Below are 484908 nucleotides of genomic sequence, written 5' to 3' on the forward strand. Positions count from 1 at the left end.
AGAAAAAAAAGCCTAAAAAGAAAGCCTGTTGTGGTGCTCTGGCTGCAAAGAAAAACTTCCAAACTTATATGGGTTGTGGTATATCTGCAGACAAATAGAATTGCTAGACCTCCAAGGTGGGAATTAGTCATTTCTATGAATGGAGTATTAACGAGGGGAATTACTAAAATTGGCATTCAAGGTCCCAGCCGTTCCTTTCAATGCACAATGGGTTTCCTTCCTGTGCTTTATCTGCCTGCTTGCTTACAGGAAAATTGCATTCTCTAATAAATTCAGGGGTATTCATAGTTACAGAAATGGTGAATTCTCAAGAGGTAATTCTTACACCATTTATTTTTAAAAATGGTAATATATTTTTGGTATTGTAACCAACTCACTATCTGTCAGGTGTTACTGTATGAGCCATATGCCAAATATTTTAAATATAGTTACATGTCCTGTGTATGGTATTTAGCTTTAAAAACTCCAGCCATGAGACAGGTTACCAATAAACATCTATTAAGTAAAATATTATTTGCAAGAGCTGGCTAAAAAGAAAGGATGCCACTAAATTATGCTCAAGTTTTGTTAGAGGTTAGTTACACACAGGAGCCCAGGCAGGGACTCAGAGCAGCACCACTGGGATAGTTTGAGTATGGAAGTGAGTGAGGATTTGGAAGTTAGGGGCTGTGTTGGAGCAGGAGGATTATGATGGGCATGCTAGGTTTGCATCCTGCTAACAGTAAAAACAGGAACCTCAGAGAACTAACTATTCTAAATGAAAGCAGTTTATCAATGAACAGGAATAACTTACAAAAGAACACTTTATGGTTTTATCTGCTAGTGTGGTGGTTGCTGTAATAGCTTCCACATTGAAGACAATGCTACTGCTTTAATTCACCATATGCTGCTGAGCTGTTGCCACTCACCTGGAATGCACCACTCCCTCACACCGTTGCTGGAGGGGGCAAATAATTGTTTCTTAGCCCTCAAATTTAGGTGAGGAAACTTTTATGCCGCTGCTGTCTGGTGACCACACAGAGGCCTCTGCCTGGAGGAAGGAAATGCCAGGCATCAGGGAGCTCTGAACTCAGTAGAATGGAGGTCCATTAAATAAATAGTGGGGGAAATGGAGTTTGGAAATGTTAGTGTGGTAGGGTCCCTAAAATGAGATGGATGGTGGTGGAAGGGTACATTTGATTACATCAGGTGGGTGGAAAGGTATGCAGGGAAATCAGTAGAAGAGAGAGATTTTTGGAGTACTGGGGACTCCTGAAATGAGCAGGGAGGATGGAATAGGGAAGGGAGCATCTAGGGCCAAGAATCCATAAGTGTCAACATCTTGTGACAAAGAAATAGATTGTTAATTTGCATAGAGTTACACAAATTTGCACAGATTATGACCTAGTGTTGCAAAAGGCTCCAGTTTCTTCCAAACCTCCAGTTAATTAATTGTGCCCTCCAGCCCCATAGCAATTAATTTTGCATTTTGTAGTATCTTAACATCAGTGTTCTGCCTCCCAGACCCCATTAATTAATCCTGGCCCTGTCAGTCCCCCATCACCCAGCACATATTAACAGAGATTGTGGGGGTGGGTGAAAGCAGATTCCTGGTCCCTTAGCTAAAATCCATAAATAAATAAATAGAGATATTCTATCTCCTAGAACTGGAAGGGACCTTGAAAGGTCATCAAGTCCAGCCCCCTGCCTTCACTAGCAGGGCCAAGTACTGTTTTTGTCCCCAGACCCCTAAGAGGCCCTCTCAAGGATTGAACTCACAAGCCTGGGTTTAGTAGGCCAATGCTCAAACCGCTGAGCTATCCCTCCTCCATGTGGTTTGGAAAGTGTTTTGACTGTGCAGGTAATAGAACACCCCCTAGCCAACCTGCTTCTTGGTAATGATTTTTTCCATGTAGCTCAAATTAAAGTATTTGCCTGCATCAGGAGGAAGTTTTATGCTGGGACCCCTGAGGGAGAGGGAAAGGGTAAGGTCTCAGGAACTGCTGAGAGAATGAGAGAGAGTCTTCTTGTGCAGCAGGGGGAAGCCCCATGTTTCCAGGTGGGAGGGTGGTTGAGACCAACTCCTGCACTGCAGCTGGAGGCAACATCACATCAGGAAGGGATGGGGATGTAATGCCTGCCAGGGAGAGAACTGTCCAGGTGGTTAACTGCCAGCAGGTTGCAGCTGAACCAGAGACAAACAGCTCTAGGGAGGATAGAGAAATGTGTCCCAGAGGAGAGCCCAGAGAAGGGGCAAGGGATCTCAGAAACCACTGGGTGAGGATTCCTGTGACTCTGTAACACAGGGAAGCAGTGTGCTTCCAAGTATGGGAGGGGCTGAGACTAGCTCCTTTCCAGCAGAACGCAACTTGCCCGCAGGGTGTTTTCAGTGATTAAGTAAACTGTCCCAGTTGTTAGCTGGCAGAGTTTTGTAGATGAACAAGGGATAGAACTCTTCCTAGGGAGCACAGAGAAATGTGTCTTAGGAGGGGGCCCAGAGGAAGAAACTGGGGAAGGAATAGTGGGGGTACAGGAATGTCTCCTCACTAGTCACTTGGGGCAGGATGCCCAGGACACTAGGAGGATGGCTGGGTCAGCATCTGTGCACCCAGGCACTCACCCTGTGACTCAGGTTTGGGAAGGAGCCATGTAACTGACCTCCTGGAGGGGAGCAGCCACACAGCTGACTTCTCAGGGACAGAGAAAGGGGTGGCAGAGGGTACCCTAAACCAGGTCCCAGTTTTTCAGGATGCTATTTCAGATAAGTTTTTGGAAAGTAACTGTGTCTCTTTACATCAAGATGCAACTCCAGTGCCTATGACAGCAGAGGAGTTGAGACCAGGAAATTGCCAGGTGGTAGTTTGTGAGAACACATATGACCCAACTAACAGAGAAGGGTTTTTTTCCCCCAGGCTAGTGAGAGACAGGAAGCAGTTGCAGAAAAGCTGCTGGGAAAAGGTGAATCTGATCAAAGGGTAAACACACCTAGCCCAGAGAGCACAGATCACAGCCTTCTAGGAGGCAGGGAAGGACTCAGTGCTGGGAGGGGGAAACACAGGGTAACCTCAAAAGGGGAGCTGGATTTTCTGCATATGTACAGTCCTGGGGTTGGGAGACCGTTCCCCAAAGGGCCAGCCAATGTGCAGGATCCCCCTGAACACCTATCTTGCCAGACCCTGAGGCACCAAAATTCCATAAACATGATTAAATTAAGAGCCCACACAGAGGGGAACACTGGAGGGAAAGAAACGCCAGTGACTGATTACATGGGAGAGAGTCAAAGAACACCATGGGTAATGAACAAACTAACCTCAGACTCGAATATCTGAGGGTGTGGTATCATAAAGATACTTGTAAACACACATCTGAGATAAAAATTTTGGTATTAATGTTAAGTTTTGGGGATAAAAATTTTGACATGGATGTAATATGATTGTGTGGTATCCAATGCAAAGTTTGTCATGTCGGGTGTCTTCGGAAGGCTCATGATGCACTGAGCATTGTTGTTATAATAATGTTACAGGTTGTGATTTCATGTATATAGTTATGAGGCTGAAAATTTGTCCTCATGGCTTAAAACAAACCCAGGCAAAAAATCTCCAAGAGCAGCAGGGTAGTTCACACCTCATCAGGGCATGTGTCAGGGCTGAATCCCTGCTCTGTCACTTTGAGTGCAGAAGGTGGAGGCCTGCAAGGATTCTAAAAACTAATACTTGCCACTCCTGGCTTGTATTAAACTCCCAAGGTTACAGCTTTTTTCTGACCTTGGCTTGGTAAATGCTGCCACCACCCAAATGCAAAAAAGCCCCTTGGACCCAGGAAGGAACACTTGGGAATTCCTCCCTGTGGGGTACCCTCAAGCCCTTTCACACCCCCACCCCCGCCTCCGGAGAAGAGCTGAGAAAGAAAACAAAGGAAATTAGCTGTTGCCACCAGCTAATCGAATAGCGTATGCACAAACCTTTTAGGACACCAAAAATCCAATCCTGTTCTTAAAAAAGGTAAATTTTATTAAAAACAAAAAAGAAGAAAATACATCTGGAACCTAGGCTTTTACTAGATTTTAAAAGAGCAATTCCAAAAAATTAAGCACCCAAAATAGCTTTCTTGGGGGTTCAGCTTAAAGGTTACAAGCAAACAGAAGCATCTGGGGTTTGCACAAAGGAGATCCACAAGCCGAAATAAACCTGATTGCATCTATTTAAAGATTTCCTATCCAATAATTTCTTCTAGGTATGGAAGATGAATTATCATACCTGGTTCAAGCCTTACACAGCATTCCTGCTTATAGCATTGCTGCTCCGTTTCTCCTCCGGAAAACAACAGACAAAGGGGAGTTTTTTCCCCCCATTTTAAAGAGTCTAGCCTCCCATTGGCTCTTTTGGTCAGGTGCCCACTCCTTTTCCTTTACCTGGGGATCTTTGTTAACACTTTACAGGTAAAGCAAGCAGAGAACAGCCCCCAAGAGGAACTTTATAGCTAACTGGCTGGCTGGGTGTTCATGAAAGGGAGCTACTCTCCCCACCTTTCATTTTTTACAGCATGTATGGGACAAACCCAGCCCAGCCTCACAGGAACAAAGGACACTAGCCTAGGCAGCAACAAAGGATCTGTTGGACTCTTGAGGGAGTCACCCCCCTTCATTTGGTCAGTTTGGCACTACGATGAGGTAATGCTCACCTGACTCTGAAGGGGGGGGGCAAAGCCAAGAGGAAAGAAAGAACATAATAAAAGGGAGAGACGTTTGCTCTTCCTCTCTCTTCCACCTCCATCAACAGACATCACCACCAAGCGATTGAAGCGCTGATCAAAGGGGAGAGCCTGGCTGAAGGGCAACCAGCCAGCCTGTGGTGAGAAGCATCTAAGTTTGTAAGGACACGGAATGTGTTAAGATCAGCTTAGAATGTGTTTTGCTTTTATTTAATTTGACCAAATCTGACTTGTTGTGCTTTGAACTATAATCACTTAAAATCTATCTTTGTAGTTAATAAATTTATTTGTTTATTCTATCTGAAGCAGTGCATTTGGTTTGAAGCGTGTCAGAGACTCCCCTTAGGGTAACAAGTCTGGTGTATATCAATTTCTTTGTTAAATTGACAAACTTATATAAGCTTGCGGCGTCCAGCAGGCATAACTGGACACTGCAAGACGGAGGTTCCTAGGGTTGTGTCTGGGACCGGAGATATTGGCTAGTGTCATTCGGTTGCACAATCCAAGCAGCTTACATGCCAGAGGCTGTGCGTGAACAGCCCAGGAGTGGGGGTTCTCACAGCAGAGCAGGGTAAGGCTGGCTCCCAGAGTCAAGGATTGGAATGACCTAGCAGATCATCCATCCAGATAACACCAGGGGAATGTCACAATCTCACCGAGATGTTTCCCCCATCCCAACCTCCTATGGACTTCCTAAAGTCTGCAAGAGGGAAACATACTATAGGCCTCATAAGATATTTTGGAGCAGGGCACCCCTCCTGTGGGTCTTATATGCCAACCCTGTTTAAATCTTTGGTACACATTAAAAAAAACCTGGAAATTTCATAAACTAAAAACATGACTAACCAATAGTTAACAATTGAAGTGTTTCATTGGACTCCACCAAACCACCAAATTATTACACTTACTTTACCTGAATTCTGCACTTAAAACCCAAGTGTTAGAATGTCTTGAAGCAAACAGTTAAGGACAACCAGTTCACCCCTACCATATAAGCCTCCTTTCACTAGTCTCCCCGACCACCCTGCCCTCTAGGACTTGTGCTAGCTACCCAGCCTTAATTTTGGGGTATGCTGATTATCCTTTAGTCTTTGCAAGTACCATTTAAAGCATTCTTTTATCAGACAATAATTTTCTAAATAAATCACTTTTGGCTCAGTGTGCTGAAATAGTTTATCTGTGTCAGAATTTGCAAACTATTAATGAAAATAGTAGCAAGATCAGCTAGTACGTACTGACAAATGGACAGGAAAATGTGGAAATTCCATAAGATACAAGATAGACTTTCAGACTCAACATCTCTCTAATATGATGTTCTTTGTTAAAAAAAAAATTAGTTCAGTAGAATAATTCTTCACAGACGTGAAGCTCTGCTCCTGGCACCTGGGTTGTAATTTTGGCCATTTGTAGGGCCTTAACCAGGTTCTCCTTCAGCTGATCCTTTTCCCCCAGTTAATCCACAAACTCAGAGAATCCACCAGGCAAGCCTTCTGCTATGAAGGAAGAAGCAGCTATATGATGCCTGGACCACTTCGTAAAGCTCATCCCAACTGGGTGGGAGAGAGGGCAGCCTTGCAAGGCTCCTGGTCCCTTTAAGAAACAGTAACAGGATTTCTTTCCAAACATTACTTATTTCTGGGACTGTTTCCTCCCTACCAACATCTCCTAGGTCCTTGTATATGTCAGACTTCCCAAATCTTAAAGGGTCACTCTACATTACAGGGGTGGGGCTGACCTCTAAGTCCCAGATAGTCTTAAGGGGGCAGACTACCCTATCACAGGTAGGGACCAACTTTTTGTTCTGTTTATACAATGCTAGGGCACAGGGGTCGGCAACCTCTGGCATGCGGCTCGCCAGGGTAAGCACCCTGGCGGACTGGGCCAGTTTGTTTACCTGCCACGTCTGCAGGTTCGGCCAATCGCGGCTCCCACTGGCCGCGGTTTGCCGCTCCGGGCCAATGGGGGCGGCGGGAAGCCGCGGCCAGCACATCCCTCGGCCCGTATAAACAGAACAAAAAGTTCTTCCCGCCGCCCCCATTGGCCCGGAGCAGTGAACGGTGGCCAGTGGGAGCCGCAATCGGCCGAACCTGCGGACATGGCAGGTAAACAAACCGGCCCAGCCTGCCAGGGTGCTTACCCTGGCGAGCCGCGTGCCAGAGGTTGCCGACCCCTGGCCTAGCACAATTGTGTCCTAATAATACTAACAATTATTATTACTAATATTTAATGAGTTAACGGGAAAGCAGTTGAGTGATGAGTCCATCCCTAAAGTGGAAATAACACATTGCTTTGTACATAAAAAAAGCTCTTCAGTCTACAAAAGAAAATAAGGTATAGCATGATCCAATGACTGAAAGTTAAAGCTAGACAAAATTCAGACTGGAAATAAGGTGTACATTTTTAACAGCAAGGGTAATTAACCATTGGAACAATTTACCAAAGATCATGATGGATTCTCTATCACAGGATATTTTAAAATCAATAATGTTTTTTTCTAAAAGATATGCTCTAGGAATTATTTTGGGGGAAGTTCAATGGTCTATGTTATAAAGGAGGGTAGGCTAAATGATCAAAGTGTCCCCTCTGGCCTTCAAATCTATGAATCTATATTATAACTACTACAATAGGCAGGGAAGCAAAGAATCAATCATTGCCCTAAGGAAGTATCGCACATCTGTAAGAAGCCAGAGAGGCAGTCTTAGTTGTTGCTCAAAGCCTCAATTAGTAAGGACTTTGTCACTCACATTAATAATTATTACTTTTATATACTTTACATGTTCAAAGTACTCTACAATTTAACTAATTAACCCTTATCCTATTTCTAACCCTATCCTCCATGAACTTATCTAATTATTTTGTGAACTCAGTTATACTTTTGGAGTTCACAACATCCCCTGGCAACAAGTTCCACAGGTTGACTGTGCATTGTGTGAAAAAGTATTTCCTTATTATTTTATTTTGGACCTGCGGCCTATTAATTTAATTGGGTGATCCCTGGTTCTTGTTTTATGTAAAGGGATAAATAACACTTCCTTATTCATTTTCTCCACAGCATTCATGATTTTATAGACTTCTATCTTATTTCCCCTCAGTTGTCTCTTTTCCAAGCTGAACAGTCCCAGTCTTTTTCATTTCTTCTTGTATGGAAGGTGTTCCATATCTCTAATCATTTTTGTTGCCCTTCTCTGTACCTTTTCCAATTCACAAATGCACAAGGTGGTGAGTGTACAATGGCTTTATATAGTGGCATTAAGATATATTCTATCTTATTATTTATTCCTTTCCTAATAGTTCTTAACATCCTGTTAGCTTTTTTGACTGGCATTGCACACTAAGCAGATGTTTTCAGAGAACTATGATGATTCCAAGCTCTTTCTTGAGTGGTAACAGCTAGTTTAGACCCTTCATTTTGTATGTATAGTTGGTATTATATTTTTCAATGTGTATTACTTTACATTTATCAACACTGAATTTCATCTGCCATTTTGTTGCCAAGTCACCCAATTTTGTGAGATCCCTTTGTAACTCTCTGCAGTCTGCTTTAGACCCTAACTATCTTGAATAATTTAGTATTGTCTGCAAACTTTGCCACCTCACTGTTTACTCCTTTTTCCAGATCTTTTATGAATATGATGAACAGCACATCTCCCAGTACAGATCCTTGGAGGACCCCCACTCTTTACCTCTTTCCACTGTGAAAACTGACTTTATTCCTACCCTTTGTTTCCTAACTTTTAACCAGTTACTGATCCACGAGAGGACCTTCCCTCGTTTCATCCCATGACTCCTTAATTTTCTGAAGAGCCTTTGGTGAGGGATCTTGTTGAAGGCTTTCTGAAAGTCCAAATACACTACATTCACTCGATCAGCCTTGTCCACATGTTTGTTGACCCAAATTTTAGTAGATTGATGAGGTGTGATTTCCCTTTAAAAAAGCAATATTGACTCTTCCCCAACAAATCATGTTCATCTACGTGTCTGATAATTTTGTTCTTTACTATAGTTTCAACCAATTTTCCTGGTACTGAAGTGAGGCTTACTGTCCTGTAATTGCCCAGGATTGTCTCTGGAGCCTTTTAAAAAAATTGGTATGACATTAGCTATCTGCCAGTCAGAGGTGGATTTACAGTGAAACACAGGGTGCCCTGGCACGGGACCCTCCAACGACAGGGGGCCCTAGGCCGGGCAGCTGCGGCGGCAGAAGCTTAGTCCTGCGAGCTACTGGGGCTCCTGCTGCAGGCTCCGCACCTACCGGCAGTCAAGCTCCCTCCTCCCGCACCTCTTCCCCGCCTCCTCCCCCGAGCATGCTGCATTCCCACCCCTCCCCCGCCGCCGAACAGCTGTTTGCTGGGGCTCAGGTTGCTCCAGGAAGGAGGGGAAGGAGCGGAGCCACAGCGCAGTCGGGGCGGGAGGCGGAGAAGAGGCGGGGGTGGGGCCTTGGGGAAAGGCATGGAATCGGGGCAGGGCGGAGCAAAGGCGGGGCCCCCGAACTCCGCCTACACATACCCCCCCAGCTCCCTGCCATGAGCCGCTCAGGGCATGAGCCGCTCAGGGCTCCCTGCCATGAGCCGCTCAGGGCAGGGGGCTGGGGTGGGGCAGGGGGCTGGGAGCATCCCCCCGACCCCAGCCAACACCTCCAGCCCCCTGCCCTGACTCCTACCCCCCCTTCCCTCCCTGACTCCTGCACATCCATCCCCTCCGAGTACCAAATGGGATCTCCTGTCCCCCCCAGATTCCCACCTGCACCCCTTGCACCAAATGGGAGCTGCCCCAGATAAGCGCTCCACACCCCAACCACCTGTCCCAGCCCTGAGCCCCCTCCTGCATCCTAACTCTGGCCAGACCCTGCACCCCAACCCCCAGCCTGCTCCTGCATCCTAACGCCCTCCCAGCCCCTGCATCCCCAGCCCCCTGCCCTCCCTGACTCCTGCACCCTCCTCACACACTCCCTGACCTCCCTGACTCCTGCAACCCCCCACACCACCTGCCCCCCACACCACCTGCCCCCACCTCCAGCCCCCTGCCCACCCTGACACCTGCACACCCTCCCACATCCCCACCTGCACCTCTCGCACCAAACAGGAGCTGCCCCAGGTAAACGCTCCACACCCCAACCCCCTGTCCCAGCCCTGAGCCGCCTCCTGCACCCTAACTCCTGGCCAGACCCTGCACCCCAATCCCCAGCCTGCTCCTGCACCCTAACTTCCTCCCAGACCCTGCACCCCCAGCCCTGAGCCCCCTCCTGCACCATAAGTCCTGGCCAGACACCCCACCCCAATGCTTTTTTATGTTTTTTTTTTTATAAAGCACTCTTTTCCAAAGCGCTTTACAATAGTTAACTAATGGTACAACAATATTTGGAAAGATCATTATGTGGTCCGCCAAGACCCTCAGTGATTTTCAGGTGGTCTGTGGAAAAATAAGTTAGACTACAAAAACAATCAAGGTACCTCACTTAATTTTCATTTACTTGCTATTACTTATAGGAGGAGGATGAAGAAAAAAGAATGAAAAACGGGTGCGTGGGAGAGATAAGAGAGAATGTTCTTTTTCTTGGCTGGGTCCCAAGGAGGGGCCCCAAAAATGAAGCTGAGCACAGGGCCCCACTAACTCTAAATCCGCCACTGCTGTCAGTCATTTGGCACAGAGGGTGATTTAAGTGATATGTTACAAACCACAGTTAGTAGTTCTGCAATTCCATATTTGTGTTCCTTCAGAAATCTTGGGTGAATACCATGGAGTCTTGGTGACTTACTACTGTTTAATTTATCAATTTGTTCCAAAACCTTCTCTATGGGTACCTCAATCTGGGACAGTTCCTCAGATTTGTTACCTAAAAAGAATGGCTCAGGTGTGTACGCACACCGCGCAGTATCATTTGTGCCCACATGGATGAGTAGCATGGGGTAGTAGTCAGAGGGCTGGATAATCCTCGACAATGGGAGTACGGGTGAAGGAGTTTGGAGCGCAGGTGGTATTCTCTTCAATTTTTCCTGTCAAAGGTAGGGGCCCGGGCAGAGACAGATGCATCATAGAGGTGAATGCCTGGCTGCGAAGATGGTGTCGCCAGGAGGGCTTTGGCTTCCTAGACCACAGGATGCTATTCGAGGAAGGACTGCTAGGCAGAGATGGCGTTCACCTTTCAAGGAGAGGAAAGACCCTATTTGGACACAGACTGGCTAACCTAGTGAGGAGGGCTTTAAACTAGGTTCGACGGGGACAGGTGAGCAAAGCCCACAGGTAAGTGGGGAACATGGAGACCGGGGAGATGGGTCGGAAACGAGAGGGAGTGTGGGCTATATTGTCAGAGAGAAAGGAGGGTCAGGACAAAACTGGGAGGAAAGATCAAACCAGTATCTTAGATGCCTATATACAAGTGCGAGAAGTATGGGGAATAAGCGGGAAGAACTGGAAGTGCTAATAAATAAATACAACTATGACATTATTGGCATCACTGAAACTTGGTGGGATAATACACATGATTGGAATGTTGGTGTGGATGGGTACAGCTTGCTCAGGAAGGATAGACAGGGGAAAAAGGGAGAAGGTGTTGCCTTATATATTAAAAATGTACACACTTGGACTGAGGTAGAGATGGACATAGGAGATGGAAGTGTTGAGAGTCTCTGGGTTAGGCTAAAAGGGGTAAAAAACAAGGGAGATGTCATTTTAGGAGTCTACTACAGGCCACCTCCAGGTGGAAGAGGTGGATGAGGCTTTTTTTAAACAACTAACAAAATCATCCAAAGCCCAAGATTTGGTGGTGATGGGGGACTTCAACTATCCGGATATATGTTGGGAAAATAACACAGCGGGGCACAGACTATCCAACAAATTCTTGGACTGCATTGGAGACAACTTTTTATTTCAGAAGGTTGAAAAAGCTACTAGGGGGGAAGCTGTTCTAGACTTGATTTTAACAAATAGGGAGGAACTCATTGAGAATTTGAAAGTAGAAGGCAGCCTGGGTGAAAGTGATCATGAAATCATAGAGTTTGCAATTCTAAGGAAGGGTAGAAGGGAGAACAGCAAAATAGAGACAATGGATTTCAGGAAGGCAGATTTTGGTAAGCTCAGAGAGCTGATAGGTAAGGTCCCATGGGAATCAAGACTGAGGGGAAAAACAACTGAGGAGAGTTGGCAGTTTTTCAAAGGGACACGATTAAGGGCCCAAAAGCAAGCGATTCCGCTGGTTAGGAAAGATAGAAAATGTGGCAAAAGACCACCTTGGCTTAACCACGAGATCTTGCATGATCTAAAAAATAAAAAGGAGTCATATAAAAAATGGAAACTAGGACAGATTACAAAGGATGAATATAGGCAAACAATGCAGGAATGCAGGGGCAAGATTAGAAAGGCAAAGGCACAAAATGAGCTCAAACTAGCTACGGGAATAAAGGGAAACAAGAAGACTTTTTATCAATACATTAGAAGCAAGAGGAAGACCAAAGACAGGGTAGGCCCACTGCTTAGTGAAGAGGGAGAAACAGTAACAGGAAACTTGGAAATGGCAGAGATGCTTAATGACTTCTTTGTTTCGGTCTTCACCAAGAAGTCTGAAGGAATGCCTAACATAGTGAATGCTAATGGGAAGGGGGTAGGTTTAGCAGATAAAATAAAAAAAGAACAAGTTAAAAATCACTTAGAAAAGTTAGATGCCTGCAAGTCACCAGGGCCTGATGGAATGCATCCTAGAATACTCAAGGAGCTAATAGAGGAGGTATCTGAGCCTCTAGCTATTATCTTTGGAAAGTCATGGGAGACGGGAGAGATTCCAGAAGACTGGAAAAGGGCAAATATAGTGCCCATCTATAAAAAGGGAAATAAAAACAACCCAGGAAACTACAGACCAGTTAGTTTAACTTCTGTGCCAGGGAAGATAATGGAGCAAGTAATTAAGGAAATCATCTGCAAATACTTGGAAGGTGGTAAGGTGATAGGGAACAGCTAGCATGGATTTGTGAAGAACAAATCATGTCAAACCAATCTGATAGCTTTCTTTGATAGGATAACGAGCCTTGTGGATAAGGGTGAAGCTGTGGATGTGGTATACCTAGACTTTAGTAAGGCATTTGATACAATCTCGCATGATATTCTTATCGATAAACTAGGCAAATACAATTTAGATGGGGCTACTATAAGGTGGGTGCATAACTGGCTGGATAACCGTACTCAGAGAGTTGTTATTAATGGTTCCCAATCCTGCTGGAAAGGCATAACGAGTGGGGTACCGCAGGGGTCTGTTTTGGGACCGGCGCTGTTCAATATCTTCATCAACGACTTAGATATTGGCATAGAAAGTACGCTTATTAAGTTTGCGGATGATACCAAACTGGGAGGGATTGCAACTGCTTTGGAGGACAGGGTCATAATTCAAAATGATCTGGACAAATTGGAGAAATGGTCTGAGTTAAACAGGATGAAGTTTAACAAAGACAAATGCAAAGTGCTCCACTTAGGAAGGAAAAATCAGTTTCACACATACAGAATGGGAAGAGACTGTCTAGGAAGGAGTATGGCAGAAAGGGATCTAGGGGTTATAGTGGACCACAAGCTAAATATGAGTCAACAGTGTGATGCTGTTGCAAAAAAAGCAAACATGATTCTGGGATGTATTAACAGGTGTGTTGTGAGCAAGACACGAGAAGTCATTCTTCCGCTCTACTCTGCTCTGGTTAGGCCTCAGCTGGAGTATTGTGTCCAGTTCAGGGCACCGCATTTTAAAAAAGATGTGGAGAAATTGGAAAGGGTCCAGAGAAGAGCAACAAGAATGATTAAAGGTCTTGAGAACATGACCTATGAAGGAAGGCTGAAAGAATTGGGTTTGTTGAGTTTGGAAAAGAGAAGACTGAGAGGGGACATGATAGCAGTTTTCAGGTATTTAAAAGGGTGTCATAAGGAGGAGGGAGAAAACTTGTTCACCTTAGCCTCTAAGGATAGAACCAGAAGCAATGGGTTTAAACTGCAGCAAGGGAGGTCTAGGTTGGACATTAGGAAAAAGTTCCTAACTGTCAGGGTGGTTAAACACTGGAATAAATTGCCTAGGGAGGTTGTGGAATCTCCATCTCTGGAGATATTTAAGAGTAGGTTAGATAAATGTCTATCAGGGATGGTCTAGACAGTATTTGGTCCTGCCATGCGGGCAGGGGACTGGACTCGATGACCTCTCGAGGTCCCTTCCAGTCCTAGAATCTATGAATCTATGAATCTATGAAAAAGTATCAAAGTTGTAAATAAAGCGATAACAACAGCAAAACTCTTTCCCTTTCCCTATGTTGTGAAAGCCTTCATGGAAAAAGTAAAGATAAACAGTTTTAAATGGGCCTTGTGTCCCTCACTGTGATATCTTCTAAAGTTCAGAGCTTCAGTAGTTATGTTGGAGTTCAGTGGTTTGCTGTGGTGAGAAAAAGTCAATAATTTTTGGCAAAAAGTATGTGCACATTTGACATGAAACTGGCCAAGAGACAAATATTTGCTCATTTTACTTTAGGGAGAGGAAATACGTTCATTTTTTTTCTATGGGTGAAATTGAGATTTTAAGCAATGGTTCTGCTAATCCCAACTTTCCCCCCCCCCCAAATTGACTGAAAGTGAAAGAAAATCTAATTATGGAACAAGTCTCTTCAGGTAAATGACACATTAGACTACCTGCACTGAAACTTCTAAATGATCCTGGTCTTTTCAAACTCAGTGCAGCAACTCTGATGCCCCTTCTCAAAACTCTGCATGACAGTGAACATCCAGAATGCACGGTTTCAGTTTGAATCTCAGAGATTTAGACATTTTCATTATTAGTTATTATTCTTATGCTAAGGGAAATTAGAGAGGCTATCAAAATTAAGAACTCAATAATAGTGGGGGATTTCAATTATCCCCATATTGACTGGGAACATTTCACTTCAGGACGAAATGCAGAGATAAAATTTCTCGATACTTTAAATGACTGCTTCATGGAGCAGCTGGTATGGGAACCCACAAGGGGAGAGGCAACTCTAGATTTAGTCCTGAGTGGAGCGCAGGAGCTGGTCCAAGAGGTAACTATAGCAGGACCGCTTGGAAATAGTTACCATAATACAATAGCGTTCAACATCCCTGTGGTGGGAAGACCATCTCAACAGCCCAACACTGTGGCATTTAATTTCAAAAGGGGGAACTATGCAAAAATGAGGGGGTTAGTTAAACAGAAGTTAAAAGGTACAATGACTAAAGGGAAATCCCTGCAAGCTGCATGGGCGCTTTTTAAAGACACCATAATAGAGGCCCAACTTCAATGTATACCCCAAATTAAGAAACACAGTAAAAGAACTAAAAAAGAGCCACCATGGCTTAACAATCATGTAAAAGAAGCAGTGAGAGATAAAAAGACTTTCTTTAAAAAGTGGAAGTCAAATCCTAGTGAGGCAAATAGAAAGGAGCATAAACGCTGCCAAATTAAGTGCAAGAATGTAATAAGAAAAATCCTAGAGGAGTTTGAAGAACGGCTAGCCAAAAACTCCAAAGGTAATAACAAAATGTTTTTTAAGTACATCAGAAGCAGGAAGCCTGCTAAACAACCAGTGGGGCCCCTTGATGATCGAGATACAAAAGGAGCGCTTAAAGACGATAAAGTCATTGCGGAGAAACTAAATGGATTCTTTGCTTCAGTCTTCACGGCTGAGGATGTTAGGAAGATTCCCAAACCTGAGCTGGCTTTTGTAGGTGACAAATCTGAGGAACTGTCATGGATTGAAGTGTCACGAGAGGAGGTTTTGGAATTAATTGATAAACTTAACATTAACAAGTCACCGGGACCAGATGGCATTCACCCAAGAGTTCTGAAAGAACTCAAATGTGAGGTTGCAGAACTGTTAACTAAGGTTTGTAACCTGTCCTTTAAATCGGCTTCTGTACCCAATGACTGGAAGTTAGCTAATGTAACGCCAATATTTAAAAAGGGCTCTAGAGGTGATCCCGGCAATTACAGACCGGTAAGTCTAACATCTGTACCGGGCAAATTAGTCGAAACAATAGTTAAGAATAAAATTGTCCGACACATAGAAAAACATAAACTGTTGAGCAACAGTCAACATGGTTTCTGTAAAGGGAAATCGTGTCTTACTAATCTATTAGAATTCTTTGAAGGGGTCAACAAACATATGGACAAGGGGGATCCAGTGGACATAGTGTACTTAGATTTCCAGAAAGCCTTTGACAAGGTCCCTCACCAAAGGCTCTTATGTAAATTAAGCTGCCATGGGATAAAAGGGAAGGTCCTTTCATGGACTGAGAACTGGTTAAAAGACAGGGAACAAAGGGTAGAAATAAATGGTAAATTCTCAGAATGGAGAGGGGTAACTAGTGATGTTCCCCAAGGGTCAGTCCTCGGACCGATCCTATTCAACTTATTCATAAATGATCTGGAGAAAGGGGTAAACAGTGAGGTGGCAAAGTTTGCAGATGATACTAAACTGCTAAAGATAGTTAAGTCCAAAGCAGACTGTGAAGAACTTCAAAAAGATCTCACAAAACTAAGTGATTGGGCAACAAAATGGCAAATTAAATTTAATGTGGATAAATGTAAAGTAATGCACATTGGAAAAAATAACCCCAACTATACATACAATATGATGGGAGCTAATTTAGCTACAACAAGTCAGGAAAAAGATCTTGGAGTCATCGTGGATAGTTCTCTGAAAATGTCCACGCAGTGTGCAGAGGTGGTCAAAAAAGCAAACAGGATGTTAGGAATTGTTAAAAAGGGGATAGAGAATAAGACTGAGAATATATTATTGCCCTTATATAAATCGATGGTACACCCTCATCTCGAATACTGCGTACAGATGTGGTCTCCTCATCTCAAAAAAGATATACTGGCACTAGAAAAGGTTCAGAAAAGGGCAACTAAAATGATTAAGGGTTTGGAACGGGTCCCATATGAGGAGAGATTAAAGAGGCTAGGACTCTTCAGCTTGGAAAAGAGGAGACTAAGGGGGGATATGATAGAGGTATATAAAATCATGAGTGATGTGGAGAAAGTGGTTAAGGAAAAGTTATTTACTTATTCCCATAATACAAGAACTAGGGGTCATCAAATGAAATTAATAGGCAGCAGGTTTAAAACAAATAAAAGGAAGTTCTTCACGCAGCGCACAGTCAACTTGTGGAACTCCTTACCTGAGAAGGTTGTGAAGGCTAGGACTATAACAGAGTTTAAAAGAGAACTGGATAAATTCATGGTGGTTAAGTCCATTAATGGCTATTAGCCAGGACGGGTAAGAAATGGTGTCCCTAGCCTCTGTCTGTCAGAGGATGGAGATGGATGGCAGGAGAGAGATCACTTGATCATTGCCTGTTAGGTTCACTCCCTCTGGGGCACCTGGCATTGGCCACTGTCGGTAGACAGGATACTGGGCTAGATGGACCTTTGGTCTGACCCGGTACGGCCTTTCTTATGTTCTTATGTTATGTTCTTATTCATGTATATGGTTCCCAGAGTGTGGTTGGTGGTGGACAGGTCTGAACCCCAGCTGGAAATCCAATTTCAAATTGGTTCCAGCTGACCAAGCAGGTTTTTAGAACTTATGGTCTAGTGGTTCTCGGGGGCTGCTGCACCCCTCAGTTTAGATTCAGTCTGCACGCGTGAGAGAGAGCTGTGGATTGACGGGATCTGGGACGGGAAATGAGAAGAGAGACTGAGTAAGCAATCCAGGAACCCCACTCCCCTAAAATCTGGGGATAAATAGGCTCCAGATAACTGGAGAAGGATAAGGAATTAGAATTGATCCCCCGGAGATACAGAACAGGCCCGGCTTTCTTCAAGGAAGGACTCCGTCCACCCGTTTCGCGTCAGAATAGTTCTTGTGAGTTTTTCACATATGGGAATTATACCACAGTCCCTTCGCGCAATGGAAGTGTAAAGACTTTTTACAGCGTCCCTAATACTGCGGAAGACATTTAAAGGGCTAGGCTCTCATTTTAGTTTAGAAGCTCATTTCGCAGCCTCCCCAGCATGCATAAAGGCCTCTGAACTGTCGGAGCGCTCCCCATAACGGGCCGTCCAGAACCTAGGACCGACTTCCGTCTTGGCCATTCAGCTCTACAGGAAGCTGGTCTACGTAGCCAATAGGAAGAGCACAGTCGCCACATGGCGGAGTGATTGGTTGAGACGATTGGCCGCCTCAGGGAGGGATTGTCCCCTATGAACCAATCAAGATGAATAATAGGGGCGGAGACAGATGAATGTCATCCATCTTCACCAATTAGTGTTTGTTCCTGTTTGAGAGCCGCTTGCCAATGGGGAGGGAGAGGAGGCGGGAAGAAGGAGCCGAACCGTCGAGTTATCGAGGAGGGGAAGGAGCGATCGGGATAAAGCCGGGGGAGACGCCGATGGAGATTTAATTCACTAATCGGTTCCTAGCCCTTAAAGGGGCCGTAGTAGCAGGTTGAGGCGGTGGCGCTGTGGAGTGCGGGTGTTCTCAGCGGTGGCGGAGGTAGCGGTGAGAGAACCACTTTAATTGGTGGGGTAGGTAACTCGGCGCCGGTGTGTGTGTGGGACTCATTCATTATTGGAGAATGGAGGCCGCCTGCTCCCAACGGAAATGGAACGTTAGGGGTCGGGGAACTGCCGTCGCGCGACCCGCTGTAAACAGGGCAGCGCAAACGATGGTGGCGCGCGAGCGGCGTCTCTGTAGCTGGCCCGGCCCGGACCCTGGCTCGCGCTGCTTTGTTTACAGCTTGGGGGCGGCTGTGTTGGAAGAGTTCCCCAACGGTGCCTTCGGGCTGGGCACAGCGCCAGTCCCCGCTCCTCGGAGCAGGGCAGCCTGAACCCCCCTTGCGCCCGGTGGGTTCATCCGTGTCTGTAACTGGCGAGCGCTGCTTGGAGGCTGGGTTGCGGGGCGCCCCTCGGGACTGATCCTCTCCCCCGGCCCGAAGCTACTCGGTGGTATGAGGGGACCCGGTTCTCTGCCGGGGCGGGGATGTGCGCTCCCTAGTCCCTTAGCAGTCATAGCAGAGCCGTGACCGTCGGCCTCTAGGAGCGGCTGCTCTCGCGGCCTCTCCCCGCCCCCCCAAGCAGGGCGCTCCCCAGGCATCGCTGCCTCGCACACCAGCAGGTTCTGTGTCTGGGCTGCGCGCAGCTAGAGGCGACAGTGGTCCCTGGCGGCGGCGCGGGAGCTCGCTGGCAGAGTAGGATCCTCCACAGAGCGGCTTGTGTTCGGGGCTGCTGGCCTCCGCCTGGCCCAGCAGGAGCGGACGGCGGTTGAGCGCCTTGCGGGCTCTCCACACTGGCGGGGCCTGTTACCAGTAGAGGTGGGGGAAAGCGGAGAGAAACTGCTATTGGGGGGGCCTGGGAACCCTCCCGCCCCCATTCCCACGCCAGATTGGCTCCCGCTCGGCCAGTGCTAGGCCCTCAGGGGCACCGGGAGGAGGCCCGTGAGCTGGGGGTGAAACATTGTTTCCCGGGCGCTCTCTAGGGTTTGGTAACAAAGTTAATAATCTCCGCTCGGTGCGGTGTGTGAGAGGCCGCTGGCTCTAGCTTGGAGCTGCATTCAACTTACAGTGTGAAACTGGGACTGAGAGAAATGGCTTGTTTTGACAGACTTCCGGGGGGGCGGGGGGGAGAAGAAACACTTTCAAAGCCCAGTTCAAACTCCCAAGGAAACGTGTGGTACAAGTGCCCTGCTCTCGCCCCCCCCCACCCAGTCTTCACTTTATTTTCATTGTAAGATATTTGTATCCAAAGACAACTTATTTTTACACCTACAGTTTATTTGATGGTGATGATGATACCTAATTCTTAGTATGGCAATAAATGCACATTACAATTTCTGATCAAAGTAGAAGAGGTACCTCTCCCCTCCTGCACATTTAACTGTAGTAGGAGGTCCCATTTAATGAAAGCTATTCAAATTTATAGTCAAGATTCTAAACTTATATTACTATGCATGCATTTTTTTTATTTGTATCTGCTACTCTTTCGAAGAGGTTGTTGAAATTGCAGTGGTACAGCTGCACCTGTGACTGCACATCTGTTTATTTTTTGGAGATTCATCTGATATAGTGGCTATCCTAGGCAAATGTAACATTCTAAAAAATACAGAATTCAGACAAACAACAAAATAATAATCTACCATCCAGGACATGCAGATTTCCTTCTGTTAATTATTTAAAAAAAAATCTTAAAACACACATTGCTACCCAAAATGATACTGCTAGAGCCAGCAATGCATCTTCAGCTAAAATGCCCATAGACTCAGCGGCATGATCAAGACCTAACAAAACAAACTAAGTAGGCCTTCCACAATACTGTAACCACCAAAACTGGTTTCTGATAGATTGTTGAGGAGAACAGTTTCCAGAAGCAACAGCTATCCATTGGTTCAGTTGTAAGGACTGAAAAATCAATCTCGAGACCAGACAGCAAGAGCATCAATTGACTGTGAGCCTATTCAGTATCTGACATCTGTAAAAGATGTAAACCATAGCAGCAAGCATGTTCAAATTCTGTACATAGAGTCTAATCAGATAGCTAAAACAGGACCAAATTATCATCTTAGATATACTGTGTATCTCCAAAACTCTACTGTTGTGTAACGGAAATGATTTTTCATAAGATGTTTATGGATTTAGATATCTAAACACTGGAAAAGTAGTTAATTGATGGATAAAGATGTTTACTATAGGTGACCTGTACATAATTCTCTTGAGGTGGCAGAATGAAGAGCCATTCAGTTTTGGGAGAGAATGAGGAACAGGACCGGCGCAACCCATTAGGGCGACCTAGGCGGTCGCCTAGGGCACTAACATTTGGGGGGCGGCGACCGCGGCGGCCAGATCTTCAGCCACCCTGGTCATCATCGGCATTTCGGGGGCGGGACCTTCCGCCGCCTCTGTTGGGGGCGGCATTTCGGGGGCGGGACCTTCCGCCGCCTCTGTCGGGGGCGGCATTTCGGGGGCGGGACCTTCCGCCGCCTAGGGTGGCAAAAAAGCTGGTGGTGCTCCTGGTGAGGAACAGGGGAATACAGAGTACTGGATTCAGCAATAAACTAGCAGTTATTGTAAATTGATGAAAGCAATAGAATTATGCTGCAATTTTTAAGAATTATTTCCCCAATATATTCTTGTTTCAATACTTTTGTCACTGTGTTACAGCTTACATTAACGGTGGGAGTTTAACTTTAATACTTTACAATCACTGTGGAAGATTACAAAGCAAGTGCTGGAAAACCACACACTGATTCTTATCTTGTCATGCTGTTACAGGAAGGAAACAGAATATTTTGATAAAACTTACATGGCAGGTTAGTAAGCAAGGTATTTTAGGACAGAAACAAATTTCCCCTCCCTTCTGAGAAAGTTTGAGTTTAATTCAACACCACTTTATAGTGATAAAAAGTTATTGGCATTTGATGTCTGGTTTGAGTCAGCTTGACAGTGGATGGGTGGTCCTCATCACACAAACCGCTACCATAGCTGCTAAGTGGCTTCCAGGTTAGTAGCCTAAGCAAGAGAGGCCAAGATCTCTTAGGGATAAATATTAATTTCCTCATTTCTGGAAGTGGTCTCTCAGAGAGCAGGGTGGAAGCACACTGCTTTGGTGATATAGTAGATAGGTGTATTGACGCTCCCCATGCTGCAGGTGTTTCTGTTATTTATTTATTTATTTTCAAAAATTTTAGAGTTGTTTTCTCCCCCCTTGGTGTACACCCCCCGCTCCCGGTTCTTGCCTAGAGATCACTTAGATTAAAATTTGAAATGATTAAAAGAAACTAGTTTTATGAACTACTTATGGTAACTAACTTTGTGTTTCTGGTCATCTTGGACAGCTAAATTAGACTAGTCTGAATCTCCCTGCAGTAGCAAAACAACAGATGTGTGTTGGTTTCTAGCAGTGCAGAGTGATGCTAAAATTGCCTCCACCCAAACAAGCCTCTTGTTGTAATTGAAGTACAATACTTATTGCAATACCCGATGTTGGGCCTGAGCAACTTGATAGTATCTCTTAAAACTTGAATTTAGTATTAGTGTACACATATATACAGTTGTTTGTGCTTGCGTTAAATTTATTTTTCTGTGTACATTCATTAATATTCTCAAAGCGGTTGCTATTATGGCCCATGTGCAACTATCAGTATTTATATTTTATAGATAAGGTGTTCTGTGTAGGTGTAGTCTTTTTACTAGGGCTGTCGCTTAATCGCAGTTAACTCATGCAATTAACTCAAAAATTAATCGTGATTCAAAAAATTAATCACTGTCAATCACAATTTTAATTGCACTGTTAAACAATAGAATACCCATTAAAATTAATTAAATATTTTGGCTGTTTTTCTACATTTTCATATATATTGTATTCTGTGTTGTAATTGAAATCAAAGCGACAGTTTTTTATTACAAATATTTGCACTGTAAAATGATAAAAGAAATAGTATTTTTCAATTTGTCGTGGAAAGTACAACTTACAAATGTAGAATTTTTGTTTTGTTACATAACTGTTTTGGTTTTTAGTGCAATGTAAAACTTCAGAGCCTACAAGTCCGCTCAGTCCTACTTCTTATCTTAGTGATTGGCTGAACAAACAAGTTTGTTTACATTTACAGGAGATAATGCTGCCCTCTTCTTATTTACAATGTCACAAGAAGGTGAGAACAGGTATTTGCATGGCACTTTTGTAGCTGGCATTGCAAGCTATTTATGTGCCAGATATGCTCAATATTCATATGCCCCTTCATGCTTTGGCCACCATTCCAGAGGACATGCTTCCATGCTGATGACGCTTGTTAAAAAAATAATGCATTAACTAAATTTGTGACTGAACTCTTTGGGGGAGAATTGTTTGTCCCCTGCTCTGTTTTACCTGCATTCTGCCATATATTTCATGTTATAGCAGTTTCGGATGATGACCCAGCACACGTTCATTTTAAGAACACTTTCGCTGTAGATTTCAGAAAACGCAAAGAAGGAATCAATGTGAGATTTCTAACCGATACACGGTTTAAGAATCTGAAGTGCCTTTCAAAATACGAGAGGGACAGGGAGTGGAGCATGCTTTCAGAAGTCTTAAAAGAGCAACACTCCGATGCAAAACTACAGAACCTGAACCACCAAAAAAGAAAATTAACCTTCTGCTGGTGGGATCTGACTCAGATGATGAAAATGAACATGCGTCGATCTGCACTGCTTTGGATTGTTATTGAGCAGAACCCATCATCAGCATGGACGCATGTCTACTGGAATGGTGATTGAAGTGCTAAAGATTCATATGTCCCTTCATACATCTGGCACGTAACTATCTTGCGACACCGCTACAACAGTGCCATGCGAACACCTGTTCTCACTTTCAGGTGATGTAAACAAGAAGTGGGCAAGCATTATCTCCTGCAAATGTAAACAAACTTGTTTGTCTTAGTGACTCTAAAATTTTACATTGTTTTATTTTTGAATGCAGTTTTTTTGTACATAATTCTACATTTGTAAGTTCAAATTTCATGATAGAGATTGCACTACAGTACTTGTATTAGGTGAATTGAAAAATACTATTTATTTTTTTTACAGTGCAAATACTTGTAATTAAAAATAAATATAAAGTGAACACTGTACACTTTGTATTCTATGTTGTAATTGAAATTAATATATTTGAAAATGTAGAAAACATCCAAAAATATTTACATAAATGGTATTCTATTATTGTTTAACAGTGTGATTAATCACAATTAATTTTTTTAATCTCTTGACAACCCTACTTTTTACTTATTAGATCTTTGCTTTGACAGTTCTTCAAGGAAAGCAAGTTATAAAGCAGTGTATCCCGCACTTAGAGAAACTGGTTGTATTCTTTACCACTTAACACAGGGGGTTATTAACCTGAACACTTAAACTGACTATAGCTCCTCTAGTATTACATGGGGAGAAACAATAGTCTGTCAGCTAACAATTAAACCATTTATGGGTTTATAGATCAAAACCAGCACCTTTAAATTTCATTCAGCAGTCAACTGGTAGACAGTGCAGATCATGGCTTATGGGTATAACATGCTCCGTGTGGGAAGGAACCAGGCAGAGGATTAGTATCCAATATTAGTTTTAAGGTGTGGCTCCATTTAAAGTACATTGCAGTAATCCAGTATTGAGGTGACAGAAGCATGGATATTTATGCTGAGATCTGCATCCAGAAGATCATAATCTTTCCAAGCACATATGATTATCTTGAAAAATAAAACAATAATGCAGTTGCATGGAGTCCTGCTGAGTGTTCAGAAGCAGCTGATATTGAACATGACACTCCCTACCCCACTCTATCTCCAAAGTTGTAAAGTGAAGCAATAAATGGTGGTCAGATTTCCTCAGCTGGGATGCTCATGCTTCTGCCATTTCTTGAGATTTTCCCCATTCTGCAATTGTTGTCTCAATCTTATCTGGGTTGAGTCTGAGACAGCTTGCACTTGGGGTCTTTTTGCTGCACCATGTGGGTTGGAATAGATGGAAACACAGAGATGGGTATCTTTCCTATACTGTGATCCATAATTCCCCTAATGACTTAAAAACTCATTGAACAGGAGGGGTGACAGAATATAACCTAGTAGAGCAGTGGTGGGCAACCTGTGGTCTACACGTGGCCTGTCAGGGTAATCTGTTGGCGGTCTGCCAGACAGTTTGTTTACATTTGCATGGCTACCTGCAGCTCCCAGTGGCTGCAGTTCGCCATTCCCGGCCAATGGGAGCTGCGGGAAGCGGTGGCCGTCACATCTCTGTGATAGAGCCTTGCATGAGAGAACAAATAGTAGTTGCTCAGTACTTCTCACTGGAATCCCTCAAAAAAAAAAAAAAAAAAAAAAGGTAAAGACCCGTATGTATCTCAGTATTTTTTGTGACAGACTTGTCTTTTTATGATCAAAGATTAAATGCAGAAGGTTTGAGACTATTAAAACTGCATGACTAAAGTTGGGTTTCTAAGTCCATACTCTGGTGCCTGAATGAGTGGCCTGACTTAAAAAGTGTCAAACGCCCGGTAGCTTTTACTGACTTCAGTGGGAGCTGTTGGTTGCTCATTGATTTTGAAAAGCAACTTTAAGTGCCTGTTTTTGAAAATGTTGGCACTGATGTATAAGAAAGCACAGTGCCTTATAGAACATATTTATAACTTTGTAACAAAAACAACACCAAAAAAAGCTGAACAAGGTACTCATTTTTAGCATGAGTTCCATAGGAATGTCAGTAAACCAAATCTGCTCATGAAGTTTTTTCTTTTTAAAACAAACTAACCAACCACTCCCAAACCATGTCAAGAGTTGAATTCTGAAATTCATAATCTGTTAATAAGATGGGAAGAACACCAACAGCCAAATTGCAGGCTGTTCCATACTGCCCTGAAGGTAAGGGATTCAAGTTGTTATACACAGTTAGTCACAGAAACTATCTCTTATTCTTGACTTACGCATAAATCTCTTGTTGATGCAAAGACTAACCAATCATGTCAAAATAGCTAATGGCATATTTATTGCATGTATCTTGCAAGCACAGACCTGACTTGACTTTTCAAAAAGGCGCACTGTATCTCTCTGGGTTCCAAAAGTAACCTAGTAGTACTCCCCCGCCCGCCACCCCTTCAGCTGTCTAGATAATACCAATGGCCTGAGAAAAGTATTATTTAATGGAGTTCCAAAAAGCAATGGAATTACTTTTCTTATGTTTCTCTATACTGCATATTATGGTAGTATTTTACACCACTTTTTTGACTGAAGCAGACTGTATGTTCAATTTATAAAACTCTAGCAGATATTGGCAGACATTTGGGGAATGGAGGTAGAAATCCCTACAATTTAATAAATCTTGGAAAATAATGTTGCTTCTCCATCAACTTTCAGGAATTCTGAAACAATATAGTGAGCTTGTGTGAATCACTTCTTGGATTGGCTTAATCTTGCAAATGAACTAGTCTGTTTTTGACCTTCATTACTGGTTATTTTTTCTCTGTACATTTTTTTTGACTGGGACTACAATGCTTCTAAGTACAGTAGAATCTGCTTAATAGCAAACTGGATAATAACAACTCCTGGTTAATAGCAACATTTTGCCAGGAACCAAACCAATCCCATCTCATGGACTTTAATGTTAATGGAATTTGTAAATTGGCAACAGCATGACCCTTATTGAGAATGTTGTTTGGAAGAAAAGCCCCTGCAGCAGGCAGGATCCTGAGATGTGCATTCTCTGGCTGCAGCCCTGCAAACCTGCCTGCATGCAGGCACTGCATCCAAGGTAAAGGGCTGTGGGCTGGGAGGGGATGCTGTAGCCTGGATGCTGGAGCTTCATAGTACCTCTCCCTGTCCTATCCAGGCTTCCCCCTGACGGGGGGCTGCACCCAGGGTTCCTTGTGCTGGGATGTGCTGAGCACTGGAGAATGCGAGAAGTCTTGTGCAGCTTTCTGGGCTCCCAGTGCCCACACTCCCATAGAAAGCCCCAAGGTCCAGGCTGTAGCTCCCCCGCCCCCTTCTGCTGTTCTGCCCACAGGCAGGTGGGCAGAACTGTAGCCAGGGAAAGCACATCTAATTAGTAATTAAGATAATAATTACTTAATCTGCAGCAAGGAAAATTTAGGTTAGCTATTAGGAAAAACTTTCTAACTGTAAGGGTAGTTAAACTCTGGAATAGACTTCCAAGGGAGGTTGTGGATTCCCCATCATTGAAAGTTTTTAAAAATACCTGTCAGGGACACTGTAGGTTTACTTGGTTCTTCCTCAGTGCAGGGGGCTAGTCTAAATGACACCTGAGGTCCCTTCCATCCCTATATTTTTAAGATTAATGGACTAAAGTGTGGGGTGGGGAGGGGAGAGTTGGAGGAGATGCGGCAGGTTAGACAGCAGAATAATGAATTAAATCACTAATTCTCTAGAGACCAGATTTCATGTTTTGAAGTTGACAAGGTAAATTTAATGTTTAGTTCTGCAGGGATATTTCTTTGTAGGTAAGCGGTAGGCACAACTGATTTGGTCAACTTAATACATCCTCTCTACACGCACACATATCATACATAATTAGAAAGTTTGTCTACTTTATGATTGGAACTGTCAGATGGCCAGGAAATAGGGATAAATAATGACACCATCAACTTGTTAATATGACCACTTTGAAATATTTGCATTTGTTCATTGTGCAGCAACCCTACTAGTATCTGCACAAATAAGGTTTTATAAAAACTTAGATGCCATTGGGTTTTTGAAGAATACGGGAAGTACTTCGTCATCCTCATTTTCCCATCCATATTGCAATGGTGGTCCAATGTCTGTGGTTTACCTATATGCAAAGACATCTAAGTCTTTGTATGCCAAGATGCTTTTTTGACATGCTCTTCAAAACTGTCCTCATGTGGTGGGAGCTTGGCCAGTGACTTGGCCTTTTTGATGACTAGATGGAAGTGCATGCAATTCAGGTCTTTGTGGGCCTCCTTTTCTTTCTTGCTCTGGTCATACTGCACTGCTGCTAACTTCCTTGATGCAGAAATTGTGGCTTGTCCATCACTCTCTTCCAATTTGACAAGATCTTTGGAGTTGTAAGCTCCCTTTGTCTTGACAACATTAATCACAATCCCTCTTCCTCCCCCCCTCCCCCGCCCCAGTACATCTTGTTATATTTTGTCAATGCATGTACAGCAGGAAGTATGTTGCAGGAGTGAGTGTATCACAGATTGCATGCACAGGTATGAAACGATGCTCATCTTTTGTGCTGGTAATTGCCTGTTTCAATCCACATGTTATCAATGTGTTCCATTTTTTGGAAAGTAATAAAAAGCAAGGTCCAAAACATCTGTATCGGGTAATTTAATTACTGTGGTTCCTTTGATACCAAGATACCCAAAAGTCATATTGGGACATACAGCATGCAGAAGCATCCTTGTGTCTGCTTCCTAAATAATCATGGAGGATAGGTCCATCAGTGTCTATTAGCCAGGATGGGCAGGGATGGTGTCCCTATCCTCTGTTTGCCAGAAGCTGGGAATGAGTGACGGGGATGGATCACTTGATGATTACCTGTTCTGTTCGATCCCTCTGGGGCTGGCATTGACCACTGTCAGAAGACAAGAAAATGGGCTAGATGGACCTTTGTTTTGACCCAGTATGGCTGTTCTTATGTTCCTCTTGAGCACAGTGCAAGTCTTGGGCTTCTTCAGCGCTTCTACTGGTGATGGACTTCGCTACTTCTCTATTGGAAAGGCCTCCAGCAGGAAGGAGTGTTTGTTGGGTGTGCTCATACATTGTTGCGTGCGTTTTGAACCATACATTCACATAGGAATTTTACTAGTAACTTCTAGTTGGATGCAATGTTTAGAAATGTTTTCCCCATGGAGTAACACGGCATCTACCAATCACCTGGTACTTTTTGCATCCAACGTTCAATCCGGTCCAACACTGTCTTTCTGCAGTTTCAGTTATTGTTGTCATATCTGTTAAACACTTTAATTACAGAAATAGCTATGTCAAATCCTTTTAGGACCTTCCTCAAGTACTCCGCAGTCAATTTATTGGATGTGTGGAATTTGTCCCCAGCCATCATTTGCATGGCATCGCTGATATACACTCTAGTTTCTTTGTTGCATGCTCTTAGCTCCTGGGTTTTTTCAGCTTGAGCTTCCAGTCAATGCCCTAATTTATCTTTGTCTATTCTTCTCATTGTTCCATCAGCCTTGAAGAGCTTCTATTGGGTGACTAAGAACGGTTGCTATTGAAACATCATCTCTGCATCTTGCTCAGGACAGGTCTTTGCGGAAAATTACCTCTGGAGCGATAGCTACTGTGATTTGTCCCTCCCTTGTCAGACTTAAATTTGGTCACCTTGGCTTTGTCAGCAAATGGTTTGATGCTAGATTTCTTAACTGGGCAGAAGAAGCTAGATGTCCCATCAGAATCAAGTTAACCTTTTACAAATCTCTCCATTTGTTCCTCACCCGCATCTGCTATTTTTAGTAGAGACATCTGATGTTACGTGCTGTCCCGTAGATATGTTAAGTACCTCTGGATGTGATTCAAGGTCAGATGGGTTTGTCATATTGATGACATGGTTGGTAAGAGCTGTAATATACTCTTCATCCCTCTTCAGTACAGAGGTAAGGTATTGTGTGCATGCCTTGCTTTTGCTATTTCTAGTTAGGCCACTTCTTTCTCTCATAGATTTTGCATATTCACTCAGGTTCTGACTTGTGAGAGTCCATCTGATCAGTGCTGGCTTCTTTATTGTCAGTCCCATACTCCCACTTCTGCTCTTTGAGTCTCTCTAGCAGTTTTTCTCTGTTTCCGTGTCATTCTAATTTCATTGAAAGGACCAGGAGTCTGATGCACAGCAAATTCTCTAGATTCAAAGAGCTGGCTGTATTTTACAGAATCTTTATTGAGGTTGCAGGAACAAACCATCCTGATGTGTAGAAAGAACAGTAAATATGGCAGGTGACCTACTTGGCTTAACAGTGAAATCCTTGCTGATCTTAAACACAAAAAAGAAGCTTACAAGAAGTGGAACATTGGACAAATGACCAGGGAGGAGTATAAAAATATTGCTCAGGCATGCAGGAGTGAAATCAGGAAGGCCAGATCACACTTGGAGTTGTAGCACGTAAGGGATGTTAAGAGTAACAAGAAGGGTTTCTACAGGTATGTTAGCAACAAGAAGAAGGTCAGGGAGAGTGTGGGCCTCTTACTGAATGAGGGAGGCAACCTAGTGACAGAGGATGTGGAAAAAGCTAACATACTCAATGCTTTTTTTGCCCCTGTCTTCACGAACAAAGTCAGCTCCCAGACTACTGCACTGGGCAGCACAGTATAGGTAGGAGGTGACCAGCCCTCTGAGGAGAAAGAAGTGGTTCAGGACTTTTAGAAAAGCTGGACGAGCACAAGTCCATGGGGCTGGATGCACTGCATCCGAGGGTGCTAAAGGAGTTGGCGGATGTGATTGCAGAGCCATTGGACATTATCTTTGAAAACTTGGCGATCGGGTGAGGTCCCTGGATGACTGGGAAAAGGCTAATGTAGTGCCCATCTTTTTAAAAAAGGGAAGGAGGAGGATCCGGGGAACTACAGGCCAGTCAGCCTCACCTCAGTCGCTGGAAAAATCATGGAACAGGTCCTCAAGGAATCAATTTTGAAGCACTTTGAGGAGAGAAAAGTGATCAGGAACAGTCAGCATGGATTCACCAAGGGCAAGTCATGCCTGACTAATCTAACTGCCTTCTATGATGAGATAACTGGGTCTGTGGATGAGGGGAAAACAGTGGATGTGTTATTTCTTGACTTTAGCACAGTATTCTTGCCAGCAAGTTAGAGGTATGGTCTGGATGAATGGACTATAAGGTGGATAGAAAGCTGGCTAGATCATCGGGCTCAACAGGTAGTGATCAATGACTCCATGTCTAGTTGGCAGCCGGTATCAAGAGGAGTGCCCCAAGGGTCAGTCCTGGGGCCGGTTTTGTTCAGTATCTTTATTAATGATATGAAGGATGGTGTGGATCCTCAGCAAGTTTGCAGATGACCCTAAACTGGGAGGAGTGGTAGATACGCTGAAGGGTAGCGATAGGATACAGAAGGACCTAGACAAATTAGAGAACTGGGCCAAAATAAATCTGATGAGGTTCAAGTGCAGAGTCCTGCACTTAAGAAGGAAGAATCCCATTCACTACTACAGACTAGGGACCAATTGGCTAGGCAGCAGTTCTGCAGAAAGGGACCTAGGGGTTACAGTGGACGAGAAGCTGGATATGAGTCAACAGTGTGCCCTTGTTGCCAAGAAGGCCAACGGCATATTGGGCTGTATTGATAGGAGTATTTCCAGCAGATCGAGGGACGTGATCATTCCCCTCTGCTCCGCATTGGTGAGGCTTCATCTGGAGTACTGTGTCCAGTTTTGGGCCCCACTCTACAAGAAGGATGTGGAAAAATTGGAAAGAGTCTAGCAGAGGGCAACAAAAATGATTAGGGGGCTGGAGCACATGATTTATGAGGCGAGGCTGAGGGAACTGGGATTATTTAGTCTGCAGAAGAGAAGCATGAGGGGGGATTTGATAGCTGCTTTCAACTTCCTGAAAGGGCGTTCCAAAGAGGATGGGTCTAGACTATTCTCAGTGGTACCAGATGATAGAACAAGGAGTAATGGTCTCAAATTGCAGTGGATATAGGTTGGATATTAGGAAAAACTTTTTCACTAGGAGGGTGGTGAAGCACTGGAATGGGTTACCTAGGGAGGTGGTGGAATCTCCATCCTTAGAGGTTTTTAAGGTCAGGCTTGAGAAAACCCTGGCTGGGATGATTTAGTTGGGGATTAGGTCCTGCTTTGAGTAGGGGGTTGGACTAGATGACCTCTTGAGGTCCCTTCCAACCCTATGATTCTGTGAAAGGAACTATGTACTTCGTCAGGGTGATTTTAACATGTCAAGAACAAAGAGTGGTATTCGCTTGACATAGTTGAGCCTCTTTACAGTAGAGTAGTATGGAAGCATGGTGCACTATGTATCGGTAAAGTTTCCAGTGACCCTCTTGCTCTGCTTTAACATCTGGAAGGAGTATCTGCATAACATCTGGAAGAAGTATCTGCATAAGAAGTACCTGCAGAAAGTGATCCCAGAACTTGAATATTGGAGACTGGGCATACTTCCAAGTCTGAATTTTCTCCAGTAGTAATAGCATATACTGGGTTACAGCATTATCAAGCACTTTAATGACCGGTTGTAAGGACTCATTGGGTATGTCTACACTATGAAATTAGTTAGAATTTATAGAAGCCGGTTTTATTGAAATCGGTTGTATACAGCCGATTGTGGGTGTCCCCACATAAAATGCTCTAGGTGCTCTAGTCGGCGGACCGCGTCCACAGTACGAGGCTAGCGTCGACTTCCGGAGCATTGCACTATGGGTAGCTATCCCACAGTTCCCGCAGTCTCCGCCGCCCCTTGGAATTCTGGGTTGAGATCCCAATGCCCGGATGATGCAAAACAGTGTCGCGGGCGGTTCTGGGTACATATCGTCAGGCCCCTCCCCCCCCGTCACAGCAACGGCAGACAATAGATTCGCGCCTTTTTTCCTGGGTTACCTGTGCAGACAACATACCACGGCAAGCATGGAGCCCGCTCAGCTCAGCTGAGCTCACCGTCACCATATGTCCTCTGGGTGCCGGCAGACGTGGGACTGCATTGCTACACAGCAGCAGCTGCTAACTGCCTTTTGGAGGTAGACGGTGCAGTAGACTGGTAGCCTTCATCGGCGATCTGGGTGCTGGCAGCCGTGGGGCTGCATTGCACCAGCCCCTTGCCTTTTGGCAGTAGATGGTGTATTACGACTGTTAACCGTCCTGTTACAAGTTGGGTCATCGCACATTAGCAGAGTCTTCCCTGAGCAGCAGATCGTGCAATAGGCCTGAAGACCATCGTCATACACTAACTGCCAAGCGCCCAGTATTTGCTGCCAAGCACCCAGAAAGATGCCGAGGGCTACCAGTCACGCTGCACCATCGTCTTAAGATGTAAAAAATAGATTTGCTCTGTATTCATTTGCTTCCCCCTCCCTCCGTCAAATCAACGGCCTGCTAAACCCAGGGTTTTCAGTTTAATCTTTGGGGGGGCCATTCTGTGTGACAGTTGTTTGTGTTTCTCCCTGATGCACAGCCACCGTTCTTGATTTTAATTCCCTGTACCTGTACGCCATGTCGTCACTCGGCCCGCCCTCCCTCCTTCCCCTAGTCCGTCAGATACTACTTTCGCGCCTCTTTTTTGAATTCTGGGTTGAGATCCCAATGCCCGGATGATGCAAAACAGCGTCGCGGGCGGTTCTGGGTACATGTCGTCAGGCCCCTCCCCCCTCGTCACAGCAACGGCAGACAATAGATTCGCGCCTTTTTACCTGGGTTACCTGTGCAGACAACATACCACGGCAAGCATGGAGCCCGCTCAGCTCAGCTGAGCTCACCGTCACCATATGTCCTCTGGGTGCCGGCATTGCTACACGGCAGCAGCTGCTAACTGCCTTTTGGCGGTAGACGGTGTAGCATGAGTAATAGCCGTGGGGCTGGCAGCCGTAGGGCTGCATTGCACAAGCCCCTTGCCAGGAGATGGTATATTATGACTGGTACCCATCATCGTCGTACTGGAGTGGCTGTCAATCATGGCCACCTGGGCAGACATGCTACTGTTTCGATGATGATGGCTACCAGTCGTAGTATACTATTTTCTGCCAATTGCCCAGTATTGTCTCCTAAGCACCCAGAAGAGGCCGAGGGCAATGCTGGGTGCTGGCGGACGTGGGGCTGGCAGACGTGGGGCTGCATTGCTACACAGCAGCAGCCCCTTGCCTTTTGGTAGAAGATGGTATATTACAATTGATATCCGTCGTCATCATACTGCAGAGGCTATCACTCATGCTGCACCGTCGGCTGCCAGCTTAAGATGTAAAAAATAGATTTGTTCTGTATTCATTTGCTTCCCCTTCCTCCGTGAAATCAACGGCCTGCTAAGCCCAGGGTTTTCAGTTTAATCTTTGGGGGGACCATTCTGTGTGACAGTTGTTTGTGTTTCTCCCTGATGCACAGCCACCTTTCTTGATTTTAATTCCCTGTTCCTGTACCTGTACGCCATGTCGTCACTCGGCCCTCCCTCCCTCCCGCTCTCCCTCCTTCTCCTGGTCCATCAGATACTAGTTTCGCGCCTTTTTTCTGACCAGGCGCCATAGCTAGCACTGGGATCATGTAGCCCGCTCAGATCACCGCGGCAATTATGAGCACTATGAACACCACACGCATTGTCCTGGAGTATATGCAGAGCCAGGACATGCGAAGGCGAAACCCGGACCAGCCGAGGAGGCGATTGCAGCGCGGCGAAGAGAGTGATGAGGAAATTGACATGGACATAGACCTCTCACAAGGCACAGGCCCCAGCAATGTGGAAATCATGGTGTCACTGGGGCAGGTTCATGCCGTGGAACGCCGATTCTGGGCCCGGGAAACAAGCACAGACTGGTGGGACCGCATCGTGCTGCAGGTATGGGATGATTCCCAGTGGCTGCGAAACTTTCGCATGCGTAAGGGCACTTTCATGGAACTTTATGACTTGCTTTCCCCTGCCCTGAAACGCCAGGATACCAAGATGAGAGCAGCCCTCACAGTTGAGAAGCGAGTGGCTATAGCCCTGTGGAAGCTTGCAACGGCAGACAGCTACCGGTCAGTCGGGAATCAATTTGGAGTGGGCAAATCTACGGTGGGGGCTGCTGTGATCCAATTTGCCAGGGCAATGAAAGACCTGGTGATATCAAGGGTAGTGACTCTGGGCAACGTGCAGTCAATAGTGGATGGTTTTGCTGAAACTGTGGCGGAGCCATAGACGGAACCCATATCCCTATCTTGTCACCGGAGCACCAAGCCACCGACTACGTAAACCGCAAGGGGTACTTTTCAATGCTTCTGCAAGCCCTGGTGGATCACAAGGGACGTTTCACCAACATCAACGTGGGATGGCCGGGAAAGGAACATGATGCTCGCGTCTTCAGGAACTTTGCTCTGTTTCGAAAGCTGGAGGAAGGGACTTTCTTCCCGGACCAGAAAGTAACCGTTGGGGATGTTGAAATGCCTATCGTGATCCTTGGGGACCCAGCCTACCCCTTAATGCCATGGCTCGTGAAGCCGTACACAGGCAGCCTGGACAGGAGTCAGGACCTGTTCAACTACAGGCTGAGCAAATGCCGAATGGTGGTGGAATGTGCATTTGGACGTTTAAAAGCGCGCTGGCGCAGCTTACTGACTCGCTCAGACCTCAGCGAAAAGAATATCCCCATTGTTATTGCTGCTTGCTGTGCGCTCCACAATATCTGTGAGAGTAAGGGGGAGACCTTTATGGCGGGGTGGGAGGTGAGGCAACTCGCCTGGCCGCTGATTACGCGCAGCCAGACACCATGGCGGTTAGAGGAGCACAGCAGGGCGCGGTGCGCATCAGAGAAGCTTTGAAAACGAGTTTTGTGACTGGCCAGGCTACTGTGTGAAACTTCTGTTTGTTTCTCCTTGATGAACCCTCCAAACCCCCCCCCCCCGACTCGGTTCACTCTACTTCCCTGTAAACCAACCACCCCACCCTCCCCTCCCCAATTCGAGCACCGCTTGCAGAGGCAATAAAGTCATTGTTTTTTCACATTCATGCATTCTTTATTAGTCCCTCACAGAAGTAGGGGGTAAAGTATCAGGGGGTAGCCGTGTTAGTCTGTATCTACAAAAACAACAAGGAGTCTGGTGGCACCTCCAGACTCCTTGTTGTTTTTGTAGAAGTAAGGGGATAATTGCCAAGGTAGCCTGGGATGGGTGGGGGAGGAGGGATGAAAAAGGACACACTGCATTTTAAAACTTTAAGTCTTATTGAAGGCCAGCCTCCTGATGCTTGGGCGATCATCTGGGGTGGAGTGACTGGGTGGATGGAGGCCCCCCCACCGTGTTCTTGGGCGTCAGGGTGAGGAGACTATGGAACTTGGGGAGGAGGGCTGTTGGTTAAACAGGGGCTGTAGCGGCGGTCTCTGCTCCTGCTGCCTTTCCTGCAGCTCAACCATACGCTCGAGCATATCAGTTTGATGCTCCAGCAGACGGAGCATTGACTCTTGCCGTCTGTCTGCAAGCTGACGCCACCTATCGTCTTCAGCCCGCCACTTGCTCTTTTCATCCCGCCATTCAGCCCGCCACCTCTCCTCTCGTTCATATTGTGCTTTTCTCATGTCCGACATTGACTGCCGCCACGCATTCTGCTGTGCTCTGTCAGCGTGGGAGGACATCTGCAGCTCCGTGAACATATCGTCCCTCGTCCTACGTTTTCTCTTTCTAATGTTCACTAGCCTCTGCGAAGGAGAAACATTTGCAGCTGGTGGAGGAGAAGGGAGAGGTGGTTAAAAAAGACACATTTTAGAGAACAATGGGTACACTCTTTCATTACAAGGTCGCATATTTCGGCTTGCAGGCAGCCATGGTAGGCCACAGTGTTTTGGCTTTTTTAACCTTCTTAACATGCGGGAAAGGTTTCAAACAGCAGCGCATTTCCCATATCAAGGATGAATTGGGTTGCCCATTTAAAATGGGTTTTCAATGTAAAAGGAGGGGCTGCGGTTTCCCGGTTAACATGCGGCACAAACCCAAGTAAACCCCCCCTCCCCCACACACACACGATTCTCTGGGATGATCACTTCACCCCTCCCCCCACCGCATGGTTAACAGCGGGGAACATTTCTGTTCAGAAGAGCAGGAACAGGCGCCTCTGAATGTCCCCTTAATAAAATCACCCCATTTCAACCAGGTGACCGTGAATGATATCACTCTCCTGAGGATAACAAAGAGAGATAAGGAATGGATATTGTCTGCATGCCAGCAAACACCGGGACCATACGCTGCCATGCTTTGTTATGCAATGATTCCAGGCTACGTGCTACTGGCCTGGCGTGGTAAAGTGTCCTACCATGGCGGACGGGATAAGGCAGCCCTCCCCAGAAACCTTTTGCAAACGCTTTGGGAGTACATAAAGGAGAGCTTTCTGGAGATGTCCCTGGAGGATTTCCGCTCCATCCCCATACACGTTAACAGACTTTTCCAGTAGATGTACTGGCCGCGATTGCCAGGGCAAATTAATCATTAAACACGCTTGCTTTTAAACCATGTGTAATGTTTACAAATATTTACAAAGGTACACTCACCAGAGGTCTCCTGTGTGCCCTGAGGGTCTTGGGTGAGTTCGGGGGTTACTGGTTCCAGGTCCAGGGTAACAAACATATCCTGGCTGTTGGGGAAACCGGTCTCTCCGCTTCCTTGCTGCTGTGAGCTACCTACAGTACCTCCATCCTCATCTTCCTCGTTCCCCGAACCGTCTTCCCTGTGTGTTTCTCCAGTGAGAGAGTCATAGCACACGGTTGGGGTAGTGGTGGCTGCACCCCCTAGGATCGCATGCAGCTCCGTGTAGAAGCGGCAAGTTTGCGGCTCTGCCCCGGACCTTCCGTTTGCTTCTCTGGCTTTGTGGTAAGCTTGCCGTAGCTCCTTAATTTTCACGCGGCACTGCTGTGTGTCCCTGTTATGGCCTCGGTCCTTCATGGCCTTGGAGATCTTTTCTAATACTTTGCCATTTCTTTTACTGCTACGGAGTTCAGCTATCACTGCTTCATCTCCCCATATGGCGAGCAGATCCCGTACCTCCCGTTCGGTCCATGCTGGAGCTCTTTTGCGATCCTGGGACTCCATCACGGTTACCTGTGCTGATGAGCTCTGCATGGTCACCTGTGCTCTCCACGCTGAGCAAACAGGAAATGAAATTCAAACATTCGCGGGTCTTTTCCTGTCTACCTGGTCAGTGCATCTGAGTTGAGAGTGCTGTCCAGAGCGGTCACAATGAAGCACTGTGGGATAGCTTCCGGAGGCCAATAACGTCGAATTCCGTCCACACTACCCCAATTCCGACCCGCAAAGGCCGGTTTTATCGCTAATCCCCTCGTCGGAGGTGGTGTAAAGAAACCGGTTTAAAGGACCCTTTAAGTCGAAAGAAAGGGCTTCGTTGTGTGGACGTGTCCAGGCTTAATTCGATTTAACGCTGCTAAAGTCGACCTAAACCCGTAGTGTAGACCAGGCCATTGTCTTCAGATTCAAACATCTTTAGAGTGTCAGCCAACCTTCGCCAGACAAATGATGGAACTACATGATACCTCCTTCCTGATCACACCATTTAACAAATGAATAATGTTTCAGAGCACGCAGGGTCTCAGATGCTAGAATGAAGCCACAGAGCACAGTTGAATTGCTTATCAGCAAGCATTCGATCTGCACTACAAGCTGCATACACATCAGAAACAACAACAGGGTCTAGCAGTCTTGCATCTCCCCAGAATTTCCCAGTACATTCAGTAAAACAGTATAGGGTGTGAAAATCACCCAGGCTGATTACATTGGGAGAGAGTCCATTTAATTTGCTGAACTACAGCATACTGCTGCTGATTAATGGCTGAAGGCATGCTGCTGTCCTAAAGCTGCTGACATTTCCTTATGTTTCAGCATTGTAGCCTAGACTGTGGCCATGTTAGGTGGTTTGGCATTCATAATAGGTGCATATGCAAATGATGTGTAGGTGCTCTTCTTTGTTGCAAGCTTGTGATTGAAACCAGTCCAAAATGGAATCACTTGAGTGGAAACAATATCAATGTCATTTGGTATTGGTAGAACATCACAGGGTAGTAGTCTTAAAAGACATCAGGAGAGATCTCTGACAATGTATACTTGTAGGTGACTAGAGTTTTTTCTCAAGTACTCTTTCATGATGAGTTGGTTCTGGATGTGCTCAAGGTTTTTCAATTGCTGCATAGGAGACACTGATTGCCGGGGGAGAGAGTAAGTGACTCTTTTTTTCTCTCCCATGCTTCAGTGATAGTCCAGCATTACTAGAAATATCTACAGACTGTCCTTGAAATACGATGTTGTAGCCATTGAATGGAAGGTATTCTTTTCATCAACGGTGTCTGTGTTGATGTCTGTTGTAATATTCTTCATGGATGCCATTTCCATCAGTATGACATGGTACAGTTCCATTTGGAATTAACACACTTCCCTGGAGTCTTTTTCATAGAATCATAGAATATCAGAGTTGGAAGGGACCTCAAGAGGTCATCTAGTCCAACCCCCTGCTCAAAGCAGGACCAATTCCCAGCTAAATCATCCCAGCCAGGGCTTTGTCAAACCGGGCCTTAAAAACCTCCAAGGAAGGAGACTCCACCACCTCCCTAGGTAACGCATTCCAGTGTTTCACCACCCTCCTAGTGAAATAGTTTTTCCTGATATCCAACCTGGACCTCCCCCACTGCAACTTGAGACCATTGCTCCTTGTTCTGTCATCTGCCACCACTGAGAACAGCCGAGCTCCATCCTCTTCAGGTAGTTTTTCCTTCAGTTTTTGCAGCGCTAGTGATGAACTACCTCAATTCATCATAATTGATTCAGAATCCATGAAGATGTAGTATGTTAATTAAATTGCTAGAACCAAACTCATGGCGTAGCTGTGCAGCAATGCTTATGTGCAGTGGTGTGATAACTTTTGAACTGTTAAATACTATGCACTCTGCAGTTGAAAGGCATCTTCTTTGAATGTCTTCTGAAGGATGATACTCATTGATTGCTGAAGTATATTCCTCTTTATCGATCAACCAAAGGACAAATTCCTGCACCGGTTGGGGTACAAAAGTAGCTGACGTCTAAACTACAGTCATTCAGGCTTTGGATAATATTCCGAGGCTTTAATTTTGGCTGTTTCACACTGAAGGATTAAAGTGGCATTATACAAACCCACTTGTTTATTTGAAAGCTGTTCTTCAGGCTCACTTGTCAGAAGAACAGTCACAAAACATTTTGATAATTTTAAGTTCCTGCTTCAGATTTATAGCAGCTTGGATAGCATCTGCTAATGTTGTGCTGCATAGAACAGTGGTTGACTTGCCTTAGCTATGCTGTGCAGGGCATAAAATTGCAGAAACATGATGTCTGTAACTTGTTACCGGAATATCTTGCAGTTATTATAACTGAAGGAAAAAGGGCTTTGTCTTTGTAGCAGCTTGGATAGGAGAAGAGGATTCTTATTGTACAATCATCTGCTAAAACACAGTGTTACAAGATGACTGTGTTGTTGCAGTGTAATTTAGATAGTTTTGCTTTAAGATTTATTTTACTCCGGTAAGAAGAAAGGCAGGTTGAGTGACAAACTACATCCTTAGCAGTCAAGTCTTCCGTAGATATTCTGCTCAACATGTCATCTCCTCTTTGAAGTGCTGCCTCCATTACATTGGTTGGTCTCTCAAATGTTTCTGTTTTATGAAGTTTCTTGTGTGTGTGCTCAAGCAAACAGTACAAAAGGACCAGTTATTGGAGGACATGGTTGCTCTGGTTTATAAGGCAGCAGGTAAATGTGATGCTTTCTGCTTAGATCAGGGGTCTCAAACACGGCCCGCGGGGTTCTTTCATGCGGCCCGCCAAGCTCCCCCCACCTCTCTGCCTACCCTGTGGCGCTGAAGCCCTGCGCCGCTCCCTGATGCGGCTGGAGCTATGTCCCTGCAGCCCCGGGCGGGGGGAGTAGAGGCTCTGTGCTCTCACTTCTATGCACTGCTCCCCGCAGCTACATTGGCTGGGAATGGGGAACCACGGCCAATGGGAGCTTTGGGGGAGGTACCTAGAGGAGCAGCAAGAGCAGTACATGGCACCGTTTCCTGCTCCCCCCTTGCCTCCCCCCAGGGACTCCGGCTGCTTCCTGGAGTGGAGCGGGGCCAGGGCAGGCAGGCAGGGAGCCTGCCCTGGCCACGGTGCACGGCTCGGCCACCCCAGAGCTGCTCTAGGTAAGTGGCGCCTGGCCGGAGCCTGCACCCCTCCTGCACCCCAACCCCCTGTCCGGAGCCCCCTGACACATCCCACACCCCTCACACACCTCAACTCCCTGCCCTAAGTCCCCTGCCACACCATGCACCCCAACCCCCTGCTGCACCCCTCACCCCTGCACACCCCAACTCCCTGCCCTGAGCCCCCATCACACCCCCTGCACTCCCTGCCTTGAGCCTCCTGCTGCACCCTGACGCCCTGAGCCCCCTGCCGTGCCCTGCACACCTCCTGCACCTCAACTCCCTGCCCTGAGCCCCCGCCACACCCCTCCTGCACCCCCTGGGGACAGGGAGGGGGCAGAGTTGGGGTGAGGACTTAGGGGAAGGGGTTGGAATGGGGGCAGGGAAGGGGTTTTGAAGAGGCAGGGCCTCATGAAAGGGGTGGTGGGTGTGGGGCCGGGGGCAGCAAGGGGTGGGTGTCAGTGATGCAGCCCTCAGGCCAATGCACTAGTCCTCATGCGGCCCTCGTGGTCATTTGAGTTTGAGACCCCCTGGCTTAGATTGAGTCTGTTTTCTTTCCTGGGTTATTGTCACGCTGTCTGGACTGGCTCAGGTTTGTGAGTGCCTTCTTCAGGACAGACTGTCAGTAAAGAAGGCAGACATCCTAAACTTAGATTTCACCAAGCCAGTGACAAAAGTGAACTCCTGGACCACAGACAGTCCTCTTAGACTCTCCAGTCTAGCTTGCCACCCAGACAAACTGGACTTTGTGATAAAATGGTTACTTACACCAAAAATCACATAACATTTAGGTTGCTTCCAGTCCCAAGAGACTAGTCATTTACCCCAGATCAATTGGTTCTCTAGTTCTTACACCAAAGACAACACTGGTAGTCAACTCTATAATTAAAGGATTATTAGCTAAGAAAAGGAAATGAGAGTTATTGAGAGGTTAAAGCGGGTAAAATTATTTGCACAGGTGAGTCACAGTTTGTAATTCCAAGTGGCTGCAGTGATGTAATAAACTTCCAGTTTCCCAAAACTCTTTTCAGGGTACCCAGATTGTCTCTGGGGATCTCACTTTGCATCTGGTACACTTCCCTGTAAGAGTCCAAACAGTCCAGAGATGCAGGATCTTTCCTTCAATCCATACTTACAACTGCTTCTCACAGAAAACAAGCTGACAGTCACTACCCACATAGGCATTTTCTTTGTTGATGGAGAGTGAGGAATGCATTTTGACTTTGGATCATCCCACACAATGATCACTTGCTTTGAAATGAGCACTTTTCTGTTAAAGTTCTTCATTTGCATTCAACAAGGCTTCTTTCTTATTTGATAGGTTATCTAGTTACAGGGGTATAAACAATGTAAATGTATGTTACTACATTATAATGGCATGAAGATCAGTGAAAACAATGCAAGTAACATCCCACTAGTTTTCATGAAGTTGTTAAATGTATGAGTGTATTTGGTGTTTCAATCATTTTGATCTATACTAATACACAAGTGAATTGGCCTGGGGATTTGGCATAAGTGGGCATCTCGTCTGCTAGTGTCACAAGTACTACTCTGACATGCTTGTGTATTTCTGAAAGCAACCCCTGTGACAGAGTACTGTTGACACATCATCTAAATTAGAAAACTCATCCAGGAAGTGCCAATACAATTAATCTCTCCTGGTTTAACAGCATCACAGAATTCTGTCCAGCACTGGTGGCTTTTGACTTTTTTTTTTGCATTCTTTTGATTTCTTCTTTTGACAGCACTTTTTTTTCAGTTTGAAGAGTCTTTCTTGTTAATGTCAGCTTCCAGGGGCTAGTATCCTCCATGTCTTCATATACTGTAACTTCACTGTAGAGGTAAAACTTGCAGCATGTGTATTGTTAGCATTACTACCATCACCATCTTTCATTTTGTGCAAGTGTACAGATTTGTGCTAAACTAGCTCTATTGTAGTATCAAAATTGCCATTTCTGTTTAGTGAGCACTTTGAAGTCCAATATGAGATTTTGTTTTATTGTCATCTGTAACGCTAATACTAGCCTGTGCATAGGTGTCACTGAACTAAAAAGCTATTTTCTTGAATATTTCAGAGGCTTGTGCTGCATGCATGGGCGATTGCATCACACCTTATCTAAAGGTACATAAAATAAACTTTCAAATTACATATGTGTGTGTAGAATGGGTACTTTAAACTCCAAAAAATGAGCCTTTTTGGAGAATTGCTGCATGCCTATTATGTTATAGCATTTGGTAGCATTGACAGTCTCTGCTTAGAAAAGGCCCAGAAGCGGGCATCATGGGGATTTGCAGGTTATGACTGTAATTAAAAGCAAGTCTGTAGAAGGAGGAAAAGCTTATGCATAGTCTGCTCACACATCCTAGCTCTGGACAGTCTGACACAAAATTATCCAGTAAAATAAAAATATTGTTAGAAAAAATTGAAAACACTAATTAAAACTACCAGAGAATAATTAAGTAGGACAAATAAATAATTTGACATGTGAATTGGAAAAGTAAAACAAGACTACGCATACTGTCCTAAAATTCAGGAAAAACTATCAATTCTTTATTGTCTGTAGTTGAACATTTTGGGATATTGCTAAGTGCATTGATGCATAGCATTTCCACAAACCTGACCTCTGCTGCTATCAAGTATAGGATATGCTGCAGTTTTCATTTTCAGTATAACTGAGATCAGAATTGTGATCTATGCTAGCTGTGATACTGATGAACTTACTAAAGAATGTTTTCTAAAAAGTATAATTGGGTTTCTACCTTGTATGTTAAGCCACAGTACTAGCCATTCCCTCTCCCCTTCCATCAGTTCAGGATTATAGCCAAGCAAACTGTAGCTTATCCTTACTTCTGTACTTGCAATGAACAGCTAGCTATTTCAGATCTCTAAAAAGGCCATCAAACTGGCATTGGTTGTATTAGTATCAATTGAGAAGTATAAATTACTGTACTGAAAAGCACATTGAAGCACTTTAAGGCAAAATCCACTATTCACTCTGTCTTCAAAGGAGAATTTACATCATTGCATATTGTGTGTTGCAGGCTGATAACTTTTGTGCAGTTGTGCACTTGATTTTTCTTCCTTTAGCATCTGCTTTGCAGTCATAAGTAAATAATTGAAGCAATCTTACAAGGATTTTAATGGAGATATACCTATCTCATAGAACTGGAAGGGGCCCTCAAAAGGTCATCGAGTCCAGCCCCCTGCCTTCACTAGCAGGACCAAGTACTGATTTTGCCTCCGATCCCTAAGTGGCCCCCTCAAGGATTGAACTCACAACCCTGGGTTTAGCAGGCCAATGCTCAAACCACTGAGCTATCCTCCCCCTGGAGGCTGTTAGTTCTATAGACTTTCTTTTTTGTTATATTATCATTATAAAATGTTACCAAAGTTTGTGTCATTTGAGATTTTTAAAATCTTCACCCGTTTCAAGTCTAAATGAACATGAGGGTCTCTAAATTTTTAGGAATCAAAACTCTTTGACACATTTTTCTGATCTGGCTGAACATTCTGAAACATGTTTATAATTTTTGCAGCGCCTTTGTTGGAGTACAGTGGAGGCTAATGTGGATTTGTGATGAGAAGTATTGGGTGTGTGTCAAGGGGGAGGAATGAATGATTCAGAATAAGACTTCTTATCTTGACTTCAACACTGATGTGTGAAAATTCAGAGAATTTCAGACAGCTTCTCAGCAAACTATTACTTCTGTGTTTTTTAGAATGCAGAATAACTTATTTTCTGGAATTCTGTTAAAATGAACCAGTAAATCAGCATATTACAATTTGACCCAAGATTGTGAACATGGAGTCCAAGTAGAAAATGGCACAATAGACTGTAAAAACTCCTCATTTTAAGGACCATGTCTTCCTGCTTATTTGTACAGCACCTAACACAGTGGAGCCCTGATTATGACTGATGCCTGCAGGTGCCACTGCAATATATACTCCTATTTTCCAGTCCAATGCTAAGATTTGTGTTTTCTGCAATGTGAACTATGCTCAGATTTCTTTCTCACTGAAAATAATATTTTTGCCTCTGTATAGTATCTCTCATGCAAAGTTCTCAAATGAGCTGTGGTGCAAACGTAGTATTTGCTCTCTGGAACTACTGCGCATGGAGGAAGTTTGTCTATTGATGTACTCCAGGCTAGAATGGCAAAGTTTATCTTGTCGTCAACAATTATTGTGTTTTTATGTATAGGGTTTGAAACTGGATTTAAAAACTCCTGTTGACTTCAGTAGGAGCAGGACTAGGCTTGTGGTTTTGGTTGCATCTCGTAGTGTTTTGATATTAAATTAATATATTTTACATCTAGGCAAATGACTATGTATAGATTTCTATTGGTTCCTACTGGTGGTGGTACTAGCTGAAAAACATTGATAATATTTTCCATTAAATATCTTTTCCTCTTTATTCAGGGCTAACATTCTAGATGACAGATGACCTAGTCATTTTTGGACATTAAATGGAAATGTATTTTGTTGTCTTTTGACTTATCAGTCACACAATCTAGAGCGGGGTAGGCAACCTATGGCACGCGTGCCAAAGGCGGCACATGAGTTGATTTTCAGTGGCACTCACACTGCCCGGGTCCTGGCCACCGGTTCAGGGGGCTCTGCATTTTAATTTAATTTTAAATGAAGATTCTTAAACATTTTAAAAACCTTATTTACTTTACATACAACAATAGTTTAGTTATATATTATAGACTTATAGAAAGAGGCCTTCTAAAAAAGTTAAAATGTATTACTGGCACGTGAAACCTAGAGTGAATAAATGAAGCCACGGCAGACAACTTCTGAAAGGTTGCCGACCCCTGATCTAGAATCTTCAAAAGGAGGATAAGGATAAAAGAAGTGCATATGTCTTATTGATTGTTTGTTTTTGCTTTATACCAGTAGCTTTATGTTTTGGACACTGGCATTCTTATTCAGAAAACTGTTAAAGATGTTGAAATGTCTTGTCCTACTAACTTCAATGAGAATACTTTCAGTAACTCCAGAATTGTTTCAGAGATAAAAGAATGTGAAGTTGTAAAATTGAAATCTGCATTGCCCTGGACATAATATATCCTTTATGCAGACATTATATATCCTTTATGCAGACATTGGGTACTTGAGTCAGTCTCTTAAAAGTAGGAAGTTGTCAAATGTAACTTTCAAAAATTAATTTTCTACTTCTCAAGTTCCTGGATGATGCAATATTGGTTTAAAATCCTGAATATACTGTGTATACTCGTTCATAAGCTGAATATTTTTGGTGACTCATCAAAGTGACGCATCAAAGAGCGCAGGTCAGCTTATAAACGTGTCTACACCAAAATTTGATGATTTTAAACTCTGTGGAATCATTGAATTGAATATCTAATACATTGTCGTTTTGTTTACCTGGAGCGTCTGCAGGCATGGAGCCCCTCAGCTCCCTGTGGCTGTGGTTTGCCGTTCCCAGCCAACGGGAGCTGCGGGAAGTGACACGCAAACCGCGTGCCACTGGGAGCTGAGGGGCTCCATGCCTGTTAATGCTCCAGGTAAACAAAACGTCCAGGCTCACTAGAGGCTTACCCTAACGGGCCAGGAGCCAAAGTTTGCCAACCCCTGAAATATAGGGTCGGCTTATGAAAGCGTCATATTGTTTTTGCTATTTTTACTTAACCATCTTGGGGGGTCGGCTTGAAAACGAACGGGCTAATGAACGAGTGTATGCGGTATATCTTCAATCCCCTTAAGTTGTTTCATAACTTCTTTTAATACACAACTTGCATGCTGATTAATTCCTTAATTTTCTGTAAGCACATCTATATTCCTAATGGACTAGAAACTGAGTTTAGACTCTAGAACTGTGTCTACAGCTGGAATTTTCTGAAGTTCTTCTGCCATTGCTCTAATGATGGTGCAGCTTCATGGGTTCTAGCAGCAGTGGTGGTTCTAGGCCTTAAGTACACTAGACATCTTATTTACTTCTTAAAATTCTTAGCAGTAGAGCTCTAATGGTAGGAATGCTGTTGTAGACCTGGTGGTTGCTGGCATTTTGATGCCGGGTTATGCACAACTGCTGTATGTTTAGACAGTGATATGGTGTTCAGAACACTAGTATGAGAGAGTGCTGCCTAAAACCTAGATGTAGTGCATTAGTCTACCAAGTAGGTTACTCCTGTGGGAATTCTATGCTACTGTGCAATGAAGAATTTGTGCAGAATTAATGTTCCCTGAAGAATTTTACTTTTTCCCGCAGCATTTGTGATTTCCACCAAAATGCTTTCTTTTGGTGGAAATGACAAATTTCAGCTTTGCGCATGCCTGGGGCTGTCGGCTGGAGCCCAGCAGAGCGGCGCTTCCTGAATCTTTTTTGTTGTCTGTATTGTTACAGACATAATTGCTGACAGGTATTTTGAAATACATTACCAATATAATTGAAACTCGAGTGATTATGTTGTGTTATTTTGACAAAAATATGCAGAATTTTGCAGAATTTTAAAATTTGATGTGCAGAATTTTTAATTTTTTTTTGATGCAGAATTCCCCAAAGAGTAGTAAGTAATGCTGCTGGCGGGGGGGAGAGAGGATCAGTGATACTCTGTTTTGGTCTCCCTAATGTATAGTAACACTTTTGTTTGACAGGAAATATTAAGAAAATCATTATTTCCAGATGATGAAAGTTCAACTGGACTTAATGTGTTAATTTTTTCCCCTTGAGTCATATTTGCATCTTAAGTTTAACAAACAAACCAGCCCTCACACTTTGGGAAGAAGGATCACCTTAACAGTCTTAACAGGTCACTGTCTGACCTTGCATCACCATCTTTTTGGTTGTGGGGGTGGGGATGTTAAGTCATTCTTTTCAGTCCTTGATTTACCTACATCCCTTCTGTTGGGACGACTGAAACTCCGAATTGTATAGTGGCAGTTGAAAACTCAAGCCTTAATGCCCTGAGACAGTCCACAGAAAGATTTAGCTGTGATCAATCTAGCATGCTAAAAATAGTGTAGCCATGGTGGCATGAGTGGTGTACGGGATAGGCCTCTGAGTACATACCTAGGATCTCGGACAGGATTACACTTGGGGCTGCAAGCCTGTGACACCTCAGCTGCCCTTCTACTTTCAGCAGGCAAGCTCAATCAGAGCTAGCGCGGGTAAGTCTCATTGAGCTGAAAATGTCACCTTCCAGCTCCCGTGTGGACTTACACTTAGGCTTTAGTCTTGTGCAGATTCATTTGCAGGTTTGGGGCCTTGCTTTCTGGTTTCTTAATAAATAGAATCCTAGCAAAAGTAAACCTTACCCATTATTCCTAAAGAGCTCTAGGTTCAGTATTGCCCTATGCTATCTTTGTTTGGCTCTGGCTGGTTCTGCTTATTAGTTCCCAGAAGTTTCCCTAAGGGTTTTAGAACCCTCCAGGCCTCTATGTTTCAGTGACTTCAGGCTTAAGCATCTAGCCTTCCTAAAACACTCAATAGCATTGTTTCTTATTGAGGAAGGAAAGTCTTGTGGCTAAGGCACTGGTCTGGGACTTAAAAGACTATTTTTTCTATGAATAGACAAGTACAATGTGTAGCATATAAGAACTCTGGTCAAGAATAAAGGCCCTGTCATGCTAGGTGTTGCATGGAAAAATAACAAATAGTACCTCTGCTCTAGTTTCAATTCCCACCTCTTCCTTGCACAGGTATTTTAAGCTCTTTGGCCCATTTCCTCATCTGAAAAATTGTAACAACAATACTTCCTTTTTCTGTCTTGTCTGTAAGCTCTTTAGTCCAGGGACTGTCTTATTATGGGCTTGTAGTGTCTAGAGAGGGGACCTCTAAATTCTACTTCTGCACTAAAAGGATGACTAAAATAAGTTCCTAGATCAATTTATATCAATCAACACTTCTCATCTTAACCCCCCCAAAAAGAAAGTCAGAAGATTCCTTGAAAGGTGAAGACCTTAAGTTTCCCTCCCCGCCCTCAAAAGCTGCTCCAGATGTTTTCCTTCTGAAAAAATAAAGACATTAGAAATTTCAGGTGGCTTTGGCAAAGTTTCCAGGGAAGGTGAGAGTCAAAATCTGTCTGTTGTGCACTTATGAAAGATGTGCAAAATTCACTGAGCATCCTTTTAACAGTTAAAGTGTCAAAAGATAAACTCTCTCTTCATAATGACCTAAGTGGAGGTGAAACTAGTGTAGTCTGTGGGGTCTTGTGTGGCTGAATTTTGCTAACTTCATGTTCACATTTTATGAATCTTACGTGGTCCCCCAAACTTAATGAACAGATTGAAGCTTCTGGTGTTGGGTGGTGGTGGTGGTGATTTTGTCATGTTGGATCTCCTTTTTCCTCACTGGGTTGAGGAGAATTGCAAAATATATACACTGTTATATCTTTGAATTACTTTGGTACAAATTCTGGCACCAAACCTCCCTTTTGACCCTTCTACCTTGCCTTCCAACTTGTAGTGTGAGGAAATTTTTGCAAAATTATTTTCCTGGTTTGTTCCTGCTCCATTGAAGTTAAGTGGAGTTTCACTGTTGACTGCAAATAGAGCAGGATTAAGCTCTATAATGGGAAGATGCTGTAGTGAACACTATAAAGAGAGGCTGCTCTTGCATGGACTTGCATAAGTCAGTCACACGTTCAGGCAAGATGTGTTGGTTCCTAGTGAGTCACTTTTATTTAACCATTGAATCAGTGTTCACAACTAAACTGGCTCTGGATTGTTGCCTGCATTTTCTTGATGCAGTCTTAAAAGTCGTCATTATACTTCTTTCTCTTCCCCGTGCTCTCATTTTGCACCCTCACAGAAACTAATGGACTGCAGTTTGTCAATGGGACTGTCAGCACCACAAGCACAATTCCTAACACTTGAGTGAAATTATTATCTATTATTGCAGGAAGGCTTTCACAATAGGACAAGTCTTGTAAAATGCTCTGAAAAAAGTTAGTATTCGGTTTAATCTTGTTTCCTCCACTAGGTTGTTCAACATTTGGGGCTCTCAACCAAGAGTGCCCCCTCTCTGACTCTCACTAACTTTTGTTCTGGGTGTAGTCCAGGAGGAGTACATCTGTCTTGATAAATCTTGAATGGATCTTTGTTTATGTTGTACAGAAGAAACTCACAAATAGTGGGAACTTGGGGCTTGTCCATGTAAAAAAGGTGACCTGCATGACAAGCCACCTAGGGTGACCAGATGCCCAAATTTTATAGGGATAGTTCCAATATTTGGGGTTTTGTCTTATGTAGGTGCCTATCACTCTCCAGAAATCTGTACTAGTAACAACTTGACTTGTTTTGTTAAAGCATTACATTGTATCTTAGTTTATATAACTTGCTTCTAATGTTGCAAAACCTTAGATTTCCTCTGGGCAGCCTGCTCCCAATCTTTTTGAAACCTAACTCTTCTGGATGTAGCTTGCTCTTTAATTTTTTAAAATTCTGTACATCTTAACTAGATTTTATCATGTGCTCCTGGAAAACTGTAATTAGGAAGTAGAACCAATTGTGTATTTTTTTTTTAAAGTAGATCATGTGTCATTGGGAGTGTGTTTCCCCTGGTTTTCCATTGTTTACTTCTAAGAGGAAACCAGTAAATGCTTGTTGCATCAGAACTCTGATAAAATGGTTCTTTGAGTACAGCTCTGTTTATATGCCTGGAGTCTTTCATACAATGAGCAAATGAAATTCTGCTTATGAGAACTAAGTGAACGGGAGATGTAGACTGCTGTTGCATGTTGAGACTTGAATTGTTGAAAGTAGTTAAAATTGCTTGATCTGCCTCCAGGGTAAAATTAATAATTCTCCTAAATATTAAAGTGTTTGCTATAGTTTGTTAGTATGGAAGGAGAACAAAAAAAGCAAACCCTGCAGTGTAGGCAAGTTGCAACATGAGTGTAACTTACAAGCAAATTTCCACAGTAGGGGAATCTCTTGCTTAAGCTCATGATTTTTGTGGTGCCTCATTAAGGAGGCACAGCTGCAGTTAAAATGGTGAATTTGTCTTTCTTATAAAGCGATTTGGCTCCACAGAGACAGTATAAATATTTCTGAATGGAATTTCTCTCAATAGTGAGAGCTCATATACATATGATTGAAACAGAAAAACTTATCAAGTTTAAATATATATAAAACTCAATAGGTAAACTCTCTTAATATAAAAAAGTATGCATTTTGCTTCATGTATGTACACATTTCCATAAAATATGAAACAGAATCTTATGGTGAGATCTGATCCTTTTAAACACTTGGGATCTGGAAAGATCAGTGTCTAATTTTCTGTTCTAGGAAAGAGAATTTACTAACTCATTTCTGAATAAAGATTACTAATTCTGAAATCTAAGATCTATGTTTTATTTCTTGTGGCTTTTCATTTTTAAAAAGTTGTGTTTTAAGGTTCTTTGTGAAAAATTCTGGATATTGTTGGCCACTTTCAGTGATTAACTGTCTCTTAATTGCAAACTGCTATGAGAATTGACTAAGCTATTTTTCCCCTCTTCCCCTCTTTTTCTTTCAGACATTTAAACTTAATTTCTTTGTACCATACCTGGAGCCTTTACTCTTGTTCAGCTGTATACCAGGTGACTCATAGCTGTACGCATCTTTGTATCTACTTTCACGTCCTCAAAGCACAAGTTGGACTCCTGGAAAGAAATGTCATGATGGATCCGTCTTAAGTGTGGTGCACTAACAATTTACATTGTTGATCAACAATGCCTTCCAAGTGGTAAGACCATATTCAAAAATTATCACATTATGGAACAAAAGATACATTTAGATGGATTGTCTGAATACTTTTCCCTACTTATGTCCCTGTGCTATTGTATGTGTAACTTCATACAAGAGCTTCAACTAATACTTCCGATATCGGATGCTACTTACTTGGCATTAGGGAATTAGTGTAGATAGAGCATTGAAAGGGACTGTCTCATCTCTCATTACTTTTCTCATGTACGCAAGGGTACCAGTTTAACTAAATCAGTGCAACCCTCTTGTGTAGACACCTGTTTTTGGAAGAGTACCTTATACCAATTTTCATTCAAGTTGATTCCTTACTGCTACTGATGAGTCACAAGGCATCCTTATTGTTACTCATAAGGCACTCTTAAACCGAAATAGTTGTCTACAGAAGGGGGTTGCATTAATATAACTAAATCAGTATCTAAGCAAGTTCTAAATCTTCCTTTTAGGATGTTGTAATTCATTAACACTTAATGACTCTGTAATACTGATAGGCTATGTTGCTTTTACTGGTGGCCTTTGAGAACAGGCTTGAGGCATGTTGATGGACCACGATTGGGAAATCTTGCAGTTCTGTTGCCTCTGCTATAGTATTTATCCACAGAAACAGAGGATTCTTCTTCCAGTGCCGGTCCCTATGTGTATCCCACACAAGGGATATGCATGTGCACCACACTCATGAGTCTGGAATTTTCTTAGCAAGCAGTCTCCGTTGGTTGTGCATGTGCCTTATATCTTTGTGCTCTAAACTGAGGTTATAAAGGAGCGTGCAGCTTGATGCCTTTCCAGTTCCTTCTTATTACTGTATGGTTTAAGTTGGAATCTTTGGTGTCCTTGGCTCCTCTTCTACTATGTCACTTCTGTAAACATATTGTAAATAATTTTGGTTTTTAGTATTTTTTTTTTAGTATAATGTAAATAGGTCCATCTACCCCACCTCCAAGAAAGCTGGTATTCTGCCCAAAGTTTCTGGATTCAAAAACTGTTTCCTGCCCTCACTGTTTTTCTGTGAGTGATGAACATCAATTCTTCCTCTATTGCCTGGGTTAGGCTCACATCTCCCCCACGAGTTCTGCACTTGGCTGTCAGGAACTGAGATTTAGAAAATATCTGATGGAGAAGACAATGAGACCACAATCAGATGTGGGCTGCCCTCCCTCCCCCCATACATCAGTCTCATCAAGCAGGCACTTGGTGATATTTTTGGCTAAACCGCATGCCTCAGATGAAGAGAGGAGAGTTCATTCTCTGGATGTCTAAAGGGAACTGGCCTCTTATCTACAAAGAACAGAATTTGTTACAAAGACACCTCCATATATTTGTTTCTATAGCAGTGAGATCAAGGGGTCAAGCTATATCGGTGCAGACTTTGAAAATGAGTATCTGGTTGTGTTATCCTTTGCTGTCACCTAGCTCCCAGCTGTATACCCCTCTCTCTCCCTCTGCCCTACTTGCTGGTGGGGGTGAGAGCTCATTCCACGAGAGCACAAGCAACCTTTGCTGCATCTCTGAGACATGTACCTCTTCTAGAAATTTGTAGGGCAGCTACTTGGAGCTCCATGCACACCTTCACAAGACATTATACCTTGGTTCAATCTTGTACTGGAGATACAGCTGTGGAGACAGCAGTATTACAATCAGCTATCACTTCTGTGTCCTCGCACCCACCTCCTGTTTTGACCACTGCTTGGTAACCTCCCATATGTGGAACACACTTTGGAACCATCACTCTAAAAAGAAATGGAGGTTACTTACCTGTCACTGGAGGTTCTTTGAGATGTGTGGTCCATATCCATATTCAGCTACCCACCCTCTGTCCCTTCTGCTGCGTATCAACTGGATTTGTGGTAAGAATAGGAACTAGAGAGGTGTCGATCCACACTGTCCTTTATCTCCTCAGTTTGGAGCACGAATAGAGCCATAGCACATATGCAGACCAATGGACACTGCTTGCTAAAAAAACTGGACTCTTACTCATGCTGCACATACGTATCTCATTTGTGGAATACAGATAGGAACCACACACCTCAAAGAACCTCCAGTTACAGGTGAGTACATTAATTACCTACATTTTCAATCTTCAATGACTTAAACATCCTATTATGTCAGAAAATCATGCTCAGAACTGGATCCCATTGCCTACTCTGATACTACAGTACATTATATTGCAGTGCAATTTTTTTTTTAAAAGAGAAGTATACAGCCATATTGAATTCATTCTAATATGTATTGTTGGTACTGATAGTAAATAATGCCTCAGTGTACTTTACTCCCCAAACTTGCTTTGGACACCGGTCTTCATTCCTGGTCTGGTGATGAAGTTTTGACCCTTGTATCTTTCCTCTCAAACTTGCTACCTGCTGGATTACTGACTCATTGTCAGAGTAGTGAATTCAGAGGTACAGAATATGATGATTGGAACTTGCTACCTCTTGTTTAGAATCATAGAAATGTAGGACTAGAAAGGACCTTGATAGGCCATCTAATTCAGTCCTATGTACTGGGGCAGAACTATATATGAACTAGATTCTAGACCATCCCTGACAGGTTTTTGTCTTATCTGTTCTTAAAAACTTCCAATGACTGAGATTCCACAGCCTCCCTAGGTAACTTATTCTAGTATTTAATTACCCTTGCAGTTTGGAAGGTTCCCCCACTCCCTGCAATAGCCAACCTAAATCTCCCCTGCTGCAATTTAAGCCTATTACTTCTTGTCTTGTTCTCAGTGGATAAGGAGAACAATTTATCACCCTCCTCTAACAACCTTTTACGTACTTGCAGACTGTTATCATGTCCCCCTCCAGTCTTATCTTCTCTAGACTAAATAAACATATTTTTAACAGGACTGTATCCAAAAATTCTCTCAGGCATGGGTACCTCTGTTGTACTCCTCCTTTAGCACTTCTAGCATGGGAATGAAAGTTTCAGATCCTGTTCTTTTTGAAGCCACATAGATACCAAGATGATAAATGTCTGACATGTCATATCTGGGTAGAAGCCTTCTCCAAACATGTGCACAAAGATCACTGTACAGAGCTAATAAGCATGTTGCTGTGGTGGCTAAATGTTAGTCTTCAATAAACTGTCAAATCCGAGATCTCTAACTTGTTTTGCTACTAACTGCACCAATGAAAGAAAATCAGTGGTAGAATGGATTGGATAATGTAGTTCCCCATCAAAGGATTTGCTCAGAGTTAAGGATATCAGATTTTCTATAATATGACAGTGCTGCAACACTGTGTTGGCAACACAAACAAATTCTGCAGGCAGTAAACTGGTGGAGCACCAAATTTTCTGTTTTGAGTACTGAAACCATGTTTAAAAATAACTTTAGACACAAAAGTATATGGGAACACGGGCATACTGATTAAAGAGATATACATGTTAATAAAAAGCAGAATAGGCTAGCTGTTGTATGAAAGACCCAAATATTTAGGTAAGAAATAGATCTGTCTTTAGATATTTATCTTTTCATAGGCGGCACATGTCTATCTGATTCTATATATTCTTGAGGAGCAAAAACTGGTAACACACTTTGTCTGACTGAAAAAAATCACTTAAAATGGCAACAGCAAACATTTAGGTTAGTTCTCCTTCGAGTGCTTGTGCACATAAATATATTCCACTGCAGGTGTATGAGCTCCCAGTCCACTCATGTCAGAGACTTTTGCCAGCGGTACTACTCGGCAGCGCAGGTGCCCCTACTCTCCTTGTGCTCTCAGGTGGGGGCATGAAAGGGGCGTGTCCTACCACTCACTCTCAGTTCCTTCCCACCTCTTGTGTCTAGAGTTGAAGCTCCCTGAAGCATTTGCTTCGGTTAGCCAGCATCTTTTAGCTTTTAGCTGTTAGTAGTTTGCTTATTTAGTTACAGTTTAGTAGTTACTTGGGAATTTTTCCATATTAAAATCCTCCAAGAGTTAAGCAGTGTGCTATGTGCAGGGCTGCTCTTGCCATCACCGATAGGAACAAGAGCTGTTTGATTTCTTGTGGTAAGGAACAAATGCCCTACCTATACCTCCTGCCCCATCAGGACTAGAAGACAGAGGGATTTTTGTCTTAAAGTTCACCTCATGAAAGAGCTGATGTGTCCTGCATTGGAGCTGAGCCCCTTTGTGAGGCAAAGGACTTAGAAACAACAAGGAGCGCCCCTCTAACTGCTTTTGATTCAAAGCACAAGTTTGGTGACAAATGTCACACTTCACTGTCAGCCTTGTTGATTGGACTTCAGATATTCTGTGCTGACATGAGCATAAAGTATAGGTTTTCTCCCTGGAAGTCTTCTGGTAAGTCCTCTAGTACTGCTGGTCTCATCTGGGACAGCACCATCAACTCTGGTTCATTCAGGGCTGTTCAGACTGGTGTCTTCACCTGTACCGGGTCCTTCTTTCTCCTTTCATCTGATTCAGTCTACCTCTGCACTGTTGGCATTGTTACGCATACCTGTGGTGCCCCTCTTCCCGCAGGGCTTTTTGTCAGTAAAGGATCTTCTTTACCTTTCCCTAATGGACTCTCCTTTGCTGCAACCAACACCAGTGTTCTCTGCTTCACTGATGCATCTGGGCAGTGTTGATGCACTCGGACATCACTGCTGTCAGTTCCATTTCAGAATTGTCTCTTTGACCTATTAATCTGGCACCAGTCACTTGCATGGGTTCCAGCCATCCCAATCTTCTCTTTCCTTGAAGCCCAATGTGTCTTCTATACCTAGACCACCTACATCCCCACTGGGGACTGCTCCTCCCTATTCTGAAGAGACTTGTATTTCTTCTTCAGACTCTGAAAGGGATGAACATGTTTCACCTTTGAGATCTTTTAGACCACCTTACATGATTTCTACAACTAGGAAACCTAAAGGCCAGAAATGGTTTTTCTATAGGGAAGCTCCAGAATGGCATCTCCTGCCATAGATTGCTCAGACTATGTAGTATCCTCTGATCTTACTGGTCTTGGTGTACTCCGGGCGACCCTGAATCTCCATCATGGTCACTCTCTAGAGGAAGTCTCATCCAATGCAGGAAACCTCTGCTCAGGATCCTGCTATCATCCTTCCACCTTCTGTGCTGGACCCCCTGGAGGAGAGGAGAATTAATAGAAGAACCCTTAGATATTCTCCATCTTTCTTCATCTTCACCAGATGTTGACCTCCTCCAGAGGATTTCAGAAATTTTCAGGATCTCATGAGGAGAGTAGCTACTTCTTTAGTAGTGCAGGCACAGCTTGTGCAAAAGAATCCCCACATCCTCCTTGAAGAGTTGCCATTTCTATCAATGAAGCCTTACTGGAGCTAGCAAAAAAACTTTGGCAGACCTCGGCCTCTATACGTCCTATGGCCAAGTGAATGGATAGGAGAAATCATGTGCTCAATGAGATTTTGACTTTTTTTTTTTTTTTTTTTTTAAATCCATCCTGCGCCTGATTCCTTGGTGGTCATAACTACTACTGAGTCTCATCAATCCTGTCCTAAAGCCTGTTGCAGGGATAAGGAATTAAAGAGGCTAGATTTATACAGCTGAAAGGCTTATTCCACCACTACTCTCCTGACAACAATGTGAGAGTTGCCTCTGCATTTTCCCCATCAGTTTAAGTTCTGTGAGGTTGAGGACAGAATGACATAGACTTTAAAAATGCCTTTGTTCCAGTGGAAGAAATCTCTCACCCCATCTGATATTGTGGGTTCTTCTACAAACATTATGACCCTCCCTCCTTTGGAAGTGCTGTTACAATGTGCTCAGACAGCTTGTGCTATTCCTGCATCCAGCCGGTCTATGTCAAAAGAAACTGTCAAGACAAACTGTACTGGCTGCCTCATGAAAGATTTTCATTCTTCCACACTTCTCATGCTCCCAGTTTTGCTGGTGGTGGTTGTAACAGTATTGAGTTAAAAAAAGAGGCCAAGTTCACTGCATGTGACAAAGAAGGCATAAGGTGCATACTTTGGGCAGCAGGAGGTTTCTCTTCTGTCTCACTAAGCATCAGTAACTCTAACAGTCTGTAATGTCCAGGTATCAGTACCATCTATGGGAGAAAATGGCTATATTTGCTGTGGCCCTCACTGCTGACTGAAGGAAGTTAACCAGGGTTCTGATAGCAGAAGGACTGTTTAGTGGCCAAGCATAGTCTGAGATTATCATTTTGACTCCTCTGATGCAGTACCATCAGCCATAACTTTGAGACAGCACACGTCTCAGATCATCTGGTGGTCTACCAGAAACTAGGACGCAGGTGTGGTGCCTTTCAGGGGTGATTACTTGTTCAGTGTGAGAAATGAAGAGGTCCTACGGTGGGAAAATGTGACCACCAGGTGAACAGACAGATCCCTAGGGGTCTACCAACGCCCAAGAAGGCCTTGGGTGTCTGGTTTTAGATAGTATAGATAACAGTAGTTGTCCTCATCTTCATATTTCTCACAGTGATGCCAGTACCAGCATCACAACCTCGTCTTGTGCAGCAACAACGGATGAAGAACTTTAAACCCATAATAAAAGGCAAACAAACATCTTCTTTGTCTTCTGCCTTAGACCTCAAGTTTTGATGTGTGGCTCAAGTGCTTCGGACCAACTTTGAATCCCTCCTTTTTTCGGAAACGCTTTGCCACTCGTTCAGTGCCTGAAGTATCATCACCCCAGACAAATGGATTCTGGAAATAGTTCAAAGGGGTTATTCTCTGCAATTTGAATCCTTCCCTCTTTCCAACCTGCCCTCCATCCCTCTTAGGGACCCCTCTCAAGAGAACCTACTGAAATCAGAGGTTTACTCACTCCTGGAGGTGGAAGGCTATACAAGTGGTGCCAAGGGAATTGGAGGTAAAAGTTTTTATTCCAGGTGCTTTCTGATCCTGAAAAATAGATGGAGGTCTCAATCTTCTATTTAGATGAAGGGAATCCATGGAATCGATGTGGACAATCAATGAAAGAAAGAATTTACCTTACAGTAACTGTGGTTATTTGAGATGTGTTTTCCACATGGGTTCCACTACCTGCCCTTCTTTCCTGCTACTAGTTCTAATTCTCTGGGATTCTGTATCTGCAAAGGATCTGTCTGACTGGTTGGGCCCACTCTGCCTTTAATGTTCCCTGGTGGGGGGGGGGGCATAAGGACATCAAAGGCACAGACATGGCCCCAACAAACACTGCTGGCCAGAATAATTTGATTTTATGTGTGGCCCATGCGCCTCTGGTGGAATCTGTGTGGACACTCTAAGAACCACAACTACAGTAAGATAAGTATCCATTCTTTTCACTGTATCTTAGGGCTATATCAGGGGCTAATACAGATTCTAATTTATGTGGTGGATCCATCTTTTTGATACCAATACCTATACCTATAAATTGCTGGTGGCTTAGTTGTGGCTTTTTGGTTGTTGTTGTTTTGCAATCCAGAAAGCCAGTGCATCGAACCAAAAAAATCTTAGTTGTGCTTGTCTCTGTCACCTACAGAAGTTGTTTAGATAATATCTTTTATTGGACTATTTAGAGAGACAAGGCGGGTAAGGTAAGACATTTTGAATTTTTAATGATAATACAGTATTGTTTGCTGAATCATGTAATCAGGATTCCAGCAATATCGCATGCTTGTTGAATTAGAAAGATTTTATTATAACAAATTCCTTTGAACAAATTATTTTCTGCTGAAAAAATTGCTTAGAACTCCATAGGACTTATATTAAGGTTGTTTGGATAACTTTTGAATTATTATAAAATTAAAATGTGAATATATGAGTTCTGTGCACTCTTGACTTTGGTTTGTAGAGCTTACATTATCTGCCAATAAGTTTACATGTGCCACTGGTGAAGACTAACTCTGTAAGCCAAATATCTGTAGTTAAAGAAAAAAAAATTGCTATTGTGTGTTCTCAATACATATATTTTTCAAACCCCAAACTTTTACATGCATAATTTTGCAGTTTTATGTATGATTCTATTGTGAGTTAGTAATTTAATAAAATGGTTGTTGCAGTTAATGTGTACAGTCCTATAAATGTGTATAACATGTTCCAGATAAGTAGCCTCACCACATTTTACTTTTTCTACAGCCTTGAACTTCATGTAGTCTCTTACACGTGTGCAAGGTGTGCACAAGAGGCTTCTTGTTCAGAATAGTAACATTTGTTTCTATATTCACTTAGCACCAGATATAAATTTCTACAGTAGGTGCAAGGCAGTGGAGAGTTGAGCCCCAAGTCCCTAACCCAGGTATAATATTTTTAAAAGTTCTAAACTGGACTACCTGGTACTACACTGAACCCCCTGTAGTAGCACTGCAATTACAACTGATCCTTGTCCCTCACTCCCCTGGCTGATTGGGCACTGGTTAAAGTGTATTAGGGAAAGAACAAGCTAAAAAAACGTTTGCTTTTGGGATTCAGATGAGAAGATATTCTGTGTAAAGAAACTAACTAACTAACTCCAAAATGTTCTTGCTTTGTAAGTGGTGTGTGGTTTTGTTTTGTTTTTGTTTAGGAAGTTTTTGTTTAGCATACTTTTTTTTTTTCATACTTCTCATGTTTATATTTTACCTTTTCACCTAAAGATCTTAACATATTTGTAAAATGTTTTCATAATTATCATCATCTTCCAGATGGGGAAAAACTTGAGGTACAGAGAAATTACGTGTCTCGCTGAGGCTTACACAGGGCCTGTGGCAATCGGGAATAGAACTCAATCTTTGTGTTTGTTCAGCTTGATCAGTGGTTTTCAACTCATGGTCCATGGACCCCTAGGGGTCCACAGACTATGTCTAAGATTTCCAAAGAAGTCCACACCTCCATTCAAAATTTTTTAGGGGTCTGCAAATGAAAAAGGTTGAAAACCCCTGAACTAGCACATGTTGTGTCCCAATTTCAAATTGCCTGTTTTGTAATGTAAATTATTTCAACACTTATAATTAAGGCTGTGATTCTTTCATGGAGATCACGGAAGTCACGGATTCCGTAACTTCCACAGTGGCTGGTGTGGCTGACTTCAGGCCCATCCCCCAGGGCAAGGTGCATGGACAGCCGCACCAGACGCTGTTCTGGTGGTCCCGGGGGCTAGCTGCACCAGCTGCTGCTTGGGTGGTCCCGGGCAGCTGGCTCCAGGGACGACTGGAACAGTGGCCACTGTGGTTGACTCTGGGGAGCGCCTGTTCTAGGGTGCCCTGGGGTCTGCCTGAGCAGCAGTGGCCCCAGGGAGAACTGGAGGCCGTCTGGAGAGTGGTCCTTGGGAGCAGCGGCTGGGGGGCAGTCAACCCTCAGCACTGGAGCAGTCTCCTTCCCCCCCCGCCCCCCAGCAGGGGCCCCTCGGAGCAGTGGGGCCTCAGAAGTAGAGATTTAGTCATGGGTATTTTTGGTAAAAGTCATGGGCTGTGAATTTTTATTTGTTGCCCGTGACCTGTCCATGACTTTTACCAAAAATACCCATGACTAAATCTTAGCCTTACTTATAATGTGTTTGATCTATGAGAAATTGCATTTAGATGCCTCACTTCATTCAGCACTGAAAGTAACTAAGAATTTTGTTTGAAGTCCTATAACATTCTTTTGTAAATGCAATCTCAAAATAATCTGTTTCCTGACCCAAAGATCCAGGGTTTTGTTGGTTTTGTTTTGTTTTGTTGGATTTTAGCCTAGTCTTTTAAGCACTGTGCTTAATTGACCAGTAGAGGTCAGACTCTGAAACTTTTTGTATAAGGGGGATTGCACATGTACAACTTTTGTTACTGTTTTTCATCTAAAGTAATTTACTTTATGGCACAAATGTTTGTGCTGCTGCTTTCTCCTATATATCTTAAAAATTAGTAATCAATGAGGCTTTGTTGGCTTCATGTCATAATGAAACATGGATTTTTTTTTTCTGTCAGTTTTTGTAAGTTGAAAGATTCCTTTTCCCTGAAGCTTTCCAGAATGGTTTATGCTAAGAAGCTTCCTGATCCCAACATATTTACTTAGTTTTAGCCTAAGTTTTCCTCAACTTTTTTTCTTCTTTCCCTTTTACTTTAATTTCTCCTTCCTCACTGACTGTTAATGTAAAGGTTTGCTTCATAACTGGAGAACTAGTGACCATCTTCCTTTTGTATCTTCTAATGAAGCTGCTCCACAGATCAGCGTCCCCAATAGGCCATGTGGAAGAACTTTAGGTGGTCTCACTTCCAGTGATTTCATCCATTAGCGTCATATCTTGGTTTTCTCCCAGCTGCCCTGTTATTTCACTAAAACATATTTAAAGCATAAAAGTTATTATTCAGGTTTAGCTGTTTACTGTAGATGGAATACACTGTTGTTTTATAGGCTGAGACATTCTTAATATCCCCTTTGCCACCTACTCGTAGGCAAAGGGAAACACTGGTATTCTTGTGTTACACTCTCCTTTTTCCAGTTCTGAATATACTTTTTATTAAACAGAACAAAAACACTCAATACCTTTTTAAAAGGTCCTGAATAAATAAATCTAGTGTATTTTTTCCAAATGGATTAATTACTATTTAAACCATAATCTGTGAATTGTAATGATAATACTTATTTGAAGTTAAAGGTTGCAACAGGGGTTGTAGTGTAAATTCTTCTGTATGATATTATAGGATGTAAATTTTTAGAAAAGGGACTGTGTGAACAGCAGCTAGTATGCTATGAGTGATACCATAATATAAAAAAAATATAAAAAGCTAAAAATAGAATGTCATAATAAAATTAGTGATTTGGTTATGAACATTATACTGCTGGTAGAGGTAAAATGGGGAGATTGAGGAAACTGCTATTAACTGTAGTTTATGAACTTGACATTTTTAGTTTTTCAATATATTAATTAGTAACACATTTCTTTGATCACCAAATATATTTAAGCTCAATTTCTCTGAGTAGTAAGACATCATATTGCCTTTGTTTTTGTTTTTTAGACCACGTACATCTTTAGTCTAGTAATTAGTATTAATCTAGGATAAATGAAACTAAAATTTCCCCTTAAATTCCTGAGTGGGAAACTTGCATATTGCTTTCAGTAGGTCTAGCATCCTGAATGTAGCTGCAGTTCCTGTTAAAAATGTAAAATCAGCAGTGTTGAGAAATCCGACTACACATAGAAAAAACATTGCTTTATCAGCACAAAAATCTAGATTTTACACAGGTGAGGTTTGATTGAGAACATTGTTACAGCTCAATACCATTTATAAAGCACTTTTTTAGCAGATGGTATACTGTAATCTGTAATTACAATTGTCAGCATACGTCTCCTCTTCCAGCTCTCTAAAGTTGAAATTAGGGACAAGGTTAAAAAGAATTACGGGAAAGAATTAAAACTGGGGAGAGTCAGTCAAAAAAGCTAAATAAATATTCAGTCTTTTTCAAATGAAAGGTTCAAATAAACCTTCCAAGAATGTTTTTAATTATATTTGAGATTTTGAATGAAGAGGCAAGCACCAATATTTAAGGATAAATCTTTCCCAAAAAAACTGAAGTTTTCTATTGCAAGTAAACTCTTTGGAATGGGGATTTTCTTCTCATGTATTTGTATATTGCTTAGCATTCTACAGTCCTGATCTTGATTTTGGGGCCTCTTGAGTGCCGCTTCAGTACATAATGTGGGCTCTGTGTCAAAAAAAATGACTGCAATTACATTATTTGGATGGAAGACACAAAAACATTTGGTTTAGCTGTTTTATATACAAGTTGTATACAAAAACTTATTCTATGATAGCTTTTTATGAAAATAAACGTTTTGAGGTCATGAATGCAGTCACACAAAATATCCTGAAGGAATATCTAGCATTGGCTGTGCCCTTGCTGCTAATGCTTATTTTGAGGAGCGCTTTTAGTGTGATTTAAGAAACAGTATAGGTAGATTATCAAAATTATACTGTCTGGAGCAGTGGTTCTCAACCCAATTACCATTGTGGACCACATATGCGACCCACAATGTGTTATGTGGGCCGCATCCAATACTACCTGTATGGCCCTGAGGATGTCACATGGGCTGCAGCTCTGTGCTGACTGGGCACAAGCGGCCCACAGGCCCTGGAGTAAGTTCTTTTAAATTATCACAAACTGTAGGCTTTCCCTCCTCTTGTCTTCAGCTGGAGGCAGTCAAGACCTTTTCTGCTATGGAAGGATAACCAAGGCCTCCAGAGTAGATCAGTGGCAATCACCAGACTTCAGAAAATCGAATTATCTCCTTATTAAGAACGTTTGTTTTAAAATTTATTTTACCAAAAACGTCCCATTTTAATTAAGGCTAGCACATTTCTTTTTTTTTGGATGGGGGGCAAAGAAGTTCTGAGATAGCTAGATGGGCTTTCGCACATGCACGGGCATGCATGCTCTCTCCTTCCACCTTCTCTTGCCTCTTTTTCCTTATTGTCAGGAGTGAATGTGGCCACTAGTTTTTCTTGGCTGTGGCAAAGAAAGCGAGAGTTATGAGAGGGTAGATCTTGCCACTCAGCAGGCCAAAGGAAGATTGTAATGACCACCCACTCGATGAGTGTTTTATCCCTCCCCATCCAGTTGCCAAATATTTACTGTGATTACCCCATGACAACCTCCCTCCTCACCACTTTTGGTTGTATTTTTATGACAATATATGTATTTTCTTACTTCATCAGTTGAGAGTCTAAAGGCTGGATCGTAACTGACTTAACGCATCTGGAAAAATGACCAGCTACTTACTCTGGCTGAGCAGTTGTAGGCTTAAAATAAAAATGTTACTGTGGGTAGTTTTAGATAAGAACAAGTGATCACTTGCAAGACAGAGAATAAAGAATTGTATGAAATTATACATACATTATCTGTACTGTTGCAGTGCCCAGAGAGTTCAGTTGGTTTTGGGTCCCCATTATGCTACATATGCTGTATAAACGCATATGAAAAGAAGTCCCTATCCTGAATTACTGTCCAAAAATAAAAATAGTTGATTTTTCTGGTAATAAGTGCATATGCTGTTAATATGTTAACTTTATTATATAAATCTGTTTCATTATCCATAGTAACAAATGTTCTAAGGGAAAATAGAAAGATGCAGACAACTTTTAACTGTGATTTTTGTATATACTTTATAGGATTATAAGCAGGAGGAATTACTTGGCCTGATTCTGGTAGACTCTTGATAATATACTACTTTATAACATCTAGTATGGTCAGGGGTGTGTGTGTGTGTGTGTGTATTTTTTTTATATATATATATATATATATGTACATGTATATATTAAATGTATATGAAATAAGTGGATCAATGGTAATGTAAACATATTTAACTTTTTTCCCTTGCAAGTACCCCAATCATTTATTGCAGTCCATTTCTGCTAGATGGAGCAAGCCATGACAAAAATGAGGTGGAGGGAAGTCAAACTTCACGGGCTCAATCCTACAAAACCTCCTCTGGTGAGCTCCAGTAGGGTTCTTTTGTGTGGTAGTTTCAGGATCATGCCCAAAATGTACAGTAGCCCTTATATTTTGCAAGTTGGGCATATCTGCTATTGAGAAGTAAAAGATTGTGATAAATGCCTTATTATATGCAGAATACACTGTGAAAAGAGAGTTGCTTGTAATGAAGCAGGATGATATTGAATGTTTAGTACTGAAATGTTTTGATTTCAGTCCAACTGACTGAACAGACGGTCTTTATTAAACTAAATAGTGCACAAGTATGATTCCAAGCAGCGAGTGGGAGGTAACTCATAGTTATCAATAAATCCCTGTCTTTATAAATTCTTTGAACAAGACCTGCTCATTCCCTCTGAAGCATTTGGCACTGGCTGCTCTTAGAAAATGGGATACTAGTCTAGATGGATCATTTGGTCTGACACTGCATGGCCATGTTTATGTTATGTTTCATAGGGCCACAATTAAAATTGGATCCTGGTCTGTTGGTAGTTTCTCCATGGAGCCTCAATTGATTTATTAAATTTGTTTCTTCCAGTCTGAGTTTGTATGGCAGTGCAAATGTTTATGTATTTTGACAGCATCCATAACGAATCATAGGGTAGGGATTTCAGCTAAATTCTCCTACTGCTTTGTTATTTTAGTTTGATGAGGATGAAGTAGTACTATTGGCAAAGATCAGGTCACCTTTGACGTACATTGAATGTTGATAACCTCTTTCAACTGTTTAATTGATGCTTTAGCAATCTTAACTGTTACTGTTTGTGGCTAAAGTTAGGTTTCCTGCCTGCATCCCAGTGGACTGGCTTAAAAAATATTCAAGGAAAGTGGCTTGGGGAGAAGATATTTGGAAGATCTTGTGTGAAAAGCCTAGAGATTGTTGGGGACACTGTTGAGAGAAACAGAGGTCTGGTGGCATGATGACTAGAGCACCATCCAAATGAGAGTGTTGAAAGCTACAAAATGGAGAGGGACACCTTGAACTTCTCAAGAACTTGTACTGGTATAGGAAAGCATTGCACTCCTATATGTAACCTCAAGATAAGAATTGTTATTTGTTAGGCACTTGAAACATAAAATATTTTAATTATTCTTGGCTTGCACTGTATTGAACAGGATGCATTTTATTAAATAATAAAGATGATATAGCTTACTCTTTTAACCCACCATCTCAAATGTCTTAGTTTATTTTATGTTTGCTCTTGTGAATCCATTCCTTCTGATATTAAATAATAATGCAAAATCTATTAAAATGAAAGGCAAATGTGAGTGAGTAAAGTGTAAGTAATTGATGCAAGTGTTTTGCAGAAATTGAGATTTTTCCCAATAGACTGACAGATTACCTGCATTTTTAATGAACCTGTCGTACAGCTCACTGAAAATGCAGATATAACTTCTTTCAGAGATTTTATGTTAAGCTAAATCTTAGATCATTCAAATTACTTTTTAAATGTGTGTAAAACTTCAGTGAAAATGTTACTTGTTGTTTTGAATAGTATCAGTCAAAAGTGTATTACTTGAGTTTTTATATAGAATATGTGGATTATTCATTGTAGTAGAAGCTCAACGTCATTATAGTATATTAAAGACTATTGGCAGGCTTCTTTTATTGTACATTTTTACCTTTACATAATGTACTGCTTGATACTGTTAATTGGAACAAGTAGACAATAATCCTGATTTAATATTTTGGAAACTAATTATGTACTATAATTTAAATAACTCAGGAAGCACACCATGTTAAGGTCTTTGAAAGTAATTTAATGCTTGGGAAAACTTTTACACAATGTTAATTCCTTTAAGTATCTCACTATGCCAACTGGATAAATGGCTCAAAATAATATATTACAGAAGTAGATTTACTTTCTCTGAGTGCATTTCATTAGGTTTATCTATCTATCTAGGAGTGTGTCTTAAGGAGGACCTAGTTATAAACTAAATTGGCTTGTCATTTTTTTTTAAGTAATTGCAACAGATACAGAAAGAGAAACAAAAGGGAAAAGGAAAAAAGTCATAGTGTTTTGCCAGTGATAATAGAATGAAGTAAATAAACAGAATAAGGACCAAAAGAAAATCTTAAATACTAATGTACACTGATGGATCATGTGACTTGAAAGCAGATTTACCGTTGATGCTTTCAAGATGAACTTCACTGTGTTCTGAGTCAGTGAATTTAAGGTGCACTTTTTAATCTGCTGCTTTATTCTGTTTCCTGCCATACATTTTGTTACTGGTTAATCAATTTTGATCTACAAATTGGTGATGAGAAAAGATATGATTTAATTGGGATTAGACAAATTTACAAATTAGGATTTTCATGACTAGTTACAAGAAAAGTACACTTTTATTAAGAGAAAATCCATACATAAAATACTCCATAAACATAGCTTCTGGTTTTTTTTTCAATTAAGCCTATTTATCTCTGATTATATATAAACTTTTTTCCAAAGATGCATGAGAGAAAGTATGATGAGGAAAGGTCCTGTGGACTTCACATTTATGTCTCTCTCCTTATCAGAAGATTCAGAGAGATTTATATTTGTTAAATGTGGGTATCACTGACTGTTTGTTTGAAAAAGGAATATAGATGTTGAGATGGTTCTTTTTTCTGGTTCAGCTGTTATTATTTTCAGTCATTCCAATAATTGTAAATATATAGCTAGGGAAATCCTAGGTGCTTTTTTCTTTTGAAGTATACAGGTATGGCTTAAATGTTAACATTTCAAATGTTTCCTGGGAAAAGGCTACAAAGAAGGCCAGGCTCTAGAGCAGTAGCTCTCAACCAGGAGTTTGTGTACTCTTGGGGGTATGCAGAGATCTTCCAGGGGGTACATCAACTCATCTATATATTTGCCTAGTTTTACAACAGGCTACATAAAAAGCACTAGCGAAGTCAGCACAAACAAAAATTTCATGTAGACAATGACTTGTTTATGCTACTCTATATACTATACACTGAAATGTAAGTACAATATTTATATCCCAATTGATTTATTTTATAATTACATGGTGAAAATGAGAGAGTATGCAATTTTTCAGTAATAGTGTACTGTGACACTTTTTTGTATTTTTATGTCTGATTTTGTAAGCAAGTAGTTTTTAAGTGAAGTGTAACTTGGGGGTACGCAAGACAAATCAGACTCCTGAAAGGGGTACAGTAGTCTGGAAAGGTTGAGAGCCACTGCCCTAGAGTGACAAGTAACTTGTGATGTGTGGCAGTGAGGTAAGTTTAGGTTACCATGCACCCAGAGGAATTATTAAGCAGTTTAAATATGAATGTAAATTCGCAGGTGGGTGTTTAGCTAAGCAGCTGGAAGCCATGGAGAGCCTCTCCCTCCTCAAATAAACACCCCTCCCCTAAGAAATTCCTTCCTTTCTTGTGGGAAGGCCCAACACCTGCAGGCCCTTCCCTCTGCCTTTTTTCCACTGTCTTCAGTGAGCAGAAGCAGGCCTGTTTTTCCTCCCCATCCCTCCTTGTGTTTTCAGGGGGCATCTACACACTTTCTCCACTAGAAAGGTAGTAGTTTTGTGTTCCTCCACCTCTGTACATCAGTGGGGCCTCCAGACTTCTTCCTGTTTTTTGTCCTACTTTTGATTCCGCTCCCCCCAATTATCTAGGATCCCTCCCTGTGTGTTCCCATACCCCAATAAACTCTTGTTCTTTGCCTGAACCCTAGTATCCCTCATCCTTTAGAAGTCAATTCTCTTCTCCCAAATAGTGATGCCAGGGCTTAAATTGGGGAGGGAGGAAAAGTAGTGGTACTCTCCCAAGCTCCACTTGTATCAGTGCAATTTCCTGCAATATCTTTTGGGAGATCTTACTGTATTAAATGTATGTATCATTGTGTGCCAGGGATTGTATGTAATTCCAAGGGAGAGAACAGTCTGGTGATGAGGCAAATTCACTCAGGTTGTAATATCTTCAGAGAAGTACCACTACCTAGAGATGCTCGCATATACTCGTACAAACTGGATTCGCCAGAGCTCAACAGAAAAAGAAAAGACTGTTGAATAAATAGCCTGAGTTTAAACTGATTCTCATCCAGCAAACAGAACCTTCTGTCCCAGAGGGGCCCCCAATCCTTACAGAGGGATTGGAAGACTTAATCTACTAGGGCTGCATAAAACAGATGAATGATCTCTGGTAAGCTTTTTAGCATGTGGGTAGGTTTTTATTGGTTTTTAATGTTTTCTCTGTAATGCTTTCAGCTTAATAAATGTGCTATCTAAGAAAGAGCTGTGTCGTAACTTCAGGCAATATGCTGGTCATAGCCACTGGAGAGAAAGCAATATGCAGATGTTGGCCTTTTAGGGCAGTCTGGTTTACTGGGAATATCACTATGTAGGTAGGGAGCGGGCAACCTTAAAGAACCTTGCATTAGAAGTAAGTGAGACACCCAAGATGGGTGACGGCTGGGAGCCTAAAGTGGGTGCCTTTAGTGTACCACAATGGGGGAAATACAGGTGTAGTTACCCTGAAACTGATAATGCTCACAATCTGAACTGTACTCAGACTAAGCTCTGCCTACTGGAGATGCCAAAATGAGACGATACTCATAATGCAATGTGCAGTTCTATAAAACGGGATTACAAGTGATCTGTTGTGCTCCTGAGGCTTTGCCCTTCGCAATGGGGTTCAGATAAACCCATAAGAATAGCTGGAATAAGGCATATATGCATAACAGGCATATGCCTGGGGCCCTATTTTCTTGTTATCTGATACCAGAATCTTAAACTTTGTTTAACCCTCAAGTTTATGAAGAAAACCTGATGCAGTGATGTACAAATAGAAATCTGCAGCCAATGTCTAGCACAAGGAAAATCATTAACTATTAGAGCCAAGGAAGAATCCTCCTAACCCCACACCCATCACCAGAGCAGATCATGCGCCTTCTGCTGTTGAGTGGAAAGGGTGGTCTAGTTGGAGAGTTGTGCTTGTGTTTCCCCACTGGATGTGTGGGACTGGGTCTCCATTGGTAGGACTCTTTCCCTCTGGCCTTTTGGCTCCATGGATCAGTTTTGCTGGGTGGAATTAAATGAGATACTTTTCCAGGTGTTGCCCACTCACAGCACTAAAATGAAATATCACTCATGGTAGATTGTACAAATAAACTTTTATTATGATTGTCCCTCTCCTTACATGCTTTTTTCAACAGCGAATTTGCTTCAATGTTGACATTTTAAATCATCCTGACTGGCTATCTAGGTTAATGCCATACTTCTCAAATATCCATCATTTCAAGGTATGTCACTCTGTCTGATTTAAATAACTTTAAACAATAAATATGAAGGAACAATATATTTGTGTTATAGCTGGGTAACTTCAGCGCTAAAATAAAGAACCATGAAACTAAGGTTGTGGAAAGTTTATTTAACTACAAAATGAATTCTGCATTCTTTTTGGTATCCCTTGTTTTGTCATTCACTTTGTCTTCTAACCCCTCATCTCCCACTAAAAAAGGTATTCTTAACTAAGGTTAAAATAGCAGTCGAGACACTCCAATCTTCCAGTCGTGTCCCTATTGTTGCTCCACTGTAGGTGTGTTTGCGTCCCTGCACTGCTGATCAGAGAACTTCGGTAGCAATGTCCACTAAGTCCAGACATGCTCCATCTCTCCTCATGCCCTGCTACACAGCTAATTAGTGTATGTGGGCTAACCCCCCTCAGTTCCTTCTCAACTTCCCCGGCTAGAGACAGAGCTATTAGCAGTCCATTATTAACTATTATCTCATCCTTTCTTTGTAGCCGAGAGCCTAGCTTTTAGTAGTAGTTACTCTAGTGTCTTTTATTTTTGTCCTAATATTCTAAAGTGTGTGTGTTCTCATTGGGGACCCTTTCCCACCCACTGAGGCTAGCCCCGTCACAGACACACACTCACAGTGCATTTCTTGCCTTGGGCAAGGACATGTTCCTCAGAAGTGCGCTCTCTGCCAGCTGCTTAGACCTTGGTCTCTCAAGGACAGAGAGCTGAGGCAGAAGACTATATACATGGCGGCAGCTCTCAGACCTTCTCCGGACCTATGCCAAGAGTCTCCACGCAAACGTGAGTCTTCCCCACAGCCCTCAACATCCAAGGGCTATGGGTGAGGAAATCAGTTGCCGACCCCCCCTCACAAGTTGAAAAAGAGAGCAGGAAGTCCCTACAGTGAACCAGGAGCTAGCTGCAAACCATTTTGAGCATGCTCGGTATCCTCAGTACTGTCAGCACCGAGACAGGCCAAGCCCGCTACCCACAGCTCAAGGCAGCAGGTGCCACTGACACACCCACAGACCCAATGGACACGGGCACCAATTCAACGACAACTATGGAGGACACTCCAAGGCACCACTGGTATGCAATATCCCATCGGTACCAACGCCTCATCTGGTACCTGAATGGCTGGTGCGGATAAGATCTCCGCCTGCCCTCCCCCTCTCCAGTGGCACTGAGATGGTTGGCACTGCTGGAATTCCGGCATTCGAGGAACTTCTATGTAACTCATGTACCAAAGTCTCCTCCTCAGCACCAGGATCTCACTGAGTCTCCACCCAGAACTGGATTTTCCCCGCTGCCTTGCCATGCTCCCTCACTCTCCAGTGTGGACTCAGATAGTGAACTGAAGGACGGGATATCTCAGTACTCCTCCCAAGCACCCTATGGTGCCTGATACCAGCAGGGCCCCGGGGCATATCCTCAGATGGCTCGACCTGAGTACAGCCATGGTCTTGGTACAGCCATCAATGAGCACCACCAATGGGCTCCATGTCACTGCCACCACAGTGGTGATACTGGGACCCCGGACTACATACTACCACCATGCCTGTGGAGTTTCTAGTCCCACCCATGAGTCCTTGAGACATGCTTCCTCAGCTATGGCATCCAGGGCTTCAGAGCCCTCAGATGGAATCTCTGAGGAGTGTGAGGGCAATGTCAAGGAGATGGTGACCCCAAAATCTATATCCTCTTCCCCATACAAGGCTGTCATCTCCCCCCTTCCTCCCCCCATTCCCGGTGGATGATTTTCGCCTGTTCCAGGACTTTGTGAAGAGAGAGGCTGACTATCTCCAGATACCTCTGGAGGAAGTCAAGGATACACACCACAAGCTCCTGGACATCCTTCATTCATTTTCCTCCTCAAAAGTGTCCCTCCCTATCAATGAAGCTCTTCTCAACCCCATGAGAATCATTTGGCAGACCCCAGCATTGCTCGCACCGACTTGCAAGTGAGCAGACGAAAAGTACTACATTCCTGTGAGAGAACAGAGTTCCTCTTTTCCCAACCCTCCACCCAACTCCATCCTGGTGGTCAATTCTCGTGGCCATCACCACCACATGAGGACCACCCCCCACGATAGGGTCTGGAAGTGTCTGGACCTATTTGTCAGGTAGGTGCACTTGGCCACGCTTCAGTTTTGAATCGTCAACTTTCAAGCATTTATGGCGAAATACGTTATGTGAATTACTTGAAGCTGAACAGTTTTATTGAGCAGCTGCCTTGCCTGAGTTGCATCACGAACAATTTAAGGCCATCATCCAAGAAGGGCAGCTTGTAGCAAAGACAATGCTAGAGTCTGTGTTTGACTTGGCCAATACTACAGCCAGAGCCATCTCCATGGCAGCGGTGATGTAATGTGCCTCTTGGCTCCACCTGTCAGATTTCCCAAAGGAGGTGCAGGTAACTATCCAAGATCTTCCCTTTGAGGGCACTAAGCTCTTTGCGGAGAAAACCAGTGCCTTTCTTTGCACTTTGAAGGATTTTTGGACCACCCTCAATTCATCAGGCATCTACATGCCAGGACAAAAGAGAAAGTTTAGTCTACAGCCCCAGCATAAGCCACACATTTCCCAATACCCGTCTCAATGATACTATGAGCCACAGAGGAAGAAAACCAAATTCTCTAGATGTAAACCATCTGGCTAGCAATTCTCCTCATCTCAGCCTTCCACATCTAAGCACCAGTTTTGATGTGTTGGTTGAGGTGCCGATAGACCACTCCCCACAACTGCTACAGTTGACCATTGCTACCACCCATTTGGCCACCATCTGGCAGTGTTCCAAAGGGACCTAAAGATTGTTCGCCATCGGTATTCTATCCACTTTGCCTCCTTGTCCCCTCCACAACACCATCCCCGTCCCTCCTTACGAGAGACTACCACAAGTGGTAGACCGTCTCCTCCAGTTAGGAGCCACAGAACCAGTACTGCAACATCTACAAGGCAAAGGGTTCTACTCTCGGTATTTCCTAATACCCAAGAGGAAAGGGGACTGAGTCAGTCACTTTAGCAACGATCATTCTAGTGTTGGAACAGGGAGACTGGTTCAACTTCCAGGATGCATATTTTCACATCTCAGTCTTGCTAACTCTCACACAATTTCTCAGATTTGCACTGGAACAAGATCACTACCAGTACAGGGTACTCCGCTTTGGGTTATCTTTGGCCCTGAGAGTATTTTCTAAGATTCTGTCAGTAGTGGCCGCCCACTTACGCACCCAAGGGATCATCATTTACCCTTACCTGGATGGTTGCCTCCTCAGAGCCCAGTCTCTCCAAGAGGCTCACTGAGTCACCAAAGCTGCAATGAACTTGTTTAGAGGTTGGCCCACAGATCAACACCCACAAATCAACCCTCATTCCAGTACAGTGCCTGGAGTTTATAGGTGCCGACCTCGACTGTCTGAGCATGGGCCCTCATGCCACAGCACAGATTTCTCTCTCTAGTCACATTCACAGACACCATCCAAAACAGGCCACACCTATCAGCCAGGCACTGCCTACAACTCTTAGGGCATTTTGCAGCAGGCACAGTGGAAATATATGCCAGATTCCACAGGTGGTGCCTTCAGATGTGGTTCAGCACGGTTTACAGACCAGACAGGGACAAACTAGACAGAGCCCTGTCACTGTCCACTAGGGGTAAAAACCTACCTAGATTGATGTAAAAACCCAGCCAACATTTGCAAAGGGATCCCATTCATGCAAAAAGTCCTCTTTCGTTGCTTCTCACCACCAACGCATCATTCATAGGGTGGGGCGCACATCAAAACGGCCGTACAACATGCTGTTGCTCCAGAACAGGGATAGGACATCACTCTCTAGGCAATGCTCTCGTCCTCCCCCGAGACAGGGACTCTTTTACACCTTTCCTCCTTTTATCTTCAGTAGGACCTTCAATAGTAGGAGGAAAAAGAGATGGAGCACGCATCATTCTGATCGCCTCAATGTGGCCGAAACAGACCTGGTACCCTTACCTGTCACAACTCGCGACGTGCCCATCAATATCTCTCCTTGTCACTCTGCATCTCCTCTCAGAGAACAGAGGACATACATACCCTACATCCCAACTTTGGTGATTCTCTGTCTCAAGGCATGACTCCTTGGTTCCAACACCTAGAGAGCTCTTGTTCAATGGAGATGCAAGAGGTATTATTATACAGCAGAAAATCCTTGACACTATGTACTTACCTGCCAAAATTATCCAGACTTCAGATTTGGTGTACATTCCAACAAATCTCCCTGACATCCACCACTCTTCCAAACATATTAGACTATGCACTGGCACTAAAAGGATCGGGGCTGTCCATAAGCTCTCTTAGAGTCCACCTAGCGGCTATAACAGGGGTACTCAGTGCTGCCACACTGGACCACCAAAAGGTTCCCCAAGGGCATTATAAACCTCTGTCCACAACCTTGGCGTCCTATTCCCACATGGGATTTAAACCTGGTACTGAAGGGACTGACTAGGCCTCCCTTCGAACCCATGGCCACCTGTTCGCTCACTTACCTCTTGATGAAAACAGCCTTTCTGACAGCAATTACTTCAGCCAGGATAATAGGGGAAATAGTGGCTCTGATAGCACATTTCCGCAATATGGTATTCTTTTGGGACTAGGTTAGACTCAGGCCACTTCCAAAATTTGTTCCCAAAGTAACCTCCCCATTTCACAAGAACCAGTTGATTCATCTTCCAACCTTCTATTGCAAGCCTCGCTGAGACAACAGAGAGGCTATATTTCATACTCTAGGTGTCAGAAGAGCCATAGCTTTCTACCTAGACAGGACAAAGGCCTTCAGGAAGTCCCCCAGACTTCTCCTCTCAATTGCGGAAAGATTCAAGGGCTCGGCAATATCAGCCCAAAAACTTTCCAAGTGGGTCTTGAACTGTATCAGACAATGTTATCAAATTCACAATATGACCCCTCCACATGCTGTTTGTACACATTCCACAAGGTTGATCTCCTCATCTGTTGCCTTCTTCAAGAATATCCCTATCTCGGAGATCTGTAGAGCAGCGACATGGGCATCAGTCCTCACTTTCGCAGAACATTATGCGATCACTGGGGACTCCACCTCCGATGCCATCTTCGGCTCCACAGGGCTGTCATCCGTAACTGACCTGACTCTGAAGTCCCAGCCCTCCAGAGGGGATACTGCTTGGGAGTCTCCTGTAGTGGAGCACTCTTAGGGACACTTAGGAAAAACTTTTTCACTAGGAGGGTGGTGAAGCACTGGAATGGGTTACCTAGGGAGGTGGTGGAATCTCCTTCCTTAGAGGTTTTTAAGGTCAGGCTTGAGAAAGCCCTGACTGGAATGATTTAGTTGGTGATTGGTCCTGCTTTGAGCAGGGGATTGCACTAGATGACCTCCTGAGGTCCCTTCCAACCCTGATATTCTATGATTCTATGACACTACTAGAAGAAGTAGTTATCCACCTTGTGCAGTAATGATGGTTCTTCGAGATGTGTGTCCCTATGGGTGCTCCACAACCCACCTGCTTCCCCTCTACTTCGGCGTGCCTGTCAATGACTTTATGGTAGAGAAGAAGGTGAGCAGGGTTATCCTGTGCACCCGGACTATCCTTGTGACAGGACAGGATGAGAGACTGGGCATGTGCAAGCTTAACAGACACTGCTACTGAAGTTCTCCAATCAGCAGCAGAAGGGACGAAGCACATCTATAGTGGAGCACCCATGGGGGACACATCTCGAAGAACCATCTTTACTGCACAAGGTGAGTAACTTTTGCTGCTGCTTGTAACTCAGGATAGTAGCTTCATTTCAACCCCAGGTTCCTCTGTAGACTTTAACCAGAGCTGCTAATGTGAGTTTTTTAAAAGCCAAATTTTGAATGATATTTTAAGCTAGTTTAGCTGACTGAAGTTAAGAACACATCTCTTGGCAGTGCAGAGATACCTGCAGGTTGGAAGTTTTAACTATCCCTTTCATGGAGATGAATGGGAACTATTTATACCTCTCAGACTCTGCAGACTGAGGCAGGTGCAATTGTAGATTATAAATTTGTTTTACAGCCCCATCAACTAGAGCAAGGGAGAGGCAAACTACAGGCGGCATCTGGCATGCCAGCTGTTTTAATCCGGACCTCGAGCTCCCACTGTGGAGTGGGGTTTGGGGCTTGCCCCGCTGTGGAGCTCCAGACAGGGAGCAGGGTCAGGGGCTGGTCCATGTGGTTCCTGGAAGCAGCGGCATAGTCCTCCTCCGGCTCCTATGTGTAGGGGCAGCCATGATGTGCTGCTTTGCATGCTGCTCGCACCTCAAGAGCTGCCCCTGCAGCTCCCATTGGTCAGAAACCACAGCCAATGGGAGCTGCAGAGGCAGTGCCTGCGGATGGGGCAGCATGCAGAGCTGCCTGGCCGCACCTCCGTTTAGGAGCTAGAGAAGGGAAATGCCACTGCTTCCAGGAGCCGCTTGAGATAAGCGCTGCCCTGAGCCTCCCCCTGCGCCCCAACCCCCTGCTCTAGCCTAGATCCCCCTCCAGTCCTCCAAAGTCCTCGATCCCAGCCCGGAGCACCCTCCTGCACACCAAGCCCCCCAGCCCCACCCCAGAGCCTGCACCCCCAGCCAGAGCCTGCGCCCCAACCCCCTCCCTGAGCCCCCTCCCACCCTCCGAACCCCTTGGTCCCAGAGCAGAGCACCCTCCCAAACCCCAAACTCCTCATCCGCAGCCCTACCACAGAGCCTGCACTCCCAGCTGGAGCCCCCCCCCCCCCACACACACACACCCAGAGCCCCCTCCTGCTCCCTGAACTCATTTCTGTCCCCAATCTGGAGCCCACACCGCCAACCCCAATTTTGTGAGCATTACATACAACTTCTATTCCCAGATGTGGCCCTCGGACCAAAAAGTTTGCCTACCCCTGAACTAGAGGCTTTTTAAAAAAAAAAAGTTTAATTAGGATTTTTCTTCACAAGGAGACCCACAGATGTCTCATTTGGGCAGCCAATCCTTTCATAACTTAGAAGGCAGGACCAGACCATTATTAATAAAGATTAAGAGATTGAGCTAGTGGAGTGGGGTTTTGGTTTTGTCTCTCTCCCCCCCCCCCCCCCCCGCCCCCCACTTCCTCAGCTGCAGGCAGAGTTTCCTGACTGCATAGGGGTAACTGGCAACAGTTATCTCAAACTGGCTGGGTCTTTAGGGTCTGGGCCATTCCCTCCCTGTCAGTGACTGACAGCTCTGATTTTTACCCCCTAAACTGCAAAGGGGCTAAAGATCCAAAAGAGGGTCATTAGACTTTTGTACTAGAATAAAGGGAACTTTCAGGTAGTCAAGTATAAATTTTCCTGTTCTGGAGCACAAGATGGCAGCCTGGGTACTAGGTTGCTGACATGGTGTGATTTGTAATCTAGTTTAATTTGAGCCCTGATGACTTCCCCTCCAAATTTAATTCTCTTATTCTCTAAATATAATGTTCCCCTGAGCATCCATATATATATATACACACACACACATACTCTCTCTCTCTCTCTCTCTAGTGGTTCCTCCCAAGCTTGCTTCTGCCCCCAGCCCCCCAATCTTCAACACTTATTTGGTGTAATAACAGGTCTATTTTTCGGTAGGAATGATGTACAGCAATTGAGCAGCAGCTCTCTATGATATATTATCCTGCTCTGCAACTAAATTTCTTGCCTGCCTCTTCTGACCTCACCATAGCTGTCCCCAGCTGACTGTACAATAACCCTACCCAGTCCCAAGAGCCAGAAGTCTTAAGAACAAACCATCTGGTAGAAAACCAGAGGAATGCGGGAGAAATGAAGGGAAAGCCTTCAGAGGGCTGGAGAACAGGGAAGTGTACTGCCCTGTCTGGATTTACACACCTAGTGGTGGGAGGCCACCAATGCAGCAGAAATTGCACAATACCTAGGACCGTAGTTAGGACTGAAATCACCTAGAATTAGTTTGCCAAACCTGGGTGGGACAGTGTCAGGCAGAGAGGTTATGTTGGCAGCCATGATACAAACTAAAGATTTCTTTATAATGCATAGTTGATAGGAACTTTGTGGGCACAACACATGAAATGATTACTTGGAATGTTTTATTCACTGTTTTCTTGTGCCTATGGCATGTTTAATATATTCAGACTTGCGTTTTAAAATTTTGTTTCCTTCCAGTATTTTTGTAAAGACACTTTCAAGTTTTCTCTCTAATTTCTCTAGAGTATTTCAAATTAAAATACGAAAGAAAAGGAGAAAGTATACATTTTCCCATTTTGTAACCAGATGGGTAGAGAATTATAGAAGACACAACTGTTGCTTTTTTTTCAGTGCTGTGTGCAAACCAATTTCACACTTCTGTCTTAAAACAACTTATATTATTTCTAATTAACTACAGATGTTGCCAATTGCACAAACCAAAACACAAGCAAAATCAAGATGTTTATATACAAGAAGATTACTTACATTGTAATTGTTTTTTATTATGGTTGTGTTTTATGTATATATTTGTAATATACCTGTTTCAGTGCTTAAGGCAAATAAGTTGAAATTTGAAGCCAACAATTAAAACTCATCGCAGGAAATAATTACTATGGGAGGCTGTAAAGTACATAAATTCCTTTTGTGATCTTAAATCTGTGTTTAAAATTGTGTCTGTGACTAATAACTTATGAAGCTCTTCTCCTTAATTGGTGCCATATTCTTCCTTTATATAGTGTTTTCCTATGTAGTTGTTTGGAAACCCAACAGTTCAAACTTGTGTGACATTTCTTGATTCCCTTCAACTGCTTAAAGTACCTGAGTGAGGGTCATGTTAGGTATAAATACCTCATCTGTAAGGGATTCAAACCCTGAACCAAAAGAGACAGCGGTTTGTTTCAGGGACATTCTGATGGAGGTGGTTTTGTACCAAGCCTCTCTCTGCACGAGGACTCAGACTCCACATCCTTCTGCAGTGCACTGCCAGACATGGCAGAGTCCCACACAGAAATGAGCTGGATAGAATAAATCACTCTACCTGTCTGGTGCCCCACAAGCATCAGAAGAAATCTGGTACCCCTGTTTTCAAGAAGTCATCTTCTTCAGGGGTTATGAGATTCCCATAAGAAGAGGACAAATACGGAGCTTAGGGCATCTTTAGCAAGATGGTCACCAGTACCACACTCTGGTAGTATTGAGTTGTCGACTCTGGCACCTCAAGAGGTGCTGTTGAGACCAACTCCATTGCTGACTTTGTCTGCAGAACCATCTTAGTCCGCAGCATCGACTTTGCAAAGAACTTTGGTAGCACCAAAAATACCTCAGGCATATGCAGCAGCAAGGGACCTCTTATACTTGATGGTACGAGATTCACTACTCAGGCAGGATTACTCGTTTCCTGCTTCTCTCTCAATTACATGGGTACCAGCTCTAACAGCCTCCGTACTTTCTAGAGAGGTGCTGTCAGTGGTGGATCCTGTGTTGGTGCCATCTGCTTCTGGTGTTTGTCCATCATGGTAGGCGCTCAGTACTGCTGATCGGGAATCCTCAAATCTTTTGAGTGCTGCCCTTATTTTGCCAGCAATGGTCCTGTTCACATGTTTCTCCGCTGGGTACTGCCCCACCCTGGCATTCTAACATGGATTTGTCTTCTGATTAGGAGGAGAGTTCCTACAGATCAGAATCCTTCTGTACAAGGGCTCAACTATCCTCTTGATCCTTGATGCACAGATCGAGCTCTCAGGACCTACACATGCAGATCCGTGGGAACACTGCCATGGAATAGGTCCCTAATCCCATACCAGATGCTGCATTTACCCTTCTGGTACCCTAGGGCAGTTTGCCTAGATTCAAGGCCAACTTCAAAGCACCAGATTTCAAGATCATCATCTTGGTGCCTTTTCCCATCTGATACCATGTTCAGTACTGATGTTATCACAAGATTGCCATCCAGGCATTGTTCCACAACCAGTACTGTCCTCAGTACTGACGTCCATGCATGATCACCATCCAAATGCCAGCCTCTGGCTGGTAACATCCTCGGTACTAATATTGGTACTCAGTCAAAGGAAGGTTTACCTCCAATTCCGGCACCTCCTCCTTTGTTGCAGATTATCCACCAGCTCAGACATTTTAATGCCTTCTCTGAACACCACCTCATTGTCTAGATGAGGCTACTAAATCTGAGTTGTCTTCTCTGGTCACTGATCACTGTAAGACATACTAGGAGCTTATGAAGAGGGTTGCTATCTCTCTAGGGATCCACATTGATGGGTATCTTGGACTAACTCATAAGCTCATTGACATTTTACATTCATCAGGTCCAGGTAAGGGTGGCTCTGCCTATTAATGAGACTATTTTTGTAGCCTACCAAAGTCCTTTGGTAGACTCCCACATCTAGGTGTACCAAAAAGAGAGATCTAGTAGGACATGAATATTTGTATTCACATCCCACCCAGATCCATGACGGTGGCAGGTACTGTTATGGGAAAAAGTTCTCCAGCTCCAGTGCACTGGTGCGCAGACACCTAAAGTGGAGTGGACATATGCAACACATCTCGAAGAACAGCAGTTATTGAACAGGTATGTAACTGTTTCCCATCTAACCCTACTTGGAAGGAGCAGAGCTTCAGACCTAAACTAGTGCATCTCCTGAGATCTGTAAACAGTCTTTGTTTCTGTCTCTGTACAACAGCTACCCTTTGCAGCATCCGAAGAAGTGAGGTTTTTACTCACGAAAGCTTATGCCCAAATAAATCTGTTAGTCTTTAAGGTGCCACCAGACTCCTTGTTGCCTTTGCAGCATGTTCTTTTTGGGATACATGGTGATTGTGGCTGTTTCCTTCTGTGGCTGTACAATGGCAGCCTAGAAGAAACAAAGAATCAGTGCATGTTTGAAGAAACATTAATATCCAACTAGATTGGTTTGGGCTCAGTATTCTGCAGGAGTATAGTACAAAGTAACTGCTCCCAGGTTCCATTGCTATGCAACTCCCCAAACCTGCAGATGCTCACCATGGCTCTTCAGTGGAGGAGCTTTTGCAGGGTCCTAGAGGATGGCATGAAGTTGGTGCTCTCTTAGCTTTTGGTCTCTTATACTTTGCAGAAGGAATGGGGAAAATATTACTGTTTTGTGTAAAAGTGACCTGCTAATGCGCATGTTTTAATCAATGTATGATTCTTTACTGAATGCCCTAAACAGCATCAGCGTGCCCCGCCCCCCCCAAAAAAGAGAGAGAAAAAGAGCATCCAGTGTGCAACTGACCTTAATTTATTTGAAGCAAAACTATCTCACATAGCTTTTAAAAATGCCACTTACTTGATTTCCTTCCCCCTGCATCCCTCTCGCCACCTGGCTCCATGCTGTTACAGGGTTCTTTGGTAGCTATGTCATCACTGAATGGTGCATATTAGGATCACAGTGAAGCAGGAGCTAGTCAGCTATAATTCTGGGATGTATAACAAAAGATAACTTTTTAAAAAATTGTGCTGAATGTTCTCCTTACCTTTCTCTCTGCAGTTAGTTAATTTACAAAGAAAACTTTTCAGGGTCTCCTTTTTAAAACAATAGTAGACTGTTCGATATTCACATTTGTTAGGCTTCTAATATACTTATTGGACTAGATTATTGAAACAACAAGAGGCATTTTGCCAGCCTAGTACATTTCATGAATGTTCAGCTGCACGAGGAAAAATGTGCTGTATCTCATGTGAAGCAAGTAGAAAATCTCCTTGAACAAGTTTGAGCAACCAGTTACATTATGTACCAGGCATTTCCTTTTTGCCTAGGTTTCTTTTTATAAAAATCTTCAAAGATTTCTGGCGGGCAGTTTTCATTGTACTTCCTCTTAGCTTATTTGTGCCCTTCACTTAGGGAGATCATTATTATGTCTTAAGAAATGCTTTTTGATTGCATGTTTTAAGTGTGTGCCTCATATAGTTATTTGCTTTACAAAATAACTCAAAATATGAAACTGCATTCAACGTGTGATTGAGCTCATTAGAAAAATATGTAGCAGAAATCCTATATCTCTTTGTCATCTTTCAAAAATGAATTTGACAGATAAATGCATATATGTTATATAGTATAGAATAAAACAGTTGCAGTTTATTGTGCATGATGATTGGATTACTATTCATGTACTTCACTTGTGACTTTCTGGACTCTCATTTAAGGGTGAAAACCTGTACAGGGTTGGGAGAGCATAGTGCTCTAGCTGATGATTTAGCATATGTATACCAGAGGTCTGAATTTAGTTCTAATTCTGGAAAAAAGAAATAAACAAGTCAGGACAGGATTATTATTGTGAAGTGAAGTGATTTATTTGGACAGGTTCATGTTGCATTCAGTAAGCCTCTTGATTGAAGGGTGCATGTTATAATTTTAACTAAATGTACATTTGACTTCCTTAACTTCTCATTAAGATCCCAAATGGTTCTTTGTGTTGTACAGGTTACATACACTTAATAAGTAGACTAAATCACTAAAGAGTTTTTAATAAATAAGTTATTACGGGAGGCCCATTCACAAGATTCAGGGTGAAAACCTAGTGAGAAACCTTCCTCCCACTGTCTGTCTTCCTCCTCCCCTGGTATCAGCTTCTGAGAAAGGTGTAGACTATCTTTCATATTTGCCTCTGGCTAATAAGTAATTTTAAATTTTTGCCCCCCCCTCCCCTGTCCTTTCCCAACTCCCTCTAGGTGTGGGAAGCCCACAAGCTCCCGATTATTGCCAGAACTGGTCTTTGAGGCTCACCCCAAATTTGGGCTCTAGAAATTTAAAAGAGAACCTCAGCATTGTTTTTTTTTTTTTAAGTAAGTTTATAATGTGCTTCATTGCGAAGGTGAGAGAGCCTTAATAATAAATGTATTAACCAATCACTAGACTTAAAATGTTCATAGGGCAGGGGTAAAACCCCTTTAAAGCCCTGCCAAAATACTGGCTACAGCCTGCTCTCTGGCCAGTAGGCCAGGTGTAGAGATGCAGGTAGTCAGCAGGGAGCCCAGCTGCAAGCCCTAATGAGGGCTGGCTCAGATGAACATGCTGGGCTAAGTAGTGACAGCTGGGCTATAAAAGCACTGGGCAAACCTCAGTGGGGAGGCTAGCCTGGGAGGAGACAGGAGGGCAGTATCTCTATCTCCTTGCTAATAAGGAAGCCTCAAGGGCCAGGAGACCCTGGGGAGGGTCTGTGGGGCACTAACTGCTGGGGGATCTGCACAAGCACTATAAATAAAGACACTGGGGTGATTCAACAAAAGAGGGAGTGAACACTCTTTATTAAACAGCCTAAACACAGAGTGCAGGCACAATTGTGGGAGAGCCTGTGTGGACCCTGTGATAGTCCACTAGACAATGGACATATTTAGGACCCACTTTAAGGGTTTTTTTGCAGAAAACTATAGGAACATGTCCCCCTGGTTTGAGAAGAAAACAAGATCAGTTTGTGGTGTGGGGGATGTTGGTGGCACTCATTGTACCATAAACTGCCCCCAAGCTAACTGCATTTGAGCTGGCTCCTCTGTTAAGCAGTCAGTCTGACCTCTGGCTGAAAGGAGGGACAGTTCAATGATATGTCACATGTTACAAATCCTTGCACTCAGTCCTGTGTTTTGTTCAGCAGTCCGTAGAACGTGTCATGCCTCTAGCTATGGTCAGATAAGTTCCCCCACCCCCGTGTTAATTCTATCATCTGTAAAATGTAGATAATACTACTTGCCTACCCTCATAGAGAAGCTGTGACTATTAAATATAAATGCTTTGTAAATCCTAACATTTACTGGAATGCATATTCAGCCAAGTGGCTGGGGCAGTAGGAGCCCCTAGGCCCCCTCTTATTTAGACAATTGTCCCTTGCATGACTCTTCAAATGTTAGTAAGTGTACACATAGCCCAGGACAAACAGCTGGGTTCTACTTTTGTCCCAGGAAGCTGGAACATGAAACTTACATTCTGTAGAAAATAAGGTTATGGGCTCCTCGTTTTACCCAAGAAAACTTACCTCTTTTGAATAGATGATATCAATGGATAAATTTAGTCCCAGAAGAATCATGACTCTTGATCCTTAAATGCTCTTGCTAATATGTCGTTCCCCTCCCCCCCAAGAGAGAATTTCAGCTATATTGATTGTCAATATATTTTAATATTTTTGAAGACAATCTAACTTTAGTTGTGGATTTCAGTCATGTAGAATTACCTGCACTCATTTTACTTGAAGATCTAATTTTTGCTCAACCCATAGCACTGCATGATCTTCATGTGTGTTTGCGAGGTGCTGGTCTGATTGCAGGAGGCTACGTACATTGATAGATTCTTTCTGAAAGTTCCTTAAATGTTTAAATCTTTGTTTGGGTGCTGGAATATAGACTTGCAAATCTAGATGCCAGATTTTAACCATGCAATGTGTATGCAAAAATGGGAATGTCTAGCTTTATGTCTGTGACTAGTCAGTGTAACTATTTAACTATAGAAGCTCGTGTGCGCTTTCACTCTGTGTTCTCAGCTGAAGTAGTTCATTTGACTCTGTGATGGTTAGAAAGCCCAGGATTCACAAAATCAAGATAGATGCATTGACTTTGAAGGTGTGGTAAATTCTAACGGATATTTATGCCCTGTGTGTGTATTAAATGGGTCTATAAAAAAGTGCACATTTTAATAGTATAGTAGTCATGTCATTACCCAAACTTTAGAAAGAAATGTAATTCCTTATCAATTATTGTTTATGTAGTAATTCGTGGCCATGTATCATCTGAAGAAGGAAAGGCAGCTAGACCCACAAATGCATTCAGACATATTCTACACTAGTTTACAGTATATCTGGGACTTTATGAACCATTCTATGTATCTATAAGTGGAGGACATAAAGGTTTCCTCCTCCTTGCCAAACATGCCTAAGGCTACATCTACACTACAGGGGGGAGTCGATTTAAGATACGCAAATTCAGCTACGTGAATAGCGTAGCTGAATTCGACGTATCGCAGCCGACTTACCCCGCTGTGAGGACGGTGGCAAAATCGACCTCTGCGGCTTCCTGTCGACGGCGCTTACTCCCACCTCCGCTGGTGGAGTAAGAGCGTCGATTCGGGGATCGATTGTCGTAAATCGATCCCCGAGAGGTCGATTTCTACCCGCCGATTCAGGCGGGTAGTGTAGACCTAGCCCTAGAGTAACAAATACAATGAGATGTGAGGTAGTAACTTCATGTAGTACCCAAGGGCTGCTTACATCCAACAACTTGTAGAGGGCCATACTTCCATTAGTCATCAGGGAAAAATGGTCAGTATTAATAAACTAAACACATGTAAATGTACGTAATCACAGTTAACTATGTTTTAAGAAACCCTGGGTAGAATTGTAGGTCTATAGTTAATGCATCAAACAAATAGTAATTAATCTATTTAATTCTACATACCTATGGTGGAAACATCTGAAAACTCTATTGTTTTTCTGTGTGGATTTGTGTTCTATGCAATTTTTTCTAGGCAGGAACCCGCTGACCACAGTATATTGTAAAGACAACTTTTGATTTCGTGCAGAATTTCACAAATCCTTCCCTTCAGGGAATTCACTTTACCAGCCTCTGTCTACATTTCTTGGTAAATGTGATAAGCTTCACTTTAACAATTCAAGTTAGCATAAACCTAGGCTGTTTTTTCTACATATATGAAATATAACTTTTGATAATTTAGTAAAATTTGGTCCTAAAGGTTTCATACACTTTAATCTATTCATCTATTGGAGGTAGAAAAAATGTCTTCAGTGTTACATAGTAATGTTAATAAATTAATGTATTCTCTTTCAGAGCTGGACTTGTTAATTAGATTAATACTTATGAAGTGTGAAATACATGATGGTATTTACCTTAGGGCATGTGTACACTTGAAACTTGCTGTGGGTTTTGTGTACCTGTGTTAAGTGATCTGCTGCAAGTGTTGCTCGAGCAGCACATACCTTAATTGTGTGATAATGTGGTGTGTATTTTTGCTGTATATCATTGCAGTCACACAGCACTGTATTGTTTTCAGAATCAGTGCTAAGCATTCTGGACAGACATTCCATGGTCCATTACTATGTCGCTGTGCTGTATTCATGCTGGGATTTTTTTTTACTGTACTTTGTGGAATACCTACTGAAAGGCAATGGAATTCTAGGGCATGGGGTCAAATTAAGTAATTCATAGAATCATAGAATATCAGGGTTGGAAGGGATCTCAGGAGGTCATCTAGTCCAACCCCCTGCTCAAAGCAGGACCAATCCCCAACTAAATCATCCCAGCCAGGGCTTTCTCAAGCCTGACCTTAAAAACCTCTAAGGAAGGAGATTCTACCACCTCCCTAGGTAACCCATTCCATTGCTTCACCACCTTCCTAGTGAGAAAGTTTTTCCTAATATGCAACCTAAACCTCCCCTGCTGCAACTTGAGACCATTACTCCTTGTTCTATCATTTAGTACCACTGACAACAGTCTAGATCCATCCTCCTAGATCCATCCTCTTTGGAACTCCCTTTAAGGTAGTTGAAAGCAGCTATCAAATCCCCCCTCATTCTTCTCTTCTGCAGACTAAATAATCCCAGTTCCCTCAGCCTCTCCTCATAAATCACGTGCTCCAGCCCCCTAATAATTTTTGTTGCGCTCCGCTGGATTCTTTCGAATTTTTCCACATCCTTCTTGTAGTGTGGGGCCCAAAACTGGACACAGTACTCCGGATGAGGCCTCACCAATGTCGAATAAAGGGGAATGATCACGTCCCTCGATCTGCTGGCAATGCTCCTACTTATACAGCCCAAAATGCTGTTAACCGTCTTGGCAACAAGGGCACACTGTTGACTCATATCCAGCTTCTCATCCACTGTAACCCCTAGGTCTTTTTCTGCAGAACTGCTCCCTAGCCATTCGGTCCCTAGTCTGTAGCAGTGCATGGGATTCTTTTGTCCTAAGTGCAGGACTTTGCACTTGTCCTTGCTGAACCTCATCAGATTTCTTTTGGCCCATTCCTCTAATTTGTGTAGGTCCCTCTGTATCTTATCCTTACCCTCCAATGTATCTACCACTCCTCCCAGTTTAGTGTAATACTTCCTGAGGGTGCAGTCCATGCTATCCTCCAGATCATTAATGAAGATATTGAACAAACCCAGCCCCAGGACTGACCCTTGGGGCACTCCGCTTGATACTGCCAACTAGACATGGAGCCGTGGATCACTACCCATTGAGCCCGACAATCTAGCCAGCTTTCTATACACCTTTATAGTCCATTCATCGAGCCCATACTTCTTTAACTTGCCGGCAAGAATACTGTGGGAGACCATATCAAAAGGTTTGCTAAAGTCAAGGAATAATAGGTCCACTGCTTTCCCCTCATCCACAGAGTCAGTTATCTCGTCATAGAAGGCAATTAGGTTAGTCAGGCATGACTTGCCCTTGGTGAATCCATGCTGACTGTTCCTAATCACTTTTCTCTCCTCAAAGTGCTTCAGAATTGATTCCTTGAGGACCTGCTCCATGATTTTTCCAGCAATTGAGGTGAAGCTGACTGGCCTGTAGTTCCCCGGATCCTCCTTCTTCCCTTTTTTTAAAAAGATGGGCACTACATTAGCCTTTTCCCAGTCATCGGGGACCTCCCCCGATCGCCATGAGTTTTCAAAGATAATCGCCAATGGCTCTGCAATCACATCCGCCAACTCCTTTAGCACCCTCGGATGCAGCACATCCGGCCCTATGGACTTGTGCTCATCCAGTTTTTCTAAATAGTCCTGAACCACTTCTTTCTCCACAGAGGGCTGGTCACCTCCTTCCCATGCTGTGCTGCCCAGTGCAGTAGTCTGTGAGCTGACCTTGTTTGTGAAGACCGAGGCAAAAAAAGCATTGAGTACATTAGCTTTTTCCACATCCTCTGTCACTAGGTTGCCTCCCCCATTCAGTAAGGGGTCCACACTTTCCCTAACCTTCTTCTTGTTCCTAACATACCTGAAGAAACCCTTCTTGTTACTCTTAACATCTCTTGCTAGCTGCAACTCCAAGTGTGATTTGGCCTTCCTGATATCATTCCTGCATGCCTGAGCAATATTTTTATACTCCTCCCTGGTCATTTGTCCAATCTTCCACTTCTTGTGCATAGACAGTTAACTGGTTTGCACTGTGGGGGTTCCAAATTGTATTGGGGCCATTGATGGGACCCCAGTGCCGATTTTTTGCTCCCAACAACAGGCCTCAGAGTTGATCAATAGAAAGGTTTATTCTCCATGGTGCTCCGAGGGCTAGTTGAATACTGTGGAAGGTATTTTATATGAGATAATCTGGAAAGGTCCACAACTCCAGAAATCTCTAGACTCTTTTTTCTGCAATGGCAAATGAAACTTTGGTACCTGTGGTATCAATGGACATTGGTGGTGCTCGCATTCTACCACTCATTCTGGGAAACATAGCTTACCCTCTCCATCTTTGGCTTATGAAGCCCTTTAAGGGACATGTGGGTAGGAGATAAGAACAGTTTAACTATATCGAGTATTTGTAGAATGACTGAGGAATATGCATTTGGAAGATGGAAAGGTTAGATGGAGGATCCTGATGTCGAGGATGGAGGCTGATGAAAAACATCTTACTGTTGTGATATCTGTTTGCTGTGTTTTGCACAACCTTTTTTGAAGGCAAGGGAGAGACCCAAATGGATGGAGGCAGTGGTTTGACAGACTTGGTGGACATTTTGAACAGCTGGATTGGAAGCTCCTATGAAATGATGCAGCTACATAGGAGCACAGAGTGAGGGTGCATTGCACTCATACTTTGTGTAGGTGTCACTAGTAAAGAGTATAAGGAATTTTATGACCATTACTGAACATGTCTTGTGTACATGTTCTGATGCAAGTGTACCTAAGGTGTGTGATCATGCATTTATTGAAAATTCAGGGTGGTATGTGTGAATTGTCATATAATGATTGTAACTTTTTTTTACTTTGTGCATTGTGGATGTTGTGACAATTCAGTGGTGCTGCACAATTCAGTGAATGGGGAAAGACTCAGAACCATGAACGTAAACATATTTTCAAAACTTTAGCATGAATTAATACACCAAGTTGAATGCTCTGAGCTTGTGAGCAGTAAAAACTGCATTCAGAATTCATAAAGCTGTTCAGTGTTTGAATGCTTCAAAGTCATGTGCTCCAGGAGGGTTGTTAGCCTCTCAGTCATCCCCAGCAGCAGTCTGTGACGTGCTAGCCATTTCCTTGTCGTCATCGTCCTCCTTCTCCTCTCTCTCTCTCTCTCTCTCTCTCTCTTTCTCTCTTCCTTATGCCAGAGCTATGGGGAAAAAGAAAAAAACAAGTTATTGTCCAGTTGGTAGTCTCTATTCCAACACTTATAAAATACAGTAGAACCTCAGAGTTATGAACTGACCAGTCAACCACGCCCCTCATTTAGAACGGGAAGTATTCAATCAGGCAGCAGCAGAGACAAAAAAAAAAAAAAAAAAAAGCAAATACAGTACAGTATTAAACATAAAGTACTAAAAAAGGGAAAGCAGCGTTTTTCTTCTGCATAGTAAAGTCTCAAAGCTGTATTGAGTCAATGTTCAATTGTAAACTTTTGAAAGAACCATAACATTTTGTTCAGAGTTGCGAACATTTCAGAGTTACAACCTCCATTCCCGAGGTGTTCATAACTTTGAGGTTCTACGTTATTGCTTTTTCCTGAAGTTGAAAAGCCTTACAATTTTTCTTTCTTTATAGAAATGTCTGTGTAACACAATTTGGGGGGTGCAATTTATGCTCATTCAAAGCTGAGGGCATAATGAAACAAGATCCAGAAACAAGACTCTTTTTTTCTTCTTTTCTGTATATACCGCTATAATAAAAATGCCTTTCTTCAAATAGTCCTCTTGTTAGCCCACATGGTGCTTCAATGCTATTTGTGTTCACATATCTATAGAAGTAAAGATATGGAGATTTTGCTGTCAGTTGATAGTGGGTGGAAGGAAGAAAGAACGTACACCAATTTGACAGCATCCTTATGATACCTGAAACAAAGTTGTTCAGTGACCTCCCTCAGCCCTTCTAGAGTACAGTTCTGTTGTAATGCAACATTCCATAGTTACTGGAACTGGCCCCCTCAACAGTTTGGGTCTCTGCCTATGGATCAGGTTGATCATTTGGCTGTGTTTCAGGGTCCTCCTGGATTGCCATGATGGTGTCTGCCCTGGGGTTCACCAGGTTGATGAGATCCTGGTTTGAAGGAGTCCACAACTGAGGTTGAGTGGTACGATTCCCAGCAAACATATTGTCTGCTGGTACTGTGCAGGTCTTATAGTACTTCGTAGTCATATACCCCAGCTGGAGCTCCTTTGCCTTACTGTGGCACTGGAGAGTGTCCTGGTAGTGCTCCTATCCTACATATGTTGTGATAGCTGCTTGTAGACCTGTGCTAAGTGACTACCTGATCACACTCCTCTGCATTGAAGTCCAGCATCTCAGCATGAGGCCACAGGGAAGCATGAGGCATGATCAATAATTGGGAGTATGACACAGATTTGGGAACTCCACATGAGCTGGAATCCCAAAAGGCAGAACCTGGATGTTTGCCAGCATTTAAATGGGGGAGGTGACATCCAGTCAGGATGACCCCAGAGCAGTAGAGGGCATGCAAGTAAACCGGATGACCCAAGCCAGCAAAGCAACGTGGGATACCAGAAGACAGACATGGCAAATGCACATCAGTTGTTTTGAGAAGGGGATGCGTGTGCGCCTGCTTTGCTGCAGATAAATTCCCATGTCTCTGTAAACTCACTTTTTCAAGTGGCTTTAATAAAGTGCACTAAAACATCAGATGATTTTATAAAAAAAAAAAAACCCACCTTTGTGGACACAAGGCAATTTAATGTGAAATAACTCAGGTTAACCTGCAACAGATTTCAAGGGTACGTCTTCACTACCTGCCGTATTGGCGTGTAGCAATCGATTTATTTGGGATCGATATATCGCGCTTACCGTCGACTCTGGAACTCCACCAGAGTGAGCGGCAGTAGCACAGTCGACGGGGGAGCTGCGGCCGTCAATCCCGCGCCGTGTGGACCCCAGGTAATTCGATCCAAGATGCTTTGACTTCAGCTACGCTATTTGCGTATCTTGGATCGATTCCCCCCCCACCCCCCCAGTGTAGACCAGCCCCAAGTGTAAGTAAGCCCTTAGTTTTAGTCACTTGATAATATCTGTATAATCGGTCATTACATTGTGAACCCAGAACTCAATATTTTATGTAGGCTATTCTGTATGTTTTAGTATGTCTGAATTTATGTAAGAACTAGATTTCAAGATGAACTTGAGAGAAAAGTTTTTTAAAAGAAAATATATTCTAAAATAGCTTTGTGTACTTAAAAATAGAACTTTCATGGGCTGGATAATTTTGTTAATCACGCTTTGAAAATATAACTTAGATCCTGAGCTGCTGTTATCAGGAAAATAAGCTTCTACCAGTGTCTAGTCTGATCATTAATAGACATTCCAAACAAGGGGTAATGTACAAATAATTCCTGACTGCTGTGACATTTTCTTCATAGTCACAGATGGGGTAAGAAACTACTTCACTAGTATATTTATAGATCTCTAATTTTAGTTTTAAATGGTTGGTTTATTTATGTCTTTAATTATTTGCTGATTTTATTCCCAAATATAAAAAGTGTGGAAGAAAGACAGATTTTTCTGTGCATTAGCATAATAAAATATTAATGTACAGTAAGAAGCTATACAAGAATGTAACTGGTTCAAAACATTGAATATTGGAGCTGTTAGTAACTCTGTTTGTAAAGCTGGGGAATGAACTTTCTAAATGATAAGTGTTATCTGTGAATGCAGATGTATACTCCTCCCTGTGCACTTAATTGAAATGAAGAGCCAATTACATTTCAAAAATAAATGTGCATTTATATATATATATATATATATACACGTTTTATCACACTTTTTTGTTTAAAATCATCATACTGCTAAATTTATTACTTTGTGTTGTGCGGCAGTTGATCAGCACATGTATATTCCAGTAACTTAATGGCTTATTTGGTTTTGTTATCAGTCTGTACAGTAAACGGCTTTGAAATCAGCCTCCCAACAGCTGACCTGCTGGTGTTTGGCACCACCCAGGTTTAGCATGACTTCACTATGTAAAGTAGCTCGAGCAGTCCACCTTACTGATTCTTCAAGGAAGTTTGTATAGGCACCTGGGTGTGTGTTTTGTGCAGCTAGTTTAATCAGGGTTGGGAAAGTAGACGGAACAAAAAATGGAGTTTTTAAAAAAAGTTGTTCCTGCTGTCATTTCTGGAGATGTGGTGCTGGATATTGGAAGTACTATTGAAAGCTCCCCCAGGCTATTGAAGATGAGACGTGTCAGCCTACTTTCATTAGGACAGACCATAGATGAAGAAGATGAGACAAATTTCTCACATTCAAATTACAGCATGTATCCACATCATCAACTCGGTAAAGTAAAACTTCAGTAACCTGTTGTAAACTTTTTCTCTGATCAAAACTGTTTTGATTGATTAGTCTGAATTGTTGTTGAGTATTAGAAAAGGCTTTCTTCAGAAAGCAATTATGATTATGGATTTTTTTCTTCAGTTTTAAAGTTATCTACAATTTAAAAAGTGTTTGAACCATTTGTTAATATTTTGTGAAATTGCTTTAAAATAATCTCATAATTAAGGGTATGTTTGTATATTACACATGCATATATGCATATTATTTTTAATTTAAGATGAACATCCATTTTCAAAATAAGGTTTTGGATCAGAAAATGTGGCCCTGATCCTGCACTGGAAGATGCACAGGCTTCCATGGACTTCAGTGGGGCTCTGTGTGGATTCAGGGATCAGTTCATATGGTTCTCAGTGCAGGATTGGGGCTGCTGTCCTTATACCATCTTTGGAAACTTCAGTAGCATGAAAACACAAGAGCAGAAGTCTCTCCCAAGCCATTCCTTTTTAAAAATCTTATTTTTTTTTAATGTTTTTACATGAATAGTGTATGTAGTATTCCAAATTTCTTAAAATCATAAATAGTAATTTACAGCATACTGATTTTCCTGTTGTGCATAGAAAGGGGTATTTAATTATATACTGTAGAGTTCAATAATATTTCCTTTACATCCTTTAAAAAGGCTGAACAAATTACTTTCATAAAGCTAAAAAGATTTTCCACATCACACACGCAACATGTTGATCAGTGTTTAAATATTTTATTTATTATGCTTTTTAAAAAAGAGGTTCAATTAATTTACTTAACTTTTTCAAACAGTTTCAGAAGGGTGTGTGGTGGAAGGTCCAGTTTTGCTTTGGGTGAAAATTTAGGGGCTTGATGACGTGCTCTCTAAAACCCTAAATGGTCTAGAACCCTGCTGGTTATCACTGATTCAACTTCTCCCCCAGGCTCTGTCATGGCTGTTTCAATCAGCTGGAATGCTCTCCGCTGTTCATCCCCAGGGTTGAATTTCCAGGTGTGGCAGTACCCTCTGACTGCAGGGTCCTCAGCTCTGAAATTCACCCCCTTTTTGTGTGGTCGTCCCCCCCTCCCCGAGCCTTTCTGACATAGTGTAAAGTGCTGGTTTGGCTTTTTTTAAAGTCAGGTTATCTTGTGTTGGAAACACAGGAAACAATTTTGTTTTTGTTGGCCAAATTGTTAAAGTGTATAATACATTTGAATATACTGCTTGCTGTACATGTAACCTCACCAGCCATTGATAGCTCATTGCAGAGTAAAAATCTCTTTGGACTCCTGTTGCCAGCGTCCTCAAAGGTCTAGCCAAACTTCATCATCTAGCTTCTGTGAAAGGATGACTCATTATTAGTTAAGTTCTACTTCGAATGCTGATCCTGTGGGTATTCACTGTGGGTGTGCGTGTGCTCCATGTTCCTAGGACCAGAAATTATAGCAGCATTTATTGGTCCATGTCTGGGCCCTTCATTTCCTGGAGCTATCAACTGAGGGCATAAAGGGTGGCACGGGCTGATCGCCTCTCCAGTTCCTTTCTATTGCTTGCAGTCGGGGATGGAATCCTTCTGTGTCTAGTCTTCTAGCTTTTACCTGTATGTATTTTGTAAATAGTTTTTTATTAGCTATATTGATAGTAGTGAGTTTGTGATTAGTAGGGATCAAGGATTCTCCCCTGTTGTTCCCCCACTGTTTGGGGCACTTAGTATGCCCAAGGCTTCTAGCCCAGCCTGGCTTGCCCTCGGGTCATCCTGGTTAGTGATCAGCACAAGAGCTGCCTGTACTACCTCGGGAAATAACAGATTCCATCAAAGTGAGAGATCTGTCATTCCTTTCCCCTTTGCACTAGGCAGTCTCATAAATTTCAGACTCCACAGCACTTGATGGAACTCTCCATGAGGCCCCTGTCTGACCTTGGACCCTCCCACTCTCTGCCTCATTGTCTGGAGCCTCAGGGTAGTGCTTATGCAACACCAACATCTTCCAGCTTGTGTCGTCTAGATCCAAGACTCCATGAAATGGAGACATGAAGCGAGTAAGGAGAATCACCCTCCTAAAAAGAGAGAGAGTTTACTTTTTAAGACGTCAAAAAAAAAGATTGTCCGTTCCTCTCCTGCAGTAGCAGTTGAGACTCCATGCCCTGGAGTGTTGTGTCCAGAGCTCATGGGGAACTCAGACTGGCACTGACTAGCAGGAGTTCCAGTGTTCTGAAGCCATCCACTAAGGCTTTCTCATTGGTGGTCCAGGCTGCATCTGAAAGGGCTAGACAGAAACATCCCTGGTCTACTCCTAAGAATAAAAAGGGCAAACACTTGGATCTGTTTGGGAGAAAGGTCCTCTTCATCATCTAGTCTCTTGTGCAGATAGCCCAAACGGCTAAATAAGATTTCCTGAACTACGCCAAGTTTGTAGAATTTACTGACAACCTTCTGCAGCAGGACAGAGCTTGTTTCCAAGGTCTGATAGACAAAGGCAAATTGATAGTCAAGACCACTCTTCAGTCCGCAGTTGATGCTACTGATACCTCCTTTACAGCTATGGCTACTTTAACAGAGCTAATTTCACAAAGCTAAAAACAATTATGACCAAATCAGCTGGGAGGAAGAATTTAATCAGAAAAATGTGTATGATGATTGGGAAATATTTAGGAACACCGTACTAGATGCCAAAAAGCCACAATCCAACAATTGAGGAAGAAGGCTGTGGTGGTTTAAAAACGACTACCTGGTTTATAGGGGAAGTGTGAGGGCAGCAATAAAATAAAATAAAAAATATAAAATATATATATAGCAAATGTAAGACAGGGGAAGTTGATAGTAATGAATATAAATCAGAAATTAAGAATTATAATAAATTTGATAAGGGAAGCCAAGGGACACAAGGATAAATCTATGGCTAGCAGAGTTAAGGGACTGTAAGAAAGAGTTGTTTAAAAAAAAAGAATCCTGACAATGGTAGTGGTCCATTGCTAGATGGAAATGGTAGAATTGTCAATAATAATATAGAAAAGGCAGTGGTGTTCAATAAATATTTCTGTTCTGTATTTGGGGGAAAAAATAGGTGATGCAATCTCTTCATATAGTGACAGCACTCCTTCTATTCCACTTGTATTTTAGACTTTAAAGTCAGAAGAGACCATCATGATCATCTAGTTTGACCTCCTGCATGTTGCAGGCCACAGAACCTCACCCACCCACTCCTGTCCTCGACCCATAAGCTCTGGCTGAATTACTGAAGTCCTTAAATCATGGTTTAAAGACTTCAAGTCACAGAGAATCCACCATTTACACTAATTTAAACCTGCAAGTGCCCCGTGCTGCAGAGGAAGGCGAAAAACCCCCAGGGTCTCTGTCAATCTGAGCTGGGGGGAAATTCCTTCCCGACCCCCAGTATGATGATCAATTAGACTTTGAGCATGTGGGCAGGACCCATCAGCCAGACACCTGGGAAAGAATTCTCTGTAGTAACTCAGAGCCCTCCACATTTAGTGTCCCATCACTGGCTGTTGGAGATATTTGCTGTGAGCGGTCACAGATTGGCTACATGCCATGGTAGGCAGACTCATCATACCATCCCCTCCATAAATTTTATCAAGCTCAGTCTTGAAGCCAGTTAGGTTTTTTGCCCCCCCACTTCTTCCCTTGGAAGGCTGTTCCAGAACTTTACTCCTCTGATGATTAGAAACCTTTGCCTAATTTCAAGCCTAAATTTGTTGATGGCCAGTTTATATCCATTTGTTCTTGTATGCATGTTCGCACTTAACTTAAATTGCTCTTCTCCCTCCCTGGTATTTATCCCTCTAATGTATTTATAGAGGGCAATCATATCTCCCCATAGCCTTCTTTTGGTTAGGCTAAAGAAGCAAAGCTCTTTGAATCTCCTCTCATAAGGTAAGTTTTCCGTTTCTCGGACCATTCTAGTAGCTCTTCTCTGCATCTGTTCCAGTTTGAATTCATCTTTCTTAAACATGGGAGACCAGAATTGCATACAGTACTCCAGATGAGGTCTCACCAGTTCATTGTATAATGGTACTGACACTTCCCTGTCTCGCCTGATGCATACTAGGATTGCATTAGCCTTTTTCACAGCCGCATCACATAGTCATCTTGTAATCAACCAAAGACACCTAAGTCTTTTTCTTCCTCTGTCACTTCCAACTGATACGTCCCCAGTTTATATTAAAAAAATCTTCTTGTTAGTCCGTAAATGTATGACTTGCCCTTTGAACTATTACATTTCATCCTATTGCTATAACTCCAGTTTACAAGGTCATCCCTGATCATCTTGTATGATATTCTGGTCCTCCTCCTATTGGCAATACCTCCCAACTTTGTGTCATCCGCAAATTTTATTAGCACACTCCCAATTTTTGTGCCAATGTCAGTAATAAAAATGTTAAATAAGATTGGTCCCAAGACCAATCCCTGTGGAACTCCACTAGTAACCTCCTCCAGCCTGACAGTTCACCTTTCTGTGTGACCCATTATAGTCTCCCCATTAACCAGTTCCTTATCCACCTTTCAATTCTCATATTAATCCCCATCTTTTCCAATTTAATAATTTCCCAGGTAGAACTGTATTGAATGTTTTACTGAAATGCAGGTAGATTAGAGCTACTGCTTTCCTTTGCCTGGAGAATGTTAAAAATGCACTAAACTTAAACATTTTTAAACCAGCAGGTCCATATAACTTGCATCCAAGAGTTTTAAAAGAGCTGTCTGAGGGATTTGCTGCACCCTTAATATTGATATTCAATAAGTCTTTTGAACACTTGGGAAGTTCCAGAAGACTGAAAGAAAGCTAATGCTGTGCAATTTTTAAAATGGGTAAACCAGCAACGCAGGTAATTATAGGCCTGTCAGCCTGACATTAATCCTGGGCAAGACAATAGAGTGGCTGACAAGGGGAATTGATTAATAAAGAACCTAAAGGAGGGTAATGTAATTAATGCAAATCCATATGGTTTTATGGAAAATAGATTCTGTCAAACCAACTGGATATCTTTTTTTGATGAGATTACAAGTTTGGTTGGTAAAGTTAAGCGTGTTGATGTAATACGCGTAGACTTATATAAGGCACTTGACTTGGTACCACATGACATTTTGTTTAAAAAAACAAAAAACAAACAAACCTAAAGTCTTATAAAATTTAACACTGCACACATTAAATAGATTAAAAACTGGCTAACTGGTAGGTCTCAAACTGTAATGATAAACAGTGAATTGTCATTGAGTGGCTCTGTTTCCAGTGGAAACCTGCTGGGATCGGTTTTTGGTCCTATGCTTTATCAATGACCCGGAAGAAAACATAAAATCATCACTGATAAGGTTGGCCAATGACACACAAATTAAGGGAGTGGTAAATAATGAAAAAGAGGAGTACTGACTCAGAGTGATCTAGATTGCTTTGCTTTGTAAACTGGGTGCAAGCAAACAATATGCATTTTAATACAGCTAAATGTAAATGTATACATCTGGAAACAAAGAATGTAGGTCATGCTTACAGGATGGGGGATTCTATCCTGGGAAGCAGTGACTCTGAAAAAAGATTAGGGGATTGTGGGGGACAGTTAGCTGAATGTGAACTCCGATTGTGACACTGTGGCCAAAAGAGCGAATAACAATCCTGGGATGAATAAACGGGGGAATCTCAAGTTGGAGTAGAGAGGTTATTTTACCTTGGTATTTTGCACTGATGCAACCACTGCTGGAATACTGTGTCCAGTTCTGGTGCTCACAGTTCAAGAAGGATGTTGATAAATTGGAGAAGGTTCAGAGAAGAGCCATGAGAATGATTAAAGGATTAGAAAACGTCCCTTATAGTGGTAGACTCAAGGAGCTCAATCTGTTTAGCTCAGGGGTGGGCAAACTATGTCCCACAGGCTGGATCTGGCCCGTCAGGGCTTTGGATCCAGCCCGTGGCGGTGCCGGCACCATGTCACAGCGGCCTGCGGCGGTGGGGTACAGGGCTCTATGCGTTGCCCTTGTCTCCAGGCACCACCTCCCACAGCTCCCATTGCCTGGGAACGGGCAGCTGCGGCCAATGGGAGCTTCGGGGGAGGTACCTGTAGGGGCGGCAAGGGCAGTGCATGCAGAGCCCTCCGCCCCCCTCCCCCAGGGACCGCAGCGCTTCCTGGAGCAGCGCGGGGCCGGGGACAGGGCAGGCGTGCAGGGAGCCTGCCCTGGCCCCGGTGTGTCCCGCTGCCACCCCGGAGCCACTTGAGGTTAGCGGGGCTGGAGCCTGAACCCCTCCTGTACCCTGCCCCCCAACTCCCTGCCCTAAGTCCCCTGCCTACACCTCGCACCCCAACTCCCTGCCCTGAGCCCCCTCGTACATCCCACACCCCTCCTGCACCCCAACCCCCTTCCCTGAGCCCCCTCATGCACCCTGCACCACTCTTCTGCCCCAATCCTGAGCACCTTCCTGCACACCGCACCCCCTCCCACACCCCAACCCCCTGCTCCACCCCTGCATACTATTTCCCCACCCAGATGTGGCCCTCGGCCCAAAAAGTTTGCCCACCCCTGGTTTAGCTTAACAAAGAGACGGTTAAGAGGTGACTTGATTGTAGTCTATAAATACCTACCTGGGTAACAAATATTTAATAATGGGTTCTTTGATATAGCTGAGAAAGGTGGAACAAGATCCAACAGGTTGAAGATGAAGCTAGACAAATTCAGACTGGAAATAAGGCGTAAATTTTTAATAGTGAGACTGATTTTACCCTTGGAACAATTTACAGTGGAGCAGAGTGGATTCTCCATCTCTAACTATTTTTAAATCAAGGTGGCATGTTTTTCTAGGAGATATGCTCTAGGAATTATTTTGGGCAAGGTCTATGGCCTGTGCTATACAGGAGATCAGAGTAGATGTTCACAATGGTCCTTTTTGTCCTTAGAACGTTATTAGTATAAAGTTAATCAAAATGTTTATTTTATCTTATGTCTTAAAATAAGCTTAAAATCAACAGCTTGTGAATCTTAGTAAAAAAGGATGACACTGGTTCTAGAATGGAAAAGTACTACTGTTGAACCAGCTGGAAAGGAAATCCTTCAGGTACAAGTCTACTGTAGCAAAAATGGAGAGGCCTTTGTTTAACCTTGTATTTGATGTACTATTGGTGGTTGAGCAATTCAGGATAACAAAGCATACAAAACTCTAATCCTGCCGTTGAAGATTAATTCTCTGTTCTGACTCATTAAATGCCTGCCAACTGGCTGTCATTAGAAGTAATTTCCTCAAATCAGTGTTACATGACTATTATCATAGAAAAGTGTGATGTCATCATTTACAAAATGCAGATTTGCAGACTGTTCTGGGATCATGCTTTTAACAGTAGCGGATAGCAGCTGAATCCTATTTAAATTATCTGCTTATTTCTATTTTTGTATCCTGGTAATGGAATGAGGTGCTCTTATGGAACAGAGCAATGTACTACTGCATTACCAATGAGGAATGCATTAGAAGGCAGGTGTCTTCAAAACAGGTAATTAAAGCAATCAATAAAATAGGCACATAAGCCTTAGGAAAGTGTTTATCAATGTCAGCAGATATTGAGCAATATAAGAATAAATGTAATAAAGCTGTTCAAAATTTGAATATTTTTTTTAAACAGTGAGGTTGCCTATGCTACATGACTGGCTGAATTGTATGTCGATTGAAATAAAAGTTTCCAGTTGTTGTTGTTGTTCCTATTTAAAAAATATAGTTGATGGTTTTAAGAAGAATAGCTTATAAATGAATGTAAATTCAGGTGAAACACTGAGTTTGTCAAGTTTAACTGTTAAAAGGTGCATAATTCAATAACAGTAGTTTTCTGACAGTAACGCTAAAGATGGAAGAGAAGAATTATGTGAACCTAAAATATTTGCTTTATGTGGAATTAATGGAGGTAAACTGATAATTTTATTTTTAGGATTAAAATACAGCAACTATACATTTCCTTTAAATTAATATAAGTAACATTTTGCTGCTTGATTTAAGGCAGAAGCCAAAGCCTTACAGAAGAATGCTTTATAGATAAAGTGGATGTTGTGGTTAATGGATATTTTCCCTGAGTGTACGCTAGAAATAGTCTTGTATACCCGTTTTAGATTTATAAAGCTAGTAGGATGACAGTAGTAAAAAAAAAAAAAAGTGAAGATACTTTAATTTTCTGAAATACTTAATGTGATGAACTGTGTGTGTGTGTGAGGCATAAAGCTTTTACAAATGTTATTCAGTGAATACGGTTCAGTTAAATTTATAATTTATTTAGGAGCTGTGTGCTCAGTGCTGTACAAGACAGTCCCTTTCTCAAAGAGATTACAGTGTAGAAGGTAGATACAGAAAAATGAGATGCACTGAGAAACTCAGAGGGAAAATTTACCTTTGATTAATAACCTATATCTTTATAGATGAATTGTTTAATTTTCCTCTCCTTTCTCTGAATATCTCTGGATCTCCCTTTCCTCTTTTCCCATAATGTTAAGAAAGGCCAGCTTGCCTAGTGCAATTAGGGCCAACGGGGGGGTGTGTGTGTGTGTGTGCGAAAGCCGGTACAAATTACTGGGGTCCGACGGTCCGGAAGGGGGCCCAGCTTCTTCCCCCCCCCCCCACCTCATTGGCCCTGTTTAGCCGGTCTGCCCTTGCTGGGGGGGCCCGAAATTTTTTTTTTTTTTCCACTGGGGCCCGAACCCGCTCTCGGCGGCCCTGAGTGCAGTGACAATAGACAATCAGACATATAGTGTGCAAAACGTGCAGTTATAGCAGCAGACCTGTCCTTCAGTTACATTGCGAGGCAGGGGACTTCATATAATGGGACAGTTTTAAAAAACTGAGATCTGTATAAATCAAATATATAATGACTATACTAGAGATTTTGAATTTATTCATATGGAACTCTCATTACTCAAGTATGTCCACATTACTTCTGTATATGAATGTTGTCTCCTTTTATGAACATAAATCCCATTTCTCCACAAGCAGTTCTGCTAAGATGAGATGAACATGTTCCTTGGTAGTAAACCATTAGTTAATAGAGTTCTGGTTACCCTTATGGTGCTAAGGTGGCTACGCAAGTTCTGTATTTAAAGGTGGTAAATATGAGTTCTAATTGAGTAATCCATTTGGGGAGAATGAAAGGAGCCCCTTCAGTAATTCCATTTTTCTTCTTTTGAGATACCAAGAGGTGGTAATGAGTATTTATTCTTCCTTTCCAAGGGCTGTCACATGTGAGTTCTGTCTTGTCACTCCTCCTTTTCAGTTAGTATTTATAGGGGGAATAATGAAATGCTTTGACTTGCAGTATTGCCAATAAGCTTAGAAAAAGAAAAACATCCAAACGCTGGTGCATGCTGGCTTGCAGTACAGTCCAGGTAAAATAAATGATGCTTGTAGGTAAGGTATGTATCTAAAATAGAGATACCAAACTTATTCTGAGGAGAGGGATGAATTCAATTTTTAATTGTGCTCCAAGGGTTGGAGAAGCTTATGCTTCCAATGGGTTTATATCGGGGTGGGCAAACTTTTTGGCCTGAGGGCCACGTTGGGGTTCCAAAACAGTATGGAGGGCAGGTGTAATGTATTAAATTGCTCCCCGTAGGAATGTGCTACTTACGGCTGCCAGTCCTGGTGCTCTGAGCGGCATGGTAAAGGGGCGGGGAGTGGGGGCTTAGATAAGGGGCAGAGGGTTCCCAGGCGGCGTCGGGGTGTGGATAGGGGTCGGGGCAGTCAGGGGACAGGGAGCGGGGTGGTTGGATGGGGGTGGAGTCCTGGGGGGCGGTTAGGGGTGGGGGATCCCAGGAGGGGCCAGTCAGGGGACAAGGAGCAGGGGGTGGATGGGTCGGGGGTTCTGAGGGGGGCAGTCAAGGGAAAGAAAGTGGGAGGGGGTCGATGGGGGCGGGGGCCAGGCTGTTTGGGGGAGTGTAGTGTATTAAATTGTTCCCTGTAGGAATGTGCTACTTATGGTGTACTACTTACAGCTGCCAATCCTGGTGCTCCGTAAGTAGCACATTCCTACAGGGAGCAATTTAATACACTACACCCAGCGGCTCTCGCAGCCGCACTGCCTGGCAGGAGCTCGCAGCCCCGCTGCCCAGAGCGCTGGTAGCATAGTGAACTGAGGCTGTGGGAGAGTTGGGACAGCAAGGGAGGGGCAGGGAGCTCAAGGGCTGGCCAGGACCATCCTGTGTGCCGGATGTGGCCCGCGGGCTGTAGTTTGCCCACCTTTGGTTTATATAGTTGTTACTAATGATGGTGGAGTTACACTGGTAACATAGAGGAGGTGCATAGGTAACACAGAGCACCTAGTTTGGCCTGCAGAACCTTTCTGCACTGGGGGGAAGGAGATCAAAGCCCTGAGGTAAGTGGGGAAATGGAATACCGGGAAGAAGCACGAGCTGGAGAGTGCAAGGGGGAGGACTCCTGTCTCAGACTGAGAAAGTGGGACAATCAGCGAGTTATCTTAAGTGCCTATACACAAATGCAAGAAGCCTGGGAAACAAGCAGGGAGAACTGGAAGTCCTGGCACAGTCAAGGAACTATGATGTGATTGGAATAACAGAGACTTGGTGGGATAACTCACATGACTGGAGTACTGTCCTTCCTGAACAGTTTATATCCATCCATGACAGACAGGGCAGAAAAGGTGGGGGAGTTGCATTGTATGTAAGAGAGGAGTATGACTGCTCAGAGCTCTGGTATGAAACTGCAGAAAAACCCGAGAGTCTCTGGATTAAGTTTAGAAGTGTGAGCAACAAGGGTGATGTCGTGGTGCTATAGACCACCAGAGCAGGTGGATGAGTTGGACGAGGCTTTCTTCCGGCAACTAGCAGAAGTTACTAGATCGCAGGCCCTGGTTCTCGTGGGAGACTTTAATCACCCTGATATCTGCTGGGAGAGCAATAAAGCGGTGCACAGACAATCCAGGAAGTTTTTGGAAAGTGTAGGGGACAATTTCCTGGTGCAAGTGCTGGAGGAACCAACTAGGGACAGAGCTCTTCTAGACCTGCTGCTCACAAACCGGGAAGAATTAGTAGGGGAAGCAAAAGTGGATGGGAACCTGGGAGGCAGTGACCATGAGATGGTTGAGTTCAGGATCTTGGCACAAGGAAGAAAGGAGAGCAGCAGAATACGGACCCTGGACTTCAGAAAAGCAGACTTTGACTCCCTCAGGGAACTGATGGGCAGGATCCCCTGGGAGAATAACATGAGGGGGAAAGAAGTCCAAGAGAGCTGGCTGTATTTTAAAGAATCCTTATTGAGGTTGCAGGAAAAAAGAAAGAATGTGTAGAAAGAATAGTAAATATGGCAGGCGGCCAGCTTAGCTTAACAGTGAAATCGTTGTTGATCTTAAATGCAAAAAAGAAGCTTACAAGAAGTGGAAGAGTGGACAAATGACCAGGGAGGAGTATAAAAATACTGCTCAGGCATGCAGGAGTGAAATCAGGAAGGCCAAATCACACTTGGAGTTGAAGCTAGCGAGAGCTGTTAAGAGTAACAAGAAGGGTTTCTTCAGGTATGTTAGCAACAGGAAGAAAGTCAAGGAAAATGTGGGCCCCTTACTGAATGTGGGAGGCAACTTAGTGACAGAGGATGTGGAAAAAACTAATGTACTCAATGCTTTTTTTGCCTCTGTCTTCACAAACAAGGTCAGCTCCCAGACTGCTGCACTGGGCAGCACAGTATGGGGAGGAGGTGACTAGCCCTCTGTGGAGAAAGAAGTGGTTCGGGACTATTTAGAAAAACTGGACAAGCACAAGTCCATGGGTCCGGATACGCTGCATCCGAGGGTGCTAAAAGAGTTGGCGGATGTGATTGCAGAGCCATTGGCCATTATCTTTGAAAACTCATGGCGATCGGGGGAGGTCCCCGATGACTGGAAAAAGGCTAATGTAGTGCCCATCTTTAAAAAAGGGAAGGAGGAGGATCCGGGGAACTACAGGCCAGTCAGCTTCACCTCAATTCCTGGAAAAATCATGGAGCAGGTCCTCAAGGAATCAATTCTGAAGCACTTTGAGGAGAGGAAAGTGATCAGGAACAGTCAGCATGGATTCACCAAGGGCAAGTCATGCCTGACTAACCTAATTGCCTTCTATGAGGCGATAACTGGGTCTGTGATGAGGGGAAAGCAGTGGATGTATTATTACTTGACTTTAGCAAAGGTTTTGATACGGTGTCCCACAGTATTCTTGCCAGCAAGTTAAAGAAGTATGGGCTGAATGAATGGAGTAGAAGGTGGATAGAAAGCTGGCTAGATCGTCAGGCTCAACGGGTAGTGATCAATGGCTCCATGTCTAGTTGGCAGCCGGTTTCAAGCGGAGTGCCCCAAGGGTCAGTCCTGGGGCCGGTTTTGTTTAATATCTTTATTAATGATCTGGAGGATAGGGTGGACTGCACTCTCAGCAAGTTTGCAGATGACACTAAATTGGGAGGAATGGTAGATACGCTGGAGGGTAGGGATAGGATACAGAGGGACCTAGACAAATTAAAGGATTGGGCCAAAAGAAACCTGATGAGGTTCAACAAAGACAAGTGCAGAGTCCTGCACTTAGGACGGAAGAATCCCATTCACTGCTACAGACTAGGGACCGAATGGCTAGGAAGCAGTTCTGCAGAAAAGGACCTAGGGGTTACAGTGGATGAGAAGCTGGATATGAGTCAGCAGTGTGCCTTTGTTGCCAAGAAGGCTAACGGCATTTTGGGCTGTATAAGTAGGAGCATTGCCAGCAGATCGAGGGACATGATCACTCCCCTCTATTCAACATTGGTGAGGCCTCATCTGGAGTACTGTGTCCAGTTTTGGGCCCCTTATTATAAGAAAGATGTGGAAAAATTGGAAAGAGTCCAGCGGAAATGATTAGGGGGCTGGAGCAGATGAGGAGAGGCTGAGGGAACTGGGATTGTTTAGTCTGCAGAAGAGGAGAATAAGGGGGGATTTGATAGCTGCTTTCAACTATCTGAAAGGGGGTTCCAAAGAAGATGGATCTAGACTGTTCTCAGTGGTACCAGATGACAGAACAAGGAGTAATGGTCTCAAGTTGCAGTGGGGGAGGTTTAGGTTGGATATTAGGGAAAAACTTTTTCACTAAGAGGGTGGTGAAGCACTGGAATGGGTTACCTAGGGAGGTGGTGGAATCTCCTTTCTTAGAGGTTTTTAAGGTCAGGCTTGACAAAGCCCTGGCTGGGATGATTTAGTTGGGAATTGGTCCTGCTTTGAGCAGGGGGTTGGACTAGATGACCTCCTGAGGTCCCTTCCAACCCTGATATTCTATGATTCTATGATTCTTACTAGTGATGGTAAGAGATGAAAAGAGCAGAGCTTGACTGTTGGAACCCAGGGGAAATTTGTGGGACTGGCAGTTTTAATTTTTTTTTAATTTAAACTGTTTGACCAAAAAATCAGCCACCTACAATTAATATGGAACTCCATGAGACCACTTCTACAGAGACACTTTTCAGAACTGCACTTTAAGCTTCAAGCTGTAGAGAAGTCTGATGTTTTGAGTGTGTGACAAAATACAACCGTTGGCGCATAATACCAGTCCTCAAGTCTGTACTGGCTTTGGTAACTTCCAAGGGGAGTTCATGGTGCTAGTTATTTTCTAGAAAGGTGTAATGATCTTAGATCATCTCTCCCTATGTCTTGTCACTGGAGTTATCTTCTTCTTTAGTAATATTTTGATCAGTTTTGGGGTTTAAATGGTCTACAGAAGGTAGAAGAGCATTTTCAGCACAAGACCAGTACCTCTGGAACTTGCTCTTGTGGCTTGTAAAAGTCTGTGTTTTGACTTGCTTCAGGGTGCAAAGCAGGTGGCCCATCCCGCTTCAGATCATTTGAGCATGCAATGAGGCTCTGCCTGCCAGAAACCCATGAAATTGCTGAGAGGAATCCAACCTGCTGGATGCCTGGGTATTTTAAGTCTCTGGAGTCTGAACAAAGTTCAGCTTCACCCCCTATTGCTTAAACACACTTTCTCCCAGAACTCCATCTCAATGTATGAGCCTTCTTGTTTACTGTATAACTCTCTCAGGATACATGTGATAGTTGTGAGGCATATAACATACAAAGACACTTTGCCCAGAGTGTGCTATATTATTCCTCTTTTTTCCTTAACAGAAAGCACAACGGAATACAGAACATATAGGATATAACAAACAACCTAAATGCCTTTCCCTTGGGAATCCTTGGGGAGCCATCAGTGTTCATGAAGGTTGGCAAGGTTGCCTGCCTCATGCAGGCCCCAACATGTTGGGTTGCTTCTCCTTCAGGGAGTCTTCTTCCCCAACTTGCTTTCTCTGTCCTTTACTGTCCATGCTCTTCCTGTCTTCTGACAAGAACTTTCCATGTGTCTCTCTGAGGCTTCCTGTGAATCATTATTTAAACCCCAGGCTTTCTTTGGTCTCTGTATGTGGTAGCAGAGATACAGTGCAAGGGTATAAATGAGAATAATACTTTGCACCTACCTTTATATAGTGCTTTCTTTCTGACAGATCTCCAAGTATTAAATTTATTAAGCCACACAACACCTTTTAGGTAAGTAGCAGTATATTAATTGTATAGGTGGATAAATTGAACCAAAATGAGAGTGAATCAGTAGCAAGGTTAATAATAGAATGTCAGGAATTCTGATATCCAAGTCCTTCTCTAACAAGTAAATCATGAAGGCTAGGAGGAATGAGAACTCTAGAGAGTAAGAAAAATGTGGAGTAAGACCAAAAGTATCTAGTAAATGTTGACCTATGTAGAAGAGAAAAGTAACAAATGCCTCAGTAATGAGACTTCTCTCACATTCTGTGTGGGGGTGGGGACATGAGCAACACATTTTTTAAAAACCATGTGCTATACTGGTGTTGGGATCTAACTGACCCTGTGTTTAGACAATGAAAATAGATAGCAACTGCAACAATAAAGGGCACAAATGCAACAAAGTGGCAATAAAATTACTACTACTTTGAACAAATGGAGCAAGTAGGAGACATGTTCTGTACATACAAAGCTTTTACACTCTGCACATTTTTGATATTTTTGTGTCTCATTCTATAGAACAGATGTAACATCTTTCCTGTTTATTAGGCTCTGGGTCAGTACTCAACACACTAGATCAGGGGTAGGCAACCTATAGTATGCGTGCCAAAGGTGGCGCACACACTGATTTTCAGTGGCACTCACACTGCCCGGGTCCTGGCCAGCAGTCCAGAGGGATCTGCATTTTTATTTAATTTTAATTGAAGCTTCTTAAACATTTTAAAAACCTTATTTACTTTATATACAACAATAGTTTAGTTATATATTATAGACTTATAGAAAGAGACCTTCTAAAACATTAAAATGTATTACTGGCACACGAAACCTTAAATTAGAGTGAATAAATGAAGACTCGGCACACCACTTTGAAAGGTTGCTGACCCCTGCACTAGATGCTGCAATGTTCCTTTCCTGCACCAATGGTTTCAAAATTACTGTAGCCAGCTGTCTGAGAAACATCCGTCTCTTACTCAGAGATTTATTATGCCATACACAATTCAACTAAATCTCAACAATGTATGCATTCATACATGTGGTGGTCAAGGTGTTTGCAAAAACCACCATCAGCCGGCATTTGCCCATCCATTTTGTGGATACTGTCTGGTCGTGAGTGTCCACGCTTCTTTTTGTTTTGTTCTAAAAATGAATATCTGATTTTACTTCAGCCCCAGATGTGGAAGCGTCTGAATGCTTAGACGACAGCAGTATTACTGTTTCCCCATTTTTGGATACATAACAAGGGTCATAATTTTCCTGGAAGCCAAACAAACTGGAGTGGACTGGTCTTTGCTGTGTGCGGAGAAACTGAGCAGGAATTTCAGTCGTGTTCCTTCTCATTGTGCCAACCAAAGTAAGACTTTTTTTGGGAGTAAGTTCCTTGCAAATCCAACACTAGTGGGAAAAAAATTGTCTATTGTGGTATTTCTCCCTGTTCCCTCTAAAATGTGCCAATTTGTTAACCACATTTCTCACCAGACTTCTTGTTACTGCTGCATTTCCCTCTCTGACAGTGTATTTTTTCAGCATTTAAAACATGAGAAGTTGTAGAGTCACAGCATAGCCAGAATTTAATGTTGTACCTGGCTGGTTTTAAAGGCATATACTTCCTGACAGGGCAGCAATTACAGAAAGCAACCAGCTGTTTGTCAGTGGTGACCCTTTCGTAGGGCAGAGTACCAGGAAACAAACCCTATATCTCTGAAATAGGAGAAAGTTTGGTACTCTTGTTTTGACTTCTGTGTCTCTCTTTTGTTGAAGCACAGGACCCTTTTTATGGTTTTAAATAGATGGAGTGAGATGCTGGCTCTGAATACCAGCCTTCCATGGTCTTTTGCCACAGTTCCTGTGTTTCTCTGCTAAATTTATAAACACCTTCTCACATACGCAGTCTCAGTATGATGACCACCCATTGTGAACTGGGTGGGTCAGTCCCAAAATGCACGTTCCAGTCCCAGTCCTGGGCTGAATGACTCCGGGACAGCATTTGTCCTAGATTCCCTGTGGTGCCACTTGGCGCCTGCCTAAGGCTCAGGGGCAGTGCCAACCTCTTCCGGGAGGAGGGAGAGATGCTGAGGTGGTCTTCAGTGCTTCCCCTTGCCATGAGTCCCTGCTCCCTACTTCTCCTCTCCCCCCTGAAGTCCCACTCCCTGGCCAGGCCAAAAGCTGGAGCCTGGCAGTAAGAGCTGCCCAGGGAGGCTGGACTGATGTGGGGAACCCTGGACTTCAACCTGCCCTAGGCAGTGTGCCCTAGAGGGCGTGGAAACAGGCTGGGGGCTGCTCTCTGGCCCCCTGACCCCCACCCAGGGCAGGTGGAGGGTCTGGCATTCCCCACGGCAGCCTGGGCTCCCTGGGCAGCTCTTACCACAGCCCAGCTCCAGCTTCTGGCCTGGCCAGGGGGTGGACCTTGGGGGGAAGAGGAGGTGCAGGGTGTGCAGCCTCGGGGGAAGAGGAGGAACAGGGGCGGGGGTCCTGCATGTGTCAAACCGGCCTCAGGACTGACCCTTGGGGCACTCCACTTGATACCGGCTGCCAACTAGATATGGAGCCTTTGATCACTACCTGTTGAGTCCGATGTTCTAGCCAGCTTTCTATGCACCCTATAGTCCATTCATCCAGCCCATACTTCTTTAACTTGCTGGCAAGAATACTATGGGAGACTGTATCAAAAGCTTTGCTAAAGTCAAGGAATCCACTGCTTTCCCCTCATCCACAGAGCCAGTTATCTCATCATAGAAGGCAATTAGGTTAGTCAGGCATGACTTGCCCTTGGTGAATCCATGTTGACTGTTCCTGATCACTTTCCCCTCCTCTAAGTGCTTCAAAATTGATTCTTTGTGTACCTGCTCCATGATTTTTCCAGGGACTGAGGTGAGGCTGACTGGCCTGTAGTTCCCCGGGTCCTCCTCCTTCCCTTTTTTAAAGATGGGCACTACATTAGCCTTTTTCCAGTCATCCAGGACCTCCCCTGATCACCATGATAAAAGATAATGGCCAATGGCTCTGCAATCACATCCGCCAACTCCTTTAGCATCCTCAGATACAGTGCATCCGGCCACATGGACTTGTGCTCATCCAGCTTTTCTAAATAGTCCTGAACCACTTCTTTCTCCATGGAGGGCTGGTCTCCTCCCCATACTGTGCTGATCAGTGCAGTAGTCTGGGAGCTGACCTTGTTCGTGAAGATAGAGGCAAAAAAAAGCATTGAGTACATTAGCTTTTTACACATCCTCTGTCACTAGATTGTCTCCCCTATTCAGTAAGGGGCCCTCAATTTCCCTGACCACCTTCTTGTTGCTAACACACCTGTAGAAACCTCTCTTGTTATTTTTAACATCCCTTGCTAGCTGCAACTCCCAGTGTGATTTGGCCTTCCTGATTTCACTCCTGCATGCCTGAGCAATATTTTTATACTCCTACCTGGTCATTTGTCCAATCTACCACTTCTTGTAAACTTCTTTTTTGTGTTTAAGTTCAGCAAGGATTTCACTGTTGAGCCAAGCTGGTCGCCTGACTTTTTAAAAGGTGGTCGCCCTAAGTCCCAAGTAGGCACAAAGTTCTGTCTCAAGCACTGGTTGCCAAGTATTCCCAAGCAACTCAGCCCCATACTTGTTAGAGTACTTGAGAATGAAATCTAACTGCAAGCAAGAGAATAGTGTCCCTGACACATTGTATGGAGTACATGATCAGTCCTGGAGCTGGAGTCAGGATGATTCAGGTGGAGGTTTTGCTGGTGTCTGCTGCTGTCATTCCCCATTTTTCATCTTGGTTATTGGACAGCTAAAAGTTGGCAGATACATCCTCACTTTCCTGCACAGCAGTATCATTGGAGTCACTTTCCTCAGTGATTTAATCTTTCACTGCTTCCGTATCACCACACTGTGCCGCAAGAGCAGGCTCCCAGTCAGAATCATTGCTGCTAAACTGCAGTATCAGAATCATCGGTGTCCTCTGTGAAAATTCTCAGGAGCTCTTCATGAGATCCAGCTCTTGCCATCTTGTCTCACTCACAGGAGAAAAATACAGCCAGTGGACTGTTGAAACACAGCTCTACTATTGATGGTAACAGGGCAAGAGAAGTTAAACTGAAACTGCTTCTGTCAACAGTCTTTTCCCCGGCAACAGTGAGTCTTTTCCTGAGCCACAACATCTGTCAAGTGTAGGCTTGCCAGAAAATGTGTCTGACAGTTGTGGCATACCCAGAAATTCTTCCTAGCATATATAGGCTTCCCTGAAAATCAATTTGACAATGTTGTCTTCAAAGAAATTCAATTTGCTGGACAATTGTGAAGATACATAAGGCAAATGTTATCTGGGTCTATCAGACCCCCAGGACCCTCTGGGTGCCTTTTTTGAAAAACAAAACCCACTGAAACTATGATAAAAACAAATGCTGAAAGGTTCATATAATTATATCGTAACTGCTGCCTCAAAATAAAAATACTCTGATCCTGGAATACCTGCATAATTAATTTTAGGGTCTTAACTGATCCAAATGTCTTTTGAATGACTTTTTTTTTTTTTTTTTTTGCTACACTAAAACCACAACAGTTATGCAGACAATGCTAACAGGTTGTCCTCGTCGTAGTCTGAGAATATTTAAAGAAAGAAGAGGCACTAGTTCGCCTATCATGTTTTATTTAAATCTATGTACTTGTTTGGGGTCCAAGACAGTCCCAAAGACTTTCGATGTGTAGTACTTTTATTTTCCCAATGGATTTAACATTGAGTGTTCTAAATTACCCCATTACCTTTTTTAGTAATTTTTTTTTTTTTTGCGCTACACAAACCCACAACCAAGTAGGATGATAAAACCAGTGGAGAAAGATTGACCTCATCCTGATCTGATAATACTTAATGTATGAAGAGAAAGAAGTTTTGTCATGACATTTTTTGTTTACATTTTTGTGTAAGTTGAGGTCGCATAGGCCGCAGGACATTAGGAGGGTTAAGTTTCACATGTTTGTTATGGAGAACTTGTTTTTGAGATGCTGCTTGTTTGTCTGGAAAGCTGAGAACTTTTAGGCCTTCCAGAAAAGGCTGTGTGTGCAGATTTGTGGTAGGAACTTACTAATATTATTCCACATTCTTTTCACTAACAGTAACCTGTTCTTCCTTTTGAATCAGGTGGTTCTTTCAATTTTTTTCCCTTAGTCTTAGAATTTTTAAGGTTTGTAAATCAACATAAGTCTTGAGCTATGATTGCTGTTAAGATGCACCTGGATTGTACACAGTGAACTTATTTCAGTGTCAGATTGTTTATTCCCAGAAAAAGAATGTTAGTAGATATTTCAAAGGAGGTCTAGTCAGTAAAAAAGTCACTAGAAATTGCATTTACCTAAAACTAAATTATCAATTTTTTTTTGCAACACTTCACAGTTTGATCAAAATAATTTTAAATTTGAGTGCTATGTAAGAGGTAGGTATTCTAATAAATAATAGTTAACAGAAATTAACAGCTGCTACTTTAATGATCTTAAAGAACTTTAACCATATACAAGATAAAATCTGTATATTCACAATATAGCTTCTCCAACACTTCATGGAAAATTCATAGCCATAATTAAACATCATAAATAGTATATTTTATGTTAGATGTCATTGTTACTGAAATGCAATTTCAGTAAAAGAATCTATCATCTTGAAGGTGAATGTAGCTAAGGAGCTTTTTGGAACAGTGTGACTTGGTTATATTATGTAGTTTATCAGAATGGTTTTAGTGGTGATTTTTATGCTGTGTTTACGCTGGGATTTAGTTAAAATTATTTTTATTATGGGATAGATAAGACATTCAGAATGATGAATATCATGGTACTTTTTGAGGACGGGAAGAGAGCAGGAGACAGTCATCTTTCTCTCTCGGTCTCTCTCTCACCACACACAAACCTGGTAAATAGGTTTATATAGGTAAAATGCATGAATTATGAGATAAAATAGTAAAATGTAGTTCAACAGGAGTAAAATGATTTAAAAACAAACTTTCAGCAATATATCAATGAAAATGTAAAATAAAGAATTTTTTTTTAAAGATGATTCTCTTATCCATAACTACTGGACCTGTTCTATCTACATACTTGCTAGAAATTTTAAATAAAAGAATGATATAGTGGATACTGTTTATATTTAGAAGTAGTCTTCAAAATGTAAATAACATGGCAAGTATCCAGTAATGCAGACAGTTGCCTAATGGGATTCATGAATGTACCTAGGCATCTAACACCAGTTGATGTCCGAATAAGGAGCCTGGGCACTCTTGAAAATCCCATCATGTGCCTATTGACATCTTTAAAAGTTTGGCTCTAAGTACCTATGTAACAGGTAGGGAGGGATGCTGAAGCAGTATTGTGTATAATTTTATCACACTTTGCTAAAGCACATGCCAGAGTTCTGTCTTTTCAGAACTTTCAGTGAGCATTACACAGAATTAACTCCTACATTCAAGGATTTTATATACAATAGCCATGAGATTGAAAAGCAGTTCTCAGTCAGCTTCAAAGAGTAGTACATAATCTCTTAATAAACAAACATTTAACACACACACAAACACTGTAAATAGTATTTGGAATACTTATGAATAATTGAAAAATACTTTTAGGTAGTAAGTCTACTGGTCCTCATACAGATTTCCCTACTTAGTTTAAATTAAGAGTTTCAACATAACATTTACACTTCTATACTTCTAAACACATTTACCTCCTGATCTTCTTTCCAAGATGATTTCTCAGTCTCTATAGCATGGCTATAATATGTAGCATATTATCTGGATTCTTCAGAGCTTGAGAAGTATGGAAGCATCTCAGTTCTTTCCCCAAAACTTCAGAGCCTTTTCAACAAAAAAAAGTCTTGGGGTCCTTAGAGTTAGCAACATTTCTTGGGATAATAGCTGATTGGTCTTCTCACTGGTTCCAAAGTAGTACAGGCATTGGGATCAGCTTCACAATTTGAACAAGATAATATTAACTTACAGTGCTATCAGCATATAAAATATCCCTTCCCTGGATTTGTATAAGGCTCTCTCTCTATCTGGTGCTATCTTTTCTGCATAAATCTAGTTCAGTCAATAAGGCTGTACAAACCCTCACCTTACTGAGCTTTGGCCTGCGCGCATGCTGTCTCTCTCTCGCTGAAACAAAATACCAATTCAAAGCAGTTAGTTAATAGCTATATGCAAGTTCCACAAGCTCTGTAGCCTCTAGGGAGTGACTCAAATGCTCTCCCTCTTGATCCATAAAACACACTGCAGCGGTCTAAACATTATCCTAATGGAGGGCTTCCTTAGTAAATAAAAGTGGCTTAACACTCCTCTGTATCCAGAGTGGTATAGGAATTGGGACCCAGCCCTGGCAGCAGACACATTTCTTGGTTCTGGTCGATCAGCCACTTGAGTCTTACAGGGCTGTTAATGCCTATATTTATTATCTTTATTCCCCTGAACTCTGATTTGGCACAGCTTTCAGATGATGAATGCATGGAAATTGCAAGACTTCTTGCCCTTAATGAAAACTTCCTCTACAGTTTCAGAAGCAACTACTGAACATATCTGGTATCTGCACACCTTACTTCTGGATGTTTCTGGGTCTTTTGAGCTGAGTTGCGCTGCTCTGCTCTCTGTGCATGTATAGAGAAACTGAGTATTCAAACTAAAATCCATCCTCCCCACTGCTTCTCTCCTTTTCTTTGGACTTAAAAATCAAATGCTGCAGTATAAAGCATGTTAGTTACACATGCAAAACCTGTAACTTGTGTGATAGACCCAGGCCAGTTGGGTACAGTGGAATAGCAGAAGGCAGATATACTGGCCACTGGATTAACAGTTTCCTGTTCCCTGACTGACCAGAGCAGGGGCTGCTCCAGGCTAATGAGAACACCTGACTCCAATTAACCTGCAAAGAGTCAGGTGAGGCCATTAAGCTAATGTGACCATCTGACTCTAATTAAGGCCCTGCTGATATTATAAAAAGGGCTCACTCCAGTCTGGCAGAGGAGAGCCAGGGAGCCAGAGGAGAGGAAGTGCGACTGAAGGGCTGGTTAATGAAGACACCCTCAAACCATCAGTAAAGGAGCACTAAGGTAAGGGTGAAGAAGGGAGAAGCAAGAGAGCTGTGGGGAAGTGGCCCAGAGAAATGTAGCAACTCTGGCAGTGAAAGGTTGGCTGCCAACAGCTGCTACCATTAGGGTCCCTGGGCCGGAACCTGGAGTAGAGGGCGGGCCCGGGTTCCCCCCCAACCCACCACTATAGGAACACTCCTGGGAGGGGAAGTCAGGCCCCTGTCAGGACAGGAGGCTAAACTGTTCTAAAACAAGACCTAGGGACAACAGAGACTGTGGGAATTCTCTCAGCAACCTCCTTGCTGGCTTATGATGAAAAGGGCTCAGTAGACTGTAACCCTGGCCCTAGAGAGAGAAGGGCTATGGAGGGTCACAGAGAGCCACCGAGGCTAGCATATACCGCCTAGAAGCACAGGACCCACGGGGACAAGGTCAGAGCGCTGCCACACTTGATAAATATTAACATATTGACACATTTAAACTTTAATGTGGGAGGGGGAACAATCCAATGGTTTGAATTACTGAGAATTCTAAAATGTATATGTAATAGTAGCTTAATTGTCAATATAGATTTCTTCATCCATATATCTTCAAAGGAAGACAAGTATCATTTTACGCATCTGTTATCTGGGGGGTCCAAGGCACAGAGATGTTAAGACACTTGGCGAAGGTCACATAACAGGTCCATGACAAAGCTGTGAATAGAATCCAAAGTGTTCTGATTCATAGTCTAACATCTTATCCATTGGACCATACTTCCTCCACTTATGTATGCATGTGCATAATCTATACATTTCATGCAGTATCAAAAGAGTATTTTTTATGTTCCTCAAAACAAGCATATTTTGAGTCTAAATATGTTGATCCAGTCCCTTTCTAATATTTCAATAATCTAAGCATACAGAAAAACTATAGGCAGCTCATAATACAGCTTTCAAATATTGCTTACATGTCAAATTCTTACTGGCTTTCTAATACATCAGTCACATCTAAAAAGTCTGTATTTCCTCTTAAGAAGTCTACCAAAGAAAGTAATTAGTGACTATGACTACATAGAAATAATAATGAAACATAATCTCTGGGTATGATGGGGAAAACAATCGAAACTACCTCAAGACTCATTTGGCCAAACTCAATGTTGGTGTCAACGGGTGAAATTCTGTTTTTATCAGTATTGTCTTTGATCACATTGAAAACTATAAGCTGATATAGGAGTTAACAATAGTGCAGCATGATATTGGTTTTTTTTCTAAGGGCGCATCTACACTACTGCTTAAGACGATGTAACTTGCATCGCTCAGGAGTGTGAAAAAGACAAGCCCTTGAGCAACACAAGTTGCATCGACATAAGTGCTGTTCACACTGGTACTGTACAACATAGCGTCCGCCACTTGCGGAGGTGGAGTACTTATGTCGACAGGAGCGCGCTCTCCTGTTGGTATAGCATGTCTTCACCAGATGTGCTACAGCAGTGCAGCTCTGCTAATGTAGCACCATAGTGTAGACTTGCCCTTATTGCCCCCCAGTTCTTGGAGTCATGCAATTCCATAAATATCTCAGCTTTTATTTTAAAAAATAAATCTTAAAATATGTTTATGCTATAAACGCTATGTTGGCACAGCTGCAGCACTGCAGCTATGCCATTGTAGTTCAGACACTTACTACAGTATGAAGGTTTTTTTCCCATCACTGTAGTAAATCTAACCTCTCCAGAGGCAATAGCTAGGTTGATGGAAGAATTCTTCCATCCATATTCCCATATGACTCAAGTACTGACTCAAATAGAAATTTCAATGTGGTTTTGCGGAAAACTATTTATTTACTCGTAATGTTTTTGTTTAAATTGTTGAGAAAATTAAAAAAAATATAAACTTTTAATTTGAACTGTCAGTATGTGCACATACCTAAACTGAGTGACTTCATGGTTTTATCACTATAACTCTTATTTTCCTTCCATTTCAGTACTATTTGTTACCTCAGTTCTCCCCTCTAATATTAATTGAAAGCTCCTCAGGGCAGGGATCTTGTCTTTAATTTCTGTTTTATTTTTGAATATTGTTTTCAAGTGCTTGTGAACTCTTTTTTCAAAGGCCTCTTCCACATCTTTAATGGCAAAGTAATATATTCATATAATCAAACTCTTCTTTGTCCTTAATATCACAAATGTTTCAAGCACAATTTTGTGTATGTCCCTTAGTTTTTCATCTCTCCCTCAAATAATATTTCAAGTCTGGAATTAAACATCAGAGATTTTTCCATTCTCTTTATTAGTATATATGTCACAAGTAAATTATTACAAATTTAAAATTTGGGATGAGGAAAACTGGCAAAATTGTACTGACACATTGATAGCAGTACTTGAAGGAAATACTCATAATTATGCTAAATAGAATACATTTTACTTTTAAATTGCCTGTCGATATTTTTAGTATGAAATGTGCTCCTACTGAAGTTGACTGCTGTATGTTGTTATAAAAATCCCTTTATATGTCGAAGGAGCTCTAGTTTGTCATTTTGTCAATGTTCCATGACTGCTGTGGAGTGAAGGTTTTTTTGTTTTGTTTTAAAGATAAATGGATCTTTCTTTGTCAGCATCATTTTGATTTCTAGTGTGAATATTATGGCAGTGTGCAAAAGGAATCGTGTATCCTTAAAGTAAGAATATATGACTGTTTATATTTTAAAGTTATCATTTAATTATAATGCAGTTATCTTTCCTGAGTGGGCTCTGCAATTAGGAAATGAGATATTAGACATCTGGGTTTAAGAGGCAGGAAGAAACTTTAGTTGAGCAGAGCAATTTTAGAGAGCTGATGTAGGCTTAGAGCCACAGTATTCATTACATCATCCTCCCAATCCATTAGCCAGCATTATCTCCAATGGATTAAGTGGGAAGTTGTATTGTGCATCTTCACAAGAATGCTGAGGAGTCACAGCTTATTGACTGGCTGTATTGAGCTCTGGAAAGAATGTGCTTGCTTTGAAGACTAGAAGGAGAAAAGCTTTTCTACTGCTGGGAGCTGTATAGACTAAAGTGCAACTGTCAGCTGTTTGAGGAGGAGGAGACATGAGGATCTTGTTCCAGTTGTTAATCCATTTTTATTCTAGTAGCAGTTAAAGCTATTGGAATAAGTTGAAGCCTGTAGTTCAGAGCTCCAGGCTGTTCCGTTTACTAAAAACAAAATGACTAACACAAGGCTACAGATCAGACTATCTTCTGTGTTTACTATTTTGTTTCTAGACTCTGGAAGTAATGCATTACTGCGTAAAGAAAGGTGAAGATGCCCTTCAGTGCATTCTTATGACAAACTTGTAAGCTTTTTTCCATACCAGAGAGTTCATCTGCATTCAGCAGCGTTTCTACTCTAGTTGTGCGTCACTCAGAGACTGCATGGCAATGAAACAGCGACACTGTGGGCCAAAACTCTGCTGCCTGTGAGCAAAGAAGGGACAACAGTTTGACAACAAAACCATAGCTGCTGCTGCAGCAGCTGCCTGAGGCATAATGTTGAGTTTACAGGATTCTGTGTTTTTTGAAATTAACATAAAGTCCCTTTTAAAGTCCTGGAGCAGTAGCAGTAAGTATATTTTTTTCACTGAGAGAATAAGATCTTGATAGTATTCATTTTGCATGCTGATTTGTAAAATTTTAAGATAGTTAAAATAGTATTTTTTTTTTTTTGCATGAACCAGTAGATTAATACAGTGTGATTTTTAAAACCTGGTATATACATTGAGTGACCAGAAAACTGCACTGTCTGCTTCCCAGTTCTCCAGTAAGAAGAAGAGTCATTATTTAATTTCCTGGATAATATTTGTTTCATTCTGACTAAGTTCTTTGCTACCTTTGCTCGCTAAGAGAAATGACAAATAGATCCTGGTTTCTGCAGTTATCTGACACCAGTACTATTCCGTAGTTCTGCCAGCACATAATGTTCTTTTGAAGCAAAATAAACTGTCTGCAGATTGTGAATAATGTTATAACTTTTTCTGTTCATTAATATGCTTATGTTTGAGATGGGAAATTAATTTTTTTATTTTCAGCAAACTAGATCTCAAATTGTTTTTGTTTTAAATCTCCCAAACTGCATTTTTATGGAGGTTTCATGTCTGAACGGAGCCAACAAAACAAGGATGATCTGTGTTAAGACTGCCACTCTGTCCTCAACTCACCTCCAATTTCTCATAGTTAATGCAGGGATCTCAAGTCAGGGAGTTTTTGTGTCTTGTGTTACATAGGCTGTAATACCATAGGCACAGCCAGATAAGTTCAGGGTGGCAGAACACACTAAATTGACAAATGTGAAGTGTTTTAATATGTTGACCTAAATATTTTATACACTATATGCTTAATTTCCTTATGTACCTATAATTGTTTTAAAAGGCCCACAGGGGATTTTAAGAGCTACCTCTGACATCTCCATTTTAAGCAATATTTGGGTAATTTAAGGATTGTTTTGAGGCATGCTGAAATGTGTTTAGTTTCTGGCCACCAAGATGTATCCTCAGAACACTGCTGCTTGGATCTTTGACCTAATACTACATCATCTTTATGGTGCATCATGTATATCTGTGTCTTGGAGGCATTATTAAGCAGGTTAGAAATACCCAATAGAAATACTCATAAGGGGACATTGAACACATCTTGGAATAGCTTACAAGACACAAGTGGTGTTAATATCAAAGGCTTCAGTCCATATTGTGGACAAACCATGTCTAAAATTTCAACTTTTAACAATAACTTTTCAAAAGTAGCAAATAAAACTCTTGAAATTAGACCCTGTGTACTACTTTAGCTGCAAAGCAAAAACTGTGTTTGTTTATATTTTGTATTTAAAAAGTTGGGCTGAAAATATTCCAAATTAGACCTTGAAAAGAAATCATCACAGTTGTCAGTAGTCTTGATTTGAGTTAACTATATTTTAGTTTGTAAATATATGATGTAAAGTGGACTTTTTCCCATGCACAGTATAAACCCAGGGTGTAATACAAAAATGATTGATTTAAAAATGCTTAAAATTATTTGACGACTGTATATTGCTTGGAAACTGAAATAGTCTAGGATTTGATCACAAAAAGACTGCTGTAAAATATTTTAAAAAAAGGAAAGAAAGGTACATTCTAGATTATAAAAACTAGTTGTGACACACAGATATAATAAAAGTAATTGGCATATGAACAAGGATTCTGTATGGTATTACAGTATCTCCATTATGTCCTCCGTTACGTAAGCATGACAGGGAAACACCTTACTGACTCTTTTTCTTCACCACGTTGTACCTAGGTATTGGAGGATCTTCTGGTTAACCATGAATTTCCAGTGTTCAGTTGGCTTTTAATAATCAGAATAGTCCTCCTCACCAGATTTTGTGAAAACTGGCACTATGATATAACTGTGTGCATAGTAGACATTTTTCAGCATGTTCTCAGTGCTTGCTAGTCACATTCTATCATCATCTATTGTGCATAATGGCTGTGAGCAGACCTTAAAGGAAGGCTGTAGTGCTTTCTGTTAGGTACAGTACTGTAATTCATATTGATAGCTCAGGTGCCACAAGTACTCCTGTTCTTTTTATTGATAGCTCAGTGACTTGAGCTGAATGGGAAAAGTAAGTTATTTTTGTTTTCAAAAATATTCCATTTAGGTGATGCAATATGTACAGAACATCTCTCTCTCTCTCTCACACACACACACACACACACACACACACACACACACACACACACACACACACACACACACATATATGCAATACAGTATATCAAAATGTAGTTTTCAGATAAATATTTCTCTTAACATTTTTACAAATGAGTTTTTTTGATAAAAAGTTTACATTAGGGAAACTCCTGATTTCTCTTCTAAAGGATTCAGTATATTAAAAATATCAGATATGTGCAATACATCAATTGTAAATATTTGTTGATGATGAATATATAGTAGAAACCCTGCTGAACTCCATGATTGTGGTTTTAAGGGCTTGCTTAGCTGGCAAAATGTTGCAGTGCTGGCTAAGGTTTGATTATAGCTGAGCTTTTTTTTCATTAACAACAATGAAGTGACATTTGTATGGCCTAGATTCAGGATTCTGTCTCTGTGCCAGCAGTTTTAGGCATTACTCCTTTTTAAATTGAATCAGGAACATTCTGTTAAACCAGCTGTGTAGTCAGGATGTTGTCATTTAAAAGATTGGTTTACTTTACTAAAATTGTAAACAAAATACAGGCATCCTACTGGTTTCTTTCTAGCTGCACAGAGCACTAAGAAACCTCAGAAATGTATGATATCTATCAACTCTAAGTAACACACCCTTAAAGTTACATATTCATTTGCTTTATGTTAACTTAGTTATGCATGATTTATGCTGTGCAGTCAACTTAATTTTTCTGTTTGACTTTTTGTATGATAGTTTTTGTAGCAAAAATGTCAGTTTTATTAATATTAAGGGCCCTAGCTTGTGTTGGCTAGAGCTGCCTTTTTCATTAAGTTAGTGTTTAAATCTTTCATTGGCTACAGATGAAATAAAATATAATATTATGTATATGAGTGTTATTTGCACAAAAAAGTGCTTCCTCATACGGTGAAAAATATGAAGTAATCAAAATATTTATTCAAGTATAACCAGGTGAATGAGTTTCTTAAGAAAAGCTGCAAAGCAACTACCAGGATTGCATATTTCCATAGTATCTTGGAGGCTTCCACCAATAATTTGTTTCCTTCTTGGTAATAGTCTGTTCCTTTCCTACTTTTATATACAGCTTCCTAAAACGATTACTGTACCGTTATTGTATGGATAGTTCATTTTCTTCACTATATATTTGTTTATTCACAGATTCACAAGTTAGCCATTTACTATCTGCTTTGGAAATTCATCTGAATACTTTCACTAGAGAAAGGTTAAGAACAGAGGCCTCAATTCAGTATGATACTCAGGCAAATTCATAACTTTCAGCATGTGAGTAGGCCCATTATCTTCAAGAACATGAGTTGTCCCTCTGATGTCGTGCACATGCTTAAGAACCTTGTTGAATCAAACCAAGATTCAAGGGAAACCTGTACTAAGGAGTCTAATGAACTGCCTCTAATGTTGTACATGGGCACAAATATACTTTAATAGCCTACAGACTGGTAGATATTTCAACCATGAAACAAAATAAAACCTCAAATGGACAGTCATATGATTTTATTTACCAATACACACACAAACTATAGAATGATTGGGAGATTTGTGTGTTAATTCTGTGCTACTGATTGGTGATTTTAAGAGCTGTTTTAAAAAACAAATAGTATTCTAAACATACCTCGAATTTACATCTAATATACATACTCTAATAGGAAACACTGTGGGAAATACAACTGCATTATTCCTTTTGCTTTACGTTTCCTTCCTTTTTTTCTTAGTAAAGTACTCTGACAGAATGATTAATACAGTAAATACCAGAAGCACAGAAGATAATAATGAATAGCACACCCGTTTACCAGAAGTGTTGTATTCCTGTCCACAAAATGTAATCCTCAGTATAACGCAGCAACTCTCAAATAAAATTGCAACTCTTGCTACTTGAATAAATGTTTTGATTACTTCATGTTTTTCACTGTATGAGGAAGCACTTTCCCCCCTTGATTCTTGGTTTGATTCAACAGGGTTCTTAAAGAACATGAGTTGTCCCACTGAAGTCGTGCACATATTTAAGATAATGGACCTACTCACATGCTGAAAGTTATGCATTTGCCTGAGTATCATACTGAATTGAGGCCTCTGTCCTTAACCTTTCTCTAGTGAAAGTATTCAGATGAATTTCCAAAGCAGATAGTAAATGGCTAACTTGTGAATCTGTGAATAAACAAATATATAGTGAAGAAAATGAGCTATCTATACAATAGCTGTACAGTAATCATTTTAGGAAGCTGCACATAAAAGTAGGAAAGGAACAGGAGATTACCAAGAAGGAAACAAATTATTGGTGGCAGCCTCCAAGATACTACAGGAATATGAAATCCTGGTAGCTGCTTTGCAGCTTTTCTTAAGAAACTCATTCATTTGGTTATTCTTGAATACCCTCTAGAAGAGACTTTTCTGCCTTTTTGTAGGATTAACTGACCTGAAGAATTTGCTTCCTCTTCCACCAAAACTAAAAATGAAACATTAGTCTTCTGCAGGGTTCTACTCTGATAATATAATATTTAACAAATTCACTAGTGTAGAACAGGTATAGATGAATTTTTTTCATGCTGTGATTTCAAATGTAAGAACAGTGATGAAATAGTCTGATTTAAACAAAACAATGAGTTGACCTTCTTTGTGCAAAGCTCCAGGAGTGCCATATACTAAAACTGTACCTATGAACAACTGTGGAGTTAACACCTCAGGGTTTTTGTTGATATATATGGCAATATTTTAATGTTAGATTTCTGATGAAATGTGCCAATGTTTGAACTTTGCTTTTGTAGTTCTTATTGTTACTAGAAATCCTTGATAAAAGTACATTTGGATAAAAGTTTAGGAATCATAACTTTGATATATATAACTACTTCTCTCATCATTTTATATTTTTTTCTGCAAACCCAGTCATTTTATCTGGAAAACATTTAGTTTGGGATGCTAATTGATTCTTTCTCACACCAGAATGAAATGTCCTGTATGAGTAATGATCACCAGTGTTGATGTGATGACATAAGCTGATTTTCAATTTGTTTATGGTGAAACTTTCTGCTTCTATGTGCCACTGTCACAGCTTCAGTAATATTTTGCTTAATCAAGAAATCCATTGAGTGATCAACAGAAATAGACTACTTTCTTTTCATGGCATCCTGGACAGATACTACAGCAGAATTAAGTGTACGCTTCTCCAAAATTTAAGCACTCTGCATTGTAAATCATGTTAGTTTCTTTTAAAGAAGTTTGAAATTAAAAATAACTAAGCAAATACACGTCATGGCTGTTACACAACCACTTTGTAAACTAGAGTTTACAGAAGTAAGATATGTGACTTAATTCTCAGAACATGCATGTTGTATTTAATGTAATGACGTTGGCTGACTTGTAACCTCTTAGTTATTTTGAATGCTTTAGGCCTAGTCTAGTTTGTAACTGCCTTCTTTTAGTCTTAAAATGCTTTTGAGATAGGAAGTGTGTGCGTGCTGCCTTCTCTCCCCTCCCCCCCCCCCCCGCCTACTCTAGGAACCTACTTTGTGAAGTCTCTATGTAATGTGTATATTCTGTTTGCTCAGACTATTCAGCTTGTTGATACACTTTGTTTTCCACCAGAATTCATTTTTGTTTGTTTGTTTTGTTTTTTGAAGTGTTCAGTATTCCAGGAAACTGAGTCAAAGTTGAAAATGTTACTAAATCAAAGAAATTGACCGGAATTAATATCTTCTGTGGTGGCAAATTAACTGTGGATCTGGGCCATGCACTTTTGAGGGACATAGCTCACAGATCAATCTGGACCTTTTTTCTAGAAATGTGGTGGTTCCACTAACATCTCCATGTTCTCACTGGTAAACATTGGCTGGCATAAAGCAACATTTACCACACAGTGACATTGGGGATACCACAATTTCCTCCTGTATTTAGAGTAAGAAATTATTGTACTTACTCTTGGGAAGTCGTGCATAAATACTGTTGTTCTCTTTTAATGACACACTACATATGTTCTGAAGCACACTACAATTTGGGGCATGTCAAATCCTGGAGCATTCAGATTATACAGTGTCCCAGACTCAGTAGCCCCTAGCATGTGCCCAGCTCAATGGAGTTGCCAGTTCGATAAATATAGCTGCTCCTTTTTAAAGGTAAGAGGGATTTATTGCATGGGAGAGTAGGAAAGGCAAGGAGGCTAGTGAGTGGAATGTGGTGTGGAGGCTCAAGTCACCAATAGACCCTCAAAAGCTACCAAATCAGATAAGGTCAAAAAATTGCAATATCCCTCATCCTCAATTGAATCTCCCACATCTTTCACTGAACATCTCAACTGCCAGACCCTTCCTGAGTCCTCCTTTCCTACTTTACTGAAGATTAAGATATATTGTTGAAAAGGGGCTCAACTTGCAGTTTGTTCAAAAACTCCATGTTTTTGGTTGATCCAAGCTCTTTTTTATATTTTAATCCATCTCTGGTCAGATGTCTTTTGTTGATGTTAAAAGGTAGCTCTGATGTCAACCAATCTAGTCATTATTTCAAAGGTAATATTTCTCTGAAGACGGATGCGTGACTTGGGTAAAGATTCAGTGTTTGTGAACAGTTTGTTTTTTATGCATCCTGGCTATGAATATGTGTATGGATGCACATTGGGGAATTTGTTTGAATAGGTTTTGTATGTAACAAGTAAATGTGGATTTATGAAGATTTGGGTGTTATATGTTTATTATGTATATTAATATAGAAAATATCCATTTGTCATGTCTGAGTCTCCCATAGCACCAATATGTTTTTAAATCTAAATAGACAAACTGTAGTTGTGTGTACAATGTATGTTTAGCTATAAATTTATCCATTTTTTTCATGAGACCCATACCTGTACCAGATTGAGCTTTGCCTTGGTGTCTGTTACAGCAATAAACCTTTCCACTAAGCTCATAACTATTAGATTCCAGCAATGATACAAATTACAAAAAAGAGTGTCAGAATGCAAACTACGCTGTCAGCTACTGTTACTAGAATAAACTGCATACTCTGCATGGACTTCAGGAAAGCACCAGATCAAACCAATTGCAGTGAACTCATATCAAATGGCCTTTTTCTGCTGACTACCTTCACTCCGGGTATAGTGTCTTTGCATTTGAAGGGGAAAGATTTAGACACTAGATATTCGATAATGTGTAGGAGATCACTATCTCAAGAGGACTTTTTAGAACTGAGGTAACCATTTTAACACAATGTATGAATCAAGTTGTTGTTGTGTGGTATATTATAAATAGTCTGTCTTTGCCTGGAGCTGCATTGTTTTTTCCATGGAGACAAGCTTTGAGCATCTTTCATCTTTCCCTTAAGAGAATGAGGATGCTAACAAAACGGAATCTAAACAGTTAGGCAAGGTAGAGATAAAGAGGGCAAGGAGAAAAAATGAAGAACAAATTAGACAAAATCTTTAAGTACTTTAGATGTACTACTAATTTAAATTTTAGTAGCCCGTGCCTAGTGTATATATTTTCTACATTTAGTTACTTGGAGGATGAAGTGCATAGCTGAATTGATAAAATGTTGCTGATGTTAAATTACCTTGGTTAGTAAGAAATTATATAGTTATGAGGAATTCCAGAAGGATTTAATGAAACAGGGTGAGCAGGCAATAGACTGGAAATGTAAAATTTACCTTGTTAAAGTAGAAAAGTAATACCTATTGGAAGATGTAAACTTTTTACTATAATTTGGTTCAGAATTAGTTGGAGTCTTGCCGGAGAAAGATCTAGGAGTCATTGTGGGCAGATTAATGAGCATGTCTGCTTAACATTAATACTTCCTTACCTCACAAGCATGTTGTGAGGATAAATACATTAAAGAATGTGAAGCACTTTGAGATCTATTATGAAAAGCATTATGTAAGAGCTAGATATTATTTATTTATTACAGAACAATTATGGTCAAAAAAGCTAGTGATGTACCTAGACTTATTAATGAGGGCACAGCAAATAGCATGGAAAGTGATCAGTCAGTTTTCTGCCCTCTTTAGCAGTTTAATCAAATTTTGGTATTGGACCTTTCAAAAAGGTTAAGGGACCTGCACATAGAATAGCTAGACAGTTGAATTTATACTAGTGCTGTCAAGCAATTAAAGTGATTAGTTGCAAGATTTAAAAAAATCATGATTAATCAGTGTTAATCGCACTGTTAATAATAGAATACCCTTTATTTAAATATTTGTGGATGTTTTCTACATTTTCAAATATTTTGATTTCAATTACAACACAGAATACAAAGTGTACAGTGCTCACTTTATATTTTTATTACAAATATTTGCACTGTAAAAAGATAAAATAAATAGTATTTTTCAATTCACCTCATACGAGTTCTATAGTTAGGGCCACAAAATTCACGGTCCATTTTGGTCAGTTTCGCAGTCATAGGATTTTAAAAATTGTAAATGTCATAATTTCAGTTATTTACATCTGAAATTTCACAGTGTTGTAATTGTAGGGGTTCTTCCCAAAAAGGAGATGTGGGAGGGTCACAAGGTTATTGTGTGTGTGTTGGGGTGGTACTGCTATCCTTACTTCTATGATTCTGCTGGTGGCAGTACTGCCTTCAGAGCTGGGCAGCTGGAGAGTGGCAGCTGCTGGCCAGGAGCCCAACTCTGAAGGCAGAGCCGCTGCCAGCAGCAGTGCAGAAGTAAGGGTGGAATGGTATAGTATTGCCACCCTTCTGCGCTGCTGCTGGCAGGGCGCCACCTTCAGAGCTGGGTGCCTGGCCAACAGCCATCACTCTCAGCCACCTTGAAATCTGTATAATATAGGATAAAAGCACACAAGAGACCAGATTTCATGGAGGAAGACTAGATTTCATGGTCCGTGACACTATTTCATGGCCACGAATTTGGTAGGGTCCTAACTATAGTGCAGTCTCTTTATCCTGAAAGTGCAACTTACAAATGTTGAATTTTTTTTTTACATAACTGCATTAAAAAATAAAACAATGTAAAACTTTAGAGCCTACGAGTCCACTCAGTACTGCTTGTTCAGCCAATTGCTAATTTACAATGTCACCTGAAAGTGAGAACAGGCATTCGCATGGCACTGTTGTAGCTGGCTTTGCAACATTTACTTGCCAGATATGCTATACATTTATATGCACTTTTATGCTTTGACCACCATTCCAGAGGACATGCTTCCATAGTGATGATGGGTTCTGCTCGAAAACGATACAAAGCAGTGTGGACCGACGCACATCCATTTTCATTATCTGAGTCAGATGCTACCAGCGGAAGATTGATCTTCTTCAAAAAGTGTCATGTGAATGCCTGTTCTCACTTTCAGGTGACACTGTAAATAAGAGGCGGGCAGCATTATCTCCCATAAATGTAAACAAACTTGTTTGTCTTAGCTATTGGCTGAATAAGAAGTAGGACTGAGTGGACTTGTAGGCTCTAAAGTTTTACACTCTTTTGTTTTTGAGAGCAGTTATGTAACAAAAAAAAATCTACATTTGTAAGTTGCACTTTCATGATAGAGATTGTACTACAGTACTTGTGTGAGGTGAATTAAAAATACTGTTTATTTTGTTGATCTTTTTATTACAAATATTTGCACTGTAAAAATAATATAAAGTGAGCACTGTGTACTTTGTATTCTATGTTGTAATTGAAATCAATATATTTGAAAATGTAGAAAAACATCCAAAATATTTATAATACATTTAAATTGGTATTCTGATATTGTTTAACAGTGTGATTTAAAACTGCGATTAATCTCTCTTAATTTTTTTAGTCTAGTTAATTTGTTTTGAGTTAATTGCTTGAGTTTAACTGTTATTAATTGTTTACACGTGAGGAGAGTTTATAATTCCAATATTATTTATCTTGGAAAATAGAAGAATAAAAGGAAATATGACAGCTATATAAAATCATGAACAGTTCCTCACCCTGTTCTTAACACAAGAATGTTCATTTTTATACAACATATACACCTGTGGAATTCACTGCTGTAGACAAATATTGAAGTAAAGAGTTCAATATGATTCCAGAAAGAAACAGATATTTATATGAACTAGAATATTTACAGCTATGCTGTTTTGCTCAAATAACTACATAAGATCAGTTCTCTTGCTTCAGGGCATAAACTGAAGATATTTTATGGTATTTGAATAATTCATCTCTCGTAAAGAGAACATAGGAAAACATGGGAAGGAGGAAGTAATGTGTCTTGTTCCCCCTGCTTCCCCCTATCTAGCCTGATTTAGCATGTACGTATTGGGGATTTTTTTTCACTTTACATTTGAAGCCTCCTGCATAGGTTGCTGCTAAGGAACAGAAGGCTGGACTAAAAGGATAGTTTAATATTAACTTTGTGGATTTTAAAATAATTATTTAACAAAAAATGCACAACCCTGTAACTTATAATATGTATTTCTTTCTCTGGTTCTGTCATCCCTCCCACCTATTTGCCTCCTTTGTTTATATTCTTCTTGACTTCCTGCCCAAATTTCCATCTGGTTCCTGGTGTCTACAGGTTGGTGAGTCTTGACCTTTCGGCTCTAGTGTTTGTCGAGCTGCAGTAAAGAAGCTCTTCTTTATTCAGCAGTAAAGGTTGCCTGCTATAGATTGGAAGGTCTTTTCCTATAATCCAGAAGAAAAGACTGGGGATCCAACTGGATATAAAATTGAAATAGTTAAAAAAAAAAAATCGAAGACTAAGATTGAACTACATGTCCATTCTGACTGTTTTAAAAGGGTAGTGTTTGTTATGAAAAAAATCATTACTTCTTAGTCCATAATTTTGCATAGCAATTGACATAAATTTTAAAAAAAGAAATGGTCCATCCTCTGAAGAATTTATAATATAACCTAGAACATGAAGATGATAAAATATGTAGGGAAAACCTCAGAGTTAAATAAAAATGAGTAATTTATATAGTGAGTAAACCATAAACTGCAATTTAAATAGCAGATAGAGTAAGATGAGGAGAGGAGTAGATGGCATAGGAGGAGAGGTTAGTATTGAAAGAAGTGGACTTTGAGGAGATTTGAAGAGGTAGAGTTAGAATGTTGAAGGTTTTAGATAGCAGCATGACAAATGGCTGGTTGGTGAATGTTGGATGGAGCAGTGGATAAAAGGAAAACTTGGCATTAAGAATGGATGGAGTTCATGGGACAAGGTGGAAAGTGGTGAAAGATTTAAATGAGTTGGATTGAGCAGAGTTGTGCACTTAAAAGTGAGGGCAAGCGGTTTGACTTTTTTTACAGAAAGAGACAGTGAAGGCACTTGTGTGATTAGTTGTATATGGCCAAAATGGTAGCAGAGGAAGATTATTTTAGATGTTGAATACGGGATAGATGGATAGGTGCGAGAAAGGAAGGCTGAAGATCACCATGTTTTCATGCTTGAAGATTTTCTATCAAAATGTTTTTTCTGTTGTCAGTGCTTGATGGAGATTTGTTGTCAAGATTATTGACATGTTCTTATAGTGGCTCAGTTAGAAACCTACCTTCTTGTCAAGATTTTGTTGGTTCCATTTTTCTTTTAAGAGCTACTTATGCAAAATAATCATCTTCTCCAGCACTGATTTTGCTCCAGTAATCAGAATAATGGTTCTTGATTGATTTTTTTTTTTCTGTCTTTATAGAAAACTCTCATTCACTTTTGGTCAAGAATTAGCACATTGAATATTAGTTAGCTTTTATTCTTCTCCTGTGTGATACAGCTGTCTTAACATGTCTTTTCATTTTATGACTGTAAAGAGATTGCTTTTTGCAAAGTCATATCCTGCACTAGTCCAATGTTTCATTACAAGAAAACAATCTTCACTGGGTATTCCGTCTACAAAGAAATATAGTTCTTTAAAGAGTATTAATAGCCATAAATAGATTGAGACTCACCCCACCACTGTGAGTCTGTATATAACTTGTCAATTTGGGGGATATACGCCTGTGCCATCTTATGATTTTGTGATGCTAGGCTGTATTTCAGATTCCATTTTGAATAAAACCTTCAATGTGGCTTTTAACATCCATTTTGTAGCAGGAACTTGACACCTAGTGGAGAAACTGTGTCTGGGAATCTGTAACAGAGCATTCAAGGTTACCTTCTCCAGACCTGAAGGAAGAGCTCCGTGAAGCTCGAAAGCTTAGACAGATGTTGGTCTAATAAAAGATATTACTTCACCTACCTTGTCTCTCTCATATCCTGGGACCAACACTGCAAATGTGGTGAAGTCAGACTGAGGGAAATGTTGGTCAGTAGTTTGTCATTTTCCTAAGATCTAGAACTCAAGTGCTTTTTAAGAGTAAAGGTGTGTGTGGTTTAAGAAATTCCTTTGCTAACGTTGTGTTATCTTGCTGGACTGCCACATCGTCTCTGAAGCATGTAACCAGAAAACCAGAGCTCCCAGAGCCAGATAGACATTGGGGGTGGTGATGAAAAGGGGAGGGGGAGAGCATGTCTAAGCAACTTGGGGGCTCAGAAGTTCTGAGTCACTGGTTCTCTGGTCTAGGTGATTGGAGTACAAGGTCCCACTGCCTAAGAAGGGTATTAGTGTCTGCATCTGGGATTGCTCAAGAGACCCAGAGCTAGGACTAGTAATTAGTCACTATCCAGACCTATGGGGCTTAGAAGCATGTAGGTTGCAACAGTTGGATTCAGTCACAACAGACTGGTGTCCATCCAGAGAGCGGGACTGGAACAGGCTGTGGCAATACTTATGGAAATTTTTAGGACAGAGAAAATGTGCTGCTAATTATTAATACATTGTGAGGAAATATAGATTTTTGTTAATGATTAACAATTTCATTCTGGGTATATTTCAAACAAACAAAAACCCTTCCATTTTCAGGTCTGCCTAAAATTTTCATTTTGTTTACACGCTTTGTGCTTGATTCTCACTTCCATTAAGGCCTTTTTGTACTGCTGCTCTGGCAGTATAAAGAGGGACTTAGTAAAAATGAGGATCAGGCCCTTGATCTTATTTTACTTTACTTTATCCCTTCAATTCAAGATGAAGGGCTGACTCATCTGATCAGGCCAAGCTATGCTTGATGCCATACTGTGAGTGTAAATGTAAGATGGATTTAGACGTTCTGGCCAAACTCCCTATGCTGGGGGACCCAGAAGCGTGCTAGAGTTATGTTGGATTGGCAACATCAGCAATTCTCAAGAGTCCGATTAAGTTTGTTTTATGACCCATTGGAGTGGCATAATACGGCAAGTGGCATATTGGGCCTGATATTATAGGTAATTAATTAATGAAACTACATGGCATATTGCTGTTTCTCTGTTTCTTACATTAACTAGTATATCTTATATTAACCAATAAAATTTTCTTTCTTTTCTGAGTCTGTTTGCACCCCCTCTGAGCCACCCGCACATTTATTTATGTATGTATTTATTTATTTATTAGTTTTCTTTCTTTTTTTTTTTTTTTTGGCAACATCAGAAATGCTTGCTCATGTGCCACTTGTATAGTGGACCCATAGTATAGCATAGAGCATTGGTAAAGTGCCAGAAGATTTCATAAGCTTCCATATTTAGAAACCAGTTTGAATGGGGATAATTTGAACTAATGGTAAATATGCATGTCTTTGAAGACAGCTGTACAAAGAATGTGAAAGAAGTTAATTTTGCCCGTCCCACTGATTTCTGTCTGAAGTTGCCTTAATTTTCTGGTCTACACATTTTATCAAACAAATGCAGCTCCTAATAGGGGAGCACTGATAAATTAAGGGAAGAACTGTTTGATATGTTTGTACAATTGGAGTGTAAGAGTGCATAACCCTGTGTGCTTATTGAATCACTTTCTCTTTTCCAATGTCAAGAAAACTTTAAAAGTTGTCTCTTGTGAGTATGGTGAACCTGCTGAGTAGCAGGCTTCAGTGATGAACTAGATTTTATAAGATTACTAAAAAGAGCTTTATTTTGGGGTATTATCAAAATGTGCTTGTGTTTTTATTTTCTTTTTTCTAGTAACTACTTATGATAATATTGGTGATGAGATCTGGATGGAGACTTTATTTGTAGGTCACTGACTTGAGTGTAACTCGGTTTATTAGAAGTTAAGAGTTGTCATTTCATGGTTTGGTGTTTGTCTCTTTCCAGGTATCCACATGAGAACTCATTTTTTACTTCTCACTGTTAAATATCTTGGGGCTCTGATCCCTGAGTGGGGTCTCTAGGTGCTACTGGAAGGCAAATAACATTGGCAGGCATCATGGGAGACCTTGTTCCTCTGTTTGATGTGCTGTTCTTGTTCTGAGGATAAATAGAACACTTGTTTTTTCTAGGACTGTTAATATGGTGCCTTTTTATTAACCTTAAATTCCCTTAAAATAATAAACTTATCTTCTTCTTCTTCGAGTGATTGCTCATGTGTATTCCACAGTAGGTGTGCCACGTGCACCGGTGCCAGAAGTTTTTATCTTAGCAGTACCCGTAGTGGGGGAGCATCGCTGCAACCCCTGGGGTGGCACCTCTATATTGCGCTATAAGGGGAGCTGCGCACTCCCCCCACCCTCAGTTCCTTCTTGCTGCCAGTGAAGGTAACTTCGTGCTCCAGCTCTGCTGTAGCACTTCTAGCCTTAGTAGTACAACTCTTCTTCGTAGATTGCTTCTCTAGTTAGTTTCCTGGCTCGAGGCATGCCCCGTGCCCCAGGCTTCAAGTCGTGCAACTCCTGTCGCAGTTCTATGCCCAGGAGCGACCCACACTCTCAGTGTCTTCGCTGTCTGGGCGAGACTCACGTAAGTGAGCATTGTAAAATCTGCAGATCGTTCAAGCCTCAAACGAAGCGTGAAAGAGAGATCCGACTCTCTTTTGGAGTCTGCATTGGCCCCGGCACCGGCACGCTGACCTGACTTGGTGCTGGGCACCGTGTCGTCGGTGCGGAGCGAGGCTCCATCCACCAGTCGGCACCGCTCCCCCGCCAAGAAGCAAGGGAAGACTCAGCAGCGCCGAGAGATGGACAAGGGTGAGGCCGGACCCGAGTTGGGCAGCCCACGATTCCCCCTGGGGACCCAGACCTCCGACTCGCGCTGAGCGGAGTAGTCCGGTCCCGTCCGCACGTGCCTCTCCTACGGTGCGAATGCCGTCGACACCGGAGGCAGCACAGACAGCGTGTGACATCCTCATCCTTCCGGTGCCAGGTGTGCTGCCGGAGACGGGCCCCCGATCCCGAGGGAAGCTGCCGCTGGGAGCTCATCAACCCTCCCCGGTCTGGCATAGCCCCCGCTCTGAGGATGAGGTACCTAGCCGTTCTGCAGGCCATCCCATAGCCCGCGCCAGACTTCCACTCCGTTGGCTGATTCACCTGAGAGGGAGTCTCGAGGGTCCTCCACTAGCCAGAGGGGTCACAGGCAAGCTCCTCTTCCCACCAAAGCTATAGGAGCAGGTCTCAACGCCATCGGCACCGACACTCAGATTCGAGTGTTCGCTCCAAAAAGCGTCATGCCCGGAGTGCCCCTCGACCGTCACCGTCACCGAGGGGTCGTACCCATAGTCGCCGGGGGGAATCTAGAAGCAGCACCTCTGATGGATACAGGTCTTCGTCGTTGAGGTCTAAATCTCGAGGTCGGCACTGACACGGCCGTGGATGCTCCGACGCTCGTACGGCACTGTGCGTTCCTCAGCGACTTCAGCTTCGGCACCCAGCTGCCCATCCCTGGGCCGCGTTGCCCCTCACGATCAAGCGGCTCCGCTAGGTCCCCAAGCAGATCAGTGGCAAGGGGCTCCTTGGCATGGGCAGTGGTGTCAGTGGGCACTGTGGCCCCAGTTACCTGCACCGGCGAGACCCTGTTCAGTGGCCTGGGCATCACAGGTATACTCGACGTCCCCGCCTCGGCACCGGGAAAAGTCAACCGGCACCGAACCAGCGGCACTGCACCCGGGCTCGGACTTGTGGGTTGAACCACCGGTACCACCTGATGCCCTGGGGGCAGAACCGGTCCCCGCACCGGAGGAATCCATAGTGGTGCCACCATCCGCCCTACAGGAAGATTTTAAGGCTCACCAAGAGCTCCTTAGGCGGGTGACCTCAAATCTCCAGCTTCAGGCTGAGGAGATGGAGGAGCCGTTGGACACCCTGTTCAATGTGTTGTCCTCCTCGGCACCGGGCCGTGTGGCCCTACCTCTCCACCGGGGGTGGCCAACATATCGACTTCGCTTTGGCAAACCCCGGCTTCCTTGGCGCCTATTTCTAAAAAGGCGGAGAGAAAGTATTTGTGCTAGCAAAGGGGCATGAATACTTGTACTCTCACCTGGCACCCAACTCTCTGGTGGCGGAGTCTGTAAACCACCGAGAGAGGCATGGTCAACTTGTGCCCACCCCCAAGGATAAAGACACCAGGAGACTGGATACCTTCGGCAGGAAGGTTTATTCTTCGGCGAGCTTACAGCTCAGGGTAGCAAATCACCAAGCCCTACTGAGCCGGTATGATTTTAACATATGGGGGGGTCCCTGCCATAGTTCGAACCTCTTCTCCAGGAAAGGGACAAGAGGGAGTTCAGAGCTTTGGTCGACGAAGGAGCGGCGGCTCAAGCAGCTTTGGATGTGGCGGTTAGAGTGGCCCGTTTGATGGCCTCGGCCATTTCCATGCACAGGGCGTTGTGGCTCTCGCTGTTGGGGCTGTCCGCGGAGTCCCAGTCCCTCATGCAGGACCTGCCCTTTGATGGGAAGGCCCTGTTTGCGGATCAAACAGACATCCGTCTGCATGGGATGAAAGACTCCCGCCCCACCCTGCAAACTCTGGGCCTATATGTCCCACCAGCAAAGGACAAACCCAGGCCACAGAGTTCGGCTCCTCAGCTAGAGGCAGATATGAGCCCCTACATAAGAGGCCGAGGGAGCAGCAACGCAGGTTCCAGTGCCAGTTCCGCTCGGCCCCGCGACCTGGCCCCTCAAAGGGCAAAAGGCAGGGGAAGAGGCGCTTTTGATTCTTGGCGGGGGGCCACCGGGCCTGTTGCCAGGGAAACCCCCCAGTTAATAAAGTTTGTGTTCTGCAACCATTTATCTGCCTTCCGAGTGCAATGGTCCCGTATAACGTCGGACCAGTGGGTCCTCAGCACCATTTCCAAGGGCTACATGTTGCAGTTTGCTTCACACACACACACCCCCGCCCCCTGGGGTCCCTGGGGACCCGGAGCATGCCCAACTTCTAGACCAGGAGGTGACGTGCCTCCTCATTCTAGGCGCGGTGGAGAAGGTACCTCAGGAATTCCAGGGCAAGGGTTTTTACTCCCGGTATTTCCTGATTCCGAAGGCAAAAGGCAGGCTCAGGCCCATCTTCGACCTGCGGAACCTCAACCAGTTTATGGTCCATTACAAGTTCCGCATGGGTTCCCTGGCCTCTATTATTCCATCCCTAGACCCAGGGGATTGGTTCGCAGCCCTGGACCTCCAGGATGTGTATTTCCACATCCATATATTCGAGGGTCACAGGCACTTCCTCCGCTTCCTGGTAGGGTGGGACCACTACCAGTTTACGGTCCTTCCCTTTGGCCTCTCCACGGCCACTAGGGTTTTTACCAAATGCATGGCGGTAGTGGCAGCCCACCTCAGGAGGAACAGGCTGCAAATTTTCCCCTACCTGGACAACTGGCTGCTCAAGGGCAAGTCTCGGTCCCAGGTGCAGACCCAGATGAAATTCCTGCTGGCCACTTGCGAGAGTCTAGGCCTAGTGCTGAATGAGAACAAGTCCACGTTAGTGCCGGTTCAGAGCTTACACTTCATAGGAGCGCTGTTAGACTCGGTGGTGGCCACGACCTCTCTCCCCCGGGACAGGTTTGAGACACTCACAAGTCTCATAGCTTCAGTCATGGCCTTCCCCGTGACAACGGCAAGGGTGTGCCTTCAAATCTTAGGCCACATGGCAGCATGCACCTCCATGGTGCAACATGCCAGGCTCAGAATGAGGCCCCTCCAACTCTGGCTGGCCTCCCAATATTCCCAGGCCAGGGACAGCCTGGACAAGGTTGTGACGTTACCTCCCAACATAGTGGCCGACCTGCAATGGTGGTCCCTCCCGAGCAACATGTTGCAAGAGATCCCCTTCCAAGAGACCCCTCCCTCACTAGATCTGGTATCGGACGCCTCGGACCTGGGGTGGAGAGCCCATGCAGGGAGCTTCCAAACCCAGGGCAGATGGTCGACCTTGGAATTGTCCCTACACATAAATGTCAGGGAACTCAGGGTGGTGCACCTGGTGTGCATAGCTTTCAACCTGCATCTACGGGGAAAGATGGTCAGAGTCCTCACGGACAATACGGTTGTGATGTATTACATCAACAGGCAAGGGGACACGCGCTCCTTGGCCTTGTGCCAGGAAGCCCTGGACCTATGGGAATTCTGCATAGCCCACGATATCTCTCTGAGGGCTTTTCACCTACCCGGCACGTACAATACGCGAGCCGATCACCTCAGCAGGGTTTTCTCCCACCAATACGAGTGGTCACTCCACTGGGAGGTTGCCCAGCAACTCTTCCGAGAGTGGGGAGCTCCCCAGGTAGATCTCCTTGCTACCGCCCAGAATCGTCTCTGCCCCCAATTCTGCTCCAGGGCTGGAGTGGGCAGGGGGGCAATCTCAGACGCATTCCTGATTCGATGGTCGGGGCATCTGTTCTATGCCTTTCTGCCATTTCCCCTGATAGGCAAGGTCTTACAAAATGTGAAGGCAGACAGGTTGAGGGTTATCCTCATAGCCCTGGATTGGGCCCGGCGATATTGGTACAGAATCTTCCTGCAACTTCTAGCCCCCCCCTCCCCTTCCCGTGCAGGCTGCCGCTTCGGCCGGATCTCCTCTCCCAGGAGGGGGGATGCCTCCTCCATCCCAACCTGGCCGCGGTTCATCTGACAGCATGGCTGCTCCATGGTTAGACGAGGAGGAAGGAAGGTGTTTGGAGGATGTCAGGCGAGTTCTTCTGGAAAGCAGAAAGCCGTCCATGACTGACCTACCTGGCCAAATGGTCTAGGTTCTCTAGGTGGGTGAGAGAGAGGGGTACTTCCCCATCATCCGCATCGCTCCAACTCATTCTCGATTACCTCCTGTCCCTTAGGACCCAGGTCAGGGTACACTTAGCGGCCATTTCGGCTTTCCACCCTCCGGTGCATGGTCACTCGGTATTTTCCCATCACATGACATCCCGGTTTTTGAAAGGACTGGATTGGGCATTCCCTTATGCCAGGCCCCTGGTCCCACTATGGGGCCTGAACCTAGTGCTCTCCCACCTCATGGGTCCCCCCTGTGAACTCTTGGCCACGTGTTCCTGGTCCCACTTATCATGGAAAGTAGCCTTCCTGGTGGCTATCACCTCAGCCCACCGTGTCTTGGAGCTTAGGGCCGTAACCTCGGAACCCCCGTATACAGTCTTCCACAAGGATAAGGTCCAGCTTTGCCCACACCCTGCTTTTCTGCTGAAGGTGGTCTCGACTTTGGATCAGCACATTTTCCTTCCGATACTCTGTCCCAAGCCCCATTCCTCCAATGAGGAACAATGCCTACATATGCTAGATGTGAGTAGGGCACTGGCCTTTTACCTAGACCGAACCAGGCCATTCCGGAAATCCCCGCAACTTTTCGTTGCATCAGCCGAACGCATGAGGGGGCAACCGGTTTCTACCCAGCAAATTTCCGGCTGGATCACCTCGTGCATACGCACGTGTTACGACCTGGCAGGGGTTCCCCGCCGCCTATTGTGAAGGCGCATTCTACGAGAGCTCAGGCCTCGTCGGCCGCCTATGTAGCTCACATCCCTATTCAGGACATTTGTAGAGCTGCCACGTGGTCCTCTCTTCACACCTTTTCATCGTACTATGCGATCATCTCCCAAACACGAGATGACGCCGGGTTTGGTAGGGCGGTACTCCATCCCAGAAACCCTTAAACTCCTACCCACCTCCATCAGATATAGCTTGCAGTCACCTACTGTGGAATACACATGAGCAATCACTCGAAGAAGAAAGGACAGTTACCTGTTCGTTAACTGGCGTTCTTCGAGATGTATTGCTCAGGCGTATTCCACATCCCGCCCTCCTTCCCCTCTGTCAGAGTTGTCTGGCAAGAAGGAACGGAGGGTGGGGGGAGTACGCAGCTCCCCTTATAGCGCGATATAGAGGCGCCACTCCAGGGGTTGCAGCGGTGCTCCCCCACTACGGGTACTGCTAAGGGAAAAACTTCCGGCACCGGTGCACGTGGCGAGTACGCACACCTACTGTGGAATACACCTGAGCAACACCTCTCGAAGAATGCCAGTTATGGAACAGGTAATTGTCCTTTTTAATAGAATAATAATAGAGTACAAATGTATTGGCAGATATTTGCACAATACATAGGGATTTTGTGTGCTTGTAACTTTTTGCATGCATCTAAAAATGATTCACTTTTTTTAATTTGGCAAAATCAAGATAAAAACCTAATACTTTTAGTGGGTGTGTCTGGACAGTATATTACAAACTACTTTCCCAGCAGTAAAGCTGAGCAAGAATGAGCCAGGATGCACTGCACTGCGGTAGTGGGTGCATGTCAGCTTAGGGGCATGGCCAGGTCCCCTGCCTCCTGTGCTAGTTCTCTGGAGTACTGTGGAGCATAGAGTTGCCACAGGCATCCTTGAGACATCCTGTCCTCTGGGGGAAGATGGTCTCCTGATTCGCTGCTGGGACTGTAGTCTTTTCTCCGTCAGAGGATCTTTGCTGAATAGGGCAAGATTTTGCCCTAAATTTAAAGTTGCAAAATTAGAAGACTTCCTCCCAGATTTATTTTTTTAAGGTAACCTGTTAAATATCTTTGCATCTAGGCCTCGATCATTTTCCAATTGAAGTGAATGTCAAAACTCCCATCGACTTCAACAGTGCAGGGTCAGACCTCTACTTTCTTACCAAGACTCAGAATCTCCTTTTCTTTGCTGCATATTTGAATTCTGGATGTAACTGCTGGCTTTTAGGAGGATTAACATCGCCTGTCTATCATTATAGATTTTGGTCATGTCTATCAATTAGTAGGGATTTCAAAACAGATTGTACTGTATGTATCATTATGTAGCTCAGTCAGTCTGGAATCTCCATTTTTCTTACCTTGCTTTATGTACAGGCCATTTTAAGACCTATTTTGGTAGAAGGAAGATGGTGTGCATGAGTCAGTATTCCTTTTTATATATTTATTTTCTATGTGAATCCATATGAATATTTAATATAAAACCATTTATATCAGAAAACAAACTAGAATACCTATTATACTTCACAAGGGTGTATTTATTAAATAGGTAAGCAAAACTACTCTATCCAAAAGATCTCAAGAAGATGTAGGAAAAGACTTTTTTCTATTTGACTTTAGCTTTCTCTAGCAAATAAAGATGAAAGTAAGGAAACCTGAGCAGAATGTTATTTTTCTTTAATTCTAGTAGACAGTAAGACTCAAACTTCAGTGACCAATTTAAACATGGCACTGGTGTTGTGCATATATATAAGCCTATGTGTATGTGCTACTCCCCTCTCCTTTTAGATTTGCATGATAAACCAGGTATGTGTGAGAACTTAAGTTAGAATTTCCAGAAGTGGACTCTGATTTTGGGTGCTTCAGTTTTTGGATGTCCAGCCTCTTAGATTGCTTGGATCTTAACATCAGGTGTTCTGAGCCTTCATAGCTTCAGTTGACTTCAGTAGGGCCTCTGGGTACTCAACAATTCTAAAACTCAGGCCCATGTGTATACCGAAAAAGGAAGTCCTCAGAAACAGAGGTTGCTTCTGAAAATGTGGAGTCTAGTGCAGATAATATTTGAACATTTGAGCCCATATCTAAAATGATAGATTTTTTTTATAACCAACCAAAAACTTTCTATTATAGATTTTAGATGTTCATGGTTTCCCATATAACTGTAATATAATGGTGCCAGAATGTATCCAAATGCAGCATCAAATAAAACTCCAGTAACATACAATATGGCAAAATTATGTTTTTAAGTAACGTGTTCAAAACGTCATTAGCATTTTTGAGTTGTGACACAGGGCATTTCTGTTTATGGGGCTATAGGAAAATGAAATTTCTGAGTCATCCTTTAGATATTTCATGAAAGGATATGATTGTTTTTGACTTGCTTTATTTTATTTGCAGCATTATGCAGGATGACAAGTAGCTCAACCATATCTCCGGCCTATATTTTTGACAGATCTCACAGAGCTTATGTTGTAAATCATTGTTAGTTTAAATGTGTTAAACTCCTTTTAAATGCAAGTAGCCCAAATAGTTGTGGACCAAAGGGGGCCATCCTTCCTCCATATAGAGGCTTTCACACGTGTGGGGGGGGGGGGGTGAGGGGGAGGCGGGGAATAATTTTTAAAAGATGTAACTGAAAAACATTTTAATTTTAAGTGGATAAAATATACAATTTCTAATCACAGATTGGTTGCCTTAATAAATAATAAAGGGACATTCTGTTTGGTTGTAGGCAAAATAAAGTAATTCCCAACTGCATTTTATGGTTAAAAGAAAATTTCTTTGTTTTCGGGCATTTATTCACTTTTAAACTGTATATCTGTAAATTTGAAAGAGCTTCCTATAATCTGGGAAGGCTGGAATTAAATTATACAGCAGGTTTCTTGGCTTCTTTGGCAAACTGGAAATTCTGTAGCAGCTTTATTGAAATTTAAAATATAGAGTTTGTAATGAATTAAATAAGAAAGTGAATAGTAAAATTGGTACAGTAGCCTCTGTGGTGGTTTTAAAATTCAGTATATTTTATTCCTTCCCCTAACTTTCAGTTTTTGATATGCTGAAGTATTTTTACCAACAACATAGTATCACAAAAGCTATAGGGAGAGCCTAAAGAGGTTTTGGCAACGTGGTTACAGGTATTTAAGTCTTTTGGCACCTGTGTAGGATTGGGCGTCGGTGTGGGATTGTGCCATTAACTGGAGTGTTCAGCAAAAATAATTGACAATGGAATAATTAACTCCTATGATGTGACACAGTGCAGCTGTGGCTCTGCCTCTGTTTTCCTCCTGGTCTTCCACTTCTCCTCCCAGCCTCCAACAACGTGTATATATATATATATATATATATATATAGAGAGAGAGAACTGGAAGGGACCCTGAAAGGTCATCAAGTCCAGCCCCCTGCCTTCACTAGTACTGATTTTGCCCCAGATCCCTAAGTGGCCCCCTCACAACCCTGGGTTTAGCAGGCCAATTCTCAAACCACTGAGCTATCTCCTCCCTCCCCTCCCCCTTGTATGAGGTCACTTAGTCCTCTGGCTAGGTCATCTAATACAGTGGCTTTCAACCTTTCCAGACTGCTGTACCCTTTTCAAAGGTCTGATTTGTCTTGTGTATCCCCCAAGTTTCACCTCGCTTAAAAACTTACAAAATCTGACATAAATATAGAAGATGGATGGGTATCTCTAATAAGGAGAGCTAGCCCAGCAGATTTTTGAAGTATCTGCTGATTTCTGTCTAATGCTGAGCAAAAATTTAGATTAATAGATTATAAAGCCCTAAGGGACCACTGCGATCATCTAATCCAATCTCTATAACACAGGCCAGAGTACTCACCTGAATTAATACCTGTTTGAACTAGAGCATGTCTTTTTTAGAAAAACACCCAGTTGTAATTTAAAAATTGCCATTGGTGGAAAGTCCACCACAAACTTTAGTATGTTGTTCCAATGGTTAATTACCTTCACTGTTAAAATTTTGCTCCTGATGATCTTCTGGGATGGCTCCTCTGCTTATCTGTACCAGAAGGTTTAGGATGACTCCAAAGATCTTGGAATTCCAGTGATTGCTGGGAAAATGAGACAATGTGTTTCTCTTCTCAGAGAGCAAGGAAGTTCAGGATCTGCTGATAAGACCACATGAGGACACAGGCCATGATGGCTGTAATGGATTTGGTGTCTGTGAACTTGCTATGAGCTGGAAATGCAAATAGGTGTGCTTAAATGTATGTAAACATTTAAACAGAGGTGGGGAATTTGATCAAGATGACACCTAGAGCAGTGGAGAGTGCACAAATAACTAGATGAGTCAATCCAGATATGAAGCAATGTATTGTGAGATAGCAGTGGGAGTACTATCTGACATGATATAGCTAATTTGAAAAGTGGATATGGCCACACAAACCTTACATTCTGAAATAGTAGTGTTGCTTCTAAGTGAATTAATAATACAAGAAGAAGATGAAAGATAAAGCAAAAAAAAAAAAATTTGAGTGTGTGATTGCAAGGCAATTTATGCTGAAAAAACTAAATATATACTGAAAAACTTCCTATGTAAACCAGGTCTCAGATAATTGGTGTTGTACTGTAAAACTTAAGCTCCAGATCAGAATTTTCAGATGATGAACATTTCTGTCTAGGTTAAAAAGCAAGTATTGGTATTCTAGAACAAATGTTTAGGGAATGTCCACACTAGTCTTTACAAAAGTGTTAACTAACAGGAGTCTAGCATAGACATACCCTTAAGAGACTAATTTTAAAATCTCACTTTTGAAAATTTTGGCCCTCTATGTATGTTTTGTTATGCACCTTAAGTATGTCTGTGCTAATTGTGTTACAGATTGAGTTAACCTTTTCTGAGGTGTATTTCCCTGTTCAGTCACGTGATCCTGAGGAGGATTGCCAGACAGAACAATCAAAATCAGAGCACAGATCATTCACTTTCCTATAAAACTGATACCAAAACCATTAGTTTTTCTTCGAGTGATGGTCCCGAAGTGGATTCCAGACATGAGTATGCATGCGTACCGTGAGCCAGAGCTGGAACCGTTCATAGCAGTGTCTGTTGACCCTGTGTCATGCGTCGACCGCATGGTGCATCCGAGGCTTTAATAGGCTGTGTGGGTCGACGCCACTCCAGTTCCTTCTTATCGCTGCATGGCCAGAGTCTGAACCCTTGTTCCTCAATGCTCTTAGCTCGCTATGAGAACTGCTGTCCATTGTATTAAATCTGAAATGTAGGCTAGCGCATGTCTAAATGCTGTGTCTTATGTCTTTTCTTATTTTCTTTGTTTTCATTCTGCCTTTTTCCTTCTCTGCCTTTTCCCTCAGTACCTCCTCTCATTCCCTAGTTTTTGTTTTTGTATTCAGAGACCAGAAATGCCGATAACTTACTTTTGAGTGTTCCTCTAGGCAGGTGCTTAAAAAGGGAAGGAAAAATGCCTTTCTCAAAATGCACCTTATCTGCGAGTACTTAATAGGAATGTTGAACCTTAACATGTTCAAATAAAGCTTGTCATTTGACATTTAAAAGATGAAGGATGGGGCAAATTTCATTTTACATTTAAGAAGGCTTACTATCAGATGGCACAATGAGGCAAATCAAAAAGAAGGCCATCTCCTACAGCAAGACATTCTTGTTGGAATATTTGACAATATTTGGCTGTGGGCAAATAATGGGCAGTCAATTGAATGATCAACTACGTGGCTTGCCAAGGCTATCACACTTAGAAGGTTAATACAAGTGTCTTTGAAAGTATAAAGTTTGTTATTTTTTAGTTCTTTGCATGTTAATTCTGTGCAAAGGAAATAGATCTACCTTGAATTAACCACTGATAAAAGAAATAAAGCAATACATTCCATGTTTAAGGTCTGAGAACCTTCCCACCATTCAGAATATTTTTGGGCATTGATGCTCTCATAGACTTTAAGGCCAGAAGTGATCATGATCATATTGTCTGACCTCCTGCACATTGCAGGCCATAGAACCTCACTCACCCACTCCTATAATAGACCCATAACCTCTGGCTGAGCTACTGAAGTCCTCAAATCTTGCATTAAAGACTTCAGAGTACAGAGAATCCACCATTTACACTTGTTAAAACCTGCAGGTTACATGTGCCCCAGGGTCTCTGACAATCTGAGCTGGTGGAAAATTCCCCCCCCCCCCCCCCCCCCGACATGGCGATGAATTAGACCCTGATCATGTAGACAAAACCCACAAGCCAGACACCTGAGAAAAAAATATTTGTAGTAACTCAGAGCCCTCCCAATTTAGTGTCGCATCACCAGCCATTGAAGATATGCTCTTAATGCCCTCTTTCATCTCACAGCTAGGCATTCAGTTAGGCAAGGAGGAAGTGGGAAGAGGAGAAAGCTTACAGCTTTTTTTTGTTTGTTTCTTTAAATATGTGTAGTAACTCATACAGACTTAACTTAGAATGAAAATGATTTCCTGTAGATTAAAAGTGGACCTAGAGATAGCAATGATGAATGAAGCTAGAGCCTTAATTTGAGAAAGTAAATATTTATTTATTGTACCATAGTGCACAAGATGTCCTAAGCACAATGTAAACATGTAGCAAAGCATGATCCTTCCCCCCCAAAGAGTCTAAAACACACAAACCAATAAAAGGTTAAAGAAAGTGTACAAAATGCTTAAAAAAAAATGTCATGGTGATGACTGGCTACATGGACAATACTCTTCAGACTGTATAAATCTTTTTCCTTTTACTAAAGATTTCCTAACTTTTAAGTGTCTGACTTTACAATCTTAATGTTCTTTTAATATATTTTAAAGTAATCTGAATAGAGGGATGGGGCAAAGGAAGCAATAAACAAGTCACCCTCCAACCCTCCTAACCCACACATTTCTCATGGTATCCACACTTGGCAAGGTCCTCAATTTTAACCACCTTCCCTCTACGTCTCTTCAAAGTCCACTCTCCCAGCATAACCTGGGGGTAGGGAGTTAGTGTTTTTTGGCTTTAATTGTTGGCCCACTACCAAAATAGTGAAAACTCTCTGCAAAAACAGCGAAGTTACACCTGATATTTCTTCCCATGTGGGGAAGGGCACTCAGGCTTTCTGGTGGTGGGTGAAATAATATTTTTTTATTGGACCAACTTCTGTTGGTGAGAGAGACGAGCTTTTTCAAGCTTTCAAGCCACACAGAGCACTTCTTCCGGTCTGGGAAAGGTATTCTGAGTGTCACAGCTACGTACAAGGTGGAACAGATTGTTTAGCATAACTAGCACGTATTTTAAGGGACCCTTCAAGGTAGAATGGCCCGTTACACCTCTGCAGTGGTTGGGGGTGGGGGGAAGAGAAGGTTAGTGGGTTATAGATTGTTGTAATAAGCCATAAATCCAGTGTCTCTGTTCCGTCCATGATTTTTATTGTCTAGCTGTTAAGAATTTAAGCTCCCAGGCTTGTCTTTTGGAAGCGTCGTGCAGGCTTCCTTTCATGACAAAGAGATTGCACTACAGTACTTATAGGAGATGAATTGAAAAATACTCTTTCTTTTTATTTATCATTTTACAGTACAAATATTTGTAATAAAAGATAATATACACTTCAATTTCAATTACAACACAGAATATAACATATATGAAAATGTAGAAAAACATCCAAAATATTTAATAAATTTTAATTGGTATTCTATTGTTTAACAGTGCGATTAAAACTGTGATTAATTTTTGAGTTAATTGCATGAGTTAACTGCGATTAATCGACAGCCCTAATTATCATCTTTGGAGATCTGAGTTAACACCTCATTGAGATATACAGGGGCAGTACATGTTTCTAAGAGTTATTGATGCAGGCATTTGTTAACATCTTTGTGCTGGTTACATTTGATTCACATTTTGAAACTTTTCATTGCAACCATAAACACTAGAGACTTACCCTTTTCTTTTTCTTTTAAAATGAAAAGTGAGATTCTGGAGAAAAATATGGCAGCCTCCAAACAACAACAACAACAACAACAACGCACAAACAATGGGTGCTGGTGGGAGTGGGGTGGTGAGGGAGAAGAAGCCAGGTCACCATGCCAACATTTCTAGTCCTATGTAGATCAGGCTGGACTGAGGTGGTTTTATTTTTTTGCCCCCCCCCCCCCCCCCCGCCCCCCGCACTCCCAACTACTGTACTATGAAAAGCAGTGAGAATGTTAAGACATCACAATATTAAGACAATTCTTCCCCTGTGAAAGACTTCAAATCTTAATTTCAATATTTAAAAAAGTCTCTTTTCCCCACTCTCTCAATTTTGCAAGTAGTATCTTACACAGATGAATATTTCTGACATTAAAGCACTACAACTCCTCACTCCAATTCTCTCAAATAAAACGGAATAAACTTTTGAAGATGTTCAATCAAGCAAGAATTGTTTATTATTTCTTTACTTGCATCTCTCTATCATTGGTATTTTCATAGTACCACTCATTGTCATATCTAAACGTTGAGATAAATATGAGATACCGAAACAGTCTTTGTATATACATTTTTATCTTTTACTTACGTAAAGTAGGTCATATACTTTATTTGTATTCCCAAAACTATTTTTGGGTGATGTAACTTTCTTTGCAAATGTGTAATTTTTTTGTTAATAGTTTTGAGAAGGTGCTGGTGTAAAAGAAATGAGTCTTGTTAATTGGTTGAAAGTTTCAATATTCACTAATATATTCAGCTATTATAGCTTATGTTTTTAGAGGAAACAACTGAGACATCAGGATATGTACTTCTAAGATGTAGGCAATATAGGCAATATAGTTAAGTATTGCAGAGACTGAATTGCTGAATTTCTTGTACAAGTAGCTGTGTTTGCTGGTTTTATTGAATGTGTATGACAGCAGACCATGTTAAATCTTGGCAAGAAACTGTGAAAGGAACAGCTAGGCAGCAGATCTGAACTTGGTCTAGCAACCCAAGAAAACCAAAATGTTAATTACAAAGATACTGGGTAGCATGGTTTAACTATATTTATTTAAATCTCTTGTGCTGTAAACACAGTCGTAGGCTGAGCTTGAAATTTACAGTAGTTATGTAACTTTCTCAAAATGCATTAATTGTTCTTAGGAGTAGTGTTGTGAATTTTGCTAATAGCATTGAGACTGAAAATTCTCCATTTATGCTTAGTTATGGTCTTAGAGTTTCTCTAGAACATGCTATCTGACTCCTATTATGGATGGGTTGTGGGGGAGGAAGGGATAAGTATTTTATCCTCTGAGTTCTTCTGAGAAGATCACTCCCCCCCCCATTATTGTGCATAACAATGCATGAGAATAGTTTGCTGATGGTGAAGTAGAAGATGCCAAATTATATTTCTAACCCAAAGTGTTCTTGACAATAATTTTGATATCTTTCCAAGTCAGGAGGAAATAGTGTTCTCTTCACAAAAGTTGTTTATATAAGGCGTTAGTGTGATTTGTGTTGGCTATTGTTTCAGGAAGCTAATTATATCAAACAAGGTTTTGAATGGTTTGTCACTTAGTGGTCAGGATTTCCTGGTGTCACGCCATAATCAGGAATTGCTGATCAGGACTCAAAACTGATTGGCCCAAGAAACTTACCCCTTTCAAGTTTTCTCAACCCTCCCTCCCTGATTCATTTCACTTTTCAGATTTATGTGCAGGCGTTGTTCTCTTGTCTTTTAACTCATGCAATCCAATTTAGATATTTATGCATTTCTCCAGCTTCAACAAATACTAGTTCACATGCATGAGTTTGCTTTTCAGTACCTTCACACAAAGAAACTAATATGAGATGTGATTCTTTTATATAAGGGCTTGCTGGCTGAAATTACTCTCTTTCCAGTCCCTGAAAGGAAGAAGTAACTGCTTTTACTACCTAAGTAAGAATAAAAAAGGCTTATTGGGTCCTAAATTTTAGTGAGGCCTTTGTCTCTTTTGTTTCATTTTCAACTTCTGAATTCTAAAGGTAGCAGCCCACTTATAGCTGGTGTGTCCTGTCCTCTGAACCTCCTATACTAAATAGATCGGAAGCATTTTTCTTGGGAACTCAGCTGAGCGTTCAGCAGCAATTCCCATACTTCAGTGCACTAGATTGTGGAAGTCCTTTCTAGACTTGAAGCCTATTGATTAGTGGATAGAGTCTTAGCCTTTGAAAATCCATTGACAGCCTGATAGGTACAGATTGCTATATTGGGTAGCTGAGCTAGCCTAATATATCTCAATCTTGACTTTTTTTTCAACCATTACAGTTTCTTAGGGCTAGTATTTGTCAAGTTGTTTCTGGAGATTTGGAGAATGGATAACACATCTGGCTCGGGTGCCTGTAAGTTAGATAAATTGGCAGTCTTTCTTCCAGCTGAAGCACAATTCACAACTAGGGAACTCTTTCTCTTAGAGATTTAGGGGGCTTATATACCAACCATTTTGCTAGCTGTTTCTAGTGGATCACTGTGTTTTTTCTGAACTCAAAGAATCTTGTCAAGTGATAACCATTGCATTGATGTTTCTCAACTCAGTTGAGGTAGGCCAAGAACTACTGTAACTTTGCTTCTTAAATACCACCAGAGCTGAGTTGACTTAGGCCTGGTTTACACTGGGGGGAGGATCGATCTAAGTTATGCAACTTCAGCTACATGAATCATGTAGCTGAAGTTGACGTACTTAGATCTACTTACCACGGTGTCTTCACTACGGAGAGTTGGCTGCTGCCGCTCCCCCATCGACTCTGCCTGCGCCTCTTGCTGAGCTGGAGTATAGGAGTCGATGGGAGAGCGCCTAGGGATCGATTTACCGCGTCTAGACTAGACGCGATAAATTGATCCCCGCTGGATCGATCGCTGCCCGCCAATTCAGCTGATAGTGAAGACATACCCTAAGTGAAATTCCTAGCCCACTTCCTCTCGCCCCTGGTGCTAGTTTTGGAAGGAGGGCTATTAAAATAGTCTTCCTGTTGTATATTTGGGATTTGAATTACAGCTAGTGAAATTTTATTCTTTATCATGGAAATAGAATGCTGTGTCAGGCTTAGAACTTCTGGGGAAAATGACAGTTTTGAGACACTTCAAAATAAAAGTTATAAAACTGAAATGTGGAGGGCACTACCAAATGTGGAAATTAGAACATTTGTTAGCTGGGCTCTGCTCAACCACTTCAAAGTGCTCCCTCAAAGGCTCTGTCTCTTTAAATTGGAGACCACACTGAAGGGGGAGAGAGAAGGCAAAACTTTGTCAAGAAAAGACTCCTGCAGGAGAGTTGCTGAGAAAACCTTGACCCTTAGCATAGAGGCAGAAGACTGTAGACATTCAGGGTAATTTAGATTAGAGCATGCACTGGGAGGTGGGGGAAGAGGAACATATCTGCTCTGAAACTAGAAAAAGTTGGGTGTGGAGGGAGAAAGAAATTCCAAGTCTGAAGAAGCAGATTTTCAGTCAGAGAAGACAAAATAAAGTACATTAACATTGCCTCTAGCCCTTCATTCCTTAGGATGTTGTTCTTCAATCTATTTAATAACCGTTCAAATTATAAAAACCCAAACCAAAAACCCTCTGATGATAGAGACTTTGTCAAACTAGACTGTACCAGAAAAAGGCTACTCTGTCTTTTGGAGGCAAAATCTATCTCGGGTTGCTCTGAGGATGAACTTCCAATGTGGGGATGGATTGCTTGCTATTTAGATCTCCTTGTGGATGCCTCGCTGTCAGCTCAAACTCAACATGGGTAAAACCCAACGCTTAATCTTCACTTCCCCTGACAAGCCATTCCCGCTATCTCCTTGATCAGTATGGACACCACCATCATCTTGCCTGTCACTTGGGCTTATAACTTGAGCATCATCTTTGATTCAGACCTCTCTCTAGGTCCTCACACCGAGACTATGTTTAAGTCTTGCAGATTCTTTTTGCATAATATCTCTAAGACACACGCTCTTTCTTATCCATCCACACAGCTAAAGCTCTTATCCAGGTTCTCATTGTTTTGTGTCTTGATTACTTCATCATGCTGTTTTCTGGCCTTGAAAAATGCAGTCTTGTCCCACTCATAACCATTCAAAATGCTGATGGAAAGAGCATTTTCTTAGCCCATCACTTTGAACATGTCACCCCTCTCTTTGCATCCCTCCCTGGCTCCCACTTCTCCAGTGGTCCCCAAACTATGGGGTGTGTGGAGAAAAGTTCAGGGGAGCATGACGGGGCCCAGGCCAGCCCCCATGGGGGATAGGAGCGCCACCCAGCTCCTCTCTGGCCCTGGCCGCAGCTCCACTCCAACCCCAGCTCCGCCTATAGCTGCAGACCCGGCCCTGGCTACGGGACAGGACTCCACTACCAGCTCCGGCCCCACCCCCCTGCTGTGACCCCGGTTCCAGCTCTGCTCCCAGCTCCAGCCCCGCATCTGGCCCCAGATCCTCCCTCATCCTCAGCTCTGCCTTCAGCCCAAGCTGCTGAGCCAACTGTGCAGTAATGGAGGGGGTGGGGGGCACGGACAAATTCTATTACTGGTGGAGGTGGGGGAGTTGGACAGGAAAAGTTTGGGCACTACTGCTCTTTTCTATAGCATCAAAGATGAACTACTTGTCTTGATTTCATTTCCAAGGCCATTCAAGCCTATCCCTACCCTACCTCTGATCTCTCATTGATTACTGAGAGTTTGACTCCCACCTCCTATTGGCTCATTTCAGTATCCACTGGCATTTTTTTCATATGACTACTTTCATGCTTTCTCCTGTGCTGCCTCTCACATACAGGAGGACCTTCTGTAAACATCTGCAAAGTCACTTTATTATTTTCCTTCAGATCTCTACTTTAGACTGTCCTTTACCATGAAGCCTACAAGAAAGCTTCACAATGGCTAGGCTGCTGCTGTGCTAAGACCACTGCCTATCATGCTGATCAATATTGTCTAAGAGTTTGTCTACACTACCACTTATGTTGGCAAAACTTATGTCACTCAGGGGTGTGAAAAAAGCACAGTGCTATATCATTAGGAGAGTTTCTCCCCACAACATAGCTACTGCTGCTTGTTGAGGATGGTTTAAGTATGTTGACAGAAGCCCGCCTGTTGGCATAGAGTGGCTACACATGAGATCTTACAGTGGTGCAGCTGCATCAGTACAGCTGTGCTGCTGTAATCTCTAGTGTAGACATAGGGGTGTGTAAAGAAAGAATTAGACTATCAGTTTATCTGTAGCAGTCTGTTTTCTCATGTCTATACTTAAATGAGTCTTTGCTCTTACAATTTGTTGGTTTGTACACTTAGTACCGTGGTTCCCAAACTTTAACAACCTGTGAACTCCTTTCACTAAAATGTGAAATCTTGTGAACCCCCTCCTAAAAATGAATATTTCCAGGGATTTAAGTTTAAATCTCCTCAGTGTGATGCTAACATTCACTCACCTCTCACTGAAGCAAAACAGCGCTGGATGCAAAGGGATGCAAAGAGAGGGGTGACATGTTCAAAAAAAAATGACTTAGTGTCGAATTACTGAGGCACCTGAATGCTGCTACAGTGACTGCTACCTGGTTCCGGCTGATTTGCCGCGCAAACACCTTTTCTTCCGCCACCAGGGCCATCACTAGGAGGGTGCCCCACGAGGGACAAATTAGCCTGGACCATCCCCCATGTACAGCGTGGCCCCTGCTCACTCTGCCCCTCATGCCACCCAACTTCCCGTCTGCCAAGGACAGGAGTCCGAGCTGCCACCTGCATGCCTGGGATCCCAGCTAGCTCCCTGCCTGCGATGGAGTTCAGGCTGCTGGCTCTGCACTCCATGGGGCTCGGGCTGCTGGCCCCGCGCTGGGGTCTGGGCTGCTGGCTCTGCACTCCATGGGGCTCGGGCTGCTGGCCCCGCGCTGGGGTCTGGGCTGCTGGCTCTGCACTCCATGGGGCTCGGGCTGCTGGCCCCGCGCTGCGGTCTGGGCTGCTGGCTCTGCACTCCATGGGGCTCGGGCTGCTGGCCCCGCGCTGGGGTCTGGGTTGCTGGCTCTGCACTCCATGGGGCTCGGGCTGCTGGCCCCCACTGACTGCTGGGGCTCGGGCTGCTGGCCCCAACTTCCCAGCCCCGCGCTGCATGGGGCTTGGGCTGCCGGCGCCTCTGCTGACCGGGGCTCGGCTGTGCGCTCTGCAGGGCTCGGGCTGCTGGCCCCGTGCTGACTGGGGCTCAGCTGCGTGCTTTGCGCTCCACAGGGCTTGGGCTGTCTGCTCCGCAACTGGGTCACACCTGCTGCCTCCCATGCCCAGGGTCCTTTGGCTGCCATTAAGGAAATTTTTCTGGCGAACCCCTTATATCATTGTGTGAACCCCCAAGGGTTCGTGAACCCCAGTTTGGGAATCACTGACTTAGTACAATGGGATCCATGACTAGGGCTCCTAGGTACTATGAATATACAAAAAATAAATTGCAACAGGTCACTTATTTGTTCCAAGACTATTATCTGGTCTAGTTCTTTATGGTATTAGATAGCTTAGAATTTCCACTATGTCCTTTTGTGGGTCTGGACAAAGTCTGTAATTTAAATAGGCATATATGGTGCAGTTATATTGATCAGTCTGGTCAAATATAAGTATACCTTGCTATTATTTAAGGCATACACACAACAAAATTATGTAATTATTTACATTATGAAATAATAAATATTGAAGTTTACATTAACAATCCTTTTACTTGAATTTTGGTCAATTTGTGGGAAGTGAATGGGATTGTGGCTGACTCATGGTATTGTGCACAAGGATTACAGCCACTTACTTTGGCTGTGGAATGCAGAAAAATAGAGAGAAAGCAGAGAATAAGAGACTCTTCCTGTCTTAAACAAAATAAAAGCGATCTGAGTACCCATTTTTCAGAGAGAAAGAGAGAGAGCAGTAGAAAACAGGGGAGGGAGAAAGAAGAAATGAGGGGATGGTTGGAAGAGAGAAAATATGGGGCACGTGAAATGGTAAATAAACAGACATACAATAGATTTTAAATCTTTCCTCCAATATACACAAGCATTATGTCACTGATCAGTAGAATAGTCTGTATTTTGAGGGGAGGCTAATAGCTGCCCCTCTGTTGTACTAGCATCATAATGGCTTCCAAAATGTGTTCAAGCTATTTTTGATTTACTATAGTCATCCTCAAGATTTGACTCACTGGGAAATATACTCTAGGCATTCATATGCTTTCATCTGAAATAAGCATATCTTCAGTACATTGATACCATACTCATTTATTTTTGTTTATATTACTGTAATTTATTCCAGTCCTTGGCTATAATATAAACACTCATGAAACTCCTTACAAACGTAAGAATGGCCATACCAGGGCAGAACAATAGTCCATCTTACCTAGCATCCTGTCTTCTGACAATGACCAGTGCCAGATGCTTCTGAGGGAATGAACAGATCATGGCAATTATGGTGTGATCCATCCCCTGTCATCCAGTTTCATGCACAGAGAGGTTTGTGGACACCCAGAGCATGGCCTTGCGTCCCTGAACATGTTGACAAATAACCATTGATGGACCTATCCTCCATTAACTTATCTAATTCTTTTTTGAACTGTTATATTTTTGGCTTTCACAGCGTCCTCTGGAAATGAGTTCCAGAGATTGACTGTGCGTTATGTGAAGAAGTACTTCCTTATGTTTGTTTTAAACCTGCTGCTGATTAGTTTCATTAGATGACACTTGGTTTGTGTGTTTGTGAAGGGGTAAATAAACACATAAGAATGGTGTGGCAAAAGTGAATAATTTTATAGACCTCTATCATGTAACCCCTTAGTTATCTCTTTTCTAAGAGGAAAAGTCTCAAACTTTTTAATCTCTTCTCATATGGAAGCTGTTCCATACCCCTAATCATTTTGGTTGCCCTTCTGTTTTTTCCAATTATATTTTTTCCAGTTCTAATATATCTTGATGACCAGAACTGCATGCAGTATTCAAGATGTGGGAATACCATGACTTTATGTAGTGGCATTATGATATTTTCTGTCTTATTATCGATCCCTTTCCTAATGGTTCCTAACATCCGGCTAGCTGTTTTGACTACCACTGCACATTGAGGAGAAGTTATCAGAGAAGCATCCACAGTGGGACTTTACAAACATTAAACTTCACAACACCACTCTGAAATAGACAAATACTCCTATTTCCATTTTACAAATAGGTAAACTAGGGCATAGAGAGATTAAATAATTTACCTCACAAAAATGTTGAGGCTTAATTAATAAATACACGGAAAGTGCTATGTAAGTGCTATGTACTGTCATTATTTATTCTTTTTGATCAAGGTAGTTGAAGTCAGTAGGTGAGCAGGGAATAGAACTCTGCAGTTCTGACTCTCTGGGTATGTCTACACTGTAATTTAAGGTGTGATTGCAGCTTGTGTAGGCATACCTATGCTAGCTTTAATCTAGCTAGCATGGCTAAAAATAGCAGTGAACCCACAATGGCACAGGCTAGCAATGTGAGTATGTACCGAGGAGGACCAGGCTTGTACATCCCACGCTGAAGCCCATGCTGCTGCGTTTTCATTGCTATTTTTAGCTGTGCTCGCAAGATTAAAACTAGCATGGGTATGCCTATCTGAGGTGCAATCACACCTTCTGTTGAAGTGTAGACATACCCCAGTCATAAGACTTAGCTCTTAAATTACACTACTTCATTTGTGTGGGGTTTTTTTGTTTTTTTTTTAATCCTGATGTATGCTGACCTCCATTAAATTAGTCTTCCAGAGATAATTAATTACAAGCTGCTAAACTGTAGAAAAGCCATAATGGCATGCCTTTAATCTCACTGAGAGACATGCCATAAAGTGTTGCAATGTCTGCTAAAATGATGCAATACATATTAGTCAAGTAATTTGTAATAGGAGTAGGATATGAGAAATATGGGGAGAGAACATTGAGTTTTCTGGTCACATGTAGACCAAACTGTCCAGGCTCTGACCTTTTAGCTGAAGATTGTTTGTTTGTTTATTCCTCCAATAATACTAATAATTACTGCACAGGTATATGTTATGTCTGATAAAGAAATGCTGAGATAAGATGTTTCTGGATTGGATTGCCAGAATAAGGCATGTATTTTCATTTTATTATATACACTTCAGTGAGTCTGTTAAAGATTCAAAAGAAAAGGCCAATATACGATATAACCTTCACTGCTTTAGAGTGCTTCATGATTAGGGCCCTACCAAATTCATGGCCATGAAAAATGCATCACAGATTGTGAAATCTCATCTTCTCTCATGAAATCTGTCTTTTGTGTGTGTGCTTTTACACTATACTATACAGATTTCACAGAGGAGACCAGCATTTCTCAAATTGGGGGTCCTGATGCAAGAGGGAGTTGCTGTGGGTTCGTAAGCTTATTTTGGGGGCGGGATGGGGAGGAGTGTGTGACGATATTGCCACCCTTACTTCTGCTCTGCCTTCAGAGCTGGGGAGCCGGAGAGTGGTGGCTGTTGGTCGGGCCTCCAGCTCTGAAGACAGCACCCCGCCACAGCAGTGCAGAAGTAAGGCAATACCATACCATGCATCCTCACTTCTGTGCTGCTGCTGACGGCAACTTTGTCTTCAGAGCTGGGATCCCAGCCAGCAGCCGCTGCTCTCCAGCTAACCAGCTCTGAAGGCAGCGCCACTACCAGCAGCAACGTAGAAGTAAGGGTAGCAGTACTTCAATCCCCCCACAATAACCTTCTTTTTGAGTCAGGACCCCTACAATTACAATACAGTGAAATTTCAAATTTAAATAGCTGAAATCATGAAATTTATGACTTTTAAAATCCCATGACCGTGAAATTGACCAAAATGGACTGTGAATTTGGTCAATTCATGGTCTAGCTATTGTGGAGTTAAGCGCTTTTTCCCAAACAGGGCAGAATCAAGTGCTCACTGTTAAGTTACAGAATTTTGTTTTATTTATTTATTATACTTTTCATTTTGATGGCATTTCCTTTGCTGACAGCTCAGTGTGCTGTTGCCTGTGAAGTATGACTCATGTTGCTGCTTGCTATTGCTGTGAAATGTTTTTGTTTCTTTTTGGTTAATGGGATATTTGTTTTTTCAAAGTTACATTACACAGTGGTATGTAGTTGTCTGCTTCTTTCCTCTCCTTGATTTCATTTTCTGTAGTGGCACCATAGGCGTAGTTTGACTTCTATATTTGAGGAGGCAGTTCCAATCAGGCCAATAGGGCTGCATGTGGTGGGGAAAATGCAAGCCTCGGGTAGGCATGGAAGTTTGAGGGGCAATGTGGCCCTCCCCCCCGCTTCCCCTGAATTACACCCCTGAGTTGCACTGAGAGTAACATTTTGGTTACATATAACACAAGGGTCTTCAATTCCACTTGTTTAAAATAGCATCAAGGTAAAACTTATTATACAAGTTAATCTAGATGGACTAGTCTGAATAATATAAATTATTGTTAAATTATGAAGTGGTTTAAAGATTTGTTTAAACATTTATTTAAACTAAGAATTTTAGAAGTTTCCTCTGCTTTTCTTTTGTCAGAATCTTGCAAAAGAATAGTTTTTAAAATTAATGAATATAGTCAGGCTCATGCTGCTCTATAAGAGGTGTTTCCTTCTGGCTTCAAAACAAAACACAGGGAAAATATTTATATGTGAGTAATAATGAGCCTGAGCACTAGATACTTTTCGAAAATATATGGTGCTACACACTATTAAAGTATTATTTTTTATTAAGCATTTATGGGATCTGATGTTTAGAATGAATTGTCTCCAATGTTTCACATTATTTCAAAAGTAAACATAGCATGCAGGTTGTAAAGGTGACATACAAGTTGATTTAATCAGTACGCACAGTCATAATTGGTAGAATTCCCCAAATTTGAATTGTTTGTGATTTCATGTTATCCTCTTTTGCCACCAAGAAAGTAGGCTACCTATGCATGCTATTTAAAACTACTACCTCCCCAGACAATCATAGTATAATAGTATAATAAATGGCAAGTTGTCAGAATCGCCAGGTGGCTGGCTGAGGCAGGAGCACATGCAGGCTGGAACGGGGTATGGCTAGCATGGAAATAGGCAAAGGATGGAGCTGGAGAGGCTGGAACAGGAGCAAGGGCAGTCTATTGAAATTTCTGGCAATACTGTCCCTGGCCAGGTAGTGACACTGAGCAGGCTGGAAAGGCTCCTTCCCTTAGGAGCCTATATACTGGCTTTGGGATCACCTGTGGCTTGGCTGAATCCTGATAGAATTGCATGGGGGAAGACCTACAGATAATTGCCTCTGATAACTCATCACACTGTCTGACTCAGGGATGACTTACCAGGTTTAAGTGGGTTCAGGCTCAGATAACTCATCACATCACCCCCCCCCCCCCAAAGATGCCTATAAAGACGTCTTTGGGCCTAGTTTGTCGGGGTATGACCAATGGCGTTCCTGAAGTAGGTGGTTGGGTGTATGTATGTTGCCGACTGGCTCCCACGAGTGATCATCTGAACCAGAGTCTTCTCAGTCAACGAGGTTTGTGGGCTTCCCTTGGAGTCTAAGATCTGTCTCACCAGGTATTCTTCTTGTCCTTGGACCATGAAGGGAGAAGGAGGTGGTTGTATATGTCCAGGGGAAGAGTCATTGTACTTGGAACACTGGATGCACCTTCATCATATTGGATAGTTGGAGTTTGAAGGCCACCAGATTAATCTGGTGGAGGACCCGGAAGGGGCTGAGATATGAGTAGTCCAGCTTCCTTGGAGGCTGGGTGATGTCTAGGTGTCGTTTTGAGACCCACACTTTATTCCCAACTGCAATATAAGGGATGTGCTGCTGATGGAGGTCTGCTTTGGTGCGGATGATGTATTTTAGAATGCCTTTTATCTTTGAAGTACTTTATAAAAACTAGTTTAACACTAATTAAAATATTTCTCTGCATATACAAAGGGCCTGGATAAGTACTCCATGTCATGTTGTTTTACCTGGTCAGGGATTTGTTTAATTTTGTTGTTGTTGTTATACATTTATATTATAGTAGTATGTAGAGGATGCAGTCATGATTGGGGCCACATTGTACTGGATCTGTACATTTTTATTTAAGCTTACTTTATTACGTTTTATCTTAAATTAAAATGACTATAAGTGCAGTAACAATTACTGCAGATAAACAAAAATTCATTCAATGTGCTAGAAGGGCCAAATGCATATACATACATTTTATATAAACAAAAGTTAAGTTAATACAGTAAACACTGGATATAATGTGCTAACTAAGTAGGTGTGAGGCTGAGGACATGGTTAAATTTCAGAGTCCTGGAAGTAGGATTCTGAGCTGTTGATGAGCATAGGCTGACAAGGAGAACTTACTTTTTTAGACAGTGTTTTGTGTTATAAGCCTTGAAGAGAAAGGTCAGAGGGAAACTCCAAAAGGTTAACGTCAGAGTTCCTGAAATTCTCAAATTTCCTGCCACAGGTCTATCTCAAGAAACGTAAAAATGTTTTCATGAACAGCTCAATGTGACCTCCTTCTTGTGATCAGTTAGGTATTCAGTATTGCCAGCTCTCATGAGTTTGTGACTACTGGTTTTACATTTTTTTTCTTTTTTCCCCCCTCATGAAAACATAATGAAAGGCTGCCAACTTACGAATTTTCTTTTCTGCAAAATGCTGAACATCTCCAATTACTGTCAAAGGGGATAAAGACAGCAAAATGGCTTCCATTTCTCTACAGTCTATCTGCATTTGGAAGGAAAGCTGGTCTTAATAAAACTGGTCGCAATGCCCCCCATTTTCAATGAGATTGAAGCCATTCCTACAGGCAAAATGGCTGCCAGTCTGTGGTTCAAGGGGCTCGTCTACTTGGGATCCAGGTAGAGGAGAAGCCCTGGATGGCAGTGAGGCAGGAAGGAGGGGAATTCAGACAGTAATAGGAAATTTTTGGCAGTTCCCCATCTTAGAGGAGAGAAGAAGGTAGGTGGAGTCTCCATCTGAGCAGCCAAGAAGATGAGTTTTTATATGCATTGAAGGTTGACTTTTCAACCTGAAATTATCTCTCACACATAGCCAGAAGAGTAGAGGGGAGTTAAAAAGTCAAAAGACAGACTAGAAAACATGGTTTGATATTTATAAAAACTCATGATTGGCCTAACTAATCTCATGATTTTCTACGCTTTGACTCATGATTTTTGATCTTTAGAGGTTGGCAATACTGGCTATTATACATGGGAATAGCCAAGAGGACTGCTCCCATTAATGGGTTCTTTATATTTCTGCCTGTCTGGTCATAAGACCTGATCAGGCATGGGTCCGGAATCAGCAAGGTACTCAAGCCCATTCCTATCTTTAAGCACGTAGTAGTTCCATTGAAATTAGTGGGATTAATCATGGACTCAAATATATTACGGAATTGGTGCTGTACATGGTAGAAGGAGACTGTAGAGTAGATAAGGATGCTCACAAATCTTCATATTAAAGGTATTGCCTCATTTTGCTCTTACAAGATCTTGATTAAAATATAAACTGATAGCAAACATTAACATTTTAATGGTGTATTTCTTAAGTTTAATATATAACAATTTAGCTTTAAGTTTTAACTTACAAATAGCATGCCTTGCCTTTTGATCTTAAGGGTATATTGTATGTTTAGTTATCCTTTATATTTTTACTGTTCCCTGAAATTATCTAAACAATTTGGAGTGTCCCTAGCAACCAAAACAATGCTGTTTTACAGATACTTTCTACAGCACGACAGGGGCACTTGCTCAGAGATTTCCCACATAGCAGCTCACAATGTTAGATCATGAAAACAGAATGAACAAACAGGACATTGTTTAAATGAATAATGTTCAGTGTGTTCAAAGAACTGTGAATGTAGTATTTTGTTTTTGCACTATTGTGAGTGATACAGTTTTAGTTCCAGATTTCATTCTGTAGTATGTAATACTTTTAAACACATTTGGTACCTGACATAACTTTCTCCTTATTTTAAGAGTATCAGAGAAATTTTGTAGTTATCATTGGTAGAATCTGATCAATGTAGTAGCACAAGCAGTAGTTCTTGCTAGGACAAGAGATGTACTTTTGGTAGAAGGACAAAAAATGACAAATTTGGAATTGGAACAAAATTGTAGCCAATATTTTGTTTATCATCGTGTAGTCTGTTGCATACTTGGCCTTTCATATGAAGTATTTTAATATATCTTAGATAATGAGTTACCCAGAATGGCATGCAGTTTTTAAAATTTGGTTGCAGCAGAGCTATAGAGAGAGGGATTTATTACTTCTCTTATAATGAGATGCCTTTGAATATACAGTTTAAAATCCATATTTTTTGCAGTCATATCAAATTTAAATTCATGACTTTTATTCAATACTAAATGAATACCATTTAATATTAATATCTGAAATAATCATCTGCTTAACACAGATAAGAAATCTAGTAATAGATTATAAGTTAGTCTTAGAAACTGTTGTATTTATTATTAATAAGCAGACACACAGACTCCTGCCTCCTCTTCTCCCCTAAAATTTTAATAACTTGTTATTTATTAGCTTTTCATAACACATAGAACATAAATATTACTATATCTGAGGTGAGAACCAGCAATATGAGCCATTACCAATGTCATACATTTTGGGATCATCAGTAGTTACTGTAAATTGCATTGAGATTTTTACTGAAGATAGGATAATTGCATTCTCGATGTAATCTTAAAAGAAAGATGTTGCTGTCATCTGTAGGCAAACATTTAAAAATGTTACATTTTGAAATGTCCATTTTTCTTCTCACATTTGTTTGGGTTCCCAAGCTGAACAGTCAAAGTCACCAAAAATTCCAAATTGACGCATGCGTTCAGGTAATATCTTTGACCCAGGTTCCTTTTGATATTTTAAAAGTTAAATCAATAAGAGATATTCCCCCTTAGTCACGATAAATTAATTGAGCAATGCTACCAGAACTAGTGGACATCAGAACAATAGGCAGTGTCCTAGTATCTGTCTTACCAATGCTGTATGAAGAGGTAAAATCACCTCCTTACTCCTATCATTACTCCCTTGTTTATACTGTATGGCATACAATGAATAAGGCATGGGAGCCTATATTAAACCAGGAGAATTATACTTAGCAGTGCTTCATTCTCTGTACACCATCCAGATTGCACACTGAATAGGAGAAGGATGTATTCTGTCATTTTATTTGAACTAATAGATCAATAATTAGAGATAATCTCCAAGTCAGGACTTTGAGATTCTGTTCCTGGCTCTGACATTAACTTGCTGTGTGACTGAAAGTCACTTAACCTGCCTATGCTTCCATTTTAAATTATTGTAATATTAAGTACTTTCCAGGAGTGTTGTAAGGCTACTCAGTTTTTGAAAGCAACTTTAAAATTGTCTCAAAAGTCACTATATTAATATAAACTATAATAAAGCCTTTGATACATATGCACATCAGAACTCAGTTTCTTCTCTACACCTCTCATTTCACGGTGTACAAAACATGTATACCTTTTACAAGTCAGTTCCTGTGCAGCTGTTCTGGCTGTTAGAGAACTGACTGAAAGGTAACACAACAACAAGCTCCATGCCTCATGTTTCTAAACGAATAAGGTTTTAAACTTTTGAGTCCAAAGGAATGTTTCAGTTCTGCTTCTGTTAGTTCTTTTGAAATTCATATGTATTTTGAGAATCGTTTTCAAAATATATTCTCGTAAATTTCAAAACAAGGATTTGGTCCTTTTAATGTGCCTTTCATTTACAACATATTTCAAAGGGGAAGGATCTGCATTCTGTCTTTGCATTTAGTTCCTGTAGCAGATGGAATCGTTAGGAACTTGGAAGTTATTTTTTAAACAGTTGCAAGGAAAAAAAGGTTCCAAGAAATAATAGCTTGATTATATAACTAAGAAAAATCAAACTGAACACTTCCAACAAATGATTATATTCTCCTTTGAGAAGTGCCAGGTTTTAGGGGAAAAAATGCCCCTGGTACTTTGAATTTTCTGGAGAATAACGTCTGTTAGTGCCACTTATCCTTCTTACATGATGCAGAGTTCTGAGTTTATAAAATGAGGGGAGAATGGCCCCAATTGCCCATAATTTCTTTTTGACCATTGAAGGTGCAGTGAGTTCAGAGCATGGTTGGTACCCCTGATGTTTCTATTATGATTATGATTATTTCCCCCTTGGAGGAGCGGGGCACTGTAGGTGCTATTTCTTTTTATTTAGTCAGTTTTTGTTTGAAAAAACAACAACAAATGTTATTGTCCATGCCATACCCATGCATCGTTGTAGGCCCAGGCCTCTTTAGTTGCTTCCCTTTCCCCTAATTTTGCTCCCATTAGGCTGATTTCCCTCCCCACCCCTCCAGCCATTGAAAAGATATTCTTTGTATCTTGAGTTTTTGGGAATCCTTCCACTTAATATTGTGATGTCCATTAGACACCATGTTTGGTTCCTCTAGTATTGGGGAGAAAGTTGCAGTGCTGACGTGTTAGATCTGATAGTCTTCTCCAGCTGAAACACTGGGAGAGCTACCTCAAATGTCTACTTATGGTGACATCTCTTCAGTCATTATTGACTTCAAGAAGCAACTGGATTGTTGAGGTCTGTTAGCCAAAGTGACTTTAGGCCTGGCAAAAGCAGTCTAACAGTCCCAATCCCCACTCTTGTCTGGCTTGACAGTTCAGTACCAAGTGTCTAGCACCCTTGATGACCATCTGTACTCTGAAGATCCACTCATAAAATGTAGCTTCAGCAATTCTTTGCTGAGGCTAATCTGGTCCTGGTTGAAAAGGAGTATGAAAGTAGTTGTCTGGAGCCCTAGAGTACTGAACTATGCTAAGAGAGCTCAAGGTTCGATCTTGGCATGGGTGTCTTGCCATCCAGATTTATTTTCTGGCTAGAAGGAGAAATGAAGGCACAGTTCTGATAGGTCTTTTCTCTTCCTTCATAGTGAGAGTACCAAAGCTTTAAAACACACTGTCTTCCTGCAATAAAGGTACTTAGGTGAGATATTCCTTGACGTCTCTGTCATTGTAACAGAGGTGTGTGGAGGTTCCAGCAATGGCCCCTGCTCATTCTCCCTTTGACACCATGAGGAGTCAGGAACCAGTTTCAGCTGTGCATCTGTTAGTACTGGTGGCTTCAGCCTAGTAGGGATCTTTCAGTTGTTTCTCCTCTCCTGGAAGAGCCAAAGCTTTGGTGCCCAGAAGTCTTGTTGCTATGGGTATCTGAGCTACAATGATACAGAACATTCAAGAATGCTGGGGGTGGGAATGAGGTGAAGTAGGAATTTGACTGTCAGGAGTTCCCTTCTTACGTCATTTGCCTTCTGCGACACTGTTTACAGTGGGCTGGAGGTTCATTTAATTCACTGCACTATTTAAAGTTTGAGGACTCTACTGGAGATGAAGCCCCACAATCACATCAGTGTTCTGCAGTTGAGATTTATTTATGTAGCCTGTATAGCTTTTTCCCATTAATCAAATCGAAACCTGCCCTAATCCTGACAGACTAAGATTATGTATTACACCAACTCCTAACATGATGCTCAGTGCAGCCTGCTATTTTAGGAAATTGTTTTATTGAAGGAGTACAGCATCCACCATCAGATCACCTCAAGAGCTCTTCACCTATTGGAGAAAACAATAGGAATTTCAGTCAATGGCATAAGCAGTCTCTCAAGCACTCTGTCTTTCATTGTCTGTTCTTCAAGTGGGGTAAACTATAACTAAAGCTTTTCCTCAAAGAGAGTGCAAAATAGTCTCGGATTATTTTCTGAGGGAGAGTTGGTCTATACTTCTGTATGTTCCCTATGTATCATTCACATTGTCAATCAGGTCAGGAACCAGGATGTTATTGATAACTCTGGCTTCGGCTTTGATGTTTTAGTTTTGCTTCCTGGAACTGATGTTGGAACAACAACTGATGTTGGGGCCACAACTGTGGTTGGGGGCTGGAACCAGGGGAAGGGCTGGAGCAGAGCTGGGGGAAGAGGAGAGCTGGGTGGTGCTCCCTCCCCGTCCCCCATGCGGGCTGGCCCAGGCCCTGCTGTGCTCCCCCAAACTTTACTCTCCACTGCCCTAGGGGACACGCCCGACAGTTTGGGGACCACTGCCTTAGAACCATGACATTTGTTGAAAAGATTCCTTAGAGTTTGCTGAAGTAATTTTGCTGGTGATATTGGCATTCTGACAGATTCTTATTCTCTATTAGTGTCAACCTTGTACCTTTCACAAGCATTGAATTAAGAAAAATTCATATGAATAAGTTCTTTGATTTACAGTATAAAGTTAACAACACATTTCTTCTATAGTTTAGTCTGATAAGAATTTATGTAAAATGACCAAGGCCCTTAAAATGAAGATTATAAATTAATTTCCCCATGAATGCCTTTTTTGTTTGGGGTGTTGAATATTGAATCTCACTAAAAAGTATAGCTGCTGCAACTTCTGTAGTTTTTATTTTGAAGGTCATACACTATTATTTTCCATACTTTAAGCTCTAATTTTTTAGAGGGAAAAAACATCCCTAATAACCATATAAGCCTAAAAGGGCTTTATTGACAGTTATTTAAAGGTTTTTTTTCCCATCTGTTCATTTTTAGCAACGCACTTAAATACTTGAAAATAACACTTCTTTCCTAACAATTTCATCCTTTTTTCTCTCACTTGGCTTATTTTTTCCTCTGAATTTCTAAGAGAGCTGAAATTCACCGTGGTTATTTTTGTTTACTTCATTATTTATGAACTAGCAGTATTCGTTATATAATTCTAGTTATAAGACCAGTTGCTTCAGACACAGAACATGGTTGTCATATATATTTTAAAAAGTACTAAATAATTATAGCTTTCAGGAGAGCTTTTAAAATCTTTCTAATAAGAGAGATGTAGTTTGTCTCTATTGAAGAGGTATGTTTGTGTGTGTGCCAAATATTGAATTTATCAAAAAGTTTGCTAATTAGTGTAAGTTTTGTTGATGTATTGTAATGTGAATACTAGTTGAATAGGAAATTGCCTGAGATAGCTTTTCACCAGGCTGTGTGAAATAAATTCGTTATCTGATAATAGTAGCATAATAAAGCAGTCAGAAGTATGGCTTACATAGAAATGTAACTGACTGAAGTTGGACAGAGTAGTTAGTAGTTGTTGAGTCACACAGAAAGAAGCTATTAAGTGGGTTACCAAAAAATCTAGCCGCCATAATAATCAGTATTTTCATTAATGGCTTTGAAGATGAAAAAGAATACACTCTAGTTAAAGATGTGGATGATAAAAAGCTCATAGAATTAGTTAACTTGTAGGCAAGAGTTAAAATAAAAATTAAAACTTTAAAAAATAAACAAACTGGTCTGAAATATTTAGAATTAGGTTAAATAAAGAATAATTTAGAGAAACTCACATAGGAAGAAATTCACATTAACCCAGTAATTGGTTAAAATACAGGAAACAAAGGGTTAGGAGTAAATGGTCACTTTTCTGAATGGAGAGAGGTAAATAGTGTTGCCCCCCCCCCCCCAGTGATCTGTACTGGGACCAGTGATGTCCAACATACTCATAAATGATCTGGAAAAAGGGGTAAACAGTGAGGTGGCAAAATTTTCAGACAATACAAAGTTAAACCCAAAGCAGATTCTGAAGAGTTACAAAGAGATCTCATAAAACTTGGTGACTGGGCAATAAAGTGGCAGATGAAATTCAGTGTTGATAAATGCAAAGTAATGCACATTGGAAAATATAATCCCAACTACACATACAAAATGATGAGGTCTAAATTAACTGTTACCATTCAAGAAAGAGCTCTTGGAGTCACTGTAGATAGTTCTCTGAAAACATCTGCTCAGTGTGCAGTGGCAATCAAAAAATGTTAGGAACGATTAGGAAAAGAGTAGATAAGAAGACAGAAAATATTATAATGCCACTATATAAGTCCATGGTATGCCCACACCTTGAATACTGTGTGCAGTTCTGGTTGCCCCATCTCAAAAAAGATGTATTAGAATTGGAAAAGGTACAGAAAAAAACAACAAAAATTATTAGGGGTTTGGAACAGGTTCCATGTGAGGAGAGATTAAAAAGACTGGGACTTTTCAGCATGGACAAGACATGGCTAAGGGGTAATGTGATAGAAATCTATAAAATCATGAATTGTGTGGAGAAAGTGAATAAGTGTTTGTTTATTCCATCACATAACACAAGAACCAGGGGTCACCCAATGAAATTAATAGGCAGAAGTTTAAAACAAAAAGAAGGAAGTACTTCTTCACACAACGCACAGTTAACCCGTGGAACTCATTGCTGTGGGATGTTGTTAAGGCCAAAAGTACAACTGGGTTCAAAAAAGAATTAGATAGTTCATGGAGGATAAATCTATCAATGACTATTAGCCAAGATGGTCAGGGATGCAACCTCATGCTCTGTGTATCCCTAGCTGGGAGTGGATGACAAGGGTGGTTCACTCAGTTGCCTGTTCTGTTCTTTCCCTTTGAAGCACCTGGCATTGGCCACTGTCAGAAGACAGGATATTGGGCTAGATGGACCATTGGTCTGACCCAGAATGGCTTTTCTTAATCAGATGCACAAATACAAAATAAGGATATACAGCTTATGGAATAATAGCAGACAAAAGTTTCTGATCATCACTGAAACTCTGTTGCAAAAAAACAACAAAACCAAAACAAAGATGACTGCTGCCTTGGCATATACTAATAGAAGTATTGGGCCAACTTTTTCCCTGGTGAAAGTCTGACTTCAAGGGAATCTTCAGAAAGAAATTTGGCTGATTTTGTGCAGACGAGCACTGTAGGTATCTGCTCTATTTGGCGTAAAAATGTTAAATAACAATACAAATCTGTGTTAGTATGACCCCATTTGCAATATTGCTTTTAATTTTAGATACAGATATAAACACAAACTTGCACAAACTTACATTTGGGAGTGTTTGGGGAGAGAAATAAAACTTTGGCAATTCACATGCATGAGTAAAAGTGAACATGACCTATTCATTCTGGAGAATGGAAATCTGACTCTTTACAGATATACAAATGAATGTAATTGGCCGGGGTCAATTATTCTAAACAGTGTAAATAGAGAAAAAAGTAATGGGCTTAGGATGCAGCAGGGAAAACTCAGATTTTTATTAGGAAAAACAGTTTAGCAGTGGCACAAGCTGTCTAGTAATGGTAGGGAATTGCTTTATTCAAAGTTTTACTTGGTATCAAAGTATCAGGGATGACTTCGGAAAATTCAAATCAAGGAAGTGCGTCCCACAATGCAGGGAGATGGACTTGATGGCCCTGTAATGGTATCTCCTCATCCAAATAGTTAAGTGATTTTTGGTAACTTCTGAATTGAATCAGATTTGAATTGATGATCCTAGAGGTTAAAATCCCTGAATTCCATTATTGGTCACCTGAGTCATCCAGTCCAGTAACTCTCAACCATTCTGAGTGTCCCTTTCGAGTGATTTTGCATTTCAGTGGTAAAAATGAGAAGTTATATTTTCCTTACTTCCTTATTTGAATCAAATTAATATTATACAAATTTAAAATCTTAGTGGAGGATAGAGGTAATATTTTTCTATTTCTAGTTTCCAGAAGTGCTGTGTGTGGTATGGTGTGCTTAAAATCTTGATGGTCTATTGCTTTATTATTAATTTTGGGTTTTGTTTCTTTTCTCTATAGCCTCAGCACCCACCAGCAGTGTAAATAAACGTAGAGTTTCTCCCAACACCAGTTCCACATTGGAAAAGAGAAGCATCATCATGTCTAACATTACTGTTGACCCGGATGTCAAACCTGGCGAGTATGTCATCAAAAGCCTCTTTGCTGAGTTTGCTGTTCAAGCTGAAAAGAAAATTGAAGTTGTAATGGCTGAACCCTTGGTGAGTCATTTGTCATAGTAGCCATTAAATTGCTCAAGTTTGTCTGAAATTTAATATCTTACTAGAAATTTATAAAAAAAAAAAAAAGAGATGAATATAGAACAGGAACTGATACTGTAGTTGAAGAATTTTCATAGTGCTTGTCATTTGGAGTGTAGGTGTGAAAAGCCCTGTACCAACAGGGTTGCTAACTGGATTTTTTTTAACTGCATTTCACTGAAACTGTTGCTAAGGATCCATAATACTTATTGACACAAAACCCCTTCGTATTTATACATCCTGTAAAAGTGCATAATGGAACAAAAAAACAATCTTACATTACCACCGCCTAACATTTTTCTTCCTGAAATTCCTTTTGAAGAATGTTTTGAAGATGTATGTTAAAGCTGAATTATTTTTTTCTGAGTAGCAGTGGCACTGGTAGCTGGACAAGAGAGTGGGTGACCAATGTATATTGCAAATGAATTAAAACCCAAAAACTTGTTTAAAGATTCAGATGTGCGGATGTTGAAATAAACAGAACATTTTACTCTGGGGTATCTGGCATTTCTTAATTCCTGTCTGTTTGAAAACTGGTGACCTAATCATCCAATGAAGACTGTGTAGCTGGTTGAGTGACTTGCTTTCTTAAAACTGAACAGGGGATACAAACACACCAAACTGTGGTGGCAATCTCTATGAGCATGACAGATAAATGTGTAGTGCATCTGCTCTATGGTTACATGGACTTAATCGGAGGCTTGCATTAAATCAAAAATAATACTACTGTTTAAAAAAAAAAATAATAATAATAATAATAATAAAAAAGGTGTAACCACCAGAATATATATTCTAGCCTACCATATGATGGTGTAATCTTTTAATGTTCTTGTCTTCATTCAACTCCTTAACTCTCTTGACCCTGTGTTGTTACCTCTTATTTATTGTCCTAATATTTACTAAGGTGGCCTCATGTCATGGTCAGGGAACCTGGCTTTGTTCGGGAAATCCAGTTCTCCTGGGTAGCATTCAGTTGATCTAACTCTGAGAGTCCCTCTTCTTGCACTCCCCTACCTCATTCACTCCACACCTTCCAGCTTCTGCAACAAGTGAGGCAGGGGTCCTACAGCATCATTTACAGTTCTTACTATTCTGCACAGCCATCCTGTGCACTGAAGGAGGCAGGAATTCTGTGAAGAAATTAGTATGTAATTAAAAATTGCATCATACTACATATGCTGCAGGGAGCTCAATTAAGGTTGCACAGGTAGGGAACTGAGAAGAATTGCCCACACTGAATGTCTTAAGGCTCCTACTATGATTTTTTTTTATCTCCATTCTTAGACTGAATTATTTCTGTTTTTATGAGCAATAAGGAAAGACCTTTTGCTAATATTTATGATTTTGTAAAGATACCATAGTGATGGGTATGGTGTAAACTTATATCTAGCATGTACTGGTGACAGAACCACCAAGGAAAACAGCATGTAAGAGAAAATAGCTTTTTTTTTTCTGATATATAATAACTTTGACTTTTTTTTTGTACAAGACTTGCAATTAAATATTTCCTACATTCCTCACCAGAGTCCTTGATAAAATACTTTTTCTTAAATGAATATTTGTTTTTTCCTAAGGTTACAAGAAAAGGGTAACTATAGTTAATTCCTCTTTGAGTACATGTTAATGTGGATCCCATTGTAGTTGTGCATGTGTGTGTGAGATTGGAATCTTTTGAATAGCAGCATCTAGCATGCACCCTGTACCTGTTAGTGCACTTGTGAGAGAACATAAAGGGGTGGAGTGACTTGACCCTCCCTCAGTTTTCTCTTTCCATGTGCAGCAAGATGGAACCTGGGTTGTGTCTGACTTTTCTGCATCTGATTTTTCAACACTCATTTCAGTGAAGAAATGCTTCTTCTCTTCTCCTTTTCATTAGTTGCTTCATTTTAGACTTTGGGTGTTCCAAAAAGAAAAGTTTGGGGGAGAAGAAGAAAGCAGTTAAGATGGATGGAGGAGGTCCCCCCAGTACAGCAGAGCGAGGTGCTTCACACCTACCTTTAGCTATGGCAGACTCAAAACACATTGGATTTAAACTCTGTCCTCCCTGTGATGACTTAATGCCTCTCCTAGATGGACATAGCTGTTCTGCCTTGAGGAAGGTCATCTGTCTGTGATGAAATGTGAATTTTCTGTAATACTTTTATGATTCCTATGCATGTCTCAATTTCCCTCTATACTTTGCATTACTACCCAGAGGGGGTAGTCTGAGTCTGCTCTTTGGGCAGAACGGAAGACATAAGGGGTATGTATGTGTACATCAGTCAGTCACTCCACTGTCTGGGACAGAATGAATGGGTTATTAAGGAAGTGACTGGAACCCACTGAAGCCGACCCATATCTATGGAGAATCTGAAAAAGACATCAGGACCCCCCACTGACTAGGATATTGACACTTAGCAACCAATGAACAGAGGGAAGAGATTTTCCCTCTGCTTCTCAGCAGGAAAGCTGAACAAAGGCCCCTGCTCAAGAACGAAGGACTGAGAGGTGACAGGATGGGGATAAAGAGTTGGCTTTTGGGTGAGGCTGGGCTGGACAAAGGGGTAGAGAGATATAGAGTCTGAAATGAAGTCCATAGCAGCTTGGCTGGCTAATGGCACTGTTTTAGCCAGATGGACTATGTCTAATCCTTTATTTCTCTTTGCTAACTGAAGGACTTCCAGTGCCATGTTCCAGTTGACTAATAAACTCTACTCTGTTTTGAAAACGCTTCCTGGTATCACTTGCTGAGATACATTGATCCCTGAAGAGTGTAAAAATCTCAGAGTAGGAGATTCTCAGTGAGACTGACTGGGCAGAGTTCACAGTGTGAAACAGAAATGCAGGAGCCCATGGGCTCAGTATCTGAGGCAGTGAGGCTGTGGGTCCTACACAGAAGGTAGAGTGGGACACTTTGGGGGGTCTGGCCCACTGAAGGGTATTCTCCAAAGGGTTTTAAAGCTGGGGCATAGCACAGATTCTGTGAAAACATGACAACATCCTCTGACAGACATCCCATCTACCACTCCTTTTCTTTCTGCACATGGAAATCTGGAACTGCGGGGCTCAAGCTGCACCTCTTAGAGAATCCATGAAGGCAGCTTCAGCTCCAGTAGAGACATCCCCCAGACCTCAAATGGATTGAAAAAAAAAACCCTACCAGCTCTTGCCCAAGAGCTTCTTGCACTTTTATGTTCATTTGACACTAGAGGTCATTTGTCATCTTTGGTCTAGGAGGAGACCAGATCCACCAAGGGCATCAAGATAAGGAACCTTAGGAGATGTTTTCTTCAGCATCCCCCCATTTCCACATTGTGAATTATCAAGTGCTGTTCATGAAATAAAACTTTCTGATTTGGGGAGAGGGTGACTCCTTTCCTATTTTGGCCACTGCAGGAAAGTTGTGAAGAAGTAAAAGGCATGATGGAAGAGTGGCAGATGGTATCCAAGATAGTGCTATAAGTGGCAATGGATGAATCTAATACAGCTACATGTTTTATGGCCACAGCAGTCACATTGTGCTGGACCTCCTGGCTTCAGGCATCCAGAATACCAAAGGAAGTCCCGGTGACAATTGAGGACTTACTTTTTCAGGGCATGAACTTATTTAGTTCACTAATGGAGGAGGTACTCCATTCCTTCCATGAATCTAGAGCACCACTCAGATGTTTGGGCGTTTGTACCCTATCACTTTACCACAAACCCTTCCAGTACCAATCATCTCAGGAACAGAGAATGCTATCTTTCTCTCACACTCACCACCTTGAATATCCACCCAGAAAGCAACTCTGCTGTTCATGGAGGTGCCCATCATCATGCTCTGTCGCACACCACTGGCAGCAGGTGGTGTCCCTCCCAGAGGCAGCAGGTTTGACAAGATGAGTGAGAGCCACGCCAAAACCAGTCCAAAGTTGACATTCAGAAACTGCCTTTCCTCCTTCCACCTACTTCCTATTACTTTTATTACATCTCTGATAGCTTTACCATCTTAAAGAACTTTAATAAACCTTACCACATGATATATAATTTAATCTTGCACTCTAAAATCAGATTGGGGTTACAGGTTAACATTTTCATCAAAAACAATGGTGGTGTGCCCAATTCCCCACTGTCTTGCCGGTGGTTGTATAGAGTGGATGTAAAATGCTACTTGTCTAATTTGATAGTGTTTTCATTCACTATGTACAAATGCAAATATTGCCATAAGGGGCAAGGGCATAGTACTTCTATCTCTGCATCCTAAACTTTAGAATGCCAGGAAAATGAACCAAGTTTTTTAGATTTGAGTGAAACCCTAGATTATTCCTTAAATGGAAGTTCTTCTAGAACTTTAGCCTGTCCTTTTATGGGGTACATTAGTGAAGAACAGAATTTTGGTATCCCATGCGAGACAGAGTGGGGAAAGTGACAAAGAAGCATTAGGGAAACATATTTCAAATAAATAAATTTAAAATAGAAAAAAATAGCATTCTACAAGGTGTGAGTAATTCCTGTACCTAGAATAATGCATAAAGCTTTGTTCATTTCACTTATTTAGTATTTTAGTATAGGTACAGTGATTACAATGGGAATTTTTTTTATTTTTCATATATATATATATATACACACACACACAATTAGATTTTATATGTAAGTATTTGGACTGGTATAGAATTATTTAGTAAACAAATGTAAGAAACTATAAGCCTTATCCTGACGTTCTTTGCACACTTAAGTATCATTGAAATCCATGTCAATTTATTACATAAAGACTCTAGAATCAAGACTTCACTCTTTAACTTACTGATAAAAACAAGTTGTGGAGACTTTGCATTTTGAAAAAGACTGAATTTTGGCAGGATTTTCAGTGACAATAATAATGTTTCCATTGCCTGTCTGCTTCTGTTTTTTGCAAAATCAATAGATACAATAAAACCCCTATTTGTTCACCTGCTTAACACTGGTGTTTAGCAATACTGCAGTAAAAATTTAAATGTATGCATATACATGTAAGCATATTTATATAACCTCCCTTTTAGCATTTGTCTCATGGGAAAGTCACCTGCGTCCCTTCTGGGAAATAATTTTCCAACTGACTTTTCTTGCAGTTATTCAGTCATTTATGGTGTTTACTTAGGGTGGAGTACTTCACCATGTTTCTCATTTTATAGGTAAGCTTATAGCTCTTTGTTTGTTGTACGTTAGATCATAAACCATATCATTATGATAATAAAATGAATTCATACTGTAGAGCGGTTACACCAAAAAATAGGTATAATTCAAACAGGCAAGTGGTAGTTAAAATAGAAAATCCTCTTTTGGGGAAGTTGGATAACTTTCGTAACAATAGTTTGATATTCTAAGTCTAGTAAACTTAAGATGCATACAATTTAAATTCTAAAAAAGTTTTTGGTTTACCAGTAATTGAAATGTTTCCTGTTTTTGCTTTTGAATACACAGCGGGTATATGATGGCTGATTTGCAAGCAGAAATGAATATAGCCTTCTGGCATATTAAAAACATTTTATTGATTTTTATAATATTTAGGGGGCACCTCTGCCAGATGACCTCTCAGGAAGTGAAAAAATTATGTATCGTTAAATGTATTGCTCTGATTTGTAGAAATTGAAAATGTTCTGGCGGTAGGAGATAACGTTCTCATTTTCATACTCTTGGTCCTAAATAGACCAACTTCTTTTGCCTTTGGGTATAAAATTCACAGCAATATAGGGCTGGAAGGGACTTCAAGAGTTCTTTTCCATCCCCCTGCACTGAGGCAGATTAAGTATACTGAGATCATCCCTGACAAGTGTTTGCCTAATCTGTTCTTAAAACCTTCGATGTTGGGGATTCCACAATCTCCCAAGGTAATCTGTTCAGTGTTTTAACTATATTTATAGTTGGAAAGCTTTTCCTAATATCTAACTTAAATTTTCTTTGCTGCAAACTAAACTGATTACTTCCTGCTCTCCCTTGGTGGACTTGGAGAACTATTGATCATAGTCCTCTTTATAACAATCTTTTATATATTTGAAGACAGTCATCATGCCCCACCTCCCTCAGCCTTCTCTTCTTTCAACGGAATATCCCCCAATTCTTTCAACATTTCCTTGTAGGTCAGGGTTCCCAAACCTCTTATTGTTTTTGTTGCCCTCCTCTGGGCTCTCAATTTATCCACATCTTAAAGTGTGGTGTCCAAAACCAGACACGGTACTCCAGCTGAGGCCTCACCAGTGCTGAGTAGAGCTGAACAGTTACCTCTTGTGTCTTAAATACGATACTCTTATGACATCCCAGAATGTCATTTGTCTTTTTCACAACAGCCTCATACTTTTGACTCCTTCAGTTTGTGATCCATTATAACCCCCAGATCCTTTTCTGCAGTATTACTGCCTGGCCAGTTATTCCCCATTTTGTATTTATGCATTTGATTTTTTTCCTTAAGTGGAATGCTTTGCTGAGTTTCATCTTATTGATTTCAGACCAGTTCTCTGATTTATCAAGATCACTTTGAATTCTAATCTTGTCCTCCAAAGTGCTTGCAACCCCTCTCAGCTTGGTGTTATTCACAGATTTTGCAGTCATATTCTTCACTCCATTATTCAAGTTGTTAATGTTGTGTAATGACATGTTATGAGGCTCAACTTCTTACAGGGCTGGAGGGGTTTTGAATAGGGCCTATAGGGTTACAATACGTCCGGTTTTTCCCGGACATGTCCGGCTTTTCGGCAATCAAACCCCCGTCCGGGGGGAATTGCCAAAAAGCCGAACATGTCATGTCCGGGAAAAATACCGGCCGGGCACTTCCTCTCCCGCGGCTGCTCTGCTACTCCCCTGACTCAGACTTCGGCTCTGTTTAAGAGCCAAGCTGCCCAAGCCAGCACTACCGGCTTTCGGCAGCCCCCGTGCCTCCGGACCCCGAGCCGCTGGCCGGGCACTTTCCTTCCCGGACTCCAGCTGCTCTGCTCCGGCGGCTGGGGTCTGGAGGCACGGGGGCTACCCGAAGCCGGTAGCGCTGGCTCGGGCAGCTTGGCTCTTAAACAGAGCCGAAGTCTGAGTCAGGGGAGGAGCAGAGCAGCTGGAGCCGGGGAGGAGAAGTGCCCGGCCGGCGACTGGGGTCCAGAGGCACGGGGGCAGCCCGAAGCCGGTAGCGCTACCGGCTTCATGGTTTGCTGGGCAGCCTCCAGACCCTGCGCCCCTGGCTGGGCGCTTCCCCTCCCAGGCTTCAGCTGCACTGGGGAAGCACCGGCCAGAGGCGCAGGGTCTGGAGGCTGCCCGGCAAACTGTGAAGGTGGTAGCGCTCGGGCAGCCCTTTTCGCGTGGCTGGGAGGGAGGAGGGGGAGTTAGGGCGGGGACTTTGGGGAAGGGGCGGAGATGGGGCGGGGCCGGGGGTGGGAAAGGGGCGGGCCCAGGGCCCATGGAGTGTCCTCTTTTTTTTATTTTTTAAATATGGTAACCCTAGAATAGGGGGATGATCCGTTAGGCATAATTTTAAGGAAAGATTATATTGTTCTGTTCTTATAAGACTGAATCAACTATTGTTGTATATGATTGAGATTATTTATCTTTTTGTGGTTTTAAATATTTGTGATGTGTACATAAAGTTTTATAGGCACCATTTTAATTCATTTTATAAAACTAATGACTAGATAAATACAAATAAATAGAATTAAATGTTATTCCAATTTGTCAAGTAAAGTTCTCTGTAATCTCAGACTGAGGTCAATCAACTGAAGCTAATCACTCAGGCCCACTGAGTTTGTTTGTTTGGTGGTTTTTTGTTTGTTTTTGTTTTTGCATCTGGGTAAGAGCTGTGAGATTTAGCCCATACACTACGATATCATTGCAAATTGTGACTTTTACAAGAGTTGTAACAACTCAGCTGCTGATTGCTTTTCCTTTTCCCCCCACACAAATAGATGCTCTTCTTTGAGGGCCTATGTGCATTCCCACGTGTGGGATTTTTGGCCCTTGGTTTTGAGCTCATGGAACCTCCATCAAAACTCTGTCTTTTGAGGCTACATGATGCATCCCACTGACACCTGTGTTCAGCATGTGAGCCTGTCTAAAGGAGTGGTGGCCCTTATTGCATCGATTCCTTGTCCACCACCACAAAGAGCATTAGGGAGCTGTGATATGTCTGCCTCTGAGAATCTGGGCATACCTCCTTATTTTAGATAGCTCATTTAATCCTATAGTTGTTTTAGCTAGTGTTAGTGAGGTTTTTTTTGTTTTTAAATTGCCAGTACCCTCACCAGAGCTTAGAAGATTTCTCTTGGTTCTGCACTAATAGCCTGAATCAGTGGATTAAAAGAGTCTTCCACTTGTCAGTAGTTTATTTGGAGTTAGACATTTATCTTTGCCACGTGGTGTCCTTGGGGAAGTGTGCTCCCTGGCACAGTGATCCATCTGCTGATCATTCACTCTTGAAATTATTAGGAATTTCAAGTGAGGCTTTGGGCTTACCTTTGCTATGAGATGTTGAAGGCATAGGCCTCAGCACTGAAAGGGCTCTGAACAATGCCCAGTATTACCCTCATTGGCTTCTACACCCATTACAGCTAAATGGGAAATCTTTTACAATCAGCACATTCTTCAAAAAGGGGTTGCAGTGCCAAGATCTTCAGAATCGTGAACTCTGTTGACAACTGCCAACACCATCAAACGATATCAAATGTCTTTGGCACTGACAATATTGATGCCAATTACACTTGTTCAGCAGACTGCACTGGAAGTAAGTTTACTGGTAGATGGAATATCCTCTACACAAGCTTCCATTGCTGTTCCTGAAATGCTGCCTGATATTGTGCAACCTGCTCTGAAAAGACAGGAAAAGAGTGAGCATTTTTCTGGTTCTGAGGAAGTTCCAAAAAAAAAAGAAAAAGTACTGCCATTGATCTCTCAGAGCTAGATGCTTGAAGAATTGGAACCGATTGCACAGCCTTCATTGACACTGCAACTGTTGATGGCTTCATCAATATGTGTTCTGTGTACACAATCAGATTCACTGAGACCAGACTCGGAACATCCATATAGGATTCCTGCTTCTCCAGTTTACCAGTCATCCTCCAGCCTGGCACTTTCTCAAGGTACTCCAGCACTGGGCTTCTCATTCAGAAGATTGCACTACTAGGACTGAGTTTTGGAGGCCACCCAATTCATCAATGATGTCAACCTTATGTACCATGATCGCCTGGTGGATTTTGACTTCAAGTCTCTTGGCATTGAAGGATATTCTTCAAGGTTCCTTGCAACTATTATTGTGGACATCTCTTCAAGATGAGGATGTTGATCAAGTCAGCACAGCCAAAACCTGGGACTTCCGCCCTTCACTGTACTGGTGGCTCTGGTCCAATCCTTGTGGCTCTGCCCCCAGTGGCACCACTACTGGCACTTTCATTATAGACTCTGACTTCAGGGCAACATAAGAATGCATTTGTTCATTTTGACACGTGTGTGAGACAATATGAGGGAGGGATTGATGAAGAGGCAAGAGATTCCTCTGTCAATATGGATATCCTACTGGGAGGAACCTGTGCTACATCACCAGATGATAATATCAGCTCCACAATGATTTCACCTCTGCATGAATTCCAAAAGTTCTCTAGACAGAAAAACATTTGTCAGGCTCTGAGGATGTGTATTGCCAGCTACCATGTAGTGATACTGTAGTATCTATATGCCCTTTGGAAACCACTACCCCCATTCAGGACAATGTTCCTGAAGACCAAAGATAAGCACCAAAAATTCTAGCAGCTGAAGGAAGGATCACAGTTTGGCATGCTAATTTTTATGCCAGAACCATGGCTGTGGGGATTACTTCAGGGAAATATTCCTGGTTTTGGCCTTCCAACATATGTGTATCGAAGGACAAGGCTTCTTCATCACAAAATTGCTGAAATCCTAGAGAAATTAAAAATAACCCGAGTTTCAGCTTGCTCCCCAGGTCTTTCACAGTCCTCTAGTAACTAGGGAAAGAAGGAAACATATACAACTTATTCCATTACTAGAGAGACTTCTGTTACTTAAGCCTGTGGATGTGTTGCATAAATTCAGTCCCAAGTGGTCACAGACTTTTATGCCAATACATTTCTGTGCTGACCTTCTTCCTAAAGCCCCACACTCACCCTGCGGAAGCCTGTTTTCAGACCCAAACATGCAAAAAGACTGTTTCTATCTTGAAATCCCATAATATGTAATTTATGGCATATGGATAAAGATTTAAGGGAAAGGCAATATTATCTCAGAGGTTGCGAATCCTTCTGGATTGACTTGTGTTCCAATTTAGCCAAAGTCTCTATATCAGAAGGCATTAGGGCCTGGTTCACTAGAGTTACTGCCACTTCTATGGCATGTCTTAGGAGGGTGCCATCAGGAAAATTGGCAGAGCAGCCACTTGAAGTTTGATTCATATCTTTGAATAATAGAATATCAGGGTTGGAAGGGACCTCAGGAGGTCATCTAGTCCAAACCCCTGCTCAAAGCAGGACCAATTCCCAACTAAATCATCCCAGCCAGAGCTTTGTCAAGCCTGACCTTAAAAACCTCTAAGGAAGGAGTTTCCACCACCTTCCCTAGGTAATCCATTCCAGTGCTTCACCACCCTCCTAGTGAAAAAGTTTTTCCTAATATCCAACCTAAACCTCCCCCACTGCAACTTGAGATGATTACTCCTTGTTCTGTCATCTGGTACCACTGAGAACAGTCTAGATCCATCCTCTTTGGAACCCCCTTTCAGGTAGTTGAAAGCAGCTATCAAATCCCCCCTCATTCTTCTCTTCTGCAGACTAAATAATCCCAGTTCCCTCAGCCTCTCCTCATAAGTCATGTGCTCCAGCTCCCTAATAATTTTTGTTGCCGTCCACTGGACTCTTTCCAATTTTTCCACATCTTTTTTATAATGTGGGGTCCAAAACTGGACACAGTACTCCAGATGAGGCCTCACCAATATTGAATAGAGGGGAATGATCACATCCCTCGATCTGCTGGCAATGCCCCTACTTATACAGCCCAAAATGCCGTTAGCCTTCTTGGCAACAAGGGCACACTGCTGACTCATATCCAGCTTCTCGTCCACTGTAACCCCTAGGTCCTTTTCTGCAGAACTGCCTCCTAGCCATTCGGTCCCTAGTCTGTAACAGTAAATGGGATTCTTCCGTCCTAAGTGCAGGACTCTGCACTTGTCCTTGTTGAACCTCATCAGGTTTCTTTTGGCCCAATCCTCTAATTTGTCTAGGTCCCTCTGTATCCTATCCCTATCCTCCAGCGTATCTACCACTCCTCCCAGTTTAGTGTCATCTGCAAACTTGCTGAGAGTGCAGTCCACGCCATCCTCCAGATCATTAATGCAGATATTGAACAAAACCGGCCCCAGGACCGACCCTTGGGGCACCCCCCTTGATACCGGCTGCCACTAGACATGGAGCCATTGATCACTACCCGTTGAGCCCGATGATCTAGTCACCTTATAGTCCATTCATCCAGCCCATATTTCTTTAACTTGCTGGCAAGAATACTGTGGGAGACCATATCAAAAGCTTTGCTAAAGTCAAGGAATAACACATCCACTGCTTTCTCCTCATCCACAGACCCAGTTATCTCATCAATTAGGTTAGTCAGGCATGACTTGCCCTTGGTGAATCCATGCTGACTGTTCCTGATCGCTTTCCTCTCCTCTAAGTGCTTCAGAATTGATTCCTTGAGGACCTGCTCCATGATTTTTCCAGGGACTGAGGTGAGGCTGACTGGCCTGTAGTTCCCCAGATCCTCCTCCTTCTCTTTTTTAAAGATGGGGACTACATTAGCCTTTTTCCAGTCATCTGGGACCTCCCCCAATCACCATGAGTTTTCAAAGATAATGGCCAATGGCTCTGCAATCACATCCGCCAACCCCTTTAGCACCCTCGGATGCAGCGCATCCGGCTCCATGGACTTGTGCTTGCCCAGTTTTTCTAAATGGTCCCGAACCACTTCTTTCTTCACAGAGAGCTAGTCACCTTCTCCCCATACTGTGCTGCCCAGTGCAGCAGTCTGGGAGCTGACCTTGTTTGTGAAGACAGACTCAAAAAAAGCATTGAGTACATTCGCTTTTTCCACATCCTCTGTCACTAGGTTGCCTCCTTCATTCAGTAAGGGGCCCACACTTTCCTTGACTTTCTTCTTTGTCAAGCACTGCTCCTTAAACTTCATATCCCAGTTGGATACTGGGTTTGGGAGGGCAACACTTCAGTCCTTATTCAGTTAAGAATTCCTTTGGTCACCTTCTGTTTGGGGCAGATTAAGAGTGCCCTTGATGAAGAAAGATAGTTTACTTACCAGTAACTGCTGTTCTTTGAGAGCTAGCTGTGCAATCACATTTCCTGTCCACTTTCTCTTCTTCCTCACAGTTCTCTTAAAACATGGGACTCTGCAGCTCTGAAAAATGTAGGTGGTTGGAACTGCACTCCCTCATGCTGACCTCGCTAAGGGCTTATCTTCACTACCGGGGTAAGTCGACCTAAGCAATGTTGACTCCAGCTACTTTATTCACGTAGCTGGAGTCAACATAGGTTAGGTCGACTTACCCTGGAGTCTTTGCTGCACTGCGTTGACCGGAGACTGTCTCCAGTCCACTTACCTTACTCTTCTCCGAGAGGTGGAATACTGGGGTTGACTGGAGAGCACTCTGTTGTTGATTTAACGGGTCTTCACTAGACCCGCTAAATCGACACCCACTGCATTGATTGCAGGAGCTTGTGAAGACAAGCCCTAATCCCTATGCAGCTATAATGGACATGGTTTAGATGGAGTTTCTGCAAGCTGAATGTCTGCAATGCCAGTCCCACAATGGGAATAAACAGGGCAAGCCTCAAAGAACAAAAGTTACTAGTAAGTAACCTTTCCCTAGACAAGATGCTTTGTAGTAATCTCCATTTTAATTCTGAAACTGAATATTTTAAGGTTTCTGTGTCTCTCTTCCCCTCTGCTGCCCCCAGGCTCTGACTTCTCTTTACTTGGGAACTAAAAATGTTGTCTGCACTTTTCTGCAGAATTGTTAGAATTTGTACATTATAGATGTGACTGTAAGTTAGGTTATACAAATGTCATTTTTCAAAGAAGTACTTACAAATTGTAGGGGAGCCTATTAGAATCTCTAGTTTCAACTTTGATTTGAGAAAAGGTATATTGAATGAATCCCAACCTGTGCAGTGTATATGGGATATTTGAACAAAGATTGGAAGATTTGCTGGCCCGTCAGATGCTGCCTTTTGTAATACATATGCAGTAAATGTTTCTTCATCTCTTGTATTAAAAGCATTTAACTTCTGGTTCCTGGAGTCTCAGTTTAATGACTGATCTTGCTGACCTTCATGCTTATAAACAGATGATGTTGACTATGCAGTGAGTTTATTGATTTTTCCCCTATTTACCTAGAAAATGTAGTAATGCATAACCTTGCACAGGTGAAACCTTAATGGCTGCTACATAAATTGAAGTTGTGTGTCTTAACTTCTGTCTTAACACTTTTTAAGGTGCTTTTAATAAGATACAAGTAAGACTAGCATCAATATTGAAAAATGGACTAGTGGACTTAATCCTGCAGTCCTCTAATAACTCCTGACTCATTAGAAACTTCTGATTCCTTCACTGAGAATTTTTTCTGAGTAAGAGCTACATAAGACTGCAGGATTTGACCCACTATTATTAATATTCATTTTTGGACTTCTAGTATAACTTAAGTCAGGTTGGTTTTGTTTTTTCATTTTTAAAAGGGCAATCACACTGCCTCATACATAGAATACTTTACTATTGTCAGGCCACTCCCCTTACTTCATTCAGTTCCCTCAGTAAGAGCTTCCAAGATGCTCACATGTTAAAACTGGGTAACCATAGGAGCTTATTACTGTAACTGTTGTGCATATTTACCCCAGTTCTCCTGTTAGTTACCATGTCCTCAGAAAGTGATAAAGAGTCCTATGGCACCTTATAGACTAACAGACGTATTGGAGCGGAAGCTTCCACTCCAATACATCTGTTAGTCTATAAGGTGCCACAGGACTCTTTGTCGCTTTTTACAGATCCAACCCCTCTGATACATGTCCTCAGAGTCTCATCTAAAATTAAAGTGCAAAATTCTTCAGATGTCTTGTTCTGTAAAGTGTCTTGTCTTGCTTTTGTGTTCTGTAAAAATATTTTATTTTTGAGCAAAGGAGGAGAAAAGAGTAAATAAACAAATAGTGTTGTAACCTTTCTGTGATAAGCAGTAAAAAGAGATTTTATACTAAAGAGATAATTACAATCTATGTTGGTATCACTTTATTATGATTGCAAATGTAGTTTTAAAAGCAATTCTAACTGTGAGGGGGAAAAATATTCTGCATTTGTAAGACATTGCTTTTTGGGGCAAATTTTAAGACCCTGATGGGTGGGTGGGTGGGTGGGGAATTGAATCAGGTAAGTATATAGCTTTGCATTGTCTAAGGATAAAAAAATTGTGCACTTTATCTTCCAAAGAGAAATAATAATAATAGAGAATGATTTAGAAGGTATGCAAATATGTTTATTAATGAAAGAGAGGGGATCCCAAGCTCATCCTGGGAAAGGGTAACCCCAGCATTGTAAAGGAACAATGTGAGAAGAGAGAGATGTCCCTGGATCTCTCCTGTCCTCTTTTATCTCCTCTCACTTGTCCTACCACCTGGGTCCCACTGAAATTAGTCGGGTCTGCCTTAAGTGAGTTTACTTTTTTCCTCATAAATCAGTGTTTGATGGTAGTAGCTTTAATTCCTATCTTATAAACCACAAGCAAATTTATGATAATCGGTAACTGTATTATATTATGTTCATCATACTCTTTAAAATTTTACAAAATAATGTGTTAAAATGACTGAAAAGAGGGCACAGTGGACTACTTTTTGAATGTCAAAATACAGCTGCATTCTTAGCTGAGGAATACTTAAAACTGTATCTCAGTTTTGAGATTACAATTAGGGCACACTAAAATAATCATCTAATTCAGATCTCAGAGATGATTCAGTGTTTAAAATAAGTTTTTAATATATAGGTTGTCGGCCTTAGATAAGCGTGGTCATCTCTTGACTTTTAACACTTGAGACACTAAGGTGCTGACTTCTGCTCTTACTTTACTTAAAATGTTGAAAATAAAATGTAAATGTTTTGTTGCTCACATCATACAACTTGAATAGCATCTTTCGCATCAGTGTCATGAATAGTTGGCTTTGACTTTGTCTGCACCATGTCTTTGTCTATATTAGTACACTCAATCATTTGTGCTTTGATCAGTTGTTTCATTAATAGAATCACAGACAACTGAGTGTGTCCACACTAGATGCCCTCAGTCATTGTAAGGTTTGCATTTGCAGCCACAGCTGACGATGATGATGGCTTCACAAGGTCCCCCTCCCCTTCTTGCCATGCTTCTTTCTGTCTTCCCTCCTTTTGTAATGCCTTCAGGTTTGTCCCTGCAACTTATCTGGCAAACTGGAGGGGTTTGTTCAGAGCAAGTGTCCGCTGGTGATTGCACACATGTTGTCCTTATGTGTAGGGCCCTACCAATTTCACAGCTGTGAAAAACATGTCACAGACCGTGAAATAAGTCCTTCCCCATGAAATCTGATCTCCCCGAAATCAGTTGGGCTGGAGAGAGACCGGACTTTTCCTTCCCCCACATGGCTGTTATTGGAGGGAGATCAGGCCCACCTCCACAGGCAGCACAGAAGTGAGGGTGTACCACCCTACCCCCACTCGTGGCTCCTGCCCGAGCTCTGGGGCTGCCCTCTCTCCCGCTCCCCCCCCACCTGCTCCTGCATCTGAAATCGTGAAATTGACCAATTTTAAGACCCTGTGGCCCTGAAATTGATCAAAGTGAAATTGACCAAAGTGAAACACAAATTTGGTAGGGCCCTACTTATGTGTCTCAGTCTTAACTCCACATTAAGAAAGTTCATTTGCATTTGACTTGCCATTCATTTAACTAGGGAGACCTGTTTTGTGTTATGTTGTCAAGGAAGCCCATGGAACTAAACTTTCTGAAGTCCTATAGTTTTTCTCTGACTTAAGGCAAAGCTACATCCTGAACCAAGAGAACTGATGAGGAGTCCTGTGGCACCTTAAAGACTGACACATTTATTTGGGCATAAGCTTTCGTGGGAAAAAAACCCACTTCTTCAGATGCATGGAGTGAAAATTACAGATACAGGTATAAATATATATTGGCACATGAAGAGAAGGCACTTGTTACCTTACAAGTGGAGAACTAAAGTTGAAGGCCAATTCAGTCAGGGTGGATGTGGTCCACTGCCAATAATTGAGGAGGTGTCAATACCAAGAGAGGGAAAATTGCTTTTGTAGTGAGCCAGCCACTCTCAGTCCCTATTCAAGCCCAAATTGATGGTGTTAAGTTTACAAATGAATTGTAGCTCTGCAGTTTCTCTTTGAAGTCTGTTTTTGAAGTTTTCAAAAGAACTGGTTAATCTTGAGCTGCATTTTGATGCTGAGGGTTTAGGACTTTGGAATGTATTGTTAATTAGAGGAAACCAAGGGCTTGTGTAAGGGGTGGTTAAAACAGAGTAAATCAAGATAATTTGGTTTGAAAATGCTTGTGTACACACGGCACAATCCCTTATAGCAGTGCTTCTCAAAGCCAGTCCACCGCTTGTTCAGGGAAAGCCCCTGGCGGTCCGGGCCAGTTTGTTTACCTGCCGCGTCCGCAGGTTCGGCCGATCACGGTTGCCACTGGCCGCGGTTCGCCGCTCCAGGCCAATGGGGGCTGCGGGAAGCGGGGCGGGCCGAGGGATGTGCTGGCCGCCCTTCCCGCAACCCCCATTGGCCTGGAGCGGTGAACCGCGGCCAGTGGCAGCCGTGATCGGCCGAACCTGCGGACGCGGCAGGGAAACAAACCGGCCCGGACCGCCAGGGGCTTTCCTTGAACAAGCGGCGGATCGGCTTTGAGAAGCACTGCCTTATAGCACTCTAACTCCACATTTATTGCAAATTCTGGAATCCTCTTTCAAAGTGAACTGACTTTGCAGTGAATCAGGTTAGTTCAGCGTATTCTTCGTTTGCATGCAGTGCTGCTGCTCGCTGCTTGTTAGTCCTCCATTAGGTGGTCCCATATTGCTTTGCGGGTCCCCTGCTCTGGTGTCCAGTTTACTGAATGCACTGTCTCCTGTTTAAAAGCTGGCATGTGGCCAGATTTTGCCTGTTTGCTCCTGGATTTGAGTACACTGCAATTGCTGCAATAATACTCCAAAGTCCTATGACATACCACATGCGGCTGCTTGGAGCAGTACCGGGACCCTGGATTTTATTGCTATCTGGGGAGAAGCATCGGTGCAGGAAGCTCTTGTGGCCAGAGAGATCTTTTTGGGATAGAGATCTTTTTGTGGACATTGCTAGTCAGAGGTCATGATCTAGAATGACAACAAGTGTTAAATAAAGAGTAAACATGTAACTTGTCCAGTTTTAGAAGTGCTGGACAGGATTTTGCACAACTACATGATCACCAAACCCAGAAAGGTTGTGGAACCTGCTTCCTGCTCTCTTCCCCCACTACAAAGACAACCAGCAAGACTCATTGGAGGATGAGCATGAAGATGCCAATGAAGAGAACTCCCTGGAGAGCCAGGATCTATCTATTCTTCTTTGAGTGATTGCTCATATCGATTCCAGTTAGGTGTGTGCATGCCACGTGCACAGTTGGAAAGTTTTTCCCTTAGCTATGGAGCCCCCTGGAGTGGGGCCTTCATGGCGCTCAATATGGGATCCTGCCGACTTGGAGTCTCCTCAGTTCCTTCTTACTGCCAGTGAAGGTCGTTGGAACTGTGGTGTCTTGCTCTCCACATTTCCCTAGCTTCTCTTTCGGACTGTTTTTTTTTAGTTCTTACTTATTGTAGTTCTAGCTAGTAGTTAGTTAGCTGTTGGGTTCTCCGACTGCATTCTCCTTGGGGGACTTACATGCGTAAGTCCCAGGGGTTCAAGTCCTGCAACAAGCCCATGCCAATGGGCAACCCTCATGACGCTTGTTTAAAGTGTTTGGGGGAAGCACATCAGTCAGAAAAGTGCAGGATTTGTAAGGGCTTTTGCCCCAAACCAAGGAGGAGCAGAACTTTAGATTGAAGCAGTTCCTTAAGGAGGCAGCACTTAGACCGCAACCCGCATCAGGCCCACCTCCACAGGCAGCGCAGAAGTACCACCCTCACTTCTGTGCTGCAGAAGCCCCAGAGCTGGGCTATGGGCTTCTGACCCCGCGGCTCTATTCCAGTTACTTCCTAATTCTCAAAGCCAAAAGGTGTCTCAGACCCATTCTAGACCTGCGAGGACTCAACAAGTTCATGCTGAAGTTGAAGTTCCGCATGGTTTCTCTCATTACAATTACCCCTTCTCTGGATCCAGGAGACTGATTCGCCACCCTCGACATGAAAGACGCATACTTTCACATAGCAATTCGCCCTGCACACAGATGCTTCTTAAGGTTCATGATCGACCAAAAACATTCAGTTCACGGTCCTTCCCTTTGGACTGTTGTCAGCCCCACGAGTGTTCACCAAGTGCATGTTGGTGATAGCAGCCTTCCTCTGAAGGAGGCAGGTGCAGGTATACCCTTACCTCAACGATTGGCTGCTCAGGGGGCACACCAGAGAATAGGTGGAGTTGCAGGTCTGTCTAGCCACATCCACGTTCAAGAGACTGGGTCTCCTCCTCAACATGAACAAGTCCACCTTGTATCCGAGCCAGAGGACAGAATTTATTAGAATAGTGTTGGACTCGGTCCAGGCAAGAGCAAGCCTGATGGAGTCCCAATTCCAAGCCATGGCAAGCATCATTTGATGCATGAGACAGTACCCGACCACTACAGTAAGGAATTGCCTCAGTCTCCTCGGTCACATGACGGCCTGCACGTACATGGTCTGACACACCAGGCTGAGACTCAGGTCTTTACAGACGTGGCTCACTTTGATATATTGCCTGGGGTGTGCCAGCCTGGGACTAGTGGTCACGGTGCCACAGCAGATGCTAGAGTCACTCCAGTAATGGCTCAATGCTCGAATAGTCTGCGAAGGAGTTCCCTTCAACAGCCCTCAGCTGTCCTTGTTTCTAGTTACGGATGCATCAGCTCTAGGTTGGGGCGCACATCTGGGAGATCTCTGAACGCAGGGCCTCTGGTCACAGGATGAGCTCTCTCTCTCCATATCAATATCAAGGAGCTCAGAGTGGTGCGACTCGCATGCCAGGCCTTTTAGTCTTGTCTGCAAGGCCAGCACATGGCAGTCATGATGGACAACACCAGTGCAATGTTCTACATCAACAAGCAGGGTGGAACCCGGTCTTTGCCCCTCTGTCAGGAGGCTCTCAGCTCTGGGAATTCTGTATAGCCCACTCCATTCACTGGAAGGATTATATCTGCCAGAAGTCCAGAACATACTGGTGGACCACTTCAGCAGGTCCTTCCACAGCCACGAGTGGTCCATCCATCCAGTCGTCCACCCCGTTTTCCAGAGGTGGGGTTTTTCCCAGGTCAACCTGTACACCACTACAGCTTTCCACCCCAGAGTCTCTGGATGCTCCGTCTTTGCCAATCCCATGTTTGGACGGTTCCTTAAGGGTCTGGATGGCTACCTACCCAGATTAGACAGCCTGTTCCAGTGCGGGACCTTAATTTGGTAGCCTCCAATTTAACGAGGCACCCATTTGAGCTGCTGGCGACTTGCTCCCTTCTCTACCTATCGTGGAAGGTAGCCTTCCTAATTGCCATCACATCAGCAAGAAGGGTGTCTGAGTTAAAGGCCCTTACCTCAAACCCATCTTGTACAGTTTTCCACAAGGACAAGGTGCAGCTCAGACCTCACCTGGCCTTTCTGCCTATGATGGAATCACATTTCCATCCCAGCCAACACATATTCCTGCCTGGTTTTTATCCAAAACCTCATACCAGTAGCCATGAGCAGAGGCTGCACTCCTTGGATGTTCGAGCGTTAGCCTTCTATATCGAACTCTCCGAGCCATTCAGGAAATTGAACCAGTTGTTTATAGCGGTGGCTGACTACATGAAAGAGCTACCAGTCTCATCTCAAAGAATATCTTCCTGGATCACATCCTGCATCCGCTTGTGCTACGAGCTGGCCGAGACACCAGCCCCGGCACTTACGGCACACTCCACAAGGGCAGAGGCCTCATCAGCGGCATTCCTGGCCCAGGTCCCGATCCAAGAAGTCTGCAGGGCAGCAACTTGGTCCTCGGTGCATACGTTCACCTCTCATTACACTATCGTCCAGCATGCCAGAGATGATGCAGCTTTCGGCAGAGCGGTGCTCCAATTTGCGATTCCATAACTCTGACCCCACCACCTAGGTAAGGCTTGAGAGTCACCTAATTGGAATCAACATGAGCAATCACTTGAAGAAAAAACAGTTACTCACCTTCTTGTAACTGTTGTTCTTCGAGATGTGTTGCTCATATTCATTCCAAACCTATCCTCCTTCTCTGCTGTTGGAGTAACTGTCAAGAAGGAAGTGAGGAGGCTCCGGGTCGGCATGGTTATATATTGAGCGCCACGAAGGTGCCACTCCAGGGGGCTCCATTGCCGACCCACTGGGTACTACTAAGGGAAAAACTTTCCTACGACTGTGCATGCGGCACACACACACCTAATTGGAATGGATGTGAGCAACACATCTCAAAGAACAACAGTTACAAGAAGGTGAGAACCTTTTATTTATTTATTTATTTATTTATCTATCTATCTATTTATTTATTTATTTTATTTTACAATTTATTATTGTGCTATACTGCTATGCTGCCTTCTATTCCGGGTGCCCCATGGTCACAGCCGTTGTAGGTGGATGTGAGTTAGGAGCTTTTCTGAAGCTGAGGCTCCCCTGCCTCCTTTAGGCCATGCTGTTTGTTCAGCCCTCCTCTGCCCCCGTACATGTTTCCCAAATGATGGCTGCTCTGGCTGGACAGTCAGTTTCTGTCTCCTGCTGAAGTCCTGGTTATTGATTGGTGTTAGGCCCACGCCACAGAGAGCACATGCCCATTTAACTGTTTTCCTTTCCCCTTCTTTCATCTGTCCTTACCTGTTAGTTGCTCAATGTCCTCCTCTTCTTCCTTGTCCTCATCCTGCTTCCTCTGCCACTGAAGCTCCTGCTGCTGCAGTCACCAAATCGTCTGCTTGATATGGTGGGGGATGAAGTCCAAAGCCAAATTCATCTGGCTTTGAATGCCAAAATACAGCCCAAGCAGCTTCTGAATATTTCAGGTTACCAGCGTAGTACTATAGATCACTGTTGAGTTCATGCTGTCTGAGAGCATTTAAAAAATGACACTGACCTGCCAAGAAAGGGGAAACATGGGGCAGAGATGAGGAAACATGGAATTTTTAAAAAACTTGAACTTGCCTGGCTTCTGCTATGCATCCCGCAATGCACACTGAGAAAAGTCCCAGAATGCACACTATTCAGCAGCAAAGCAAAGGATCATGGGCTATCCTTTGAGAATGCCAAGCTGTTAGTAAGCAGCAAGCTACCGCCCTACATACACACTGATGCACATTAAAAGAGGATGCACCATCCCTTGTGCCCACTATTAGTTAGGCTTGTGTGTTGTGCATTACCTGACATGCATCAAAAAAAGCTGCAGCTTAAACCCAGATAAGCCCTTAGAGGCATTTTCACTATTTTTATTCTAAAATTGAAAATAATCCATGTAAGAGTAGGTGTGTAGCATGCAGCTATTCCATTCAATAAACACAATAATACAGGTGACAGGAAAGCCAAATGCTTGATATTGTAACTACTATGTTAATTATACTTTCTGAAATTCATGAAAATTCATGTAGGAAGTGTTTAGTTTATTTAGCATAATCAAATTCTTTTCAAGTAGTGGCAGTAGGCCAGTCTTCTGTTCCGATTCTTTCTCTCTTTTAAAAATAGAAATTCTGTATTATTAGATATTCAGATGAAGCACAATAATGGTGGACCATAAAGGTAAAGCTAAGGCTAAGGATAATTTTAGAGATGGATGGATGCAATTCCTCCCCTTACTCCCCACCAAACTTTCAGCCAGGTTTGGAGGTGAAGGAAGAGAGGTGAGGTGAACTCCTAGGGTTACCATTCGTCCGGATTTACCCGGACATGTCCTCCTTTTTGTGCTAAAAATAGCGTCCGGGGGGAATTTGTAAAGCACTCACAATGTCCGGGATTTCCCCCCTCCCCCGGCAGAGCAGAGCGAGCGGCTGGGAGGGCTGCAGGAAAGTCCCGGGCTGGACTCCGGAGCAGCTGTAGAGGAGCCGGATCCGCCCTGCATTCTGAGCAAGTGTATCAGCACAAAGTGCAGCCCTCCCCTTTTGCAACTGGGAGCGGTTTCTGCCATGCAGCGTAGCAAAACGGGAGCGAGAGCACTTTGTGCTGATACAAGGGCAGCTCTCCCCTGCAGTCTGGTCCGGCAGCACTGTGCAGGGCCAGGGACCGGTTTTGTTGTGCTGGGGAGCTTAGCCACGTGTCCGGCTCACACAGAGCCCAACACCCTGTTCTGAGCAGCAGGGTAAGGGGGCCAGGGGGCAGGAGAAGGGGCAGGGAGGTTCTGGAGGGGGCAGTCAAGAAACGGGGGGGGGCTTTTTGGGGGGAGTGGAGAAAGTTTTGGGCAGTCAGGATACAGGTAGGGGGTAGGGTCCTGGGGGGGCAGTTGGGGGGGGTCTTAGGAGGGGGCAGTTAGGGGACAAGGAACAGGGAGTCTTAGGTAGGGGGTGGGGTTCTGGAGGGCAGTTAGGAGCAGGGGTCCCAGGAGGGGGCAGTCAGGGGACAAGGAACAGGGAGTCTTAGGTAGGGGGTGGGGTTCTGGAGGGCAGTTAGGAGCAGGGGTCCCAGGAGGGGGCAGTCAGGGGACAAGGAGCGGGGGGGTGGGGGGCTGGGAGTTCTGGGGGGGAGTTGTCAGGGGGCAGGAGTGGGGAGAGGGATCGGAGCAGTCAGGGGACAGGGAGCAGAGGGGTTTAGATGGGTTGGGAGTTCTGGGGGGGGCTGTCAGGGGGCAGGAGTGCGGAGAGGGATCGGAGCAGTCAGGGGACAGGGAGCAGAGGGGTTTAGATGGGTTGGGAGTTCTGGGGGGGGCTGTCAGGGGGTGGGGAGTGGTTGGATGGGGCGTGGGAGTCCCAGGGGTCTGTCTGGGGGTGGGGGTGTGGATAAGGGTTGGGGCAGTCAGGGGACAAGAGGCAGGGAGGCTTAGATAGGGAGTGGAGTCCTGGGGGGCAGTTAGGGGCAGGGGTCCCAGGAGGGGGCAGTCAGGGGACAAGGAACGGGGGGAGGGTTGGGGGTTCTGGGGGGGCGGGAAGTGGGAGGGGCAGGGGCGGGGCTAGGGCGGGGCTCCTCCCGTCCTCTTTTTTGCTTGCTGAAATATGGTAACCCTAGAACTCCGCTTCAGAAGTGGAAGTGATATCTGCAACAGTGGGAGCACTTTAAACACTCCTGCCTTCCCTTAGGAGAAATACCAAATAGCTGGTGAATGGAGAGAAGAGTTCCAGAAGGGGAGCCAGAAGGCCAAATAGAGCTTCCTTCTTCCAACATGGTGCCACCGCACAAGTCTATAAACACATATGCATGCTGGTACCATTCTGAATGAAGGGGGAAGAGTACTGTGAATAAAGAGAGTCGTTCCCTTCCCCCATTGGGGAGATAAAGAACCCCTGGTATTGAGAGGGGTGAAGGGGACATAAGTTCCTGGCCCAGGGAAATATGGGAGTGGGGATTTGAAGAGATGTAGGACTTCTGGCATTCGGAGGTGAAGTGGTGGTACAGGTTCTGAACCTGGGGGATTATGGAAGAGAGGGCAGTGGGTCCTGGGGCGTGAGGGCTAGTATGGACGAGGGGACACTGAGTCCCTGGAATGGGGAGGATGCAAGGGGGAACATACAACCCCTGGCATATAAGGAGGACATAAATACTTTGTTGTATATAATTTTGTTTTACATTATTCTAGTATTGTTTAGTGGATGTAAATGTGTGGTATAAATGGTATGTAGTGGGGCACTGATGACATGTTTGGAAAAGGAGAGGTGAAGAGGCTGAACTTGCCTGCTCAGTGAGCTAACTGTCACCCCCCACAGTCTTTGGATCTGAATTACATCTCTAGTGTCTATATTCATAGTTCCTGCTGCTGTTTTCCGATACAGTTGATTCCAGATAGCAGAATTTATGCACAACTTCTAGCATGGTGCTAACTATTAAAACTTCTGGTGCCGTCAAAACATCTAGTGTCAAAATCATTGTTGTCTTTAGACTGATTGTTTTCATCACAGGCTAATGCAAAGCTATTGCAAAGTTGCTGGAGCTCCTTGTCACTTTGTGTGAAAAACACTGTATCATCGGCAAAAAGAAGTTCTTTTAACAGCTGAAGTACTGAAACAAGGAGGACAGGTTGTACTTAAACATCTGCACAATGTCTTGCTTGCCTGCTAAAGGGAAGGAGAGGCACCAAAAGACACAGAGAATGCAACATCATAAGTGTATACAAACAAAGGAGATGAGAGATTGCAACAATTACAGAGGAATCTCTTTTTTGTGTTGCTGGCAAGGCATTTGCATGGATCATTCTCAATAGACTGCAAATTCTTGCTGAACATGTATATCCAGAGTTAGTGCAGCTTCCATGTCAGTAGATCGACTATCAACATGGTCTTTGCACTAAGGCAATTGCAAGAAAAGTATCAAGAACAAGGAAAAACCGCTCCGTGGCCTTTGTAGATCTTACAAAGGCTTTTGACTTTGTCAGCAGAAAGAGCCAATTCCAATTGCGAGAGAGAATTGGTTACCCTGCAATCTCCCTGTCATAACTATAAAGGGAAGGGTAACAGCCCTCCTGTGTACAATACTATAAAATCCCTCCTGGCCAGAGACTCCAAAATCCTTTTACCTGTAAAGGGTTAAGAAGCTCAGGTAACCTGGCTGACATCTGACCCAAAGGACCAATAAGGAGACAAGATACTTTCAAATCTTGGTGGGGGGAAGGCTTTTGTTTGTGCTCTTTGTTTTGGGGGTTGTTCGCTCTTGGGACTGAGAGGGACCAGACATCAATCCAGGCTCTCCAAATCTTTCTGAACAAGTCTCTCATATTTCAAACTTGTAAGTAAACAGCCAGGCAAGGCGTGTTAGTTTTTATCTTTGTTTTCTCAACTTGTAAATGTACCTTTTTGCTAGAGTGTTTATCTCTGTTTGCTGTAACTTTGAACCTAAGGCTAGAGGGGATTCCTCTGGGCTCTTTAGGTTTGATTACCCTGTAAAGTTATTTTCCATCCTGATTTTACAGAGATGATTTTTACCTTTTTCTTTAATTAAAGCCTTCTTTTTAAGAACCTGATTGATTTTTTCCTTGTTTTTAGATCCAAGGGGGTTGGATCTTGATCCACCAGGAGTTGGTGGGAGAAAGGAGTGGGATGGTTAATTTCTCCTTGTTTTAAGATCCAAGGGGTTTGGATCTGTATTCACCAGGGAATTGGTGAAGAGTCTCTCAAGGCTACCCAGGGAAGGGAATTAGCATTTTGGGAGTGGTGGCAGCGGACCAAATCTAAGCTGGTAGTTAAGCTTAGAAGTTTTCATGCAGGCCCCCACATTTGTACCCTAAAGTTCAAAGTGGGGAAGCAGCCTTGACACCCCCTAAGTCTGATTTGAGCCTTCCATGATGGCATGAAGGCTACAGTCCAGTATGATGATGATCAACCTGAAGTGATGTCAAACAAGGAAGTGTTTTGACACTAACACTCTTCCATATATTCTTCTCTGTTGCTTTGTCATGCTTTCTCATCTAGCATCCAGGGTGTATATCGTTATAAAGATCAAGTGGAAAATTCTTCAACATTGCATGTCTAAGAGCAAAAGGGAAAATCAAACACCTATGTATAACTAAGGCTGCGAGTCTGTCACGGAAGTCATGGATTCCGTGACTTCTGCAGTGGCCAGTGCAGCTGGCCCGGGGGCCGCCTGAGCAACTCGGGCAGCCCCTGGGCCAGCCACACTGGCCGCTGCTGGGGCAGTGTCAGGCCACTGTGCCCCCCACCCCAGCAGCAGCAGGTGTTTGAGTGCTGGAGGGAGTTCAGGGCTCAGGCAGGGAGTTGGGGCACAGGAGGGGGTGAGGGCTTCAGGTGGCACTTACTTTGGGGGGCTCCCTGGAAGCGGCAACATGTCCCTGGGCTCCTAGGTGGAGGCGTGGCCAGGCAGCTCTGTGTGCTGCGTCCACCGGCTGGCATCACCCCCATAGCTCCCATTGGCCATGGTTCCCTGCCAAAAGGAGGTGTGGAGCTGGCGCTTGGGGCAGAGACCGCACGCGGAGCCCCATGGCTGTGCCTCTGTCTAGGAGCCAAGGGACATGTTGCTGCATAGAGTCAGGTAAGGAGTCTGCCAGCCTGGCCAACCCCCTCCCCCTAAGCAGCAGTAGGGGTTCCAGGCTGCACGCTGCTCTCCCCCCCGCTCCTCCAGAGCAGCCAAAATTTAGTCAGGGGTATATAGTACAAGTCATGGATAGGTCAACGACTGTGAATTTTTGTTTACTGCCCATGACCTGTCCATGACTTTTACTAAAAATACCCATGACTAAAACATAGTCTTACCTATAACACATGTAATAAGGAAGTGATATACAGGAGTTCTGATAGATTTATCTTTATTGTCTGGCCCCAGTCACATGGTCAGGGTCACAAAAGGTCAAATACCTGTCATATTAAAGCAGCCAGTCTTCATTTACTCCAGTGACTACAGTTTATTTTTTTTAAATCAAATGTAAATAATACATAATAGCAACTAAAAATAATTACAGACGATTATAGCCAATTAATAAAATACCCAAATAGGTATGTCTTGGCTGAAGATCAGGGTAAATGAGAAGATTATTCCGCCTCCTTTTGGAAATCTGATAATGACTCATATCTTTGAACCTCATTGGCTTTCTCATCACAATGCTACTTGTTCTCAAAATAGTTCTTTCTGCAGTGGACTATTTAGACACTATGGGCATGTAAAGGCTAGGAAAAGTATTTATTTATTTTTATTTTAACCTTGTGTTAGTATTAGTTTTCACGTTGTTAGCAGGTTGAGGGTACCTTAACCAGTCAACAGGTGTGAAAACTACAAACTGCCTTGTTCACACTAGGATATTACCATGTTAGCTAACATGCTTTTAAAAAAATACCAAAAACTTTTCTCCAAGCCTCTGTCAGCATAGCCCCCGCATGTAGACACAACTTACACTGACAGGAGGAGTTTTTCTGCAAGTGCAGGAACACCACCTTCCCAAAGGACATTAGCTTGCTGACTAAAGTATTCTGTTGGCATGATTGCATCTACACTGGGGGAGGATAGGTGTCAGACTAGAGATGTCAGTCAGGAGTGTGTGTGTGGTTTTTCATTCCTGCCCCCACCCCACCCCACTGGCTGACAGCTATGCTAGTATAATTTGTAAGTGTAAACCACGCCTCAGGGAAGACATGGGCTATTTCTACACTATGGTCTGGTCTAAGTTTTTCCAGCATAGCTGGAAACACCCTGACCAACATAGCTATGCCAAGTTAACTGCCACTGTGGCCGCAGATATGTCTGTGGAAGAATGCTTCTCTTGACCTAGCTAACTTCATTCGGGGAGGAGATGTTCCCATGTGCATCGATAGAAAAACTTTTCCGATGCCGCAGGATGCATCTACAGTATAGGATTATGCCAGCATAGCTACGCTGACATAGATATGCCAGTATAGTCTCCAAAGTATAGATATATTCTGAGTTGAATCAGTCATCTGGAGCCTGTATTATTTGCTCCTGAAATTTTTTAGTGTCAGGGTTTGTCTATGCAAATAATTTTTAGCTTTATTTAATTGCCAATTAGCTCAAGGTAATGAATGTGTGTAAAGGCTAGTGTGAACCCTCCCCAAGCATTTGTTCCAGGTTATGAATATTTGTTGTTTACCCTAGACTGAGCTCTAGAATAAATGTTTATAGCCAGGGACAAATGTTTGGGGAGCATCCATGATAAACATGTTCATTGCATGGAGTTAATTTCCAGCATCTTAAAGTGCCACCGCCAAGATGTTTTGACTCCAAATTCGATTGAAAATATGTTTGTATTTATAGATTTCAGGGCCTGAAGGGACCATTCTGATCATCTAACACATGCCACAGAACTTGTGGTAATGCCTAGAGCATATTTTTTAGAAAAACATCACATCTTCATGTCAAATTGTCAGTGATGGAGAATTCACAAAAACCCTTGGTAAATTGGTTTAGAGTATTAACTATAGGGGTTGCCAACCCTCCCGGATTGGCCGGGACTCTCCTGGATCTCTCAGTGGCTACTGAAACCAATCCGGGAGATTTTAATAGGCCGCTAAAAGTCCGGTCAGTGGTGCAGTGGGACTAAGGCAGGCTTCCTACCTGCCCTGGCTCCGCATGGCTCCCGGAAGCGACAGGCACGTCCCTGTGGCTCCTATGCGCAGGGGCAGCCAGGGCGTCACTGCGTGCTGCCCCCACCCCGAGTGCCGACTCTGCAGCTTCCATTGGCTGGGAACCATGGCCAATGGGAGCTACGGGGACAGTGCCTGCATGCAGGGGCAGCGCACAGAGCTGTCTTGGCCACTCCTAAGCCTAGGAGCCAGACATGCCGGTCGCTTCAGGGAGCCGCCTGAGGTAAGCGCCACCCAGTCATAGCCCGCAAATCCCTCACCCCCTCCAGCACCCCAACCCCCTGAGCCTCCTCCCACACCCAAACTCCCTCCCAGAGCCTGCACCCCGAACCCACTCCTGCACTCCAATCCCCTGCCCCAGGCACAGCCCGGAGCCCCCTCCAAACCCATCAGTCCCACCTCATAGCCCAGAGCCAGCACTCCCTCCCGCACCCCAACCCCCTGCCCCAGCCCGGTGGAAATGAATGAGGGTAGGGGAGAGTGAGCGACGGAGGGAAGGGGGATGGAGTGGGCAGGGTAGGGGTGGGGTAGGGGGGGCAAGGGTTTTTGGGTTTCTGTGATTAGATGGTTGGCAACCCTACCTAACTAGTAGATCATGGCCCACACAATAATGTGGGACTAAGGAATTTGTGTCTGTTTCTTTCTTGGCTTGGCCTCATGGGAAGAGCCTTAAAATTGTATTTTTGATAACATGAGTTTGGGTAATCTTGACGATCATAAATCAAACACAATAGTGTCATACTCAGAAGTATTTTAAATGGGTACTTTTGTTCTAGTTTCTGAACATTTTTTTCTTTTAATATTTTAATATTTATTTCATCATTTTACCTTGAATATATTTGCTCAACCCAGTATATTTTATAATGATTGATAGTCATGAGGTACTGATACAAACTTGTAACTTTTGTTTGATATTAATATTGCATTTTTCCTCTACAAGGCTATCTCAAATGTAATCGTACTTATAACCGGTATCTTAATTTTATTGTACATCAATTTCTCTTTCTTTTACAGTAGGAAAAGTGAGGGGCAAAAAAATAGATGGGGATTGGATTGAGCCTCCACTTTCACGAAGGCCTTATTGTTTCCCCTCTTATGACTTCCTTTCTCCCTATATCTTTCTCCCATGATCATGAATATGCTGTGTCTAGGAGGGCTGGATGGGATTTTCGTAGAAGTCCGTTTGTCACTCATCTCCAGCTATCCAGGTGGAGCAGCATGATGATCTTTTTAAGCCCCTGCTGAGGAATGAGACCTAGACATCTTCTGGAATTCAGAAATTCCAGGTTTTGTGATTGACAGCATATAGTGCGACAACTAAGCCACTAAACTAGCTGGTTCATGTCTGATCTTTTCTATGTTCAGTTCACATCTTCAAAAATTTTTCCAGCTGGACAATGCAGCTGGAATTGAGACTGATCTATGCCTCTTTACATTTTCATAAAGTAGGTTGATTCCTGCTTTTTACACCTATGTTATATCACATTTGCTTGTTTTGCTTGTTGCAGTGCTTTGTTTATAGCTAATTGCATGGTTCGTACTTTCTGATGATTTTTATTCTATTTCTAGGAAAAGCTCTTGTCAAGATCTCTTCAGAGAGGTGAAGATCTTCAATTTGATCAGGTAGGAAACACTTTCATTTAAGATATTGCATTGTCTGTTTTTGTTTTTTCAGGCTTTATGGAATTAAGAAGTTCTGTGCAAGCAGAGGTTAGCAGTTCTACTGTTCAGATGATTAACTTAGAATGTTACTGTACTGGTTTATGTTAAATAATTACCAGAGATAATAAGTCCCGATTTTTGTTACCTACTCTAAAAAGTGATATAATATACTCATAGATAAATAATTTAAAGGTGACAAATCCAAAATAGAATGTAGAAATGAGACCAGGAGCTGAAAGATAATAATTATATGTTTCTGGCTTTGACACAGAGTTCTTGTAACCTTGGGCAAGTCATTTTAATGTTTCTGTCTAAATTTTCCCATCTCTAAAATAATGATAATTTCAGTGATTTTTGTAAGGCTTAATTACTATAAGGTACTTTTAGATCCTTGAGTGGAGGGCATAATAGTCATATGATGGATCCTCTAATCTGTTTAATTTTAGGATTTTCTATAGTGCTCCTTACTGTATTCTCTAATACCCCATTGTGTTTCATTCATTTAAAGGGAACTATTCACAGGGCATGGCTACACTTGCAGATGTAGAGCGCTGTGAGTTAAACCCACCTTTGGAGAGCGCAGTAGGGAAAGTGCTGCAGTCTGTCCACATTGACAGTCTGTCCGCTGCTGAGGGTGACCTGGGAAGCAAGGGAGGGTCTTCTACTGCAATGCGGCTTCCGCCCTGGCCCATATGCAGCTTGCCTGTGTGCAGCAATGGTCCCCCCGCCCCTCACGGCACAGTGGCACGGACAAGTTAGCCTGACTGGGACAAGGACCATAGTGGCTCTCCTGAGAAACCTGTGCAAGCGTATTACCCAAGTTCTGGATGAGATCTTTGAAGAGATCCCTGAGGCCGATTACCGCGCTATGAGAGAGCACATCAACACACTATTCCGCATCTAGGCGTGCCTAACCCTCCTTGCCCCAAGACCCCGCACCGAATAACTTTCTTCCCAAAATAAAAGCCGCTTACCGGAAACCTCCTCTGGTGTTTGTCCTTCCCCAAGCACTGGCTGCTGCGACTGGCTACCTTGCTCCTGGCTTGAGAACAACTCCTGGCTGCATGCATCTAGCGATTCTGGGGTGTCTTCTTCTGCCTCAGCACCCTCGCTCCCGCTTTGCTCCTCCTCCTGCCTTGTTAGACTGGGCTCTGAAGTGTCCATGGTGGTCCCCGGAGTGGAGGTGGGGTCGCTCCCAAGTAACGCGTCCATCTCTTTGTAGAAATGGCAGGTCGCGGGGCAGCACCGGAGCGGTGGTTTGCCTTGCGGGCTTTGAGGTCTGCATTCCTCAGCTCCTTCACTTTAATCCTGCACTGCTGTGCGTCCCGGTCATGGCTCCTTTCCATCATGTCCCTTGATATCTGCCCGAAGGTATCGTAATTCCTACGGCTGAAGTGCAGCTGGGACTGGACAGCTTCCTCCCCCCAAACACTGATGAGACCCAGCAACTCACCATTGCTCCATGCTGGGGCTCGCCTGGCACGTGGAGGCATGGTCACCTGGAAAGATTTGCTGATAGCCTGGCTGAGCAAACAGGAAGGGGATTTTCAAAATTCCCAGAGAATTTAAAGGGCAGGTCTGATGGTTGGTCACCTGAGGGCAGGGCAGTAGAGTTCAAAGTGATGACGAGAGTGGCTAGCACAGGCATTGTGGGACACTTCTGGAGGCTGATCAGAGTGCACTATAGGCCCAGGGCGTCCTTACTGGCGCCGTGGCGCTCCAGTGGGGGCGCCGCAAACGTTATTCCACTCGCTGAGATGGAGTACCAGCAGCGCTGTAGCTGTGGAGTCAGAGCGCTCTATGGGCCTTGGCAGTGTGGACAGGGAGTGAGCTAGTGTGCAAGGGGCTTCTTTATTGCCCTGTAACTCGCAAATGTAGCCAAGCCCACAGTGTGTAAAGTGAAGGGTATGTGCAAGTCTCTGCAGGATCAAGGCCTTAGTGCTTATCTATATAATAAGATTCCAGGATTGTCATTCCGTTTGTGTGTCACTCTGAAGCCTAGAATGTCTGAGTAAGTGTGAAGTGATGAAAATAGCTACAAGTGTGGTTGAGAACTCTGATTATTTAGAATATCACCAGATTCAATTATCACTGGGATACAGTCCAGTTTTTAAATTCTCAACCATTTTAACTTTACAAATTACACCCATGTGGTGTACAGCTACGGTAAGACATGTATCTGTACCATGCCAAAAGCCCTGAACCACTGTGTATTGGAGGTAACTCATTAAGTTAGCACACTTACTCTGCTATTAATTTGCATGCTACACTTTCATTGGTTGTATACAGGCAACTGCATGGATGGTGGATTACTTGGACAAACTGCTACACTCATTCGACAGCATGGGCTTTTATCTACTAGTTATTGTTTCTAGTTCTGTCATCACATGGGCTTCAATCCTCCAGAGCCCTGCTGGTTTATTGCCCGTCCCTAAGAACATAACTCCTAACTTTATTATTGAATAATATATTGTTGTATGCAGCTCACTATTTGTTTATGTCCAGATCATTTTGGTAGATTGTTCTTTTGCATGTTTCCTCTGGTTTGCGTGTTTAGCATTGTGACAGAAGGCCTAGGGACCCTGCCCAAACTATATAGTTCATGTCGGGGGGTGGGGGTGCGGTGGGGAAATCCAACCCAAAACAATTCCCACCCTCAGCCTGCTTGAGGGATTTATCAAGTGACCCGACTGAAACCGGCCAGCCAAGGTGGCCTGTGAAAAGCAGTGTTTGAGCTAGGTTGATAAGCCTTTGAAAGGTGGTCAATCATTAAAGGGTTTTATTTTCTCGAGGACTGTTGCCTAGAAGGTGGAAAATGATACGATTTTATGAATAGTTTTTGAATCTCTTTGATTTCAGAAAACTAGGATATAATATTAACTTGACAGGGGACACAGAAAAAGTGTTGGTATTAAGACTTCACTGAAGTACTGACAAGTGGACTAGAATAGTTTGAGAAAGGGGATTGCTTTCAGGGGATGTAAGCCAATCCCTTTTTTTTTTTCCTTCGGTAACTAAGGTGAAAGTACCTGGTCTATTTTCACTTGAGATATGTTAAGCAAACCATTTCTGTTGTTTTAATTCCATTTCCTATTTTTAATCTTATTTTTGTTGAGATTACTTTTGTTTAGGTAGTTTTATGCAGATGACCTCAAATAAGAAAACTCCATGAGGTGAGGTGCAGACAATCCTATCTCAGTGAATTGTGTTACTGTGAAGCTGCAGTAGACAAACCCAAGGAGGAAGCTGAAAGACTAAGAAGGAGACAATAGTTAATGATGGGTGTTCAGACATATTTGATCATAATTGAATTTACAGCCTTGCTACTCAATATATGGCATGAGGTTGTGTTTTTTGTGTCCCCATTTCTGATTCTGTTATACTCATTTGATGTAATGTCCAGAGATGGATAGAACATGTTGTTTAGAAGTGAGGAAATGTCTCTGAAAGCCAATATGCAGAGGGAGCTGTTGTGTAACCTAGGTGGTTTTCTGCATTGCAGCAGCTCCTGCAGCAGCATTGTCAACAGAGCTCTTGCCCTGTTGCAGCAGAAGAGGAGAATATAAGGCGAGACCCAAGGGGAAGCTGAATAGACAGCCCAGGTGGAGAGAGAAGGGAGACTCTGAGTTGGAGTGAGAGGGTAGGAGAACCACGGAGGCTGCCTTTCTAAACCTTTTCAGGTCAGAACAGCACTATGTTGGAGTGAGAAGCTGAACTTAGCCTAAGGAAAGAGCATCACAGCTGGAGTTAGTCCCTCAACTGAAAACTAAATACCACTGATTTGCAACTTTTTCTAATGAAAGTATTAATAAAGTTTGCTGAACCCTAGAATGTTTATTTTTATAAACTTTATAATTGTTCTCCACTTACATTTCTTACTATTAATGATTGGTCTCTTCCTATTAAGCCATATGGAAGATCTACAATATACAAATGAATGTGTTTGTAGGGAGAAATCAGAATAGAGCAGAAGAGATTATAAACTTCTAGATCCTTGAAATACAGAGTAATAAACCAAAAACTATTTAATTACACTCTGTATTACTAATTTCATATTTTGATTATTTTCTTTGTGTCTGATTTTGACTTAGTCTTTGTGAAACAAGGAATTTGTTATAGCAAGATCTGTATTTTAAAGGTGTTGAAAACATACTGAAGCAGAAGGACAGGGTAGAATGACATGGATGAGTTTGTGGGAATAGGAACTGTGGATCTTTGCAGAATTTTTAGAAGAAATACACTGTTTTAGTGGGAGGTCAAAAATTGTTTCTATCACTTCACTTTGTGTTTATATATTAAATCCTTACAAAAATAAATGCTGCAGTGGTGCACAGAATTGCAGTAAATAAGATTCTGGGCTCAGTAACGTAGTACAAATGCTGCATTCAAATTTTGAGGTGGGAATGGAGGGAATAGACAAACTCCTTAGGACTGACCATATTCTGGTCAGAGGAGGCCATAGAGATTGCTTTCCTGTGTATTGCTCTCAGTGAGGCAGGAGCAGGAGTCAAACTGGAAAAGTGAGAGCCACAGAGATCAGAAAAACTCCTGGATGGGGATTAGTTGTCATTCTGCCTCTTAGAGCAAGTGAGTAGGATGAGCAAATTAGCTGAAAAATGGGACTATAATTTGCCTTTATTGTAAGCATAACCAGACCTAAGAGAGCCACATAAGACTGTAATTTTACTGTGGAAAAGAAATAATGCTTTAGTCTTCAAATAGGAAGACTATTCTCTTAAATCTCATTGAGGTTTTTTTCCTATTTTGGAAAGAGAGATTCCAAAGTTAGCTAAAAGATGCAAAGTCCAAAGAAAAAGAAGCAAATCTTTACTCTGAAGCATTTCTAAAATGTGAAAAATTTGAATATTAAAGTATTTAAATATTCCTGTTATTTAAGGCATGTTATAAAGAAGCTATCTGAAGAGATGTTACATTACCAACTACTTTTTATAGTTGATTCATTGTTCTTATTTATCCCCTGCACACTTCAAAACATTTTTATTTTATTTTAAGAAATATTGTTTCCTCCTTGTTGCTAATGCAGCTTGAAATTAACATAGTTTTGTTTACTTGCCTTTTTTGTTTATCATAGGAATCCTATTTAATCCTGAACTTTTGGTGTTTTTCTAACATTAGCACTAGCAAAATTTTATTTGGGGCCTTTTCCATTGACCACTGTTATCCACAGTCCTTTTAAGGCAGGCGTGGGCAAACTTTTTGGCCCGAGAGCCACATTGGGGAATAGAAATTGTATGGTGGCCCATGAATGCTCACAAAATTGGGGTTGGGGTGGGGCTGGGGATGAGGAGTTTGGGGTGTAGGGAGGGTGCTCTGGCTGGGATTGAGGGGTTTGGAGAGCAGGAGGAGGATCAGGGCTGGGGCAGGGGGTTGGGGTGTGGGGAGAGGCTCTGGGGGTGCAGGCTCCAAGCAGCGCTTACCTCAAGCAGCTCCCAGAAGCAGTGGCCTGTCCCTTCTCCGGCACCTATGCAGAGGCACAGCCAGGAGGCTCTGCACGCTGCCCCAGCCGCAGGCACTGCCCCTGCAGCTCCCATTGGAGCGTATAGGAACCAGAGTGGGGCCATGCTGTGGTTTCCAGGAGCCGCGTGGTGCAGTCCCGACCCAGTGCCCTGGCCGGAGCGTGGCCATGCTGCGTGGTACGGTCCTCGACCCAGTGCCCTGGCCAGAGTGGGCTGAGCCGCGTGGTGCGGCCCCGACCCTGCGCCCTGGCTGGCACGTTGGAGCAGGGCCAAGCCACGTGGTATGGCCCCCGACTCAGCTCCCCGGCCGGAGCGGGGCCGAGCCACGTGGTGCAGCCCCTGACCCAGCGCCCCGGCCGGAGCGGGGTCAAGCCATGTGGTGCAGCCCCCAACCCAGCCCCGCGGCTGGAGCACCGGAGCGGGGCCACGCCGTGTGGTGTGGCTCGCGGGCTGGCTTACAAACGGCTCACGGGCCGGATCCAGCCCGCGGGCCCTAGTTTGCCCACTCCTGTTCTAAGGGCTCTTCAGGATTGAGTCATTCTCACTAGCACACAAAGGAAGAGGGCTTCAGGAGCATTTCGTTCTCTGCTCCAGGTAGCCAGAATACCTTCATAGCACATGAGAATGCTGGAAGGTGTGCCCAGTTATAGAACCAGGACACACTCTATATCCCTAGCAGAATGTGATTTGAAAGGCATATAAGCCTCCTGCTGACTACATCATATGCTGACATCAGCAATGTGTGCTAGCCTACAGTGCATCTGAGTGCACTTTACTGTTGGTCAGAGAAAGAGAAACATGTGTTCTGCAGTGAGGAATGCTGTCCTGTGCTAGCAGGATTCTCAGTCTAGAGTACACTTTCCATCTTCTCCTCACTGTGCTTGCTGCCTTCATCATGGGCCTGATTTAGTCCTAAAGTCGAATCAGTTTCCTCTACAAATATTGATAGGCTTTCCTTCAGACTTCTCAGTGAAGACCGAAACAAAGTAGTCATTATGCATCTCGTCCATTTCCAAGTTTCCTGTTACTGTTTCTCTCTCTTCACTGAGCAGTGGGCCTACCCTGTCTTTGGTCTTCCTCTTGCTTCTAATGTATTGATAAAAAGTCTTCTTGTTTCCCTTTATTCTCGTAGCTAGTTTGAGCTCATTTTGTGCCTTTGCCTTTCTAATCTTGCCCCTGCATTCCTGTGTTGTTTGCCTATATTCATTCTTTGTAATCTGTCCTAGTTTCCATTTTTTATATGAGTCCTTTTTATTTTTTAGATCATGCAAGATCTTGTGGTTAAGCCAAGGTTGTCTTTTGCCACATTTTCTATCTTTTCTAACCAGAGGAATAGCTTGCTTTTGGGCCCTTAATAGTGTCCCTTTGAAAAACTGCCAACTCTCCTCAGTTGTTTTTCCCCTCAGTCTTGATTCCCATGGGACCTTACCTATCAGCTCTCTGAACTTACCAAAATCCGCCTTCCTGAAATCCATTGTCTCTATTTTGCTGTACTCCCTTCTACCCTTACTTAGAATTGCAAACTCTGATTTCATGATCACTTTCACCCAAGCTGCCTTCTACTTTCAAATTCTCAATGAGTTCCTCCCTATTTGTTAAAATCAAGTCTAGAACAGCTTCCCCCTTAATAGCTTTTTCAACCTTCTGAAATAAAAAGTTGTCTGCAATGCAGTCCAAGAACTTATTGGATAGTCTGTGCCCCGCTATATTTTCCCAACATATATCTGGATAGTTGAAGTCCCCCATCACCACCAAATCTTGGGCTTTGGATGATTTTGTTAGTTGTTTAAAAAAAGCCTCATCCACCTCTTCCACCTGGTTAGGTGGCCTGTAGTAGACTCCTAGCATGAGATCATCCTTGTTTTTTACCCCTTTTAGCCTAACTCAGAGACTCTCAACACTTCTGACTCCTATGTCCATCTCCACCTCAGTCCAAGTGTGTACATTTTTAATATATAACGCAACACCTCCTCCCTTTTTCCCTTGTCTATCCTTCCTGAGCAAGCTGTACCCATCCCCACACCAACATTCCAATCATGTGTATTATCCCACCAAGTTTCAGTGATGCCAACAATGTCATAGTTGTATTTATTTATTAGCACTTCCAGTTCTTCCTGCTTATTACCCATACTTCTCGCATTTGTATATAGGCATCTAAGATACTGGTTCGATCTTGCCTCCCAGTTTGCCCTGACCCTCCTTTCTCTCTGCCATTATAGCCCACACTCCCTCTTATTTCCGACCCATTCCCAGGTCTCCATGTTCCCCACTTATCTGTGGGCTTTGCTCACCTGTCCCCGTAGAACCTAGTTTAAAGCCCTCCTCACTAGGTTAGCCAGTCTGTGTTCAAATAGGGTCTTCCCTTCCTCGAAAGGTGAACGCCATCTCTGCCTAGCAGTCCTTCCTCGAATAGCATCCCATGGTTGAGGAAGCCAAAGCCCTCCTGGCGACACCATCTTCGCAGCCAGGCATTCACCTTCATGATGCATCTGTCTCTGCCCGGGCCCCTACCTTTGACAGGAAGAATCGAAGAGAATACCACCTGCGCTCCAAACTCTTTCACCCGTACTCCCAGAGCCCTGTAGTCACTCTTGATCCGCTCAGTGTCACACCTCGCAGTATCATTTGTGCCCACATGGATGAGTAGTATGGGGTAGTAGTCAGAGGGCTGGATAATACTCGACAATGCCTCCGTAACATTTCGGATATGGGCCCCCTGCAGGCAGCATACCTCCCGAGATGAAATGTCAGGGCGACAAATGGGCGCCTCCGTTCCCCTCAGCAGAGAGTCTCCGACCACCACTACCCTACATTTCCTATTCGCAAGTGGTGGCAGCAGACCTCCCAGCCTTAGGGGTATGAGGCTTCTCCTTCTTTACTGTAGGGGGTGATTCCTTCTCTCCTGTATCAAGAAGAGCATAACGGTTACCTATTACCATGGCAGGAGGGTTCGGAGCAGGGGTGGAGCACTGCCTGCTGCCAGAAGTAACCAGCTGCCAGTGTCCACCCTGAGCCATCTCCTCCTCCACCAGTGGTGTATCAGCAGTCCTGTGTACTGGGACAGCTACCTCAGCTGTCTCCACATGGACACTGTCCAGGAATTGCTCATGGATTCGGATGCTCCTCAACCTAGCCACCTCCTCCTGTAGCTCTCCCACCTGCTGCCTGAGAGATTCCATCAGCAGGCACCTTTCACATTGGATGATCCCGCCAGCCTGGATATCACTAAGTGGAAATTGCAAGTTACAGTCTCTGCAAAACCACACCAGGATCTGGGTAGAAGCATCCATGCTCAGGCGCTCTGTTGGGCTACAGGGGCAGGTGGAGGAGACAGAAGCAGTGCTGGCACAGGTGTTGCGGGTCTTCCTAACCATCGTAAGCCTCCCTCTGTCAAATTCCCTCTCAGACTCCCCTGTCTGCAGCCCCCTGTCCGCTGAAAGGGTTGTTTAAGCAAGAAGTTTTGAATGTAGTTGGTTTATAGGTTTCCCGCTCCCTTCCCAAACTCCCTTGCGAAACTCCCTGTTAGCAGCCCCTGTCGCTTGTGCCCTGCTTTATAAAGCCCTGGCCTGTATGAATGCCCCACCCACTGATTAAGGCTCAGCCAATTACCAGAGGCTTCTAGCTTTCAGACCTTCCTTTGAAGCTCACAGCTTCCAACTGCCAGCCACAGCACACAGTCCTTCAACCAACCAACCAACCAAACAGACAGACAAACACAAGCTCAGCACACAGCAAGTAACCCCCAAACACAAACAAACATACACTACAGACAGTCACTTACCCCAAGGGTGCTGTATTGCTGCTCCTTCACCTGGAGAACTCCCTTGCGAAACTCCCTGTTAGCAGCCCCTGTTTGCAAAAATGACTTTAGTAATACTTTGGACCAATAGAAAAGTTTTTAAATAAAACTTTCCAATCACTGGCGTTGACCAATGATCAGAAAGGAAAAGGAAGAAAGTGTGCCAGTGGAAAACTTCTTCCTTCTTTGAGTGCAAGTCCACATATATCTATTCCACTGTTGGTGCGCATGTGTCCCATGTACTCAAGCTAGAGACTTATGATCAGGAGTACCTGATTGGATGACTCATGCACCCTTAGTGTCCTGGTGCCTCCAGCTGAGGGCATAAAGGGCAAGTGTGTTCCAACTTTCCCTCTGTTCCTTCTCTCTGCTCATGGCTACAAATTGGAGCTCTCAGTGGCTGCCTCTACATTTTATGTAATTAGCAGTTGAGTATTTGCTAATTAGGTTAATGTTGGAATTTTACAGCGTTTCCTTTTGTTTTCTTTTTGAAGAGACTATTCTTGTTTGTTTACTGGGGAAGTACTGTCAGTACTGGTTCAGTCAAAACTGAACTCATCCCCAGGTTGCAAAAACTGCCCACTTTGTGAGACAAGCAACAGAGGGTCCTGTGGCACCTTTGAGACTAACAGAAGTATTGGGAGCATAAGCTTTCGTGGGTAAGAACCTCACTTCTTCAGATGCAAGTAATGGAAATCTCCAGAGGCAGGTATAAATCAGATAACGAGGTTAGTTCAATCAGGGAGGGTGAGGTGCTCTGCTAGCAGTTGAGGTGTGAATACCAAGGGAGGAGAAACTGCTTCTGTAGTTGGATAGCCATTCACAGTCTTTGTTTAATCCTGATCTGATGGTGTCAAATTTGCAAGTGAACTGGAGCTCAGCAGTTTCTCTTTGGAGTCTGGTCCTGAAGTTTTTTTGCCGTAAGATGGCTACCTTTACATCTGCTATTGTGTGGCCAGGGAGGTTGAAGTGTTCTCCTACAGGTTTTTGTATATTGCCATTCCCGATATCTGACTTGTGTCCATTTATCCTCTTGCGTAGTGACTGTCCAGTTTGGCCAATGTACATAGCAGAGGGGCATTGCTGGCATATGATGGCATATATAACATTGGTGGACGTGCAGGTGAATGAGCCGGTGATGTTGTAGCTGATCTGGTTAGGTCCTGTGACAGTAATTCTCTTAAATGATGGGCAGGGTAGGTGCTTAATTTGCCTAGATGAGGGGCACATCACTGAGGAGTGTGCTATTTGCAAGTCATATTTTGCAAATAAACCCAGAGATCTAGGAAACCTCAAGTTAAACTTAAAATGATCTTAGTCTGCTTGGAGCTGGTTCATCTGACTATGCCTCATCTAGAAGCGCTCCAGTAGCCACTTTATCTGGAGCCACAAACCTCTACCCTGAAAAACCCTGACAAAGCCTCATAAGACTTCTGAAGAGAAGTGTGTGCATAAACACATTGGGAAGAATATCACTTTTCCATAATTTATATTGTGAAATAATTGTGTGCTTTAAATATGAATTTGCTTCATGACGACATTCAGGTAGATTATTTTAAAATATCTAGCATCTTCTAGTTAGTTTTTAGCATGGTTGCCTATATAGAGTATTTCAAAGCTCCAGATTAACTTTACAATATTTGCTTGTTTCTTTATAATACGTTTTTCATTGTTTGATTTAGAATGTTGTGATTACAGAAATTCCCTTGAATGAACATAAAGATTATTTTGTACAAAAATTACTCTAACATAACATAGAACTATTCAGACAGTATTAATACATCTAGAAGAGAGAATGATTTGAAAGTAACTAAATTATAAATCTTATCATGAACCAATGTACCTTTTTTATCTTTCCAGTTGATAAGCTCTATGAGCTCAGTAGCAGAGCATTGTCTCCCCTCCTTACTACGCACCTTGTTTGACTGGTACAGGCGTCAAAATGGAACTGAAGATGAATCTTATGAATACAGACCTCGATCTAGCACAAAATCTAAGGGGTAAGTGTCATTGCATTCCCCCCCCCCCCCCCCCCCGCAAATCAACATTTGGTTCGTATGCTTATTGCTATAAAAGTCTAGTTGTACGTTTTGGATAACAAAATATTTCATATTTTGGTCTCTTATTTCCTGGATCAGCAGAGGCTAAAGTTTCTCAGATTTTTGGCCTGGGAAGAAGTAACGCCTTGAATAACTTAATGATTCCTAGGGCTAATTTAAGGAGCAGTGTTGATGCACTCTGAAGTGGTTCCTAACTAGTTCATATCCTCTGGAGGGTGGGTTGTGTGGTGGTTTTTTGTTTTTTTTTGCTACCTTTTGTGGGGAGGGGACAAGTCATGGAAGCAGTAAGAAAAAAAATCAGAAAGATTTTCTGACCTCCTGAAACTATACCAAAACAAAAAAAAATCCTGCTGCCCCCCAAACCTCAAATTCTTTCCTAACCATGCATCAGGGCCGGCTCCAGGCACCAGTGAAGGAAGCAGGTGCCTGGGGTGGCCAAAAGAAAGGGGTGGCACTCCATCCGTGATTGGGGCAGCACGTCCAGCTCTTTGGCGGCAATTCGGCGGTGGTTCCTTCACTCCCTCTCGTCCTCGGCGGCACTTCGGCAGCAGCTCAATCGAGCCCTGCTATGCACTGTATTGGATACATATCTGGCTATTTTTTACTTTAAAACAACCAACCAAGCACTAATATGTAACTCTTATAATATATATCTGAATTCAGTCCTACATGTAATGTTTATTCTTAATTTCTTCTTTTAGGGATGAGCAACAGCGTGAGAGAGATTATCTACTTGAAAGGAGGGACTTAGCTGTAGATTTCATTTTTTGTTTAGTTTTAGTAGAAGTTCTAAAACAGGTAAGCTCTTTAGCCTCTAAAAGGTGTGTGCTTGCTGTTAATCTTTTTTGTTTGTAATTGTTAACATCCACATTTTTCAGTCGTCTACTTCAAGTTTTTTTTATGTAAAACTCAGGCCAGCACAGGATGAGTACATGTGATGTTACAGTCATTCTTCCAGCTGCACAAAGCTTTCAGCCTCTCCTCCTTGCTCTCTCCTCAGCTCCGCATCCCTTCCTTATACCTTCTCTATTGAAATCTCTTAGAGGGCATGTCTGCACTGCCCCACAGTTTGGACTATGGGGATGTGACTAGCAGTGCACACCGAAGTTCTGTATTGAAAATCCCCTATGTGGGCATGTATGAAAAGGTTCCAGATTCACATTGATGAAGTCAGAATGAGGAAACATAATTCTTCTTTGAGTGTTCTCCACATATTCCCACTGATGAGTTGTGGTGGCTGGTGCAGCTGAGATGTTGGAATGTTCTCATAGCAGCACCCATTAGAGTACTTGCATGACCATCTTATCCTTCCCCTCAAAGTTCCCAAACATTCTGAGGATAAGGGGATGTGTTGCCCTCTGCCATCTCTGTTCCTTCCAACTGCAGCAGTAGACAGATATGGATGTCTCCAGATGTCTTGGATCCAGAGCCTTCTCTCAAGACTTTTTAGTGACTTGGATAGCTTTTCACTTTTAGTATAGTTAGTATAATTAGGATAAGAATAATTAGTTATTTAGGTCAATTGTTATTTTTAGTGTAGTTAAATAGTTGTTAAAATCAGTTCCATCTACTGGCTAAATGGCAGATCCAAAGGCAAAGAAATCCAGTTTTAGGAGGTGTTTATCTTGCCTGGTAGTATTCCTGGAATTGGACACCCATGTCAGATGCTTGGCATGTCTTGGTGAGGACCACTCTTATTTGATTTGTTCTATCTACAGTATGTTCACTCAGAGAGCATGTAAGGAGCATTTAAACAGACAGCAAGCCCTCTTGTTTCAAGAAGCTTTGCTGGCAAAGCTGCTTGGAATTGATAACTCTAAGGGATTCTAGCACAAGTTAAAAAGATGAGTGTCAGCACCTTGTACAGCTAGCTTGAAGAAAAAGAGTACTGTGATGGAAGGTCTGGCTCTGGGATCGAGTTCCATGACTGCCACCCAGTCTGTTCTCAGACTTTGAGCCAACAATGAAAACACCAGAGACTCCTTTGCCACTGACTTCTGAGGCAAGAAGTGAGTGGTGAGAAAAAAAGCCATTTGATTGTCCATCTCAGTTCCAAAAAAGATGGCAAAAGATAAAAAAACACCTGTTAGTGATGTGACATTACACTAAGGAGATTCACTAACTCCAGATCTGTCAGTATTGGATCCTAAACTGAAAGTTAAGAGTGCTCATTAGGGTAAATCCCTTCATAAATCTCATCTAACAGATCCAAAGTTAGTTATGGAATCAACAAGTTTCTTCATCACAGATTCACACGTTTATATCCGTTATTGTGGTTGCTTATTTCTGTATCTCTAAGTATGTCTACACAGGGATAAAAAACCCATATCTGGCCTGGGTCAGCTGACTCAAAGTTGCAGGGCTTGGGCTCCAGAGCTGAAAAATCGCTGTGTAGACATTTGGGCTCCTACTAGATCCGGATTGTCTACTCAGCGATTTTTAGCCCCGGAATCCGAGCCCCATGAGCCAGAGTCAGCTGACTCAGGCGGCGGGTCTTTTATCCCTGTGTAGATACCCTATCAGACAAAGTCACCACAAATATCTCTGCTTTTATGGTGCTAATGCACTTCCAGTATAAGGACTTTCCTTCTGGCCTATCTGCTGCCCCAAGAGTTTTACAAAATGCCTTTCTGCTGTAACAGCCTGTTTGAAAAGACAAGGTATTTTTGTTTACCCTTATTTAGATGATGGGCTCCTCAAACTCACATTTCAAAAGAGTTTTCTCAAGGACTTTGTTATGCATGTGCTCTCTACGAGAGATTAGAACTTTTGAGCAATATGAAGAAGTCCCACATCTGTCTTAGACAGAGAATTCCCTTCATATGAGCAGTTCTTGACACACAGGAAGGTAGGGCTTTTCTGCCATGCAAGAGGCTCCTCAGGATTCAATCTGCTGTAGGTACGCTAAATCAACAAAGTACCCAAAAAGTAACATTCTTCTTAAAGTCAAGATTTTTAAGGACTCGGAGGAAGAGGGGAGAGTGGGTAGAGAGCGTGAATATTAGTACTCCACTGAGTCCTAACAGAACTTGACTCTAGGCCGTGGAGCAGTAGAAGGAATTGTGGCAGCAGAGGGCATCTGACCCCCTTCTATAGCCTCACCCTCTGAGTGTTCGGAAATGCTATTGGAAGGGGTAGGAGGGAGTGTGAGTGCTTAAACAGGTACTGCTATTAGAAGGTTGCACCAGCTGGTGCAACCCAAGTGTGAAAATGCAGTGTCCATCTCAAAGAACTCCAGTTACAGGTAAAGTAACCTTCATTTTTGTCCGTTCTCAGTAGCATCAATATCAGCAAGCATGAACCTACTACTTCACAGAAGAGAGTTGGCTGCATGCTAACACTTGATATTATTTGTATTAGTTTGAACTTCACATTTATTCATGTATAAAATATAATAACAGAAAATCTTACAGGAGGAAAGTCCCAGGACAGAGAGGTGTGTTGCATTCTCTGTAGTTGAATCATAAAATTCTTTTTTTGTGGGATTGTGTGTGTGTGTGGGGGGGGGGGGTGGAGGATACTTCTGAAATAAAAATAACTTACTCTTATTAGTCTTTGAAAATTTAATTATTTGACAAAGCCAGCCTATTTAAATATTTAAAGTAATGTAAAAAGAACAGGAGTACTTGTGGCACCTTAGAGACTAACAAATTTATTAGAGCATAAGCTTTCGTGGACTACAGCCCACTTCTTCGGATATGCATCCAAAGAAGTGGGCTGTAGTCCACGAAAGCTTATGCTCTAATAAATTTGTTAGTCTCTAAGGTGCCACAAGTACTCCTGTTCTTTTTGCGGATACAGACTAACACAGCTGCTACTCTAAAGTAATGTAATGTGATTTGATTAGTTAAGTAAGTAGTAAAAAGTGGGTGTACATCCAGAACAAAAATGACCTTTTAAAGAATATATTTGGCTCTTTTTAGGTGCTGACTCTTAGGAGGCAAAATGAAAACATAGCTGATAGGCTAAAAAGCAAAGCTCTTCCATTGAACATAAAATATTCAACCTATTCACCTTTTATGTGGTATTAAACAGAACCACTGTGAGATTGGCCTACTTAGATGTGTTTGTACCTGATCTCTACACCAAATCTGTGTTATTCTTAGGAAGGAATTGATGTGTGCGTGGCCACTCTGATGTACAGTACTTATAAAATACTTTAATCTTCAAAAGCTTCATAAACATGATTTTTGACAGTTATTTTAAAACAAAACAAAACCCACATACACACTGGGCAAAGGTGGGCTGTGCATTTGGGGCCAGTGTTCAATCATTTCCTTACTCAGTTATGTCACCTCCTTTGATGTGGTACAAACTGGGCATAAACTCCTCTTTTCTGTTCTTGCTTTTTCTCTTTCCTCTTAACCATATGGATGAGCTTTTAAACTGATATCTTTGGCCTCCTTTCGCTGACATTAATATCTTTACCCTACATTTGAGATTAAATCTGGAATAGTCAGACCACATCAGTTAGTGAGGTCTGAAATGAAACAGTTAATCTAGACTCATAGCTATTCATGATATGCACATAATGATGTAATCACTTAATTTTTTATTATCATTTTTGGTTACTTAAACTCATTAGTCAAATTATTTAACAGAATGCCACACATCACTGATGTGGAGTCATAGTGCTTGAATGTCTAGGCACAGAACCTCACCTGGTTTCAATTGTCATAGCTCCACTGAAGTCAGTGGAACTGTGACAGTTACACCATCTCAGGATCTGCCTCCTAATCTATTCTTGAATATTTCTAAGGGGCATAGCATAGTGGTATTTATGTACTGATATAATAAAGTGAAATGACATCTATATTTCAGATACCCGTTCATCCAGTGCCAGATCCTTTAGTACATGAAGTTCTGAATTTGGCTTTTAAGCACTTTAAACACAAGGAAGGGTAAGTCAAGTTTAATTCATACACATAATGTTTTTGTTTTAATTCACAGTGCTTTGTCATCAGGCTGTTTTCAGACTGACTGCATAGGTTTTCTGTTCTGATTGCCTCACACCTAATGAATTTGGGGATAATGCACAAAAAACGTAATTAATATTGATTTTTGAAGCTAAAAAGTATGACTGTTTAAAGAAGACAGCTGTGTACAATAGAAAGCTTATCTTGTTTGTCTTAAAATATACAGCTTAATTTGTACAATAAGGGCAAGAAAAATAGGAGGTCGTTGTCAGGTTACATAAATAAACTCTTCCCATGTAGAGTACTGTATACAGTTCCTCCTTAAAATGTATTGCATCCAGTCAGCCTACCAAAATTAACCTACACCAGGTCAGATGTTATCCATTTTTAAACTTAAAAACAGAACGTAGGTCTGAAAAAGTTCCCAGTGAGGTATTGTCTTTCTATTCAGATTGGTAATTCCTCATTGCATGGAGCAGCTTTTATGTTTTGTATACTGCTGAGCACACTGTTGATACATTCAGATAATATTTTCTAAAAGCACATCCTTGTTCTTTTCTTTTTTCTCCCTTAGGTATTCAGGAACCAACACTGGGAATGTGCATATTATTGCAGATTTATATGCAGAAGTGATAGGGGTTCTTGCTCAATCAAAGTAAGCTTGATATTTCACCTCTTCCTTTTCCCTCTTTTTTTTTTTTTTTTTTTCCTCCAAAAGGTAAAACTTTCCTCCCTGACTACTACTTACAGCACGTTTATTAATAATGCTAGCAAACTGGAAGCTTTTCTGTAGTTGTACATAAGTAGTCAGCTACTAATCAAACATTTGGCATAGCAGACACGTTGTGCATCATTCCCATAGTCTAACAAAATAAGAAATGCTGTCCTTTCCTTGAAACATAAATTATACATCTTTCTATTGCACAGTGCTTCCTTCAGTATGGCACTTTCCTCTCTCATTACTAGTCTCTCTCATTATCTTGAGTACAATTCCAAGTCTGTCCAATGAAGGTTGAAATAAAATTGGAGTTTTTAAGAGTTGTTACTAGTGTTAATGGCTCATAACTTAATGAGATGCATATTGTGTATTGCTATCATTTAATAAGATTTTACAGATTAGACATTTAAGAAATATTTTCAAAGCTAATAAGTTTAATTAAAAAAAAAAAAAAAAAGACCTTCCAGTGTATCTTGCATTATAGGTACATTTGATGTAATTGTGTATTCAGGCTTTATTCTCAGGTTTGCCTATCTGCTCCATGCTTACACCCTGTAAGGTATTGAAATGCATAGGTATCCTCTCTCTTTGGGCAGCTTTTTGTAAATTACATTATATTTCCTCCTCCAAAGAATGGAACAGATACAACTCAAATGAGAAAAATGCTATCTATACACAGTTACAAAGACATGCCTTAGATATTTTTGTGTAAAGGCGGTGAGTGTAATTGTAATTATAAAATAGCTAAGTGCTCATTTGTTCAACAAAACTATGCATCAGGAAGATTTTTAAAAGGATGCTGCCATTTTTTAGGTATATAGAAGGAGTAGATAGAAAGCTGACATCCCTCAAATGTTATTGCTCTGCCTACATATGTTCTCTAATATGCTAATCACCATAGTATCTAGACATCGAATACAAGAACTAAAATCTGTCTACCTTAACTGTGTCTCTTTAACTGTAGCTACTATATCATTGTCAGATAAAGTTACTTGAAAAAATGTGTAAAATAGAAATAATGTAAACTGAATTAAGCAATATCAATGTTTGCTATGTGTGTAAATTATCCAGATTTCAGGCTGTTAGGAAGAAGTTTGTCACTGAATTAAAGGAACTGCGGCAGAAGGAACAGAGTCCTCACGTAGTGCAAAGTATCATCAGCTTAATTATGGGGATGAAGTTTTTCAGAGTAAAAATGTATCCTGTAGAAGACTTTGAAGCATCATTTCAGTTCATGCAGGTAAATGTGTACCACCTTGAACTCATTTTGAGACTAGATTTAACTTCTATGTATCTTCATTAACAAGGTTCTGTCTTCTTTGATGGCTTGCATATGTGCACTGCACTGTAGGTGTGGTGTGTAAGCTCCTAGTGCATTGGTGCTGGAGACTTTTTCCCTAGCAAAAACTTAAGGAGTGGCCTTGCCTACCGCTGAGCTCCTCGTGCTGTGAATAAGGGTATAAAGGGTGGAGACACTCTGTCCCTCTTCCAGTACCTTCTTACCATCCTTGATCAATACATTGGTGTTCCATGTGAACAATTATTTGATCTACCTAGTGGTACTCAAAAAGTTCTGACTTTTCATTTTCTTTTCTTCTAGCTTTATAAGTTTAAGTTTATTTCTTTTGATTTAGTCCTTCTTTTATCCTTTTTCCAGTCTGTCAGGTCTTTGGACCCAGCCTACTGGGGTGGGGAGCATATGTCAAAGTCTGCTGGGGTTCAAACTTTATGCAGGCTGCAAAAAGTCTATGCCTGTTAGTGACCCTTGCCTCTGCTGCCTCAAGTGTTTTGGGTGAGGGCCATATCAGAGATAGGTGCGCTATCTGTCACGGCTTCAAGACTAGGAAAAAGCTGCTGGAGGAGTGCCTCTGGTATATATTTAGATCAGCTTTGGAGCCCTCTCAGTCATCTAAGGGAAGCTCTTCAAAGATTCCTTCCCATAGTGCTCCCCTGGCTGCATCAGCTGAAAGAGGCTGCAGAAAATCCCTGTCTCTGGTATCCTCCTCTTTGAAGGCCAGGGAATTGGAACCCTGGCCTCAGAAGCACAAGCAGAAGTTTGCATCCATCTCCTCAAAGCTTAGGGTGTGGGACTCTTCAACAGAGGATCCTTCAGACATATCAGTCCTCATCCTCCAAAGAAACCCGCACAACGCTTTCGAAAGACGAGCCTTGAGCTTAAATTCATAACTCTGCTAGACACTGAAAATCATGGACTGAATAGAGACACTAATATTGCTTATTACAGCAATTTATATCCCTCTAAGAACCGCCCTCCCCCCCCCCCCCCCACTGGCTTCTCCCCGCCCTGTATGACTGGAGGAGAGTTAACAAGCCACTTTACCTTGAATGGTCCTTTGAAATGTGTGTTAACTATTTATGCTAAATAATCATGTTCAAGTCCTGTATTTAGCAGTGACACTTTGATTTAGTTTCCCAGACCTGAAGAAGAGCTCTGTGTCAGCTTGAAAGCTTGTCTCTGTCACCATCAGTGGTTGGTCCAATAAAAGATATTTGTGATGGGTTGCCCCCCTCTCTCAGTTAGAAATTTCATAAACTGGGTTCAATAATAAACAAAATAAGTTTATTAACTACAAAAGGTGCATTTTAACTGAATGTAAGAGATAACAGAACAAAGCAGATTACTAAGCAAATAAAACAAAACCCGCAAGGTTAGCTCAAAATACTTAAGAAACAGGTTACAAAATGTACTTTCTTACCCTAAATGTTATTTTAGACAGGTTGCAAAGTATCTGTGGTTCAGAGTTCCAGTTATATTTCTTTTCAGACTGGATCCCCGTCTCAGTCTGGACTCCCCCCCGCCTTTCTTTCAGGTGTTTTTAGCAGTCTTTCTTCTTGGGCAGACAGGCCATGGAGAGGAGTCATCCCATTTGCCTTCCTCCCCAACCTTAAATAGGATTTACATAAGGCAGGAATCCTTTGTTTCCCAAACTTGACCTCCCCTTCCCTTCCAGTGGAAAGTTACAAGAAGTCCTAGGTAATGTTTACTATCAGGTGACAAGACCACCTGACCTAGTAGTGTCACAATTATGTCCCGGACACCTCCCAGGAGGGAGAGAGATTAGAATCTTCATGGTTTTGTTGTGCCCTCCTGATGGCGCATCAAATTTGATGGCCTGTCATCTGGTGGGTGTTTTCCCAATACACACCCAGTTGTAGTGGTTACATAGTCCATATTCCTAACTTTAGATACAGAAATGATACATGCATACAAATTGGATAATCACATTCAGTAAATTGTAACCTTTCCAATGATCGCCTACAAGACCCAACTTGAATAAAGTACATCTCAGTAATGTCATATCCAAATCATAAGCATATTTCCATAAAGAATATGGAGTACAATGTCACAATATTATCTCACCCACCTTGTCTCTCTAATATCGTGGGACTGACATTGCTACAAGAACACTGCATATAACTTTTCCTCAGTCAGCCAAAGTGTTCCCTCCACTCCACCTCAGCTATCCCCCACACTTGTGCATGGCTCCCATTTGTAAGGGGACAGTAAAATTGGTGTGGGTATGAGATGCACTGAAACTATAATCTTCCATGGGACAAAAAACAGCTGTTAATGATTTTAGACAAACTACTGTAAGTTTTCTACAACAGTCCCATCCCGAGCTGGGAACTTTCTAAACTTGTCCCCTCCCTTCCCTTGGTCCAAACTCCCCTGGGCCCATCACTGCCTGTGTGCTAGCTAAGAAATGCACAGACACGGACACAATGATTGTTCATTGATAATTTGTTCAAAAGCTTCTGCCAAATGTGTAATAGTGATTCATCGGAATGCAATAAAATCATTGATTTAAACCCTGGTCTTTCTCAGGGACTGTTGAAGGGTTGAAGCAGAGTGTGGGCTGTGGTTAAAATCAGGAATATAGCACAGTGCAAGAGGGGCTATTGGCAGAGAGGGTGGGGCTCCATTTTAACTTACAAGCCTTAGGTTCTGGTTCCTGTCATGGCTCAATGTCCTCCTCAGGTTTGTCAAGGGGTTGCTTCTCCAAGTAGAGGTGCAGAAACATGCTGCTTGTCCTCCGGGTCTTCCAGGGTATCCACTATGCTCCCTGCTGTCTCTTTACCCTGGCCCTCATTGACATTCCATCAGACAATGAGGTAGGTTTGAGGAGGGAGTTGTGAGCAACTTTAGGCTGTGTACTGGGAGCCCTTGACAGCACCTGATCCCATTCATCATAGAGGGGACATGTACGATGAGAGATTGTTGGAGTCTTTTGCCCTCCTGTACAGAAGCCTCAGGTGCTTGATGCATTCCCGGCACTGGGCTCAGTACCCTCTTGCTCCAGCCTCAGTGGAATTTCCTGGTATAGGTGTATGTTCCTGCCACTCCAGGAGAAGTCTTGAAAGACTGTGTGCTTCAACCACACATTGACCAGCACCTGGCAGGCCAGGTCAGCTCTTTCCAAAGCAGGATCCAGGTTCACCTTTATTGATCAAAAGAGTGCAGCAGGAAGCTGTCCTGGTGTGAAAAGTGCAGCTCACTACTAGTAGTGAAAATGGGGGGACAGTGACCTTTATGGATTGGGTAAGGGTCGGGAAGAAAGGGGTTCAGTGCATTGTGTAACTTGGTGCAGAGGACTATTTAAACTCAAAACGTGGTACGTGCCTCTTACCCCTGTCCACACCGCAAACTGGCATGGGTATGGGGCCGTGCCACAGACTGAGGCATGTACTTACCCACACTCCTCAAGCAGGTAGCTTATTTGCTGCATATTCATGCCTTCTGACAAGTGCTTCTGAGGTTTAGGTGTGGATAATAAGGGGGTTATGGCATAACCATGTGCATGGAACTGTTTATAGTTGCTAGTGTAGATGTAGCCTTAGACGCCCTCCAAATGGATCACCAGCTGCGTTGCAATGGCTCATATTCTAAGAGAGTAACATCTCCTGATAGTCTCAGTATGCACTTCAGAGCACATTCTGCGTTAGCTGTGTTTCTGGTGCACATCCCCACTCTAGACATTTGTAGAGCAGCAATAGGTCCTCGGTCTATATTTCCACCATACATTACACACTGTCTGCCCACTTCAAGGGAAGATGCAAATATAGGTGAGGCAGTCCCTAAAGTCCCTCTTCAGAAGAGATTCCCAAGCTGTTACCTGAGAATGTGGGCCATGGAGTCATCTACAGTGTAATGGACACCTGAAGAAGAAAAAACGGTTACTTAACCTTCTTGTAACAGTTTGTTCTTCAGGATTTGAGGCATATGTCCATTCCATGACCCATCCTCCTTCCCTGATGCATCAGAGTCTACCATTGGGTTCTGGTGTGAAGGAACTGGAGGATAGGTGGGGCACCTTTTGCCCTTTATACACTCACTTGAAGAACAAGGAGTTCGGCTGTGGGCGGGGCTGCTCCTGTGGGTACCAGTAGGGAAAAATTCTCCAAAACCAATGCACAAAGTGTTCACATACCTACAGTATAATGTACATCTGCAACACGTCTCAAACAATAAATGCAAAATCGTTAAGTAACTGTTTTAATCTAACAAAGCTGCCTAGTACAAAAACAACTTGGTATTTTTTACTCTTATCTTGAGACATCTTATTTAATATATATTTTAAACATTATATTAATCAGTGACTTAGAGCTTCTTTCAAACTAAGCTAAATATTTTTAGCAGTTAGTTACCAGTTTAGGACCTGATTCTGCAAAGATTTACACACATGGTTAAATACCTGGCTGGATTGGGACTATAGTGCTCATCATCTTGCAGGATCACGCCCTTACTGTAAATATTTTCTCTAAAATTATATTTTGTGTATAAATTATGATAATAAATTAACTTGAAGATGATGACTGCTATATAAATGTTAAGTGTTCTTAATGCCTAAAAATTTTCTGGTAATGACCATAAGAGAACCCCCTATTTTCAGATATTTTAAAATAATCTGAGCAGGAAAATTTACTTTAGTCTCTTATAATTCAATTTAGGGAAAAAAACATAATAGAAAGACAACTGCTGTTGCAAACGTTTTTCCTTTTTAGTTTTAAAAAAAATTGCTGGGGGGAGGGGCACAGGATTTAAAACTTTACCTTTGATAATGGTATGAATGAGTCTAAGATGCTGCTGAGGAATAGGCTAACTTTTATTTTTAAAATTATTAATTTTAAGTAGCTGCCAGTGTAGGACAGTTGGTGATGTTCTTAAACAACAAATTAAAACTTAAAATATTTTTTTGTCTTTTGTTTTTGTTTGTTGTTGCTGTCTTTTTAACACTTGATCATAAAGGAATGTGCTCAATACTTCCTGGAAGTAAAAGATAAAGATATAAAACATGCACTAGCTGGTTTGTTTGTGGAGATTCTCATCCCTGTGGCTGCTGTAAGTAGTCTTTTTCTTTTCTTTTTTCCCCTCCTGTGTGAGTTTGATTAGTTTTTCTTCCTGCAATTCTTTCAATAGATCCTCACTGTATTGAATTTGTGCAGACTCATAAAAGCTGTTAGGTAAATTCCTGCCTCACTGCATTTGCCCATCAGTACTTAAGTGCTCTTATGAAAGCAAGCATATCAGTACTTCCTGCTTATTATCTGGTTTCCCACCTGTCTTTAGGCCTAGAGTCATTGCTCTCTCACCGTAACTGTTATCTTTCATACTTATTTTTGTAGGCTGAATTCTGCCATTCTTATTTAGTCTTTATTCAAGGAAAGCTCTCATTGGCTTGTTCTTCACCAGCTGAAGCCTCTGAGCAGCCTTCAAATGTAGTCCCAAGTGTAGCATGATACTGCCCGTTATAGCCTGTAGGTGACAAATGTATGCAGACCTCAAAAAGGATGCAGTCCTTTGGCTAAGTGAGTCCAGCAAGACTCTGAATTTGTGAACAACCTTGATGTTTGGTGGGCATAATCCCTCATTTGAGGGAGAAGTCACAGCCTCTGCCACTTAGAATGATTTCTCTTGCCAGTAAGTATCATCTGCATCTTACACAGTTTGAATTTGAGCCAAACAGCTTTATCCGAGTGCATTCCTCCAACAGACAATGACAAAGGAAAACTTCATTGCCTCGGCTCAAGGAATAGGAAACATGGCTGAATATCATCAGCATGTTGAAAAGACAGCAGCCCATAACACTTCTCTTTCCCTGAGGAGGTTGTAAGTCAAGAGACTCTGTGCCATCCAAGCCTGAAGCCTGATCGATAGGTATCCTGAAGATTAAAGGAAATGGTGTGTCTGATGTTGGGCTGCCATCACCTTCTCAATAAACTTCCACACAATGAGTTTAGAAACTTTGTAGAAGTTGGTGAGATGGTTATGTCAAATGATAGTTTCATTAGCAAGTGCCAGACCACAATACGTTGCTGGTAAGCAAAGTGCCCTCCCAAAGAATGGTTCCTGAGTCCACTCATCAAGTGACTGAAAGGACTTCTGTCATTATGCTTGGGACCCTTCACTTAGTTACAATCAGAGAAGACAGTGTTATTAGTTCCAATTCCTGTTATACAGCTTTCATTGTATCACAGACAGTAACCCAACTCCTATTTAAATGTAAAATGAAGCCAATTATGCCTCTTTGAACCACTTTAATACATTGCTGATATTTTAAAAGTAAATTTTTTATATCAAGAGAGCCACTTTGTTGGCTCAAATACTTTTCAAATGCATTTCACAGTTGTCTGCTTCTCATCACGTAGAAGTTCAGACTATTGTACTGAGCAAAATGGATTGCCATTTTTTTGATGACTGCTTTGTGAACAAAATAATTAAAATTAAGAAATCCAGTTACCTTTTATGTAAAAGGACTAGAGAGAAATTATGAACTTGCAGTTGCTACAAATGCGCAGTTCAGTGCATCTGTCCAGTGTAAAATCAAAGTAATTATGACTACTTCTGTAACACCTTTGATGTGTATGTTTCTTTACAAAGAACATACTGGTAGTTTAGAAAGGTCCCTCCCCTGTAGAGCTTAAACTATTAATTGGACATATACAACACAAACATTAAAGGATGAAGTGTGAAGGTGAGAACACATAGTGAAGTTGGTCAGCAATGGAAGCCTAAATATTGACTAGGAGAGATGTGTTGATGGGGAGAGGGTGGGTTCATGGGAAGGCAGGAGTTCTGGGTTTATAGAACAGAGTGGGAAAGCCCTTAGAGTGTGTGTGTGTGCGTGCGCATGTGCGCACGTTCATGCATTGAAACAAATCCCATAATGATTTTGCACCTGAATTGTGAAACCAAATGAAGATACTGCATTTATGATGGGGTACACAGTAATAAGCCCCATTCTTATTGAGTCCCAGCTCTCATATTTAGTGTGCATTAAGGAAAAGGGTAACAGTGAGAAAAGTTGAATGACTTCTTTTAACAAAAAAATACACATAGTTTAAAAGAAACTTCTGTCTATGAATTTGGTGTTGTCTACTAGTAAAATAGTTTACACACTTGGCATGTGTTTAAAAATAAGACTCTTTTTCCTTAATGTGTGCAAATTCAGGACAGATGTTTCTGAACTTTGTTAGTCGCAACATTTTCATTGTTTTACTAGATGTTTGTGCTATATGACACTTTGATTTCATTTGCTGCTGATAACATCTCATACAGAAAGACTTGAATAACTTTACTAATCTTAAAGATCATCTAAATGTTGAATTCTCATATGCCTGCATAGTTCTGCTTTTAATATATTTTAACTTCTTTCTTTCTGCCTAGATCTCTATACTCAATTATTTATATTTATTTTCACTAGGCTGTTAAAAATGAAGTGAATGTGCCATGTTTGAAAAATTTTGTGGAGATGCTCTACCAGACTACCTTTGAATTGAGCTCCAGAAAGAAGCACTCACTGGTATTTAAGAAATATTTCAGTTCTTCATATATTTATTGATATATATTTTAATTTTTAGATGAATGATTTACCCAGGGAAAGTTAAGAGAGTTCTTTAATATAAAGTCTTAATTCCTAAAGGCAGCAGAAGGATTAAATTCATGCTTTTTTATACTGCTTTTGCTCGATCTTTGATCTCGGTCTCATTGTGCAGGATTTGTTCTCTCTGTGAATGAAAAGTAATTCTACCTCTGTTCTCATTCCCGAGCCTTTCCTGAAACTGACAGTTTTTAATTATTTCAGTGGTTTGTGATGTGGAATTGTTGTTTCCTAATATCTCCTCTGATAGCATAAATTCTGTTCAATCACAATCTCAGTGTGGATTTAATTAAAGGGCAGAAGTGGCAGACCATATATTTTTTGCAGCAAACTAGCTGCCTGTTAACTACCCTGCTCTTATCTATTGGCTCTTCTGCCCACATATTTCAGCTTTCCCCAGCATCTCTTTATCTCCCCAAGCTTAGCTCATGGATTTTTTTTTTAAGTGTGTTTCCTTGCAAGGATTTAACTTTACTTCTTCTTTCTTTTTTTTAGCGTAGCATTTGTCACTCCCTTTATTCACGTACCTATAATGCAAGTGAATTTGTCTCACTTTGCATCTGGCACAAGGCTAATTTTTGTGTCTGTGGTTTGTACTTTTATTAAATTTACTTTAAAATTATCTCTTACTCACATTCACATATGAAGGGCTTTGAGTACAATAAAGATTCCATTGCTATCCTATTTTAGGATTCCAAGAATTAAGGAACTGCTGTCACTATAGACAGTTAAACACTGTAGCTTGTAACAAGAATGTAATGATATCATTGTCAAACTTGGTGCTGAGAGGACATTTAGTATTGTTTTTTTTTTTAAGTGAGAAACACTGTTGCATTATTCTTATTCTTTAACTAGATTGTATTTCTCTCCCCTAACTTTCATCCTATACCAAAATGACTGTGAATGAGACCAATTTTGTATTAAGGACCAGTATACTTTCTGCTGGAAAAACTTTTAACATCTTAACAAATCTTACAGCACTCCAGCAGGAGAAGGCACAATAGCTGAAGAACTTACAAACTCTATTAAATTTGTGAAGCTAGAACAGGGGAAAAGGCAGTGCTCCTGACCACCCAAAGCCTCTCAGGTTTTACTGAGATGATTGTGTTGCCCCTGAATGTGTTTCTCACAGAGCAATTTGATCAATTCTTCTTTCTTCCCTCCTTGTAGGCTCTGTATCCATTGATCACCTGCCTGTTGTGTGTCAGTCAGAAACAGTTTTTTTTAAATAACTGGCACATTTTCCTGCAGAACTGTTTGTCACATTTAAAGGTAAGAAACATTCTTAGATCAGAAACCTGTCACAAATCAGTAGCATTCAGTCTTATGTATTTATAGCATTTTATTACCAACTAAAGCAACATAAATAATTAGCTGTTTAAAAGGACACTGTCAAATAATTATTCTAAAAACCTTTTGAATGTTTTAATTCTCCATTGTTTAGTAATGTGTTTCCTGTGTTTTATGTGGTGCTGGAATTGGCATGGCACTTTTTTTTTTTTTTTAAACGCAAAAGGTAACAGTTTTAACTCATTTAGGTCCATTTGATGCTATCTTTGTGCATCAGCTTCACTGGTTCATGTTTGCATAGCTCTGGGAGCAGTGTTTGTTACTCAGCTGTTATTCTACAGCAAGCAGAGAGAGCACAAACAATAACTCTTTTGATCACATAAAAATTATTGGTGGAAGGTGTGTGTGTGTGTGCGTGCGCGCGCGTGTGTGTGTGTGTGTGCTCACACTTAAGTAAAATATATAGTAATTTCAAAATATATCTTCCTGTTTGATAAACTAGTTGATTAAAAAATAAATTAAAGATTTAGTCTGGAGGGGAAATGATCCCTACGTCCTATACCAATTTTAAAGTTGTGTAAATTTTGAATATAAAACTTAGTGTCCCTTTTAACTCTTGACTGAATTTGATAACATTGTCAATATTACTGGATTAATAAATGACACAGATATGGATATTTGGAAATTATGGGGTTTTGTCCTAATTTAAATCTTAAATTGTTTACTGTAATATACTCTTTCATTAATTTTGATTAATGTGGTTTATTAATAATGTTTGTTTTAACTTTCTGGTTTTGATATTTTTAAAGTAATGGATTCACCTTATTGTTAACCTTGTTTCTGGTTAGCCATGTGTAACAATTTCCAAATCATGTATACATGCTTATGATTTAAATTATGTAAACCATGGTGAAAGATGCTAAAGCAAAACACAGATTTTGATGTTTTTGAAGGTTCTTTTGTCTTCATGACATCTTTTGTACATTTCTGTTGCTTGTTGGGTTTTTTGTATATTTTTCATCTAACATACTTGCAAATTTTTTCAATGTCTGCTTTGTTTTTTGTTTTGCTATTGAAGCTTTCCTTTAAAAAAAAAAAAAAAGCTGAATTTCTTTCGCAACCTGAAGTCAGATATTCCTGGCATAACGTCCATTGCCAGCAATGGACGCATTAAAACTATCAGTGCCAAGGAGTTTAAGTAGTAACTGCACAGCATGCATTGTTTACTTTGAATATTTTTGTTGCCCATTAACAACTTCACACATTTACCTTAGGGCTCTATTCAGCAGAAATTTTATATTTGAGCTTCTGCAATGCAGAACATAGCAGTTTTTGGTACTGTACATTGATGAGGGACTTAGCCGGGTATTTGGTAGACTACTGAGTCATTTGGACTTAGTTCCATATTGTTTTCTGTGGTTATCTAGCCATGGATTGAGACTTGGTTGAAGTGAATCTTTCAAACTCCATCCCAGTTATCTTTTTATTTTGCTTCAGCTAAGCTTGTTTCTCTGTGCATGTTGGCGCTAACTAAATGAGTAATCAATTGCCCAGCAGGTTCTTCTCTTGATTTATTTTTTCCCCTCCTCCCTCCTTTTTTACCTGGTCTCATCATAATATTTTATTTTATGCATTTGCTAGAATTTACTTAGATATATGCAGTATAATAAAGATTAAGTACCCAGTCACTCTAATTGTCTTTGACATCCTTTAAAATATAATTATCAAAATTATTTAATTAGAATATCAGCAGGTTTCATCTGACCTCCACCAGGAAAATCAGGCAAAAATTAAAAATTTAAACTATAACATTCTCATACCACTAACTACTCTCATAACTCCCCTCCCTCCTCAAAAGCTAGGGAGAAAAGATGGGCTTTGTAACATTGCTGATCACAACTGTGGCAGTATGTTATGGAGAAAGAAGTGGTCTCTCGGGATACCGTATAAGTAGATCCCAAGCCATTTAGGGCTTTATTGGTCATAGCAGTAGCTCTAAATTTCACCTGGAAACCAATAGAAATTCATTGGAGATTACGGAGCACAGGAGTAATATATTTCACTTAACAAGTATTTCCATGAATTGATTCAGTATCATGTAACAGTATCAGTATTTTCAAGTTTTTGGCTAATTTTTAAACCATTATTTAAGATACTGTATGGTTAATTTTCAGTGTCTTGGTCAGGAGATTATCAGCTTCCTTGAGTTGCTTTTTAAGGACAAGGAGGAAAAAGGATTAAAGATTCTGCATGAGTGGGAAGGGAAGTGTAGAGTAGAAGACTAGGTACTTCTTGGGAAAAGATCATTTTTTGCCTTAGGAAATTAGTTAGTGTCCATTGCCACTAAACCATTGAAGTTAGTGGAGCATTCAAAGCTGTTACCAGCAAAAACCTTATTTCTGTGAATAGAGTCCTTAGTATATGGCTACCTATTGTTTTGTGCTTTTTTTCATCTAACATGCATGTGCCTTCCATTCTCATGTTTGTTATGTTTTGCTGTCTCACGTTGCTTTATTTAGATGCCATCTAACAACAGTATCAGAAAACAAATAGAAACACTGCAGGTGAGTTAATATGTTGTAATAACATGGTGAAAGGTCGCTTTGTCTCCTGTAACTGCAGTATTTTGTTTTTGTGTGTGTTGTTGCATTTTGTGTCTTGTTTGGTTCTATAAAATTGCTATTGGCCCTGTCAAGAAGCAACAGCACAAAGAAGAATCTTTGAAAAAACATTTGAAAGGTTTGCTAAAGGAGAGAGTTCTGTAAATCATCTGATATCAATTTGCTTGTGAAAAGGTAGATTTGTGAGACTGAGCAATAATTTGACAGCCCAGTTCATTAAACAGCAGTGCATGTTTACAGTAGGAGCTAAAATATCTACATCAAATATTTGGTTATTTCTGTTACATTTATTTCATACAAAATTGTCTTGCATGTTAGCTAACTTGGAAACATTGTCATAATAAAAAAGATGAAGCTGGTTTATTATGATAACTTGCAGTGAACTACAGTAAAACCTGCCAAGAACGACCACTCATGGGAGTTAGCAAAAGTGGTCGCTTATAAGAGGTGGTTTCTCTTCTATCAAAGGTTTGCCATCAGAGAGTGGTGGTGTTCTGTGGCCTCTGCAAGTAGTCACATGTGACAGGTGGTCTCTCTTCAGAAGTGGTAACTAAGGCAGGTTTTACTGTAACTTAAAAGTCATTTACACTGTTGGTTTTACAGGTTTTAAAAAATAGAAATGGTTTTAGTTCAGAACAGAAGAAAAGTTTAACAATATTAAAAGGTACTGTCTTCACTAAGTGATTACATTTGACTAACATGGAAAAAATGCTGTTTTGTTTCTTGCCTTCATCAAGATATTTGTTTCATTAAATCATTTTAATGTGTCCCATTAGATCAGTGTAGATTCATTTTTGTTGTTGTTGTTGCTTTTGTAACCCTTTATATATCCAGTTAAATTTTTAACAATTTATATTATACTCTGCTGATATATTTAATCCATACAGATTCTTCCATGTTGGAAAATTTTAGGAACTAAAACAGAGCTATATTTGAAACAAAATACATGATCAAAATGCTTCAAATAAGACCCTGACATGTATTAGCTAAAAGACTGGAATATGTCAGGATGTTTAGTTAAACAGATTTTTATTTGTAACATATGTAAATACCCGTTTCAGAGAGAAGAGAAAATCCTTTTACTGTATAAACCTTTTTGACACTAAATACAATGTCATAATTTTTATAAAATGGAATAAAAAAGTCATTTCCTTTAAGCACATTTGTTTGATTTAATATCTAGTTATAAGACAGGGATGAAAGTACAAATGCCTAGCAGTACAAGACAACCATGACTGATAATGGTTTAAAATTCTTTGATGCTATTTATAAACATAAATCCCTTACTCAGTATGAATACCTACAACATTCTACACAGGAGCGGTGCCACCTCTTCCTGGTGGTGGTGGGGGAGGGAGGCCTAAGGTAGGTTAGACAGAAAATTGGGGGGGGTTGTCCCCCCCCCCCCAATCACCATGAGGTCCTGCCCCTCTCCATGGCCCCACCCACTGCTCCTCCTCAGGTAAGTGCAGGCCTCACTTCCTCCTCTGCCACCTCCCTGAGGCCCCACCCGCTGGCCAGGTCAGAAGCTGGAGCCAGACTGTGCAAGATGACTGCTGGACTGGCTAGTACCATGGTGCGGGCGGCACTTCCCTGTCTCCTCCTGCTGCTGTTGGTGCCTGGGGTTGGGGGCTGCTTGCAGCTAGTAAGAGCCGCCAGGGTGATGGGACCCGGCTCTGGGGCCAGCAGAGCCTACGGGGGCAAGGCCCAAGAGCCTGGGCTAGAGTTGGTCAGTCGGGCCACTGTGGGAAGCCCCAGCCCCTCTACCTGCCCTTGGTGGCTTGCCCTGGTGGGCGGAGACACAGGTGGAGGGCTTCTCTTGGGCACCCTGGCACCCTGACCAGGCTTACTTCTCTGTTGCTGCTGGAGCTGGGTGCCAGGGAGTAATGTCAAAAACAGCTACCAATAGATTTTGCTACCAGTAGCAGTCACAGATGCTGCCCCGTCACAATTTTCTACCTCTCACATAAGAACAGCTATACTGAGTCAGCCATACAGTCATACTGGGTCAGACCAAAGGTCCGTCTAGCCCAGTATGCTGACTTCTGACAGTGGCCAATGCCAGGTGCCCCAAAGGAAATGAACAAAACAGGTAATTACCAAGTGATTCATCCCCTGTTGCCCATTCCCAGTTTCTGGCAAACAGAGGCTAGGGACACCATTCCTCCCCATCTTGTCTAATAGCCATTGGTAGATCTATCCTCCATGAATTTATCTAGTTCTTTTTTGAACCCTGTTACAGTCTTGACCTTCACAACATCCTCTGGCAAAGAGTTCCACAGGTTAACTTCCTTTTGTTTGTTTTAGACCTGTTGCTTATTAATTTCATTTCACCTTTCCCATCCTCTGGTCCTTGGATAGGAAATTGTGACAGGGCATCAACCAACAGAATAAATGTATACTATAAAAAGAAAAAGAAAAATTTAGAATTAAAAATTCCAAATTAAAATTCACAGTAAAAACATAGGAAGTGCTATACTAGAAACACAGATGTCATTGTTAAAACTACTAGCAACTATTTATTTATAAATATTTTCAATGATTATTTGCTATTAAATTATAAGTTAAATGTCATCCATCTGCACAATGTTAACAAAGGTAAATGATGAAGTGCTAAGAGTAATAAAATAACATTTTAAAAAGTAAACAATTATAAGGTGCTAACTATATTTAAAATGGATTACAAGAAAGGGAGTGCAATTCAGGGAATCACAGCAGCAGATAAGACAAATTTGTGAACTGCTAGGAGACTTTATGCATACACATAAACTGATAAGGGATTCTTTTAAATATTCAATATGTGACACACAGTTTTTGGGGGTGTATGTAAAATACTTCACTGAATCAAGTCTCCGTTAGCACTTTAGTATATTATATCAGGGAAGAGCTGGCATGTCTAGGCATTGGGTTGCCCTGTGCTAAGGACACAGCTCTGGGAAGCATGTGCTGTGATGCACTGTCCTGTGAGCAGGGAAATAAAAAAGTCCTTTTCCTCCACCCTCCCCACCCCCCCGCCCACTCTATTTTTGCAAATACGGCAGGTGACTCAGCCCATCTGGGGTTTTGCCATCTGCCATCCGCCTCTGCCCCTCTCTGTACTGGGGTTTTGCCATCTGCCATCATCTGGCAGCGCCTCAACCCTAGTCTTAACCCTGGCTCCTACCCTCTGTGCCTGATTTTGCCCCTCGGCCCCTCTCCTTTCCCTGCCTCCAGCTGTTTGACCCCCCTGCACAGTCAGTTTCCGCCCCTGGTACAGACTGTGCCAATCCTCTCTCCCTCCGATTTACCCCCTTTTAACTCCTGTGAACAGCAGGCAGCAGATTTTAAACCAAAGTAGGGGCAGCGGCTTCAACAGATGTTACTGAGTATGCTCAGTCATGTTTGCATGTCAGTACAAGCCAAGCTGCAAATTCTGTCAGGTGACAGCTGCCACTCTCTCAATTCTTCAAGCTGGGTGGCCAGAGAGCAGCCATGGCTACAAGGGGGTAAGGCAAATTTTAGGGTGGCTGTAGCCCCTACAAGCTCCCCCTAGAGCAGCTCGATTCTACATTTGCAATAATGGTAGATTTATGATTTGTTTGCTGTTCATACAAGCAAACAGAAAATCTTCCTCCTAATTAGTTGAAAATAGCAATTCTTCTTCAAGTAGTGTCCCTATGGCTGCTCTACTGTCAGTGTGTCTGCATCCCTGTGCTTCTGATCAAAGGTCTTTGGTAGCAGTGTTCATTCAGTTCAGGCATGCTCTTTCCCTCCCTCGTGTTGTGCCTCAAGGCTAATCAGCATTGCACAGGCGAACCATCCTCAGTTCTTTCCTCAACTATCCCAGGCTAGAGACAGAGCGATTAGCAGTCCATTCACAGACTGTAGATCTTTAGAATTGTTCTCTTAGATATTATTAGTGTTTTCATTTGTCCTGTTTCTTTTTACTTTTACGGGTTTCCCTTAGTTTTTTCTTCCCTGTTTAAAAAAAAAAAAAGGCCTAATTTTTACTTTATTCCCTTTTCCCCCGCCCCCTGGGGATTGCCCTCTGTAAGGGGCATGCCAGGCTCCCCCTTTTTTAAGAGGTGTCTCACCTGCAGGTAGGGTGACCAGATGTCCCAATTTTATAGGGACAGTCCCGATATTTGAGGCTTTTTCTTATATAGAAGCCTATTACCTCCCACCCCCGTCCCAATTTTTCACACTTGCTGTCTGGTCACCCTACCTGCAGGGAAGCCATACCGGTTACAGACGACATTCTCGCTGTGTGCGGTGCCTCAGAGAGGCCCACCTTGTACAAAAGTGTACTTTTTGCCAGCAACTAAAAGCCATATCCCAGAAGAACTGGGAACTAAAGTTGAAATTACTACTGATGGCGGGAGGATCACCCTCCTGATTAACAAGGTGCTTTTGGTTCTGGCTGAAGTTGCATGGCAAACATCAGCCTCATCATACCAACATGCGAAAGGGTGACTGTCACCTCAGGAGCTATGGACATATTCACAAAGCTAGGTCTACAAATCAACATCCAAAAATCTACCTTAACTCCAGTACAGCACTTGAAGTTTACAGGGTCCGATCTCAACTCATTGCAAGTGAGAGCACTCCTCCCACAAGGGAGGTTTCACAGCCTGACCACACTCACGAGACAGTTCAAGCCAGACCACAAACATTGGCCAGACATTGTCTCCAACTTCTGGGACACATGGTGACAGGCATGTTTTTAATATCTCATACCAGACTACACATTAGGTGTCTACAGGCATGGTTCAGATGTGTTTACAGATCAAACAAAGACAGGGTAGACATACCTCTCTCGATGCCCTCCAGGGTCAAACACTCCCTGGATTGGTGGAAAGAACCAACAAATTCATACCCCTGCCTCCGACATTGCTTCTAATTATGGTTGCATCCCTAATTGGCTGGGGAGTGCATCTCAGCAACCTCAAGACTCAGGGCAAGTGATCGCCCATGGAGATGACTCTTCACATTAACCTCCTTGAACTCAGAGTGGTCAGAAATGCTTGTGCTCACTTTCTTCCACTGATCAGAAATATGCACATGAAAATTATGACAAACGACATAGTGTGCATGTATTACATAAATCATCAAGGATGCCAAATTATCTTTCCAGTGCATGGAAGCGCTAAAGCTATGGAATTTGTGCCTTCACCACAATGTTTTAATATCAGCGGCCTACCTACCACGAGGGCAGAACATAACAGCAGACGGCCTCAGTAACACGTTCTCACATGACCATGAGTGGGGAAATGAACCCAACAGTGCTTCAAAGCATATTCTGTCAATAGTGCACTCCAATGATAGACTTGTTCGCTACTTACCTGCACAGGAAATGCCCATTCTATTGCTGCAGAGCTGACCTCAGGATACATTCATTAAGGGATGCTCTCCTTCTCCCTGGGGACAAGGCCCTCCTATACACCTTTCCCCAGTTCTCTCTGCTGCTGAAAGTCCTGATTAAAAAGAAAAAGAGAAAAAGGAAACGTCATACTGATTGCTCCCACCTGGCCAAGACAGACATGGTACTCGTACCTGATGGAGGTGGTGATGTGTACACCAATCCCTCTTCAACCCATCCCTTATCTCCTCTCTCAGAATGAGGGACAAACTCTCCATCCCAACCTGCAGATCTTCTGGCTCAAGGCTCCTTCATGGTTCCAAAACATAGTGAGATGTTGCTCCATTGAGGTGCAGGAACTGCGCACTACACAGTAGAAAATCAGCTACCTGACACACTTACCTACAAAAGTGTACTAGGTTTTAGGTTTGGTGAAATTCCAGAAGAATTACCCTGGCATCTTCCACCCTCCCCGTGATGTTGGACTACATACTGGATCTCAAGAGGTCAGAGATATTGCTCAGTTTGCTCAAAATACACCTTGCGGCCATAACGGCTTTCCATCAGCAAATAGAGGGATACTCTGTTTTTGCCACCCAACTACAAAGAGATTCTTCAAGGGCGTAGTGAACCTCTATCCCCAATCCAGACACCCAACTCCAACTTGGGAACTAAATCTAGTTTTAAAGAGCCCAACTAGACCACCAGTTAAAACTATGGTCACTTGTTCACTTACATACTAGTCAATGAAAACGGCATTTCTGATGGCCATCACCTCAGCAGGGAGAATAGGGGAGATAGCGGCACTAATGGCACCCCCCACCCCCTTCACAGTATTCTTTAAAGATAAGGTTACTCTTATGCCACATCCAAAATTCATTCCCAAGGTGACCTCGTCTTTTCCCAAAAAACAACTGATTCACCTCCTGACCTTTCCCCCTAAGTCTCACTGTGATAACAGGGAAGCTATACTGTATATTCTTGACGTTAGGCGAGCCCTAGCCTTTTATCTGGACAAGATGAAGGCCATTAGGAAATCTCCTAAGCTTTTCCTCTCTATTGCAGAAAGGTCAAAAGGTGCAGCAATAGCTGCCCAAAGTCTCTCCAACTGGGTCTCAAACTGTATTAACCACTGCTATCATGCTCGCAGTGTGTTACCGCCATCCAGAATCTGCACACACTCAATGAGGTCGGTTTCCACTTCTGTCAGTTTCCTCAAGAATGTTCCTATCTTGGAAATCTGTAGGGCAGCAACTTGGGCATCTGTTCAGATCTTTGCAGAACACTATGCAATTACTGGAGACTCTGCTTCCAATGCTATCTTCAGCTCCACAGTGTTATCATCCATAACAGTCTCGACTCTGAAGCCCCAACCTCCCATTGGGGATACTGCTCGAGAGTTACCTACGTAGGGTATTACTCGAAGAGGAAGTTACTTACCTTGTGCAGTAACGATGGTTCTTTGATGTGTCCCCCCCCATGGGTGCTCCACAACCTACCCTTCTCCTCTCTACTTCGGGGTTCTCAATGGAGGCTTCACGGTGGAGAAGGAATTGAGGTTCACCTACATAATGCTAATTAGCTTTGAGGCACAATACAAGGGAGGGAAAGAGCATGTGTGGACCAAATAGACACTGCTACCAAAGATTTCTGATCAGAAGTGCAGGGACGCAGACACATCTACAGTGGAGCACCCATAAGCACATACAGCTCGAAGAATCATTGTTACTGCACTAGTTGAGTAACTTCCTCATCTGAAGAAGTTTATGGTTCATCATATCAACAATAGTAAGATTTGGAATGTTAACCAACGTTTACTAATCTCTGCTTTCTGACATGCTGTTTCCTGACTGGCTTATTGGAGGCCAGTAATAGATTTTTCTGGACCTCCTTCTTCACCTTCCCCGTACAATATTAGGGTTTTTTAAATATTGTGATACAGCAGGTCCAGGAAACAGTGGAAGAGTGGTAGAGGGGAGATATACAAATCCTAGGCTAATTAAGGCCTGGTTCCCTGTAGACTAGGGAAGGTTACTACAGGTTAATTGGAGCACCTATAGCCAATTAAGGCCCTGTCAGGATAATAAAAATACCTAATAAAAAAACCCTGCTTCAGGCAGACAGGGTGGCGCGAGGAAGGAGAAAGGACTGGAGTTTGAAGGTTTGTTGCTGAGAATTGAAAGACCAGAGAACCAAAGGAAGGGAGACCCTGCCCCAGCAGAGCAGGAAGACTCCCTCCCCCAGTGTCAAGGATCTAGGGTAACCCTACCCAAGAGGGAAGATGGTAAGAAACCCACAGAGATTGAGAGGGGCTGGGGCTCAGAGTGAGGAGAAAACCCAGACCCCTTCCCTGCTTCCCTCCTCTATCACCTTCCCGGGCCACTAGCGGGGCCCTGGGTGCCCCAAGAACAGGGGTAAGGGGTGGTATCCTAACCCCCCCCCAAGGAAAGCACAGGACCCACCATACCAACATCAGCCATTTTGTCACAATATATATTATATTAATGAAATTTAGAAATGCTCATGGAGAAAGTTCAGTATATTGTATTTTTGCTAAAGACTTTCAGAATGTATGTACTGACTTGTTTTTGTGAACATCAAGATCTATTGTCTCTTGAGAGAAATGTTGATAAAAGTGAAAAGTGTGATTTGTAGTATCCCAGTCCATATACCTCAAGCTTTCTTCAAGTTTCTCCTTAAAACACACTTCTTTATGAAGCCTATAAATTCTAGTCCTCACTTCAAAGGAACACACAAAAATAATTCCTGAACTTCAAATAAGTGAGCGTTATTAACCAGCAAAGCCACACAATCTTACTGCTGGTAACCATTGTTGTCTTCTCTACTTCTTCTTCCCCTCGATTGTTATCCGGCGGGGAGCCAAGATGTTGTTTATCTGTTCAATGTCATGGCATTTATGGCTGTGACAGGATGTCAGCATCTCTTTGGGGAGAGGCAGGACAATTCTTCTGACTCATATTGGCTTATGATGGAAGCCAGAGTAGGTGGAATTCTTCAGCTCCAAGACAGACTACAAGGTTTTGTCCCTCTGAGTAGGAGGAGAGAACTAAGGGAGGAGTAGAAGTGCTATGCAGGGAGAAATCCTAGGAAGAAGCCAAGCTCAGGAGAAAACTTTGGCTAAGGTTAATTCTGTTGTTTTAAATTAATACAAAAGGCAAACTGCAGGAGAGGGTTTGGACATTAACCATATATATTTGTTTGGGCTGTATTCCAAGAGCACTTTGAGGATTCTGCCCATTTCCAGTGGCACTGCAGGAATAAATTAAATATACACAGTAAGACGATAAAATCTTGATGTTCACCTCAAGAGAAATATCTGCTTGCTAGATACTCCTTTGCTTTCAGACTGACAAAAGCATACAAAATAATCTATATTATGTAGTTAAATACATAGTGTATACATGTAATCGAGGGGTTTTTGTATTGAGGTTTTTTGTTTTTTAATTAAACTTATATTCTGAGTATTAAACACATCAGCCTTCTGGGTTAAAGCAATCAAACATAAACTTAAAATATTATAGTTCTTTATAAGGAAAGGAAACAAGTAAATTAGGGATAGTGTTTCACAGGTGATAGTAACTGCATTTTAATTTTTATTAACAGAATAAAGATCCCAAAATGTCCCGAGTTGCACTGGAATCTCTCTATAGATTACTCTGGGTTTATGTTATTAGAATAAAATGTGAAAGCAACACTGTAACACAAAGGTAAGTTCCTTATGTAATTAAAACTATTGTGAGGCTATTTTAATGAATTTAAGTCAAACATATTTTAATTAAAAAAATACTCTCTAGGGAAAACCTTTTTGTAAAGTTGTGTGGATTTGTTCCTAACACCTGTTTCTCTAAATTTTTGTAGCCGTCTCATGAGCATTGTATCAGCACTTTTCCCCAAAGGCTCACGTAGTGTGGTCCCTCGAGATACACCTCTAAATATATTTGTGAAGATTATTCAGTTCATTGCTCAGGTAAGCTCCCTCCTATAATATGTTTTAGATGGAGGTCTGAGAGTACACTAAATAATTTGTGGGAAAAAATTTAAGATAAAGGCCAAGTCCAACCCTGACATACTTTCATTGAAACCAGTAGAGGTACACATTAGGAATGAAATTAGACCATAAACTTATAAGGAAGTAACCAAATTTAAATTCACTACACAACCCTGATTCATTCACAGAACATCATGCATTCTGTGCAGTCACTGAAGCAAGGGTCTTATGGTATGTGTGATTAAAGACTGCATTATAGTGCATATGCAAGGGTAACCTTAATTCTGGCATTTCCTAATGTTTGAGTGCTTGATTTTGCAGCTTTAATGTTCTATTAATGTAGTTTTTTAATGTACTGTATTACAATGCAAAGAATGCTGCAGTAAAGTAACTGAGACAATTACTCCATAGGAATCATTAGCAAAGAGGAATATTTTTTATCACTGGTAATTATAAGCTAGTAAGACGATATTCAGTTTCTTGGCTTTGTGTATGTGCTAATACAAAGTGAGTCTTATGTAGGCATGTTTTTCTTCATAGGAACGCTTGGATTTTGCAATGAAAGAAATAATATTTGATCTTCTCAGTGTTGGAAAATCACCGAAAACCTTCACTATTAATCCAGAGGTAAAGTCATCTGAAGAGCTATTTATTTGTGACACAGTGTACAGATGTATACACAGCAAAGAATGTTAAAGAGTTAAACATGCTGCGGCAAAGTGGCCCACCTGTGGGCCTCCCAGTGCTGCTACTGAGCCTACTGTAGTTCCCCCAACTGAAGTAGAAATGTTCCCACGTACACTGAGCCTCTGCCCAACATCTATACCAGTAATTCTCAAAGGTTTGTATTGGTGACTCCTTCCACATAGTAAACCTCTGAGTGCGACCCCCCTTATAAATAAAGACACATTTTTATATATTTAACACCATATGAATGCTGGATGCAAAGCGGGGTTTGGGCGGAGGATGACAGCTCGTGACCCCTCCCCTGTAATAACCTCGTGACCCCCTAAGGGGTACTGACCCCCAGTTTGAGAACCGCTGATCTATACCATCCGAGGCATTCAAAACAAATCATTATTTTCATATGACTATTGCCATGTTTTAGAGGAAGAGAGGGTAGAGGTAGCCCAGCACAAAGATTTAACAATTGTGACTTCCTCCAAAAGAAATCATGGGAAATGGTGGGAAAATTACAATGAATAAGTATGCAAAGAATGAACTGTTAGGGGAGCATGTGAGGATGGGTTGGTCCATATATCAAAAGAGTGCAGTGTGGATCAAACCAAAGAAACAGCTGTAGCTGTGCAGTAGTGTTTTTTCAATTCTGTCCAGTAATAGCTGGGGCAGGAACTAAATAACATTTCACTTGTTTCCATAAAAAATTAAAAAACAAACATGGAAATGTGTGTGTAGGTGTTTACTATAATTAGCATCCTTTTCTCAGAGAAGTCCTTCTCAGCTCTTTTCAGTGTAGTATGTAGGAAAGCCCCAGTCTTGCAGTACTTTGAGTTCAGCAGCCTGTGCACGAGCAATGAATTGTGAAATTAGAGCCTTAGCAGGTAACATTCTGTATACTTTGATATCTGCCGGCAGCATGTTACTCTGTGAAGATTCACATTAGTAATACTAATAATTTAGAGCTGTGTCCTTCAAGTTATTGACTCCCTTTTGGGAGATGCTGAGCTGCTCCCAAATCCCATTGACTGAATCAGAGCGAAGGAGGTGCATCCTTGGATCAAACCGTTTTATCTTACTACTATAAATATTCTAAAATGTAAGATTTAAATATGTCTACCATAGTAGTGCTCTTTTGATCTGTCTCTAAAGAAAGGACAATGAAATATGTATTAATGTTTATTTTGCACTTCCTATACAACGTTGCAAGTTTGCAATTCTTCCAGGTTTCTAATTCCTTTGTTTTCCCTTCCGTCTACCATTGAAGCGCATGAATATAGGCCTTAGAGTCTTCCTTGTGATAGCAGACAGTTTGCAGCAGAAAGATGGTGAACCACCAATGCCAACAACAGGAGTTGTTCTTCCCTCAGGAAACACTCTGCGTGTAAAGAAAATTTTTCTCAATAAAACTCTGACAGATGAAGAAGCAAAAGTTATAGGTGAGTGGTATTATTTTGCAAGAACCTTAACAGGTTAAATATACACATTCATAATTTGTGATACAGAAGCAGTATTTTTATGTGGGGATTGGTTTTATATTGTAATTAAAAAAATATTTTATAAAGTGTCTTGTTACTGGTGAAGTTTTTTTTTAAAAATGTTCCCACTTATTTACAGTAGAAACGTGAAGTCTGGCACATAAAACCAGATCCTTGGCCCTCCATCTAGCAATATAAAGCAGCCTGAAAATTCCCCTGATGTAGGGAGCACTCTGGGGCAGCCCTAGGAGAAGGCAAGGTGACTGAGGCCACAACTACTGTGCTCCAGTGATTCCTGGCTGATGGAAGGGTAGGCTGTAGACCAGGGATGGGCAAACTACAGCCCGGGGGCCGCATCCGGCCCTCAAGCTCCCGCCAAGGAGCAGGATTTGGGGCTTGCCCCACTCTGGCAGTCCAGACGGGGAGCAGGGTAGGGGGCTTGCCCCATTCTGCGTGGCTCCCAGAAGCAGTGGCATGTCTCCCCTCTGGCTCCTACGCATAAGGGCAGCCGGGGGCTCCACATGCTGCCTCTGCCCCAAGCACCACCCCTGCAGAGCCCATTGGCCGGGAACTGCCTGGCTGCGCCTCTGCATAGGAGCCAGAGGGGGGACATGCCGCTGTTTCTAGGAGCTGCTTGAGGTAAGAGCCGCCCAGAGCCTGCACCCCTGACCCCCTCCTGCGCCCCGACCCTCTGCCCCAGCCCTGATCCCCCTCCTGCACTTTGAACCCTTCGGTCCCAGCCCGGAGCACCCCAGCACCCACACCCCCAGCCGATGCCCTCACCCCCTCCCGCACCCCAACCCCCAATTTTGTGAGCATTCATGGCCCGCCATACAATTTCCATACCCAGATGTGGACCTTAGGCCAAAATGTTTGCCCACCCCTGCTGTAGACTATAGGTTACTCTTAAATATGCTGGGGACCAAAATTGCCTCAGGGTCAAGGAAATAGAAAAAGTGCTTAGAATCACTTCCTTCCATTTATTTCCTCTTGTTCCTCCAAAAAGAATTGTATACTTTTATATTACACATCCTGTTTAATTTTAAAAAAGGAAAATTTTGTCAGTTAAAATATGGTTCAGTTAAAATTAATTTAGTATAAGATTTCTTATCTTTTGTACAACAAGATACTGGTCCTAAACCAAGTAAGTAGTGATCAAATAAAAGACAACTAAAGTGAAAATAAAATTTAAAAATACCGAGTTATGAAAGAGGTGACTTTGAGTGCTTTACTTCTTCAGGAATGTCAATATACTACCCTCAAGTCAGAAAAGCACTAGACAGCATTCTTAGGCATCTGGACAAAGAAGTTGGGAGACCAATGTGCATGACTAGTGTACAGATGTCAAATAAGGAACCTGAGGACATGATCACGTATGTAGCAAATTATAATTTAATAATCCTTACTGTCATATCCTTGTAATTAATGTTTTGTACCTAAAAGAAATTCAGAGATCAATTTATTAATCCATTTAAATGTGTTTAGGTTTAATTTAATGCTAGGATACTTAAAATTTGTCCACAAAGGATATGATGATTGCACTGATTCATAGTTTAATTATGAAGATTTGAGGTTGACTCCCTAACATTGAATGGAACTTTGAAAACGTATGTGTATTTAATACTGAAAATACCATAAAGGAGGCTTCCCTGTGATTCTGTTTTGTGTAAATTGATTTTGTAGGGGGGAGAGAAAACCTAAGATTGATTTGTTCAGAACTTGTATTGCTGCTATCCCAAGACTGATTCCAGATGGCATGAGCAGGACTGACCTTATTGAATTACTAGCAAGGTAAGAAAAAATTAAATCCTAGTTTTAATGAAGGTCCTAAAAAAAAAAAAAAAAGCTTCAGGCAGTATTTCAGAAACCCAAGGCCAAAAACTATTGTGAATATATTATTAGATACTAATATTCCATTTGCACAGAGTCTGATTGTTTTTTTTTTTATTTACACTGTGACATGTATTGTCAGCAGACCCAGAAAAGTAGCAGAGTAGATTCTAAAAGAAAGAATCTTGCACACAAGAACAGACTTACAATTTTTCATATATGGCCTCTCTTTAAAAGTTCATATTTTAGTTACTTTGCATTTTGTACAGGACTCTTCTTTCACTCACCGCTCCCATCTTCTTTTGCTGATTATACTGTGAAGGCGTTGTTTGACATAATCAAATTTGCCAAATGTCAGACAAAATTTTGAGGGAGATTTGGATTTTGTTTCTTCTATATTGCTTTTTCTCACCCTTTTCTACTTAGTTCCCACCAACCCTGTCCATATTCCTCTCATTATGACCTCCCTGATCCTGCATGCAGAACGTGAGTTCTGCCCACCTTAACACACATAGCCCACTCCTCTCCTTCAGTCTGTGGAACTATCAGCATTCGCAACTCTGTTACATCACAAAGTCAGGAAAGGGAGCTGAGCTACGAGCAGAGGAATTTTCATGTATTAACATGAAAGAAAATAAATCCCTCTAATGCTTTCCTAACATGTTTTATGAAGAAAGGAGAGAGGAACAAGTTAGTTGAAATGGCCTGAGCAAGTAGTATTGGACAGGTGGAACTAGTGGGAGATTTGGGGGGCAGAAGAGGGGGAAGGACAGTGTCTGATGGTAACCAAGAGTAGAGTCTTAAACGTAGGTCATGTCTGCTTTAATGTCAGAGTCGTGGCAGGACAACAGTATAGTCTATGGCTATGGAATAATTTTGCTGATGTTTGTTCCTGTGGTTTTGGAGTCAAATAGGAACAGAAGATGGTGGTGTGAGAAAGTAAAAACTTTTAAAAACACAAGTATTTTTTTCTAATGATCAAAAATGTCATTAAAATAACCATATCATAGATGTATGGATGTATTTGATAGCATAATGTTTGATAAGTGTCTCCTAGTCTAAAAAGCTGAGCCATATTTTCAAAAGTGCATACTAAATTGTACACTTGTTTTTTGCACATGCCTGAGATGAGCTGCGGTTTACACATGAACATAGCTATTTATTTAGAGTTCAGTCTGTAGGGGGAAAAAAGCACTCCACACCAAAGCATGTCCATCCAGAACTTTGAAATATTTGCAGACGTTGTTCAGGTATGTGAAAAACTGCATACCGGAAATCTTCAAATTATTTGATTACCCTCTTAATTAGTTAAAGCCTACTGCTTTGAACTGCTGTAGCAGTACAGCCTGCTGTTAATAATCCAGATGTAGCTTCAAATGGATTTAAAACTAATGGTTCAGGTACGAGTCATGTATCCAGGCTGGGAGCATAGCTAGCTCAGCCTTCCAACACACAGATGCTTCATATTGTACGGTCAACGATATAAACTGACTTCACTTTATAACTAGCAAAAGGCCTTTGTCCAGTTGAGAATGTGAGGATTTGAAGGAATGGTAATGTTTTTTAACAATGCTGTACACTCTCTTAACAGGCTGACAATTCACATGGATGAAGAACTGCGTGCCCTCGCTTTCAATACTCTACAGGCATTAATGCTTGATTTTCCAGACTGGCGGGAAGATGTTCTTTCAGGATTTGTTTATTTTATTGTGCGTGAAGTGACTGATGTCCATCCAACGCTTCTTGACAGTGCAGTAAAGATGTTAGTGCAGCTAATAAATCAATGGAAACAAGCAGCCCAAATGCACAATAAAACCCAAGATTCTCAGGTATTGCATGAAATTCTTACATTACCAATTCCATGTAACTGAACAAATTTCCTGTGAAATTAAAACACTTAATTAAAACACTTTTTCTCTCTTAAAATAATTTTTTAGCAATTTGCTTTCCTAATCTGATTCATAGCTTTTTTTTTTTTTTTTTAATTGTAATCTGTGCTGTCATAGGGAAGCCCCTCCTGTAGCAGGCCACAGCACAGCAGGCATACTTGCCTCAATTTCCCCTTTCAGAGACCCCGTAACGCCACACTAGGCTCGCTTACCTCTATAAAATACCCCTCCTTAAGCCTAGTTTATTACAAAATGTGCAGATAGTCCAAACTATAAATCCCAAAACAGCCCATTTATCACCCCAGTGCAAGTATTTAAAATCCCAAGACAGCACGTCTATTGACGTAATATGTCACATTCCGGCATTTTCCACCACATGCAGACTCTTTCTTGGTTCCCATCTGTCCCTCTGCCTGGACAGCCACTCCATCCCTTCCAGCTGGTGTGCAACCCTGCTCTTCCCAGAGGGAATGCCACTGGCCCCGCTGCTGGGAGATCATCCTTATCAGGATAGCATCCGTCACTCTCCATGGTGCTTTTATTATTCCCCTGGGGTCAGCTATTTGGCCTGGGAGATATCGGTGAGTAAGCTCCTCCATTGCTCCCCTGCCTTAAGTCTGCTCTGGCCCTCTGGCTTAGGCATCAGTAGGCGAGACTCTCTGTTTCTCCCTGGTCTTAGCCCTCTCCATAGCCATGGCTCTCTGGCCTGGGTAAGTCAGCCAGCAAACCACTCTTGTTGCTCTCTTGTCTTCAGCCTTTTCATAGGAACCAACTGCTGCTTCCTTCTAGGACCTTCCACAGTCCTCTGACTCCCACACAACTCTCACCTGCCTTTTCCTGACTCTCAGGTAGTTCTGACTCACAAAGTTTCTCTCTGTTGGTTCTCTTCCCTGTAGGGCCATGGTTCCCTCTTGTCAATCCAGTTGGGGAGAGCTGGTGCATCACAGGTGCACTGGCCCTGCTCGCTCTTAGAGGGCCAGTGTCACCCTGGCGTATGCTTATTCTGTTTATATTATAGAGATATATTTTTTGTATACACTTGTATCCTCGTATTTGTTGCTAAATTTTGTGTTTATTTTTTTTTAAATTATGAACAAAAAAGTCAGAGATAAAATAGTGCTCAATGTTCCATACAAAGAAGTCATCTACTGCTTCTTTTTTATGTGAAGGTCTCAGGATGTATTTGGAAATATAATTAATATGAATGAATGTGTTGGTTTGAACTAGCAAGAATTTACCTTATCCTTCACTCAGAAGTTTTAAAGTGAACCAAATGCTTTTTGTTGAGGTTGAAAAAGCTTGGTAAATTGTTTTAAAAATATTGCATGCCTCTCCACTGGTCTCATCAGAAAGTGGAATTCCCAAAATTGAACAGGAAAGATTGTTTCCAGGACCTGCTCCAGGCACCAACCGAGCAAGCTTGTGCTTGGGGCGGCAGATTCTATGGGGCGGCATTCTGTCCAATCCTAGGGCGGCACGGCCGCTTTTTTTTTTTTTTTTCTTCACCGCTCCGGAGGCCCTGTAGGGGGCGGCGGCACGGAGGAGGGGAGCGCCCTGCTGGGAGCGGGCTGCGCACTCCGTCTGACCCAGCCGGTGCCAGGTCTGTAGCAAACCCGGCAGGGCAGCCCGCGTCCTTCCCTCCCCGCCGACTGGAGCGGCACGGAGCCCTCGCGGCGGTTGGGGGCCACATGGCAAGTGCCCCGCTGAAGCCCTGGCCGTTCCCCTTCTCTGTCTCCCCTCGTCCCCCCTCCCCCCCGCCCCACTAGCCGGGGCATGTCTGCAGCGCAGGCTCTGGCTGCAGCGCAGGCTCTGGCTGCCCCACAGGTTGTTTTTTTTTCCCCCTGCTTTGCTGCTCCGGCCGCCCCGCAGGTGCATTCTGGCTGCCCCGATTTTTTTTTTGGTTTTTTGCTTAGGGCGGCAAAAAAGCCAGAGCCGGCCCTGGTTGTTCCTATGATATTTCTGTTTTGGCTGAAACCAGGAAATGCTAGAAACCTTGTGAGAGTCAATGTCATGAAATGTTTTAGAACTATTTCTCCCATCACTAATAATTGAACCAATATAGCTCAGTAGTGTTTGGTTTGCTGTTAATTTAAATGACACCTGTATAATTTTTTTTAAGCGTGGTGCCTCTAATGGAACTGCCCATACTCTTCCCCTGGAGAAGACCCTTTACTCCAACGTATTTCATATTGTAGAAGGCTTTGCATTGGTCATTCTTTGTAGCACGAGGCCTGCGACCAGAAAATTAGCTGTCAACATTCTTCGAGAAATGCGGGCTTTGTTCACACTTCTAGAAATTTCCAAGGTAAGAGCTAAGAGGTAGTTATATATAACTGTTCACTGAGAGGATACTGCTTGGTGGCCTTTCTTGAACTTTGAGATTCTCATGCATCGTATTTGTTATTTTTTAGGGTGATGATGAGTTGGCAATAGATGTGATGGACAGACTGAGTTCATCTATTCTTGAGAGTTTCATACATCTCACTGGGGCAGATCAGGTAGGAATATTTTGTGGAGAATATAAAGTTACTCTGCAAATCAGTTTGTCCTCAACTTAATCATGTATATCTTTATATAAATATTGATGTTCTTCAAGTGATGGTCCCTATGTGTATTCCACATGTGGGGTGTGCATGAGCACCATGTGCCTAAGTCTGAAAGTGTTTGTTGACAGTGTATGTTGACCCGCACATATGTAGGGCATCTCCTCATGCTCCCGGCCGATGGTATGATAAGCAGCGGAGGTCAGTGCCTCTCCAGTTCCCTCTTACCACCGCATGGCCTGAGTCAGAACCCCTGTTCCTTCCTGCTCTTAGTTTTTGCTAAGTTTCTTCATTCGGTGTATATAGTTGTAAATAGTTGTAGTTGTTTTAGTGTAGATAACTACACCAACTTATCTATTTTCCCATTTCGGGACCGTCCCTCCCCTTCCCGGGTACTATGCTCTGGATTCTGAGATTTAAAAACTGCATCTCTTGCCTGCACTCATTCTCTGTGAGCACCGAGCACCAGAGATGCCTTTACTGCCTCGACGAGGCACATATCGCAACTTGCTGCTCCATTTGCAAGTCCCTTCTGCCCAGAACCTGGGAAGCTTGAGAGCTCCACCTCCAGAAGAACTTGATGGAGGAAACCATGAGACTGAGGGCGCATTTGGATCTGAACCCCCTGTACAATGACAGTCACTGGTGGTGAGTACCCCTCTGAGCACCTCACATGCCCTGGATCTGTCGATACTGAAGACCAAGGACAAGTCCCAGCATAAGAGTAAAAAACAGTCTCCCAGGCGGAAGAGCAGATCCCGACCGTGGACTGCTCCTAAGCGCAGCGTTTCCTCCCCAAGCCAGGCCAGGTGAGAGGTTGAAAGTGGATCCCACGCTTCCCCATATGGAAGGTAAGGCCAGACGCAACATTACCGACAACCTTGGAACCCATGCTTACTGGTGAGCTCGGCACCTGTCCTGCGATACCTCTGCGCCTTCTGGACGGGCCAGTCCCTCAGACGCCACCAGGGCCCTCTGACATTTCCATGGGCACACCATGGACTCCTGGCCTCTCTGAGTCTTTCTTGGTGGAGGAGCTGATTATTCGCTATTTACATTCTTCACTCATCTCTGGCCTCCCACTCACCCATGAAATCTCCACTCCAGCGGATGAATCTTTGTTGCTGCTGTCAGAGAAACCCGTCCGATGGCCGCACCTCCAGTACCAACAGTGTCATCCCTTGCCGGAAATGTCTTCGGAGTTCGAGAAGTTCTCAGAGCCAGAAACCTCGTTCTCCCCATTGTCACACCACAGTCCGGACTCATGGTCCAGACTGCCTTACCCCCCAGCATATAATCTGGCAACAGAGACTTGGTACCACTACCTGTGGGTCCCATTACATCTGAGGGACACTTCTTTTTGGCCTTACTGGGCATCCTGGGATCCCCATTGCAGATGCCTGGCACCATCACAGGCATCTGATCGACTTTCTCCTATTCACCCAGTGGCAGCATCAGTTTGAGGAACAGGCAGACATCAAACCAGTACTGCCAACTCCGCCAGTACCCATTGCTGCTTCCTCATTGCTGGAGGAGGTGCTTATTTCTTTCCCACTCTCTCTGTTGGTTGATGACTGCCAGTACCAGGACTTTTTGCAGAGGGTAGCAACAGACCTGGGTATTTTGTTGGAAGAGGTTCTGGACCTGTAACACCAGCTTTTGGACATCCTCCAACCTTAGGGGCCCTCTTAGGTGTCTCTACCCATAACAAGGGCATTCTCCAACCAGCACGGGCAGTATGGCACATCCCTGCTTCCTATACCCCTACACCTAAGAGGACAGAGAGGAGGTATTTTGTACCTGCTAAAGGGGCAGATTTTCTTTTTACGCATCCTCCCCCCCCAGCTCTCATTGCCCACTCGGCAGTAGAGCGGGCACACCAGCAGCCGCAGAAGTCTACCCCTCTGGACAGGGTGGCAAAGAGGATGGACCTTTTGGGCCAGAAGGTATATTCCTTGGCAGGACTACAGTTCCAGATTACAAACTACCAGGCTCTGCTAACCAAGTATCATTTTAATAACTACAACAAGCTAGTAGAGTTCATGGACAAGCTGCCACCAGACCAACAGCAGCAATTCTAGGCGCTGATGGATGAGGGGTGACTGGTCGCCAAGGTGGGCCTTCAGGCCACTGTGGACGCAGCCGACACATCCTCTTGCTCTCTAGAGACTGGGGTCATCACGTGCTGGGACTTGTGACTCCAATTGTTTGTCTTCCCCAGGGAGGTTCAAAATACAATTCAGGGCTTCCCCTTTGAGAACAAGTTGTTCCACGAGAAAATGGACAAATCCCTGCACTCACTGAAGGACTCCAGGGCCACAGTACGATCCCTTGGTATCTATATCCCGGCCCTGAGATGCAGGCAGCAGAGGCACCCATTCCTTCCGCTTCCACAAACTCCCTACCCAGCATACTACTAACACCAGCAGGAGGCCCCACATAGGCAGCATCATTCTCAAAGGCCCTGCTTCCCCATCTCCACCAGAACCACCTCCTTGACCCTCTCCCAGCAGCAGCCAAAACCGCAGTTTTGACATGCAGATTGAGACCTGAAAACCTCGCCCGATGCCACCCAAGGAGCCCCATGTCATCTGTGGGGGCCATCTTGCTCTATTTGCACACAATTGGAGCAAGATCACCATGGACAGTTGGGTACTGGAGATCATCCACCACAGATTCGCCATAGAATTCCTCTAATTACCGCCTTTCATCTCCCCCATTGAATGTCACTTTGGTGTTATGCACAGTACCGCCATCTGTTTCTTGAAGGGTTTACTCAATGTTCCCTCCCCCTGGGGACCCATCCCATCAATGCATTCTCCAACAAGAAGCGGATGCTGTGGTCCTCTAGGGGGGCATAGAGCCTGTCCCACTTCTCTATAGGGGACGAGGCTTCTACTCACTGTACTTCCTCATCCTGAAGAAGGGCAGAGGGCACCGCCCCATTCTAGATCTTCAGGTGCTGAACACTTTTTATCAGAAAGTCCAAGTTCTGCATAGTAATGCTGGCGTCGATTATTCCCTCCCTTCCTCAGGCTCTTGACATGAAGGATGTTTACTTTCATGTTGATATTCGCCCGGCCTGTGACAGTGTACCCCATAAGGCTTTATGGGGAGGGGGTGCTTATAAATGTATGTATGACATAACTGGAATATGTTTTGTGCTGCCTGTGCCATGTAACATATCTCCGTAAGGGTTATGGTCTACTATATCTATTCATCCTATTTGTACATATATATCATTTTCTACTCAAGGTTAAGAATAGGGGCTGTATGCTTGCCTGATTTCTAAGTAAGCTTTGTGAGGCATTTGGTCAGCTTCTTTAGGAAGGAATTTGCCAGGTTAAGTACCTGATCAGGAGACACTTAGGGAACAATGCATCTTGGAATGCTCCAATCCACATGAGAAGTCTTCCTGGAGACATGCAAGATGCCATGTGGACAGTGCAAAGACTGAGTCATGCAGGGGCATGTGACTTGCCCAGGTGACTCCAAAACTCCATCTTGGAGCTGGGCTTTGCATAGGAGGGAGGTCTCCACCCACAAGAGAGAGTCTACTTAAACCTGTGGGAGACCCCTCCATTTTGTCTTCAGCTGGCTAAAGAAGGAGCCTCTCCACCCCCCCCAGGATACTTGAAGGAGACTGAAACAAAGGACAGTAACTACAGGGGGTGTGAGTGATTGCTGGACCCAGGCTAAAAGGAGCTTAGCCTGTAAAAGGGAGCACTCTGGAACTGGTGAGGAAATTATCTGTATTCAGTTTGATTAGGCATAGATCTGCGCATTTTATTTTATTTTGCTTGGTGACTTACTTTGTTCTGTCTGTTACTACTTTGAACCACTTAAATCCTACTGTCTGTATTTAATAAAATCACTTTTTATTTAGTAATTTACTCAGAGTATGTATTAATACCTGGGGGAGCAAACAACTGTGCATATCTCTCTATCAGTGTTATAGAGGGCGAACAATTTATGAGTTTGCCCTGCATAAGCTTTATGCAGGGCAAAACGGATTTATCTGGGTTTAGACCCCATTGGGAGTTGGGCATCTGAGTGCTAAAGACAAGCGCACTACTGCGAGCTGTTTTCAGGTAAACTTGCAGCTTTGGGACAGGAGATTCAGACCCTGGATCTGTGTCTGGAGCCAAACAGGAGTGTCTGGCTCAGCAAGACAGGGTGCTGGAGTCCTGAGCTGGCAGGGAAAACAGAGGCAGGGGTAGTCTTTGCACATCTGGTGGCAGCTCCCAAGGGGGTTTCTGTGATCCAACCCGTCACACGGCCCACTGCAAGTTTCTCTGTTTTCGGGAAGTACGCCAATGCTACTAATTTTGGGTCGTCCCGTTTGACATAGCAACAGCCCTGTGACTGTTCACAAAGGTCTTCACTGTGGTAGCAGCCCAGATGCACCATCTCAGCTATTTAGTATACCCCTCCCTTGACAACTGGCTCCTCATGGCGCTATCATGCCAGGAATTAACCACTGCAATCCTTGCCCTTTGCAATCTACTGGCATAAGTATTTGCGTCAATGAGGAAAAGTTGGCGTTGATACTTACACAGACAATACACTGTATTGGAGTGCAGCTTGACTCCATCACAGTGAGTGCTTTTCTCCCGGCATACCACTTCGCAACACTGACAGCCATCATTGTAGACCTGTGTCACAGACCTTGCACCCCGGTCCACCACTGTCTCTCTTTTCTGGGCTTATGGCCACCTGCACCTATGTGACCCTGCACGCATGTCTCCCCATTTATTGCCACTAGACATGGCTCCTCTCCATTTTCAGTCCCAGCACAGATCACGTGGAGACCAGGGTCATTGTTCCACAGACTATGCTGGCCTCCCTCAGGTGGTGGGCTGTTCCTTCCGAGGTCATGGTAGGCACATCTTCGTCCCTCCCACACCACAGGCCACTTTTACAATGGACGGCTCCCTCATGGGTTGGGGAGCCCACCTGGACCGCCACACAGCCCAAGGAGTGTGGAAACCATGGGAAGGTAGGATGCACTGGAACTGCGGGCAGTCATTTAGCATGTCAGCCCCTTTTCCAACTCATTCAGTCCCTCCATGTTGAACTGCTCTCCAACAGCATAATGGCAGTGGTAACATAAACAAGCAGGGCAGCGCCAAGTCTCCCTCCCTGTCCATCTGCCTTTGGAACTGGTGCATCAGGACCTATATGACACTTCAATCCACGTATAGAATAATAGCATATCAGGGTTGGAAGGGACCTCAGGATGTCATCTAGTCCAACCCCCTGCTCAAAGTAGGACCAATCCGCAACTAAATCATCCCAGCCAGGGCTTTGTCAAGACTGACCTTAAAAACCTCTAAGGAAGGAGATTCCACCACCTCCCTAGGTAACCCATTCCTGTGCTTCACCATCCTCCTAGTGAAAAAGTTTTTCCTAATATCCAACCTAAACCTCCCCCACTGCAACTTGAGATGATTACTCCTTGTTCTGTCATCTGGTACCACTGAGAACAGTCTAGATCCATCCTCTTTGGAACCCCCTTTCAGGTAGTTGAAAGCAGCTATCAAATCCCCCCTCATTCTTCTCTTCTGCAGACTAAATAATTCCGGTTCCCTCAGCCTCTCCTCATAAGTCACGTGCTCCAGCCCCCTAATAATAAGAGCTCCGCTGGACTCTTTCGAATTTTTCCACATCCTTCTTGTAGTGTGGGGCCCAAAACTGGACACAGTATTCCAGATGAGGCCTCACCTGTGCTGAATAGAACGTACCTCCTAGGCACCCAGAATTCCCTGGTCGATGCACTCATCAGGACTTTCTACTTCAATCACTAGTAGGAGTTACGCAATGCCACACTGCAGTACCTCTTTGAGAAATGGGGCACACCTCGATGAGACCTTTTTGCCACTTTCAAGAACCAAAAGCTGCTCCTCTATTGTTCCCCTGGACAAGTGACCTCTGCTACGCCTTTTCCCCATCTCTCCTCCAGCCTCAAGTACTATGCAAGATTCACTGGGACTGAGCCATTGTGATACTCACTCATAGCCCCGTTTTGGACCTGTCAGTTCTGCTTCACAGACCTGAGACTCTGCCTGCACCTCTGCACGCTCTCAGATCTATTCACACAAGATGGGGGAAGATCTGGGATCCCAGTCTGAACCCTCTTCACCTCATATTTGGATGGGGGTTGAGGGTAGACCGGGCATGCTCCACCCCAGTATGACAAATCCTTAATCAGAGCAGGAAAGAATCCACCAGGGCCTGCTATAGAGCTTCACGGTATGGGCTCGCTGCCACCACCACTTCCTGAGCACCGTATCTACACCAGTTGCCCTTGACTTCCTTCTCGCCCTCAAAATGTCGGGCTTAGCCCTCAACTCTATATGGATAGAGCACCTGGCAGCACTCAGTGCCTCCCCCCCCCCCCCCACCCAATGGATGGCACCTTAGTGTTATGCACCCTACCATTGTCTGTCTGTTTCATGAAGGGTTTACTCAATGCCTTTCCACCAGTACTGAAGTGGGACCTTAATATTGTTCTGTCTACCCTCATGAAGCCACCCTTTGAGCCACTGGCAAAATGCTCCCTCTCCCACCTTTTGATGAAAGTGATAATCCTGGTAGCCATTACTTCAGCCAGACAGGTCTGTGAACTAGCAGCCATGATAGCAGCCCACCACGCGTGCTTCCCCCCCCCCACACACACTATATTCCACGAGGACAAGGTGTTCTTACAGCTACACCCTAAATTCCTCCCAAAGGTAGTGTTGGAATTCCACCTAAATCTGTGCATCCACCTACTTGTTTTCTGCCCCAAACTGCCCCCCGCCCCCACTGACAGGTCCTATACTCCCTCAATGTCCACCATGCACTGGCATTTTACCTACACGGGACTCAATCCTTTCACACATCGCCAAAGCTATTTGTGACCATTGCTGCATGGTCAAGCCCTCTCCTCCCAGTGAATCATCAAACAGGTCTCGGGGTGCCTCCATGAATGCTGCAAACAATCCAACATATCCCCCCCGATAAAGTCACGGTGCACTCTACGCAAGCACAAGCTGCCACATCAGCCTCATTGGCGGACGTGTCCTGGCAAGACATCTGTTGCACAGCAAGCTGGTGCACAGCAACTTGGCGCTCAGTCCACATGTTCATGACTCACGACAGCATCGTACAAGAAGCAGTTACAGCTGCTGCTGTGGGCCAGGCTGTATTGAAAACTGCACTTCCATTGGCATCCTCACACCCACCTCCATGCTGATCATTGCTCGCAAGTCATCCACTTGTGGAATACACATAGGGACCATCACTCGAAGAAGAAGAGGAAGAGGTTACTTACCTGTTATTGGGTTGTTGGTTTTTTTTTGATGTGTAGTCCCTATCTGTATTCCACTACCCGCCTTCCATCCCCTCTGCTTTGTACTGGACTCCAAAACAGTAAGAAGCAGACTGGAGAGGCATCGACTTGCAGTATTTATTATACCCTTGGCTAGGAGAATGAGGGGACTCCCTACACATATGCGAGTCAATGGACACTATTAACACTTCTAGACTCGGGCACATGGTGCGCATGTATACCCCATGTGTGGAATACCAATAGGGACCATGTATCTTGAAGAACCCCCAGTTACAAGTAAGTAACCTTCTCCTCTTAAACTGCTGCTCCTTTAGTTGTCTGAGGGAAAGCTGTTTGGCATTTGGTATCTTCCCCATCCTATTTTCTTTTGTATTCCCTGCCTGAAAAGCTGATATCCTCAGTCATGGAAGGCAGTGCGTTGAACTACTTTTATGCTGTTGGGATCCTAATAAAAGTGTTAAAGTAGAAATTTTCTGCATTGCATAGGTAGAATAATAATATTGTGCTGTTTTAACTGATGGGAAAAATAGGACTCACTCATAATTACAATTGTAGTATGTATATTATGATATTGTGATTTAATTGGGCAGGTAGAGGTGGTGAAAATGAGTCTATACAAAAATACAGTTAGGCTCTGATTTTTCTTCAAGTGATGGTCCCTATACGGATTCCAAATGTGGGTGCACATGTGTACCATGTGCCGGAGCCGGAACTGTTTTTAGTAGTGTCCATTGATCCACATATACATTGTGTGTTGGCCCCGTGGTGCGTCCGAGGCTTTAAGAGTCCATGCTGTTCGACGCTGCTCCAGTTCCCTCTTACCAGAAGAGTCGGAACCCTTGTTCCTTAGTGCTCTGAGCTTTGTCCATTTTTTCCTACTACTTGTACATATTTTTTGTTTTTTTCTAGTTGTGTATAGTTACCACCATTTTTAGCTAGGTCTCCCCGGTTAGACTTCTTCCCCTCACGGGGCTCTCCCATTCCTGGAGCCTATGCCCTGTCAAGCTGGCTTCAAAAGCTGTGCTTCATGCACATGCTCCTTCTCTGTGAGCGACGAACGTCTACATTGTCTGTATTGCTCCATCTGCCGCTTGTTCCCACCTTGGACTTGGGAAGCTAAAGAACTTTACCTCTGCAGACATCTGATGGAGGAGACTATGCACATGTATGCGCAGTCAAATTCAGAACCAGTGGATCTGCTGGAGCAGCACCTGTCACCACCGGTGAGCACTCCCCTGATCCCTTCTCATGTGCTGGCGCCCACGGTACTGCCGCAACTGCCGAAGCCCCACCATGAGCATAAGAATTATGGGCATGGCTATAAGGGTGGCTCCCTGACATGGACTGCCTCTAAACGCAGCATTGGCTCCCCGAGCTGTGCCAGGTTGGGTTAGAAGTCGTGCGTCAACCTAGCTGCTTTGCCTCCTAAGAAGCCTTGCATGGAGCATAAGTCCAAGCAGTGCCATGACCCGCCAGCACCACCTCCAGCCATGGCCACCAGTCCACTCTCTTCACCTCCAGCACTGTTGATGCCTCCAGCCCCCCTCCCCCGCCGAGACTCTTGCGCACAATCCTGCCCATACCGGGACCCCTGTCTCTACTGATGCCCACAGCCGAACTGATGCCGCTGTACACTGGCTCTCTTCTGTGCCCTGGCTCCCCAGTCACCTTGGGTTCCCATCTGGGGTGGATGAACGACTCTTGCTTGCGCAGTGTCCTGCTCCGCTCCACCTCATATTGACAGCCCCCGCCTCTGTCAGACCCGTCCTCAGAATCAGAATGGTCCTCTGAGCCAGACCCCTCATTCTCCTCTGTGTGACCCTATAGCCTGGATCGTTGGCAACAACTGCCCTACCCATCAACGTATGACCCTTCCACTGAGGCTGGTTCCACTAGCCCTGGAGCCCACCAATGCCCAGTGACCCATATGCTTGGACCTATTGGCCTGCTTGGGACTCCTATTGGGACCAGGGGGTGCCACTGCTATTAGACCACCTAGTGTCCCCTGCCTGCACTGCCCCACCCGTCATCCGTGATGAACCTCAGGACATCGCCGCATTGCTCACACCACCAGTTCTCACTAGAGCCTCCTCGTCTCCAGTAGAAGACGTTCCACTTTCCCTTTCCCCTCTGGACGACCATAGCCAGTATCATGACCTGCTTCATGTATCATGTCTGTGGCGCTCAGCCTCCTGGTGAAGGACGTCCAGGACTTGTAAAACCAGTTCCTGGATATCCCAACTGCCTGGGCCCTCCTGCACCACCCTCCCTATTCATGAAGCCATCCTCCAACTAGCTCAATCTGTCTGGCACACCCTGGCATCCAGTGCCCCCACCGTGAAGCATGCTGAACGCTGCTACTTTGTTCCTTCCTATTTAGCCACCCACCCCTCAACTTGCTCATGATCCACACGGTAACCGAACGCACCTGGCAGCAGCCCTTGAAGACCACCCTTCTGGACCGGGTGGCCAAAAAACTGGACCTTAGGGGGGCAAGGTTTACTCCTCGGCAGGCCTCCATTTCTATGTTGCCAACTACTAGATACTCCTGGCAAAGTACAATTTCCTCTCATACTCTAAGTTGGCAGAGTTCCAGGCCTTCCTCCTGTCGGAGAAGCATCAGGATTTCCAGGCACTGCTGGAAGAGGGCAAACTGATTGCCAAAGTGGCCCTCTAAGCTGTGGTTGACACTTCTGACACCACACATCTTGTTCTCTAGAATCTAATGTGGTGTTCTGACAAGATTCCTGGGTCCAATCCTCCAGCTTCCCTAAGGAGGTCCAAACCGCTCTAGAGGACCTCCCCTTTGACAATCACAAACTTTTCAGTGACAAGACAGACAAATCCCTCCACTCCCTTAAGGATTCCCATGCCACCCTTCAGTCACTTGGTATCTACACCCCGGCTCTGACCAGCAGGCAGCAGAGGTTGTCTTTCCGCCCCCATCCCTGCATTGTCTACCAGCCCTATTCACAACACCCACAGTCTCGTCATCGCCTGTGCTCCCAACAACCCTGTTACTCTGCCACTGCCACCTCTGCTACCTCGGCCTTCTCGCAACATCCCTCAAAGCAGCCATTTTAACTCTTTCCCTGAGACCCGTGAACCTTCCTCATCTCTCCCACGTTGCCCCAGGTCGTCTTCAGGGACCACTTTGCCCTGTTTTCCCGCAGTTGGGACAAGATTATCACCAATCGATGGGTGCTGGACATTGTTCACAAGGGGTACCTGATAGAGTTCCTCTTGTTCCCCCCCTTGTTGCTCACCTCATGGTGGCCATGGGGATCATTCTTGTTCTGGGTCTCCAGTCTCTGAACAAATTCTTATGCAAATTCTGGTTCCGGATGGTCACGCTCCCTCTCAATATCCCATCCCTCCCCCATGGGGCATGGTTCGCAGCTCTCAATATGAAGAATTCATACTTTCATATAAACATCCACCCAACTCATCAAAAGTTCCTCTGTTTCATGATGGGACACTCTTACTGTCAGTTAAATCCTCCACCAGGTCCTCCTCTTTGGTATCGCCATTGCCTCTCGTGTGTTCACAAAGGTCTTCACTGTCATCGTGGACCACATGCTTTGTATCGGCCACTCCATGTTTCCTTACCTGGATGACTGGCTCTTTGTTGTGCCATCCCGCAACTGTTTCCTCTCCATGATCCAGACCCTTCACGCCCTCCTTGCTGGCCTGGGTATCTGCATCAATGAGGACAAGTCAGTTCTCGTCCCTACCTGTACGCTCACCTTCATCGGGGCATGCCTGGACTCTCTCGTGGGCCAAGGTTTTCTCCCACAGACCATTTTGCCACCCTCACCTTCTTTATCACACAGCTGCATCACAATCCTCATATGGTATCTGCCAATGTCTTTTCTTCCTTGGCCAAATGGCGGCCTGCGCCTCTGTGACTCCATATGCCTACCTGCATATGCACTGGCTCTGATCAGTCTGCAGACTGCAGCTGGATCACCTGGCAAGGCAGTCCTGCTCCCATCCTCCGTCCTGGCTTCCCTCTCGTGGTGGACCAACCCATCCAAAGTCCTGGCCGGCATCCCGTTTACCCCTCCCACTCCTCACATCACTCTCGCCACAGACGCCTTGCTCATCGGGTGGAGTGCTAATTTGGAAGGCCATACAGCTCAGGGCTTTGGATATCCAGAGAAGCTCAGATGCAGATCAAATCCGGGAATTGCAGGCTGTCTGCCTTTCCTGTCAGGCATTCCTGCCCCGATCAGATTCTGGCATGTTCAACTGCTATCCAACAACATGACGGCAGTTGAGTATATCAACAGGCAGGACGATGCCAGGTCCCCCTCCCTCTGCACGGAGTCCATTCACCTCAGGAGCTGATGCAACAGGCATGGAGTCACCCTCCATGGCATGAATCTCCCAGGTAACAGCAACTCCCTGGCGGACACGTTCAGCAGGTCCTTCTACACCAGTCATGAGCAGGAGCTACACGATCCCATGCTCTGCTCGGTCTTTTGCCTGTGGGGCATGCTGCACTGGGACCTCTTCATGACCAACGCAAACCACAAGCTTCCCCGCTTCTGCTCCAGAGGCACCATCAGGCTGGGCTTCCAGGGCAACATACTACTACTGCCCTCAGCCACCAAACTCTGTTATGCTTTCCCACCCATCCCCCTGCTCCCGCAAATCCTGCACAAGGTGCAGCGAGATCGAGCGCGGCTCATCCTCGTAGCCCCCTTTTGTTTCCACCAATACTAGTTCATCAATCTCTTCTACTTCTCCACCTGCCCCCCGATCCAGCTCCTCAACCTCCCAGATCTCCTCACACAGGCGCATGGCTATCTGCAGCACCCTAATCTAAGCCCCCTCCACTTGACAGCTTGGTATTTGAATGGGGCTCACATGCAGACAAGGCATGCTCCATGCGAGTGTGCGATGTCTTCATGTGCCGCAGATGACCATCTGCCAAGGTCTGCTATCAAGCAAAATGGCAGCGCTTCACCACTTGGACACACTGCTATCACTAACCTCTGGACTCCAACTCCATTCCATCTCCATCTCTTCAGTTACCTTCTCCAGCTTAGTTGGTCAGGCCTTGCCCACTCCTCCATCTGCATCCATCTGTCAGCACTCAGCAATTTCCTCTCTCCTGTGGATAGGTTCTTCGCCTTCATTCCATCTGTCCACTGCCTCCTTCCTCTGCAATCTACTTCCCATCAGTGCAGAAGCCTACCCCCTCTTGTGACCTCCGTCTCATCTTCTCTGCCCTCACAAGGCTGCCCTTTGAACCCCTCACAACCTGCTCTCTTGCCCAACTCTCTATAAAGGTGATCTTGGTGGTCATCACGTCGGCAAGGCGGGTTAGTGAGCTGGCGGCCATGATGGCCGCCCCCCCCTTTATTGTCTTCAACAAAGATAAAGTCTCCCTGCAACTGCACCCCAAGTTTCTCGCCAAGGTGGCAGTTCCGTTTCACCTCAACCAATCTATCCACCTTCCAATTTTCTACCCCAAGCTGCACACCTCTCCTAAGGCACACACATTACATTCTCTCAATGTCCACAGTGCACTGGCCTTTTATCTCCAGCACACCTACGCCTTCCGGGCCTTGCCCAGACTATGCCTCACCATTAAGTGCTGTTGGGAGCATTCCCCCTCCTCATAACAGCTCTCTAAATGGATCTCCCATTGCATCGAGGAATGCTATGCCTCTCTCATGTTCCTTTGCCCCCTGGAGTCAAACCCACTCCACTTTGGTGCATACCATCTCATTGGCTTTCCTTACAGACGTTCCATGCAGGACATTTTGTAGGGCAGCCACATGGTCCTCTGTCCATACCTTAACTACTCACTATGCCATCACCCCACCGGTGGCAGCAGATGTGGCAGTTGGCCATGCCGTCCTGCAGACTGTGACTTCCTGCAAGTCCTCACACCCCCCTCCACACTGAGCACTGCTCACTATGCACCTATGTCTGGAATCCATATAGGGACCATCATTCATAGAAGAAAAGGGGGTTACTTTACTGTAACTGGAGGTTCTTGGAGATGTGTGGTCTCTATTTGGATTCCAATATCAACCCACCATCTCCTCTGCTGCAGGCTCTCTTGCTTGCTGGCAAGAGGGACCTGGAGCGGCATCGACCAGCGCAGCCTCTTAAAGCCTCAGATACACCACGCAGTCAATGCACGTGCAGGTCAACGAACACTACTAGACACAGCTCCGGTGTATTGCGCACATGCACACCCATGTCTGGAATCCAAATGTGCTTATCTTTAAGTTCCACGGTATAAAACGCTACTTTCTTTCTGTACAAGAAATATCCCCAATAAACAAACTGCAGTTTGGGTAGGTGTCTGAAACAGTAAAAAGTCTCAGATTAGTTCCCTTTTCTTTGCCAGATATTCCTGCAACTTGTCTGCTCTTCTGGCACTGTTGGAGAATCCTCTGATCCCCTTCTACGAAGGGAATGTAATAGATTTCTGTTTCTTTTAAAAATGATTTCTCAAGGATAGATTTCTCTGCTCTTCAGTTTAGAAGCTTCTGGTGTGTGAGTTGGAGATCACTATTAAAGATTTGAGAATTTAGTAACTTCCAAAAAAAGTAGGTCATTAATGAGCCAAAGGCTGAATATAAAACTGAATCGCTTCTAATGGCCAATTCCTTTTCTTTTGTGAGAGAGAAAACAGCTTAGCTATGTATTGGTGCCCTCTAGCAGTTTTTTTGTAAGACAAAATTAATAATAATTAAGGCTAAGTTTTTGTCACAGATATGTTTAGTAAAAGTGAAGGACAGGTCATGGGCAATAATGAAAAATTCACAGAAGCCCGTCACCTGTCCTTTATTTTTACTAAAAATACCCATGACAAAATCGGTAGTCTGGGCAGCCGGCTGGGTGGTGGGAGGGGTGGGGTGGAGAAGGTTACAGGGTCCCCCTCCGCTGGCGGCTCCAAGCTGCAGAGGTCCCCCCTGCCTCCGGCCCGGAGCTTTGGGGATCCTCCCAGCCGTGGCTGGGAACTGCTGGGGTCCCTCTTGACGCCTGCAGCAGTGGGGATCCTCCCTACTCCCCGCCATGGCCGGGAGCTCTGGGGATCCCTCCTGCTCCCGCAGAGACCGGAAGCAGTGGGGGTCCGCCCTGTCGCCCGCAGGGGTGGGGAGCAGCAGGGGTCCCCCTGGCTGCCCGAGGCAGCCGGGAGCAACAGATTTCCCCACCCCCCCCCATGGTGCCAGGAGTGGCAGCAGGGAGCTGCAGCGCTCCCGCCGCCATCCGCGGTGGCCAGAAGTGGCAGGGGACCCTGCAGCTCCCAGCCGGCACTGGCTGAAGTCACAGAGGTGTTTTGGAAGTCACGGATTCCGTGACTTCCGTATTCACCATGACAAAATCGCAGCCTTAATAATAATCTATCAGTCTACTCACCGTGGGCGCTCACTTTATGATTTAAAGCTTTTTTTAGACATTCAGTGATGCAAATAAAAAACCGGATACATATATTAAATGTTTGTTTATTCTGTTTATGTACACAGACTACTTTACTGTATTGCCGCAGTTCAATAGATTTACAAACATTAGCTGACTGGAGCTCCTCCCCTATCAGCCACCAGTTTGATGTGGTGAGTCCATCACATATATGGATATTTGCACATGTGACCCAGGGCCAAGATCCATGGATTGTAAGCCTTTCCAGTTTTATGAAACAGGAAAATCTTCCAAAACACTGCCCGACAGCTGTAAGCTATGCTTGGATGTTTGCTTACACGAGACTCCAACTGTTGTCTCCACAGGTTGACATTAAGTAAGTTCACTTCTTAAGTTAATTGAATATACCACAGTATATTAAACCTCTTTTTTTAACATTTATTGAAATTACAATACCCATTAAATTTCAGTATTATGTAAATATACAGCACTATTATTTCCGACGGTTTAATCTTGCTTTAATATTAATAACAGAAAATTAACTAAAATGATTGGGTTTAGAAGAGAAATAGTATGCTATAAAGATTAATTCATGCCTTTTGACTATATTGTACTTTAGCAATGATGTATATTAGCAATAATACATATTTTTATAGTTGAATTTGCTGTATAGCACCAGCCTTCAATAATGAAATCAGAGTAGAGACTACAATGTTAAGGATCACATATAAGGACATATACATAATTAAAATATAAAATTCAACAGAGAATAAAATGGTGTGTAAATTGCATTTTCTAAATTCATGTTATTTTTCTATCTATTTTTTTCTTTTTAAAGCAGCCCTATCAATGCCAAGAAAGTAAATACTACTACAAGTAGTGATTCATATATTGGGCTCTGGAGAAACTACCTGATTCTTTGCTGCAGTGCAGCAACTTCCACATCCTCTTCCACATCTGCAGGTTCTGTGAGATGTTCCCCTCCTGAGACGCTGGCGTCTACTCCTGACAGTGGTTATAGCATTGATTCAAAAGTAGGTTTTTCTGACATTTTCTGAGTGGCTCTGAATATTTCAGTAACGTAGAAAAGTTTAAGACTTACAGCACATCCCCTATTTCGAAGATGCTTTTCTGATTTGTATGAAAAAACATTGTTATGCTACTACCACCTTGCTTTTGTCAAATAAAAAACCAATGAACTGGGACATATCCGCAAATTATACCTATTTTTTTCTGCTTAACCTCCCTTAATCTGAAGCTAAATCTTGCCAAAATTGTTAAGAAAATTTACCTGCCCAAGCATAAAATCTGCTCTGATGATGATGAAAAAAGTTGATATTTTATTTATCGTTAAAGAGTTACGTCTTTAAGCAAATGGGCAGGTAGAATTCTGCAGTTTTAGGCTAATAAACTAATCTCATTCCAGTGACTGAATCAATTTCCTTTTTAGGATTTTGACACTTTTCAGTGTTTTCCACAACCAGAGACGCCCATCGTCGTTTTGTTTTGCATCAGATATGGAATCTTACTGTTCTTAAAAGTTTTTCAACATGGTGGTTTCCCCTAAAGACGAGAAGGCAGTTTGTGGACTGTAGAGCACATTTTTTCCCTGGCAGGGAGTTTCCTATTTTGTTCCTTCTGTTACCCGGACCTCTTCCCTAGCTGGGAGAAGGGCACCCATTGACAGGAACTTAAATTTCTTTGAGACTCCATATGGAGCCAGACCATAGGCCCCCAGAAGGTTTACCTTCTTCCTCTAAAAATGGCAAATACACTAAAACATCCAAGGCCCTCTTAATCCAAGGAGTTTGCCTTGCAGAATTGGGAATTTCTCATCATTGAAGTTTAAGATACTTTACTTAACCCAATAGCAAAATGTGAATTGGATAGTCACCAAAACTTCCAGAGTGCATTTTCCCTCCTAAGGGAAAAGGTACAAAAAATGCTCTCTAGCTGTAATGACTTGGAGAACATTATGTAAGAGCCCTGAATACAGCTGCATTACAGACCAACTATTCCCTATCCACAAGCTGTGAGGGTTTTCAAAGGAATTATTTGACTGGTGGTGGACTCTGCCATAACCTGAGTGTCTGAGTTGTTAAAAAGAAATCCATTATAATGGATGGACAGTGGCTGTAAAGATTCCATTTAAAAAAATGCTGGAGTACAATTTTGAGAAAGATTGACTTGTCAACTAAGTTTATTTCATCTGGTACTTTGTATTGCGATCTCAGTACCTGGCTGGCAGATCTGAAGAAGGCTCTCCCTAAAAGTTTCTGAATCACCAGGAAAAAACAGGAAATCATAATGCTAGCCTCTAATTTTCTTTAATGCTTGAACATGCTCTTCAACTTTCTTTACCGCTAACATAGTAAGCAGAAGAGTCTTGTGGTTTGCTATGGAAATTTCAATTGGTATCTGTGGTGAGTAGGTTGCTATAGGGCAGTGGTCATCAACTTGTCAATCACAATCGACTGGTCGCTCCTAGAGGATCTCCCAGTCGATCGCAATCTCTGGTGGTGCAGCGGGGCTGCTGCTCTACCCCGACCCCACGCCACTCCTGGAAGCAGCCACATGGCCCCGGGGGCAGGGGTCTCCCTCCACGCTCTGCTCTTGCCTGCAAGCACCACTCCTGCAGCTCTCATTGGCCGGGAACAGGGAGCTGTGGCCAATGGGAGCTGTGAGGGTGGTGCTTGCAGAGAGGGGCAGCACGTGGATCCATGTGCCTCCTGCACCCTCCCAGGGGCCGCAGGGGAGTGTTGGCCCCTTCCGGGAGTGGCATAGGGCTGGGGTAGGGGAGCCCGCCTTAGCGACTGCCACGCTGCGCTGCTGACCGGGAGTTGCATCCCAGCCCTAAGTCCCCTCCTGGAGCCAGCACCCCATACCCCCTCCTGCACCCCGAACTCCCTCCTGAACCCCAAGCCCCAGCCCTGACCCCCCTCCCAGAGCCAGCACCCCAGACCCCCTCCTGCACCCCAGCACTCTGCCCCAGCTCGGAACCCCCCCTGCACCCAAACTCCCTCTCAGAGCTTGCACCCCTCACCCCCTCCTTCACCCCAACCTCCTGCCCCAGGCTGAGCCCAGAGCACCCTGCTACACTGCAAAATCCTCGGCCCCAGCCCAGAGCCCGTACCTCCTCCCAAACCCCTACCCCAGCCAGGTGAAAGTGAGTGAGGGCGGGGGAGAATGAGCGACGGAGGGGTGTGTGTGGAGTGAGTGGGGCAGGGCTTTGGAGAAGGGGCAGGCTAGCTCCTGGGTTGCCCTTAAATTCAAAAAGTGATCTTGGGCGTAAAAATGTTGGAGACCACTGCTATAGGGGATACCAAAATCCTGACATAAGGTGATAAATACAGTTGTGTGGATGAGAGAAAAGGAGAAGAAGCCAGGATACTTCTTTGCAGAAATTCAGTTTTTTGATAGGCAAGTAAAATGTATTTAATTGGAAATTTTAGGAAAAGTGTTATCCTAAAGGATTTCTAACATGTGCTACAAGCACTTATTTGTTATAATCATGAAAGACATACTGACTTTTAGCTTTATTATTTATGGAATTTTTTTTCATATAACAGTAGTTCTGCTCCCTCAGAGGCAAAAGTAGTGGAGGCATCTATTTGAGGGAACAGTAGAAAATTGACAATTCTTCTTTGAATTCTTGTGCATATATATTTATCACTGTTGCACTGCATGCTCCCTTACACTTAAGTTTAGATTATTTTGGCCAGCAGTGCCACTGGGACCACTTCTGCTGCCCTGAGTGTCTTCCCACCCAAAGATTTAAAGAGTAGAATGGCCGCAACTGTCCTTCAGTTCCTACCCACCACCCAAGGCTATGAGTATGAATTTGAAGTGTCTGAATTTCATACTCATTGGGCAGTCTATCCATTGTATTGTAAATAGATGGGTATTCGGGGGTAAAAAATGAAAGAGTACTGGTACCAGCTCCTTTTATTCATCTCCCTATGGCACTGGTGTACTCAGTACCAAAATCCCACACAGTGTCAGAGACCTTAGAGTCTCTTTGATACCATACTCACAGCTCTTGTTGATTGTGAAAGTGCTTTTTTCGGTACTGACTGCTACCCCTGTTCTAGTACAGAGCACATTGGCTGTACTAATGAAAGTTCAGCCTGAGTGTGCTTTCAGCACGCCATTGGGACTGGTCCACCTCTGCAAGAAGAGAACTCCTCCTTGGGCTCCAATAATAGCAGAGACATTTCATCAATACATTCCCTGGAGTCTAGGTTTTCAGATCCATACACCTCAGAGATGAAGTCTAGGGCTTATTTTTATTATCCCAGAAATAGGGGCTCTGACAGGAATACTACCATTTTATGTATTCCCCTACATGATTCCCTGTTCCATATGCTTACCAGAGCCCTTGGCCTTATTGGGCCCCAGGGGGATTACATCATGCCAGAAGAAACCAGCTTCTGCAACCTAGCCCAGAGCTGAGTCCCCCTCCCTTCAGTCACAAGGAAGCATTTCAGTCGGTTCAAACTGCAGCTCTGATGACTGAGCAAGGTGATCAGGGCTCTGATGAGGACTTACAGGTAGACCATCCCAGCACCCATCCTGCCATTTCTTCCTGATGAGAAGATCCCCCAAGCTCCTAGACATCTTACACACATCCACGACTGGATGTCTTGTGATGCCCATAAATGAGGGACTGTTAGAGCCAGCTAATTTATTCTGGCAGACATCTGCTTCTCTAGCTCTTTTATCAAAAAGAGTGAATCACTGTGACCAAGTCTTTTCTCAAGGCTTTGAGTAATTTTATACATGCCCTATTCCTGTGTCACTGGTTGTTGTAGTGGACAAAGAAAGAACTAGACAGAGTCAACAGAAAGCTACACCACAGAACAGAGAATCCAAGAAATTTGATTTATTTGGTTGCAAAAATTATTCATCAAGCCTACAAATGAGGATCACCAATTACCAGGCCCTGTTGGTGAAATAGGATTACTTGAATTGGCACTCCAGCTCCAAATTGGTTGATAAAATTCCTCAGGACAACACAGAATTTGTCTTTGATCTCAAAAGGATAACTTGCAGCATGTATAAAATTTAAGTGGCTCTTGATGCTGCAGACACCATATCCAGATTCATGACTACCTCAATTGCCATGATTAGAGCCTTGGGAATCCCTAAAAAGGTATAGGTAACAATAGAGGATTTTTCCTTTTGAACGGTGCAAACTTCTTAATGTGAAGACAGATGAGGCATTTGCTAAAGGCCTCTTGAGTGAAGCTGAAGTGCTAAAGAATCTACACTCCAACATCAAAAGGCCTCAACCATATCAGAGGAAGCCTTACTACATTCAGTGTACACAGCCTGAACCCAAGAAATGCCAGCAATTTCAGAGAAGAGAACAATAGCATGCTACATCGGGAGTGCAGTCCCTTCTAAATCTTGGAGCAGTGGAAGAAGTTTATCAAGAACACACAGCAGCATGAGGGTGTTATTCCCATTATTTTTTACTTCACAAGAAGAAAGGGGACCGATGCCCTATTCTGAATGTGAGACAACAGAATACCGCCATCTCCAAACTCAAGTTCAGGTAACTCTGGCCTCAATGATTCCAACCCTGGATCAGTAGGACTGGTATGCCGTTCTCGACCTCCAGGATATTTACTTTCTTATAGCAGTTCATCCTGTCCACAGAAAATATCTAGGGTTCAGGTGAGAAGTTCCTACTACAGTACTAATATGGGATTGGCCATTCAATCTATCAACAGTGTTGAAGGTATTTACAAAATGCCTAGTGGTCATGGCAACTGACTTGAGGATACGAGGAGTATATGTTTCGTTGCAATAGGTGACCAACTCCATACAGCAGACTCCACAATTTTTTGCCTCCCTATGCCTCAAAGTAAACAAAGAAATCATATTAATTACTATTCAAAAGATATAATTTCCAAGGGCAGTTCTGGGTATGGCTTATCTTCCCCAAGAAAGATTCCAAGCCATGCTACTAGATCTATCTACGACCTACAAATTAATCATTTTAAGAACTATGTCAGGCATCTGGGGCATGTGACCTCCTGCACCCATGTAATTCAGATTGTCAGACTTCATCTTTATTGGTGGTTGAAAATTGTGTTTCAGCTCAATGGACTGCGCTCGATATGAGAGTGCAAGCCCCTGAGAATGCCGATTGTCATTAAATTGGTGGAAGGACACTTTCAAAGTTTGCAAGGGAGTGCCTTTCTCTTCACTTTGTTGTCAAAGACTTTGGTGACAAATACACCCACTCTGTTTAAGTACCCCCCCCCCCATCCTAATCTTCAAGTACAGGGCCTATGGATTCCTCAAGAAAGTCGGTTACTTATACATGTCTTGGAACTAAGGGCCATTCATTGAGCATGCACAGTATTCCTCCCAATTCTGAAAGGTCTAACAATTCAGATGACAGACAGCACAGCAGTAATGTTTTATATAAATAAACAGTGGGAACAAGGTTCACCATCCTTTATCAAGAAGTTGTATGTTTGCAGGGCTACTGTATTTGTCACAAGATTACCCTGATAGCCATATGCTTACCAGGTTTTCAGATCATCAAAGGACAGTTTGCAAGCAACCATGAGAGGTCAGTTAAGGATACTATTATTCAAGATATATTCATTAGGTGGGGTCATCCATCCATAGACCTATTTGCCATCAAAGAGAACAAGAAAAGTCTCAAATTCTGCTCCACAGGAGGTCAGTCAGCTTTCTCTTTCTGACATGTTCCTAATCCTGGTCCCCGGGTCTAATGTATGCCTATCTGCTGATTCTAATGATCCCAAGAGGTCTCAGGATGATCATGATAGCACCTGGGATGGCCAAGGCAGTTTCTGGTTCTCAGACCTTATTAATCACTCCATTTGACTACTAGTCCAGTTGCCTCTTCAGCCAGGTCTGATATCTCAAAGATAAGGACAGATTGTCCATCCAAATCTACCTTCTTTGCACCTCTCAGCATGGATGCTGGTTAGTTAACATTAGTAGAGAGGAGCTGTTTGTCTGAGGTGCAGAATATTCTTATGCACAGAAGAAAGGACACTATGAAGCTTACTTACTCTGCCAAGTGGAAGAGATTCACATTGTGCCAGTTATTTCCCTTTCAGACTCGATACCTCATATACCTGGTTATCTTCTGTTATTAAACAACATCTCTGGACTATCGCTGAGCTCCTGGAGACACCTGCTAGCAGACCTCTCGGCTCTTCATCCTCCAGTTCAAGGTCATTTGATATTCTCACCCTGGAGTAGCTAGGTTCCTGAAAGGCCTTATGCTGATGTATCCCTCAGTCAGGAGAGCTCCCCTTCCTTGGGATCTAACATTGTGCTGATGGGTTTGAGGGGGCCACCTCTTGAGCCCTAGGAAACATATTTCTTCTTTCATCTATTCAACTTTCTAGTATCAATAACATCTGCTAGAAGGGTGGCAGAAATACAAGCAATCATAAGACCTCCGTACACTATATTTTTTAAAAGCAGTGACTTTGAGATTTCATCTGTCATTATTACCAAAGATAGTCTCTGACTTTCATCTCTACCAACAAATTTATCTGTCTGTATTCTTTCTCAATCCACATTCAACAAAGGAGAAGCTAACTTTACACCTTAGATTTACTTAGGGCGCTCTCCTTCTACCTTGACAGGACTAAGCTAATTAGGGTGTCCCCTAGATTGTTTATAACTTCTCTCAAGATAGGATGAAAGGTCAGTTGTTTAATTGGATTTCTATGTGCATTAAGTTATGCTATATAAGTCATGCTAAATAGCCAAGTTAGACCCACCATTGAGGGTTACTGTCCATGGTGTGAGAAAGCTCAAGCAGCTTCTATAACCTTCTTGAGAAATGTTTCAATAATAGAGATATGTAGAGCATTTACCCAACAGTGCTCTATAGCGGCAGCATCAAGATCTGATGCGCACATTGGGAAGGCTGTCTTGCAGTTACTGTTCAGATAGACTCTTGAACCCACCTACAGTGATCTAGGTCACTGCTTGTGAGACACTGACAGTGGAATATATATATATATGTGGACACACACTTGGAAAAGAAGGAATGGTGGTTCTTCAAGATGTGTTGTCCATGTATATTCTATAGTTCGCCCTTCTTGCTCACTACTACGGAATCCTACAACACCTGGATTCTGTATTGGTGAAGAAACTGAGGAGCTGAGCAGCTGAGGAAACCCTGCCCTTTATGTGCTTCATTGGGAGGCACAAGGACACTCGGGGTACAGGTATGGCCCCAATAGACACTGCTGGCCAAAAGAATATAAATTCAAGTGCTTGGGATGCATATGCACTACTGCATCTCAAAGAACCAGTTACTGTAAGGTAAGTAACTAGTTCTTTTTGTTTATTGTGCTCACAGATGTTCCTGGTGCCTCACAAAGCAAATAGGCGTATTTCCCTGCACCAAAGAGTTTATAACCTAGAATTTAGATATGATACAGCCAGTGAGAAAAAGAATAAACAGGATGGGGACAGGAAGGGGAAAGGACAGTTATATAAATAAGAGTATGCTGTGATGTGGTTACTGCATGTTCTCTTTGTTGTGAATAAAATCTTTATATTGGATGATAATGAAAATTAATTTTTATAGACTTTTTGCAGTTGAAGTGAAAGCTATGTTTGCTGGGAGTATTCAGAGTAGTGAGACACCTATCACCTGTCTTTAGTGTGAAGGAGCCTTGTCTGTGCTTGCTGTGGGTCAGTTCCCCAACACCTCCAGCCTTTGGCCACACAAGCACTACCTTCTAGGTGTCCTCAGGTCCCACTTTCTTTTTACAGGTTAATGGTGTACACTCCAACTCCAAGTCCTACGGACATCCCCCTGGAGTGTCCAGCTTCTGTTCCACTGGGCACTCACAGAATTCACAGATCCAGTATTCCCAAAGGAATAGTACATTCCAGCTTACCAGTTTTACATCAGGATCGCCACTCCGCTGAACACACAGCACTTTGATATGTTTATAGTGAAAATAAGAAGTGTATTTAACCAAAAAAAAAGAGAGATTCAAGTAATAGCAAGTAGATGGAAGTATTAAACAAAGAGTTACATATAAAATAAGATCATAACACACATTCTAAAACCTAGTATTACTCACCAGCATTTTTCAGCCAGCTAGACTGGTGATCCCATTTTCACAAAACAAGCCATGCTTTCAGCTGGTCCCCTCAGTACAGGATGCAGACCAGCTCTCTACTTACAGTTATAGTCCAAAAATCCATTGTCCTCACTTGTAAATAGGACTCCCTCCTGCTGGTTTATTTCTTCCTGTAAATTTCCTCATTGGAAGATTTCACAAGCCCTTTGACTCAAGACTGTAAATGGGTCTCCGTTGTGAACTATACAATACTCAATTTACTTGTAGACAGACACACAGACATTTCATGCCTGAAAGAAACATGCTTCTCACCTTTTGGTGACCAGCCCCAAATCACAGACCTTAAGAACATAATTTTCAGTATATATACATAGCTCCTTACCTATTATCTTAACATAACATTTCACAATGATTATGAGGGCTGACATGACATGGGCGTTCGGTAGAGACCTTACGTGACACACTTTGGTGATCTAGTATGTAGATACCAAACACCGGGAATCCCTGTAATCCTTATGCTCCCTGGATCCACTGCCAGATGGCATCAAGAGATCCCTGTGTCACAGTGAGTTTTTAGGAGGGATTTGAATGAGGGAAGGGTACCAGCTTGACAGGTTTTTGAGGTGCTTTCCAGGCAAAAGGTACAGCCTGGAAGAAGAAAATGTCAATATTATGGAGGTCACTGAAAACCTGTGCACTTGGTCTGGAACCCTATGCAATATGAGAAATTCTGTATTCCAAAGAAGTAGAGGAGATGTTTGTTTTGATGCCAATCCCCTCAAGAAAGAAGTCCTGATATAAAACCAGAAATATCAGTCTGCAGATGGAAATGAGATTTGTACAAGGATGGGGAGGACAAATCATCCCAATAAAGATATGAAAATATGATGCAGAGAGACTTGTTACTGGTTTAGAGCAAAAGTTTCCATTTCATAATAACTATTTCAAGTAACTTCTCAGTTTGGAAATAATTTAAAATAAAATTAAATGTTTTTTAATGCTACCAGCTGGATACTGTGTAACTACTTGCTAGAAAAAAATATTCATTTTTCTCCTTTCAGATTATTGGCAGTCCGTCCCCTTCATCCTTGTTTAAGCACATAGTTCCAATGATGCGCTCTGAGAGCATGGAAATTACAGAATCCCTTGTGCTGGGACTTGGCAGGACCAACCCAGGAGCTTTTAGGTAATTTTTGTGCTCTAACCATTTTAGTGGTAACTGATCATGAAATTGTTCTGAACTCTGATTTCAGTTTAACTTTTAAAAACCACACATAAAGAAATATCCGAGAGGCTTGAAAACTGCAATGAATAGATCCTCTTTCTTAGCAGTTAGCAGTGTGACAAAAATTGCTAGATATTGAAACAATAGACACAGACTGCCTTGAAGCCCAAATCACACTAGCTCTCAAGATCAGTCAGTAGTTGTTGCTGTAGTTTTGGGTTAGAATAGTACATTTCCTCATCTCAGATACATGGACCTACAGCTCACTGTGCCTTCTGTGATATTTGTTTATTTTTTATATTTAAATAACAATAAAAACCATCAATACAAAAAGCTCTCGGCACCGTAACAATTAATTACATTTACATTCATAAATGATGAGCATCCAGCAGCAAAAAATACTGCTGAAAAAAATAGAGTGAATTAACTAAGCCAATAAATCAAAGCAGCAAAACAGGCCCTTCTTCTTCGAGTTATGCTCTCTCTACATATTTTACTCAATGTGTGTATGTGCTCCATGCACCTGAGGCTAGAAGATTTTTACTAGCGGCGTCCATTTGTCAGCACTTGCACCTCTTTGTGCTCCAAACTGAAGGCATAAGGAGTGGTGTGGACTGACCACCTCTTCAGTTCCTTTCTACTGTTCGTGCTCTCAGACAGAACCCTTCCAGTGTTTGCAGCTTTGCTAGCATTCCTGCTTCCAGTTCAGGTTTGTTGTAAATAGTTCTCCTTTGTCTTATAGTTAATTTAGTTTTAGTCTTAGTCAGTCAGTTAGTGTTAGCAGAGGTCTGGAGGCTGTTGGGATATGTAGCATGCCCAAGATACATGCATGGCCTGTCCCTGGTCTTCCTGGTTAGTAAGTTCTACAGTAGTTGTTTATGTTGGTTTTGGGAGTCACATATTCCCTCCAAGTGCAATATTTGTCATCCTTTTTCCCTTGGACTTGATATTTGATTGTTCTCGCTCCAAATATTCTTGATAGAGTCCTCTTTGAGGCTCCAGTCGAGCATCCCTGAGCTATCAGACCCCCCTGTACATTGGCTGGAAGTATTGAGACGTGCCCTTCCTAGCACAGTACTCCCTGACTCTGGATCACTGGAAGTCACAACCGAAGACCCCAGCAGACAGCGCAGGTGGAAGGAGAGTGTGAGCAAACACTTGCATAAAAAAATGCTCCAAAGTCCTCATCTAAGAAGAGGACTTAATCCCCTACATCCAGATCTCGTGAGACTCCATGTCCTGGTACAGGTATGTCAGAAGCAGACAGGGAGCATGAATCTGCACTGTTAGTACCGGGAGCCAAGAGTGCTCTGAAATGAGTGTCCCCAGCAAGATAAGGAAGGTAACGACTGCTGACTATACCAACAATACTGTCTCATGGTAAAAGGAGGATTCTGCGGTATCAGCTCCCCCTGTCTAACCTTAATAAACACCATCGGATTCACCAAGAAGCAGAAGCCCTTCCCACTCCCTATCTTCTAAAGCTCGGTACTACATCTAAGGCTTGGTCTACACTACCCCCCCTAATTCGAACTAAGGTACGCAACTTCAGCTACGTGAATAACGTAGCTGAAGTTCGAAGTACCTTATTTCGAATTAGTTGAAACTTACCTTGGTCCACACTCGGCAGGCAGGCTCCCCCGTCGACTCCGCGGTACTCCTCTCGGCGAGCTGGAGTACCGCAGTCGACGGCGAGCACTTCCAGGTTCGACTTATCGCGTCCAGACTAGACGCGATAAGTCGAACCCAGAAGTTCGATTTCCAGCCGTCGAACTTGCCGGTAAGTGTAGCCAAGGCCTTAGATGACCTGGACATTACTGATATTGTGAGAACCAGTGATCACTAGAGACGTACCCACTCCTTTGGTGCACCATTCACTGATCCTGTCAACCAGCTAAGGCTCTACCACAGGGGTTCTCAACCTTTTTCTTTTTGAGCCCCCACCAGCATGCTATAAAAACTCCGCTGCCCACTTGTGCCACAACTGTTCTTTCTGCATATAAAAGCCAGGTCCAGGGTTAGGGGGTAGCAAGCAAGGCAGTTGCTCGGGGCCCCATGCCACAGGGGGCCCTGTGAAGCTAAGTTGCTCAGGCTTTGGCTTCAGTCCCGGGTGGTGGAGCTTGGAGCCCTGGGTCTGAAACCTTTCTGCTTTCAGCTTTCTGCTCTGGGCCCCAGCAAGTCTCATGCCAGCCCTGTTGGCAGACCCCCTGAAACCTACTTGCAGCCCCCCACGGGACCCCAGACCACTGGTTGAGAACCACTGCTCTACCAGGCATCCCATACCATTAGCTCCAATTATGGTATATGGGGATACATATTCCTTGGATGATCTTGAGATGAAGACTCTGGTCCCCTGTCTGAACTGAGGCACAAGAGTAGCCCATATAAGGGTTTCAGGTTCTGCAGGACTCCTCCTTCCTTCCACATGACTTATCTAGTGCAGGACAATTGGTAAACTCTCCATGTGGCCACATCCTTTCTTCTACTTGTCCTATTAGGGTGCCTGGACCTATATTTGAGACCCCTGAGTTCAGGGGATCAGAGCAGGAGTTCAGAGAGAGATTGCCTCATATCGATAAACCACAGTTATCTCAGGAGCAATATGAAGAAGAGGAGCAATAGGAATAAACAGACGCTTTGTGGCACTGTCGTCCTCATCTCCTAAGGAGGCAGTTGCACCAGCCTCACCATTAGATGACTAGGACCTTCTGAGAAGAATTGTGGGCGCACTCCGGTCCCTCTAGAGGAAGTCCAGGACACCATTCACAAATTGCTAGATATCGTCCAGACTGCTGGCACGAGCACAGTGGCACTTCCTATCAATGAGGCTATATTTAGAGCCAGCTAAGATGGTCTGGCATACCCCAGCCACTTGCACCACCTACTCTGCAGAAGACTGAGAAGAAACATTTTGTACCATCTAAGTGGTAAGCTAAGGGCATCTAAGCTAACAGAACCATTAGGAAAGGGATAGATAATACAGAAAATATTATACCACTATGTAAATCCATAGTACTTTATGGTATGCCCACACCTTGAATACTGAATGTAGTTTGGGTCACCCCATCTCAAAAAAGATGGTTTTAAAATTGGAAAAGGTACAGAGAAGGGCAACAAAAATGATTAGGGTATGAAACAACTTCTATATGAGGAGATATTAAAAAGACTTGGACTTTTCAGCTTACAAAAGAGATGACTAAGGGGGGATATTATAGAGGTCTATAAAATCATGAGTGATGTGGAGAAAGTGAATTAAGGAAATGTTATTTACCCCTTTACATAATACAAGAACCAGGGGGTCACCCAATGAAATTAATAGGTTGCAGGCTTAAAACAAATATAAGGAAATACTTCTTCACACAACACCAAGTCAAACTGTGGAACTCTTTGTCATGGGATGTTGTGAAGGCCAAAAGTATAATTGGGTTTTAACAAAAATTAGATACGTTAATGGAGAATTGGTATATCAATGGCTATAAGCCAAGATGGTCAGGGATGCAACCCCATACTCTGGGTGTCACTAACCTATGAATGCATGAAACTGGAACTGGATGACGGGATGGATCACTCAATTGTTGTGATCTGCTCATTCCCTCTGAAGTGTCTGGCACTGGCCACTGTCAGAAGACGGGATACTGGGCTGGATGGACTCTTAGGGTAGTCCAGATTACCCGCCGAATCGGCGGATAGTATTCAATCTATCGGGATCGATATATCGTGTCTCGTCTAGACGCGATATATCTATCCCCGAACGCGCTCCCGTCGACTCCGGAACTCCACCAGGGCGAGCGGCGGTAGTGGAGTTGACGGGGGAGCCACAGCTGTTGATCCCGCGCCGTGAGGACAGGAGGTAAGTCAAAATAAGATACGTTGACTTCAGCTACGCTATTCCTGTAGCTGAAGTTGTGTATCTTACATCGACCTCCTCTCCCCTCCCCTCCCCCCTCCAGTGTAGACCAGCCCTTAGTCTGATTCACTATAGCAGTTCTTATGGAATTAAGACTCATCTAGCTATCGTGCAAGAAATTCCTGTCTTAACCGAAGGTCACCTCTCTTCAGATTTTAATGAACTATACAACCATTCTGTATTATATAAATTTGCAGTGGAAAGCAGGCTCAATGCTTCTTGATCAGGAAACCATGAAATTTTTGAACTCATGTCAATCACCATGTGACCCTTGCAATTCTCCAGCTTCCAGAAGAAGAAAACAGCCACCAAAGGAAGTTAAGCACCCAGAAGGAGAGGTCCCTCAAACTAACAACGACCAGTACTCTGCTTGCCCAGTAGGGAGACTATATGTAATGGACTTGTAATGTTGTATGTAATAGTTTGCCACAGAATCCAATATTAAGTGCAAACAATTCTGCTCCAGGAGGGAGAAGTCTGAAATCTTTAATAGATGCATTGCTCTAGTCATATGTTTCTCTGGGCTTTCCCTCCTATATTTCTTATTCCAAATCACTTCAGAAAAGCTGATGAGAAAGTGTCATGGTGTTTCTTGTAGCCTGAGCATGACCCCTTCAGTTACAGCACTCTGACTTGCTTCACTTGGTTTTTGATCCTCTAATCTTTAGTTCCACACACCCAGTAGATCTCCTGCACTAGGAGTAGAGCCAGATTCTGTACACTGATTCCTGAGCTGAGAGCTCAGATACTGACTGTTGAGCAATTTGGACGTAATTGCATTGGGTAAGTCCAGAAACTTCTGCTGGAGAACAGGAAACCTTCCACCAGAAACTCCTACTCTTTGAAATGGAAATGGTTCTCCATCTGGGTAAGACAGTAAAGATCTTATTCTTGCCAATCTTCTGTTCCCTTTGTTCCGAACCATCAGTTTCACATTGGATGACCTGGTCTCTCTTTCAACTCAGTGTGTGTGTGTGTGCCTGTTTGTGATTTTGGCCTTTCCTTCACAATGACAGGTCTCTACTGAATTCTCTCATCTTATAGTGACAAGATTTTTCTAAAGACTCTATTTCATATATTTATTCCTCTTTGGGAGCCTGGAGAGTTTGAAAGATCCAGGCACTAATGGCTGGGGCATCATTTACTATATTCCATAAAAATAAGGCCATAATTTGTCATCACCCCCAAATTCTTGTCTAAATTGGTCCCTGATTTCTTCCAGAATCAGTCAGCTTGTCCAAACCCCTTTCACTATCAGGGATGATTGGCCTACAGTCTAGATCTAAGAAAGCGCTATGCTACTGTCTGACCAGGATTAAGCCATTCTTCAAAATATCTTCTTAGATTGTAGCAGAATCAGGTCAGTCATTTTCCATTCAAGGACTCATCAAGGGTATCAGACTGTCCATATTCTCAGTACTATGAACTAGTGGGGATTCCACTAATAACACGTATTGGGCCACATGCCACCAAATCTGAAGTCTGGGGACTGCTTGTTATACTGTGCTGTCTCAGATACTGGTGTTGTAATAGATGGTAAATTCCTTTTCAGTTATTATTACTTTGAGAAATGTCAGATTGATGCTCTGTCTTGCATATTAGCAAAGTCAGTGTCCTGTCTTTTAAATATTAATTTGATTCATAAAGTCACTGTAAATGAAAGCAAAACTAGAGATATTTTCCTTTTTTTAATGTAAGTTTTACAACATTCGTTTCTGTAAGACATTTTGCATGTTCACTACTAATTCAGTGATTGATCTACCATTTTTATCCAGGGAACTAATAGAAGAATTACATCCCATAATTAAGGAAGCACTTGAAAGAAGACCAGAGGTAATAAGGATATTTTTATTTGTATTCAGAATCTTATTATAGCTATTTTCCCACAAACATAGTAGAGAAATATTACTATCTGTTCTTTAACAGCTATGGCTAACATACAGTAATGTAGCTTAAATAAATAACTAAAATAGTCAAAATATTTTTTATTCCTTTCAAAGTAACTTACATATATGTTAATTTTTTTATCAAATCCTTAACTTTAGAACTATGCACTGAAAGCCTCTCTTGCCTCAGTAATTTTGTTAGTAATAGCTAATAGTTTAGAATATTTTTCCACCTTATTTTTTATGTGCTAGTATCCAAGCCAAATGCAGTCTGTTTGCTTTTACTCAAAATGTTGTGTTGGTGACATCCCATCAATCAGAGAGGCTCATGTGTACTGCACATAGGAGAGAGAAAAATATGATTTCTCTAACTGGGACAGTTTTTGGAGAAAACATTAACTTAGCTGACCTCTTCCAGCCCTACGAACAAGGCTTCTCTGATGGATAACATATCACCAGTATATATGGTACATATTGAAGTGTGGAACCAAACAAGTGCTGTTAACCCACAGTGAGCCTGGATGTCAGTATATTCAAAGGAAAACAAAAAGATAACATAAAACAGTGTATTATTTGTTCTGTGGTAGCATCAAAAGTCCTTAATAAGGATCAAGACCCCAGTGTGATAGGTTCTGTACGAACACAGAATAAAAGACAATTGATAGGTACCCTAGATAATAACTGTTTTGCTTTTGATCATTGCACTGAATTTTATATTTTAAGCATAGCTGATAGTAACATCCAGTATGAATTTCAAATCCTGTCACACAACTGTGTGCCATAATGCATTTTTTCGAAGCCCTATATGTACCTATGTTAGTCATACAAATGCCAATCTTTACACATCCATACTTTACAGTATGGTGGTGTGAAATGTAAAGATGCAATGTACTGTTACAGAAGATCATGTCAAATTTAATTTCAGATAACTTTATTCATGTAGTGGTATTCATGTATAACTTAGTGGTTTGAGTTCAATTGGCACATCATTGGAATAAGTAGACTGTAATATATTTAGAACTAAAAGTTACCATTGGGCTCAAATGGTAAACAATGAGGGTAATTGTTTTCCTTCTTTTCTTCACAACGTGTTTGCTGTATAAGACACAAATTTAAATACAACTGCCCCCTTGAAGAGTTTACAATCTGAGATCTGGATTCTGCCATTGCTTCTCAGGCTGAGTTGTCCCATTGATTTAAATGGGACTTCTGGCAGAGTATGGTACTTCTCATGCAAGTAAGGGAGGCAGAGCCTGGTTCTAAAAGGTTGTTAGCTTTGTTGAAGGCCAACATCTGACCCTTTACCTTATTCCACAAGTAGTCCCATGGATTGGTGTGGGGACAAAATCTGATCCTAAACAACCTATTTTAGTTAGAGTAACAGTTTCCACCTGCCCCTCTTGTTCCAACCAGTTCCTGCTCAGTTCAAGCCCTGTAGAAACTGTGGCATCTTAAAGACTAACAGATTTATCTGGGCATAAGCTCTCGTGGGTAAAAAAACCTCACTTCTTCAGATGCATGGAGTGAAAGGGCTGGACCACACTAACCCCCCCAGTTCGAACTAAGATACGCAACTTCAGCTACATAAATAACGTAGCTGAAGACGAAGTATCTTAATTCGAACTACAAGGTACTTACTGCGGATCCACACGCGGCAGGCAGGCTCCCCCGTCGACTCCGCGTACGCCTCTCGCGGAGCAGGAGTACTGGTGTCGACGGATCGATTTATCGCGTCTAGAGAAGACGCGATAAATCGATCCCAGAAGATGGATTGCTTACCGCCGAACCCGGAGGTAAGTATAGACGTACCCAAAGTTACAGATGCAGGCATTATATAATGACACATGAAGAGAAGGGACTACCTCACAAGTGGAGAGCCAGTGTTGACAGGGCTAATTTGATTAGGATGGATGTAGTCCACTCCCAATAATAGATGAGGAGGTGTCAATTCCAGGAGAGGCAAAGCTGCTTTTGTAATGAGCCAGCCACTCCCAGTCCCTATTCAAGCCCAAATTAATGGTGTTAAATTTGCAAATGAATTTTAGTTCTGCTGTTTCTCTTTGAAGTCTGTTTCTGAAGTTTTTTTGTTCAAGAATAGTTACTTTTAAATCTATTATAGAATATCCAGGGAGATTGAAGTGTTCACTTACTGGCTTTTGTATGTTACCATTCCTGATGTCTGATTTGTGTCCATTTATTATTTTACGTGGAGACTGTCCGGTTTGGCCATTGTACATGGCAGAGTTGTCAATTCCAGGAGAGGAATGTACATTGGCCAAACCGGACAGTCCCTATGTAAAAGAATCACTCTCTCATAACAGTCTAAATCGTGAAGCAATAATTTTCCATTGTACCCAGTTGAAGAAGTAAATAATAATGTTCTTCATGGAAGTCTGAGAGGTTACACAAAGAATGAATGTGACCCTTTGTCTAGTCCTTTAAAATTGTACAGTAAATCTGCTAACTGTTTAAATAAAAAAAAATCTGTGACTCACTACTGAAAACTGTGGTACCAACATGAGTGGAGTCATGACTGAGTTTCAGTGTCCCTGTAGGCCAAACTGATATTATCCTTATTCACTCCACTGCTCCATGTAATTTTGTATTTTTCCATTGAACAGAATATGAAACGACGCAGGCGTCGAGATATTTTACGAGTACAACTAGTACGAATATTTGAACTGCTGGCAGATGCTGGTGTTATTAGTCACAGGTAGGTGTGGAGTTAATGAGAAGACATTGTTTATTTCCCTAACAAACTTCTGAATTAAGAGCCAATAGTTTCTCTATACATTTGTCTGTTTGTACACCTTATTGTACAACTGAACAATCACTTAAAACTTAATTTAGAGCAACATAATACACAATAATCCCCATAAGTCTTGTAGGAGGATTTCAGTGACAATAATATTTCACTATTATGATAGAATACTGGAATAATCAATATTTTGCCTTGTTCCCATGTTTTCTTTAAAGACCAAATAAAGCAAACAAACAAAAATGCACAAGGAGTTTGTAAATACTAATTTTAAAAACATAAAGATATGCTGATCAGTATCTATAAATTTACATCTGTTAAGTTACTGACCACTCTATTTTATTTGAAATGCCATGGAACATCTCACGTTTTCAATGAGATGTGTAAGTGTGTGACACGGGTATGTGTTTGCATGTGTTCTTTTTGTATGGGACCTTGTCAGTACTGAATGAGTTAAGTTACAGGATCAAGTATAAAGCCCTTGAGCTACTTTTACATTGAGATCCCAAGGTGGAGACAGATAATCTAACTGGGCTCTTCCTGCAGTAACATCCTGATGTTATACAATGAGTCCTGGGAAAAGAAGAAAATGTGATCTATTAGTACTTAACTCCCTGGAGATATTTAAAATAAAACATGGGGGGCAGGGGAGGTAGGAATATAAATTTTTGTTAATCTATCCTAAAATGTAAGATATCACTTTTATGGAAGTCCTTTAAGATTTATAAATCAGGCATAATTTTCATAATAGTCTCTTGTAAATTTTGAGTATTGGGAGGATAAAAAAGTGAAAAGGTGACTGTATCTGCCATTGTTATTGTGTAACTTTATGCCAAATAATTTGACTTTTGATACTAAGGGTTAAAGGAGGAAAAAAATCCAATAAAATATTATGTAAAATGAAGGACACTTTGACTTCAGTCCTGCAAAGAAATCTGTGTAAGAAATCCTTATTCCTTCAGAATTCCCACTGAGGCTAATCAGACTGTGCACAGGCATAAAGTACCACGTGGATGGATGCCTTTGCAGGATCATGGCCTTTGAAAATTCTGTTGCTAAACAGCTTAATTGAGAATGGACTTAAACTTTTGTACATTACACTATTGTATGTTCTAGCCTCTGCACAGTATAAACCCTGACAGCTCTGTTGTCTGGGCCGATGTCACCACCATATTATAAGAGAAGGTTTTATAGTGCCGGTGAACATATAAAATTATATGCAGATCATTAAAGTAGATATGCAAAAGTGATAAGTACTAAACATTTCAGCATCATCAATTCATGGGGAAAATATCTTTATTTTACAAATTTATGATAATGACGAGTGTTTGTCATATTATCATGCATAACTGTTAGCTGGCTATACTGATTCAGAGCAACTGGTTGAAGCTGAAGCTGAGCAAGACAGAGGTTATGCTAATGGGTAGAGGGGAAAGCAGTTTGCAGCCGCAGTAAAGTCTCCGTTGATGAAAATATATACCCAATTGGTGAATTCAGTTTGTAGTTTAGAAGTTTAGGATTTCTTGCTAACACTATGCTCTTACATAGCAGCAGCGTCTATGAGTAACACCTTCTACCATCTCTGAGTGGCTAGGAGACTTTGTCCCATCCTGGTGGATGATGACCTGCCCTCAGCGATAAACTTTTTTTGTCACCTCCCAGCTGGACTACAGCAATGTGCAGCAACCTGGGTATGAAGCCATCAGCCCTTAAACTCCAGCTAGTAGAGGATCTCCTCAGCAACATGGGCTACTGCTGGCACATCAAATCTGTCCTCCACTCTCTATACTGGCTTGCCATAGAATATGAGTAATATTCAGGTCTTAGTACTTGTCTTCAGGGTACTCACGGCCTGCGCTCAACATATCAAAAAGTAGCCTAAAGCTCCAGGATGAGGATTGTTGTTGACAACTCTGCTGCTTGACTGTGCAGGAGACAGAACATTCTCTTTTGCCAGTCTGAGTCTGTGGAACAAACTCTTACAGGAACTGAGGACTATCTCAAACTTCACCACTTTCTGCTCCAAGGGCAAGGCACACGTCTTTGACCTTCCTTCTCTAATATAAACAGATCACTGTGGACATTTAAAGAAAAAAAAATCCTACTAGTACAAAACATTCCATTACACGCAGAGTTCTCGTCCAGAGGACAAGATGAGAGAGCATCAACCACATGTGACAGATGTTACATCACTTAAAGCACTACTAGAAAGCACTCAGATGCCATAGTGACGAGGCTGATATAAGAACCTATCTAGAATAGAGTATATAGCTGCTGTTTCCAGTTAGTACTCCGCAGCATAGCATAAAATACTGAGGACTTTGTCTAGCTCAGAAGATAAAGTATTTACTTTTTGACCAAGCACATCTAAATTATCCATTTATTTTAGGTGTGTACCTTGTTTGTTATAATAAGCAAGCGTTTTTTTTTTGTTTGTTTTTGAGGGGTGGGGTGGGGGTGTTAAACCATCACCCTGAACAAAATATTATGATTCTGTAGTAGTATTAGAGACGCTCCTGATTTACAAGGCCTGGTTATTGGTCCGATTTCATTAGTGCTTTCCTTGCTAAGACAACAAAAATGTGGTAAGAAAGGGCCTCGAACCAAATGCCAGTAAAATGACTTCGTTTAGTAAAAAGTCTTTTAAAAGTTCTTGAATTTGAAGATATCCTTTGAAGCTTTTTAAATAAATATATAGTATGTCTCTACTTACCATAATACTCTGAATATTTTTTTTTTAAGTGCAAGCGGTGGCCTTGATAATGAAACACATTCCCTCAACAACACTTTATTGGAGTATGTCGATCTCACTAGACAACTCCTGGAGGCAGAAAATGAAAAGGACTCTGACACATTGAAAGATATCCGATGCCATTTTAGTGCCTTAGTGGCAAATATCATTCAAAATGTTCCAGGTATGCTCAATACACTTTAATAGGTTTTGATGACTCATTTTAATACACCAGACCCACAAATTGTTCCTGAAGTTGTAGAAATTTACCATGCTAAAAATGGTATTTAAAACTGACAATATGAACTTTTCAGAAGTGATCACTGATTGTATTTTTAAATCTAAAAATTAAATTCTTGTTACTAAAAGACTTGATTACCAAGTTTGAACATGTTTCTTTCCGGGCTAATAATTGCTAAACTCCTTGTATACTGCTTCTGTTCTTTCATACCAGTGACATTCATTCGGCATATATTAACTTTTTTAAAAAGCTGTTATGCTGTTGAATTTTGCCTGTATGGTACTGTGCTTGTTTCTAATTCATTTGGGTAATTTTTTGTTTTGTTTTTTGTCTTATAAATTTAGTATACAAAAACTGTAGTGAAAAGTGGGTCAAATACAGTATGTGCTTTTCTTACAGTGCACCAGAGAAGAAGTGTTTTTCCTCAGCAGAGCCTACGTCACAGTCTCTTTATGTTGTTCAGTCACTGGGCAGGTCCATTTAGCATCATGTTTACCCCCCTGGATAGATACAGTGATAGGAACATGCAGATAAACAGACACCAGTACTGTGCTTTGAAGGTATTTTAACACTTTCTGAACTTGAGAAATTACTTCCCTGTATTGTCCTTACTTAAACATTTTTGCCAGTTTGCACTTCCTTGCCATTAGTCCAAGCATGGAATTTTCCTTGTCCTGGCTGATGTAGGCAGATGTTATCTCAGCCACAAATTATTCCTGGTTTAATTATTTTTACATTCTAATCAGAACTTCTCTGCCCCCTTCCCACTACCGTAATTTTAGCATGGTCCTGCAGCAAATACAAGTTTATATTAGTGCTAAGCTTCCCAGGCCCTCACCCCCCAATTGCTCAACGAGAGAGAATTTCAGGATTGTTCAGATCAACGATCTTCTGTATCAGAGTGCATTACAGTATAGCACCAGCCAAACTAATGTACTATCTCTTATGGAACAAGTGTAAACTTTTCAGAACAGACAGCTCCTCTTGTCTGGGAATTCAGAGCTGTAGAGTTGGTTCTGCTATTCCTTGAACAAAATGTTAAACAGAGTTCCTTGTGGCCTTGCTCATGGCAGTGGTCTGAATAGATGTTAGAGTTCTCTGATAGTATTTTAAAGGATTAGCTATAACTGCTCTAGCCCAATCTGATTATTCAAATGTGTTGTTTTTTCAATTACTTTCTAAAGGCTATGTCTGCTGTACTGTGTTGTGGCCCTGTTGCAGATAACGTAGGACTCTCATCAGATGGTTATTTGTACAAATGGCTGGATAATATTTTGGATTCACAAGATAAAAAGGTAATATAAGCAGCATCAATAAATGTTTGTTAACCATTAGTGTGTGATTTAAGAGTCTTGAGGTCAAATTGGCACACATGTTCTAAAGCAGCTTGCGCCTTATACAACTTTATTATTATTACTACGTATTAATGCGTTTAGTTACAGTGGTGCTAACTAGGTACTAGGCACTTTCTGATCGCTCAAGAAAAATGGTCCCTGCTCCCAAGCAGCTCACAGTCTAAGAGCAGGCAGACAAGTAGACAGAAGTTAAGTGAAAGCGAACAGGAACAGCAGCTGACAAATTATATACAAGTTAAGTTGATTCACTGTAAGCAGCAACAGAGCAGTAGTGGGTCTCTGAGAGAATTAAAGATGGCTGAGGTAGGGGCTTTGTGCATAAGATCAATGAGATTGTATCATGCATAGGGAGCCATGTGGAATTATGAAGACAAAACTTTTCAAGTCTAAAAGGAAGTTATTGTTGGTTTTATTTCTCTGTATTACAATAGCTCCTAGGTGACCTATTGTGCTAGATAATATGCAGACATATAGAAAGACTTGATTCTTATCCCAAAGAGGTTACAATCTAGAGCTCTGATTCAGGAAAGCACTTAGGGAAAGTCCATCCCTTAAGTCCCACTGAAATCAGTGGAACTAAGCATGTGCTTAACTGCTGTCCTGCATCTGTGTTTTCAGGACATGGCCCAGGTCAAGACATGAAAAAAGTGAGAATAAAAAACAATAGGAGGGCATGGTTTGGGAGAATGAGGATAAAATTAATGATATTATGCAGTCATATGGTCCAATAAAGTGCACAACTTAATTCTACAAAACTGTTAAATATTTGTCTATTAGTATTTTTAAGGTTTACTCTCTTTTTATTTATTTTTTTAATTAAATCTTGCTTATTGCAACTTGTTAGTTTTAAATGTCATCTGTTCTTATTAAAATTATTTTGTAAACCATTGCCTTTTGCTGTTTTTTTAAATTGTTTAAACTGTTGTCTGTTTCTGGTCTATAGGTGCATCAGTTAGGCTGTGAGGCAGTTATGCTGCTGTTGGAGCTCAACCCTGACCAGAGTAACCTCCTGTTTTGGGCTGTGGACCGGTGTTACACGGGTTCCAAGCGGGTTGCAGCTGGTTGTTTTAAAGCCATAGCCAGTGTGTTTCAGAATAGGTACAAAAGAGAATTTTTAAATTTACAATTCAGTTTCCCAAATTGCAGTTTTAAATAGAATTAATGTTTTGTTTTCTCTTAAATGGAACATGTTTTCCATATTGTTTTCAATGTTAAAGATTTCAAAGCATTGAACTATATTATTCTATACAATACTTAAACTAAATAAACTTACCTTTGCTTAGCTAATTCATAGTTAAAATAGCTAAATATACAGCAAAAGCTGTGTTATCCGGCCCTGTACCAACCTGAAGCTCTAAACGGGCATTTCTAATCTTCATAGAAAGTCCCGTTTATAGTCCAGTTGGTGCGGGGCTGGCAGGCTCCCTACGGCTCCCTGGAAGTGGCGACATGTCCCTGCTGCTCCTAGGTGGAGGAATGGCCACGAGGGGTTTGAAGTGCGGGAAGGGGGTGTGGGGATGGGGGTTGGGGTGCTGGAGGGGCCTTGGGGAAGGGGGTTGGGGTGCTGGAGGGGGCTTGGGTTCCTGGATCCTTGGGTGGGACAGGTCGACACTTGTGGGGAGCTGCCCAAGGTGATCGCCCCCCTGATCTGGTGCCCTGAGTCCGCTCCTGGACCCAAACTCCCCAGAGCCCGCATCTCATACCCCCCTCCCATGCTCCAGCCCCGCACCCCGTCCCCAAACTCTCTCCCTCTTAGTTAATCTGCATTATTCACTTACCTGCACTCCCCCATGCCCCCAACATGCCAGATAAAACAGCTTTTACTGTATTTAAAAAATGGTTTTTTTTAACTGATATTTACGATTCTCCTCTAGGGATTACCTGTGTGATACAGTGATCCTCCTGAATCTGATACTGTTTAAAGCAGCTGATTCTGCTAGGGCTATCTATGAAGTTGCTATGCAACTATTACAGGTTTGTAAGAAAATTTCATTTTAATATATTTTATGTTTAAAAAAATTCTCTTGTATGTTTAAAAAAGGTATTTCTGGTATCATTCAGCTTTATCTTCATCAATGAAATGCAGAGTGCATTATTTTTGTTGCATTTTTAGTAAAGATTTAGAGACAGATCATTATCTTTAATGAATCCGCACAGGTAAATTGACTTTGATGTAGCTATCTGGCCATTTACTCTAGCTGAGAATCTGGACCATATTGTTTCACAGCATCGTTTTAAAATATAAAAGCTAGATAAAGGTTTTCAAGTTGGCCCTCTGAAAGGGATAGCGTGTAGCAGTGCCATTCCAGGATTATCACAGGGAAAGCACAATTCTTTCCCTGCACCCCACTTTCTCCAGTAGGGCAGTAATTTGCTTAAAGTCTTTAGCATCAGGCCAAGGCTTTGCTTACTCCCCACTCATCTACTTGGAGGAAGGAATAGTGTGGATAATATCAACATCTACTTACCCCTATGCTTCCAGTCCCAAGGTCTGAGGAGGCAATGCATTAGAGGCAGGGTGCCTTACTTTATCTTATGCCTCTGTGTGCCACCTGGCTTAGCTCACAAATGGGTGGGATTTTTAAGAGTGCTCACTGTTGGCTAGACACTATTCTTATTGAATTCAATGGGAACTTTATTGTTGGTGTCAATGTGAGCAGAGTTAGGCCAATGCTAAGCAATTTTGAGATTCTCCCCTCTGTTCCTATGTGAATGTCAGTGCTTAAGATCAATCAAACTAAAATAAAACAGTACCAACAGCTGCTGTATTAGTTTCACACAGTTTTGCCATCTCAAACCTGATCTGCACTGCACTGCCCCTAGTCCAGTCCTAGGCCATTTCTGAGCAGGAATTTATATTAATCATGGAAAAATTGTATGGTAATATTGATCTTGATTACTTCAACTTTCACTATGGAAAACTTATATTTAATGCAATAGGATGTGAAAATAGAACTTTGAAATTGACAGCTCTGACTGGTTCTCAAATGGAATGAGTCCCAGATAGCCAAGAATTTGACTCTACTAAGCTGCAACACTTTAAATCAGGGGTGGCCAACCCTGAGCCTGAGAAGGAGCCAGAATTTACCAATGTACATTGCCAAAGAGCCACAATATGTCAGCAGTCCCCCAGCAGCTCCCCCACCCGCTTCTTGCATCTCCCACCCACCAGCAGCCCCGCCAATCAGCGCCTCCCCCTCCCTCTCAGCACCTCCCGATCAGCTCTTTGGTAGCGTGCAGGAGGCTCTGGGGGTGGAGTGAGGGAATGGCAGGCTCAGGGGAGGGGGCAGGAAGGGGTGGAGTGGGGGCAGGGCCTGTGGTAGAGCAAGGGACTGAGCAGTGAGCACCCTTGGAAAGGTGGCGCCTGTAGCTCCAGCCCCAGAGTCGGTGCCTATACAAGGAGCCGCATATTAACTTCTGAAGAGACGCATGTGGCTCCAGAGCCACAGGTTGGCCACCCCACTTTAAATGATGGCACAGTATATATTATGTTTCCTCAGAAGATAACCATGTAATCCCAGCTCTGTATTTAGCTTCAAATATCTGAATTTTATTGCTGCAGATCTTGGAACCTAAGATGTTTCGCTATGCTCACAAATTGGAGATTCAGAGAGGTGATGGGATACTGGGTCAGCCTTCTCCTTTGCCACACCTGTATTCTATGTCATATTATCAACTGTCGGAGGAATTAGCAAGGACATACCCTGAGCTAACTCTTGCTGTCTTCTCAGGTACAGTAGAGTACTTAACCAGGCTGGTAGTGGTCCTTAGAAATTTTGAATCCTTGTTTTCAGTAATCTAATTACAGGTAGGTCACTAAGCTTAAACCAAAGAACTACAAATGAATTTTGGGTGGAGGAGGCTGAGTTTGTTACATGACAGTTTCTCTCTCTCTCTCTCCCCCTCCCATTCCCTCCCATTTTGTTCAGATTTGAAACGTAATGTTTTTTAAAGTGAAAATTGAGTGAAACCCTGAAAATTATTCTGACTGCCCCATTGACCAGCCTGTGAGGGATCACTCATCACAGACATAAGTTTTAACTATGTTTTTAAAAATTCTCTCTCTTCCCTGCCCTTAGAATTTCCTTATTTGCGGTAGGTATCCTAGAACACATCAGTTTGTGACAGCTTAGATACAGTGGCTTGAATGGATTGTAGTGATATTCCTGGTACTACAGTTCACAGAATGATTTCTCTCGGATATCTAAGCAAACAAAGATATATTTGGAGGATATTGGTAAGGGACAGGATTTTAAACCATTGGTTATTCAACACAGAAATAATTTTAACTTTTATTGGAGTTAGTAGAGTCAATTAACACATTTTTCAAAAATTAAAAAAAAATTGAATTTAGGTTTTGAATTCACTTTCAAGTGATTAATTACAGGGACACTATCGTTGATTAAACTTAACAATCTGGTTAAAGTTCTTCTACACTTAAAGATCTTGTTTTTCAGTTTGTACTGAAAAATAGCTGATAAAACACTGACTAATTGTACAAGAATCAGTTTTAAAAAATAAACACCAAAAAAACACAAAATGGCAGATTTACTTGAAAGAGCCTTACAAGAAAATTCACGTGTCAACACATTCTGTTCACTGTAAAATATAGCCCATGTCACTTCCTGTTCTCACACTCCATGGTTCACTCTTTGGTAGTGTATAACAGCAGTGCGGTAAATTGCTTAATTTACATGCTTCCACTTAGTTTACGAATAAATCATGCATATCATAAACAAGTCTCTTTTTAAACTTCTGCATATTTTTTAAAACTTGTTTCATTGTTATTGAAACAACTAATGTTTCTTGAATTTATGCAATCAGAATTAACATTATAAAAATGTTGTTTTATAAAGTTATATGTGCTAACCTGCCAGCAGTCAAAATTAAACACCAAAATAATTACAATAATAATTGAAAGCCAAAATTGGAATCCTTTTTTATCCTGCAGTTCTTGGCTCCATAATCAAGTGAAATATTTTATAATAATCTGAAGTGAGATGGAAAGAATCTAGATTTTCAGTTTGAATCAAGATGAATAGATTAATGCATGAAGAATATTTCTATATTAAACTCAAATCCCACAAAAGAATCCACCTGTGAACATCTTTGAGGAGACCCTTTAACTTTAACAGAACTCTGTAGAAATAAGGCTGCCTATGAACAACAATCTGTATCGTGCCTACAGTGCCATCACGTGCTTGGCTGGCAGCCTTCTAACATCCTCATTATGAAACCAGACAGCTCTCCCTGCTCATTGACGGATGAGGTCCTGGACCAATGGAAAACACATTATGAAAGCATGCTGAACCATGGTCCTGCTGATGACTGTTTAGAGCTACATGACCTGGCAAACTCTACACAGCTGTACATCCAGGGATGAACACTGATTCTCCACCACTCGAGAAAGCTTGAAAGGACATACAAAAGTTACAGGATGGATATGCTGCTGGATCTGATGGTATTGCATCCAAGCTACTCAAAGGCGCCTTGGAACCAGTGCGCATGGGCTTACATAACCTGTTCTTAGAAATGTGGGCATTAGGCAAAGTACCAGCAGAATGCAAAGAGGGCATCATATTTCCCTAAATGAGGGCAGAGGATCTTGCACCGAGTGTGGAACTACAGGCCAATCTCATTGTTATCGGTCCCTGGAAAGATTTTTGCTCACATTCTGGTTGGTAGGATGCAGCTGTCCCATAACAGACATTGTCAGTAATCAGGATTCACTGCAGTCGGTCAACAATGGACACTGTCTTTACCCTCCAGCTTCTGGCTGAGTTGCATGGAGAATTTAATCACCTGCTTCATGTGGCACACCTCCGTATCAAAGCAACTTTTGATTCAGTTGACGGGTCAGCACTTTGAGTGGCACTGAAAGGAATTCCAAATGTTCTGTTAAATCTGGTGCATGATCTCCACACTGAAACCTGTGCAAGAGTACACATTGGGTCACAACTTTCACTGCATTTCTACACACCCTCAGGTGTGTGTCAGGGATACATTCTTGCCCTGGCACTGTTCTGTCGAGCTATTGGCTATATATTAGGACTTTCCACTCCATACATCGGAATCAAGGTTGGTCAAGAAGTGTTTACCAGTCAAGTAATCAAGGCTGATGACACTGCCTTGCTTATAGAGAAGTGGGAGAATTTCAGCCTTGCACTCCTAGGTCCCCAAGATGCCACCCACAAGGTGGGGTCAAACATCTCATGGCAGAAAACCAATGTCAAGAACATTGTAGCTTGGACACCAGAATCCCCAGTTCAGGTAGAGTTGAGTACCATAGAGAGTGTTGATGAGTTCATCTACCTAGGCTGCAAGCAGAGTTCAAACAGTCACAGTAAACCAAATATCAAAGGGGTAGCTGTGTTAGTCTGGATCTGTAAAAAGTGACAAAGTGGGTATTCACCCATGAAAGCTTATGCTCCAATATGTCTGTTAGTCTATAAGGTGCCACAGGACTCCGTCGCTTTTTAGTAAACCAAATGTTGTTCTTCAAATAGTGTCTCTCTGGGTGCTCCACTTTAGGTGTCAGTGTGTCCCTGTGCCACAGATCAGAGATTTTCAGTGGCAGTGCTCAGTCGGGGCACAAGTGCGCAGTAATCATCTCGCGGTGCCGTTGGTGCTTCATGTAGCACGCACGACCCAACCAGTTCAGTTCCTTCTCAACCATCCTTGGCTGCAGACGGAGCTCAGTGGCAGTGCTGCCTCTTTGTTTTTCTCTCTATAGAAATAGTTAGATTAGCTATAGTTTAGTAAGCCTAGTTTATTGTTTTCCCCCACACACACAATGTTTTTTTTAATAGATATTTTTTAATTGTTGTTTTTCCCACTCTTTCCCCATTGGGAAACTTCATGACCACGGTGCCCAGCTCACCCGGGTTTAAATCATGTGACTCTTGTTGTGAGGCAATGACCATCTCAGATGGCCACTCATTGTGTGTCCATTGTTTAAAGGAAACGCATATTCCTCAAAAATGTGCCCATTGCAGCAACCTTAAGGTCAGGGCAATGTGTGAATGAGATCTCCGCCTCAAGGTGATTTTGATGGAAAAGTTCCTTCAGCCTTCTCCTCAGAGAGCAAAATCAGCATCAGCAGAGGGTTCTCTGAGCAAAACCTCTGCTAATGGGAGTGCTCAGTCTTCCAAATCATCTAGAAAGCGAGCCGCAATCTCCCCTAATAGGGACACTCAGAGAAAGAAGAGGTCCCCGGTGAGGTCGCTATCCAAAGTGCCGAGCTCAAGTAAAGTGAGCACCTTTGAGGCTCCGGGCACCTCTGTCCCTGTCCCTACATAGATCTCTGCCAAGCCCCGCCACTCCCAAATGGAGTTGAGACATTCCTCCTCCCCGGCACCAACCACCCTGGTGTGGGAGTGGGCACTGAGATCAATGCTGCCCCCACCGGCACCAACTCAGTCATCAGCACTGACAGACATGCCAAGAACAGCACCAACCGTCTCAACAAAGGCACCAACTGCATCTGCACCAGCGGCATCACCGCCACAGAAACAAGCGACTACGCAGCAGTTTCTACAGCACAAGTACATAGCGGTCTCCTCAGTGCTGCAATCACCCTTGAGCAGTACTGAGGGATCTCTGGACCAAATAACTGAGCAGTTGTCCACTTCTTCTTCGAGTGCTTGCTCATATCGATTCCAATTAGGTGTGCGCGCGCCGCGTGCACGATCGTCGGAGAATTTTCTACCCTAGCAACACCGGCGGGTCGGCTGTGGAGCCCCCTAAAGTGGCGCCTTCATGGCGCTGGATATATACCCCAGCCGACCCGGCGCCCCCTCAGTTCCTTCTTACCGCCCCTGACGGTCGTTGGAACTGTGGAGCGCGGCATAGCTGTTCTCCACTCTCCCTAGCTTATTCCGTTTGTAGATAGTTGTAGTTATAGTTGTAGTTGTTATATAGTTAAAGGGGATTAAGGGGGTTGTTCTTTCCCCCTTTTTCCCCCCGGCGCGTAGCCGGGCTCATGCCCAAGGCTCCCGGCTTTAAGCAGTGCGCGTCCTGCGCTAAGCCTATGCCCACAAGCGACCCGCACGACTCGTGTCTGAGGTGCCTGGGAGAGTCCCATCAAACAGATAAGTGCAAGATCTGTAAGGCCTTCAGACCGAGAACCAAAAAGGAGCGGGACTTTCGGCTTCGACAACTCCTCATGGAGGCGGCACTTAGCCCAGACGCTCCATCGGCGCGTCAAGCCCCAGCGCCAAGCGCCTCAGTGCGCAGTGCCCCGGCGGCACCGACTGCCCCGGCACCGCGAGTGGCGTCGGACAAGCCTCCGCGGCACCGGACCCCTTCGGCACCGCACCTGCCGCAAGTGCCTCGGCGCTGTTCGTTATCGCCGGGACATAAGAAATCCCGTAAGGCGCAGGAGACTGCCGTCCTGAAGACGCCGGCCCCCCCGGAGCCGGGGGTAGAGCCGCGTCCACCGGCGGAGCACCAAAAGCAGGTGCCTCCGGCACCGTCGACTCCGGCTCCGAGGCCGTTGAGTCCGGTGCAGACGGGATCACCACCACGACCAGCGGTGGTACCGTGCCTCCCGTCGACCCCAGAGACCTTTGCGATGGCGAGAGACTTGATTGCTCTCACGGAGCCGGCACCGCCCCAACCACCGGCACCGTTGGCACCGTTGGCCCCTCGTCCGGTGCAATCCAGGGGGAAACCTGCCTTGATGCGCCCACCATCTCAAGGGCTGGAATCACGGCACCGATCTAGGTCCCGAAGCAGGTCCCCACGCCGCTCGCAGTCCCGGCGCCGAATATCACCTCGGCACCGGTCGTACTCGCGGCTAAGATCATCGTCGCGGCACCGTTCTACGTCCCGGCACCGTTATGATCGTCGGTACCGTTCGACATCAAGACTTAGTTCCCGGCACCGTTACGAGCGACGCTCGACGTCGAGGGGCCGCTCTCGGCACCGGGCCTACTCGAGATTGCCATCCAGGTCCAGGTCGGACTCTCGGCACCGACGCGGTCACCGGCACCGATCCCGATCTCGGCACCGCTCACCGGCACCGCATAGAGACAGAACGTCTCCAGACCGGCACCGTACGGCACCGTATCTCCCAGAGCTCATCTCGGCGCGGTCGGCACCGCCATGGCCTTCGAGATCGGTGTCTCGCTCCTCCGATGGGGCATCGAGATCGGCATACCCCCCTCAGGGGCAGGCCAAGGAACCAGACATGGGCCACTGGCAGGAGATAGCGGAGGATCCCGCTCAAGGTCCTTTGCACTGGTCCTTCTGGACCCCGTGGGCGTACCACCAGGCACAAGGGGCTCCACCACCATCAGCCTCTCGCTCGGTCCACTCTGAGAGAAGGGCCCCAGAGTCCACCATCTCTCGCCCTCCTCCAGGGGGCATGGAGGCTTCCGTGCCCGCTCCACCTGACGTCCTGGACCCAGGGGCAGGTGATGCTCCGCTCCAGGGCTCATTGGACCAGGACCCGCCCTTGGATCCCTTACCACCTGAGGCATCTTCCTCATCTTCCCCAGATGAGGCAGTGGCGGGCACGTCGAGCACAGGTCCACCCCCGATGGATCTCCGGGCACACCAGGACCTATTACGTAGGGTGGCGCGTAATATGGACCTACAAGCAGAGGAGATAATGGAGGTGCAGGACCCCATTGTAAACATCCTCTCTGCGGATGCCCCATCCAGAGTGGCGTTGCCCCTGATCCGTACGATCCAGGCTAACGCCAATACGATATGGCAAACTCCTGCCTCTATTCCACCCACTGCCAGAGGGGTGGAAAGAAAATACTTTGTCCCCTCAAAGGATTATGAGTACTTGTATACTCATCCCCAGCCGTGTTCACTGGTGGTGTCATCAGTGAATGCAAGGGAGCGCCACGGTCAACAGGCCGCAGCGCCCAAATCGAAGGAAGCTAAGCGCCTCGATTTGTTTGAGCGTAAGGTTTACTCAGCCGGAGGGTTACAACTCAGAGCGGCTAACCAGCAGGCGCTCCTGAGCCGCTATAACTTTAATTCCTGGAACTCTATGGGGAAGTTCAAGGAATTGGTCCCCCAAGACTCCAGGGAAGAGTTCGGGGCCTTGGTGGAGGAGGGTAAGAAGGTGGCACGGACCTCCTTACAGGCCTCCTTGGACATAGCAGACTCGGCTGCGAGAACCCTGGCTTCAGGTATCACTATGCGGAGGATCTCCTGGCTCCAGGTTTCGGGTTTGCCTCCGGAACTGCAGCAAACCCTGCAGGATTTGCCCTTTGAGGGACACGGATTGTTTTCAGATAAGACGGACTCTCGTCTGCAGTGCCTCAAGGACTCCAGAACAATCATGCGCTCCCTGGGGATGCATGTTGCGGGTCCCCAGCGCAGGCCATTTAGGCCCTAGCCTCAGCGATTCTACCCCCCCCCCCCACCTCGTCAGAGACAGGACTCTGCCAGAAGGCGGGGGCGAGGTGGTAGGAGAAGGTGGACCGGCCCTCAACCCGGTCAGAACCAGGGGCCACCAAGGCCACCTTCAGGCCCCAGGCAGAACTTTTGAAGGTGCGGTCGAGGACGGCGCCCCAGTCATCCCCCAGGATCCAGCCCCCTCCTTTCGGGATCGCCTCTCCCATTTCCACCATGCTTGGTCCCTTATAACCTCGGACCGTTGGGTCCTTCGCACGGTGGAGAGGGGATATGCTCTCCAGTTTTCTTCTTCCCCCCCCTCTCGCCCCTCCTCCCCGTCCCTCTTCAGGGACCCTTCTCACGAGCAACTTCTTATACAGGAGGTTTCTACGCTCCTATCTATGGGGGCCATAGAGGAGGTTCCATCAGAGTTAAGGGGCAGGGGATTTTATTCCCGCTACTTCCTGATCCCCAAGTCCAAAGGGGGTCTGCGACCCATCTTAGACTTGCGCGGACTCAACAAATTCGTAGTAAAGTTGAAGTTCCGCATGGTCTCTTTGGGGGCCATTATCCCTTCCCTCGATCCTGGAGACTGGTTCGCCGCCCTCGACATGAAGGACGCATACTTCCATATAGCAATCTACCTGCCTCACAGGCTCTTCCTACGCTTTGTGGTAAACAAGGTGCATTACCAATTTGCAGTCCTTCCCTTCGGCCTATCCTCGGCCCCAAGGGTGTTCACAAAATATATGGCCGTCGTGGCGGCATACCTTCGTCGGCAAGGGATACAGGTGTTCCCGTACCTAGACGACTGGCTGGTACGCGGTCGCACCAAAGAGCAAGTTCGGGCTCACGTCCACATAATAGTGCACACATTCAACGAGTTGGGCATCCTACTCAACGAGGAGAAATCCACTCTAGAGCCTACCCAGAGAATAGAATTTATCGGCGCAGTCCTAGACTCCGGACGTGCACAAGCTATCCTACCAGACAATCGCTTTCATACCATCACGAGCCTCATTCAAGGGCTCAGGGCCTTCCCAACTACCACGGTGAGGTCGTGCCTTACCCTGCTGGGTCACATGGCTTCTTGCACGTACGTAACCAGGCATGCCAGACTTCGGCTTCGCCCACTCCAGACCTGGGTGTCATCGGTATACCGCCCATATCGGGACAGCCTGAACATGGTGATCACGGTCCCGAACTCGGTCCTGACCTCCCTCACCTGGTGGCTAGATCACAGTGTGGTTTGCGAGGGGATGCCGTTTCACGCCCCACAACCCTCTCTGCACCTAGTCACAGACGCTTCATCTCTGGGTTGGGGTGCCCATCTCAACGAACACCATACCCAGGGCCTGTGGACTGCACCCCAGCTATCCCTGCACATCAATGTTCGGGAACTGATGGCGGTGCGTTTGGCGTGCCAAGCATTTCTCAATCTCCTACGTGGCCGCTGTGTGTTAGTTCTCATCGACAACACCACGGCCATGTTTTACATCAACAGGCAAGGAGGAGCACGTTCGTCGACTCTATGCCTATGGGACTTCTGCATCGCCCAATCAATCCATCTCACGGCATCGTTCCTCCCTGGAGTCCAGAACACTTTAGCGGACCGACTCAGCAGGTCCTTTCAGACGCACGAGTGGTCTATCCGTCCGGACATCATCTATTCCGTTTTCCAGAGGTGGGGGTTTCCCCAGGTAGACCTGTTTGCATCTCGAGCCAACAGGAAGTGCCACGTGTTCTGCTCCCTACAAGGGCGAGCTCCGGGCTCTCTCTCTGATGCGTTTCTCCTCCCCTGGAAAGACCACCTGTTTTACGCCTTCCCTCCATTTCCTCTGGTCCACAAGGTGCTGCTCAAATTACGCAGAGACCAGGCACAAGTAATTCTAGTCGCTCCAGCGTGGCCGAGACAACACTGGTACACCACACTGTTAGAGCTCTCGGTTCAGACACCGATCCCGCTCCCATTGTGTCCAGATCTCATCTCTCAGGACCACGGCCGACTACGTCACCCCGACCTACAATCACTCCACCTCACGGCGTGGTTGCTCCATGGTTCACCCAGGCAGAGCAGCAATGCTCGCACTCTGTCCAGCAGATTCTGCTGAGCAGTAGGAAGCCTTCAACACGGACCACGTACTTGGCCAAGTGGAAGCGGTTCACCTGTTGGTGCGAACAACGAGCCACGTCCCCGTTACAGGCACCTATTCCTCTCATATTGGAATATCTCCTCTCCCTAAAACAGCAGGGTTTGGCGATATCTTCAATTAGAGTTCACCTGGCCGCTATATCGGCCTTTCACCCAGGGGAACTCGCGTCCTCGGTATTCTCTAACCCGATGGTCGTTAGATTCCTCAAGGGCTTAGACCGGATGTACCCACAACAGCGTCAGCCCGTTCCGACATGGGATCTCAACCTGGTTCTCTCCAAGCTCACAGGTCCTCCATTCGAGCCACTGGCCACCTGTTCACTTCTGTACCTATCCTGGAAGACAGCCTTCCTCGTAGCCATCACCTCAGCAAGGCGCGTTTCTGAACTCAGGGCGCTTACATCCGAGCCCCCTTACACAGTTTTCCATAAGGATAAAGTGCAGCTTCGTCCACATCCTGCCTTTCTTCCTAAGGTGGTCTCTCCATTTCATATGAATCAGGATATATTTCTCCCAGTCTTCCATCCTAAACCACATGCTACTCGCCATGACCAGCGTTTGCATTCTTTGGACGTACGCAGGGCCCTGGCTTTCTATATTGACCGCACAAGGCACTTTAGAAAGACGACGCAACTCTTTGTTGCAGTGGCCGACCGAATGAAAGGCTTACCGGTCTCCTCACAACGCCTATCCTCCTGGATCACGTCTTGCATCCGGACTTGCTATGACCTGGCAGGTGTCTCAACACCGCACCTCACCGCTCACTCCACGAGGGCCCAAGCTTCCTCGACAGCTTTACTGGCTCAAGTTCCGATCCAGGACATTTGTAGAGCTGCAGTTTGGTCATCAGTCCACACATTTACAGCTCACTACGCACTAGTACAGCAGTCCAGGGACGATGCTGCATTCGGATCAGCGGTTTTGCACACAGCAATGTCTCACTCCGACCCCACCACCTAGGTAAGGCTTGGGAGTCACCTAATTGGAATCGATATGAGCAAGCACTCGAAGAAGAAAAGACGGTTACTCACCGTTGTAACTGTTGTTCTTCGAGATGTGTTGCTCATATCCATTCCAAACCCGCCCCCCTTCCCCACTGTCAGAGTAGCCGGCAAGAAGGAACTGAGGGGGCGCCGGGTTGGCTGGGGTATATATCCAGCGCCATGAAGGCGCCACTCTAGGGGGCTCCACAGCCGACCCACCGGTGTTGCTAGGGTAGAAAATTCTCCGACGATCGTGCACGCGGCGCGCGCGCACCTAATTGGAATGGATATGAGCAACACATCTCGAAGAACAACAGTTACAACGGTGAGTAACCGTCTTTTCTTCTGCTCCCCGGCCCACTTCCAATGATGAAGAGGAAGTACATGGGAGCTGCTTCTCCTCCCAACGCTCTTCACCCATGGGGCGAAGACCACCATGGGAAGCTGTTAAGATCAAATGTCGCCAACCTTGTGAGATGCAGCACTAGTACAGGCAATGCTGGATGTGTCCACTGATGCCCTTTCCCATGCAGGGTCCCCTTGGAACCCATGGGTGGCATATAAGGCTCACTACACTAGGCCCTCAACTCCAGCCTGGAGGGAAATTTGTTCTCCACCTTCTCCAAGCAGAGAGACGTCAGAAGCACCAGAGAACATGGTAGATGAGGAGGAACAAGGTTTGGACCATGTAGACATTTCCCCAGCCCACAACTCATTGTCCTTTCCTGACGAGGCAGTCTTACCACCTCATCCAAGCACAGTTAATGACCTGAAACAATTTTAGGAACTCTTTAAAAGAGTATCTGCCAGCCAAGACATCTCCCTAGAAGAGGTGCAAGAAAACCAGTACAAGCTACTACAAATTTTACAGACATCCACTACATCCAAAATTGCTCTACCAATAAATGATGCCATAATGGAACTGCTAGAGAATGTTTGGCAGACCTCCGCAACCATACCACCTACCAGCAAAAGAGCAAAACAGGAAGTACTTCTTCCCAGCTAAAAGGGTGGACTTTTTGTTCTCTCATCCATAACCCAATTCTCTAGTGGTGGAAGCTGCTAACCATCACAGCTAACAACCCCAATTCCAGTCCACTCCACAGGACAAAGAACATAAACAATTAGACATCTTAGGCTGAAAAGTATATTCATTAGCTACACTCCAATTGCAGGTAGCCAATTATTCGGCCCTTTTAGCCAAGTACAACTATGACAATTATAGTAAGCTGCAAGAATTCCTTACTGGAGGATGGATGTAGCGGACACTGCAGCGAGAACAATGGCCACGGCAGTTATAATGCATAGGGCTTCATGGTTGCAGTTGTCCGGGATCCCCAAAGAGCTCCAACTCAAAGTAGAAGATCTCCCCTTCAACCAGGAGAAACTCATCTCTGTAAAAACGAACAACGTTCTTCACTCTATGAAGGACTCTAGGGCCACCTAAAGAGGGACAGGCAAAGGGGTAGAGGAGTGGGAAGGGAGAGGAAGGGGATGGCATTACCCGATCTTATAATCTCCTGTACCCTTTGGTCCGTTGTTATTGCTGCCCAGGCATGGTAGAACAGGCACAGGCAGTGGCCACAAAGTTGGGTAGGAGTATCTGACAGCGCTGTATTGTGGGGGAGATCATTCAGATCCTCGACCAAGACTTCAAAATTGTGGCTTGGTGGTAGATGGTTATGAAGAGGAGGACTGAGTTTGAGTAGCCCTATGTCTTTGTGAACATTGTTTATTTCTGTTCTGGTCAAATTGCTGTTGTTGTGGGCGGTGGAAAGAGGGGTTTCTGCCCTTTTGGTACAGTTGGTATCAATGTCTTTTGTTAGGAGACACGTCTATGGCTAAGGTGCGCAGGGTGGCCCTAGAGTCCTTCAGGGACCCTTCTCACGAGCACCTCTTAAAACAGGAAGTGAACCATCTCCTACATTGGGTGCTATGGAGAAAATTCCAGCTCAATACAAAGGGAAGGGTTTTTACTCCCATTATTTTCTCAACAAAAAGAAAAACGGTGGATGGAGGCCCATCTTAGATCTTTGGAAGCTCAACAAATTTGCGCGGAATCAGATTCAAAATGGTCACACTGGCCACAATTATTCCAGCTCTGGACAAGGGGGACTGGTTTTCAGCCTTCGACCTCCAAGATGCTTACTTTCATATTACCATACACCCAGCACATAGATGATTTTTAAGATTCATGGTAGGGGTCAACCATTACCAATACAGATTACTACCTTTTGGCCTTTCCACTGCCCCTCAAGTTTTTTTAAAAACTGTTGCTGTGTGGTGGTCCACTTACAGAGGAGAGGAGTGATGATCTTCCCGTACCTAGACGATTGTCTACTGAAAGGCACAACTCGGGAAGAAGCGACACACTTGATGTAGACAACCATCGAGCTGTTCCAGACACTAGGCTTGCAGATAAATATACAGAAATCTACACTGAACCCAGCAACAACTGGAATTCACTGGGCCTACCTCAACTCCACACAGCCCAGGGCACTGTTTCCCCATCACAGATTCATGACAATAACCAACCTCATCTCAACAGTCACTGGCAGCCCTAAAACGTCCTCCAAAACCTGCCTACAGCTATTAGGTCACATGGCAGCCATGACGTTCGTGGTGAGACATATGAGACTGCATAGGCGTTGCCTACAGGGCTGGCTGAGCCCTGTGTACACCCCCTGCAAACAGTCTAAACAAAAGAGTAACAGTACTCTCAAAGGTCGATGAAACCAGAAAACATTTGCACAGGGATTCCTTTCCAACAGGATCCTCAGTCGCTAATAACCATGACCGACGCATCACTTATAAGCTGGGGAGCTCACTTGGACCAGTACACCATGTAAGGCTAATGGTCACCGATGGAAACTCAGCTCCACATCAATCTCCTGGAGCTCCAAACGGTATACAATGCATGTAGACACTTCCTCCCAATCATATGGAACAAATCAATCCGCATACTGACTGACAACATAGCATGCATGTTCTATATCAATCGTCAAGGAGGAGCTCACTCCCATTCACTCTGCACCAAGGCCCTGAAATTGTGGAACTAGTGTATTAACCACAATATAACCATCTTGGCATCTTACCTCCTGGGATGTCAGATATGATGGTGGACACACTAAGCAGACACTTCTCTGAGGAACACAAATGGGAAATAAACTACAGTATCCTCCAATCAATATTCCAAAAATGGGGCTATTCATCTGTAGACCTGTTTGCATCAGCAACAAACCACAAGTGCCCACTTTTCTGCTCCAGCATGGGACTAGCACCCAAGTCACTAGGGGATGCCTTTCTCATCTTGTGGGACACATTACTCATGTACGCATTCCCACCAATACCTCTAATCTCGTGAGTCAGTCACAAGATATGGACTGACAAGGCCCATATCATACTAATTGTTCCAACGTGGTCCAGACAGACTTGGTTCCCTTACTTGTTGCGCCTGGCAGTGTGAGTGAGAAAGTTGTAGCGCTGTAAATTGCCATTGTAGACAAGCCCTATATTAGGCCTTACCGGGCTTTCTTCAACAACACACACGACTCCAAAGCCCCTACCATCCACAGTGGGGCACTGCTCTACAGATACCTGAAGTGGAGCACCCACAGGGACACTACTCAAAGAAGAAGAGGAAGTTACTCATCTTGTGCAGTAACGAGGGTTCTTCGAGATGTGTCCCCCTGTGGGTGCTCCACTACCCACCCTCCACCACTCTAGTTCGGAGTTCGTGCCTGCAATAGAGCTCTGCAATAGAGAAGGAACTGAACAGGTCAGGTCATACACACACTAAATGAGGTGCCAATGGTACCGCAAGATGACTACTGTGCACACGCGCCCCTACCAAGCACTACCACTGAAGCTACGGAACAATTAGTAACTGTTTCTTTTTCAACTCATGGTTCTTGTCATCTCCTGAATGAAGTCCATGTCTCACTTATGGATGCAAAAACATCTTTGTGCTGAGACAGAGTTCAAGATCTGTCAAACCTGTGTGCTCCTGTATTGCTAAATGGGTGAGAAACTGGACTCGCTCTATCAGACTTGAAACAGCTACCAGCATTCCATATGTCCTGTCAGCGCCAAATCCCGAGCATGTAGTGGTTTGACTTTTTGGATATGTTAGTCATGCAATGATCTGGCATTCCTTCAGTTGTTTATTATATTAAAAAATGGTATTGTGTGCTTTTTGGCCATGTCAACAGGATGGACAAAAACATGCCAGCACACTGCTTTCAAAGTCTCCTCGACACATGAAGAGGTGCACACCTGATTCAACCTGGCACTGCCCACAAGGCTGCCTCAAAGATTCATGAATACACAGGATTGAGCCAGATCTGGAAATTTCGCTACCTGCGTGCAATGCTGTCAACCGTGGTTGCTCTGGCTGGTGCAATGATCCTTAGTAGACTCTGTGTTTGATGGGCACATTCCTTTGAAGGATTGAGGCCCTGTATAGTGTAGCATTGTTTATTTGTTTTTCTTATATTCTTAATATATTTTGGGCTACAGCTGAGGCTGGTAATGGAAGTGAGGAGGGTTCTGTTGCTAGATTTTTGTACAGAAGGGGTAGTTCTGCTTTTAATGGCTGAAATCATGAAGTTATAACCTACTCAGTAGAACCGTGTCCTGCAAAGATTTAAGCCTTGCTTGACTTTACACACTGCATTAAATACTGGTCATGCTGAAGTCAATTGTAATTTTGCCATTGACTTCTGTTGGGGTCAGAATTTCACCTTGTGACTTCAAGGACATGCATAAGTCTTTGCAGGATCGGGGCCTTATACAACTTTAAAGACACTTTAAGTAGTTTTTTTTAACCAGACAACTTTTGACATGATCCTTTTGCTTTATAACTGACTATCTTGTCTGTTAGGGCTGGTCCACACTAACCCCCCAGTTCGAACTAAGATACTCAACTTCAGCTATGTGAATAACGTAGCTGAAGTCCAAGTATCTTAGTTCGAACTACAAGGTACTTACCGCGGGTCCACACGCGGCAGGCAGGCTCCCCCGTCGACTCTGCGTACGCCTCTCGCGGAGCAGGAGTACCGGTGTCGATGGCGAGCACTGCCGGGATCGATTTATCGCGTCTAGGCAAGACGCGATAAATCGATCCCAGAAGATCGATTGCTTACCGCCGAACCTGGAGGTAAGTATAGACGTACCCTTAGATTAGGGAATATGAAATATTTAACCCTAATACATTTGATTTTCTGTGTAAATGGTTTTTTAAATTGATACATAGTTAACTGTTTTTAATAAAGAGAGATTCCATGTATGGACTTCCTTCTTATAATTTGAGAATTTAAGTTTTACTTAATATTAAATATGAATGTATCAGTTGATACTACCTGCACTTTCAGCATTCCAATTCTGCAATATAATTTTGTTCAGCAAAAGGGCTTATTCAATTGAAATCTGCATCCTTCATTTGGATTATGACGACAAATTTGTTCTCAATTAAATAAAAAATATCTTCAATAATAAGGCTGTCAAGTGATTAAAAAAATAAATCATGTGATTAATCGTACTGTTAAAGAATAATAGGGTACCATTTATTTAAATATTTTTGATGTTTTCTCCATTTTCAAATATATTGATTTCAATTACCACACAAAATACAAAGTATACGGTGCTCAGTTTATATTATTATTTTTATTACAAATATTTGCACAGTTAAAAACAAAAGAAATATTTTTCAATTCAACTAATACAAATATTTTAGTTCAATCTCTTTATCATGAAAGTTGAACTTACAAATGTAGAATTATGTACCAAAAAAAACCTGCATTCAAAAATAATTTTTTTTTTAAACTTCAGAGCCTATATCTCCACTCAGTCCTACTTCTTGTTCAGCCAATCGCTCAGACAAACAAGTTTGTTTACATTTTCAGGAGATAATGCTCCTCGCTTCTTGTTTACAGTGTCACCTGAAAGTGACAATAGATGTTGCATGGCATTGTTGTAGCCGGCGTAGCAAGATATTTACATGCCAGATGCGCTAAAGATTCATATGTCCCTTCATGCTTCAACCACCATTCCAGAGGACATGCGTCTGTGCCAATGACAGGTTCTGCTTGATAACGATCCAAAGAAGTGCGGCCCGACACACATTCGTTTTCATCATGTGAGTCAGATGCCACCAGCAAAAAGTTGATTTTCTTTTTTGGTCGTTCTGTTCTGTAGTTTCTGCATCGGAGTGTTGCTCTTTTAAGGCTTCTGAAAGCATGCTCCACACCTCATCCCTCTCAGATTTTGGAAGGCACTTCAGATTCTTAAATCTTGGGTCGAGTGCTGTAGCTATCTTTAGATATCCCACATTGGTACCTTCTTTGCATTTTGTCAAATCTGCAGTGACAGTGTTCTTAAAATGAATAACATGCTGGGTCATCATCTGAGACTGCTATAACAGATATATATGGCAGAATGGGGGTAAAACAGAGCAGGAAACATACAATTGTCCCCCAAGAAGCGCAGTCACAAATTTAATTAACACTTTTTTTTTTTTTAAACGAGCATTCTCAGCATTGAAGCATGTCCTCTGGAATGGTGGCCGAAGCTTGAAGGGGCATACGAATGTTTAGCATATGTGGCATGGAAATACCTTGCAATGCCGGCTATAAAAGTGCCATGCAAATGCCTGTTCTCACTTTCAGGGTGACGTAAATAAGAAGTGGGCAGCATTATGTCCCAGTAACAGTGCGGACTCACCTCTGCGGTGCCTCCTGCTAGTCGTCTCCAGGAATTAGCTCGTTCCGGCTCCGGAGCACTCTGCAGGCCAGGGATCCACCTGTCCTCTGGCCCCCGCGTCCCTCCCTGGACCCCGGTGCCCTTGTATCTGGGGTGCTGCCCCCTAGCCGTAACCCTTCAGCCTTAGGGTCTCCCCTCCCCGGGGAACCCCCACTCACTGTCCCCACCTTGCCTCAGTCGTAGGCTACTGCCAGTCATCAATTAGCCCCCGCTCCCTAGGGCAAACTGCAGTATAAGCCACTCATCATAGGCAAGGTTGGGTTTGGACCTGCTGCCTTGGCCTACCCCTGGGCTGCCCTTCTGCTAGGCCGCAGCCTGGAGCTTTCCAGGCTGGAGCTCCCCAGCTCCTCTGCCTTTCCCCAGCCCTGCTCCACTCATGTACCCAGTTTCTAGCTTCCTGCAGCCAGGCCCTTCCCTCTCTGAATGCAGAGAGAGACTGAGTCCTGGCTCCCAGCCTTTATAGGGCCAGCTGGGTCCTGATTGGGGCATGACCCAGCTGCGGCTGCTTCCCCAATCAGTTCAGGTCTTTCTTTCACAGCCTGCCAGCCCTCTCCCAGGGCTAGTTCCAACCCTATCATGGCTGGAGCGGGTCAACACCCCGCTACAGTCCCGTAAATGTAAACAAACTTGTTTGTTTTAGCGATTGGTTGGACAAAGGAAGTAGGACTGAGTGGACTTGTAGGCTCTAAAGTTTTACATTGTTTTGGTTTTTTGAGTGCAGTTATGTAACAAATAAAAATCTACATTTGTAAGTTGCAATTTCACCATAAAGAGATTGCATACAGTACTTGTATGAGGTGAATTGAAAAATATTTCTTTTGTATATCATTTTTTACAGTGCAAATATTTGTAATAAAAAATATGAAGTGAGCACTGTACACTTCGTATTCTGTGTTGTAATTGAAATCAATATATTTGAAAATGTAGAAAACATCCAAATATATTAAATAAATTTCAATTGGAATTCTATTGTTTAACAGTGTGATTAAAAATGTGATGAATCATGATTCATTTTTTTATCGCAATTAATTTTTTGAGTTAATTGCAAGAGTTAACTGTGATTAATTGATAGCCCTAATAATAGTATTAATTTATTCTTGTATGAAATACTAAAACTATAAATATACTACCACAGAAACTTTTCTAGTAATATTTATGGATTTGTATTTTATGTATGTATTTATTTTTGAATAACAGAGGTAAGCCAGAGAATTCAAACAGCACGCCCTGCTGGGAGACAGGTGATGCTGCACTATTTGCTACCATGGATGAATAATATTGAGTTGGTAGATTTGAAACCTTTGCCAACAATACGGCATCAAGATGAAGATGAAGAGGATTCTTTAAAAGACAGAGAAATTATGGTAAACAGCAGGCGCTGGCTACGAGGAGAAGGCTGGGGATCACCACAGGCTACTGCTATGGTTTTAAACAATCTGATGTATATGACAGCAAAGGTAAAACCAGTCTTTTGATATTTCTTGTTGTTTGATTCAGAGAACTGTTAAATCCAGAAAGGGAAGAGGTGCAGTATAGCGCTACTGATACCAATTAGTGAGCTTTTATTAGTAAGCTCTTTTAGGCAGTATGCAATTCTTCATTAGTATGGTTTGTCAGCTTATGCAAAAATTTTCAAAAGCCAGTTCTCCAAATTACTTGTGGATCTGGGAGCTACCAAATAGTTTAATGAACATTCTGGGCAATTTTAGGAGAAGCACATGGCATGCTATTGAGCCTATAAAATAATAACAGCTTATTTTTAATGAGAATGTCTTAATGATTACAGGCTTAAAATTGCTGTCCCATAATTTAGATATCTAGATAGATAACTCCCTTGTGTAACTTAAAAAAACAACAACCCAACAAACCTACCTAAAAACTAGTGGTGAGAGAACCTCAAAGGGATTGCTCAGATTGTGTGTGTCTTCTGTTTCTTTATTCTTCCTGGATAATTTTTGTCATTCTGTTTCTTCCTGCCTCCAAGTAAACAATAGGTTTTCTTTATGTTCTCTCTCCATTTAGTAAACTACATCTTTTTCCCTCCCTCCTTTTGTCCCCTTAGAAACCGAAGTTCTGAGAGTGATGTGGAAGGGTGGGATACGAGAGAGATGGTGGTGGTGTGGGCTAATCCTGTTGCTGGTAGCTGACGGAAAGCTGTCCACTTTCCTTGTCTCATTTATTTTCTGTATCACAGCAGAGAGAAAGGGAGGGAAAGGGTACCTTTGCTCTTCTGCCCAGTGGCTCTTAGAGGTGAAAGGCTGGCTTTTTAAATTAAAAAATTCAGGTAGTAAGTGGTTTCTGGGACATTGTGTAGGACTGTCAGTAGCTAGGATGCATTAGTAAAACCTCAGCAGTGGCAGCTAAATCTGGATAGCTAACAAGTATGCATTGCAAACTACAGTAAAAGCTTTGTTATCCAGCGTGTTGGGGGAATGAGGGGTGCCGGTTAGTCAAAAATTCCAGTTAACTAAGTTATATTTACCAACTAAATACCAATTTTCAAAGAATTAGAATACAATAAAATGAAAAAAGTATAAAATAGTATACAGGTACTCACCAATCCAGTAGTACTGTATTGCAGAGTGGTTGCTTTCTTGAAGCACTTAGATGTAAACCTACTGTATAGAAAACTTTTACCTGTAATCATATGACACTACATATCACTATGGGCAGTGCATGGCGTACACCCAGATCACTAAAAATACATTTAACAGTAAAACTATACTGAACATAATTTAATCTTTCTTTGATTCAGAAGGTACTTCCGGCTCTTGCAGTGCCTCAGGGTCATCATTATCAACGTCAATTATAACTGTAGATGTAGAAGGTGTAGGAGATTGGGCTGGATCTGTAATGACCCTGTGACTCACCTGGGAGCTGCTTTTTTGAATAAATCGCTTGCTTAGTTGTTTTCTGCCTCTTCTGCATACAAGTAGAGTGTAGAATGTGCAATTGCATAACCACTTGGGCAATATACCAGTCTCGGTTACTAGATTGGAGATTTGTATTGGGAGAGAATAGAAATGCCGGATAATATAGCTTTCTGGTTGATAAAGTGCCAGATAACACAGCTTTTACTGTACATTGTTATTCTTTGCTCACTGTAGTGACCCTGAGATAATTACTTGTATTTGAGGAATATATTAAAGAGGAATATATCATAGAAGCTTCAGTGTATAGAAATAGATAAAACATAGTAGCTGATCATAAGAGTTTGTTTCCTTTTTCTCAAGCCTATTAAACTTATTCAGTAGAAAATCCTTGCTTGAAGTTATTTATATTATTGAACTTTACAAAAGGGATATCTTAATTTTGTTTTTTAGTATGGTGATGAAGTGGCATGGTCAGAGATAGAGAATGTCTGGACTACTCTAGCAGACAGCTGGCCAAAGAATATGAAAATAATTTTGCACTTCTTGATCAGCATTTGTGGAGTGAATAGTGAACCCAGCCTCTTGCCTTATGTAAGTGCTTGATGCTACAGTCTTCCCTCACGTTCTTATTTCTTTAAAATGTTATTTTATGTGTTTAGCAACTCTTCATTGAAGACCACTAAATAGATGAATAGTAACATAAAGGGTCATGCTATCACATTCTAATACAGCATGAGGCCGATGTCATCCCATTGTGTCACAATGTGACAACTCAATGCTGTGACCAGTTCAAATTCAATTTCTCCTATTTTGCAGTCTCTGGCGTTGACATGTATTTTCTATTTCAAATTATCTTCCAAAATGCAAATATTCTCCCAATGAGAAGACTTCCCCTTTCTGGTATGGTTGTATTTTTATAAATGAATTCCTCTATTCAGAAATGCATGATGATTTTTAATACTATGTTTCACTCCCTCTTTCTTCTCGTATCTTGTTACCGTATTCTATGTTCTTGCACCACCATATAGTTCTGTATCTTTAAAAGAAAACTCTATTTTGACTAGGGATTAAAAAGATAAGAAGTATTTCTCATGACTGATAAATTAAGAAATGAATGATGGAATACTGCAAGGGCTGCCTGCAGACCTGTAGAATTGTGGAAACCTTCCAAGGGTGGAAGGGCATAGGAATTATTTGTGGGTGGAGACAAGGGGTTACAGGGTGAGCAGGCCAGTTTTACCAATGGATTTTGAGAGAAGAGCAGCACTGTTCGGTATTTTGTGGAGTAATCAATAACCAGGAATATGGTGCCAATAATTCCTTCCAACTTTTAATGAGGGAATTCCAGCTCAAACACCTCACATCACAACCCAGTATAATTTTATATACATGTTGAACCAAAGCGATGGCAAAATAACCCCCCATAGTACTCTGCATTAGAGAATCCGCAGAGCAATTGTTTGCCACTAACCTCTGAGTTCACACAGAAAAATCAAAATGGAGATACTGAGGAATGACTCCATCCAGTTTCCAGGATCTCTAGATGCCTCAAGATAAATTCAAGATCATTGTTATCTAGGGTTGCCAACTTTCTAATCGCAGAAAACTGAACACCCCTGCCTCGCCCCTTCTCTGAGGCCCTGCCCCCAACTCACTCCATCCCCCCTCCTTCCGTCGTTCACTCTCCCCTACCCTTACTCGATCATTTTCACCGGGCTGGGGAAGGAGGTTGGGTGCAGGAAGGGGTGAGGGCTCCAGCTGGGGTGCAGGCTCTGGGGTGGGTCCAGAAATGAGGTGTTCAGGGTGTGGGAGAGGGCTCTGGGCTGGGGCAAGGGTTTGGGGTGTGGGAGGGGGTGAGGGCTCTGGCTGGGGGTGCGGACTCTGGGGTGGGGCTAGGATGAGGGGTTTGCGGTGGAGGAGGGGGCTCTGGGCTGCGGCCGAGAGGTTCGGAGTGCAGGGAGGGCTCCAGCTGGGGGTGTGGACTCTGGAGTGGGGCTGGGGATGAGGGATTTGGGATGTAGGAGGGGGCTCTGGGCTGGGGCAGGGTGTTGGGGTGCAGGAGATGGTACGGGGTGTGGGCTCCGGGAGGGAGTTTGGCTGTTTGAGGGGGCTCAGGGCTGGGACAGGGGATTAGGGTGTGGGAGGGGATGCAGGGTGTGGGCTCCAGGAGAGAATTTGGATTTGGGAGGGGGCTGAGGGCTGGTGCAGGGAGTTGTGGTGCGAGAGGGTGTGAGGGATGCAGGCTCCGGGCTCCGGCGGCTCCCGGGAAGTGGACGGCATGTCCTTCCCGCTCCTAAGCAGGGGTCGGGGGGCAGAGGGCTCTGTGCACTGCCCCTGTCCATAGGTGCCTCCCCCACAGCTCCCATTGGCCATGGTTCCCAGCCAATGGGAGCTGCGGAGCTGGTGCTCGGGGTGGGGGCAGTGTCTGGAGCCCCCGTGGCTGTCCCTATGCTTAGAAGCCGGAGGGACACGCTGGCTGCTTCCCGGGACCTACATGGAGCCGGGTAGGAAGCCTGCCAGCCCCACACTAACCGGACTTTTAACAGCCTGGTCACCAGGGTCCCTTTTCGATCCAGTGTTCTGGTCGAAAACCAGACACCTGGCTTCTCTAATGTTATCAGAGGTTGCTGAAAAGAGTAAAAGAATGAGCGATCATTTTATCCCTAACTAGAATAACTATTGACAGTCTTCTGTTTCTCAGCATTGAGTTCGAAGTGCTTTTTTTCTTTCTTTATTTCTTAAAGAATATAACTTACAATAATTTACTGAAATAAGACCTCATATAGATCCCACATTGACTTAATATGCAATTAATAATAAAATATTTCTTTTAATTAGTTGTTTAAGATCCTGTTAAAACATACGAAGGACTCAAATATCTTGAGATTTAAACATATGCTGTGTTGCAATATTAGCACTTGAACAAGAAAAGTGGTACAAATAATATAAGTAAAATAAAGTTCACACTGTATCATCATTAAAAGGACGCTGTATAGGGCAAAAGTATAGGTTTATTAAAACGTGATTTTACAAAACTTAATTGAAATGTGTTTCGTTGTTTTTTTTAAAAGGTATTTCAATTAAATGATTATTTTTGTTTGGATTTAAATATGTCTCTGCAGCATACACAACAAACATGTGGCTGTAGTAATATACGAGAATCAGAAAGTGAAACTGGATAAAAACAAAAGTGAAACTTTATAAGCTTGCATTTTCGTTGTCCAACTTAAATTAAATGCAAAAAGTAAATAATTACAATCAATGATGAATATTAAAGTCTGTAAAAATTTAAATATTTGCATTTAAATATTAATAATCTAATGTGGTTTTTTTATAACACTGGTAAGGAATTTTTTTATCTTCATGATATCTCAGTAAGGAATGCTATCTTTGTTTATATTTCTGATGTGACAGATCATAGAATCATAGAATATTAGGGTTGGAAGAGACCTCAGGAGGTCATCTAGTCCAATCCCCTGCTCAAAGCAGGACCAACACCAACTTAAATTATCCCAGCCAGGGCTTTGTCAAGCTAGGCCTTAAAAATCTCTAAGGATGGAGATTCCACCACTTCCCTAGGTAACCCATTCCAGTGCTTCACCACCTTTCTAGTGAAATAGTGTTTCTTAATATCCAACCTAAACCTCCCCCACTGCAACTTGAGACCATTTCTTCTTGTTCTGTCATCTGCCATCACTGAGAACAGCCTAGATACTTATGTCATTATGATTTCTCTTAGAACTAGACTAGATTACATAAATCTTCATATGCAGTAAATAGTATAGGAGTACTTGTGGCACCTTAGAGACTAACAAATTTATTAGAGCATAAGCTTTCATGGACTACAGCCCACTTCTTCGGATGCATATGCATATACATATCATTCTTCGGATGATATGCATCCGAAGAAGTGGGCTGTAGTCCACGAAAGCTTATGCTCTAATAAATTTGTTAGTCTCTAAGGTGCCACAAGTACTCCTGTTCTTTTTGCGGATACAGACTAACACGGCTGCTACTCTGAAACCAGTAAATAGTATGTAGCTAAAGGCAAAGGATTGTGGTGTACAGTTCACCTCCTGTTTTTTCCTCATCTTTAAAAAACATAAATTCAATCTCTCAAATATTTCTGTTTTTAATGACAGGTGAAGAAGGTTATTGTTTACTTGGGTAGAGATAAAACAATGCAACTATTGGAAGAACTGGTGAGTGAACTACAGCTTACAGATCCAGTCAGCTCTGGAGTCACTCATATGGATAATCCACCATATTACCGCATCACTTCCAGTTACAAAATTCCTTCTGTCACTTCAGGTGAGAATTCGTTTGACTAGGCTATTACTGTGTTTTAGTTGTTATTTTCTATTGTTATGAGTTAATTGAAAAATTTAAATGCAGTACAGGCACAATAGATTTAATATAAACAAATAAAAAAGCTTTGTTTTCTTTTTTTAATTTTTGACTTATTGATACCATTAAATGTAAGATTTGTCATTCCTTGTACATACAGAGATCTCGCTAATATTAAAAAATACAAGACTGATCTTAAATGATTACTGATTTTCACACAGATTCTCTTTGCGTGAACCTATGTGTATGTTTAGCTTTGTCTGCACTCAAAACTTGCACTGGTTTAACTAAAGTGAGTATTTTAAATCGAGTTAGTTAAACTGTTGGGAATTCTTAAATCTATTTAAACAGGTTTATACTGATGTAGTGTAAATTGGTACTTACTGACATAAGCAAAATCTATATATGCCTGTGTAAACTTATTTAAGAGTGTCAAGATAGGAAATTGTGTCGATTTTAAATAATTAATGAAAAATAATGTTCATTAAACTGGTGCAAGTTCTGTGTGTAGACAAAGGGCTTGGTTTCTACAAATTAAAAAAACAAGCAAACCTGAAGACTTAAAAGGACACTTTATTTGCAATGTGCCTCAGTCCTGCAGCTTGCTGAGCCCTCAGGCTCTGATCCAGCAGAACACCTAAGCATCTTATTTTTAAACAAATAAATAGTCGCAATGACTTCATGTACTCTAAGTTAAGAACCTAGTAGGACTGAGCCCATGGATTGCCTGGCGTCCAGTTTTCAACTGGAACGCCCGGTCAAAAAGGGATCCTGGTGGCTCCAGTCAGCACAGCTGACCTCTAAAAGTCCGGTTGGTCACAGTGTCCGGCTCCATGTGGCTCCCAGAAGTGGCTGGCATGTCCCTCCAGATCCTAGGCGCAGCGGCAGCCAGGGAGGCTCCACGTGCTGCCCCTGTCTGCAGCGCAGGTGCTGCCCCAAGCACCATCTCCACAGCTCTCATTGGCAGGGAACTGCAGCCAGTGGGAGACTTGGGGGGGGTGCCTGCAGACGGGGGCAGTGTGCAGAGCCCCCTGGCCATCCCTGCACTTAGGAGCCAGAGGGACATGCCTGAGGTAAGCGCTGCCCAGAGCCTGTACCCCTCCCCCACTCCCACAACCGTACCCCAACCCTGAGCCCCCTCCCGCACCCAAACTCCCTCCCAGAGCCCGCACACCCTCCCGCACTCCAAACCCCTTGGCTCCGGCCTGGAACCCCCTTCTGTACCCCAAACCCCACACTAGTACCTGTACCCCCAGCTGGAGCCCTCACTCCCTGCCACACCCCTACCTCCTGCCCCAACCCAGTGAAAATGAGCAAGTAAGTGAAGTTGGGAGAGAGCGAGCAATGGAGGGAGGGGGGGATGGAATGAGTAGGGGCGGGGCAAGGATGTTCGGTTTTCTGCAGTCAGAAAGTTGGAAACCGTACCCATTGATCTGTGGCAGATTCTCCTAGCTCTGGAACTGTGAAAGACCGCCATAAGGCTGCTTTCTGAAAACGCCCTCACCAGCTCTTTTGCATGGTGTAGGCTTAGGGCATGTCAGCATTGCTGTATCATGCGGTGCTGCAGAGTTTCTAGGCAGCACTGTGGCTAATTGGCAGCCTGGGAAGTCTGTTATAACACAAGCAGCCCCTCCTCCCGCTCCCCCCCCAAAATTATGCCTGGGGTCTGTGCAGGCTCTGAACTGCCCAGGCCAGCCACCTTTGCTTCCCTCCCTTTGGGCTGCAAGTTCTGTGCTGTGCTTCTTAGAGTTGCAGCACAGGATCTATCCTTGTCTTCCTGTCCATCTATAAAGCATCCCACTTACGTTAGCATTAAACAATAATAAATTATAAGCATTTGTGCAGTAAACTGTAAAAATGTGACGTGCAGGGGGAAGAAACACACTACAAAAATTCAAAGTGCTGATAAACTTCATTATAGGTGGAGTGGCAGAAGCACTTATATTAAAATTGTCTAACACTTTCCGTTACCGCCCACTATTTTATATATTGATTGCAAGTTGGCCTTAAAAAGAAATAGCTAATACTAGCTACAGTACAAAGATAGTATTTTTGCACTCTAATTTCTGGTTTGTTTACATTGTGAATTAACATATGTCAGACCCCCTAAAACCTACATTTTAGACCATTTCTGCATTTGTGGAGGCTACATGTAGCAACACGCTGCACTGAAAGGCGGGCTGTGTCCACATTCACTGGTGTATGGAGCTACACGCTGCAGTGAAAGGCTCTGGAAGGGGGCAGCAGTGGGGAGCAGCTTCTCACTGCCAGAGCGTTTCATTGAAGCGAGAAAAGGCTCTGATGAGGGAAGCAGCAGGTAAAGGCTCTGGCTGCTCCCTGCTGCTTGAGCTTTACCTCTCGCTGCCTCCATCCTGCTAGAACATTTTGCTGTGGCGAGGAAAGACTCTGGCAGGGGGGAGCTGCCTGAGTCTTTTCCTGACACAGTGAAAGGCTCCGGCAGCAGGGAGGCAGTGGACACTACACAGTTAAAAATAGTAGTGTAGTCATGGAGGAGTGTAGAGAGCTGTGTGGTGTATATACCCTAGGTTTCAGGCATCTAGGTCATTCTACTCGTCTAAGCTATGCCTCACCATCTACACTGCTCTTTATATCCATGCTGACCAGGTGTGCAGTGTCTGTACTCTAAACACTGCCCTAAGTGTAGACATACCCTTAGAGATGTGTGGAGTGCAGCATATAGGAAAGGAAGAAATACATATCTAAAACCTTTTACAAAAGATTAACTTTCTACTAAAGGCACATCATAAAGACTTGAACACAAATCCTTTATATACACAAACAAACTAAACATATTAGTAAATACTATTTCATAAGCATTAGTGACCTTACTATCAAAAACTTTCAGGATCTCTGTCATAGTGAAAATGTTTGTTTATAGCAGCCCATATTTTTAAATCTAAATTGTAACCATTGGTTTTTAAATTGATAGTCCTTAATTTATATTTGCACGTATTGCGACAAAGTGTGATGAACACTTAAGTAGTATCTACACCGCAATATAACACGCAAGGTGGGCCCAGGTCAGCTGACTTGGGCTTATGGGGCTATAAAATTACAGTGTAGATGTTCAGGTTGGACTGGAGCCCTGAGACACCCAAGGAGTCCCAGAGCCTGGGCTCCAGCCATAGCACAAACATCTACACTGTTATGTTATAGCCCCACAGCCGGCCACCAACCATTCCAGGGCCGAGTCAGCCGACCCAGGCAAACCGTGGGTGTCTTTTTTGCGGTATAAATGTACCCCTATGGCTCTTGTACAGTACTACTTTAGTACAAAGAAAATATAGATCCAGGATTTTCAGATAAATTCATACATTGCATAAACTTTTCAATATTTTTACCTATCCTAAGTTATTTTTCTCTTTGTCCTTAATTTACAGGTACCACTTCCAGTAGCAATACAATGGTTGCTCCTACAGATGGCAATCTTGACAATAAGCATACAAAAGATAGTATTGAAGAGAAGTAAGTATCTCCTCAAAGAGCAACAGTACTGAGTTCTTGACTACTTATAACCAATGCAAATAACTGCAGTCTGATCGATTTCTTAGTTTACACTATATTATTGTTGCAGCCAATCAGATTACATATTCAAATCTCTGTTTCCTGATTGATTTATTAGGAACCAACAATACATCTATTTCTTGATCTCTAATTCACTCTTCCAGATTTGTGGATCCTCCCTGTGTGGCCCTCCTATTTCAATCTATCTGAGCTATAAAAACAGAGCTGCTATAGTATCAGCCCCATAGGATTTGTGGGGCTTTTTGTTTGTTCTTAAAGGTTTTCCTACATGGGGAAATTTACCAGCAGAACTTATATGTAAAGAATTTCTCCAGTATAACTCCCCATGTTGACACTGTAATTCCACCATAAAAGTGCCTTTTTCTGATTTAGTTTTTGTCACTTTGAAAACGGTATCAGCTAAAGAGGAAAAGGGCATTCTTACTCTGGAATAAGAGTGTCCATGCAGAGTTTTATACTGGTATTACTACATTCTTATCCTTATGCTGGTAAACTTTCCGAAGCAGACAAGTTCCATGTTATAACAAAACAAAACAAAATGTTAGGTCTAATGGACAGGACTTGTCTGGAGGGCAGTTTGCCTCGAGCCCCCTGTTTGAGAGGGTCCCCAAATAGAGTGGTGCTGTGACACCACACTCCAGGTCACAATGCTATTGAAGTTTTGCCCACCAATCCCTTGTCCCCAGTCATGACAGGAGGGGCAAGAGGGCCGCACCTGAGTGGTGCTGTGATCCCATCAGATCGTAACAACCAGAGCAGGGAGCTGGGTCAAGCCCTGTGAGACAGGAGCTGCTGTTGCAGGGTGAATGTGGGACAGGCTCATTCTCCAACTGTCCCCCAGCCCTCCCTTCAGTGTTTGTTTTTGTATCCTTGGTAGGGGGCCTCAGTTTCAGATTTTGCCCTAGATCCCCAGAAACCTCTGTGTGGCTCTGCTAAAGGAGAGCTCTCCAGATATTTTTGTTGAAGGCATTCTGTGCAAGATTCTGAACTTTGCTTCTAAGAGATGTAACACAGAACTTGCAGCCCAGGAGGATGGGTAGCTCAAGTGGCTTTTAGCCACCTTTGCATCTTCCCAGGCTTCAGCTATTCTTGGGGCTGGAGAGCACTCCAGCTAAGATAGATAGTGCTGGAGGCCTATCTGAGTTCCAGCAATCTCTCTGGGCTGACTTCAGAGCTGCATCATTGTCCAGACTCTCTGCATGTGTGCATGCTTCAACCACATTCATAATACACACCTTTTACACCCAGGCTTGCAAGTGGGGTGGGGGGTCTTTAGGAAGCAGCCATGTAGCTATCTTCCATGGTGCTTGTGCTAGGGGAATCCTGTACTGGCTGAAAAAGAGGTTTTTAAGGCTCATTTATGCTGCTCTGACCATTTTCTACAGCAAAAAGGGGCCAGAGTGGGGGTTGAGGATCTCATCCTGTGAATATCTGTGTCAATTCATATATTGACTTTATGTTTTGGTGAATGATAAGACCAACTTGAGTGTAAGCTCCTTTGGGGTAAGAATCACTCTTATGTTTGTAAAATGCCTAACACACAAGCTCTTAATAATTATTCTGTTTCCTTTTGAGATAACTATTAACCTCAGTTTCAGTGAATATTTACCTCTCTATCATGTTTTACTACAAAATATTATGTACTGTGAATGTGTTATATAATATGTACATAAACATTGTATTCAGCTAGATATTAATGCAGGTGTTTTAAAGAAATATACTATTGCAACAGATTGTCTCATTGAGATACCTGAAGTGGAAGTGATACATTGGAAAGTGCTCCTGACTGATTTAATAGAGGGTGATTGGTTAATTTAGATACCATATCACAAAACTTTATAATTGTCTTTGTAATATAAGTTATTTTGCATAATACATAGTTACATTGAAAAGAAACCCTCGTGTAAAGCACTGAATTGCTATATCATTTTACCACAAAACACGCCTGTTACTAACACTCATGTATTTATTTGTTCAGCTATGTGCATCTAGATATCTACAGTGGGTTGAATAGTAATTTGAACCGCCAACACCACAGGCTAGAATCTCGCTACAGCAGCAGCTCTGGAGGATCATACGAAGAGGAAAAAAGTAATATATTTTTTAAAATATTTGAGTGAATATAGCCTAGAATTTTCACAAATATTAAAAATTGTTGGGTAAAGATTATAGGACAAATTCACATACATTCAGAGAGCGTGACCAGGGACTCTAGGGAACAAGAGATGAGGCAGGCTGCTTTCTCATGCATCCAGCCCAAAAAGGCTTTCGCCCATCCTTTAGCCCTAATCTCCCAGTCCTAAATTTGCTGCTGAAGTTGCAACTAATAGACACTCACTTTCCACAGCAGGATGCAGGACAGGATGGGGAACCAGACATTGTAGTGCTTTCTTCTCCTCTTACTCTCCAAAGTGGGCTGTGATCAGCAGTTTTTGGTGTGTCCTCTTCCCAATTCCTCTCCACCTCCTTCTCAAATAGCCACCAATCAGCAAAGGAAGGTGTGGTATCCCAGTAACTTGAAGGCCACTCAGGTTTAAATGCAAACAAGAACAAACTTTATTCCAGGGCTCCTCCTGGCACCCCCTCAAGGTTTCTCTTCCTCGTGATGCTCCCTGGAGCCTTTCCTGTTCCTTTTCCTGGCTCTGCTTCCTGGTATCTTAAAGGAGCCATGCCCAATAAACAGCCATTCCCAAATACCACATTTTCCACCTCCAAACAGGTTTTTTTTGTACAACCATACAGTAACAAATTATACAGTTTAAACCTTCAAAATGCCAGTAATTCATTTGGATGTTACACCACAAAGACGTTCAGCCAACATGGGGGCCCACAGGAGCGTAAGTAAAGGTCTATGCATCACCCTTGGGACACCAACAGCTGGCAGATGCAGGGTTGGAAGTGAAATTGGAGCCTCTGGGTTTGTCTTCACATACAGCATTGCAGTAGCATAGCTACACCAGTGCAGCTGCCTCACTGTAGCGTTATAGTGAAGATGCTACTACAGTGATGGGAGAGCTTCTCCTGTTGGTATAGTTAATTCACCTCCCTGAGAGGAGGTAGCTATGTTGAAGGGAGAAGCTCTCCTGTTGACATAGTGCTGTCTACTCTGGGAGTTAGTTCAGTATAACTACATTGCTCAGGGGTGTGGATTGCGTTACACAGTTATACTGATATAAATCTAGTGTAGACCTAGCCTGTGTTGGGGCAGGCAGTACCCCTTCAGCTGCAGATGGTGCAGTGGGGATTTCCACACCCCCTACCCTGTGATGGGCTCCTGTACATGCACTAAATTACTGATATACCAGTGGGACCCATCATGCAATTCGTGTGTTACCACTCCTAGACACTGCATAGCCTGCAACAGAATTGAAAGCTGTGATCCAAACTTGGACCCCCTGCATAGTCTGTGTACACATACCCATTGCCCCACCACCAGGGTCTTCACCCTAGCCCTCTGTGTGTCATCTGTGTAACCTTTGTAGCATGCCTGCTGCTTCTGTATGTGGTTGTGAACCTCCTGTGGATTTTTAAAATGGGGCTTAATAAATAGTGATAAGTACAGCTCTCACCCCAGCATCAGGAAAGGTGGGGACTGACTTATTGATCTCTGGGAAACAGTCCAGTAATGCTGTAATACTGGGTGGAGAGCTTGCAGAAAGGGAAAACCGTGGGTCAGATGAGCCCAAAATTCATTCTTCAACGTGAGATTAAATCTCTCTATACCCCCATTAGCCTGAGGATGGTACCTGGGACTACAGACACACCAGATCTCTATCTGCTAGGAATTGAGTGAAACAAGCAGAAACAAACTGCAGTCTGTTATCAGTAATTATCGTTCAGGGATAATCCCACCTAAAGAACCACTCCTCCAGCTGATCACAGACTACTTGTGATGGTACTAGGCTGCTAGCTGCTACCTCTGACCATTTGGAAAAATATTCTAAGCTACTAATAGAAACCACTGATACTGTGGGGTGGGAATTATTTCTCCACATAAGGCTAGCTGTGGACTGTCACAGCCCAGGTGGCAGCAGGGTAGGAATCAGTGGTACGCTGGCTTGCTTATAGGATTTACCACTAAGTAAATGTGGTTCACAATTTCTGAACAACTCTTCAATGTGACTATCAATTCCTGATCACTATACCGCTGTGCAACACCTCTGCCTCATATGTACCATCCCAAGGTGCCTTTTGTGGGCAATGGCCAGCATTTCTGTCCACATGGCCTCTGGAAATTCCACCTATGAGTCCCAAAGTAGACCTTGATCACCCCATGATGACAATTCAAATCTCACATGAAAATAACCCCCTGATAATCTGAAATAGTTTTTGGCCAATCCTGAAAAACACATTTGAGAACTTTCTTGTAACTAGAGCTGTCCCTTGGGATGGTGAATCGGGGTGACCTCCCCGGACCCACGCTTTGGGGGGCCCTGCTGTTAGATAAAATCGTGAGGAGGCGGGCGGGGAGGTGAGGCGGGAGGCGGACAGGCAAGCGGGGTGAGGAAGTGAACAGGGAGGCGAGTGGCAGGCGGGTAGGTGGGCGAGGAGGAGCCCCCCTGCTAGAACCTCCCCTCTCCCCAGTGTTTCTTGACTGCCAGAGGGCTCCACTGATCAGCGCCTCTCCCTCCCTCTCAACACCTACCAACTACAGCAGATCAAATGTTTTGCGGTGTCAGGAGGCACTGGGGGGGAGGGGAGAGGAGCAAGGGCACAGCGTGCTCAGGGGATGGGGCGGAACTGTGTGGGAAGAGGCGGGGCGGGGGCAGAGTGGGGGTGGGAAGAAGCAGGGCAGGGTTGGCGGTTGGGGGAAGTGGTGGAGTGGGGGCGGGACTTGGGCAGAACCAGGGGGAGCACCCCCCAGCAGATTAGAAACTCAGCACCTATGTCCCGGGCCCCGCACCACCCTAGGGACAGCCCTGCTTGTAACAGTACATCCTGGGGCAGTGTCTCTAACAATGATTTGGGAGTGGCAAGAGAGAGATCAGTCAAGGCATTGTTATGCCCTTCCTGGCTCATAATTTCACTTTCTATGGATTTGACAGGTGATCATAAGTAGTCTTCCTTCTTTCTTTTTTGCAACAAAAAGGTTTAACATCCAAAGCGAAGTTGGTCACTTCTATAATGGCCTTGAGCAAGTGAGAAATCTCTGTGGCTACGACATCCTTTAACACCCAGGGAGGTCTGCAGAATGGCTGTATAATTGGGGAGGCCAGTGGACGATGCTCCACTGGCAACATCCGTATCCATGGACGATGCTCATAGCTATGGCAACATCCGTGTCCAGAAGAAACCTTGGGGAGTACATCTCTCCAGTCATCCTCCACAAGGCGGATTTCTGTGTTTTTTGAGTCTAATACTTTAAAGCCCAGTGCCCAGAACAGATCCAGCCCAAGAAGGTTGGCTTTAAAATGGAAATGCTCCCACTTCTTATTGACAATATATCATGGGGAGAACCACCATCCTCAGCAAAGTGATTTTCACATTGCCATATCCAAATAGTGAGGACTGTACTGGCTGCAAAGTGAAATAGGCAAAATATCTATGATATATGGTGTAGTTTGAGTGAAACTCATACTCCAATGCTCATGCTCAGCAGTATCTCCACATCCACTAAATGGCAGAGGCAGCTTTTAAAACTGTCCCGGTTCCATGATCCCCTAAGGGATGCAATCTTCCTTCCTCCCCAGTCATCCAGATAAGTGACGGCTGGGGTAGTACAACACCATCTGGCAAAAAGGTTAAGTTTTCCACATTGTCGATCCATTTGTCCCTGAGCTGGACACTCCCAGTTACACGGTTACTTGAACCCTTGTCAGTATGCTGTACTAGGATGACTACAGTGGTGGATGCCCCCAAAGAAGAAGAACCTAGAGGAGTGTGGGTCTGGGAAAGGGAATGAGCTTCTTGAATTGCAAGTTCAAATTGATAGCCAGTCTCTACTGCTCCGTGAAGTGTCAGGGAATCTGTTTCCATAAGGAGGTGCTCCCATAAGTGTAGGTATGAAATCCGCTCCATAAACCAATCCCGAATTATCTCATCAGTTAGGGCTGCAAATTTGCATGTTAACTGCCACTTCCTGGAAGCTAGCTACAAACATAGCAGACTGATTCTGTGAAGAGTTTGACTGGCCACAGAAATTTAATACGATTGAGCATAGCATAGGGTGTGGAGTGAAGGTGTGCTGCTAATGCCATTACTGCCTTCTGATACGATGTGTATGTCTCCAGAGTGAAGATCAGAAAGCCTTGGTACCTAGTGCATGGAGTAGAAATGCAAGTTTCAGGTGCTGCTTCCAGACCAACCACCATCAAGTACACTTTGAATGCTGCGATCCATCTGGTCCATAGGAAGGGTGGGTCCCCTGGTAGCATCAGAATTTGGGCAGGTATGGTCACAGAGGCTGGGGATTGTATGGTAGCTGGGAGCACAGTTGGTCCAACATCCCCATTGCCACTGTGGTCCCCAGTAACTTGGAAGACCACTCAGGTTTAAATACAAACAAGAACAAACTTTATTCCAGTGGTCTTGCTGGCACCCCTTCTAGGTTCACTTCCTCTTAACCTCCACTTGGTGTCCCTCCTGTTCCTACTCTTGGCTCCACTTCCTGATTCCTTAAAGGAGCCACACCTCATAAACAGCCATTCCCAAATACAACAGAAGGGACTTAATAGAGGTGAGAAGCCACACTGGGGAGCAGTGAAAAAATCTGGGGCAGATTGCTATTGGAGAGAAAAAAAGAAGGAACATGGGATGAGTTGGGGGGGGGGAAAGAGGATGAATAGAAGTAAAAAAAACTGAAAATAAAAAGGAAAGGGAAAAATGTGAATTGAATACAGAGAGAGGGTTTCAGAGAAAAGTAGATGGAAACATTAATTGAAAATTGTAGAAAATTTAGACTGAGGAAAAACAAAGGCATGAAAAAATGTGAACATAAAAGCGAAGGAATGATAGAAGGAAAAAACATTAGGGACCTAGTATTGTTCATTTATCTATATATGTATGTATTTGTTTTAAAAGGTTGTTTTAATCATTGATTTAGATTTATGATAGGTTGGCTCTTTCCTGTTTAAAAAGCAGGAAAGGGATGAAAATCCCTTCTCCAAACCCAGCCCCTTTGCATGCTTGCTATGGAGTGTGGGCACACCATCTGTGACTGATTTTATATCCCCCCAAAAGTAATGGTTTCTGCCCTGAAGTGCTTACTAATTTAAATAATTATGACAACATTACGGAAGACCAAACAGAAGCAGGAGATGGGTACGATGTGAACAAAGGTCACAAATTCAAAATCCTAAGCTATTTTAGGGGTACTGCATCCTTTTTTTGGGGGGGGGGGGGGGCGTGTAATATCTTTGGTTCCTACCTGTATTAAAAAGTGTTTCTTTCTGTTCACCAGCATTACTGAACCTTTCTGTGGGATAATTTTCTGTTTGATTACTGGACCTATGGCATCTTCAATCCTTACTTATTTGCCTATTGATTTAAAGTTTATGCATCATTTTATTAGATTCTTTAATTTTTGTCTGAAGTCCCTGCCCAGGCAAGGTATACTTTAACCCACAATCTCCCATCCTCCTTCAACAATAACCCCCTTTCCTCATCCTCCCTGCAAATGCCAACCCTGGCTATTTTGTGACTTCTCTGTACCCTGCCTATCCTTGCAAATCATAATGTTCATCTACTTCGTCATTTATCTCCCAGATCCTAAATTCAAATTGATCATCTACCAAAAACAGATGCTTCTTGGTACTGTGTGCAAATGATGGAGCAGCATTTTAATGTTCGTGGGTTTCATTTTGATTTCATCTGTGGCTATACCACTTTTAAACTACATAGCTCATTATGAATGTGTAGCAGGGTGCTGGTGCAAAAGCACCTAATTACCCCTGCTCAGCCAGCTCCAATCAAGAGAAATAGATTGGGGCTGGTGAAACAGACCTGATGCCTGGGGATTGGCTCCACCGGCGGGCCTGACAAGCCAGCAGTTATAAGGGCTGGGAGCCAGAAGAAAAGCCCAGCCAGGGAAAGGTCAGGCTCCTAGCTGTGGGCTGACTGCAGGAAAAGAGGGAACTAACCCTGTAAGCCTTGTATATAGCTCAACACTGGTGGTGGGAGAACTATGTGTGTGTAAATAAAGTCATGGGTGCTGCATAACTGGAAGTCTCTCTGCTTTATTGGGACAGCCAGCGGGCTCTGGAGGAGGGGCGTGACAGAGAACCTGTCACAGAATAGTAAACCAAGGGATATTTAATGTGCAGTTATTATTATGTTGATGGAATGTGAATTAGAAGTTGAAAGCAATGAAGAAAAACCAGTATTTTAAAGGTAAAATTTCAGGAGTGCTTTGCTCATTGCCATACCTTATTTTCACTTTTTCTTTTCTTTTTTTAACTAAAAAGTAACCTGCCTACATTCACTGCATCAGTTGCAAAAACAACTGAGACTCTTGGAAGCAAGGGGGAAATTCAGCATACCTCACCACAGGTGCACAAGTTCCCAAATACCATAGAAATGGCAGGTTCCCACTGCAAACGTGTGGGCAGGGACACAGAGAACATGCAGAACCACACTGCTCTGCCTGCCATGGAAGAGAAGAGAGCATTTGCATCTTGTTCGTGGAGTGGTAGGAAAATGGCTAGCAGAACAGCAAAACGTGTGTATTCATTGGCTTAGTACAGGGTGCTTAGAAGGCTGGATCTGCCATTTATAGCTAATGGACTGTTGTAGTAGCGGAAATGATCGAGCTACCTCCACCTCACCTACAGTTAAGATACAGAGTTCCATCAAACCCAAGTCCTCAGGCTTCACTAATGGACATGATTTTTTCCTGCTTTTATCAGCCTTAATATCAGGACAGTTATTTTAGTGTGATTCAATGCTATGCTATCTTCACCACTGTCATATTCCTTCCAGCTTTCAGGTCTCCCAGAGACAGAATCTAAGTTACTGTTCTTCAAGTATGTGTCAAAGTGGATCCCACTATAAATATGCATGCAGCTCGTGCATGCAAGATCAGATTCTTTTAAATAGCAGTGTCTGTAGGGGCCATGCATGCATCCAGAGCAGCCATGACCCTTCTTTAGTTCCTTCTTACGCTTGAGCCAGCAAGACAAAACCTAGCGAACATCCAACCACTATTTTTCTTAGATACTTTAAAATGTTAAAAAGAAAGCTTCATCTTCACCTTCCCATTGAATTGGACATTCAAAAGAGAAAAGAAGAAGGGGGGGGGAAGAAGAAACTGCCTGTGTTTCCTCTGTACAGTGGGGTGAAGTGCTGTACTTTTGGCAAACTAAACCTTCAGGGTTCGTACCCTGCCCATCCTGTGACACACTGATCCCTATCTAGGATGGACACAGGTGATGTTTCTTTTACCCAGGGGAGAGCTACACCCTGGATAGGTGCTCTGTGTTCAAGTTCTTTTCCTTCAGGACCTGCAAATAATCCCGGAACTCTTGGCTTGAGGCATATCTGCTAGAGAAGTGCCTGCAGGTCTGTTCATACCCAAAGGTGACAGTCGCTAGCAGAGCAAGGCTGGAAAGCCAGCATCAGCCAGCACTCCCTTGAGCACACATCATACCTGCAGATCAGGCAGTGGAAAGAAGGTGAAGAGAGCATTGGCAGAGCCAGCACCACTGACTTCAGTGACAACTGCTTCATCATTGGCAAGTCCTTAGCACCATAAACCTCAGATCAGACCAACTCAGTACCGATGGCCCTGGCATTTGCTTCAGCTGCCCCAGCATCAGCATCTGTGTCCACACATAGAAGTGATGCTCAATCATTGAGCTGGACAGAGCCCAAATATAGCTCCAAACATGAAGGGAAGTCCTAGAAGGATGTAACGAAACAACACTTCTCAAAGAACTCCTCCAAGTCCTCAATCAGACCAAGAATGGCACAGAGAATGAGACCCACTGCTAACCTTGGTGCTGACTTCCTGGGGGTATCCACAATGGAGTCTAGCAAGAATCCAAAATACATCTGGGAGGAATCTGTATCATTTCTGGAGACATTTTTCCTGTGTCTACTGGAATTGGCCCTGGAACCATATCACCCTACAGCACCACCATTTGAAGAGGGAGATATACTCCTCCTCACTGTCACCAGTGTACTTTTCTCTCCAGCATCAAACAAAGATCCCTCTCCTCTACCTTTAAAAATTGACCCCAAGAAAATTATTAGGGAGCCCTTATTCAGCCCTCCATCCCAGATGGGGAATGTGAGTGGCACTGGGCCGGCCCCAACCAAGCCAATACCCATATGGCACACCACCTTAGTTGAATTGGCCTTATAGGGGACTGTCATCTCACATGTCCAGAAGCAGATCCCCCTCTCATGCTTCCAGAAAAAGGAAGAGATCCCATGCCCTGGTGGCATCATTAGCCAGGCTGTCTACACTTGAACTGAACGTGATCAGCTAGGAGCAAGAAAAGGCAGTGGGACTACAGCAACCTCCATCTCCACCAAAAGAGTCATCCTCATCAACAGATGAAGTAGTGACATCAGCTGCCGCACTGGCAATTGATAACTTCAAAACTTTTCAGGACCTCTGGTCTCATATTGTGGAATCCACAGATGCTGATACTACATTTATACCAGAGAAGGCTCATTAACTCTTTTTGATATTTGAGTGCCACAACACCAGCCAGAATTTCCCTCCCCATTGAGAGGATCCTGGAACCCACCAAAGGATAGCGAGAAGCCCCAATAACTCTTCTTCCAATTTATAAATGAGTGGAGAAAAGATATCAGGTGCCTCCCAAAAGGCTTTGAATGCTTCTACACCCATCCAAACCCAGGGTCCCTGGTTGTTCAGCAGCTCAGGAAAAATCGAAGTCCACAAAAGGTGCACTTAAGAACAAAGATTCAAAAAAGTTGGACCTTTCTGGATGCAAGTCATATTCATCAACCTCAATGGAACTTCAGGTGGCCAACTACTTGTGACCTAAGAACCCCTCAATGCCAACTGCTAAGGAGGTTACAAGAATGTCCTGATACTAATATATACATTCTGGTTCACCAAAGAATATTGAGTGAGATCTTATATGAAAGCCAAGATATCGCTGGTCATTAATATTGTAAAATGTATGTACAGGTATTGAATAAAGAGTTATGCATGTATACTAAAAATATGTTCCTAAAGTCTGTATCAAGGCAGAGTTGACAAACCGGTTTCTGCCTGACAAAAGATGTTTATTCACCCGTCTCTTGGTCCACATGTAAATTAAGCATATAAGCCAACCCAGTGGAAGCCCTATTTGAAGTCAACAGTGGGGTGTGAAATCAAAAGGGAAGCAGCTCACCAGAGAATAAGTTATAGGGGGAAGGAGTGTTATCCTAACTCTGCGGTACAGACAGTGAACTTTGGGGAATTTAATCAGAAGGCAAGGAAAGGAAAACACCCATTAATCCTCTACCTACAAAGTAATTGGGCAGTGCAATTACATTCATGAAACAGGATCTCAAGCAGGCTTGGTTGAAACGCTGCCAAGGACATTTGGGGTGAGATACACTTTAGGATGGAAGTTGGCCTGTTAAGTCTCTAGAAATTGATTTTTTTTAAATAGAAACCAAAAAGGGTTACATATTATTCTTTCTTACTATCTCTTGAATCTTGAACCTTTGACACTAATCTTTTTGTTTTCACTATAAATATATCTCAGTACTGAGGTATTATACAAGCAGCTGATTCTGAGTTGAATCATTCAAGCTGGTGTGTACATTGTTCCCTTGGGGACTGCAGACCTGGTATTACTGTGAGCATTCAGATAAGGGGCTGGACACTTCGGGGGAAAGCTTCAAAGGGGCTTCGTGACTGGGGTGCACCTATTCTTAACCTGCAAGGTAAAGTAAGGGCTTGCATATCCCAGAGGAGATTGTTTGGGTGGCTAATAGGCTGGTGGTGTCAAGAAGCTGGCACCCAGTTAAGCTAAAGTCAATCTTCCTCTCAGTAGAGGCAGGAGGTAACAAAGTGATTCACAGTCCTGGCTACCCAGAGACCCTTCAAATTACCATGTTCTCTTTGCCAAGTACAATTTTCTCACGTGGGAGGTGGTCACTCCTTTCCTAGCTAAAATCCTGCAGGAGTACAGGGATGAGTTGAAAGAAACAATCAGAGGGTCAAGAGAAAGGTCAGGTTGGCCACAGATGCATCTGATACAGCCACAAGGTTGATGGCCATAGTTATCAGAATGAGGCAGATTTTATGGTTCTAGATGTCTGGCATACCAAGAGGACATTATAGAGGACCTACCTTTTGAGGCAATGGAGCTCTTATTAAAAAAAAATATGAAGATATACCTATCTCATAGAACTGGAAGGTACCTTGAAAGGTCATTGAGTCCAGTCCCCTGCCTTCACTAGCATGACCAAGTACTGTCCCTGACAGGTTTTTTTGTGTGCCCTAGATCCCTAAATGGCCCCCTCAAGGATTGAACTCACAAACCTGGGTTTAGCAGGCCAATGCTCAAACCACTGAGCTGTCCCTCCCCCCTCCTTCTATTATGTACAACTAACAGTCCTCCCCAATTATGCATCATCAACAGGGTTTGAACCCTAAACCTCCAACACTGCAGCATAGACCTTTACCACTTCAGCTACAGAACTAACTACAGAACTTCAGCCAGAGTACAGACAAAGCATTCCATTCTCTCAAGGACTTGAGCCACCGTATGGTCCTTGGGAATTTACACACTGGCTCCTTATAGGAAACATACAAGTACCAGCCCCAGCAGAGGTGCAGAAGACATTGTCCAACTCCTGGGACTGTCAGCCAGATTCCCAACACAGAAAGAATGTACATGATGCTGCTTGCCAGACTTCACCTGTGACCACTCAAACTCTGGTTCAGGTTGGTCTGTTTCCCAGTGAAACACCAAATGAGCAAGAAGGTCATGGTTCTACTCAGACCTCACAGATCTGAAATGGTGGAAGGAAACTGAGAATATGCGTGGCTAAGTACTGTTCTCTGCCCCCTCCCCGACAATGACTTTAATCACAGGTACCTCGGAGATCCATTTGGACCATCTACAAATGCAAGGAATAGGGTCCTCGGAAGACATGGAGCTCCACATCAGTGTCATGGAGCTCAGAGCCACGAGGCTAGCCTGCCAGTCCTTACTTCCTGTTCTTCACAATTCCACAATGCAGGTCTTGATGAACATCATGTCAGCAATGCACCACATAAAGAAGCAAGGAGGCACAAGCTCTGGACATGGTGCCACAGATGCAAGTTAACCCTGATGGCTCTTCAGCTCCCAAGAGTCAGCAACAACCTTGTAACCCCCCTGAGCAGATATGTTACCACTCACAAGTGATCACTACAGAGATCTATCATAGAACTAATTGGGAGGTTCCTGTAATAGACCTGTTTGCCACCAAAGACAACACCGAGTGCCAGATTTTTTGTTGCAGAGAGGATATGAGCCTGGGGCTGTTGCCTGATGTTTTCCTTCTGCAGTGGCATCTAGGCCTCTTCTGTGCTGTTCCATCCATTCTCTTGGTCCTCATGGTGATTTCCAAAATTCAAAAGGGACAGCCATGATTGTTCTCATAGGTCTGTACTGGCCAGTGCAATTTTGGTTGACAGACCTGCTACAGATGTTCATTCAACCACCAGTTCAACTCCCAGACTGCCTGGACCTGTTTTTACAGCACTGTGGGAAGATACTCCATCCAGACCCACCTGGATGACAAACAGGATGTTGTCTGATTAAGTACCATGGACAGGGATTGCTTTAGACAAGTCCAAGACATCCTGATACAGAACAGGAAGATATCTACCAGAAGGACTTTTTCATCAAAATGGAAGAGGTTCTCAATAGGGGTGACCCCACATGGCCTGGACCGTATACAGGCTTTGGTACCAAAGGTTCCCAACTACTTCCTGCATCTGAAACAGCTTTTGTTTAGCACCACTAAGGTCCAAGTTGCAGCAGTTTCAGATTGCCATCCATGGATAGTCATGCTTGGTCTTCTCTCACCCAATGGTATCAGAGTTCTTGAAGGGTCTGTTACCTACATTATACTGGTCAGGGAACTTGCTTCTGCCTGGCACCTCAATGTCATCTTCTTGAGACTCATGGAGCCCCCTTCAAGCCCCTTTCAGAATGCTCCTTACTTCATCTGGCTCTGAAGACAGTCTCCCTAGTTGCAATCACTTTTTAGTCAGAAGAGTGAGCAAACTCCAAATGCTTGTGGCTGATCCCCTCCCTACATCGTATTTCATAGGGTTAATGTGATCCTGAAACCTCACCCTAAATTAATTCCTAAGGTGGTCTCAAATTCTATCTGAATTAATCATTTAACATTCCTCTCTTCTTTGCAGTAAAAAATCCTCTTCATTGGGAGAGAAGAAGCAGCACACACTGGGCATTTCCAGAGCCTTTTTTTACTACATTGACAGAACCAAACTGTCTTTCTGTTTATTTCTGGCTATAACTGGCCATTCCAAAGGACAGGCCATCTCAATACAAAGAATATCTAAGGTGGATAACATAACTCTTTGTGTGACAGATAACACTGTCTTTTCAGTTAGCTGATGTATCTCTCCCACCAAATGCCAAGACTCATCCCACCAGAGCTCAAGCAATACCCTCTGAAATGTGCCAGTTTCAGAGATCTGCAAGGCAGCAACATGGAGTAACCCACTGATTTTTGTCAAGCACTATGCATTGTACTGAGCTTCTAGAGCAAGTGCCATGTTTGGGAGAGCAATTCTACAAACCTGTTGGACTGATGCAGCTGATACTACTAATCAAGTGTCCAGAAGGGGTGCTGTTGCTAGTCACCTACAATGAAATCCACACTGACAAATACTCGAAGAAAGAAGAGTTACCTACAATAACTGTGGTTCTTTGAGGTGTTGTTAGTATGGATCCCATAACCACCCTCCATCCCCATTTATGAAGTCCTATGCTTCCCTGGACTTTGATTTGCAAGGGAACTAAGAGGGGGTTAGAGTTGTTCTGCCTTTTATGGGTTTGAATGGGAGCATAAGGAGACACAGGGAGTGTACGTGGCCCTGACAGACACGGTTATTCAAAAGATTCCAATCTTGCGTACATGCAGCACTTGTCTGCTTACAGTGGGATCCACATTGACAACTTCATTTTGAAGACCCACAATTACTGTAGGGTAAGAAACCATTCTTTATTTTAACTTTTGTCTGAATGGCTTTTCTCGTCTGGACACTTCTGTTTCCCAGGATCTATAGCTTCAAATCCTGGGGCATTTTTAAAATTATTACTATGTAGAATATTAGGTGGAAGATTACCATTAGTAAATTGTACATTTTGCTTGGATTTACAAATCAAAAAGAAAAGTAAAAATAAATGTATTTTGATAGGTGATTCAATGCCACTGTATTCTAACTGGCGACTGAAAGTGATGGAGCATAATCAAGGAGAGCCTCTACCTTTTCCACCTACTGGGGGTTGTTGGTCACCACTGGTGGATTATTTACCTGAAACTTCATCTCCAGGCATGTCTCTTCACAGGTAAATACTAACATTACATGAAAGTGACAGCAATTCAGTTCATATTAGTTTACATCAAACTATGTCTTCATGCATGTGCTGTGTAAAGTAAGAATAGCCTTTCCTTATCCATTACATTTCCTGGGTTGCTTACAATTCAAGAAGTTACGATGTCTTAGCTACCTTTTGATTTGGAGGGCTAAAGCTTTTCACATCGGCTGTGTAGCTTCTTGTGACTTTGTTTTTTTCTTTCTTGTCTTTAAGACTTTTGTAGCCTTAAAAGGGGATATTAGTTAAGAGTATCTTTAAAACTCCTACAAATCTTCAAAATGTAAACTACAATTGTATTCTGATCTCTTATCAATTTTTTTCTTTGTCTTTAGGTGTAACATAGCAGTGATCCTTTTGACTGACTTGATAATCGACCACAGTGTGAAGGTGGAATGGGGAGGCTACCTCCATCTTTTACTTCATGCAATTTTTATAGGTAACAAAACTCGTACTGAAATATCAGGGGTTTTATTTAAATTGAGGAAAACAGCAATTTGTAATCTTGGTTTTGAAGATTATAGTAATTGAAAATGATGACAACAGCCTTTTGACATAACTACTTTTTTTTCCAAGGCTGAATGAGATTAATATTTCTTATTATTTATTTATCAATAAAATCTTAGCAGAAAGTACAGAAAGGGTTTCTGGTGTATGAAATATTTTCGTCTTCTATGTTGTTGTGACAATCTGACTTTAAAAACTGACTTCCAATAACATAAAGGAAGAACACTTTTTCAAGTTGAAAAAAAAATCCACTTTTTAAAAAAAAAATTCCAGTCATTTTGGTTTATATAAATACAATATTAATAAGTGTCGTCTTTAAAATTAACACTGTGGATAACATATAAAAGCTAAAACTTACTAAATGCCTGTAAGCAGAACGTTTGGGGCTAAATGCAGCCATGATGTAAGCAAGTGTAACTGCATTTACTTCAGTGAAGTTACACATATTTGCACCAGAGCTAAATTTGGTCTATTGTGTGATAGGTAATAAACTAGTGCATCTCTTTTCTTCATCCTCTTGTACTCTTTTGGCCATATTTCCACCTTATTGTAGTCCATTGCTGCCCTTCACCCCCTGCCTCTCTTGGGCAGCATACATCTGCCCTGAACTTATATCCCCACTTGATTTGGCCTTTTTCTCTTCTGAGCATATACAGTTAATCAGACAAGTGTGCTGGACTAGCGAGCCTTTTCATGTTCCTAATGTTGCTTATTTCTTGAGACAAACTTGTAGGTAGGAAATACAAGTGGGCATGAAAGTTTGGACTCCTTTACAAAGCATTGTCCATTGAGGCCATTTGTCCTTCTCCCCTTGCATAGAAGGTGCAATGAGCTTGGAGTACACTTAGTGTCCTCAGTGCTTCTCTTGTTCTCCCCTGTGTTTTCGGCTCCATATTTTTCAGTATGGTGAGTCTTTCAATTTGTTTGAATTAAAATGGGTTTTTTTTTAGTACCTGTGTAATGGCAGGAATCATCCACAGTATGGCCTAGTTGGTTTATTGTATGAAATAAACATAATACATTACCACACTGAGCAAGAGGGTGTTTGTTTTTCAAAATAGTAAAGCCAGAGAGTTTTAATATATTGAAGTTATTATAGAAAAAATAGAAGAGGAGATGGAAGGAGCATATCCTCTGTTTCTCCAAATAGCCAAAATCTAACTCATTTTCAGTTGTTGGCGGTGAAGCTTTCTTTACCAAAAATAGATATCATTTGTAGAGATTGATATAGACCACTAGGACTGTTGCCGATTTTTAGATAGTACTAGAACTGTTGCTTATTTTAGTTAGTTGCATATTTAATTGATTAACCTTTCTATTTTCCTCTTTAATTTTAGGGTTTGACCACTACCACCCTGAAGTGTATGAGCATTGTAAACGCCTGCTTTTGCACCTGTTGATAGCGATGGGCTCCAACAGTAGTGTCCAGTCTGTTGCTTCTGTCCTTCTCAGGAACAGGGAGTTTAATGAACCCAGGGTGCTTACTGTCAAGCAAACTGCACATTTAGATTATACTTTCACAGGTAACCACAGCTACGTTGTTAATGTTTCATTAATTAAAACAACAGAGAAGGTCACTTTTTGATTGGATTTAAATATTAAAATCTCCATTGTTTGTAATTTATTTCACTTCCAGTTTTGTCCAGTTGGATAAAATTTCTTTCTTCCTTGGATTTTTCATTAACCTAAAATTAATATATATGTTAACATTTTGTGCACAGTCATCATCAGCAGGAGTAGCACAGTTGAATGTTAATTGCTGGTTTGCTGCTGCTGTGGAAACTGCAGAGGAAACTGTTAGTTGGTCATATAAAATAGCAACTACTTTTTTGTGATTTTAAAGGAGAAATAGGGAGATATTTCCTCTATATGTTATTGCAACTTTCAATTTTGGACATAAGCCTTTTGACATTGTATGATTTAATAGAATACCACAAAAATATTACAAAATTTTAGTATGACCTTTGCTTTTAATGTTGTACAAAGAATATGAGAAAACATAAAATATCTGAAATTATCATATAGTATGAGAAATCAGTATATTTCACTGGAAACATTTTTTATGAGAGCTTCACTTTTGATTGTATCATAGATTTGGGGAAAATGTGAACAAGAATTAATTTTGTTGACTCATGATATTTCATATTATCTTCAGCAGATGGCAGCACCTGTCATGCAATATATTATTTCAATTTTGTTGTATCTGGGAAGTTTTTTTGTGTTACTTGAAGAAAAAATATTTTGTAAATTCTTGTGTAAATTTGGTGGTCAAGAATATGAGACACTAAAATCACTGGGTAGAGCCAGGCATATTGCAGGCATATTTTGTATAAACTTACCCATAGAACTTTACCAAATGCAACTCAGTTCTGATTTACAAAACCACTCTTGTTCCAGTCCTTGGGCTCTTGAGTAGAGATGGCCAGAGACGCTCTATGTAAGTTGAGTTTGTAGTATGAAAAAACGTTCACTAGAGATCAGGATGAGAAGGCCAGCAAACTTTTGTTTAGTTCTGTCCACATTGAGGATTGAAACAGTGTCATTCGGGAGATTATCCCCTCATGGGGAATAAGCAAAATATTATAATAGTGATGTTTTTAATTTAAAATTAGCTGATTAATTTAATAAAACATCCTATATAAGCATTATTTCATGAATCACTGATACTTTTTGAATTTTGCAGTAGAACATTTTATAATTTAAAAATTATATTAAGACTAAATCCTGCAAGCAGGTCTAGTAAATTATGGTTAAATAATTGATTTAAATGGCAAGTTATACAATTTTAATAAATTGCATCTTTTTGACGAGACCAAGGCCCACATCTGACAAGATACTAAGTGCGGATAGACCCCTCTGTGGAGCCCTGTTGGCCTAAATAGGGCTTCATGTGAATATAGGGGCTATCCACGCAGAGAAACTTGCGGGGTCAGATCCTAAATATGTAGTTAAGGGACACAGACACTAAAAGTAACAGTGACTGGAGAAATACTATCCATTTATGACCCAATTCTCCTTCCATCTGAAGAGTGCTCAGCATAAGCTGGGGGACTGATGGTGGGGGTTGGCTGCAAAGTTTTCTTTAAGCCACTTTTGTCCCCCACAATCCAATCCTGCAGCTGTGCATGCATCAGTCCAGAACACAGCGAAGGCTAATGGTGTACATCAGGTGCTAGTGGCCCTCAGCACTGCAACTGCTGACCTCAGCTAGCCAGACACAGACAAACCCTGGGTGTGCCTTCATTTTCCTTGGCTCCATTACCTTACAGTACGTGGGAGAATGGTGGTATAGAAGCTATGCAGATTGTATTTTGCAGATGGTTCCCATGTGAAGAGAGAATGTGCCAGTAGCCAGATTAGGCTGATTTTTAGAGCTGCTTTATACATCTAGAGTGGCACACAACAGCTCTACCTTATTGGTGAATCAGCCTTACGTATTAGAGTTTAATAATTAAATTCAGTTGTGATCAAATTACATTTCAATCAAAAAGCCAATCTGCATTATCAGGAAGCAGCTTGTATTCTTGACTTCTACTCTACAAGCATGTGTGTGTTGTAATGCTTTCAAGTTCAACTACTGAATCAACTTGTTAAAGATATGATGCCTTCAAGTGCCGGGACTGATGGGTTGTCACTTCACCAGAATACTAATATAAAAATGAATCCAGCAGTCATTACTATGATTGTAGTTATGGACGGGTTATTCCTTATTATTTATTTAGGCCCCAATTATGCAAGGATTTATACATGCGCTTAACCTTAAGTATGAGTATTCCTGTTGACTTCATTGAGTCTCCTTGCATGCATAAAGTTAACATATATGTGTTTGCAAGATCAGGGCTTTACTGGTAAAATACCGTAAACTCTTTCATAATTCTCTTTTGAAACCTGTCTCATAAAATGGGTAATTCATATGACATTGTTTTAAATTTTATATTTTCAGTGTTGGCATTGCAAACAGATGCTATGTTGATGGCCTAGAAGGTGAAAAGGAGCATCCTGTATATTCAGTTTGAAAATATTTTAATTATTCTATTCAAAGTGCATCTTGTGAGAACCAGTGCATTATACTAATAATTTTTTTTGAAGTCTAATGTGAAAATGCCAACCTATAATATAATTGTAGTTGTTTTTCTTTCAGCAGGTGTTAATGATTTTATACCTGATTACCAGCCCTCCCCAATGACAGACTCAGGGCTTAGTTCAAGTTCTACCTCTTCTAGCATCAGTTTAGGAAATACCAACGCTGCCATTTCTCATCTGCACACCACAATCCTCAATGAAGTTGACATTTCAGTAGAGCAGGATGAAAAAGTGAAAACACTCATGGAATTTATTACCTCAAGGTAACACTTCAAGATCAACCATGGTCGAGATGTATGGTGTATGGAAATATTGCAAAATAGCATATTATTTGGCATGAAGTTGACTATTTTTCTCTTCTGTTTATCATCAATAAGATCTTGAATCTGATCTTAAATACTCTCTTGTTGTGTGCATGTTATGTGTATATATAATAGCTTTCAAACCATTCTACTTTCTCTACATCCTAAGGGCAGTTGATTGGCCATCTTTCCTCCTGAGACTTGAAAAGGCCATTGATTGGTGTACTCCCCACTGATTGGGGGATCCCCTTCCCCATGGAAAGCTTTTCAGGGTTTCAACCCCTTTCCTCTCTTCAGCAACTCGAGTCCCACAACTGCTTCCTTTAAAGACAATTGAACCACATTCTGGGATCTGGTGGGCTGCAGAATATGCTACATGCTTAATAGAGCCCCATATCCTTCCCTACAGAAGATACTTAAAGGTCTGTTCAGAGAGCGTCTTGAAGGCTGTTGTGGGGACCTGGGTTTGTATGGATCTTCAAGGTGACCTGGAGATAGAGAGGGCTCGTATGTTAACTGGGGAAGTAGGAATTGGTGGCAAAGTTTAGTTATAAAACTGGCAACTTTCAAAGGGTTCCTATTTTCATATGATAATTTGCTTAGTGCTTTCAGAATCATATAAATAGAGCCGAGAGGATACAAAATTTGATCTGCATCCGATCCGCAATCTTAAAAATGATCCATGATCTTTGAATATAAAGTGGATATCCACAGATTTGCAGGGCTGAACATATAAACCTGAAACTCTAAGTAGATCTTAGTGGTCAAAAACTTGATTTTGGTTTGTAGAAACTGTGCAAACCAAAAAAGAGAGTTTTTACACGGCCCTAGAACTTTACAGTAATGTGGTGATGGATTGTGGTATTTTTGCAGATATGTAGCGTCAGTTGGAATTACTTGCCATTAGGGTAACTACATATCCCCCTTCCCTAAATTCCTCCTACAGTTTCAATTGGATTGAATATGTTGCTTTGTTTTTTGTCTTAATTGTTATATAGTATTGCGGCACATTTTTAAACAGCTGCCATATTTCACTCCGGAGAAATCTGTGTGTCAGTATACTGTATATAGTTGATAAAGTCTTCTGGAATTCTTCTAGGTGAAAAGTACTGCATAAATGGATAATGATAATAGAGGTTATGTTTTATACTTTTATGCTATGCTACATTATATGTTGGGTTTTATATTTCTAGGAAAAGAGGGCCACTTTGGAATCATGAAGATGTTTCAGCCAAGAACTCTAGTATAAAGAGTGCTGAGCAGTTAACTGTGTTTCTAAAACATGTGGTGTCTGTGTTTAAGCAGTCAAGTTCAGGTATGTTAGAAAAGAATTAATACCTTGTAGAATTTCAATAAAATAAAAATCTTTGTGAAATAAATAAGAACTTCTCTTTCAGAAAATATGCATAGCTTTCCAGGCTTCTGCTTTCAGCCAATAGATGTTGCACTTTTATGTGACACAGTTCATAACTATGTTCAGACTTGGATATGTCAACATAACGTGCACTTGGAGAGAGAGAAAATATATATTACAAGCTTACTGCGGTTATTTATTGTTTAAAGTTTGTATCTTTCTTTCCGTCTGTCTAATTTAATATTTAATACTTCTGTTTAAGTTTATGGGAAAGCTGCTTATGTGATTGGATGGATCTTTGTGAGGGATTCCAATTTAGCAAAAGGGGTGAGGAGAAGTAGTAGTCGATAAAACTAGCTTAAAAGCCAACACAGAGTTGACTATAATAATCTTGTCAGTAGAAAAAAAAGTGTGCAATAACACTGGTAATGTATGTAATAATTACAACTTTCTTTTCTTTTCTTTTTTTAAATCTGCTGTGTTATTTGGACATACATTTGCTTTCATAGCAGGATTTCAGTTGGAGCATCATCTTAGTGAAGTTGCTTTGCAAACTGCACTTTCTTGCTCCTCTCGACACTATGCTGGGAGATCGTTTCAGATTTTCAGGGCTCTGAAGCAGCCTCTTTCTGCATCCACGCTTTCTGACATTCTCTCCAGGCTTGTGGAAACTGTAGGAGATGCAGGAGAAGAAGCACAGGTATTTGCATATTTTCTTATTTTCTCTCCCGTGCAGCCATCTGACTTATAATTTTCCCATTTTATTAAACAACATTTGAATTGTATTTTTAATACCATAATAAAAGATAAAAGCACTATGATGGGCTCAGCTGCATTTTCTCCTTAAATGAAGAAGAAAGGAGTATTAAAAGTGATGTGACTGATATCTGATTTAACTTCTGTAACACTTTGAATTTTCACTTCTGAACAACAGAACCAAAATAATTCATGGTTATGCTGAGCACTTTGTTTTCAAAGGCAACCCAGTAGCCTCCAAACATTTACTTTCAGAGACTCTGCAGTCTGAACTAGATGTCTCAGGTGAAGTAATCTGCTTCCTGGCAGCACCCATACTTTTTATAATTCAAAATATGCCTCAAGTATTTTAAATAAAACAATATAATATTAAAGAAAAAACAACTATTTTAGTGTGTTCTGATATTTAGATTTATCGGCAACATATTGTATCTTTACAGTTTATCCAATATCACTCCTTGCAAACCACAAAAAGAGGAACTGAGTCATAAAGTATAAACACACCCAGGGGAATAATGGAACTTGATAGTTATCTTGTGAGAGGTATTGGACCAGAGAATATAACACACATAAATTCATGATTGTGTCATTAATTAGTTTAAAATTAAATTGTATAGTGTTGTTTGTTTTACATTGAATTTGCACTATTAATTTGCGTTATGCATCATTAGGGCCATGGTGTAATTAGATCAGAAAGTTATGAATCAGTCCCTAACATTGTTTGTTCTATTTGTATATCATGATCTGCACTGTTGTACATACTATAACATATAATAACCTTGGTTCTTTTTCAGGGTTTTGTCATAGAGCTACTTCTGACTCTGGAATCCGCCATTGATACATTGGCTGAAACCATGAAGCATTATGATCTTATATCTGCACTTTCTCAGTAAGTACTTATACTAGTCAAACTACAGTATTCATGGGAACTATTAGTTGTTTATTACTCATATAATCAAAATGTTTCTGCCATCATTTTATTTTAAACTTAATACAAGGACAGCATGCTGTTTTCAAATGTTCATCACTTTGGGCTCTTAGTCAAATTTCCTGAAACTGACCTCAGTTACTCCTTACTTTTTCTATTGCTAGGTGGTAGAGCAAATTAGGCACTTCTAAATCAGTGAATTTTTCTCAATTAAGAAGGGGAGAATTTGTAAATCAAATTTGTTAGATCTGGGTTCTGTTCACATCCATGCTGCTGAACTATTGGACCTCAATTCTATGAACCATTGAGTTCAGTTCTGATTAACTTTAGTGGAAATGAGGGCACTCACCACCTTTTAGGATCAGAACCTATCTGACTGTGGTTGTCACATAAGCACTCCATGCCTCAGTTTCCCCATGTGTAAAATGTAGGTAATGATACTAATATTTTTTAAGTGCTACAAGATCTCTGGATGAAAATTGCTATATCATGGTAGGTATTATTTATATTAATTAGGATTACAATAATTTGTAAACCAAATTTCTTCAACTACAGCAGATACTAGACCACATTTAGAGCTGCCTACTCAGCATTCCAAATTCGTTGCGTTTTTTTTTTTAAGTGTAAATAAAGGTCTGTAATTTTTCTTCCCCATTCTATGTCAAAACTGGTACAATGGATTGTTATCAAACTTTCAAAAAATTCTCATCTTGTGTCTGAGAGCAGACTTGAAAAATTACATTGTAAATATTATGGTTCCCTTTGCCCCTAGGGACTTGCTGTATTAAAAAGAAAATGAGCCTGGCTAAGCATAATTATATATTGTGCTACAAATGTTCCTTTCCCATAAGGCTCTTGCCAGCTATTCATGCTTTTTTTCACATCAAGATTGGATTACTGAAATGTGTGCACTTGAATAGAACTTGGAAACTTCATCTAGTGCAGAATGAAGCTACTCATATACTTTGAGACACTTCATGCATGAAGTATGATCAGTAGCCAATGTTAATGTCCGTTTGGTTTCTGAGTACAATGCAAAGAGTTAGCCCTATGTAGTTGGGGTCTTGGATACCTTAGAAACTGCCTCTCTTTGTGTTTAATCCTGGCATTTGAAATCAGCTACAATATTTCTCACCATTGAACACTGACCATAATGGGAGTTGAGGGTATTGAGTACTTTACAGGTTCAGGCCCTAAGTCCCAGACTTTAGGAGCTGATGGTAAGGCATTGTCAGTGGAGGGTCCCGACCGGAATTTGCTTTCCCCACTGGTCTGGCGGAGCTCAAAAGTTTATTGAACTTCGGGGAATTTGCTACCCATGTCTTTTCACTTGGGCTTTGGATTTAAGGCCTGTATTACAAGGGGTTGAATTTCTGGGGTGGTATAAGGGAGGTGTTTTTAGTAATGAGATGTATTCTAGGATCTAATATATGTGCCCACTGGTGTTGAAAGGTGCGTTTTATAAACTGAAGAAATAATCCACACTCTCATGCCCCTCTACTACTCAAAAGATGAAATAGGTTATTGGGGTTTCTCTGTATAGATTTAAGCTTAGTTCAAAGGTTATTGATTACAATGTGGCATTTATACTGTATATCCACATAACATGGGTTCCAGAAAATTTTGATATCTTTAGTAAGTGCTCTTGAGTCTCAGTGTGAAAGGCATTGAAAGTATGGATCTGTCTAGGATGCTACCTTAAGAGAAATATAAGGACATGTAAATAACCTCATTTCTTAATTCCCTCTCTTTCCTCATCTGTAAGAAAATATATGGGAATTCCAAATCTTCATTCTTAGACCACATTTTTCAAGTTCTTAACCAGTATGTCTAATTGTACTAGGTCCCTTGTTGGCTCTCTTACCTTGGTAATTTCTTATGTCTGGAAAACATTTTTTTCCTAGCTATAGTGTTAAAGTAACAAGGCAGTCTCTCTCAGAGGACTTCATTGTGACATAAGTGTTTCTTGAGACCTACTTACTGATAGTAAAATATACTCTGCATGTGCTGGAGGATTGATTTTTGGAGCCCTTATTTTTTAGGATGTACATTATTGAAGGTCTGACATTTTGCATGCAATAATATATTTCATTACTTTTATTGTAGAACCTCATACCATGATCCTGTAATGGGAAACAAGTACGCAGCTAACAGAAAAAGCACTGGACAGATAAATCTAAGCACAAGTCCTATTAGTAGTGGCAATTGTTTGGGATATTACAGCAATGCAAGGAGTAACTCTTTGAGACTGAGTTTAATTGGTGACCGGAGAGGTGACCGTCGACGGAGCAACACACTGGATATAATGGATGGAAGAATAAACCATGGTGGAAGCTTAGCAAGGACTAGAAGCCTCTCCTCTCTGAGAGAGGGAGGAATGCATGATGTGCAGCCCACTACTGATCCTATCAATCTGATGGCCACCATATTTTGGATTGCAGCATCCTTGCTAGAATCGGATTATGAATATGAATACCTCCTGGCTCTCAGGCTCCTCAACAAACTGCTTATTCACTTGCCTCTTGATAAATCAGAGAGTCGGGAGAAGATAGAAAAGGTGCAGAGTAAACTGAAATGGAATAACTTTCCAGGCCTTCAGCAGCTCTTCCTTAAGGGCTTTACCTCAGTGTCTACACAGGAAATGACAGTTCACCTCCTCAGTAAACTCATCATGGTCTCCAAACATATATTGGTTGATCCCTCCCAATTAGCAGGTATCTTTAATGAAGTTGTATGTAACAATATTGAATTTGGTAGTAGGTTAACTGAAAAATAAATTAATCTTTGGCATTAAAATCAATAGTGATATACATTGCCAGTGAAGAGCAAAAGTAAATCCTGTGGTCCCCAGCATTGTTCTGCTAGGTACAATGTAGATTAGGATCATTTGTCTAGAGATCCGGTGCAAAGTATACCCGCTGGAAGATTGGAATTGTATATTACATTATAGTAAATTTGTTTCCAAAGTAAGAAAGAAAACAGTTTTTTCCTTCTAAAAAGATTTAGTCATAGTGGCCTTGGTTTAGTGCTATTCTAAACTTTTGCATATTCTCACAGGAGCTTGCTGAATAAGAGCACTGAGTTACTTAGTAATTTTGTTTAACTGATTAGGTGATCATTCTACTTCCATCTTAAATAATAAAGCAGTTTTGGTTACAGAGATCTTGTTTTTAAAATACTAAAATTTTGTTGTGTGCTCACATAACTCAGCACCATTTGTTTGTCTGCAGGATTTCCTCTTAACATCTTATGCTTACTGCCTCATCTAATCCAACATTTTGATAACCCAACTCAGTTCTGTAAAGAAACAGCAGACAGGATAGCGAAGGTATGTAAAGATTTTTAAAATAACATTCAGGGAATTATTCACAACTTAGGCTTTCACTTTTACAGCCAAAACAGAGATGTACCTTTCATACCAATTATCTCTGTAAAGTATTACAATGCTGCTTTTCCACTAAATTTTCTTCTTCCATGTCTAAGATCTATCTATAATAATTGTGTTAATGAGAAATAATTGTTCTCTAAGAGCCTGATTTAAAGTTCACTGAAGTCAAGGGGAGTATTTACACTGAAATCAGTGGCCTTTGGATCAGGCTCTAAGAACTCCTCTATAGAATCAGAGTACCCATTAGGCTTAACCTATAAATTGGGAAGGTAAGAAGCAATTCTTCCTATTGCTAGTGTTGCAAAAGACTCTTTTTTATTTTATTTTATTTTATTTTATTTAAAAAAAAAAGATGGTTGTCACAGCTAGTGAACTTAATTTCTTTAAATCACATTTATAGTTTATCATTTTCAAGTGCATTTCACAGTTAAATTCTAGTAAGGAAATGATCCTTACCTTTGAGACTGGTGTGTATTGAAAAATAAGTAATGTACAGTTTTTGTTATTTGAAAACAATGATTATCTTGTGGAAAATTGAATGACTTCTTAAATTGTCTTCTTTGTGAAAGTGGGGTAAAATATGCACCAGCAGTTCCCAAATGAATCAGTGGACTATTGGTGGTCCTCAGAGCACTTCATTGGAAAGAAGAGCATGGAAATGGAAATAAGATGGCACCTACACAATAGGGCAGGCAATGTGACCTACTGGATAGAACACTGAACTGAGACTTGGGAGACTTGTGTTCTATTCCAGAATCTGCCACTGGCCTGCTGGGTGTCCTTGTTTAATTCACTTCACTGCTCTATGCCTCAGTTTCCCCATCTGTAAAATAGGGATAATCATACTGACCTCATTTTGTAAAGTGCTTTGAGATCTGCTGAGGAAAAGTGCTATGTAAGAGCCAGGTAGTAGTATTGTTATACGAGCAGGAGAGGAACAAAACTGCCCTCAGGCAAAGGATCCATAGTGTGAATGGAACTGCCAGTTACCAGAGGGAGGGGAATGTCCAGAGAAGAAGGGAACAAAGCAGCTAGGTATATGTTCAAGGGAACAGATAGAATAAAGGACTAGGTGTTAGGGCATGTTCAAGGGAGAGCAGGAGAAGGGTGCAGGCAACAGAAAAGTATATGCTGAAGAGCAGGAGGCTAGAGGAAGAGAACTGGTGCGGGGGGAGATTAAATGAAGATCAGCAGTGAGCAATGTAATTAACTTTTTTTCAAAAAGGACAAAACACTTATTCCATTAAAGGCAGTTAAAATACGTAAGCACTTTTATTAATAGGGCTGTCGATTAATCATAGTTAACTCACGCGATTAACTCAAAAATTAATTGTGATTATTCATGATTAATCGCACTGTTATACAATAGAATACCAATTGAAATGTTGTAAATATTTTTGGATGTTTTTCTACATTTTTAAGTATATTGATTTAAATTACAACACAGCATACAAAGTGTACAGTGCTCATTTTAGATTATTTTTTATTATAAATATTTGCACTGTAAAAATGTCAAACAAAAGACATAGTATTTTTCAATTCACCTCATACAAGTACTGTAGTGTAATCTCTTTATCATGTAAGTCCAACTTACAAATGTAGATTGTTTTGTTTTTGAATGCCGTTATGTAACCAACAAAAAATAAAATGTAAAATTTTAGAGCCTACAAGTCCACTCAGTACTTCTTGTTCAGCCAATTGCTAAGACAAACAAGTTTGTTTACATTTATGGGAGATAATGCTGCTTATTTACAATGTCACCTGAAAGTGAAAACAGACGTTCATGTGGCACTTTTGTAGCCGGCATTGCCAGGTATTTACATACCAGTTATGCTAAACATTTATATGCCCCTTCATGCTTCGGCCACTGTTCCAGATGACATGTGTCCATGCTGATAATGGGTTCTGCTTGATAACCATCCAAAGCAGTGCGGACTGAAGCATGTTCATTTTCATCATTTGAGTCAGATGCCACCAGCAGAAAGGTTGATTTTCTTTTTTGGTGGTTCAGGTTCTGTAGTTTCCACATTGAAGTGTTGCTCTTTTAAGACTTCTGAAAGTATGCTCTACACATTGTCTCTCTCAGATTTTGGAAGGCACTTCAGATTCTAAAACCTTGGGTCGAATGCTGTAGCTATCTTTAGAAATTTCACATTGGTACCTTCTTTGTGTTTCGTGAAATCTGCAATGAAAACATTCTTAAGACCAACAACATGTGCTGTTTCATCATCCGAGACTGCTATAATATGAAATATATGGCAGAATGTGGGTAAAACAGCGTAGGAGACACACAATTCTCCCCCAAGGAGTTCAGTCACAAATTTAATTAACACATTTTTTAACAAGCATCATCAGTCTGGTTGACTGTGTATTGTGTGAAAAAATACTTCCTTTTGTTTGTTTTAAACCTGCTGCCTATTAATTTCATGTGGTGGCCCCTAGTTTTTCTGTTATGAGAAGGAGTAAATAGCACTTCCTCATTTACTTTCTCCACACCAGTCATGATTTTCTAGACCTCTATCATATCCCTTCCTTAGTTGTCTCTTTTCCAAGCTGACAAGTCCCAGTCTTATTAATCTTTCCTCATACGGCAGCCGTTTCGTACCCCTAATAATTTTTGTTGCCTCTTCTGAACTTTTTCCAAGTCCAATATATCATTCTTGAGATGGGGCGACCACATCTGCACGCAGTATTCAAGATGTGTGCGTACCATGGATTTATATAGTGGCAATATAATATTTTCTGTCTTATCATCTATCCCTTTCTTAATGATTCTGTTTGCTTTTTTGACTGCTGCTGCACATTGAGTGGATGTTTTCAGAGAACTATCCAACAGTAAAAAAAGTTTAATGTTTACTGATAAGAACATCATTTGCCAGATTTTCTGTCCAGACTTCCCTGGTTTAAAACAGATTTAACGTGAGCAGTAAGTCCACTTGAAGCATGGATGCAGTGGTGCAAGCCACTCAGAGTGCCTGTCACATTATTAGGGAACCTGTAACTAAGCTGTACAGCTCCAGAAGTGTGGATGGGGTGGAGTGGAAAAGTAAGAGCAGGCTAGGCAGGAACAGAGCCAGGCCTGTCAGGAGATTTACCCCTCCCAGGCAGCCTTCACTGATCAGATTTTACAGCTGCCCTCTCTTAGTGAAACCCCCTCCAGTACAGCTACCCCTAAAGGCATGACTCTAGCCCTAGGTGGTTATTTTATTTTAACAGTGTAAGTATGCTGCACATTTTTTATATTGAATAGTCATTTTAAATCTTTTCAGCAGTTTTCTATATTATTTTTATAGCAAATTGAAATTCTTGAGCCTGACTATGTAAAATATAGATGTTCTTGTGGTTACTTTGTCCTTGCTGTTACTGAAAAATAAATCCTAAACCTTCAGAAAAGTATTACACATTCCATATACTCAATAATTTAGTGGGTGAAGGAAATTAATTTTTGTTTTTTGTTTTGTAGGTTTGTGCAGAGGAGAAGTCACCAACCCTGGCCAATTTGGCGCATATGATGAGTTTATACAGTACACACAGTTATTCCAGAGACTGTTCTAACTGGATTAACGTAGTGTGTAGATATTTGCATGACTCCTTCTCAGATACCACGTTTAGCCTTGTAACTTATCTTGCAGAGGTAAATTTTACTGAATATGTATTTCATTTAGACAGCCTGATTTAAACCATGCCTTTATTGATAGCACATTTTTTATTTTTCACACTCCTGAAAATTGAAAAAATATATTTAGAAAATCTTCTATGGAATAAAGTGATATTAAAAGATTGTAGGATTTGGAGGGGAGAGGGTGACTAAAACCATTTTTGAGTAGTGAATCTGAATTTTTAAATTAAAATGGTCATCCCGCCAATGGCGGGTCCATTTTTCTATGGCAGTACTATTTTGTAATCAATCTTAAGTTCTGTCCCTTTACATCAGTTACTGGCACAGAGCTATTATTGCTCCTTTTTCATTCCTATCAAAGTCTGGATAAAGTACATATATTTTGGTTTTAAAGAAATATATTTAGGATATATGTTAAAAGAAATTGTCTGATCCAGATTAAGCTGTAATTTAAAGTTGCTCTCAGTAGAAAATAAATTTTAATCAGAGAGTAAAGATGTAAATATTGTGTGGCATATTTTTCTAAATGCTTTGAGCATGCAAAATTTAGTGAATAGTTCTGCAAGCCCTCCATGTGCAGAACCACCATTGCCTCTAATAGAAGTGCTCTGCATGGAGAGCTTACCAAAACTGGCTCTTAAAATGCATTGCTTAAAACTGACAACCCTGATATCTCTTGATTTTTATTTTTCCCTGTACGAATCTTTGAGTTTGTGTGAATATTTTATTGATAAAGACCATAGCAATTGTATGGATCAAACTTCTATAAGCCTTATAGATCATAAGTCCTGTATGTAACATTATTTGCAGTTTTTCCTGTTCTTGTACAGCATGTTAAAGAAGCATATATATAAATTCAGGGAGCTTTGGGATTTAGAAGAGTTGTTTTATTTAGTCTGAAATATTTTGCTTGTAGGTGCTTTAGACCTGTGCTAACATTTAAAGTATCACCAAAATTACATTACTTAATGAATGAAAAATGTGAATGCAGAAGAAAAATATTGGAATAGAAAATACAGTTCTATTGTACTCTGCTATATTCTCTTTTCCAAGCCAGATCTTGAAGTTTTAAAATAAATCTTTAATTCACCACATAAAAGGGAAAAAAGAAATCTATATCAAAGTTAGCTAGCATTTATTATTGTATAATGATCTTTGTACCCTGTGCTGCCATCAAGCAACCTGATTAAAATTCACTTTTTCAATTATATTTTTAGCTGTTAGAGAAAGGGTTATCCAGCATGCAGCAATCTTTATTGCAGATCATTTACAGTCTTCTGAGTCATATTGACCTGTCTGCAGCACCAGTGAAGCAGTTTAATCTGGAGATCATAAAGGTTATTGGTAAATATGTTCAGGTAGGTATTCTGAAAATGTAAATAACCAGAAAACATTGTATATTTATGAAGTCAAGAAAAATTTCATGCAGATGCACTTAGCGCTATTTTTGAATGCAGATTATTGAAAAGTGTAGTCACTTGACTAAAATGGCAGTGCTAAGTGAAATCCAGTAGTGTTTTATAAATAATGGACCCAAACCTGTATACACTTGCCTATGTATTTAACTTTACTCACATTAGTAGACTTACTGACTTTAATGGGACTACTTACATGAGTAAATTTACACACATATCTATTTACAGGTTTGGTCCTCTGTATGTATATAGTGATAACAAAATATGAGCTTTCAGCTATCCCAGTGCAATTTTGTGGATAAGGGAATATGTTTACATCCAAATACTGCAGAAATTCCTTCTTTAGGCATATTTGTTTTCAAAGAGAATCTTCACAATTAAATGTTTATTTGAATTACTTGCACCGATATTAATGTTCCTCAGATGGACATGGACATAGACACATTAAAATACAGCTTCATGAAATTCAAGTACATTTCTTTAGATGATAGCAACCATAGATGACAAAATTGTGCCCCTGGTAATTCACTGTTTGACCCAGTTTATAGAAAATGTAATCCCTGGGAGAAATTTGTTTTTTTTTTGTAGAAAAACTTTACAAAAATGCCTGAAGCATATAATCATTTCAATCTACAAAGTTCTGATTTTTTTTCTTTATCCATCAACTTTATTGTGAAATGTAGTTCCACAAAATGGCTTAATCATAATTAACCAGGAAGAGTAGTATTTTCTGGACATTTTGTTATGATAGATATGCACTTTAGTTATTGTCCTCTTGTCAGGAGACATTAGGCATAACTGGATGATCAATGTAACCATAGTTTACTGGCCTGATATCTGCTCTCTTCACCTTTAACTTCTTTAGGAACACTTTTTTAAATCTCTGTTGAATATAATCTTAATTAGTAATTATGTGAAGAAGAAATTAGCCATTGGAATGCTGGTGGTAATGAAAGGAAAGTACATAGTTGTAGCTGGATGCTTTGGCAGAGTGGAATTTGTTCTTTTCAGTAACACGAAGTAAAAAAAGAAAAGAAAAGAAACATTTTTATCATGCTTTAGACATGGTAGTATTGGCTAGTTTCTCAGGACTCTACAGTGAGAATCTACTGTTAATAACTAAACTTAGTAAAGAACTACCCGAGACTGAGAGTGCATTTGTAGTGAGATGTAGACATGCACTGGGCACATTGTAAGACTGAAGGCCAACAGATATCCATTACCAGTAAAGGTGCAGTTATTACTACAACCTGGAGAGTGATTGTTTATCTTATAAAATTGTAACTTTTAAAAAGTAACTTTTATTTATTACCTTTTTAAGAAAAAATATTTTTTACAAATATGTGAAACACGTTGTTGATAAAGAGACTTGCCATATATGTAAATGTTGTTTAGCTATTATATATATATATATTTTCAAAGACTGGAAGCTTTTTCAGTCAGGGAGAATCCTAAAACTTTGAGCAACCCTGCTGATATGCATCTTCTGATGTGTTTTCTCTTTCCTTTCTCTTTCTCTCCTCTCCTCCCCCCACCATCTTCCCAGCTGGAACTGCTCACTATTTTGAAGGCCATCAATGTTCAATTAAAGAGAGTGCACTTAGCCCATATGCTTCCTGTTGTGTTCTCATACTCTTGTCCTGATTACTTCAAGGGCTGCTTTAGCCTCACCCCATATAAAATGCCTGTAGATGCTTCTGCTTTGTTTATGTGGGGGTCCCTGAAACTGATTTAAAGAATAAAACATTTTTATGTGTATATTGTTAGATTTAACCTGCACTGAACTCTAAATAGTTAAAGTAAAGCTGTAGGAAGTTATATAATCTTTTCAAAATTTTGCTGAAGGGCTTTTAAAATAGCATTAGAACAAATAAAGCAACAGTCTTGGCAAAAATCCATCTAGTCCAGCTGTTGTGTTGTGAACTTGCTGTTTAAAATGAAATTAACAATTCTGGATGATTTAAAAAAAGACTCCAGTAAAGCTGCTTGAATTCTGAAATGGCAGAAGGAAGAAAAGGAAAATAGAGCCACTTCCCTGGAGCACTTTTAAATTTGAGCAAACTGCTTCCTTCCTTCAAGCACCAATTCATGATACAATCCTTTGGAAGACTAAAGCAATAATACCTTACTACATAATTTTAAAATGTTTGTTCCAGTAGAAACTGCTTCAGTGGTTTTGATTACTCTTCATATAGAAACACAAATACCTTCGTCCTCTCTACCATGCTGCCCCCACACAATTGATAAGTGCTTCTACACAGCTACATCATTAGTCACCTACAAATCTCTCCTCAAAAGTCTGATGCCTACACAAAATTTCACAGTTGGTAATTTCACTCATGTGCAGAGATCACTGCCTTACATGCAGGTTAATATTGTCTCATAGTTTCCTTGCTTCCCCATCTGTCTGCATCCAGCTAGTCTCTTGTCTTATATTTAGATTGTAAACTCCTTGGTGCAGGGATGATCTTTTTGTTCGGGGTTTGTACAGAGCCTAATACAGTGGCATAGTCAGGATGGGACGCTTGGGTGTGCCCTGACTTCTGGTGGGTGGCATTGAGAGGGAGCAAAGCGGGGGTGGGGGTGGGGAGGGGGCTGGAGGGATCAGGCCACTTCCCCCTCACCCTCTTTAGCCGGCCTTGCAGTGGGCAATGGACACGCTGGCCAGGGGCCCCTGGGGACCCAAGCACGCATCCGGGGAGCAGGGTCGGGGTGTGGGGGTTTGCCCCACTTAGCCCATCCACCCAGCGCTCCAGCTGGGGACTGGAGTCAGGGGCTTGCCCCACTCAGCTGGCCCGCCCAGCACTCCAGCCAGGGAGAGGGGTTGGGGTGCGGGGGCTTGTCCTGCTCCACCTGCATGCCCGGCGCTCCAGCCGGGGAGAGGGGTCAGGTGCGAGGGCTTGTCCCACTCTGTCCGCCCGTATAGCGCTCCAGCCGGGAAGCGGGGTTGGGGTGCGAGGGCTTGTGGGCAGGCAAGCCCCCATACCTTGACAATGCTCCCCAGCTGGAGTGCCAGGCAGAGCAGGGTGAACCCTCGACCCCACTCCCCAGCTGGAGTGCTGGGTGGGCAGGCTGAATGCGGCAAGCCCCTGACTCCAGTCCCCGGCTGGGGCACTGGGCGGGCTAAGCAGGGCAAGCCTCCATGCCCCAATCCCACTCCTCAGATGCGTGCCTGGGCTCCTGGGGGCCTTCTGGCCAGCTTATCCATTGCCCACTGCAAGGCAGAGTGGGGCAAGTGCTGGGGCCGGAACAGAGCTGGGTCCAGGTGGTAGTGGTCTTGGATGCCCACCCAGGCCCACTCATGGCTACACCCTGGCCTTATAGGGTGGAGTCGTGCTCCATGAGAGGGGTTCCTATGTGCTACTGTAATACAAATAAATAAAAATAAAAGAGGGACAACTTCACACTCAAATTCACACACATACTAAATATATAAAAAGCTCCTGTAGTCTCTCTTAAAGGGGTATTATCCAATATCCAGAATTACCTATTTTAACATACTTGTATTTTTAGGTTTTTAAAAATATTTTATAATGTTAATTGCAATATTAATTGCTCTATTAATAATTTTGTATAAAATAAAAAATACAATATCCTGACAGAAACTTTAACAATGTGTACTTAAAAGTTGCTGGTAAATATAGCTGTGATTTAAGTATAGAGAGAACAAAAGCAAATTGATATTCAAATATTATAATCCCCATTCTGCATATAGATACCCCTGTTGTAAAAGCATATTTTTTGGTGTTATTATTCATCCTTACATCTGTTTTCAATCTGCAAGATTTGGAAACATACAAAGATAACAACCTAATACATCAGTTGTACAGTAAATAATTATGTCAGCTTTAACCTAAAAATTCACGTAGAAACAGTTTTTTAATTAAATACCCTTAAGGATACTTTTATGGTGCAACTATTATTTGTGGCAAATGTCATGATCCCTACATTCATTGCTTTTTCTCTCTTAAACCTTTATCTAAATATATCCACATTAAGTAACACTTAAAAAAGACACAACAGTGGCAACCTTATTCAATACATTGTTCTTCGTTATGATGATAATACAGGGTCTGAGTTATGATTATGGTGGTTGTTTGAGTAAGAGATGCACTTCTCAATGAGATCACTAACTTTAACACATAATTTGCTTGCTTTCTAACGTTTTTTATTTCATACATTCTTGACAGGTGATATATATTTAAATAACTAATATCTGTCTGCAGCTTTGTTTCCATCTTAACAAAGATTTTGTGGCATTTCCTTAGTTTTAAAGTACCCCTAATATGAAATTTTGGAAAGCAATGAGCTTGTAGGGGGCATTCTTCTTGCTCTGACTTTGAAATCTGCAGGAAGAGAATCCTACTCTTGCATAGCACCTAAGAAGTAGAAGCAAGGATATCTCTTCCTGGGAACCTCGTGGAGTCTGCAGGAAGTGGGAGAATGGACAAAAAAAATCAGGGTCAGCGTATTGCAGCTTTGCTCCTTTCTTTTGTATAAATCTCCTGAGGTCCCCAGGAGGGGGAGACCCACTACTGCAGACTTTAAGAGGTTCAGAGGAGTAGAGCTCCACTTGGGTAAATAGGATGTTTATTGGATGTGGTGGGGGAGATGTACTCAAACTCCCTATTGGTCACCAACTGGTTGATCACGATAGACTGGTCGATCTTGGAGACTCTCACAGTTGATCACGATCTCAGGTCGCTAAAAGTCCAGTGGTGTAGTGGGGCTGCCGCTAAGGCAGGCTCCCTGCCTGCCCTGGCCCCACACTGCTCCCGGAAGCAGCCAGCAGACCCCTGCAGCCCTGTGGGATGGAGGAGCAGGCGTTTCTGCGCGCCACTCCTGCCTGCAAGCACTGCCTCTGCAGCTCCCATTGGCTGGGAATGGGGAGCTGTGCCAATGGGAGTTGCGGGGATGATGCCTGCAGAGAGGGGCAGTGTGCGGAGCCATGTTCCCTTCCGGGTGCTGCCTGAGGTAAGTGCGGCCTGGCGGGAGCCTGCACCCCAACCCCCAGTCCTGAGCACCTTCCCGGAGTCAGCACCCCGAACCCCCTCCTATATTCTGAACCCCCTCCTGCACTCCAAGACCCTGCCCCAGCCCTGAGCCCCCTCCCAGAGCCAGCACCCCTTACCTCCTCCTGCACCCAAACTTCCTCTCAGAGCCCACACCCCCTGGTATACCCCAACACCCTGCGCCAGCCCGGTGAAAATGAGTGACAGTTGGGGAGAGCAAGCAATGGAGAGAGGGTAGGGCTTTGGGGAAGGGGCAGGGTACATTCTGAGTTGCCCTTAAATTCAAAAATTGAACTTATGTGTAAAAAGGTTGGAGACCCCTGCCCTATAGGCATTAGGATCCTCACTGGGGCCCTCAATCATCACCCTCATGCGTCTTAGGATATTCCTCAGATGTCAACCAAAGTCCTACTCCCCAAAACATACACAAGCCTTGTGAGCTAAAATTGGATCATCAACTGACTCCCAAGCCTAAATAAGATTGTCAGTTTCCCAATTATACTATTTTGGCTTGAAAGGGGGCAACTATTCTATTTGGGTTTGTTATAATCTGCAGTCTGATAAGAGTCCCCAACAAGCCTACTAAGGCTTGCAGTTGGGTGATGCCCAGATGACCATTTTCCAAAGCTAATAGGGAGAGAAGGCAGCGAGCCTCATGGGGTGTGTAGGAGCAGTGGAATACCCTCATGCTGCTACCATTCCCTCCTTATGGACCTTTTTTCCAATATCTTCCCTTCTGCTACTTCCAAAGACTCCTTTTCTCACTTTCCTTGCTCTGCTACCTGCTTTCCTCTGTGCTCTGTTGCCTCCATTTTATTGTCTCCCTACTTGAGGAGGAAGCAGAACGCAGGGCATATATCCCCATCCCTACTATCCTCTGCCCCCTTACAGACTGTAAGGCCTTAGTCTAGAATACAGAACTGTCACAGTTGTTTGTAGAAATGTTAGGTAGTGTTAATTCACTATATAAAGTTCATTTCTTTATCACAAATTTTTTTTATATCTGACTGACACAATCTAACCATTGTGTTTATCACGATGCATACATACATCAGACACTTTCAAGGCACATACCTTCATGTCATGTCTTAATCCACTGTATAATGACAGTTTTATGCTATTCATTGGCTGGAATGAACACAGCAGCTGAAACTTTGCCATATTTTGCTTTGTGCCTTCCAGACTTACAGCTATACAAAGGGTACACATTAATATTGAAAGATGTGAGCTTTTCTGTACATGTTTTAAAACAGAAAAATCTGTGATTAATACATGTTTCCACCTAAAGTATCATGAACAAAGTCTGCTGTGTGCTATAGATTGCTACATTTACTGGAAGTAACTATTTTGTAATGTGTGTACATTTTATTTTGTAATGTGTGTACATTTTATTTTCTGGTAGAGTCCATACTGGAAGGAGGCCCTTAATATTTTGAAACTGGTGGTGTCTCGATCAGCAAGTCTCGTTGTACCTAATGATATTCCAAAGTCTTATGGAGGTGATATAGGTTCTCCTGAAATCTCATTCACAAAAATGTTTAATAATGTCTCCAAGGAACTACCTGGGAAGACCTTAGATTTTCATTTTGATATATCAGAGGTAATTCTTATCTATAGCTGGAATGTAATAATGACATCATATTACAATCTGAGATTTTTTTATTTCTCATGTTTATAATGCAAGAGTTTTGAAAGATGTAATTATAAAAAATAAATACTAACCAGTTTTTAAGATTTAATAATATTAAACTCCTAAGTAGTTTACTTGTCAGACTTAATTAAATTCGTCTACTACTGAAAAGTGAACGTTGGGTCCTGTTTGGGCTCAGTTTGTGTAATCCTTCCTCTTTGAGCACTTCATCGTTGGAGTAACCTCATTAAAGTCAATGGGACTACTCACATGAGAAAGTGGTCACCAATATAAGGGTTGCACAGTCAAGCCCTTAATGATCATCATAACTTGCCAAGAATTGTATATTCAGTTTTTATCTCAAAAATCATTTAATTCTATCCAATGTATCCCAGTCTTGTCATAAAGCAGCCTATCTAAACTTTACTCAAGATTGCGTCTTTCTCACCAATAGCATTAACTTTGACCTAAAAGGGCTTCAGCTATCTGTGGAAAATATGGTGCACATTTACAAACCAAAGATATCAGCTGTATGTAAATTATTTTGTGATTCAGATTACATTCCAACTGGGACGGAGCTCAGGCCACAAACTTTTAGTCCATTCGAATTTTCATTTTGGGCTGTGGGTATCAACAGTAAAATAGGCAGTAATTTATGCATTAAACAAGGTCAGATTTTTTTTCTTTTTGTGGAATTTGATGTATTTTCCCTGGCTGTTTACTGAGTAGAGTACAAGATTTTACATGTACATTTCCCACTGAAGTCACTAGGTTGTCAAACCAGACCAAATGTGTTTTTATACTTTATAAACCCAGCTTGTTACATATTTTGTATTTCAAACAAACTGTTTCACAAAATCCTTCATTTAGTCATTAAGCCAATAGTAGAGTTTGGGGCTAGTTTAAAAAAAAGGGGGGAAAGAAGAGTACATTAACAGGCCATATCCAACTTCCCAAAGCTTGAGAGAGTTCAGATCCTGTGTTCTGGTTTTGGCCCCGATATATTTTAAGATGAGATTTGAAAAAAGATCGGCTTTCCTGTATCAAGCCTCCATGTTTTTAAAAAGGAGTGGGGGGCAGCAAATATGCAAGATACCCATATTTTGCAAGAGGTTGTATGTACTTTGTCTTCTGGCTCACATTGCACCCATGGTGTGTGGGTCCTCACATATGAGGTTGTGCTGTTGCTTATGAAATTAATTTAGTAAACTGAGTTTTAGTGTAACACTGCTAATAGTTCTGAAATTGATAATAATATCTTACTAATAAATATTTGAATTCTAAACTAGCATTTAGACAGGTTAGACAAACACCTGTCAGGGATGGCGTAGGCATACTTAATCCTGTCTTAGTTCAGGGGGGATGAACTAGATGGCCTTTTGTGGTCACTGCCAGCCCTGTATTTCTATGATTCTTTGATTCTATTTTTTTTTCATCTGGCAGACCCCAATTATTGGGAATAAATATGGTGATCAGCACAGTGCAACTGGAAGAAATGGGAAGCCAAAAGTCATTGCTGTCACTCGGAGCACTTCTTCAACTTCATCTGGGTCCAATTCCAATGCCTTGGTCCCTGTCAGCTGGAAAAGGCCGCAGCTATCTCAGGTACATTATATGAAAATACACCAAGTTCCATGAGTTTCAGTAAAAAGTACAGTGTAATGTATATAGTGTGTGTGTGTGTGTGTGTGTGTGTGTGTGTGTTTGAAATGTAATTTGGAGTATGTCTTAACAGTTACTGAATATTAGTTAATTATTTTGCAATGGTAAATGTATTGGCATAATGGAAATCTTCTTTCTTTAAAGATATTTCTTAAGACCTCAACATCTGAGATATCTGCTTTAAAGTGCCAGATGTTATACACTTCTAATCTGCCTGGAAGATTTTGTATCTCTAATAAGGTGTTGTGCTATGTGATATTTTTTTTCCAGAGAAGAACTAGAGAGAAGCTAATGAATGTGCTCTCACTGTGTGGTCCAGAATCTGGTCTCCCCAAAAATCCATCAGTAAGTATTTCTAAATTCCAGTAGGAAATACTGTGCATGTTCAGGTCTGATAGTATTAATAAGAAAACAAAAAATATTTTGTCATAATTGCAGTTCCTAAATTCACAAAACTGGCTGATAGATTTCAAATTATAATTATTAATGAGGAATCATCAAAGGAGCTTCTAGTTAAGTACAGCAGGAGTCCATTCTTGGTCCAGTGTTATTCAGTATTTTTACCAATCACCTGTAGGAAGATATAAAATCATTGCTGATAAAGTTTTCATATGATGACACAAAAATTGGGTTGCTTGCTAAATGAAAGGTCATCCCATCTAGGAACAAAGAATGTAGACTATACCCTGGAAAGCAGTAACTCTGAGAGGGACTAAGGGCTTGGCTACACTTGCAAGCATCCCCAGGTGCCCTAACTCACGACCCGTCCACACTGGCAAGGCACTTAGAGCACCTGGACTCTGCAGCTGGAGCGCGCCTGGTAATCCACCTCCACGAGAAGCATAACACTTGCTGCGCCTTGGCTGATACAGTGTGAACAAGTTGTTGCATTACTGCGCTTTGATCGGCCTCCGGAAACATCCCATAATCCCTTTAAGTCAAGTGAGCCACTCTTGTCATTGTTTTGAACTCAGCTGTAGGAATGCAGATATGCCCTTTCAAAGCTCTGTTCCTGACAGCCAGCATGCTTATCTGCTCTGGGACAAAGCAAGCCATTAGTGTGGAATGCTGCTGTTGAGAGTGAGAGAGAGAGAGCGGGGGGATGGAGGGAGGTCTGCTGCTGTCTGAACTTACAAGACAGCATGCTGACAAGCTCTCAGCCCCCCAAAAACCCACTCTCTCTCCCCCCACATACACACTACACACTCTCTGTCACACTCCACTCCACCCCACCCCCTGCATTTGAAAAGCAAGTTCCAGCCACTTGCATGTGGGATAGCTACCACAATGCACTGCTTTTTGTGGTGTTGCAAGAACTGCTAATGTGGTCACGCCAGTGTGCTTGAATCTGACAGTGTGGACACACTGCAGCGCTTTCCCTACTGCGCTCTCCAAGGGCTGGTTTGACTCACAGTGCTCTACATCTGCAAGTGTACTCATGCCCTTAGTTGTCATAGTACAGCATTTTTCAAACTTCGGGTTGCGACCCAGTACTGGATCGCAGAATGTCAGGCACTGGGTCGTTCTGGTCAGCACCGCCAACTGGGACTTTAAAAGTCCCGTCAGCAGTGCTGCCCAGCAAAGGCAGGCTAGTCCCTACCTGTTTCGACACCACGCTGTGCCCCGGAAGTAGCCAGCAGCGGGTCTGGCTTCTAGGCAGGGGGACCGTGGGGCTCCATGCGCTGCCCCCACCCCAAGCACCGGCTCCGCACTCCAGCCAGTGGGAACTGGGGTGGTGGTGCCTGCGGGCGAGAGTCACGCAAAGCTGCTTACGTGCCTCTGCCTAGGAGCTGGACTTGCTGCTGGCCACTTTAGGCGCAGCATGGTCCGCGGTGCCAGGACAGGTGGGAAGCCTGCCTCTGCATCCCACCTGCGCCACTGACCGGGAACCGCCGGAGGTAAGTCCATGCCCCAGCCCTGAGCCCCCCAAACCTGGAACCCCTTCCTGCACCCCAAACCCCGCATCACCGGCCCCACACCAGGGGTTCCTGGGGCATCAGGGGACAGGGAGAAGGGGGGGTTGGATGGGGCAGGAGTCCCGGACGGGGAGCAGATAGGAGGTGGGGACCGGGCCACGACCCCCTCCCCTAACTGGCCCTTCATACAATTTACGAAACCCAATGCAGCCCTCAGGCCAAAAAGTTTGCCCACCCCTGATCTGTAGCACCTGTAGCTATGTGTTCTTCTTCGAGAGATGTCCCTGTGGGTGCTCCACTACAGGTGCTGGTGCGTCCCTGCGCCTTCGCCCGGAGATTTTTACAGCAGTACTCATAGCGGCCACGCATGCTCAGAATCTGCCCCCCCCCGCTGTGACTCTAGGGTAATAGAACGCATGCGTGGCCGGTCTCCTCAGTTCCTTCTCAACCGTCCCCGGCCTGAGACGGAGCTCAGCAGACTCATTAGAGAATCCTTCACTATTGCCTTAATTATCCTTTAGAAACCATTTTTTCTGTCAGTTTTTTCCGGTTAAATAGTTACTTACCCAGTTTACCTAAAAAAAAAAAAAAAAAAAAAAAAAAAATTCCTGTCAGCCGCGGCTATGCCGGGCTCCACCGGTTTCAAGCGCTGTGCTACTTGTAAGGAAGCTATCCCGTCATCGGACGGGCACTCAAAATGTATAAAATGTTTGGGGGAAGGTCACATTCCCCAAAAATGTGCCCACTGCTCTAAACTCAGCTCCAGGGCACGCAAAGACAGAGAGCTTAAACTAAAACTGCTCCTGCTTCAAAAATCTATCGGGTCAGTTTCAGACCCAGGCATTGAAGCCGGCTCCGCTACCCGACACAGCCCCCCCCCCTCAAAAAAGATCAAGAAGTCTACGAAGAAGGGGCACTTTTCCTCACCGGGCAAGGCTAGGAGGCATACAATTTCTCCAGGCAGATCAACGATCTCTCTGCCTGTGATCCCTCGCCTCAGCACTTTTCATGAGGCAGGCTCCTCCGGAACAGCGCAAAAGCCGCCTGAGGCTTCAGCGCCGCCGAGAAGCTCCGGTGCCGAGGCATCAGGCTTCCAGTTGCCTGCCTCAGTGACGGCACCGTTCGGCACCGCGAATGAGACGGTGCCGACATTCTTCGGCACACCGCACCCGAGGCAGCCCGACTTTTCTCGCCCGGCACCGACCGCGGCACCGACGCCTGCGGGGCATTCTGACAAACAGATCACAGCCAGAAGCCCCGATCGCAGGAATGCTCTTGTGCAGCAGCCTTTATCGGCTCAGCTTTCATCTCCCGCAGGAGCTGCTTTCCCTCATTTTACCCAGACAGCTGATCTTCTAGTGTCACCTACCTTGCAGTCTCCGCTCATGAATGCATATTCTGTTGCAATGCCTGAGTCAGGATCTGAGCAGTTTTCCTCCAGTGAGGAGGAAGCAGATCCACAGGGAGTTTTTTCCCCATATCATGACTCCCAGCCCCGGACCCAGAGCATTAAGGGCTATGGAAACACTACCTCATCCCACTCTCAGGACCATGCCCCTTGGGGGATGAACCCCTGGATGGCACCATCAATGCCCTACCCACCACCATGGCAATACTGGACACCATGGGCATCATACCCTCGGGAACACATGCCCCGTGGCCATTCGACCAGGCGCAACACTGATCCAGTGCCGTCTCCTAATACATACGCTAGTGACACGAGACGCCTGGCAACACAGCCACGTTCCCAGGATAAACCTAGCCCTTCTCCCGGTCCAACAGACCCGGAGTTAGCACCGGAGGAAGCGTTACTTCCCCTTCCTCCCACTCCCTCTGATGAATACACAAAATTCCAGGACCTCTTTAAGAGAGTTGCTAGTGCCCTGAACATTAACCTGGAAGTGGTTCCCGAACAACAGCATGAGCTAACGAACATCCTACAGCCCCCTTCTTCCTCCAGAGTGGCACTTCCAATTAACGCAGCCCTTTTAGAACCTGCTAAGTCCATCTGGCAGACTCCGGCGACAAGCCTACCTACCTGCAAGCAAGCGGACAAGAAGTATTTTATTTCTCCAAAGGACTCTGAATTCCTTTTTACTCACCCAGCACCAAACTCATTGGTAGTAGACGCTGCGAACCAGAGGGCTAGACAACAGTATTCTCGTTCTGCCCCACCTAACAAGGATAGCAAACGACTGGACCTGTTTGGTCGCAAGGTCTATGCATCCTCCACCCTCCAATTTCGCATAGCTAATTATACTGCAGTCCTGGCAAAATACGACCATAAAAACTATAATAATTTAATGGACTTTATTGATGACATTCCAGAACAAAGAAAACAACAGTTCAGAGCTATAGTTTCTGAGGGCCAAGCCATTTCACGCACCGCTCTCCAAGCAGCCCTCGATGTAGCCAACACAGCGGCAAGATCTACCGCCACAGCGATAGTCATGCGACGGGGCTCATGGCTCTCCTCTTCCTTTTTTCCTCGCGAAGTTCAGAACACGATTGAAGATCTTCCCTTCGACGGTGACAAACTTTTTGCTTCTAACACGAATGAAGTGCTTCATTCAATGAAAGACTCCAGAACAACCCTCCGGTCTTTAGGTCTCCAGACACCTACGGCAAGGAGATGACAATATCGATACCAACCATACCACCGGCCACGTTATCCCGCATTTACACAACCTTCCCATAGACCGCAGGAACAGCAACAGCCGCAACGTCCACGACCAAGATTCCAGCGACGTCGCCCAAACTCTACAGGGGCGCCTCAACCCCCATCAGCTAATAGGCAGATTTGAAAACTTGGTCGAGGGTTTAGAAAGCAATGCCCTCACTTCAGCCGACACATCAATCTTTGGACACCGCCTACGACCTTTTTTCCAACAATGGAGGAAGATTACCTCCGACAAGTGGGTCTTAGAGGTAGTTACAATTGGATACGTCATCCCGTTCCTCTCCTTACCTCCCACCCACCCACCCTCCCCGTCCCTCTTCAGGGACCCTTCTCACGAGCAGCTACTCCTCCAAGAAGTGCAACATCTCCTTCATCTGGGAGCAGTAGAAATCGTGCCAGAGCAACACAGAGGGAAGGGTTTTTACTCCCATTATTTCTTAACGGAGAAGAAAAATGGGGGATGGCGACCAATCCTCGATCTCAGGCGGCTCAACAGATTCATCAAAAAGCAAAAGTTCAAGATGGTGACCCTCAATACCATAATCCCAGCGCTGGAGCAAGGCGACTGGTTTTCTGCCCTCGACCTACAAGATGCCTATTTCCACGTCACTATACATCCGGCCCACAGACGCTTCCTCCGGTTTACCCTTGGTTCCACACATTTCCAATACAGGGTACTCCCCTTCGGACTATCTACAGCCCCCCGTGCTTTTTCCAAACTTCTAGCTGTAGTCACTGCTCACCTCAGGAGACAAGGGGTAATAATATTTCCGTACCTCGACGATTTCCTCCTCAAAGCTTCAACATTCGACGAGGCGCTCCGGTTCACACGACTCACAGTCGAGTGTTTTCTTTCTCTCGGCCTACAAATAAACAGAGACAAATCCACATTACGCCCCACCCAGCACCTTCAGTTCATAGGCGCAGACCTCGACTCTCGGACCGGGCTAGCATCGCTCCCACCCGATCGCTACAATTCCATAAAACAACTGACCACAACTATTCGCAACAGCCCTCAGGTAACTGCCCGAGACTGCCTACAACTACTAGGTCACATGGCCTCGTGCACTTTTGTCGTCCAGAATGCACGCCTGCACATGAGGTGCTTCCAAGCGTGGTTGGCAACGGTTTACAAACCGAATATGCAATCTTTAAACAAGACTCTCTCCCTGCCTACTCCAGTCAAGGGCTCGCTACGTTGGTGGACCGTCCACTCCAACCTTTGTTCTGGAGTCCCGTTTCTTCAACAGGCTCCATCACGCATTCTGACCACCGATGCATCTATGACAGGGTGGGGTGCACATATGTCTCATCACACAGTACAGGGACTATGGTCACCAACCGAGACCTCCCTGCACATAAATGTACTAGAACTTCGAGCCATTCGCAACGCGTGCCGTCACTTCCTGCCACTAATCAAACATCATCACGTACGCATAATGACGGACAACATTGCTTGCATGTTTTACGTAAACAGGCAGGGCGGAGCTCGTTCCCATTCGCTGTGCACAGAGGCGATGAAGCTCTGGAATTGGTGCATTCTGAACAACATCCGGGTATCAGCTGCTTATCTTCCCGGGATCATGAACACCACAGCGGACGAACTGAGCAGACGCTTCCCATGGGACCACGAGTGGGAGATAGACGACAAAACCATTCACGAGGTATTCAGCATCTGGGGCTACCCAACAATAGACCTCTTTGCAACTGCAAAGAACAAGAAATGTCTCAATTTCTGCTCCAGAGCAGGACTGGGCAAACATTCCCTGGGGGACGCATTCATGATCTCATGGCACCGAAACCTATTCTATGCGTTTCCCCCGATACCAGTTCTCAACAGGGTCCTGATAAAAATACGAACTGATCGAGCCAAGGTGATCCTCATTGCCCCATCGTGGCCCAGACAACCATGGTTTCCCTTCCTCACCAGAATGTCAATCCAACCACCAGTCTCCCTGCCGCTTATTCCGAACCTTCTATCTCAACAGCACGGTCGTTTTCTCCACCCCAACCTGTCCATGCTTCACCTCAAGGCCTGGTTCCTACGTGGTTCTCCCAACGCGAATTAGATTGCTCCGAACAAGTTCAGGAGGTGCTCCTACATAGCAGAACGCAATCTACTCACAAGACCTATCTTCAAAAGTGGAAACGATTCACACATTGGTGTTCTGCCAAACATCTTTCTCCTACCTCGGTACCTCTTCCGCTTATATTGGACTATCTTTTGGGCCTTAAGCGAGCCGGCCTCTCTTTCAGCTCCATCAGGGTCCATTTAGCTGCTATTACGACTTTCCACGACAGAATTGATGATATGTCTGTCTTTGCTCACGCTACTACGAAGCGTTTCCTCAAGGGCCTACAAACCTTATATCCAGACATTAAACAACCGACCACCCCCTGGGACCTTCATCTGGTACTGTCTGCCCTAACTCAACAACCCTTCGAACCCTAGCCACGTGCTCCCTTTTACACCTCTCCATGAAAACTGCGTTTCTAGTGGCAATTACTTCTGCCAGACGGGCAGGAGAAATGGCAGCTCTCATGGCTCATCCACCATATACGATATTTTTTAAAGACAAGGTTACCCTCAGATTGCATCCCAAATTTCTTCCAAAGGTACACTCATCATTCCATATTAATGAACCCATACACCTCCCGACTTTTTTCCCGAAACCACATGCAAACTCCTTTGAAGCCTCAATGCATACACTAGATGTTCGCAGAGCCTTGTCATTCTATTTGGATAGAACCAAACCCTTTAGAACCTCCTCTAGACTTTTTGTCTCTGTTGCAGAGCGCTCCAAGGGCATGCCTATTTCTACCCAGAGACTCTCGAACTGGATCTCCCAGTGCATCCGACTGTGCTATCAGATGAAAGGGGTTGCACCTCCAGATGGCATTAGAACACACTCCACTAGATCTCTGGCTGCCTCCATCGCGTTCTTACGCAAAGTCCCCTTGGCTGACATTTGTAAAGCAGCCACTTGGTCATCTGACCATACTTTTGCTAAACACTATGCCCTTATTCAAGGCCCTTTATCTGACATACGCTTGGGCAGGGCGGTACTCTCGACGGCGTTCCTACCAGATCCGAAGTCCCTACCTCCTTAAGATACGCTGCTTTTAAGTCACCTGTAGTGGAGCACCCACAGGGACATCTCTCGAAGAAGAAGAGGAGGTTACTCACCCTGTGCAGTAACTGACGTTCTTCGAGATGAGTGTCCCTGTGGGTGCTCCACTACCCACCCTCCTCCCCTCTACTTCGGAGTTGGGGGGCCTCCGTGGTAGAGAAGGAACTGAGGAGACCGGCCACGCATGCGTTCTATTACCCTAGAGTCACAGCGGGGGGGGCAGATTCTGAGCATGCGTGGCCGCTATGAGTACTGCTGTAAAAATCTCCGGGCGAAGGCGCAGGGACGCACCAGCACCTGTAGTGGAGCACCCACAGGGACACTCATCTCGAAGAACGTCAGTTACTGCACAGGGTGAGTAACCTCCTCTTCTGACCTGGGACCATGTGGGTTCTGGACTGCTGACACTTCCACATTGCCACTGGAAGCTTACACTAGGGTTTCCGCTAGAAGACGCTGTGGAGCTAGGCTTTGCAGAAAGTACCGCCCAGCAGGGCCTGAATGGCTTCCACTCACAGCCCACTGATTGGCTGATGCTAGTATTTAAACCAGAAAGCCATCATGGGGATCTGTCTGAGCAACAACACTGCCTGCCTGCCTCCATTCCAGACCTTATTGCTGTCGACCCTAGACTCTGGCTTCTGACTCTGGTTGGTCCTCAACTATTTGCTTGCTGTCTATAACCTGGTGCCTGATCCTGACTTCCTGATATCCTGACCCAGCTTGACCCCAACTCTGCTATTCGCCCGCAACATGGTGCCTGACCCTGACTTCCTGGCATTGTGACCCAGCTCCCTCTCAGCCCTGCTACTCGACTCCTGATTGCAACTTAGTAGCTAACCAGTGCACACAGGCTGCCCATGACCCACCTTGACAACAGCCCCATGCAAGGTTTTGAGTGTTTTTTCTCGCATTCACCTCCTAATTCTGTGACTGCAGAAACTAAGAGAGTACAGCAGGGAGGTATACATCTACAAAAAACAGAGTCAAAACAGTAGACTTGATGGGGAGAAAAGTATATTCAACATCATCATTGCAAATCTGCATTGCCAACCAGCAAGCATTATTGTTTGAATAAGACTTTGTAAATTAGGATTCCATATCCAAATTTATGGATAAGTTACGTGAATCTCTAGGGAAGAGTTTGAGGCATTTATTGCAGAGGGCCATTTGGTGGCCAGGATGTCTTTGCAGGCAGCATTGGGTATGGCAGATGTTTCATGTAGATCTATAGTTTCAACTGTGACAATGAGAAGGGCCTCGAGGCTACAGAACTCCAGCATAGTTTTTGAAGTTCAACAGGCCATCGAGAACTTGTCGTTTGGTCAGTTTTTGTTTTCTGAGAAAACTGTCAAACTTCACATTCTTTTAAGGACTATAGATCTACTTTATGGTCTCTCAGTGTTTATGCCCAAGCCATAAGAATGTTATTTTGCAGGTCAGCAACATCACCAGCAATATTCCTCTCAGCAATACTTTCATCAGTTGTCCTACCCTGCTAGGTAGCAAAGTTTCTCTGGAAAAGGACATAAATTAAGTGGAGAAGATCTTCGGCTCTACTTTTACCCAACCAGCCTGTCCTCCATCTTCAAGGAGGGGCAACCTATTTGATGTTTATATCGAGAACAGCATACCACTTGTGAACATTCAAACCTGTCTCATCAGTCCAGACACAGGCTGTATCACTTCTACAGTTCTTGGGAAACAATAACTATGGACAGATGGGTCCTAAACACTGTGGGATTAGGTTACGCCATACAATTTCTGTCTGTCCCCCCAATTCTACCTTCCTACCTATCCCTTTTCAAGGACTCCTCTCATGAGCCTTCTGTTCTGCCCACCAGTGTAGAAAGTCCAGAATCTCTGGAGGCAATTGGACAAGCCTGTGACTTGCAGGTAGGGGTACAGACCAACTTCAGCCATGCCTGAAGAGGATGATGATGCAAGTTCTTCAGCAGGTTCAGCCTTTGTGTGCTCTGGGAGCTATAGAGGAGGCTCCTCCACTTCATCAGGGAAAGGGATTCTACTCTGCTTCCCAATCCACATGTCCAAGGTAGAGGGTGAGATATATCCTCAAACTCTGCAGTCTCAGCAAATACACCAAGTGTATGAGATTCCTCATGGTTACTATTCTTCCCGCCTGAAATTACAATGACTGGTTTGTTGTTCTCAATCTTCAGGATGCCTGTTTCCCTGTGGCGATTTTCCCAGGCTAAGGGAAGTTCGTGAGATTCCTTGTTGTCAGTCAATGCTATCAGTACACATTTCTTCCCTTTGGTCTGTCATCAGCCCCACGTGTCTTTACCAGATGCATGATGGCGGTAGCAGCCCATGTCAGAAAGAGGGGAATTCATATCTTCCTGTACCTATATGATTGTCTAGTGAGAGGCAAATCTAAGGAACAAGTCCTTAGTCATGTCCAGTTCACACTGGATCTCTTTGATCAACTGGGGGTGATTTTCAACAAAACAAAGTGGATATTGACTCCATCTAAAAAAAATCAAGTTATTTGGCCCCCTTCTAGATTCTCTGAATTCAAAGGTCTTTCTCTCTCTCACAAGCAGTTCCAGACAATTTGGTGCCTTTATTTGGATCCCCAGTCTCATCCTTTGACCATGGTCTGTGTATGCATTAAGTTATTAGGACATGTGGCTGAATGCACTTATGTGATTCAGCATGCAAGACTGCATCATCATCTTCTTCAGGCATGGTTGAAGTTGGTCTGTCCCCCTAGCTGCAAGTCACAGGCTTGTCCAATTGCCTCCAGAGGTTCTGGACTTTCTACAGTGGTGGGCAGAACAGAACAGTGTATACTAGAGTGTTCCCTTTGCCCATCCTCCACTGACCAGAACTTTGTTGACTGATTACTCCACACTAGGTTGAGGAGCACACGAAAGATCGTAAAAGGTTCAGGTTTTGGGGTCATAGCAGGAAGCATCATCTCATATCAACTTACTGGAGTTTTGAGCCATTTACAGTGCACAGTGTGCCTTCCAGGATCAGAAGTTCATATGCTCATCGACAAACCACTGCAATGTATTATATGAACAAGCAGGTTGGAGTCCACTTCCATCAGATTTGTCAGGGAGCAATAAAGTTTTGGCACTTTTGCATCAAGGAAGACATCATACCCTAGCAGCGCATTTACTGGGCTCTCAAACCCATCTCTGGGCCAACCATCTCAGCAGGACTTTTTTGGACAGCGACAAGTTGTCTCAAAAAAGGCAGCATAGTGAGGTCCATTTTCAGGGAATGGAGCATCCTGTTGGTCGACCTATTTGCAACAAAGGACAACAAGAAGTGCCGTCAGTTTTGTTCCTGAGTGGGACTGAGTCCAAGTTCTCTAACCAATGGTTTCCATCTGAACTGGGGAACATACCTGATGTATGCCCTTTCCCCCATCCTCTCATCTCTCAGGTTATTCTCAAACTGAAGTTGGACTGTGCCAAACTTGTAATTACTGCATCAGCTTGGCCAAGGCAATGTTGATTCTCCGAAATTCTCCATCTGTCTGTTCAACCTCCCAAATCTCTTCTTCTCCTTTCTGACCTGCTGCCTCAGCACCATGTCCAGGTTGTTCATCTGGCACTGAGCAATCTGCACTTCATGGTGTTCATGGCTAAATGAGGAGGAAAGACACTGCTCAGAAGCAGTTCAGAGGATGCTGCTTAATAGTAGAAAACCACCTATTAGGTCCACTTATTTGGGTGAGTGGAAGCTTTTTTCAGTTTGATCAATGTCTAGGGTGACCAGATCACCACACTAAAATATCGGCTCATATTGGAGTGCCATTAGCCCCACCCACAGTCCATCCCCGCTCCTCCCAGGCTTCTCCCCCACTCTGCCCCAGGTCCTGCCTCCTACACTGTTTATGTAGATTCTGAATCCCACTACCTATCAGAACTGGTTGTGAGTTGCCTGAGTGGAAAACATATCTGCAACCACTCAAAGAAGAAAAGACTGTTACTTACCTGTATTGTAACTCTTGTTCTTCGAGATGTCAGTGCAGATGTGTATTCCACGTCCTGCACTCTGTCCCCTCTGCGTTGGAATCTCCAGTCTTAGAAGGAGCTGAGAGGGGTTCAGTGTGGGATCACTCTTACATAGCCACAGGAGGGGCTACAAGGACCACAGGTTGCAAGTGTCACCCTGACAGGTACTGCTAAGCAGAGTTCTCTGGCTTCAGTGCACTAGGCACATGCACACCTGAGAGAAATATGTGTCTGCACCCACATCTCAAAGAATAACAGTTGCAATACAGGTAAGTAACCATCTTTTATGGATTCTTCATCACTTAAATCAAAAAACGGTATCTTTTTAAAAGATATGCTCTAGTTTCAACTTTCAGCAGAAGTTATTGAGCTTAATACAGGAATTACTGAGTGAAACACTGTAGCATGTGTTATGCAGGTCAAACTAGATCATCATAATAGTATCTTCTGGCCTTATATATACATTTATCTCATGGTTACAGAAATTAAATCCTGGGATTTCTTCTCCCCTTATTTCATCTCTCCAATTCCTAGTTACTTATATGCATTGCCAGGAGAATTACATATTGTATAGTTTAAGAGTAAAGGCTTCTAGTAATACTGTATCTTCCATCTCATAGGCTTCCCTGTATGTTCTCTCTTAACATTACTTAAGCCATGTTTATTTCCATTATTATCTATTTCTGTAGGTTGTGTTTTCTTCTAATGAAGACTTGGAAGTTGGGGACCAACAAACTAGCCTTATTTCAACAACAGAAGAAGTAATTCAAGAGGAGGAAGTGGCTGTGGAAGATAACAGCAGTGAACAACAGTTTGGAGTTTTTAAAGATTTTGACTTTTTAGATGTTGAGCTGGAAGATGCAGAGGTGAGACTCTGGAATTTCTTTTTTAGAATTGGAATTTCTATTTTAGAATGTTTTAAAAGCTGGGTTATGTTGGTACAATATTAAGGATTGGGCAGCAGTTCCAAAACTTCACGGATTTTGATTTCCATCAAAACAAAACCTTGACTACAAGTTTTGCAATGTCAGATGCAGCTACCAATTGTCTTTATGAATGTGGGTTTAACTCCCCACTTATTCTATAAGAATATGTTTTGTAGCCAGGGAAATAATAATTTTGACAGCATAAGATTTTGTTATTAAGACTCTGAAGCTTTGCCCACTGTGTAAGAATGCTGCCTGCTGCGATGGAAAATTTTGCTGAATGAAATAGCATATTAAGAATTCATACAATCTTAGGTACTCATGTGTTTCTACATTTCCAGAATTTCAAGTAGTAAGCTAGCAATAGTATATAGTGAAATGGAATACTATCTCAATGAATTGTCAGACTATCCCACCCTGTCCTCACACAAGGTTTATATTGTAAAGCTGCCCCTACCTTTGCCATTCATATTGTATCTGATTTGGTGCATTTGTTTTCTTTTTTCACATTTTTCATTCTGTTAAAGTAATTAAATTAGGTAATAAAAGGTTTAAAAGTTAACAGTAATATTAATTATTATTATTTGTTTATTATTTGTATTGTGGTAGAGCCTCCAGACCCCAACTGTGGATCATGGTCCCTTTGTGTTAGGCATTGTATGCACACATCATAATTTAAAGGTCTTAAACTGACCCCCAAAAGAAGGAGTGGGAGTGAAAAAAAGAAATCAGTACTCTTTGTAATTCACCCTGTTACATCTGGCTATTATAGTACATAAAATTAAAAATATTAAATTAATAATAGGAGAACCTTGGAAGGTTTTTAGATTCAGATGAGCACAAAAAAGCCTAGATATACATCTGAACTTTGAGATGCTCTCTCTTTCCATCTCTGGTTTCTCTGTCCCTCTTTGCAGGCTCCTGACTTCTTCTTTCCTGAATTCTTCTCCCTTCCCTGGAGGCCTCCAGTGCCTTACATCTCTCCCCTCTACTGATTCTTGTGTCCCTGGGGCAAATTACTTGTCCAGTACACGTATGCCCACACACACCAGCCAGATCTCTGGTATTTTGTGGCCTTCCCTTTTGTCCTATATCTGATCCCCTAAATTAACCGAGAATAAGTGAACAGTTGAGAAGAGGTAGATTCAAAAGCATTAAGTCACAATAGAAAAGCGGCCACAACTGCTGGTCCTACAATTTTAACATCTAAAAAACAGAAGGATTTGTGGGCAGCATGCATATTGCTTTTCCTGAACTTCAAAATATGGTTCAATGTCAATTTTAATAACAGATCAGGCTGAGATACAGCCCGTTCTTATTCTAGCTCAACCAGTTCACCCATCCCTATGTCAAATTGTGTACTGTCTGTTACCAATGTACGATATGGAGAGTTAATCAACAAAAACACATTTTTTTTTAAGTTTAGGACATCACTTTTATATGTGACATAATGGAAATATAGTCATTTATATTAGAATTTATATTAAAATATACTGTTTGCTTTTTTGCTAATACTTTAATGTTAGTAATATTAACAGACTGAGGAAAAATAGATTAGTTTAAGGATGTTTTCAGTGCTTTAATCCCTAGCTCTTCATTTACGTTTGCATGCAAATACTCTGTCCATTTCTCTGGAGCAAACAAAATCACTGAAAAAAGTTGGAAAATATGCATGTTGGCATACTAATAACATTTTGAATCTCCATGAGAGACAACCAGTTGCTGGAGTAACTTTGGAATTGTATTTTCAAGTTTGAGGAAACTAGACCTGTGGGCTGGTTGAAAGAACCATTTTTAAGGAATCTTATTGGCTATATCATTGAGGGATTGATAAAGGCCCCAGAAGAAGCCAAAGATCTTACCTGTCCACTTAGAATGGAAAAATGGTGACTAAAATATAGATTTCACTCAAGGTGCAAAACCACACACCATCCTTCATATCTCAGTTGGAAAATGAGAAAAAGGGAGGATCCATACATTGGTGTTTAGGGTCCTCTTCATAAATATTGAAATTGAAAAGTACTTAATATCTTTCAGAATGTCTAGTTAAAAATATGTCAAAGTTTTCCTCCAATATGAGTATAATTATGACTTTATATGTTTTGTCAACTGAATGTGGACAGTTAAAGTCAGTTTAAGATTTCATCTGTGTTGAAGTTCAAGGATTTCATTCACTGCTTGTTTAAACAGTTATTTTACATATTACACCAAGGAAAATGTACCATAGACATGTTGTTTTAAGTGTTTTGTCTTATAACTTTTTTCATAACCAATTTTACATAAAAAGAGAGTTAAATTTTTTTAGCTTTTTTGACTAAAGCTTTTTCCAGAGCTTGAATCAGTCTTCTACAGTTGGCAAATCATACATAATAGAACCTTTCCCCCTGGTTATAGAGTATCTTAAGTGTTTGTCCTCGTTTTTTCTAATTATGTGTGTTTTCCTTTTTGCTAACCAGGAGCTGCAGGTAAGTTGCAGCCTGGTGCAGTGGCTTGTTTAATCTGTTGTTGTCAGTGGTGTGTTAGTCTGTGCTTTGTAGTCAGATACATGTAATATTGGTACAGATATGATTATAGACAACATATTTAGTGAGATCCCAATACAAGATATCCAAGAGAAATTTGAGAATCATACTTCATTTTATGCGAATTGCAGATCATTTGCCATATATCTTAATCCTTTTAAGTAAAAACATCACTTAATGCATTTAAAATTACAATAAAATTGAAGGGCTGATTGAAACTCTGTTCACAGTGCATTCAATATTCCTGTGTCTTCTGTGTTGTATTGGTGTGATCATTTCATTATTATATATTTGAGATATCTAGCATAAACTTCCTTTTTATTTTTTTTATTTTTTACAGGGTGAAAGTATGGACAACTTCAACTGGGGAGTCCGTAGGCGCTCACTCGACAGTATTGATAAGGGAGACACACCATCCCTTCAAGAATGTCAGTATTCTGGTAGCACACCCAGCTTGAACTTGACCAATCAGGAGGATACTGATGAGTCCTCAGAAGAGGAAGCAGCACTGACTGCAAGTCAGATATTATCCCGATCACAGATGGTAAGTCATTCTTCTGTAAAAAGAATCAGTTTATAACCCAAGTTTATTTAAGCTTTAGTTAAATGGTTCTATCAATGGATCTTTTCAGAGAACATTTTTCATGCCATTGTTATAAAAACTGACAGCTGCAAACTTAAATCTTCACCTGCATCTTTTAGAGGCAAATACTGCTCACACCTTCCACCCATAGTCTCAGAAAGCCTTCGATGCAGCTGCACTAGTGTAGTTCAGCTTCCGGGGAGGCATTTCTGAAGCCTGTGAAGTGAGTTCACAATCTCAACTCAGCAAAAGGGCTCTTCTATCAGCAGTAGATACATTACTGTTGAGGTTCCAGTGCAGTGTTCTTTCTTCCATCAATGCTCATGAAATATGTAGTACAATTTTTTAAAACATTATAAAGATTATTCTGGTTTAAATATAAGATCTATATTTTTGTAGTTTTTGACAAAAAAAAGCTTGGATTCCTCATTTGCAAGTTCAAATAATTGAAGTGCAAAAATAAATAAAACAGCAGCAAGTCTTATCGGATTTCTATTAGTGTTCCACCTTTAAAATTGCTAATCTGTTCCATTTTCATTCATTATGTACTATATAAAATAGACTAATGCAATACTACTTCCTGTTTATGTCTCATTTGTATAAATTAGCACAGGATTAAATTAAATTTTCTCCAGTACAGCTATCTGCTGGTCTAAATATTCGTACTAGAGAAACCTATGATGATATTTTAGATGTTTTTGTAATGTGAAAACACAAACATTGGTTATCAGTAGTAGTTTTTCTTGTAGGAAAAGAATGATTTTCCTGTTATGGTCTTCCTCCCTTGCAGTTAGGTGTTGATATAGCACCTAAGATAATTTTTCATTTTTAAATTTTGAAAATAGGTTAAGAAGTAAACTATACCTTTGGTGATAGGATAACTTAAGGAATTTGTAATGGGATATAAATCCTTCTCCCTCTTGTTTTCTGATGCAAATTCCAAGGTCTCGGTACAGTTTTGGGAACAGGTATCCACATCACAAAAACCACCATCATAATTGGCACTAAATTTTCATCCTTAGCAGAGAAATAAAGGATTGAGTGGGTGTGGAATCAAAACAACTTTATTCATTCTTTTAATAAAATTACAATAATTTTAATCCAAGTAAACATTTAAGTATTACAAGATTTCTCATCATTACAAAAAATTGGCTCCTCTACCCCTCCTCGGATAAAAAACACCACTAAACGGATAATGAATACATAAAGTGATAGCATTTTACTATCAAGTATGTTTTAAAAAAAAAAAAAGCTGTAAAAAGAGCCAGAAACCAAACAATGCTATTCATAGGTAGCAAAGAATTATCTAAATTATCCCGATTAGCACCTCATTTAAATTAGCTTTTTTTTGGCCTCATTATGTCAATAGGAAGACTCTGCCATCACTGTAGCTGATGTGAAAGAAAAGTTTGTTTGTTTTTTTTCATCTTCAGAAAATTTCTGTTTCACCAGAAACAACACAAAAGCTTAGATCAGGGATTGGCAACCTTTGGCAAGTGGCTTAGATAATGAAAAGAATTCCAGAGATAATGTCAATATTTTTCTAATATGATTTTAGGTTAGTTCTGCAGATACCAGAAAAAATTAAACTTTTATTTTAAGACAGTATATTACCCTATATTCTTCATATAGAATATGTCTACACTGCACTTAAACACCTGCAGCTGGCTCGTGTCAGCTGGTTCAGGCTGCAGGGCTATACAATTGTGGTGTTGACATTCAGGCGTGGGGTGGAGCCTGACATCTGGGACCTGAGTGGGACCTGGGGTCCCACAGTCTTGGTGCCAGCCTGGGTCCAAATGTCTACACCACAATTTTACAGCCTCATAACCTGAGCCGCACAACCCAAGTCAGGTGACAGTCCAGTCCAGTCCAGGTGTTTAATTGCAGTGTAGGCATACCCATGCTATGCATAATATATTCTAGGTCCTGTGGTGTTGGCAGAGTGCCTGTGACCTTTCTATTTGACATAGATGAAGTGATATATCTGAAGGATATACAGGGCCGGCTCCAGCATTTCTGCCGCCCCAAGCAAAAAAAAAAAAAAAAAAAAAAGCCGTGATCGGCGGCGGCAGTTCAGCAGCAGGTCCTTCGCTCCTAAAGGGAGTGAGGGACCTGCCGCCCCTCTCCCTTGGCCGCCCCAAGCACCTGCTTGTTAAGCTGGTGCCTGGAGCCCGCCCTGAGGATATATAAGAGGTATATGAAATATATTTAGACTGTATAGTGGGGAACAAATTTGGCCATGAAATTCAAGAAAAATCAAATAACTCAACCCTTTAATAAAGATTCTGGAATATTTGATGCCCTTATATTAGTATCACCAATGAAACCAAATCCAACTTTATATTAATAAAATTTAGATTATTTGGATTGCTGCAAAAATTGCTCTTAGTGTAACTATTAGAATTTTATTAGCAGTCTGTGTCTAGCTAGTTGGACTGCCTCAAAAGCAGTACCGGGGGTTGGGAAGAAAGAGAGAATCTACTCCTTACATCACTTTGGTGTTACAGTGACATTGGCTTGAAAAAAAATTTCTGTACTACCATCCTCCTTAATTATCTTCCTCCTTTTAGAAGACCTATTCAAAAAGATCTGTTACTGTACAAAAATAGAAATTAGAAATTATAGACTCAAAAAAGAAACAAATCCTTGGAGGTAGTCATAGGTGAGGCACGTTTATGCAAAAGCTTGCACTATCATTGCCCATGGCAAAGAATTTCAATCTAGCATCTTTCAGAAGCACAAAAAAGTCTTTATTAACAAAATAGAGAACATTTTCTATGTGCCAAGAATTACTTTAAACTCCCTTTGAAGGAAAGTTAAATGTTGCAGACTGCACATAATGGTTTGAGTAGCGATGTAGAGTACTTTATTAATACACCTCTACCCCGATAGAACGCTGTCCTCAAGAGCCAAAAAATCTTACCGTGTTATAGGTGAAACTGTGTTATATCAAACTTGCTTTGATCTGCCGGAGTGCGCAGCCCCGCCCCCCCCCCTCCGCCCCTCTGGAGCACTGTTTTACTGCGTTATATCTGAATTTGTGTTATATCAGGTCACGTTATATCGGAGTAGAGGTGTATATGATTTCTTTTTGTGATGTGCAGATATACATTAATATTTACTTAGTTGAAGCAAACTATTTCCAAATAAACTTCAGTTAATTTCTTGTTGTCTTTAGCTTATATGGTTCCAGTCAACCACTGAAATATGTCACATTTGTTTTTTTTCTCTCTTAGTTAAACAGTGATTCTGCCATAGATGAAACAATATCCGATCGTGCAAGTTCATTATTGCAGTCTCAAGACTCCACTAGCAGTATGGGAACAGAAGAGGTGCTTCAAATCAGAGCTGAGACCCCAAGTTTGGAGGCTTCACCTCTAGATAACTCTAGCAACCAGCTGCCTGAGGTGGGGAGAAATGTGGGCTGGTGCATGACTGATTTGGGCTCTTTCTAGCACTGCATAGCAGCTTTTGCTTTCTTTTCAACAGAATTTTCATCTGTTAAACTGATTATTTGATTTATCTTCAATATTTTTAACCTGTTGGGCTTTCTTATTGAATGTAAAATGTCTCCTGGGAATGAAAATCTCTTATGATGGACTCAGGAAATTTACCACAGGTTAAAAATATTCTTGAAGTGCTATTAATGAGCATTTTGTGGTGAAGAATAACAATAGGCTTGTGTGAAACTTTTCCTGGGTATGGTGAAAATCTTTCTGTAGCAATATTTTCTTTTAAAAACCTTTTGCTTTTTTGCTTTCTTTGGGTTTATGTGATTTGGTGCTATGGATTGGGATTAAAACCTCAGGCCAGCTGTGTTAGTAGTTGGTTCAATCAAATAAGCCTTTAAAAAGGATCTCAGAATTCTAGTGGTATTTTTTTTTGGAAAGGCCTGTGTGGAGTAAGCCAGATTCCAGCTAATAGCCACCCGGAAATCTGTGAGTATTTTAGTTTCCTGGTTGATTTAAGATGTTTTTAAAAATAATTTGAATAGTTTTAAAATAACAAAATTAATTTTAAAACAAAACTAGTTCAGTTGCTACTGTTTCTACAATACCTAATATTTTTAGATGAAAACTTCGTATATGGTGGTTTTATTTGACTGGAAAGTGAACTTGACTTGTTTTAGGTTGCCTTTTGTAATTTCTAAGTCTAGTAAAGATTACCGGGTTAATTTTCAATTCCATTATGTTTGGAAAAGCACTGGATTATTCATTGCTTGTTTAAAAAACAAAACCAAATTCTGTCAGCTCTTATGGAAAACTACTCTCTCCTAATACAGTATTTGGTGAAATAGGAGTGAGGGGGCTATATATTCTTGGAGAAGTACTAACCTCTCCACCATACCAAGCTAGGTGTGGGACAGAGGGGCACCATAGTGAAGGAAAGTAAATCCTGGCTCAGTGGATCTGCCTCTTCCTGGAACAAGATTCACCAGAGCAGGGACCTCTGCTTCCTTGCTGTCCATTTCTGGTCCAGTCTCAGCCGCAACTTATGTTTCTTTTTCTTACTCTTTTCTTTAGCCCTTCCTATCCCCCTTACTTTTGTTTACTGTGTTCTTCTCACCACCCGCAACACTGGTTAAAAGATATATATTGTAACCACTTGAAAACCCCTACCAAAAGAAATATCCTTTTATTCAAGTCTAAAACTATTTCTTATAAAAACTCTGAATGGATATACGGAGTGTAAATTGAGTTGTAAGATAACTTCAGCAATCTTCCACTGCCCAGTGGAAAGCATGACATCACAGCTGCTTGATTGGATGAGCTTTCCCTTCATTGGTGGAGAAATCAGTTAGGTGAACAGCTTGTATTGCTGTTATAGATGAAGGTGTATGACTAATTCCTAGTCCAGCATATTAATGCCCCTGTTTTTCAAGTGGATCCATGCAGATAGATGCTCACCCACATAAACCCCATTGAGGCCAATGGGGTTCCTTGGGAGTACAAAGGTCCACCCATGATGAGCCAGTTGTAGGTCTGGAGCCTAAAACTTTATCACAACTTGTTTAATTTAAATCATTTGTGCCAGTCCTGATAGAAAATAAAATGTAAATATTGGAATTCATATATAAGAGCCCCTCTCAGCAGCCAGTGATTTGGTACTAGTAAGACATAATTTAAAATGCCACATTTGTGTTTCAAAGTCATATAAATTTATCTAAAGGAAACCTGTCAACTGCTCCATTGTTTTCATTACTCTGTAAGAAACTTGAAATTGTTCTTTGAATGTTGGTTCATACCTGTATTCCACTGTGGGCATGCATGCACTCTATGCTTCTGAGACAGGAAGATTTTTGCTAGCAGTGTCTGTTGGTCCATGCCTGTGCCCTTCCTCTCCTCATGCTTCAAACTGAGGGTATAAGGGGCGGTGCAGACTAACCACCTCTGTAGTTCCTTTCTACCACTGTGTAGTCTGAGATGGAACTTCCTCAGTGTTCATGGAGTTTATCTCTTCAACTCTTTCTGTATATATTGTAAATAATTTGTTAGTTTTAAATAGTGAGCTAGTTCTTAGTTCTGGTAATTAAAGTAGTTAGTACTCATGAGAGACACAGACACGCACCCTGCATGGTGTGACTATTGTGCCCAGGATTCCAGGGTTTAAGAATTGTGCTTCCTGCATATGGATCTTCCCAGTCAGCAATGACCATCCAAGGTGCCTCTGTTGCATTGAAGCAGCTCACTTTCCTTTTGAGGTGCAGTACAGTAACTGCTTACTTAACGTTGTAATTATGTTCCTGAAAAATGTGATTTTAAGCAAAACGATGTTAAGCGAATTCAATTTTCCCATAAGAATTAATGTAAATGGGGGGGTTAGGTTCCAGGGAAATTTTTTTCACCAGACAAAAGACTATATTGTGTTTATTTAATTTTATTTATTTATTTATACACACACACACACACACACACATACACACATACACTTTAAGTTTTAAACAAACAATTTAGTACTGTACACAGCAATGATGATTGTGAAGCTTGGTTAAGGTGGTGAAGTAAGAAGAGGGTGGGATATTTCCCAGGGAATGCTTTGTTGCTAAATGATGAACTAGAACAGCTGAGCCATCAAGGGTCAACCCATTGTTGTTAATGTAGCTTCACACTGTACAAGGCAGCACAAATGGAGGGAGGGGAGACAGCAAGGCAGACAGAGACACACACCCTGTGTGTGTGAGAGAGAGATGTGCATTTCCCCTTTAAGTATGCTGACTCCACTCTAAGAACATTGCCTTTTTAAGTAGATCAGCAAGTTGAGACAGCCCCCCGCCTCCCATGCCTCCCTCTTTCCCCTCCTCCCCCCGCTCTATGGAGAATGGGGTAAGTGGGGGACAGGAGCAGGAGGAGAGGGACACCCTGACATTAGCCCCCCACTCCGTCCTCCCCACACACAGCAGGAGGCTCCCGGGAGCAGCTCCATGGCAGTGGGGGGAGGGACAGCTGAACTGACAGCAATTGATAGCCTGCTGGGCGCCTGCCGCACAGGGAACTTAGGGAAGTGGGGAGCTGATGGGGTGGCTGCCAGTCCACCCTGATTCCAAGCCCCCACTTGCTAACTCCAGTGGGCTGCTCTTTCTGCAAGCAGTGGACAAAGTAGGCGGCTGCCAAACAGTGTTATAAGGGAGCATTGTGCAACTTTAAACAAGCATGGTCCCTAATTGATCAGCAACGTAACAACGTTAACCAGAATGACTTTAAGTGAGGAGTTACTCTATTTGCCAATCGTTCCCCTGCTGAACCCGCCAAGCACATGAATATCAGCCTTGAAAGTTTTTTATGGATTGTGTTAAAAAACTGTGTAGATAGTTGCTTGATCACACATTTTTTGTTATGAAATATATTTAAGAGACCAAATAACCAATATCCATCAGATTTATTGCTAAAAGCCGATAATAATATAGTACAGGAAAAAGGTTCAATACAATACCAATCTCTGGGAAGCATTGTTGCATTCACCTTACATAGAAGGTGTGCTCCCAAAGTTACACACCCAAAACCATCTTTTTTACTCAACCTGTTTACAAAAAAAAGGGTACTGTGTACATCATCTGAAACTAGATTTCTACCTTGTTTTTCTGGTGCAATGATGTACCCCATATCACTGTCTTGAACACATGTATTTCAGGTACTAAGGGGCATGAAGATCCATCCTGTGTTTGTACCAGGGTAGAACACTCATATATCTTATCCCTTTCCTTTGAGACATTCCAGATACTGGTCTGTGAGAATAACTCCCTCCCTGTTATGGTAAAACAATCATCTGTCCTAATCCTGACAGTTTCCCTATTTACTTAACTCCTTGCATTTGCTGAAGTAAATTTTGGTTTATGGGATACTTAGCATAAGAGAACAGGATTGTAACAAAGGAATAGGCCAATTTAGGATATATAATTGCTATAATATTTATACTTAATGCATACTAAGTACAAGTATTATAGCAGTTATATAGCCTAAATATATAAATATATGTTGCAAATAATACATATTGTTAACTATAAATATATACACATGTGCACACACAAACACCAGAATACATTGGTCAACAGATTGGTCTATGAGGCCCCAATCTGACCCAGGCTGGGCAGATCCCCCTGTACAGTGGTCAGAAGTGCCAAGAAGAATGCTTCCTAACACAGGGACCTTCAACTCATGGGCTGAAAAGAATAGAGACCAGTACTCCTCTTCCTTGCATGGCAAGAGAGTGAAAAGCACACTCTTAAAAGGAAAGAGAGCCCCTTGCAGATCCTCTTCGAAGAGGAAAACTTCTTCCCCAGCACTATTCAAGTTGAGTGATCCCCATTACAGGAAGTTCAGGCGCTCACAAGGGACATGGTATTGACCCCTGAGTTCGGAAGAATAAAAGCGCCTCCAGACCAGCACCTGCCACAGCAGCAGTGGTGCCATCCTCAGAAAAACACTGTTGATGGATAAACACCAAACATTCCCTTCACTGACAGTTAAACTTCTCACCAGACTGTCTCCACTGGTCCAGACAGACACGACATCTCCTCAGTCAGCAGATAAGTACACAGCCTCTGAGGACATTGTTGCCAACCCAGAACTGGAGTCTCTCTCTCCCCCCCAATCTTGTTGAACCCAGTCCTTTCAAGAGAGATCTTGACACCATTAGTCCAGAATTGGCATGAGAGAGAAATCCACCCTCTCATGCCTTCTACCAGCAGGTGGATCCCAAGATCCCTGGTACCATCTGCACTGGAACTTACTTTAACCTCCTCTGGCAAATCAGATGACAATGTGAGGGAGTTTTTTCCCCCCACCAGGGCAGGAGGTTAGACCAGCTAAAGGATCCAGACTCTTGCTCTCCTGCTCTTCTAGATCAGGGTCCCCAACTCAGAACTGGTGGTACCCTATGCCATCCCAACCAACATTTGACTCATCTAATTGGCCCTAATGGGGACAATGAGATCTATATGTGCGTTACCCAGAATCCGTATGTTCCCATCAGGAATCACGCCATCCCTCTCCTGACAGAGAGGGACCTGAACTTCCTCAGAAATTGATAGAGGAGGGAAGAGCAACTGGAACTGATGGAACCACCGGCTCCAACAAGAATGTCATCATCTTCCCCAAATGAGGCAATTGTACTGGCCTCATCTTCTCCATCTGGTGATCACAGGCAATTTTAGTATCTGTTAAGAAGGGTTGCCGACATGCTCCAAGTCTCAGTAGAGGAGGTATAGGAGACACTTCACAAACTTTTAGACATCCTACCGTGCTATGAGGCCTAGCAAGATGGTGCTTCCCATTAATGAGGCTATCCTGGAGCCTGCTATGGTTGTCTGGAATAAATCAGCATTGTGTGTTCCCACTCTAAAGAGGACAGAGAAGAAATACTATGTACCATCCAAGGAAACAGAATATTTATTTACACACTCTGTCCCTAACTCATCAGTCATCCAGGCTGCCTCGGAAAAGAGCAAACAACATCAAACCCAATCCACTCCATATGACAAGGTTGCTAAACGTTTAGACTTACTGGACAGGAATGTCTTCATTTCAACCAGCCTGCAATTCCATATAGCCAACTGCCAAGCATTGATCTCCAAATACAACTTTATTAACTGTTCTGTGTTTGCAGAATTCACAGACAAACTTCCACAGGAAGATAGGACTCAGTTTCAAGTTTTCATTGAGGAAGGGAAATTGATCACCAGGTAATCCCTCGAAGCCGCAGTCAATGCCTCAGACATGGCCTCACTGTCTATGGCGAGAGCTGTTGTCATGCATCGAGCATGGTGGCTTTGCTCCTCTGGATTTCCCAAAGAAGTCCAATCTACAGTGGAGGATTTGCCTTTTGAAAGGAACAATCTGTTTAGTTAGAAAACATAATATTTGTTATGCTCATTAAAAGATTCAAAGGCAACCCTCTGCTCACTGAGGATCTACACTCTGGTACCAAGGAGGAAATATCACAGGCCACAGCTGTACATGACACGACTGACATCTTAGCCCTCTATCACCGGAGGGACTGTGAATCTCCATGGAAGTAGCAGAGGACTCCGCAGAGCAAGAACAACATTCTCCCCTCTTCTTCCTTCTCAACCTCCCACTAACAGATGCTTTTGATGGGACTTTCAAGAGTGGCAAACATACCCTGATGCCACATTTACCAACTATGAACCTCAGCAGTCAATTTAGTGGCCGTCTAGCCAGTTTCTACCAAGCCTGGCAGATAATAAACAGATGGGTGCTTAACATCATCCATGCAAGCTATACTATAGAATTTCTCCCCCTATCTGTTCCAAAAGCCCCTTACCCATCTCTCTTCAGGGACCATTCTCATGAGAGGATACTCACTCAAGAGGTGAGCACTCTCCTTTGACAGGGGGCTATGGACTGCATACCTACCCCACATCTATGGAAAGGGTTTTACTCAAAGTATTTCCTCATCCCCAAGAAAAAGGGAGGATTGAGACCCGTCTTGGCACTCTCAAAACTCAATGTCTTCATCCACAAATCGAAATTCAGGATGGTCAACCTGTCCCCAGTGAATAAAGGCAGCTGGTTTGCAGCTCTCAATATGCCTACTTCTATATAGACGTCCACCCCACACATAAAGTTTCTAAGGTTTGCAGAGGGCCTGAACCATTACCAATAGAAGGTGCTCCCATTTGATGCTACAGCACCAAGGGTATTCACAAAAATACACCCAGTAGTGGCAGCCCACTTCAGATATCAGTTTTCCTCTACCTCAACATCTCACTACTTATGGGGGAAATCTCAGCAGGAAGTATTGACAGCAACCACTTTCCTGCTCAGTCTTCTATCACTGGGACTTTGCGTAAACATAGAAAAGTCTCCATTTTAGTTCCAGCACAGACTATAGAATTTATCAGAGTGACTCTGGACTCTGTCAGGACCAAAGTGTACCTGCCAAAGGACAGATTCCAGTCCATAAAGGAACTTGTCAGTCAGCTCCGGCTGAGCGCACAGACATCAGTCCATTCATGTCTCATCCTTCCAGGTGACATGGTGTCATGTACATATGTGATCCCCTTCTTGAGACTTGTCTCCATTGCCTGACAGGCTTGGCTTCAATTGGTATATATGGCAGGCGGACAAGGTATGGATAAGCTTGTCTCACTCCCACACAAAGTGTGGGCTTCTCTAGCTTGGTGGGAGGACAGGGATGAAGTGTGTGGGGGGAGTCCCCTTTACTCCTCCACCAATGATCACGGATGCCTCCTTGTTAAGATGGGGCACCTGCCTGGATTAACATACAGTGCAGGACACGTGGACTCCCCAGGAGTCCGGGATGCACAAAGACTCATAGACTTTAAGGCCAGAAGGGACCATCATGATCATTTAATCTGACCTCCTGCACATTGCAGGCCACAGAATGTCACCCACCCACTCCTGTAATAGGCCCATAACGTCTGCCTCAAATCTTGATTTAAAGACTTCAAATTACAGAAAATCCAACATTTACTCCAGTTCAAACCAGCAAGTGAACTGTGCCCTGTGGTGCAGGAGAAGGCAAAAAAAAAAAACAGGAAAATTCCTTCCCAACCCCAAATATGGCAGTCCTTAGACCCTGAGCATGTTGGTGCAATCCATCATTTTAGACACCTGGGAAAGAATTCTTGATAATAACTCCGAGCCCTCTCCATCTAGTGTCCCATCGCCAGCCATTAGAAATATTTGTTTCTAGTCGTAGATGGACCATGTGCCATTGTGACAATCTCAACATACCACCCCTCCATAAACTTATCAAGCTCATTCTTGAAACAAATTAGGGTTTTTTGCCCTACTACTCCCCCTTAGAAGGCTGTTCCAGAACTTCACTCCTCTGATGGTTAGAAACCTTCATTTAATTTCACGCCTAAACTTATTGATGGCCAGTTTATATCCAGTTTATATCCATTTGTTCTTGTGCCAGGATTGGCCCTTAAACCAGATAACTCTTCTCCCTCCCTAGTGTTCATCCCGCTGATGTATTTATACAGAGCAATCATCTCTCCCCTGAGCCTTCATTTTGTTAGATAAAATCCTTAAATCTCCTCTTCTAATTTAGGTTCTCCATTCCTCTGATCATCTAGTAGCCCTTCTCTGCACCTGTTCCAGTTTGAATTCATCTTTCTTAAACATTGGAAACCAGAATTGCACACAGTATTCCAAATGAAATCATTGTATAATGATGATAATACTTCCCTATCTCTACTGGCAATACCTTGCCTGATATGCATCCTAGGATTGCATTAGTCTTTTTCATGGCTGCATGACATTGGCATTTCATAGTCATCCTGTGATCAACCAGTATACCCAGGGCTTTCTCCTTCTCTGTCACTTCCAACTGATACGTCCCCAGCTTATAGCAAAAATTCTTGTTGTAAGTCCCTAAGTGCATGACCTTGCACTTTGCACTATTAAATTTCATCCTATTTCTGTTATACTGGCTTTCAAGGTCATCCAAATCTTCTTGTATAACATTTCAGTCCTCCTACATATTGGCAATACCTCCCAACTATGTGTCATCTGCAAATTTTGTTAGCACACTCCCATTTTTTATGCCCAGGGCACTAATGAAAATGTTAAATAAAATTAGGCCCAACACCAATTCTTGAGAAACTCCACTAGTAACCTCCCTCCACCTGACAGTTCACCTTTTTGCATAACCTGTTGCAGTCTCCCCTTTAATGAGTTTGTTATCCATCTTCACCAATTTAATAATTTCCCATTTGGATCTTTACTGAAATCCAGGTAGATTAGACCTACATTTCCTTTGTCTAGAAAATCAGTTATCTTCTCAAAGAGATCAAGTTGGTCTGACCTACTTTTTATAAAACAATGTTGTATTTTATCCCAATTACCATTTACCTCTATGTCCTTAACTACTGTCTTTCAAAATTTGTTCTAAAACCTTGCATATAATTGAGGTCAAACTAATAGGCCTGTGTTCCTTTATGACAATGTATACATTTAGGTGTTGGACCATACCTAAACTGTTTTTAATCTCCACCCCTCCTCCGTGTTTAACGGTCCCTCTTCTTCTTTCCTGGTTTTATTTTTATTTATATGGCTAAAGAATCTTTTAGAATAGGTTTTACTTTCCTTGGAAGATCCAACTCTGCCTGGCTTTTGGCAGTTCTCATTTTTTCTCTACATTTTTTGACCTCAAAGAGGTAGTTTTCCTTGCTGATCCCTCCCTTCTTCCATTCCTAATAGGCTTTCTCTTAATAACCTGTTTGAGATGCTTGTTCATCCAGTTTGGTCTGCAATCCTCCCCTATGATTTTTTCTCTCTTGCTTGGGATGTAGGCTTCAGATAGTTTCTTCAACTTTTACTTTTACTTTCAAGCCTCACCTTCAGAGTTTTCTTCAGTCCAGTCCACTTCCCTAACTAATTCCTTTAATTTATTTTTTTAAGTTTTGGCCCTTTTGAAATCAAGGACTCTAGCTGCAGACCTATTTTTGTTTATCCTTCCAATTTCAACTGAATTAACTCATGATCACTTGAACCAAGGTTGTCCTCTACAACCAGTTCTTCTATGAGGTCGTCACTACTTACCAATACTAAATCTAAAATGGCATCACCTCCTCTTGGTTCGTTGACTGTTTGGTGAAGAAATTTGTTGGCTACTGCATCCAAGAATATCTGGGCGCTGCCATTATTAGTAGCACTTGCCCTCCAAGCTGTAGCTGCGAAATTAGTCTCCCATAATCACACAGTGCCCAGTAGTAATTATTTCATTAAAAATATTAAAGAGATCTCTATCTATATCCAAATCAGATCATTGGGGTCTGGGCAAACCAGAAGCACTATCGCAGAGGAGCCTCTGTTACTATTCTTCTCCAAAGTGATTTTGACTAGGGCTGTCAAATGATTAAAAAAATTAATTGCAATTAAGTGCAGTGATGCATTTCTAGTGACTTGGTTACTAGGTACTCCTTCCCACACATCCTCCTCTTACTTCAGATTCTCAGGAAGATTGCACAAAATGGGGCAATGATCATTCTGCGTGCTCCCAGAGGGCCAAGACAATTCTAATATCCCAGACTTCTTCAGATGTCAGTACGCCCATATATCACAATCCAGACCTTCCCAGACCTTTTGACAGAAGACAAGGGTAGGGTCAGACATCCCAGTCCAGCTCCCTCCACCTGACAGTTTAATATTTGGAAGGGTGTCAAACTTAGAGATCATGTTCGCAGACAGGCCAGACCATCTTTAACAATATTAGGAAAGACTCCATGAGGAAATGCTATGTAGCTAAGCGGAAAAGGTTCCCGATATTTAAATATCTCCTATCCTTAAAGACAACAAGTCTTTCCCTTAGCTCCCTAAGTGTCCACTTAGCAGTTATCAGCCCTGTCATCCTCTGATTGATAACCACTCAATCTTCACCCATTCTGTGACAGTATATTTTCTGAAGGATCTGGTCAGAACCTTTCCTCCCATGATCAAACCTATCCCAACATGGGACCTCAGTTTGGTCCTCTCGTTGTTAACAAGTTCTCCATTCAAACCCATGCTTCATGCTCTTTAGTGTACTTGATATGAAGGTGGTCTTTTAGGCAGCCGTCACCTCAGCCAGAAGAGTAGGTGAACTTAGGGCCCTTATGTAGACCCACCATATATAATCTTCCATAAAGATAACATTTCTCTTAGACTACATCCTTAATTTACCACCAAGGTGGTCTTGGGTTTCCATCAGACACTCCACCTACCTTTTTCCCAAACCCACATGCCACCAGTGAAGATAGTAGAATTCATTCCTTGGATATCTGTTGGGCCATGGTGTTCTCCCTCCAAAGAACCAAATCCTTTAGGAAACTGCCTAGATTATTTATATCATTCCCAGAACAGAGAGGGGAAGCAATCTCTTCCCAAAGACTTTCCACATCGATTTTGGGATGCATTGTCCTGTGTTATGGGTTGTCGAATGCTCTTCTCTTACAGGGAGCGAGCACTTACTCCACAGGAGCTCAGGCCACTTCTGTAGTCTCTTTGGGTATGTCTACATTGTAATTAAAAACCCACTGATGGCCTGTGCCAGTGGACACAGGCTCAGGCTAAGGGACTGTTTAATTGCAGTGTAGACTTCTGAGCTCAGGCTGCATCCTGAGCTCTGGGACCCTCCCACCTCCCAGAGTCCTAGAGCTCGGGCTCCAGCTCGAGCTCAGAAGTCTACACTGCAGTTAAACAGCCACGAGCCTGGTGAGCCCGAGTCAGTTGGCACGGGCCAGACGCAGGTTTTTAATTGCAGTGTAGACTTACCCTCTTTGTGGCATTCCTGTCATCAAAATATGTAATGCAGCAATGTGTGGGGTTTGATCTCTACCTTCATGAGACTCTATGTCCTAGTGCAGGCTTTAGCAGCTGATGCATCTATCAATACAGCAGTACAACTGTCATTGATATGGCAGAGGTCCTTGCCACCCTTCTCTTCAGTGACTACTGCTTGTCAGTCACCTGTGTGAAAAATACATAGGGATCAGAACTCAAAGAAGTTACTTACCTTGTATAGTAGCTGGCATTCTTCAAGATGTGTGGTCCCTGTTGTATTTTACTACCCACCTTACTTCCCCTCTGCTTCAGATCTTTCTCTTACAATTTGCAGTAGAGAAGGAACTGGAGAAATGGTTGGGCCACACCACCTCTTGTACTCTCTTTGGAGAGTGAGGAGAGGAAGGGCACATTTGTGGACCAACAGACACTGCTACCAAAAATCTTCCAGTCTCCAGCACATGGAGCACATGTGTGCCCACAATAGAATACACATAGGGACCACACATCTGGAAGAAGTCCAGTTACTGTGCAAGGTAAGTAACTTCTCTTTAATACAGTGTTTTTTCTTTAGCAGAGGTTTTGTTTTGCTGATTTTCTTGTGCTGCAAGTTCTTGTTTGTTTTATTCCCAGGGACAGATTTATGGATTTTAAACGCTAGTAGTAACAGTAACAATAATTAGAATCCAAAGTGTCTTTCTCTTTGGATTATTAAAATGTTTAATTTTGTCTCATTTATATAAAATGAAATGCTAGGTTTTGCAAAGGTGAGAAATTCTCATCTGCCATTTTGAATTTGTTCTTTAAACCTACGTGGGTTTGCAGTGTCCATTTAAGGACATAGGCTCAAATTCTGCAGTTGACGGCTCAGATGGATCCTTGCACCTGCACAGAGCTCTGATAAAGTCAGTGAAGCTCTAAATGGATGCAAGGGTCCACCTGCACAGATACAGTTGTGGGATTAAGGCACTAGGTGGGAAAAAACAGAATATTAATAAAATCTGTTAAAAGACTGTGTTCCAGCTCTTTTCTGTAAGATTTGAGTATCTGATTATTAATTGTCTCTAAATGTAGAAGGTTAACTTTATGCTTCCTAATTTCCATATTCTGAACTTGCTTACAGTTCAGGACCACCATCCTGAAAACCCTTTGAAGATAATGAGACTATTTGTGTAAGGAACTGGGCTCCCCTTCCCCATGTGTTTTGCTTTGCAAACAGTCCTCACATAGTCCCCTGTAGGTTCAACACAACGTGCTTTATTTACAGTGTCTTATACAGATTTGTGTCTCTGCAGCATAAGACTTTCCCCAACCTCTACCTAATCCATAGGCACAGGGTCCAATGGGGGGAGAGATCTCATCTCTCTGTCTTTGCCCTTCCTTCCAGCCTCCTCCTCCTTTCCTGTCTCTCTTTTAACTGTCCCCAGCTGACAAGCTGAATCACCTTGTTAACTGGTTAATGACCCAGTCCTTAATCAATTATCTTCCCAATTTGGCCCCTTCGGGAAGCTTATAGAGTGGTGAGTTGGCCTTAAGATACTCCCACTCTGTCACAGGATCCTAGTTTTATAATATTGCAGCACAACATAGTCTCTAAATCTGTGCTCTAAAGATGAGGCATTATGGAAAAGTGAATGCATTGTTAATGAAGATGTTTTCTTTACTTACATTGACAGTTATCTGCAAACTGTATTTGCTTATAGATTATATTAATATAAAATATGAGATAAACCATACATATGGAATTAAGAGAACAGTAAATTCTTGTAGAAAATATTTGTTCTCTAAAGAAAAAAGTCTGTTGTACCTGGTTAAACATTCTTTGTTCTCTTATGTGGATGCTGAAGTGGAAAGTAAAAGATTCCAGCAGTTTCCAGAAATACCCACCCCAAATTATAAATTGCAAGTTTCAGAAGGGACTCTGTATAGTATTCTGTGTCAAAGCCTCCAGCTGTCAATCCCTTCTTCCTAGAGACTAGAAATAATATGCTAAATTTTCCTTTGCATCAGAGTATGTCTACACTGCAATAAGGAGCACATGTAGACATACCTGAGTTAGCTTTGATCTAGCTAGGTTAACTGTAGCTCTGGTATGTCTGTGTATGCTGCAATCACACTCCCAACTGCAGTGTAGACATGCCTGAGGCTGCTTAAGTCTGTCAGCCCTTGACATGTCTTGGACCTGCTGGTTTCTTCCCCCCTTCCCTTCTCTCTCCTCTCTCCCCCCCCCCCCAAAAAAAATCCTTTGAGTTAAACTTTCCTCTGTGGCACAGGTTTGCAACAGCGTTCTGGAGGGGAGAACAATGTTTGACTCTTATTTAGTTTGAGTTGATAGTTCACAATCTTAGCCATAGACAAAACTTTGGTAGTCTGATAGCTATGTGACCATTAGAATAATAGAATCATAGGATTAGAAGGGACCGCAAGGGTCATCTAGTCTAACCCTCTGCCAAGATGCAGTGTTTGTTGGGTCTAAACCATTCAAGACAAATGGCTATCCAGCCTCCTTTTGAAAACCTCCAGTGAAGGAGCTTCCACAACCTCCCAAGGCAGTCTGTTCCATTGTCCTACTGTTCTTACAGTTAGGAAGTTTTTTCCTGAGATTTAATCTAAATTGGATATGCTATAGTTTGAACCCACTGCCTCTTGTTCTGCCCTCTGAGGCAAAAGAGAACGTCTTTTCTCCATTTTTTTTATGTCAGCCTTTCAAGTATTTGTATCTCTCCCCCCCCCTCCCCCCATCTCCTCTTTTCCAAACTAAACATACCCAGTTCCTTTCACCTTTGCTCATATGACTTGAATTCCATCCCTTTGATCATCATTAGACTAAGGGGAGCCTCTCGCTAGGATTTTTTTCTCTTTTTGAGACCTAATGAATATACACAGGTTAAAATTAGCAGAGAAAAAGATTTCTAACGAAGTTTCCAGGCAAATTATGAATATTTTTAGTAATGGAAAATTCAGAAACAACTGAATTCTCTGAAGACTCTGGCACAGATTTAAAACTAAAACAATTGAAAAAAAGTTAATGTTAAATACAATACAATAAAAATTGCAAGATTTCACGGCATTCCATTTTTCTTTCTCTTTCCTGATCAGAGAGAATAGCTGTGTGTTCTGAACCTTATTGTTTCACTCATGCACATTAGGTTATTTCCCAATAACAGTATGTCAGTCTTGTAGTGAGGACAGGGAATTTTCATTCCTAATGGTATCTTCCTTACAAAAACGAATACCTAACAATCAAGCAAGTTCTTAGGGAAGGACACATCAGTCTGGATCACCACTGGCATTGCAGATTCATTAAGATTTCTGATAAATGATGCCATTTCCCAGGTGTTTTAGCACATATTAACACAGACAGCAATATTCAGAAGAACAATAGCACACATTTGACTGTTCCTTTTTTTATCTGGAAGAATATCTAGAGAATACTTATCTTATTAATGATCTCTCTCCATTATGTTCTTTGTGGATCTGGACTCACCCGTTGACCTTGATTTGAAAAAATCTGTACTAGAAATGGGCCACTGTTTAGACCTACATTGTTTTTTCTACAGCTGTCTTAAAAATGTCTGTCATGCCCATGGACATTTGCTATTCGGTGGGACAAAATAGCTATTTTATATGACAGAACTCCAGATATCTAAAAGAGGTACTTCAGGGGTGATGTCATTAGCCAGTTGTCATAAGGAACAGAGTACTATCACGGCCTGACATATCACTGTCCTGGTCTAATAGCTTCAGGACAAATGTGAGAGTAAATGATGATGTACGGCTATTCAGGGATGGATTGTCCAGTCTTTAATATGTGTTCAGTTAGTTTATAGTGAAAAGAAATTTGGGATTGATAGAAGCCATAACATGGAGTGTGTGTGTGTGTGTGTACACAGTAGAAATTCTCTGAAATAGCTTGAGAGCAATCCTGTGTGTCCCAGTGTAGGAGACATAACATCACCATGAGAGTGCTAATCTATATAGGAAATTGTCTCCTGAGAACAATTATAAGGAAGTTGATTTTTATTGTGGAAATAAAATCTAATGAATATTTCAGGTGTTTGGGCTCATTCATAAATTAGCGAAGTCCAAAACCCATCATCTGTTTAATATAGTGATGTTAATGTTGTAGTGTTTTACAATGGAAAAAAGTACAGGACATTCTAACGTATATCAGAATGATTTACTCATGATAGTCAATGATGTAGTATATAGTTTTAATTGGTCAGGGTTAAAAATGAGAGTTCTAGCAATAACTCCAGTTTATTAAGACAAATTATGCAAAATCTGTTTCCCAGGGTGGTTTCTTCCATTCTGCCAGTTATTTATGATGGGAAACAGTTTGAGGAGGGAGAATGGAAAGGGGAGAGTTTTTTCATAGTAGTTCCGGAAGTAGGAGTTTGATGCTATAGGCAATCATGAGCCAGTGATTTTTGATTTGTTCACTCAAAAGTTAAGCTTTGAAGGTTTTGATCATATTAGTTTTGTCTAGAAAAATATTTAAAGTATTTGCACACATTTTCATGAGAGGGCTTTCTTGTAATATCATTAGTTGACATTAGTGGAAAAATTACATATGCTATACATGACAAATTGCATTTTAGAAAGAAAAACTGGAGTATTCTAACCAGAAGTTGGAAAACATTAAAAAGAAAGATTCTTTATGACTGAAGCATAACTAAAGGTGTATAATTCAGTATATGAAGAATCCAAATATCTGAATACTTAAAATAAAATTGGGTGATGTAAACATACTTTTGTTTTTAAGTACTGACTCCTGTAGCTTAAGAGAAGTTGATATACATCTATCCCTTCTGTAAAAGCAATGAAAAATATATTTGCTTTGCAGGATGGCAGTTCAGCTGTCAAGGATGAACGGGTTAGCATTGCTAGTGAAGACGCTGGATCATATGTATTACAAGAACAAGAATCTCTGATCTGTCAGGAACCTCTAGAGTTGGAAATTCCTGAAATGCCAAAACTGCCAGCTCCTGAGAGCTGTTCTGAATCTATATGTGAAGAAGATGTCACTCTTGCTTTGAAAGAGCTAGATGAGAGATGTGAAGAAGAAGAAGCTGACTTCTCTGGGTTATCTAGGTAAGAGTACACTTTATTTTAACTGCAGAAATAATGTACCACTTTTATATTCTGGCTTCTACATTAGTCAAGTAAAGCAACCCTTTTTCTGGTTGAATTTCTCATACTTCTGATCAGAAATCTTCTAACAGTACAAACTTTTAAAATAAGCATATCAAATAAATGTTTCATTCATTCTTTGAGTTACTCCCAACGTGGATCCCACTTATGGGTGTCTGTGTACCCCAGAACAAGAGTTTGGAGCATTTTCACTAGTAGTGTCTGGCAAGGGTTGTTCATGCACCCTGTATGCCCAAATTCCACTCAGTTCTTTCTAACCACTTTAGACAGTGAGTCAAAACAAAATTGTGTCCTTTTTGTAGTTTTTGTTACTTAGTAGAATAGAAGTTTGTAATTAATTTGTTTATAGTTAGTTGTAGTTGTTACTGTTTCATTTAGCCATTGGCAGAAAAGAGAGAGAGAGAGAGAGAGAGCAGATTGGGGCAGGGTTAGTTATGTCAGAGCCTAGATCTGTGGGAGGAAAGGCTTCTCTTTTCTTTATTTATTTTTTTTCCTTATGGAAAAATCCAAGAGCATTATATCAACCTCGGAGTAGAGACTGAGCACAGAGATTTCTTGTTCCCAACTCATTCTTCCATTGTGCCTGTCACTAGAGATGTGACATTGAGCTCAGGAGCAGTAAAGAAACTGAAAGAGACTAAAAAAAAAAATCCGTCAGAGTAGTCAAGAATCCCTGTTGTCCAAGGACTGGCATCTTAAATGCCAAGTCGACGAAGTAAGAGGATTGGCTCCTCAAAGAAGTCATTTGCTGCTGGGATGGGGAAAAGTGGGTCCAGAACCCTCAGTGCTGCATCATAATAAAGAGCCAGCATAGAGATCTTCTTTGATAACAAGGGCTCAAGGGCACAGGAATGCAAAGGTGTGTTTATTACAGCCCATCAAGGCACCAGATTTACCAGCACTGTCCGTCACAACACCGCAACACTCGGCATTGTCTACTTCGCACCACCTTTGTTGGTACCATGGTCACAAGTATACCCCAATTTGGGGCATCAGGTCTTGGGGGAATCAAAGTAAAATTTAGTAGTCCAAGTGGCCTAGCCTCCTGTGTCACCACAGCTGCCTTGGCCCCCAGGGCAGCGCAGCCCAGTGGCCAGAGTCAGTGCAGTCACCCTTCAGTACATGGCAGCGCGGCCCAATGGCTAAGGTCAATGGGGCAGTCCTGCTGTGTGGCCCTAGGGAAACGGAGTTTCCACAATCAGTCTAGCTCACCCGGTAGCTCAGTCCATATCCCTGCGCCACTTCCTACCCTTCCATTCAAGGCTAGTAAGCTTGTACCTCTGCTGTCTCTCCTCCATTGGCGGCGGTCGGCTGTGGGTCGATTGGAGCCTCAGCCCAGCTGGCTTCTGGGTCCTGGAGCTCTGGCAGTCCCCTGCAGGAGCCTGTAACATACATCTACTCTTGTCTGTGGCCAGCCCAGACTGAACTTAGCTACACCTTTTTATACTCTGGTTCCAGCTGGAGCATACCCAGCAGGAGTGAAGGGGCCTGGCTTCCTCGGCCTACAGAGTGTGATTAACCCCTGTTGAACCAGGGCACTATAGGTACACACTGTCACAACCATCATTATTAATTAAATTCTGCTTGCTACTGGCACTGGTCCAAGCCTCTGAAGATTCTTCAATGCAGAGGGAGATAGCAACAGCATCCTCAGCACAGGTTTCTCTTCCAAACAATTTATCATCTCTGAGAGGTTCTTTTGTTTCCTCACCAAATCTCAGGGTAACTAACACCTGAGTCACCAATCCTGGGAGTTTTCCCCAATTTCGGTACTAGGCAGATCCCCTTCCTAGAAAGAAACAAGGGTTCCTGTGATGAAAATGTATCTGAGAAAACATGGCAGTATGATTAAGGATGTGAACTCCATTCAGATCCTGCAGTCACCTATTATATGACTCCCATATTAGAGGTTTCTGCATCCAAAGACTCTAATTCCTCCTCAGACTCTGACAAGAGAGCCCTTCCAAAGAGGAAAGTATATCGATAAAAGGAAAATAACATCAGGGAGGAATATAGGAAAAAACCTCCTGCTAACCTAAGGATTTAAATCCTCAGTATACTCCTTGGCTTCCCCAAAATTGGTCAAATGTTTCTTTCCCATCTGATCAGCAACCATGGTCATATCAGCCATCCTATATCCATATTTTCAAGGACAAGTTTCCCCACAATACATGTGGTCTACCTGTAAGTCGCCTGTTGCAAATTCTTGTGAATCTTATCACTGTGCTCATTAAGTTCAAGAGACAGAGGAACAACAAGATACGAATGATGAGGAAATACCTGTTCATCAGGAAGATCCTTCTGATCATCTACATTGTTCTTCCTTGCCTGATGAAGGCATTTCACATGTTGTACCCGTTGATAAATTTAAAACCTTTTAAGAAATATTAGAATGTATAGCAAAAACACTGGAAGTTCCATTGGAGACAGTTCAGGAAAAAGCATATAAGCAGTTTGATATTTTAAAACTAACATCCCAAAGCAGAGTGACACTACCTATTAATGAAGGGATTTTAGATCCAGCAAAGGATCTTTGGACTACCCACCTCGATTGCAGCTACATCAAAGTGTGCTGATCGTAAATATTAAGTACTGTCCAAAGATTTTGAGTATTTTTATACTCATCTGACTCCATCTTCACAGGTTGTTGCTACTGCCAAGGAGAAATCAGAACAGTCAGGGAAATCCACTCCCAAGGAGAAAGAGCCCAAGAGACTTGATCCTGTTTACAGATCAAGATAGAAAATTAACCGGCTATGCTATCTAAATATTGTTATTGCCAATCCAAAAGACTTTCAGTTTTTAAGGACGTGTTACCTTCAGAATTTAGAAACAAGTTTAAATCAATCTCTGAAGAAGACCAACTGATTGCTAAATCATCACTTCAGACTATATTAGATGCTGATGATGCTGGTGTTCATTCAGTAGCTGTAGATATTGTGATGAGATTCTCATCATGGTTATCTGTATCAGGTTATTGAGAGAAGTGCACACAATCATTGAAGATTTACCGCTTGATGGTCAGAATCTATTTTGTATTAAGACTGATGAGTCTCTCCACTGATTCAAGATCCACTCTCAGATCACTGGTCATATATACTCCTATGTTTAGGAAGAAACCTGTACCTTCATACTCTAGATATAGGAACACTTAATCTTATGATTTATAGTCTTACCACCAGAGACCTTCTGAGCAATCCAGAAAGACATCTAGAGATCAGAAGTCAGTTCCACTATCCTCTTCTATATATTGCACACTTGTGTCAACACAGAGACATCAAATTTGATGTGACAGCTGAGGCTCTTAGACTAATCTACAAGGATCTATACCCTTTTGCCCACCTCTAGATTCCTGCCTAGCTTATTTTCAGGAGTCTTGGATGACCATCGCTCCAGATCGATGGGTCCTTCAAGTCATCAAGGACAGTTATGCCATTCAGTTTCAATCTCTGCCTCCCACGCACACCCCTGTCAGGGACCATTCTCATAAGAGTGCCATGCATCATGAGGTAGATTAGATCATCTATCTAGGAGCCTTAGAACTGGTACCTCAAAAGTATTTTGGAAAGGGTTTCAATTCTCTTTATTTCTTCATACCAAAACAAGAAAGGAGGTTTGTGTCCAATTCTACATCTCAGTAATCTTAGCAAATGCATTTGGTGTGCCAAATTTCATATGGTAGTTTTCACTTCACTTATTCCTATTCTAGATCCCATGGATTGGTTCAATATTCTTGATTTACAGGATGCTTATTTTCATATATCAATACACCTCCCACACAGAGTACCTATGCTTTATAGCTCTGTGGAATCATTACCAATTCAAAGTACTTCCTTTTGGAATTTCATTAGCCACAAGAGTGTTCACATAGTTCTATCAGTAGTAGAAGCTCATCCATGCAGATAAGGGTTGCATGTTTATCCCTATCTGGACAATTGGCTTGTTTGGGGGAAATCACAAGTGCAGGTGACAGCAGCAGCAAGAAGAGTGATTCATTTGTTTTCATCACTGGGCTTGGGGAGTAACTTTAAAAAGTTGAGTCTGAGCCCATCTCAATCTATAGAGTTTGTTGGAGCTCTCCTAGATTTGGTGGCAGCAAGAGCATTCTTCCCACCAGACAAATTTCAGATAATAAAGAATCTGATCCTCCAATTTTGTGTTTACCCTCAAACAGTCAGCATGTGTCTGAATCTTCATTTACTTTTGTAACTTTATTTGCCAGATTATATCTGAGACTATTTCAGACCTGGATCCAAGTCAGTTTACAACCCAAAGCTTCATGACATGTCATTTAAGGTGGTGATTCTGGACCAGATTCTAGTTTCTGTGGACTGATGGAGGATAAAAGAAAAGTATATATGGAAGTTCAGTTTGTTTCTCCCATAGCATCCAACGCTCTAACAGATGTATCCCAGATGGGTTGGGGAGCACATATAGATCACATTTGACTCTTGGCTTTTGGTCTCATTTACAATCCACAATGCATGTAAACATCCTAGAATTCAGCGCAGTGAGACTAACTTGCAAAATGTTTCTACCTATGATGGAGAACTCTTTAATCTAAGTTCTCATGGACAATTTCACAGCAGCCTATTATGTAAATAGTCATGGAGGTGCAAGGTCAGACCTTCTTTGTTCTCAAGAAGCCATAAGACTTTGGGAATGGTGTATTCAGAATTGTATCAGTCTGACTGCTCTTCATCTCCTGGGAGAGAGTAATGGGCTGGCAGACTCAATAAGCAGGAAAACTACCTCATCCCATGAATGGGAATTAAAAAAGTATTTACTAGACTGTAATGAGTAAATGTCCAATATTTTGTTCTCAAGCAGGACAGTATCCCGGGTTTCTGGCAGACACCTTATTGATTTGTTGGTCACACAGTTCTCAATGTATGCTTTCCCTCCATTTCTTCTAATTCCAAGGTGTTACAGAATGTAAGATGAGAAAAAACTCAGATTATATTGGTGGCTCTTGCTTGGCCTCATCAGTCTTGATTCTTGGACATACTGCTATTGTCAAATCACTAATTTATCACACTCCCAATTCAGAAGGACCTGGTATTACAGAAGCACAGTCTAGTCCTTCACCCAAACGCAGCCTCATTATGTCTCACAGTTTGGATGATATCAGGATGTCCTCAGTAGACAGTGTTCTTTGGAGGTACAAAATGTTCTTCAGGGCAGGAAATTATCTACTAAGATTACATATACTGCAAAATGGAAATGATTTTCATTATTGGCAATACCTAAGGGTTATGTTCCATGTCAGTGTTCTATTCCAATTATTTTAGATTACTTGTTTTTAAAGCACCCAGAAGTGTTTACTGTTTCAGTTGCAGTTCATTGGCAGTTATTTCCACATTCCATCGTCCAGTAGAAGGAGGTTCAGTTTTCTCTCATCAATCAGTGAATAGATTTATGAGAGGTGTTCGTGTTTTCCTCTTGTGAGAAAGATCACTCCAACATGGAATTTAAATCTAGTGCTTTCTTCACTTATGGACCCTCCTTTTGAACCTCTATCAAATTGTCCAATTCATTTATTGTCAATTTTGGTGGCATTTATATTAACTTGTAAAATAAATGAATTGCAAGCTTTAATGATAAATTCTCTCTACACAGTTTTTCATATGGAGAGGGTAACTATGAGACCACATCATAGTATGGTCAGACTTTCATGTCAAACAGTTTATTCACTTACCAGTCTTTTCTGAAACCTCATTCACATTGGCTAAACCTAAATTACATACTGTAGACAGGGCCGGTGCAAGGAAGTTTCGCTCCCTAGGCGAAACTTCCACCTTGCACCTCCCCTCCCCCCGTGGCAGCTAACACCGCCCTCTCTGGCAGCTAACCACGCCCAGCCCCCTCCCCCCCCCCGCAGCAGCTAACCCCAACCGCCACGGCAACTAACCCGCCCCCCCTCGCAGCAGCTACCCCTCCTTGCAAGCCCCACCTCCACGGCGGCTAACCCGGCCCGGGAAGCCCCTCCCCTCCCCTGCCCCGCGGAAGCTAACCCCGCCCCCCTCCATGGCAGCTAACCCCACCCGGGGAGCCCCCCCGTGGAAGCTAACACCACCCCTCTCCGCGGCAGCTAACGCCGCTCGGGGAGCCCGCCCCAGCTCACCTCCGCTCCGCCTCCTCTGCTGAGCATGCCGGTGCTGCTCTAATTCTCCTCTCCTCCCAGGCTTGTGTCGCCAATTGGAGGAGACTTAGAGCGTGGGCTGTGTGCTCAGCAGAGGAGGCAGAGTGGAGGTGATCTGGGACGGGAAGCAGTTCCCCTGTGCACCCCCTTTACTGCAGGCGCCCCTCCCCCCCACCAGCTGCCCCAGCTCACCTCCACTCCACCTCCTCGCCTGGGCGGGCTTTTAGGTGCCCTCAACCACTAGGCACCCTAGGCGGCTGCCTAGTTTGCCTAAGTGGTTGCACCGGCCCTGACTGTAGATGTCAGAAGATCGTTATTATATTACGTAGAAAGAACTAAAATCTGTTTGTAGCACTCCAAGACTTTTCATTGCTTATCATAATAAATCTAAAGGGATTGTTATTTTGTCACAAAGATTCTCAAAATGAGTATTGGATGGTATTATGACTGCTTACGGCATTAATAAAAAGAATCTTCCTTCAAACATTTGGACTCACTCTACCAGAGCACAAGCCATGTGAACAGCATGCCTAAGTCAAATACCAATGTCCAAAATCTGCAGAGCAGCTACCTGGCCTTTAGTGCATATGTTTATGAAACATTATTCATTAGTGGTTGCTTCAAGATCCGATGTCCATTTTTGAAGAACAGTTTTGCAATTTCTTTTCAAGTAACTCATGCCCCTCACCTCCTTTAATGATGACTTCTGTCTAATTCCATAAATGGGCTCCACAAGTGCACTAACACAGAGAAGAAAGAACAGTTACTTAATTTACAGAAACTGTGGTCCTTTGAGATGTTCTGCACATGTGGATCCCACAACCACCCTCTGTCCCTGCAACTTAGAGTGTGGATCCTGAGCAACAAAGTTGCAGTGTGGTTGCTATGCCCTTAAGCCCTTGGGAACAGGGGCTATGTGGGCATATAGGCCACATGTGTGACCCCTGCTGAACACCACTAGTGAAAATGTTCCAAACTCCTGTGCTGGGGTACATAGACACCTGTAAGTGCAATACATCTTGAAGAACCACTCTTACTGTGAGGTAAGTAACTATTGTTTTTCTCCGTTCAGGAAATGGAACTGTTGGGTCAGTCCTGGGCCCAGCTTCATCTGCTTTGCACTTCTGAACCAATGCATAACACATAAAAAGCTGTTCTTAGAGAAGCAGCATCACACAAGATAGACATTGTGGGGGAGGGATAGCTCAGTGGTTTGAGCATTGGCCGACTAAACCCAGGGTTGTGAGTTGAATCCTTGAGGGGGCCACTTAGGGATCTGGGGCAAAATCAGTACTTGGTCCTGTGAGTGAAGGCAGGGGGCTGGACTCGAGGACCTTTCAAGGTCCCTTCCAGTTCTAGGAGATAGGATATCTCCATTAATTTATTATTTTTATTTTTTTTTAAGACTCCTCAGTTGGCTCAAAACCATCAGCATAGGGGGAGGGGGAAAGTTTGGGGACCACAGAAGCACAGAAGGTAAGCTTTAGAAGTTCAGGGAGAGCAAGAAAGCACAGACTGAGAGTTTGATGATGAATAAACCACAATGAGAGAGGAACAGGAGCAGCTGAGCATTGCAGATTTTTATATTGGGTTACTGTAATATGCCTTGGAAAAATTAAAGGCTGATGCCAGTCGGCACCAGTTTGATTTGCCATGTACTAATTAGAATTCACCTGTTCTTGCAATGTGTTCACATTAAAAAAAAATTATTTCTAGCCCTAAGGGTGATGAAGATAACTGTTTAGGGTTAGTCCTCTGACTAATAGGTGTCTGGTAAATGTTGCAAGCTTTGCTTGTAGATTATGGGAGAAACTGCCTGCCTCTAGCCTGCTCACAAAGGCTTGCTTTACTTGTAGCTTTTATGGGTATTGCACTACTGAACTGAACATATGCAAATATTACAAAACCAACTTATTTCCTAGTGTCATGTTGTAAATGATTGCTGTGATGAGTAGTCTAAACAATATTGTTTTTCAAAAGATTTTCTCTGGTCAAGGCCTGAGAAAATAAGAAGGGGGAATTTGGTCTAGCAAGCATGGCTTAGCTGCTACAATCTACTACTAAAATTGTTAGCATCAAGAAGAATGCAAATTTGCGAGCATGTTATTGTGTTAAATGGACAAGTTTTATAAAATATGCTTTAAGTGCCTCTCTGAAAGGGAGGCTGGTACTGTGGGAGGGGGGAAATCATGTTAATTTTATAAAGTTTTTTATAAACGTCTCTAATTGCAAATAAAATAGTAAGCTTGTTGTGTAATAAAGCATCAAGAAAAATAATTGGGTAAAAATATAATTCATTCTAATACAGAAGTTTTTTAAAATTGTTAGTGACTTTGAGTATCAGCATTGATTAGTCTGTCTCATAATTAACAGCATTATCAGAGCATTGATACATGATGAAAAGTCCATCTGTAGGACATTCTTTAAACAAAAACTTGTTAAATTGTCCATAAAAGTGGACCTGTTCCAATCTATTTCCATCCACATATAGATTCATAGATTCTAGGACTGGAAGGGACCTCAAGAGGTCATAGAGTCCAGTCCCCTGCCCACATGGCAGGACCAAATACTGTCTAGACCATCCCGGATAGACATTTATCTAACCTACTCTTAAATATCTCCAGAGATGGAGATTCCACAACCTCCCTAGGCAATTTGTTCCAGTGTTTAACCACCCTGACAGTTAGGAACTTTTTCCTAAACTTTAACCTAGACCTCCCTTCTGCAGTTTAAGCCCATTGCTTCTTGTTCTATCCTTAGAGGCTAAGGAGAACAAGTTTTCTCCCTCCTCCTTATGACACCCTTTAGATACCTGAAAACTACTATCATGTCCCCTCTGTCTTCTCTTTTCCAAACTAAACAAACCCAATTCTTTCAGCCTTCCTTCATAGGTCATGTTCTCAAGACCTTTAATCATTCTTGTTGCTCTTCTCTGGACCCTCTCCAATTTCTCCACATCTTTCTTGAAATGCAGTGCCCAGAACTGGACACAATACTCCAGCTGAGGCCTAACCAGCGCAGAGTAGAGTGGAAGAATGACTTCTCGTGTCTTGCTCACAACACACCTGTTAATACATCCCAGAATCATGTTTGCTTTTTTTGCAACAGCATCACACTGTTGACTCATATTTAGCTTGTGGTCCACTATAACCCCTAGAACCCTTTCTGCTGTACTCCTTCCTAGACAGTCTCTTCCCATTCTGTATGTGTGAAACTGATTTTTCCTTCCTAAGTGGAGCACTTTGCATTTGTCTTTGTTAAACTTCATCCTGTTTACCCCCTCAGCCCATTTCTCCAATTTGTCCAGATCATTTTGAATTATGACCCTGTCCTCCAAAGCAGTTGCAATCCCTCCCAGTTTGGTATCATCCGCAAACTTAATAAGCGTACTTTCTATGCCAATATCTAAGTCATTAATGAATTTGTTGAACAGAGCTGGTCCCAAAACAGACCCCTGCGGAACCCCACTTGTTATGCCTTTCCAGCAGGAGTGGGAACCATTAATAACTCTCTGAGTACGGTTATCCAGCCAGTTATGCACCCACCTTATAGTAGCCCCATCTAAATTGTATTTGCCTAATTTATCGATAAGAATATCATGCGAGACCATATCAAATGCCTTACTAAAGTCTAGGTATACCACATCCACAGCTTCTCCCTTATCCACAAGACTCGTTATCCTATCAAAGAAAACTATCAGATTGGTTTGACACGATTTGTTCTTTACAAATCCATGCTGGCTATCCCCTATCACTTTACCACCTTCCAAGTGTTTGCAGATGATTTCCTTAATTACTTGCTCCATTATCTTCCGTGGCACAGAAGTTAAACAAACTGGTCTGTAGTTTCCTGGGTTGTTTTTATTTCCCTTTTTATAGATGGGCACTATATTTGCCCTTTTCCAGCCTTCTGGAATCTCTCCTGTCTTCCATGATTTTCCAAAGATAATAGCTAGAGGCTCAGATACCTCCTCTATTAGCTCCTTGAGTATTCTAGGATGCATTTCATCAGGCCCTGGTGACTTGCAGGCATCTAACTTTTCTAAGTGATTTTTAACTTGTTCTTTTTTTATTTTATCTGCTAAACCTACCCCCTTCCCATTAGCATTCACTAGGTTAGGCATTCCTTCAAACTTCTCAGTGAAGACCGAAACAAAGTAGTCATTATGCATCTCTTCCATTTCCAAGTTTCCTGTTACTGTTTCTCCCTCTTCACTGAGCAGTGGGCCTACCCTGTCTTTGGTCTTCCTCTTGCTTCTAATATATTGATAAAAAGTCTTCTTGTTTCCCTTTATTCCCCTAGCTAGTTTGAGCTCATTTTGTGCCTTTGCCTTTATAATCTTGCCCCTGCATTCCTGTGTTGTTTGCCTATATTCATCCTTTGTAATCTGTCCTAGTTTCCATTTTTTATATGACTCCTTTTTATTTTTTAGATCATGCAAGATCTCATGGTTAAGCCAAGGTGGTCTTTTGCCACATTTTCTATCTTTCCTAACCAGTGGAATAGATGTTACTTAAGATAATTTTAAAAATTGGTATACTGCAGCAAGAGCTTTTGGGTTGCTCCCAAGACAAGCTAGAGCTTTGTTACATTGCAGATGATCAGATAGCCAAGGAGTGGAATATTCATTAAATTATTTTTGGCAAGAAAATATGTCCCTTTCTTAAATGATCTGTGGATAAAAATGTTAAACAGAAACAGCATAAGATATGTTTACTCTGCTTGCTTTGTTAGACTTATTGGATATTTGGGGCTGTAAGTATCAACATTTATATTTATAGCAGCAAACGCCTTTCTTACAAAAGCCTTTTAACCTCCTGCTTCGTTGTCTATAGTTTCACTGCAGATTTCATTTTGTTCAAAACAAAATAGAATTCTCTCTAGATTTTTAATTTTAGTGATTCAGTTATACTGCATGTTCTAATTAAAATTTTCAAAATAAATTAGATTAGTGAAAACTGTTTCTTTTTTTCCCTCATAATATTTACTGACAAGCTTACATCATTTACTTTATTTACAGCCAAGATGAGGAAGAACAGGATGGTTTTCCAGAAGTACAGACTTCCCCACCACCTTCACCATTTCTTTCTGCCATATTGGCAGCTTTTCAACCAGTGGCATATGATGATGAAGAAGAGGCCTGGCGCTGCCATGTCAATCAGATGCTGTCAGACACTGATGGATCTTGTGCAGTCTATACTTTTCATGTGTTCTCCAGATTATTTCAGGTCAGTGACTCATTACTAATTAGTTTCTGACCCTTTTCCAAACAGCTTATTTTTCTAATTAATTTTCCAAGGCCTGACACTACCATAAATAATTCAACTATATTACAATAATGTTGTTATATGATCATGAAGTATTTTTCCACAGGACTCTGCCTCATTCAATTCAGAGGATGGATACTGTGCAGGAAATGAGGCATCTGTTCAGTATTTCTTTTTATCCTCAACATTTGTGTGTCCCACCCCACACACACTTTTTTTTACTGAACATCATCCAAACCCTTTGCTGATTGCAGAGTTATTGATTTCTTCATGAGCTTTTCTGTGGCACTCATCACTAAAGTATGCCAGCCTAACAAATATTATTGAGTTTATCTTCACAAAACCCCACGAGGTAAGGAGGTTTTTCACAGAAAGGGAATTGATACACTAGAGATTAAGTTCAAAAATTTCTGTTAATTTAGGTTGCCTCGATGATTGGGAGCCCAGCTAGGGCCTGATTTTTTTCAGAGTACTTAGCATTTTTATAGCACTTGATATGTTCTAAGCACTGCAGATTAGGCATTCATTAATTAATCCTCCCAATATCCTGTGAGGAGGTGGATAAGTATTATTACCTCAGTGAAACTGACGCAGAAAGACAAAGTGACTTGATCAAGGCCACACAGTGAGTGAGTGGCAGAGCAAATATTAAAATTCAAGACTCCTGACCCCAATTCTGTGCTCATTCCTCCAGACTACACTGTCTTACTGCCAGAGGCTTGAGCATCAACTCCCAGTTAATTCAGCTATAGTTACAAGTGCTCAACTTCTCTGAAAATCAGACCACAGCTGTCTGAAGTCTGGGCACCCAGAAGAAGAGAAACAAACTTAGTATCCACTTGTGAAAATGTTGATGTAAGTGATTTGTTCAGCATCGCACAGGAAGTCTGTGACAGAGGTAATGATACAACACAGTCCTACTGGGTGGCATTCAACTGCCTTGACCAGGAAACCATCATTTCTCTTGCTACAGTCCCCTGCCTCATTCACTATACACCTTTCAAATTCTGCAATAAATGAAGAAGGGATGGTTCAGACAGCAGGTTCATTCACTACATAACCCTCATTCATTCCCTGATCACCATCCATCCTGTGCACTGAATGACGCAGGGGTCCAGTGAGAAAAAAAGTATGTGATTTTGTAATTAAAGACTGTATCACAATTAGTACCCCATATACTCTGATTCTCTGCTGAATTTGTCATTTTATCATATGCTATGGAATTCCACGCTTTGGCTACAGATACCTGCCATTTTAGTCCTCCCTGCTCCACCATGGCCTGGCTTCAGCTTCCTCTCTCTCTGCTGCTTTCACCACAAGGGGGAGTGCATTACATAAGCAGCACTCTCGCTTTCCCTGATATTCATAAAATGGGGAGCCAGAAAGCGGAGCAACAGCTCTCCCTGGCTCCTGAGGACTAACCTTGACTAGCTGTGAAGGTGTGTGCCCTGGGGGGAATGTAGCAAACCAGGGCCAAGTCATTGGGCTGCAGGCGATGGGGAGATTTCCATCTCACCCAGGCTCTGACGTGTGCAGGAATGGATTAAGGTAATTGGGGTCCATAGGCATAGCACAAGAAGGCAAAGGGGCCTCTTGTGACCACACCCACTCCTGCACCATAGCCCCAAACCCCCATTTGGAGTAGCAATGACAGAGAAAAGCTGAGTACTCTTTTCACAGTGTCCTGAGCATCTAGTTACATTGGGAGTAACTGTTCTCTGTTACCCAGAGGAAAATTTAGAGAATTCAGCAACATATTATAAAAAATCAACAAATTGAGCTACTTAGTATTTCTGTGGAATTGAGAGTTTCCTGCTACTGAACTAAGGAGTACCTGCTATAGAATCTGTCCATTGTGAGGGGGCCGTGATCATAACGCATAAGTGCAAGTAGCAGAATGAAGGTTGAACAGACAACCTTAATCCTGGCATTTCCTAGCTACTGAGTGCTTGACTTTGCAATCTTACTAACAGTATTTGAATGTAGATTTTTTGTATGTAATTTTTCAGGTATTACAAAAATAATTTATAGGAACATACTAGGTCAGAACCATAGTCTTATAAACATATTTAATTTAAAAAAAATGAATAAACATAATTTAAAAAGTTTTCTAAAGTATTATTTTCTATGTTATATCAAATATATGATGGTGTTTGCTGGCTTAAACTTTTAATTGGCACTTGTTGATAATGACCTGCATAAATCACTTATTATCATTTATTTGTAGGACCCTACCAAATTCTCAGCCGTGAAAAACATGTCACGGACTGTGAAATCTAATCTTCCCTAGCTAGGTTCCAGATTTCATGGGATCGTCTACCCTGCACAGGGCTCCAGCTGCTAGTCCACTGGAAATGGGGAGGAATGAGCCTTCCCCTGCAGGGACTGCTCCTAGGGTGGGTCATACCCACCTCCAGGATCTCCCCCAGCAGCAGGAAGCTCCGTGGCTCCAGCTGTCACTCCCCCTTCCACCCTTGTGTTGGGAGGCTGCAGCTCCAGCTGTCGCCTCCTGTCTTCTCCCCCCCCCCCCCCCCGAGCATGGAGGAGACTGCTGAGAAAACCAGACATATGGTAAGTCCCTCGCCCCCCCCCCATGCCCTACCACCCTCACTTCTGTGCTGCCACTGGTGGTGGCGCTGGCTTTAGAGCGGGCTCCCAGCCAGCAGCCTTCCTCTCTGGCTGCCTACCTCTGAAGGCAGCGCCTCTGCCAGCAGCAGGGCAGCAGTAAGGGTGTCAGTCTCATGACCCCCCTACAATAGCCTTGCAGCCCTTCCACCCTGACTGCCTTTTGGGTCGGGACTCCCACAGTTACACCACTGTGAAATTTCAGATGTAAATATCTGAAAACATGAAATTGACTAATTTAAAAAAAAAAAACTGGCTGTGAAATTGACCAAAATAGACCATGAATTTGGTAGGGTCCTATTTATTTGTATTATCGTAGCATTTACCAGCCCCAATCATGGACAAAGATCCTATTGAAGTAGGCATTGTACAAAAAGAATCCCTGCCCCAAAAGAGTTTACAATCTTAAATTGTGGATTTACTACTCCTAAATAATGCATTCATCCCTGACTCAAGGCAATATATAGTACCATAATTTTGGGAACTATTCCTCTTCTTATAATGTTTTACTGCTTTTATCATGCAAACAGTCTATATTGTGTGTGTGTGTGTGTGTGTGTGTGTGTGTGTGTGTGTGTGTGTGTGTGTGTGTAATTTAATAATTACAAAAAAAAAGTGTGTTGTCATAAACAATAATAGTTTACATAGAAATTCTTTGTCATAATAGAAAAAAAGATTTCCTTTATCTGGAAGAAGAAAGGAAAAAAGGAAGTAATGCAAAGTAAATATTTCTTTCTATTATTTGTTCTTCTAGACCATTCAAAGAAAGTTTGGGACTATAACAAATGATTCAATCAGTTTTCTTGGTGAAGGTCTACAGCGTATTGGAACAAAATTTAAAAGTTCACTGGAGGTGATGATGATGTGTTCGGAATGCCCAACAGTCTTTATTGATGCTGAAACGGTAAAATCTCATGTACAGTCAGCAATACAGTGCTAGATTAAAATATCTATTATTTAGTAATCTTTCTGCAGGGGCACAGAATGTTTTATGGTTTAACCTTTGCAAAATAATATTGAGGGAATTTTTTCAAAGGTACAGGTAGGCAGCCACCAGATAGTAGTGCCTTTGACAATCTCTCCCATTGTCACTAACTGCAGCAGCATAGATAGTACTTGTATTTAAAAATAAAAAAGATTAATTTGTATAAATGAAACAGAAGAGTATTAAAACAATAGTTTATAGCTGTAAATTCAGTTGTGAAATATAGCCCTTTCTAATTATACAAAAATTGTTAAATATAATTATTTCTCGCAAGTAACTTCTAAATGGTAAGGACAAACAATGGATTGAATTAGATAGTAGACGTCAATTAATTTCACTCACTGTTCTTTACAAGGTTTCATTTGTCAAACTAAATGGTGCATCGGGGGCGGGGGGACATTCAATATCCTTCTATTTATAAATGGTCAGAGTTCCTTTGAGGTCTCTGATCCAAGTTCTAACTAGGCACAACCCTGCTTACCTTACAAGATCTTACTGGATCTCAGCTTGGGGTGATGTGGCTGCAAATGTTTGTTTAAACCTAAAAACAGAGGTTTTACATGTGATGTGCACAACAGCTAGTTTTATGTGATATCCCAAATGTGGTCTAACAATTTAAGTGTTTAATTTGTTTGTAGAAAAAAAAAATATTTTTCTATTCTAGCTGATGTCCTGTGGCTTACTAGAAATGTTGAAGTTCAGCGTTCTAGAGCTCCAAGAACATCTAGATACCTATAATGCCAAAAGAGAGGCAGCAGAGCAGGTGAGTCTGCATTATTCCATAGGCTGATGCCTTTTTTAGAATTTAAGAGAATACTAGAATTTCAAGAGATTATCAAGGAGATTTTAAAAAGCTACATGTCTGTCTTGTATCTCAAACAAAATAGTAGACTTAAAGTTAAAAAAGAAATTGCTGTGGCATACTGATGGAATAGCTTGCTTCCTTTTGTTACTACCATTCTCTGTTCTGTTATGTATAGTTTGAAAGAGTTGTTTGTGCTATGGATAGTTGTTGCACCTACCCACACATATTGCTTTTTTACTGTATTTATGGGTAATTGTTAGATGTTCAAAAGGTAAAAGAGAATTTTAGCATCAATGCTGAACTCATCGTAGGCTTGTTACTCCTTTATATAAGTACTATGGGTTAGAGAGGGTCTGTGGTGCTGAGATTTAAAATAAAGTTGACATTTAGACAATATGATGAAATAGTTTAGACCCTGAAGGTATATTTAATGCCTAGCCTCTGTACAAAGTGTATTAGGTTTAAAAATTGAACTTTCAGCAAAGCATGTGCGCTTGTTTTTGTGAACCAATGTCATGACACTGACTTTAGAAGGATACTAACTCAGGAAATTCAAACAGCTTTCCCTTTCACCAACTAAAAGAAAATATGGAACCAGATTCACCTCTGCAGATGCAGGAAGAGATGCAATTTGTACACACCTGTGTAGGAGTAATTGTCTAGAAAAGGGATCGGCCTCTGGGAAGGGTAGTGCTGGTACTGTTGTCACTGACCACTGGGGTGCCATTTGGAGAGGACATTTTGAAAATGTTGCTGGTGATCTGTAGAAGTCTTCTCAGAAGCTGCTCAGGAAATGTACCGAATCAGTTCCATGCAGGCTTACCCTAAGGGCTTGCATCCATTGATATATCCAAAGATGTGAGCCTGGGACATTGGCTCTGAATTTGGTCTTTCTAGCTCTTCTGTTTTGAAAACATAAATGGTCTCTTTTGGTATTTCCCTAATAGATTCAAGTAGGCATCGGGTTGTGTGATAAACATCAATCTTACACCATTCAAAGTATGTAATGACCATAAACACATCATACTTGCAATCACCTATCAAATGGTTCAGACATGCTGCCACATTTTTGTTAGAAGGAGTCTCAAGAGGCATCCAGTTTCCTGGGTAAAGTATCTCCATACTTAATTAGACTCCATCAGTTTGAACTTCATGGAGAAACATTTTTGAAAACTCTAGTTTTTATTAGAGCCTTTTAATTGTGTTTCCTGAATTTTATTAAAAAGGTTTTTTTTAACATTTTTAATAAAGACTTTTTTTGTCCTGTCTGTGATATTATTAAGGGTCTTCTTTAGCTGGGAGAAAAATTGATTATACAGAGGAAACAGTGAAACTGATTATACTCAAGAGAACTTGATCTAATTTTATTTGGAGTCAATGGAGAGTCTGCCACTGACTTCAGTGGGAGTTGGATCAGATCCAAAGTTCTATGAAATGCACAATGTAAACAAACTGTAAAAAAGAGGTTTCAGAGTAGCAGCCATGTTAGCTTCTATCCGCAAAAAGACCAGGATGCATCCGAAGAAGTGGGCTGTAGCCCATGAAAGCTTATGTTCAAATAAATATGTTAGTCTCTAAGGTGCCACAAGTACTCCTGTTCTTTTTGTAAAAAAAGGCATTTTTTTTCACCCTAGTCTCCTCCAGTTACAGTAATATTAGAAATCACACCATAATAGATCCTAAATTTTCACACAGAGGTGATTTTTCTAGTTGGCATTGTCCTTTTAAATATACACTTAGGGAGAGAAATTTCAATTAGGTTTATTAGAAAGGCTACTGTATTCTCAGCCAAGACGCTTTTTAGTTTGAGATGAGACTAAATCAAAACATAAATGAAACACGTGGTTTCATCTTAGTCTTTTCAAAGTCATCATTGCAGCCAAAATCAAAAGAATTGATTTTTTTATGTTTAGTAGATGGCTCAAATAAAAAAGGTCTGCTTGTTTATTAGTATTAGTTAGTTACCCTTACTAGTATCACACTACTTCCATTTTTTAAAAACCTGATAAATCCTAAACAATAATTGGATTATGAGAAGCACAAGTATAAGTGTCTTGCACTAACTATATTTCTGATTAAGTTTAAATCTCATCTAATCATAGGGATGGCCCCATTACCAAAGTATCAGAGTGCCACACAGTCTGTAATGTATATATTCTTAAATCCCTGTGAAATAGGGAAATATTATTTTCCCCATTTTACAGATGGAGAACTGAGGCACAGAAAGGCTAAGTGACTTGCCCAAGATCACCCATGAAGTCTGAGGCAGAGTAGGGACTTGAACCTAGGTATGTGTTTATACTCTGAAAAGTGACTATGCAAAATGGCATTGTGAGATTCTCTCCATGTGGATTGTTTCTCAGTGAGTTAAATTGCCCATTATACACGTGTGATTTTTTTTCTAATTGTTGAATAAGAAAGTATCAATCTTAGTCACCTTTCTAACCATAAATGCACTTTAAATTTTCAACTATATTTTTGTATTTTCATTTTTTGTTATAGATTATTCTATGCATAAAGATAATGCAGAATCTCTTTGAGTACTCTACATTTTGTTTATCTAAAGGAATCTGGTGTATGGAAGTTAATGATGGCCTCTGTCAATATATCACAGAGGAGCACATATTTTCTGTAGTGATGCTGTCAAAAGACTGCCCAAGGACTATTTCTGTGTTCAGCCTGTCTTCTACTGCAGTATTTGTGAGTGATTAGGGCAGGGCAAAGGTTTCATTGGGTCAGAGAAATTGTTCTGAAACAACTGAGAGCCTAAGGCAGATTTGGCTGTTTATTCTTTTAATTTACATCAAGAAAAAAAATGGTAAAACTTTTATCAGTTTTAGTTAACATAATATAATTTAATTTAGAAATAGTGGCTAATTTTCTCCCAACAATTTTCTTGTTCTACAATTTTGAAACATATTCTTTTCATTTCTTCAATGAGTTCATTCTTTGTTCACAATCGTTTGCGTATTATACAATGAATGGAGACTTGGGAGTCTTCAGAAGCGTTGAGCTAAAGCACAGGGAAGTTAAATAAACAAGGCACAAAAAAATATTGATTCAACGGTGTAGCCAATTGTTTTACTGCAGTTGCTGTTCATTCTTTAAAATGTTCAAGAGACCAATTAACCTAACTTAGCCAAATTTATTGTTTAAAATCAAAGTAGTACAAGACAGACATACAAATTCTCACAGCATGTTCACCATACACAGATTGCATGCTTCAGAGATGAGTATTTCAGCTAGCAGTATTTATTGGATGACTTTACAAGTTACAAAACTCTTTACACATTGCTAAAATCCAGTTCACCAGTTCACACCAGTTCTTTAGCTTGTTGTTCTGTACTTTCCTTATTTTTCGTTTGGCAACTAGCATTCCAGGTACTGGTCCATAAAGGTTACCTCCCTGTACTTTCCCATATCTCATCTGATATTCCATTCTAAGTACTGATGAGCCATGAAAGTTTCCCCTAACTGTACTTGGTACAAAGTATTCTTGCATCTTTGCTTTGGCAAGTTTCCTGTTTTCTAATACCAAAGCTGACTTCAGGTTTTCAAAGTGTTGCAGGATACATTATTTGGGCGAACAGGGTGTAGGAAGAGCATATTACATTCAGTTAACATAACTTCCCTACACTTTTTATATTAATACCATGCACATAATGCCTTTTAACGTGGTGCATACTATGCCTAACATATATGTATTGGCTAACAAAAGCTAATGAGACATACAGGAAGTGATTGAAGAAATTTGGTTGGCTATATTCTAATAGGTAATAATTGTATAAAAGCAATCTGTGTGGTATATTAAACTACTAGCCTCTAGAATCAACCCCTAGAATTATGAGCCTAATTGTAAATCTGTTTTACAAACTTTATCCTGAAAAAGTGCATTGTATATGACATTTGTAATTGCACGTTAAAAATAGGAGTGTGAGCTGTAGCTGCATGGAACTCACACCCAGCACAGCTGAGGTGGGGAGACAAAGGTGTCTGTAAGCCAGCTTTCTTCTTCAAGGAGTGTCCCTGTGGGTGCTCCACGTTAGATGTTTTGGCGCTCTGCATTTGTAATCAGAGATTTGTAGTAGCAGTGCCCCGGTTGGCCATGCACGCATGGCAGCCATCTCACGCTGCTCCGAGCGGTTACCTAGCGTGTGCAGCCAACCGTCCCCCAGTTCCTTCTCTACCACCTTTGGCTTGAGTCGGAGCGACAGCAGTGCCTCTCTTACAGACCTCAGCAGTTTTCTGTTTTCCCAGACTTATTAGACTTTCATTTAATTATTTATCCTCTAGTTTATATTTTACTTAAAATCTTTCAAAAAAAAAAAATTTGTTAGCCGTTCCCCACCCTTACCTTCTAGGTGGGTCGCCGGCTTCGACAACAAGAACAGAGACCCAAATATGGACTTATTCTCCTTCTTTCTCAAAACAAGTACCCTCTCAGGGATGCCTTGCTCTCCTGGCTTTAAACGCTGCCTGACTTGCAGACTTTCGATTCCCGTAGTGGACGGCCAAGCACAGTGTGTCCGCTGCCTCGGTGAGACCCACATTACTCAGAAGTGTCCACACTGCAAAAAATTGTGTGCTAGGACAAGGAAGACTAGGGACCTCCAGTTGAAATTCCTCATGATGGAGAAATCCCTCAGACTAGCCTCTGACCCCGAGTCGAGAATGCCTCCAGGCCACCAGTCTCCGGCAGCAGCATCTAACGGGATCTACCTCAAAAACATCTGCTAAAGAGCCTGTTCCCAAAAAGGCTATTAAAAAGCGGTCTCACTCTTCCCCACAGTGAGATTCACCCAAAAGAAAGCAATCTCCCAGTGGAAAATCTGCCCTGGTACCAACGGCACTGAAAGCGTTGGACCGCAAGGCACCAGCAATGTCCAGTACCAAGACTTCTTAAGGGTCTAAGGACCCAGTGTGGGCAAGCTGTCATGGAGGTACGCGCCCTAAAACCAAATCTCCCAGGTCGGCACCAACGGAGCCAAAGAAAACCTCGGTACTGAGTAGTGCAATGGTGCCACTTGCTGTACCTACGCAATACAGTAAGCCATCAGTACTGATAGCTCTTACTGTGCTCCCATGCCACAGCATGCTGACGTCCCCATCACCGAGTCTCCCGGTACCGCAGCAATTTATGCGACAGGCAAACCTCATGATTACTTCAACGTCTGGCACACTCCTATTCGGTACCAACGGTACCCCAGCGAGACTGGGACCAAGCCTGGTGGCTACTCCCATTGGCTCGGCTACTCCCAACTCAAACGATGAGGAAGAAGAGGATGAGGCAGGGACCTGTACCCCTCGCCACTCCTCCCCTAAGCCAGGACCCTCTCAACATCACACATCTGCTGACATGTGATGCTGGCAGGCTCAACCGTGAGTGCCACCTCCCATGACTTTTCTACCCAACTGGGTATACTGGGATCTGTGGGCATTATATAGGGCTCAGAACCTCAGACCCCCTCCCATTCCACCAAGGTCTAGAGCAACACGATCCCCTTCACCACCTGCCCCAGCTCCCTCAGAAACGCAGGAGGAGGAGATAGAGGAACCCGAGCATACGCCCGAGGGAGTTACTCTGCCACCCACCCACATTTCATCTTCATTGCTGGATGAAACAATAATGCCATCCCCCACACACATTGGGATGATTTCATGTCCTTCCAGGACCTTTTCAAGAGGGTAGCTGAATCCCTAGACATTTCCTTAGCAGAGCTACCAGAAACCCAACACAAGCTTACAGACATCCTCCAGGTATCTCCATCAGCAAAAATTGCACTGCCTATCAATGCTGCCATAATGGACCCTGCAATAATAATCAGGCAGGCACCTGCCATACCCCCTGCCTTCTTGTAAGAGATCTGACAAGAAATGTTATGTGCCAGCTAAAGGGGCCGAGTTTCTGTTCACTCTCCCTACACCGAACTCGGTGGTCAAGGCTGTTAATCGAAGGGGAAAAGAGCACCAGTCTAGAACCAACCTTTACTATAAGGACTGGAAAAGACTAGACCAGTGGTTCTCAAACTTTTGTACTGGTGACCCCTTTCACATAGCAAGATTCTGAGTGCGACCCCCCCCCCTTATAAATTAAAAACACTTTTTTATATATTTAATACCATTATAAATGCTGGCGGCAAAGCGGGGTTTGGGGTAGAGGCTGACAACTCGCGACCCGCCATGTAATAACCTCACGACCCCCTGAGGAGTCCCGACCCCCAGTTTGAGAACCCCTGGGCTAGACCTGTTCGGGCAGAAAGCCTATTCCTCAGCCATGCTCCAATTTCGCATAGCTAATTATTCAGCCTTTCTAGCTAAATACATACACAACCTGTTCAATAAAAGTTGACATTTTAGAGAACATTTGCCTGATGACAAAAAGAACAATACAAGGCTAACGTCTCCAAAGGGTCTCTCATTGCCAAAACGGCCTTACAGGCCTCTCTTGACTCCATAGACATGGCAGCACGCTCCATTGCTACCTCTGTGGTCATGCATCAGGCATCCTGGCTTCACCTTTCCAGGTTCCCTAGGGAGGTCCAGGCCACAGTTGAGGATTTACCCTTTCAGGGTCATAAAATTTGCAGAAAACACAGATGTGTCTTTACATACTCTGAAGGACTCCAGGGCCACCTTAAAATCCCTGCGTATCTATGTACCTGTGAACAAAAAGAAACGGCAGATTTTACAAACAGCGATTCCGAACTGCCCCATACATCCAGCCACAAAGACAGTGTGACCAATGCTGTAAACAGAGACAGACAAGATGCAGGCAGAACCAAGATCGGCCGTTCATGTCTCAACCATCTACTTTCAGACAATCATTTTGAAGATTTGGTCGAGGGCATGAGACCCCCACATTCTTTGATCCTGGAACTAGGATCTCCAGCCCATTTTGGAGACCATCTGTCACCATACTACCCAGTATGGAACACGGTCACTACAGACAGATGGGTTTTTCTAAATTATCCAGAACGGTTACTCCATCCCCTTCATCTCTATTCCACCTACACAACCCCCCTTACCCGTCCCTCTTCAGGGACCCCCTAACAAGCCCATGTAACAACAGGAAATAAACCACTTTCTCCAATTAGGGGCCTTAGAACCAGTACCAGATCAATACAGGGGGAGAGGGTTTTATTCCCATTATTTTCTCACTCAGAAAAAGACCGGTGGATGGAGACCCATCCTGGATTTAGGACTACTCAACAAATTTGTGAAAAAGCAACGTTTCAAAATGGTGATTCTTTCCACGATAATTCCGGCATTAGAGAAAGGAGACTGGCTCTAGGCCCTCGACCTACAAACGCTTACTTTCATGTTACCATTCACCCAGCACATAGACGATTCCTGCAATTCACCCTGGGACACCAACATTTCCAATACAGAGTGCTCCCCTTCGGCCTGTCAACCACCCTAAGGGTCTTTTCCAAGGTCCTCACGGTCATTGCAGCTCACCTCAGAAAACTGTGGGGTGATGATTTTTCCATACCTAGATGACTGTCTTTTAAGGGCACCGACACAATGTGCAGCACTAAATGCCACACAAACCATGGTAATCCTCTTTAAAGATCTCGGACCACAGATAAAAGTGCAGAAGTCCACCATGGTTCCTGTCCAACAACTGGAATTTATAGGAACCTCCCTTGATTGCTTCACCACAACAGCGGGGTTACCCGAACAGTGCTTCCTCACCTTAACCAGTTTGATTACAATGATGACGGACAGTCCACAAACGTCCGCCAGAATGCGCTTACAACTTTTGGGGCACATGACTGAAACGACACTTGTCGTAAAGCCTGCCAGGCTACACATGAGATGCTTAAAGGCCTGGTTTTACACCATCTACATACCACACAAACATTCTCTCAACAGACATCTCATTATGCCCTGCAGGGTAAAGGACTTGCTCACATGGTGGACACAGGCACAGAACGTCTGCTCAGGTGTCTCCTTCCAACAGAAAACTCCTACTAGAACGATCATTATGGACATGTCCCTCATGGGATGGGGAGCTATTTACATAACAACACCATCCAGAGTCACTGGTCTCCAGTAGAATCCAACCTACACATAAACATACTAGAACTAAGGCGTGTCAGAAATGCATGAGAGCACTTCCTTCCCTTGATCCAAAACACAACTGTCAAGATCCTTACGGACAATATCGCATGCATATTCTATATAAACCACCAAGGGGGAGTGCGTTCATACCTTCTGTGCACAGAGGCAATAGCCTCTGGAACTGGTGCATCACCAACAACATAGACATTTCGGCATCTTACCTGCCAGGATGTCAGAACACGACAGCGGACCAACTGAGTAGAGACTTCTCACAAACCCACAAATGGGAGCTGGATAATGCAACTCTCACAGCCATATTCAATCTCTGGGGTTCCCCATTATAGATCTGTTCACAACTCAGAACACAAAGTATCCTCAATACTGCTCCCGAGTCGGACTGGGATGCTACGCCTTGGGCAACACTCTCCTAATAAAGTGGGAAACACCACTATTGTATGCATTCCTGCCGATCCCACTCCTGAGTCAGGTCATTCACAAGATCAAGCCAGACAAATCCAGGATAATTCTCATCGCACCCACGTGGCCCGGACAACCCTGGTTCCCATACCTGGGACAGATGGCAGTGAAGCCACCTCAAATCCTTCCAATAATACCTCACCTTCTGATGCAGGACTCAGGACGCGTCAATCACCCCAACCTATCCCTTCTCCATCTCAAGGCCTGTTTACTCCATGGCTAACAGGGATTTACAAAGACTATTCTGAGGAAGTGAAAGATGTCCTACTGAACAGTTGAAGACTAACCACACGAAAAATATACATACAGCAGTGGACCCGATTCTGCATTTGGTGCCAGGACAACCATATTTCTCCATGGTCAGCCCCACTACCCAGGATACTGGACTAGATACAGGACCTTAAGAAATCGGGGTTATCTAACAGCTCCCTCAGGGTACCCCAGGCCGCCATCACTTCATTCCACAACAAGGTGGACGGAGTCACTATCTTTGCTCACCCAACTACTAAATGCTTCCTAAAGGGCATAGAAAACACTTACCCACCCTAAAAGACCTTGCCCCTACATGGGATCTTTCTTAACCTTATTCTCCGCAGTCTCATGGGGAAACCGTTTGAACTCCTAGCAACTTGTTCTCTGTTACACTTATCCATGAAGGTGGCCTTCCTCATTGCCATCATGTCAGCAAGACGGGTTCGGGAATTAGGTGCCCTAATGGCACAGCCACCTTATGCCACGTTTTTCAAAGATAAAGTGATCTTACGGCCGCATCCCAAATTTATACCCAAGGTGGCCTCCCCATTTCACCTAAATCAACCCATATACTTACCTGCATTTTTTCCAAAACCGCATGCCGACCTCAGGGAGGCATCACTTCACACGCTAGATGTTTGCAGAGTGCTAGCTTTCTACCTAGAAAGGACAAAAACATTCAGGAAGTCATCTAGACTATTTCTCTCTATAACAGAATGTTCCAAGGGTCAAACTATTTGAAAACTGAGATTGTCTAAATGGATATCAAGCTGTATCCATTTGTGTTACCAAAACAACAATCTACCAGCTCCACCGGGAGTTTGCAGTCACTTGACCAGAACGTTATCAATATCGGTGGCCTTTCTCAATAATGTACCCATCACGGACATTTGCAAAGCAGCATTTGCCCATAGTTTTACTAAATATTACACGTTAGAACAGCAGTCAGCTGCAGACACTCAGTTTGGAGTCAGTGCTATCTGTGGTCACTGAACCAACTCTGAAGCCTCTCCCCTCCACTGGAGGGCACTATTCAACAGTCACCTAAAGTGGAGCACCCACGGGGACACTCCTCGAAGAAGAAGAGAAGGTTACTTCCCTTGTGCAGTAACTAAGGTTCTTCGAGATGGTTGTCCCTGTGGGTGCTCCACTACCCCACCTCATCCTCTCTGCTTCAGAGTTTCACGTTGATTCTCTGGGATGGAAAAGGACCTGGGGGACGGTTGCCTGTGCACAGTAGGTAAGTGCTCGGAGCGAGATGGCACTGCTACTACAAATCTCTGATTACAAACACCTAACATGGAGCACCCACAGGGACAACGATCTTGAAGAACCTCAGTTACTGCACAAGGTGAGTAACCTTCTCTTTTTGCTTCCACTGATCCTGGTATTAGCTGGGAGCCAAACCACCTACCAGTGCAAGTCAGAACATCCACGGGCTTCTGTAACTTACACTAGCAAGAATGGTCCCTAGCATGCCCCTTTACAGCACACACATAAAGGAAGCAAGTGACAAAAAGCCAATGTCCCTTTTGTACTGCTAAGCCAATGGGTCTGGGCCAAGATCTTTCATGTCCAATTTTGCTCTTCTGAACTACTGTTCTGTTCCCTTGTACTAAGGCTTTCATTGTGCTCATATCTGTATAACAGAGTAAAACCATTGAATCAAAGGAGAATATAAGAAAATAGAGCACTTCATATATCATGTAAATATTGCAGGAATCTCTAATATTTAAAAAAATTGTTTTTCTCCTTAAGATTTCAAAAATGTCAAATGTGTAAGAAGACATCAGACAGAGTGTGAAAAGTAGATATTAGGTTCCCAATTTCTGATGTCATTTGTTCTGATGCAAACTATATCATTATTATTGATAGATGCTGTCAGATAAAAAGAAAAACAAGATTTAAAATGTACAGTGGGATCCATGTCACTAATTGAAACTGACACCACAGTGTTTAGAGAATTCCACTTCTCCTCCTGATAAGCACACAGGCCTAGTTAATTCACTAAGTAGCCTTTATTAAATTAAGCAGATGGGAAATCACATTTTTCTTTTCCCTTTCTTGCATCAGACAAAGGTTAGGAAAAGGTCACTAAAATTTCCAATAAGATTCATGATATACAGCACACATTCTGCTAAATTACTTCCATGGATTGTGTAGAGCCTGTTCTGTGTTACAGGGGATAATTTTCACTTTATCTCAGCATGGTGCATTGCTATTCCAGTAATATTCTACTTCAGCTTTATTGATATTATTTGTGTTACAGTAGTGCCCAAAATGTGCTTGATGCTGTGTAGGCTAAAATGATGCACTATACAGCAAGTGTTAGCTTGTTTTTGTGTATGTTTTATATTAACTTTTTACATCCTACAAGATAATGATTGTCTTTTACACAAAACATTCATTGAAATCAATAGAATACATTTGTTGTACATGTGGCTATACAGGAGAATTATATTTTCTGATCATACTCTTTCCCAATAAATGTAACAGGTTTTATCCTTTCATTTATCTAAACCAGGGGTAGGCAACCTATGGCACGCGTGCCAAAGGCGACACGCAAGCTGATTTTCAGTGGCACTCACACTGCCCGGGTCCTGGCCACCGCTCTGGGGGGCTCTGCATTTTAATTTAATTTTAAATGAAGCTTCTTAAACATTTTAAAAACCTTATTTACTTTACATACAACAATAGTTTCGTTATATATTATAGACTTATAGAAAGAGATCTTCTAAAAACATTAAATTGTATTACTGGCACGCGAAACCTTAAATTAGAGTGAATAAATGAAGACTCGGCACACCACTTCTGAAAGGTTGCTGACCCCTGATCTAAAATGAATCAACATTTTACTCAGTGTTCTTTAGACACACATCTTTTTAGCCATTAAAGATATTGAGGAATAATATAATGAATCTTTCCGAAAGCAAGTTGAATGGAAATTATTTTAGCATATATAATTAAGGAATTTTCTATTTCCTCCACCACCTGCCATCCATCCCCAATCACCAAATTTAATGAAAGCATTAGAAGTAGCATGTACTCCACAGTATGGGATAATGAAGCTTGTGTGAAATTTCCAGTGGAAGGAACAGGGTAACTGCTACATTGCATTTTTTCTTAGCAGAACAAAGAGTGGCATTCATTGGTAAGGTCAGTGCTGGTAAGAAATTAAGTGCCAAGCAGCAAGCATCTGAAAGACAGTTTTAACTAGAATTAAACAAAATGAGAATATAAAAATGTATGAATTAAATAATTTCACTGATGATGATCTGGGCGGTATGAAAGGTATTCATAGCAATACAGGTCTTTTGTATTTTTATCACAGCCTTTGGTTTGCTCTGTGTTGCAGAGTAGTTTTAATTATTTATATTTATTTTGTAGTGGCTATACGATTGCAAAAGGACATTTGGTGCCGATGATGGCATACACAGAACCAATACAGATGCTCAGGTAGGTATCTGTCTCTGGTGGATCCTTTTTATATAGTTTATTAAAGTAAAAAACTTGTGTTCTGCACAAAAGTCCTTTTTTGATCTTCTCAAAGATTAAAGAATGTTGGTAAAGCTTTTCATTTCAGTTATCAAACCATCTTTTGGAAACTTGGATTCTTATGAAGTATTGGCCTAATAATAAAGGGCTGTCTTTTATGAAAGTGAGCATCCAGTCTCAGTTCAGGGCTTAATAACATTGAGTTAGATAAGCAGGGTAGATACTATCTGTGTACCAAAGCAAGTCTGCCTTTTATGCAGCTGTTTCTAGAAGAAAAAGGATTAGTATTCTGTTTCTGTGCTTGTCAGATAGATAGATTGTCTGACCAAAAAGCGGTACTGAATCTAATATAATTAGTACTATATACATATGTATAACCTGTCTGGAACAATATTTTGCTTTATTGTTGTGTTTTATTCTTACAAGAGCAGCATGACCGAAACTTTGTCAAATGTTATTTTGCTAATTACTATCTAGTATGAAACAACCCATTGTTATTAGTTGAATGTTGTACTTATTTGAAAAAAATGTGCATGAATACATTGCATGAGGATCACCCGTGTCTTTAACACTACTAATTGTTGTAATGGGTGTAATAGCCTTGTCTACTTGAGACAAGGTTTGTTTCTTAAACAATATATGCATAATATTCTCACTAAATGTACTGTAAAATGGCAGGGGGAGGGAAATCCAAGCACATACATTGTTTTGCTACTGTTGGGTACATGGGTTTGATTCTGCCTTCTAGGATCCTGTAATAAAAATCATGTTTCAGAGGGGTAGCCGTGTTAGTCTGTATCAGTAAAAACAACGAGGAGTCCTTGTGGCACCTTTTAGAGACTAACAAATTTATTTGGGCATAAGCTTTTGTGGGCTAGAACCCACTTCATCAGATGAAAGACATATCTAGAATAGATTTGTTTAAAAACACTTTCATAGGCAGATTTGGCAGGGAATGTAAAAAGGAAGAACATGCTTCCCCCCACCTTTGGGTAATTCAGAATACATATGCAAAAACTAGTTGGGCTATGCCTATGCTATGAGCTAGGGGTGTGATTTCCCTGTTCATGTGTACATACTTGCGCTAGCTCTCCTCAAGCTTGTGTGAGTATAAATAGCAGTGTAGCTTCAGGAGCATAGATAGCAGCAGCAGAAGCACAGCTTAGATGAGTACCTACCCACTGGTTTAGACAAATTCAAACTCGGCACCCCTAAGCGATGCGTCTGCTGCTGTTACCTGTGCTACTGTAACTACACTGCTGTTTATACTCATGCTAGCTCAAAGAGGGCTAGTGCAAGTATGTGTTTGCGGGGAATCACAACCCTAGCTCACAGTGTAGAAATAGCTATAGACTTTGACCCTGCCAAGTCTTATGAATCACACATAATTATGTATATGTATCTTGAAAAATCAATGTGTAGAGAATCAGTTTTTCCAATATCTGAAGTGAGGGGCATTATATGTCAGAGGACAGGCCTAAGCCATAAGAATTATTGGATGGCTATATTCTGAACCCAAGTCAGGGGAAAGGGGTAGGGTTGCCAGGTGTCTGGATTTCGCCCAGAACACCCGGTCGAAAAGGGACCCTGGCGGCTCTGGTCAAGCACCGCTGACAGGGCCATTAAAAGTCCAGTTGGTGCGGGGCTGGCAGGCTCCCTACCTGGCTCCGTGCAGCTCTGGTGAAGCTGCCGTCATGTCCCTCTGAATCTTAGGCATAGGTGCGGCCACGGGGGCTCTGCGCACTGCCCCCATCACAAGAGCTGGTTCCGCAGCCCCTATTGGCTGGGAACCTAAGGGCCGGAGGGACATGCTGACAGCTTCCTGGGAGCCACCTCAGGGAAGCACCGCCCAGATCCCATACCCAGAGCCCCTTCCCGCATCCCTTCCCCAGCCCTGAGCTCCCTCCCACACCTGAACTAACACCCCTTCCTGCACCCCAACCCCCAGGCCCAGACATGAGCTCCCTCCTGCAGTCTGAACCCCTCAGCTCCAGCCCAAGCCCCCTCCTGCACCCCAAACCCGCCCACCCCAGAGTCCTCACCCCTTCCACACCCCAACCCCTGTCCCACTCCCCGAATCCCTCATTTCTGACCCCACCTCAGAACCTGCACACCCAGCCAAAGCCCTTACCCCATCATGCACCCCAACCCCCTGCCCTAGCCCAGTGAAAATGAGTGAGTGAGTGAGAGTGGGGGAGAGCGAGCGACGGAGGGAAGGGGGATGTAATGAGTGGGAACAGGGCCTCGGGGAAGGGGCAGGGCCTGAGGGCAGGGGCTAGGCAAGGGTATTTGGTTTTGTGTGATTAGAAAGTTGGCAACTCTGGAAATGAGAAGCATTTTCTTCCTTTTAGTCGACTAAAATCTGTTTATAAGAATGTGATTTTTTTTAAACAAAATCCATACAGTAGCATTGTTTGTGATGATATACTTATGTCTGTCATTAATTTTTATTTAAAAGAAATCCTATTTTCAGCAGTAAAAATTCCCACTTTGCACACACAGTTTCAGCGGAATTTTCTCTCCATTTTTCACAAAATTCTATTTGGACCTATTTAAACTATACAAGTCTCTTTTAAAAAAAAATCCCAATTCAGATGGTTTTGGTTATGTTTTTAGATTAAAACAATATTGGAGCAGGAGATAATTATGTATAGTTGTGTTAAGAATTTTGAAAAACAATTTAAAATGGCCAATATTTTTAACTCAGAAAAATGGCTAAGCACACAAGCTAAATACTGTTCACAAGGATTTTAATGCATATTAAAAATTGTTTACACCTTAATATCTTGCTTGACATGTGTTCCATTGTATAATAAACATATGTGGGCATGCACACTTTCCCTATACAGTGTCCTAAAGATTTATTACATACTTTACCTATGTAATAATGAAATAGTACTCTGTATTTATATATCATCTTACATTTTCAAAATGCTTTATAAACACTAATTAACACTCCCAATATACTCATGAGGGCAGTGAGTATCAGTATTTCTGCTTTACAGATGGAGAAATGGAGGGAGGGCCAAATTCAGTCCTTCTATAGGTGCTGGAAATAGGGGTGCTGGGGATGTTGTCGCACCCACTGGCTTGAAGTGGTTTCCATGATATGGGTTTACAGTTTGGTTCAATGGCTCTCAGCATCCCCACTATACAAATTATTCCAGCATACCGGTTTACTTCAAACCTGTACAGACATGTTAGAATCAGTGAAAGGGTACACAGGATTCAAGAAAGGCAGAGTTTTTCCAAAAAGGTTAAAAATTAGATTGCCAAAGGGGCTCAAGGGAGTTGGATGCCCAGCTCACATTGACCTTCAGTAGAAGTTGGGCACACAGCCTAGATGGCTTGCCTGAGCCCACACATTGAGTTAATGGCAAAGCTGCCTCCTAGTAATATGACCCTTTCACTGATCATACATTTATTTAAAATTTTAAAAAATTAAAAATATATAGTACCTGTTCACTCGCACAAAGGCAGGAAAGTGCAGTTAAGGTGTTTTCAAAAAATACACCTTTTACAGACATTTAGAAGTGACTTGAAGGAACTATTGTAGATTACTGAATGTGGTACTTGTTTCAGAAATCCTTGTAAGTGGAATGGAATATTAATAGATTATTAAAGTAATCAACTAATGTACTGAGCATTAAAATGCTGCTATGATCAGAAAAATGGCACCTCATTCAACAGATATGCTTAGTTCATTGACATAAATAAGATTTTCCTACTACTTTTTAGCACTGATGTCAATACAGCTAGGGCGCAAAGAGCTGAATTCTCTTCTGGCACATGCATCATCAACAGAATTGTTGATTAAATCCAGTTACAGAATCTTTACTAGTAGTGGTGACAAGTGAGCCAGAAAGAAAGCATCCCGACTGTTAGAAGATCCCAGTCTGAGTTTGCAGGAATGGCAGTTAGAAAATTATGTTATCATCTGTAAACTGAGTAAATTTAATGTAAAAGTAATGGGGAGAGAATAAATATAAAACCACACAATACCATTTTTCGGAATAGAACTTCACTTCAACTTTTAGAATAGCTCTGTTTTATGCTTACATTCCCTGTAGAAATCCATGTCTCTTTTTTTTTTCATTTTTGGTTTATAATAGAAGTAATAGACTCTCCCTGGCATGTACTGGGACTTAATAACTGGCTGAAGTTTATGAAATTAGCTCTTCTCTGCTGGTCAGTAAGAGTATGTCTATGCACCAAAAAAAAAAAAAAAAGTACAGCAGCAAGTCAGAGTGCAGGTCAATTGACTCAGGCTCCTGAGGCTCCCTCTGCAAGGCTAAAAATAGAGTGTAAATGTTCGGCTCAAGCTGAAGCCTGAGCTCTGAAACTCAGCAAGGGTGGAAGTCTCAGAGCCCAGGCTCCAGCCTGAATGTCTACACTGTTAGTTCCACAGCACTTGCCCCGTGACTGAGAATCACTGCCACGGGACTGGTTTTTTTGCTGTGTAGACGTACCCTAAGGGCTTTGATGCTATACTTATTGAAGTCAATAGCAAAACTCCCATTGATTTTAATGGTTCAGGATCAGGGTCTAATCTCCTGAAATTGCATTGTGCCCAATAGTTGCTGCTTGCCTAATTACTGCACTATTTAGATGTTAGTGAGTACAAACTACAGAATTAAAAAATAGGCATTGTATATATTCTGTGTATTTACATAATACTAAAGCATAAATTGCTCCTTTGTGGAAGAGTCACTTTGATTGCATCATCTCTCATATGCTTATTATTTATGTATGTATTAAAGTGCCACCAATGTGCTTGGCACTGTACAAAACACAAAAGTAAAGACCTTCCCTGCCCCAAAGAACTTACACTCAAAGGCCTGGTGTACACTGGTGGCGGCACGTAGGATATGTGTAGTTACACGCCACAGTGAAAAGCAGGCTGTTTCCATCCTGCCATGTGTAGCTACTGGGAGTGTTTCCCTGCTGCAGGGAGATTCCAGAGCCTTTCCCAAGTGCCTCCCCCCACCAGAGCTTTTCCCTGTGGCAGGGAAAGGCTTTGGCAGCAGGAAGGCAGTGGGACGTTACACTACTAAAGACAGCAGTGTAGATGGGGAAGACAATGAGTATGAAGAGAGCTGTGTAGGATATGTACTCTAAGGTTCTGGTGTGTCTTTAGTCTGCTCACCAAAGTAGTGCCTCAGTGTCTACACTGTTATTTATACCCATGCTGGGGTGCGTGCAGTGTGTATGTACTCTACTTGCTACTGTAAGTGTAGACATAGCCAAAAAAGGCTTTCCTAACATTTCCCACACACACACATTCTTCTTCTAAAATACCATATGCACAATCCTAGAGGGAAATTAGACTGTGAAAATCTTGCATTGAAGTATTGTAAAGGTCTTAAAAAATCTTTGTTTTTGAGTTTTTAATTGAGTTGACTCAAAATCCAGATTGACATAACACCCTAAATTCATGGGAAAAGTGATTTGTGTGGGGGAGGTTCATTTTTGTTTTTTTCCCCTATGTTCAAATATGATGGCATGGATTAAGGAAAACGGATTGTACAGATAATAAACCCTAATTGTTCTTCTTTCTGATGGTTTATATAAATATTTACACATATATAACTCCAGACCCCTCCTGTAGCAGTATTGTAGTTGAAGTATATTTTTGTTAATGGGTAGGACAGCAAGAAAAAAAGTTACTCTTTGTCAGTTATATCAGCGAGTGTTTAGTAATTTCACTTGGAATTCAGCCTGATATTTTTCCCACTCAATGAATCTTTTGAGAATGGTCGATATATTTCTTCCTCCAGTTTACCTGGGACATCTATGACCCTAATTAAAATAATTTCCTACACTAATTCTTGATCTTTTTCTTCCTTTGTATTTTTGTGACCCGCTCATCTTCTTGCTTAGCAAATGGAAATTCTAGCAGTAAGTGATGGTTCTTGATTTATTGAATACTTAACCATGTCAGTCAACAAACTGGTCTCCATCTGTCTCTTCTCCATTTGTGGGATAGTAATGTCTCATTATAGACTATTATAAAAGTACTGCACGGTTCAATTTTGTATAGTCCTAACCCATGAACTAGTGATCCTTTGTAGATAATATGATCCTGTAGTTAATACAAGTTAATAGTAGATGACTCCATTAGCAGTAGCTTCTCTGTCTAAATCTAAAGCAATATTAACATTGCCTCCTCGTTGACTAGTGTTTTAGATAAAAATATGCAAACAAAGCAGTGCATAAATTAATATTGCTGCTCCATTCCAATAAGAATTTACCATCTGATATTTCTTGAAATAAAATCATAGCAAGCTTTCATAAGGAAACATTATTCTTATGTCTAAGAATTTAATTAGTTTCCTCTTGCTCTATCATGCAATTGTAACCTTAAGTCTAGGGTTAATAGCATACTTACCTGTTTATAATTAACATTGGGAAAAGAGGCCATACTCATAAATCACAATTGTTTGTTTGGTATCAGATCTACTGTTTAAACTGACAAAACAGCCAAAAGAAATAAAAGCAATCTATGTATTTCCTGCTGGAGCATGACATTTGGAAATGTCATTTGAATCCTTTTTTTTCTTGTTGGAAATGTGATTGCCCTTCTTAAAAGATAAACTTTTAACCTGCAAGAGCAATACTACTTTCTTTCTAATTACCAATCTAGTCCTGAATGCAGCTTTCATCTGCTTTCATCAGCTTCTCACTACATTAGCTTGTAAATCTTCTTGACATTTCCTTTTCTGCAGTAAGCAAATAAATATTTTTAATATTGTAAATTCTGTGCTGGACAAACTGGCTATGATTTATTGTCTGATTGTGTCATGTGTTAGTAGATTAGCACTCCCTGAATTTAAGATAATGTTGCTGTTTACATTTGTAGGAGCTGGAGTTGTGTCGGAGGTTATACAAGTTGCATTTCCAGTTGCTGCTTCTGTTCCAAGCCTATTGCAAACTTATCAGCAAAGTAGATACAATCAAAAAAGAGGCAGAGGTAAAGGAAATATTATTATTTAGCTACCTGTTATTGGTGTTCAAAAACAATACCCATTAAAAATTATCAGCAGGTCATCTCTTTTGAAAATGGAAATGTGTATACCAGCTGTTTTGTAGCCAAGAGATAAAAGGTTTAATTAGAACTTGCAATTATTTTCTCAGTCATCGATTTATATCTGTGTTGATCCTTGGACTACTTGAAAGCTCTTTAATACACAGTAATGCAGGGAGCCCAATGATCTTTAAAAAATCAAGGATTTAAAATGTTCTTTGTCACTGTTGGTGTATAACAATTAAACTATAAATGAGGTACGTTAACTCCAATCAAGAAGATTCTGTTATGAAGACCCTTTCTGCCTCCACTGAGTCTTCTCATCTGTACATAGTTGTATAATCAGTTTGCGATTAGTGTTACAGCTTTAAAGCCATATTCAAGTTTCAGGTGAATATAACCGATCTCTGCATATCTATACAAAAAGCTGGTAGTATGTCTTCAGCACAACTAAAAATCAGGGAGAAGGCGTGTCAGGTTGGAAACACAACAAAGAGGCACCCAACATTAGTGACATTTCTAAAAAAAAAAGCTAATAGAGGTTTTTACAACAGAATGTTAATTAAAAGAGCCTGTAGAGCCATACAAAACTGCTGAGTTGAAAGGGCAGCTGGGCACTTAATGAAGAGGAAGCAATTTTAAGCTGTCACTCAAATGGTGTGCATTGGCTAGCCTACTTGAGCTAGCTTGAATCCAACTACCACAGGTAACAATAACAGTGAAGACAGCACAAGATGGACTTTGGTGCAGTTAGTACAAGCTCAGCACAGATCCTGGGTACATACTCAGCTCACTAGCCTGCTCTGAAGCCCATGCTATGCTGTCTTCAGTGCTCCTTTTACCCTCGCTAGGTGACTCAAGCTAGCTCAGATACGCTAGGCTGTGCACAACTTTTGCCCTTTTTCTCCTCAAGCCTCTCCTACAGTCCTTATCAGTTACACACACACCTCCCTCCCCCGTAATGGGCACCTGGATATTTTCATTCTTCAGATCCCAGTATGCACATTTGTTGATAACATTGGGTAATGTTGATGAAAGGATGTGTCTCCTAGTCAGCCAGGTGCTGTGACAACTGGGCATGCATATTTATCCCCCTTGGCTGCCCAGCGCTGCAGTATGTGCACTGGCTGGACCACACTATAGTGTTTGGTCACCACTGCTATATACGTGTACTGAACTTTTTCTTTATTTATAATAGAATCATTTCAATTTTTTTTATTCTTCCAAAAGAGGCTACTTCTTTATGTTGATTTGATACATGGCTACAGGTGAAAGGGTTCATGGCCCACCAATTACAGTGTGAGTGTGAGGTAAGAATTCCTGCAAGGAATTCTAAAGAACTGACTAAGGATAGACTATGTGAAAGACCAAATGCTCATTACAAGTACTTGACTCATGTAATCATCCATATGCATGAGTGTTTGGGCCAAGTGGCCACATTGGTGCCCTTGTCTGTGTCCCCACCTCATGCACAGTTCTGGGGGAGGGAAAGTGCACATCCCTATCTTCCTGCAACACTTAATTTGGCTGAAAAGAGTTTTTGATACAGAAAGGCTCAACTCTCCATATTTCTTTTAGGTTATAAACATGTCAGAAGAACTTGCCCTGCTGGAGAGCTGTCTGAAAGAGGCTGAATCTGCCTCAGAGAGTGGTATTGAAGAAATTGAAATATCAGAGGCTTCCCAAGCTAGCACAGAAACTGCCATTCATTCTCTCATTGAAACCTTGAGAAGCAAGGAGTTTATATCAGCTGTAGCACAGGTCAAAGCTTTCAGGTAAAATGCAAAATGATTTAAATTATTATGCTTTTAGAGCAGCACTCAGTTTCCTAATGGACATTTTTAATTTAAACATAGGCTTGATTCCAATTTTTTTTTTAACTCTTGCTAGATGTCCTTGTTGAAAAGGACAAACCTGACTGTGTTTTTCTCTTGTGCATTTTCACCATTTAACGAGTAGGTCTGATTTTTAAGAACTGTATCCTTTGAAAAATAAACTTAATGTATATTATTCTGTAAGAAAATGACATCCCGTTAATAAGTATAGGAATAGCACCTTAGAACGAACTCTCTCTTCTCACATTCTTGTCCTATATAACACACCTATTCTTTAAAACAAAAATGAAAGTCATGTTGACTAATTGCTTTTTCTTTTGAAAGAAAATATTAAATATTTTATATGTTCACAGGTCTATTTGGCCCAATGACATATTTGGCAGTTCTGAAGATGACCCAGTCCAAACGCTGTTGCATATATATTTTCGTCATCAGACGTTGGGCCAGACTGGTAGCTTTGCAGTAGTAGGCTCTAACCAAGACATGTCAGAAGCCAGTTCAAAACTGATGGAACTTAATCTAGAAATTCGAGAGTCTCTACGCATGGTTCAGTCCTATCAGCTTCTAGCAAAAGCCAAACCTGTAGGAAATATGGTGAGCACTGGATTCTGAACAGCTTTTCATTTAGCTAAGCTAAGGATGCCTCAGAACATTATCAAGCACCTTTCAAAAAAAAAAAAAAAACTGATGGCCAATACAAAATTTTAACATAGCACGAAATTTCATCAAAAAACAAAGATCTAAAAACCAATGGAGTTAACATCTTACTGACTGCTGTTTCTACACACAACAGTTGTGTGGGCGGTAGTGATTTTTTTATTATATAGATATAAACTACATTAAAGGAAAAGGGCTAAAAGCAATGCATATACATGCATTATTTTCTGTAGAAACAGAATTGTAAGTGCTGTTGCAGTAATGGCCTCCAGATGGTGAGACAAGTAAAGCAGGTGGGATGAGGCTAAAATCAAGGCTGATTTATTTTGGCTGAAGACCTGCAAGATTTCCTGGTTTTACAACAGTAAATGTAATCATCAACTAATGCCTAATGACACACTGTGCAATGTCATGAAGAATGTGCAGTCATACATGAGCAGAAAAAGGACTTGTAAAGACTTTGCAAAAACCATTGATGTCTCAATGTTTTGTTTTGCTTTTCGTTTTGTCTGTAATGAGGAATTATGTGTGAGAGTTGAAATGTATGGATATGCGACTGTTGCATTTTGAAGGTATGGATGTTTGTTGATAAGGTCTCAGAGCATGCCTAAAAGAGCAATGCAAGATTATTTTTGGAGAAATTTTATTTTATTAGCTCTAATCCTCATAGTGTGTAAATGTTAGGACATTTAATAATATTTTAAACTGGGATTCCCCAGTGTTTCTAAAAGAAATAATATATCTGTTAACTTTATTGGAATGCTGCTCAGTTCTCTGATCAGTGCTTATGTTACAAATATTGATAACTAACCAAAAAGTAGCTGCCTGCAGAGACTTTAAAATGTATATTAAAGATATATGCTGCCCATCAGCAATTCTCATTAGAAGAAAGTTAACTTATTTTATTCTGTATATATTCTAGAAACTATAGTGCAAAACCAGTATTTTTCTTGTACATTCATGCAATGCACTGTTATATGAGAATAGATGTACAAAGCTAATGGGGGGGGAAGGGGAACAGTGGCTATTGGTGGTAGAATACATGACTTGCAGTCGGTGTAGTCTGCTGAGTTTAAGAAGAGGTGCGGATGCATTTACACGTATCTTCAGAACTCATGTTACACCTCAGGAATTGGGACTACAGAAAAAAAAAGGAAGAAGAAAACTATCAAAACCTGCAATATACTGATAGTTCATAGTCATTGTTCACTGTAGCATAAAATGAACTGGATTCTGTTGAAAATCATTTTGTAAAAAATGTGAATGTAGTCCCATGATTCCTGCAATTTGAAAGGAACACCCAGTATTTTTATATGCATCTCTCTTACCCACTGTGATTTTTTTTTTTTTAAACTGGGCTCTGTAATTCTAGAGTTTAGAATGTACAAATAAAATTCTTAGCTTTGCCTTTTCTTGGGGAAGTGGACCCCACTAGAAATGTAATTATGCTGAAATGCATTAATTGAAGGCACTGTGCACACTGTTGGACTGCTGACAGTAGTTGTTACCTTAACAAGCTCTGTAACTGGTCAAAGCACATTCATAATCACTGTATTTTTTGACCTGATAAAATTGAATTATTTTGATGTTTCTGTGGTACTGTAGATGGTGTTCTTAATTATTTAATAAGTATTTAGTGGGGATATGTAGTTTTATTTAGTGGCGCATTACACTTTTATTTACATCATCTTTTACCAGCCCCCCTTTTTTTTTGTAAAATAAAAACATTGTACCTGTCATCGTGTGTATTTTGTGCAAGCTAGAAGGATAATAGTGTCATTTTTAGAAGTTTGTAAACATTGAAGTGGAAATATTTCTTAGCAGTTAACATAGTATACAATTTCAGCAATGAATTGGCAAATAGATTTGTGTTTTCTCATTGGGCCTATCTACACTACAGCCTTTTAGTGTGCATCAGATTGTAATAGGGCTTATACTGCACATGCCTCACATCCACTTATGAATTCTAGTGCACAATTCCTAACCAGTAATGTGTACAGTTTTTAGAACTTCCTGTTCTTGTAATTATCAGACTAAACTGGGTCCTAGCAATATTCTCTTATTTTATAGCTTAGCCTTATCTGGCTGTTTCCCAATCCACCTTTCTCCACAGCCTCTGAAGGAACTACATCTTAAAATGCACTACACACTGTCTTCCTAGCACTCTTTTCTCCCACAGCAGCCATCCATGCAGCCACATAAATTGGCATACCACTTCCTTGTGGAGTGTACTTTATTTTGTTAACAGGAACAAGCATTTACACATCCACTTCTTATAACTAGCTGGATTCTTGTGCTAGCTGCTATCCTAGCTGATTAAGTACCTGATTTGATACTGGGGGTCAATGACCTGTTTACTAAAGAAGGTTAAGGTTTAGCCAAGTGAAATCATGAGATTTGCTGAATATGCTGTGGCCTGGAGTGTCAACTAATGCAAATGGGGGAAGGGGGGGGAAGAGAAGAGAGGAGAGAAGGGAAGAGAGAAAGCAATGAAGGATCACTCTGAGAAGAGTGCAACCAGGCAGCCAACAACTAACCCCAAAATAACTTGTACTTTCTTTGAAGAACTGGCCCAGATTTTTAGCAACAAACCAAGATCTATCCTACTTCATGTACTCAAGAGCTTTGTGGCAGTCCCTGCAACTCCATCTGAAGTTAACAATCCAGTGTCCACAACAGGTACCGTGTGCTATGAGAACGGGAGTTTGCATTGGGCATAGGCCTGAGATAGGGACAGGAAGTTCTTGCATTTGACATGAATCAGAACTGCCTACTAAATGTTTAAAACATACTAGAATGTGAAACTATAGAGGATGGACAGCCCACAGGATTAACTTATTACTGCCCTTATCAAAAGCACCCAATCCTCCAATTGCCAAGAGTGCTAGAAGAAATAGTAACCAGGGAGGGTGGAAACCAGATGTTATCCCCACCCTACTGCTCCCTATTTATAGCATTTACCTGACTACTACCAGCCACTGTAGTGAAGCAACATCCAGCCAGCCCACTTCTCAAACTATGTTAAGAGCCAGTCTCTTTGCTCATCAATGATGCAGTACCTGAAGTGATGTAGGATGATATAGCAGAAGCAGCTGTTTTCAAAAGCAGAGTGATGACAACTGCAGCTCTATGCCTTCCTCATGGCAATTGTTTAATTTTTATGTAATGAAATTATGAATTGTATACAGGTAAATTTTGAAGTCTCTGTATATAAAGTATCCCTTCAGAGAAGAAAATTAGAAGCAGCACACATCTTTCTGTGCCTTACAGTTCTAGGATTGTCACAGAACTTGATCATTCTGAGGTCCATAACACTAATCTACACTACTGCATCTTTAACAACAAGGTAGTCTTACAAAGATCTGATTCTTAGGTAACTGGGGGAAAATGTACTTTTTCCATATCCCACAGGCCATAGTCTTCCCCTTCTGATCAAGTCTACTGTTCCAGGACGGAAAAGTTTTCCGATGCACTATTCATTGTCCCCAGAGCAATGAAGATATACCTCAAACACATGGATTGCTTCAGAAAAATCAGCACACTTATTTTTCCATCCAAAATGTCTCAAACAAGACAACTTATCCATAGCCAGATGGATAAGATGGTGTTAGAAATGCATACACTGTATTGGGTGTGCAGGTTCCAAGGTTCATTTAATGCAGTCCAATGTATCTCTTTGGTCTGAAGGAGCATCAGTCACCTTAAAAGAAATCAAGAAGTTGTCTATATTGTCCTTTTAATACTGTCATTAAGTTGCCCAAGATTGGCTTGTTCTCCTCTGGAGAGGTCTCCTGTGGGAGAAAGGTGTTTTATTTAGTAGTCTCTAAAGAAAATGTTATTTCCACAGTCCCTGTCAGGAAAAATGTGGGCAATTTCTCTCTGATCTCTCTTCATGCTATTTTCCATAGTGCTCTCCATCTTAGATACGCACGGTCAGGAGCCAGAAGGGAAAATTTGTTAGCTGATCATTTCCTTTCTAGAATGGAACTTTTCCCTCAGTCTAACACATCCTTTCTGATATGTCAAACAATTCTTTACTCATACAAAATACAGATTCCAAGGCCAGAAGGGACCACTGTGATCATCTTGTCCAACCTCTTGTTGGAAACAGGCCCTAGAACTTCACCCAAATAATTCGTAGAAAATATCTTCTAGAAAAAACATCTGATCTGGATTTAAAAATTGGCAGTGAGGGAGACTCCACCAAGACCCTTGGTAAATTTTCTAGTGGTTAATTACCCTCACTGTCAAATTTGCTTTATTTCCATTTTTAATTTGTCTCGCTCCAATTTTCAGTCATGGGATCATTTTATCCCTTTCTCTGATAGACTGAAGAGTGCCTTAATAAATATTTGTTCCTTATGTGGATACTTAAACTGTAGTCAAATCACCCTTTAGTCTCAAAGAAAGAGACCACCACCACCACCAGGTATGTTTTCTAATCCTTTAACCACTCTCATGCCTCTTCTCTGAACCCTCTCCACTTTATCAACATTCTTGAATTGTGGGAACTAGAAGTGGATACAGTCTTCCAAAAGTAGACTCATCTATCTACTCCTACTCGAGATACCTGTTTAGGCATCCCAGGAACATGTTGCTCTTTTGGCCACAGCATCACATTGGAAGCTCATGGTCAGGTGATGTTCCTGAGAAATGGTAAACTGGAAAAAGATTCATGGGTTGTGGAGGATAGAGTTCCCCTGCCTGCAAGCATGACCTACATTCTTTGTTCCTAGAGGTATACATTTAACCATATTAATGCACAGTTGTGCTGTTTACCAAGTGATCAAGATTGCTCTGAATCCATGATCTTTTGTTATTTACCACTGCCCCATTTTGTGGGTCATTTGTATACTTTGTGGTTTCTTACACATCATTGATTAGAAATCATTAGAATGCAAGGCCCCAGGATCAATCTTGGAAACACTCACTTGATGACAATTCCCCATTTGTTTTACATTGAGACCACTCATACATTAAATGGATTTAAAAACTGGGTGTCATGTTAACTTTATATCTTTCTAGTATTTTAATCAGTGTCATGTCATACAAACTCAAACACCTTAAAGGTTAAGTATATTACATTTATAAGTATTGATAAAGGTAATAGTGTAATCTCATAAGAAAAGTTGGAAGAGATCTATTTTCCCATAAACCCATGTTGATTTGCATTAAATTATGTAACCCTCCTGTAATTCCTTATTGATAGAGTCCCATATCAGCTGCTCCATTGTCTTACCTGGGATCAATGTTGAGCTGACAGGTCTATAACTACATGGGTCAAAATTGTAATTATGTACATGGGTATGAGTTGAAGGAGTTAGTAATAAGTATTTCTAAAGGTTTGGCCATATCTATTTGATGGAAACGTGGACTACCTCTCCAATCTGTGCAGAGAAGGCACAGCCCATTAATGGATTGGGGAAAAGAAGTTTTCCCTCATTCCACATATTGATGTGATTAAGCCAAATTCTAATATACAGCAGACTCCCTAGCAAACATATTTAAAGAGACTCATCTTTTCACACTGGCACTCTACAACCCTCATTTTAGACATAAGTGGCCAGTAGTCAGTGTCTCAGATCATTTGTAGGAAGAGGAGAAAAAACAAAAGAAAAAAAACCAGACGGGGTGGAGGAGGGGGGAAGAAAGAGAGAGAGAGAGAGAGAGAACACAAACCTAGGAGGAAAATCTCAGGACAGTTAACATGAGGAAAGACAGGGACAAGCATGTCCTTCCAAGAATTTGAAATAGCATTGGGAAGGGAAGAGTAGGAGAGATGGAGGGAAAAGACAAAAGGGCACCAAAACCAGAGTAAAAGGGAAATAAGGCAGCAGAAAAAGCAGTAGCTTGACAACCACATGTAAGCTTGCTGCCATGCTGGAGGCATGGTCGTTTGTCCTTGCATACCAACACCACTACTGCTGCATTCTCCCCCAATACAGCAACTCACATCTTTCCATCGAGTCTTCCCCTTGAGTTATGGCCTCTCCATCAGTGGATACCCAGAGATGCAAGCCAACACACTATTCACATGCATAAGCAGTCCATCTGTATTCTACATTTACACTTCATGTCACATCTGGACTTTCAGGTTTTGAAAGGGAAGGGGATTTACATTTTTTCTGTGCTGTTTGGTTCAGTTCATAGTCTAACAATTACAATTTGTTAAACTGGTAGGCGGGAAGATGAGCAATAACTTTAACGGGTAATGGAAAGGGATATAGACAAATGACAGAAAATTGCTTAAGGGAGAATAGATAAATTATATCATTTCCCTACAATTTTAAGCTATCCCCTGCATTTATTGAATATGAACTGGACAAAGGACAAGTCACTCTTCCTCTTTCCTATTACCAAAATATTGGTACTATGTATCCCTTATCTGGGATATGTTTAGCATACTAGCTGCTATTGCATCATACTTCCTCACTGGGAGTCTTAAGTGGACTAAAGCAACCACATTTCTCCTGCACCCAAATTCTGAGCTAGAATTTCCATCACTTTCACAGAAGTTACCCAAAAAAACAAGTCAACTTGGAGGTCTATTAAAGGTTACCTGTTGAGCTTGACATCTCCACCTCCTTCAGTCTCCAAGAACATGCTCCCAGAGCAGTCTGATCCTTTTCAAATCCTTGCTGGTGAAGCAGTAGAGTGATCAGGAAGGGTAAGCTAGATCCCCAGCTGGCAGAGCAATCTTACTGAATTCCTCCTTGTATGGCAAACAAAGTATCCTCTCCCCTCCTACAGGGTCCAGTTCTTGAAAAGTTCTAGCCTTATTTACCTTAGGTGTTGCGATTCAGCTCTCTTCTAGGAGTGTTTCTAACCACACCAAGTAGTAGGATGTGAGGGATGGATAGGTACACTTCCAATACTGCATCTATGAGTCTTGGACCAATAGTAGTCAACCTTCACAAAGCTTTAGTAATTGTTAGCCAGAGTGACTGATGCTCTGACAAGATAAGCTTCAACCACCTCCACCCCCCCCCCAAAAAAGGGACTTGATCAGCCATTCCTTATCTCCACTAATCTAATAGTATCAAACATCAAGCCCCAAGCATAGAGCTGGGGCTTCAGCTCCATCCATCCCATCAGAGGAATCAATTTGGCAATGTATAGGTCTATGAACCTCAACGTGTCATTTTTCAGATACCACTTTAGATTGCCCCAGAATTAGGATTGCTGAGCTGTTTGGTTTTTGTGCATTAGGACCCAGCAAAATAATTCAACATCCTAAATTTATAAGTAGGTCTCCACATTCAAAAATGGCTCTAGTGTTCTGTGATAGACTCCAGGACCAAATATTAATCCCAGAACTCAAATGTGGAAAATACCCCACATACTCAGCACAAGCAGTAAAGTTGCCTACATTTCCAAACACATTGTTGGACAGAAATGGATAATAGGAAGAGGCAAAACAAACTATATTTATGCTGGGAACAAATCTGTGCTAAAACACTGAATCTTGGTCACTGCAACTAGGTCAGAAGGGCATTTAAAAGCTAGTTGGTCACCACTGTGATTCTAGCTGTAGCATTTAACTGCATACCTAGAAACAAGTTTGTGAAGGGGAAGAAGAGGGATGTAGAAGGTCATCCTACAAGCTGCAGAATACAAACTGATGAAGAATGTACTGCAAACAAAATAGCAAGGAGGAGTAATGTATACACATTACATCATTTGAAATTAGAAAATCCATGTCCTGTTTTACAAACTGATTATCCTTACTTTAGTTAAAGGTTGAGTCTACCCAACTGCTTTACATAGTATTATATGGCAAACATTTTAAAAGGTTCCCATTAATAGATGTAGATTAGAATTCTGTACATAACTAAATGCAGCAATTCTTATCTCCAAGAATACCTTTACTGTAAGGAAAAAAACTGGTTTCCATTCTTATGTAGTGTGCCCTTTCCCATCTTCACTGGGGAAGGGAGAGAAGAGAGTGGCAGATCTAATGGACTTTTAGTCAAGTATGAAGCACTTTATAGTAACTGCCTGCAGAAGGCCCTACATTACTAGATAGACATACTAAGTTTAATTAATAAAAGACCTTATTTAAGAAAGATTATGTTCTGTCTTTCCAAAAAAAAGTGCTTTTTAAAAAAATATTGGGAGTTTTTTTAATATATAAGAAAGTCTTCAGTATACAGTAGCACTGTTGCCTAGGAATCTGACCCCAAGCTTGATGAACAGTGGAAGGGGGCAGTGGAGAAAACACTATAGTTTTCATCCAGTTGCTTATAAGCTACATTCCATACATCAAACTAATTAGAGGTAATTATAGAGAGTAGTCTTTTAAGTAGGATGCAACATTTGATAAGAAATTGATGTTTACTACTAATAAAGGAGTACCTTTCCCAATAAGTGCTGCTTCCTACAGAGGGTCCACATAGCTTACAGCAGCAGTGACTTCAGGCCAGTACTGTGCTATTGTGGGATTGGGAGACAGCAATTCCCTGGTTCTGCTTACTCATACTGTGGTTCCAGTTCATGTCTGTGCCACAAATCCTCTCATATACCTTAAGGACTTTCTTCAGTTAGAGAAGGGGAGGATCACATGCAAGCAGGCAGAAACCAAGCACTGTGGATATGTGATAGGTACAGGCAGAGTTTAAAGGCACCTCCAGAAGTTACAGACAGCCCTATCTTGTGTTTTCCATCTTAGGATAGTGGCTGTGGGTCAGTAAGGAAGATGTTTAAAATTATGCAACAGTTTCCTTTTATAACAACTTCCTTCTGAAATTGCTACATAATACCACCCTTCCTCATGCTAATAGTGTTGCAGTCGATAAATAAATGTTGGGGTGTATCAAGTCAAAAAGAAAGCTGGTTATTAGCAATGTGTTATCTTTAAAGGAGAGTTTCACAGAAAAAATTATACATTACTGACTCTTGGAAACAGAAGATTTTGTCTACAGTTTGAAAAATATACAGGTAGAGAAAATTAACAGTCACTATCAGATTAGCTAATAAAGTAAGCTATTTCACAGTAGGCTCCATAAGTGAAAAATGCAGCCATGATAGTTATTGATAGCCACAATGATCTGTATCAATTACAAATTGATCAAAACATTAAAAACAGACACTGAAAATCTTTAGTCTATTAAGAACAGCTGTTTCATTTTATCCTCTCCCCTTTACAGCTATGCACACCTGGAGGACATACCCCTTTTAGATTAAGGGGTTGCATTAAAGGTAGTGCTACAACAGCCCCTGGAAGTATTCAGATTAGTGATAGCCATTTCTACAACTGAACTAGCTACTTGTCTTCAGCTCAAGCCTAGGATTATACACATTTTGTTTCACGATCGGACTAGCCCTCTGCCTAGTCAAGAATTGCTAACTTTCAGATGTTAAAGTGATTGATAGGAAGAAAGTTGTGTATGTTTATGTACTCCTACACTGGTAAGTGACTGTAGGACATTTAGTTAAATTGCAATCCTACATTAATATTTGCCTGTATTGTGGAAGGATGCCATTGGATTTTCATTCTTGAATTAAATTAGATGGATGCTTTACATAGAGCAATAGAGGTAGTTTACACCAGTAATCTGTTTGAGACTCAGCTGCCTAAGTCACTCCCCAGAGAGGTCTCCCTGAAGCATAGGGAGGTCACTAGGAAAGCATGTCTGCCTCTTCCAGAAGCAGAAACTGCTAGATGTGGTCACCATAACAATAAGTCAGCCACAGGCACACTCTTCCTTGTATGACAGCCTTCTCCCCCATTCCTAATGTAAGTGTTGCAACTTCCATACTCAAAGAAGGTAGACATGAGCATGCCTTATCTGTTATAACAGTGCTTTGCCATACCTTTATTTGTAGGTTTGCCCAGCCATACCCCACCATATTATATATTCTTTCAAAAGAAAAAAACTGCTTTGATTGCAATTTTACACTAGGATCCTTTAAACAAGAAGTATCCCAGTCAAATAATATATTTGAAACTAAATGTACTATCACAGGAAAGACGTTTGCCTTTGCATCTACCACAGAGATCTTGACGATGGGGTCTCTTGGGGTCCACATGGCGCACTTTCACAGGGCAGGTGCATCTGGTCTGCTTACAGCTCTAGAAAGAAGCAAGGATGTTGGAGGAGAAAGTACTTGAACTGCAGTGATACAGGCAAGGCGGGAAAGATCTGCAAGCTTAGGGGAGGGAGCAGCATTAGCTACAGTAGTTTAGATTATAGCCTCCCTGCACTGAGCAGGAGTGAGGCTGCTGACAAAGCCCCAACACACTTGTGGTGCTAGAGCACAGCTGGAGTTCCCAGGCTTACTGGAAGGAATGGGGGTGAAGGTCCCACAAACCACCTCCCTGAGGTAGGTCAAGTTACAGGGCTCCCCAGTGCACTAGCTAGCCCGAGGGGGCGGTGCTCACCTGGCAGGTGATGTCCTCCACGCGGTAAGGGTTATAGGATTTCTGACATGTCCGGCAGAACTGCCTGAAGTAGACCTGGAGGAAGGGGGAAGTCGGGTCAGTGGCAGTCAGAGCCCAGGGGCAGAGGGGCAACCCCAGGGACACCAGGCCTACCTTGTTGGTGCCCTGCACACACCACACATAGGCGCTCTCCCAACGGATGTTGCAGTCCTTGCAGTGGTAGTAGCCGTACTTCTGCTCCAGAAACTAGGGGGAACAAGGGTTACTCAGCCACAGGCAGGGAGCCAGCTCCCAGCCATGCCAGGCCTGCCCAGCTCCCGCACCCTAGGCCCTACTGGCCACCCTGCAAGGAGTGACCCCACTGCAGAGAATCATGTGGGCTCCAGGGCTAGTCACCTGAGGCCCCGCCCCCAGGCTTCCCGCCACCCCCTGCCCCGCAGCCGCACGCGGTGACCCGACCTGCCCGGCCCTCACCTGGAAGCGCAGGCGGGTCTTGCCCTGTCCCGGCTCCTGAGGGGCTGCGACCTGGGGCTGCCCCGCCTGGGGCTCGGGGGCCTCCACCGGGCCTTCCTGCCGCGGGGCAGCTGCCTCCTCCTCCGCCACCTCCTGCTGCTGGGGCGGCCGCGGCTCCTGCGGCTCCGCGCTGCTCCCCGGGGGCTGCTCCCAGCTAGCCCGCACGGCGGCCGCCTCAGTGCTCTGCTGCTCCTCTTCCTCGGCGGCCGCCTCCTCCGGCTCCTCCTCGGCCGCCTCCTGCCCCGGGTCCTCGGGCTCGGGCTCCTCCAGGAAGGTGGTGAGTCTGCGGGACGCCATGGGCGAGTACACGGCGATGGTCCTGGGGAAGCGCACGGGCCGGCCGCTGGTGGTGGCGGGGCTGCCCTGCTCCTGCTCGCGGGGCCGCAGCGAGGGCAGCCCAGGGGCCGGCCGCCGCCGCAGAAGCAGGGTGCGGGGCCCCAGCGAGCACTGCACCGAGGCGTCCTGCCGCGGGTTCACCTGCACCCCTACCTCCTTGGTGTTGGCCTTGCGGAGCCGCGGCGTCAGGCTGGGGTTCACCTGGGACAGGATCGCCTTCAGCTGCGCCCGCTGGTAGTTATCGAAGTACTCGGCCGCGGCCGCCGCCGCTGTGTCCCCATAGCTCGAGAAGTAGGTGCCCCGCTGCCGCCAGGCGCCCGGAGGCCCTTTGCCCTTGGGCGGCTGGTAGCGATAGGAGTAGGGGGTGTAGGCTGAGTACAGGTAACTATCCATAGCCTCGTCCGCCATAGCGCCTGTCCCGGTAGTTGGGCCTGCGGGGGCTGCTTTAAATAGCCCGCCCTGGGGTAGGGCAGGCCCAGGTGCACGTCCCTCCCTCCCCCCCCCAGCCACCTGAGCGGGGCTGCTGCCATTGGCGGAGGGGTAATGAACCACCTCGCCGCGGATTCCCTGGCGGGGATCGCTGTCCCGGGAAGCCCGCGAGGAAAGCAAGTGGATGGGAAGAGCGGGCTAAGCCCGGGGTCCAAGGAACATAGCAGAGGTGGGAGGGGAGCCACCGGGCAACCACGGCGGCGGGGACGCAGAGCTTCAAGCAGGTCTTTGAAGCAAGTAAACCCCTTATTGGTACAACCCTCCTGGGTTCTCTCTGTCTCTTAAATGTCCTGAGTCTCCCTTCCTCTGTCACTTGAGTTACACTCGCCGTGTGGGGGCCCTAGAGTCTGTGCCGCGCTCATGTGAGCTGAGGGGTTTAGCCGGAGGCTATGGAGCGTTTTCTTTTGAGCGGACCCGGTACATTGATTGATTGGTGATATTCCCACGGGAGAAGCAAGAGGCGGCGTGCCGCAGACAAACAGTAACAGCGCGGTGTCGGTGACGGAAACAACACGCGGGGGAATCCAGGGGCGCTGGAACAATGTGTTTAGCGGGGCTGCTGACAGCCTTCAACCAACTGTAAACCCTGTGTATGATGGAAACCACTTCAAGCCAGGGGGTGCGGGAGCACCCCCAGTTCCAGCACTTATGGCTGAATCTGTGAAGGAGGAAGGAACGCATGAATTCCTTGGCTGCTACTAAACATAAGAGCCAGGGACCAGGAAGTTTAAGAAGGGAGGATTTACCTTCCCTGCAGATAAATCGCTGCTAGATACATCGCTAGATAAACTAGACCGTTACTTGCACTTCCTTTTAATTTTTAGTTATCTTTGGAGGGATTTTAATTAGTGATTAATACAGCATTAATTCATCTTTTCCACGCATTTATCATCAGAACAATAGACAGGATGTTTTTTACAACTAATGGGATGCATGAAATTGAACGACACTTTACAAATATAATCTAATTTGCTCGTTTGTTCACATCACAAATTAACCCTTTCCGACAAAATGCTTCATTCATTAAGTAAGGCTGTCCCTGCCTTACTTAATTCACCAAAGAGCTTCTTCGTATGAAGATGTAGACTTATCTCCTTGTATCACATTGATTTTTGTACATATAAGGCTATATGTGGGGGAAAATATTCGCAACTGGCACAATAGTAAACGTATGGTCATTTTATACACTGGGAGTAGATGGGTGGGTTATGGAAGCTGGTCAGTACCCCAGCTGCCTGTTTTACTAGTTCCCAAAACATATCGCAAATACCATATAATATTACTGTAACTCAAGCGTCCCCTTCTGATGCTCTGTTGTCCATCTACAGTGCAGTCTGTGCAGGCTCCATCAGAATAGAATTGCGTTCTTCTGTAGTCACTGTGCCGTATGAGGTATCTGCCATTTCCTCCTCTTTCAGTTTCTTGTAAGAAATATCTGTGTCATCATCTTCATTTAGAGGATCTTGTTTATAGGTATCTCTTCCGTACATCTTGTACACTAACACAAAAATCCCTGCTTCTGCAGCCTGGAAAAGTGCATAAAGCAAGGGAAACATATACATACTTCCTATGAGGTGTGGTGGAAAAGTTAGTTTCAGTATAGCCGTGCAGAGCTGGACATTTTGACATCCTGTTTCCAAGGACACTGTCCTCTTGCAATGAGGTGGCAGGTGAAATAAAGTAGCTAAGCCATATCCTGAGGCATAGCCCGCTAAGGGCATCAAGATTGCTACTATGTAGACAGACGCAGGGATACTTGCCAGCAACTCAGGTCCCAACATAGTGCCAGTCAGAATGAAAAGAAGCACCAAAGTCACTAAAAGGGACCACAAGGAAACCTAACAATAATGAATAATCACAATCAGATATGTCAGAGAAAAAAGAAGGGAAAACTTACATTAGAGTGGTTTAAAAGCAAATTAATTAAATACACAATTATTAAAATAGTGTTTAAACTATATATTTGTTTTAAAAATCAGCACATTTTATTGTAGCAGTTACAGCAGAAGCTTTTCCTTATATGAATAGTGAACAGACTAAATGTTATTGACAGACATTGAAAAAGACCACTCTGCTTAATTCCAAATTCCTGGGAGTTTGTCATACCCTTAGCATTTCTAACATAGAGCTTATTGTAACCTATCCACCGATGGACAGATTCTGCTACCCTTTCTTACCTTGGACCTGATCTAAAATTTCAGTGGACTTTGAATCAGGCCCAAGGTGAATAAGGGTGGGGAAAAATCTGTCTTTTAATTAGTTTTTAACAGTATAACTTGTTCGGGATACTTTCTCAGAAAGACAGTAACAATCTGCATTAATGTGTGTAAATTTTCATTTAAAAAGAAAATGAAGCTAAGTCTTATTTTTGCTATAATACTTTAAAATATTACTTTAAAAGTGTAAATTGGATAAACTATTTAAAGACATTTGATCTTGCCTAACAATGTGTATGTCAAGTTTAAGCCTAAAGGAGATATAAACCATCCAAACTGACAGTTAAAAAGGATGGTATCAGTTCTGAAGTAAGGTCTGATCCCATTGAATTCAATGGCAGTTATATAATTTACTTCAATTGGTGTAAGATTGGGCCCAGAGTTTGGGTCTTATTAGTTTAGTGTATTCTGTGCACGCTGCAACCATTGAGTGATTTTTGCAGTATTAACTGGTTGTGTGCTGAGTGGCTTTACTTTACCTTCGAGCATGTTTTGCTTGAAAGTTTACCTTAATTTTTAACTTTCATGTTTTGTTTTTTGATGAACAGAAATATTCATTTCACTATTGTTGCTTTCAACATAACTATATGTTTAAAGGCTTTTGTAATAGTACTTCAATCAGGTAATTCTCTTCAATTATGGTTAGTAGTCTCCACAGCATGCTTTCACTTTTCTATCCCCATGAATTCCCTTTCCTCAAACCTTTCTCTTTCCCTTTGTTGCACGTAATAATATTAGTTAAAGGTAATAAGATTGTACATTTCTGTTGTTCAGTAAGACCATTTTTTTTATTTGTCCTCATCCTTCCCTAAAACACTGGGTGTAATACTGGTACCTTTGCTTATTTTGTTGAACCTTCAAAATTATTTTCAAATAACATGCACATAAACGTACTTTAATGTTATTTTTCTTAGTGACTTCCATACAAATTACTTGCATGATGAAGGTTTAGTCAGAAATATAGAAATTGGTTGTGCCACGATTGATGAAAAATGCTTATTGAAAATGTGTATATTTCCAAACAAAGAAATAATTTAGAAAACAGTAACTGTTATCTTTTTGTTTTAATTATCCCAAATTAAGATAGTTGTACGTGTTACTATTTTTGTTAGGAATTTACTGATTTTATTGCATGTGGGACTGAAGCTACTAGTTCTAATGTGGATATAGGACCTGATTATATTATAACGTTATTTATTTAAAGCACATGCTTAGCAATGTTGTCTCATAATTAGAAATATATTGAGCATTTATTTTGTGGTTTGATCTGCTCTTGTTGCATTGAAGAAATGGCATTGTCTGCCTACCTTTTATTTAGTGTTACTGTAGGGAAATATTGATTTATCCTTTGGTCTTTGTAAGAGAGCAATTTTTTTTTTTTAACAAAAAGTTACTTGTAGTCAACTCTAATCCTGCCTGTAACTGTTTTACAGAAAACAGCCACGCACGGGCAGTATTTTATTACTAGTTGACCACAATGGGCGCTTATACTTCCTCTTTGGAAAAAAGGAGATTCTGTTTAGAATTCGGAACAAGTCCTGGGGGTTTACACGAGTTTATGTGATGAGCCTTAATCCTATGATTTGAGTGATAACAATACAATACACGGAAGTGCTCAGTTTCTTCTACACTGACATGCAGTCCTGATGAAACAGATACCATGCACGTTCCTCTCCATGCTGGCTCCTCTACTCTTTAGTACTCACGACGTAGGGCAATATTTATGCAGTTTAGCAAGCTTTACCCGTCTCTTTATTGTAGATCTGTTAAATCTTCCCCCACGTGCATCTTTTCTTATCCTTTAACTAGACCATGTACATTCTATATCCTGAAGCAGCAGCGCCCATAGTGCGGCTCCGAGAAGCAGAGCCCTTCCCCACACCCCTATGACCACCCCAGCGAGAAGGAGCTCTCTAGGGGCACCTCGGTGTATGTAGAAGCGGGACCCGGCGCAGCTGTTGTTACCTTGAGCAAGAGATCGGCGACCCGTGTGTACTTGTAGCGGATGAAAACTCCTACGCCGATGGGGAGCAAAGTGCTGCATAGGGTCAGACTCACGGCCCCCAGGGGCAACAGCTGCACCAGAGGCGTGTTGATCCAGGCGCGGCTATATATCCACAGGCACAGGGGCATCAGCAGCAGGGCCAGCAGGGTGGAGGAGGCGGTCATGATAATACTGCAGGAGGGAGGGAACAGAACAACAGGCAGCGGGTCAGCACGAGCCGCTCTTCCATCAGCTGCTAGGGCGGGGGAACAATCCCGCCCCAGGTTCTAGTAAGAGCTGGCGATACAAATCCATTTAGTGTAACGAGGCACAAGAGCTCGGACAAGAGTCGCCCAGGGCGCAAGTAGCTGTTTGATTGCAAGAATTTCCCTTCAGTTACCGAGCAGGCTGGAGATGCTCGGATATTGGCCTGAATATGGGTTGGGGGAGGGGTATTGCCTGCTGTGTTTTTCTGTGAAAGGAAGATTATATTTTTGCATGTAAAACCTGCCTGCCTTAGGGGGTCGTGGAGCACAAACAGATAATAATTGCAAGTGCTCAGCACGAGTTGGGCTCCTCGCATCTCCCAGAGGCGCGCAGCCAGCGCGGGAGACAACAGCGCAAGAGCTCAGCGTCCTTTTGTCCCCCCCCCCCCCCCAAAAAAATTCCCCTGATGAGATCGTGAAACCGGCTTCTCTGTCCCGGTACCCACGGGCCGCGCCCCGGAACAGGGGCAGCAAAGGCTGGTACAGACCTGATTATAAAATAGCAAATATTTTAAACAACCATAAACCCGACAGTCCTCCCGCAGCACGCACAGTCCACACCCACCCATACCCCGGCACTTCCACACGTCCCCCAGTCCGGCACATCCACACCCCCCGCACTGCTACTGACCCCCGGCACTTCCACACGTCCCCCAGTCCGGCACATCCACACCCCCCGCACTGCTACTGACCCCCGGCACTTCCACATTTCCCCTTCCTCCCACCCCACCCCCGGCACTTCCACATTCCCCCTTCCTCCCACCCCACCCCACCCCCGGCACTTCCACATCCCCCCTTCCTTCCACCCCACCCCCGGCACTTCCACATTCCCCCTTCCTCCCACCCCACCCCACCTCCGGCACTTCCACATTCCCCCTTCCTCCCACCCCACCCCCGGCACATCCACATCCCCCCCTCACCCCCCGGCACATCCACACACCCCACACGGCTACTGACCCCCGGCACATCCCCCACCTCCCGCAGCGCCCACGGCACATCGAGTCCCCCGGCTGCCTCCCTCTCCCAGTGGGGTTCAGGCCACCTTCTCTGGGTCCTTTACTCCGACCAGGAGCGACGCCTGCCCCGCCGGGGAGGGAGATGAGCCCGGCGCCCCGCGGAGGCAGCGGCCCCGGCGGGTTGGGTACCTGAGGTTCATGTCTCCGTTGACCAGCAGGGACATAATGTTGGAGAGGTTCCCCCCAGGGCAGCAGCCGCACAGTAGCACGGCCACCGCTGCCACCTCGTCCAGGGCGAAGAGCAGCGCCAGCAGGAAGGCCAGCAGGGGCATGAGCACGAACTGGCAGAGCAGCGCCAGCAGCACACCCACCGGCCGCCGCAGCTGCCCCCCGAGTTGGCTCAGCTCCACGGTGCAGCCCAAGCCCAGCATGGTGGTGCACAGCGCCAGCCCCACGAACACGCTCAAACCCTGGTTCAGAGGGGTGTCCCAGAACTGGGGGCTGCCCCCCGGCCCCGTGCCTGCCTGCGGCACCCGGCTGGAGGGGCTGGGGCTGCCGCTGCTGCTGTTCTCGGGCTCCGGGGAGAGCGAAGCGAAGGGGGCAAGAGTCCCGTTCTCCACCCAAGAGCTGTCCATGGCTGTGCGCGCCTGGCAGTCAGCGGCTGAGCATCTAGTCAGAAACTGCCAGGTCCCTATCGCCTGCCCAAGCACTGGAGGAGCCGGGAGGCCCCACAAGGTGGGGACTGATAGGCAGTGAAGCGGCTGAGGAGACTGTCAGTCAGTCACCGGGCTGAAGCACTGGCACATTTTAGCCCTCCTCAGACCTTCCTCCCCACCCCCTAGACACCTCCACTTACAGCCAAGCACAACAGCCCTCATTTACACACATTGAATTAATCTGCCCTATACAATATAGCACCTACAGTTAGACACACTGCATCTAGTATACTCACACTACATTAGATTTCCTCTGTCTCTTACACAAGAAGGCTTGCTTTTTTGTATTCAGTGTGTCTTGTGTCTGCTTTATATAGGGTGCATTCAGTCACACACTTAACCCACAGGCATAGACAGACATCCTGTTAAGAAGCTACTCCAGGCAGGGTCCATGTCTTCCTTTGTGTCCGTTATGGTGCCAAGCTCGCTGTCAGCAGTCAACCAATAATAAAAAATGTTTTATTGCAGGTCTAGTGGAAAAACAAACACAAACCCCTTGCTATGGTTATTTCGTCTGGTAGTCTCTTGTGAAAGACTTGAAAAGAGAAGCAAGTGGTATTCACTGGGTCACCTTTGTCTGCTATTTCCCCCCCCCCCCCCCCCCCAAAGAAGTCTAACAAATATTTTCAACTGATAAAGGCTTGACAGGGGATTTTTGGAGGGATGGACTATGAGCAGACACATTTCAGTTTCACTCCACGCATGCTCATGACAAAAACAACAAAAATCTACTATTAAATATTAATATTATTTTCTGATTTTTGGTGCTTAATCTCGCTCAGCATCCTAAAGCAAAATGAGCTAATCATCACAATGTTGTCCTAAGTGAGCAATGTCAGCTTTACCATTGATACATTCAAGGGAGGTTCAAGGTCATTCCCACTAATGGAAAGAATGTACTTGAGTAAAAGCTGTGGCATGGGTGAGGAATGATGAAAAGCTCTTTAGCCAGGTCAAATTAGAGCCACTTTCTGCTGATGATGGGCTTCAATAATGAGCAAAGAACCAACTATGTTTAACCAAGAAACTATGTGATTTAATTAATGGCAATAAATTACACGGTTTTCTGCTGCTGCATGGATCTAGAATAGGTGCTCACTCCCACTCTTGCTTTCCAAACTGGAGCCTCACAATGTAATTTTCAGAATAACCCTGGAATCTATAGAGTAGAGATGAATACTATACAGATTTTATGACATTATTCTTGATTTGCCTGGAGGAGAGATCCTTGCTAGACACTCAAAAAACTCTGTTAGTAAAAGCAGTTTATATGACATTGAAAATCAGTTTGTATGCTATGCAGGTGACAGCACACCAGCCAGAAGGGGACAGGGGCCTATCCTGTCTATTCCATTTAAGTGGATGAAGGTTTCTAAATGTAGTGGGTGACATTCTGGGCCCATTGAAGTCAATGGGAGTTTTGGCATTGATCTCAATGGGTATGTCTACACTGTAATAGAAGAACCATGGCACGGCCGTAGCTGGCCCGGGTCAGCTGGTTCAGGCCAGTTGCAAGTCTTTAATTCCTGTGTACACATACCCAATGGGGCCAGGATTTCATCGGTATGTGAGGATCTCTCTTACGCATCACTCAAGCAACATATACAGGAAAAATCTAATTTTCCAGAGTTGTTCTAATTTACTGGCGTCATTTGGGTTTTAAAATTGTGTTAAAAATTGCCACCTTTCCCATATCTTATTTTTTAATATTTATTCATTATTTTATGTTGTCTGTTTCTTTAAAAAACTGAATGCCATATTAAAAGACAAGTAGGACTTGAGAGACAAGGTCATGCAGGAAAGGAGAGAAGAGGAGCCTCTGAGGGTGGTCTGGGTGGTGATGGTTCATGTTTTGTCCACTGCCACTCAGAGTGCCTCAGGGATAAGGATTCTTCTGTTACATAAAAGGTTTGGACGTGCCACTGTCCATGCTTCATGTTGTGGTTCTCTGGTGGGACCAGCTGCCTCAGAGATTGGCCTATCACATGAGGTGCCCTCTCCTTTGTTGCGTTTTGTTTTTAAATTTAGTGCACTACTGTGCTGTGCACTATGGGGTGTCTCAGATCACACCTCATAATGCATAATGTGGTGGGGCACAAAATTCCAACACAAGAGTGGATAGAGGGCAGCTAGAGCCAGGCCCCAAGCTACTTAAATCCCCACTTCCTGTGCTATCTGGTCCTACACTTCTCCAGCAATAGTCTTCACCTCCACCCACCCCAAGTCTGTGCATCTTAAATTCTCTTGGGCCCTGGTCCTCTTTCCACCTGGGATATAGTTCCACAGCTAGTTGGAATCTGTCCCCAGTCTGTCACTGAATGAGTCTTCCAGGACATCAAAGTCCTGGGGCCTCCTGTGAAATTTCCTGTCTGGCAGTCCAAAACTGTTAAAGGAGCACCTCCACAAAAATTGAAAACCCAAAGTAAAATGGGAGGCCAATTGAGCCTTAGGGCAGGTCTACACTAACCCCCCAATTTGAACTAAGGTACGCAACTTCAGCTACGTGAATAACGTAGCTGAAGTTCGAAGTACCTTAGTTCGAACTTACCTCGGTCCAGATGCGGCAGGCAGGCTCCCCCGTCGACTTTGCGGTACTCCTCTCGCGGAGCTGGAGTACCGCAGTCGACGGCGAGCACTTCCGGGTTCGACTTATCTCGTCCAGACAAGACGCAATAAGTCGAACTCAGAAGTTCGATTTGCTTGCCGCCGAACTACCGGGTAGTGTAGACCTACCCTTACATTCCAACATTTCAGATTGCACTACTTGTCTCAGTGGAGACGTTCACTGCTTTTCTGCTCTTAAAGAAGTACATGGCTAGGCCAACAACCAACCCCTAATATTCCAGTAGACACTATTAGTGACTCAATAGAAACAATAAAGTACCATCCATTTGTTAAATCCATAATTACCAAATTATGGGATAAATGTAAAAGTTTTTCGGGTTTTGTATACCACCAGGGTTTAGTGACAAAGTAATGTATACAGTGTAGTAACTTGGCCATACAGTAATACCATTGTGAATGGTTTTATTCTATTTTCTTTTCCTGGGCATTTAGTTGAGGATAGCATAGGGAGAGAGGATGGGTCATATCATATGTGTTAAATAAACAGCTACAACCCAGTCCAGACAGTGATTTAATTTGTTGGTAAAACAAGGCAATATATGCTTTTAGATGGGACAATACTGAAAAGCCTTGTTTTTCAAAGGTTGGCCTTGAGAGCCATCAGAATTGTTTGAAACTAAATAATTTGCAAATCTACTTGTACTGAAAAATATTTAGTGTGTTTAGGTTGCTCACAAATTTAGTATATACTGTGTCTTTCTCATTTTTACCCTTCACATTCTATCTATATACTCACACCACATTCCTTCCTCACTTATTATAACTCTATTTTTTTAGTAACCCCATTATACAGTTTCTCTTCTGGCACCTATGAGCAGAATATAAGTTACACAAAGAGCAAAGGCAGGCTGGTTATCAAGTAGGCAGTGAAGAGAGCAGAAGAGAACTTCCCTTCTTATCTATGAACATGACTCCTAAAACCAGGCGTGTTCATAGAAAGATATTTTTGCATCATGATCTTTACAATTAATTATAGTGCAACCCACTTACAGTGAACTTGGGATATAATGACAACTCTGTTAACATTGAAGAAGAATGAAAATCTCAAATTGTTTCAGTGCCTTACATTGTGTTGATTCCAGTTCCAGTTACTGAGAACTTCAGCTTATAGAAAAAACATGATCTAGCAGTAAGAGGGTTCTGGTGTATTGTAACAAATAAACAGAAGATATTTCTTAAAATTTATACCAGCTACTTTAAGAACTAAGATCCAAATTTAATTCTGGTTTAAACAGGAGCCATACCATTGACTTTGATGTAGACAAACCGAGTTACTTAGGCCAGATCTGAATTTAACTTGTGTTTTATTAATTCCCTATGCAGTCAGCATTGGCAACATTTGTAGCAATTGAAAAGTATTCTTATACACCTCTACCTCAATATAACGCTGTCCTCGGGAGCCAAAAAATCTTACCGCGTTATAGGTGAAACCGCGTTATCGAACTTGCTTTGGTCCACCGGAGTGTGCAGCCCCGCCCCTCCCCAGAGCACTGCTTTACCGCATTATATCTGAATTCGTGTTATATCGGGTCGCGTTATATCGAGGTAGAGGTGTATCTAGAAGGTACAGTAAGGCCTATCCAGACTTTGTACTTTCTGTGTGGCATTGCCTCTTTAAATTGCTTCAGGGTTTCATATCACAGCAACTGTATTAGTATGTAAGCTAGATACACGAATTATCCATCTTCTTTCAGGGGAGAAGATGACACTGACTGACCTCTTTTACAGGGAGTGACAAATTGGCCATTGGACCCTAAAAAACATTGGTACATGTTCTCTAAATGGATATGTGGTTTTTAAACTAATACTTATAAACTGGAAAAAATCCTATTTGAAAATTGTGGGGCAAAATGATGCCCTGGAAATACTATTTTGTAAATTCAGTGCTGTAAAGTAGGTGCAGTTTTTTATAAGTGGTACTGACCATGGGCAGCTAGGGTACAGGACCATGGGTACTGGCCATTGTGGGAGGCTAGCCCTGGCCCCTCCCCTTCTGCCCGAAGCCCTCTCCTCCCCCTCCACTTCTGCCCCCATCCCCCGCAGGAGCCCAGAGCACTCCCTCCTGTGGCCCCGGACCTGCCCTGGGCCGCCCGAGCGCCTGCAGCCCCAGAGCACTGGGCAGGCAGTGCAGTTCCAGTGCCTGAGACCTCACCCCCTGAGGACCACCCCCAGTCCTGGAGAGTCGAGTGGCGTGGTTCCAGCGCCCCAGGCGGCAGCCAGCCTGGGCCACAGAGGAACTGCAGGAGGAGGTCTGGGGGTGGAGCATGGACAGGGCTGTGCCAGGCTGTTTGGGGAAGCATAGCCTCCCCCGGCCTATGATACCTGCCAGCCATGGTACTGACTGCATTTTTCTTCAGTGGGGTTTGAATTCCATAGCAGAATGTAAATGACATAAATCCACTTTATAACACCATCCATGGTATTGAAATTTTTCAGGCATAGGGAAGTGTGTGTCTTTTCTTAATGTAACTTGAAACAAAAATACAGAGACTTGATATCCGAGAAAGGAGAGCCTTTTAATGAAGGTTGAGTATACCACCAGAAAAACGCTAAACAACATTTGCCAGTTACTCAGATGTTAGCATATTGTATTAACAAGTGAGAGATCTGGGTGAAAGGCTCTTTGGGTCACTTGATTCTCACACTGAACACTGAAAGCATCTTATGTGTTCTAAGAACAACACAAAATTTTGGTTGTTGCGCATATGCCACTAGGTTTCCACTTTACATTTAAATATGGACATTCTTGGAAATTGGGTTTTACCCCTGAGTTTTTGGACTGAACTTTTGTTCAACACCTATCACATGGTTGTGGCAGGACTTGGTTATGGTGGCCATTAGTGAGGTGTACACAGGAGAGTGTTGGCAAGAGGGGTTCTTAGGGTTTCTTATAGCATACATCACCATTGTATCTAAACACTTAGTTACTATGATGACAAGAACTATAGAAAACCCTAAGACAGATAGGTGGAGAGGGGATGAGAAAGCAAAGGATGCCCACTTTCCCTTCACCACCTTTCTGCCATTTCAACTTGAAAACTAGGACATATTAAAGAGCATGTGGGTGAGAGAAAACTGTACTTTCCCCACTCTCGTCCCTTTTCTGTTTCCTCCCACTATCTAACCTCTTTATTGTATTTTCTGCTGGAATCTGCAGGTGGTGGGGAAGCTGAGCTGCTATAGGCGGTCAGCATTGACCACTCAGTAATTCTCTGACTCCATGTGGATCTGATGCTACATGCCAGAGTGAGCTGATTTATAGTCTCATGCTGGAGGTTGGGAGAGGAGGAGAAGGTCTTGACAGGTGACAGGCCTGTGGGGGATGATCCTTGAGAGACATCTGCATTCTGTTAGCTTGTTGTCACTTTTACCTGTTCTGCTGGTGATGACTTCTTCAGGAGGTGGTGTTCTTTACAAACACTGGGACAAAACGCGGTTGTCAGACTGACATCACCAAGGGCCACGAAAACAGTCATTCCCAGTTTTCAGCCACACATCTTTAGATATTTTAGATCTTAATTTCTATTTAGTTCTAAATAGAAATAAAATCCAAATTCAAGACAATGTAAGAAATAGAATTGGCAATCTTGCACCCTGAAAAACTATTTTTCATTCTATCCAAAAACTTTGGTAGGACTCTTAAATAAACATATTCCATAAGCAGGCATCACACTCATTAAAGATCCTACATGGGAAACATGATCTTATACACTTAAATTGGGTTTCTGCTAATTGCCCTTATCAACCAATAAACCCTCTTTTGTATGTAAACATCTCTTGTTCGGTTACTTTGTTTTGTTGGGACATATGCTATTCTCTGCTATGTGGAGAGTACCAAAATGCACCAAAATTGGGGGTTGGGCTATGATCATTTAAGGGACCTAGCCCAGGGGTGGGGAGGGAGATGAGCCATAGAACTACTGTTCCCTAAGACATGTTTCCCTGTCATCTGGGCAGAATTCTGTTTGCTGTGGAAACTTGTCCACATGATGCTGGTTGCCAGACTAGCAGTACAATCCCATACACAACTGCAAGCCACATCTGAGGTAGAGTTTTGCTGTATCCAGAAAGTGAGCTGTTCTGCCATAGGAAAGAGGAAGCCCAGTGTGCTATGCAGAGGCCCGGCCTCCTGTAGATGTACTGAAATCTACATTGTTAGGGGAATAAACCCTGTCCCCCAAAAATGTATTGGGACAAAACTCGATGAGTAGAAAGCTACACTTTCCAGTCCCCTACATGGTAGAACCTGTGTAGAGGTAGCATGTGTCCTATTATTATTTGTGGCTTTAGCCTAGATTATCTTTGTGAGTATGAGATTACTCTTCTGGTTTACAGGAAAGCGGAATACAGTGTAGCAGAGCACATGTGTTGCTGAAAGAAAACTGTTTGGGGCCTTCTTTCATGATTGCCTCTGTAGCTGGTGGTGCTTTCCTTTCATGAATTATAAATCTATTTGATTCATGCCCCTCTCTCACAGACAGCAGTGTGAGAAGTGACTTTACTTTGCATTGCCATCTAGCCCAAATTGATGATGAATGGTGAACACAAAGTGTTAGTTGTTATCAATTTGTCACTTTACAACTCGTGCATCAGACTCAAGCAGCTAGAGTTTTAATTAGTTAATTTTGCATGTAACGGAGCGTATTTTGACTCTTAGGTACTTACACAGGGTTAGCAATACTGAAGTCAAAGGGCTTGTCTACACTAAGCAGCTTTTAGCAACAAGGCTGTGTCAACACAACCTTGCTGCTAAAAGTCAGCATGTGTGAACACTGTGAGCAGACAAAGCCGACAAACACTGTGAGCCGGCAAAAGTGACGACAAAATACTTCCAGCCCGCAAGCAGCAGTAGCTTTGTCAGCAGGAGAGCGCTCCTGCCAACAAAGCCGCGTTCACACTGCCACTTGCGTCGGCAAAACTTTTGTCTTTTGTGAGGGGGCTTTTTTAAGTACCTGTGAAAGGCAAAAGTTTTGTCAACAACATCGCAGTATAGACAAGCCCAAAGAAGTTAATCTGGATTTACACTGACATAATTAAAATCCAAATCTAGCCCAGAATAAGCAAGAATGAGAATCTGTACTTGAGACAGGATGAAGTACTAAAACCTGGAGCAGTGCCATTAGATAGCACCAATTATTCCTAAAATAGCCTTCTATTGCTCACATAAAGCAGGTGCTGCTCAAATACATAGGAAGACATGGCCCCTGCCCCAAAGAGTGTACACTCTAAAAGGCAAAAACAGACAGATAGTTGTGGAAAGAGATACAACAGAGAAGCAAAGTGATCAGGTGATAAGGGACACACTCTTGGTTAGTTCCATGCCTTTTCTCATTAAATAACCTATCCCCAACTGTCCAGCCAGTTCTGTAGCAGACTGGCTACATCTAAATTACTCTCTCCCCCTAAACTTCTGCTCTTGCCTTTCTCCATTACCACTGGCAACTCCATAGTTCTCTGAGCCCAAAGGTTTCCAACCTATGTGTAACTTTTTTACTCCTCTTTTTTCTCCCCTCATATTGACTCTGCAGTTCAATCCTGCTGGCTCTTCCTATATAAATCTCCAAAATCTGCCTGTTTTTTTATCCCACCACCAATACCCTAATCCACAGACCTAATTGCACATACAACCGCTGGAAGGGGAAAGCAGGACACCAGTACACCTATCCCAACATTTTACTGTTAACATTTCCACAACACAGCTTCAAAATATGCATTCTTGCTACTTGCAGCCCTTTTTTAAAAATAGTTGCCCTGCTGCCTAATTGTCTCCAGAACTGCATCCTTCTCCTTTCTGGAGTCCCATCTCTCCCCTCTTCAATTCATCCAAGATGCTGCTGCTACAGAAATCATCTGCTTAGCTTGTTGTTCCAATCAACCCTAGCTCATCCTCAAATCCCTTTGTTGGCTTCCCCTTGCCTCCATCCTCAAACTCAAGCTCCTTGTCCTCTCTTTCAAACTCTCATAATCTGGCTTTCCCAAAACTCCTTCTCCCCTTCCCTTCCCTCTTTCACCGTGTCCCGGTGGCAAGACTAACCATCCCTTCATATTCTTCCCCCTCTTGCCTCTCCCAGGCTCACTTCAACATCATCTCTTTTCCTGGCACCCTCATCTCTTACCCAACCCACCATGCCTCTATCCTCTTCTCCTTCAAGTTCCTCTTGCAAACTGCACCTCTTCCAACAGACCTATCTGACTCTGGTCTGTCCTTATTTCCCCCTACAGAGAAATGTCCTGACATTCATAAGCTTTAGATGCAATTTAATTAAAAAGGTTGTGGGAGAAGGGGAAAACTTAAGACACAACTTGTATAACTAAAAAGGTGTTCTAACTTCTCTGCTTAGCCACATTGTCCCTTCCTTTGTTTGTACATTGTCTATTTAGACTGTAAACTCTTTAGGGCAGGGATCTTGCTGTCCTACCTTGCTATAAAGCACCTAGTATTCTGCTGGCACTATACAAGTAATAAACAGTAGAAATAATAATGAATGCACATCCACTGCTCAGTATTTTTCTTTATGATGAAGACCATTAATCAACAAATGAGAACACTGTGATCCAAGTGCCAATGTTCCAACATGTTATAATTTAGCCTCAAATGCTTAGAACTGCATAATCCTTCCAAGTCCATAGCCAAATTCCCATTGAATTAATTGGGAGCAGCATTGAGCCTGTAGGATTTTAATGCCTTATGTTTCCACAACTTTAAAAAAATGAAATGAAGGGGTATGTCAGTAATCAGCACAGGATGAAAAAGCCTCTGCTCCATGAAGTGAATCTATCTGGTTTCAGAGTGGCATATAGAATACTCCTACACTTTAGTTGCCAGATGGCAAATGTTGAGACAGTTGTACCTTTAGCATTGTATTAACAGTTATTAGTAATATGTGCGCAAAGGATACATCAAGAATATTTTTCAGAAATTAAGAAGTGGCTTGGGGGAGTTAGCATTTCATATTGCCCTTTAAAAGACATCTCAGATGTTTGATGCTAGAGCTGTTTAAATCAACTTTAATAGAAATAACATCAGCTTTAAAACTATCTTCTTTGATAGCTTTTGATCTAATCCATAATTTAGAACTGAGTTATCAAATGGATAAGGATGAAAATTCTTCATAAAATATATGAGGTAATGAGCAATGCCTCTGTCAGTCCAGGAGAACCAAAAAATAGTGGTACATTCAGTCAGTCTCATCTCTCTTCACATCACTGCCTGCTTCTGAAGAAATAAACTCAGTTTTAAAAGTCAATCTGTTATCCAATACAATATAAATATTTGGCATAATTCTCTTTATAATGAGTGTTACATGTAAATGAAAGAGAGACTTGACTGAGGCAACCTTTTTTCCAATAGACAACACCACTGTCTCTTTAGGAGAGGTATCAGTCCAAAGTATGCAGTAAGGTGGAAGGGTTCACTCCTTCATTCCATCACCATACTAAACGTCTGTTGAAATTGAGGAGACATTTGGGTACATCAGGAATCAAGGATGGGCCCAGAAAAGGAAATGGCATGTGATAATAGAGAAGATTGGGAAATTGAAACTCTTTCCTTTGAAAAGGAGGGAAATTTTTGAGAGACAGAAGTGTATGTGTGTGATGGGGGAAAGGTTGCTGTTTCTTGAAGAACTGTTGTAAATACATAAGGCAGTCCAGCAATAAAAGAAGAAAAAGAATGGAAAATAAGTGAAAGGACCCGAGGAACAATATTTCTTTCTAAGGTATTAATTGTACCCCATAGGTAGAAGGGAAGCATCCATCTATCTAAATACAAGTAAATGAATGAGCTGAAAGGGCCTAAACTGAAATTAATGACAGTTTAGAGGATAGACACATTCATGGATGTTGTAAGCCTTTAGGAAACCATTTCAAATTACACTGAAGTAAATCGAGCTTTAATATATACCAGGTACTGGGTACTAGCTCTGACTAAATCCCATTTATATAGCTATAAGCTGATAGTAAACCAAATTAATGTGTTAACTGCAATACATTATGGATTGACAGTACAGAAAACTCAGTGATAAATATGGACAGGTCATGGTCCTTGAGAAGTTCTTTTGTCTCATACTGGCTTACTTTCATACCTTTAAAATCTGTGTTTATTGTACTGCCAGAAAAGTGCCAAATCAGAGTAAATGAGGCAAAGGTTATTTTGTTCAGTGGCCCAGCTTAAATGTAAAAGATGTAGAAGTGGATTTAGTAGTAGCTATAGCTGCATCTGTTTCATCATACGGTATAATAATTTAACTCAGGAAATGAAAGAAACCCCCTAGAGAAAGTAACACCATACCCTTCAACCAGAGGCTTTTTCTGCATTAAAGGAGATGATTGCTAATGGTGTTCCCTCATCAGGAAAATAAGTAAATATAACCTGTGTCTGTGAAGCCAATCTATATTTTATAGAGCCTCATTAATTAGGCTATTTAAAATATATGTTGTTGTTATTTACTTGTATTTTGATAACATCTAGGAGTCCCAGTCATGGTCCAGGACCACATTGTGTAGGTGCTGTACAGACATAGTACAAAAATATAGTCCCTGCCCCAATGACTTTAAAATCTAATTAAAAATCAGATAACATCAAATCAATTAATGAATAAACAAAATAAAAAAAAACCCTTCAAAATAGTCATGTCAGTACGTATTGTAAATGTTTCGTTAGGAAAAAAGTTTTAAAAAAAAACTAGGGAAGGTGAGAACAAGTAAATATGGAACTTGAACATCTTAAATAGATATATAGTTAATGTTTTAAATGGCATCCTCTTAATGATATAGTCTTAATAGACACTCATATGTTTTATATAGACCTATCAAAATGTGACAAACCAGGATATTTCCAAATTACCTAAACAATCCTCTTGATTTTGAATCTAAGATCAGAAAAGCTTTCCCATCACCAGAGTCAAGGAGAACATATTGAGTTTGTATACCCTTAATTTCTGCTTCAGTCCTTAACTAGAGGATTGAAGCAGAAATACCCATTCTTCTTCAAGTGATGGTCTCTAGGTGTATTCTACATGTGAGTACACATGTGCATCATGCACCTGAGTCCAGAACTATTTCACAAGCAGTGTCCATTGGCCCACACGTGTACTGTTGCTCTCCTTGTGCTCTGAACTGGGGGGTATAAAGGGTGGTGTGGGCCGACGCCTCTCCAGTTCCTTCGTACTGCCACGTAGTCTGAATCAGAATCTTCAGTGTTCTCAGCTCCTTTGTACTGCATTATTGCTGTAAATATATAGTATGTGTTAGTTTTTAATATTTTACAGTATAGTCTATCATAGTATAGTTAGATAGTGTTTTCCCCCTTTTCTTCTCCATCCAGGGAAATTTCCCCCCCAAGAAGTCTGGGATTATGCCCATGGGCCTAGGTTCAGAAACTATGTGTCCTGCCCTTGCTCTTTTTCTGTGAGTAACAAATGTCAATGCTGCCTTTACTACCTGCATGAGGCTCACATGTCTGCCAAGTAGAGCATCTGCTGCTCCTTTCCCCCCAGAACTCGTGAGGGTTGGGAACTGAGACTTAGAAAATATCTGACGGAGAAGGCAATGAGACCCCAGTCAGATCTGGGCCAGGGACCTCATGTACACCACTCTCAGCAAGCAGGTAGTGCCCCTCCAAGCACGAGCTCAGAAACAGAAGCTAAGACTGCTAAGTCTAAGGAGAGGGCTTCCCATAAGAGTAAGGGACACTCTCATAGGTATAAGGACAGTTCCATCAAAAACTGCCCAAAAGAGAAAGACTCCCTTCCTGCCCCCATCAAAGTCAGGAGAGCCTGCAGACATGGGCACTGAGAACTTAGGAATCGAATAAATCTTCTCAGCAGGAGAAGATGACATGTAAGGGTATAGGTCTGATGGTTCTGACATTGGTTCTGATGATTTTCTTCTTCTTTGTATGGCTGATGTAAATGTAGAGCAACAACTATAATTTTACATTCAGATGGTTATGCCAGATAATCGTGTCTGGAGTAGCAGAGAGTATTGCTGTGATGCCTCCTTCGTATTTGTGAATCAGGCATTGAGCTGTTATATGTTTCGTGGTTTGTCTTGTGAGGAAAGGAATCCCCACCCGAACTTTCTCCAGTTTTGTCCTCCAGATGAGAGAGTCCAAAACCTTAGCCAGAGTTGTCAACCTGTAGTTGATGTTGCTCTGCTCTGGTGAGTAGACGGAGGGAAGCCAGGCTTGTAGGCAACAAAGATGAAGCCTGGTGAACAGCGTCATGAGTGTCCCTTAATATATCTGAGAATATAAGACTGTTCCTATTATTAAACAAAACATTTCCATTCCTTTTGGATGTAGAAGTGGAGGAATGCTACTTAGGAGTAGGGAGGCGATATGACCACTGTACATGGTATTAATAAGTCCATGACTGGAACACTGTGTCCAGTTCTGGTTCCTACACTTTAAAGAAGAATGTTGACAAACTGGTAATAGTTCATAAAAAATCTGTCAGAATGGTCTGAGGTCTGGAAAAGCTGCCTTACAGAGTGAGAATAAAGATGATCAATCTGTTTGGTTTATTCAAGACAAGGTTAAGAAGAGACTTGGTCATGGTCTATAAGTACCTAAATGGGGAGAAGATTTCTAGTAGTAGGGGGCTTTTTAATCTAGCAGTGAAAGGCATAATGAAATCCAGTGGGTGGAAACTGAAACTAGACAAATTCAGACTAGAAATAAGGCGCATAAGGGTAATTAACCATTGGAACAACTTTCCAAGGGATGTGGTGGATTCTCCATTACTGAAGTCTTCAAATTGAGATTGGATGTCATTCTAAAAGATATGTTCTAGCTCAGCCAGAAGTTTTTGGACTTGATGCAGGAATTACTGGGTGAAATCCAGTGGCCTGTATTAAGTAGGAGATCAGACTAGATCAGGGGCGGGCAAACTTTTTGGTCTGAGGGTTTCCGAAATTGTATGGAGGGTCGGTTAGGGGAGGCTGTGCTTCCCCAAACAGCCAGGCGTGGCCCGACCCTCCCTGCTTCTCCCCGCTGACGGCCCTCACGGGACTCCTGCCCTACCCAATCCCCTATTCCCTGTCCCCGACAGCCCCCGGACTCCCCGCCCCTGATTGCCCCCTGCCTCCCCAGCCAACCCCATCTCTCATTCCTGACTGCCCCCAGAACCCCTGCCCCTGACTGCCCCCCGATGTCCCCTGACTGCCCCCCCAGGGCTCCTGCCCCCATTCAACCCCCCTGTTCCCTGCCCTCTGACTGCCCCGACCCCTATCCACACCCCCCGGCCCTTTATCCAACCCCCCCCTGCTCCCTGCCCCCTTACCGCACTGCCTGGAGCACCGATGGCTGGCGGCACTACAGCCATGCCGCCCAGAGCACTAGACAGGCAGCCGTGCCGCCAGGCTGGAGCCAGCCATGCACAGCGCAGCACAGAGCACAGGTCAGGCCAGGCTCTGCAGCTGCATTGCCCCAGGAGCTCGCAGCCCCGCCTCCCAGAGCATTGCATCTGCGGCACAGTGAGCTGAGGCTGCAGGAGAGGGGGCACAGCAGGGGAGGGGCAGGGGGCAAGCCTTCCAGGCCAGGAGTTCAGGGGCCGGGCAAGAGGGTCCCGTGGACCAGATGTGGCCTGCGGGCCGTAGTTTGCCCACCTCTGGACTAGATGATCATAGTACTCTCTTCTGGCCTTAAAGTTTGTGAATCATGCAGCATCATGTGCATCACACATTCCCAGTTGAAGGGTGATGTGACTAGAACAATCAGTGACAGAGAAAGACGCTAAAGCCTTGATCCTGTAAAGAGGTCCACATGGATGGATCCCTGACCCTGCAAGAACCTTCACTGAAGTCAGTGGAGGTTACACACTCCTGTGGAATTTATTGCAGGTTCTAATGTATCTATTTTAGATATTACCAATTCACTAGATATTTTAAACATTTTGGATTTGTGACAGGGAAGATTAAAATCTTTCAGGGTTTAATAACAGAATAACAGTATCAACTATTTGTCCTCTTCGGATATTGAAGAAGTACCCCATATATGGATGTTTGATGCATGTGATAGGATATGCCAACCTTCAACTCTGGTTCAGCACAGGAATTATTTAAATATCTGGCTTGCAGATAGGTACTGCAGTCAGTTCTCCCCTGCAGTGTCTGCTATGACTGTCAAGCCTGGAGGGGGGATACTACAGCTGTAAGAAATAAGCAGGTAGGAAAAAGGAGATAAAAGGCTACAAAGGGTAGACTGTACTAGGATAGGGAGTGTCACTCTGTTTTAAGCCTGGAAGGAACTGGATGCCTTCGGTCTGAGGCTTGGTCTAAACTTGTATATCTGCATTGCTCAGGTAGGGTTGCCAGCATTGTCCTGAGTCTCCAGGAATTAGAGATTAATCTTTAATTAAATATTATGTCCTATGATGAAACCTCCAGAAATGAGAATTGGCAACCCTACACTCAAGTGTGAAAAATCCACACCCCTGAGCAACATAGTTATACCGACCCCCCGCCCCTTGTAAACAGCGCTAAGTTGGCTAGAGAGCTTCTCCCTCCGACGTAGTTACCACTTCTCATGGAGGTGGAGTTATTAAGCCAAGAGAGCTCTCTCTCAACAGTTTAGAGTAGGGATTGGCAACCCTTGGCACGCGGCTCACCAGGGTAAGCGAGCCGGATAAGCCACGGCCAGCACATCCCTCGGCCCGCGCCACTTCCTGCAGCCCCCACTGGCCTGGAGCAGCGAACCGTGGCCAGTAGGAGCCGCGATCGGCCAAACCTGCAGACGCAGCAGGTAAACAAACCGGCATGGCCCACCAGGGTGCTTACCCTGGCGAGCCGCATACCAAAGATTGTCGATCCCTGGTTTAGAGCATCGAGGCAGCTGTGCCAATGTAAAGTAGTAGTGTAGAGCTGCCCATAGAACACTAGTGTGCCTGGAAGAAAGAAGGAGGAGTAGGACTAGCCCATCAAGGGGAAGACAGAACTGTAACTTGGTCATAAGATTTCATCTAAGATATAATTCAATAATTTGGATCTGAGCTCTGAATACTTGATGGGCTGGGTATTGGATATACCCTAGAAAATGTCTGGAATTATTCATTTATAGATGCTTTAAGATATAGGAAATGAGACTCAATTTGCCAACTCTTGTGATTTTTATCACAAGTCTTGCAATATTTGGTGTTTTTCATAAAGCCCTATCTTAAGGAATCTTGTGATGATATGGGAATCTCAGCTTTCATTTAAAAACACAGGTAAGTTTCTAGCCCGTAAAGTTGTGGAGAAAAGCTTGAAAACATGACCCAAGTGCATTTAAAGGCTCAAAAAACAAAAGAGAAAAATAACTCAATGTTTTTATTTTTTAAAAATCTCATGGATTTTAAAGACAGTTACGTGAATTTGGGAGGCATGGCTTATGTTTGTTGAACTCTGGGCGCTGACAATAATGAAGGCCACTGGCATGAGCAATAGCAGCATTTTACTGAAAATGTCCAGTTCAGAGATCTGTGAACAGACAATTTAACAGCTTAGATATTGTCCAAGTGGTGTGAACTGAGCCTGCATTTTATTAACTTTAATTTTGCGGGCATTTTCCGGCTGCAAATGTGTACTTGGAGGACAGAACCATCTTAGGACTGCAGAAGTATATTTAACATTGATATTGCAACTGAGTCAAATCCATGAAATCCTAATAGTTTGGGAATAAACATTAATTTTTGTGAAGAGTTTTTAAACTAGTAGTTAGCAAGAAACTTTGTACTTGATTTTATTAGTTAACTAAACAAAAAGTGTAGTGAGAGATCATGCCCTATATTGTCAGTTGAGGTCACATGCGGCGGGAGGAGTAAAAAAACAACCCATATTTCAGAATGAAAGAATTCAGAAAAAGAGGGATCAGAATAAAGATATATGAAGCTGCCACCTTTTAGGAACTTTTCAGTGTCTCCTAGACAAAGAGATTGTTACCTTTGCCCAGTCTGAGATAATAGTAGATAAGAGGTCAAAGCATCAGGGACATTATTATTAACTTTATTTTATCCAAAAAGATTATCTGTATTCTTGAGTGTGAAATATGGGCAAGGCAGAACTGTGAATAATCTCTATCAACAGAGTGAAGTCTTTGCCAAATGTCAACAAACTCAAGGTCTTTAAAAGAATTTGATTCATGTTGCAAGATTTACTATGTAGTGAATAGTTTCCATTATCTAATAGAGGTTCAGGCTTGCTCCCACTAAAGTCAGTGGCAAAACTTGCATTGACTTCTAAGGGAACAGATTAGGGTCCCTCTCCCCCGTGTGTGTGTGGTCGTGGTGGGGAGGGGAGAGTTGCAGGAATTTAGATAAAGAACTCCCCAGCTAGGGAACTAAATACTTAGACATCATGGTGAAGAGTGTAATATACGTTTCCACCGAAACATTGTTATTTTGCTATGCCTCATAACACAATGCCTACATTAAAATTAGTCTATTGATAGTTTCTGTAAGAGAAGTCTTACTTCTTCATCTTAAATGCTCTACTTAAGTAGGACTCATACTTTTTTATGGAGATTTAAGGCATTTGTTCCCACCTAGAATTTCAGGTGCTTCTCCTGGCCCAAAAAGCAAGAGACGGAGACCAGATCTGGGAATTGACTCTAGGGCTGTTGTGTAGTAGTGGAAACACAACTCTCAGGACTGGCCCAGTTTTTGTGACTAAGGGATCCCAATGATAGTGTCATTGACCTAAAGAATGACTTTTAGGGGTGGCCACTTATGTCCACATAGGGCCAAATAAAGTTGGTCTTGTGGTTAAGGTTTTGGGCTAGAACTCTGGATATCTGGGTTCAGTATATAGCTCTGCCACAGGCTTTGTGTGTGACTGTGGGCAAGTCAGCTAATCTGTGACTCAGCTTTAAAATGGGGATGATAATAATTCTCTCTCTCATTCTATGTCTAATTGGCTTGTAAGCTGTTTGGGGCTTGTAAGCTGTTTGTCTCTTATTGGGTGTTTGTGTAGCACCTAGTACATTGGGGTCCCAATCTTGATTTATTTTTTTTTGGCACCACTATAATACAAATCATAATGAGGTTTCCTAGGGAGAAGAAGCCTCTGCATTTCTATTGGAGCCCTCAAGGATCTTCCATTTTGCCTGTCCTCATGGCCTCCTGTTACATACATCTTTCTTAATCTCCCAGTTTGAAGAGGATTGGCCAGGGTTCCCTTTGGAGTACTTCATTTCTATCATGGGATTGCTGTGGAGTGACACAAGGTAGTTACATGACAGTGCACATCACTAACTAAGCCTCTCCAGACCAATTTAGTGTATCTTCTTTTTTAAGAGCAATTTGTTCTTAGGCCCAAATCCTTCCCTGGGTGAAAAGCTCATGAGGCCAAGCTGTGCCTTCAAGGGGAACAGTCCCCTCAAGCTGGAGAGCAGGAATAGTGTCCCTCTGCAGTTGTTGCTCCAGCCTCAGAGCTGAAGCAATTTCTGTACTTCTTGTGCTCCCACCCTACACACACACAACTGACAGAGCTCACCTAGTGGCTCACTCTCAATTTCCTATCACCCCACACCCCGTTGAGCTAGACTCTACACAAGCACTCGTGCAGCATCTTCAGATCCTGATCCCTCCCCCTCACATAGCCTCTATTCAAGATGACCTGCGGGGGGGATTTGTCCCTTGGACTGACCTAATCCTGTAGTTCTTTCACTCCTGTGGTTCTGTATTATGCAGAGAATTTAAAAAAAAACTATTCAGAATTCTTTCTCAAATATTGAATTTCATGTTTCAGATGGTTTGAATCAAACTGATAACGAGCTCAATAAGCTAATAAAACATTTCATCCTGACATGTGATGGTGATGTTACAAATATAGCTCCACAAGTCTGCATGGCACTTTCCCCATTCATAAAAATGACACAGTCCCTGTCCCAGACCTTAACTAAAATCTAGAAAATCAAATAAGAATCCCATTAGCAATGGAAGTTAAGCTGTTAATATATCAAAATGTTATGGATGGCTATGAGTCAAGATTAATGATTAGTGCTATAGCTGCAGAAAGAAATATTAAGACCTTTGACACCCTCACATGCATGGAATGAGGTCATACATTATATGTGTGAGTGTAATAGGTGATTTTCCCCCCCTGGGATACTGTATAGTGCTGCATGTTCCCTCACTCATTCAAGATCAAAACCAAACCTTTATAATGGAGCATGTCTAACATTAATGCAGATGTTAAATCATCATATTATTTTGATGAATATGAAAAATGTTGTGTACATTCCAGACAATACCATCTAATTCTTTGAAAATGTGAAATGAATCAGAACATGTAACTGAATTATAAAATAGAGTAAAAAACTGAGGATGCAAGGGCTGCCTCCAGTGTTTGGAATAGGGCATTGTATTTTAGCTTCGCGTGCTTGCTCACATCCATTCCATGTTCGGTGTGTGTACACTGTGTGCACTGTTGCCGGAGATTTCCCCCCCCAGTGGTATCCATAGGGCTGGCTCTAGCTCGCCCTGGAGCCCCACGTCCATGTGCCAATATAAGGGGCACTGCCAGCCTCACGCGCTACCAGTTCCTTCTTAATGCCATGACAGTTGCTGGAACAACTTTCTCTCTTGCGTTTGCAAGCCTTCTCCAGTGGTTGAATTTGACTGTTTTTTGTAAGTAGTTAGTCTTAGTGTTAGATATAGTTAGTGAAGTTAGATAATGGTCCCATCAGGTGACGTGTCCCAGGGACAGGGCATGCTCCGGTCCCCGGGATTCAAACCATGTGCTGCCTGCAATAAGCTCATGCCAGTGAGCAACCCTCATTCAATCTGCCTAAAGAGATTTGGGGAAGCTCACATCAAGGACAGGTGTAAAAATCTGCTGGGCTTCAGGCCATGAACCCAAAAGGACAGGGACATTGGTTTGAAGGCCCTGATAATGGAAGCTGCACTCAGAGCCGAGCTGCTCAGATTTGGCACTGAGCACGTTGGCTCTGGTGTGCAGTGCTCCTCTGGCACCATTCCCCCTGCCCCCCTCCCCGGCACCATTCTCCATTCCCAGTGCTGAGAAAACGGCACAAGAAGCAGTGCACTGAAAGGGTGCTCCCCGGTGCTGAAGAGGGACAAGAGGGGAGGGGCTGACGAGGCAAGACCCATGCCAGGCCACTTGTCCTCTCCAGAGCTGCATTCGGGGCGGCAACATGTCCATCCGCAGTGCCGAGCCCGATTTGGGACCCACCACCCACTCCTGGGAGTGGCTGGAGCACTTTACATTTGAGAGCCCCCTCCGCACTGGAGGTGTTTCAGGCAGGAAGGGTCCTCATGGCCCTTCCGGTGCCACTCACCCCATGGGACCACCCGCCTGTTCCCTCGGAGCCATCAAAGGTGGCCCCCTCCAGCCTCCAGAGGGAAGCCTGCGAATGGGCCCTCCACAGTGGTCCTGACCCAGAACTGGTCTCCAATGCCAGTCCCCGGCTGCCCAGCACCAATCTCCAGCGCTCCAGCACTGGTCTCCAGTGCCAAAGCGTCAGTCGCCGCGACATGTATCTTCCATCCTAGGCACTGCTCTCCGACCTCCCATCATAGTCTTGGCCTTCAGGCAGGAAGTCTTCATTGGACTCCATCCCTCCTCTGAGGAGGCACTATCATCCAGCCTACGCACCAGATTTCAGTGCCGGGCCATTGGTGAGCGCATGGCCTCAGGGACAGTGGCCGATACGAAACCCGTGTGGATTCCCGCCGGTACCTGGGCCATATTCTCAGCCCTCATCTTCTGCAGTCTCCGAGAGGCAGGCTGCAGCCTCACCCAAACCAGTTCCGGATCCTGGCTCGGATTCCGACACCGGTGCCAAGACCCCTTTGCCACCTCCGGTAGAGGCTGCCCCGATGGAAATGGAGGAACCAATTCCTCTGGTAGCAGTGGCTGCCTCTTCTTCATCCCCAGATGAGATGGTCACAGGTCCCCCTAATTTGTTGCTGCTGGAAGACTTCAGGTTTCACCAAGAGCTCCTTAAATGAGTTGCTACAAACCTGGGTTTGGAGACGGAGGAGCTAAAGGAGCCCACGGACAGCATATTCAGTATTTTGGCTGCAGCAGCTCCCTTCAGAATGGCCTTGCCAGTATATGATGGGGTGGTGAAGTTGGTTACGGCACTATGGCATACCCCATCATCTCTGCCCCCAACATCCAAGTACTATATTCCGGCCAACGGGTTTGAATACATGTATTCCCACTCTCCCCTGGGGTCGCTGGTGGTCTCTGCTGCTAACAAGTGGGACAGGCAGGGATAGGGAAGCGCCACACCAAAAAATAAGGATACTAAAGGGCTCAGTTTTTTTGGTAGGAAGGTTTATTTAACAGCCAGCCTAAAACTTCGTATCTCCCGCCAGCAGGCATTTTAATGTCTGGAACTCGATGGCTAAGTTTAAGGACTCCCTATGTCAAGAGTCAAAGCAGGAATTCCTGGCCATCATGGTGGAAGGGAAAGCAGTGGCCAGAATCTCATGCCAGGCCGCTTTGGATGCGGCATACTCAGTGGCCACGACAATGGTGTCGGTGGTCGCCATGAGCCATAGTTTGTGGCTCCAATTATCGGGACTCTCCCATAAGGTTCAGCAGTTGGTACAAGATCTCCCCTTTGAGGGGGCCTCGCTGTTCTTTGAACATGCAGGCATCAAGCTGCTTGGCCTCATGGACTCCAGGGCTACGCTGCAATCCTTAGGCCTCTACACACCGTCGGCCTTAAGGAGACACTTTAGACTGCAACTGCTGCCCAGATCCTCAGGGCAGCCCAGATATAAGCCCTATAGAAGAAAAGAGAAAGGTTATAAACACCATCAGGGCCAGCCTTCCTCTTCCACATCTCAGCAGGGCACAAGTCAGTTCCTGAGCGGAAACACGCAGGCCTTTTGAAAGCACACTCGGGGATGACTTACCAGTCTGGCTCCCAGATCCATCCCCCTTTTTGGTTTCGGATGGCCTTTCACCCTACCTCCCTGCATGGTCATCAATCACATCAGACCGTTACGTACTCAGTACCATAGCAGAGGGGTACATGCTTCAATTTTTGTCTATACCTACACCTTATCCCCCTTTCCCATCCCTCTTCATGGACCCTTCTCACGAGCAACTTCTCATCCAGGAGGTGCAAACCATCCTGCAGGTGAGGGCTGTGAAGGTAGTTCCCTCAGAAGAGAGAGGGAAGCGATTCTACTCTTGTTATTTCCTGATCCTCAAGGCAAAAGGGGGCCTACGACCCCTCCTAGACCTGCATCACCTCAACAAGTATCTCAAAACGTTGAGGTTCCGCATGGTCTCCCTGGCCTCCATAATCCCCTGCTTGGATCCAGGAGACCGGTATGCTGTCTTGGATTTAAAGGACTCATATTTCCACATCTTCATCTTCCATGGACACAGGAGATTCCTCAGGTTTGTGGTGGGCCAGAACCACTGTCAATTTACATCACTTCCCTTCGGCCTGTAGGCGGCGCTGTGAATTTTCACAAAGTGCATGGCAGTAGTCACAGCCCACCTCAGGCGCTGAGGCATATAGATTTACCTGTACCTTGACAATTAGCTGATCAAGTGCCACTCGTGAACTCAAGTTCAGCACAGCGTCAGTGTAGTACAACTCATCTGTTGGGCACTGGGCCTCTTAATAAATGAGCAGAAATTGATGTTGATCCTGGTGCAAAGATTAGAATTTATTAGGGGTAGTACTTGATGCCTCTCAGGCCCAGGCCTTCTTCCTGAGGACCAGGTTCAGAGCTATGGTGGACCTAATCACCTAGGTCATAGCTCACCTATTGACAACCGCCCATGTGTGTCTATGGCTGCTAGGTCACATGGTGGCATTTACCTGTGTGGTACAGTATGCGCAGCTGCACCTCAGGCCACTTCAGTTGTGGCTCACGTTGGTCTACTGCCTGAGCAGACACAACTTGGACTCGATTCTCACCATCCCATCGCCGGTTCTGGCATCCCTGACGTGGTGGTTAGACCCAGACTCGGTGCTGGCCGGGGTACCCTTTGTGACCCCACAGTGACTTTGATATCAGATGCATGGAACCTGGGGTGGGGTGCCCACCTCGGCAACCTGAGGACCCAAGGTCTCTGGTCACAGGAAGAACTATCCCTGTATATAAATGTAAAGGAACTCACGGCGATATACTTGGCCTGCAAGGTGTTCCTTTCCCAACTCTCAGGCAAGTTCATGTAGGTATTTATGGACAACAGGGAGTCAATTTTCTATGTCAACAAGCAAAGAGGGGCTCGCTCTGTGTCCCTCTGCCAGGAAGCCCTTGGGCTCTGGGACTTCTGTGTGAAGCATTCCATTCACCTGGAAGAATCACATTTCCTCGGGGATTGGAACGTGCTGGTGGATCACTTCAGCAGGTCCTTTTCCTTTTGCCATGGGTGGTCTCTCCACCTAGAGGTTGCCAGTGTCACCTTCCAGAGGTGGGAAACTCCCCAGGTGGACCTGTTTGCCATTACACAGAACAGGAAATGTCCTCAGTTTTGTTCTAGGCATGATCAAGACAAAGGCTCCCTATCCAACGCCTTCTTGCTGTCATGGACCGACGACCTGCTGTACGCTTTCCCTCCAATTCACCGATTCAGAAGGTCCTCCTGAAGATCAAGAGGGATAGGGCAGAGGTTATCATGATTGCTCCACCTTGGCCTTGTCAGCACTGGTTCGGCATGCTTCTGTATCTTGCATTTGCAGCCCTGTTGGCGCTTCCACTCAAGCCAAACCTGATCTTGCAGGATCACGGATGACTTCTTCATCCGAACCTCGTCTGCCTGCACCTGACAGCATGGCTGCTGCATGTCTAAATCCTGAGGACTGGGGCAGTTTGGAGCAGGTCCAACAGGTCTTGCTAAGTAGCAGAAAACCCTCTAGTGGGGCTACCTACCTGGCTAAGGGGAAGCGTTTCACTTGCTGGGCAGCTGAACAGAACCTTGGCCTGGCTCAAGTTTCCCTGCAGTCCATCTTAGAATATTTACTTCATCTGACATACCAAGGTCTGGTGCTGTTATCCGTCAAGGTCCACTTGGTTGCCATCCCAGCCTTCCATCCTCTGCTCAAGGGCAGATCACTCTTTGCCTATGAAATGACAAGTAGGTTCATCAAAGGGTTGGAAAGACTTTATCCGCAGGTTCACGACCCAATCTGCCTTGGGACTTAACCCTAGTTTTATCCAGGCTCACGGGATCCCCCTTCAAGCCCTTGGCATATTGCTCTCTACTGCTCCTCTCATGGAAGGTTGCTTTCAGGGTGGCAATTACTTCAGCCAGGAGAGTTTCAGAACTTCAAGCACTGACCTCGGAGCCTCCTTATACTGTGTTCTTTAAAGATAAGGTCCAGCTGTGCCCCTACCCAGCCTTCCTACCAAAGGTGATGTCACCATTTCATATTAACCAACACATCTTTCTGCCTGTCTTCTTTCCAAAGCCTCACAGCACGGATGAGGAAAGGCGTTCACATTCTTTAGATGTTAGAAGGGTCCTGGCCTTCTGTATTGAGAGGACTAGGCCCTTCCACAAGTCGACACAGCTTTTTATCACTCTAGCGGATAGAGTGAAAGAACTCCCAGTGTCATCCCAGAGGATCTCATCCTGGATCACAGCCTGCATCCAGGCATGCTATGAACAGGCGAAGGTCCCACCTCCAGCTATCACGAAAGACCATTCTACAAAAGCGCAAGTGTCCTCAGCAGCGTTCCTGGCGCAGATATCCATCCAGGACATCTGTGGGGCAGCAATGTGGTCGTTGATTCACACCTTCACGTCCCACTATGCCATCACCCAACAGGCTCAAGATGATGCCAGTTGTGGGAGAGTTGTGTTGCAATCAGCACATCTGTGAACTCCTAGCCCACCTCCAAGGGCACTGCTTGGGAGTCACCTAACATGGAATGGATATGAGCAAGCACTCAAAGAAGAAAAAAAACATTACTAACCTTCCATAACTGTTGTTCTTCGAGATGTGTTGCTCATGTCCATTCCATGACCTATCCTCCTACCCCACCATTGGTGTTGACAGCAAGAAGGAACTGGAAGGGCGCAGGGCCGGTGGCGCCCCTTATACCAGTGCATGGGCATAGGGCTCCAGGGGACACTAGAGCCGACTCTACGGCTACCACTGTGGGGAAAATCTCCAGCAACAGTGCCGTGGTGCGCGCACACCTAACATGTAATGGACATGAGCATCACATCTCAAAGAACAATAGTTATGAAGGTTAGTAACTGTTTTTTGTTCCCATGCATGTGCACATACATTATACAAAAGTTAAACTAAAGAGAACAAAGGTAAAAAAGAACACATTAAAATATAGGAGATTGAAAAAGATAACGTTAAGGAAATGGGAGAAACTAGTATATAGGACTGTAATTGGAGGGCAAGGAAGCTCAATACATCTTACCTAAGTCCTTTAGTGAAGCTAGGCCTTAAATGCCTAACTGCCACTTTAGGCACCTGGATCCCAGAATCAGCTGCCCCTGAATACTGTAGGTGCCTAAACTCTCTCAGTGCCTATTTTTTTTCCATAAAAAGTTCCCTAGCCACAAATATTTCTGCCTCTGAACATGCACTCTGCAGCAGCACAGCTGGCATCCAGGCACCTAAGCCCCAGAGCACTGCAAGAACCAGGGAAATATAGGCATTGCTCCAGCTAACTCAACAGCAGGGCCTGATATTGTAAGCGGCCTCAGCCCTCGCTTACTGGATCGGGCCCCTCTAGGTGAGTTTACATAGAATGCCAGAGGAGGAGGAGGACCAGGGGTTCGTGTACTCACTTGGGCTGTGGGAGACCCTGCACTGCAATTCAAATACCCGTCCACCTGAGGTGCGAGGGGGAGAAGGGAAGGGATTTGAACTGTAATCCGCCAGCTCTCTCTGTTGTGGGGCTCCCTCAGTCTCCTGTTACAGCTGTTCCACTTTGGATAAATAATTTTTTTAAGTAATGGGGGCAGGGGCCCTGGCTTATGGTCTTCCCCCCAACCAAGTCATTCTCATGCTCAGGTTTTTCTCACTGTGGCATAATGTGACATTATTTAGTCACAGTGGAACAGTTTCAACACCCTGCCCCACTGGCTTCTTGTTATAAAACAACATAAGTGCCTACTGGCAGGAGAGGGTTTGCAGCTGGAACTCCAAAGTGGCAGGAGGCACCTCCCAGCAGCCTGGACTTAGGCACCTATCACTGAGGCAAGGGTGAGGCTTAGCCAATACTCTTCAGCTTGGTGTAAGGGGACTGTTGCCCCCTTACTAACATTCAGTGGGGGTGTTTGGGTTGCTAGCTCCCAGCACTAAAAGGGGAAGGGTCGATGGCAAATCAGGAGCCTGAGACTGACTGTCCCCGGGAACAATGGGGAGAGGCCAATGCTCCAGATCAGCCTGATTGACAGGGCGGGCAGGCTAATCAGAGAGTCAGGAGGCCGGGGGGGTCCCGTCCTCCGTGTGAACTGGAATGGCCTGAGACAGACAGAGTGGGGCCGAGCTAAGGAGAGAGCAGGGGCCTGAGCCGAGCTGCTGGGAGCAGAGCTGCAGCCCCAAAGCCAGAGCACAGCCCAGAGAGAGCAGAGCTGTAGCAACCAGAGCCAGAGGGGCCAGACAAGCAGCCAGGAAGCAGGTCAGAGCTGGGAGCAGAGTCACAGAAGCAGCCTGCAGAGCAGAGCTGTGCTGGGGGCAAAGTTGCAGCAACCAGAGCCAGAGAGGCCAGACAAGCAGCCCAGGGAGCTGAAGGCAGAGCAGCAGCAGCAGCCGTGCTGAGGCAGAGTGGAGCTGGAGCCGGGGCTGGAGCAGTCCGGAGCTGGGGCTGGGGCAGTCCGGAGCCGTGTGCAGTCCGAGTGTGGTGAGCAGCTGGGGAGAGTGAGGGGAACCCTGGGCAGTGGGCCCAGCACAGGGAGACGCCTCAGCCAAGAGGCCTTGCAGGCCAAACTTGCAGGGGGATCATAACCCCGACCGGGCGGGGGCGACGCTGGGAAGAAGGGTCCTGCCACCTAGAGCCTGAGAGCGTGTGGCCACCACCAGAGCAAGTGTCCAACCCGCAGCGTCCCTGCAGCACAGACAGGGCCTGAGAAGCAGGCCTGGGACCTACAAGAAACAGACTGAACTGCCCTGACGTTCCAGAGACACTGTTTGTAATGTTCCCTGCCACAGAGCAGGGTGATGTGTTTTCCTTTAACCTTTCCCATTTTTTCCTTATTCTTTTTTAAAATTAATTGTTAATTAAACAACTTGTATTTGCTTTAAATTGTATGGAATAATCAGTGGGTCAGGGAGGTGCCCAGTGCAAAGAGAGTACCCCGGAGTGGGGACACCCTAGCCCCTGTCCTAGGTGACCACAGCAGGGTTGGGGGTCGAGCCCCCCAGGAATCCTGGGCCCAGCCTTGTTGGGGTTACGAGGACTCAGCCAAACAAGAAAGTGGAAGGGGAGCCCTCAAGGGCAGGGAGGCCTCTGGGTAAAGGAAGTGGGAGCGGGGACTCAGATCCTTTCGCTAGTCCACTTCACCGGGGTAGTGCAGAAGCCAGGAAAGTTCCCCACAATAGCGGGACCATTCCCCCGCTTACATAATTGGCGTCACGAACAGGATCCTATCCACAGGGTCCATCCCATTGGTTTTCTGGTTAAGTTCTAGTAGCATGGTCCGGGCCTAGTTGAGCACCCTACCATGGCTGGAATTGAAGAACTACGAACCCAGTTTGCTGAACTTCAGCGCAGATTATCAGACCAAGCGGAGGCATTACAGCAAGCTAGAACTGAACAGAGAGAAGCCTTATCGCTGGCCAAGGCAGTAATAGACCAACAGACAGCAGAAGCTAAGAAACCCCCTACTATTTACGTCCCACGGGAGCGGAAGATCACGGAGTTTGGTGGCTTCCCGACTAGACCAGGAGACATTACAGTAGAGGAGTGGGTCAAGTCTGTGAAGGCGGCTCTGCGTGTGCTAAGGGTACCTGAAGAAGATCATGTGGACTTCATAGAGGAGCACCTCAAGGGCCAGGCCAAGGCCACAGTAAAGTTCATGGCAGTGGCAGACAACAAAGATGTGGAAAAGGTATTTGAACTCCTCCTAAAAGTGTATGGAGACAAGGTACCTATTGGAACCCGACTAAAGGAGTTTTTTGAGAGAAAGCAGGAGCCTGGTGAAACTGTCCGGGCATACGCATATGACCTCCAGGAGAGAATAAGCAAAGTGGAACGGCGAGACCCTCAGCGAGTTCCAGACCCAGATACGGTTCTGAAAGAGCAGTTGGTGCTGGGGCTCCGTGATGACTCCCTCCGACGTGAAATGAAAAGGAGGTTTAAAGAAGAGCCCAGTAAGAAGTTCCATGAACTCATGCAGGCTGCCATTATGTGGTCAGAAGAAGAGGAAGTTCCTGTGGCAGAGGCGGCCAAGCCTAATCCCCATACACGAAGTGGGGGCCTAGTGAATGCAGCTGCTGGGGAAAAGGTCCTGCCCCAAACAGAGCTAACATTGGAAAGCTTAAGTGAAGCTGTCCAAAAACTGGCGGTCCAACAGGGGGAGATGCTGAAAGTGATGACCGAGTTGATGAAAGAAAAGAATCCCATTAGTATGCCAAAGTATCCAAGGGCACCGGGATCCCGAAGAGCCCCACTAAAGGATGAGCTGGGAAGATACATTTGTTACACTTGTGAAAGGCCAGGACATACTAGCCGAGAATGTCCACTGAGAAGGAGAACAGGGTCCCAGGCACTCGAAACCAATGGGGCACCAGGAGCAAGTGGTCCCTCTACAGTAGAAGGCCAAGCAGTGGCAGAAGGATTCCTAGGCCTGTCCTTTGTGGAAAATCCCTCTGCATACAGTGTTGAGAGGAACATGGGCAGTGCCAGCATATCTAGCGATTTCTGTAAGCGAGCATTTGGAGATTGTCTAACTGCTGAAGTATGTATAGCAGGGGTGAAGACCAGATGTTTGTTAGATACTGGCTCAGAAGTCACCACCATTACTGAGTCGCATTTTCAAAAATATCTGAAGGACAAGGACCTGACCATGCACAGCACACGGTTTGTACGTCTAACAGCTGTTAATGGACTGGCAATCCCAGTGGTGGGGTGCCTCGAAACAGACATAGAGTATATGGGCCAGACACTGCCAGGAAAATGCATCTTCATCCTGAAAGACAAAGCCTCAAAAGGGAGCCATATAGGAGAAGGAGTCCCAGGGATTCTAGGGATGAACATCATTAGTGAGCTGAAGGAGCTACTGCTGCCAGGAGAAGGAACCAGGAAGATGAACTGTCACGAGCACTCTATGAAGAATGCTGTGCTGAGTAAAGTACTGGCTCGAGAGGAGAGGCAGAGTCTTTCCCTGGGCCCCACAAGGCATATGGGAAATGGTAAAGTGGGCAGAGAACGGAAGACCATTATTCCTCCTTGGAGAGGGAAGATCCTTGACGAACACAGCTGTGTACCAGGAAATGAGCTGCAGGTGACGAAGGAGAAGGGAGGACGAGTTACCTTTCTTCAAGAAAGATGTAATGGGAGACTGCAAGTTCCAGTTCAAGCGGCACGTCAAGGGCTGATTCCTGCATATGTGGCTAACATAAGGGCGTTGCCAGAGAAGCATCAAGAAGTCTTTTCTAAGAATGAGATGACCAATTATGATGACCAGGTCAAAGGTCACCATGACAGGCTGAAGACAGCCTGGAAAGTTGCTCTCAGAACAACTAAAGACAGAGCCCAAAGTAGAAAAGGGACTTATGATAGCAAGTCCAGTGGGGCTCTCATCAGATCTGGTGACTGTGTACCACTTCGTAGCCGTAGACGCCGGAGATGTAATAAAATACAGGACAAATGGAAGCCAAATCCCCCCACTGTGATCACCCACAACAATCCCGAACTGCCAGTGTACGCTAACCAGCCTGAACGAGGAGGTCCTGGGATAGTAGTACATAGGGACCAGTTGAAACATTGTACTCTTAGTCCAGACAGGGACCATAGGAGGCGTAGATCAGTACGCCCTAAGGAGGCTGAAACCAATTGGGAAATGGTTCTAGTCCCACAAACCGAATACAGAGGGGGACAGAGTGGGGCAAACCCAAACCCTAACAAGAATGGCCAGATCCTTCAAACTAACCCAGTATTACCCGAGGATAGGAAAATAGAAAATATGGGTAACGAACCGCCAGTCTTAAGAAGGTCCCAGAGGGCTAATAAGGGCGTACTTCCTGTTAGACTTAAAGATAATTATGTTATTGGTTCTATGTAGTGTTTTAATGAATATTGTTATGTATGGTATTAAGAAGTAGATGTGAAATGTTAAATGCTAAATGTTCTTTTAATAATTGCTAATGGGTTGTTAATATACAATGATATGGGTATATGTTGTTACCATGGGGCCTGGATGTACCGATGTAAATATTGTGAATGTGGCAGTATTTTAGCAAGGGGGAATGTAAGGGGACTGTTGCCCCCTTACTAACATTCAGTGGGGGTGTTTGGGTTGCTAGCTCCCAGCACTAAAAGGGGAAGGGTCGATGGCAAATCAGGAGCCTGAGACTGACTGTCCCCGGGAACAATGGGGAGAGGCCAATGCTCCAGATCAGCCTGATTGACAGGGCGGGCAGGCTAATCAGAGAGTCAGGAGGCCGGGGGGGTCCCGTCCTCCGTGTGAACTGGAATGGCCTGAGACAGACAGAGTGGGGCCGAGCTAAGGAGAGAGCAGGGGCCCGAGCCGAGCTGCTGGGAGCAGAGCTGCAGCCCCAAAGCCAGAGCACAGCCCAGAGAGAGCAGAGCTGTAGCAACCAGAGCCAGAGGGGCCAGACAAGCAGCCAGGAAGCAGGTCAGAGCTGGGAGCAGAGTCACAGAAGCAGCCTGCAGAGCAGAGCTGTGCTGGGGGCAAAGTTGCAGCAACCAGAGCCAAAGAGGCCAGACAAGCAGCCCAGGGAGCTGAAGGCAGAGCAGCAGCAGCAGCCGTGCTGAGGCAGAGTGGAGCTGGAGCCGGGGCTGGAGCAGTCCGGAGCTGGGGCTGGGGCAGTCCGGAGCCGTGTGCAGTCCGAGTGTGGTGAGCAGCTGGGGAGAGTGAGGGGAACCCTGGGCAGTGGGCCCAGCACAGGGAGACGCCTCAGCCAAGAGGCCTTGCAGGCCAAACTTGCAGGGGGATCATAACCCCGACCGGGCGGGGGCGACGCTGGGAAGAAGGGTCCTGCCACCTAGAGCCTGAGAGCGTGTGGCCACCACCAGAGCAAGTGTCCAACCCGCAGCGTCCCTGCAGCACAGACAGGGCCTGAGAAGCAGGCCTGGGACCTACAAAAAACAGACTGAACTGCCCTGACGTTCCAGAGACACTGTTTGTAATGTTCCCTGCCACAGAGCAGGGTGATGTGTTTTCCTTTAACCTTTCCCATTTTTTCCTTATTCTTTTTTAAAATTAATTGTTAATTAAACAACTTGTATTTGCTTTAAATTGTATGGAATAATCAGTGGGTCAGGAAGGTGCCCAGTGCAAAGAGAGTACCCCGGAGTGGGGACACCCTAGCCCCTGTCCTAGGTGACCACAGCAGGGTTGGGGGTCGAGCCCCCCAGGAATCCTGGGCCCAGCCTTGTTGGGGTTACGAGGACTCAGCCAAACAAGAAAGTGGAAGGGGAGCCCTCAAGGGCAGGGAGGCCTCTGGGTAAAGGAAGTGGGAGCGGGGACTCAGATCCTTTCGCTAGTCCACTTCACCGGGGTAGTGCAGAAGCCAGGAAAGTTCCCCACAATAGCGGGACCATTCCCCCGCTTACATTGGCATCTCCCATTGGCTAGCTTATGCAAGGTGTCACCTAGCATCCTGGCTTTTGTGAAGCCCATTCTGAGGCTTCCTCCATTCATTGTACAGCAAGCCTAACTCAGCCTCTGTGAATCCCAATGACTTTCCAGGAGCCTAAATGTTAGGCACGATGATACTGAGCATTGCCACGCCTATGCATTGTGAATCTAGCCCCAGCTGTTTGTTTTTTTTTTTTAAATATCACATGCCTCACCATGGTATCCGAGCGTCTTAATGCTAAACCTTATTGATATAGTTAATTTACAATCTAGGGCCTCCATAAAGGCCTGGCCACAAGGGCCCTTATTCCTGTGGACTTCAATGGGATGCTGTAAAGCTACATGTGCAAATCTCTTTGCAAGATAAGGCCAATATTGCCAGCCCCCTGCAAGACAAAATTATACAGCAGTTCCAGACGGGTGTTTGGTTAGCACACAGCATGTTAGCTCCCATGAAGTATACAGCCAAATTGAGACTAGCAATTATAATCTCATGGAGCTTCATTTTATCTGTTTCTGTCTCCATTGTACTCACACATATGATGTAATACCTTGTCTCATGCATGAGAGGGGGCTCAAAGTCTCTTCCTGTAGCTTCTGCACTAATCATTGGCAATTACTGCTAGCCATTCATAACATTTTGATACAGTAACAGTTTTTCCATTGGTGATAGTATTCTTATTTTATTTACTAGATTTTTTTTTTAATCTGTGCACCTCACAATCTTTAATGCATTTAGCTTCACAACACCCTTGTCAGGTAGGGAAGTGCGGTTATACCCATTTTACAGATGGAGAACTGAGGCAGAGAGCCACTAAGTGATTTGACCAAGCTCACACAGGACAACTGTTGCAGAGCAGTGAATTAAATCTAGGTCACCCAAGATAGTGGTCCCTAAACACTGGACCATATTTCCTTTCCATTGTTTCTGCAGTATTCCCTGTATACTGAGTCATTAGTGCAGCTTATGCATTAGTGATTTTTTTTCTTGTATGTTATCAGCAATCCCAGATAACTCTTAGTCCACATCCAAGTGTTCCCTGCAGAGGAAGGACATGGCAGGTGTGGGCTTAAAATGTGACGTGCTGGTAGGAGTCAGGCTGGCCTTCTTTTCTTCTGTAGAGGAACATGTCACATGTGTGCAGCTATAGTACGAACACTGATATCAAGGCATCTGCCAAAAAAGCAAGAGAGACTCAAGGTCATCTTAATTATTTTTAAAATTAGTCAGTTCATAATGGTGGCAACAACAACAGTGTGTGACATTGGCCATGTTCCCTACATGTGACTGTAATGTACATGCATACCTCAAGGAGTAAACAAACCCAATGGAACGCATTGGCTATCAGCTGAGGGTTTGAGTGAGTTACCTCAGAGGGAAATGGTCTACCAAAAGGTCTTGAGGCAGAGAGGTTAGGATTTGAGTGAGTAAAGAGCTGAGGGGTGAGCTGCTGCCACCTTTTCTTTTACCAACAGGTTTACCCATGCTTAATAAGACTTCATCTTTCAAAAGAGACAAGTGAAGAAAAGGGTGCAAGTGGGGAAATGGGAAGGGGATGTGTTTAAGTAGTAAAAATAAACAAGGAACCCTTAGAGCTAAATTTCTCTCCCATCTGCATAAAGCTAAGGAGGACAAAACTATAGAGGAAAGTGTTTGTATTGTGTACACCTAAACTAGCTAGACATTCCAGCAGACTCAGTCCACTACAAGCCTCTTTCCCAGTGGCCCTCACCTTACTATCACCACCTATGGGCCAGAGAGAGAAAAAATTAGTCAATAGCCTAGTGGGGCTAGTGCATTTACTTGGGCTTAAGGCCCAACCCTCTCCTTAGCATTTGCTACTGGCTAGTTTAGGCAGCTCCCTGCTTAGCTTGCTGGCTTCTGTGAATCCCATTATTAGATGTGATCTACACCTAAAAATTAGATTGACCTAGCACTCTCACGCTGTATTTAGGTTGACCTAATCCCTAGTATAGATGCACCTGGAAGAATTCTTCTGCCCACCTAGCTACTGCCTCTCAGAGAGGTGGATTAACTACATCAGTGGAAAAGCCCCTTCCATCAATGCAGGCAGTCTCCACACTACAGTGGCATAGCTGCAGCTGTGCTGCTGTAGAACTTGTAGTGTAGACATAGCCATAGGTACTTAATCCTCCCCTTGCACCATAAAGGGAACCTGGAAGCCTAATTCATGGGTGTGAATTCCACTGAGTGGCAGGGTCCCTAAAAAATAGGTGCTGCAATGCTGAGCCTAAGTCCTCAAGTTGCTTATAGGGAATGATTAGGAAGCAACCAAGATAGTGCAGGGGGAGTGAGGGAAATCAGGATGAGGTGCAGAGGCGACTCTTGTTCTAAGAAAAGGAAATATGGATATGAGCATAAAGAGCACCACAATCAAGGGCCTTATTGGAGGCCCCTGCAGTGGCCTGGACACTTTTCCTTGCCAGTACAAATATTTCAGTGTTTCATCAAGGACAAAGAGTTTATCATTCCTGAACTATGGAAGCGAGGAGAGGAGACCGTAATCTGCCTTATTTAAATGTACTTTCTGCCCTTGTTCACATTTTCAGAGATGCTGGAGCAGGTGCCAGTAAATGGAAACACATAACTCTGTTGTGTGTATATGATTTGGGCCACACCTTCGCCTCTAAAGCTGGTAAGGCCAGTATGAAGGTGATGCTTCCTTTGGATGGAGCTGAGATAGGGTTTGTTGCATCATGCTTAGGGCCCTATCAAATTTACGGTCCATTTTGGTCAATTTCACGGTTATAGGATTTTAAAAATTGTAAATTTCATGATTTCAGCTATTTAAATCTGAAATTTCACAATGTTGTAATTGTAGGGGTCTTGACTCAAAAAGGAATTGTGGAGGCTCACAAGGTTATTGTATGGGGGGTTGCAGTACCACTACCCTTACTTTCTGCACTGCTGCTGTCAGCAGCGCTGCCTTCAGAGCTGGGCAGCCAGAGAACAATGGCTGCTGGCTGGGAACCACCGCCAGCACAGCACAGATGTAAGGATGGCAGGGTATGGTATTGCCACCATTATTCCTGTGCTGCTACCTGCAGAGCTGGGCCATCAGTCAGCATTTTCCAATCTCTGGCCACCCAGCTCTGAAGGCAGCACAGAAGTAAGGGTGGCAATACTGCAAGCCCCCTAAAATAACCATGCTACCCCCCTGCAACTCTCTTTTGGGTCAGGATCCCCAATTTGAGAAACACTGGTCTCCCCCATGAAATCTGTATAGTATATATATATAAAAAAAAAAACGGGGCGGCCAGAACGGCAAAGCAAAGCAAAAAAAAAAAAAACCTGCGGTGTGGCTGGAGCCAGGGTGCAGGGGGACTCCCTGCGCTGCAGACGTGCCCCGGTTAGCGGGAGGGAGGGGGAGAGAGAGAGAAGGGGAGCGGCCAGGGCTTCAGCGGGGGGCTGCCACGCGGCCTCGACTGTTGCACCGCCTGCCGGGAGGCTCCGCACCACTCTGGTCAGCTGCCCTGCGGGCTTGCTGTAGGGCGCTCCCGTCCTCCGCACCGCCGCCCCCTACCGGGCAGCCGGAACGGAACAAAAAATAAATGAATAAAAAGCGGCCGTGCCACCCTAGGATTGGGCGGAATGCCACCTCGAACAATCTGCCGCCCCAAGCACCAGCTTGCTTGGCTGGTGCCTGGAGCCGCCACCCCCCTTTCTCTCTCTCTCTACACACACACACACACACACACACACACACACAAAAGTTCAAGTCCTTTCTCCACATCCCTGGGTGGTAGATAGGAGAACATCCTATAGATAATGCAGAACAGCTGCAAATATTCAATAAGCAGTCTCAGATCAACCCCAACATCTGTCAACAGTGGGTGGTGGAGTAGCTGCTACCTCTATAAAATGCCACATAGGCCCCATGACAAAGCAAATAAAAAACACCTTAAAATAAATCTTGGTGGGGTTCATCAGAAAAACTGATTTCAAACCAACGGTGTCACTTGATGGCTTGGACATCCAACCCGTAAAGCTCAGCCAATAGATACGTTTCACTAGCCTTGAATAGTGAAGTGGGAAGAAAGAAGAGGATGTTTTTCTCTGCTGCACTCTAAATTGTAGCATTGTAGCGTGATGGTAGTTTCTTTTCACAAAGCTTTTGTGGGGAGAGGAGAGGAGAGGAGAAAAGATGAAGTTAGAATTTGATTATGAAATTTTTAGTATTTGATAAATAGATTGTAGTAGCAACTTGAGCTAAGCCTTCAAATTCAGTACTGAAACTTTTGTTGGGTTTGAAAATGCCATTAAATATGGGTTGAGGATAGACAGGGAAAATACTGAATTCAGCAAGATTGAGGGATGAATAGCTTTTTTGGGTCACAGTGATGTCTAGCCTTAAACCTAGTCCATCTAGACCAATGGTTCTTAAACTTTTGTATTGGTGACCCCTTTCACACAGCAAGCCTCTGAGTGAGATCCCCACTTAGAAATTTAAAATACTTTTAAAAATAGTTAACACTATTATAAATGCTGGAGGTGAAGCAGGGTTTGTGGTGGAGGCTGACTCCCCACCACGTAATAACTTCATGACCCCCGGAGAGGGTCACAACCCCAAGTTTAAGAACTCCTGATCTAGCCAAAGCTGAATGAGACATGTCCTCTTGACAAGAGATTACTTCTATGCTACCAGCAGATGTCACTCTAGCATTGGATGAGCTTTTTGTATAGGAACATGTTAAATATTACCCTGGTATAAGTGTGCAGTAGGTGCTCAAATTAGAGTAGCTGAAAATTCTTTGCCCTCTAACTTTAAATAAAAGCAACCCGATAGAGTGGAAGAAGTGTCAACCTCTTACTTTAACATTTACATTTTAACATATTCAAAAAAAAAATTATAAATAGGTCCAATGTTTACATCTTTTGGATTATCCCATACTTCATTCACACTTGATAGTTGGCCATAAAGTTGAATTGTTGTCAGTGTTTCAATACCTAGCACAGAACCTTCCTTTAGAATCAAGGCTAACCATGAAGGAGGTTATATATCTAAGTTATAAAACACAGGAAGGACCATTGTTTTAGGAAATATAAACCGCTAGATTAGGAAAACTAATGTAGAATTTTCAAACAGAATTTAAAAAGCCCATCGCTTCCCTCCTCCATCTTGTCTCTGTATGACCATCCAGCTTGACCAACAGAAACTCCCACTGAAGGAAAAACAAAAGTCAAGAATATAGACTCCTGTTGCAACATACTTGCCAGAAAAGAAGGTATGAAGTGCCTATTTCCTTAAGAAGTGAGCACTCAACTTAAACACTTTGAATGTGGTCCAAGCACAGTTATGCCCCACCTTGTAGTTTGCCGAAGGAAAAAAATAATAATCAGAGTCAACTTGGAAGGTAATAAATCTACATTCCCAGGCGTCAAGTCCCAACATTTATGGTTAGAAGGGGGAAACGACAGCTTGATTATATTTTTAGTCTGTTGTACTCAATAAAATCCCCAAAAATTTACCTCAGTGTTTCTGCCTCATGCTTGCAGTGCAGAATGAAAAGGAAGCTGGAACCAAAGAGTGTAAGCTGTAATTTGATTATATTTTTGTGACAAAGCCACTCACAATAAGATGAGAAAAGCTATAGAAACCTTTTACTTTGCATGTGTCCCCCATGTCCTTGCATTTATCACGGTGTTAGTGATATTTGAATTTAAAAAATACTAGTTTCAAGAGAGGACCAGAAAACTGGAGAACTCAGTCTTCTTTTGGTGTCACAATTAGTTACTCTGTAAACTCAATCCTGAAACTGTAAAGTCAGTCTCAGTATTGACTTTAGCTTCTTGATAAGATGCAGGAAGAGGTCAACTCTATGGAAAAATAGAGAGACACCCACTTTCATTTGTAAAAAATGAGAAATGGACAGTAACCATTTTAGAATGCCTTTACTGATCAGGAGTCAGAGGGGCTATGACAGGGATGGGATACAGCCTCCTCCTTGCTGTTCAACTAAATAACAGTACTCTGTTTTGGAGATAAGTGTAAATACTGGAAGTGTGGAATTACCATGATTCCCCTCAAATAAGAGATTAACTTGTTTCTGTAGTTTTCTCTACTGTGTTTTTGTATTTCACCATGCAGTATCTAAATACTGGATTAAGGTAACCATGGATAGTTTATATACATAAGTTACAGAACACAGATCAGATCAAAGTGGGAGAGGTATTCAATTACCTGTCCAGTTTTAACAAAGTCCTTGATTTTTATCTTTCAGTTTCTTAAATCTAGCACAATACCCCATTAAGTAGAAGGTGTGGGGTTTTTTGTTTTGTTTTGTTTGACAGCATGTTAGATTTTTGGAAGCAGGTAGGTGTTAAACCAGCCTGATCCTAGATATAAAAATCCCCTCCTCCCCCCAAAAAACTACCCAATTTGTGGGATGCTAAGTTAAAATTAGCAAGTGGGGAGTGTTGCATGGTTAACATCACTTTTTACAATCCTTGTATATAACTAAGAAGGAAGATCCAGTGTCAAGTGATTAAATGAGTTGAGGGGACACAATTAGAGGGATAGGAAAATTATTCAATGGAATGTGGATAGAGTACACCAAAGGGCTATGAAGAGTTTGTGCAGTTTAGTAACAAACTGTGGACTACAAATCAGATATTAGGAGTGTAACGTATGGAAGGTAGAGTCCAGCATCATAAACCCTTTCCATAGTTGGAAGACAGTACAACAGTTCTAAGTCACCATTTTAACCACAAATAAAGTGTTGAGGGCAGCCTAAATGAGCTGAGTTTTTGGTGTGATGCAGAAATTATGAATGATTTATCACACTTTTGTATAGTGCTGGAGAAAAGCTGGAGTATATAGGATTTTTACATATACCGATGTCAGAAACAAGGTTAAAAAGGTGGCATTATAAGGGAACTTGCAAATACCTGGGGCTCCTGTATTCAATGACTGAAGACTTTGTAACAGAATACCCCCACCATGCAGCAGAATTGTGATCCAGAGCACCCACTTTCATTTTTTAAAATTAAGTTTCCAGTTTTATGGTTCAAAATAATCTCTAAAATGTTGACTGGATGTGAATTTATTCCCTGCAACGGCAAAGAGCCTGAAACAGCTCTGAGAGATGTGAACTGCCCCAGTCATGGTACTCAGAGCACTCTGGCTATAATGGCTGTGCTGTGATGGAATTTGGCATTTTTCACCAGATACCACCCAATTCAGTCTTTTTGCTCCAGAATGAGTATTTTCAAATGAGCTATCGTTGTGAGTGTGTTTAGTTGTGGGTGGGATGAGAATGAAGGGTATTAACTGGATATCAGTAAATTAACTTTGCTGCAGAATTTGGTCTTTTACTATACATATTTTATTAGAAAGGATTGTTTGGTACAAGAAGCAAAGATACAAATTAATGTACTTTCTGGGTTTATAAATGTTAGCTCCTGGCCAGTCATCTCTTGGTGCATAAGATTCCATACATTTAGAATTCTAATGTAATTTGGACCTGGTTAAATAAAAAGATATTGGCTTCCACAACTTGGAAATATCTTTTGCCAACCTGAACTATTCAAGGAAGTTCACTAGCTACAGTTTTACTGCCAATTCAACAGTGAAAATTAAGGGCACACTATGTATTGAAGAATATAAGAACATAAGAATGGCCTTACTGGGTCAGACCAAAGGTCCATCTAGCCCAGTATCCTGTCTTCTCACAGTGGCCAGTGCCAGGTGCCCCAGAGGGAATGAACAGAACAGGTAGTCAAGTGATCCATCTAGTGGCCCTCATTCCCAGCTTCTGGCAAACAGAGGCTAGGGACACTATCCCTGCCCATCCTAGGTAATAGCTATTGACGGACCTATCCTCCATGAATTTATCTAGTTCTTTTTTGAACCCTGTTGTGGTCTTGCCTTCACATCCTCTGGCAAGGAGTTCCACAGGTTGACTGTGCTTTGTGTGAAGAAATACTTCCTTTTATTTGTTTTAAACCTGGTGCCTATTAATTTAATTTGGTGACCCCTAGTTCTTGTGTTACTTTTTCTACACCAATCATGATTTTATAGACCTCAATCATATCTCCCCTGAGCCATCTCTTTTCCAAGCTGAAAAAGTTTTATTAATCTGGCCTCATACGGAAGCCATTCCATACCCTAATCATTTTTGTTGCCCTTTTCTGAACCTTTTCCAATTCCAATATATCTTTTCTGAGATGGGGTGACCACATCTGCACACAGTATTCAAAATGTGGGCGTACCATGGATTTATATAGAGGTAACATAAGAACATTACATAAGAACAGCCATA

General features: G+C 42.8%; 4 protein-coding genes across 28 annotated transcripts; 1 reads left to right on the top strand and 3 right to left on the bottom strand.

The window, feature by feature from the left end:
- Positions 1-17974: 17974 nt before the first annotated feature.
- Positions 17975-429173, top strand: FRYL (FRY like transcription coactivator). 25 transcript variants are annotated; one of them, XM_065598065.1, is made up of 65 exons: positions 17981-18190; positions 50495-50704; positions 63951-64060; positions 167190-167389; positions 197385-197438; positions 208614-208753; positions 209515-209611; positions 213635-213714; positions 214304-214384; positions 215519-215687; positions 220716-220808; positions 223171-223269; positions 224518-224619; positions 227157-227201; positions 236221-236324; positions 236476-236584; positions 237146-237232; positions 238551-238722; positions 240002-240134; positions 240445-240552; positions 242183-242420; positions 244600-244785; positions 244892-244978; positions 259850-260118; positions 260581-260776; positions 269908-270032; positions 275754-275811; positions 278486-278577; positions 281365-281537; positions 281994-282154; positions 282779-282889; positions 283893-284047; positions 284824-284923; positions 286512-286680; positions 304397-304656; positions 306523-306663; positions 310215-310383; positions 313821-313905; positions 315944-316056; positions 329318-329468; positions 329831-329934; positions 331340-331525; positions 334144-334348; positions 335581-335702; positions 336251-336441; positions 337292-337386; positions 339532-340139; positions 340656-340753; positions 344277-344447; positions 345650-345790; positions 352262-352459; positions 353933-354094; positions 354422-354496; positions 366560-366736; positions 369659-369862; positions 373141-373311; positions 389501-389748; positions 400971-401178; positions 404597-404746; positions 405492-405590; positions 417813-417881; positions 423801-423818; positions 424780-424890; positions 426523-426719; positions 427133-429173. In XM_065598065.1, exons 2-65 carry the CDS (start codon positions 50691-50693, stop codon positions 427389-427391), a joined length of 9303 nt encoding a protein of 3100 aa, XP_065454137.1. In that variant the 5' UTR covers positions 17981-18190; positions 50495-50690; the 3' UTR covers positions 427392-429173. The 25 variants fall into 25 exon arrangements, 24 of the variants coding, with proteins under 24 accessions (XP_065454141.1, XP_065454137.1, XP_065454139.1 ...); XM_065598067.1 differs by lacking the exon at positions 63951-64060 and having other exon boundaries at positions 17981-18164; XM_065598066.1 differs by lacking the exon at positions 63951-64060 and having other exon boundaries at positions 17986-18190.
- LOC135983988 (uncharacterized) lies at positions 34985-37036 on the bottom strand. Its single transcript, XM_065598077.1, has 2 exons — positions 36351-37036; positions 34985-35527 (listed from the first exon to the last, which is right to left on the bottom strand). The coding sequence occupies exons 1-2, from the start codon at positions 36916-36918 to the stop codon at positions 35121-35123; spliced, it is 975 nt and encodes a 324-aa protein (XP_065454149.1). The 5' UTR covers positions 36919-37036; the 3' UTR covers positions 34985-35120.
- An 8047-nt stretch (positions 429174-437220) lies between the features above and the next one.
- Positions 437221-439109, bottom strand: ZAR1 (zygote arrest 1). The gene is made up of 4 exons (XM_042841878.2): positions 438292-439109; positions 437971-438063; positions 437818-437892; positions 437221-437508 (listed from the first exon to the last, which is right to left on the bottom strand). The coding sequence occupies exons 1-4, from the start codon at positions 439072-439074 to the stop codon at positions 437365-437367; spliced, it is 1095 nt and encodes a 364-aa protein (XP_042697812.2). The 5' UTR covers positions 439075-439109; the 3' UTR covers positions 437221-437364.
- Positions 439110-439952: 843 nt separating this feature from the next.
- Positions 439953-445344, bottom strand: SLC10A4 (solute carrier family 10 member 4). The gene is made up of 3 exons (XM_005299059.4): positions 444767-445344; positions 443337-443547; positions 439953-440993 (listed from the first exon to the last, which is right to left on the bottom strand). The coding sequence occupies exons 1-3, from the start codon at positions 445210-445212 to the stop codon at positions 440478-440480; spliced, it is 1173 nt and encodes a 390-aa protein (XP_005299116.1). The 5' UTR covers positions 445213-445344; the 3' UTR covers positions 439953-440477.
- Positions 445345-484908: the final 39564 nt, after the last annotated feature.

This window comes from Chrysemys picta, chromosome 5 (genome assembly GCF_011386835.1).
Source record: "Chrysemys picta bellii isolate R12L10 chromosome 5, ASM1138683v2, whole genome shotgun sequence".
Lineage (NCBI taxonomy): Eukaryota > Metazoa > Chordata > Testudines > Emydidae > Chrysemys > Chrysemys picta.

Bases quoted from the DNA above. Each gene is read 5' to 3' on its own strand.
- ZAR1 (XM_042841878.2), bottom strand. From the start codon at position 439,074: ATGGCGGACGAGGCTATGGATAGTTACCTGTACTCAGCCTACACCCCC. The intron at 438,064-438,291 runs GTGAGGGCCGGG...TGTTCCCCCTAG, and splicing joins AGACCCGCCTGCGCTTCCAG to TTTCTGGAGCAGAAGTACGG. The intron at 437,893-437,970 runs GTAGGCCTGGTG...CCCTTCCTCCAG, and splicing joins GTGTGCAGGGCACCAACAAG to GTCTACTTCAGGCAGTTCTG.
- FRYL (XM_008163530.4), top strand. From the start codon at position 91,514: ATGGAGTTTTTAAAAAAAGTTGTTCCTGCTGTCATTTCTGGAGATGTG. The intron at 329,469-329,830 runs GTAAATACTAAC...CTTTGTCTTTAG, and splicing joins CCAGGCATGTCTCTTCACAG to GTGTAACATAGCAGTGATCC. The intron at 344,448-345,649 runs GTAAATTTTACT...TTATATTTTTAG, and splicing joins TTGTAACTTATCTTGCAGAG to CTGTTAGAGAAAGGGTTATC.
- SLC10A4 (XM_005299059.4), bottom strand. From the start codon at position 445,212: ATGGACAGCTCTTGGGTGGAGAACGGGACTCTTGCCCCCTTCGCTTCG. The intron at 443,548-444,766 runs GTACCCAACCCG...TCCCTCCTGCAG, and splicing joins AACGGAGACATGAACCTCAG to TATTATCATGACCGCCTCCT. The intron at 440,994-443,336 runs GTAACAACAGCT...CATTATTGTTAG, and splicing joins TCGCCGATCTCTTGCTCAAG to GTTTCCTTGTGGTCCCTTTT.
- LOC135983988 (XM_065598077.1), bottom strand. From the start codon at position 36,918: ATGCAGAGCTCATCAGCACAGGTAACCGTGATGGAGTCCCAGGATCGC. The intron at 35,528-36,350 runs GTGAGTGTACCT...CTCCTCCACCAG, and splicing joins GGGCACACAGGAGACCTCTG to CTGCAAATGTTTCTCCTTCG.